Here is a 450,497-nt window from a genome sequence, read left to right as displayed (position 1 = left end):
CTGGTGGGATATACAAAGCACCGTGGTATGAAAGTGTGAAAGTTTTTCTCACCATGTTTCCTGAACCAAAATAAGAACATGTAGTTTGTGAATCTACTTATGGGGGCCGTAGGGAGCACCCTTGACTTGTAGAGTTTTGCCAAGGGAAGAATATTCCAGGCCACTAATAAAGTGGTCTGAGAATTCCTCCCAGATTTGCCTGTGTTTTCTCCCCAGTGCCCTGTTGCCTCTGATTATCATTCTGTTATTCATCACAGACTCACTCAACCAAAATTTGCTGACTGACTAGTCAGGCAGTGTAAGTGATACAAAAGAAAGGAGCATTGCCTTTTTTTTTTTTTGATAAGACAAAAACCCAGAACCTTCAAAGTTTAGCACCAGAGAAAGGTGATGCTCCATGAGGGGGTGGTTAGCTGATGCTAGTAGTTCCGGTATCCTCCCTCCGAGATTTAACTTCCTCTGGAGGTTTCAGGCTGTCTCCTTCCTGTGAGCTTCTCCCAAAGAAACACTCTGGCTCATGCTGGATTTGAAACATTTGTTTCCTTCCCAGAAAGCCTTTGAAATTTCGTTTTTTTCACATAACCGAGCAGATTTAGAACCACAATCTTTTTTTCCCTTCAGCACCGGGGATGATGCAGGGTGGCAGAGGGAACATAGGGGAGATACTGCCAACAATTGGCTTCGAAGCCAGGGAAGGTGTTCCAGCCAATGTTATATCATTCCTGGAGTCAGAAGTGATTGATGTATTAAAAGCTGATTCTATCTCCATTATCTCCTTTGCAGTGGGTTCAGTAAACAAGACCCTCTCCATTCCTTGACAGTTAAACAGCAAACTGCTGCCATTTTCTTAGTGGTAGCCAATCCGCTCATGGCCAGTCTTGTGTTTCCTATTCTTATCCCTTCCCCTTACTCCCATCTGGATTATTTTGAAGCAGATCTCAGACATTTTATCATTTCATGCATAAATATTTCAGTATGTATCTTTAAAAGATAAGGACTCTTTTTAAAAATGCAAACACAGTACTATTATTTCACTTAAAAAATGAATAATACAAAAAAATGAATAATACCTTACTATAACCAAATACCCAGATGGTATTAAAGTTTCCTCCATCTTCTCATAATTTTTTTTACAGTTGTTTTGTTTGAATTAGCATCCACACAGCTATTGAATGGTGCTTGAAATGTGGCTGCTCAGAATTGCGATAAGCAAGCGTAAAATATACAATAGATGCTAGAAATAACACATAAAAAAGATATTAAATATTAATAATTTTGCGTTGATAATATGTGTCAATAATAATACTTTTATATATTGGGCTAATTAGAATATAGTATTAAAATTAATTTCACCTATTTATTTTTACATTTTAGATGTGGCTAGTAGAAAATTTTAAATTACCCATGTAGCTTATGTCATATTTCTATTGGTTAGTGCTGATCTAGAGGCTTGATCAGTTTCAGGATTTATTTATTTATTTATTTATTTATTTATTTATTTATTTATTTATTTATTTATGTTTGGCAAGACGATTTCATAGCTGGCGGTGTGTTCTTCCATGGGGAGGCACATAATGTTTGGTTCACTTTTTGTGCTGCTAAAGATTGATCGGGAGTCCCAGTGTTACAGCCTGATCCACCTGTGTCTAGTACTCCATTAGCTTCTCACCTAATGGTTTGAGCAGCCACTAGTGATCAATCCCCAGATCCACTCTTTCATTACAGGGTGTTATGGACTAAATGTTTGTGTTTTCCTCCAAATTCTTGTTAAACCCCAACCCCAATATGATGGATAGTATGGAGGTGGGGTCTTTGGGAGATAATTAGAGTTAAATGAGATCACAATAGAGTCCTCATGAGGGGGTTAGGGTCCTTAGAAGAAAAAACCAGAAAACTAGCTCTCTCTCTCCACCCTGTGAGGATACAGCAAGAAAGTGGCCGTCTACTTCCTGGTGAGAGGAAGAAGGCTCTCACCAGGCCCTGAATCTGCTGGCACCACCAGCCTCCAGAGCTGTGAGAAATCAGTGCTTGTTGCTCAAGCCACCCAGACTATGATATTCTGGCATGGCAGCCTGAGTTGACAGTCTGTTGTTCTTTTTGCCTTTATTAGTAAGAATATTTATATTAAAAAAAAAAACTTCCCTTCATCAAAGTTTTGGTTATAGTGAAGTTCAAATTCTACAGGATGAATGATTCTTTCCTTTGTTTACCAGTTGTCAAAGAATGGGTTGGTTTTTTGGCATCTTCTAAAAGTGTCCAAAGAGGATTTGAAAAAAAATTGTTTTAAATATTATAATGAATTCATGAATTTTAATCATTTACTGTTTTAAAAACTATTCCAGTTATCTTTTTTGATGCTCAAATTGTTTCCACTTTGGCCAGTGGAGGGACCATCCTATAGGCTTCTGGGTCTTTCTGACTCAACCTCAATCTTTTTAAAGTTTTTTCTTTCTGGTATACTAAGATGTTCCAGGGTCACATTTTAGATTTCCTGCCCCCAAACAGGAATTGATTATTTTCCAAAGAAGCTCTGATTCCTTTTATTGGAAAGTGCTTTTTTAGTGGCTATAATCTGGGTTCTAAGAGTATTTATTGCTAAACTTATGGTCATTGCTTCTAAGTTCTTTAGTGGGAAGAGAAAAGAAATACACATTTTTTAAAGGAGAAAATACAGTGATTTCACATTCAAATTTAGATTATGGAGTTTTTATAGAACTTTCATATTTTATATTTATCTCTTTACACTAAAAACTTAGGTCCTGATGACATCAGTCTAAATACTTATTTTGCCTCATCCACACACATACATATGGAATAGTGTCAGAATAACAACTTCAGCATTATTACTGACAAACTGATATCTCACAACAATTTAAAGATTATCTATAATTCTTCAGGCTCTTGGAGAGGTAGGTATACATGTCTTAGAGAGGTATAGTCAAATTTAATTTTTAGAATTTGCTTATTATTGTGAATATTTAATCCAGATAAGGGTATTTTTGTCTTTCAGCACCTTAAATATTCCATTCCATTCTCTTGTTGCTTGCCTAGTTTCTTTCTTTTTTCTTTTCTTTTTTTTTTACGATTGTGTTTACTTATTCATGAGAGACACACACACACAGAGAGAGAGAGAGAGAGAGAGAGAGAGAGAGAGAGGCAGAGAGACACAGGCAGAGGGAGAAGCTGGCTCCATGCGGGGAGCCCGGTGTGGGACTCGATCCTGGGTCTGCAGGATCACGTCCTGAGCTGAAGGCGGCACTAAACCGCTGGGCCACCAGGGCTGCCCAAGAACACCTTCTTAAATAGAGTCTGTGCCTTGCAGCTCTTTCAGCTATCATCCAGTTCTTACGCTGGAATTCTGTTGATACGGCAGGAAGGTGTGTGGGAGGGGAAACATTCTAAAATTTTATCATTAAATCTCAGTGTTTTATTGGGGCTTGAGATGACTTTAGATGTCCTTGAGATGACTTTCAGAATGCTTCTTAGTGTTTTTACTCCCTGTCTCCCTGCTCCTTGCCCATTAGATGACACAAGAAAGCTAGAGAGGGATTTGGGTTTAATTCCCATAAGGTGATTAATTCCCATAAGGTGATTAATTCCCACAAGGTGATATAAGACTGCAGTAAAAAGTCTTCCTCTGTAATATAGGCCTTTGCTGTGAAGAACACTCTGGACATATTTCAAAATGGTTATATTACCCTCTACTGCAAGAGATATGAAGAGATTTTTTTTGGTTCTTTATCATGAAAAGCTGGTGTGAGCCTCCCAGCACTGTGGCCCCTTGGAGTCTCTCATTCTCACACTAGTTCATACTCAGCCTCCAGCAATTTTTTAAAATCACCATTTAAGAGTTCCTATCAGTTTATGGCTCTAGAAGCTTCTGCCCCAGGTTAGCTGATACCAGAAAACCGTCCTTTTCTGGATTTGCTTGTATTGCCAGGTTTCTAGGTAGTGCATTGCCCAGAGACCTCAATTCTCTAATAGGTTCAAGAAAAATTGCTGATTTTCAGTTTGTTCAGATTTTTTTCTTGTGGTTACTATGGCAGTAATGTCTACTAAGCTTTTTACATGCTGGAGTTAAAATTCTAAGTCCTTACATATTTAATATATTTGGGATCATTCTTTGTTCTGACTTGTATACTCATATTTTTAAAACCTTTGAACTTTGATTTATCATAAGAAGGTTCCCATGTTATGAAAATTCTGTATAAACATTATCTAAAATATTTTCTTAATCCCTACATGTGCTCTGGACCAATGCTGTCCAGTAGAACTTTTTGTGATGATGGAAATGTTCTCATGTGTGCTGTTTATAGAGTGACCACTAGCCACAGGTGGTTATTGAGTACTGAAAATGTGTCTAGTGCAACTGAAGAACTGAATTTTTAATTTTACTTAATTTTATTTAATTTAAATTTAAATAGCCATATATGGCCAGTGGCTACTGTATTAGATAGCACAACTCTTGACACACTAGCTTTCCTTCAGAGTTTCTTTAAAAAGCTTGAACTCAAAAAAAAAAAAACCAAAAAAAAAAACTCACAAGTGTTTTTTTCCCCCTTCTGGGACCCTCACTTATGTTCATTGCTTTGCATGGAACAATCTTCCCCAGACTCATTTCACTGAAAACTTATTTCTATCCTAGAGGCCTCTGTATGTATTGCTTCCTCAGATTGGCCTTCCTTGACCCCTCAATCTATAGAAGGTTAGTTTCCTATATTATTCTTGCTCATAAAAGCCTCCTTACCTCCTTAATAATATTTGCCCTAACTGATAATTATATATTCATGTGTATGCATCTTTATTTAATGTCTGTTTCTCCTGCTAAGTTAGCAGCTCCATGAAGACAGCACACTTGTATCATTCATCATTATGTCTCTGGGGCCCAGAACAACTCCTGTCACATTAGAACTTCAGTCAAAGGCAAAACAGTGAGTGGGGTTCTGTTTGTGTAACTACCAGGGCAACATAACAAGAACCAACTCTTTTATTTATTCTCCTTGTTTTTGTTTTCTTTGACAAGAATTAAAACATACATTCTGATTTCAACCCCCATGATGTTGCTTATGATTAGACACAATTAAAACAAAAAATTTAAGAACTTTGAAATTTCTCCTACATTTCCCCAGGGTAAAGTCTGGTAAAGGTTTGAGGGCGATGGTGGTAGGTGTGAGTAGAGAGGTAGGTGGGATGGGGTTATCAGGCACACTTTTGCTTTCTTCTTCATTAAAAGGATTTATTCCTCCCGGTTTTCCAGCTTTGTTCTAGAATTGTCACTGAATTCTTTCTTTCTTACTAACATATCTCACAGCTGTTCTTTCTTGTGTCTAAACCATCATTTAATTTATTTTCTTGATAATTTGATAAAGCTATTTTCCTCCTTCTTTCCTATTTCTACTCTACTAGAACAATTTGCATTATCTCATGGCAATTTGGCTCCTACTCTTCACCTCTCTGCAAATTTTGAGCAAGCTTTGCCCTTCTCTCCATTCTCCTCTATTTCAGTCTTCTAGACAGCTTTTTAATATTAATTATAATATTTTCTTTATAATATTTTCAAAAGTTAAATAAGTCATCTAAGAAGATCATCACATTGTTATCTCTAAGCACTCCTACTTCTTCAGCCTTTTCTTGATCCCCGAATATGTGGGGACAGGGCAATTCTTGATTTAAAAAACTGTGTTCCTTGTTATGATTGAGCACTAGGTGTTGCATGTAAGTGATGAACCACTGAATTCTACTCCTGAAACCAATATTGTACTGTACATTACCTAACTAGAATTTAAACAAAAATTTGAAAAAAGAAAAAAATACCCTCAGTGCTCAATGTTCCTTGCTCAAAATCCTCTTTCAAGAATGCAAGCTGGTGTAGCCACTATGGAAAATGGTATTCAGGTTCCTCAAAAAGTTGAAAATAGAGCTACCCTATGACCCAGCAATTGTACTACTAGGGATTTATCCAAAAGATACAAATGTAATGATCCGATGTGGGGGCACCTGCACCCCCAATGTTTATAGAAGCAATGTCCACAATAGCCAAACTATGGAAAGAGCCTAGATGTCCATTGACAGGTGAATGAATAAAGAAGATTTCATATATATAATGGACTCAGCCATCGTAAATAATGAAATCTTGCCATTTGCAATGACATGGACAGAACAAGAGAATATTATGCCAAGTGAAATAAGTCAATCAGAGAAAGACAATTACATTATCTCACTCATATGTGGAATTTAAGAAACAAAATAGGATCACAAGGGAAGAGAGGACAAAATAAAATAAGACAAACTCCTCTGATTTGAGAGAGAGGGAGACAAACCATAAGAGACTCTTAATCATAGGAAACAAACTGAGGGTCACTGGAGGTAGGGGGGTGGGGTAACTGGGTTATGAACCTTTAGGAGGGCATGTGATATAATGAATACTGGATATTATATAAGACTGATGAATCACTGACCTCTCCCCTGGAACCAGAACCAATAATATATTATATGTTAATAATTGAATTTAAATAAAATTTAAAAAATTCTCCCTCAAGACAGTTTATTTCTACTCAGTTTCAACTCAAAATATCATCCTTGATATTTTCAGGCAAGATACCTATGATTAAGCACAAGTAATAAATATTCTTTTAAAGATAGAGCACACATTCCAATCTAAATTTTCTTACACATGATTTCCCCCTCAATAACTCTGTAAAGTCAACAGGGCAGAGATCATTACCCTCATTTTACTCCTCCAGAAACTGAGGCATGGAAAGATTTACTCTAGAGTTTGTCAGCAGAAGAATATGGACTTTGATTGAAGTTTATAGAAGCAGGTCATTTAGGAAATGGAAATCCCCCAGTTGTGAGTAGTTACAGAGATAGCCAGTTGCCTCTAGAAGTGCTTTCTTCCCCCTTGCTCCATTCGGACTTCTCTGGAGGCAATGGTAGGTGAGTTTGCCAGGTACCAACAAAGGCTTGCTCCATTGCAGGAACAGAAAGTATTTCAGTTCAACAAAAACAGAGCCTGGGATAAAAGCCCAGAGGGCTTACACACATCCTAGAAGGAAGTAGGAAAGCAAGGAAGGGAAAAGGACAGGAACAAAGTAGGAGGGGGAAGAGAATAAGTGACAGAGATGGAAAAAGGTGTGAAATAATTTGCCCCTAATTGGTCTTTATGAAAATTTGATATATGAAAATTCCTACTTGAAAATGAGATAAATAAAGAGGTAATTATTTGCATTACAAATTAACTCTTCACTTCTAAAGAGTATTTACCACAGGTGTGATTCTGTGATGTGAGACTTTAGAAAGGAATCTGACTTGGGGGAGGGAGGAGATTTAAACAATAAAATCCTGATTATATAATATAATGGGAAATAATCCACAGATAAAGGGGGAGACATCTAAAGAAAGAGGTGGTTGTACAGGGTGCTCTCTGCAGAGCTCAGGTTTTTAAAAGGTACATGAACAAAAGACAGAGAGAGGGGATTATAGATAAGCTTGAACACAAAAGACTATCAATGCACCTTCAAGAACAAAATAAAGGAGGCTAAAGTCAGGAATAAACCGAGCTTTATAAAAAGTGCTAAAGACTGCTATAAGGATATAAAAGCTTTGCTTAGACTTGGGAGAACAAACGTGGGGCAACTTGCTCTTTGAATAAGTGAGATAATACAACATTAACAGAAGTTAGGTAGTTCTTATGAATTTTTTAAAAAAGATTTTATTTATTTATTCATGAGAGACACACAGAGAAAGGCAGAGACACAGGCAGAGGGAGAAGCAGGCTCCATGACAGGAGCGTGATGTGGGACTCCATCCCAGAACCCCAGGATCATGCCCTGAGCCAAAGGCAGACGCAACCCCGGAGCCACTCAGGTGTCCCAGTTCCTATGGTTTTGTTTTATTTATTTTGCTTCTGTCTTTTCTAAGGTGCAGAAACACAGAGGAAATTGGTTTTTCTTAGATAGTATGGAAGGAGTATATTGATATTAGCCCATCTGGGCAAGGAATGGAAATTCCCAGGGTCTGGGCATCAAAGACAGAAGAAGACATGGGGAGATTTGGGAGAAAGGTGGGGGAGAAGACATAGGAAAGGGACAAAGCCACGAGGACGGTAATCTGTCCCTTCCCTCTTCCACAATCTACTCAGATCTTGAGTAAATTCCACTAAAACTTACTAATTGCTTAGTGTTAAGTGGATTTCTTTTGGAAAAAGAAGATTGAACTCAGCTTGGCTCCCAGGGGGACGTGGGGAAAATGAAAACCAGCCTTCAGATGCTGGGGCCAGAGGAAAGGGACAGCACGATATACTGCCTTTAATGTTGAAAGGAAGGTGCCATGTGAATTGAAGTCCCACATGGGTGAGAAAGTAAGAAAACAGGGAACCTCTCTAAGTGGGTTTAAGTTTCTAGTGCTAGAGAAATTAAATGCCAGGAAATTGAAACCATGTGCAGCACAGAGGGCTTCTCGGCCTCTCTTAGTAATCTATTGCTATTACAGCTAATGGCAGAAGTGCCTGAAGGCTGAAGGCTTTTCGCAAAGGGGAACAGGTTAGGTTCTACCAAATATGGATCCGGAAACCCTGACATCCATTCTACTGTAAATGATTAGTATAAGCTTAAGCCAATCATGGTATTCCATTCCCTTTGCCAGGATGAATTTTGGCGTACAACAGTGACTTACTCTTGGTTCATAAGACACAAGCAGAAGTCTCCTAGGGGTACTAGGCAAAGAAATGACATGAAGAAGAGCAGAGTAGTTCTGCTGCTGGTGGACATCGTTGTATGGGATAGGACTCCTGGAACTACCCCATCATTACCTCAGACTAATAGAGGTAGGGGGTGAGGAGCCAGCTTGAGCACAAAGCCAGTACAAGTTTCCCCTGTTATCTAACAGTGGAGTTATTCCTATGATGTCTTTTGTAAGCCAAAGTGGAGTAAAGTGAAGAAGTAATGACCATTAATTTGTATGGAAACATTTTGAGCATTCCCTAACCCAGAAATAAACTCTCAGGCCCTTTCTGATACCTTAGGACACATCTTGCTAACAGATGCAGGAAATAAATCAACATAAACCACAGATGCTTACAGACACAGTTCAAAGCTCTGAGAGCTTGATGCTGAGATGCTGTATGGAGTTCCCCGGGGAAGGAGCTTGGTGAAGCCATGCTGGCTGCCCTAAGTGGGTGCAGCGTCTGTAATGGCTGGCTGCAGCACAAACTCTGAATGCTATTTTTGCTTTTCACTCTTTTTTGTGAAAGAGAAAATCCTCTTTGGGTTTCTTTGGTTAACAAAAATAGGGACTAATCTAGGTCTTTGTGAGAGCAAAGTGGCATAACTTGACATTTAAAAAAGTGAGGGATACCTGTACTCCAAGATGAGCAGAGAGGTAAGCTAAAAAGAGCATAAATCCATGATGACATTGACAAGTCACTGAATCTGCCAACCTGAAGCTCATACTACCTACAGTGTTCTTCATAAGTGATAATAGTAAACTTTCTCCTTATGACAATTTGAGGTAGGTTTTTTTCCTGTTTGGGACAAGGAAATCCTAACTGATACAATGATAAATATATTGAATTCATAACATTTTACATATATTACATATATTTTCTTTTTTTTTAAAAGATTTTATGTATTTATTTATTCATGAGAGACACACACACACACAGAGAGGCAGAGACACAGGCAGAGGGAGAAGCAGGCTCCATGTAGGGAGCCTGATGTGGAACTCAATCCCAGGACCCCAAGATCACACCTTGGGCCAAAGGCAGACACTAAACCGCTGAGCCACCCAGGAATCCCCCATATAGTTTCATAGCTCCCTTGATATACAACTAACTTGGGGCTTGAATTCAACAAAACATTATACAGATATTTTCATAGCCCCCTTGATGTACAACTAACTTGGGGCTAGGCAACAATGGCAAGTGTACTTGTGGATGGCTGAAAGAGTGGTGCTAACCTGTGCATAACCTACAAACATTGCTTGCTCTGAGGATTCAAGCCTCGATGTCTTATCAATAACTTGACAACATTCCCTTTGATATCTTCTTCCATTTGAAGATAATTCAAATCTCAATCTAGTATAAGGCAGAAAATAGCGTCACAATTCAAAGTGACTTTGCAAGCCGGAATGCTAGGATAAAACCAACAAGTTGAATAGATGACAAATACAAGGTCCGGCACTGGCTCCAAAAATCTAGGACACATCTTAAGACACAGGAGTTCAAGATGAGTGAGACCTGGTTAAGTAGAACTTTAATAGAAGACATCTGGGAAATTCAGGTGAGTATGGATTGTGGATGCTATTGTCTGCTGCCCAGATTCCTCTTTCGAAACTAAGGCACAATTCCCCCAGCTGTGGGTGTATTGGTGGCTAATGGCCAAGTGCTCTCAGCTAAGTCCCTCTCTAGGCCTGGTCCTCAGCTGAGGAGAGTCATGCCCTTCACTCCCCCGGTTGGGCCTCCTCCTTGGAGATAGCCGCTTTTCAGACTTGATCAATATGGGTGTAGAAAGGCCTGGTCCATGTACCTAAGGATGGGAAAAGTCTGAAAAGCCATCTTAGATCCAGAGAACCCTGTATGATCTGCTAACACCTTTGTTACAGTTGAATCAGAGTGACTCGGTTCATATGACCTGGGGAACTCTGTGGTACAGGAAATATCATGGAGAGGAGAAATGCCCTGTAGGTTTTATGGTAAGCCTCAATAGGAAAACCCAAATAGACCCCTAGGACTCAGAAGTGAGGCAAGCTACCTATAGCGGGGAACTATATACCTTTTGAAAAAAAGCTCCGTGTATGCTACTGGTTCTTGGCAGAATCAGAGAAACTGACCACCTGATACCAAGTGTCCATGCAGCCGGAACTGCCCATCATAACTTCTGTCAGACCCCCAACAACAACTGTACATCTGGGATCAGTTACGAGCAGAGCCAGAGAGCTATAATAAGCTGCATGGTAGGTGGCCCAGACTTCTACGTCACCCACCACTCTTGCACTGATACTTCAGCCCTACCTTATACTTATGGCTACCATGGGGTGAGGGGAAAATCTGAATTTGGTTTGAGTAAGTAAGATCAGTATATGGCTGAAACCAAAAGTAGACTATTGCTGTACTTCATGGGTGCAGCTCCATTTAGGAATGTCTCTCAAAGATGGGGATGAGGGGAATTATTCCTAATGGACAAAGCCTGTCAAGAGAAATACTTTGAGGTAAGAATATATATCACTAATGGACAGTACTGAATGACTTGGCCAGTACTCTATACCATCTAGGAAACAATGTCTTAGCTGATTGATGCCAGTCAACTTCTATCAGTGTTGGCACAGTAGGCATATTAAGAAATAAACGGAGTCACCATCCTAGCAAGGCTAATTGAGCTTCATCATCAAGAGAAGGAATTCTGCTCTCACATAATGGAGACAGAAAAGAATACTCCCTTGCCCAGTTTCAATGGTAAGGGACAAATACAACAAACATGGCCTCAGAAATGGTGGCAAAGAAGTGGAGGCTGTGTGTGGCCCCAAACCATGGACTCCCACTTAGTAAAGCTGATCTAATTACTGCTACTGTTGAATATCCAACCTCCTTGCAACAGACACTTGCACTGGGATCCTAATATGGCTCTAACTCTTGAAAGATCAACCAGCTTCTCAATGGCAAGTTAATTACAAAGGGCGCTTCCATATTGTGATTCATCTTGATAGGAATTCACTGGAACTGACTAATATTCCAATAAGGACTTGCCTTTCCTACTCATACAACCTCAGCCAGACAGTGTTTATGTAGCCCTTGATCCACTGGAATAGAATCCTGCCAAATGTTGTATCAGACCAAGGTAATTGCTTATATCAATGGAGACATGGCTATGTGCACATGACCACGAAATCCACTGCTTCTATTGTGTATTACATCCCCCAGAAGCTGCTAGACTGATGGAACATGCATTAGCTTTTTGGATGCACAACTGAGGTGTCAGCTTGGAGATGATATTCTGATGATGGGGCACCAGCCTTCAGACAGAAGACACACTCTAAACTAAAGACCATTAATGGTGCTTACTCCACTCACTAGAATATATGGATCTAAGAAACAAGAAATGCAAGTACAAGTGTCCCAGTTTAACATTATTTTCCCTGACCCACTTGAGGAATTGTGTACTTCTACTTCTTGTCTCTGTGCTTTTGGACTGCACAGATTTAGAGGTCCTTATCATTTTAAAAATAACTTTATTGAGGCATATTTTACATAGCATATAATTCACCTACTTGAAGTATATAATTCAATAATTTTTAGTAAGTTTATGAAGTTGTACAACCATCACAATAAATCAGCTTTAAAATGTTAGTATTATCCCAATAATATCCTCATGCCCAATCACTATTTAATTCCCATCCCCACCCTTTGCCTTAGGCAACCACTAATCTACTCTGTATAAATTTGCCTTTTCTGAACATTTCATATGAATGGAATAATACAATATATAGTCTCTTGTGGCTTGCTTCTTTCACTTAGTAAAAGTTTCTGAGGTTTTATCTATGTCAGAGTATGTATCATTAGTTTGTTACTTTTCATTGTTGAATAGTATTTTGTTATATGGATACATCACATTTTGTCTATCTCTTCACCAATTGATGGATGTTTGGGTTGTTTCCAACTTTTGACTATTATGAATAATACTGTAAAGAATAAATGTACAAGTCTTTGTGTGGATATTTGTTTTCATTTTTTTTTTTTGGGTAGATGCCCAGGAGCAGAATCACTGGATGAAATGTCAAATCTGTGTTTAACTTTTTAAGGGACTGTCAAACCATTTTCCATAGTGACTGCACCATTTTGCATTCTCATCAGCAGTGTAAGAGGATTCCCACTTCTCCCTGCTTTCTAACATTTGTTATTCTCTGTCTCAAAAAAAAAAAAATTAGGCATTCTTGGATGACTAATGATGTTGGTCATGTTTTTTTATGTGTTTATAAGTGATTTTTATATCTTCTTTACTAAAATGTCCATTAAAATATTTTGCCTTGGGACATCTGGGTGGCTCAGTGGTTGAACGTCTGTCTTTGGTTCAGGTCATGATACCAGGAGTCCCGTATCAGGGTCACCACGGGGAGCCTTCTTTTCCCTCTGCCTATGTCTCTGCCTCTCTCTGTGTGTCTCTCATGAATAAATAAATAAAATCTTTAAAAAAATTTTTTGCCTTTTTTTTTGGATTGGGTGATTTGGTTGTTTGTCTTCTTAGTATTGAATTGGAAAAGTTATTTGTATATTGTATTATATCTTTTTTTTCTTTAAGTAAACTCTATGCCCTAACGTGGGGCTTGAATTCATGACCCAGAGATCAAGAGTTGCATGCTCTATGGACTGAGCCAGCTAGGCAACCCCTGTGTATTCCAGATGCCGTCCTTTATCAGATATGTGTTTTGCAAATATTTTAAAAGCAAGTCTTTTTATTTAAGATTTGAGCCAAATGCAGATGCTCAACCACTGAGCCACTCAGGCGTACCTACAAACCAGTCTTATTGTTTCTAAATGGTGTCTTTTTTGACATACAAAGTTTTAAGATTTTCATAAGATCCAATTTATTGTAGGCAAAGATTTCTTGTATGTGATACTACAAGCACCATAAAAAAAGAAAGAAAAGATAAATTGGATCTTATGAAAATGTTAAGGTCTCAAAGATTTTCTCTTATGTTTTATTTTTAAAGTTTTATTGTTTAGCTCTTTTATTTAATTCTATGATCCATTTTGAGTTAATTTTAGGATATGGCATGAGGTGGGGCCTAAATCTGTTTTTGCATGAATATCTAATTGTCCTAGCACCATTTATTTAAAAGGATCTCCTTTCCTCAGTAGATTGCCTTTACTGAAAATCAATTGACCTTAGATATAAGGATTTGTCTCTAGACTTTCAGTTCTGTTTCATTGATCTATGTATCTATCTTATGCCAACACCATACTCTTGATAACCGTGGGTTTATAGTAAGTTTCGAAGTTGGGAAGTAAACTTTCTCTAACTTTGTTATTTTCCAAAATAATTTTGGCTATTCTGCATTGTTCCATATAAATTTCACAATCTGCTTATAAGTTTCTGGGTTGGGGGGAAAGCCTGCTGGACTTTTGAGAAGGATTGCATTACATATATGGATCAATTTCAAGATAATTACCATCTGAACAATATTGAGTCTTCAGATCAGAGAACATGGAACCTCTAGGTCCTGTTCTTTTTTTATTAAAAATTTTTTTTATTTAGGCAAAATTCGTATAGCATAAAATTAACCATTTTATTTTTATTAAAGATTTTATTTATTTATTCATGGGAGACACAGAGACAGAGAGGCAGAGACACAGGCAGAGGGAGAAGCAGGCTCCATGCTGGGAACCCGATGTGGAACTCGATACCAGGTCTCCAGAATCATGCCCTGGGCTGAAGGTGGCGCTAAACCGCTGAGCCACCCCGGAGGCCCAAAAGTAACCATTTTAAAGTAAGTAATTCAGTGCCATTTAGTACCTCTATTGTGAGACCACTACTTTTATCTAGTTCCAAAGATTTTCATCACCCCCAAAGAAACCATTAAACAGTTACTCCCTGTACCCTCCTCTCCCACCTTTGGAAACCAATTTACTTTTATCTCTATGGATTTAACTATTCTAGATATTTCATATAAATGAAATTATACAATATGTGACCTTTTGTGTCTGGCTCCTTCCACTTAGCATATTTTTGAGGTTCATCCACATTGCTACATATATCAGTACTTCATTCCTTTTTATGGCCAAGTAATATTACATTATATGGATGTACCACAATTTGTTTATGCATTCATGTGTTGATGGCTGCTTGGATTCTTTCCAAATTTGGGGCTATTATGAATAATACTGCTGTGAACATTTCTATGCAAGTGTTTTGTTTTTGAATACCTGTTTCTAATTATTTGGGATATATATACCTAGGAGTGAAATTGCTGGATTTTGGAGTAATGCTAGGTTTAACTTTCTGAGGTAAAGTTGAAGGAGGAATATGTGTAGTAGGAGATGAAAACCCCATTAAGCTTTACATTGTGGCTTTTATCTGGTCATTTGGAGTACACCTTGTGCCAGGAGACCAACAGATAAGTGATGGAGCTTCCTGGCAAGGATAATTGAATCCCGGTAGTTGGGAGAAGTTAAGGATGTTGTTACACAATGCGGACAGGGAAGAACACATTTGATGCCTGGATGATCCACTGAAGTGTCTTTTAGTATTCCTTTGTTCAATTTTACAGCACGTGGGTAAGTGTAGCAGCTGTGGCCTGAGAAAGTCACCACATCCCTCAGGGTCACTCCATCAGATATGACCCTAGAACAGAAGAATGCTAATCGTACTGAAAGGAATCTAGAATAGATGACAGAAGAAGGCAAGATGAGAATTATTTTGGCATTGAAACTAGTTGCTTTGTCGGAGATTATAGTCCATCCCTCTCAGCTTCCACAGAAAGAGAGACCAACTAGATTCCTGACCAAGCTGTTTCTAGAATTTTTTATATAAGGAAAGAGGAGCCAAATGGCATATAGTGCATGCTGTGGTGTGCACCCAGATCCCCCCTTCATGACTGAGGTTTTTGTTCCCCCCAGTTCCCAGGAGAGTTAACAGCAAAAGCTTTCAACTGCACAGAGCCTCCTTGCCTGAGGCACTCCTTCCCAGAGGTAGTCCACATCCAATTACTGGCTGGGGCCATGAAAGTCCCTACCCCCTGAGAAATCTCAGTAAGATTGTCTGAGTTCCTTGTGTGACTACATCACAGTTCAACTTGTCCTTCTGCTGAGTTCTACTTCCTTCACATACAGGTATCGATCCCTAAGGAATATCCTATTAAAGTTATCCATTCAGCATGCAAATCTCCTTCTTAGGGTTTCAATAAGAGCCCTAAGGGTCTGTGTAATTTACAAATATTACAAATATTTGTAATATTACAATTACAAATATCACAAATTTCCCATTACAAATATTCCAAAAATGCAGAAATGAGTCCATGGCACTCTGAACTGCTTAAACAAACAACATTTAGATTATATTCTATCTGGGGCCTTATATTTTAAGAGAAACACTAACAACATGGCTAAATCCAGAAGAAATCAACAGAGATGGAGAGTGTAAGAAAGTGTTACTTGGAGTAGAGAAAGAGAAATTGAGACTTCGGCAAACTGCCTTAATCACACAAAGACTGTCATTGGGAAGTTGGAATAAAAGTTTCTGTGCTGGAGGAGAGAATAGGGGCAGAAAGGTAGATTTTATAAGAAGGGAGATTCTGGCTTAAAGGAGGGAGGAATTTTCTAAAGGGTAATCTGTCACATGTCTTGGGAAGGAGTGATCCAGCTTGTTAATACAGCTACTTGATGATCATGGGTCAGGGATGTTAGAATTTCTGCAATAACTTGGAGACTGGGCTAACGTCCCTTCCAGCTTTCAAATCCCATGATTTAATGTTGTAATAAATTGCAAGATTTTCAAACATCTTTAAATATAGAATCTTCTGGAATCTGCTCAACGTAATATAAGACCCCATTATGTAAGTTTTGTTTTTTTTTTAAGGCAAAACGCCATCCTTTACCTTAGCCCATCTGGAGTGGTGCTACATGAAGTAGGACTACATGATATTCCCTCAGCTTTCCTAAGATCCATTAAGTTTGCTGTTGAATTCCATTTTATTTATTTATTTATTTATTTATTTATTTATTTATTTATTTATTTATTTATTATTTATTTATGAGAGAGAGAGAGAGAGGCAGAGACGCAGGCAGAGGGAGAAGCAAGCTCCATGCACTGGGAGCCCGACGTGGGATTCGATCCCGGGTCTCCAGGATCGCGCCCTGGGCCAAAGGCAGGCGCCAAACCGCTGCGCCACCCAGGGATCCCCCTATTTATTTATTTTTAAGGCAGTGAGAGGCAACTAAGGATGGTTCTTTGAACAGTTTCAACTTTTAACAATGAGCATGTTTGTAGGTTTTTATGGCTCAAAAGATAATTAATGTCCTTCTAGAATTATTTTTAGCTTGTCTTATCATAGCTTAGGGATTCAAATTTACCCCTTTTATTGATAACAAAGTTGAGCGTCAGGAAGTTTGCACACTTGTCTCAGGCCACTAAAAAGATCATATGCCAAGGCTGGAATCTGACCTCTTACATTCTGAATTCTGTCAAACTTTTGTGTGTTTTCCCTAGTCATCCAAGTTTCAAGTCCTCTTCCCTTCCAGATTGCTTTTGCCATATTTTATGGATTGATTTGTGTCCCTTCCCAAATATGTTGAGGCCCTAACCCCCAGAATCTATAAATATAAACTTATTTTGAAATAGGGTCTTTGCAGATGTAATCAAGTTGAGATGTGGTCACATTGGATCAGGGTGGATTTTAATTTGAAGACTTAGAAGAAGAGGAAAACACAACATAGACAAAATGAAAGAGCAATACCATGTAAAGATGGAGGAGAGAATGGAGTTCTGCTGCCCCAAGTTAGGGACACCAAAGATTGCTGGCAACCACCAGAAGTTAGGAGGAGGCAAAGATCACCCCCTACAGCCTTCAGAGAGAGTGTGGTCCTGCCAACACCTTGATTTTAGACTTGGAGCTTCTGGAACTACGAGAGAAGTCTCTGTTGTGTAAAGCCACACAGTTTGTGGCCATTTGATACAGCAGCCCTAGGAAATGAATGCACCATATTCAGTGCACTTCTTTCAGGAAGGAAGAGATGGAGAAAGAGGAAAGGCTCAGACATCATGAGGAACAAAGATGGAAAGTCTTGAGGAATACATGCTTTCTGCTCATCATTCCCCAGCCAGGAGAGGAACAGGAAGGAACTCCCCAGGCCATCCTTAGCAAACACACATCTACCATCAGCCTGGCATCAGATCATGCTATACTTGGGCACGTGACTGGGTGAGCAGGGAAAGGGTGTGCTGTTAGGGACTAGCCATTTGCCTAAAAACTTCACTACAAATTCAGCCAAGTATCCTGGGCACATGTAGGGAATAAAAGACAAGAGAAAAATCAGATTTCATGTGGGAGGCTGAACAGATTGTGCCTGATAACATGAGACAATTAGAGAATCAGCAAAGAGAAAGAAAGATGGGCTGTGAACCAGATAGGAATGATAAAAATAGCTGCTTGGGGGGGGGTGATGTTTATGATGATGATGATGATGATGATGATGGTGATGATATCAGTGATAATCTCTCACATTTGTTAGAACCGTATAGTTGGCAAAGCACTTCTAATTTATGATGTTGTCTAATCTTTGTCTAGTGAGGAAGGCTACTGGGGTGGGTGGGGCAAGAGGTCCCAAGACTCATGCTTGGCACTGACTCCCAGGTTCTGCCTCTGTCAATGTGTGCAACAGAGCTGAGCTGACATTGGTATCACCCTCCACTGAGTCTCCGTGTCAGGAGGTAGTCATGGAAACTCACTCCCTTCCTAAGCTGATGAGGAGAGAATTAGGTAGAAAGGAGGAATCAAGTTAATTGCCTGTCATCCCCTCTCTGCTCTTTGTGTGTTGATTCAAATTAAGCTTTTTCAGTTTTCTGATGTCAGCAGATACCAAAGGATGAGAGCACAGGCCTGGGAGTCAGGACCTGCAGGAAACAGCCAGTTCTGAGCAAATCTCTGAACTGTTCTGCTTCACTATGTAGTCCTGACCCAAGCATTCAGGAAAACAAATCTCTTTGCCTGACCTCCCCTCGATTTCTGACCCAAACTCTCTGAACTGCCTTCATTTTAACCATCTCTGACTCTACATCCATTCAGCCAGGCATTCCTCCTCTTGCAGAAAAAAGAGCAAAGAATTCAAATTGAATTCTGCATTTATTGAAATTCACTGTGGCTCAGAGGGAAGTAATTAAATAAGTCAGTTAAGTAAGTCGTCTGTGATGTGTGTTGCCCACATGGAGGGAAGTGGAGGAAAGATCCAGAGGTTTTTTGCAAGTGGTATCACCACTAACTCACTTGTCACTTGAGCAGAGCTGGAGGAGGTCTCCGAAGATGAGACTCTTTCCTTGCCTGTTCTATGGTCTCTTCTCTACAGCCGGTGGAATTATTTGAGATTGCTTGCATGCTCCTTGCTTGTTCATATCTTTGGCTCTTCAATGGTTTTCTCTGCCTGGAATGCATTTCCTACTTTTTAATTATGTCTTAACCCGACAATACTTGTCTGGGAAGCCTTCTTAGGGCTGAATATAGGACTTACAAAAACCATGAATTCCCTTTACTGTAGACAAAAAGCAGGTCATCAGTGTACACACAAATTCCCCTCCCCACTGCACTACAAGTTTGGAGTCATGGACTCTGTCTCCCTTGATGGTGTTTCCCAGCACTGAGTACTCTGCCTGGCACACAGAAGGTGGTAAATCAATATTTATTGAATAAGTAACTGATTTAGTAAATGAGTGATGAAAGGAGTTTTAGAGGATGCAGTTCTGGAAGAAGGAAATATTTACTTACGATCTAGAGTTGGATGTTGGTTGTAATCTATCTGGATTTCTGTTCTATTTGCATTTCACCCAAATAGTATGGCCAGCTCTGAGCCTTCTTTGGGCCCCAGAACAGGTTTGCCCCAAGAACTCTGCTCTACTTCATTCAGGCTAATGCCTCTCCTGAAATTTTTGGTCATGTTGGCTCTGAAAGTAGCAAGCTCTGAGGTTAAGTGCTGGCTCATGGTGGGGAGTATAGAGGTATAGGGGGTAGTATGAAGAATCCCAGGATGAAGAGGCTCAAGTGAGTGTTGGGATTTCCCTAGAAGGCTCTTCCTGGATCAGAAGAAAATTCTGGGAAGGGGATGTTATCTTAGATTAGAGATAAGAGCTGCTGTCTAGGGAAAAGATGCCTCTTAGTGTAATGGGGAAGGTGATAGGATGACTTTCTCCTTGTATCAATATGGAGTTTATCGTTTTTATAGAAGAGTTCAGTATACTGGAGCATTTGTCTGTCAGTAGCCAACTGGGACATAGTTCTGGACTTCAGTTTCCTTTTATATAAATGAAGTAGATACTAGGACCAAATACTCTCTAAGGTCTGTTACATGCTTTGTAAAAACAGATTATGAATTTCCTGTGTGACTGTTTTGGAAGTTGAACATGGCAGGAGAGTGAGAGCAGTGCCTTGGGCTGGGTCTTCAGAAAGTTTAGGGCTGGAGGTGGGTCAGGTAGGCTGTGGCTCTCCCAGGGACCTTTGTTCCATTTTTTTTCTCCCCACTTTTTTCCTCCCACCTCTTTACCTCTCTGGTAGAAAGCAGTGTATCATAGTGGTTAGTTGCATGGGCTTGCGAATGAGGTAGACGTGCACTCGAATCCCAGCTCTGCCACTTACTGTGTGTGCCCTGGGGCAAATTTCTTGACCTCCCTTAGCCGGTTTCCTCACCTCCAAAACTGAGTTTATCTTCTTAAGGTTATCATAAGCTTAAAAAAAAAAAGGTTATCATAAGCTTTAACGACTTGATGTAAAGGAAGGATACACAATATTTGCTATCATTCTTCCTCATAAATGTATTAATACAGACGCTGTCTACGTTTTTATTTTTAGAACTCTAACTTTGACATGAAATTTTATGAATTAACAATTAACAATTAACTCATTGTCCTACCTGTTTTTTGTGTGTTTTGCATGGAAAAATCTAGGAATCATGTACTTGTACTTCTTCGGATATGTAACTGTCTCAGTCCCTAGTTCTGCTTGCATTGTAAACCTTTGAGCTAGATGGCATGGTACGAGAGCTAGTGGGCACACAGAATTTTTCCACTAGAGTTACAACATAAATCCTGCTATAGGCAATAACATTTTTAAAATGCTGGCATTAAAAGCATTCAGGAGTAACAGGTAACTAAGTCACTGGGGGTATATATTTCCTTCTTATACACTTAAAGGTTAGAGGAATAAATATGGGGCAAAGAAGTCTTGGATTCTTTGTAAAGTTCGTGCGAACCTTAAAATTTTAACAGCATTGCAGTGGGCATCTGTTACACCTGTGCACTAATAGCTCTTACTTAATAGTAAATTTATTGAAGTTCAGGATGATAACACTTCATAAATCATCCATAAATTGTATCTTGATTCTCTAGTCAATAAGACATAGCTTCTATAGGTGAAAAGGTAAGTGGTGAGAATATTTGAGGTCCCTCTAAATGCAATTTTGAATGACATCGACACATTATTTCTATAATGCCTTTAATTTCAGTTGTCGGAGTGGTCTTGTTCAGGTTCTGCACTAGGCCTTTATGAAGACTGTCCCTGTGAGGTCTTTGGACAGCTACTCTGCCCAGTGCCTTCAGTTCTGAGGTCCTCTGGCAGTCTAGAAGAGTCTCTACCACTTTTATAAGCAAGTGAACAAACGCAGGAGCAGGTGGTGGGCTCCTTGAGCCCTTGAGGGCAGGAGCTGTCTTATTCATTGTCATATATCCAGAGCCTGGGAGGTGACGGGCACTTTGTGGACACTTAAGACTTAATGGGTTTAGGGCCTGAAAGTATTGGATCTCTGTTAAGCAGGAGATAAAGATGCCTGGGTAGGAACACCTTATAGTGTTATGAAAAGCATACCGAAGGCATGTTATGAACCACATGGTTTAAAGTGATACTACGGTGGGAGCCATCACTCCTTTTTCACTTGACCTACTCGTTCTGAATTACTCTGGAATTGAATCTCTAAGAACGGGGGGTTGGAGTCAAAGGGCCTTAATAGTGAGAGCTATAATACAGGAGTAGCAAGGTTTGAAAGGAAGCCCAGGTCCCAATGTGGGACAATGTCTCCCTCAGAATTTCTCTCCCCAGTTGCGGCCAGATTCTATGGAGAGGTAGAAGCACTGGCTGTACCCTTATAATTCAGCAAACAATGAACAAAAGGAATGACCAAAAGGGTGTGGGCCTGCAAAAGTACAAGGTCAGCCTGATAGTTTAATTATAGGCTTGAAGGAAGAGAGACTGTCTATTTCTGCAAGATGGTTTACTGGCTGGGATTTCAAGGACCCCTGGCGAGTTGACAATTATGAGATCTGTTCATTTCTCCTTCACTGTGATGAATCATGCCTCTAATGACAATTTTGTGTGTGTGGAGGGTCATGTTTTATCAGCTTCTTTCTGAATTATTACTTATAACTCAGGGACCTCCCAACCACTTGAAGATTGCCAGGATGAAGTCAGATTTTTGCTGGGACGTAAACATTCTGATAGGGAAGAAGCAGTTGGTTACACCTGCCACTCAGAGGTGTCCTGGCTCCAGGAGTCTCCTTCCTACGCCATGCCAGAGAACATAGCACAGTCTTTCTGCGCAGGTCCTGGCCAGTGGCCCAATGGCCTGGCAGCTAAGGGTGGGCACAGGGAGTATGCTCTCCTCTCCTTCAGCAAGACAGGATCTTGAGAAAGGCTTTGCGGAACTCCACATTGAAGGTGGTATAGATCACGGGGTTGAGGGCACTGTTCACGTAGCCCAGCCACGTAGTAGCGCTGTAAAGCTCTGGGGACACGTGGCAGGCTCCGCAGTGTGTATTGAGAACGTGGGTCAAAAAGAAGGGCAGCCAGCAGACAATGAAGGCCCCTGGGTTGCAAAGGAAGAGAGACACTGGTAAGGGGTTTGCTTTTCCTTTTGTTACAACATGAAAATGACTCATTGTTGTTTGCTTTGTGCCAGCCACCATGCTGGAATTTTATAGACCCATTTAATTTTTCCACCAACCCTACGAAATACATGTGATCAGCCACTTTTTTCCCCTTTCTTTTGGAAGAGAAAATTACATGTTTACATCTTTGATTCATCTCAGGCCTTTGTTCCTAAATCAATTTATCAAGTTTGGCATTTAGGTAGCTCTTTACTAGTGTTTTCTACGTCTCAAGTCAATTCAAATATTTATTTAATGTCTAGCTGTGCAAGGCATGATCCTGGGCACTGATAGTAAAGACGACCTCAAAGACATGGCTGACAGTCCTGCTGTTGAGATGACAGCCAGATGTGCTCACAAAGTCCCTGAGATATGAGAAAGTGAGCTTTGTCAGTGGCAGTGAACTGGAAGCATTGCCTTCACGAACTCTATATGCTACCTGCGACTTGCCAATTTTTTTCTTTTTTGTTTTTTTTAAATTTTTTTCTTTTTTGAGTACATTTTCTATTATTCTACTGTAAAAATTAACCCTGATTTTGTACATTATGGAAAACTTGGTAAATACAGAAAAGTACAAAGAAAAAAATAACCACCCACCACTTGAAGACAATCACTTTTGACATCTTGGTGAATTAATTTTCATGTTTTTCCTTTCTCCGTATTTGAAATGATCTAGATGTTATCACACCATATGACAGCAGTTTTTGCATCCCTATTTTTTTCACTTAATATTTTAGAATAAGTAAGCATTTATTAAATATCCAATATGCGCCAGACACTTTTTTTGAATGATGATCTTATTTATTATTCGATTTATCCATTATAATTTCATGTGACAGACAACAAACACAATAGAGAAACAGAGCTCAGTTAGGTCACTTGTTCGGTTTTTTATTTTGTGAATTTCAGCCTAGGCCTTTGGATTTTCACCAGATTTATTGTTTACGCGCAAACCCTTTTCAATTGTATCACGAACATTCATAAATATCATAGTTATTGGACTTTCATTGCTGACAAATGTGGTGCTCTGCCAGGTTTGCCAAACTCAACCTAACCTAACCAGATTTAACCCAATTCATCCCAGTCCAACGTGGCTCCAACTCACCAAGCACAATGGCCAGCATCTGCGTTGCCTTCTTCTCCCGGAGTGGCACTCCACGAGGTTGCAAGGGCCCCAGCTTCAGAGATGTCGACAACCTGCCATTACTGAGTTTTCGAACCTCTAAGCTGAGCTTAGGTGCCATGGTGGGGCTGAGGGAGTTTCGAGTCCTCCCCTCCCTTTTCAACTCCCCTCCTGCTTCTTGGAAGCCTGGCTGCCCCAGGGCAGTATCTTGGCAGATGCTGTAGTAGCGCTTCAGCTCCATGTGGGCCCGGCTAGGGGAGAGTGGCTGCAGTTGGGACAAGAGAGGGTCCTGACATTTCTGGGGATACCCTTTATCTTCTGAATGTTCCTGAAAAGAAAAGAGTTTGTAAAGAAGTTCAAGGAAACGATCATTTTGTGAAACATACTGAGGGTCACTTGAGAGTAGTGGGATCATGAAAGTTAAGGTACATGAAGTCTGCTTCTGACTTGACAGCGAAAAGACTCCTACCAGATATAGAACATTTGAGAATCGCAGTAATCCCTTGAGGAGGGTAGTATAGGATTATAGTATAGGATTATATTACATCCTTTTTCAGTTAGAATGACCTGGATGTATAGAAGAACATGTGAAATGAAGCTACTGAGATGTAAACCACAAAATCTGGAATGTGGTGAACTCTGTAAGACAAATGACTCAGTTTTTTTTTCAACAAATAAATTGCAACAACAACAATACCACTAACCAGTTGCAAAGTATAGGTCTTATTTGAATTTTGATTCCAATAAACCAACTATAAAGACAACTGGGATAATGTGAACATTATTTGATATTTTGGATATTTAATGATACTGATTGGATATTTAATGATACTAGGGAGTTATTTATTTGCTTAGGGTGATGTATCGTAGTAATACATTTTATAAAGAGTCTGTATCCCTTAGGGAGTCTTACAGAAATATTTGTGACTGAAATGTTATGATGTTTGGGATTTGCCTCAGAAGAATCCAATGGGCATGGATGAGTATAGGTGGGAGTGTAGGTGAAATGAAAGAAGATTGGCCATGAGTGAATTGCTGAAGCCGGCTCATGGCTACTGAAGGCTCCCTTATATTTGTCTTTCTACTTTTTTAATTTCGAAAATCTTCTATAATAAAAAGTAGAAAGAAAGAAAAAAGAGAAAGAAAGAAGGAAAGAGAAAGACAGAAAGGAAGATAACTTAGTATTTTCACCTCAGCTTTCCTACTTATTAGGTGTATCCTTGGGCATTAATGAAATGTCTTTGAGCCTCATTTGTAAAACAGAAAAGAAGTTGGAAAAAGTAGGTTTAGGATGAATAGACCCTGAGAGTATGTGGACATTTCTGGTATTTGGTGAGGATTTATGTGTATTCAACATCTGAACTTCTTTCCATATTTGAAGAATCAGATACTGTGTCAATCTCAAGTAGCAGGCAGGGCCCCTTAGCTCCCATTACTGAAGCTATAAAAGCCATATATGCACTCTCCCCACATTCCCACCAGTCATCTAGACCTCTGGCACATAAATCATGCCCAGCCAATTAGAGATTTGCATCTAAGACCTTGATTGTGAAGCCAGGAGACTTCAGAATTTGTCTAGGAGTGGTGGCAATTAGTGTCCAGTGTCCCAGGTCTTCCAACCAGATTCTTCCTTAGGCATGAACAGCATTGTCTGAAGTTATTCTCAGCCTTCTCAATGAGTCTGAGCTACTTGATATCCTTCCGGTAAATTCCTTTGTCTATATGTTAGTGTCAACAACCAAGAATGCTCATAACTCTGTAGTTCAAGGAATCATAGTACTAGTGCACTGTACACACTCAGAAACATTGCTGAATGAATGAATGCAATAGGCCTTTAAAACAATATGGTATTTTTGAAAATGTGCCTCGCAGAGGTATTCATCGGGATTCTAGTATACTTAAACATTTTTGATTTTCATTTTGATGGATTTAAAAAAAAGATTTCATTTATTTATATGAGAGAGAGAGAGAGCACAAGCAGGGGGAGTGGCAAGCAGAGGGAGAGGGAGAAGCAGGTTCCCCACTGAGCAGGGAGCCCAGAGTGGGACTCATCCCAGGACCCTAGGATCATGACCTGAGTTGAAGGTAGATGCTTAACTGACTGAGCCACCCAGGCACCTTAGATGGGGGTTTTAAATAATTAATATAAACATATTGTGTTTTATCTGAATGGCCATTTGTAACTAAGATTATGATTGTGCTGGAATCTAGTAATCTTCTAAAAGTGACAATATTTAACTTCAAATGCATTATTTCTGAAACTAAGGGACTGGGACAAATTCTTGACTGTCCTTATGAAATCTAAGGTTTTAGAACATTGACCTAAACTTGTCTCTATTTTACAGATGTGGAAATTCAGTCCTACAGAAGGAAAGTGATCCTTCCCAGATTACATATTTTTCAGCTCTCTGCAAACCCTCATCAATACTTCTCTGACTGGCATGCAGAAACACTGGATTCTTTTGGGTCTGGTTGCCAGAGCCTTTCACTCCCAGATGCTAGGACAGAACCTATTTTTCCATACTCCTGGCAACACCAGCCTCCTGCTTCCCTATTCTCTCTTCAGTAGTCTCCACTCTTTTCCTTTTGGCCTTGGAAACTCCTCAGACCTTAGATCTGCTATCGGCAACTTTAAAATTCTTACCTATTAAAAAATTATTTACAGCAAGAAGCTCTCACTGCTACGCCAGGCCTCTGGGAAATGTGGCTAACTATACAGAGATGGGACAAAGCTTGGACCTTCATCATCATGAGGTTTTGAAATTTTATTCCTAATATTTACTTGGAGTTCAGGGGGAGGAATATTGATCTTCTTTCTAACACCTCCATTCTGCACTCAGCTTGCTTGGGGAGGCAGGGCTGGCTTGAATTGAAAGGACAAGGATAAGGGTGACCATGAGATTGTCTTGGTTTTCTTTCATAGAAAGTGGGAAATGGGACACTTGAAAGTCTCACATTAGCCTCTCTTCTCTGCTTTTCTTGGCTCTGACCATGTATGTTTCATTGACATCCTGTTCCCTCTAGGCAGTTGACTCTGGATGGCATCCTAACACCATGTCCAAGAGTCATTGACTCCAGTCATTGGAATATAGCTCAGTAGTGATATGCTCTCTGCATATCATTGGGTGATTCGTATTCTGAAGCTCAAATTAGGATCTCATATTTGTTATATACAATAGATATAAGTAAGGGTTTGGGGCCATTTTGAGGTAGACGTGGAAGCAAGTCAAGTCAGAGTGTTATTTTTTTCCTATGATTAAAGACATGGCTTACTTACCATTTGCCCCGTAGCATCTGATGGAAATCTGTCCCTTATTGAAAACTGCCGAATGGGGTGCAGCCTCAGACAGGAAGACTAGGGTGGGTTGAAGGAGAAAGAGCTGTAGGTCAAGTTCTACATGGGTGAACCATATAGATGCCAATGTTTCGAATACCTTTAATGTTTGTTCATATCCTCAGCTTCAGGTCCTTGCCTTCTATTTCATGGGAACCAATATTCTTGTACTACCTAAACCATGGGACTTGAACTTTGAGAGACTGACTCTTACTCAGGTCATTATAGGTTAATCTCGCCATCCACATTGGACCTGCCTTCAAGATCAAATTCAGTTCTTACTCTGTCTATGAAGCCCTTTCCTGAGCACATTGACCTCTCACAACTTCTACAGCACTTCTCTTTTGGTGCTTAATTGTCTTCATCTCATTTTGCAAACATCCAGGGGCTGTTAGTTAACGTCAGGTAGAGGTGTGCTTTATCTGCTTGTCTAGAGTCTAAACTCCATAAGGGCTGTATAATATTCCCGCTGTCCCTTCCCTAGCAGTTGGCAGGCATGTGCCAGACACTGGGATAAGCAGACTTTCCAGCCCAAGCAAATGGAAGATTGGTGCTGAGACAGCTCTCCTTTTCAGCACCTTGAAAGGCCCAGTAACACACACGTCATCAGCCTTCTATTTCACAAGCTGGTCAGCACCTTGACACAGTGGCAGATCTAGTAAGGAAAAGAGGTTCCATGGACCCAGTGATTCTTGGAACAAGTGGTCTGCTAAGAAGTCAATCCTGGGGACCTGCCAGCAGTGCACAGTACAACTGTCACACTAAAACAGCCAATCTTGTGTGACATTTGTACCCTTGGCCATGTGGGGGCAATGGAAAAGCTCTGATGGGAAGCAGAAGTCCAGAAACTATCCTATCATTGTGCCAAGCAATGTGAGCTCTAGGGAAGATTATAATGCACCTTTTTGATTCAATTTCCTACTGTAAAGCATAGCAGCAGGTTAGAAGGTGGGTGTCAGCTGTGTGTCTCCAGTGTGGCAGTACAAGCAAACACACGTACTGCTGGACACAAGGCTGGGAAGCTACAGGGTTGGGTATTTTCTCCCTCTGCCCCTCCAGGGTGCTTACTTGTTGAGGGAAGCTGGGTCTGACACTGATGCACTGACTGTTCTGTCGAGTGAGGATCCGTTTCCGTCTCCTCTGTCTCAACACCACGTAGATCCTGGCATAGACGAGGACGGTCACTCCAAAGGGCACATAGAAGGACACCACTGAAGAGTAGATGACAAAGTCAGGGTTGGAGATGGAGCACACAGTGGGGTCTCCTGTGAGTGAGAGAAAAGGAGAAAGCAAAGCCATTTGCCAACTATGAGACATCAGTGGAGAGCACACAGTATGGCCCCATATCACGTGCGGTGTCTCCACCGTTGAATCTACACGGAGCTCTGGGAAGCAAGGGCTGGACCCACCTACCCCCTCACTATGTCTCAGTTCATATGCTGCCTCATTCATGGAGGCTTCCACCAGTTCCTCAGTCAGAAGGAATTCTTTCTCTCTGGCCCACAGCCTGCCCTTGCCTTGCCTCTTTGGTAGTGTTAGCACACACAGAGGATCATTAAGTTGTGAGGGTGGTGGGGGGAGATTATGTTGTCAGTTCCTTGAGGGGTGGAGGTCCAACTCATCTTTGTGTTGCTCACAGTTCACTTACAAAGAAAATTACCCAGTGATTACATGCTAGACACTGCTCTACGCTGGGACTGCAAACATGTCTGTCCTTGAAGGGCTCAGTCTAGACAGACAGGTGGATCTTTCTGAATGCTGTGTTAAGAGTCACAGAGCAATGTGGCCTGGGAGGCTGGGGGTAGGAGGTGTCATAGAGCAACAGGCCAGAGGCTCCTGGGAACAAGGCAGCCCCCAGAAAAGTGCTGGTATGGAGGCATTAAAAGGTTGTTGAAGAGGGCAGCCCGGGTGGCTCAGTGGTTTAGCACCGCCTTCAGCCCAGGGCGTGATCCTGGAGACCCAGGATCGAGTCCCATGTCAGGCTCCCTGCATGGAGCCTGCTTCTCCCTCTGCCCATGTCTCTGCCTCTCTCTCTCTTTCACTCTGTATGTCTCTCATGGATAAATAAAATCTTAAAAAAAAAAAAAGGTTGAAAGCAAAGAGAGGAAGGCTTCTTAAGACATCTTTGTTAAGGATGCCAGGTCTCTAATTTGAATCTGAGGTGGAGGGCAGGTGGTGGGTGAATACAGGCAATTCTCTTTTTTAGGGAATTCTAGGACTGGTCAGGGGCAGGATGGGAAGCAGGCTGTTAAGGATAGTGTTACTGCGGACAATGTGAGATGAGGAACACCTTTGTCCCTGCTTGTGTCCTGAAATACACCTGTTACTACACTTTAGAGAGTCTCTATAGTTTTGCCTTTTTTGCTAGCAGATGTTGAAATTCTTCCAATGCCCAGGATAGGGCCTGTAAACTTGCCCCATCTGGAAGAGGAAAGGGAAGAAAACTATTATCTTCCAAATGGTGTGCCAAGGACTTTATACATATCATCTTACCTAATCATCACGGCAACATTATGTGACACAAGAGCCATCACTGACTCTATTCTCAAGTGAGCAGACTACGGCTCAGGGAATTTCAGGAAGTGGCCCAGCATCCCATAGCCTGAAAGGGGCAGAGCCTGGATATGTTTCTCCAGTCGTTCTGACTTACAACCGATGTTCTTTCTGTGATTTTGACTCATCTCCTTCTACCACTTTGACTCGCCTCCCTCTACCATGTTGACTGACCTCCCTTTACCACCGGGAATGGCAAATTTACATTTTGCCCAGCACTGTCAGCAACAGCTGTCGGCACACCCAACCAACCTTCATAAAGGGTTGGGGATTCTCAGCAACCCCAGATCTGGCCTCAGAAGATAGAGCCATAGGTGTGAGCTAGTGGGGAGAGGGCAGCAGACAGACATATGGGCCCCTCATTCTGCCTTTTGGTCTTCTGAGGTAGGCAGAGGCCAGGCCTGGAGGGTGAGACTCAGATCTGCCTCTTAGCTTACTATGTGAACTTGGGCACATTTCTTAACTGTGACAGGCTGCAACTTCATTATCTGAAAAGAAGGATAAAAATAAGGTCTCATGTAGTGGTTGTGAGACCAAATGAGAATAAATGGTAGCTATTATTATTATTATTTATTCTCTACTATTATTATTTATTATACACCTCCCTGAGCTGTTCAAATTTAAAAGACAAGGTGTCATTTGGAATGGAAACTTGTAGAGAGACTTATAAAGCACAATGTCTGTGGGGGAGAGAAGGGAGAACCAGCTAATAATTAAAAAAAAATGTGTACTCAGTGCTTAGTGAGGTATTTTAATGATAGCACTGGCACCAGGATCTTTATGAGCTGCTCCCAAAGTTTTTTATTCTCTTGGGAGGAGGGTAAAATTAATGTCATCTCACCAAGTCTGTGTCAGCATCCTTTAGAAAATGGCTTAGAAAACTTTGAGCAGTGGTCACCAAATCGGCATCTTCTGGCATTCTGGGGGAGATAGGGTTGGAGGTAGGAGAGGGTGGCAGCTGCTGGTCTTTCTGAATCTATAGGGAGTCATGTAGGCAATGATCAGTCTTCTTTCTGAAATCAGCTCCTCTGTTGTCAGCATCTGACCATGATTGATTGATTGATTGATTGATTCTTTTTTTTGACCATGATTTAAATGCCTCCCCTAAGGAGATGCTTCAGCATGTTTTACTGGTGAGAGTAGTATTTCCCACTATTTGTCTGGCTGCCATTGCTGGTGTGCGGGGTACTCCCCATTCATCCCTCCAGATATACCTTCCACCCTTCTCTACCCTCCCCTGGGTTCTGGGAAGCTGACCTCTAGATTTTACATATTAACCCCTACTTTTTTATGCCCAAGTTTTTATTTAAGTTCCAGTTAGTTAGCGTACAGTGTAATAGGAGTTTCAGGTGTACATATAGTGTAATATGAGTTTCAGGTGTAGAATTTAGTGATTCATCACTTACATATGACACCCAGTGCCCATCATGGCACATACCCTCCTTAATACCTATGGGTATTAATTCCTATTTTTAAAAAGCCAGGAGCGAAAGTGGGTATAGTATGTTTCTATTTGTGTAAAAAGTGGATACGCCCACACATGCACATACACCTCTGTGTGTGTACATACTTATCTTAAGCATTATCTTTAAGATTATTAGTGTTTGCTTCCAGGGAGGGTCACAGGGCAGCTAACGATCTAGGGTAGAAGGGAGACCTACATATATGTGTGTATCTGTATCCTCTTACACCTTATGTTTTATATGAGTGAGTATTTATTTTTTCCATTAAAATAGTGGAAGCTTACATCTGAGAAAGAGCAAAGAGAGAACACAGAGCTAATTCAGAATCATTGGCCACTGAAGGCCCTCAGTGTACAATCACTGAGCCTGCACTGTCATCCTCTCCTTCCTCTCTTATCTGAGTAAACTGCTGCCCATCCTTAGACTGAGCTCTGTGGCCTCTCTCACAATTTCTCCAGGCCTTGAAAGTGACACTGGAGGCTGATGGCCAGTGAGGGAGGCCCTGCCTCAGTTCCCCAATGGGCCTGGCCTAGGTATGTATCCTGTCGTCAGGACAGCAATTCCAGAATCTTCTCTCTGCTGAGTCCCAGACGAGGGACTGTGAGGCCCCCCAGGAGATGAAATGCCTTGTCTTGATTATTTAACCAAAATAGTACTGTGCTATTAGTATAGTAGTTATTGGATGAATACACGAATGGTGAATACCTGAGCAAAGCAGACAAATGAGCATTTTACATAAACCATAAGCAGTTGCCGGCTGGAGGATAATGAACACCAGAGGGTTACTCTCATTCTCTGAGATCGAGGATGTTTACCCCCAACAAATCTCAACATTTAAGGAAAAAAGGATGATAAAGAAGAACTCATCCACTCACTCATTCAACAGAAGTTTATGGGGCACCTACTCTGGGTGAGAAAAAGCCAGGCACCCCCCAACCTTGGAACTCTCTGTGACCCAAGATCCTGCCTTATGTGCACATCCAGAAATGCGTGTTGCCCTTTTCTTGGACAATAAGAACAATGCCAAGAGGAAGAAACTGAAGTTCAACATTTTTCTGCCTTATGTTGTCAGACAATTCATAATCAAACATGGCAGCTCATTTCATTAAAAAGAGCTCTGCCAGAAAGTTCTTTTGTGTGGCACTGCTTTGTGAAAATCCAGCCACTTCTGATATCAGGTGTCATTGGCAGTATCCTGCCCTTTTCTGCTTTTCTTTTCACAGGGTGACTAGAAACAAATGGCTGAGAGAAGTCATTTATATTGGGCTTTTGAATGAACTTGGGAACTTCCTTATAGATGGAAGAGGTGCTAGAGGAACCCACATCCATCAAGATAATGAAGCTGTACTGTGAAGGTCAGACCGAAGCAGAGAATGATGGCTAGGTTTGAGTTCTGCTCACTAGTTTCCTGAACTGTGTTCTAGGATGAGGTGAGTGGTCTCTAGAACCACCAGCAGAGCTATTGCTGCTCAGATTTTCTTTGGAGCAGGTGCATAGTTAAATTTTGATACACAGAAATCTTTTCTAATATACAGTAATAACAACGATAACAATAGCTAATATCCATTGGGCCTTTACTATGGACCTGACACTTGGATGTGATATATGAATAGATGGAGGGCTTCCTATAGTCTTATTAACTTAAAAGTAAGAGAGAGAGAGAGAGAGAGAGAGAGAGAGAGAGAGAGAGAGAGAGAGAAGCGCCTGGGTGCCTTGGTCAGAAGAACATGTGATTCTTGATCTTGGAGTTGTGAATTCAAGCCCCATGTTGGGTGTAGAAATTACTATAATAAATAAATAAATAAATAAATAAATAAATAAATAAATAAATAAATAAATAAATAAAACTTTAAAAAGCTGCAATAGAATAATCATGTACTTCTTTAAAGTAAGAGAGAGATTTAAAGAGATGAGAGGGGAAGTGAGAGTGTACATGCTAAGCCACAGGCATTTTTTTGTCTTCTCAATTCTATATTTGAAAATCGTTTTGGAGAGATTTTTCTGAGTTTTGTTTCTGGAATAATAATGATCTCACTGGTGGCAACAACACTGCAATTAGCTCATCATTCATCTTCACTTTAGATGTTGACATTATCTGGGAACTCTGTCTAATGTCAGATTTTGAGACTGTTTTTAACTGTTACGAGGTTTGTGTGTGTGTCTGTATCTGTGGAACTGAGTAAAACAGCCCCCGCCGACCTCCCAGGATGAATAAGAAGAGCCACTCAGCTGAGTGAATATTGGGGATTTGCTGCCGGCTAGGGGTAAGCAGTGCAGTGGTCTACCAGTGGTAGTGAGTTCCCATACTACAGATTCTAACTTTGAATAATATATTTGGGGGGATCCTTGGGTGGCTCAACGGTTTAGCGCCTGCCTTTGGCTCAGGTCGTGATCCTGGAGACCCGGGATCAAATCCTGCATTGGGCTCCCTGCATGGAGCCTGCTTCTTACTCTGCCTGTGTCTCTACCTCTCTCTCTCTTTCTGTGTGTCTCTCATGAATAAATGAATAAAATCTTTAAAAAAAGAGTAATATTTTTTGTATAGAAACTAAGATATAGAAGGTGGCTTAGTTATCAGACTAACCTCAAAAGCATATTTAACACTCATCAAAAAGAACATTTTAACACCAGGTAGCCTCTTAGAGTTGGAAATGTTAGAGTTAGGAAATGTTGCTTTGGGGAGTATGTGTGTGTCCACAACCATGTTTGTGTGTAGAAAGTGTGGTCAGTGAAAATGACAAAGTAACTAATGGTAAACAGTAATGCAAACATGATAGTAACATCATGTTTTAGGAACACCCTGAGTTAACTAGGCAAATACTTGTTGGATAACTCAGCTACTTAACCTTCAACGTAGCAGACAAGAAGCCTGACCTTGAGCGTGTGGTGTGTGTTTGGCAGGTCTACATGTTATTCCAATTTAATCCTCACTTAATCATAAAAAAAAGCTCTATGAAGCAAGTACCGTGGAATTATATCATATGTAGTGTCAGATTCGAAAGTCAGTGATTAAAGTGAACACCATATAGAGCTGAAATTTGCTTTGAAAAATCTCCTGAATCACATGCAAAGATATAGACGGTTTTATTACAGCCCTGAAGAGTAGTGAGTAAAGATGTATGATACATACATTAATATGTCATGTATTATGAAGGGTTCAAACACAACATGGCGTTTTTAGAAATGAAGTTGTTGGGCTGCTTGGCAGGGGGGCCATATATAAAAATAAATGTTGGAAACATTCTGACTAAATATAGAGACTCACTTTATATATTTAAATTTGCTCAAGTTTATGCTTTAGGGTATTATTATCCCAAATTTATCAATAAGAAAACCTAGAAAAGTTTAACTTGTTCAAGGAGCACAGCTGGTAAGTAGTAGAACTGAAGTTTGAATGGAGGTTTTTCTTACTCCAGAGCTGCTATCTGGCTTCATAAACGTGTTTTGACTTTGAAATCATTGGCCAGCAGATGAGTCTTTGATGACTCTCTATGAATTAGGATTTGCCCATATTTATATGCAAGGTGTTATATATAATACCTGTATGCATATAAATGCACAGCTGTGTGACTTATATATACTAGAAACTAATGAACTTGGAAGATAGTAGGACTTAAACAAATCCAGATGAACACTAGAACATGACTCATTTAGTTCTCGGCAAATACTCAGTGTTTATTGTCAATACCTGTAATTTTATTATATGTGCGAATAGTTTTCACTCAACACATGAAATTCCTGAGGCTGAAAGATGTATACGGAACAGCCGAAGAAGGCACTGATCCATATGAGGTGTAAATTTGGATCAGTGTCTTATGCCTAAAAACCAAACATCTCAGATATTCACATTGCTCATCCATCCATCCATCCATCCATCCATCCATCCATCCATCCATCCAATAGAAGATGTACCACGTGCCAACAATCTCAGCCAGAATTTTTTGTGTATCAAGATAAAAGAAATATAGTCTTCAATAATTTAGGGATCTATACTAGTTCCCAAATGCAGAAATGATTTTTATTTAGTAAAAAATTAGAAATATATATCCTGTCTGAGGGCTTGTATAATGTTATTTTGCATTGTAAGTCCATTGTGAACTGTCCTCTTTTCATTAGCAAATCTCACGTGAATTATTAATATAGTTTAATTTTTTAACTGGCACATTGCTTCAAATGAATACCGTGACATTTCTTTCAAAATAAGGAGAGGCCAGACTTTATGGGCCCGTAATTGATGAAGTTTTTGCTTTGTACTTCAATCAAAACCCAAAGCTTTGCTGTCCATGGCAGCCCTATTTCACTATGATGTATGCTGATCAAGGTCAGAAATTTCCAGGCTAAGTACCACCCACAGCCTCTCAGGTGTGCTCTGAACCAACCATAGGGGTGTTGTAAGAGGGGCCATCATTGTTACCTGTGGTGTTGAAGCCAAAGAGGAGAGGGCAAGACACAGCAAAGGCCAGTACCCAGACGGCCGTGATCATGAGGGCCACGCGCCGGCAGGAGCTCTGTCCTGTGCCGTGTTGGTAGTGGACTGGCATGACCACCGCGGTGTACCTGTGAAAGGAAGCAGAGAGGGACAGACATGAGGAGAAGGGTTGGGGGAATTGCTCAACAGACAAGTTCATATAGAGGTTCCTAGAGAACTAATCTAGGTGATACGTGCGGCAGGAGAAAAAGAGTTTGGTTGGAGAAAGAGAGAAAGGGTAGTTGAGTGAAAATGTAGAAAGGTTGAGATGAGAGGGATGAAGAACTCCCTGAGCAGGGAAAAGGAGAAGAATAAAGTTAGTAAAGAACAGACAGGGCAGCTGGAAGGCTTCTTTGCCGGTGGTGGCTGAGGCCCAGCATACCTGAAACTTGTAATCACATACTCTAACCCCCCCGAGACCCTGGGTGCTGGTCTGTGTGCCTTTACTTTCTCCCATCTTTGTCAGATCATGATAGAACTGTGCCCAAAGAGGATGCTTACCCCTGCTTGCATCCTAATATAAGTTCTAACCCTCATAGTGACAACTATTCCAAGTGGTGGAGATTTTAAAAATAGAGATGAGTAATATCCAGTGAAGGCCTATTTCAAAATCCAGTGTTCATGCTCTCTTTGTCCATTGAGGCTGCTATATCAAAAATAGCATAGACTCGGTGGCTTAAACAACAAACGTTTGTTTCTCAGAGTTCAGAAGGCTGAGAGGTCCAAGAGCAAGGCACTGGCGGATTCAATGTCTGGTCGGAGCCCACTTCCTTGTTCATAGATGGCTGTTTCCTCACTGTGGCCTCACACGGCAGAAGGGGTGAAGGAGAACCCTATGGGGTCTCTTTACTAAGGGCATTGATCCCATTCGTGAGGCCTCCACTCTCATGACCTCATCATCATCACCCAAAGGTCCCACCTCCTAATACCATCACTTTGGGGGGTAGGATTTCAACATATGAATTTGGGGGAGCCACAAACATTCGGTCTACAGCACATGCTTTTGCACGGTCAATGCATAGTTCCTCGTGTTATTGGATGTTGTCTTTTCTGTGGCAACTCCTCTCACACATTTCCAGCTACTAAGCAGAAAGATAGCCAGCCCTAAACATTTGCTTTTTATGTCTTCCCCATTTATCCATGCATCTCTGTCCTACCAGTTGCTCCCTGTGATGGCCACAGCCTCCTGGTTGGTCCCTGTTGCCAGGCTCTAAAAGTAGATTTCATCACGTCCTCCCCATCCCTGACCCCCCAGCTGGAAACTGCTTTAGAAAAGCAGAATTCTAAAATGGACCCCAAGATTCCTGCCCCGTATACAATCCTCTGCATCGACTATTGGCTGAACCTGAGAATAACATGTGATGTCACTGCTGTGATTAGATAACTAATCAATAGACTGAGTTAATCTTTTAAAGGGAGATTATCCTGGGTGGGCCTGGCTTAACCAGGTAATCCCTTAAAAGAGACTGGGAAAGTTCAATAAGGAGGCTAGACAACTGCATGCCTTATGGCTGGAGAGACATAGCTCCCATATGATTTGTTACTTGGTGACTCAAAACATGTGATAGCCTTGGTATTCCTCAGGGGTCCTTGTGCCAAGCAAGTGGTAAGAAGCTGTTGATTGCTTGCCTCGTGGATCCTGAAGGCCTTCCCCATCACAGGACAATTCTAAACCAAGCTCAAGGAATCTAGTGTGTGTAGCTGTGGCTCAAGTTTTGTCGTCTTCAGTGTTCACGGAAGCTAAAGGCCAGATTCAGAGCAGGATCCTTCTTAGCTCCTCTTGTGTGTCCCTCTAGGCTTGGGGCTGAGGAAGGGAAGAACAGACCCTGGGTTGGAAGGGTTGTGGCACACGTGCTCCTCTCTGTGCCATCACCTCTTGTGCATCTGGCTTTAGGGTTTGTGTGTTAGGATTTTTATTTCTACAAGAGCAGCTTCAGAGTCAGCTCTACAGGACTTGACCTTGGTACCATGATGTGTGACAGAGGTAGCTTCTTTCTCAAGAGGGAGAAACGGGTCCGTATTTAATAAAGTCAGATTAAGATCCAAGCAACTGGGGATCCCTGGGTGGCTCAGTGGTTTAGTGCCTGCCTTTGGCCCAGAGTATGATCCTGGAGTCCCGGGATCGAATCCCACATTGGGCTCCCTGCATGGAGCCTGCTTCTCCCTCTGCCTGTGTCTCTGCCTCTCTCTCTGTGTCTCTCATGAATCAATAGATAAAAGATCTTAAAAAAAAAAAAAGATCCAAGCATCCACCCCAAAGGAGGCCCGTGAGAACTCAGTTCCCCTCTTCTGATGCACGTGTTGTAAATCCTCCCTTTGATCAAGGAGCTGGCAAATAGTACCTGGTGTTCCTCTAGGCCTGTCACTCTCCTTAGGACTTCAGACACTGCTGGGGCAGTGGGCTGGGCTACGAGTCAAATACGTCTGGCCCCCAGCAGTGATCCTGCAGGTGCCTTGGAAGAGAGGTTTAGCCTTGAGCCCAAACCACTCTGGTGACCAAACAGCTGATGGGAGCTGGGGTCAGAAAGGCGTGACCAACTTCCTTCTGTCCACACCTGCAGTTGTCCCCTTACCTTCTATTCACCTAACACCTTTTGATGAAAAAGAGCTTGACCGAGGTGCCTGGGTGGCTCAGTCAGTTAAGCATCTGCCTTCGGCTCAGGTCATGATCCCAGGGTCCTGGGATCCAGCCCCATGTCGGGCTCTCTGCTCAGCGGGGAGCCTGCTTCTCCTTCTCCCTCTGTCTGCTGCTCCCCCCGTTTGTGCTTTCTCTGTGTCACATAAACAAGTAAAAATCTTTAAAAAAAAAAAAACAAAAGGAGCCTGACCATCGCATACATTCAGTGGTGTGCTGCTAAATAGCTAACAACTGGTTCTCCAGGCGAAAACAGCTCTCATTTGTACCATTTGTCAATTTTCATGGTATAAATACTCTCACCATTGCCTATTTAAAGCTACACCAAAGATTTAATCCCTGGCTCAAAAAATTCCTAAAATTTTGCCTTCCAGCTCTTGCGAGTCCTCATGAGCTGGCTCCCAGCACACCGCTGAGCGCATCGTCCCAGGTGCACTTTAATACATGTTCAGCAACTCCTTAGAAGTCCCTGTTAATTCAGTGGATTTAAGGACCACGGGCTCCACTGTAGAGAGGAGGAATTGGAGACCTAGAGAGGATACCTGATGAACCCCAAGGTCCCACAGGGGGGCGGAAGAGCCCGGTCTCCCACCTGAGGTCTGCAGCTCTCCTGCACACCCCGCTCCCTCTCAAGGGCGCTGCAGGGCCTCTGAGGCCTGGTGGGGACGAGGGCTCCCTCAGGACAGGTGGCATGAGCGAGGGCATTCTCTGTGAGACCGCTTTGGATTCCCAGAACTTCCCCCAATTAGAGTCTATTAATTACCTGGGGCGGAGGCGGGGGCAGGGGGAGGGGAGCGGGCCTGTGAAAATGCAGATTCCCAGGCCACGCTACCTTGATCAAGCCCTCGGGGAGGGGAGCCCAGAAATGTGCATGTGGACCAGGGGAGCGCACCTTGCAGACGCACGTGAGTCAGTGCGGGAAATCCTTAACTCGGGTGAAGAGGTGAGAGATGAAATACATTTAGCATCATGACGTTTCATTTTTTTTCCCCTGTATTTTTTTGGGGGCGGGGGGGACACGACGGAACCTTTGGAATCAACCGGGAGCACCGCGCCCCGGGCTTGGCCTGCGCGCAGGGTGCGCGGCCCGGAGCCCGCCCGCGGGGTCGCAGCGGGGTGCAGTTCCGCAGCCGGCCATCGGAGGGCACCCTAACGCAGCGAGAGCTGCCGGCGCCGCGCACCTGCGGGCTTCCCGGGCCGGGTGGGGGGGCGGGGAGGGAGAGGGGAGGGGAGCCGGCTGCTCAGCCTCGGCGCCCCCCGGACGGCCCTCGCCCCCTCGCCCCCTCTCCCGGGCTCCCCTGGCTCGCTGCGCGCTCCCTGGCGTGGCCAGGACCCCGGCGGGGCGCAAGGTTCTTGAGCCGGGGAGCTGGGAATCCCCGTTCTTGCGCTTAGCGGTGTGGCCTGGGGGGAGGGTGGGGGACTAAGGCTGCCCTGAGGCTCAGTGTCCTTATCTGCACCTTAGGGGAAACGATGCAGCAGGAGGCGGCTGTTAGGAACGTTGCCTAAGCTGAGCTCTGCGGGGGGGGGGGGGCCCTGGGGGCTCAGCGGTTGAGCTGCCTTGGCCCAGTGCGTGACCCTGGGGACCCGGGATCCAGTCCTGCATGGAGCCTGCTTCTCCCTCTGCCTCTCTCTCTCTGTGTCTCTCATGCATTAAAAAAAAAAAAAAAAAAGATTCTGCGAAGTCCTTTAGCACCATGCCTGGTACCTATTCAGCATCCAAAAAACCAGTATTGTTACTGTTGTTGTCATCTTGCGGTGCCGGCCCCGAGGGATCTGTGATTCTTCCTATCGATGCATTTATGGGTATCTGTCCCCTTGCTCCTGGGAACCTTAAAAGAAACGTGAAAGGTATTGATCAAACAAACAAGTATGTCAACTTTCTCTATGCCAGGCAACTGTTGGAAGTGCTTCACATATATTCACTTATTTAATCCTTGTGATAACTCTTGTTGCTGTGATCTCCACGGAGCAGTTAGGGGAGCTGAGGCCCAGAGAGGTTGACGGCCTTGCTGCGGGTCACATTGCTATTAGGAGGGAGAGGCGGGTTTTGTAGCCAGGCGGTGGGGGCTCCAGAGCTGGGGGGCCCAGAGGGGTTGCCAGGCGGGGGCTGGGGGGAGCTCCAGAGCTGGGGGGCCCAGAGGGGTAGCCAGGCAGTGGAGGGCTCCAGAGCTGGGGGGCCCAGAGGGCGTAGCCAGGCAGCAGGGGGGCTCCAGAGCTGGGGGCCCAGAGGGTGGTAGGCGCCCCTGCGGCCCGCAGCTCTGGGCTGTTCAAGACAGACGGTGACTGGGTGACTGCATTGTGACTCCCGCGCCTACCAGTGGTGTGAGCTGGGCAGGCTACACAGTCTAGCCTCACACTCCTCACTTGTGAAGTGAGGATAACACCCCTATCTTGCGGGGTATCGTGAGGGTTAGCAATAGTGAAAAGCTCTTTGCTTGGCCCGTGTACGTGCTCCAGAAATGGTAGCTGTGTTTAGACTCATGCAAGTTGAGATGAGCAGGAGGAGCCAGGGCACGAAGACGTGGGCAATATGCTTCTTCTACTCCAAGGAAATAGCGCGTCAGTGGTGGGTGCTGGCACGGCCAGGGGAGTGCCGTTGGTGCCCCAGCCCTACTGCGGCCAGTGAGGGGGCTCACTGTATGGAGTCGGGAGGCCCGGGTTCTAGCCCCAGACTCGGCCAAGAGGCTGCGGGAGCCCCTGAGAGCCTATGTGACGTCTCTGACTCCCAGGTCTGTGACTGGGGGTCCTAGGCTTGTCACTCTACCGAAAGTCTTGGGATCCTGGCAAAATGTGACCTCCACCTGAAGCCCTGTCCTAGGGCAGAAGGTGTGTGTGTATGTGGGGGGGGGTACCGATGGGGGTGCCCCCTCAGGAAGCGGGCAGTGGGGGAGGAAGGAGGCTGGCCTGGGTGGGAGGGCCGGAGTCTAACTCCCTGCCTGGGTTTAATGAGCCCCAGAGCTCTGTGCGGGCTGCTTTTCACCACCTTTTATTTGGTCAGACAGGGGGCTCAATAAATCTTTAGTTCTGTGGACTCCCCTCGTGGAATTGTTGAAGGAGAAAGCTTTTTGCAAATGACTGGAAAGCCCTTTGCAAATATAAAGTGCTTATTTAGATGCAAACGAAAAATCCAAGGTGCCTGTGACTCATCTGGTACCTATTGTGCTTGCTGCAAAGACGCGGAGGCTTGCCTGTGTGATGGGTGCCATTTGAGAGCCACTTAAAGAACTCCCTGGTGAATGAATTTGGTTGCATTATTCCTGGGCCCCTAGCGGAGGACTCTAATTCTCACCGATCAGAACCCGTCCTCCTCCTCTGACACTTTCTCAGCCCTCTCCCTGAGCTAGTTCTGACCCAGGATGCTGTGGGAGGGGGCTGGCCCCCTGGGGAGGCAAGGCGCCAAGGGGGGGGGGGTAGGGGCTTGTGCTTTTTAAAAAAGAAAAGGCAGCATTAATCCAAGCATCCAGGGCTATGCCTAAGAATCTAATGACAATAGTATTACTTGCTTTCAAAACCTCTTTTTATCATTTCATTTCCTTTCCTAGCTCTTACTACCCTGTTATTACATACCAGGGCTTCATGGCCAAAAAATGCTGAATCCATTTGGTCAAGTTTGTCAGACTGGTGAGTAGCATTGTGTGCAGACCAAAGGTCTGCATGAATGACTGCATTTTTAATGAATTGACCAGCTATTTGGCATCCCATGAACAGAATTTAATGCTGTGTACTGCACGCTGCCGTGAAGGATGATGGAGACAGCTTTTCCAAGGCCGAGTCTCACTCCTAGAACAGAGAAGAGGCTCCATCTTTAGGTTTGATGAGGATGGGTTCATGTCAACATACAAGAAGAAAGCTTCCTTCTCCATTGGGGCCAAGGCATGGCTTGTTCTTCAGATTTCAGGTGGTGAGGGCAATGCATTCTGGGGCTTTTCCTCCATGGGACAGAAGCCAATTCAAGGTTTATTCTTGTTGGTTGTGGTGAAAAGTGGAAGTGTATGTCAAGGGCAGCTGCTGCCAGTGAAATGGTGCTCTCGTGCAGGTTGGAAAAAGGCACCCTCTCCTGGCCGACTCAAGGTTTGCAAAGAAACACTGGCTGAACTCAGTTCCCAAACGCTTGTGCGGGACACAGCCCGTACCACCTCACCTGCAGGCCCCACGTGTGCGACTGTGTGTGGGTGGAGTGTGGAGGCACAATCTTAAGAGAGTGCAGAGGAAGGCTGGGAACTGGGAAGCCAGGAGGGGGGCTGCCTCTTAGCTCCCTGCTCCAAGGCTCATCCTCACCCAGTCGCTCATGTTCTTTCTGAAGGGGCATATCTGTGCTCTAAACCCTGGCTACCTCAGGCAAGGACCACTCAATTCAGTTTAATATTCTTTGTTCAACGTCTGTACTTGGCACAGCAGGGAGGCACATGGGTGATGAAGAGCGAGGACTACTGTAAGAGTTTTTGGGTGGTAGAGGTGATGATACAGCAAACCAGATGCAGGCTGCTACTTATGTCACTTATATATTTAGGTACTAAATGTCCGGAAATCACACAAAAGGCTTACATGTTATAAGCAGAGTTCTATTCTCAGAGAGCTAAAAATATTATAAAATCCCTAACGATCCCCTCATTTTAAAACAGCTTTATCAAGATATAATTCACATATCACACAATTCATTCATTTAAAGCGTACAATTCAGTGTTTTGGGGTGTATTTATAGAACTATGCAACTATCTCCCTTTATTTTTAAACACATTCTTTAATGGTGTGAGTCCCAGCCTTCTGGCCATGTTCTTTGATTTTCTTTCTCAGTTGGAGAGCCAATCAAGTGATAAAAGTCAAAAGACTATCCAGTTCGCTGGATGGATGGTCTGTAGTAGTATCATTAGAGGGTGGGGTTTTTAGGTCCATTCTTTGGATGTTATTCAAGATTCCCAACTTAGCACATGAAAGGGAATTTAGGCTGTTGATGGAGAGGACACAACCCCGGGGGGTGGGGGTGTATAAATGTCAAAGGCGGGGAAATGAGGAAGACCTGCCTTGGGACCTTTAGCTAAAGGGAGGCTAGAGATTCTTTATGATAGTTACAGAGAAAGCACTATGAGAGTTCAGGGGCAATGGAATCAAGTGGTAGAAATTTGCCAGGGCTTCGTGGGCCAGGGTGTGGTAAACTTTGAAGGAAGAGAGGCCATGGAGCAACCCAGAAAGAGACGAGATTGAAAGATAGATTGAGGCCATAGTGCAGAAAACTTAAAATCCTAGGCTGGGAAGGTAATTCTAACATTTATTCCACAAGCCAAAGAGATGGCAAAGAAGACAGTGCTCCATTGAGGGAGCGCAATGGACATTTGGACTTTATTGCTGGGGGAATAATTCTGAGATTGGACTTATGCTGGGAATATCGGTGTAGGACCAGTTAGGAGGCTGTGGTAAAAGTCCGGTGAGCGGTCATAGGAACCTAAAATAAGCAGGCACAGTAAGAAAGGAAAGATAGGGGCAAATCTGGGGAAGAAATGGCAAAAATAGAGTCTATCAGCCTTGTCTGCTTAGATGAGGAAGAGAGAGGAGTGGAACCAAACCTGAGATTATGAGGCAATGATGCTGCCAATAAGGGATGATCAAGTCAAGATGGTTTGGTGCTTTGAGGGTTTGAGGGTTTGGCTTTTAACATTTTAAGGAGCCAGTGAGCTATCCAGGTGGTAAGGTGGCTTGAAACACAGGGGAGATCTTAGAGGTGTAGCTAGGGATTTGAGGAGGCTTAGTACAAAGCCTGAGGTTATGAACTTGGAGTCAGATAGACATGAATTCCAGTGCTGGCACTGCTCCCTATGAGGGTGTGACTTTAGGCAAATTCCTTCCTTCCCCTAAGAAACTGGAAATGAAGTCAATAGTAGCAGTTGAGTTGTTGTGAAGATAGAATGAGGGAGTGCGTGTCAGAGCCTTAGCACTGGGTGGTAAGCTCTCAATGATTGGCAGACCTTGTTTGAGCTCCCCTGTTCAGGCTAAGGAGTGGGTGTATGGTACTTCTGGAGGGGGAGGAAGAGGTGGACGGGATGGGGGACGGGAGGGACCCAAAGAAGGGAAGGTTGGAGGCCCTTGAGTGGCAACAGAGGCCCTGGGCTGCAGGGAGCAAACTCCTTTCCCAGGGCTCTCTGTGGGCCTGGAGATGTCCAGGGGAGTCCTGGGGATGTCCAAGGCCCAGGCTGGGAAAAGGGAAAAGAGGGAAAAAAAACACAACAAGAGGAGAAGCGAGGAAGAGAAGTGCCCCAGGGCCAGGGCAGCACACTCTTCATTCCTCGGGATGGAAAGCTGTGCCACTCAGGTGGAACATGTGCCAGTTTGAGTCACAATCACAAAGATCCACACCAGCAACCAAAAAGCAATTCAAAACGAACATCATTGTTTACTTGTTTACCTTAAACTCTATGAAGGAAATGAATAAATAGCTAGATCACAGCCATAGTTCCTGCAATTGCCCTCCTCCCATCCACTTCTCTCCTCTCTGCTTCCTTGCAAATCCTCCCAAGGTTTTCTCTCTTCTCTCCCTCTTCCCCCTCCTTTCTTCCCCCACTTTACCAAAAAAACAACAAAATAGTAACAAGAAACTTTCCTCCCAACTCTTGTTGGCTCACCTTCTGGCCTTGTTCCCCCTCCTCCATCCCCCATTTGCTCTCCATGAGGAATCACAAAAGCCCTAAAGGATGGCAAAAAGGCAAAACCAGAATCCTCTTTAGGGGTCGGGGAAGCAGGAAAGGCCAGGAAAGCTTATAGGATGATTGTTTTTTTCCTGCCACAGGGGTCTCTTCTCTACTGCAAACCATAGTTTAAAAGAAAGAGAGGAGAAAATATCCTAGTGATTAAGTCCTACTTGGCAGAGACCCCAGGGCCCTCCAAGGCAAAGTTTGGGCATCATACACAGCAGGAGCAGTTTCCCCAGGCTGGTTTCCCGTAACACCTAGCAGCCTGAACCTACTGGAAGGGGAATCCCAGCCCTACCTGTCGATGCTGATGGCACAGAGGTTCAGGATGCTGGCTGTACACATCATGACATCCAGGGTGACGAAAACATCGCAGCAGATACGGCTGAAGTTCCAGACTCCACCTGTCACCTGAGCGGCAGAGACAAGGCTGTTAGTATAGCCCCCCCACCACCACCTCCCCCACAAAACCCAGTCAACTCTGCTGTCTTCCTGAGGCTACCCTCCACATACCCTCCATGTGGTCAGTACTCTTGTTGCCAAGCCAAGGGCAGGCAGATGCTGAGGGAGTGCCCAGGTGCTCAAGATGGTTGTTCAAGGAAGGACAAATTCACAGAATGTTAGAACATTAGAGCTGGAATTAGTCCAATGTCTCTCAAAGTGTGGTCCACAGTGGGGTGCTCATTAAAGATACAGTTTCTGAACCCTTCTCTAGGCCAACTGAGTCAGAATCTCTGAAGCTGGAGCCAATGAATTTTCATTATTTAAATACTCCCTCCAGTTCCCGCTGTCCCCATACCCATCCAGCAAGGCTTGAGAATTACTGATCTAGTTCAAACTCAGGAGGCAACTAAAGCTCATTGTGGTTAAGTGATGCCCATAGGTGTCCAGCTGGTAGTGAAAGAGCTTGGGTGAGAGGCAGATGTGTGCACTGTGCCCACACTGCCTTTCTGAAGCCCTCCCCACAGCGGAAAGCTCACCATATACTCAGGAAATAAGCGGAGGGCACATTTGTCATGAAACTTACCTCTAAAATGAAAATCTAGCTGGCTTCTGTTTTTAAAGCTTGGAAGCATATCTGTAAGAACCTCTGTGAAATAAGTCTGTGCCAGTGTGCCTGCCTTGAACACCCTGGCTTCAGTTCCCAGGAGCTGGGGGGTTGGGGTGGGGAAGGGGTCCAGGGCATTGGAAAGGCGCTCAGGTCCTCTCTACCACTCATAGCACCAGTGAGGACAGTCCCAACTTCACGCATTTACACGTATGTTCCAAGCTCTGAAACTTCCTCCCAGTAATGCTTACAGAGTCAGGAACTTAGGTAATTGAATTTAGATTCTAGCACATTTCTATCTTATTTTAAAATGTTTGACATCATCTAATCAAACCAGAGCGATATGTCAGGGAGATTGTCACTTTCAGAGTGTCCATAGACTCCAATTCTTGGGTCCTGAGGCCTTTGTGCGTTTGCCAGCTTCCTGTCTGTGGTGACCATGGTTCTCAAAGAGAAACCCTGTGAAGCTTCGTGCCCCCAGCTGTAGCTGGTGCTCATGATATCCCTGCTGGGCTGGACCGATGGCTATTTAAGAGGAACGGGAGTGAAAAATAGGTACAGTAGCCTCTAAAGTAGCTTCTTAAGGGAAAAACAGATATCGGGCAAACGAGAGAGTGTGTAAAGATGGTGCTGTTGCTCTGGTGACTTTTTGTTACCCAAGATTCTTATTACATGGCCAGGACACTTTCCTGTTCATTCCTGATTTAGCCCATTAAAGAAAGGTTCTGAAAGCCTCTCACCCCCTAATCACGTCTTTCCCCTTAGATTTATTTCTTTTCAGTGTCTGATTTTAGCCCTATAGTTAGTCATCTCCAGACTCTATTTTGAGAAACCCTGACCAAAGATATTTTGCTGAAAAGCAACAATGAAAAGTTCAAACTAGTGAAGAAGTCATTATTTTTGTTCATTAGGTTGCAGATTTACTTTCTTTTAGTTCAGCTGTTTGGCTTTATATAAATAAGGCCTAACCTAATATGAATTTATAGGAATTCTGAGAATGAGAAACTCGTAAAAAGGGAACTGTATAGTCCTAATAGCACTACGATTTAAGGGATCCAGGAGAATAAAGAATGGTTTTCTCAGTACATAGGGTGGCTGTATGCTGTAAAAGCTTCTTGCAGAGGTTGAATTTTGTATACTAGGTCTCATTTTAACATATGTCTATTACGTTAATTTATGTCTTAAATTGGGTAAACCTCACTTTTTGTTTTGCAAAGTTGTGAATACCTGTCTGTGTCTGTAAGCTGAGAGTGAAAATGTAGGTGAGAGAGGATAGTTACGACAACAGCAAGCTCCAGTGCTTGCTGTGGGTTTATTTGATGGTTAGTTAATTAATTAGTTAATTCATTCATTCATAAAGCAAGTAGTTGTGAAGCCCCTAATACTTAGTTCATAGAAGGAGGGTTTGTTATGTGTTTTAAGAAGTTTAAAAATGTACTTCGGGTCCTGTCCTTGAAGAATTTATATGATGACTGAGGAGCAAGGTATTCTTAAATAAAATAACCAGAGATCATCATGAGGTCTTAACATCGTTAATACAATCTAATGTTTATTGAGAACTTACTTTTCCATGGGTCACTTACCCAATGACCCATTTGGGGAATTTCTTTTCTTTTTTTAAAGATTTTATTTATTTATTCAAGAGACACACACACACACACACACAGAGACAGAGAGAGAGAGAGAGAGAGAGAGAGACAGGCAGAGACACAGAGGGAGAAGCAGGCTCCATGCAGGGACCTGACATGGGACTCGATCCCAGGTCTCCAGGATCACAGGGCCGAAGGCAGGCGCTAAACCGCTGAACCACCCAGGGATCCCCATTTGGGGAATTTCTATAGTTTTGAAAGTTTAGATTCTGAAAACTGAATGAAAACTGAATTTGTTTTTAACTGTATATGCTCTTAAAGCTTTTTGGGAACAAATTATATACTTACTTGCTAGGAAAGTAAATGACTGTTACTTAATTCTGTAGGAACAGGGACTTTGACTTGTTTGCTGTTGCATCCTCGACTCCTAGAGCAGTACCCAGCAGGCAAGTATATTCTGGAAGAGTGAATGGTCTCTGACATAATCTGTATTAATACTACTAGCTAACGTTTACTGAATGCTTACAAAGTCTTGATGTTCTACAAAGCACTTTACATACATGGCCTCTATTGCTGCTTATAGTCCTGTGAGAGGTGGCTACTGTTTTCAGTGCAGAAAAAGGACAAAAACTGGGAAAGGGTCTAGTACTTCACCGGGGGTGGCACAGCTAGCAGAGGCAGACAGGGCATTGGAGTGTAGGCTGTGACCTGCCCTGCTATACTTGAGTGTCGAGTCAGGAGGGGGCAGATGTTGGAAAATGATGGGAATGGGCAGACGCAAGGGGCAGGGAGAAAACCATGCGCTCATCAAGGATTTTTGTGTGACACGCTGCATCACCTCCCTTCTAGGAACTGGCACTCCTTTCTCTCTGATTGCCTCCATCACAGAGTTCCAAAAATAGTGCAAAAGATAGAGGTGGCTGCTGGCCTTGGGGTCTAGTGAAAGCACACACTTGGCAAGGTTTTTGGTACCCTGCTTCTTTTGCCCCTCAGGGCCAAAGCCCTTTTAGCTGTCCCCTGGCTTCTCCTGTGCCACCCTCTTTTGACTGTCCTCTTCTCCCATCTCCAATTCTGCTAGGAGAAGTCCCATTCTCTTTAATCTCAGCTAAGTGTCCAAACAAAACAAAACAAAACAAAACAAAACAAAAACAAAAAAACCCCAAATGATCTGATCAGCAGACTGAAGTAACTCCTACTAAGATGCCATCATTTAACCTTCCCTGGAGCTTACTCCTTAAGATGAGTCTCTAACTGGTGGCACGTGTAATGGAAAAACTTAAAAAAAATTACTGGAGTCCTGCACATCAAGTAAATAATAGTAAGCAGTCCATAGAGCTGCAAAGGGCCAAGACCATGCTTAAGCAACTCTCACGCATGGTCTCATAGCAACCTGATGAGGTAAATATTATTTCCAATGTTATAGGTAAAGAAATGGAGACTGAGAACAGTTGAGTGATTTGCCTAAGGACACGTAGCTGGTAAAGAAGCTGGAATTTCAGATTCTTCATATTACCGATCTCTCTATTTTGCCTTTCAGTGGGTAGCACCTTGCCACGCCGCTGCTAGGGACTCACGTGTGAGTGGGTGTGGGTGAACAGAGGGCCCAGGAGAGAGACACTAAGAAAATAACTGTGATACAATGAGAACAGTGCAGATGGTGAGGTAAGGGCAGAGTGTGGGGGGAACATAAAAGGGAAAGGGAATTTTGAAATTAAAGCAGAAAAAAAAAAGCAAGACCAAAATCTGATGGGTTTAGGGCTCTTTAGAGACATGATTTTTTACCTTTCTCCTAAATTCTAATGAGTAGCTCACTACAGAATTCTCAGTAGCCAGGTGGTGTTAACTCTCACTTGCTAATGAATATAACTAACTCCCTTTGGCAATACAGAAGGTGGGAGTAAGCAAGAAAGTGTCTTCAGGTACTGAAGTTGGCTATTGATTTCCAACAGACACAGCCTAAGGCAGCATTTCCCAAATTTACTGATTATAAGGCAGCATTTCCCAAATCACCTAAGGCTCTTATTAAACAAAATGATTCCCAGGCCCCACTCAGAATAATAAGTCCCTCCAGTGAATTCTTCTGCTTCCTAAGGAGGTTTGGGAAACGCTGGTCTGGGATCTAGGGGCATGATATTGTCTTCAGAAATGGTCATCCCTAAAAGCAGGGCTCCTTGAGCATTCTGTGTCCCATGGATCCCTTTGGTCTCATGGTTCCCTTCTCAGAAGAATATTTTTAAGTGAATATAATAAAATATAACGGATCACAAAGAATACCAATTATATTGAAATGTAATTACCAAAGTATTTGAATATATGTGCTTCTTTAATAATGCATTAAGTAACAAAACATAGCGACCGGTCCAAAATTCTCATGATTTCAAAGTACTGGTGAATGTCAATGGTATTTCAAGGTATCTGCGACAATTGTAATGTGATTTGAAAATATAAATATCTGTGATTTCAACTGGTGACACTAAGGATTTCTTCTGCTCTGGGTTAATGCCTATATTCATACTTGAAGAAAATACTAAATTTCAGTTTAGTGAAAATAAAGAAGTGATTTTATTTACGTCCAAGTTGAGGGACTCCAACGATTAAGAATTCCTGCTCTAGCGGATGGATTTTTAGTTGTTTGGGGAGGTGTCCAAGGCACAAAAATGGACTTCTCTAGCCTCTTCAGTCCACTTTTGTTTGCCACATTTGGAATCTTTTTGGGGGGCAGAGAGATTGTTGTGAGGCAAGATAGGGGATCCAATGATCTGAATTCCAATTTCCTCATCTGTGAGATGGGAGGTGGTTTATAGATTAGTGGTCCCTAAATGTCAGTTTGTAGCAGGTGACCAGGTGCCTGCACAAATTACCCAGGATAGGAGTGAGGCTGGGGAGGGGGACTGGTACAATTACTGCAGACTTTCCCCTGGAAATTCGGGTTTGGTAGATCTGGGGTAGACCCAGCAGTCTGTATTTTGAACAAGCAGCTCTCTGTAATAAAGGTTTTGCTCAGAACTTCTCAAAGTTTAGATGCGTAAGAGTCATGGGAGAACCCATTGAAAATGCAGACCCTCCTTATTTTTAACAATCAATGTCATTACAAGGCCCAAAGGTTCGTCTCTCCCAAAATAGTGTTGCTCTTTCCCATCATCACTATCTGACCTTGATCACTGCCTGTGGTGGGACTCTCTGTCTGAACGCCCCCCCTCCGCCCCCACTCTTTTTGGCTTGGTCTATATTACTCTATTCTCACATCTTTTTTCCTGTCCACACTGGGACCCAAGTATTCTGAGTTTAGTATTCTAAATGTTCCTCTGGCTGCTTGCATTGCCTTTCTGCCCTGATATAAGTGCATTAAACATCACAAAAGGTGCTTAACCGAGTGGAACAAAATGGGATGTTTGTGCTTGGAGAGGGAGCTCCACACAGACTGCAGCTTCTAAAGCAGGAAATTAAAAACTTGAGAGGGAATCAGAGATAGAACTATTTGTTATGGCACAGAAGCGAGTTTTCGAGAAAATGCTGCAAGCTGAATTAAAGAGAGCCAGGCGAGGGCCCTCTGCCATATAACCTACTCTGAGATTACTTGCATGATTTTTATCCTGAATTCCTCTGCTAGGCCTGAGGACAAAGAAAACCGATGAACGTCAGTGACCAGCCCCTGCTAGTATCCCAGGCCAAGTCCACGCTCCTGTGTGCCTTAATGATGAGAATGGTACGGTGAAAGCCACTGTGGTATGTACTTGCTGGCTGTCCTCTGCCTTCATTGCAATAGTCCTTGAATTCCACTGGGAATCCATGAAATTCCTGAGCAGGTCTTTGATGTCTTCCTTCCGTGTGCTAAACCAACTCTTCTATCCAGTGATTAGAGAAAATCAAGTGCCGGAAGCCAGTCCAATCAAAGTACTCCTTGACACGTCTACTAGAAACTCTGGACAAAGATTTTCTGTCTTGGTGTGAATGGTGTGGTGCACACATGTGAGGTCTATAGCTTGCCCTATGCTGTGGATAACGTCAACACATAGAAGGAAGCTGAGAGAATTGTAGAGAAATGGAGCTGGGATCCTGCTCAAACTATGCCTGCAGCCCACCCTACCACAGGACTTTTAAAGAACAATGCATTCTGTTTATTGTTTAAGTCAATTAGAATTAAGTTTTCTTTTACTTAATGTTAAAAGTGTCTTAACTAAGATGTTTATAGCTCACATTTTTTAGTTATCAAGGCACTTTCTCCATTGGCAATGGTGAAGCCTAACATCAAGCCTATGAGATAGGTAAAGTATGCTTGTCACCTCCATCTTATTCCCTTGATTCCAGGACTTCTGACGCCCAGTTCTGAGTCTTTCTCATAGCATAATGCTGTGCAGGGTAACATTCATCCTGGTGAATTCCAGAAGCAAAATGTCCTATGACATTTTATTTGTCTATCTCACAGCAGTTCCTCATACCACGTCTTCTTTTTAAGTAAAACCCATATTTTCACTTTCTTTTCTATCCTCCCCTGTATCCTTCCCTTATGATCCAATTTTGGCTAATTAAACTTAAGTGAAGTCCCTTAGGGGATGCTTTGAGGCACTCCAGGCAAAGGGCTTTTTTTTTTTTAAGATTTTATTTATTTATTCATGAGAGACAGAGAGAGAGAGAGAGAGAGAGAGAGAGAGAGAGAGGCAGAGACATAAGCAGAGGAGAAGCAAGCTCCTTGATAGGAACTGGATGTGGGACTTGATCCCAAGACCACGGGATCGTGACCTGAACCAAAGGTAGATGCTCAGCCACTGAGCTACCCAGGTGTCCCAGGAAAGGGCTCCCCCCGTTTCCTTCTTTGCTGTCCTCACCCATCCTATTTATGAATACTGCCATGATGCTGAGGGCCATGGCAGCCACCCTATGAAGAGCATGAGGAAGTAAGCCGGTTTGCCACGGGGGGAAGAGATTGGTCTTTCATGACACCATGGGACAGCTGAATCAACACCAACAACCTTCCTCCAGAATTCTGGTTGTGTGAGAGAAGTTACTCCTATTTGTTTAAGCCATGCCTAGTAAAGTTTTCCAATGTTTATAGCCATACACACTGGTGCATGGAAAATTTAGGCAAATTTCCTTCGAGGGAAGGTATCTGGCCAGTATGAGCCAATATTTCCTTCAAAGAAGATAGATGTATTCAAATCAAAGCACAGGAAGCTGTGAATTTGGCAGTTAATCTGGCTACCACATGGTGTTCTCATTTCTATGCTGTCCTCTTGGGGGCCCTCAAGCCTACAGTGGTCTCTGTGCTGTGGTCAACACTGCATCCTTTCCTCTTTCAAGGGAGCTCTTAGGTATAAGCTTGTAATTACTAGGCCAGTTACTCGAAATGTACCACCATTAGGATAAGTTAGTGAGAATAATGCTGTACTCTTCTCTGAGATACATTCATAGTCCCTTTAAGGGCTCAAACTACTCTTTTCTCTCATTGAGATACCCTATCTGCTTCTGAGGTCCACAGAAAGCAGGCAGATATTTAAGGTGAAGAAAAATAGAGGGATCCCTGGATGGCTCAGTGGTTTAGCGCCTGCCTTTGGCCCGGGACACGATCCTGGAGTCCTGGGATCGAGTCCCACATCGGGCTCCCTGCATGGAGCCTGCTTCTCCCTCTTCCTGTGTCTCTGCCTCTCTCTCTCTCTCTGTCTCTCTCTCTCTGTGTGTGTGTGTGTCTCTCATGAATAAATAAATAAAATCTTTAAAAAAAGAAAAGAAAAATATATACTGTGCTGGGTTAGAAAGACCTGTCCTTTAGATTAGAACTTCTAATATTGTAACTGGTTGTCTATTAATTAGGGCTGCTTTAAGTCATGTTCTATCTTTTATTGAGAGAGTCCACCTTAGTGGACTGTTGGCAAAGTGGTACAGAAATATTAAGTTGCATTGACTAGAGCTTTAAAGCAACTAAGGAAGACCAAAGAGGTCCCAAAGCCCATTTCCCAATGGAGCGATGTTTCCCAAATCTGCTTTATATGTTTGTAGACTTATTTGACCATACTCTTCATTACTGAACACTTGCACCGACTAACCTATTGGACGGAATGCACATTGATTTTTGTGAGGGGGAGCTCTACCAGAGCTCATCTCATAGGGAAAAACTCATAGATCCAACCTGCAGAGAGTTCAGTAAGCCTTTGGCAAGATTTCATGCTGGCTCTATGTGGGCTCAGTTGCTTTTCTATGCTCAGCAGAAGGGGGACATCATCAATTTTGGCAGGTGTGGCTTGAAGGGGATGCCATGGGTGTCTAGTGTGGAAAAATCCCAAGGTCAATATCCTACACCAGTATCTATAGAGATTTTCCAATGTGGTCTATCCAGAGTCCTGGAAGCAACCACAAAGGGACAGTTGAGTGGCTTTGTTATAGATACCAGATGACTGGTTTTATTTCAGAGGCAATTAAATTAAAATGTTTATTAGAGTGAAATTCCTCATCCTGTATTTCTTTCTGATAGTCAGCCTTCTGAAAGACGTGAGAATCCTTGTAATGTATAGGTGTGGACGGAAACACTTTGAGGTGTGGGATGATGGTGTTAGGAATCCCTAACTAATCCATACTAGTTTGTAGCGCTTGATCTGCCTTAACTCTTGAACAGAAATATCACAGGTGTCTAACTCCTTTTCAGTCTCATTATTATTGAACGTAAAAAAGATAAACAGCTCAACGAAACAATAGATATGGCTACAGATGGTATAAGCAGGAATTGCCCATCTAATGCATACATTACAGAAAGATTCATTTAATCATTCATATATCAAATATTTATTTAGCATATATTATGTGCCAGATAGTGTGTTTGGACTACAGAAAAAAAGGAACAAAGACATATATTCTGACTTCAAGGTTGTCTCAGTCAGTTTGGGTTGACAGAAAAGTCAAGATAATTGCAAGATCTTTTACAATCAGGATTATCCTAACTGGGAAAAATTAATGCTTTTTGTTCTCCTCCAGGTCTTCCCTTAACCTTTACATCTATCCCAATCAGCCCAGATGTTTTTCTGCTTTTCGTTTCCTTTTCTATTTCCTTGATTTCTCTCCTTTATGTTTCCCCTTTGAGATCATAAGTCTAATTTTAGTTCCCAATCATTCTTTAATAGGGATACCAGTCTAGGCAGCCTATGTTTGAGGTTTTTGCTCTCCTGTGATATGTCATACTTAATTAACTGTCACCTTCACTATTAATATTAACTGAGATATTAATTTGATGAATTTTAATTTCTCTTAATCATAGCATCATTTTGATCCTTCATTGGATACCTCTTTAAAATGATGCATGGTACACAGTGCACGAGAGACATATTAATAGTACATTAAAGTGTTTTTAAAAAACTCTTTAGTAATTGAATGTTTTCTCTGTAAGAATATCTGTTTCTTGAACAGGTGTAGGCACCCTGATTCCTTTGTTAGCAAATGGATGTTTTGTCTTGATCACCTCCTGACTCTGTTTTGCACTTTCAAATGAAAATACTTTCACATTTAAGAAATGTTTCCTCTCCAGAAGAATTCTCCAGGGTCTGCTGCATTATCTGACTGGTGAGGGCTCTGTGCTATTAATGGAGGGATCAAAAATATAAATGTGAAGGTTTGGTCTGTTTGGTAGCAGAGTCTGTAGAGAGCTGGTACCCAGGAGGAAAGAGCTAAGTCTGAGGGTAACTGCACTATCAAAAGAAGTCTGATCTATTTGAAGACTGTTTTTTTTTCTCTCTTTTCCTCTTATTCATTAAAAAAAATCTTTTTTGGTTTTTCTATAATTCCTACTGCATCCCCCCTCCACCCTCACTGTTGTTCCACATCCTTCCTGTGCATCCCCACCCCTCTATATACATTGAAATACTGATGAAGTTGCCCACTGACTGCCTCCCCCAAACCCCCACATCTTTGAGACGTGATTGGCACAGAGATTGAACCTGACGCAAGGGGCACCTGGGTGGCTCAGTGGTTGAGCATCTGCCTTTGGCTCAGGTCGTGATCCTAGTGTCCTTGTATTGAGCCTCCCTGAAGGGAGTCTGCTTCTCCCTCTGCCTGTGTCTCTGCCTCTCTCTATGTGTGTGTCTCATGAATAAATAAATAAAATCTTAAAAAAAAAACCTGATGCATTTTTAGGATGAGTCCCATCGCTCTAGTCCAGTCACCTGGATGCTGGAGACCCAGGAACAAAATCATTCCTGGATCCTTGGTTCTAATGTGGGCAAGTGATGTTGGATAATAGCTGCTCTCAGGCCTTCAGTTCCCTCATGAAAGGGAGAATGACAGGAGCTCTCTTTCCTTCCTAGTCCTTGAATCATGGCAGGGAACATTTTGAGCTCAGAAGGCCAAGAACTCAAGGAAGACAAAGACAAGTATGGTCACACAGGCGGCTGGGGCCCACTCACCTCCAGGTACACCACCCAGGGCATCACCAAGGTGGCCACCAGCAGGTCTGCCACGGCCAGACTCACCACCAGATAGTTGGTGGTGGTCTGCAAAGCCCGCTCCTTCAGCACAGCCACACACACCAGACCATTGCCGAAGATGATGGCCAGGATGAGCGCGCAGTAGGAGAGTGCGTAGTAGGCGTGTGGACGGGCCCGGCTGGCACCTGTGGAGTTCTCCACCCCACAGGTGGAGTTGATGTTGCCACTCAGCTGACTCAGAGGCGTCATGGCCCAGAGGGAGAAGAGTGACCCCAGTGGATTTCCTGGGAAGAGACAGAAAACAATGTCGGTAAAACTTGATTCTTGGGAGATTGGCTGCTTTGGTACATTTTTATGTATTGCTTCAACAAATACTTATCAAGGACTTCATACTATTCTAAGCACTGGAAATACAGCAATGAACAAAAGGGATACACATTCCTGCTGTCATGTTGGGGCCCACTGGGGGAGGAGAGTACAGTAAGAAATAAGATAAACAGAGGATGTAGTATGTTTGATAATAATAGGCATTTTAGAGAACGATAAACCAGAGAAGGAGGTAAGGAGATGGGAAGGATTATGTGTGTGTGCGTAGGATATGAGGGCAATTTTTAATCAGGGTATTCAGGTAGCCCTTGCGGAGAAGGTGACAACTGAGTCAAGACCTGGAGGACATGAGGAAGTCAACCATGCAGGTGTCTGTCCAAGCAGAAGGGATAGCAGGTACAGAGGCAGGACAGGCTGATGTGTGGAAGGCAGCAGGGAGACCAGAGCGGCTGGAGGCAAGTGAGGCAGGTACAGAGTGGAAGGGTGTAAGACTGAGAGATTGTGCAGGGCCATTGAACGAGCTGTGCTTGGGCTCTGAGTGAGACAGACAGCTGTTGCAGGGTTAGGATCCCAGCTCTGCCACTTGCCACTGTTGGGCCTTAAGCATGTTACTGCAACTCTCTGAGCTTCATTCTCCTCCTCTGTAAAGTGGAAGAAATAATGGATTCCATCCCATAGGGGTTTTGTGAGGATTAAGTGAGCTATTAAATATGTAAGACAGTGAAAGGTATGATACCTAGAAAGCTAAGTGTGATCTCTTTTTCTATACTGGTCTGTTTCTCTTATCTTGCCATCCCTCTTGCCTTATTTCCTCTCTTCTCTCTTCTATTGCCCCATTTGCCTTTTCCCATGCCTCCCTCTGTCTCTTCCTTTAGTTTCTTATCTTTCTCTTGTGTCTTGTGTGGGGCATGGTAGGTGTGGGATGCTGGCTTAAAAAGACTCAAGAGTAATGGAATATAGAGGCAGGGCAGTGGTTTTTATATTTAGGGAAAAATCCATGTGTGGAATTTTATTTGAAACCTCCTAATTTTAAAAGATCGGTACCAATTAAAGAAGTGTTTAGGGATCCCTGGGTGGCACAGCGGTTTAGCGCCTGCCTTTGGCCCGGGGCATGATCCTGGAGACCCAGGATCGAATCCCACGTCGGGCTCCCTGCATGGAGCCTGCTTCTCCCTCTGCCTGTGTCTCTGCCTCTCTCTCTCTCTCTCTCTCTCTCTGTGACTATCATGAATAAATAAATAAAATCTTAAAAAAAGTGTTTAAGCCCTATGAAGTCTCTTCTCTCCCCACCCCCCAAATCCCACATCCATAGGCCAACGGCCCATGACCATAAATTTTAAACCTCTGATGTAGCTCAAAGCCCTCACTTTTCAAATAGAGGATTTGAGACCCAGAAAGATGAGTAGCACATCTTAAGTCACACAAAACTTATTAGGGGCAGAACTAGCATGATTTTTCCAAAACTCTCCTTTGGCATCTGAAAACCATAACAACTGTCATGTCACTATCCCACTAGGATGAACTAATCCTCAACCTGTAGGGACTTTGGAGTTAGGATGGGAAAGGCATCAGAGCCCATCAGCTGCCTCTGTGACACCAGCCTGTTGGAGCCCAGCACTAAAGAAGGGACTCTGGGCTCTTACATCCAGGTCTGTGTGTGTCTGGGGTAGGGGTGGGAGTGGGGAGGGAAGGTGACAGAAATCACCATGTCCTGTAGAAAAATATGGAAATGCCTGTGCATTAAAGCCTTGTGTGCTGGTAGAGGGACTCCTGTCCTGGCATCTGTGCTTTAAAGGGTCCCACTCTGGACGCCCTCTATTATATCCTCCCCATGGGATAAGGTCATGCCCTCCCACAGTGCCAAGGAGCAGGTCCACCAAGAGTCCATACTCTCATTCTAAACCACACTCTGGTCACTAAGATCACAGAATTCTCTGCCCAAACTGCATGGAGTCTGTTTCCAAGGCACAGATCCTAATCTGGATCTGTCACCTGAGGGTAGACTGTGTCATTTGTCTTTGATACCCCTGAGCTCAAGAGGTAGCTCTTTGGGGGGGAGCTCAGATGAGTAGCTTGGGCACACTCTGAAGTGGCAAGGGAAGAGGATGGAGTCCCTGGGGCAGGATTTGGGGTGGTAGGTAGCTTCTCCTGCCCTCTCACGTTTTGTTTTGAACTCTTAAGAAACCCAGGAATCAAATTCAAACCTGGCCTTCCGGATGGTTACAGAAGTATATTTTTCAAGGCAGGAGTATTAAACATTTTATTCACTGATTTGTTGGCTATGACTAAAATACTTAGACATGAAATATATGGGCCTCCATGGGAACACTTGCTCTAGGCCCTGGCAGAGGCAGAGGCTGGCTTGGTGGCCAGGATTTATTCTCAATCCTGGTATCTGAAGTTCTCCTTTGGTGAGGGAATTGGCCTAATCATGTATGTCATTTTGTGCCTCATTTTGAATAGTTTCATCCTGGAATGTGAAAGTGTTAAAATGAACAAATGATTGTAAGGGGCTGACTTGGAATGAATTCAGAGAATTGTTTTAAAGAAAATTGTTCTTTATCTTGGCACACTGTTTGTACTCAATATATTTTAAAACATAATGATAGTTTTTGATAATAATTATAATTTTCTCATTATTTGGAAAGGGCAGCTGCTACCCTAGAGATAGCAATTCTGCTGCCAAGAGCTTTTTGAAAAATACAATGCTTTCTGATTGTTCAAGGATATTTCTACCTTTGAGGCCAGCTCAGACCCAGAACACCTTTCTTTCTGCAACTGGACCAGTTAGGAAAACAGTGGCTGGAAATCAATCTTTCATGGGGTCTGTAGTTGGCTAATGATGGCTTAGGCTCATCTTGCCTGTCAGGTAAGATGGAAGCACAAAACCTTGGGATATTTGTTACCATCTTGGACTTTTTACTCTGTTGAGGTTTGACAGCTACTTAAAAATAGTACAGGTCTGTGTCAATGACTAATTAAACAAAAGAAAACCCTCAACCCTGAAAATCAGTTGTGTGCCTGCTGTTGGAATGATAATTGCATGGATTTCTGACTTAATATTATTTTTGCTTTGTACCGTCTCTGGTCTTAGGTTCTTTAGAGTAGAAGGTGGGTGTAAGTCTTGGTTGTCCAAGCCGTTCCTGATGAGTTTGTGTGGGGGATGGAAGCAGTAAGTGAATGAGATGCTGGATTGCTCTCTGCCTCTCAGCTAATTGTTTCAACTTTCTCCCTCCTTAGAGCTTTTTCTTTCTTTCTTTCTTTCTTTCTTTCTTTCTTTCTTTCTTTCTTTCTTTCTTTCTTTCTTTCTTTCTCTTTCTTTCTTTCTTTCTTTCTTTCCTTCCTTCCTTCCTTCCTTCTTTCTCTCTCTCTTTCTTTCTTTCTTTCTTTCTTTCTTTCTTTCTTTCTTTCTTTCTTTCTTTCTTTCTTCTTTCCTTCTCTCTTAGCATTGCTTATGTAACACAGAGCTGGGTTGGGCTTTTTCTCCCTTTCCCCCTCTAATAATTATATTACCAGATAGCAAACTTGTTTCAGGTAGGAAGAAGCGGGAAGCCTGGAGAATTTTAACTTAATAATTACTCTTTAAGTAATTCATACAGATAATCTGGTCTCCTCATCAGTAAAATGAGGGTATCATGTGGACTCCATGGGGTTATTCTGAAGATCAAATAATATTATATATGTAAAGTCTTGGCACTACTGACAATTTGGGCTGGATAATTCTTTTGGGGGGTGAGGGGGCAATGTCCTGTGCATTATAGGATATTTAGCAGCATCCCAGACATGTAGTACTCACCTTCACCCAGGTTGTAACAACCAAAAATGTCTTCAGACATTGTCAAATGTCCTTTGGGGGACAAAATTGTTCTTCCAATTGAGAATCATGGCTCTAACATAATGTCTGGCACAAACACTTGAAGTACTGTGGTTTTTATTTTTAAAGGGAAAGTGGGAATAAGTGAAGGGGTCAAGTAAGCTACAGTTGCAGAGTGTCTAATGGACTTGGAAATTAGGAGGTTACTTGTGACCTCAGCAAAGAGTGTTAGTAGTTAAGAATGGACGGGGGGGGGGGTGAGAAAGTGGAGAAGGCAAGGACTAGAAGATTATGGCTGGTCTTATTCTTTTAAGATTCATGATACATAACACTACTTACAAATTTTAATGAGCCTTTGAACTTCTTACAAAGTATTGATTTATCTTGGTCTTTAGAGTTTATTCTAGCATCTCTGAAAGTGAGTGCATAATTTATTTTAAAAAGCAGAGGGACAGAGAGTGGTCAGGTCCCTATCAGCAATGACATACATCCTGCTTCACTGATATTCAATCCCTTGGTGCTGAGGGACATTCTGCTTGGAACATTTGTAGGGCGCCTCCTCGGCAGTTGGTTCCATATCAGGCATGTTAGGAAGATACTCATTAAGGTATACCAGGTTTTAATTATTTGTTCTTCTTCCTTAAGGATATTGAATTAGGCAAAAAACTAAACACTGTAAAAGCAAAGACACTTGAGTTCTCAATCTCCTTCTGAAGACAGTAGTCACCATCTCTTCTGTTTTCTACTGTGTGCCAGGCACTAGTACTTTACATATATTATCTCATTTTAATATTTATAGCAGCCCTTGATATTCCTTTTTTATAGATTAAAAAACTGAATCAGCAAGAGGTTCAGTAACTTTCTCAAGAGTATAAATGTATAGGGATTCCTGGGTGGCTCAGTGGTTGAGTGTCTGCCTTTGGCTCAGGGCATGATCCCAGAGTCCGGGGATCGAGTCCCACATCGGGCTCCCCGCAGGGATCCTGCTTCTCCTCTGCCTATATCTCTGCTTCTTTCTGTGTGTCTCTTGTGAATAAATAAATACAATCTTAAAAAAAAGATTATAAATGTGTAGGGGGCTGTATTGAGCCTAGCTTTGATCTTGGGTCGCCTTAAATATCAAACTTGAAGCTTATTCAATGTGTCTGTGTTGGGGGTGGACATTGATGTATGGAGTCGTTTCCAATTAGAGATGATTTTTCCTAACAAAACACCTTTTTAAAAAAACAAAACAAAACAAAATACCTTAATAGCAGGGTTCTATGACCAAATCTTCATTTGTGTCATAGAACCCGGTCTTTTGCCACCAATTACATACTGACCTCTAGTCTGCAAAGCTTTTCTGGTTCTGGGCTTCAATGCAGACTTGCTAAATTGTCTGAAAAAGTTAATAATTAGAGCTAAACTTTATAATCATTATCATATTTAAACCTCACAACAACCTGATAAAGGAAATAGGTGTTACTAATACTCCCATTTTGCAGATGAATAAAGTAAGTAATAGAGAGGTTAATTATCTTGCTGGGGTCATACAACAATAAATGATGGAGCTAATTCAACCCAAGATCTACCTGTTTCTAGACCTTATGTTCTTAACTACTCCACTATTGGGGTGAGGAACAAACCTGAAATGGAGACTCATTTTTAAACCTTGCTTTTTCAGAGCACCTGACCAAGCTCAGTGAAGTTAATGCAGGTGCACACTGCACATAGAAACAGTGGGAGTTACATTGTCATTATTATTAGAGGTAGTCTTTAGCATTTCTATGGCACTTTATTCTTGAAAATTGCTGTCTAGATTATTTTCCTAATGAAGATTCACAAATCCATTAAAATACATAGCAAATTTATATATTTGAATGTATTTACAAAGAAAAACCATAGCTGGCCAACGAGATCCAGTAACTAGGGTTATATATATTTCTTCTATAATTAAACCTGCCCCATAAAGCAGAGAATTCCCACTTTCCATAACAACTTTGAGTCACCAAGCATTTTATTATTTTAATCAGAGATAAAATGGGAACTCAATGGATCAATCAATAAGCAAATATTAACCAATGGCAAACTTCAGTGCATTAGATATTGAATTTAATAATGAGTAGGATCTATTTGGTATTTGCTTTAATTCATATTCCATCATAAGCAGCCTTCTTTGTAGATGCTTTAATATCAGGCATTCATTTGGATACTATCAGTATTTTCCTTGCTTGACACCCCTACTCACTACTAACCATGCAGCCCTTTGAAAGTGTTCAACTAAAAATAAACAAGAATATGAGCAAAAATCTTTTTCATATCATTTTTGCTTCTCTTAGGCTACAAGAGATCCAATGGTGTGTCAAGCAGTGATTCTTCACTCACCCAAGGACAGACATCTTACTGACCTTTTAGTATCAGGAAGCAAAGGGCTTCCCCTATAAAGTGCAAACAGGCATGCAGATTGAGTTTAGAATCCAAGTTCCACTTTGTTATTGCTGCTTTATTATTTGTGCGTGCATTTTGATAGTGTTCGATTAAACTAAATGCATGAACTGGAACAAATGCCTAATTGCATCGACTTCCATTGACCCAATAAGCTACAATAAGTGATGAAAGTCCAACAATTAAAAAGCAACAATACCCTCAAAATCATATGCTATTATTAAAGAAAACATACACAATCATCATCTCAAGTACTGCATATCTCTGTTGGGAATAATTGGATTCTGACTTGGAAACAGCCTGACTTTAAATAGACCATTGAAAACAGTGCCTCTCCAAACCCTCAGCCCTGGATTACCAGGATGCTAAATTGGGGAGTTTAAAATAACAGACCCTTACAATTAAGTAAGACCCTTAAGGGGAATACAATCAACTTCCATACAAATCCCAGGGATAGTAACAGCTTTTTATTTTTCATCTTTTAATTCTGCCTTGATATAGCTTCTAGAGCCCATGAGGATCTAATTTTGGGAGAAAAAGAGAAAGAGAACAGGTTTCTATTGTTAAAAAATGAGGAAAAAATGAAAACAGTTTCCTCAGGGTTTCAGGTTTTTAAATAAGAGAGGGTACAGAGTTTTAATGCATATTCTTAGAGAACCACAGAACCCCAAGCTGGTTAAATAACCTTCCAGGAAAATGCTGTGTATTAAATTAGAAACAAAAAGCAAAATTACTTACCCTGAAAATTTCTTCTGATTTCTGGAGACTGTGGAGTTTAGCACCTCAGCTCCTGCAGTCACTTACTGACAGCAGACATGCCCAAGCAAAGCAAACTTTGTCTTTCCAAGGACACAGAAACTGTGGAAATGAACAGAAAAAAAAATCACCCATTTTTGCCTCTAAGGTGAAATCACTTGTGGGCTGCTCTTACAGCTTTCCTATTAGACCTTACTGCATGCTTCATAGCTGCTTTCAAATTCATGCGTTTTCTCTAGAGGATTTGGGAGGGACCCTAAAACTGGTCGGTGCTTGGGTCAGCCCTTCAGAGGCACTGTCCTTGGTGCTGAAAGCGAGGTACCGCAGGCACAAGCAGGATCCGTTTTCTATCGCTCTCCTCTTTTCCCTCTGAGCCTCTATCTGCTGCGTGCTATGCTTTTTTAGTACATGTGTGTTTTCCCCCCAGTGCTCTTTTTATCCCACTTATTCCACTGTCTTTCTTTCTGTGCTTTAATTTATCTTGAATAACTCCAACCTTCCTCAGCTTAATTGCCAGGGCAGCTTTTGGTGGGTGTAAAGATGATTGGTACAGAAAAAGCAACAGATCAACAAATTGATACCACAAGTGGTTAATATAAATCCGTATAATTTAAAATACAATTGACAGAATAATTGAACTTGGAGGTGTAAGCCTGTCTGGGAAAGAAGGTTAAAGGAAATATATTACAGTGGAAGCAAAACCGAGGCATGGAATATAACTGGTAATAAAGATGAGATAAGCTTAATACTGTGAGAAATGTTAAATATTTGTTTAACAGCACTCCTTGCATTCAAAGAACTTTACAAAAACATTTACCGATTCTTTTTCACTGCTCTTCTGAGGTATACGTGAGTAAGTTTTCTTAACTTTAGAACTGGCTAAAGTGGGGGGCAATGTCAGTAAGTCAGTTTCTGAAGCAGCCCTAGAACTTAATCTTACTATGGTCACCTGTTCATATAACATCTTACCATGGATGGAACCCTATCTATTCCCTGTTCTCTTGTTTTTGAGTTCTTCTTCCTTCAGACAGGGTGGGAATTCTTTCACTCCTTTCTCCGCCAGCAGTGGATGGCTTGGCAGCTGCAGTGTACACTGTCATGGGGAAGCTAGTCCAGGTTTACTATGTTGGAGACCTCTACTGGCTGAGAAAGAAGCAGCAGCAGCAGCAGCAGCAGCAAGGTTTAAACATGGCTCTTGCTAACAACCACATTAAATGAGCATATACTATTAATCGGTCATTTTGATGCACTCTCTTGTTTAATTTTTTTCAACAGTCCTAAAAGGTAGGTACTATTTTTACATCCCTAACTTACAGATAGGAAAGCTGAGGCTTAGGTTAAAATAATTTTTAAAAGTGGAGCCCAGATTTGGATCCAGACGTCTTAATTCTGGAGCATGTTCTCTTAACCACTGTGATATAATTCTTCAAAAGGTGAAAAACTGAGATTTCCCAGGAGACTGACAATGTGTCATAGAGAATAATAATTATAATGACAAAAATGATGATATCATTGATACAATATTTGTATGGTGACTTATAATTTATAAAGCATTTTCTAATTCATATTCTTATCTGCATCTTACATAAATCCTTATGATGCCCTTTTTACACAGGCTGTTATGGATCGAATTGCATCCCTCCACCCCCCACTCTCACCCCAAATTCATATATTAAAATCCTTAGACTCAGAATATGACTATACTTAGAGATAAAATTTTTGAAGAGTTGACTAAGTAAAAATGGTGTCCTTAATCCAATCTGATTGTTGTTTTTATAAGAAGTCAAAGAGATACCAGGGAGACACACAGAGAAAAGGCTGTGTGAGGACACAGCAAGAAGGCAGCCATCTGTAAGCCAATGAAAGAGGCCCTGGGAGAAACCAAACCTGCTGACATGTTGAACTTGGACTTCTAGCCTTCAGAACTGTGAAAGAATTAATTTATGTTGTTTACACTACCCAATCTGTGGTATATTGTTATGTCATCTCTAGGAAACTAATACAGAGACTTACAGAGATTAGACCCCATATCAAAGGTTGCTAATGATTTACAGGGCATACATATATTATGTGGCATAATGGTCTGGAACATGCCCTAAAACCAGAACTCCTAGCTTGAATGTGAACCCTTAGTCTCTTCTTTTGGTTAGGGGATCAAGAGAATATGTACTGTCCAGGGTTGGCATGTCTGATATACCAAATTAGAGACAGTGTGTGAGTAGATTGAAGCAGAGTTGTACTAAAAGTACAAGGTCTTGGGTGCCTGGGTGGTTCAGTTAGTTTGGCATCTGACTTCTGCTCAAGTCATGATTTCAAGGTCCTGGGACTGAATCCCACATCAGGCTCCATACTCAATGGGGAGTCTGCTTCTCTTTCTCTCTCTTTCCTTCTGGCCCTATGCCTGCTCATGCTCTCTCTCTCTCTGTGTCAAATAAAATCTTTTAAAAACCTTTTTAAAATGAAATCTTTTTTTAAAAAAAGTTCACGGTCATAACTGCTTATTTTGAGTACCATGGTGCCACCTTTGAGTACTCTATGTTTATTTTCTTTAACGTTTGAAGATATTGTGTCTAATGATAATGGTGCTCTGATAATGCATGAATGTAGCAAGGAAGGCCACATTTCTGAACTTTCTGTGTTGGGATCCCATAGTGTATCCCACAGGGCAGCTGTAAGTGTTGCTGGCAAAATTTCCCTCAGCATATTTGTAATGCATTTTTTTGGCAAAGTTCAAAGGAAGGTAACCAGGGACAAACATTCTAATTCTAAGCAGGAGCAATGGATTGAGGAGTTAACCACCATGCCCAAAGTCACAGATCTAGGCAGTCACCTCAGGCTGGATCAGGTGTCTCTCTTGTAGACTCCCTGACTGCTTTGGTGGATAGAAGGGAATTGGTGTAGGAAATGAAAGGGGGTGGTAGTGAATGAGGTGGTCCTTTCTCTCAGGACATCAGTGTAGGTGAAGATCAGCAATTGCTCCTTTTAATCTGGCACTTTTCATTCATACAACATTGAACAAGTTTAATTATTTTAAGTAAATGGAACTCTTATTCATGATTGGCATTGAAGATTTTGAGATCTGCCTTCTGGGAAGAACTCCAGGACGCCTACAAAACAGACATGCTTGGGCAAAAATCAAGAAAAATGCAGATCATTTTCCTCATCTTCCTTCCAGGAACCCATCTCAATAGCATGACTGGAACATTCTCATGTACCAGCCAATAGTGCTTCATGAAGGAAGTCTTTATCTTTTGAACCTGCAATGGGAGTTTTAGAGCAAGAGTTAAAAGGCAATGGGTTTCTAATACATAGGCATGCTCAGTGGTTTTATTTCAAAGAAATTGGTGTGAATTTTATGATAGAAATAATCCTTTATCATTTTTGTGATTACTGTTCCAGGATAGTAATTGTTTGGTTTCATCACTGAAATCTTGCTTTCAGCACCAAAGGTCGAGTGCAACATGGCTTTTTGCACCACTTTAAATTTGCACAGAGCTCACCAGCAAGACAGTGCGAAAACCAAATATGGAGGTGTGAGGAGCCAATTGAGAGGGCCTTGTATGAACAGAGGGACATTTTGTTTCCATGTCTCACCATAAGTAATATTTATCCCTAGAACTGGAAGATTCAATTATGAGGATCTTAAATTGTGTGAGTACCCATCTAGCCCCTTGGTGTGCTTTTCACTGGAATCAGACCTCATGTTGTAGAGTGCAAGTTGGCAAATCTGGTAAACGGTCCTGACAGTATGGTTGCTTCTTCTTGATCCCAGCCCCTATTCCTTTCCAATGACACTGCGGTCTTGCCATAGATGAGAACTGTCTGAGAAAGACTTAGGTCTTATATTTGAATTCACTCTGCTGCTATTATGAAATTTTTTTGAAAGAAAAAAATAGCTCAATTCATTAATTATTAGCCAATACCAAAGAATGACAGTAAATAGCATATTAGGCTTCACAACCAGTCAGATTGGTATCCACTCTGCTTTTTTAATAGGTACCAGACTGAGGGTAGGGAAGAAAGTGATATTTGTCTTTATATTCAGATCTACTGTTCTATATACTTGATCCTACTTTCTTTTTTATACATCCTTCTTCACTTTTCCAACTATTTTCTTCTACCCTATATCAGATAATCTTTTATTCTTTTACCTTTTCCTCAATTTCTTCCAGTGTATTCTATATTTCTTGTCTTCTTCCCCAAAATTCATATAAATGGGAATGGGGTTGGGGTAGAATTAGAAAATTTCTATCATGATTAACTTATCACTTGTTAAAAAAGAATTTTGGGTTCATGAATGTGGCAGATTATATTTCTCAAAGATGACCACAATTTTATCCCCCATCCTTCATGCTATTCTGGAATTTTGTTATTTTACCATCAAGAAGTAGAGTCTTGTTGGTCTTAATTTGTCTTTTTTCTTGAACCTGGCAGGCCTTTGTAACTGCCTTAACTAATAAAGTATGGCAAAAAGCACACTAAATTATTTCTGAGGCCAGGCTATGAAAATACCTCATACTTCCATTTTGTTTTTGTGAGACATTTGCTTTTGGAACTCAGTCATCATGCTATGAGAAAGCCCAAGGAGGAGCCTACATTGAGAGGAATCAGGATAATTGTCCCACAGACCTGGCTGAGCTTCCAACTGAAAGCCAGAACTAACCTACCACCCATAAGAGTGAGTCATTTTGAAAGTGCCTCCTCCAATCTCCAACTGAACTATCCCAGTTGAGAGCATGTGGAACAGAGACAAACAGTTATGGCAAAGCTCTGCCCAAATTTCAGATTCATGAGCAAAATAAATGTTTTTTAAATTATTTTCTTATTTTTAAGATTTTATTTACTCACAAGAGACAGAGAGAGAGAGAGAGAGAGAGAGAGAGGCAAAGACATAGGCAGAGGGAGAAGCAGGCTCCATGCAGGGAGCCCAATGTGGGACTTGATCCCAGGACTCCAGGATCACGCCATGAGCCGAAGACTGGTACTAAACCACTGAGCCACCCAGGTGGCCCCAAATAAATGTTTGATACTATTTTAAGTTAATAATTTTATTGCATAGCAATAGATAATAGATACACTGGGCTCAATCTTTCTAGAACTTGTTGTATTTAGTGTTCAGAAAAGCACATCTCAAATTCTATCACATCCTAACACATTTTGAAACAATTACCATTTTATTATTTAGTGTGTTTTGTTTGAATCTCAGATGCTATTTCTCTGAGAAATTTTATAAAAATTTGTTACTCAAAGTATGGACCATGGACCAGGACCAGCAGCATCAGCTTCACTTTGGAAGCTGCTAGAAATAGAGAATCTTGGACCCCACACCAGACTTACTGAATCCAGAATCTGCATCTTAACAAGATGTCCAGGATACTCACTGAAGTTTGAGAGAAGCATTGGTTTGAAGAACAAGCTTGTAAAACAGATGCAGGTATAGACACTAGACAATCTGCTGTTTTCCATTTGCTTTTATTGCCACCCTAGAAGTCAGGAGGCTGTATGTGTGGGAGGTGAGGGATGAAGGAGATGGAGGACAAGTGTTGCAAAAGAAACAGAAATGGCTCGGAAAGTGCGGACCTGGGTCCCAACAGTGGCCTTGAGACTCCTGACTGTGTTAGGCATGTTTCAATTGTTTTACTCGTGGGGGTTTGGGACATTATGGGGAATAAGATGGAGAGATAGTAAAGGTACTTTACTTTTTTCATAATTGACAACATTCTATTATAGAATAGACTGTGCTTTTCTTGAAGATAATATATATGTTTATTTTGTAAAAATAGTTTTAAAGCCCTTTAGGAATTCCCAGGAGGAAATGTTCTCGGAGATTGGAAATAGACTATTATTATTTTTGCCATAAGTTGAGGTCTGAGTGTTCACACAATATGCCTCTCTTGGGTAAGTGACTTTATAATGGTTTGAACCCTGCCCTAGAGTACAAAGGAGCCCGTTTATCTTCATATCTGATTTTTCAAGATACTCAGCGTGTGTAAAGTATAACTATAGCCCATCTCTACAGGTTACATTTTCTAATCCTCAAAAATTTAGTTCTCACCAGCAGACAGGACTTGTAGAACTTTGTATGTTAATGACAATAATCTTGCATTCAGCGGTAGCTTTTGTTCCTTCCACACCCCTTAGCAACCTTGCCATTGATGTTCAGATACTACACTGCTATGATTGAAATATGGTCACTTCTAGAGAAAAATAACAGATAATTAAAAATTGGCTGGTTTGAAAAAGGACAAATGCAACCATCAAAACAGGGGTATTTGGTGTCATTAGAGCTCTTGGGAGAATTAAAAGCTCAAACTTATTGGGATGGTATCCTTATTCCTTGAAATGGTTATTTCCTCCTCTTTCCTACCTTATTTTCTCTTAAGAGAGGATTTCTCTCTCAAACTGGTTTCAACTATTTCTTAAATATGCCATATAAAAGTGTTGATGCTCATAAAGTTCTGATTATATTAGGGCACTTAGTAGAACCATAACTGGTAGCTTAATGAAGCAGATTGTGGTTATATCCATCCTGACCACACCTCAGAAATGAGGCACTAGACAATTTCAATGTAGTCATGCTGCCTATGCCTTAGGATTAGAAAAAGAGAGGAAAATATGTGAGTATATTCTCCTTTCCATAAAGGCATCCAAGTGTGCTTTCCAATATACAAAGAGAAGAATCAAGTTTATTATTTTGGCTGGGGCTTTGGCAAACAACAGAAAACTCCACTTCTTAAAACTGGACTAAACGATAAGAAGTTGATTATCTCGTAGAAGAAATTCAGAGGTAGGTGACTTCATACTAATTCATCAGAAAGAATTTATTTCCTTCTTTTCTGCCAATCTTAGCATATGTTTATGATTGCTGCATGATCACAAGATGGCTGAATCAGATCTAGGTCTTCATATTCTCACACAACATCCAGAGGTGGAGAAAGAGATCTGCTTGTAAGATTGAAGAAGCCTTAGGTCACCTGGGTAGCACAGTCAGTTAAGCGTCTGACTCTTGATTTTGGCTCAAGTCATGCTCTCAGGGTTGTGAAATCAAGCCCATGTCTGGCTCTATGCTGGGCATGGAGCCTGCTTAAGATTCTCTCTCTTCTTCTCCATCTTCCCCTACCCCCACTGCACTCACGTTCTCTCTCAAATCTCTCAATTAATAAATAAAATAAATAATAAAAAAAAGATTGAATAAGCCCTGTCCCAGAAGTCCCTCAGCAGATTCCCTTTATGTTTCATTTGCCAGATTTACATCACATGCCCATGCTTGAACCAATTACTGGCAAAGAGATGAGAACACTGCTATTGATAGATTTATCAGGATAATCCTGAGTTACAGGGGAAAAGACTGGATACCTGAACAAAAAATGAAATTTTGCTAGGGAGAAGAGGGTAGGAAGTGGTGAATAGCTACCCTTGAAATTAAAATGGACCAGCAATGTTGTTAAAGAAAATCACCTAAAACGGTATGAAGATTATAGTAGCATTAAAATGATTTTTAAAAGGACAACAATCATGCCATGCCACTCTAATTAATTTCATTATGCAAATTTCATTCTAGTCTTTGTCCACATGTTGTATACGTTTACATAGTTGAAATCTTCATTTTATAGTCTATTTACCACGCAAATCATCATGAATAATATTTGTACACATTTCACATTATTGTTATCACCTTTGATGACTAAATTCTCTTTTATTGAGTTTATTTTAATCTAGCCTCTATCATTTGAACTTTTACTATCATTAACACAACTTCCAGAAAACTTTAAAGGGGATATTTATATTAAACAAACCTGAAGCATGAAGTTGTTATTAGCATGTTAGGAAGAGCAAGAGCAAATAGCTGACTTGGAGTCTGAGATGAAAGTCTTGTCTTAATCCTGCTACGTTTGCTGTGTTCCTTTTGACTGGCTTATTAATATTTTGGGCCTCAGTGTCCTTTCTTGGAAAAAATGAATTTGGAATAAACAACCTCTAAGATCATTTCTAGCTCCCATTGTCTATAATTTTGAGTGCTAAAATCCTCTGAAAAGCATGAGTGCTTGGGCCTCAGGCTAGAATACTGACTTAGAGGCATCAAGACGGAACACTGGTGGCCACATTATGCCTGTGGAAAACTTGGGTTTAGTCAGCTCATTTTCATGTAAAGTGAATGCAAGTACTTTTGCTATAGAGCATGCACTATCCATTCAGATCACAGTGTTCTCCACTGTTGTTTTACATAAGGATGCTTCATAGTCTCATAGTACTTGTTTTGCCCCTGAAGGGCTTTGAGTTTGCAACCCCTGGAAGAAGGTGAGACTGGTGATTAAATGAATCACCTACCTGCACTCAGCACCTAGTTTCCATGGAACTTTTCCTTTGGAGTATTGTTGAAAGGCAGCCTTATTTGCTCACAAGATCCAGTGATGGTTTCCATGTTATGCACATAAACACCTTGTCAGGCACCAGAGACAGGTTGGAGAGGATGATTGATGGGAGTGGGCTTGTGAAATCACACCTGCTGTCACAGCAGATGGGGAAAAAAGCCGGAGTAACCTGTGGAATTGCTGATCCTTTTTGAAAATTCACTCCTAAGAACGTTATTTTACTTCTTTTACATACTTTAGAAAGAGCCAGTATCACAAACCAGGCTCTAGGGGAGTGCCTACTCTATGAGTTTTCAGGAGTATAATTTCAATAAAATAGCAAGGAACCTTCAACAACCAGGTGAACTGGTGTTTGAGCTCTGAAGTGGTGAGGCAACTCCTTTTTTGCCAAGCAAAAAAAAAATGTCATTCAAACTGCAATTCCTGGCTGGCTGCCCACAGGGCATATAAGCGTATCCTCAGTGAGTGTTATCCCAGGCCATCCATAGCACTGCCTGTGGAGCACAGAAGGCAACTTAGAGAGAGAGAGAGAGAAATAAAAAAGAGAGATGAAATTGATTTTGTACAAAGCAAACCAGTGAATGGGCAATGGGAAACGTGGGCTATTTACACCAACAGGGAATCCATGTGGACCCAAGGACGTGCTCTGGGGGTTGCCTCTTCAGCTTCATTTCTTGTTGGCTTGGTCCTGCACAACTTAGCATTATATTATCCTAACTTTACTTGATATGCATTAAAAAATGTATTCAACAAACTAGTTGAGTCTCCACTATGTTTATGGCACTGTTTTATAGAAGGTACAAAGAAATGTTTGGATGGGCCGAATCTGCGCATGTGCTGAACTAAGAAGCAGGGGACGAATTGAACAGGACGGGGCAGCAGGCTACAAGGGAGAGGCGTCCAGGTAGGATGTGATTAAATCCAAAGGAACTCTACAGACAGCGCTGTGCGTGAGGGGGGAAAGGCACATCTTCTGAGTGGAATAAGACTCCCCAGACAAGCTGGGAATTGATTTGCGTCAGTGCCTCAGAGTAAGGTTTGAGCTAGGCGTGCAGTAAGGGAGAAGAATCTCACATCCTAGAGTCCAAAGTCTCAGGCAATTCAGTTATTCACTTAGTCATGCATGCATGCATTCATTCATTTGTCCAACAAATACTTATTGAGCACCAGTTCAATGCCAGGCCTGTTTTAGGCTGGGGGATATAGCGGTTGATCATGACAGACAAATCCCTACTCTGATAAGGGAGACAGAGAATAAAACCACCGAACAAAGGAAAGTTTCAGGTAGTGATTAGCATTAGGCAGAGAGAGGTAGGACTGGGGGATGTGACAGTGATTGGGTGACTACAACAGAGTAGGTGCTTTCTTTGCTTCTCTGAAGAGATGATGGCTAAGCGACCATCTGAACGACAGAAAGCAGCCAGCCGTGCAAAGGTCAGGGGGAAGAGCATTCCTGGCAGAGGGAACAGCTGGTGCAGAGGCCCTGAGATGGGAACATGTTTGGCACATTTGAGGAGGCCAGTGTCACTGGAGTGTAGTGGATGACAGGAGGGGTGGGACAAGGTGGGACTGGAGAGGGAATATGCCAGATGGTATAGGAGTTTGGATTTTATTCTAAGTGGGATGGAAGACGTTTGAAGGCTTAAACAGAGAAATGATATATTTAAGATGCAGATCCCTCTGGCTGCTGTATACAAGAATGGGTCACAAGAGGAGGAAGAGAGGAATCAGTGGCCTGTGAAGGGGCCAGTGTGGCAATCCAGAAGCACACTGGAGTTCCTTGGAGTCCACTGGTGGTACTGGAGATGGGGGAGAAGTGATTACCTGTGGGTTACTTTTTTGGATATAGAGTTGACACGACTTAACATTAGATTGTATGCGGCCATGGGGGAAACAGAGTTTCCAGGACAGTGACAGAACTGGGCTCACTTATCAAGAATGTGCTGGTTTCTCTGAATTGCTTATGGAAGCTCTACCACAACACTGAGCTCTCCAAACAAAAGTAAGCATATTGTGGAAAGAAAGACCAACCAAATGGGCAAACCAAGGGTTATTTATTAAAAGCTCTCTAAGCGAAAGGGAGTCAGCCACTGTCACTAGTTGTGGCAGAGACTCAAAGACAGGCAGCTTTATAGTGAAATGGGGGAAAGCTTTAGGTGTGCCCTGATAGGAGGCTGTTGGCATGGGGAAGCTCCACCTAGGCCAGAGTGGGGTGTCCTGTGTGATTGTTTAGGGGTGCATACTTGGCTTTCTGTGTTTGGCTCTAAGTTGGAAGTGGGGAAAATCATTAAGGAAGTTGAGAGGCTGATATTAAAATAATTAAAATGAGAAGAGGAATGAAAGAGGATAGCAAACAGTTGATGCTTCCATGTAGGGTTGGAGACAGTGGCTGAGTTGACAGGAAAGGCTACTTCTCCAGCTTGGAAGGCTCCCTCTTCCTACCTCTCAGAAGGGTTCCTGAGTCAACCGAGTCTACACTGGACTTCTGTTTCTCAAGCTCGACCACCGCAGAGCATCCCTAGTGTGTCTGAGAGCCTATTCTGGCTTGGCCGGCTGAAGTGGGGTGGGAAGGCAGGAAGAAGATGAACACCCTGGTATCCTAACTGAAGTCTTTCTCAAACACTTGCACCTCTTGTTATTGGGGTTTGTGTGTATCTAAGCCTTGGAGTCCTTTATATTTTAAAGACATAGTGGGATACAACATCAAAGTCTAGAAAAAAAATCTTAAAATAAGCATCCTAAGTTTCGTTTATTCAGTTTTTCTGTGGATAAATGAATGCACATGCATAGTTTGAATGTTAGCTTTTTTGTTGCGTTCACTAAATAGGTACAACTTAGATTGTCTTGTTGCCCTATTCCTCTTCCATTACAGATTCTGGGTTCTCTCAGTCAGTTCTAATTTAAAATATTCTATCCTATAAGTAAATTCATATCTGTCCAATCATGTATTCTGATTTTTGATTTGTAGACTATGGTAAAGGTGTCAATCAGCTTCCATCCCTGGTCACCTCCCTGACCAAGGTAGGATGTCCTAAACGATATCCCAAAATGACAGTGTGACTTTTGTCCTTCTCCAAGTCAATGTTTTAGAATCAGTTTACTCATTATATTTCTATCCAACTGGTGGTTTTTTTGTCGAGTTGTGTTTCAAAACTTGGCAGGCAGGTTCCCCTGGATCCTGAATCCATTGTGCTTTCTGTCCTCTACACCTTTGAAGACATGTCAGGATTGCCAGCATTTCTGATCTCACAAGTTCATAGTACATTCTGTCATCAGCTTTCCATGGGATGACCTTGGAGTGATCGACTATCTGCTTTTCTCCATTCCTTTGAAGGAAGGCATGTTGTCTTGTTTCACAAAAGTCACTTCTTACCTTGCCTCCTTCCACAGGAAAGACTAATGTGGTCTAGGAACATATTGCAAGGTCTATTATTATTTTATCTTTTGAGTGTGCGTGTGTTTCTTTTGACTGGGCGTGGAGCCCAATGTGGGACTTGAACTCGTGACCCTGAGACAAAGATCTGAATAAGATCCAGAGTCAGATGCTTGATTGACTGAGCCACCTAGGCACCCCTCCCCCAACTCCCGCTTTTTTTCTTTTGAAATCACTCAAGGAAAACAAAGTCTCTTCTTGCTTTCAAGTCATTTGCCACTAATGTTCAGAGCAAAATCTGCTTCTTGAAAGAGGAACAACTCTTAAGACTTGGGGAAGCCTGTCTGTTCTCAATTCTTAGGAAATTACCCCAGGCAGATATCTCCAATCAGCTCTAATCTACTCATTAGTGATTTTTCTTCTAAAGGAACCACTTGAGGCTGAGCCAGAGGCTTGTCAAGTGCTTCAGGCCTTTTGGGGAGCATGGAGGAAGGGAAAGAAGGTGGGTAAGGAAGGGGGGGCAATGCAGGGGTTTATGAATCTGCTACTAAATACCAGAAAGCCCTTTCTGGTAGAAGACCTCCTGAATTCTAAGAAGGAGAATGTTATTTCATGTAATAAAACTTATGCTTTATTTTTGTCTTATTTTCAACAACTGGGAGATACTTTCAGAAGTCTCTTTAAAATAGAGGCCAAGTATATACAACCCTAGTTTAGTTAAGGGATGCTAAGCTGACATGTCCAAAGATGATGATGCACCCTAGTAAAAGCATAAATGTCAAAATGAGGCAAAGTTAAATGTCTGTAATCACATAGTCAATAAAATGTACAACATTATGGAAAGACTTCAATTATTCACAAGTTGACTAAACAAAGTAACTAAGTTCCATAGCAGTCTTTTTTGCTCATATAGTAACAGAAACTGAAAAGAGAGACGATAAGACATAAAGTACTTTTAAAAGTTAGTGGCCTTCTGATTGAAAAATCGAGATAGTTTTGCTTTCCAGTCTAAAGTTAATTCAAAGTGGGGCGGGGTAGCTAGTGTATTGCAATGTTGGTCATTGCAATTAGGATTCAAAGAGATAAATTGAAAACATTTCTATTTATACTATAAAACAATTTTATAATAAAATTATTTTATAATAATTTTATAATAATATGATGTTTTACAATAAGATATCTTAGTTGCTCAAAGAGTTAAATAGAAAACATTTCTATTTATACTATAAAAGTCTTATAATAATATTATTTTTAAAGAGGTGATACCATTTTACATTCCCACTACAGTGTATGAAAGTTCTAGCTCTGCCACAACCTTACTGATCCTTGTATGGCCAATCTTTTTAATTTTGTTGTCTCAATAGATGTGAGGTGATAGCTTATTGTGTGTGTGTGTGTTTAAAGATTTTATTTATTTATTCATGGGAATAAATAAATAAACTTATTTATTCATGAGCCGTCATGAACGACATGGGGAGAGACACAGGAAGAGGGAAAAACAGGCTCCCTGAGGGGATCCTAATATAGGACTTGATCCCAGGACCCTGGAATCATAACCTGAGCCAAAGGCAGACACTCAACCCCTGAGCCACCCAGGTGTCCCACTCATTGTGGTTTTAACTTGTGTTTTCCTAACGAATAATGATATTGAGCATATTTTCATGTCTTATTTACCATCCGTATATCTTCATGTAGGTGAAGTGTCCATTCAAATCTTTTCTTCATTTTATATTGAGCATTTATTTTCTGATTATTGAGTTTTGAAGGTTCACGATACATTCTGGATACAAGTATTTTACGTGGTACTTGCTTTGCTAATATATTTTTCCAGTCTGTGTCTGTCTTTCATTTTTTAAATAGTGTCTTTTGAAGAGCAAAAGTTGAACACTTTGGTGAAGTCCAATTTATCAACATTTTCTTTTCAGTGGATTGTAGTTTGGTGACTTATAAGAAATTTTGCTTAACCCAGAGCACAAAGATTTTCTTCTTCTTCTCCTTCTTCTCTTCCTTCTCCTCCTCCTCCTCCTCCTCCTCCTTCTTCTTCTTCTTCTTTCTTCTTCTCTTCTTCTTCTTCTTCTTCTTCTTCTTCTTCTTCTTCTTCTTCTTCTTCTTCTTCTTCTTCTTCTTCTTCTTCTTCTTTCTTTTCTAGAAGTTTCATAATACTACGTTGTATAGTTAGGTCTATGATACATTTTGAGGTAATTAATGTTATGGTACAAGACCAAATTGGAGTTCATATTTTTTGTACTACTATATGTTGTAAAAGCTATTTTTTTCTCCACTGAATTGGGTTTGCCTCTTTGTCAAAAATAAGTGTACTTATATGTATAGTTGTGTTTCTGGATTCTCTTTAATTCCATTACTCTGTTTATCTTGACACCAGGACCACAGTGTCTTGATTACTCTGGGTGTATAAGGCTTGAGCTCATGTAGTGTCAGACTTCTCTTATTTTTCAAAGTTGTTTGCCTATTCTAGGTACTTTGTATTTGCATTTCCATACAAAGTTCAGAATTAGTTTTTACTTTTTACCAAAAAGGTCTGCAGGGATTTTGATTGGAATTACATGTACTCCATAGATCAATTTGGGGTTTTCCTTATAAATCAATATTGAAAATTTCAACACATGAATAAAGATATAGCTCTTCACTTTTTAGGTCTTAGTTTTTCACACCAATATTTTGTACTTTTTAGTGTATAGATATTTCATTTTTGTCAGCTATATCTTTAAGTATTTTATATTTTTTTAAAAAAGATTTTTAATTTTATTTATTCATTAGAGACTTACAGAGAGAGAGACAGAGACACAGGCAGACTGAGAAGCAGGCTCCATGCAGAGAGACAGCCATGGGACTCGATCCCTGGTCTCTAGGCTCATGCCCTGGGCTGAAGGCGGCACTAAACCGCTGAGCCACCCAGGCTGCCCAAGTATTTTATATTCTCAATGCTATTGGCAATGATATTTTATAATTCCAATTTCTAGTTGCTTGTTGGTAGTATATAGAAATATAATTGCTTTTTATATACTGATCTCATATCTTGCAACTTTGAACTTACCAGTTCTAGTACTTTTTAAATGTAGATGTGTTTGGATTTTATAGAGAGATGATTGTGTCATTTGAAAATAATGAGTTTTATTTTTTTCCAATCTGGCTGACTTTTATTTCTCTCTCTTCCTAAATAAATATTTAAAAATTCACACTGTGTTTTGTTTTTGATAGTTTCTGGTTGTTTTTAAAAATATTTTTAGAAGATTTTATTTATTTTTAAAAAAATATTTAAAAATATTTTTAGAAGAGAGACACAGAGAGAAGGCAGAGACACAGGCAGACAGAGAAGCAGACTCCCTGCAGGAGCCCAATGCAGGACTGGATCCCAGAACCCCAGGATCACGCCCCAAACCAAAGGCAGACACCCAATCACTGAGCCACCCAGGCTTCCCTATAGTTTCTGTTTTTAATGTCAAATTTACTAATCTTTTTCTGTGATGTCTAACCTGCCATTAATCCCATTCAATACATTTTTCATATCTCAGATCATAGTTTTCATGTCTAGAAATGCAGTTCTTCCCCTTTGCATGCCTGTACTTAACTTTCTGCATCAAGAATGCAGTTTAAGGGACACCTGTGTAACTCAGCGGTTAGCATCTTAGGCTCAGGGTGTGATCCCAGAGTCCCTGGATCAACTCCCACATCAGGCTCCTCACAGGGAGCCTGCTTCTCCCTCTGCCTACGTCTCTGCCTCTCTGTGTGTCTCTCATGAATAAATAAAATCTTAAAAAAAAGAGAATGCAATTGTAGTGATGATATTAATGTCCTTATCTGTCAAATTTAATATCTGGATCAGTTCTGGGTCATTTTGTAATGATTCCAACACTCCCCTTCATTATAGGGAGTTAATAACTATTGGAACTAACCCCTGAGTGACATTTAAAAATTTCTTGGTTTAACAGCTGATTATCAGGCCAAAAATTAAACAGTCCAAATTATAACGTAAATCAGAATAGCCATGAAGAATGTCTTTAAAGAGAGGCATGTACATTATGAGTGGATTGTTAGGAACCTGGGAGTACAAAGCATGTTACTGATGACAAGAAGGTGATGAATGAGAAGTGACAAGAGCAGCAACAACAGAGAAATACAATTCGATATTCAGAGAATACTAAGTGCACATGAGAAAGTCATGTTATAACAATGAAGTAAATTACACTATATGATTTGAGCAATAGATGGAAAAGCAGAATTTTCTGAAATAATGAAGCAAAATTTCAGATATTTCATGAAGATGAAGAGGACCAACTGATGTTTTGTATTCTTGTGTCGTTTCTTTGGGCTTGTCATAATTGTGAGATTTAATAATATTCCTGTAATGTGTTTAGTTTTCCCTCTTGAAACTAATTTGTCTTTTTTATAGGCTATGTTTCTTTCAGGACAACCTGTCCCTATTAATTTCCTCCAAAGTTTCAAGCTTTGTTCTCTTTTTAAATAAAAAAATACTTTTGTTCTTGCTGTTTAATCTTAGTGGTATCTTCAGATGCTTAACAGACATTTGATGAAGTGTTACTTCTTGGAAACTTAAACTCATGCCCATTAAGAAACACATATTGAAAAACTCTCACACAACCACTTAACCCTCTTAATGTTTTTTCTTAATTTTTTTAACATCAAAGAAAACATTTTTGGATGGATTAGTTCTTGTTTCAAAGAAATTGTTTTCTGAAGTTCAGTGATGCCTAAGGTTTTCTTTTAGGTCATTGTTTTTGACACATTGAAATAAAATTATATCTCATAGTTTTTATTTAAGAAGACAAGACATATATATTGACAACCTTTGTGTTAGGTGAGAAATTTATCATTCTTTTGTTTCTTTCCTATCTCTTCTCTCAAGTCCTAGATTTATTAATAAAATTGGACATCTTGGGGATCCCTGGGTGGCTCTGTGGTTGGGCGCCTGCCTTCGGCCCAGGGCGTAATCCTGGAGACCCGGGATCCAGTCCCACGTCGGGCTCCCTGCATGGAGCCTGCTTCTCCCTCTACTTCTCACTTTCTGTCTCTCTCTCTCTCTCTGTGTCTCTCATGAATAAATAAGTAAAATCTTTAAAAATAAAAAAAATAAAGTGCAGACTTAGAAATCAAACATTTAAAAAAAATAAAATTGGACATCTTATATTCAGATTGTTTTTGTTATCTTTTAGATTATTTATTATCTTTGTGACTAAAGAATTATATTTGGCATTACCATTACTTCTAGAAATAGTGAATAGCAATTCTTTTTTATTAGACAGTACTGTAGGTGGTTTTCCCTGGGAAGCGGACTTTGAGATACAGCATAGTTCAACTTGTTCCTCGGCCCAATCCTGCTTTCCAGGACCCTTGTTCCTAGAGAAGATTTCCTGCATCTTCCCTTTTATGCTTCCCCCCCAAATGCCACCATCACTGCGATTTCCTGTAATTGAAATGTTTTCAATTTTGTCCTTCAGCTTTCTGCAATATTCAATCTGTTATTCATTTGTTTTTATGGATGTTTTTAATTCTCATAATAATGGTTTACTTGTTTTAAGTCTCCATGAAATCTTTCTTCCTTTTATACTGCTTTCTCTTTATTATTAATGGTTTTAGTTTCCTAAATAAAATGTTCTTTCTGGAGACTTCTTAAAGAAACAAGGGAAATTCCTCCTTTAAAGAAGATATTTTTTCCCCCTCTGGTTGAGGGGTCTTCTTCTTTCAGATTATTTATATGTGTTTTAGAATTATATTTTAATTTTTTATTGGCCTTTTAGCAACATGTATTTGTATCACATTTTATTGGTTGCTATAGGGTTTATAATATATACCTGTAACTTTTCATCATCTGCCTAGAATTAATATTAACATGAACAATATTCACTTTGCATGAAATGTAAAAATATTTCAACCATAAAGTTCCATTTATTCCCAACCATATTCTTTAGGCTATGGTGGTTATATGTATTTCATCTACATACATTATAAACTCCAACAAGATAATGCTATTGTTTTTGCTTTGAGCAATTTGATGTATTTTAAGGAAGTGTGAGGAATAAGTAGTCCTGTATATTTACCAAGTATTAACAGTTTCTAATGCTTTTTATTTCTTGCTGAAGATTTTTGGTTTCACTTTCCTTTAGCCTAAAGAACTTCCTTTATATTTTCTGATAGTTCACATCTACTGCCAATTTATTCTTTTAACTTTCTTTATTTTGTCTTCTTTTTTGAAGGATATTTTTGTTGGACATAGAATCCTGGATTAACTTTTTTTTCCTTTCAGGACTTTAAAGTGATTGATTATCTCTTTACCTTTGATAGTTAGCCGTTTGACTATAATACTACTACCAATGTTTTTTTTTTTTGTATTTATTCTGCCTAGAGTTGAATGTGCCTAAAGTTGAGTTTGTAAAGTTACGTTTTTCACTAACATGAGGAAACATTAGGGCATTATTTTTTCAAATATTTTTATTTATTTATTTTTATTTATTTTTATTTCTATTTTTATTTTTTTATTTATGATAGTCACACACACACACACACACACAGAGAGAGAGAGAGAGAGAGAGAGAGAGAGGCAGAGACACAGGCAGAGAGAGAAGCAGGCTCCATGCACCAGGAGCCCAATGTGGGATTCGATCCCGGGTCTCCAGGATCGTGCCCTGGGCCAAAGGCAGGCGCCAAACCGCTACGCCACCCAGGGATCCCCTCAAATATTTTTATTACCCCTTTTCACACTTTTCTCCTTCAGAGACACTAATTATATGTGTGTCAAACCTTTTGGTATTGTCCCATGGATCTTTGAAAACTCTACTTATTTTTTTCTCCCAATACTTTTTCTTACTTCTTCAGATAGCAATTTCTATTGACTCATCTTTATTCTTCCTTTGTCATCTCCATTCTATTGTAGATCCACGCAGTGATTTTTTTAAAAAATGACTTTTTAAAGAAGATTTTATTTATTTATTCATGAGAGACACACAGAGAGAGGCAGAGACAGAGCAGGCTTCCTGCAGGAAGCCGGATGTGAGACTGGATCCTGGAACTCCAGGATCACACCCTGAGATGAAGGCAGATGCTCAACTGCTGAGCCACCCAAGCATCCCTAAAAAAATGTTTTAATTTTTCAGTTCTTGAATTTACATTTGGTCTTTAAAATATAGCTTCTATATGTCTGATGAGGTTTCCTATCTTTTTTTTTTTTTTTTTGTTTTGCAAGCATGATTTTCTTTAACTCATCAAGCATAGTTATTATAGCTGCTAATCCAACATTTGGGCCATTTGGTAGTTGTTTTTCATTTATTTTTCTCTTGGAAATAGGTCACATTTTCTCGGTTCTATGTGTGTCGAGTAATTTCATCCCTGACATTGCAAATGGTAGGTATGGATTCTGTTATATTCTACAAATTTATTTTGCTGGTACTATTTAATTTGGCAAGTGACCTAATTGTGCTAAAATGCAAATTCTGTCTTTTAGGTGGCAAATCAAATTTTAATTCATTTCTTTTATCTTTAGTTGGAGTTTGCCTCATAAATATGTGTGGTTCAGGAGTGAGCCAGAGATTTAGACTGAATTTACACACGGAATTTGGGGTCCTTCCACTCTGGCTTCTTTTTTTCCTGGGATTCATCCCTCAATTTCCAGTGGCTACAGGTCTCCAACACTGTCATCTGGTTCTTCAGACGAGACAGAATACGATATTCTTTTGGAGTTGTAGCTGCTCTGAGCAGTTACTCAATGCAGTCTGCCTTCGAGCTCACCACCATAAAAAGGGGAAATTTGACATGTGCTCATTCCTTTCACACTCCTCCAGAAGCTACCTGCTTTTATTCATTCTCCAGTGCCTTCAGATAGTTCACTTTTGGTATTTTGTGCAAAGTTTACAGCTGTCATCTGCAAGAGAATCAGTCTGGGTGGAACTTACTTTGTCATAAGCAGAATTGGAACCAAATTCTTTTCTTTTGAATCACAGAATCTTTTAAAGACAGTAATTTTCCTGTGCTTACTCATCTTTAGGAAGTCAGTTTATGTTTGACATTTTATTAGCTTGCTTTAAAGCAAGAGTTGGAATGACGTCTTTAAGAGGTTGATGTGGTCAGTTTCTCAACCCCCAAGTGCAAAATGGAAAAAAAAAAAGTATAAAGTGAAAGTTTACTTATCTTGTAAATCTGTGTTATTATTGTAGAGCTATTGAAGGACTTCAGGGAATGAAGAAGTTGCTGGAGCCAGGAGCAAACTCTACAGGCAATTTTGCCTCTGTGACAGAGGATTTCTCTCGTGTTTGGTATGGGATGACCTTAGCAATGTTTCTGACTTTTTGCCTGGCAGGGCAACCTCTGCCAGATATTATGTTGGAATTAAGCCTTGCCTGTACTCAGCTCAATATATGAATTAACTTTCTAACAATTAGATCTTGCCAATACTGAGTTTGATCCCACATTCCAGTGGGTTGTTTATCACTGGAATCGTTCAAATGGAAGCTTAATGATCATCCATACTTTCTTCTAATTACCTCTACTTTTATTATGGGGGGGGTAGTGGGAGAACATGTTACTGTGTTCTCCCTGGCACATAGCAGGCACTCAATGACTAAATATTGTATAAACAAATATTTATTGAATTTATTGCATGAATGAATCAAAAAAGAGGTCCACCCCCACCCCCCCCCCCAGCTGTATGGCTAGGTATTTTACATTTTGAAGAGCAAGGATTAAAGAACTAGGGCAAATATTGTCTAATGACTTTAGAATATTCTGGTGGAAGGGGGCATGAACAGGGTATTAGAACATTTTTTTAAGCAATTATTTGATTACAATCAGTTATTTGAAACAATCAGCATGTGAAACTGAAAATACCTGTTTTAAAATAATTTGAAATTATCCCTGTAGAAGAAATTTGAATTGTGATGGGATGGCCTATGGCATGCTCTCAGAACCTTGAAGTGTTCATATGCTCAACTCTCTTTCTTTTGCTAGTTCTTTATATTTTTAAAGGAAAAGCTATCTGTTGGAGTGTTACACAATTTGAACACTCAAACAGGTGTTCTTTGCCTTATGGTCTAGCTATCAGATAATCATCATAAACAGTACCAAAATGAGTCTTATTTCCTATCAAGAAAGGTTAGAACAGACTTGGTGTTCATAATTAGTCATACTCAGGAAGTACTATGTTTTATCTAAAGATGTTGGCACAGTCATATTGACTTTTCAAAAACATTTGTAAGCGTAAGGTGATCTGGACACTAGAAACTACCTGGGAGATTTTAATTGCTTTGGGGATTTCACCTAATTCTTACAGTCACTTCAGTCATGGCTATTATTCAATTCACACCTCCCTCCCTCCCTTCCCTGCCCCCACTCCATTAGTTGAACAAAGCAAGATTGCATAATAGTACAATTGAATGCCATTCACATAGGAAGTGTCCATTACATATTTGCATGGAGAAATGAATGGTCTGTTTTATGCATCAGGTACCTGGAAACTAAAGTTAAATAATTCTTCTCTCATTTAAAGTTGCACAGACAGGTGTTTATAAGCTTTGGTAGGAAAGTAATAGTGCTCTAAAATAATATTAGCTGCCATTTAATGTACACTTTGATATGTGTCAGGCCCCTTCCTAAATAATTTATATGCATAATTTCATTTATGCTTTATAATACCTTATGAGCTAGGCATTGTTATCTTCATTTTACAGAGAAAGAGACTGAAGCATCAGAGAAATTGGGTAACCAGCTCATGATCACTGTCTCAAGGAGCAGCAGAGCCAGGATTTGAACCTCAGAACACCTGGTTTCAAGTCTGAGCCCTTAACCACTGATTGCTGTAGGGAAGTAGCTACTATGGAGAGACAGATGAGTAACTTTAGAATGCTGTGAAATCACTTCAAATCCTGAGGGAAACAGAAGTGAAAAAAGGATGATCTCATGAAGGTAAATTTTGCTTTTGTATAAATTTTACCTAAGACTGAGTGTATGTCTATCTCCTAAATTTTTGTAGGCAGTATGGTAGTCCCTCCCCCTAATCCCTTCTCAGATTATTAGAGCTGAGAATTTGTGGAAAATATAGAGCTCCAAAAAATGGCAACCAGGGAAGTAACTGTTGGTGGAAGCAAATCTGACCTCCCCCTTACAACCTCTTTCACATCAAAGATCTGGCAGGACCATTGTCCAAGGCATCCATACTATTGCCTGGATGGCCTCTGCTGACAGTTAAGTATTTAATTCTATAATTTGTTGAGCAACTACCATACTATACCATATTTATTTTTTCTTAAATTGTGGTAAAATAGATATAACATAAAATTTGCCATTTTAAATGTACAGATTAATGGTTTTAAGTACATTCATAATGCCATGCAACCAACACTACTCTCTGTCTCTAAAACCCCTTTCATCATCCCACACAGAAACTCTGTACCTCTTGAGCATTAACTTTCCATTCCTCTCTCCCCCAGTCCCTGGTAACCAGTCCCTGATAGCTTCTATGAATTTACCTCTTCTGTACAAAGGTTTCAATTTCTCTACATCCTTACCAACCCTCGTTTCCCTTTTTAAAAAATGATAGTCAACTTCGTATTTATGAAATGGCATCTCATTTTGATTTTGACTTGCATTTCCCTAATGACTAATGATGTTGAACATCCTTTTGTGTGTTATTGGCCATTCGTATATCTTCTTTGGAGAATTGCTCAGTCAAGCAATTTTGCACATTTTTAAATGGAGTTGTCACCTTTTTGTTGGTGAGCTGTAGGAATTACATTTGGTATCTTGAATCTTCATCACAGCCCTGCAAATTAGGCTTTATTACTCTCACTTCACAGAGGAGAAAACCAAGGCTGGGGGAGGTTGGGTTACTTGCTTGAGATCCTACAATAAGTGGCCAAGCCAGAATATGAAGTCATATGTGGTCGATGGTCTCTAGGATGGCTCTCATGATGCCCACCTCCTGGTATTCATGCCCTTGTATAATCCTTTCCCCTTGAGTGTGGGCTGATGTTAATGACTCACTTACAATGAATAGAATGGGGCAAAAGAGATGGGATGTCACTTCTGAGATTAGGCTGCAGAAAAATGTAACTTCCACCTTATTTGCCCTCCTTCATTCTCTTGCTTGTTTGCTCTGAGGGAAGAGAGTTGCCATGCTGTGAGCTAGGTGATAGGCTTATGTGGCAAGGAACCAAGGGAGGCCTTTGGTCAGCAGCCAGTGGGGAGGTGAGGCTTTAGTTCAGAATGAATACTCTGAGGAACTTAATTCTCCCCGTGACTGTGAGTGCTTAGAAGTGGATCTTCCCTCAGTCAAGCCTTCAGATGAGACTGCTAGTCCTAGCCAGCACCTTGATTGTAGCCTTGTGAGAGACCTTGAGATAGAGGCTTCTAGCTAATCTGTCCCCACATTCTTGATCCACAAAATTTGTGAGATAATAACTGTTTACTGTTTTAAGCTGCTAAGTTTTGGAGTAATTACTTATACAGCAACCTATAACTAACACGCCATGTTTACTGTTCTTTTGGTGAGGACCTGAAATTGGTTTAGATGCCAGGCAAAGACACTTAAAATAATGGAGCAAGTAATCTCTGGGGACCTATTTGGGCACAGCATCCAGGGCCAGCCTGAAGAAGAGCTAAACTGGGAAGTGGGAATAGTTGAGCAATCCGTGGTTGTGAATAGTATACAGAAAATATATTTGTGTATGGGTCTCTAGATGGTTCAGGTTCAGCCTATACTGTAGTTTCCCTGGGAGCACAGAGAGCTATCTTCTGAAATAGCTTTACCTGCTTCTCTGGCTTCTCTTTGTTCTACCTTTGGGTGGAAAGATACTAAGGAGAGGGATAAACGGGTTATGATTTCTTCCTACTTTAGAACTTGTTGGATTGCAACGTTATTTACTGTGTTGTTCAGTCTTTGAGAAGTTGTTGTTTAGGCTTCGGGAAGACTGAATTATACAAGAAGGCCAGTCCATCATCATCATCTTCAACAACAGCATCAGTAACAACTATTGATGGTGATTGGTAATATGAACCTGTAGTTCTTGAATGAACTATAGGGGGTTCAAAGAAGCCCTCGAAATTATAAGCATGATGGTGTAATGTTTGCACAAATGTACATTTTTCTGCAGAGAGGGACCATAGCTTTCATAGATTCTCAAAGGGGTATGGGATCCTGAAACAGTGAAAAACGACTGCTTGAGTTTCTTACTGGCATGCCTACTCCTGTCTGGAATCTCAGATCAGTGTGGATCTTTTATGATGTCTAGAGCTCTTGTTGTTTTTCAGATCACTAAACTAGACTGTTTGGATACCGACAGCAACTCACCGTGGCCCAAAGTAGCCACAGTCTTTCAAAATACTGTCCCTGGGATGGCCAGACACTCTCCTAATAGGACCTCTGGTCCAGTCAGTAGAGTCTAAATCCTTCTCCCTGCTGTAAGTCTCCTCAATGTTGTTGCTTCTCTCCCAAAGCAATTTAGTCTTAAACATACTCGATAATTTCAAGAAGAGACTTTGGCAAATTTGAATCTTTTGTCTAGTGTCAGAATGATAAACAGCATTGAATGTAGGGCACCTGGATGGCTCAGTGGTTGAGCATCTGCCTTTGACTTAGGGCAGGATCCTGGGGTCCTGGGATGCTGTCCTGCATAGGGCTCCCCACAGGGAGCCTGCTTCTCCCTCTGCCTATGTCTCTGCCTCTTTTTTTGTATCAATCATGAATAAACAAATTAATTAATTAAAAAGAAACACTGAATGTATAAGGCCTCTAGTCCAAATCTCTATTATATTATCATAGTCTTCTTGACACTCTCCAGTGTTGAGGAATTTCTATCACCAATGAAAAAAGCTGAATCCATTGTTAGACAGCTTTTGTTGAAATACTTTTTTTTTTTTTTTAACTTTTAGGTTCTCTATGTTTTCGGTGACTTATATGGATTGGTCTTTGTTCTCTCCCTAGGATGATCCTAAGGTTGTTCTTTCTTCTCCCACATTGGCAATCATTTTAGTAATTGAAGAAAGCTCTCGAGTTACTTTCAGAATTTGTTTATGTCATATTTTTGAGCCCCCTCATCTCATCCAATCTGAAAGTACTGATTGTCTACAGTTAAGGAGAGTGTTTTTCTTTTCACTTCATGCTTCTTGAAATGACTTGTATCAAGTCTACCTTGCTTTCATTTTGTACTGTGATTTGTCAGTGACAGGCTTTAAATGCTGGAGAAGATGTTGCTAATATTATATTTACACATATGTGTATATGTTTACATATGTTTATGCACACATATTTGTATAGTATTACCAGCAAGTGTTAACATCTCATTTCCCCACTTTATAAAGAGAAGCCATCAGTGTGGTAAAATCTTACTCGACCATCTCCACTGTGGGAAGGGTGGTGGAGAGAGCATAGAACATGTATTTCTCAGGACCATAGTATATAATTAATCTGAGGGTATCAGAAGGCAGTGTCTATGCAGGGGTTGATCAGGGTACCCCCAAGCTGACTGAAAGTAAACTTCCTGCCTCTCAGGCCAGTGAAAGCTTGGAATAGATCATATGATTAAAGAAATAAGGAATTCTAACATTATATAAAGACTGAGCACCATGGAGTGCTTCATACCATTTATGACTATTTAGTTGTATCTTTGTTTATGGGAGTTTTTGTACCATATCGTCCAATTAGAGTTTTAACACTATACCAAGGAGCTTGTCCATTTCAGGTATGGGTCTAAACAGTGATGGTCTTTTCGAGACAGTATACAATTTGTATTTCTGCAGCTCTTCCCAGCTTATAAGACTTTATTTTTTGTTTTCTCCAATGTTCTTATAGTGTAGGCAGGGATCATTACCCTCTATTTTACAGATGAAGAAGCAGAGCCTCAGAGAGATCAAGGGACTTTCCAAAATCATAGACTTGGTGAGTGGTGGTAGAGGTAGGCGGCGGGGGCTTCCAGCGCAGGGGGATTCCTAATCCTGGGTGCCATCTACCACTGCACAGCGTGGGGTATAGTGAGCCAGGAATGGAACTTTGGGGCTGTTCTTTCCCAACTAGTACCAGAAAAATAGGTTGGAGATAAGGAGTATCAGAATTGCCCCTCTTTTGGCTTCCTGTAAGAGAAACAATAGCTTTTTTAATAATGAGAGCATAATTTACATACAGTGAAATGCACAGACGCTAAGTGTACAGTTTGATCAGTTTTGACAAATGCAGATACTCGTGTAACCCACACACAATCAAGATGTAGAACATTCCCATCACTCCAGGAACATTTCCATCACTTCATACCCTTCTCAATCAATCTCTCCCTCCTTCCCCACCAGTCCTCTCAATCACATTCTCCTGCCAAATAACCTCTATTGTAATTTCTGTCCCGTGGATTTGGAGAACTGGTTTATGGTGGTTCTGTTTTGGTCACCAATGGCACTGTCACAGGCAGTAGTGGCTGTGTCATCTCTTGGTTGCCATGGTCAACCTGGAATCAGGCTACATGTGAGCCACTTGGTTGGGTCTGCCAACTTTATCACTGAACAGAGGCATTGTCTCTGTGACAATAACTCCCTTCTGCATTCACTAGGCAGTGAGTGACATTTAAACAGCTTTAAGACCTTGCCTGCGGCTTTTGTTTGCTCACACATAACATACCACTGGAATCCAGTTAATGTTGAGACAAAATAAAATATTACCCCCATCCTATTCCACCTTTGGGGAGAGTGGGTTGTAAGCGCATATATGTCTACTCTAGGGCTCCTCCTCAAGGCACAGATTTTACCCTGCATACAGGGATGGGAAGAGGAGTTAATCCCTAATGTCCATTAGCCAACATCTTCTTCAATGGCAGCCACCACTACTCCCATTTATTAGTCGTGACTCTGTGTTGATTCTCTCTGCAGTGACATGCATGTGAGACCACTCCTTTTGGGAAGGAAATAGGTCTGAGAATTGGATAATAGCCAGAAGGTGACAGGTAAGTGAATGGACCGGACTTAGGAGATACTTCTAAGGAGAGATGTCTGGCTTCTCAGTACAGTGTCCCAAACCTCAGGCCCATTTCTAGCCAGGGAAGCTCATTCAGGGGGGAGGGTCAGCCAGGAGGTTTTCCCTCCACCCCAAAACTGTCTTTCTTGCCTTTCCTTGAAAGGATACTCTTTGCTTCCTTTACACACACAGCTAGAGCGAAGCCATTTTGTACTTGGAGCAAGATCCTGCTCATGGTTTTCCCATCCTAGCCTGAGCTCACTCTCTCTGTCCTGGTTAGGAAAGGGGCTAGAAGAAGCTGGAAGGTAGAGCACACTGTCCAGCTAAGTTGGGGGCCGCAGCAGGAGAGAGCCTTTTTTTTTTTTTTTTGGAAAGTTTTCAGCACATGCTCTTCTTGGTCATGCTAATGAAGTTCAGGGGTGGGGACCATTTCACCTACACATTCTTGGTTATGAAAGAGAGAATGGACCCAGACAGAAACTTGTTTTCATTTGTCATTGCCTATCTTCGTCTCCAACTGGCAAGCTAGAATGGAGCTGGCACTCCGGCAACAGCAGCAGGGAGCCATAGCCTTTTCATAAATGTGTGGAGAGATAAGGCATTAGCAGGTACAGGGTACAATGACTTCCGGTGGAGCCCAGGGATTTCATGGCTTTAAAAAAAGATCCTAGATTCTTCTTTTCCCCCTGTGCCAACTGATAGTCAGTCTTCCCAGTTGCTTCTCTATTGGCCCCCCTCTTATTCAAAACTGCCCAAATTCAAATAATCCCCCTTCATCTAGGCAAAAACATAAAAGGAAAAGACAGTCAATCAGGAATCTGCTTGATTAACGTCTCGGGAGAAACCTAACGTGAGTCTTCAGGGATGAAAATAAATGGCTCTGAGCCTGGGCTGTGGTCCTAAGGCTGACCTTGGCGCTGCCTAAGTGAGGAAGGCAGAGGAGGGAATTGGAGCTCCCGTCCCAGTGTGATTACAGTTGTACCCTTAACAGGACATGGCGGTGGCTTTGGCATTCAATTATGTTTGCTCTGCGTGCGTGCATGCACTCACACACTCACACACACGGAGCTGGAATTGAAATCATCTCAAGTGAGAATTCTTGTGATGCATTTAAGGGCCTGCATTTGACAGGTTGCTACCTAGTTATGGACTAAAATCTCACCAGGCACCCCCATAGCTTATCGCCTGTCATTTCAAAACAAAGACATCCTGCTTCTCCTTTCTGTGTCACATCTCATCGACTCATTCTCGGCAGAATCTTACTTTCATTACAAGCTTGGTGCCACCTCCCTGACTTTCATTAGATGAGAACTTGAAAAAAAAAAAAAGAATAAAGAAAAAAAAATCCCATTCCATGTTTTGACTTGGACTCTAGGTGTTATTCTCTCAGTCCAGCTTGAAAGAAAAGAGCCCACCCCACGAGGGGGCAGGCCCGCTTCCCTGTCTTCCGCCACCATTCAGTCTCTGAAGTGTGTGAAGAAGAGAGGAAGAGACAATTAACACTCAGCACCAATCTGCATTTCCTTTTTAGCTGCCATTTACACGCTGCTCAGGTTTTGAAAACCAGCATTTCATGCTACTCCCCAGAGAGCCAGCACCAGCTTCAGCAGGATCCATCTGCACAGCAGTCACATTGCTGAAATCTTCAGCCAACCCAGAATTCATTTATTTATTTTTTGAAAAATGAAAGAGAGGGAGAGAGGAGAGAGAGAGAGAGAGAGAGAGAGAGAGAGAGAGAGAGAGCCAGTGAGCTGGGTGAAAAGAATAGATTCGAATCTGGTCCTGTTTAATGCACATGCTTGACCAATCCCTATGCTGGTCTAGGCAGGGGTGAGTCAGTGGAGTTTTTCTTTGATCATCTTCTAGATTAGTGTGAGCAGCGAGTGAATGAGCAAGAGCCGTGTGACAACAGGGGCTGACAGGCTGTGAGGGTTGAGGCAGGAAGGACATACTCGATAAGTTTCGGTGCAGCTCATCAGCCTGTGTGTCAGCACGCTCTTGCTGATGGGGAACAGCGGGGAGGAGAGCCGTACTGGGAAGTCACTGCTGGTGTGGGACAAGTTACAGGAAGCTTCTGGAGCAGGGGAATGTGTGTCATCAAGTCCTCAGGTCTGGCTGACTTGCTTTATTTCCTCCTGCCCCCAAAGGGTTGGGAATGGAGGCATAATAGCTTCGATAACCTTTGTTATTTTATCATTATTATTTTTTAAACTGAGTTCAGCACCACAGGAGGTCACAGAGTCAATGGTCACAGCTGGCTTTTAAAAAGGGGTTGAGTCATTTTGTGATTGGTAAACAGAGACTCAGCCTGAGATGAGGGCAATCAAATTTCCTGCTTCAAGGCATCAGTTGATCACTACAGGGGTCAGAAAGAAGTGTTTTTCTCATGCAAGTCCTGGCATGAATATCTAGGTGAATGCAAAGAAAAAAAAAAAGTTAGCTTTTTTTTTTTTTTAAGAGCAAGCAGGGCTGAAGAGCCCATCCTTATTTTAATAGACCAATGAATGTTCTGATTCTATCTAGCTCTGCTCAGATGGTGGTTGTGATTATAGTGTTACAGATGCATTTCCCATCCAAGCAGGGCAAGATGTCACCGTCTGCATGGGCCACATTTACCCATGGACGCGCACAGGTGTGCTCAGATGGGGAGAGAGACCTCAGGGCAGGTTTGGCGGTGGGGTGAACATATGGCAGTTGGGATAGAAACTGCTGAGTTCAAAAAAAAAAAAAAAAACGACTCAGAAGAAACCCATAATGATCTATGGATGCAGTTACATGTCAGGCCGAACAAGATGTTCTCAGGATACAGGGTGTTTTGAATCTCATAATACAGATATGTAACTTGGGTTCACCTGCCAGACAGGGCAAAAATAAGGTTATAGTGAACAGCTTTTGTTCTTTGAGCTCTGCCCTTACTCGGTGGAACCTCCAGTCTTTCCTATTCTCCAACAGTTCTTGGAAACCCTGGTGGCAAGGATATCCCTCTTCTGTTCTGACTCCATGCCATTAGAGTTAGACTGCATGGGTTCGAATCCCAAATTCATTCATTCAACATGCACTTAAAGGGAGTGCCCACTATGAACCTGGCACTATTCTAGAAGCTAAGAAAAATGCAGTCCAAGCTCTCCTTGTAATTTAGGTTCCATTGAAGGGAGACAAATATAAATAAATAAGCAACTGAATGTATAAGATTCCAGATAGGGATAAATGCTATGGAGAAAAATACATTGGCATGGGGGGGGGGTAGAGAGAACAGGTGGTGGAGGTAATGTTGGTTCGATGTTAGACCAATTAGTCAGTGAAGGGCTCACTTTTTTTTTAATTGAAGTATAATTGACATACAATATCCTATTAGTTTCAGGTGTACATCACAGTGATTCAATATTTTTATACATTATGAAATGATCCCCGCGATAAGTCTAGTTACCATCTGTCACCATACAAAGTTATTACAATATTACTGACTATATTCCCTATGCTGTACATTACATCCCTTCAACTTACTTATTTTATAACTGGAAGTTTGTACCTCTCAATCCCCTCAGTTACTTCACCAGGCCCCCAACTCCCCCCTACTCTGGGAGCCAGCAGTTTGTTTCCTATGAGTCTGTTTCTATTTGGTTAGTTCATTTGTTTTTTTTTTTTAGATTCCACACATAAATGAGATCATAGGGTCTTTCTGTGTCTGACTTATTTCACTTAGCATAATACCCTCTAGGGTTGTCTATCCATGTTGTTGCAAATACAAAACTCTCTTCTGTGGTGATACTTTAGTAGACACTGACAGGGACAAGTCCTGCGGCGTGGGGGGTGGGGGGAATGAATGGAAGAAGAGAGAGCAGTAGGCACAAAGCCATGGGGGCAGGAGTATGCTCGATGTGTCCCAGGAACAGTGAGGAGGCCGGTTGACTACATGAGTGTGGATAGCAAAGGAGGGGTCTAGGCCAGACCTGTCACCTGAGGGATGACTGTAGCTAGAGGAAGGGAAAGATCTGAAACCCTAGGAAATGGCAACAGCTAAATGTTGAGGGAGACTGGAAGGAATAACTGCAGGAAACTGAGGTGGTCAACTGGTGAGAGCGTTGTTCTGAATAGAAGGATAAAAAGCATCTTAAGAAGGAAGGTGTGAACACCTGAGTCAAATACTACTGGCAGTTCCATTTGAATGAGAATTTACCACCGCACTCAGCAATGGAAGGTCACTGGTGCCCTTGACAAGGGATGGAGGGAACAGAAGCCTACCTGGGATGTGTTCAAGAAAAGACAGAAGGATGGGAGAGAGGGCATTAAGACAACCATTTTAGGGAGTTTGGTTGTAAGGGGGAACAGAAACAGAGTTAGCAGGTTGATTTAGATATGGAGTCAGAAGTTGTTTGTGTTTTTGATTGAAGAAATAACATCATGTTTGCATATGGATCCTAAGACAAGGAAATTGGTACTAAAGCAACGTCCTTGGGTAGGAAGGCAGGAGGGGGTGGGATCTCGTGCAAAGTGGAGAAGAGTTGGCTTTAGACACCATACAGACAGTCCACCCAGAGCCACAAGAGGGCAGGGAAAGCACATGGGCAGAAATGCGGAAAGATGGGCAGGTGTGGCGGTAGAAACTCATTATTCTTCTGATTGCTCCAGTTTCTCAGTGGAGTGGTAAGTGAAGTTATTAGCTGTGAGCTCCTGAGGGGGAAAAAAAAGGTATTGGAGGTTTGGAGGGAGAAGAGGTGAAAGAGTCCTGGGAAGGTGAGTGGACCTGGGTGATAAGGTGGGCTGCCGGGGAGCACGGGGTCCATGTGAGGTTTGTGGTAACAACTAAAGGGAGACCCGGTGGGGCGGTCGTTTTCTTCAGTTGCACTTGGCTGCCCTCATATAGGCGTGGAGGAAGGGGACGGTTCGCTTGAACTCAGCTTTGGGTTTTACCAGCTGAGCACAATGAAGGGAAAGTGGGTGGAGACGGGTATACTCGGGGGGTAACACCATGACGGCCCATGGAAGTTGGGTAAGGAGCGCAGGAGGTCATGAAGGCGTGAGAGACAACAAAAGGTAGGTGCCAGGAACCATGGTTCGTAGGTCCTGGTGTGGCCCAAGAACTGTTGGAGCTGGGACGCTGGAAAGGATGAGCTGGAAAGAGTAGAGGCCGTGGTCCGAGAGGGGGGTCTGAGACAGTACAGTTGCAGTTGGTGGTGATGTCTAGGCAGCGGCAGGAACTTGGGGGGGGGGGCGCCCGCTGACTTGGGGTAGAACAGAATCAGCTTCCTGTTGTAGTGTACATGGTGGCGCTCACCGAAGCCCAACGCTGTGGAGTCTAGTTGGATGTTGAAAGCACCAAGAATTGTGATAGAAGTGGCTTTGGAAAGAGTCCAACTAAACTAGAATCTTCCAAGGCTAAGTGGGAGGGATGCAGAGGTGTGGAGAAAGGAGAGAGAGGGACAGTAAAGAGGAAGTCTGGCTCACCACAGGGCTTGGGAGGACTGGAAGCCAAGACGACTCCGTCTGGGGGGGCAGCCGGTCCTCCACCTGTTGGTTATGTGACTCGGGGAGAGTTACTTGACCTTGTTGTGCCTTGGTTTTGTCAGATGTAAAATGGAGACGGTAATTGTGCCTCCCTCGCAGGGATGTTCTGAGGGTTTGATGAGGATGTAGGAGATGTGCTTGTCACAGGTCGCGGCCCAGCGCCGCTGGCTTGCCTGCTTTTCAATGGAGGCGGTTTTATCAGCTTCAATATGGGTCAGCGGAGCTCTTGTGTTTTGAAGGGACAGAATGAGTCGTTGGCAGGTGCTGAGGAGCTGCTCGCGGAAGGTGAGGTGCGGGACTGAGCCGTGAGGGCCGCGGCTCACGGAGGAGGGTGAGCGGAGCAGGCCTGCAGCCAAGACGGAGCAATTAAATATGTAGAGGGCTGAGAGGCTTGACAGAAGAAATGGAAGTAAAACATGTTTCTAATCAGAGCCACGACGAGGGCTGCCTGGAGGCTCTATTGGTAATTGATGTGCCTCTGACAATAATTAGAAACAATTTCTGGGGACTTACAGGATAGAGTCACCTAGTGATATTATTTACCATGGAGAGTAGTGTCTGGAGTGAAAATGGATGTTATTGTTTCCTCAGAACACATTAGAAGGTGACTTCATGGTGAATAGATTTTTCAAGATATGTGACATTCACTGACTTTCTATTTAACTCCTCTTAGTCACAGAGGCCATTACCGTAATGACAGTACCTGGATTTATCTCTGGTAATGGCAGAAGACATGTGGGCGATAAAGCGTCCCCCTGTGGGCCCCCGAGTCCCTGAGCCGCTGAGACACCTGAGGGATTCTGGGGGCGCAGGTGCCCAGAGAACAGCTTCCGTCCAAGAGTGACTCACCCACAAAGGCCGAGGGGCGGGATTGACACGGACCCCATTGCCTTTCTCTGAAGTGAGCTTTATTTTATGCTACTTGGGATTAAGTGTGATAATGTATGTAAAGTGTCAGGGCTTGGCACATACCAAGCCCTCAGAAAGTGTTGGCTCATTAGTTATTATTTTCTTGGGTTCTTCTGATAAGACTTAGAGGCCGCTCGTATTTGGCATGCTCCCAGCCCTGGGGATGTGGGGGAGAGAGAGCAGAGAGAGAGTCAGTGGCCCTATAGGGCCGTGGAGCTAGTGGGTTATATGCCCCTTGGGACACCCGAGGTTCAGTGGCGGGAGTTTTTCCTTGAGTGGACTGGTTTAAGCCTGTGGGCAGGATGCCAAGTGGCAGTTCACCAGCAGGGGTGTTACCTAAGGGTTTGAAGTAAAAACTTTGTAGATCAGACAATATGCATTTGCCTTCTGCCCCCGTGTGCCGGTAGCTCAGTGAGCACTGATGCCACCCAGGGAGGGAGACACGGACTGGGTATAAAACTAGCCTCCAGGCTAGAGGGTCCAGCCCAGGTCACCGGGGTGGAGAACAATAATAAAGCCTTGTTGAGGTCCAACCCCGACAGACGGTTCTCAAGAGGAGTGCTATTGGCATTTGGGGGTGTGTGTGTGTGACAATTCAATGAGTAGGCCTGTCCCAAGCAATGCAGGATATATGGTACCTGAGGCCCCTGCCTCAGTCCTGTCAGTAGAGCGTCTTACCTCAGCAGTGCAGCAATAACCAAAAGGTGTCCCAACCTCCCCAGGTTGGGAAGGGCAGTATGAGGAACGACGATGAGCTTGGACTATCCTCCCTGCCCATGGGCCTGCACAGCAGCCAGCTGGCCAGCCGCCTGACCTCAGCCCCGTCACCCTGATCCGGGTTCTGAAGTGGGGGACCCCGGCAGAGTGACTTCTCAGAGTCGAACAAGTATTTAAAGATTACAGGTCCTGACTGTCCCCCCTCCTTGGAGGTGTGCCCTCCTTGGAAAGGGTTGTGTTAGTCACACTACTCCAGCCATGCAGAAGTGTCCCGCTTCATTACATACCACCGGCAGAGGGGGATTGGATCTAAGGCTAATGGAGCTTAAGATTCGGAACCTCTTCCAAGGCTTGTGTATGAAAGGAACTTGATAAGATTCCCAAATTTGAAACAATCGTAAAATTTTCTATGACACTACCAGCAATGCCTCACTTCAGAAGTTTGGCTGTGGAAGGATATTAAGAGTAGCTGCAGGTTATTAGGTCTGTGGGTGCAGGCACTCTACCCCAGGTGCTTTCAACAGTTCTGTGTTTTCTTTTTCTCCTTACCCCGAATTTATAACTGAGGGAATTCAGGTGCAGAGAGGTTAATGCCTTGCTTGAGATCACACAGCCAAGCAGGGTTAGAGCCAAGATTCCAACCCCTAACTTTCTTAGTCCAGAGTCCTACGCTCTCTGCATTTGGCTACACTGCCTTTCAGGTGGGAGGAATAACTGATATCAGGAGACTATGTGTCTAGTAAAGGGGATTGTGTTTATCGGAAGAGTGGGCATCCCGGCTTTGGCTGACGGCAGAGGGCCCCTGAGGAGAGGGGCTTTTGGCGGGCAGGGTGGGGAGTAGGAGCAGGTTAAGAGGAAAAGTGTGGGGATGACAGCCCTCAGGAGGGAACTTGGGTCTGACCAGGTCCAACTTAATCTGGAAGTTATTGTTTCTGAAAGAACAGTGCCCTTCTCTCACTGGTCAGAGGCCAGGGGTCCTTGGATTTGATGGCTCTGGAGCAAACATGAAGGCAGGGCAGACAGGCAGGAGAATCAGTGGTGAGCATTCGCCGAGGAAATTGCAGGGAACAGACATTAAGGGGACCTGCTGGCAAAGATTTGGTATTTGAAGTAAATCTTGGGCACGTATGGGTATCGAGGAGGTGCATTTTCAGAAAACAATAAGTCACATATACAAGACAGACATACCTTAGTGTGGACTCACGTGGGGGCAAGAGCAGTGCCCAGTGGAGAAGAGAATTCTAGAGAGGCCAGAAAGAGACATATTCTCTTAGCTAGAGCAAGGGAAGGCATTTCTCCAGTGGTTTCTTAGAAAGAGTTTGAGATGTGCATGAGGAACCCCTTTCATGTCACTCATCCAGCGTCGTAGACGACGCTTAGCCCAGCTTCACGTGATTCTCATCACCTAATATAGCTTCATTCTCATCAACCCTCTCTTTGCCATCATCAAGTCAAGAATTAAAGATCCACTGAGTAATCTGACAATTAGCAAAATGAAAAGTGCACATGTTCTGTGAGCCCCTTGTTGGAATGTATCTTACGGAACTACTAGCACGGGTACATAAAGATATATGGACAAAGGTATTTATTATATAGGACTGGCTGAAGACATTGTGGGTCAGCAGACAGTGGATTACTATGCAGTCATTAAAAAGGGCTTGAATAGATGTTATATTGAGAAAGTGCGCAGAATAATCTTATTGTGTAATGTGCAAGTGTGGTCTTACTATTATTTAAAAATTGCTGTATGTATATGTATATACCTACACATATTTGTGTAAACATTAAAGAAAAAAGTCTGGGAAGACAGTGGATACCTTTGAGATAAAGTTAGAGATAAGGAATTTTCAGTTTTTACTTTGTATCATTCCCCCAAAAGGTAGAAGTAGTGGGTTTGTGGGTGATTTTTATTTCCTTTTTGTACCTTTTCAATATTTTCCAAGTTCCCCATAATGGACCTGTGTTGCTGTCACGGTCAAGCTTCATTTCTGCCTGGGAAGCAGCACGGCATATGCAGCACCTCTACCATATGTAGAAAGAAGCTAAGCATATGGCTGTGGAGTCAGAACACCTGAGTTCACATTCCCGTGCAGTGGCTGGAGACCATGAATGGATGAAGTCATCCACTCCCTGTGTCATGGTTGCCTCATTTGTAACACAGAGACAGTCACACAGAGATAGTTTGGACCCCATGAGGTTGTTGGGAGGATTCAGCCTTCGTGCAGAGGGTGTGGTCATTATTTAGGAATTGTTGGGTGTGGACCTCCTTACAGGAAACAATCGAGCTCAGGGGCATAGGTAGATAGGTTGATGTTGAGCAAAGGACAATGCTTTGCTGTTTCCATCTAGGATTGGAGGGACAGGACCCACCAGGAGGCAGAAACACCAGTGGGGAGATGAGAATAGTGTCAGGACCCTGCTCAGGGTGCTTTTCCTCTCTCAGTGGAACCACAGGGAAAAGGTCCAGAAGAACCCTTCAATTTGGGTCCTTGCCCATCTTTCTTGAGGTCCAGTGAGCTTTCTCTGTCCTTCTACAGACATCACTTCTACCCGACTTCTTGGGACTGGAGTATGAATGTCTTAGGAGGGGACTTGCCTCACCCTCCTCTGCTGGGAGGCAGGGAGATAAGGGAGCCCACCCTTTCTGCCAAGATCTACAATGCCCTGAGCAAATCTAGGCAGGTTGCACCTGTTACCCGATCTTTCCTCAACTTTCTTCCTTCTGCAGCTTGAACAAATGATCAGTCACGGGGAGCTGGGTTCTGCCCATGGTGGAAATTGGTTTCTCAGAACTGACTGTTGGGCTCTAAAATCATGGACACCGAAAACAACTCATGGCCACATTTGTGATTCCTTTTCAGATAAATCAAAGGCAGATACATCTAGTATGTTTGAAAGTTGCAGTGGCCACTGCAGATCTCAGCATATTTAGGTTCTCTGACTTGACTGGTTAATGAAACAGGCCTCCAAGTCACTGAAAATGGTCATCTGGAGGCTGTATAAGGACAACTACACACTGAAACACCCCCCCCAAGTATGTGGAAGTTTCATGTCTGAGAGCACCCTGTTGGTAGGTGAGACTGTAGCTATGCCAGTTTACCTCTTGAGATCCCCAGCAGCTCTGAGAATACAGGGGAAAGCATAAATGGCCAAGATGCCTCACAGTCTGGCCCCAGTCATTACAGCTCAGCCTCACCTCCTACCAATCTCCTTTCCCTGCATTTTGCCCCCTGCCTCCCAAGCTCTCTGCTTGTCTCTGACACCCAAGACATGTTTCTCTCTCCAAGCTAGCTCACGCACTACCATCCAGTGTTTTTGTGTTGCTTCTCTAATTGGCTAATTCCAGTGCCTTCAGAATGACCCAAATTCAACTATAATCTGCTATAAATGTCTTCCTAGAGCCTTCCACATAGAATGGATTGCCTCCACCTTGGTGTTTCCTAAGACTTGGTTCATACATATCTGTCCTATTTTCTTTTTTCTTTTAGTAACATTTTGCTTACTTATTATTTGCCTTTATTATCTATACTTACTTCACTTATTGTGGTGGGTTATCTACTTGATTAGTAGCCCTCAAACCTTGGTGGGCAAAAGAATTTAAAAGCAGCAGCAACAACAATTATTGGACACTATAATGTGCAGGTCCAGGATTGGTAAAATAGTGGACTATCCAACAGACTGGTCACAGAATGTATTTTTTGTTAGTGTGTTCCCTCTTCCAGATGAGACCTCTGTTTCTGTAGCTCCACTGTAGACCCTGGGAATCTGCATGTACTAATTACAACCCTGGGTGATTCTGATTTAAATGGCTGGAGACACACTCTTTGGGTAACAGTATAGTAAGCCTACAGCTTATATGAATATAATGAATATCATTTATAATATTGCCGTAGAATAAATTTGAATCCAAGTGCTTTGAGCCTGGTGTGTGAGAACTAGCCACTTAGTAAGTAAAGTTAATTAACCATCTAGGACCCTCATCTCTATAATGATAGTTTGTGGTTCTCTTCTAGTCTTTGAATAAATGGTATAATATTTCCTAGACAAGGATAGTGGTGAACCTAATTCTGCAATACATGGGAAAATGTGCGAGGTGCTATAATTGCAGAATAAAGAAAGTGCTATTGGGCAACAGAAGAGGGAGAAATTAATTTTGACTGGGATAATTAATTTATAGCTAGCAGTTGAATGAAATGCCAAAAGCAAACAAACATACACAGGTGTTCAGGATTGTTTTTCTGACACCATTTGCTATTCATTTGTGTATTGCTTGCTATGAACAGGAACATGGGTGTAACTGGAGATCTGTGAATGCCAATCTTCAAGACAAGGAGCTGCCAAGGAGGGCTTTGATATGGCCAAAGAATTTTATTTTGCATTTCAGAAATCTCATTACAATTATGCTTTAATAGACAATAGTGAGATATATTCAATTCCCAGCCCAAGAAAATCATAACATGGAGAGAGGCTCTGTAGAGGTTACACAATAACTGACCTTTGTGGAATTTTGACATCTTTCAGAGAAAGCATGAAATTATACAATTTTTATATGATTGATCAATTCCAGAATAGTCTATTTGTCCAAATAGTGGACTTTTGGTAATTCTCTCTCTCCTTATAGTAGTGCTTTGCAGATTGGCTGAGGATTTATTTAGAGAACTGGGGAAAGCCCCCTTGGAATTTAGCTAGAAACACCATGTTAACATAACATTTATATATTCATTAACAACTTCTGAACTATTTGTTGAGCACCTACTATGTACCAAGCATAGTGTTCAGTACTAGGAGTTAATACTCCATGAAATGGGCCCTGACCTTACTCTCATGTGGATACGTTCTAGTAGGAGTTACAGAGGAGTGGACAGGTAATTTTAACCCAATGTGACAAACTCTACCTTGGAGTGGATATAGAGTGCTATGGGCACATAAGAGGGATATCAATTTACATTTTAAGTGATTGTTTAAAGTAGTTTGAGACTTTGTTTCATGGCCTAAGAAGTAGGGGTAACAAGGAGGTGTTTGGGAGGGCCCATAAGCTGACTCATGGGACAAACGGAAAGTGCAGAGTCTGTAAATAGGGACAGCAAAAAAGGCAATTAGAGTCAACAATTTAAGGACTGGCCTCTGAGTGGTCATTCCTGGGAATGATCCTTTAGTTTGGTGTAAGGCTGGACATGGGTTGCTGTGTGGCATGGTGTCTTTAGGGTGTTGCCCAGCGACTGATGCTTACAGATGGGAAATTGCCTGGGCCTGGAACAAGGTCAGGTAGACTGAACAAATCTGTACCTGGTGTCCCAGGGATTTACAGTCACTCTTTGAGCTTTCTATTGGTGAATTCAGCTTCATACAACAGAAACCACTCTAGTGAATTTAAGCAGAAATATTACCAGATACTAATATCACTGGATACTGGTTAGAAGAGCTGGTTCTAGGCTGAGCTTCCAAAAACACTTCCAGATTCCTCAGCCATAATTCAAGCAGTTGCATTTCTGCTGCAGGAGGACCCTGAATTATAGGGGGCTGCTGACTACAGGTTATGCTGCCTCTGCCTCAGCCCATGCCAGCAACTGAATGGGTGCTTTCTGTCTTCCTCATTGCAAGTTTATATGGTGAAACAGGAGTCTTTACGGAATCCCAGCTATAAGGCAGTTTGGGAAATGTAGTTTTTGGCTTTCTGGACTCTTCAGCACAGGAAGGCACAGTAGGAGGGGGTTAGAATAAATTTGGAGCAAGCTAATTACAGTATCTCCTAGAGTATACTCCTGGGTGTGTATGCCTCCCAGGTCTAATCAAGTACAACTGGGAGATTTGAAGCCAAAGAACATACCCAATTCCCACCATTTTAATTAACAGGGTGGGGATGGAATATTGGATCCTTCTGGCCCTGAAGGGTCAGGGATTTGGGTACCTTTTCAAAGATTGTGAGACTTGGAGAAGGATAGCCATGGAGCTGATGAGGATGTGAGAGGAAGGGCCAGGCACAGCCAACAGAGTACAGTGAGAGATGAATGAGGAGTAATGGGGTACAGAATTCAGAAGGGTAGCTGAGCCTCAGAGGCCAGAGAAAGCAGTTGAAATTCCAAGAGCAGGAATTCAGGAATGGCTCACTTGGTTTTTCTAATTGTGCTAGGAGTTGATTTATTACTGAGTTAATAAGGAGGGCATATGCATACTGCCCAGTGTCCTCCCAACTTTCTGGTCACTCAGTCGTTGACTTAAGCCTCAAGATTTCTTGAGATTGCTTCACCGAGCAGCTTTCCTCTGAGATAGGCTTTGTCTTCCCCAGTGGGATTGGATCATGAGTTTTACCTGCAAGCTCAGTGTTAACCAGATCCTGAGCCAACTGTGGCAGAGGCAGGAGGTAAAAGAATTCCAGCATCATCATTCAAGAATATTCAGAGTGAAAACTAGATGCCAACAGACCTGGCTTGTAGACCACCATGGGTTAATTCCCTTTATTCACTCACTTAACCATTACCTCTTGAGCCTCTTATGCAGCAGGCATGTGCACAGTCTGCAGGGTGACATAATGGCAAGCAGTCTGAAAGATGAGTCAGACTCTATTAGGTGGAGAAGTGATGGAAGAGCATATCCTGCAAGAGAGAGCAGGATGTGTACAAGCCTTGTTGCTGAAGTAGAAGTAACGAAATGCAGCATGGCTGGGTAGATGGGTAGGGGCTGGACAGGTATGGCTTTATTGGCTCTGTTAGGGATTTTTACCTTCTCCTAGAGGTATAGGGAAACCATTGAAAAGGGTTTTAGTTGGGAAGATGGATATGATTAGATGATGCTTTATTATCAGTCCCATACTTGCTTTCTTGAGGGATTGATAAGATGGGGAGGGGCTAAAGTTGATATAGGGAGATCATGTAGAAAGCTTTGCAGTCATCGTGAAGCTAAGAAATCATAATCAGACAGAGGGTGGTGATGGTGAGGAAGAGACATTTCGATAGAGGAGGAAGAAAACAATATAAGAAAGGGACAGTTTTGTTCTTTTCTCTCTAGTCACTTCAAACACTATTTTCACTTTTAGACGTGATTTTCTTTTTTCATATTTATCTTTTCAACTTGTACACTAGCATAAGAAAATCAAAAGGAATAGATTGATTTAAGAAAGGTCACATCACAATATGGATATGCTTACATATAATCCATGCCAAAGACTTTGGAGTGGTATATAGTCTGTATTATATACAATGCCATGGTTAAGAGCATGGATTTTTCAGACAGAGTATTAGCTATGTGACCCCAGATGAGCTATTTCACCTTTCTAAGCTTCAGATTCAGTGTCTATAAAATGAGGCTTAATAGTACCAAACTCAGTGGGTTGCTATGAGAATTAAATGAGGTAATCTATATATAAAGGCACTAGCATAGAGCCTGGTGTAATTAAAATGCTCAGTGAATGTTAACCAGCATTGTTATTCATAGATATTATCTGACCAGCCTCCCCACAGTTGGCTGATGGTCCTGCAGGCCTTCAGAGTCACCACAGAGCACTGTACAAAGCAATTATTGCAAGACAGGCTTATGCACAGATTGCGAGGACTCTAAAAAGGTTTAGGATATTCTTTAATTCTGCTGTTCTCTCCTAGAGCCAGGTTCTGTCTCTGGGACTGTAGAACCTGTTGGAGAAGCATTGCATGGTAGGATGCATGGGAGGGTAGGGAGGAGTGAGGGAAAAGGATTGATGAGAAGGGAGACTATGATGTGGGACACAGGATTTCTGCTCCTTTTGGGTAATGTTGGTAATAGTTTCATTGTGGCTCATTTTGGTGTAAAGCTCTGATCTGTTTTCTCAGTCCTCATTCATTGAACACTCAGTGTGCCAAGCACTGTTACAGGTATTCGGGATATTTCCACGAACACAATCTCAGCTTCTGTAGAGCTTAAATTTTGCTGGGCTATCTTTCTTGTCAGTAAATTTTATTCTCCTGGAAGTCTCAGTTGGCCCTAACTTCTTCCTTCATGATAGGAATGAAAGGGAGGGGAATAATAGAGAAGTTCATCACTCTGAAGAACACTCCTCTTATCAGTCTTCAAAGTATCTGTGAGTATGTATTGTCACAGATGAAGACAATGAGGCTGAGAGCTTAAGTGATTTTCCCAAATGGAGGAGGGATTCAAGATTTGGACTTTGCATGCCATTTTTTATTTCTGTTTTTCATAAACTGGGAGTTATTTACTCAACTGCAAATAAGTAAATTTAATGACATTAGCCCAGTTAGTTTGTTGGTGGTGCTTGGAGTTCCCAGTTAATAGATTTTATGGTGAGTACACTTTCAGATACAGTTGTCTGAAATGGCATATGACATAGCTTAGTGGTTCCCAATTGCTAAATCCGTGGAGCAATGATGGTCTATGACAAAGTTGTCATCAATCTCAGCAAAATGCAAAATAAATTTAAGTTAAAAGCTGTTTCTCTCATAATGTCTTCTCAACTTATTTTTTATGAGATGATGAAAGTAAAAGGTAGTTAGGCATTTTTTAAAAATAAATTCAACTTGCCAACATATAGTATAATACCCAGTGCTCAACACATTACATTTGTTTTTTAAATTATTATTTTACAAAATAAAAAACTGGCGAGTCTATGTGTGTCAATTCATCTTTTGTTACAATTTACTGTGGTAAATTCAAAAGGTTGGGGGAACCTGATTTAGCTAATTAAATGAATAATAGAAGCCCTGTTTCTGGCAGTATGGAATACTAGGTGTTAAGAAAAAGTCTCTTTAGTGCAAAATGCCTAAAAAGAAAGTAAAATTAGAAGAATTATATATTTAAAAAATGCCTAGTTGTATTGGCAAGAAAGGAAAATTCTTTTTTTTTCTTTTTTTTTTTTAAGAAAGGAAAATTCTTAAGAGTCAAAAAAACACAAATCAGAGAAAACCACATTTGGGAAAGACAAGACTCAAGGTATGTGTAATGTGGGAAATAGGGTCAAAGACTTTTGCCTAAAGCCAGTGCTCCCAAAAGGTGCTATCCTTGGTGAAAAGAAGAAGTAGGGAAAAAAGTGCCCCTTAGAGGAAGCCCAGTAAATATAACTGCCTGTCTTACCTTTGGGATACTAGGAAGGATAAATTTCTCTTGAGAAATTCATAACCATGAGTCATTCTCTTTGGATTTAAGCTAGAATCCCCATTACTAATATGAGCTGAAAAATCCCAAGCTGAGAATCCAAAATAGTCTGTTAGGTAGTGTCTCCAGGTGCCTGATAGGAGCAAGTAAATTTTCTCTGAAGGTGTGCATCTTGATTTCAGGCCTTAAAGAATTCCTACAGATATAATTCCAATTAACATTAGCTCAGAATTAAAAATCACAAAATATATGAGGAAATAAGACATCCTGGTTAGAAATCAAGAGAACCATCAAGAAACAAAATCAGAAGTTTAATCAAAATTTCAGATATTAGAAATGTTGTATATAAAATATAAAAGAGGTATTAAAAGTGTAAGAAATGACCAACTATATATTTTGAAAAAGAACCAATTAGGGCTTGTATAAATGAAAAATATAACCACTGGCATTTTACTTACACAGGTGAAGAGAGAATTAGTGAACTGGGAGATAGATATGAAATAACTACTCTGAAAGCATAGAAGAATGAGGTTGAAAATAAGGGAGGTAGGGTAAGAGAAAGGAAAGAGTAAGAAGGTACAATATACATTTAAGGAGAATTATGGAAAGTAATAATAGAGTAATAGAGGTAATGAAAGAGATGCATGTCCAAAGTTATAATGAAGGAAACATTTCCAGAACTGATGAAATAGAGGAATCTTTAGATTCAGAAATCCCTATAAATACCAAGCATGATAAACTGGAGAGCCCCATCTAGACCTACTATATTGAAGCTGTAGAATATAAAGATAAACAGATCCGGAAAAGGCTACAGAAAAGAGAAAGCTATGAAGGAATGCTAATATGTTGATAGCTGGCAGCAGCAGCTATGGAAATCAAAGAAGAGATAGACATTCACAATCCTTCATTGAAAAGTCAGTAAGAAGCCAAAGGTAATATCTAACGAATTAGCTCTTCAAAAGGCTTAGATTGTCTTAGCCTTAAGAAAACACATTTTTACCTATAACTGGAATGAATTGGCCCACAAATTTGAAATACAGAACTTTCCCCCCCTATATTTTCACATAGCCACTTGATCACTCACATGTCCCATGTGCTTCATTATCGTGGAGCTCAGTGTCTTGCTTTGAGGGTTCCCATGTCCCTTAAATTGAGTTGTCTAAGAACACTGGATACTTATACTCCAAAGGGGATTAGTCCTAAAGTCAGACGTAGAGGGAAATGAAATTTGGTCAGTTTACACCCCCCTGTGCAGTAACTTGTTCACTGCTGTATGTTATGTATTGCCATTGAATTTGGCCTTGAAAAGTTCTGTGGCTATTTTTCCATTACAAGGACATTTTGATGAGTACAGATCATTGCATAATCACTTTTGCTTATAACTTTCTTGAGTGACAATCATAACCTCCTGGAGAACAGTGGGTCACCCTGACTACATCACCACCAGCACCATTCTCAGACGCAAAATTACTGTCCTTATTTCTCAGGGTGGACACTTTCCTTCTCAGGGTGGAGGCAGAGTTTTAAAACCATAGGAAATACCAAAGATCTTATATTCATCTCTCCCAAGGCCATAACACCTGCTTAGTCTACCCTTATATGACCAGGGGGACTACTCGATGACCTTCACGGTATCTTCTCCAGGTGATCTTTTCTCCTCTGTTATAGACTGTGCGTGTCCCCTTGAAATCCATGTTGAACTCTAACCCCCAGGGTGATGATATTTGGAAGTGACGATTTTGGAGGTAATTAGGTCATGAGGGTGGAAGCCTCATGAATGGGATTGGTTCTCTGGTAAAAGAAACCCATGAGGGCTCCCTTGTTCCTCCCACCATGTGAGGGCACAATGAGAAGACAACTGTCTGTGAACAAGGAAATGGTTTTCACCAGGCACCCAATCTGCTGGGGCTTTGATCTTGAACTTGCCAGCTTCCAGAACTGTGAGAAATAGATTTCTGTTGTTTATAAGCCACCTAGTTTATGGTATTTTGGTATTGTAACCTGGACTAAGACATTCTTCTAAAGGAAAAGGTCACTTGGCTTCTCATTCACAGTCCACTTTCAGCGACTGATCCCAAATGGGTAGGATCTACTTGTACCATGCTGTAGCTGCCAACTTCTCCTGCTAGAGAACAAAACTCACAGTTTCTGGTGGGACAACTCTATCAGGCAAACTACTACAACTGAAATGCCTAGACAGACTTTTACCTGTGGGTTACAGGTATGCTTGTGTGAAAATCTCTCTCCTTTCCTCTTCTTTTTTAAAAGATTTATTTATTTATTTACTTGAGAGAGGAGAGACAGAGACAGAGAGAATGAGTGCTAAGAGAGAGAGGGAGAGGCAGACGTCCTGCTGAGCACAGAGCCCAATGCCAGGCTTGATCTCAGGACCCTGGGATCATGACCTGAGCCAAAGGCAGACACTTAACTGACTGAGCCACCCAGATGCCCCATCCTTATTTCTAAACAAGGGAAGTATGTCTGATGGTTCATGATTCTCAGTTCATGATTCTCAATGCATGATGTTAACAAATATTCAAATATGTTGTGGGGGAGGCTGCAGACAAATCTTAAATATTAAATCATTAGATATCAAACTCGTGTTCTTTTCTGGAAAAAAAGGTCTGATTGCTTGCCATGAATATTATGTTGGACAGAAGCAGCCACGCTTCTCTCCACTCAGAAAACTGACCTGTATCATGAGGACTGAAAGTAAATCCAGTACACCTAACCACATTCATTCTGCAGCAAACATCTAGAACCAGCTGTGGCCAGCACACGTGTCTTTATGTTTGTGTGTATATGTGTGTATGTACACAGGATACACTGACATTACTAGCAATCAGAGTACTTCCCTTGTGATCAGCTCCAAGGAGATTAAAACCTGACACCTAAAACCTAACCACTTGTAAAAGGGCATTTTATTTTTTATTTTATATTTTTAAAAGATTTTATTTATTCATGAGAGACACAGAGAGAGAGGCAGAGACACAGGCAGAGGGAGAAGCAGACTCTCTGTGGGGAGCCCCATGGGGGACTGGATCCTGAGACCCCAGGATCATGCCTTGAGCCAAAGGCAGACGCTCAACCACTGAGCCACCCAGGTGCCCCAAGTTACCAGGATTTTATTTTATTTTATTTTTTTCATTTTACTTATTTATTCACATGAGAGAGAGGGACAGAGACAGAGACACAGGCAGAGGGATAAACAGGCTCCATGTAGGGAGCCTGATGTGGGACTCAATCCTGGGACTCCAGGATCATGCCCTGGGCCAAAGGCACGTGCCAAACCACTGAGCCACCCAGGGATCCCCAAGTTACCAGGATTTTAAAGAAAAACAAGTGTTTATTATTTGTTGAAGAGTAGCCTATGCTGAGCTCTCATTTTTTTTTACATGTTATTCTACATACGTCTTGTCTCAATGTTTTTAAACTTCCTTATCATTTATTAGATATTGTCAAATAGCTCTGGATCCTTGATTTGGGGTTTTTTTTTAAGGCATAATAACACCAGAACTTTGAAACATCCTGTAAAATCCATGCCTCATAAGAAATAATAGAAGTCACTTTTATTGCAAGGCATCATTTTGATTAAAATATTTGAAACATTAGTACAAAAATAATACACGTTCTTTATTTAAAAACTTGCAAACAATGTTTAAGTATATAAAGTAAAAACTGCAAGTTCCCTATATCCATGATCCACCCCTCTTCCCACTGAGAGCCACTGTTAACAGTGTTATGTTTCTCCTTCCAGATCTAATTTCATTTCCTGCAACTTGCTTTTTTACCTAACACTGTATCTGGAGATATTCTAACCTCAATACACACAGAGATATTTTATCCTTCCATGGTATTTCATAGAACAGATGTGCCATAATTTATTTCTTTACTGATAGACATTTAGGTTGTTTTCACTGTTTCATATATAAAAACACATTTTTGGCAGTTATTTTTGTACACATATCTCTGCACATTTGTCAGAATATTTCTCTTGACTAGATTTCTAGAAATTGCATTAATATGTCAAAGGATCCCCATGCATGTTTCACATTTTAATACACTGTATTCATTTAAATATTTTTTAAAATGTCTTCCTGAGTTTTTCATTAGTTTAAGGTAGCTATATTTTTTGTTTGTTTAACGAGCTCCAGTGTAATCTCTAGAAAACTGCTGACATTGTTTTGGAGAAGCCCCTCTACAGAGGACGAAAGAAGCTGAGAAACCATGAAGGAAAGACTGCAAGCTCACCTGTGAAAGCCACGTAGCTCCAGTGTCCCTGGGTGTTCAAAACCACATGAAGAAATACTGTTTTAAAAATTAAAACCTTCCATAGTCTTAAATGATGCATTAAGATGTGCCTATTCATATGTAGATCTTCATCTCCTTAAATATAAAATAATCTTACGTGGCAGTACTTTTAATATTCTCACTTCTTACAAACTTCATATTTCTCATATAGACTTATGCTCATTAAGACTAAAGACAATGTTTTGCAATAAAGAGTGCTTTCAACAGTGCCAACTCCCCTGTCACTAGACATGAGTGAACACAGATATCAAGCCCAAAGAAAGGGGCAAAGCCCTGTTAGCTCTCAGCCCCAAAGAAAGAAAAGTATGCACATTTTCATACGCATGGCTTTCAGAGAAATCTCAGAGAAGCTGTGCGCTCATTTCTTTTTCTTTTCTCTTCTACTGCTCCCTCCTCCTTGTTCTCTGAAATAATCCTGAGATGGCTTAGTGATACAGCCTTTGGGGAGATGTGTGGCTGACCTTTCTTCTAAGTGTGCAGTAATCAACAGGTCTCTCTCCTACGTGAATTCTCAGATGCCAAGTAAGATGTTTCCTGTGACCAAGCGATTTTCTGTAGTAGTTATATTCAAGAGGTCTTTTCCTTGTACAAGTTATTGGATGTTGACTGAGGTAGGCAGGTGCAAAAGGCACGTACCCACGTATCCTAGGCTCAAGGAGTTGCTCTGCAGCATGAATGAGTGAGCTGAGTGAGCCATGAGCAGCAGCTTAAGGCTTTCCTACACTTACAGCATTCAGAGTGCTTCTCCCCAGCACCACTCCTCAAGTGTCAAGGGAAAGAAAAGGTGTTACGAAGCCTTTCCCACACTATTTGCACTCAATGTTTTGCTTCTCTAGTGTGGATCGTCATACGTCGGCTGAAAGAGTAGCAGGCAAAGGCCTTTCCACGTTCACGTAGAGCTTCTCTCCAGCGTGACTCCTGGTGTGTTGAGTGAGGGAGAAGCTGTAGTACAAATCTTCCCCACATTCTTTACCCTCATAGGGCTTTTGGGCAGTGAGGGTCATACTGTATCAGATAAAAACAGAGTGGAAGGGGAAGGTCTTTCCACATTCGCTGCCCTGGTAGGGTTTCTCTCTGGTGTGAATCCTCAAGTGTCAAGCAAAGTCTACCTTTTCACAAAAGGCTTTCCCACACCGTGGCATTCATCAGACTTCACTCCAGTGTGAATCTGCTGATGCTGAACAAGGAGAGGCAGGTCTTGTTGAACACTTTCCCACCTTCTTTGCATTTGTAGAGGGTCTTCGCTGCCTGAACCCGAGTGTCTATACTTGGTTCCTATGAGGCAGAGTCATGAATAGCATCTCCTGCAGTGTCTTACTTCTGTTAAAACCCTCGAGTACAGACTCTCATCTGTCCCCAACCTGTTGTGTTGAAGGCTCATCTTCTCCAGGAGGGTCTCCTTGTGGGAGACTATAAATGGTCTCAAGTGCCCTTCCTGCATTTCCAACAACCTTTCCTGATCTCTGGCTTGCCCCAACCTGGATGACCTTCTGGCTTCCTGAGTAAGTCTTTCCCGAAGCAAGGCCTCCTTAGACAAAGCAGGCTGGTCTTGAGTTTAACGGGTCACCTGGGCAAGTGCTTGCTTCAGCAAAGACCTCTATCTGTCTCTTACTGGTGCTGCAAGCTATTAGATCCACTCTGGTTTGAGAACTGCATGCTCCAGTGAGACCATGGGTCTGCAGGTCTCTCGTGGTATTTCCCAGAATAGAGTCCTCTGGGCCTGGTCCACCTGCCCTCAGTCCTTCCAAGGGAAGGTCACAGGCAGGTCCAAACACTGCCGCCTGGAACACCACCACAATCTAACAAGACAAAAGGTGTATGGTATGTAGCACTGCTTCCACCAGCACAGAGCATGCCTGTGACCGCAGATACCAGAGAGCACTGTGCCCAGCCAAGCATTGGGACTATAACTCCTGGGGGGCTTCAGTTTCACTTTTTTTTTTATTTCTGTGAATTGAAACTTCAGTTACCCTGGAAGGAAGTTCATATAGCAGTAGGAAGTGCACTCAAGTTGTGTCAGGGAGAAACTACAAACACGCACTCAGATATATATGTGAACATGCATGCAAGGAATTTGGTCATGCAGGGTCTGGGGCAAATTTTATTTGCTGCTTTATTCTCTGCACTGGCCCACAGAAAACTGTATGGGCTGGGTATTAAAGTCACTCCAGTCCAAATACTGGGTGTTGGAGGAGGCATGGAAATTTAAGATCTCTTTCATGTTGTATGTGGTTCTGTTATTATTTGTAAAACTACTTTGAAAAAGTTTGGCCTTGCTTCCTACCAGTCTTTCCAAAGAGAAGCTTTTCTACATATGCCTCAGGAGACATGTATAAGAATGTTTACAATAGCAAACACCTGGAGAGAGTCCAGGAAAGAAGGTGGATAAATGGCTTCTCCACAGAATGGAACATTACTCAGCAGTTCAAGAGTGTTCTAGCCTAGGCTGTAGCAGGGAATTGGAAGCATCGCAATCGGCACTGCAGAATCCTGGGAAGTGCCAAGTCCCTCTGGAATTGGTGAAGAGCGGAGGCCATCGTGGGGAAGATGGGGAGAGCGGTTTGAGCAGGACCCCGATTCGCTGTCCCCGATTCCTCCCCTGCCCGAGCTGGAACTTGTTATGACCGTGAAGAGATGATCTTGGAACTAGAGAAGGAGAGGCTAATTTGAAGTTTCTGATAAAAGGATTGATGGTTTGGGTCCCAAACTTTGGGTTTTGGGACCTCTGCCCATTGTTGCTCTTCTTGCAGCTATTTGGACTGGTCTTCTCTGAGAGTATGACCATCTCAAGACAAGAGAGCCAAAGATAACTGCCCATTACAGGACCTCCAGTGAAATGGCTAGACAGGCTGACGTTCAGCCAATACTTAAACTTTGTTTCATTTTTCTGTCTTCTGTGCTGGCCAAAGACCTCCATCCATGATGCTGAAGAGAAGGGGCGATAGCAGATGCTCTTTGCATTTTCCTGATGTCAAAGAAAAATCTATTTTTGCATAATTGAGATTGTTTTTATTTACTTATTTTTAAAGATTCTATTTATTCATGAGAGACCTGCACAGAGTGAGACAGAGGCATAGGCAGAGGGAGAAGCAGGCTCCCTGCAGGGACTCCATTCCAGGACCCCAGGATCACAACCCAAGCCAAAGGCAGACACTCCACCCCTGAACCACCCAGGTGCCCCAAGATTGTGTTTAGTATTGATTTTTGTTGGTATCACCGGCTTGATCACTTTCATAGCATATGTAAATATTAAGGTCAGAGAAGTGAAGGACTCAACAAACACATCACCTGGGAAAAGCCAATAGCGTTTTCTCAATCATGGGATTCATTGAAACTCAGTGCAGTGAGAATACAAGGCAGAGAGGTCAGCTGCATTTTCTAGAATGGGAAGCAATAGTGGATGGCCATGCATAAGGCCGCTATGCATGAGCTGGTCTGAATAGGTGCTGGACTGTCTTGCCCAGGACAGTTGACTCCATCGGTCTCAGGATGCTACACACTTGAGACAAAGTTCTCTCCGGCACTGGTTCTCCGAGTGTGGCCCTTGCTCTCAATTGTATCCACTTTTAAGAGTTCAAGAAAGCTGACCACTTGATACCGACATCATAACCATGATAGTGTGGGCAATTGAGTTAGCTTTGCTTCTTGAAAAAGTACTTTTTTCCTTAGTGAGTCTATCTTTCTGTATATGGTTTTAAGGATACAGAGCACTGTCTGAAATGATTGATACGTGTAGTCATTTGAGCTCTTCAGTAGCAATGCTTTTAAATAGCCTGAGTATCTTAGCTGGGAGTTTGTATCAATTAGGTCAGAAACTATGCTCTACTCAGAGTCTCCTACCAGCAGTTCTCAAGGGCTTCTCAGGAGGCTCCTGTGTCAGCTGGGGCTACTCCAGTCCACAACCATGGTGAGTGCAGCTGTCACCTGCAAGTTTTGGTCCTTGGACACATTCATGGGGAGAGTGTCCGCCACTCTTCCTCTGCCTCCCTTTAGCACTGTAGTCCTCACATGAATATAGACTTTTTCTCTGATATTAGACCAGTCTGTGAGTTTATTAAGACTTTGCTGAAGGCTGGGGATTGCAAGGGGCTTTCACACAAAGAATAATTTACAATTGACTACTAGCTATGGTTGTTCTTAAAGCCCTCAGTTCCTAATCTGTCCTCCTGGGGCCTCTATAGGACTGCATTTATGTTCAGAGCATACTCTTCCCCCTAAAGGAAGAATCTAGGTTTTCTCCAACACCCAGAAACACCTCAAACATGCCTTAATTCCCCAGAGTCTAGGCCCAAGTCAAGGTGCTGGGAGAGGAAGGAGTTTCCTTCTCAGCTCCATTTTAGGACTGTCTTCCGCATTTTCTGTTCCTGTCTTTTACTATTAAGGAGGACTGCTGGGTGTAGTGTCTGCTTCCTTTAGTGGAGACTCTGACCCCACCCACACAATATTACCTTATGTCTCCATTAGTACATCCCTTCAGGACAAAATAGAGCAATATTTATGTAAAATATATGTACTTACTCTTAGGGGTTGATAGCATCTTCTGCAAAAGATGTTGAAGTTCTAACCCCTGTACATGTGAATGTGGTTCATTTGGAAATAGGATTTTTGCAAATGATCAAGTTAAGATTGAGGTCATTAGGGTAGGTCCTAGACTAATATGTCCTTATAAAAAAACTTTTGGAGAAAAGAGCTCTTTTCATTCATTAAAAAGAATGATTATGATGGGAAAGAATAGTGTTTTCAACAAACGGTACTGAGACAACTAGATCCACATGCAAAAGAAAGAACTTGGATTCTTACCTCATGTAATACACAAAAATTTACTCAAAATGGGTAATAGACCAAAATGTAAGAGCTAAAACTATAAAACTCTTAGAAGAAAACATAGTTGTAAATTTCTGTGGTCTTAGTTTAGGTATTCGCTTCTTAGACATGACACCACAAGAATGAGCAACAAAAGAGAAAATAGGTAAGTTGGGCTTCATTCAAATTAGAAACTTCTGTGCTTCAAAGGATGCCACTGATAAAGTGAAAAAAGGACCCACAGAATAGAAACAAATATTTACAAATTATATGTGCACAATTGTATAACTCTTATAACTTAATAATTAAAAGACAAAAAGCCCAATCAAAATGGGCAAAGAATTTGAAAAGCTATTTCTTCATAAAGGATATACAAAAAACCGATAGCACATGAAAAGCTGCTCAATGTCATTAGCCACTAGGACAGTGAAAATCAAAACCGCAATGAGGGGGATCCCTGGGTGGCACAGCGGTTTGGCGCCTGCCTTTGGCCCAGGGCGCGATCCTGGAGACCCCGGATCGAGTCCCACATCGGGCTCCCGGTGCATGGAGCCTGCTTCTCCCTCTGCCTGTGTCTCTGCCTCTCTCTCTCTCTCTCTCTCTGTGACTATCATAAATAAATAAATTAAAAAAAATTAAAAAAAAAACCACAATGAGATACTATTTCACACTTAGTGGGATGACTCAGTTGAAAAGACAATAACAACTGTTGGTGGGGACGTGGAGAAATTGCAAGCCTCGTGCACTGCTGGTGAGAATGTAAAATGGTTTAGCCATTTTGGAAAACAGCCCGGTAGTTCCTCAAAAATTTAAAGGTGGAGTTACCATTTTAACTTTTACCATTTCAACCTTCCCAAAGGCTAGGTTGTTTTGTTTTAAATAGGACATCCACTGTGCGATCCAGGTTGCATTTCCACAAAGCTTTGTGGGGATTTCCTTCCAGAAGCCCTGAGTGAGTGGAGATCACCTGCCTTGCAGTTCTCTCAAGAGTCTAAACCCATCCTTCTGCAGACAGGGTCTGCTGAGGTCCACGCTCCTCTGCTATGCAGGTAAAGCTCCATAGGACCACACAGAAAATTTAGATTCTTGGCACCAGAGTAGTTCCATGACCTCTGCTTATCTGTGGTGTCCATTTCTTCTAGAAGGTGTTTCCATAGGATTAACTTTCCACTGGTAAATGGTGCATTTCACCTAATCTTGAAAATATGTGTTTTGTTTTCCAGATCTCTTCTGTTGCCAGTTAGCGGAAATAGAGGTATTCCCATCTTTTCAACATAGAATCTGATTCCTGGGTCCGGCTATAGCAGCAGAGGGCCACTTCCTTCTCTAAGAAGAACTGGAACAGGTTATTTCTACCTGGGACGTCCCTAAACATGGTAGGTTTGCCCTTTGACTTCTTTCCCACTCGGCTCAAGGTCCTTTATGGGTTCATCTGGGCTGCTAAGCCTAAAGTCAGCTCCAAATGTATCCTATTCAAATGTTCATGCCAGAGGGATCATCCCTCCCTTGTCAGATCTGTCTACCATGGCTCTGCATAAAACAGAGTAGGAGGAGGAAGAAGAATTTACAGTGTGAAAACATCCAGGGCCTTGCAGTGGAGCCAGACCTCCTCTCCCCTTTTCCCTCTGTGCTGGTAGAGAGGAGGGGAGCAGAGATGGAAGAGAACCAGAGGGCTCACAGCCCTGCTCAGAGCCTCCCTGGGCCGGCTGCTACAACCCCACACCCCATTGTCTAGTGGGACACTGATGCCTGCCCTCAGGAGCACCTACAGATTTTTTGAATGCAGCACAGTCCCACCCCTCCCACCACAGCAAGCCTGCCTGCTGCCCTTTCAATGCTTCCAGAAGGAGATGGGGAGGAGAAACTAGAAAAGCTGATGGGCCCTGGGCTCTTAGCAACAGGTCTCCTGACCTGCGGGCAGGAAAATGAAAATCAAATCAGTGACTTTTCAAGACACTGACATGAGTGATGTATTTCGATGCTCGCACATATTTTGCGTCTGGGAGAAAAGTCCAATGGCACAGAAAGGTCTTGAAATGTTTTTAGAGGGGAGTTCAAACCGCTTTAAGCCCTGGTGGTCTTTTGATTGCTCCCTCCCCGCAGCCCAGGCTCCTAGAGGAGGGAAGCCTTTGGGAGCTTAAGACTCTATTTAAAGGGAAAGGAAACAAAGAGACAACTAAATCTCCCCAGGCACTTCTGGTGGCCAGCCAGATTCTAGAAACTTGTTAACTCAATTTCCTTCTTCCTCCTGTAGTAAGGCCTCTTGAAGTACCCATCCTTTCCAGCCTGGCAAGTTTTTATTCCTTCTCAAAATGTGCGAGACCCATCTAAAATGCCCTTCCTCTAAACACGTGGATTCTCCGCATTAGGAATAAACTCTCCTTTGTATCTCCCTAGGCTTTTATCCTTTAGCTCATATGGCTTTTCACCTCCTGCCTGGTGCTCAGCCTGACACCCATCCCCCCTCCCCAGTTCACAAGAGCATGATTCTCGTTGAATTCATCTTTATATCTCCCGGAGTAGGAAACACTGTGCCTTGCATGTGGCCCTTGAATGAATACACACCCTGTCTAATTTGATTCCTTTTATAAATCAGAAAAAGGTGCTTAATACACCCCCCCCCCCCGCTTTTTCATTGAAGTATAATTGTCCTACAGTATCCTGTTAGTTTCAGGGGTACGTCACAGTGATTTGATGCTTTCATACATTCCAAAATGTTCCCAACAGAAGTCTAGTGATCATCTGTCACTGTACAAAGCTGTTACGGTATTCCGGACTATGTTCCCATGGCCCAAAGATGAGAACGACCTGCCCACGGAGAAGTCTGTTACCACTGCTACTGCTTTAGGTGATATTAAGTCTAACAGACAACAAAGAAAAAATACCAAAGCATGAAACTCAGTGAAGTGTAGCCATTGGTTTTCTATCTGGGAAGCCAACTTCCCTTTGTGCGGGACAGCTCTGTTTAGGCTACACCAGGGAGCAGCCCACTTCCAATGCAAAAGCAAGTCCTTACCCCTGCCCCAGTTAGGACCCGCCCCTCCTCCTTTCTGGCTGTGGGAGTTGCCTCTGGGCCCTGGAGCTGTTGCAGGGAGCTGAACACCTGCCTCTCAGATGCCCAGTGGATTCTGCAGTCCCTCCCCACGGTGGTTGCTGTAAGGAAGAATGAATTTCTGTTTTCCTCAGAAAATATTCTTTCTGACTAGAGGTTTCCCATGTGCTTCTTGTCTGTTCTACTTGTCGACCATTTGCTGACAGGTTGCCCGTCTCCTCAATTATTCATATACTTATATATAAATAAATAAAATTTATTTATTTCTTCATTGGCGTGTTTCCCATTACCAGGCCAACAGCAAATTCTTCACAGGTTGTCATGAGATGTCAAAGTTTCACTCTGTTATACCCCACTAAAAAGATTCAGGACTAGGAAACCAGAGAGAAAGCTTTATTGTTTCTTGGGGAGATCTAGGTCTGAGATAGTATGACTTGTGGGATAACCTCAGGAAATTCACTTCACCCATCAGTTTCTTCATTTGGAAAATGAGGGATTAGCTCAGCTTATCTGGATCTATGTACTTCCCCCTCACCAGTGTTGGGCTATTTAGGTCTTCAGTGAAACTGTGGGATATGGGACAATATGGATCCAAGGGTGAAAAAAAAAAGCATAAATCTCAGAATAGGAAAGGGATATTAAAGAGAAAATGCCATCAGAAGCAGAATTCATGAATTCATAAAACCATAATTACATTTATAACTCCAATTTGGGATTTTAAGAGCAAATATCACGTGGACCACTATGCTCTATTTTAATTCAAAATATCTTAGGATTTTTCACCTCAAAACTTTCAAAGTCCTTTGCCAAAAAGTCTGGTCCAGTGTTGGCTGTCTCTAACAGTCTGGATGGATGATATTCCACCCCTAAGAACTCATTAAGTAACTCCTCCCATTCCCATCCTTCCCAACCCATCACTCCCAGCTGCAGAAGGTGGGCTAGGATAAGGACTGAGGGATTCTGAATACTGCCTTTACTAAAGCCTAACTAGGGAATCTCCCAAACAATGCTTTCCCAGTCTTGGCTGTCCTAGGCTTCTTATTTTCTTTTCTTTTTTTTTTTAATTTAAAAAAATTTTTTTTAATTTATGATAGTCACACAGAGAGAGAGAGAGAGAGAGAGGGAGAGAGAGAGGCAGAGGGAGAAGCAGGCTCCATGCACCGGGAGCCCGACGTGGGATTCGATCCCGGGTCTCCAGGATCGCGCCCTGGGCCAAAGGCAGGCGCCAAACCGCTGCGCCACCCAGGGATCCCAATTTTTTAAAATTTATTTATGATAGTCACAGAGAGAGAGAGAGGGAGAGAGAGAGGCAGAGACATAGGCAGAGGGAGAAGCAGGCTCCATGCACTGGGAGCCCGACGTGGGATTCAATCCCGGGTCTCCAGGATTGCGCCCTGGGCCAAAGGCAGGCACCAAACCGCTGCACCACCCAGGGATCCTGGCTTCTTATTTTCTTATCCATTAAGGGCTGCTCCATATGGTTGCCTACAGCTGCCAACTTGAAGTCTCTTCTATCAGTGACTGGAGAGGTGTGGTTGTTACTAGTTGAGACCTTCAACTGTCCTGAAGATTTTTGGGTCTCCCTTCCACAATGGGAACTGATAGAGTTCATCTAGGAATGTCCTAGAACTGTTTTGACTTTTGATAGAGATAGGACTGATTATTGTGGTCCTGCTCTCTAGAACTAGCCTGATATAAGATAGCTTGATATATTCCAGCCCACTATCTCTCTAGATTATTTGTAAGACAGTGCTCAGTTTTATAGGTTTCTATTGTGTTCACAGTTTGAAATTCTTCTCTAGTTGTTGATAGAGAGTAACTTACTCCAATATGCAGAGTACATCCCAGAACCCAGGGTAATGCTTCACTGGGGAAGCCTCTCTTCAACATTTTTCATGATAGAAGAGTGTACATCCTTCAAAATACCCAATTGGTGTTTCCCCTAAATATTTCTCAAGAAGCCTCTTTGATTTATTCATTAAAGCTTAATTAATGGACTCTGGTTCTGGCCAAGATAGGATAGCTCCTTTTCTCACCTGTTCTCTCTCTTAGAGCTAAAAAACTCCTCACATAACACAACAAACACAGAGAAACTCTGCAAAGTAAAAGGAAAAGGTGCATTGCCTTGAAACCCAAGACTTCACAAATGACACAATGATGAGTTCCCTGGGTTGGTTTGTTTGATTTTGCCTCCAGTATGTCCCAAACTACAGGATGCTAAAGTCTTCAACCTGAAACCCCCAACAGGCAACCAAACTGAACCAAACCAGAACAATAAACAACTCCCCCCCACCCCATTCCTCTTTTTTTAGCTAAAAGAGCAGCCTAGGAGTATGGAAAATCTTTTTGATACTACCTGGCTCACTCCAGCTAATAGCCAATATGCTGGTAAAAGAACAATTTATGGTAGTAGATGTATAAAGCACAAGAGTGAATGGAAAGAGGTAGACTGAAGATGTAAGCAGGGCCTACACATGTGGGAGAGCTTGAGTGCTCAATGAAGCACCTTTGCTGAAAATCTTTAGGCTCTATTTTATAGATTTAGAGGCACTGCAGACATGATTTAAGGAAATAACAACAGGTTCATATCTGAGTGGTAGGTGGATCACATCAAGGGCTGACTGAAGTATTCCAAGTGACAGGTGATGAAAGCTTCCATTCTGGCAGGGACATTGGAGATGTGGAAGTGGGAGAAAATTCCAAAAATTAAAGGACTTGGTAATTGGATGTTGGGTAGTGGCAAAGAAAAATTTGGTGTCAAGAAGGACTTCTAGTTTTCTAACTTGGATGACTGTTTAGATGGATGCCACCAACTAAGATGAGGAGCACAAGAATGGGCATGTTGGGGGTGAAAATGTTGCGTTCAGCTTTGAACATGGTGATTTTCAGGTGCCTGTTGCTCACACAGGTAGAAAACTCCCCCATATCATCAGTAGTTTAGGTCAGAAGGGGGTCTTAAAGCAGGAAGAGGAATAGGTCTTTGTTTCTATTTAAAGTCTTCTCTCTCACCAGGATCCAGGATTCAGGAACCAGATTATGTCTAAGGGTTGGGAACTAGGATGGATCCAAGTGACACATGCCATTCAAGAACTGATAGGAGCAGAGATTCTGAGAACTGAGGCTTTGTTCCTAAATTGGAGTGCCAGTGCCTCATGCTGTCTTCTCATACAGGGTCTCATGTTCTCGGCTGTCCAGTCTTTTCAACAAATTTTCCAGTCTTTCTTGGAAAGAGAAGACCCCACCTGGGTCAGGACATATTGAAATGTCAATTTTTTTACAATAAAAAGAAGGGACTGAGATGGGAGGAGGGCATGTGGCATGCATGGTAGAAAATTGGTACTTCTGAGATATAGGAGAGATCTGAGTCCGGTAAAATAGCTCAAAAAAGGAAACAGAGGGCACCACAAAATATCCTCCAGGCATGATGAAGAGATGGGGTCGGGATAGAGACTATAGGAAGTCAGGACTTCCTATGACCTGACACAGCAGTCAAATTAGTGAACAGGGATCCAGTATGCAAAAATTGGAGTGTTTGGACCCCTAGGAAAGATTCTGAAGAATCAATGAGTTCAAATGGCAGATAAAACCAGAAAGGGACCATTTGGTTCTTATAAACCCGAGCCACCTTCATTAGTCCTCAAGAAGTAGATAAGAACCCATAAGACAGAATAACTATGCTGTTTATCAAGCTCTTTTCCTTTGGGTCTAGATGGCTGAGTGGTAGGAAACTTTATAGATGATATGGTTGAACTACAAATAACTTACAGCAATTAAAAAATGGCCCAATATTCACTGAGACTCCTTACACTGAGAGGTGGGGTCTATGTTCCCTCCTCTCAAATCTGGGCAGGTTGTTACTACTTTGACCAAAGAAGCAGTGCTCTGTAGCTTTTGAGGCTAGGTCATAAAAAGTCATGCCTGGTTCTCTTGAGGTACTAGTATCTATAAAAATATCCGACCACCCTAAGACAGCCAGGATGAATATGCCATGTGAAGGCTCTCTGGTCAACTGAGAGCTCACCTTCCAGCCATCCTCACCAAGGCACCAGACATGCAACTGAAGACATTTTGGAACCTCCAGACCATCCTATCTGCCAACTGAGTTCCAAGGAATGACATCAGTCAATACACCAGAAGCAAAAAACTTATTGTGATGACCCAAATTGTATCCCCCTGCCAAATTCAGATGTTGAAATCCTAACCATCAGTAGTTGATAATGTACCTCGGAGCTCAGACTTCCAGCTTCTGTGGCTATATTTGGAGAGAGGGTCTTTAAAGTGGAAAAAAAGGTAAAATGAGGTTACATGAGTGGGCCATAATTCAATATGACTAGTGTCCTTCTAAGAAGAGGAGATTAGGGTGTGGACACATACAGAGGAAGACTATGTGAAGGCCTATGGAGAAGATGGCCCTCTACATGGCAGGAAGAGAGACCTGTTAAAATAATTTTTTCGACAGCCAATTTATTGGTCCAGTAGGCTTTTATTCAATGACTTGTGAATCAGACATCATCCAGTCTAGAAGTTAGAAAGGAGTTCCAAAGAGTTGTACAAAGCAAGAGGGTTTTTAAAGACCAAAGTGAGCAGGAACAAGGGCTTTGTACTGGGCATTTGCCGACTGGTCAAAGCACAATTGCTTTCCTTATATGGAGCAAAGATAAGTCTTAGAGCCAGGTCAGGTAACTTGTGCTGATTGGTTGATCTAGGTCTTCCTTTTCTGGGAGAGCCTAACATGGAAACTGGGTGACGTATTGGTTTGCTGATGTGAGGCTTAGCATGAGTGACACCATATTGGACCTAATCTGGTTACTTTAAGAGGCGTCAGAAGAAATCCACCTTGCCTGACAATACCTTAGTCTTAGACTTCCAGCCTTCAGAATTGTGAGAAAATTAGTTTCTGTTGTTTAAACCACCCACTCTGTGGTACTTTGTCATGGCAGCCCTAGCAAATTAATATATTCACCCAGCTACGAATTTCTTACCTTACAGAAATTGTGAAAGATACTTAAATAGCAATTGTTTTAAGTCATTGAGTTTTCAGATAGTTTATCCCACAGCAGTGGGAAAAGGAACGAATCTGGACTTCTAAAGTTCCTCTTCCTCTAGGGATATCTAGCTTCTAACCACATTGTTAGTTTAGGATGCATAGCAGGTGACCTTCAAGAATCGGTACTACCAGAGAGAGGATGCAGTGAAAAGTCAGAGCTCAGACTTCCAGCTTCTGTGGCACTTGAGAACCAGAAACTTTTAAAACAGAGGTTTAAACTATTTTTTTATTAGTCTGAGAAAAATGGGAAGAACTGTGCATAAAATGCAACTTCATACAGTTATTCTATGTCTATGTCATTTGGTCAGGTGGGATTCCTTGGGAGAGAGAATTACAGTACCAGATTGCAGGCCGAGGGCCCCGTCTGACCTAGATTCTGATTTTTTAAAAGAGTGATTATAGCTCTGGAGGCAGGGGTTAAGTCTCATGGTCTCCACCAGGAAGCACTTTTCTTAGCCGTGGGGGATATTACATTACAGCTAATTACAGGCTGTCTGCTAAGATTTTCTAATTACTTCACTTACATTAGTCTTGCTTTCTTAAGGATCCTGTAAGCCTTTGGAAAGCATCTTGAGGACAGGGGCACACTTCTCTGGGTTTTCTACCCCATGCAGAGCCCTCTTCAGTACCAGCTACCCCACAGACACTGGATGCAGAGATAGACAGTAGAATGAGTCACTGTAAGCATGGGCTCTGGGGTCAGCCTCGTTGGGTTCAAATCCAAATTTTTTTTCCTATTAGCTTTGTGACCTTGGGAAAATTATCTAATTTCTCCAAACCTGTATCCTTATCTGCAAAATAGAAATACTAACAGTACTACCTAATAAACCAGTTGGAAGTGTGCATGTACAGTTCGAACTGAATGATGTAAATGCTTCATTCACATTAAAAAGTTCTCACCTTAATAATTATTTTTTTAGGGGCACCTGTGTGGCTCAGTTGGTTAAGTGCCCGGCTCTTGATTTTGGCTCAGGTCATGATCTCAGGGTCATGGGATAGAACCCCAGGTAAAAATATGAACTGGAACCTGCTTAAGATTCTCTCTCTCTCTCTGGCCCTACCCCTCCCCATCATGTGTGCGTGTGTGTGTGCACAGGCGCTCAGTATCTCTTTCTAAATATATGTAGATTTTTTACTTCCATTTGGCTCTAAAAGTTTAAGAGCTCCTACCCACTCACTGCTGTCAGGTTTGGGGTTTGCATGTGGGGAGGGGAACAGAGAGGCAGTAGCAATTGCAGTTAAAGAGCATGGGATCTGGAGAACTCTAAACCCCAGCTCTCCCCCCCCCCCATAGGCTGGATGAATTTGCATAAGCCCATGTCTTTGAAATAGGGCCACATGGCAAGGATTTCCAAGGTAGGGCTGTCACTGTTTCTCTCACTCACTGCTCTCACCCCCAAGTGGACAAATCCCAGGTGGCCATCTGCTCCTGTATCAGATGTGGAGGCCCCCACCAAAGCCAGAAGGACTGAAGATCTACCCCAGCCAGAGCCGGGGCTTTGAGAAATTAAAAGGGAGCATGTTAATTAGAAAATGCTTAATTAGGAAACTAGTTCCCTAGAAGAAAGGGAATTAATTGAAAAATAGACCTTAATCAAGAAGTTTTGGGCGCAAAAATCCAGCACGGGAACTAGTTAGAACTGGCTGATTTGAGACGATTGTGCACCTTTCAAACTTCACATTCAGTGACATGGTGTTGGCAGCTTGACTTCCCCCACCGTGGGAGTATTTACACCCCTGACATTGACAAAGGCTACAAACTTGGGACTTTTTCCTAGGAGCACGTTGCTCACTGTATTACTACCACACAACTGCAAAAATCTAACGTGTATTCCTAGTCAGAGGGCCCACGTGTCTCTGGGTCTAGAAACTTGTAGAAGCACGGCTCTTGCAATGTCTTAATTCCTTCAAAGCTGAAATCTGCAACACGATTTGTACAAGATGAGTCATTGGGGTACATAAAGAAGATCCCACATTTGTTATTTAAATCTTTTTATATAATAGGTTTTTTTTTTCCTAATCTCAGGTTTTGTTTTATAATGTATAAAATATATTACTACAGTCTTATGTCTACAGACTTCACACACATTTGGGAGGTCATTGCTTAATTTTTTTTAACTGATGGTATATGAAATTAAAAGGACAAAATGGGAAGACCACTGTTTTAGGGTAGAAGAAAAGAGGATTGGCTCTAAGAAATCCAGGCAGGATGATGTAGAAGTAGGGTATGTATGTCGGGGTGGTGGTAGTGAAACTAGAAGTTAGAGCTGAAGATAAGAAGTAGAAAAGGTGGCCTCATCGCTATTTTAGGGTGGGATGTGTTGATTAATTAACATGCAAGAAGGAAGGTGGGCCACTGCAGTGATCAAGGCCATCAAGGCGGTGAGACAAACAGCTCTTGGATCTGGGGAGTCCTTGCAGGAGGATTTCACAACTTGGAGGGCTTGTTACCTGGAGGACTGTTGGCCCTGCCCCCAGAGCCTGGGATTCAGTCAGGCTGGGATAGGCCAGGAGAATTTGCCTTTCTTCCAAGTTTTAAGTGATGTGATGATGCTGGACTAGGCTCATACTTTGCAAACAAGTGATTTAAAGAAGAATTTTATCTTTTGAAGGTGATAGGGATGTTGCTGATGGCAATCCATGAGACGCAGAGGGCAGAACAGAAGCATTTGGAGTGGGGTGGGCAGGAAGGCTGGGAAACTGGATCAGATTAAAGCCTTAAAGGAAGAAGAGCCCAAGTGAGAAGTGTTGACCTAGGAGCCTTGGACTTGTGGTCCTAGTTAAGATAAGCAGGGATATAAGCCATGCTGGGCTTTAGCTCTGTGTGTAGTCTCCTTGCTGGTGACAATCTTTACAGCCGATTGTTATGGTGAGGCAGGGGGTGGTTTGGCTTGCTGGAGGGGCTGGGGAAGGTCTTACCAAGAGCCAAATCAAGCTCTGGAGGCCACACCTCCATTTTGACTGTCTTCCCCCAACTGGAAAAATTCTACATGCTCTTGGTAATTCATCCCTCAGATCACGTCTGTCCTTTCTTTCGAAGTCTTCTAGGACACTCTGGAAATGTAGTTTAGATTCTAGAAGGCCAAGAGAATGTGTGGCTGTTTTAGGGCAGGATGACGTGTGCCACAGTCTGACACTTCCACTCACCCTCCAGCCCCGCAGGAGGCACGGTGTACCCAGCTACCTTTAAAGGAGCACAGAGCATTTGTGTTTACCACTTGACCTGCTTGACCAAGGGAGCGGGCTATGCACATCAACCGTTGTGAGATCGGGTGGGGACTTGCAAATCAATGGTCTCCGCTTTTACTGAGACTTCGATCATATCTGTCCTTGAGCCAGGACACCATCCACATCCGTAATGTTTTGTTTTTCATAGTATATGTTTGTAAACATTCAGTCTAAGCATGCCCGAGTGTCCCACCATATTTTTGAAGTGTTGCCTAGGAGCACACGAATCTGGGTATGTGAATTAACACTGTCATCGCGGCTCTGTCCAGGCATTGGCTGCATGCCAACATTTATTACTGCTTCCCCATGTGCCTTTATATTATTTAGATATATCTCCTTGCTCTAAGATTAGATATCCTTGCTTCAACCACACAACTACCTTTTGCTTCTTTTACCTAATACAGATGACTATCCTGTAAATCTACTTCTGCTGGTCTCTGCCGGTCATTCGTGTGTGTAGCCTACTTTATATTTTATGTTCTGTTTCTTTAGGTCTAAGACTTTCTCCTTAGATTGTGAACTCCTTGAATAAACTTTTTCTTTTTCCTATCGACCATAATGCCTAGCATAGTAGTTTTGCAAAGTAAGTGCTCAATATTTGTTGATTGATTGACACGAAGAAATGTGTTAGGGCTGCTAGATTTGTTATGACAGAGAATCAAGCAGACTTAGCTCAGACTAGGAACTGCCTACCCAATATGAGGAATTTGGCTAAATACTGAAAAGCTCCTTTGGTTATTATGACATTTTAAATTAATTATATATTTCCAACTGTATTTTTCAGTTTTATGCATAATTATTATTATGCTAAACAGTATTTATGCTGAAACGTTTGGTAGTTAATGTAAGCGACTGAGATTAGTAATGTTTTACAGCCTAACCAAATTCATTTTTAATTGTTCTGTTCTCTCAGCCTTCCTATTGGCAATTCCCCTGATGCATTGTGCCCTTGAATTCTAATCACCCTTTGGCATGTTCAGGTGGGTTAGAAGATCGAGGCCCTGAGTTCAATCCTGAAATAGGCAGGGCCTCCTTGTGAGGGATCTGCCCTTCCTTCTTCCCCAGCACTAGCTCTTAGTCCTTGGGCTTCTCCATCCTAGTTGTGCAACCCACCTGGTGCCCACCTTCTCGCAGCTGGACCTGTTTCCTGCCCTTCAATTTTGACTTCTTACTATGAACTTTGAACTTACAGAGAAATAGATAATACTAAATACCCATATCACCTATATTGAGCAATCAACATTATGTACCCTTTAAAAAATTATTTTTAAGGATTTTAAAATCACAGACATTATGACATTTCACACTTAAAAACTTCAGTAAAAGTTTCAAAAAAATTTTTCCTATGTAACTGCAATGTCATTATCACACCATACTTGTTTCCTAAGGCGAGTATAACACCCATAGATACCACGACCGTGTGGCTTACACAACAGAAATTGTTCTTCTCGTGGCTCTGGAGGCTAGAAGTTCAAGATCAAGTTGTGGGCAGGTTTGGTTTCTTCTGAGGCCTCTCTCCTTGGCTTGCAGGAGATGATTTAAAGAAATATATATATTTGTTTAAATATATGATTTAAAAGAATATATTGTATACACTGACTCCAGAATCCATTCATTCAAGAATATATGTATCCATATATTATGCATATGTGTAAATCATGTATTGATTTAAAATCAATTGTATTGATAGTTCAATTTTGAATTTAATGTTACAGGGCTTTATTTACTTGAATTTATACTTCTATTTCCTCTCATGCTGAAACATTAATATAATGATTTATTATAATTAATATAATTACTTATTACCAACACCCTTAATATAATTACACATTTGTTATATATTTTTTTCAAAACAATAAGAAAACTGAATGACCAGAATATATTTGTTTATCCTAGAATAAATCACTAAGGGCATACAACATACTAAGTTTTAAACTCAGTTAAACTATTTCTCTATGTGGTTCTGCTGTTAATTTTTAATGCAATTAGATTAAATTGTTTTTTTTCCCCCTTCAGTTTTAGGTATGGCCTTCTGTTTTTATTTTTATATAATATGTATTTTTTAGAGATGTAAAACATTTAGATCCTAGAAGTTAAAAGCTATATCCAAAGAAGTTTCCCTTCCATTCCAGTCCCCTCTCTCTCCACCCCCTCCTCTGCCATCTGTTAACTAATTTAAAAGATTGAGTTCTGATTAATTCTTACAGTGTTTCTTATTACAAACATAGGTGAGATTGTGCTCGTCTTCTTATTCCCCTCTATCCTTTCCCATGTGGGTCACCTATTATACATTCTTTTCTGAACACATGTTTTCTCTTAACAAGTCTGGAGATGGTTCCATATTCATACATCGAGATTACTCTCATTCTTTTTATGGTTGCCTTGTGTGCTTCGCCTGAAGGTACTAGAGTTTACTCAATAAGAGACTGGGTGTCACAGTGTATTCAAAAAGACTCTTGTGGAAATTTGAGCCATTTCATGTTTTTTTTTTGCTAGTATCCATGATGCCTCCATGAGTAACGTTGTGCATATGACATTTCATGTTTGCGAAGTTATATCCTTAGAGAAGATTTCCAGAAGTGGGACTCCTGGGTCAAAGGGTAAATGCAGCTGTAGTCGTGATGGATACTGACAAATTCTCCTCCAAAGGAATGATATCATTTCATATTCCCAACAACATACTGTAGCAGCACTCGCTTCTCCACAGCCTCACTAGTAAAGCCTACTGTTACAATTCCAACTTTGCCCAATCCAGTGGGGGATGGGGGAGACATGGTATCAGTGTGTAGTTTATTTTGTTTTATTTTTATTTTTATTTTGAGAGAGAGAGAGAGAGCCAGCATGAGGGGAGGGGCAGAGGGAGAGGGTGAGAGTGTATATGTAAAGTCTCTGGCCGACTCCCTGGGGAGCCGGGAACCCCACCCAGACTTGATCCCAGGCCTCTGAGATCATGACCTGAGCCGAAATCAAGAGTCAGGCCTAGGGACCGAGCCACCCAGGCGCCTCCTACAGTGTAGCTTTAACACGCATCTCTCCCTTTACAACTGGAGTTGAGGATTTTTTCCGTATGTTTAAGAAACATTTGTATTCCTTTTTCTATAAACCATCAGTTCGTGTATCTTGGCATGTTTAGGATTGTTGGTCTTTTTCTTTTTTGATTTCTGGGAACTCTTTAGTTAAGGAGATGAATCATTTGGCTGTGAAATAAGTTCCAAATATTTGTTCCTACTGTGTCATTTGTCTTTTCACCTTTATGGTTTTTTTTTTTTAATGCAAGCCTTTTTAAAAAAAATTATGTAGTCAGATTATTCACCAAATTATTTATTGATTCTAGATGTTGAGTCACAGTTAAAAAGATTGTCTACACTTCCAGGTTTTAAAGCAATTCACCCATGTTTTCTTTTAGTATTTGTATGGTTTAATTTAAAAGTATATTTGAATAGCTGATTCATTTAGGAAAGTTTTTTTTTTTGTGGCTTTTGCACATTTCTTGTTAAATTTATTCCTAAGTATCTTTTCTCTCTCTCTTTCTTTTCTTTCTTTCTTTCTTTCTTTCTTTCTTTCTTTCTTTCTTTCTTTCTTTCTCTTTCTCTCTCTCTCTCTCTCTCTCTCTCTCTTTTGCTGCTATTGTGAATGAGTGTTCTCTTCCAAATATCTTCTAACTGGTTGATGATATATAGGAGGACTATTTGTTTATTTATATTAATTTTATACCTTGCTGATTTAACATTGATAACTACAGATAGTTTTTATACCTTTATTTCTAATTCTTATGCCTCTAACTGCTCCTCTTATTTAATCAAATTGGCTAATCCTCCTGATAAGTGATTAATTGCAGCAATAGTGAGTACCTGGTCTTATTCCTGATTTTAGTGGGAATGCCTCTAGTGTGTTCCCATCAAAAAAGATGTTGGCTTTGGGGCTGGTGTGTGTGTGTGTGTGTGTGTGTAATTATATTAAGAAAAAAATAATTGATTTTTATTTTGCTGAGTGGTATTTTTTTTTAATCAGCCATGGGATTGAATTTTCTTTTCAGCATCAAAGAAAATGACCATTTGCCTTTTCTATGTAGATATAGTACTTAATGCGAATGAATTTTTTGGCATTGAATCATCTTTGCAATTGAGGAATAGATTGTACCTGGTGTTTATGTATTTTGCGTAACATGCTCTTGGCATTTGTGTGACAATTTTTATTTAGAATTTTTCCTTCAAGGGGATCCCTGGGTTGCTCAGCGGTTTAGCGCCGCCTTCAGCCCAGGGCATGATCCTGGAGACCTGGGATCCAGTCCCAGGTCGGGCTCCCTGCATGGAGCCTGCTTCTCTCTCTGCCTGTCTCTCTCTCTCTCTCTCTCTCTCTCTCTCTGTGTGTCTCATGAGTGAATAAATAAATAAAATCTTTAAAAAAAGAACTTTTCCTTCCATATTTATAAGAGATTAGGATCTGATTTTCTTTTACCATGTGCAATCTTAATCATTTTTATATCAGTTTGAAATTCACTTCATAAAATTAATTTGGAAGTTTTCTTTTGTGTTATTTGTATATTTTAAGTAACATTGAAATGATCTGCTCTCTAAAGGCTTGTTATAGTCTCTCTGTGAAATCATCTAGGTGTGGCATTCTTTTCAGTCGGGGAGGAAGAGCTCTTGATGGTGAGGAGCTTCTTGGAATGATAAGTTCTTTGTACTGCAATTCCCCATCCCAGTTGTCTGGGATGCTGAGGGCTCTGGGTAGCAGGAAGTGGGAAGTAAGTTCCCAGGGATAGAAGATACCTTTCTCAAGGCAGATGGAGCCTGGGGATCGATGGATAGTATAATCGCCTCCAGGATAGAGAAGAGACAAGAGGGGAGCGGTGTTGGAGGGCAGGCTGTGAGTAGATGCCAGAGAGGCCCAAACTGAGGAAAGATCAGCTGCTTCGTCCCAGACTTCTCTTCTGACTCTGCATTCCAACCTCTCCTGGGGGGTCTCTGTCCTATTTTCACAGCTGAGAAGGCAAAGGAAATTTCTCATGGTCCACTGAACCCCTTGACAGCCTCCGTGGGGGAGGTCCTCCGAGTCACCTCACCTGATGGAGCTTAGAACAACAGTCAGCAATCCTACCTCCCAAATCTCCTCATTTGCATTAGTCCTGAGCCAGTTTCAGCCAACAAGCCCTGCAGTTCACAGACTTATCCAAAATCCTGAGGTTATACACATTCCTTTCATGTTGAATCTTTTATTTTCTGAGGCAGGTCTCTCCACATAGCTCTGCTATGAGGTGGGCTTTGCTATGGCAAATGGTGGATGGGGGCAGGCTCTTCCAGGTGCCCCCTCCTTTCCCCTACTTCCTGTCTCCCTGCTCCCTCAGCCCTCTGTGGACCTGTAGGAGTCAGGGGTCTCCTTGCCCCCCCCCCCCAACAGCCTACCAGCAGGAAGTGCTGGTCTGTGAGGTAGAGAGTGGGAGCCCTTGGCCAAAACGTCACCTCTCTGGCAGCTGCAGGATGTTGTGCTTGATTAGAGGCAGGGAGGGGGAGGGAGAGGAAGCTGTGATATCCCTGAAGCTCCTCACCACTTCTGAGCCAGAGGGAAGACTTCTGAGAGAGGCTGAAGCTCAAAGGCACTGACGGGAGATTCTTCTGTGCCTCAGGTCATGCTTCCTGTTGTGGGTCTTGTGGAAAGTGGGACTACTCCCCCGGTACCCAGTGCTGTGACCCTGCCAGGCTGCAGGCTTCTGGCTGGAGCAGGGGACCCTACAGTGGGCTTGCAGGGTGAGAGGAAGGCTGGGCCATGAGAGGACTTGGGGCATCTGGGGCGTGCTCTACGTTCCAGGCCAGCACTTCTTTCCCCTTTTAGATGCAAATGGAATCCCCTCCCCAGCACCCGGCTGCATCAGAGCTGGCCAAGCTTGTCCAGCCCACAACTGCAAAAGTGGGGGGAAAACTAGTGGTTCCTTTTAGACTCTGCAAAAGAGATGTGAGTTAGCACCTAACTGACCACAGAGGTTCATACTGTGCTACAGAAACTGACGACTGTCTTCAAGGCTCAGGGTGGCCCTAGGAGCTTGGCCCAGACCTGCTCCTCACCCCTGGCCTGCTCAGCTCTGTTTGGGGCCTGCTCAGCTCTGTTTGGGGTCTGCTCAGGGAGTGGCCATACCAGCTGGGCTTCCAGATGGAGCCCCAGGAAGGAGGCTCCTCGATGGACTTCGGGAAGGTTTCCTGGACAGACTCTTCAGTCATTCACATTCCTCCAAGGCCTTCTCGGGGGCTGTTTGGTCCAGTGGCCACTTCTCTGCAGGCATATTTTGTTCTCATATTCGTGTATCATTTGCATATGACTGGATAAAGAGGGTAGCTAGAACCTTGGCCTTGGAATCCAGAGACCAGGGCTTTATTCCTCCCAAATGCATGACGTAGAAGAGGGATAGTCTCCTCCTATTTTCCCTTTACTTCTTTAAGATTTTATTTATTTATTCATGAGAGACACAGAGAGAGAGGCAGAGACAAAGGCAGAGGGAGAAGCAGGCTCCCCACAGGGAGCCAGACACGGGACTGGATTCCAGGACCCCAGGATTGCGACCTGAACCAAAGGCAGACGCTCAACCACTGAGCCACCCAGGCACCCCATACTTCTTGAATTAATATTATTATCAATATGATTACTGATGTATGGAACCCTTCCTGTGTTCCAGGTGCTGTGCTTAACAGCTTACCAAACAAATTAGTTCCCTGAATCCTCATCAGCCTACAAGGCAGTGGGGAGGGGGGTGTAGGGGGCACTATGGTTCTTGTTTACAGAGGAGGAAACTGAGGCTTATGGAGATTGAGCAATTTTCCATAGATCACCAAACCAAATTGAATCTGGCCCTACCTATCTTTTTCACCATAGTCTATTAATCATCACCCTCAAATAGCTCTGGAGAGTGTCACTGGTCAAAATGGACTTGACCGTGTTCCTTTCCAGACTGCTTAGAAACAGAGACATTCTTTAACCATTTTTTTTTTAACTTAGTCTAAGTTTCTTGGGATTTCTCATTATATAAGACAGGTCCTGCCTCTGGCTTTCACCCACCTATACAAACCATGGAAACATAGACTGTAAATTTTTCATAGCCCAAACCCCCATGTCTTCCTCTTTGTGCTGTTTCTACTAGCTGCTCTCAGCTCTCCCAGCCCTGGCTCCTCTACCTGGACAGCTGGTTTGGGAAACACTCTGCCAGTCCTACTGTGCACCCTCCCTGGGACACACAGAGGTATTGCAACTTCTTTGGCTACAGGCCCTGGGACTACTGAAAGGAGGTGGAGGAGGTGTCTCTTGACCTGAGCCTCGAAGGGCAGGCTGAATTAGTGCAGAGTGAGGTTGATGAGGTGTATGTTGTCTAAGAGGCTGGAGGTGGGCTGTAGGGGGTGCATGGGTCATGGTTTCCAGCTGGGAATGGGTGGAACCCAGGGAGGAGAGGAGACTGATTGGAGATGGAACACCCTGCAGGGAGAAGCGGAGGTGGAGGCCAGGAGCCTGGACGGTGTGGAATGCTCCAGGTGCTTTCCTGGAAAGAAGCAGAAGATGTTCCCCTGGGGGAGGAGCAGATTTTCAGGACATACACCAGGAAACATGCCCAAGGAAGCAGAGGGCAGCCCTAGAGGCGGGTCAGTGGAGACCCTCCACCTGCTTTCCCCAGAATGTAGCTTCACCAGAGAGCAAGCTCTGACTGCCTGAAGGCAGGGTCTATGATCATTCACCCTTGTATCCCCAGAGCCTGGTGCTGAGTCTGGTGCTTCATAGGCCTTCGGGACTTTCAAATAGATGCAGGAACAGACAGAGGGAGGGAAGGAAGAGGGATGGGTCAACAGTAAGACTTGATAATGAGTCAGGGACTCCAAGCAAGTGTCAACGAACCCCTTCCCAGGGTCAGGTAACTGGGGCTCACCCTTCTCTGCATTGCTGGTTTCCATGGTGGGTCAAGAGTCACAAGAACGCTCACTCCTCTGGTCTCCTCTGATTCTGCTGGATTGGAAAAACTAAGCAAGAGTTCAACAAAGTCTCAGCCCAGATAAACAAAGACGGAAGAAATCAGATTCAGGAAGAGAACTTCATTCAAAGGAAAGTTGGCCTACTGTCCAAGACTTTTTGTCCTGCCCACAACTCATCTCTGAAGTCAGCGCCTCTAGTTCACTGGCTCATTAGATTTCAGGCCCTGGTCCTGGTCTGTAAGTGTGCACGCCTCGGTTTCTCTTATGGGCACACCTTCCTTTCTTGGATGAAGCCAGGGGGAGCCCAGCGAACTCCATCAGTAACATGAATGTCAGAATCTTGGGCATCACACAGATACACAGGGCCCTCGGGTTCGGGAGACAAAGGTTGATACAAAACAAGCGCATTAAGACAGGACTTTAAAAAAACAGTAGATTGACTAATAGTAACCCAAAGACCAGTGTGCCTCTAACCACATTTTTGTTTATTTTTTAGTGTGTTTCCTTCATGGTCTTTCTTGTGGGCTTGCCCTATGCAGTTTGTGTACTTGTTGAGAGCGTTTCATATATGCCTCTGACATTGTTTTCGCTGAACTCAGTTTTTCCGAGACCCTCTCTCCTCATAGGCTCAGTTCTGGCCTCGCAGCTGCAGTCCACAGGTTTCAGCAGCAGAGGAGGCCTCGGCTGCTTCCTGTGGGCCCCCTCGCTGGGTGGAAACATGCAATGGTATCTCCTCCTGATTTGGGCCCAGGGTCTGGGGCAGGCTCCCCTCCCTACCTCAGGTAAGGCCTAAAAAGCCAGCTTGGATCTGGAGGAAGAGGAAAGGGAGGTTGGGAGCAGAGGGGAATCGAGGGGAGGAAACACATGGTTGTCAGGGTCCTTCCTGTGTCCTGTTGGGTGAGAAAAGGCAGCGCCGGGAAGGAGGTCCGGTTCTGTTTTGGGTGGTGGATGAAGGCCTCGGGTTGGGGTGCCTGACTGGCCAACCCAAGAAAGGAAGCTGAGGGAAAGAAAGGGACAAGGGGGAGGAAGGATCCGTTCATTTGTAGGAGTTCGCTTCTGCTCCATCATTCTGTGTCCTGTCCTTGAGGAGACTTTTAGAAGGGCACTGTTTTCTGGGGATCAATAATGTCTTCTTCATGGATTCCAGAGATTCATTATAGATTGAATTTTTACATCTGTTTCCTTCGGTATTGAAAATCATAGACAAATGTTTCCGAGATATCTGGCACAGATACCGAGAAACTATAGTATAATTTCATTTTTATCTTGTTTTTTGAACCATTTGAGGGTGGAGCTAAGCCCAAGGTGCTGGGGGTGGTCAGTGCCAAGGAGGGCGCTTTGGTATGGGAGAAAGAGTTTCTTTCCAGTCCTCCTTTCCTTTGGAGTTTGTGGCTTTCCTGACGGTTTTTTCCAGGCACCCCAAATGGCAGTCAACCAAACAGCCAGGTTTTCTTTCAAAGGACAATGTGCCCAGCACAGAACTGGCTGCTGAAAGATAAAGGGTTTATATTCTAGGTAGGGACACAGAGTAAGTATGGAAATAATCAATGGACTCGTCATGGAGCTAGATTACAGCAGGATATCTTGAGTGGGTGAAGTGCCCCATTATATAGCAGTTAGAGTCCACATGGGGAGTGACAGGGTGGACAGGAAAGTCTGTCATCCCCGAAACCAATTCGAGCCTTAAAGCCCTTTAGGATTTCTATGGGAAGATTCAAGGAGAGCTGTTGACCTGGGACTCATGCTCACTTTCTCCTCTTCCCTAGGAGCTGTCTCAGGCAGGATAATGACAATGGGGAACATTTCTGCTAAGGAAGGTGGCTCTGTCACCTTGCAATGTCACCTCTCCTCCACCACTGCCAATGTGACTCAGGTCAACTGGGAGAAGCAGGACCAACTTCTGGCTGTTCATCACACTGACTTGGGGTGGCACATCTATCCGGCCTTCAGAGAGCGAGTGGCCCCAGGCCCCAACCTGGGCCTTACCCTGCAGTCGCTGACCAGGAATGACACGGGGGAGTACCTCTGTACCTATCACACCTACCCTGATGGGATTTACAGAGGGACATTCTTTCTGGAGGTCCTGCAAAGCTCAGGTATGCCCTCTGGAGCACAGTGGCTGATGACCTTCATGCTCCAGGATACAAAATGTGTTTCTGCCAAACAGTGTGCAAGAGCAGAGTTTCTCAACCTCGGTTCACATTCAAATCACTGGGGAGCGTCAGTGGTACTGATGCTGGAGCCCCATTGCCGACCAGCCTAATCAGAACCTCCAGGGGCAAGGTTGGGATGTCATAGGCCCTAAAAGCCTGGTGGTTCAAGTGCACAGCCAGAATTGAGAACCACTGTTTTGGGTAAGAGGTGCATTTTATGTGTGTTGGTTAGGAAGAATAGTCTTTGGGGTCATTTGGGAAGATCATTCTTGCTTATTAGTTTAACTTCAATCATGCAAATTAAAATTAGCATCGAAGTTTGATAAAGGATTTAGACACAGTGTGCGCTAAATGCCCAAGTACAGTAATTTACATCTGTATGGTACTTCACACTTTCCAGAATGCTCTCACATTCATTATCTACCCAAACACCTAAACCAGTTCTCTGGAAAGTGGGAAGAGATTACTGACCTGAGAGACAGTAGAGCAGAGTTCTCATGAGGTCAGACTCGGACACCTGACAGCTTGGGTCCAAAGCCTGGTCAACAGCAGTTGACTTCAGACAAGATTACTTAGCTTCTCCATGCCTCAGTTTTCTCATCTGTGAAATGGAAATAAATGTAACCTTATGAGGTGCTACAAGGGGCTTGAACATGGTAAGCGCCAAGCGTTAGCTCTGAGTGCCAGCCACTCACATGGGACTGCCTGATGGAGGCAGGGCCTGAGCTTTACTAGCTCTGTTGCTCAGGGCAGCAGAGCTGGTTTTAACACAGAGCCTCTGGTTTCACTAAACTATACCCTCAGAACTTTTTTTTTTTTTAAAGATTTTATTTATTCATGAGAGACACAGAAAAAGAGAGAAGCAGAGACCCAGGCAGAGGGAGAAGCAGGCTCCATGCAGGGATCCCGATGTGGGACTCGATCCCAGGTCTCCAGGATCACGCTAAACCGCTGAGCCACCTGGGCTGCCCCACCCTCAGAACTTCTATCTGCTGCCATCTATTGTGTTAGAGATTAAATTTTATGACTGAGAAGATGAAAGGCCACTTTAAAGTTTCCTTTCAAATGCTGCTCCTTGGCTGGCTCTGACATAGGTCAACGCAGCAGGTGGGTGAGAGCCTGCGCCCTTTCTGCCCGGGAGCTGTGTTCCGCAGGACCACTTGGCTTCCCACCTGCCCCCTTCCCCACCTGCGGGTCAAGGAACTTATCTGGGGAGCTCGGGCTCTCTCGCCCTCGCACCCTTGGGTACAGTTACTGCATCCCTTAGCCACCACCTTTCCCACACTGTAAACCCTTAGTTAGAGGGGATCGCCTCCGCTAGGCCATTCTTTCAAACTTCCCTGGACACCTGAGATCTTCCAGAACTTCTGGGAAGGAGGGGTGGGAGGTGGGGGGGGGGACTAAGCGCCTGGAAACTCCTCCACTGACAGTATAGCTCACATCTTGGCAGTTGTCCTGTTCTTTTCACACTCCCCTTGGGTCAGCTCTCCCTCTTCTTCTTCTTCTTCTTTTTTTTTTTTTTAATTCATGAGAGACACAAGAGAGAGGCAGAGACACAGGCAGAGGGAGAAGCAGGCTCCATGCAGGGAGCCCTATGCGGGACTCGATCCCAGGACCCCGGGAGCATGGCCTGAGCCAAAGGCAGAGACGCTTAACCCCTGAGCCACCCAGGCGTTCCCCTCTTCTCTTCAAAACCCTCTTTCTGCTTCTCCTCCTTACATTTTACATCTTAATAGAAGTTCATTTGGTCACGCTTTAATTCATGTCACAAATATTCACTAAGCACCTGCTACGTGCCAGGTGCTGAGAAGAAGTGAAGAATAAAGCTCTAGATCTTTATTCTCTTTAGGATCTCACAGCAGGAATAATGTTACTGGCTTAAGGTGAAAGATTATATGCTTTTTGCTCTCTTTTTTTGGTATTTTAATATTAACGTTATTTTAATTTTGAATTAAACTTTTTTTACTAGTATGGTTATAAATGTGAAATTCAGTAAAAAGCAAACATGCACTTTCTGTTTTTTTTTTAAATCCTGGATGTTATTGTTTGTTTCATTTCATGATTATTATACAAAGTGAATTTTATCGATTAGAGGAAGGGGATGTTAACAGTGGTCAGCTCTGGCGTCAAAGTGGAGCAGCGGTGCGCCACTGCTCGGGAGATCCGCTGTTGATGTCACGACAGGTCAACCGATGCTCTGCTGTCCGAAGAGCTGGGCTTTCTCGAACCCCTGTCCTGGGGTTCGAGAAAGGTCTGGCCAGCCCCCATCTCAGTGCCCCGACACCGGGGCTTCACTGTGTGGTGGGTGCCTTTTACTCTGGTTTTGACCCCGTCCTCTTTACCTTGTCATCCCTCCAGTGGCTGAGCGCAGGGCTGCGTTCCAGATCCCACTGCTGGGAGCCATGGCCTCAGTGCTGGCCGTCATCTGTGTGGCAGTCATCCTGGGGGGCCTCTGGACCAGAAAGGTAATGATTCTGGCTGCATGTCTCGGTCATGGGCACCCCACCCCTGTCCTTCCATGTCCCCTTCTGCCCAGAGAAAGATCTAGATGTAAACTCTCCCACTACTCTTCATGCTTTTCTATGGTCCTTGCTCTGCCTTTTAGGGAAGCTGTTTCCATTCTTCTTCTGTCTCCTTCCCCCCCTTCTGTCTGGGGACCCCAGAAAGCCTGGGGTATGCTTCCCATCTTGCTGTCACCTAACAGTTCCTAGTTCCTGCCTGTCCCTAAAGCCACTCCCTTGAGAGTTTGATTGATCTCTTGTGAGTTGGATGCATCTTGGGCATCTAGGGAGTCTTGCATGTTAGCTTTTTAAATTTTTAACAACCTTTCCAGATTCTTGGGCTACCTAGCACTTCCGTAGGATGAGAAATAAGCACTCCCCAGATTTAGGAGTGAAAGGTCCATGGCAGGATCAGCAGACTGCAAATCCTCTGTGACTCCAGCTTAAGAGGGCGACTCAGCTGAAAGAGCCCTGGATGGGGAAGCGGATGATGTAGTTTCTAATGTCAGCACCGAGTGTGACTACAGAGAAGCTGCTGAATCTCCTGAGCCTCCATTTCCTCGTATAGAAAGTGGGGACGATGGTGACTCTGCTTGCTTTCTGTCACAGGGTTGTGGTGAACAGGTGGCACGTTGTCACGTGCTTGTATTGTAACCATAGCTACTGATGAGTGAAGGGATTTCCACCGCTTGTTTGGTCTGCCCTTTTGGGTTTTTGAAGACTTCCCAGGTCACCCTCATTCTAGTCACCAAACATTTTAGGGAAGGCAAGAATGGGATTGCCAACATTATTTTCCGCCTCATCCAGACCCCCCTCCCTAGTTCCTGATTCACTTCTCCCCAACCTGGGTTCCACTCAGTTAACAACCTAACTCTTCATCCCTGACTTTTTTTTTCCTCTGGAATGTGTACTTGCTGCTGTTGGTACTGATATAAGTGGATTTATAGCCACCACCTTATTTTCTTCATATTTGTTTTGCCTGTTTTTTTTTCCCTGGTCTTTCTTGCTGTCTTTTATGACCAAAAAAAAAAAAAAAAGACCTATTTGGTAATGAGGCATTTTTTGCTATTCTTTTAGTGGTTACACTGGAGTTTACAAAATATACCCTTGACTTATTAAGGTCTAGTATAAATGAGGGCTTTTATCATTTCTTGGATTATGCAAGAATCTTAGGAAATGTTAATAGTTAATATTATAGTTATTAGTTAATATAAAGTTAATATTCACTTAGACTTACCTTTTCTGTTGCTCTTCACTTCCTGCATTTCCTATCTTGTAACTAGGATCATTTTCCTTCTGTCTGAAGAATATTATTTAGTATTTCCTTTTGTGCTGGTGATGAGTCATCCTGGTTTTTGTTTGTCTGAAAATATATTTTTCCTTAATTTAAAAGTGATGTATCTGTTTTGCTGGTCTACGTTTCTGTGTTTCAGCACATGGAGAACATTTTTCCATGGGCTCTGGCTTCCTATATTTCTGTTGAGAAATTATGTGAAGCTTATTTTTGCTCCTTTGCAGACATGGCTTTTTCTTCTGCTTCTTTTAAATTTTTCTTTCTCTTTGATTTTCAGCAACTGTATGGTGATATAATTAGATGTAGAAGGGACCGTATAGGGCTTTTAAGGTGGGTAGGTTAAGGACAGTTTAAAACAGACATTTACAAAGGACTGGGCATTAAGGAGGATGTAGCAGCATGTTGGTGTCACCCTTGGTCTTTACGGGAAAGGAGAGGATGATTACCAGTACCTGGATAGAGAGAGATTTGTGGACGGGACCACCTTGAGAAGTTCTTAGTCCCGAGGGAAGGTTATAGCCAGCCCAAGGCCACCCTTGGCACACAGAATGCCAGGTGACTATATACCCTCACCTCACTCTCCTTCCCTGCATTCTCTTACTGCATTGGCTGAACCCAACTCAAGCCTGACAGCAAGGGAGCCCACTGATGCAACAACTCTAGTTCAGTCTCCTTAGGAAACAATCAGGATGGAAGGAAACAGAAGGCTGGTTGGAGGATGGAGTTGAGGGGTGAACAGAGGATATTCAACCCAGGGTCGCTCAAAGACCTGGAAACTGGGCAAGAGGTCTTGACTTTCTAGGGGGTGCTGGCCTCGGCCTTCTCTCATGTATTCTTGATCTCTTGATTACATATATAAGTAACGCCCCTTGTTGGCTGTCCATCTCTATCTCTCTTAGGAACACTGCTTTATTAACCATTTTAATATCCCCGTGGGTCAGGCTTCCCTGGCTGCCATTGCAGTAATTGCATCCACTTTGTTTCTTAAGCTGCCACTGCCCCTATATTATTTGGGGGTCTTCTCATTCGTGTTGATCCAGTTCTATGAAAGCATTGAGCCCCAGCATAGAGACGAGAGATACCACGAAGCCTCCTAGTGATGCCCGTTGCTCTCTTCCCTAGCGCATTCCTTCCCACCTTTGGGAAAGACACTCCTATCACCAGGAAATTCCAAGAGTGTCCTCTGGCTCCTCCCTAGAAACATAATCAGCTATTGGATTTTCAAAATTACGTATTACAGGGAAGGGCCAAGTTTCTCTGTAAAGGGCCAGGTAGTAAATCTTTTAGGCTTTGTGGGCTATATGGTCTCTGTTGCAACAATTCAACGCTGCCGCTGTAGCATGAAGCACCACAGACAATATGCAAATGGATGAGTATGGCTGTGTTCCAACAAACTTTTATTTATAAACACTGAAATTTGAATTTCATATAATTTTCATGTGTCATGAAATATTATTCTTCTTTTGAATTTGTTTTCAACCACTTAAAAATATAAAAATCATTTTTAGCTCCCGGGCAGTACAAAAATCTGTGGTGGGCCAGATTTGAGCCATGGGCCTTAGTTTGCCAATCCCTGATTTAGTAGGTTATATTGGGGAAAACTCTGTTTTTTTCCTCTTCTCTACTCTTAACACTGCACAGAACACTTCTAAACACCAGATGGGTGGGTTTATTCCCACACTGACCAATTCTTCTACACCATCTGGGTGTCCTACAATCAATTCAGTTCTGACACTATCTACTTGGAATTAACATGAGAACCCACAAATTAAGGACTCAGTCCTACAAGACTGCCCTCACTTCAGACATCAACTGCAAGTCCCAGATTGTCACCTGTACTTCTGACTGACCGGCTATAAATTGAAGTTCCTACAACCCCCTTCTTGGATTTGATAAGTTGCTGACAGCTCACAGAACTCAGAGGAACACTTACATTTACTGGCTTATTATATAATAAAGAATATGATAAGGGATACAGATGAATGGCCAGATGAAGGAGGTACACAAGACGAAGTCAAGAAAGGTCTCAAGCACAGGAGCTTCTGTCCCTGGAGAGTTGGGGTGTGCTACCCTCCTGGCATGTGGATGTTGTCAGCAAACTGGAAGCCTTTTGAACCCCACACTTGGGAGATTTTTATGGAGACTTCATCGCAGAAGCATGATTGATTATGAACTCATTTTCCAGCCTCTCTCCTCTCTCTGGAGTATGAGAGTCGAGCGTGGCTGACAGTTCTAAGTTTCTAATCATGGCTTGGTCTTTCTGGTCACCAGCCTCCATCCAGGAGCCCAGCCAACATTGCCTCACTGGAACAAAAAGACACTCCTATCACCAGGAAATTCCAAGAGATTTAGGAGTCCCGTGTGAGACATTCCTATCACCCAGGAGATTATAAGGGTTTAAGGAGCACTGTGTCAGGAGCCAGGATTAAAGACCAAACATTAGTAGAAACTGAGGGTAGGGACCAATATATATATATATGTTCCTTATGATTTTGCACATATACATTATAGCACCCCCACCTCTTTGAGCATTTTGGTTTTCTCTTCCATAATTTGCCAAAGCAGTATTAGCATCTCTCTTGACAGTAGTATATTAGCCTTATCTTCTGGGACCCTTGTGAGGGTGTTACATCTTCAGTCATGAGACAGGTCTCAATATTGACAAGTTACATCTCGCCCAGTCTCATAATCTACTTGCCCAGCCCAGACCATCACTCTCAGGATTCACTCCCAGACACGTTCTCCCATTGTTGCCAGTACACATTACCCATGTCTTTTAGGTAAAACCTCTCTCCCTCAGGATTCCCGACATTCTCTCAGCTAGTCCAGGCTGTAGTCTTGCCCTAAATATGGGGCTGATGGCCCATACAAGAGGTGGAGACAGGTCCTAATAGGGCCTTACCTTCCATGAAGGGGAAGTGGGCCATTTTGGCAGCTCCAGATGATACGAGAGAAGCAGGTGGCTTTCAAATGCATCTACCCAGGGATCCTCCTCGCGAGTCATAGAGATCTCTTCTTTTCTAGACATAGGAGGCTTGCCCAAGCTTAGAATCCAGCTCTGCTTGGAAGTTCTATCTCTCTTACAGGTAGGTCCTGCGCTTGGTCTTTAGTGCTGGAGATGGATGTTTCCTGAAACATCCAAGTTTCTCCTGAAGCTGCCAGGTGCTTCTTGCTTCCAGGTGCTGATAGATCTGAGCCTATCCTGGTCTGTCCTCAGTGCATCTGGGGGAATTAAGTAAAAGCTACTCAGTCCCACAGTTCTTCTTCTTTTTTTTTCTCAAAGATTTTGTTTACTTATTCATGAGAGGCACAAAGAGAGAGGCAGAGACACAGGCAGAGGGAGAAGTAGGCTCCATGCACGGAGCCCGATATGGGACTTGGTCCCGGGACTCCAGGATCATGACCTGGGCAGAAGGCAGGTGCTCAACCCCTGAGCCACCCAGGTGTCTCAAGTTCCACAGTTCTAATACTGTTTTCCCATATATCTCAGATATTAGAGATGTGACACCAGCTGAGAATCCCCTTCCATCTGTGTCCCATCCCATTAATCCCCTTCCATCTGTGTCCCATCCCATTTCACAACTGGTAGTGGGGTTTATATTCCCATCCACCTCGGGAGGGGGTGGAATTCTCCTCCACAATCCCATCCTGTGTCTGCTTCTGCTTCTAGGGTCACTTCCGGGAGCAGGAAGTTATTTATCTATCTATCTATCTATCTATCTATCTATCTATCTATCATCTATCTATTTATTTATTGGAGTTCAATTTGCCAACATATAGCATATCACCTAGTGCTCATCCCGTCAAGTGGGAGCACCCTTTTAAATCAGAAATAGAGCCTGACATGCGAATTCTGGTGACAGTGATTTATTGGGATGGACTCTCAGGTAAAGGGTAGTGAGGGAATCAGGATAAGGCTGAGGGAAGAAAGCTCTGCTTGACGTGGTCTCAGCAGGAGACTTGGTTGCAGTAAGATTTTATGCAGACTTGGTTGTACCTTGAGGCAGGGAGCTGGCTTTTTGAACACTCACCTCGGTCATCACTGCCCATTGGCTACTCACCAGAGAGGGCCCAAAAGCCATTCTCCAGAGAAGGGGCAGCTGTGAGCCACTGGTAGGCCATAGTCCTAGTGTCTGGGGAGTGGGAGCACTGGTTAGGTAGGGAGGATCTGAGCGGGGTACCAACAGCCTTCCCTACAGACCTGGAGAGCCTGTTGATTGCATTATTTAGGAGCATAGACTTTGGAATCAGACAGACCTAGTTTTGGATCCTGGCTCTACCGCTTGAGTTGCTGTGGTAGTATCTGTAAAATGGGAATAATTATGATTTGTAGGGTCATGGGAAAACTTGAGTCAAATAATTCATGTAAGGCACTTGGCATTTTTCCTGGCATGTAGTAATAAGTATTGGTGATTAGGTTCTTGTAATTATTATAAATTTATTTACCGTAGCATTTCATAATACTTGGTACTCAAAAATATGGATCCCACATGGATTATGACTAAATGAATGGATATTGTTTGCAAAGCAGCTATTGAAAAAAAAATTTCCCCTACGTGACCTTCTGAGAAAGGAGGGATGGGTGTGTCCAGCTCCATAACAATGACTGCCAACTCTCCGTCCTCCTCACATTCTCCTAGGGGCAATGTTTGTCCTCCTAGGACCCAGCTGCAATCTCTGTAGCTCCCTTTGGTCCTTTAGGACATCAGACCCAGGCTTGTTTTTTATACTGACAATTACAGAGTCCCCTAGGCAGGGTGAAATGAAAACTGGACAGTTGACAGACCCATTTCAGGCATGTTTACATTTCTCAGAAGACTTTGGAAACCAAAATGGTCTTAAGATTCCAGGGCAAGAGTGGCTAATCTAAGAATGGAAATGAGAACACACCAGCATCAGAGGTCACAATCAGTTCTTTGAGAAAGAATTGGGTATTTATATTTTTTTAAATGGACTGGGTTGCATCAAGGAATGTAGTACTCTTTGAAGTCCAGCATCAGCACGATCCATGATGACCATGCTTTTTCTTCATACCTGTGGTTAGGGTGCAGCCAGTGCTATTGAAAAGGAATGAATGACACAGTGAGTGGAAAGAGACCACCTGGCTCCTATGTGTGCTTTTGAGATGATGGCCCCTCTCTAGGCCAGGTTCCTCAAGGTCTGCTGTGTGGCGCCAGCCCTAATTTTTTATTTTTATTCATGATGTACATCTATGCAGCCCACTCACCCTACCTGTTCGCTTTTATTTGTGCACTGCTGAGCTTGGCTCTAGCCCATGATGCTGCTGCTTCCTATCCCAGGAAGTAATGAAGGTGGGAAGAATGAGATTTGGTCTGTGTTTGCTGTTATTTTCTAAGCCTGTGTGTGGCTTTTTGGGATTTTTTTATCCAGACCTATGGTGGGGATGAGGACATGTTTAGAACAGTTTCCAGTAAGACCAAGAGGGTGTTACCTTTACATTGGGATGTTATCAGGTGTTTCTTCTGCCATCCTGCTTGTGCCTATTGATCTTTGATTTCCTTGGCTTAGGACAACCTTCCCCTGTGATGCTCTTCTATGGGGTAATGGCTGATTTCACACCCTTTATTTCCCCAAACAGATTTTGCGGTCTATTCTATTTTCCCAAAAGAGCAATCATAGTTATCTGACCATGAGTCCCTGCTTGGGACTTTGAGGTACGGTGCTGAGGAAGAATGCCTGCATATGCATATGTGTGTGTGTACACATGTGTGAGTACACATACATTTCAGTCCTAAGACATATATTGAATGTCTGTATGGGCTATGAGGTTGCAAAGGGGAGTAGAGTAGAGATCCTTCCCTCAGGAGGCTCACAGTTTGGGGCTGAAGAGGTGAGAGGAGTAATAATAAGTTCAGGATAGCATTGAATGTTGTAACAGAGAACATCCAGGAACATATTCTAGCATCCAGGGAGAATGTCACTCTCCCAGAAAGGTCAAAGAAGGCTTCTTGGACAATGTGCTATAGAGCTGAGTTGGGAGGAAAGAGGAGACAACTTTTTGGGGAACTACGAGAAATGGACAGTGGCAGTAGCATATATAAAATTGGGGAGGTCGGAAACAGTGCATGGCATTCAAGAAGCTATCAGATGACAGACAGTCTTGCCGAGGAGACAGAGCATGGCCTGGCCCCAACTCAGAACTTGGTCCAGGACAAGTTGCTTCACCTATTGATGCCTCTTTACTTATTCAAAAGTAGAAACTTCAATAAGATTGTTGCTGAGATTACATATGCTGTGAGCCAGTGCATACTCATAGCAGCTTCTCAAAAAATGGCATCTCTCTGGCACCCAGGCCCTATACCAAAAGTTGAGGTGTTGAGTGGGGAAACACTGCAGGAGATGTAGCTGGAAAGGTAAGTGTGACCAAATCACAAAAGGCATTTTAGGGGGCATCACATACAATCTCCTGCAGGGAATGTAGTGAAGTTATGGACTGACTTGTGGGGTTTTACAAACCCCTTGACATCGACCTGTGGCTTCTATACAAGATTAAGCATCCTTCATCAGACAAGGGGAGCCATCGAAGGGCTGTAGGCAGAAGCACGGCTTTTCCAACTCCCAGTCCTGAACTATCACTATGCTGGTGGCCATTTGAAAGTCAGACCAGAAGAAAGAGGGAGTCCAGAGGCAGGCAGGTGTAGAAACATAGGGTGAGATAAAACACGAGGGTGGGAATAAAGAAGTGAGAAGTGATTTCAGGGTGACTTAGGAGTACAATTGGATGGGATTAGGCTGATTGGAGTTTAACATCAGGCTTCAGGTTTCTGGTCAGCTGGTGCCATGAGCCAGTAGAGAATGCAGAGACAGGAACAGTTTGTGGAGGAGGGAACATGATGGTCTCGTTTGAGACATGGTGAGTCTGGGCTTGCTATGATGACTTGCTATGACTGCCTAGGCCTGGAGCTCAGGGCAGAAGCCTGGGTTAGTTTGGGTAGAGATCGGGAATCTTCAGAGGGCAGATGGTGCTTGTAGAGGGACGTTGGATGAAGTGACTCAGAGAGGGTGTTGGGTATGAGGAAACAGAGAGTCGAGCTCTGGGGAACCCCTTTATTTGGGGAGTCAGTGTGGGGCAGAAGAAAAGCAGGGCCAGCTGAAGGTGAAAGTGGGAGTTCAGGAAGAGGAGAACCAAGAGAGAGTGATGCCATGGAAGCCAGGGAAGGAGAACATTTTATAAGGGAAGAAGTCAACAGCGTCAGATGCAGGAAAGAGAACAAGCGAGTTTGAGGCAGAAAGCCGCCTCACTGGACTTAATGAGTAGTAAGTAATGGGGTGCAGGGCTCATTGCATGTGGAGCAAGTGTAGGTTCACTGGAGCGGTTAGTCCTGAAATCTAGTTGTAATGACGTTGAGCAATTAAGGGTTGGGGAATTGGTGTCGGTAAGAACACAACCTTGTTAGTGTGTGTGTGTGTGTGTGTGTGTGTGTGTGTGTAAGAAAGGAAGAGAGAGATCATCATAACTATGTATTATGCTGAGAAGTAACTTCTGAATAACATCCCTACATCCTCACTTACTAGTTTGTTTGTTTTTAGAAGAAATGTCGCAGAGTCCACTGTGGGGAAAGTGGCCTCAGGACGATGACGTATGAACAGGAAGAACAGAGTCCCTGCATCCTGTCATCCACTGGAAGGGCCATCCAGGTAGAGATGGTGCCCGTGGGCCTCTACACGGAGCAGAGGGCAGACGACTATGCCGAGCCACACGACTACTTCAACGTCCTGAGCTACAGGAGCCTTGGAAGCTTCAGCTTCATGGCCGAGACTGGTTAGCTCGCAGAGGCATCTTCTGGGAGATGCATTCCTGTCCCTGCTGTGACAGGTGGTGACATAAGGGTCTGCGGTCTCCATCGCTGCTGTGCGTGCATGTGCGTGTGTTCAGTTGAGTGAGTGAATGTCATCCTCGTCCCCGCCCTTCCCTCCCCTTCCCTTGTGGCAGACCCACAGTGGGCAGCTTGTATCTTGGTTGTGAATGCAGAGTCAAGAAATAATGAGTCGGTTCTGAATTGGGCAGTGTGGGCAGACCCTGTGGCTCTGAGGAACGCATTCCCCCTCGTAGCACTGGGCAGGGTTTTGGTGGTCCTGGCAAGTGGCAGTTTTGTGGTGGATGATGGTGATGACGACGACGATGATGATGGTAAGACTCATCTCATTTCTCCCAGTCATTTTCATCAGCATCCACGCATTCAAAACATTTTTTTTTATTTTTTTATTTTTTTCAAAGCATTTTATGAACAAGGCCCGGCACTGGCTGCCAAGGGGAGGTTCGGACAGGACTAGACCAGGCTTTCGGATCTCAGCCCCCTTAGACCGTACAGATAAGTGAGGGTAATGACATTTCCATGAAAGGTAGTGTGAAAACAGAGATATAAGACGCAGGCCTTTGGGAAGAGCCGCTGGCGTAGGCTGTGGTCATCAGGCCAAGCTTGCCTGGGTGAAGTGGCTCGGGAGGATGGAGGGAACAGTTAGGCTAGTGTAGTGAGATCAGGAATTGTGTCTAGGGAGGGTGGAGAAACTGAAGCAGAGCTGCTGAAATTCCCACATGGAAGAACCAAGGGAGCGGAGAGTGCTTGGGATTTTATTCCTCGGGCAGATCCTTCAAGACTCCTTCTGTTGGGTGGGCCTGGAGTCCAGGGATGGCCTGCTCAGGGGACTCGAGGCCTTCCAGATACCTGCCAGGGACATGAGCAGGAGTGCTGGGTCCACTATAGGAGCTGCATCCTAGCCCCCGGCCAGGACCCACCTTTTCTTTTCTTTTTTTTTTAATAAATTAATTTTTATTGGTGTTCGATTTACCAACATACAGAATAACACCCAGTGCTCATCCCGTCAAGTGTCCCCCTCAGTGCCCGTCACCCATTCACCCCCACCCCCCGCCCTCCTCCCCTTCCACCACCCCTAGTTCATTTCCCAGAGTTAGGAGTCTTCATGTTCTGTCTCCCTTTCTGATATTTCCCACACATTTCTTCTCCCTTCCCTTATATTCCCTTTCACTATTATTCATATTCCCCAAATGAATGAGACCATACACTGTTTGTCCTTCTCCGATTGACTTACTTCACTCAGCATAATACCCTCCCCTTTTCTCTATCAATCCACCATTGAGCTTGTGAGGAAGGAATCTGTGTCCTACCAAAAGGAAAACCTGGATTTTAAAACATAGGGACACTTCCTAAGAAAAAGAAGAAAGAGGGTGATCGAGGGTTTAAAGGTGAATGCCCTCTCCCTAGCTTCTCTGAACCTTTAAATTCACCCCGTGAGCTCTTCGTGCTGGGGTTTGGGTGGCATCTAAGTGCCAGTTTCTGTTTAACTGGCATCTGGCCTCTATCCTGCCACCACTTCTCTTACAGGAGTGAGGAGGGAAGGTGGGCTTACAGGTGACAGGTTTTCATCCACGGCCATAGGAACTGAGTGAGGATGGGAAGAAGGCTGTCTTACTGGTGGTTGAAATCAAGCTCTGCTCTGCTCCCTAAGAATTAGGCTGACTGAGCAAGAAGATGATTCAACCCCCGCTCCTTGGATTTGGATTTTGATTTTGGTCACTCCTCTACCAAATACGTATGTAGTTAGGAGCAAGAAGCTGAAATCTGTCCAGAGTGCTAAATCTTTCAGAAGACAGACAGATGCACGTAAGATGCTGTGATGTGCCAGGGCAGGTCACCCCACTCTTCTTGCTGAACTCCTGCAAACTGCTTGGGAGTAGAACCCAATTCATGAGTTGGAGAGGAACTAAAATGTCATGACAAAAGGGAGTGGCAGTTCGATGGAGAGATGTCGATTGGGTCTCGGCTAGACTGAGAGTCGCAGTGTTAACGTGGTTATGGTAACAGGAAATACCATTTGGATGGTAATAAAAATATAAAAGGACCCATAGATGTTATAAATAGGTCAGGTTGCTAAAATGAGATTGAATTAGAAAATAAATTTTAAAATGGAATTCATTGAAGTGGATCTTCCATGGAGGACCAGAGAAGACGATCCCATAAAGCCGGGTTCCTGGACACATGGGCTGTCCAGTGGGATAGCCACTCTGCATGGGTAGCCGTCTAGTGTCTGAGATGTGGTTAATCTGAATTGAGATGTACTGTGCTAGACGTGTAAAATACACGCTAGATTTTGAAGGCTTCGTGTGAATAATCAGAATATAAACTATCATGTTAGTAATTTAAAAATATTGATTACATGTTGAGAGGATGTATTTGGGATATAGTCGGTTAAATAAAATTATTAAAATTAATTTCACCTGTTTTTTACTTTCTTAATGTGGCTACTGGAAAATCTAAAACTGTGTATGTGGCTCCCATTATGTTTTTATTGGACCACGCAGCACTAGACCCTAAACCCAAGCCAAGCTGGCACCAAGGAAGGGAGTCTATCTCTGACTGGTGGGCTCTCTCTTTTTCTCTAATTCAAAATAGAGTTTGAGGAGGCTTTTCCCTCCTACTATGACATTTGAAAAAAACACGTAGGAAAGTATTACAGGGGAGATGGAGGTGGGAGACTGTTAAGTGCACACAGGAAGTGATCCTACGCTCTCTTGGATCCCCTCTTGGATTTCATGGTAGGAGAAGGGGAGAAAAAATGAATGAATGAATGAGAGTTTGGGAAGGAATAAACGTATTGATTCCCAACCCTTTATTTCTTCACATTCTAAGCCTCGGCATATAGAGTCTGATCTATAATCCAGAGAATTGCCCTGAATAAATATGAGGAATTTTGATTCATGGAGTTTTGAGGTAGGTGATCTTCATGAGTAGACAGTATTTTCCCATACAATTTTATTTCATGACTCATTCCTTCTCACCTGTGATTTGGAGGTGCTTCATCATATACTCAGGTGCATACAGTTTCCGTTAGTGCTAAGCTGGACACACAGGGTGGCTGTGTGTGCTGCGTACGCTTGGCAGCATTCTGGTGGGCACACTATACCCACAAAGGGGAAGGACTCAGCAGCATGGCTGTGGCTGCCAGCTGTGGGCTGTGAGTTTTATTCCATCTTCCAGTTCTTCCCAATCCTAATTCATGGCTGTAACTAGTAAACATCCACTCCAAAGTACACCCGCCAAGAGGCCCAAAGGATTCTTATGTGTGCAAGAGCCTGAGCTTTCAAGAAATCAGAATTAGGTACTTTGATGTTTGATAGATTTTTTTTTTGCAGAAAGTAGAGTCTAGGATAATATTACCCAATAGAACTTTCCATGATGATAGAAATGTTTTGTATCTGTGCCATTCAATATGGCAGCCACCAGCCACATGTGACTCTTGAGCACTTGAAACGTGGTGAATGTGACTAAGGAACTGAATTTTAAGTTTCTTTTCATTTTAATTAAGTGTAAATAATGACATGGCCACTATATTAGACATCACAATTCTAGTAATTCCCTTGCGTATGGAGAAAACACAGAAGAGGTATGTTTAGAAGCCATTGGGTGGGTGTAGAGATGCTGTGCATTTGAAAGGGCTCCCACCAGGAATAAACATGGAGGTCTTCTTCTATTCTCCGTGTCCTTCATTTTTCTTTTGCTGTGTCCTTCCTTTGATCAAAACAAAGCATGAGCCCAGACTGTGTATTTGTTTATTTCAGACTCTTCCCAAAAGGTATCTGAATTAGCTAAGGGATCGAGTTCAGGTAAACAGGGTCATCGTTGTCAAAAGGTTTGCAACTCGTAGGTGTTATGCAGGAATAGACTCGTATCACAGGATTTGCCCTAGACTACACTTATTCTGACTTCATGTGAAGAATACTTCCTCTGGTGCTAAAAGTCTAATTGATTTTGCAGAGATCAAAAGAGAAGTAGCTAGGATGTGTTATGGACAGAGAGGATACTTGGTTAAGTGCTAAGTGCTCCTATGTAGTTTTATGACATTGGATAAGCCACTTAACCTCCTGATCCTCATTATAAATGTTTCCTCATTTGTAAAATGGTGATAATAATACCTACTTCTTAAGGTTCTTGGGAAGACGAAGAAAATGTGGTTGAGTCTTTGTAAGCTAAAAATGCAGAATTAATGTTCTCATTATTGTTCCACTGCGCTGCTGCTGATGCCACAGAGGTCCCTGAGGGGGCATCAAACCTTGTTGGGAGCAACGCAGGTGTCTGGAATTATCGAACTCTTGAAAACTGGGATGTAAGGAATGCTAAGAGTTGCAGATATATCCTTGAGGTCTACAAGTTCTCTGTATTTTAAAATTTTGTGCTTTAAGTGAGATAAACTTTTAATAAGTCAAACATATCTTGGATATCGATGACTTTTTAAACCAGAGTATTGTCATTGCCTTCAGTCTCTGTATTTGGGTTTGCAATTAAGTTGATCTCAAGACATGGAAATTTAACTCATAAATGATTCATTTGCTCCGGGGGGGGGGTGGAATAGTGGAAGATTTTGCAGTAGTTGAAAGAGTAGGAAAGTGATAAGAGAGTTGTCTTCACCTTGCACACTATAGGGATGCCGTCCTCAGAAGGACATGGGCCGAAGCAGGGCTCTAACTTTGTGAGCAGCAAAGCATCATCCAACATATGAAATTGTTATTTCAAATAATTAAAATAAATAATTCATCAAGGTGTTTTTTGGGTTCACAAAAAATCAAATACGGGCAAATCATGCATTGTGAAATGTTTGCTTTTTCTTTATTTTTGACTTGCTAGAGTATCAGGAGAACTTAGGGGTTCAGTGACTGAGATGCAAGAAGTCAATATTTAAATTCATAGAAGTCACCTTTCAGCCCAGAGTTCTCCTTCAGACTTTCCCCATCCCAAGCCCCTGCCAAGGCATCTGTGTTCCTCACACTGGTGGAAATGTCCATCCACACTCACCTCCTCCAACCCAAAGCTTGCAAGTACCTGGGAGTCCCCAAACTGCTCATTCCTTGGACCCCTCTTTAATGAACCCTGCCCGTGGCACCGACACAATCTGAACAGTACAACCTAGCTCTTGATCTTATGGAATCTTTACTCCTAGTTGTTAGATTTCAAAGCTTGCCAGGGTTGATTGTCTTCATTCCCTTCACAAACTGCACAATGTCGAGTGAAATATAGGTGCTTACTGAAGACTTGGTGAATTACTTCTGTCGAGTTGACTGCCCTAGGGACAAATAAGATGTACGTTTTCTCCATCATGCCAGTAATTTCCATGAGGACCATGAGATTGAGAGCTCTTATGTGTAGGTATATGAGAAGGGGGTTATGGAGCAAATAGCCTCTTGGGGGTCCCCCAAATCATCAAATGGGGACATATTTTGAGCCACGAGTTTTCCTTCAATACAAGGATAGAAGGGTGTAGTGTCACATGGTTATTTCCATGGGAGGCAGATAGATACTGATTTGCACATGGGAAGGAAAAAAAATGGTGAATCAGTTTAGACAGCACTAATTGAGTCACATGATCACACATGAGCTTTGGACAGGAGGACAAAAATGCCCAAATTTGCCTTTGTAACCCCAAAGTGATATCACCAATTCTGGGATTTTTATGTCTTATATCAAGAGGACTGATGTATTGAGAATTTCTCTGGTCTTTGGGTATAATGCTCAGTTTGGATAATTTCCAGCTAGACCTTGATCACGGGGTATGAGAGACTGTGAAGGACCACCTGAAACAGAGACCCTGCCACAACATAAAGAAGACGCAATAGGAAACCCAGAGAAGAGTTTTTTTTTTTAATTATTCCTTCATATTCAAACTTCACAAACAGTGTGAACTTGTACAATACCTCGGAAAGTGAAACTTACAAAAAAAGTGCTGGTAACATTTAAAAAAAAACAACAAAAACCCCAAAAAACAAACATCATTCTTAGCAACATCAATTACTCTTCCACACAAAACAGAAACCTTGTAAAATTTATTTTCGTATTTTTAAGGCGTAATACTTCCGTATAAAGTATATGCAAGAGATAAAACTTCACAGTATTCCAAAATGTCACAATAATAATAATAATATAATAGTATAATGAAGCGCTACAGTTAATTTTTCTTTTTTTGAATGTTTTTTTTCCTGTTTAAATAACAAATACAAGTCACAGGTAAATATACGTGAGAAAAATACGAGGCTAATATTAAATGGCAGGTAAGGATACTGTCACTGTAAGAAAAAACTGGCAGGATGTGTGTATTTAGTCTATATTTTAAAGCACTTGATAGAAAAGGCGTATGCAAGGTTTTTCAAAACAATTTTTTGTTTGTTTGATAACTGACAACAATTTAAGAGTATAATGAGGAAAAAAAAAAAGGAACAAACTCCCTCTCAAAACTATTGACCTGCTCATCCCAAACCACGTATATACTGATGGATGGATGGATGGGTGTGTTTGTGTATACATGGGTTTATAGGGTACACAGATTGATACAAGCAGTGTTCCATGCCCACCTGCAAAGATCGGAGGGTTATAGTCTCTGCAGTCATCGAGCCCAAGTTCCTGTTGGGAAATTATTCTTTCAATTTAAAGCTCACTCTTTCCTTGCCTTTCCCTCTTTCCAAACTCTTCCCCAGTTCCCAGGTCTTCGGTCTGAAAAGACAATCTGGTTAGAAAAGTTGCCCTCCATTCAAAGTTCACTGGGAAATAGATACTGCATGAACAGTGACACCCACACAGACGTTTAAAATACCACTTGGACGAATGAATATGTGCGTGTGTGTGTGTGCGCGCGCGTGCGTGCGTGTGTGTACAGTAGCAATTGCAGAAAAGGGACCATATTCCTTTCCATACTAAGATACAATGTGATAAGAAACATTTCTGTGCAGGGAATAGGGTTTCTTTGAATCTTATCACAACACTGTGGCGGGAAAATCAGGAAATGGGTTCACCTTTCAGCAGTCACCACAGTAAACTTCATTGAGAACACACATGCTCAGACATCTGGTCTGCGCACATGCGTATGTTAACAGCTAGCCATTCAGCCAACAGGTAACAGAAAGACAGCAGATAGCAAAACACGTCAATAAGGTGCTCAAAGAAAAAAGTGGCACCCACTCTTCGAATGGATGGCCACATTTAAGGTGCTTCAAAAAAGTTTTTTTTTTTTTCAGTTTTTATTTCAAACATTAAGAGAGTACTGATTTGCACATGGTAGTTCTGAGCCAGGCCAAGGGTTTTGAGATTTCTGACATCTTCCATTGAAAAGGGCTTTCACTGTAGTTTTATTCAGTTTGTTGTGGGTCACTTGAGTCTAAAGAATTTTTTTTAAATGGCCAAAAACTGAAATCAAATCAACATGACTGAAAGAAATAACAGATGAAATGGTATAGAACATTACTGCATTCCCATTGGATCAAGATGGTTTCGCCCATTTTTTCCTCTTTCGCTAACACTGTTCCTTTTTTTTCTTTGTTACAATCCGTTCCTTGTGAACATACAGAAGTAACCAAAATCACTGCAAGTGGCTGTTTTTATTTTTTGTGATCTGTTGCAAGAGTCCAACCTTGTTTCCTCTGCTGCTGTTCGTGTAGCATCTGTAATGAGCATCTGGATTTATAATGAGCATCTGATTTTGTTATGTGCATGTGTGTGTATATGCACATATACACACCTATACATGTATAATATATACACTATATATATATGGATATATATAGGAAGTGTGTATACATTTATACATAATATAGTGTATATTGTTTCAACTGGAGATAAACTGAACTGGGTTCAGACACTAGCACGTTTATCTTTCCCCTGCTCCCTCTGTACATTTTAAACAGTCTGGAGCTTTTATTTATTTTTTAAAGTGCATTTTCAATGCAGAATAACTGTAATCCACTGATTCCTTGGAAAACATTTTTGATGAGAAAAATCTGACAGTTCTCAGCCCCAAGCAAGAGAAACCTGGGTTTGGTCATGCCGGGGGCTGACGTGGCAGTGCCAGGCTTGTGCCTGAGTGATTACTGGGCATTCTGGACTCCGGGCACCTAGCAGCAGCAGCAGCAGCACCTTTACGAGAAGGCGGAGATCAAAGAGGAAGAAGGAAGGAAAGCTCAGATGAGGAAGAATGGGGTTGCGGTGTGTTTGCAGGTCGGAATTGTTCACTTTGTATGGGTTTGTGCAGTTCCTTCTTGGCTTCAGCTAAGAGATGCCATCTAGTCCCTTCCCCGCCACCTGACACCAACCCCCCACCGCCCCCCGCGCCCGCACGCCCCAGCATTGCTGGAGCGTCCCCACTCCCCAGGCTGACTTCCGTGTCCCTTCCTGTGGGTATGTGAGTGCCAGCATCAAGTAGGAATAAGGCACCAGAGAAATCAAAATGTTACAAAAAGATGCAAAACCCCGTTTCAAAGAGCCTCTCCCGTTGCTCCATTAAAATATTGCATGTGATACCATTCATTTGTGTGTACTTAAAGTGTGTCAAATGCAAGTCTCTGGAAGGAACTTGAGGCCCTTCAGCACCAGAGAGCTATAGGAATGCACCCTTTATCGAAACACACCCACTCCCCCACCCCCATGCCCATCCCATGCCACACTCAGAAGCACCAAATCCGGAGAACAAGGCCGCTTGCCGTTGTTCACCTCATTTTTGATAAAAATGAAAGAAGCGTACGAAATAGACTTTTCAGGAATTGCTCTAAAGTCAAATGGGTTCAGGCTGTCGTGTATCTGGCTAGGTAATGCTCTAAATGTCCAAGGAGCATCACGAAGGGGTTGGCGTGTCTGTGTTAATAGGGGGAATGTGTTCAATAAAAATCACTTCTCAAACGATGCCCAAGTCCTCCACTAACACTTCAACCTCCCCTATTTTTTTTAAGCACTGTAAAAAGGAAGAGGTTCATCTAACTATAAAAGGAAAAAAATGAAGGCACATGATTTTATTCGGTCCCACAATCCTTAAGAAAAATGGTATTTTCCAAGTGTGTGTGTGCACGTGCATGCGCTCACACACACACACACACACACACACGAAATGGGAGTCTGAGGGCCACCGGGGCAGTAGTCCAGGGGAAGTTGGAAAAGGAGAACAGAGAGAGTTCTGAGACAGAGAGAAGAAAGGAGAAAGGAGGAAGTGGAGGCCTCTCTTCAGCTTTCTGTCATTGACAGTCTCAAGATTTGGCTGCTTTAGGGTCCAGAACGGAATTCATTTGTCTTGGTCTAGAAAGTGCCCCCAGTTAAATATCTCCAGTTAATCATGTTACAGCTTTTGGTGTTTCCCTTTTCCCTTCCCTCCAGCCAAATGATTTTTTTAAAAAAAAAAAATCACAGTTTTTAAAAATTATTTTTTCAATGTTGAAAAAATATGGAAAGCTATTGGACAGCCTTAGGGCACTCTGCCTCTCCGTCTTCACAGTGAGCAGATGGATGGACAATCCACAGAATCAAAGATGAGGCAGACAAGATCCCTTGTGCTCGATGGTCCCTTGCCCTACCTTCCCCATTTCTTTCAACTGGATCCTCCCTCTTCCAGCCCGTCCATGGAACGTGGGCTGCTGAGAAAGGCGAAGCCATTCTGGAGAGCGATGGTCACAGAAGGTCTCAGAAGCTGAGAGTGGAGGCATCGGGCTCTCTCCTCCGGCAGGGAGAGCGCTGCGCCCTCTGAGCAGCCTGGCCACAGGCTGGGGAAGCGTGGTTGCCCACCGAGAGGCTGAGGTCCCACTCACATGGACTTCATGAGACCTCAGCCCCCAGGCCCACCACCTTCATGCTTCTCTTTGCATCACAGTTGGCCCCCAGTCCTTAAGAAGGCAATGATCCAAGACGGAGAGGCAGAGCCGGCTGGCTGTGTCATACAAAAAAGGGCTACAGACAGTGGGATTTCAGAAACAAATTGAACTTTGGTTTTCTGACTTTTTCGAACCGTAAAAATTAAAGCAGGGCTTCAGTGGCTTTCATCATCTGACAGCTGTTATATTTTTTCTCATTTGGCAAGGCTAAGGCGGGGGGAAAGAGAAAAGGGGTTTCCCATAATTGGTCGAAGACACAGGGTGGTAAAATGCTTCCACACTTAAACTCACAGTCCAGTGTTTTTGACATTTCATAAATAGCTTTTTTTTTTCTCTAAAAAAAGAATAAAACAAGAACAATCCCTTTACTTACTCATCTGAAACAAAATAAACAGCAGTGGGTACAAACTTCTTCTTGTAACAATTACAAAAAACAACAATATAATCCCAACTTTTAACACGCATCTTGAATCAGTTATTTTTTTTTTTTTTAACCTCAAAACTGCAGCATATCCTTAAGGGCAAACTTTTCGATTAGTTTTTTTCTTTTTTTTTTTTTAAATAATGTCTTCACCAAAAAAACAGTCTTGTACCAATAAAATGCATTCAAAAATAGAAAATATTACACAACAAAAATATGTATCCTTCCTTTCCAAAAAAGATTCTTCACAAAAAAATGTAGAAAAAATTCCAACAATTTTTTTCCTCTCCTAAACATTAACTTTCAGTCTAGGGCACAATTAGTTATTGATTCAAATGTCTGTTTTTGCATAAAACATGGAAGATGCAAAACAATTACTGTATTAGGATTGTGAAGTTACATCCACTCCCACCCCTACTCCAAAACAAAACAAAACCAGAAAAACCCAGCAAACGTGAAACAAATGATATAACCACTTGGCTAGGCAAATGATCTCTGTCGTTCCTCTCACTGTGCATTTGTATGGGTTAACTGGTTCTGTTGGTATCGGGAATGCTGAAGAAGGAGGGTCGACTTGGAGTCAAGAGGTTCTTTAGCACTAGCTGATGTTCTAGCGGGTCACTTACGGTCTCCTACATTGTGGGTCTCCCCCCTGCAATCCTCACGGGGAAAAGAAACACGTGAGGTAGTACGTGGGTGGAGGACCGAACTGGGTGCACCTGTGTACTGTACACACACCTCTCTACAAGCCAATTTTTCAATCATAGCACATCTTTTTTCCCCCCTCAAAATGGAGCCCGAGCATAGGATAAATGGTGAGAGAGAGTTTCAGAAATGCTGGGTTTATTTCCCCCATCATGGTCTCTCCCACATTTAACTCTTTTGGCATTCACTGGGACAATGGTAAGATCTCAGATCTCAAAGGAATGCCTCATTTTCCCCATCCCCACTGAGCCCAGGTTTCTTTTATATTTTCAGCATGGTCACTTTTAGGACTTATCTTTCTTATTTGATGATGTTTTTCTTTTGTGTGAGATGGATTTTGTATGGGAATTCAGTAGGACTAGATGATTTTTCTCATAGCTTTTTTTTTTTCTCCTGTTGCTTATTTGGTTGCTGGTTTTTTCTTTGTGGTGTTTGTTCTGTTTTGTTTTTGAATTTTTGAACAGTGAAATGTGTCCAATTTTATTTCCAGTGCATTAAACAAATTTTAAATTAAAAAAAGAAATAAAACTTTTCCCCCCATCCTTCTAAAGGAAATGACTGATAAAAGTACAATATAATAAAATCAGGCATCGCCAAAAATAGCATGATGTGCAACCTCAATTACATCAAAGAAAAACAAACAGACAAACAAAAATTATAGAACATAAGCATGAAGGAGCCAAGACTATATAATCCCAACTATGGTATGATTGGCAAGCACTGGTTAAAAAATAGGTAAGGCTACTCTTAGATTTCTAACTCAACATAGTTAACCACTGCTCTTCTGTCTTTTCCTTCAACTCTTAATCTTTTACTCACTAGTTCTTTATATCTTTAAAATGAGCAAATTTGTTTTTATATTTTTGGTCTACAGTAGAATTACATATTAATAATATAATAAAAAGATATTTCATTAACAGGTTGGTACTGCATCCATGTGGGGAAAATAGAAAAAAAGTACTCAAATAGACATAGCAAATGGACTCTATTCTTATAAAAATAACCACAAATATAATAGAAATTATAATCAGGGCAACAGATTCAACAGAAAAACAGGCGTAGAAAGCTATATTTTGGATAATACAAACTCTTGACAAGCTATGCCCTAGAATTGCAGCCTCTAAACCTTTTCTGTGATTTCCACCTTCCCATAGGATCACTCAGAATTCAAATGGAAATGAAAACAAAATGAAAATAAAGTGACAGGTGGTTGAGCCAGCCAAAGCTTCCAAGTTATCTTAGTTGACTGGGTCAAGACCAGGTGGACAGCATTTGAGAAACTGGTAGGCTACAGGGGAGCCGCTGATGGGATCTGCTTTTAATTTTGGAAGAGTTCCCAGCCCACTGATAAAGAGAAAAACCAAGGAACCCAATAATTCTTCTGGTAACATAAATAAATGAGATGAAATATAATTATGATAGAGAGGATAGGAGGTGAGGTGGGAGAGAGAAGAGAGAGGGGAAACAGGCAAACAGTGGGCACCACCTTCCTTCTTTTTCTCCAACACATGGGTTTCCTTCTCTTTCTAAGCATTTGTTAGGATTAACCACAGGCTCTAATGTCCTCTGGGCAAATATGTGTCAGCTCAGCTCTCCATATGAGATCTCTGCTTTTCAGCCTTCCTAAGGGCCAGGTGGCTCTGGAGGAGACTCCCACCCCCACCTCCAATGCCTCGTGCCCTCGATGACACAGAGGACCCATGCAAAGTTGTAAGGACAGATGCCCTTTACGTTGACCATTCCTACCTGATGGTTAATTCACACAGAAGGTTCAGTGTGGGGAGAAAAAATAATGAAGGAAAAGAATTGGTAAGAGTTGGGCTTGGTAATCAGCAAGTATGAAGCTTCCTTCAAGGGAAAAGAAGAAGAAGGAGAAGGAGGAGAAGAATGAAAATAAAGAGAAGAAAGAGAAGAGGCATCAGTCAGAAAATACTGCTTTTGGTTTCTTTTAACATTGAACCATCCTTGGTTTTTCTCTTATTCAGTTGCTCCAGTTTAAAGTAGAGTTTAGAATCTAGTGCAAATATCATCAAATCACATCATCCCAGGAGCAATATCCTGTCCCTTCATCCAAAGTGAATACTATCCCTTCAGACCTCCTCAGAAGACCGGGGATAATGGTCCAGAAAAGCCTAACTGAACAAATTATTGAGTACTTGCTACAAGAAAGGCACTATCACAACAGGTCAGCCTCAGCACTGTCCTTGCCATGGGCATGGGCATTTTAACCACTCCAGCAACCACAGTGAAACCCAGATCATGGCTTTTTCAGTACTTGAATTCACTTGCCGGTTATCTGACTCTGCCTCTGGCCGTTGTTGTTGGCTCTGGCCACAAAGAGCAGCGATCTGCTCTGTTGTCTACACTGCCCCACATTTCACCAATGACCTTGTTTGGTTCTATGTGATTTAGCTCACTCTCTTCCATGGAAGTTTCTTTCTCTCCATCAGTCTTCAGGTCATGACTCTATTAAAGACCAGTTTTCAGTGTCAAAGTACAATTGTATTTTTCCCCCTACTTTTTTTAAACCTTTGACTAAACCCTAAGTCACAAAGACAGTTCAGTAGCTCCTCTAATAATGAGTTCCCTGTAAATATCACCGTGAACAGAATGAAAACCAAAGTGTCCTCCTTTGACCACCAAAGCATACCCGCCGAGCCTGTCATATTATTTTTGTGTGGGAGAGAGGAGATCAGGCTCTGGTGATTAAAATCTTTGGTGACAAAACTGGAGTGGGTATGCAAGTTTCACAAGAGAAGTTGTTTCCGCAAAGCCTCAAGAGAAGTATACTAGGACAGTTAATGTGAGTGTATTTTAAAAGGTCAATTATTTCTTTCTATACCTTTGGTTTGGTGCAGTCAATACCGTCTTAGTGCTTACGCAATACACATCTCTAAGTACCTGTGAAGAGCTCTGAATTAGAGGTTCCTATTTAAAACTGAGATAATGCTTTGAGTGCTTAAGGGATTGCTTCCTTTAGTTCTGAAAGCCCTGGGGTGGTGTTTTTTCCTAACTCGTAAGGCTGACAGTTCTCTTACAATTTTTTTCCCTTCTAATAGTAGACTTGGATGGATGCTAAGGAGGAGAGCAAGGGAGAGATAGGTAGCAATGTTGTAATCTTAGGAAAGAGACCTCAACTGACAGTTTTCCAAATTGATGTCCCCACATGTGATAGTGTTCAGAAAAATTCAACATTAGCCATTTATATGTGTTGTGACCCTTCCCTACGGAACCAGAATCTTCAAAGCTGTCACCTTGGATTCTGGAAGAGCTCTTCAAGCATCTTCACTCTTGTGCCCTACAGAATCTACTTCCCTTACAGAATCGATTGTTTTCCTGTGGTGCAAGATTCTTTTACGAATAGTCACTGAAGAGCTGTCACATGCTAATTACTTCTCAGGCTTAAAAAGGCAATAAAAATAAACCCAATAAAAAAATGGAAAAGATTCAGCAACTTCAAAACTAAACTTTTAGGCACTGTTAAGGTCTTCTGCTTAATAAAGGATAGTCTATGATGGAGCAGCTAGTAAGTAGGTTCTGATCACTTCTCCAACCCTTCCTTCAATTTCAATGTTGGTCTAACTTGTTTCAAAATAAACATTTCACCTCACTGGTTTTCAGTGTTTATTGCACTGTTCCCTTACTGCCATCTTAAAGGATTTTTCCACGTGCATGGCCTTCCTCTTTGGTTAGCCTGACCTAGGTCTCACCCAGGGATGGAAAAGCATGCTCAGGCTGAATGGATATCTCCTATACACACAAGGCTAGGTTTTGTTTTGTTCTTGTTTTTTTTTCTTGAATGTAGGAAATGCCACTGCCCTCTGCCACACTGGAATGTGCGTCATCAAGGGGATTTGTGGTGAGGCCAAGGTGAAGACTTCAACCTCACCTCAGCTGGCTCCCTTACCATTGCAACTCTTAATGAAAGCTTGGTTGGAGACAACATTGGGCAAACTTTTCCTTGAACATCTTCAATTTACTGTACTAGCCCTGCTTCTTTATAATAAGACAACAAATCCTATCAGCATGGCAGTTTCTGGGCCTGATCAAGAGTTAGTAGATTCACAGATTCTCACCAACCCTGCTAAGACCAAGCACGATGGAAAGAATTCTCCATTTTGTGATGCTTCCTGTTTCATAACTGCCTCTTTCTTCCCATACCTCACACACTCTCTCCCAGCACAAGTAAATACATTTCAGTAGTGCAATGCAGTGCAGTCATATTTAGTGCAAAAAAAAAAAAAAAAAAAACAAAAAAAACAAAACAAAAAAAAAACAAACAAACCTCAAAACAAAAAAATTATCCCCCAACAAAAACCAAAAGAAAAAAAAAAGCCCTATTATAGACCCAAGCTCAACCCTAAACAGTTGTTAGTAAAGGTTACCAGTGCCACACAAGTGGGAAGTTCAGTCTTTACCTCACACTTCTGTGAGTCATCTCTTGTTGCCCCTGTTTGTTTCAGCTCCAAAGAGAGAAACAAGTAGCATGCGCCTATGTATTATTCTGTAAAATGTTAAATCAATAGGCAGAGAATAAAGGGAAGTAGATGAGTTGAAACCAGGGGTAGTATTTAGAAGAGGAAAATAGCTATTTAATGCAAAGGTCAGTAGTGGTTTTTACTGAATGGTTTTCATCACGTCAAATGGCTCTGATGCTAAAGAGAATGGGTACAGAAAAAGATAAAACTTTCCTGTTTCCCAAAACATGGTTCTAAATTGAACAGTGCTGGGCTCTTATTTTAGAATAGTGCAATCAACTCTTCCCGGAGGGCTTCTGGCAGCAGCCACCTTACCTAACATAAATAGGGACGCTAGGAGCACTCATTTCTTCACATTGACTGCCTACTCCCTCCTCTCGTTCCTCCCCTGTTTGCTTTGTTTTCTGACTACACAGAAATACAGATCTACATACACATAAGCAGAAATTTTCGAGGCCCCTCTCAGGATGATAGATTGAAAACTGGTACGAATAGCTCAATGACACACTCACACAAAAGTACAGCTATTAAATATAAAAGTGAATTATAATTACACCCAAATTAAGAATCTGCATTGTACCTCTTCTTGTATTATTCTGTAAGAAAAAAACATTCATAGTAGGATATCTTAGGGAGCTTACTTCTCGCTTACGATCAATCTGGAATTGGTTTGGGATACCGCAGTGCTGAGTGATTCTGGGGAAATATTTTGTATTTGATACTCCTCTAAGAGTGGATTTTTTTGGTATGTCTGGGTCTCCATTCTCCAAATGTAAATCTGCTTGTCTGCTCCTACCCACACATGCATGCTGGAAGTCTCAGGAGAATCAAGACGTAGTATTGAATACATTGTGGAAACAAAGGCATTTGGCATAGTGGGGCCAGTATAGTCAAATTACTTTAAGACATAAAGTTACCATAGATTTTCTCTACCCTATCAACTTCTTGTCTTTGTTTTGCCACGCGGACGATTACTAAGAAATCCTGCTTTCATTTTTTTTTCTCTGAAAACCACAATTCTTTCAACAGGGGGCAAAAAAACAATTTTAATTCAATATATGAAAGTTACCCTTAATGTCTATATTAATAGGCCCCTCCCAGGAAAACTGAGGTTCAAATCATTGGAACTAAGGAAGGAGTTTAACTGTTGACAGTGCTTTTGAGAATTTTTTCCTACAAATCTTCATACAGATGGTTCCAAATCAAATTTGTCCCAGGGAGAGTAGGAAGCAGAGAAACTAGCCTTATTTGTCAAAGAACCTCTTGGCAGCGAAGGTACACAAAGTACTTTAGACTATGTCTAAATCTTGTACCAAATTTGAACCATCACTTTTTTTTTTCAGATATCTCTCTGCATATGCCCAGGAGAGCAGATTAGGTATAGGAGCAGTCAAGGGTTTGTATGATTTCTCTGAATGGGTTTGACAGAAATAAGAAAAGTCTTAAATCCTAAAGAAGTGAGGTTTCCTGCCCAATTCTTAAGACTAGAATAGTAAGGATGGGCAAGAATGGCAAAGGGTGAGTGGTATTAGCTTTCTCTGGTAACTCTGAGAACTGGCTTTATGAATCCAAAACTGTATCAGATTTAGCCCCATCACATTGCCCTGTCTCCCCTCTTTGCTTTTCCTCTGTTCACTTAATTGAAATGGCAATTATTTTAAAGATTGAGTTAAAAATGCAAATTATAGCACAAAAGACAGGTTATAAAAAGGTTGTCAGGCTATCTGTAAATTGAATTGAGTTAAAAACTGTATGCTTTCAAATGAAGCACTACAATTTCCCTTTTTTCAAAAAAAAAGTTTCTAATTTAGTTTTTCCTTATTTTGTGGTAGTGGTGGTGGTGGGGTGGTACAAATGGGTGTAGGACTGGCAATGCATTGCCGGTCTCCCTCTGTGACTCTCATCTCCAGTGCTAGGTGGGGGAGATGAGAAGCAATGGAAAAGCAGATGTTTCTCTACTTAAGATCTCATGGACACATATTTTTGAAAATGAGTAGAAAAGAAATCTGAATAATTATAAAAATCTATAGATTGACTTTGCATTTAGTAACATCTTTCTTTGTCTTTTCTGGGTATTTTGCATTAGTTATTAATAAGAAACATCCAAAGCAGATTTTCATGAAATTAATTTATTCTCAGCCTCATTCCAAAAATTGGAAGAGGCAATAAAGATTTGTAGTGTAAAATACATGACCTTCATCTGCAATCAATTCCCATTCTTTGGCCTCAGACTTGTTAGTTTAGCTAAATGGGGTTTCTCTCAAGAAACAGTTTTTAACTATTCTACTCTCAAAGTGCAGGGAGAGATTTTCTCCTCAAAGCTCTCACATACTAATTGAAAAGGAAGATAAGATTTTCAAGGAGAAAAGGCTCCTTAATGGCAGGCAGGAAGGCTCTTACTTTAAAAGGAAAAGAGTATGGTCAGGGCAGGCATTATTTGACTGATACCTATGGCCAGGGACAGTATCAAATTAAAGAATCCAAATCTTTTACTATCTTGAGAAGAAAGAGATAAAGGGAAACAAACAAATCGACAAACAAACTTTACTAAAATACACATTCCTCCAGTTTCAGGTTTCTAAAAATAATAATTATGCTTAAATCAAGGTTTACAGATAGCAAACAACTGTTTTAATGTGTAAAAGTATTATCCCTTTGCTTTACTATATTAGTTTCACTTTCTTTGAAGGAATTGTATCTGTGCACACTTGTCCTAAAGTCCAGTGCAGAAAATAAACTGGTTTGCCACCAGCTTCAATCTCAGAACATTTCCTAAGCTATATTTGCAAATCCTAAAACTACATATCTGTAAAATGAGATGCAGACTTTCTGAAACGCATGGTGGTGGTGGTGGGGTGGGGTGGGGTGGGGAAGCAAGCTTTTTATGGGAGAAAAGAAGAAACAAATCTCTTGCCATCCTCCCTATTACATACTATAATGTTTCTGACCATCATTTTGCTGCATTAGTTACTGGTGGGGCTCTTGGTGTCAGTTTAGAAAAGCAGGAGGCTCATGAGCAATAAGAAATTCACACCCTGGAGTCTCTAGAATATTACCGGGATTTGCACATAATTCCAGACTAATGCAGAGGTTGCGGTGAGAAATCCTCATCTCAGGGTTAGAGCTCTTCTCAGGAAACCAGAAGGAATAATATCAAGAAGGCATCCTGAGGAATCCCTGTGATTGACTGGACCAAATGGGACCTGTCAGAACTAGATCCTCTCCTACTCTACACTATCCTTTAGACAATAGTAATTAGGATTTAAAAGAGTCTTCTCCTGTTTCAGAAGCCAAAGCCTGAGGAGAAGAGTACTTTAGATAAAGAGCACTTTTACAAAAAAGATAGAGGGAGAACAGACAAAGGAAGGGAAGATGGGATTGACTGGGAAACTATGCCAAGTGAAGCTCACCATCCTAGGCAACATAAATACTGGCTTTAAGAAATGTTGATTTCCTACTAGATGTATAATATAATCCAGGAAGGGTTTGAACTATCTCTTATTTCATTGCTTTCTGTGGTGTGAGTTGATGTTATAAACTGGTTTAATTAAGGTAGGAGATGGGTCAGGCCTCTGGTCACATCAGGAATGCATTTCTCATACTAAATGTTGATTCTGTTTGCCAGTGAGTAAAGCAAGAAATGAGATAGCGTCCTTCTTCTGGGCATTCAGAACCAGTTAATACTCTAAATGCCACAGAATTTGTCTTCATGGGAGCCAAGAGGCAATGTAGGAGCACAGCAAGAATGTTGGACTGGAAGTCAGGAAAGAACGTATTACATTATGAACAACCTGTAAAGGGATAGATCCAGAATGGTATCAGTTTTGGGGCAACATTTTGGCAACAAGGCAGTTGTAACTCATTGAAATGAGATCTAGCATGATAACTAAATTACATGTTGAATGTTTAGGTACTGGGGAGTGTATTACATGGCCCTTCAAGTATCCGGTCAGCCCTATTTTATATACACACATGGTTTACATTTAAAAAACAACTGCTTGTGAGATAGATACTTTAGACACTTTATGCATCTTTCCATCCCTCAACAGATCACCGCTTAAAGTTCTAAATCAATCAACAATTATTTGTTTTTCAGAAAGATGACATACGAAAAAATTCTTCCTAGTTGTTTCTTCCTACTTTAGCAGAAGTGGCTTTGATTGTTTTAAGAGAGTTCACTAAGGCTCGAGCAGTTATCAAAATTATTTTAAAATGGTACCTCTTCTGTTAGATTTCTGTAAATCTAGTATGTGGTAAATATGCCATTTGGCTAAATATCAGCAGGACTTGAGACAGTCAACATTGATAACATTTTTTTCCCCTCTCAGAAATGGTCTCTTCATATCAGGAATTTGAACACTCTGATATTTAAAGAAAAAAAAAAAACCTCAGAAAATATTTTCTCCTCTTTACCTTTGGCCAAATGTGAAGGTGAAAGGAATTAATGACCTCACTAGCTCAGCTGACATTTAAAACTGTGACTCAGGTCCTCCCACTCTCAAAAGAATATTGATAACTTTTAAAATTTGAAGGTACAGTGAAGACATGCTTCTTCGCTCTGCCTACGAGTCTCAAATTGATGAGCTGACTCCTGTCAATGCTCTTTAACTGCACAAAAGTTAGAGAAGGACATTCAGGACGGGTGGGAGAGGGAGGGAAATGAGTGCTCAGGGGTCATAACTGTTCAAGTTCTTCAGGTGGTGAGGAGGAGAAACAGTAATTTAAAGAGTCCTGAAGAGAAACAAGAAATAAAGGAACATAGTTAGGAAGAGGAAAGAGGAAAATAATTAAACTGATACGATTTGGGTATTCCAAGGTCACTGGGAAAGCAACAGGCTCAGTGAATCCCAATTCACAATTATGTCTGTCCTGTAGAAATATTTTTAGTTGAAAACTGTGGAGAAACAGACTCAGAATTTTGCTACCAGACTCAATGGTAACCTCTTCAAAGTAGGCTTGGGGTAGGCCTACGAGGCTTTACAAGTGGAGGGCACCTCTGGGGGCTTGCATAAGGGGAGGAAAGATTTGTTGCCGCCAGTGGTTGGAGGGCGGGCACAGCAGAATGGGATGGGATTTGGAAATAAAAATCTACTAGGAGAGAAGAAAGGAAGGAGTTGGTGTTTGTTACTCATGCTGAGAGGCCTTAATATTGGTCCAATGTGGGAAGGGCTTTCACACTATTATAAACCACTGTTTCCATTTTGCCCTGAATGAAGAACCGAGAGAACGAATCTGATTTTAGGTCTCTGGGATGGGTGTAAAGTTTATCCAACTGCGGAGATTCCAGGCATTGGGTTGAGTAGCTAAGGGAAGGAGAAGAAGCTCTTTATCTGAAAATACTACTTGAAAATATTTCTTGCTAGGAAGACAGGATGCCTGATTTCTGAAAGCTTCCATGATGGCCTGGCACCAGATCCCCACCTTCACAGACAAATGGAGATACGGGAGGCCAGAGACCCCAAGAGCCACCATTTTATGAATTCTGCGGATGGAAAAAAAATGAGATCTCTATTTCTCGGTTCTATTTCTCTCAGCCTCTGACATGAAAGATTTCCTCAAATTCTGGCTTTATTTAAGAAAGAAAATCTCCTAGGAAAATGAATGTTATATTGCCAAGCTGCCTCCAGGGAAGCATTGAAGACTAGTTAAAAATCATCGTAAAGCATGCTGAAAACAGAAAGTAGTCTGCAAAGAAGCAGTATTAAAATCAACGTCTGAAAATCCAGTTGGGACAGCTTAGTCATTTCATTCCCTTAAGCTTTTCAGAAGAGCAGCCCTTCGAATGGCAGCCTGCAATTGTTGGTCAGATCTATGGGGGTGAAGCAGCCCCTTTTGGTCATGTTTTCAAAAGCAAATATAGACAGTGACAGTCCTAAAAGGGAAAAATCACAGATACATTCATATGCACTTCTTTTGTTCTTCAGATATTGAGCGGGTCAGCTAAACAAGATCACTTTGAATACGAACCTCTTTGTATCGGCCACACCGAAAAAAAAAAAAGTTTTCTTAAAAAAAGTTTTCACTTTCCTACATTTGCTAAGTCTGAGCTTAAAAAAATCCTAAAATCCTGTAAAGACAATACTGAAGCTGATAATATAAAAAGCGAACTAGAGCAGTAATGATTATTATTAAATGCACCAGATTAACTGCAGCAGGATGGTGATGGGTGATAAATGCAAAGAAATAATATTTCAATCAACTCATGATCATAGGCAGATTCAAAAGTTAAAATGAATATAATGTAATATATATTTCAATATAGAGTTATATATAATGTGTATGTTCTAGCTTTCAGAAATACTGCAATGTAGTGTACTGTACTTAAGCATACCTAAATGTAACTCATGTTCTTCCACAAAGTCACTAGTACTGTTAATTAAAAAAAACAAAAACAAAAACAAACCAAAAAAAAAAAACCAAAAAAAAACCCCAACTCTTTTTTCCAGTAAAAAGAAATACCTATGGTTACAGTCACAGACTTCTTTTGGATATAGAAAGACAATATACATTTTTAAAAATAACAACAATGAAAAGATTCTAACTGTAAGTAGCCTTACTTAATGGGGTAGGGGAAAAAGTCACCAAAATAGAAGAGGCAAGAAAATGTCCTCTGAATTCTGTAAATCAGCAGAAATAATCTACATGTCACAAAAAATAATAAGCCACCTAGTGAAAGAAGGGTGTGGGGGTGAGCAAACTGAATCCGACTGTTTCCAGGCCAATCTTCAAGGTCAGCTACGAGAGCCAGGTCCATTTGTTCAGAATCGTGCACGAGAGTGCATGTGGCCTTCTACTTTCACGTCGGAGATGGGCCGGAGCTGTCGATTCTTAGAGATTACCAAACATGATTCCCCCGGGAGTCTACCGGCTTGCTAGACACGGTAAACAACCTGCTCTTGGAAAGACTTTGCGGAGGCCACGGTGGCTTCAGGAGACACGGTTTGGAATTCTGATGATGTCCTGCAGATGCAGGCAGGATGGGGAAACTCTGGTTTGGCAGTGAAAGTTACAGGGGAGCAGGTGTTTGGGTGCACACACTGGGCTGCGTGGAGGAAAGCACTGAAGGCCTTTGAGCCATGGACTAGGCCTCCCCTCCCTGGCCTCGGTGCTCCTCCTCCCCAGAAGACCCGGAGGGGTGCCCGGACTGCCTCTCTCTGTGTCTGCTCGCCACTTGACTACTTCTGTTCTACCTTCTTCTGGAGGAAAACAGCCTGTCACCGTAGGTTTGCTGTGGATCCAACAAGCTGCCTTTGTTTCTCCCAACTAGGACACGCTACGAAAAGCAACAGAGTGGGCAGGTGACTGCTTCCTGGGCAGGGAGCCACAAGTCTGGAGCGCAATGGTGGGAAGAGGCAACCGTAACAGGCACCAGGACCTATGCCCACGTGTGCTTTCTGAGAGGCACGCACACTACAAGTATCCACGCAAACGTGCCCGTGCACATGTCGGTAAATCCAGCGGATGTGCAGAGTTTGCTAAGTGCACTCTACTCCACGCAGCAGATTTAAGTTTCTCATGAAACTGGTACAATAGAAAATTACTGATGGTGGGGCTCCTTCAGAATGCCCTAGAACCTCATCACAGATAGCGGACGGCACTGGTGCACCCAACTAAGGCAACAGAGCAGAAGCAGGCAGGAGATATGTGAGACCTTTGACTAACTAGAAGTTCCAGAATCTACCACTGGGGAATACGGACATGCAACAGTTCTGCAGTGAGAGGACCTCACACTGCGTGTGTACCTGCATGACATGTACTCATTTATAGACATTTTGGACAGCAGCTGTGACTGTTGTGACAGTAGTAGAAACAGATGTCTCCTGTGGGGTCAAATTTGTTTTTGTTTTTGTTTTTCTATCTTAGGTCTATCAGAATCTCATTGAGGCATTTGAACCAAGGAAACCCCTGAATTTGAAAGACGGCTGGTAGGAACTTTTTATACCCTAATTAGGTATCTCAAAAGCCAGGACTCCCACAAGTGTGGCTAGATTTCCTCTATGAACTGAAGATTATGCTCCCTCCTTGAAGATTTGAAAGTTGTGAGTTTGCATTTAAACAAAGTACCACCAGATAAACCAGATGCTCACTAAAACCGAGGAAAACCGAGTTTAGAAATTTATACTGTATAGGGAATGAAAGCTTTTAGTACAGACTGTTCTCTCTGTGAAGGAAATGATTAAAACTGGCATCCTTGGCACCTGTGATCATGTCTTATGGGATTTATTCTTTGACTAATATGATGCCTATTTTACAGCCAGCCCAGACCTAAGTCACTGAAAGAGGATATAAAAAAGAGCAACCACTTCCTGAGAACTGTCAGTCCCAGACAAGTTTGACACATCCCTGCAAAGCCAATGTTTCCATAGTCTTCACTCATGAAGAGGGCCCATTTTGATAACGAAGCAGAATTAAAAACAAGAAATGTCTATGTCTTCACTTCCTTTCAACCTCTCTGTCCTCTGTTCTCTTCCCTGGGCTTTCTGACTTAAGGCAATAATTCTTTACTATAAGTGGCTTCTGGTGAAAATACCTCAACTGAGGTCGCTTCAGATTAGATTTTAATCTGTTTAGTTTGTGGAGCAATAGGCTGGCCCTGAGAAACCACTGGAATCCAGGGGTTGTAGTTGGTTGCTTCAACCCCGGGGCATTTTTAGCAGTTTTTCAGTGGAATCCCTAGTTCTGAAAAAGAACCCGTGCTATGCAGCCCTCACCTTCTACTTCTTCAACCTAAAAAGAACTGAAAACAAACCCTGGTGTTCCAAACCATTTTCTGGGATCTGTGAATGTACACCGCTGACCACTGTGGATTCAGTGTTCAAGGGGGAAAAAAGATTGTTTGGAGACTTAGAAACATCTTTGGGGAACTTTGGTTAAGCTAATCACCTTAATCCCTCTTGCTAGAAATGATGCTCTGGGTTAGCAATTTTCACGTTTTGTGTTTATACCAACATTGAGTCACCACGGCTTTTCCTCTTGTGGCGATTTAAGTGGTATTAGAAATGGCAACTCCACACAGAGAGCCCTTGGGAATCCGAGAATATTCTCCCTGGAGCAAGAGCTCCTCTGTGGCCCCCCTCTGTCTCCATGTGCTGCCTGAGCACCAGGGCGGAGATAGTTTTTGAGAGTTTGGCCCAGGCAAATCTATTTCCCAGGCACCTAAGAGAACAGTTCTTTCCTTCATGTCAAGGTGAAGAGGAAGGGGCTGCAGCCACCCCAGTGGGGCAGTCCTGCCCAGAGTCCCAGCAAGCCCAGGTGGCTGGGCCAAGGCGACCCTTTCTTCAAGCACTGCAGATGGAGAGGCGTTGGGTTGCCTTGCTTTTTTCTAAGGAATTAGGGAGCCTATTGAAATTCTAGTGGGCCCTTCCTTTTGTTTGCTACCAGGTCACATGGTTCTGTCTTTAGTGTTCTATTTTTATTTTATTTTTTTAAATTTCTTTTTCTGGGGGATAAAATTGGCCATTTAAAGAAAGTTCTTTTCTAGTGAGTAAAGAGGTTTCTCAGAGCCAGAAATCACTCAAAAGAAAGTCTGTCGACCCTACTACCCATGGAAAAGCCCAGAGATTTCTCTAAATACTTCTTGCCAAACTTCCTAGTGTTGTGATTGGATGTTTTTTGGTTTCGCATTATTGGGTGCTGAATACACTTTGCAGTCCTTTTGTTCTCTTCCCCAGGGCTTCCATTACCCTGGACTTCAACTCATTACTAAATTAAAGAATTCTTTCAGAAGATTTCTTTTAAGAGTCAGGTCACAACAGAAAGGGCACCCTCCCTTCTCCCAAATCCCAAGGGCATCTCAGGTTGTGTCTGTTCTTGCATTGTACCTTCGTTTTGTTTCTTTCTGCCTAGCAGAGGCAGACCTGATTTGGTTATCTGATACCTTTGCTGCAGAATCACATATCCTCTGCTCCCAGCCTCAGCTAATTAAATAACATCTTCTATAACAACAGAGGAAGGCTCCTGAATGGGCAGGTTGAGTATGAATCTTGGCCAGATCTAGCTCACTGCTCCCTTTCCTAAAGGCAACAGGTGTTGGGAGTGTTATGGAGGAAGCACATCTAGGAAGCAACACGAACCTTTTATTATGTTCTGTTGAGGACCCGAGGGACTTTATAAGGGACACACCTCATTTTCAACTGCTGAGGGAAAACGGATTTGGGGCATGGGCTGGCGCATACTATTGGTGTGCTTGTGTGATGGAGGGACATGTAGGTCAAGGCATTCGGGCTTACTTGAAAGTAATTCATACACCCAGAGGAAACCTTTTTTCTTCTAACAGAGTGCATACATTCTAACTGTTCATGGGTTACAAAGGGTTTTCTTGGTCCTTGTAGAATATTGGGATGATATAAAATGAAACCCATGATTTTTCAACAAAGCACATCCACGTCTTTCCTTCTAAGGCTGGGAGCTATTGCGACCTCCAAGATGCCTATGAAGAAGGATTGGACTAAAGCTGGAACATGAGAAGGAAGTTATCTACCACACTTACTCATGGCATAGACAGTTTCAGAGCATTAGGAATTTGGGCAGGAAAAAGTCTATAAACTATTATTAGGAGCCGAAGTTTACAACTCCATTAAAATATATAGTAAAAACCATTTTGGTACAGAGACTTTCATTTCAAATTATTTTTGCCTGGCTTGTTTCTTAATCTTTCCCCATGTGTGTAGATTTGTATCAGATCCATCTGTTTCAATTCCTTCCTTTTTGGGGGCCATATTTTACCACTTGGGTTTTTTTTAGTACAAATATTGGCATTTATTATAGTAATAAGGGGAAAGTCGCCTACCATACTGAGATGCTACCAATGTTTTCAGTGCAGGGCAATTTTATTTTTCATAAACTGTATCTAAATGTCTCGAGATAAATATTCCCCTTTGACTTTTTTCCCTTCCCTTGTTCAGCTAACCCAGTTTTAAATCATAAATTACTAAAAAAAATGTGCTTTTCCAAACCAGTTCTTGTTCCCTGTATTCCTCCTAAGAGGTCTTAAATCTGGAACATTTGCTTCCATTTTATCTATTTTTTCCCCTGACTACTGAAAAAAAATTTTTTTTAGCACTCATAGCATCCTAGCATGAAGTTCTAAATGTAAGAAGATTGTTGGATTTGAAACTAAAAAATAAAAGGATTCATGCTCATCCTCTATTCTTGAAGCAAAATATGTTTTCCCATTTCCCAAGATGTTGGTAATTATTTAATTGAAAAGTAAGGACTGGCAATCAGAAAGCATCTCTATCCTTTTGAAATAGGTACAGTCTGGCTTACATCAGTTGGGCAAGTAGCCCTTTCAGAAGGTTAGAGCATATAGTAATGACCCCACAGCAAGTTCACTGCTCCCCAGATTAGACCTTCCACTGCAGTCTAGCTTCTCCCTCTCTCCGGAGAACAAATCTGTCAACTATTTTAGACTATGAATGTTTGGGAGGAATAGACATACGGTAAGAAGAAGTCTACCACTATGCAAACCTGGAGAGTCCATGTGGTTATAATGATTGCATCACCTCACCAAGAGTTCTCTGTGAGTTCTTCAACATTTTTAGAAAAGAGATACTTCATTTGAAGGGAAAGGATGAATATTAGCGTTTCAAACCCAACTGGATTTTTTTTTCCTCTACATGTCTGTATCAAAATGTGGATTTTATTTGAACCCAATTTGCTTTGCTTCTCACGTGGCAAATCAACATTAAGGCAAGTGGGTCTCCGTCTGAATTGAGAAGCAGACAGCTAAATGTGGCCAATAATGGCACCCACGATCAACTTTTCTAGAGGTACTGTAAATCCTGCCTATTTCGCAAAGGTTGGAATAAGGACCCTATCTTAAATCAGCTGCTGTCAAATAAGTGAAAATATTTTAAAGTGGCTTTTGGCCTTCATCATTTGTAACATATACTAAGTGATTTAATATCATTTTCCCTCTAGATTAGACAAGTTGGTTACTTAATGTCAATTTTTTCCTTTTTATATCATGGTTTGAATGACTTGTTTTTCAAGATATCAAAACAATTCCCTGACATGGTTAACTAACTAATGCTCCCTCTGTTGGTAGTAAGTGGAAATATTAAAGTCTTACAACACTGCTATTTTAAAAAAGGAAAATTAGCAAGAGAAAAATGGACTTTTTCTTAGTTTTGAAGCTGTTTCCCACTAACTTTTAAAACAGGTCAATTTTGGACACATAGTTCTTGATAGGATTCCTCTTAGAAATCACGATGAGTGTTAACCAATAGTCAGTTAACCATCCAAGTCTACATTAAACTTCCAGGAAAATATTTACTGAATTAAGGACAGAGGACCAAATAAAACCCACATGTACTCCAGTTGCACTAACCCTACTAAACATCACCAAGAACTTATGGGAAAGATCCAAGTTAACCGATATCTAAAATATATGAGTAAAACCATTTAGTTACTATAGAGTTGCTTTCCTTGGAAGATTTCTCCTCATTTGTTGCACAGTTTTTGCAAATACGTTGCTGACAAGAAAATTAAAATGCAAAGAAATTTTGAAACTAAAATACTGTCTTTGTTTCTTTTTAAAAATTATAGTTTGGTGTTTCTGCTTTGTTTAAAGATTTAGTTTTCCCCCTTAAGAGTGTTAAAATATGCCCAGCAAGAAAATCACCTTTGGAGTCTTTGTTAGGCTTAAGAATTTTTATATTTGACTTGGAATCCCTTCAGGACACTGTCTATAATGGAAAAATCCCTATTTCAATACTTTGATCAGGACCGAGGAGAGAAATCCCAACTAGGAAGAGAGAGTGGCATCTAGGATGATGCAACAAACTGGTGGCCTTTTGAATGATGGATGGTGGTATCTGAGAAATTTTTGTTAATTTCCTTAAAACCGTTCCAAAAAGCAAGGGTTAATAAATCATCTAAAGGACGCTCATCTTATTTAGCCCTCTCAACCATGGTGGAAATAGTCAGAAGGTGGTATTTGGAAGGAAGAAAGTAATTTTGGCATCAAGCCCTCCAGATCTGTACCAGGCTTCTGCTCTCTGTAGTTGTGAAGGGTGAGGAGGCATGAACTCCTCCTCCTGGCTGACCACAAAAAGAAAACCCATTTGTCACGACCTCTAGACTACTAGTGTTTCATTAAAGAAAAGAAGTAAAGGCAATAGAAATTCTAGAATCATAAGATCTCAATGAACTTTTTAGAGAAGCAAGAAATCTGTTTCTGAAAGATAAAGTCCTCCCATGAAAAAGAACAGAATTCTAGATGGATCAGTTGAAAAAAATAGTCAGTGGAGCAACTTAAGCTTGCTAAAAGTCAAAGAACTACATATCAAAATACAAAGCAGCAGTTCAAATTACAGCAGGGATGGGCTGGCCACAGAGGCCCTCATCAACCCAGGCAATACTTAAAAATAATAAAAATTAAGAAAAATTAAAAAAAATATGAAGAAAATATCCTTCCTCTCTTTCAAATATAACTTTAATTGCCTTTTATTCTTTCTATCTGGAAGCAGTATCGCTAACCTTAACAGTCTTGACTTACCAAAAAATATATATATGTGTGTGAAATAAAATAAAAGAGAAGGGATTGGTGGCAGTGTATGCAAAACCAAAATGAAAAAAAAATTACTTTTAACAATCTCACTTTTTTTTGTTTTTTTTTACACAAATACTGTTGCAAATATATTAAAAAAATCAGCATTCTATCTGGTAAACGTCACTTTTGCCCCTCTATAAAATTTTGAATTAAAAAAGCCTCAAGAACTTTTTATTATTCCCCCCACCCTCCATTTCTCTTTCTTTTTCTCTTCCACAAGAATATATCCTGACACTTTTTTTTTTGTTTTTGTTTTTTGCAAAGATTGTTGGAAAGAATCCTTCTCTTGTACCTAGAAACGTAGGTGCAAACCTCTGATATCTTTGTTTTATCTGCATTCCTGCCTTTCATGAAAGTCCCTCTTGATTGTGCTGAGGCTGTGGCTCAGCGAAGACACTGAATAAATACGATAGCCACTGTTGCTTGATGCTTGTCCAAGTCTTCCTGGCTTCTGCTGAAAGGGGGGATATGGAGGAGGTGGGCCAGGGTGTGTGGACTCGAGCAGAATCTGGGGGAGAAGCCTGCCATTCGCCTTTCCCACACCACCGAACCCACTGCCCCTTCCCACCCCCCCAGCCCTTTTATGAAATCAGACAATGTGGTAGGTGGAAAACAGCAGGGCCTTTCCTCTGGGTTTTCGACCAGAAGTGATATTCCACAGTTTTAACTGGTTACTGTGAAGTCCAAGCGGCCAGAATTGTTAAAATGTCCACTGAAACACTGCAAGCGGTGTACTTAAAGACAGTAGGCCTTTTAGATTTTGTTATATATTTTTGTAGTGCTCTTCACAAGTGAAAAAAAAATTTTTTTTTTTACTTTTTTTTTTAAAGATTTTTTTTTTTTTTTTTTTTTTTTTTTTTTTGTAAAGAAGGGTTGTATTTAGAGGCCAGTAGCTAGAGATCCAACCAGTGGACCTCTTGAAGCACTACCAGGCCTTAAGGCCACCATCCGAGGGAGGCTGGGAAAACTATCATTCACCCGAGCCTCCGGAAATGTAATGTACCAGCAGGCAAAAACAGTTCTTCATGTAGTACAAAATGAAACGAAACAAAAACGAGAACAGAAAGTCAAAACGAAACCAAAAACATTTCTTAAATTCTAGTGCCATAGCTTTGTTTGTTTGTTTGTTTGTTTCTTTTTTGTGGTTTTGTTCATAAGAAAGAGAGAAAGAGACTACTTATCCGTCAGACACATGCATCCTCATGTGGTCGTTGAACTGCTCGATTTGGTCAAACTTTGCTGGACAGACGGAGCAGACGTAAGTGGTCCCCTCCGTGCAGGCCACCACCCCAGGGGGGCCAGCGCGGGCACCTGGGGGTGTACCCGCAGGAGGGGTCCCGTTGCTGGCACTGTGCAGGGCCACGTGTCGCTCCAGGAGGGTCTTGTGGGAGAACTTCTTTTTGCAGATGTAGCACTCGTAGGACTTCTCCCCCGGTGGAGGCGCATGTGCACATTGAGGGAGCTCTTCTGGGTGAAGCGCTTGTTGCAGATACTGCACTGGTATGCCCTCACTCCTGTGTGTGTCACCATGTGCTTGATAAGGTAATCTTTTAAGGAGAAGGAGCGCCAACAGATGCTGCATTGGTGGGGCTTCTCACCTGTTGAGGTGGGGAGAGACAGCAAGCAGAACAGAGCGAGACACAGCAAGGGAGGGAGAATGAGAGACAGAAAAACGAAGACAACAAAAAAACAAAAACAGAAAAATTAAAAAAAAAATCCGATTGGTTCACCCTTGGGTGGAAAGATCCAGTCCTTCCTGGCTTCTCATGTGCTGAGAAACCTTGCTTTCAGGGGATGCCAGGACAGTCTGGCCTTCCACCTCCCCATGCTAGAAAAAATGGCTCTCTTGGAAAACCGCAAGCTATTCCCCACCAAAGGTTTTCAAAGGTCATTCTGTGGAGAAAAGGGAGGGCTACTTTTAGGGGGGTCATTTTCAGCCTCCTCGTGAATGTGTGGATTTAACTAAGTGTTTCCCATTAATTCGATCAAACACATGCAAGAAATAAGAGAAGGGGAAAGGTCGTCCAAGAATTGGCGTTCTTTACAATCTTTAGAAACTAAAGACAGTGTTTACGTAGCTTGGCTCTTCGGGGATAGTTTCCATTTCCAGTATTCTGTCTAGGAAATGCATTTTGCCTTGATGGGTCTGGAAAATACTGGCCAACGTAGGAGCAAGTTGTTCTGATGAGCTACACTTTCGACTTTATTTATTTTACACAAAAATCTTCCTGAAATGTAGCATTAGAGTTAATTGGCTATTTACATCTTGACTGCCCTGAGCTGCAAATGGGTCTTGCCTGATGTGGAGGTAGGGTAGGTGGTGGACAACACAGTGATCTCAGAGTCCAACGGTCCTGTCCAAATCTGGGCACCAACATTCGGCATGGCACTCTGACAAATCTCTGATGCCTCTGAGGTATACAGCCGTACTTACCTCACTGCGCTGGTGTTGACATAAATACATATGAAATCACTTTGCAGACCACCAAGGGTGGTGTGGGAATACTTGCATGGTATTCTTATTATAAAACTATTCTCTCCCCCCGCCCCAATTAAATGGTTCCATACGCATTTCTGAACTCTCGGGTCAATTTAGAAAATAGTTTTCTCTTTCTTTGTTCTCAGGCTGTTGGCCGAAACCCTTCTTTTCTCCTCAGTATAATGCTCTGGTTTGCTGTTGGCGTAGAAACCAAACGATCAAGCTTGTTGAAAAGACTAAGGTAAATAAAAATATTGTTACTAACTGGCCACATGAAGTATTCCTCTATAAGTCATGTCCATGGGCCTCTGACATGTTTTTGGATAAGCAGAGCCTTGCTTTTGTTGGTGCTGTTAGTTCTCAGCTCTACTCTTGACAGGTGAGATGAAGTGCATTAGGTAGGGTCTTTCCATCTGTCCCACCTCATTACTGATTTGCCTAGTGGAGACACCCACCTCGGAGAAGAAAGTCCTTCTACGTACCCTTCCATAACCCAGCATAAAGCCCAAAGCCTTTGAAACTCTCTAGGGTCATTGTTCAATTAGTGGACTATCAGGGTAGGAAATCTATTTCTTAAAATGGACTTAACTTCCAATGAAAATATGTGCCTTGACTGTGTTCCCATGTTTCCCATTCTGAAACAGGAGAGGTCTGAGTCATCACGGTAATAACAGCAGTGAAAACAATCGGCATATATTCGGTGCTTAGTGTGTCAGGCTCAGTGTAGCGCTTTATGTCCATGATCTGTTTCATGGAACTTTATCTCATCAGAAACCTTTTTAATTGTGTTTATAAACCTAAAAGGATATGTTTTGAAGTACATGATAGTAAGAAATGGCTGATTTGTTCAGGACTCACGCCACAAATTTCTTAACTAATGCCATTGGTCTTCGAGCTCTTTTTCCCTTAGTTATTTGCAAATATTTTGGCCTAACTCCCTCTCCTCTCGGCTCTTCTCTGGTTTCTTTCCCTTTATTTTCAGAGATAGGATAGTATGGTCAGTAGGATCACAGGGGTAGAAGAGAAGAAGTTCACTTTTAGACAAAGCGGGGAGTTTGGGGAAGCCTCATTCCCAAACGACGCATTTAGGCTACGCATGGTGTTGATGGAAGTACATTCTTTTGAAATGAGAGATTCCCTGAGACAGTCATGCATGTTATTTTTAGTTGGAACATTTCTGTCAGCTGTACACATGCTTGAACTCGAGCTGTTCTTTGCCATCCTTGTGCTATGAGTACACTTTCTAGAGGCTGTGATAGGCTGGTCAACTAACTTTTAAAACACAGCCACCCGTCACCTTTAATGGGAAGCTCGCCTTCTTAAGTTCCAGATGGTATTTTGGCTGCTAGGAAGTTGAAACTTTATGTTAAAATGCTCTTGCTGTTTGAAACTTTCACCTTCTTACAGTGTGTTTTTCCTCCAGGCAAGGTCACTCTGAAGGTTTTTTGCTTTCACAACCTTCTAATCTGACTATAAATTGATTCTTCACAGTTGTTATCTTTCCCTTCATAGCATACGTCTGTATGTTGTTTGTATGCACGTAGTATTGGCTCAGCTGTTAATTATCTGTGTGACCCTGGGCTTTTTAAGTCTCCCTGGGTTTGTCTCCCTTTCGGAAAGTGAGGAGCTGGACGGAGCACTTGCTATGGCCCTTTGCAGATTCAGTGGCCTTCTGCCCATCCTGACCCACAACCCCTGAGGACTCTGGTCTAGGCCTTGTCAGCACATGACCTGAGGGCAACCTGCTTCAATCATTCACAGCATAAGCAGTCCCACATTTTAAATAGGACAAGGTATCCTGTTCCCTTCCCTGCCACAAAAAATGGTATGACAGTTAATGAGGAAAAACATTTGCAAAGCACTTGGGAGCTCCTTAAAGGAAAATGCTCTCTATAATTATTAGGGTGCCGTGTTGGTAGAGCAGAGGTATTTCAGAACTGTCTTACTAAATGGGACTTATTTTCAGATTAGTCAGGCAGCTGCAACTTTCACTTATATATGTGTGTGGATCTGAAATAATAGCACTCTGTAGAAATGTTACTATTTTTCTTTCTTGTTGTTCTCCTGCATTTTACTTATAGGGACCCCAAAAGGGCTTTCAACATTATACATGAAATAGATGAGGTCTGCTAATTGTTGCTCTCGATGTGGAGAAATGAAGAGTTAAGATGAGTGGAAGTGGACGGCTTTTCAGGTCTGAGTCTAGACCCAGGAATGGCAAATCCATCACTGTGTTAGGAAGAGATACGAAGTCCAAAGCAGACACCGGAATTATAACATGAGGGAGATGCTCATATAAGCCCCTTCACTTTAAAATGCTCCATTTGGGGCTATCCAGATGTGGGAGTCAGATATGAATTCCATTTCCTTGGCTGAATGACTTAAGTATGTTACTTAACCTCTAGAAGCCTCAGTTTCCTTATCTGTAACTTGAGAGTACTACAATAAATACCTGTCTTGTGAAGGTATTTTGAAAATTAAAGAGATAAAGCACTTAGCCAGAGTATGCGGTTATTTTAAGGGGGGAAATAAAACAACTGTTCTTTCAGTAGAAAGGAACTGATGATAAATGAAACCAATTGAGAAATAACTTGCACTGCATGGGGAAGCCAACTCAGGATTTTAAAAAAACAAACAAAAAACTTTCAGATAATCAATGAAGCTATGTAATTCAGAGTTAAGGGTATGGTCTGCTCTCAGTTACATTTGCTAATCAAAGAATTGGCACCATGAGTAAAATATCAGCACCTAGCACTGACAGAGGGGTTCTGAGCAGGTGACAACTGAACTCTGGAGGTCAAGAAACTGTCCAACGTGGAGAAACCACAGGGAGGGCAGTGTCCTTTACAATTCCTACAGTAGGGGAATCCCTGGGTGGCGCAGCGGTTTGGCGCCTGACTTTGGCCCAGGGCGCGATCCTGGAGACCCGGGATCGAATCCCACGTCGGGCTCCCGGTGCATGGAGCCTGCTTCTCCCTCTGCCTGTGTCTCTGCCTCCCTCTCTCTCTCTCTCTCTCTCTGTGACTATCATAAATAAATAATAAAAAAAATTTTATAAAAAAAAAACAATTCCTACAGTAGGTGGACACATAGACTTTTCTTCAGTTTTTTTTTCAGAGATGCTATTCTCTAAAAGGGCCTCTTTTAAACTCCTTCTCGTGGACCAGCACTGACACTACCATGATTTCAAGTCAGGAAAAAAAGAAGAAGAAGGAGAAGGAAAAGGAGAAGGAGAAGAAGAAGAGGAGGAGAGATACTCCTAGGTTAATAAATACAGAGGGTCTGCCCAAAGTTCCAGTAAAGGATACCTAATTGGGCCAAGACACCCCAATTCTGGTATATGTGCTGCCGAAGCGAGAACAACACCCCAATTCTGAATAGTGACTTCTGTAGTGGGGGCTTAGCAAGGACCCATTTATTCGGCTGATTCTTTCTCATTCTTACCAGGCTTCTACTGGCTTGCAGAAGGTACAGTGAATGCTGTTACCGGGATGTTTTCTAGAAGCACCATTCCCACCCATCTCTCCCATTCTCTTGACCTCTCTATCATCTGCTCTAGCATAACACCCTCCTCTTCAGGGGAGTCTGGTGAGGGGACAGCCAACTGAGGCTGGGAGCCTGGCGAGACGGCAGGTGGCAGGGAAGGAAGAGGAGAGTATGGGTAGGGGAAGATGGCCACTGGCGAGGAGAGCAGGAGTCCTTGAATGGAGAACATCAAGGTTACAACAGAAAATGAGAAAGCTTCAGTGGCAAGAATGGAAGGGTGCTCAGAGTCACACAGAGCTTTCACTGGCTGAAGAGTCTGCTTTCCACTGGAGAAGTCTAGTTGAAGGGAGGCCTACATTCCTGAGATGCAGCTGGTGTGACTGAGGGCCAGCCTTTCTCTCCAGTTCTGAAGGTGTGATTCTGGTGCCAGCTGGGACTGTAAGGCTGATTAGGGTGGGGTGGGGGGTGGGACTGCCTACTGGGGGACATACTGCATTCACAAAACATCTCTGGCCTCAGTGACAACTAACAGTTTGGTGTTAGGCAGAATTTTGAAGACCTCAGGGAACTTCATCTACGTTACTTCACTTTTCTTACAACTTTATGAGCGGGGTAGACATTAATATCCTCAGAAGATGGGATCTCCCTTAAAGAGGTACAGTAACATCCTGAGGGTCATTCAAAAAGTCAGTAACAGATGAGAGGATGATACCAGCTTAGCCAGATTATCACCTCCTCCTCCTGTTAACGATTTCTGGCTCTCTGGATTATGTGACAAAATGTTATGACGTTAATAACATATATGTTCTTAAATGGCTTTGATAATTTTACAGTACTTGTGATTAAGTGCTTTCACAGAAATAATGTTATTTGATTCTTATAGCAACTGTGTAAAGTAGGAATTATTAAGATCTATATATTTTGCGGCAAAAACACTAAGGCTCAGGTTGATTGTAGAATTTATTGAAGAGGTCACTCAGAGAGTGGTAAAAACAAGCCTCTCTTACTTCAGATATGATATTTGTTTATTACTCCACTGGCCTGATATAATTAATAGCCCAAATTCCGCATGAGGATTATCCCATTATTATCTTGATCTCAGTATTTTTACACTATTTCTGACTTTTGTTATGTTACTATTATTCCCATATTTTTTTATATCAAATTCATGGCTGAAAGAGCTGAGCTTCTCAAAGTAACACACAAGATTATCATATATGCAGATGACCCTAATGGACTAAAGCCAGTCACCGATAAACCAGGCTATTGATAGTATGATTCCGAAAAAGGCTCAAACATCTACCACATGTTAGGGAAGAAAACACAAGTAGAAATGAGGATACAATAAATTCCCCAGCAAATAAAAAAAGAAAAAGAAAGAAAGAGAAATGTAAGTATTGCTAGAAAATAATGCATTTATGTATAAGTCCCTTGAATTAAATTCTCCTGGAACGTGTGCCCACATTTCTGAACATTCATTCATTTACTCAAAAAGTATTTGTTAAGCAATTACATATGCCAGCCTGTATTCATATTCAGATTTTATTTGTTTATTTATAATTTTTGTTTGTTTGTTTAAGTAAGGTCCACACTGGGCATGGAAGGGGCTTGAACTCATGACCCTGAGATCAAGACCTGAGCTGAGATCAAGAGTTGGATACTTAACCAACTGAGCCACCCAGGTGCCCCCATATATAGGTTAAAAGCAAAAAGTCTTAAGATTGGGTCCTAAAAGAAAGTTCTACTTGGATAGTACTGCGAGGTAAAATGCATGACACCCAGTTAAATCTGACTTTCAGGAAAGCAATGAATGGGACTGCATGGGACATACTTAGTTTAGAAATACAGTTGTTTATCCAAAATTCAAATTTAACTGGATGTCCTATATATATGTCCTAAATATAATATATATATATATATATATATATATATAAATATATATAAAATATATATATTACCTGAGGGTAATAAATATCCCCTATACCTGGGGGTAAATAAATCCTCCAAAGCCATCATGGTCATTTGATTCATTCACTGATCAAATATTTATTGAATGTTCATCATATGTAAGGTATTATGCTGGGTATGCTGATATATAAGATATATAACTATCTTTATCTCCAGCTATCTATCTACCTATCAGTTATTTCTGGCTCACAGAATTCACATTATAATGGGAAGGTGTAGAGACAACTGCATAATGATAATACAAGTCAGTACTTCTAAGTGCCAGAAGGCACGTATTTGCTGTGGTCACTTGTGCAGTTTGAGAAACTTAGGTCATTTCTCATAAATGAGGTGTTTGCCGCCATATTATAACTTATCCACGATAAGATCAAGCTGTTATTTTCAACTGGTTTACTTTTTCCAAATGCATAGGTTCTTAAGAGTGGAATTTTAGAGAACCATGTTACATAACACAAACAACCTGATGCTATCCTTGCCTTTTCCCAGCCGTCTAGGGAAATGATTCCCAACCTACACTGAATCAGAGCTTGTTGAAACACAGATTGTTGGATGGATGATTCAGGTCTGGATGGGCCTGTGAATCTGTATGCTGCTGGAATGGGAATCACATGGTGAAAACCACTGTTTCAGGGTTATCTTTGAATTTTCCCTGTTGCTTGCCTTCTGTATCCACATTGACACCAAAGCTTGTCCTTCTGTGTCCTCTGTCTTTCCCTTCTATTCCCATTCTTTTGACTTTTGTTTTTTCTCTTGAGGGGAGGGGACATAGAGGAGCCCTGCTTGGTTCCATGACAGGATGGTTTGTGTTATCTGTTTTTCTCTGACTCTCTTGTTTTCAAATACATCCTTAACTCTTAGTTTCGTATCTCACAACTTTTATGAAGCCGTAGTAAAGTGATCTTGAGACACTCCTGGGAGAAATGGAGTACCGCTGTGGTTTGTTGGGGAGTAGAGAAAGTAGTTAGGTGAGGGATTTTCTTATACTCTTAAAAAAATCATTCAGAAGTGAAAAAAAATGCTGATGTTATGAAGGAAGTTCAGGGGAAACCCAAGAAGTATCACGTGGCTATAGCGTTTGAATTCCGTAGAGGAAGGAAATCTGTCAAGAGCTTATTATTCAGAGATGTGAGATAGAGCAAAGAAAGTCAATGTCTCTTGGGTGGAGGGGGCTCAGGTAATAATGATGATGGGTTTTTTTAAACATTAACTAGTACTTTACCTTTTATGAAAACCTCTTAAATGCATGAGACCTTTACAGCTACTCAAAAGGCAGGAAAATTATTCTTTGCATTATAAACTCAAAGAAACTGAGGGTTATACAATTAAGTGACTTGCTTAAGTCCATGCAGCCAATTAAAGGAATCAAAACAGAACCCAAATAATCGAATTCTAGTATAAATTTCACTTATGTCCCCACTGTAAGTTTCAGTGTTATAATCATTATGGAATATGCATTACAGCCAGGGCTGCCTGGTTCTCTACCGCAGAGCTTAGCTCCAAAGTCAATACAATAGCCTACTTATTTGTTTCAAATACTTCCTTTCAGTGAATATGTGGATCATTAACACAGAGCTCCACAGAATTTTATTTGGAGTCCACATCTCAGAATAGATTCCCTGCAGCTGTGGATAGTAAGTACTATTTACGTTAAATGTTGGAGTGACTGAAATGCAAAGCCAGGTAGCATGCATAATAGCTGTGATGCAGAGAACCCAAATCTCCTTCCTTTTAGCTCTGTCAAGCTACTCTTTCTTAGTAAGATTCTTTTAGATTAGGTTATAGGTGAGAGTACTGAAACCATCCCTATCCTTCCAAGTGTCCCTAATACTTTCTAGAATCTTTTCAGACCAACACTTAGACTTTTTGCTCTGGATTTTTATCATTTCCACTGGGCTCTTATGAAATTGGGAGGCCCTGTTTTTTTTTTTTTTTTTTTTTATGTTTTCCCAAGAAATTGGAGAGAACTCTGTTTTGAAATGGAGGCCGCAGTGAATCCAGGTCCTGAATTACTTCCATATGTTCAGGCTGTTTTGCCTTTTGAAAAATCTAGACCAATTGTTCTTTAACTTTGTTAGGTTATGGACTCCTTCAGCTAGACAAAAAAGTCTTGATAGACAGATGGCCCTTCCAAACTGCCACTGCCAAATAATTCAGGGTGAATGGGAAGAGTGTCTCTTCTTCTAAATGAGGTGCTCAAGTGATATCTGTGTATTATTAATTGTTCCCAGATGTTGCCATGTTATACACACCAATATAAAACCTTCATGATTTACTGAGGATCTTCATAGTTTACTAGAATTCTGAAGGCTATACTTTGAGCATAACTCAGATTTAGAAAATGACTTTATTCATAGCTTTTGTATCTATGAGGTCTAAATGTACAAACCCATTACTGGTTTTCTCATGGGCAAATCTAGTTATTTGGGTTAACCACAGAATCCTTTAGTGAATCCACTGGATAAATGCGTTTATATAGCAAAAAAACAATTTTTGATAGTGCACTGAAAATTTTGTGTTGCAAATTTACAGCCTTATTTCAGTATGTGATCTTACAGAAAAGTGAGTTTTATACCCATGTAGGTCTACTGGATAAGATGCATGGTCTGGAAAAGGGAGAATAGAAATGTTTATGGATCCAAGACCAGCAAAGTGAACTTTGGCTAATGAGACACTTCCACAAATGGTCTCTTTTTCCTCCCTAATCTTTAATTTGATGGTTTGTATGACAATAATTCAGAAGAAGAAAGGACAAACGATGTGAGAGCGCTCTGTAAACCATAAAATGCCACATAACTAAAAATATTACTATTTGGTCAATTTACCAAATGATGATGATGATGCCCATACCACATGGGAAATTGCCCTTGATTGATCTCAGGTTATCAGTACATTCACATTTACCCTAAATAAACATAGTGACTTATCACTACCTGATTTCCTTCCTGAATTCAGTAGTGAGTTACTATGTTGCTTTGGAGTTGTGAAAACATCCTCCTTTAGAACAACTGATTCACACAAAGGCACATACAGATTTACCTACTGTCTTAAGTTGACTGTGAAGAAGGCAAAGTGCATCGTAAGGAATGTTCTGTTTTAGTTGTTCACTTCCATGTTGGGTACCTTGTCTCAGTGTCTGTTGTTTTCCTTCCATTCTATTTTCCAACTTAAATTTTTATCTGCCTTATGTCCTATAATCAACTAGCTGAACTGAGAAACAAGGTTGCTTGGAGGAACTAATTTGTTTTCACGCATTGTAATTCTAGTAGGTAATTTTTTTTGGCAACTTATTTGTCATTTAACAGGGGTGCTCTGGAACCAGAGGTACACCAGAAGAGGGGCTCATGATAGGAATTTCAAATATGGGGCTCACCACTGGGATAAGTATTTTCAGATACAAGAGAATCTATGTGAAATCATATCTCATATGTGGTCACTTATATGGAGGAGCATCCATGAAGTTCTCACTTCTATGTTCCATAATTGAGCTGGAAAAGCGCACTAGCTGGGCAGTCAGGAGATCTTAGCTCTAGAATCACAGAATCCAGGGATGAAACACCAGCCCACCCAACTAGTCACCTAATGACTGAGGCCCCGCTACAACATCCCTATGAAATGATCATTCTCTCTCTGACCACCTCTAATTATAGAAACTCAATCCCTTTGGAGGCTGTCTATCCTATCTTAGAGCAGCTTCTTTTATTTAGTTGAAAGAGTCTCCTTTATAGCTTCCAATCGTTGGTCCAGTTCTACCTTTTGAAGGGTGGTGGACAAGTAGTGCTCCACCTGCTCCAAGACAAGCTTAATGTTTCTCTCCTCCCAACCATTTAAATAAAGCTAACAGTGCTAATGTCAGCTACCATTTATAGAGTGCTGATTATGTGCCAGGAGTTGTTTTAAGAGTTTCATATATTAATTCACTTAATCCTGAAGACGATACTCTAAGGGAGATATATTATTACCATCCCCATTATATAGACAAGGAAACAAGTACAGAAAGGTGACAGACATCAGTAGTGGCTAAGTCTAATTGCGAGTCTAGGCAATGTGGCTCCAGAGCTCCAGCTTACTATATTATGCTGCCCCCAAAGCTCAAATACTTGGATGTGGCTTATAAGACACTCTGAGTCTTCTTTTTTGCAGGTTGAATAGCCCTAGGACCTTCAACCATGATATGCCATGGCTTTGCATTCCTTTGCATCCTGATTATACTCCTCTGAATATGTCCCAATCAGTCTACTGTTTTTTGAAAAGGTAGTGCCCAGACCAGACTGTGGTCTCTAGATGTCAAAAAGAGAATAAGCAATTGAAAATAGAGTGAAACTATCACGTTTCTTCATTTCAGGGACCACAAATACAGCATAAGCCTGCATCAGCCTTGTTGTGGCCTCGTCAAGCTGATGGTTCATACAGAATTTACTACACACTGCAACTCGCATCCCTGTTCTGCCTGTATGACTTTGATCTGTAAAATGAAGTGACTGGAGTATATAATCTCCAAGGACTTTTCCAGTTCGAAACAGCTAGAAAAGAATGCATTGCAAAGTTCAGCATATTTAAGGATGTTGTGCCTGTAGATTCTTTGTCAGACTTTTCCCCATTGGGCCCTTCTCCCTAGGGTTTCTGTCATTTTGAGCTTTGGCGGCAGGATGCTTCATTCCTACAATGGGGGTACTGTTGGGGCTTCTAGAAGATGGCTGATAGCGGGGTCTCCTGCAAATCTGAAAGATGACTCCAAACCTTCCCTTCCCCTTGCTGTCTGCCCCTCCCTTCTTCCTACGGCCCCCTCACACCCACAGCCTGCTTCCAGGCCCCCAGGGGGAGCCTGCACTCACCTGTGTGTACGAACATGTGCTTGACGTAGTTCTGTTTGGCGGTGAAAGTCTTGTTGCAGAGAGTGCACTCATAAGGCTTTTTTTCGCCCTGCCCACTGGCTGTGCTGTGGCCTGCGGATGGGGCCAGGGGCTGTGGCGCTGGCAGCTGTGCAGTAAAGGTCGACAGGCCAGGCTGGGACACTGTCACAAACTGGGTCTGCTGGCCTGCCAGGGGCTGTGGCAGGCTGAAGAGGAAAGGCTTGGGGCCACTGCCCGCGGGCTGGGTAGTGAAGAGGGCCGGCAGGTAGGTGTTGCCGGCTGTGCCAATGACCTGTGTGTTGCTGGTCAAGGTCAGAGGCATCCTCAGGTTGCTGGTGAGGGTTTCTGTCTGGCGTAAGTAGAGCTGGGTACTTGGCAAAGGCTGCCCAATGGACGTGTTGACCGAAGGCTGCTGCAGGACGCTCTTGTCAGAGCTGTTGCTGACAGTGATGACCGTGCTGTCCATCTCCACCTCGTTGCTTCTTTCTGGGGAGGAGGCACCTGTCTCGAGCTGGTGCGGCTGCGGGCCGCCCTCGGCAGGAGCCTCTGCGGCCTGCTCGGCTTGGGCGGGTTCGGCCTGGCCATCCCGTGCCGCCCCGGGCCCGAACTGCTGCTCCACTGAGTCAGGCTCGGTGCCTATGGAGGAACTGACGCCCGAGTCGAAGCTTTCGCCCTTGGGCTCGCTCTCAGTGCCCTCCGCCTGGTCGGTGTCTTCCGTGCACTCCTCGGACTCGTTGCGCTCCAGGATCTGCACCCTTTGCTGCCCATAGTAGTCGTAGTCGTCCTCCATCTCCTGCTTGATGTGGATGTTGCCCACCAGGGTCTGGATGCGCACGGGCCGGGGCTGCTTGCGGCAGTGTGTGGTCTCGGGGGTGGTGGACAGGTAGCGCTCCATCTGCTGCGAGCGCTCGTGGATGCGCGTGATCCAGCTGGGGTCCTCCATGTGGTGGTCGCGGGGCAGGCCCAGGGCCGTCTCGTGGTGGCTGACCACCGCACCGCTGTAGAAGGAGCGCTCGCCACTGCCGTTCTGCATGGAGCACGCATAGAGCGCCGAGTAGATCCTGTCCACGCTGTGCTGCGGGTGGCTCTGCAGGTAGCCCGACTCGGTGTCGCTGCTCTGGCCCGATGTGCCGGACTCGGGGGTGCCCCGTGGCGTGTCCTGGCCCGAGTCCTGGATCCCCGGGAACACGTCACCCACATTCTGTGACACAATGCGCGTGCACTCATCGATGACGGTTTTGATCTGCAGGATGCTGGCGGCCGTGAGGATCTGCAGGGCTTCCGACTGCGAGACGCGCAGCACGCCGCTGTACATGAAGTCAATGAGCTTTTGCACCGACTGCACTGACACCACGGATGGGATCTCGATGTCGCTGTAGCCCAGCAGCAGCTTGTCCTGGAAGAAGGGGCTGCCGGCTGCCAGCACGCAGCGGTGTGCGCGCAGCATGCTCCCGTGGATGCGCACCGTCACGTCACAGAAGTGGCCACGGTTGCGCTGCTCGTTGAGGGTCTCGAGCACGGAATTGCTGAAGTTGTGAAGGTTGATGCTATGAATGCGCTCGGTCATCCCCTTGCAACTGATGTCACCTGCACGGTGGCAAGACAGAAGACACAAGACAGGGTGTGTGGGTCAGAGCTAGCTGACTGCATGCCTAACGCCCAGGTCTCAGGTGGGTTACGCTCATGGCTCCTGGAAGCACCCCCACCCCTGACCTTGCACACACAAGCGGGCTCTGCGGTGAGACGGACATGCCTTGCACAGGGATCGGGCTGCCGGGATGACCGCCTATGAGAAAAAGGCCTTCAATTTGGCTCCAACAATACCCCAGCTATTTTGGGTATCGAATCTCTATTAATGCCCTAGAGCTGCAGCCAGGGTTGCCAGTTGAAGTAGGACAGCCTAATAAACAGATGGGTCACTTGCCTGCTCTTCCTACAGCTTCAGCACACAAGACCCGAGAAACAAATGGAAGACAGGTTCTCATGGAACACTCTACTTCTACCTTACGCAGGTCTAAGCTGAGGTCCTTTGGGAAGGCTTGTATTTTCCCCAGGTTTCCACAGTTTCTGATTTTATCCATAGACAGCAACAATATTCATAGTTCAAAAATTTGACTCCCTTCCTATTAATTTATATGTCTATTTCCGAATCCACATCATGTATGCAAAAACCCTTGGAAAATCCAATCCACACTAAGATATCCACCAAACAGCTGTCACCATGTTTTCCACTTGAGGGACAGGCTATAGGCTGCAGCCTGCGAGCTAAAGTGGCACTCACCCACTGATTTCTGTATCTACACACTCTTCTTGGCATCTCCGACAACCTGTTTGAGGACTTTCTAGAGTGGTGGTATGTGACATGGGTCATTTTCTGCATTTCCTGAAGCTGAACAAGGAAGGAGTGTTTAAAAAGGTCGGACATGGCAGCACTGACCTGGGAGACTTTAGTATCCTAGGTGATCATATTTAGAGTTCCAGCTGGGCACTTCTGTGAGTGAAAGGGAGCACTGTTCATAATTAGGTGAGGACAGCAGGAGTAAACCAGGAATGGGCTGTGTGATCACCCTAGGCAATACCGTGTTCTATGCACTTGCTCCAGGGAAGTATCAAAGGGCTCCCAGTGGGAAGGCAACAGTCAGCTATGCGGAGGCTGTCCATAGCCTGACCCATTGCCACCCTAACACCCAGCGCTCTGCACACGGGGGAAAATGGTTACATTTGGATCGCAGACTGAGAATTAAAATGGGTGGCTATACCACTAAGTTTCAGGGCTTTTCTATTTTTCTACTTCACTTTTCAAATGGCTCTAAAGAATCCCTCTTTCTGAACCATTCTTCACTTAGATTCCCCATTCTTGCCTTTGTAGGTGAATAGTCACCTTGAGAGAGGCCACGCAAGTGGGCCTTTCACAACCAGGGTGGCCCAAACACTGATTGTTGGCCTGTGACCGGGCATCCCTGTGTCTTGCGAGGAGCAGCCCCCAGAGGTAATGATCTGAGGGATGGGAGGAATGCCCACCTCCTCAGGTTCTTTCTCCTCTGCCTTAGGAGAGAGGACCAGTTCAAGAGAGTCGGAACCACACCAGCTCTACCTTGCTGCACTCAATCTCTGCATGCTGTCTGAGCTCAGTAGGTGCGGCCACATCCTTTCATATACTCATTTATTTCCTTTGTTCCCATCTTTACATTTAGTCAGCCTCACACATATCCAGTTACCTTAAGACATGCCTAGAGGCTCTTATGCTCACTTTCAGTCATATGATTTGCATAAGATTTTTACAGAAGAGAATTCCTTCTTGTCCTGACTTCCATTAGGTCTGTGATGTGCCTAAAATATTGCACTGGGCTACAGTTTCTAGGCGTTTTTTGTTTTGTTTTGTTTTGTTTTGTTTTTTTCACTGTTGTAAAAGCAAATTGTCATTGCCAGATTAAAGAATCATAGTTGGTGAATCCTCTGTAACTGTGCTAATACAAAGTACAGCCCCAGAGGAAGGCCCCAATAACCCAGGAAGGTATTCAGGAAATCAATCAGCAGACCAAATTCTAAGTTCTTGCTGAGTCCCCCATGCACATAGAGCATGAGAACAACAAGAGTAAACCCTCCTTTATTTAACACTTACCATGTATTAACATATTATTTCATTTAATAATCACAGCAACCCTTATCATGTAGGTAGTATTATTATTATCCCCATTTTTCAAATGAGAAAACTGAGGCTGGACAAATTAAGAAACTCATTCAAGGCCACAGAGGCAATTGGTGGTAGAGCTGGCATTTGAATCCAGGGGGTCTGGCTCTAGAGTTCACACTCTTACCTGCTTCATTGCATTGCATGTTTTGCCCCAAATGAAGTCTGGCCTTTAGGTGTCCATAGGTCCACTGTAAAGCTGTGTAAAAAAGTTTGTTCAATATGTTCTCCAACTGCTTCTACACCTAACCTTGAATTAGCATGGTGTTCATGTTTCTAGGCCTTGGGACATCAATGTAGTCTCAGTAAATCTAACTTAAAAGACTTTTTTTTTTTTAGTTTATAAATGGAACAATGCAAGAGATCAAACAACTTGTCCTGGCGCTAAAATGTAGAGTTTTCTATATACAGTTTTACTATCACTGAAGTCTTTTTTATTTAAGTAAAACAGTAAGCACTAAAATTGGTTGAGTCTCTAATAAAGTCACCATCTCTGAGTAGGATGGATTTATTAAGTAACTTTTTTCCACACAGGTGAAAACACTCTTTAAACATACATTTGCTCTTAGCCCAGTCACAGCAATATCACTAGGCTTGTCACTTGTGATGAAGAGTCGTCTTCTTTCTGATAATTCTGGGAAGAAACTCTATGACAAGTATCATAATCATTACTATCCACATAACATTTCATAGCATACAAAACTCTTTCACATACAACATCTTAGTCTTTCCTTAAAACCATCCTATATGTTTTTAGGACAAGTCCTATTATTATTATTTGATGTAAGAAAAAGGTTGAGGCGATCAAAGTGTTGAGGTGACTTATCCTAAATTTTACACAGCTCGTAAGAGGCAGGGTTGGGATTAGAACCCACACGCCTTGATCCTTTTCTCACTGCATAACACTGGGTCACTGAAGGATGAAACTCGGATTGCCTAGGGATCTAAGGCCATCCTAATCCTCAGGACATAGAAGAAAAGATAAAAACACTGAAAGTGATGATGGAGGTTGCTCTAGAGTAGGAAATGGTCAACAGCAAAAGCTGTCCTCATACTACACATACTCATACACACACACACACACACACACACACACTTAAAATCTCATGAGAAAAATTGAAAGTGCTTGTTTGGTTGAATCTATCTAAACAATCAGGTAACCCTATAGAGATAATCACTAAAAGTTGTTAACTAGTCTCAATTATGATTATTGCAGTACTGTCACCAACTTCATTAGAAACCACAGAGACGGTTTTTAAAACTCAAACTTGCACACATGTACAACCTGACCCGAGACAAGCCTAGTTAGATTTTTTATAGACACAATTTTTAAACATCTCCCCGAGTACACTGGTCCCACACGGCAGTGAGCAGCTATGAAAGGCTGAATGGGCTTTGCTGATACGAGTACAGATGCGATGGGGGACCCTGCCTTTCCATTCAAGCATGCCTGGTTCCTCCTGCACACAATGCTGAAGCAATTCTTTCCCAGGCTTTCTTTTATATTTAGCACTAATACAGTGGGAAAAAGTTTCTGCCACAGCAAGGCAATGTCCAGGCTTTTGTGAAGCAGGTCCTTTCATCCAATGGGCATTAATGTATAGATTCCAATGGAATAAATCTGAAATACTCTACTGTAGAAGATTTGTTCCCCATTGAAAACAAATCTTGATTAGATGGTTATTCAGGGACTGTATAGGAAGGAATGGTGTGAAAATGCTGACTCCATTCTTTCTTAGATTGGCACTGAATGGGCATTTGGGCTATTCAAAAAAAAGAGGGAGAGAGAGTGAGAGAGAGAGAGAGAGAGAGAGAGAGAAGAAGAAGAAGACGAAGAAGAAGAAGAAGAAGAAGAAAGAAAGAAAGAAAGAAAGAAAGAAAGAAAACACCAACCACCCTCTCAACTCCACAAAACCATACAACTTTACAAAGATTATGTATATTTGAGGACATCGCCTCACCCCAAAAATACCCCAAGGTGGTGTTGAACATAGAACTGATGGGGTAAAATGAAAAGGGTGATGACAATGGTTCTGTGTGTTTAAAAATAATAACTGACCTCCTTTCAACTAGAGTGAAAATACTTAGTCAGCCTGAGATGGCATTCACTGGAAACACGCAAGGAATCCTACCACCGAGAGTGGTCATGTATCCTGAATGACTGTTCTGTGAGCCTGCACAATGCAGATGGGGTGGACCCAGGGTGAGTACCGAAGGAGAAATGGGCTTGCAGCGAAAGAGGCGGTGGAGGGCCTGGCTCTGCCTTGCAGGAACCCAGCTCCTGCCTGTCTCCTCAACTGCGGGCGTCTGGGGGGGATAGGACTTAGCATGAGAATGAAAAGCTGCTTGTGCACAAGGGAAAATGAACAAGAAAGGAAACAGCAGGCAATACAATCTCCTTTAATTAGGTGTGAAATCCAGTCCTTTCTCAGCCCAGATATATAAAATGAGACCAGTGCAAGGGTGAGGCGCTACAGAGGGAGACGGGAATTTGAAGTCTCTGTGATTTGGGAGGAAACACCAGCTCTCAAATTAAAACCCACATGAATTTCGGTCAAGTCAACACGTCTAAGTCAAATGGCAGGGCCGAAAAGCCCTTGAGCATTCAATCTGGGTCACCAGGCTCACATGAGGTAAGTGGGTCAGCTCACGAACTAGGGCTAGGGTGGCCAGGCCTCCCCAGCCCAGGCTCTCATATCCCACTCTTTCCCACATTGCACACCAATACCATTATTGTGCTGAGGTTGCCCTCTCATATATTAGGTGATTAGTGATGGTCCTAAGCTACTGTGTGTTGGTGTTACGTACCAAGTGGGTCATGGTCGAAAAGACCCATTCTTCCCCTGGGGAAGATTCAGGTCCCTTCCTCCCCAGATCTACATCTGTTGCCCCTGCCAGGGCCAAGACTTCGGTCATATCCATTTGACCTACATGCAGGGTGCAGGGGTGGTGGTCAACTACAGAGCCTCCGCATGATGGGAGGATAGAGCTTTCTTGCTCACAGCTTTCACCATCTGAAGCACATGTCCCTCCACATACTTTCTATCTCACTGGCATCTTCACAATCCTTATGAGACAGAGAAACTGAAGGACTCCATAAAAACCTGCTTTTGGCTCCCTTTCCTGCTTCTAAATCTTGTTAGGGCCCATGCCCCTGCCCTACACATGCCTACATGTATGTCCTCCTTATAAGGGACAAGGAGTTAATGATTTCTTTGGAGTCTTCCAGCACAACAGAGAACATCTAAGGAGTGATCAGGCATGGCCATCCTGTGCATATTCCAGACCACCAGCGCTAGACATATCGACGCCAAGACCCCCTGGCTCTAGGGAATAAGTCACTTATGATGGACACCTGGACTCTGTCCTTGTTCTGACCAGTTTCTGGATGCCTGAGAGGACACAGACACCAGACCACAATTGTCAATAAAAACCCCAGACTCTAAGCGAAGATGAGACTCCCTCCTTTCCTTTCTGACTGTTCCAGACATTCTGTCTCTAACCTGCACTTTCTCTATACCTTCAGTTAACTCTGCTTTCACCTCCTGTTGGCTTGTGTTTGATTCCTATCCTGAACACAAGCAAGGATCCTCTTGGCTGATCCTGCGGGACTGCCTCTGGGTCCATGAACCAGCCTGTCAGTATCATTTGGAGGGTGGCCGGGGGCACTGGGGAAAACACACAAACAAAAGGTGGCAGGTTGTATAACAAGACTCTCTCACCTTGGCTCCATACACCTAGCATAGCCCAGCTGTCATTGCCTCCTGGAAGTGGGGACCGTGGGAGAGTCATCAGCTGCACTGCGTTATGCACCCACTCCTGGGTGTAAGGGGGGGAGTGTTTGGGCTGTCTCCCGGTGAGTGAGAGTTGTCCTCTATCTTCCCAGTCATCTAAGCCCGAGGTACAGGAACCATTAGAGGCTGTTTTCTTTTTTTCCCCTTCTTTTCTTTTTTAGCACTGGTAACAGAATTGTTCTCATACAACATAAATCAATTGTTCAACTTTCAGCAATTTGACTTCCAAACATATTTTCTGGAGGACACCACCTATGAATATTGGAAACAGGCTATATATACTTTTGTAGTAAATGGCTATTATTTTAGAAGGACAGAGATAGTCAACCTTCTAACTTGCTTAAAGTGGTTATAACACCATTCTATCTATGATCTCAGTACTGTACTTGGGTTTGTCTTTCCTATTCCTTGAACTTTCATTCATACACATAATGAACTTTCATTCATTCGGGAGTATAGTGTAAGTACTAGAAGGTCCTTGGGAAGTACGTGTGTTGGACTTTAGGAGTGTCCACATGTTTTCATGAATGGGTATGTTTCTACTTTCATAGGATAAGGTCAGTGTCTTTCATTAGAATCTCTAAGAGGTCTGTGTCTCCCTCCTCCTCCCAAATTGAGACCCATGAATTGAGGATCCAGTATCTCTCCTCAGACTGCTCTTAACCACTCTGAGTAATCAGAGCCTCTGGAAACTGATGCTGCCTCATCCTGCATCTGATGTAGCGGGCCTAGCGGGCTGATACTTCCCATGTACTGAGGCTGATCGGATGCTAATTTATGTGATAAACTCAACAGTCTTAGCCAAAATGACAGCAGTTACCTTTCTGAAGAGAATGGTTTAAAAATAAAAAGAGGATTGAAAAGGAAGAGAGAAAAAAGAGAACAGGAATGTAGATGATAAAGTACTAATGTTGGCTGACACCTGGAGGAATGTAACAGAGCTAGATAGTTTGACAGTTGGTGAGGCCAACCACAGGTTTTTATCAGAGTGGATCCCCTTTGACGGTTAACACAGATTCATGGAAGAACTAGGAAACATCCTTTAATGTTTTTTGACTGTTAAGAATGAGACATTGTGGTATAAATTTAATTTAAAAATATAAACTTAATATGCACTTTTCTTTTCTTTTTTTTTAACTTAATATGCACTTCTAATCTAGCCAACACGATAGAGTTCACCTGAAAGCTCTGTAGTACTTCAAACTGGCAGTTGGCTTTTTTTTTTTAAGATTTTATTTATTTATTCATGAGAGACACAGAAAGAGGCAGAGACATAGGCTGAGAGAGAAGCAGGCTCCCTGCGGGGAGCCTGATGCGGGACTCAATCCCAGGACCCCGGGATCACCACCTGAGCCAAAGATTGATGCTCAGCCAATGAGCCACCCTGGTACCCCAGCAGTTGGCTTTTCTTTCTTTGTTTTTCTCTTTCCCTTCGTGACCCTCCCTCCCCTCCCTCTTTCCATTCCTCTCTCGCCCCTCCCTCCCTTCCTTCCTTCCTCTCTCCCCCCTGCCTCACTCCTTTCTTCCTTCTTTCTTTCTGCTATACCATTCAGTTTTCCTAAGCTTCAAGAATGGTGAACAAGGGGGCAAAATTGTGAACTAGGAACACATTTGCCCCATGATCTTCAGGCCCATTCCCAAATCTGGACCAAGTCTCCATTCTTGTCGTCCTTCCACTCTCTTCACTCTACCAAAAAGTAAGCTTTATGCTTTGTCTCATGGATAGGAAGAGACTGATAATACCGGTAGGATTTTCAGGGCCAAAGGAAAAGTCCCAGGGAAGCTTTTTTACTAGGCTCTGGAGGCTGTCACAGTCTCCCTCAGAGTCCAGGCCTTTGGTTTGCTTGATTCCACACTCAGTCTGTTACCTCCAAGCAGGGACTAAGAAGTGCCTGACTATGCATCTAGCATTGTGAATACAACTGATATGAAAGCAGTTGTTTTGGGGGTCACTTGAATTTTCACCAATTCATGAGTGAAGCATTTACTGAGAATACCCTTGTGTAAATGGATCCAGAAGGCCATAGATGATCTGAAATCTAAAACAGTGGAAGAGGGCAGCCCGGGTGGTTCAGCGGTTTGGCACCACCTTCAGTCCAGGGTGTGATCCTGGAGATCCAGGATCGGGTCCCAAGTCGGGCTCCCTGCATGGAGCCTGCTTCTCCCTCTGCCTGTGTCTCTGCCTCTCTCTCTCTATATATATATGTCTCATGAATAAATAAATAAAATCTTTAAAAAATATAAAAAATAAAAAAATAAAAAGTGGAAGAAATTCATTGATAAGGACCTTTGACATTTGAAACGTATATTAATCAATCAGCTTCTCTCAGACCTCGTTGCCCAGGAAAAGCTGGTTCTACTTTTATCTTTGTGGACCCTGTGAAAATCATACCTGGAGCTCAGAATCAAAATTTAGATTACATTTTTGCAACTATATGGAACCTCATGGTATGCTATTCTAAGTAAAATTTACTCCTTAGCCTCACTCAAATGTCAATTCCTTATTTTACTTCAAGGCTGATTTCTTTTTTATAGTTATGTATATTTTCCTATATATTCACTAATGTATTGAGTATTCTTTTAAGCCAACTGAAATCCCTTTAGTTATGAGGTGAGGATATAATCAAACAATCAAGAAGTAATTGAACATCAACTTTATGGAACCCATTCTAAATATAAGTTAAACCTTCAGCTTGGGGTATTATCAAGCTATATGCCTTATGAATTTCTACACTTTGAGCATCTGATTCCAGTGGCATAAAACACTGAATGTTCAAATACCTTCTTTATTCTCTTATAGTACAGCTTGTGAAAGCTAAGTTTTAACTCTGGGAACAAAGGCATTGGACAGCTATAATTCTAGACAACATTCTAAAAGACACCTATGCCCTCATTCTGAAGCTGAAATGAAATGGTTTCTTCTTGAGGAGAGAGGACCTGCTGGGACTAAGGAGGAAAGTCAATGAAATCTGAGGTTGATGCCTTTAAATCCTCTTATATCATAAACCTTTTGAGACACCTTTTAGGAGTTTGATTTTTTTTTTTTTATAAAGCTCTTTCCTTACAAATTTAGCTGCTGCCCTATTGTAACCTTTTCTTTTGTTCACTAAATCTGGGGAACAAAAACACAGAGATGCTGCATCCGTGGGTGGGATACAAAAATGAACAAAAGGATCTACTTAAATTCATGGTGAAAGTATGCAGTTTGAACTTTGCTTTGGATAGGCCTTAAGAAGAATCTTTATATTCAAATGTACAGTTAATAAGTTCGGTCCTTTTTTTTTTTCTGCTTGAAAAGAAATTATACATTTTAAAAGTGTTTATATAAAAACCAGCATCTTCTTACTTACTAGTCTGTTTTTCTTTTGATCTCTACACCATCATATACTTATCTTAAAGGAAAAAACAAAGTTTTATCTTTAGTGAGTTCAAAGGTCAGCATAACTCCCAGGAATGACATTCCTTTGGGAAATATCAACTGGTTGTTAAAGTATGGTTAGGTAAGAAATTAAATTTTTTGACTTTGGGAAAACTTTTATCTGAACTTCAACGACTGAGAAAACAGAACCCCATAGCGTCGTTTTAAAAAAGCCTTTTTACTAAAATAATCACAGGGCTTCCCAATCCACAGAACTTCCTTTGGTCCTCTGTTGCTGCACTGTTTTGAGACTGCTTTTGAAGCAGATCTTCAGATTTACGTTCAAATATTCTCTTTGCTTATGTCTTCCTAGAAAAAATAAGTTACTTCCAATGTGACAACTGGTTTTCAAGCATAGTTCTGTTTGTCAGTAGAAGGGGTTACACTACTTCTCTATAGAGGGCATGGGCTTGAGCCATGATAGATCGTTTTACTGAAAAAAATGAAAGCCTTCTATCTCAAAGCAACAAGGAAGAGCCACGGAAAAAGGTAAATTTGTTTTTCTGGATTACTAGTGAAGTGAGAAGCACAGAGGTGGTTTGATGTGGGCTAGTTTAAGACAAGTAGCTGAAACTACATCTGCCACGGAAAAAGGTAAATTTGTTTTTCTGGATTACTAGTGAAGTGAGAAGCACAGAGGTGGTTTGATGTGGGCTAGTTTAAGACAAGTAGCTGAAACTACATCTCAACAGCCCACCTAGGATGATCCATTATAAAGCCAAGCACAGGATTTCTTTAAGAAAGAATAAGATGTAAGTCCTTCTGGCTCATGCTAAGATGAAGAGCCTAGATAAATGTTGTTGGAACTCAAAAGCTTGGGAGACACTGGTTAAGTAAATGAAGCAGAAGGCATACTGTATAATTATTCTAATAAGGACTAAGATATTTCATTTTTATTTTATTTTTATTGTATTCTTTATGTGTTCTTTCATTAAATATTTTTGTTATTTACATATCATAGGAAAAATGATATTAAGCTGTAAGAGCCTTCTATAGCTATAGGAAACATTCTAATGATCTCATCTTACGTCACTGGTTTGATCTCATTTTCTCATTTTCCCCTGAATAAAATCTCCGCACTAATATAAGGAATTGGACATCTTGCCATCCCTTGCATGTATTGCATTTATCCATTTATTCTTAATTCTCTTCTCCTGTTGAATTTGTCCTGTGTTCTAAAATACTGTGCTTTCTGTATTTACTAACCCTTAGGTACCATTCGAGAACCCTACTCAAAGTTCTTCCATCTCTGTGGAGCCTTCTTTGATTACTGGAGTCCATCCTGAGTTCTCTCTTTTCTTAGTTCCAACTGGTTGATGAGGTAATAGATTGAAACATTAATTTCTTTTTTGGTCTCCACCCCCCGCCCCCCAACTGAATGAGAAGACTTTCCTAACAATATGGCAATTAAGAAAGGCTAAGGAAGTCATGGTCTCAGAGTCTGACTCAGAAGCTAAGCCTTAAAGACAAAGCCCTGAGACAGAGGGCTTTGTTTTTGGAATCTAGGCCTTCTAAAGAGAATTAAGCTAGGCCCTTTCTAGGGAGAAGTGGGTGTGACTGGTGCCTTGGAGTTAGACTGAGGTAGTCTGACAGGGGAGAAAAATACTCAACTACCCCTCAAATGGGGAAGGTAATAAAGTTTGAAGTCTCTGCTTACACACAACTGTAATCGGGGTAAGTTCTTGGTACATTTCTGGAGGCTGGACAGAAAAAGGCACTGCCTCTAGAGGAAAAGTGATGATTTGGGGGCAAGGACCACTGGGAGGGGCATCTCTAAATACAGCTAATGCAGTAGTGACTAGTAGTCAGATGGACCCACATCTTGGTCTGGTAGACAACCAATGTGGATGATGGAGACCACTGTGGACTCAGGATCTGACCTCTCCCTTGAATTGATGAGTCCTGCACAAGTCTGGGGAAGGGAGTGGAGCCTGAAACTTCATGAAATTTCTAACTTCACGATAGCAGTCTCAGGTTAAATTTGCTTTAGAAATGCAAGGAAATGTTTCCTGCACCTGAATGCTGAGGTATAAATCCGAACATCTTACACATGGACCACATAATTCAGTACATGATTGATTATTGTCTCTTTTCATTCACACTTATCTATGTCTACAAGAAGACTCCAAGCTTCCCGAAGGCTAGTACTTTATCTTGCTCTAACTATAGCTGCAACTACGAATTTTTGGAGCCTTCACACTACCTAACATTGAGTAGGTCCTAACTAAGTATCTGTTTGATCAAGTCTCCCTTGAACTGGCGAAACATGCTGACAATGTAGCTGGGAACTTCCGGCAGCATTTTTTCTTGGAGATATGTCTGCATGTTATAGTCCCAGGGGGTCTTTCTGTCTCTCAAGTTCTGGATAATGCTCTTCTCCCTCTCCTTTACCATCTACTGTCTCTCATCAGGGAATAGCCATAGTTCTATTTCCAGTATGAATTTAAGGTCTAAGGCAGTTGGGTTTTGACATGTTCACTGAGTTTCTCACAAACTGTGCTCATTCAACTATGGTTTCTGATACAGGCCTTACTGTCCTCATCTCCTGGATTCCATTTCACCCAAGAGACAGTTCATTAGGTCCTCCTGTCAGCTGAGGAGTCAGTGGAGCTCAGAGCAGAGCCATAACTTATAACCCAAAGTGAGAAGAGACGACCAATCTCTGATGTGACATAAAAATGGTTAGGCCAAACTCCCACCCCTCTTGCCTAATTTAGGGACGCTAAATTGCTTGCTCGCAGATGTTACAGAGATATCTACCAATCAGCTTTAATACCTGGACATGCATTTTTGCATAAACAGTGTCAGAGATTGTTTAGAATATTTTCACTTGGTGGCCACTGGGTGTCCTCATTTACAAAGTAAATAAGTAAATACACACTATTTACTGTAGGTCACCAGTGGGAATTAGACACTAGGTTTCTCTTTGGCCTTTCACATACTAGGTATAAATGTATTATTGAACTTAGAACCAGGTCAGATATTGGTACTGTTTATAAATGCTCAGGTAAAATTGGTAAGGTTTAGAACCAAAGTAACTTTTGCAAGTTCTACACAGAATTTATTTACAAGGCCATTTCTTCAACAGAGGGGACTGTGATCCAGCTTTTAGAATGAGCTCCTATTTGTTTGAAAATTGGCATGGGATTTTGACTATCTGCATAGAGAGCCAGGAGAGAGGAGCAGAGAAGGTCTTAATTTATTCTTCAAGAGAAAAGAGAACACCAAATATCTCCATGGGATATTTGTTAGATTCTGTTTTTATCTCAGTTTTTCTGAAAACCAATTAAAAATAATAATGAGAAAGATAAAATATGTTCTCTTCTCGGAAACCTAAAATAATGTGGAAAAAAACAGTACATTGAGTTGGGTCATATAATGACTATGAATCATTTCATATTTAAAGACAAAGAATTAAATTATTTCTTTGTAGACCAGTTATCCCACCTGTAAAATGAAGATCCTTATGCTTAACAGGGATGCAAATATAGAGGCACGTAGGGTTCCTGGGAAAAGAAACTATATACCCGACAGATTTTTAGGGTGGTACTAATATTCTAATTGTTGTTGAGTCACAGGTGTGTGTCTTGTCACTGATGGCAGACACAGAAAGTCCAGGCCAGACACATACAGCCAATAAACATTTACTGATTCAACCACTCTAAGGCACCAAGCATGATGCACTGCTGGGCTATCACTTTGTGCTCCCGTAAGTGATCTGTGCATGCCTAGGATTGTCAATGCTTCTAAACATACATTATATACATCCTTGATGAGATTCTTTCCCTGCAAGGCCAAAAGGATTTCCATCTCCCTACCCTGTAAATCCCTCAAACTTGATATAATAGAACTACTGCTGAACATATAACAATATTTGCCTTCAAATGTGGTGCTTAACTAACTAGTTAACCTTTTTCTTTTTTTTTAAGATTTTATTTATTTATTCATGAGAGACACACACACACACACAGAGAGAGAAGCAGAGACACAGGCAGAGGGAGAAGCAGGCTCCATGCAGGGAGCCCCACGTGGGACTCGATCCCGGGTCTCCAGGATCATGCCCTGGACCAAAGGTGGTGCTAAACCGCTGAGCCACCCAGGCTGCCCTAGCTAAGCTTTTTCGAAAGCAAAGTTAACTTTACCATAATAATTTTTCCCTCTAGTGCATACCCTCAGCTTAATTATTGTTCCCTGGCATGTGATTTCAGTATATAGATCATCAATATCATTCTGTACCATAACCAACAATTCATTCAGATAATATCAGGGAAACTAGGAAGCTCTGTGAACAATTCACTGCCTTTCAGAGATGTTCTCTGGTCTTATTTGACTTTGCTTTACAGCTTTTTTTCTGTTTTTAAAAGACCACCCGCCCATGACTCTAGTACAGCTGTCTGTAACTCTCAATCAACCGTTGAAATGCGCAGCAATACACAATAGCCAGGTCACTTGCACCCTGAGATTCCACTAAAGGATCACAATGTGCTCCGAGTGTATGGAGAAGTATCTCATTTCTTCTAAAGATCCTTAAATTCCTGGGATTTATGGCATTTTCCAACTCTTTAATTAGTAGATTCATTTTTGAACTACGGTAACCCCAAAGACGCGTATCTGCGGAGCCCTCCCGATTGTGTTTTTCCCTAAGCTTTTACTCCTTTCAGTTCCCCCAGTTTGCTCCTTTAATTTCACTTTCAGAACTTCTTGAGGCTCAGTGGCTGAACACCACACAGGGCAGGTTTTATCTGATGTACCGGCGCCTGGTGTGGTCTAAGGCACACTGGTGTTTTGTTCTTGAAGTATAGGACTGAAGTTCTGAAACCTAGACTCCAACACAAAGGAGATCATTAGCTCGTTTTAAGTGTCTCTTTTCTTCCCTCCTGGCCCCCTCCTACTCACCCCAGTGCTTCCTTAGTCCTATGCACCGGCCACAGATGGCAACCATATTCCAACGCTGAGTATATACAAAATCGTGCCATGGAGAACAGAGTGGCTTCAAAGTTAGCTTTCTATTCGAGTGGGATGATGGAGACTCTGGAGGAGTGAACTCATCTCTCATTCATTTAATCCTCTATTCATTCAGCCAGGAGTTTGTTTTCCTACACATTCTTCTAGTGTCCAGCCAGTGGAGGGAGGATGGGTGTGAAGAACTCTCTTGAGGGCCCTTCCAGCAGGAGGGCACTGGGACTCTAAGCCAAGCTCTTGTTTCCCTGGGCCAGCTCTGCCTGCTGTTGATCGAATCACGCCAGCCCCGTGAGAGGAGCTGGGGAGCACTGTGTGGGGGGTGGGTTTCTCAAGAACGGCCTCCTTGCTAGACTGACAGCACAGGCAAGGATTAGACCAGGAAAAGGGGTGAAACAAGGAGGTGTGGGGTTGCAGGAAACTCTGCAGGATGGTACAGGAATGCGAGGTGGAAGTGGGAAAACCTTTCCTTTTTCTTGTTTCAAGGTTTGCTGGAGCTTTCGCCTAATCATCTGTTTGAGCATCTTGAAAATAAGTATCTATTTTCATGATATCTATCAAAAACAGGCACCAGATTATACTACAAAGTTGACCTTAACCCTGCCATATTGTTACTAGAATCAAAACATGTAGCAGCCTACAACCAACAGAAAACCGTTCTGTTTTCCCAGCATAAAAACCAGAGGGTATCTTTGATGCACTTTGCTTTATAGGTCTGCAGAAGGAAAAAATCCAGGAAAAAAAAATCACCTATACTTTCACAAATGGGCAAAATGCTCACAAACGCGATCTCCCCTTGCTTTTGCCCTGTTCTTCCCCCATCACATTCGTTCATGCATTTAGTCATTCAACAAATATTTGCTGAGCACCTACTACAGCCAAGCACTCTGCTAGGTGCTAAGGATCCAGCAGTGAACAAGAAAAGATTTCTGCCCTCACGAGTTCTTCCGCTTGGCCCAAATAAGCATTTAATAATTTAACTGCCAGCATGTCATTTGAGGAACAGGGATAATTTGTCTTACCTAGAATTTCTTCTGAATCTTTCTCAAACATATTTCTTGTAGGTCCAGACTCCTTCAACTAAGATGTTCTGTCTCCAATCTCCCTTTCTCTATTGTTATAGTGGGTCCTTTCTTGGCTACAATGTTGACAGTTCAGATTGCAACTGCTACTTTTTTATTTTTCTTTTTCTCTTGGTGGGACTGCAACCCTGAGGGATTGTTACTTTTCAAGCTATACATATATTTTCTCTGTAAATATTGCGCCACGTAATTTGTATCTTTGGATTCTGCTGGTTAGGTGTCAACATAGGATTTAAGGAATATCGCATATGAGATGCAGAAATTGCCACTCAGTAGTACGTCATTATTTTAAAGCTCTGACTTGGGATTTATACGGACTTCATACATACAATCTAGGTTAAGCATTTGATCTGCACCTCTTTACTAAGAGGCCTGTGGTTCAAGTTCCATACCCATGTGTCCTTGGAATGGTATACTCAGCTGCAAAAGGGCTTCGGAGTTAGGAAAAGCAAATGTCCACAATTATCTCCATTACCAAAAACGATGTGGGCACCATGGGACAGGAAAGCTTACTGGGTACAATGAGCCAACAGGTCTTAACTGAATTTCTTAAGATTATATACATTATTTCGACTCCTGCAAACTGCTTTGGAACAGAAGAAGGTAAGCGAGCTGGGTGATTCAGAGCAATCCTCCTCTGCAGTGAAACACATTTGCTCTCCTAACTTTGCCTCTATTTTCAATTATTTCAAAACACTCTGAAGCCATCAGGCAGACTGGCTTTCAAAAAGCTGAAAGATGAGTTTCTTTAGTTGTAAGGACGTCTCTTTGGAGAGGGCCCTGGGATGCAGCAGCACAGCCGTTTGCCAGTCCTGAGGAACTGCTGTTTTGGCCTCTTGGGGTATTGGTGCTGGCAGGGGCTTCTGATGAAAGAAGGATGCCTAGCAGGGGCGGGTACAGGTGCTACCATGGGGCCTGAGCTAAGACAGCACACAGATCTGTTCCCCATAACTTGAAAACCTCTCACTGACTGGAACACACTTGAGGACAAGAAAGGACTTAATAGGCCAATACTATCCCACTGTCACAGCGTATAAATAATACTCTAAACCTTCCTTATACCAAGAAGAAAACATTCAAAAAGGGTTTTTTTTTTAAACTTGTTTGAGCTGCAGTTTCCTTATCAGTAAAATGGAACGTTTTGTAAGAATGATAGCATGTACTTGATACACGGTGGATGCTTAATAAATATTAGTCCTCTTCCACTTTTAGGGAAAAAAATTCCACACCAAGACAAACAAAGGCATGAAAGAAGGCAAAAAGAAAATGGAGAGGCTTCCCAGTCGACCTGGTCCTGAATCTGAGAAGGGGCCAAGAGAGGGCCATCCTTTAGGCTTTTCCTGAGGTGAGGAGGGTGACTGCCCCACATGTTCTCCTCCAGATCCAGACCTCTTCCCAGTCATTCTCAAGGGCAAGGATGTGGGCCTGCTACTACGATATACATCATTTATTTGCATCAATTTTAGATGTTTACTTAGTAATGTAAAACATTTAAACTAGAGCTAATGCTCAAATTCACTGTATGTTGGCTATCTTTCTGGTGCCGTTTTAGGAGCTTTACATATAGCATTCCATCTAATTCTTGTAATAACCCCATGAGATGGGTACTATTTGCATTCTCATTATGCACATGAGGAAATGGAAATATAGGGAGGTTGAGTAAAGATACGCAAAATGCATTCACAGGCTGGAGTTCACGTTAAAAAGAGCGCATACACAGGCATGCATGTGTGGGTATCTTCTTAGGAGGTTCATAGACTGAGAGGAAGGCCCAGTCACTGTACCATAATACCAAGCCTCCAGGTCAACATCTCCTCTCCTGGAGGGGTCCCTCTTCTGGAAGGAAAGAATAGCCTCTGCATGATGCCTCTGCCTGTATCACTGCCCAAGGACACCAGGTCAGCTTAGAGTGCCTCTCAGTGTGTTAACCCAGGACTACTATCTACTTGAGAAGCCCAAGATCCAACCACTCCTCTGAGACCCTCAGGAACAAAATGGAATAGACCAGATTTCCAGGAGTTTCCTTTAAAAAACCCAAACCAGGGGATCCCTCGGTGGCGCAGCGGTTTGGCGCCTGCCTTTGGCCCAGGGCGCGATCCTGGAGACCCGGGATCGAATCCCACGTCAGGCTCCCGGTGCATGGAGCCTGCTTCTCCCTCTGCCTGTGTCTCTGCCTCTCTCTCTCTCTCTGTGACTATCATAAATAAATAAAAATTAAAAAAAAATTATAAAAAAAAAATAAAATAAATAAATAAAAAAACCCAAACCACCCCATCCTGCATGCAGAAACCTACAGCATTTCCCCGACAAAAGGCTATGCATCCTTTCCCTTGGAGTTAATATTTAATGGTTAAAGTCCAGAATCGGCATGCGTATTATAATACACATTCTGTAAAGACACAGAATTATGCTCTGTAGCTCAAATGCATGTACACCCTTCTTCTGTTGTCTCCTTTATATCTAAGTACCCAGTTGTGATACAAGGCAAAGATTATACAGAAAAGAAAATGATCTGAAAAAAATTAATGACAAAGTTAATTTCACTTCTTGCAATTTTTCATGTGGTGTTCTTCATGGCGCACCAAGCGCTCTTAAAACTTATGTATGCCCCGGGGATCCCTGGGTGGCTCAGCGGTTAGTGCCTGCCTTTGGCCCAGGGCACGATCCTGGAGTCCCGGGATCGAGTCCCATGTTGGGCTCCCTGCATGGAGCCTGCTTCTCCCTCTGCCTGTGTCTCTGCCTCTCTATCATGAATGAATGAATGAATGAATGAATAAATGAATGAATAAATAAATAAATAAATAAATAAATCTTAAAAAAATTATGTATGCCTGGTTAAACACTGCACGAGATCTTGGTATAAAACTGATAACATGAACCTAGTTAAAAATACTGAAGGTAAATGAGGAGGAAGAAAGTCTTTTTTTGGAGTTGGAGAGGAAAGGGAAAACTCAAGGTCCATTTTGGCATCAACTATGAATTCGTTCTTCCTTGTGAAATGATAAAGACTCATATTCACAGTTCTTCCAGGTGGTTGTTTATGTAATTTCTCATAGTAATAAGTTAACTGTCTTATGTGTTTTTTTAAATTATTTATTTATTTATGATAGTCACACACAACACACACAGAGAGAGAGAGAGAGAGAGAGAGAGAGAGAGAGAGGCAGAGACACAGGCAGAGAGAGAAGCAGGCTCCATGCATCAGGAGCCCGACGTGGGATTCGATCCCGGGTCCCCAGGATCACGCTCTGGGCCAAAGGCAGGCGCCAAACCACTGCGCCACCCAGGGATCCCTGTCTTATGTGTTTTAGAGGTAATTTAATAGCAGAGGAAAGTAACACTTGATTTAGCTGGTTCTAGAACACCATCTTGAAGTAGAAGTAATTGCAGATACTGTGTGTCCAAGTGACAGTGGCCTTAGGGATGTCTTCAACCGTCAGAGAGAACAATACAGGCCAAGTAAAAAGTTAAAAAATACTTCCACAAAAGAATGAACTTGCCGATGTCTTGTGACAATGAAGAAGTACATGAGAACAACACATAAGTTTGTTATTGGTAATACAGAGCTACTTGAACCTATCACAAAAGGATTTCTTAGACTGTGACATTTTCAAAAAGACTATGCTTTAAGAGAACTAGTTTTAAAAATTTTTAAAAAAGTTTTAGTACTCAAAGGATATGGTACCTGTCCTCTGGCTAATGCTTAGAGATTACTAAGGGTGAGAGAATATTTGAGAAGGCATCCAAAGAAGCCATGCACAATTCTTACATAGCATTAGTTCTTATTAGCTAAAGGGAAGAGAAAGCCATACTGGAAAGGAATAGAGAAAAAAAACTAATATGATACAGTTACTGATTTGTTCGGCTTGGGTAGTGACTTCACATTTCTTTTTTAATATATTTATCATTCCAATTGTGGTGTACACAGAGGATCTAATTCTCTCTCACCTCGCCTATTTAATTGCAGAGTCTCCCCTAACACTGGTTTCTATTCTTCAGTCTATAAATGGGCTTGAGACTCTTATATCATAAAAATATTCCCTGCCCTGCTTTTGTATTACCTGTTCATTATTTCTTCACAAAGTATTAAACTTCTTTAAAAAGTAGTGCAGAGTTCTTTCTTTCTCATTTATCTTCTCTTTCCTCTTGAATCCACCCCCCCCCCAATTTAGGAGATTTTATTTATTTTTTTGAAAGAGGGAGATAGAGAGATTGCAAGAGAGCACAAGAGCTGGAGGGAGAGAAGTAGGCTGCCCATCAAGCAGGGAGCCCGGTGTGGGGCTCCATCTCAGGACTCTGGGATCCTGACCAAAGCCAAAGGCAGGTACCTTAACCAGGCCACCCAGGGTGACCCTTGAACCCACTTTTATGGTGTTTTGTGATGCATCAGACTCTGCTCTCTTAACAGCCGCCAGGAAGCTACCAGTCTTTGGTGTCTGCAGCACCCAATGCTGCTGACCCTTCTCCCTGAGAGTCTTTGTGTACTATCCTGGTGTTCGTTCTGTATCTCAGACTTTCTTTTCTTCTCCTCCTTTGCTGTTCCTCATTCTCTTTCTTATCACTCACTGTAGGTATTCTATTTTCCTTTTTTTTTTCTCTGAACAATGTCTTCTTTGAATCTACTCCCTATTCATGGCGTCAAGTTTGGCTTCTTGGTGAAAGCATTCACTAGCCCTAATTTCAAATCTTCCTGCTATACTCCACTACCCTATTTGTGACCCTGCATTAATTGTCTCCGTTGGGTCTACCCTGGTGTCTCATTCTCAGGGTTGTTTAAAACTGAACCATATTCTACTCTTCTGAACATTTCCTTTTTTTCTCCTCTTTTTGATAACTTGGAGTTATCTCTGATGATCTCCTCTCTCTTAACAGTCAGTTCCTAGAGCTGTCCACTCTCATCTACAAAGTCTGTTGAACCTGCCTCATCCCTTGCCCCCTTCAGGATACCCAAAGTCTGAACGACTGACAAAGCTTCCCTGGCTCTCTCCTGCTCCCAGCCATGTCCATGTACCCTCCACACCATTGCTGCTAAATTAAAGCTTCCTACAGCAAAGTCTTGAGCATGGCAACCCCTACTTAAAACCCATCCACAACTCTACACCAAAATGCAAACTCCTTATCCCTTACCCTCATGCTTTACTTCCAAAGAAATCCTATTCCTTTTTCAAGAGAGCTCAAATGGAACCTTTTCTGATAAATTGGATATTACCACAAACCAGATTATAATGTATTTTATGCACTTTCCCACTTCTATCTCAGATAATGGTGATCTGAGGACACACACTAAGTTTTAAGATTCTTGGTGGAAGGGTCCGGTTGTCTCCACCTTTGTATCCCCCAAAGAACTCCGTGTAGTGCCAGGCATGAATCAATGCTGTAGTGCAACCAGGTGTATAGGACGTATCTTGAACCACTCTATGGGGTAGTTGTTTATGAAAGTATCTGATCTTGTCTACGAGACTCCAAGCCTCTGTACATAGGGCTTCGGTGTATAAAACTGCATCCTGCACAAGACCTAGGTCTGGCCCTCCACATTGAAAGCATTTAGTAAATAAATAGATGACTAGTCCTGACTCTCTTTCTGCTCAGAAAATGTTAAGTTCTCCTTGAAGCTGACTGGGTAGCAGGCAGCACAGTACAGTGGGAGAAGGAGTAGGGTTCTGTTTTTGGCTCTTCAACTCACTATGTGGAAATGTTTTGGTAAGACACTTGCTATCTATGGGCCTCAGTTTCCTCAACCAAACAATAGTGGATTTAGATCAGGTAACCTTTCATCTCTTCCAGTGCTGATATAAAGTACTCACTGGTACACATTCCCTAGAAAGAACAAAGGATACAGAGGCAGGAGAAAAGCCAAAGTGCTTATTCAGCTGATGAGTTAACAAGGGGGTTGGGTTGACTATGGTACTTGATACGATTGGTGGAAGGATTTGACTTGAAATTTCTTGAAGCGAGGATTTCCTAGAATCCTCAGGCATGCTCTCATTTGATCTGAAACGATCCCTCTCTGAGGCAATTTTGGTTTTTTAAGTCAGGATGTGAGAAGCCCTGACAGTTATGGAGGAACACTAATTTTATATAATGAAATTGGCCACGAGTGGAGGAAACACATAGGAAACTGTCACTAGCAGCTGCAGATAAGAATTACAGACATATTCTAGCAAGATATGGGATGGCAAGATGAAGAACAGAGCCCTGAAAATCAGCAGTCGGTCTCAACAATTATATGTGGACAATTATAGGGACCTTCATGCAATATTTGGGAGAGCAATCCGGCATGGGTCATGAGACCAGATATGCCAGGGGAACTGAGAGGATTTCATAAAAGGACAGACTGCTAGAACCTGGGGAGACCTACCAGTCTCCAAGTGACAGAGTTCCAATGTGACACACAGGTGACTGTGGCTCCAAGAATGAACACTTCTCAATAAGAAAAGTTATTTTGAAATCTGCTCATCAATAAATTATTACTAGGTCACTCAACACTTTCCTACATCTACTGATTGTAGGAAAGAGGGCACTTTTACCTATTAGAAAATAAGTGAGTGTCTTGCTTTAATTTTTATATGGAAAGGAAATGTCTCTAGAAAGGATGTGCAATTCAGCCCAGTTGAATTTTAATGACAGGTAATGTTACTGAAATATAAACTGCCCTATGGGTTTATATAAAAATGAAGTGAAGCCTGAGAAAGTCTGAGTATTGTAACTGAAATGCTCTGTTTTCTGAAAACATCATGCTTGTTTTGTTTGTTTGTTTTGTCTCTGTGGCTTTGCTTCTGTTCCTTTTGCCTGAATGCCATCCCCTCCCTCTTTTACTTTGCACACACTTGCTCTTTCATGGTCTAGGTCTAATGTCCCCTTTCCACTCCTTCAGGCCCCCTCCTCAGGAACTCTCTAACACTGCATTTATACCTACCCCTGGATGAGTTTATAGTTTTAGCCAGTCATTGGGGCACACTGAGCTCCTAAAGTGGGGAGATGGCATCTTGTTGCTTGGTGTCTTCACCCCTAGTCCTCACTGAGGACTTGCATAGAAGCAGGGGCGCAATAGCATTTGATGAACGACTAAATGAAGGACTGTGCGCATGAATGAGGTAAAGGGCTACTAGAAATTACTGCATTCAGTGACCACGGAAGACACCAAGTTAAATTAGCAGCGTAGGGAGAGAACAGGTTTGACTAAAAGGAGGCACAATTTTTTACCAAGAGGTAGACTGTGACATGAAACTTCAAGGAAGAGACTTTTAACACGAAATGTGCCCCCAGGCATTCTATGTAGAGACTCTAGGAATTACAGCAAATAAAAACATCAGATGCATAAGCACTGGACCAAGCACCAAGACCTCTAAATAAGAGGGTATCAAAGATAATAAATGTAATTCCAAAGAGATTCTGTATCAATTAACTCAGAAGCAGAAAGGTGACTGTTTATAAAGGGAAAGACTATCTCTAAAAGAAATGAACCCACACTTAATAAGTAAGAGGCTTACTTGGCTAATGATGTAGCAGAAAGATAGGTATGAAAAGGTAAATATGTAATTCTTTATGGGAAGTAGAATACAGAGGGATGTAGGGCACTCTGGGGCTAACGAGAACACTTAGTTATTATCAAAGACGTTCTATTTGACTGTTTAACTGATATGGAATCCAGTAGAAAATTAATAGCAAAGCCATAGGATAATAGCTCTCTGTGGTTGCTCATTCCATCCCAGTTTGATTATATTTCTTCTGCAAATTAGTGTGACCCCAAAATTGTTTTCAGGATTGTCCAACTTGTCCTAAATTCCATAAATAAACTCTTTCAGAGGATGCTGTTTTTTGCCATGTCTCTATTACGGTTCTTCACAGATGGACCATTTTTGTCCTTTCAAAGCCTAAGAATAACTCTCTCAGTTATCAAGACATACCCAAATCCAGTTCAGCTGCTCCTGTGGGATTCCAGTTAGTTTAGACACATCTGCTGAGATACACGCATTTGAATCCAAATGAAGCTTTTGTTTGATTATACATTTTGAACATTTATGGAGGGTTTTTGGGGGCCAAAATGTTTTTCATTTTTTGGCACTCCAAACAGAGATCTTCGGTTATAAACACTGCCTTCTGAGCACCTCTAGCTGAAATCCAATCTTTTCATGTGAACAGGTGCCTCAGGAAGTTTTTGGAAGGGTTTACACTGCATCAGCTTTCTGATTGGAAACTTTCTGAATGCACAGTCAGATTTGCCAAGGAGACCTTCAAACTTGCTTGAGCAGTTTTCACTCATACAGACATACATTCACACATACAGACAGCCCACGTAAAAGCAACTCAGAGCCCTGTAAAACTCAAGTGTCTTTCTTAAAGGTTAAATACCAGACGCAACCAAACTGAACAAAAATGAATGTGTGACAGGAGAGAGAATGAACCAATAGCGAGAACAGAGGCTCAAACTCTTCCCGAGTGTTTTCCCCTTAAAGCATTACTGGAGAGTTTAAGCCACATACCCTCTCTCGCCCAGTTTCGAACGCATGCCCAGAGCATCTGGGATTTTGAACACTGTACCTTTAGGGGATTGCTGCCCATCCCTTTTACTCCCAAACTTGTTCAAACATTTATTTTGAAACACTTCCTTCTACAACACCAACGGTCCAACCAGATTCAAATCCAGGAAGAGCAAATACCTCTACTCTCTAAAACGGGGTTTTTGACAAAGCCCTTATTTTACCTGGTTCCCTACAAGGTTTCTTTTCCAGTTTGAACATAAACTGAAAAGTGGAGGCAGAGTAAAATAACTTTTTGAGCCGTCAGCCTGAAAAGTTATTATGGAGTAAAATCACTCCTCCATTGGGCATGCCCGGAATTCAGGGGGGAAATTTGCTTTCAAGTTGTTCTTACAGCCCTGGACCAGATGCTCTAAGGTGGCCAGAAACCTTTGTCTACACCCACTTAGCAGATTTTTGGCTCTCTATCAGGAACTAAGAGGTTTATTTGCAGAAATGAATCATTTCCTTCAAAATATCCTTTACCCTATTTACATGCTTGCATATTCCTTCCATTTTGTTTTCCCCCTACAGCTTTACTAAGGGAATTAATTATCTTGAAGAACAGGAACATACAGTAAGTACATCTGAGATACAGGATGAGGCACAGTATGTCATCTATTAGGCCTGGCTAAGACCAGCAGCTGATGCTAAATGGGAAGGAACATGCACCAAATGTTTTTTAATCACAAAGTTAGTAATTAATTGCTCTTTAAAATACATTTTATGCTTCTTTCTGTCTGTGTACATGAAATGCACATTTATTACATGCCAAAAATTACAACATTATGGTTTAAATGTGACTGGCACGGAAGTCCGGAAATCAGAGTTAACGTTCCCACGGCAACTTTAATTCTGTCCGTGTGCACATGTAGGGCCGTAACAGTCTTCCGCTCCAGGATAATACGTATAGATGGTCTGGGAAGGGAAGCTAAAGGCCCATATCCTCAACTGTAGTTACAGGAAAAAAACAAAGGGTGAAAACCGTGCTCCTTTCCACATATGTGGATAGAAAACAATGTCACCACGCCTGGTGTTGTGTAATCAGGGAGTGAAAGAATCTGCTGTGGTGCTGGCACTCAAGGGGACAGTTTCTGTTGCTGTGGGAACCTGAACTTTGCATTTCCTGACTTTGGGGTAATTAAAATGTCAGCCTTAATGTGGCATTAATGGAGTTTGCCATAAAAAATCCTCTTTGTTGTGTTCTCTAAAAAATTGCTTAAAAGTTCAAACTGAACCAAGTGTACTAAAAATTGTAAACTCGAGGACTTGGCCTGGTGGGGGTGGGTGGGATGGGGGGAGCCAAGGGTTGGGAGGGGGAAGACCCACGAAGGTAGAAGGCCAGAGAAAGGAAGGGCCCGGCCGTCTCCTCGACAGAGCTCAGCCCCAGCAGAGTCATGCTATACCTACAGAGCTAAAGTTAAACCCGCCCACACAACAGTTTGGTAATGTGTAAAGGTTAAATTAAAAATAAATAAAAACTGTTAATGCATAAGTGCGTCTTGGCAAGGACACAAAAAAATGAGACAGCCTGCTGAGGCCAGTGCAAAACACTGGAAGGTAAGTAACCATGGACGACGTCAGCTTCCAACAAAACAAAGACACCAGAATAGGTGCATCTACAGCCCAAGGTAGGGAGCACTACCAAAGGAGGGGCAAAGAGAACCACTTCTCCCTTCTATGGGAGCCTTATTTGGGGGAAAACAAAATAGGAGAAGCACGCAAGTCAAAGTTCTGGTCGGGTCTGTCACATGTATGACTGTGACGTGCTACAGCTTGATAGTTGTCAAGATAGAGAGGGCTTCGTCTGCTCTGCTGACTTGGTTTAGGCCTGTTGACGCGTTTGAAGAGAGAGCTTGGCTCAGCTCATCCTCAGCCTGTTCCTCGGCAGGGAACGGTTCTGTCAAACACCTAGGGCTTTTGGACCCTCTGCATTCCAAAAGTCATCTCAACGCCTTGTGTTCTCGCCATCTGAGTTTGTTTGGAAATGGTGGAGAGGCGACAAGCTCGGAGGTCATGGGGGAATGTCGCCAAGAGGTCACTTAGTGGGTGTGCTGTTCGCAGCACACAATTCCGTAGCACTATTAACCTCATCATCTCACAAAGGGAAGCATTTCTCAGCCATATTCCTTCTTGTTTTGAATATTACTGGGATCTTCTGTAAAATGTGAAGTGGCTCAGCAGGTTAAATAGCCAACTGAGAATTTTAGGGATCAGACGTGTCTACAACATTGGCCTGGGTCCTTCGGGTGCGACAGCAGTACATCTTACCCACCCTGCCCAGGTCGGAGGCAGAGCTGGCTCTTCCTTTGTGGGGATGCTGACCCATTGTGTTTTAGAACTCACTCACCAATATGAGTAGCTGCACATTTGCAAGGATGCCATTTATGGGCCTGGAACAGAGCATGCAGGCTGCTCCCTGGGAGAGCAATTCCATAAACATCCCTGGGTGTCTGAAGGAGTTAAGTGCCAAGCAAGTCATTCATCTACAGAAGTGTCAGTTTTCTCAGTCTTCTCCTCCGTAAATTGGGAAGAATTATAAGGATTGTCAGGAAACGGGCATTAGAGCATGACTAAGAATAATTTTGCTAAACACATAACAAATAAAAAGGTGCTATAAAAATTCAGGCACTTGTGAAAGCTTGGAACACCACACACTGGTGGAATGTTTCTGAAGTTAAAGAGACTAACAAGTCAAGGGCACTATTTTTAAATGCCCCAAATCTGTTAGTTCTAAATAGGAACTGAATATTTTACCTTAAAGAAATTAGGCTTTTAAATTAATCTATGGTACGAATGACATTTGAAAGAAAAAAAAAAAACAAAAAAAACCCCTTCTTGAATGCAAGAAGAGCATCCAAAAAATTTAACAGCTTAAAATAAACCTCTTTCCTGTCTTCTCTCAAGCAATCTCCAAATGGACAGATTTCTGTGAATCTTTCCTAAAAACAATTTTCTTCTAAGTGTAGGCTCAAATCAGGACAAACTACAATCCAAATATATTTGGAGAAAAGTCTAATCGATTTAAACAACAGGTCAGAAGGGAGAAGACTTACACATCTTAATGGCAAAATCAGAATGACGTTCTAAGCAGCTGGAGATTAGGTGACTCCTCCCTATTTGTTCTCCTTCCAAGTACGTTCAGACACCTCACTGTGAGCTCAGATCTACGGGCTCCCTCAGGGTCACCAAGGAGCTGTACGGCAGCGTCATGCTCATACAGTTTCTTGCACGTATTCCATGCTAATGCCAAGACCTGGCTGGAGGATGCTTATGGTAAAGTACAATAAATGAAGCCGGGTGCCTTCTCTATTCCGCAAAACATTCATTTTGCTGCAACAGGGGATTTCTGGGCTAAGGCCATTCTATGTAATCTTCCCCATAAGGTGTGGCAGAGAGCCAGGCAATGAAGGTCGGCATGCAGGAGCTCCAGGCCCTTCTCCACAGGAACGGGCTACCTTCCTGGTAGGTAGGGATAGTGTGCACATGTCTACGGGCACCGTGCCATGCTATTTTCCAATTCTTCCTGTAATTACTATTAGGCTGGAGACTGCCAGGCAAGAAGGGCCAAGGATGTTATTATTACGATGGGCCACAGAACATAGTCCTTGCTTCCGATCCCCAGGTTTCTCCAGAGAAGCAGCAACTTGGAACAAATCACACGGGCTCTAGAGATTTGGATCTCATTCTTTCTCGTTTAATTTTCTAGTAGCAATAGCTGGGGCAGGGTCTCAGCCCAGCCACCATGTAGGACGAGCTCCTTTCACCCCAACCTCAACCCCCGGGTTTTGTCCCTTTACTCAAGACAGTAATTATGACGAAGCAAGTAGGGAAGGGAATCTCCCAGAAGCATCCATTTCTTGCCCACTTTGCAGAGTTTTCCATTTGTTTTGTCAGAAAAATAACAAAAGGAAATTTAGATTCTCATTTCTTAATTAATAATGCTTGTGTTCATGGACAGGATAAATGGAGCCCTTTTCTGAAAACAAACTGTCTTGGTCTTACTCTTCCTCCTTCTAAAGAAGAACATGCCAGCTCTTCGCCTGTTACTAGACATCCTTTATGGAGATCACTTCAGAATACTTGTTGGGTATCTTAAGACCAAAAGGAATTTTCTTTCTGATTGGGCCCCAAAATTATTCTATTCCTTTCCATTGTCAACACACATGTTCCTTTCTCTTTGAAGTATTGGGTTACACTTCAAAAAGAGAAAAGCTCCTAAACATGATTTATCAACTTTCTTAAAATAGAATTTGAAGAAGTGACTCCCAGATTAGTGAGAAGACAGCAAAAATAAACAGCAATGGAGTGATTTCAATAGCGACGATCTCATTAAGCTGCCCATTTCCAAATTTAGCCCGTAGGCAGTTTTTTTAATTAAAAAATATTTTTAACCTGAATTCTTATTGGCTACGTGAAGTCTGGGTGGATTCTGAATTCTTGGAAGCCATTCTCTTTTCTTCTGTAAATTTATGCTATCCTTTAACCACTTCAAAATAAATTAAAAACTGGAAGGACGGAAATTCAGCCAAGCCAAATGAGACTCCAATAACTAATGCAAAGCTGACTTGTATTATGTAATTTCAAAATGGATGTTTCCTGTGTCTAACTGGCTTTTTGAGGTCCATATTTGGTGGTTCAGTTTAGTCATGGTGGAAGTGCTGTTATTCAGATCGAGGGGACAAAGGAATAATTAGAAAACAGTAACCTAACTTTTTTTTTTTTTTGAGTGAATGTTATGAAAGAAAATGTGGTCCATCTAATCAATCAGCCTTTTGAGGTCAAGTGGCTGGACACTTGGTTTTAAAATACACGCTAGCTTTGAAAATATAGACAGTTGGCTGAATCAAAATGGAGGCAAATTCCTATTGACTACTCTAGAAGACCAAACGGAAATGGCTTGTTCGGAACGCAAAAAAGCCAGAACCCGGGGGAGAAGCACGCTCCAAGTGCCACGAAGACACCATCACCTTACTGGTGTACTCACAATCAGATGACCCGGTGTGAGCGTGAGAGTTTGTCAGTGAATGTGTTGAGTGGATGAGGGCTGGGTCTGGAGACAAAACAGCTTCAAAGTTCAGGCAGGGAAGGCCCGGCTTGGCGCTGGATCCACCCGGCTGAGTAATCTCATTCTCCTCAGATGCCTTCTGGTTTTCAGCTGTCTTGGGTTTCTTCCTGAAAATAAACAAAGGGCCCTTTGAAGGAACTGACTGCATATTTGGGAAAAGGCATTTTTAGAATCTGTTAAAGATAACTTGATTTTTTTTTTCTGAGGGGGGATGGGAGGGAGTCCAGTATGTCCCTTGTTTTAAAACAAGCTGATTCTTGTTTTTTTCCCTCCAGTAATGGCCTAACTGGGAACACATGAAAGCATATGGGCCAAGCAAACAGCACCACATTTGGACTCTGTTGGCTGCATAAAAAGACCCTGTCCCAGAACTTTAGACAGATTGAGCTACGTATGGCTGACATTATCCAAGAAAGCATCCTTTTTTCCCCCTTAAGAGTTTTAACATGGTCTGGAAAAATACTAGTGGAGGTTTACCGTTCTAGCATTTGTCAGGAAGCTTAGAGACAGGACCCGTGGAGTAATGGGAGGAGCACTGGACTGGGAGTCAGGAGACTTGAGCTATGGTACTAGCTGTGCCTCTAACTTGCTGTGTGGCCTTGGGCACCTCACTTCACCTCTCTGGGCTTCAGTTTCCTCATCTGTAAAATAAAGGGCTTGGATTAGAAGGCCTTGAAGGTTCCTTCCAGCTTGAAGTTTCTATTCATGGAACACATCATGGAACATTCAAGTTTCTTGCTGTTATTAGATTTCACTTTAGATTAACACATAATTCCCAATCACAGTCTGAATTTGCAGGCCATAGAGATGAGAGGGTAGTGATGGAGATTTTTGTGAAAGTAGCAAATGAAAAGTGAAACAGATGAGCTTAGCTTCTAGCAGGTAAAGCGGTAACACATGGATATCCTCTATTCCAACCCTTTACTCATCCAAAGCTGAAAATGCCCTTTGTTGATTTAGCACATGACCCTGGAGTATGGGACTCGGACTGTGTGTTTGGGGGTGTGAGGAAAAGATGGGTGAAGGGAACCAGAAAGCAATTATTGCCCACTGTTGCTTGGGGTCAGGAACAGGAAGCAAAAGAGCTCAGGTATTGTGGGTATCTCCCCCCCACCACCACCACCCCCGCCCAGGACAATAAAATTACCATAAACACAGAAATACTGCATGCACTCTAGGTCCCAGCCATACTGGGTTATTAGGCATATCCTGAATTGGAACATGCCTTCCAATTTCCTTGTCTCTGTGCCTCTTTTCTATCATTATGTGGATGGTGACCAGAGAAATTATTTTATTTTATTTTTTGGTGGAAGACTATGTGTATGACAGAATTTGTTGTAAGTAGCTCTGTTTCCATGTTTTTCTTGTTTCTATAAGCCTGGCAGTGGACTCGTCATGCAGAATATTTTGTATCGAAATTTGTGGTACGGGGTAGTTAAATCTGCCCTCGCAGAATATGGTGTTATGATTAGCATGCTGTGTTTCTGGTCCAACAGGTTGCGAAATCAAATCTGCTTTTTTCAGAGGGCAGGAGGCAGAGATGGCATGGTAAAGATGATGAGAGAGGAGAAGCTTTCAGACATATTTTTCAGCATGGAGGAAGCCAATATAAGAGAAGCAAAAATTGCAATGCTTTACCAACTGTTTGTTGGATGGGTGACTGTAGAACCAACCCCCAAGTCTTCAGCATCTACATGGACCTCCAAGACCCTGGTTTCTGGTGTGCAGTTTGAGAAAATATTCAAGATCAAAGTCTCCAGAGCTTAACCCTTTTTTTATCCTTGGAAGCCAGCGCCCCCTCTAAGGTCCCTCCTCATTTCCATTACTGTTGTCTATCACTGGCTGAAACCGGCTGAAACTGTAGGTGAGCAGAGCCTTCCTCTGCCTTAAAGCCGACTCATCAAGTCCTGACAATTCTGTTTCCTTATTTTTTCACGTCCATGTTTCCTTTCCATTTCCACTGCTATCCCTTGACACTTTCATTTAGACTGTTGTTTATTGACTGGCTCTCTATCCTCTTAGACCCCTCTGACCCCAACACCCCAAATGAGTTCTATAGATGCTCTAGCTGAGTCTAGTTGGCCATACAGGACTCTCAAAGTTCTTGAAAATTCCCAGAGCATCTTGGGCCATTTACATCCTTGGCTCTACATCTTTGTTCAAATTAGTTCCCTTGCGTTGTCTGTTTTACAACTCTGTTGAAATCATATTTATCCTTACTTATTAAAGGTTGTCTCCATCTTGTAACCATCTTGATTCACCTCTACCAGATAGAAGGTCTCTCTCTTTCTTTGAAATTCAACTCCCTCCCACCTTTCTCTGAAATTCCCCTCCGCCAAAATTTTACTTCTTTTTTACTCACTAAATTTTGTTTTCATAATCGTTATTTACATGGTTATCCATCCCGTGAGACTGTAAATTCTCTGAGGGAAATATCTTAGTTATTCTTTAATTCCCTATGTTCGTCCTTTCTTTCCTTTTTCCTTTCTTCCCACCATTCATCTTTTCACATATTCATCTTAAAATATCATGCACCTATGGTGGGCCAACATAGGTTAGGGAATGCCGCAAGCCTGGTTGCTCTCCTTCCAGAGTTTGCTCTCTAGAGCGTACTGTTAAGCAGAGTAGCTTAGACAAAGCTGTCATTCAATATTTGTTTGTTGATGGGATAAAGCAGAATTGAAATCAAGGTATATTTTGAGAATAGTCATAGTGTAAATCCCAATTAAGTTTTCCTACTCTTTATGCAGCGGTGAAATCTACCTTGACTGGCTGCTTTTCCTTTGAATCCAGGACGGGCATTTGATAAGAGTAGGATCATTTTGCTCAACAAAGCTGGGCTGGTCCTCAGGAGCCATTTAAATATCAGGATGAAATTCTATTGATAGATATCACTTAATAGAAAAAAAATTTAATACTTATTTCTGACGCCTATAGACAAGGCCTAGGCTAGTTTTGGATTTTTGTTTTCAGGAAACTGAAAAAAGCCCTCTTTCAAACATGAGTGCATGGCCAAACAACCAACCTCACTCTTTTAACACTGCAAAAATGGTACTGTCTTTTATATAAATGCCCTTGCTTCCTTCCGTGGATTTGATCCTGCTTCCCACCTGACATTTTACACCACACCCTTCTGTTTGTTGTCTCAAGGATCACCTACAGAAAACACCTGCAGCACAGAGGCATTGGAAGCCACCTCTACAAGTGAAAATATTGAAAATTCAACCTTTCGGCCCACCCCCTCATTTGCTTATCCTGATACCACTGGGTGTTTTCCACCTGCACGGATAACAGAGAGCCACTCACTGTCCGTAGAAGCAATTCATTCCCCCCCCCCCCCCCCCCCGCTCACCCTAATAGTTTGGTAGGACTCCTTTTTCTGGAGCTGAGAAATGCGAAAACACGGAAGTGCAGCAGCAGTCTGTGTAGACATGCACAGGTGCTGCTATGTTGGCTCCATTTTTGCAGTCAGTCCATACTTTATTAAGGAGGAAAGAGCAAATCTTGCGGTAATTAATTGAAAATACCTTCCTTAGCTGTGCAAAAAGAATCACATAAACATGGCACATCTGAGGGCAAGCCTGTCCAAGCCTCCCTGGCTATGCATTATTCCCTGGAGCCTTTAGAGGGCAGCAGCACACAGGCAACTCGGGGCAGCGCCTCGGAGAGACACACTCCCCACCAGACCAGAACCTTCCTCTCGGTCATCATGCCAAAGGTTGGTTTGCCAAGCTCTGGCCGCTCAGCCTCTTTCTTTCTTTTCAGTTCTCATTCTGTCTCTCTCTGTCTCTGTCTCTGTCTCTGTCTCTCTCCCTCCCTTTTTCCTCCCTCCCTCCTCCCTCCCTCCCTCCCTCCCTCCCTCCCTCCCTCAATGTTAAAATTATACACTCTGATGAAGTCGCCCCTCAACCGGAAAATGAAAGCTCCAATGAAAAAGTTAGACAAGCCAACAACAACAACAAAGAAAGAAACCGGGAGAAAGGGGAAAGGGGGCTGGTGAGGGAGAAGGATTTAAGAACAAGAGAAGGGCAGATGTTTCGTAAATATATGCAAACCCAAACTGGGTGTACCCTCAACACTTCCACAGAGGAACAGACCAATCATTGTGCACTTCCTCCCGCCACACTGGTGGAGCCCTGCATTCAAAAAAAAAAAAAAAGAAAAGAAAAGAAAAAGAAAAAAAAAAAGTGTGGCTGCAGGCACCTGCCTTTCAACGGTCAGTTCTGACATTCTTACTGAATATCTCCCGATTGTCCACAGAGAACAAAAACATTTTCATCTCCCCACTGGAAACGTTTCTCTTATGAGAAAAAAAAAAGGGCTGCTTCAGGAACTGGAAAGGCGTTTTAAGGTGACTGGTGGCTGGTTTTTAACTCTCATTGTGCTGGTCCTGGCAACAAGTTTTGGGCTGAAAGGTAGCAGTGAGTGAGGTTGTGGATGATGTTGGCTCTTTCCTGACTAGACATATTGCATGTGGAAAGAAATATGCATTGAAACATATTGATGAGATGGTAGGTATTAGGCATGTTAAATGCGTGGAAATTAACCAGATCGGTGGCATTTGATGTATATATTTCACACTTCTTTGCACATATTGCACATACACAGTGATGGCAATGCCTTCTGCAACATATGGAAAATAAATATTTTATCTGTGTGAGCTCTTATCAGGCTCCCGGGGCTGTTGAGAGGAGAGTGCTCTCTTCTTTCTCGCTCTCCCAATTTTCTCTCTTCACTGGGCCCCCACCCTCTCCTGCACATTAACATGCCTTCCACTTATCAGCCTGGTTGGATAGGAAAGAATTAGTCAGAACCTCCTTTTGATAAATAATTACTCAGTCATTGAATCATGACAATTTAGCCCCATGATGCCCTCCCCCCATTTTTTTTTTTTTGAATGGTAACCATTTCTTTATTCTCTTTCCCAACAAAACACTGAAAAGGCTCAGGAGAGTGTTTGGGGAGGGGGGGCAGAGAGCAGAGGTGTAAGAAACCACCCCAGTTGAAGCCAGCTCTACCATCAAGTAGCTGTGGGCCCTAGGCAGGTCACTGTGCTTCTCTGGGCCTCGGTGGAAATAATGGGGAAATAATACCTACCTCCTTGCGCTGATGTGAGGAGTAAATGAGATAATTCATGCCAAGCGATTGGCAGAGTGATGATGGCCCATGGTCAGTGCTCAATGATGGTAGCTATGAGACGGCATCAGTTCTATGGTTCTCATCAGCTCTAAGGAGGCACTTCCTTGGTCTTAGTAATCTTTTTCTAATGTCAAGACTTCAGTAGGGGCAAATGGACTGTAATTGTTGCAGAGGCGGAAGAACGTAAGGATAAGCCATCTCTTCTTCAACACTTTGATCTTACTGTATTACCTCCCGACACCGTCTTTCTGTTCACGTGTTTGCCTTTGCTGCTGCTCTACCAAGAACTCCTCTTGAACTTGAGGATCGAGCAAGCTACACTTGGGCCGGAGAAGCCCATCGAGCCTGGGCACCATGGTCTGTTTGTCGAAGCCAACCTTTGGCACTTTCGCTTATTACGTCCTTTTACAATTTATCCTTTTACTACTTGGTCTAATGTTCCCAGACCAATTGAAGATGTTTTCATAATTAAAACATTTTATTCTCTCATTTTTTTTTTTGTTTACCTTCTTGGCAAGGCTGATTTATAGTGTTTTTCAGTGTATTTCTCCCTCGCTGTATCAGTCAGGATCCTGGCAAGAAACAGCTGGCACACTCACAGGTTTTAGCTGGAGAGAGTTGAATGTAAGGACTGTACAGTAAGGTGCAGAGGAGGTAAAGGGGTGCCCAAGGGAGGGTGAAGCACCAGCACTAGCACTAGCAGCGGGTGGGGGTGGTGGGAGGACTTTAAATCTCAGCTTTCAACTGTTAAATCCAAGGGGCAAGGAAGGCATGGCATTCTCTGAGTCCAGTCAGAACTGCAGTTAGAAGGGGTCTGGACGAATCAATACCGTGCCCTCACTCTCCTCCTCCTCGCACATCCTTCACGGATGTTCCTTTTGGCCAAATTCAAAGGGAAGCCAGAGTGAAAGAGAGCCTGGTGAGTGCAGTCCAGAAAGGCGGCCTCCTGGGCCACATACCAGGGCAGAGGAGGGCTCAGGGGTTTTGTGTGTGTGTAGAGGGGAGACTAATCAGCGGGCCGCTTCTTACTCTTCTCCCTTGCCTTTACCCTTCCCTCTCGATCTTACTTTCTGGAAAGAAAGACACAGCAAAAGAAAATTAAGTCAGTTCTCTCAGGGTCCATGAACCTATCTGGTCTATTTGCCCTTTGTGGGGGATGAAGACTGCATGTGGGCTCCATGAGAGCCGGGATATTTGTGTGTTTTCTTTTCTTTTTTTTAAAGATTTTATTTATTTATTCATGAGAGACACAGAAAGAGACAGAGGGAGGCAGAGACACAGGCAGAGGGAGAAGCAGGCTCCATGCAGGGAGCCTGATGTGAGACTCGAACCCCGGCCTCCAGGATCACACCCTGGGCTGCAGGTGGCACTAAACCACTGTGCCACTAAGGCTGCCCTATTTGTGTGTTTTCTTTGCTGCCACATCCCTAGTTTCCATAACAGTGTCCAGCACATAGCAAACTGCCCAGTGAATTTCAGTTGGTCAAGTAAATATATTCACTTCTGCTGTGCCAGACATTATACACATATTATCTCATTTAACGATCACAACAGTCCAAGTAAGTAGGCAGCTGTTTAGCGTAGTTGTGCAAGTGGTGTGGGAGTGAGTAGGTTTTTAAAATCTAACACTTGTCCCCTCCCTGCCCACCCCCAAGTCTTGACACCTGGCCCAGGACACGGTCAATCCTCAGGAATTTTGTGGTTAGTCCACATTTTTGTGCTTTATTCACCTTATTGCTTTTGTACCTAGCCAGTATGTAAGCTTTACTCTTGTTTCTTCTTTCTATATGAAAGAGCTGAGTTTCTGAAAAGCAGAGTCTGCAAAATTGAGAGCCCAGTCTGTCTCTGGTAGGACCTGTTGCACAGGTAGGACGTGGTGTTGTACACAGGTAAAATGCTTCCTAGGGCAGAAACGGAGGCTCCCTGGTAGGTCTCCCCATGATTTTCAGGAAACTCTAGGTTGTAATTTCTGGGTCTGGATTTGAGTTTTCTGCAGGAAGGTAGGAGTGGTAAAGTCTCTTCCCTTTACCAAAGGATACAGAACCTGGGAACCGGGATGCCTGGGTGGCTCAGCGGTTGAGCACCTGCCTTCCACTTGGGGCGTGATTCCACGGTCCCAGGATCAAGTCCCACATCAGGCTTCCTGTATGGAGCCTGATTCTCCCTCTGCTTATGTCTCTGCCTGCCTCTTTGTGTCTCTCATGAATAAATAAATAAAATCTTAAAAACAAAAGAAACTGGGAACCCAGGCTACACCCTAGCCCAGTGGTGCTACTTACTCCAGTACAATGACCCCGTAATGCAGAAAACCCCAGAACACCATTCAGATGTGGGAATTTCTAAGGCACTCCTTGCACTTCAACTTGAGGATGAAAATATACAAGTAAGTTTCTTGCATGGGTATGGAGAAGTTAGTTTTTATTTTCCGTCACGTCTTTAGTCCCCAGCGCCCTGACCCAGTAGTACTGCACATCACTCTGGTGGTCCCCATCCCCGTGCTGGCCAGGCAAGCCTGCCTGCCACTCACACTCTACTACCACTCATTACAATCCTGGTGACTCAAAGCATTAAAGATGAAAAACAACGCAAAACAAAGCAAAACAGAAACTCAGACTTTGTCCCTTTGGGTGTGATTTATGCCAAAATAACTGAAGACAGGGAAAATCTGAATGTGAAAATCCTACCTGAAAGCCTAAGAGGGATGAGACTCTCCCAGGGTTAGTGTTTTCCAGTAACAGAGATGTCTGTCAAACCCCATCCCATCACCTGCCTCATACCATATATAGGAAAACCTGAGACTACAACTAGAATGAGGTGTTGTCTTAAAATATATAATTAAGTTATTTTGCATGCATAGCCTCTAAATAATTCAGATTTCTGGCTTTTTCATTTTAAAAAGCATATATTCATCTGTTACTTTTAGCAATGGTTAATGAATACTTGATATCAATCTTTCATAAGTATCGTCCTGTAGGCATCATACCTCCTAACCCAACTTGTTTCTGCACCTTGCCTTGTAAGGGCTGTACTTCTATGTAAATGCCTGGCATGGAGGGAACAGCCTCACGCACAGAGCCATGCATCCGGAGGGCAGGGCTGAGCTGGGGGCAATGGCGAGAGACGTGGCTGAAGGAGCCCCGAGTCCCCAGGCTGGGCCATGGCCCCACAAAGTGGCGAGGAAACAACAACACTGGCTCAGAGATGCAACTCCGATGACAGGGAGATGCCGATGAGGGAAGCCGGCTCCTGGCCTTGACCAGGGTGCCATGAAATGACAAGTAGCAGTGCAATTCAACAGAATGGCACGGAAGGTGACAAGGGGCCAAGAGATCGGGTGGGAGTTGCCACCATTCCGGGGAGAGTGCAGACGACCAAGTGGAACAGCCCCAGTCCCTGCAAAAAACATCTGGATCCGGCCCCGCACAGTCATCTGGTGAGAAGGGCATGTGCTGCTCAGGGCGGGCACCGCAGGCTGGCAGCTAAGGGCCACTGTGGGCACCTCGGCACTGGGTCTTGCAACCTCACTGCGATCAAGACATGAAGCCATCAGAAATTTCACCTGCATTTACAATTGTGGGAGGTGGATTTTTTTTTTTTAAATCAAATTAAGTGAACTAAGAAGCCTTTCACTGGAGGCATAATGTACTCACAGTAGTTTCCAAATAAATGGTGTCACTCTTCAGGTAAATCACTCCAAGGCTTGGGCCTAGTGCAGATGTTCATTGGGGCAGGGAACAGAGAGCGGCTGCATCTAGAGCAGACAAGGAAGAAAGATAAGGCTGTTAAACGACAGGTGATGGTGACCAGTCGTGTCCATGGAGACAGAGCCTGGGGACTTGGGTGCGAGTCTGCTCCTGCCCCTTTGCACCGGCTAGTGCACCCAGCAGGGGTGGTGGGGGCAGAAGAGAGGATGTGGCCCGGGCTCCGGCGGGTCTGAGATCTTCGGCAGCACCCTGTCTGTGCACACGGGCTTGATTTCGTGGTGGGGAGATGGAAGCTGGGGTGTAAGGGGGAGGTGTCCTTCCACCTTGTCACGACTGTTCCGGTGTTCTTGGCTCCACGGTAGCCTCTCCTGCTTTAGTGCCCAGTTCTCTTCTGCTCTAAAAACGCCGCTGAGCTGGCCATGTTCTGAGCTCGTGCTGTGCCCCTGACCCTCACTTCAAGGTCTCCACTGTCTCTTGTGTCCTCACACGTGGCGCTCAGCCTTAGGGGCTCCCGGGCCGACCATCGTCTCCAGCCTCGCACCCAGAGGTCCATATCCCAGGCCTTGCCCTTTGGGCCACACTGAGCCCCGATGACCACATTATTCCCAAAACTGTCCTCCTTTCTCACCAGGACACCGCATAACCCTGACTTTCCTTCTACCCCTCAGCTCATCTGCCTCCTTTCCTGGCTTGTCTTCTCCCTCCTGTTCCCTAAATGTAGATATCCCTCAAGACTGTCTTCTCCATCTTTGCCTACACCCACCCTGCATGACCTCAACAATCACTTCTCCATAGAGAACACCCACATGGCTATCTTTAGTTCCTGCTTGTCTGCAGAGCTCCAGATCCACATTCTTAATAACCTCTGGTTATTGGTTCATTCACTCATTTGCTTGTTCGTTCATTCATTCATTCATTCATTCATTCATTCAGTGTTTGCATAGCATCTATCAGGCACCTGAAAAAGATGAATAAGACAGGGCTTCTCACTCTGAGAAGCTCACACCTCCATCAAATACTGCACAGGCACTGCTAATTCAGAATTTTAAAACAGAATTCATGGTCTCTCCCTGAAAATATGTTCCCATTTTCTGCCATGTTCCATTTCCTACCATCTCCACCCAGTTACTTGGTCCTACAATGGAGGAGTCAGCTTCAAGTCCTCCTTCTCTTTTGCTTCTCATTGTCAATCGATGGCCAAGAGATGTGGTTTGTGCTGAGGCTGTGCTTCCTAAATCAGTACCTACTTTCTATCCCAACACCTGTTTATCCCTCTGTCACCTATGCCAGGACTTTCTTGAGAGCCTCTCAATGGCTTCACTTCTTCCGGGTTCTTTTTACCTTTAGCCCATCCTTCACACCACTACCACATTAATTTTTCTTGAATACCATTCTAAATATATCACTCCTTTGCTCTTTGCCCACTGGATTAAATTCAAACTTCTCAGTTTGGCATTCAAGGCCCCCACAATGTAGCCTCAGTCTAATTTCCATTTTTTGCAGTGGAAGTGAAGTCCCACTCTTTCCCATCAGATGCCACCTCACTTATGAAGCATTTCCCAAAGGAAAGTGCCCTAGCTGAGTCCTCAGGCACTTTCTGCATGACTCGCTTTGCATGTTCTGTGAACTCTAGTAATTATTTGTGCAACTTGGCTCCCCCTCTATAAGCTCCTAGGAAGCAGAGACGATTTTTACTTTGCGTACTCTAAAGTATGCAGTGCCTTGCACGGAGATTTGTGCTCAGCTGATGTCTGCTGAGCCAAAGTTAAAAGGAATCAAGATTCTTACTTCGAGTCATGGAAACTGAGACTGAATTGGAAAGACCTGAAAGCTCATCGCCTCTCATTTTTCAGATGAGATTAAGGGAACGGACTTGCTCAAGGCCACATCCTTGCTCCTGGTTGAACAGCTATCACTGATAGAAAAGGTCACAGATCTTTAAACATCTGCCAGTGCTTGCTCAGCACCAACAGGCCCAGTAGACCATCAATAGTGACCAGACCAGAGAGAATGAGGGGCTCAGGGGTGGGGTGCACAGCCAGCAAGAAAGGATATACTGGGTCCCAAAATATAAAGAAATGTGCTTCACTTATTCACTTCAGTACACTGAAATAATAAATATCCTTTTGTAGATAAATAATGTTAAAAAATGAGGGTGGATTTAAAGAACAAGGAAGCGAACCTTTCTAACACCGTCAGCAGAAACAATTATGACAATATTGCAAATGCTACCACAGGGTGATAAACTCAGGGTGAAAACCAGGATGAAGGAATTTCTCACGCTTTACAAAAGCAGTGGGTTCAGCTGAAGTTCTTGGTGAAAACATGCCCCAGTAATTCTCTGGTTAAATTTTGACCTTGTGGAAACAGAGGCCACTGGCAATCCTGCTATTATGCGACTCACGTCAGCGTGTCTTTTCCACCTAGTTTTTGCCTGGGGTTGATCTTATAGGTTTGGTTAAATTTCCCTGATTTTTCTTTCACTGTATCATCAATTTACCTGGAGAAAGGTAGAGATGAGTGCTCCCAAGTCTGCCCTAACTTTCTTCCCTTCTTTTCCCCTCTCGATAGAAGAAGTGTCATTGTTTAATCTCCTTTCTATCCTCATCCTCAAACAGAATTCTTTCTCGCCCAAAGATGAAAAGCTCTCCCCAGAAAACATGTGGGGATAACGGCATTTACCTAGGTGAGAAAACCAGACTTTGCCAGGGAATCACCGTGGTGTTTCCTTGGCCAGGAAAGCTCAGCTCTTAAATGTTAGCCCTCCAGCACTACGTGACTTCATCTGCCTCTCCCAGGTGAGTACTTAACTTAGTGTTACTCACCAGAGGAAGAACTCGGTACTATGAATCAGATCCTTTTTGGCCAATATGGGGGAGCCATGCTATGCATTGAGACATCTATTCAATAGCAACACCCCAGTAGCCACATAAATGGCAAACTGGGCTCAAGAGCTCTCTATAGTTCTTACTAAACCATCTTATGGCTGGACAGGTTATCAACACTTCACCAGACACAGCTTCCTTTCTCTTTTCTCCCCACGGCAACTACGTTAAAACGATAAAGGATATCTCTGACCGATATGTCTAGTACATTGCAATGAAAAATCACCTGGAAGCATACGAATCCATTGTGTAATTAGATAAACGTGCATTTTAAATATGCCTAACATTTGGCTTAAACTGTGCATTTTATAATTAAATGGAGACATAATCTTTCTGTCCTTGAATCTAAACTCTTTCCCAGCCTCACATCCTGCTGCTGTAATCTTCCTTTCATTTTTTGGCAAACGGTCACCTCTCCCCCTCTCCTCACTTCCCTGCACGCCTCAGCACACACCTAGGGGCCTATTAATCAGAACTACTGCGTAGTGTGTCATGTTTTACTGCTTAAAGGGTGGGGATGCTCTAAAAAAGACTCGGTGAGAATGACTTCATGAGGTTTCATATTTATTTTCTTGCAATGACTTCCATATCCAATGTACACAGTTTTTAAGTCAAAGGATAATTCTGAGAGGCTGCTGGGGCTACACATTCTTCCCGGAGTCTGGAAATCCAGCTGTTCTCTGTGCCTCTTACATCATCACTGTAATAAAGAATCTGCTCTTGGAACCCAGCTGGCAGAGTTCTTGATGGTGCCAGAGGCAGAGGAGACAGTGGGTCATTTCCATTCCAGTCTGTTTTATTGTTGACGTCTCTGCAGCTCTGCCTTGGAAGCCCTTGGAGAGCAGAGCTGTTATGTAACACACGGCCACACATCACCTCAAGGAATTTTCTGTGGAGGTCTCATTTCAGTATGGCTCTTCCCATTCTTTGGAAATTACACCAAATCATTCTAAAATGACAGATGGGGCCCCTTCATGACTAAAGCTTACAAAAAAGATAATAGTAACAATAATAGCTACCATTTGTTAGATGGCTACATTTTGTTAGGGACTGGATGGGGAATATTTTTACATGCAAATACATGCTTCTTGAATCCTCTCACAGCAATGCTGTGCTGTAGGTATTAGTGTGCCCATTTTACAGATGAGGAAAAGTGAGACGAAGAGAGCTCAAGTATCCATTCCGTGGATAGTGAGGTCAGAATTCAAGGTCAGATCTGAGCCAGATCGCTCTGACTTTAAATCTGGGAGGAGGGAGTTGTTTTGTTTTTGTTTTTGTTTTTGTTTTTTGTTGTTGTTTTCCTTACTCTACAACAACTGTTACATCACAGCGACATGTTTCTAGTTCCTACTGTGACATCAGCATAAGAAAGACGCTTATGCTATTTCCATGATGATTCAGAGCTACTGAAAAAACTAGGAGCACAGACCTCACGTGAAGGAGCTCTTTCAGCAACTATCAGTAAGTGGAGCTCCTTCCTAAATTCCTTTCTATTTGAAGACGAGAAGATCTTTTATCGGTCTTCTCAGACTAATGAACAAATGAATCATGCAGGATTTCTGAGTCAGCATGTCTGGGAATGAGTCTATGATTCTGCATTTCTAGAAAGCTCCCAAGTGATACTGATGACACTGGTCTGGGTACCACAGGTCTCATGTCTGACACTTGCCTTCCTACTGTTTTGGAAGGAGGAGTTCAAGCTGAATAACTTGGCTAACAGCTCATACGGCACGACTGGCTTCTGATTCTGGGCCAGTTTGTCAGGTCATCAGGCATTAGATAGAATTCAAGGAGTTTCTGGCATAGAGCACATTATGAAAAAAAAATTGTTCCTAGATCCCCCAGGGCTCTACTGTACCCCCATTGGAAATTAAAATGATAATGTCTCTAACATGTAAAATTCCTATTTTTTACATTATTGTTATTTTTAACAATAATTATCTGGTAATAATTCAAATAACACCTTTCCTCTGAGAGATTCAATGAGCTTTGCTAACCTTAATTGTCTAACAGCAATTCCCAGGTGTAGATAAAGCTGTCTCAAAGATCACAGTAAATTTAAAATTGTTCCACTTCCCTCCTTTCTTTGCCCCAAATGTAGTGATGAATTAGTGGTGGAGGTTTACTAATTGGCAAAGACCCACGTCTCATAATTTGAGGCATTAGAAATTTTATAAAGGCAAGGTAAATCTAAGAAATAGTCGGCAGAGAGGTGGTAGTAGGGCACAAAATATTGGTGAGAGAAAAAAGGAAGGAGAGTTAAGGGGAATAAGAGGATGAAGAAAGTGAAATTATAGAACTAGCTCAATGACCTTGGATGAGTCATTTAACCTCTAGGTGGCTTAGCTTTTCCATCTGTAAGAAAATGTGGATTTTATTATTTTTAAGGGTCCTTAAAACTCCAGTAGTCCCTCGAGAAGAAAGATGTGGAGATTAAGTAGCTCATCAACCTGTTAAACCATTAAACCTGTAAGGAAATCTATTTGACTTTTAACTTTTTAACTAATTACCTGAAATGAATTCCCAAGTCCACATTACTAACCCCACCTCTCTGCAAAGTGGTAAGAAAAACCGTTTAATAAGGCACCAAAGGCATCATGGCCAGACAAACAAGTCATCAGCCCCATCTTCACTTTCCAATGCTATAATAAATGTTTTACTTTAAAATACTTTAGCTCCTTTTTTAAAAAAAAATTTTTTTTAGCTCTTTAATTAACCACTAGTTAATACCCATGTCCAGAAGAAATACGTCTGATGGCTTGAAGACCCCTGGGATGGCCTTGCCAATAGAAGGTCCTGATGTTTGTCACATTAAATCTATGTTAATTTTCTCCATAGAGACCTCTTGATTCCTCTTTGACAATTCACAAACTCTGCTAATAACACTTGCATGTCCCAGGAGACTTCGAGCTATCAGGTACAGTTGATTCTTAATTTTAAACTAAGAGATCTCTGCATCAGGTGAGAGATATCTATTTCAATACTCATATACATATCATATATCCCTATGTAGACACACACATATAGGCAGTAATAATTTTTCTGGTTTTAATGGATAACTGGTGATGGGAACTCCTTCTCTAAGTCACTTTGCACTGGAATCTTCCCCATCAGCAAGCCTGCCACAGGTCCTGGTTAGAAGGCCATTTTAAACTATGTAATGAGGATTCCAACAAGGACACGACTTATGGTGCAGCGTGTTATTTGTGTAATATCAGAGTTATCTATACCTTGCTTCTTGCACGGAGTACGTGTTCTGGACTAGTCGTTATGGTTTGTGGCTAAATGGAGAAACAGGTACTGAGAAACATCAAAGTGACATTATCCTGAAGAACACACACTGCCACCGTCTCCAAGTGAACATCACTCCCCTTTTCCTGCTTCCATCATCTCTACCGTACCATTAACTGAATGCTGACTGGGTGGCAGGTGTTTATGTTGGGCACTTTCCATACATTGTTTAGCTTTCTTTTCCTTTTTTTTAAAAAAGATTTAGTTATTTATTTATAAAGATTTTATTTATTTATTCATGAGAGACACAGAGAGAGAGGCAGAGACACAGGCAGAGGGATAAGCAGGCTCCCTGCGGGAAGCCTGATGCGGGACTCGATCCCGGAGCCCTAGGATCATGCCCTGAGCCAAAGGCAGACACTCAACCACTGACCCACACAGGTGTCCCTCGATTTTATTTATTTATTTATTTATTTATTTATTTATTTATTTGAGAGAGAGAGAGAGAGAGATAGCGACAGAGATAGTGAGAGACAGCTCAAGCAGAGAAGAGAGGGAGAAGCAGACTCCCCACCAAGCAGGGAGTCCGATGCAGGGCTTGATCCCAGGACCCTGGGATCATGACCTGAGCTGAAGGCAGACACTTAATTGACTGAGCCACCTAGGTGCCCCTGCTTAACTTTATTTCTTATAATCATTCCTTAGGGGTAGGAATTATATTCTGATTTTACAGATGAAGAAACTGACATTTTAGGAAAAATAAGAATATTTACCATAGTCATAGAGCCAGAGGGTAGCAAAGCAGGGCTTTAAGGCCAGGTTTTAGCCACAGTGCTCTACATCTTAATCTACACCTAGCTTGTGCTCTCCTGCCTGCATCCCACCCCTGTTCATTTAGCTCCTCGCCAGGGGTTTGTACTCAACACTCCATCATAGTCCTCTGCTGCCTTCTTGTACCTGTTTTAACCTTTATTCAAAACCTTCCACATTTGATTTATGTTCCCTCCCTCTACTTTGATAGATGCTTCAATCCAAAACTCATTACCATTGTTTCCATAGATCTTTAGCACCATCCTCTCCAGCCCTCATCTTCATTCCAATGGACTCTTTCCAGGTTTCACATTTGACATTAAGTGTTCCAACCCCAGCTGGAGAACTCCACTTCCTCAAAGCCCAAGGAATCTCCTCTTTGCTCCTGGCCTACTAGTCGGCTCCTGCTGGCTTCACTGGATGTCTTTGTCCAGTCTGACTTTACTCCAGGATCAACCATTTCAACACTGTTCTCAAGAACGCTCCAGATTTCCTTGCTCCCTGACCTTCTGTATACAGGGTCTTTTTTCTCATGTTCTGCAACCCTGAATCCATACCACTTGTCATTCTCTCCACTCTCAGAACAAAACCTGACACATGCATATCATCTGGACCTTCACTCCTGCTCAGGGTTGCTTCTTAATACAAGCCTCCAATAGTTTTTCTTATTAGCACGTCCTACTTTATCAAGCTTATTCTCCATTTTCTTCTTCAGTTGATGACCTTGCCTCCTACATTTGTAAGACAATCTAGACCATCCAGTGTGGTAAGCTTACTGGCTCTCATGTCAAGTATCTCTGAGTTTTCATCATTTTGTTTCCTCAGGATATACCTACACCTCTTTCCACATTCTCTTCCTATCCTCTTAACTTCTGATCTTTCTTCTTCCCTTTGGTTCTGTCAATCATATCTTGTTCTCTGTAGCCGATGACATGTCCATTTATAATAGTACCAGATTAATCATCACAATATAGTGTTTTGTCCCACTTTCAACTCCTGCCCTTCAGAATATTTCCAGGTGGCATATCTCAAGATGGGTTTTATAGAACACTAGAACTTCAAGATGCACCTCAAAGAAAGTTCCTTGTTTAAAGAAATATGGGAAACACTGCATGCAATATGTTTCTCTTGCAAACTTATAAGGCACATAAAGACATTAAAGGTGCTGAAGACCCCAGCACTGCCCAAACTTATTAGATTACAGACCATCCCCCGCCCTTTTCAATGGAACACTTATCGACCTCAGAATATACTTAGACAAAGATGTTTTAATGGATTTCCCTGGTTCCAAATATTTTAGCCTGGGTATGTAAGTTCACTGAATCTATATCAAACAGGCCCTCTCAGATTTCCTTTCTGTCAATACTCCATTTGGTCTAACCCAGTTGACTTACAGGGTGTCGGAAAGACTGAGCACATTTGTATTTCTGAGACCCTGAACATAGTATTTTGGCTGTTTAAAGTGCCTTTATCTCCTTTGCCTCAGCTAGGCCTTTCCCCTTCTTCAAGACCCACACGAAACGATGTATTCCTTATGAAACCTTTCCTTGTGAAAACGGTCTCTGCCCATATAGAGCTCTGCCACTCAGTGAGCACTAAAATAAATGGCTATTGTCTAACACCTATTTTCTATATTTTTGGGGAGAATGTCGATTCTGTAGGGCGTGGATCTTGTTTTACACGTTACAGAAACTCCAGCACACTATGCAGTCCTCTGTGCATGCTATGGGTCTCTAACCATAGTAAAGGTTACCGTAGATAGACAGAGGACATTTGGGACATGGGTGAACAGAATGTGATTTCTGTAGCTATTGGGATAGTTTATTATGCTACAGACCCAGGTGAAATGTACTATCACCTTGTTGGGAAGAAATACCACCTACCCTCACTATCATCACCTCTTCAAATGATAACACACATACTTTGAGGAGATGAAGACTAGATGGAGATGAGCAAAGGCAGCTCTGTCTTTAGGTGAAAACAGGAATTTGCATTAGTTGACACCAAATGGGGAGAAGGGTAAAATCACCTAGGAGCTTCAAAGGACCCATGAAAGGTATCTCTGGAATGCCTCTCTACCAATGATGAGATTACCATTCATGGTCATTAAATCATGGTAACCTAATGAAGAAGAAAAGGTTGTTCCCCTATGCAGGGAAGTCAGGGGCAGTATTGTGCAAGGACCCACTGCTCACAATGTGCCTGGTATACAGAATAGACCAGGCAGCCACCTGCCGAATGTCAGAGGACTACATGTGCTCTTCCTTCCACTCATATTCCAACTCTCTCTTTGGATCCGTGTGGAGACATATTACACTGGAGAGGTCGAGGCGGCTTGGCTACCAGCAGCACAACATGCAGCCCCCAAATGATGAATTCCCTCTTTCCCATAAACTTCTTATTGCCACAGGACATAAGAGCATACAGCCGCTATACGTCTCAGGCAAGTGCGCAATAACCAGATATTAAAGGGCTTTGAGTTTTTCAGATTAGATGTTATCTGAAGTTGGGTCTGAACAGGTTCCCTGGTCAAGAGTTCATAGTGAGTCTAGGACTAGAAATTTAATACCTTGATACCTAGTCAGGGAGTTTTATTACGTGAGAGAAGTCAGTATAGCTTCCTTTCTTCAAACTGCAGCAACAAATGATTTTCATGTTTTAGCAAAAGAGAAAATGTATTTAATTAAAGTACAGTCTGTGAAGTATTTTGCTACCTTCCTGGATAAAAAGTGTTATACAAACAAAAGATTTAGTTAAAAACTATTTATAAATGAGAATGTTTACTTATGTTTACTCTAAAATAGGTATAGGCTGTATTATGTAATGTGTGAAAAATAGTAGGATAATGGTAAAAATTCTGTAAAAGAAAACTCTGTGTTGGTCCTTAGTTAAAATTCCTAAGAGTGTATTACAATATTTATTATTAGTAGTAGTCAATGAAGAAATATTTTTAAAAGTGGAATTTTTATTAGGAGAGATTTTGGGTTAGTGAAGCTAAATGGCTTTGATATTTTCTGTCATGCTCCTGTTTAGAGTTGCCTTTTTGGACAATTTACACATTTGAGAGTGAAAATGAACGGTGGCCTGCCTTTTAGATGTGTGAGAGGCCACTGGGTCAAGGCTACTGCTTTCTGAGAGCCATGGGCCATTTCTGTGGTAAAATATCTTAGTCTCTTCTTTTTGTGGTAAAAATAGGTGTTTACTTTTACGTTCTGGGTTGCCCAGATAATGAAGAGTACAGCTTAGTCTAAAACCAAGGTTTTTAGAGGAAACCTCACCACCACCCCCCTTTTTTTCTGAAAATACCACGGCTGCCAAAGAGCTCTGTAGCAAGTCTGAGTAGCAGAGAACTAGGTGGAGAATCAGAAGCCCTGCCTCATCTTCTGGATCTGATAAGAACTAGCTGTTGTGACGATGGTCAAGTCAACTTTCCTGAACCTTATAAAATCAAGAGCAAGGAATCAATGAATAGCATAATTACCTTCCAGCCATAAAACCTCTCACCTGTAAAATAGTATTGATTAAACATGTGTGCTTGGCCTATCTTATATGAAGTTGTGAGGCTCAAGTCAGCTGAACATGTGCAAGGACTTTGCATTCTGCGAAGTACTGAATCACTGTAGTCTCGAAGAATGAATACTGGAAGAATTAGCAATGGGTCCCCTGTGTGTGTGGGAGTTGACAGAGCAGTCCATTTCCATTCAGGTTTTGGGAGAAACGGTAATAAATCAGTCAAATCCCACTCTGTTGGCCTGCCGCAGAGCCTCAGTCGAGCAAAGTTCCTTGAGTGGGTGAGCCAAACCTCCCAGTTCCAAACCTTTCTGAGCAGGAGCTCCAGAGGATCCTGAGCCACAGGGCAGGTGACAATCCCTGTTCCTTAAGTGTATCTGAAACACTGGGGAGACCCCGGGGACAGTCCGTCCAGGGAGCTGGGGAGGAAGGTCAGACTGCACTGCTCCCAAGGCCTGGTTTTCTCTCACACGCCTCGCCAGCCCACATGATTTTACCCGGCAGCCCCAGGAGACAGAAAAGACCCAGAATGAGCAGGAGCCTCCTCTCCTGATAACCTAAGTGCTGCTCTGATTGAAAGGCAGAGGGTATCAGCAGAATGGCTGCACCGAGTCCGCATTGATTTCTCCAGCCTTTGTCTGCGTCTGGTTTCTGTCTCGTTTGGAGGTGGTTACTGTTACTACAAGCAGCATGAATCATGTCTCTGTTAAAAAACAGAGCTTCAATTGTCTTACATAACCCCTGGTAACTGAACGTCTAATAATAGCAAGCCATTTACAGGTAGGGAGTCTGTCTTCCTCCCAGACACACACACACACACACACACACACACCACACACACACACACACTCTACTCCCAGTGCCTCACAGTAGAGTGAGACAGACAAGGAGGAGGCAGAGGGAGAAAGGGGACAGCACAATTGATTTTTTTAAATATTTTAAAATATATCGAGTAATCATGCATCATGAAGCTTGATGATGGGTGTGTTTATGAGCTAGTTTAATAAACTGAAGGAAACAAGCGTTCTTCAAAGAATTTGAAATAGCAAGGAACCCTAAACACACCAGGCAGCCACCTTCTCTACCACTCTACGACTGTATAAAAACCCCAAACCCCAAAGATGAAAGCAGGGTATAAAGGGTAGGAGCTGGGTTAGAAGTTTCACTGGATTGGCTACTAGCTAGCACCAGATAGGTTTAATTTTCAAAGGACTTTTTCTCCTATCCTTTTGGCTTGACCAGAGAGAGATATTCCAAAAGGTTCTTGGCTACAGTCACTGCATAAAATTCCAGACAGTGAAAAGCAACTGAAAACACGGCTGCTGTGGCCCACTATGCAGGTGATACAGTGTCGGGCATTGTAACCTGAGCTGCTCACTTTGGGAGAGAGAACCTTGCATCTGAAGAGCATAATCTCTGCCTTGTACAACACGAGGAGGTCTTTTCATACATGAGCCCCACTCAGCCACCCGTTCAGGTGATTACCAAAAAGCAAATAATAGGACAGGCTGGAAAAAAAAATGGCTGGAAAATCATAAAGGTGAGTTTTCCTTTAAACCACCCATGTGAGGGAGGAAAAAAAAATTAGGCTCCAGACAGCAAGTTAAAAAGTGTATGAGGGAAAAATAATATATATAAATTTGCCACATGCATGGCTTCAGTTGCTCACTACCTCATCCTGGTCAATCTGAGAACAATCACCGCAGGCATTATTTTTTGAGCATGCATTCCCCGGAGCCCCAGAACTCTAGATATCATGTAAATTGGACCCGGGGAGGACTTTATGGAAAATTGCAGATGGAGGCTACACCCTGCCACTCATTTGGGCCAGGACTACAGAAGGAAAACTTTCTTCTCTGTTTTGGTTGTTGGATAACATGAAACGGTGAACTAGGCTAGTTCAAACCAAAGAATGTCCTTGGAGACTCCCACTTTGAAGACCAGCACCCGGTCTCATCTGCCACTTGACAGTTGTGTAGTGATATAAAAAAGGCATATGGATATAATTATATGTCAAAATGGTGTGTGTTCCCTCAAAATAGGACTTTGCCGATTTTCCTTTTAGAACACTTTCTAAATCCATAAGGAAAAGAGTTTTATATAGAAGAAAGAAGAGAAAGAATAAAAAAAGAAGAAAAGAGAGAGGAAGAGGGAGGAAAATCACTAATGTTTCCTTATCCCCACTTGCAAACCTGGTTGGAGCACAAAACAAAACCTCCACTGCTGTTCTCTGATGGTCTTTGCTATGTGCCATATGGATGTGGTTTCTGGAGGAAATGAGTTCTAGGTTTTTCTCACAAATATACAAATGCAGAACAGGAGGGATCGTCACCACTACTTCACCCCACATAACAACAAGGACCACAGTGGTGGGATGTGGCTGATGGGGCTAGAATCTTCTGCTTATTTCATTCACAGTTTACTGAAGTAAATTGATCTTAGAGTTGGTACAATGGTCGACTAGATGTTTTAATAAAAACAGCCACGAGACATCACTGTTTTCTTTGTAAAAGCTTTTCCCTTCTAACTACTGTGAATATATTGCTGAATGATTCCTGCTTCTGGAAGAGCAGGGGGGCCGTTGCCTCTTCTCTTCCTCTTGGCCTCACACACTAGCCTCTCCTATATGTTCATTAGGTGATTATATTTACCTGAAATTTCAGGGCACTACGTCAGCCAGTTCCTTCACAGTAGTGTGTTTGGCACCTGAGCAAGGACTTGGTGGGCCAGACGCATTTAAAATGTACAAGTGGGTTATTTTATTATTTGCATTGCAATAATAAGAGTATTTCTGGATGTTGCTGACAACTAGATCATAATAACCATATGTGTGCAATAAAACACATGACATTGTATCAGAAGCTTAGAGTTCACATCTTCAAATAATCTAGAGGGTTTTTTTTTTTTCAAAAGAGAAATGGATGCTCCTTCCCCCCTTTCATTAAGCATTTATAGAATGCCTATTGTCAGTGATGTACTCTTTGGTCACAGAAGGGAGCTGGGCTATGCCAGGCTCTCACCATGTTCTTTCTCCTCTAACACTGAACCAAATATCAGTAAAACCAAGTGCAGCTTTTTTTTTTTTTTAACCTGATAGGCAATCAGTGTGCAGTGGCTGGCTACGCTGACGATGGTAGGCGCTGGTGATACTGATGGCAGTGGGAATGATGTATCAAGGGACAGCAGTTTAAGAACATCTCAGGGACAATTCGGAGGGGGTAAATGAGCAGATCTGGTCTGCTTCATGTATTCCAAGAAATGTCTGGAACTCCAGAAACTTTAAAAATCTAATCATAGGATCATGCCATTTTTACAAGAATACTAAGATTCTTATGAAAAAGAGGCATATATAGTTATCTAGTAAGCTTCTCCCTATTTGGAGCATACTCAGAATACTTCTGAGAACGCATTATAATTTTTAGAATCCTTTATAAGAATCCAACAATTTATTATTGTAAACTAAACTTCAGTCCAGAGCAATTACTGGAGATGCTTGTTGACAATTAAGAGACATGAAGCAACATTGGTGGGATAAGGCAAAGTTAGAGTTCTCTAAACCCATTTCAGGGAAACTGAAGAAATGGCAGAGTGGTTCTGCTGGAAGACATCTGACTATAAATTAGAGGACCTGGGTCCCCAGGCATGTTTGTCCACTCTGCACGATCTTACGAGTAGTGAAACATCTCTTGAGCCTCACCTCACCTTCCTCATCCGTAAAATGGGAGTGCTGGATTAGAAGTTTCTTTCTAGTTTAACATTTGCTGATTTTTAAGATTTTTTTATTTTAATTTTTTTTATTTATGATAGTCACACAGGGAGAGAGAGAGAGAGTCAGAGACACAGGCAGAGGGAGAAGCAGGCTCCATGCATCGGGAGCCTGACGTGGGATTCGATCCCGGGTCTCCAGGATCGCGCCCTGGGCCAAAGGCAGGCGCCAAACCGCTGCGCCACCCAGGGATCCCTGCTGATTTTAAAGTAAGGAAAGATGACAGAGTAATTCCCTCTTCCCCTTATTTTGATCTGTGTCTATGTGGTTTGATTTAGGTCTAGGTTTCTGGGTTCTAGATGTCACACAGTAAATAAGTCATTTTTTTCCTTGTATATGTAGGAAAATAATAGGCAAATAGTTCTCCTTTTCTATGTTGGTGTCTCCTCTCAATCAGATTGACAAACTGAATAAGAATATGATCATCCTAGCTCTGAGGAAGGCTCTTTCTCATCCTCATCCCAGGCCCTCACTCATGTTCATGCAAGCTTATCTGATTGGGTTATTTCTATATTTATGTCCTGGCTATTTTTTCTCTTTCAACTCGTTGAAATCTCTGGTAAGCATAGAGCTGCAAAAACAAAAACAAACAAATAAAACAAAACAGCTCTGTTTGAATAATTTACTTCAGTTTAAGCAATGTAAGAAAACACTGTAACACTCAAGGAAAAAGAAAAGCTTTTTAAAATACTCCTGTATCTTAGAAAAGACCAAATAAAATGTTACATCAATGATAGTCTCATCTGTTGTTACTGTTTTCCATTTTCAAAGAGAATGCTACATATTGGGTTTATAGTCTGTGTACAGACATGGCTACATCTCCCAATATTCCTCAGGCCACTGCCTCCTGGATGCCAAGGAGGCCCAGAGCATGCTGAGCTAGTTTTACGTAGACAAAGGAGCCACACAGAAAACCCAGTACCTGGAGCTTATATCATATCCTGACTAGGTGCTGCAAGTTACTCATGACTCACTCCTTTCCATCTCTCTCCTGGTTCCTTTGCTGGTTTAATTCCTGACACCTAGGATGCCCTCTGTGTGACTCCCTTTCTTGCCCATGATTCCTCCTGTCTTTCGAGACCCACCTAGCTCACACCCCTTTTCCAAGAAGCAACAGGCTGATCCAACTTGGCACCCAGGGATAATTTTCATGGCTGGCAAGTGATAACTAGCCTATGTGACAAGGGGAGTTACTGGGATCACCTATCTAGGAAGTGCTCGAGGAACACCAGAGAAAAAAAGACTATGAAGACTTGCAGAGTCCTCATAAAAGGAAAAAGGGCTTTAAGAACAAGCCCAATATAGAAGCTGTGGGATGTAAGAGAAGAGCTGTAGCTTTGTAAATAAAAGTTGTGGCCTTATAAAGGAAAGTTGTAGCCTTGTACAGAAGGGATTGTTTTCGAATGGCCTGACCCTTCTTTTGCTTTTCTTTTTTTAAAATTTTTTTTTAATAAAGGAAGAGAAATACTCTTTCTTAAAAGGAGCTGAGACATTGCATATAGCAACATATAGTGTCATAGGGTTTGATTGTACTAATGATGAAGCTAAAATGTCAAGCTTTTAACAGAGAGAATACGGGGCACCGTGAAGATGGGCAGACAGAGGTATATGTGTAGAATCTGGATTTCATCTGCCCCCAAGCGCCCTGGGTCTGATGGCCACACCGTGAATTATGATAAACTCTGATGGTGCCTGGCGGGGCTGAAGTGATGGGCCATGATATATTCTGATAGTAAGAGATAGAATGAAGCTCAGAAATGCTGGATGCTGTTATATATGTATATGATTTTATTTATGTGTATATTTTTATATCTATATATACAAACATATATATTTGTATGATGTTTGGCAACCTCACTCATGGTATTCCTGTGAAGTAGGCATGTGGTAAACATAATTAGCCCATTAAACAGATGGTAGGGCTCTGGCAAATCTCACCATATTCTAAAATGGTGGAGCTGTGAGCAGGAACTGAAGAGAGAGTGCAGTTTGATGCACGGTTCACTGCAAATCTCTGTGAATTGCTACTTTCCTAAAGACAATCTGGGTAGGCTGCGTTTGGCTGAGAACTGGGGATGGTTTGGGAAGCTTTAAAAATATACAAGGGGACAACTTTTCACATTCATTCAGATATAGTATCTTCATTTTTACTTACTAGGGACATTTTTTGAAAAACAGCTTTTTATCTTAACTCATCTGTGTTCCAAGCAAACTCCCAAATTGCTGAGCAGATTAAAAAAAAAAAAAAACCCACCCACATGCCAAGTAGAAACACTGGGTAAATGTGTGTGTGTGTGTGTGTGTGTGTGTGTGTGTTTTAATTGTCTTACAAAGTGCACTATTGGAAAAGACAAAGTTGAAAAGAGGTTTGGTACCATAAACATAAACACACAGCCATCACTGAAGCACAGCAACTAGATCCGTGCCAAAGCACATGTGATCAACTTTTACTCAGCTGAAGTTATGTGGCCATGGCATTGCCACTCCATGGTACAGCTGGCTTCAGAGAGCCTATAATTAAATATTCCAGCCCAATTCTTTGTCAATTGAAATAGGGGCTGACAGACTTGAAAGGGTTACTAGAAGTTAAGACTCGAATTTACAAATGTATTTGAACTGGCTTCAAGAAGACACGAAACATCAATACATCTGGAGAATAGAACTTGCACTTGACTGTTCTTTACCATCTGGTCTCAAGAACATTTTCTGCTTGGAAGTTGCATAAGCAATGAAAAAAACACACAAACAACTTCCTGTACCATGTTTTTGGTCACTTATAATGACGCATTACAAAGTAAACCAGCTAAATATGAGCAACTGTGCCTTATGCCAGATGACACCATACATTATATAACTAAGATCAATGACAGCGAACATCTTTATTTTAAAAGATCTGTACTTGAAAAACTATTCAAGAATAAATAGCCTTCCTTCTAAGGTGTTTTTCTTAATAGTTCTTGCTAGATTCTGGGCTTTTAATGGCAGTGCAAAACTCTCTGATTTTTTCCGAATTAAAAAAAAAAAAGAACAACAACAACAACAAAAAGAACCATACTGGGGAATAAAATGTCCCATATATATGTTTTAATGACATCAATTTGCCTCTTTAAGCAATAAACCACATTTTACACTTTTTTTTCCCATGGAAAACTTTTACACATCCCCGTTTTTATAAACAGAGATGCTGACGTCATTTACATTTTTTCATATGATACAGGGTCATCCTTGTGAATACTCATTGCTCCTGTCTTTTCAGTAATACGCTTTTATTTTCCATGAGAATTGGACTCCTGCCTCAATGCTCAGTCTAACGGCGATAGACTAAGCTGTGGCCCACTATCCACTGCTGCAGCTCATTGGTGGCACTGTCCTAGTTTTTAAGGGCCATCTCCTTCCAAACCTCTATGCTAGGTATATTTTCTAGTCTACTTTGGGTTAGAATGTCAGGTACATAAGTGTTACAGAGACAATATTGCTTGGAAGCAGGGTTTGGTCAGAGACTTTGGGGACACTCATTTGGGTGTTTGAAGGTCTTTATTGACTGCTTTGTTAAGGGTTGTGATTCAGAAGTCTGAACTGCCAGAAATCAAACTATGAGGTGATATTGTATAACACAGAGCGTGATACTTATGCTCTTTTGTTGCAAACATTCTCATTTTCAAAGAAGTTGCTCAGTTGCGATGACTGGGTGGCTTAGTTGGTTGGGCGACCAAGTCCTGGTTTCAGCTCAGGTTATGGTCGAGGGGTTGTGGGATTGAGCCCCGTTTTGGGCTCCGTGCTCAGTGGAGAATCTGTTCGACATTCTCTCTCCTTCTCTCTCTGCCCCCCATCCCTGTGCCTGTGCATACTCTCTCTTTCTCTAAAATAAATCCTTTTTTTTTATGAGATTTATTTATTTACTCATGAGAGACACACAGAGAGAGAAGCAGAGACACAGGCAGAGGGAGAAGCAGGCTCCTAGCAGGAAGCCTGATGCAGGACTTGATCCCAGATCCCGGGATTATGCCCTGAGCCGAAGGCAGATGCTCAACCACTGAGCCACCCAAGCATCCCTAAAATAAATAAAATCTTTAAAAAAACACCCCCAAAATAAAGAAGTTGCTTAGTAATCCATTCTTTAAAAAAAAAAATCTTTTTGTTTTGTTTTTTAGAGAGGGAGTGGGGGAGGGGACAGAGGGAATGGGGGAGGAGGGAGAGGGTGCAAGGGAGAAGGAGAGAGAGAATCTCAAGCAAGCTCCAGGCCTGGGGCAGAGCCCCAGGTGGGGCTCCATCTCATGACCCTGAGATCATGACGGGGCTCAATCTCACCATCCTAAATTCATGACCTGAGCCAAAATCAAGAGTCCTGGGCTTAACCAACTGAGCCACTGAGGCTCAGTAATCTATTCTTGTTCACTTTGCTTATAGGTTTCTGACCCATTCCACTTCATTCATTTCATTTCTACAGGCAATGCGACTGACGTGATAACTTTGAGAAGTAAAGAAATACTACACTTTCTTAGGGTAAAGTGAGAGTCTTGGAACAAAAGGGACAAAAGCAAAAACATATAAGCAAGTGGGAACATTTTTCTGGACTTCCAGTTTTTCCCTAGATTTTGAACAGGACTCTGGCCTCACTGAACACATGAAAAGATTTTAAAATTTGTGAAGCTATTTATATTAATTTAAGTGTTCAGAAAAGTAACATCTGATCATCTTTTCTCCTTTTCCCTCAAGGGCAAATCAGCATAATTCACAATCTGTGATGGTTAGGATAGGGATTGTGTTGAAATTTACCTTTTCCCTATCTCTGAAAACACAGATTTTTAAGCAATAGAGATTTTTAGTTTTCTAAGAAAATAGCATTAAGAACGTTGGGGAAGGAAAAGAGAGAACCGTGTTTAACCTATAGGAGGGGGGAAAACTTCTTAAATACTTTAAAATACGCGTATGTGATAAGCTGTCGACAATTCTTATTTTGAAGTCAGTTCTCAAGAAACTCTAGTTGTTAACAGTTTGAAATCTCAGTTCAAACTACATAAAAATACTCCATGAGGATTCATACTTTCAGCTAATTCAGATCAGTTGTCTATTTTCTAGTGGGTCTGAACTGGTGAAGTTTTACAAAATAAACGTCTTTAGCTTCCTAGAGTTACATTTTGTACTCGTTTGATTTGTTAATTTTTGTGACAGGTTTATACAATTAAGAAAAATACTACGTAAGAGCTAGATCTACTTGTTACAGATTATTTTTGGATAAAGAGAGTTTTCGAGAAAGTGTCGATTTTACAGCAGCCAAGGTTATTGGAGACTAAAGCAGAAATTCAGGCATAAACTGGTCTACCAGTTTTCCACAACATCATCTGAGGACATGGTTAATGAGTTCCGAAATTCATTCACAACATTGTTAATCTTTTAGGAATCTCATAACCTTGCCTGACCTTTCCATAATCGTGAGAGAAAATTAGAACCAGTTGTCATGTCCTGCCTTCCTTTCTTCTTGTTATTCACTTTGTTTTCCCTTTTTCTTTCTTCTTTCTTTCTTTCTTTCTTTCTTTCTTTCTTTCTTTCTTTCTTTCTTTCTTTCTTTCTTCTTTCTTTCTTTCTTTTTCTTCTTTCTTTCTTTCTTTCTTTCTTTCTTTCTTTCTTTCTTTCTTCTTTTCTTTCTCTCTTTCATTGAAACAATCAAAAGACTACGTTTCGAAATTCCGTAGAAGACTAATGATTGAATAATTTTCTCACATCTCTGTTTGCACTTTCGCAGTCTGGTTGCATTGATTTGTGTCTCATAAGTAGACATTTCCTTTGTTGGTTACAAATCAATGCTATAGAATAAACCTGCCAGCACATTCCCACCTCCCCTATCCCCCCACTTGCAGTTTGAAAAACAAAGCACCGTCTTCTTTTTAAAAATTAATTTCATTGGTTAGTAATATACTAAAAGAAGAGAAAGCCCTAGAGTTACCAAAAAAAAAAAAAAAAAAAAAAAAATCCGTGGGAAAAAGAGCTCCTCCCAAGCTGGTCTCTGCTGCTTTCTCACCGCCTAAAGCAGAGACCTGCCTAGTGGGAGAGCAGCGCTCGGCTGCAATGGCTCCTGGTGCGCTCTGTTAACCCAATTAAGGTCCTCGCCTTCGTACATCACAAGGCAGCCCAAAGCCACACACTGTGATGTCACAGGCAGATATGATTTCATGGCAGGAAAAAAACAAAAAGGCAGAAAAGGTTGAATGTGTTCTGCTTTTATTCCAATCTTCTAAGAGAGGGCAAAAGGGAAGATAAATTTTTTTTCCCCTAAGAGAAAAAGGGCACAAGCTTTCTCATGTGAATGTGAAAACTCAGTTCTGAAGATACCCTGGTGCTTTTACCCCAAGTGGATAAGAATGAATAAAGAAGCACAAAAAAAGTACGATCATCAATCTGAATGCTCTTGCCTACACTTAGCTACAGGTGGAAAGCAGGCAGGCACGATTTGATTTACCTAGATTAAAAGAGCAATTTTCTATCCTCTTTTTTTTTTCCCTTTTAAAAATAGCCAATCGATTTTGGCCTCGCTATTGCTGACTGTACCAGGTCCATTTTAATACACCACTGATTAAATGGTATGTTCATGGCTGAAGGCACTACAGCAGGAACAAGCAGCAGCTGCTGAAGGAATAGAGTTGGTAAACCAAAGCCCACAGCTCCAGAAGGTCCGTTCTCCGTACTCCACGAAGGCCGCAGCTACTAGCACTTCACCAGGGCCCTGCAGATAGCATGCTGAGGACTTGAACCAGCTGAAATATAATTTTGGGAGTTGGAAACCTGGAATTCATTTAAGCTTTTTAATTCTGACCCTAAGAATTAAAGGGGAAAAATCAAAGTCCTTTGATTTTTTAAAAATACGGATGGGGAAATATAATATTGTGTCCTAAGTTGCAATAACATTTGAAACGAAGGTGGAAATTGGCTTCTCAGGGACCATCCTATTTAACTGTGCTATGAAAAAGTTAAATTTTCCTAAGTTACAGAGTTAGAGTCATCTACCCGAAGAGGATCTAGTTAGAGACCACCCTGTTGGTGAAGTTGCATGAAAAAGAAACAAAGAAAGAATCTAGGACTTTTATGTAGGGTGACTATACGTTGGAATTTATCGGCAGCCCACAGAAAAGTGAGAAGATCTCCACTGGTTCTGAGAAATAACCACCTGAATTATTATGAGAAAGCACAGCCTTAAGTAAAGTGGAAGCTGGAAACGTATACTCTGGAGGGACTCCTCCAGGTTACTCTCAACCCACTGAGCCACCCAGGTGCTCCTTCCAGGTCACTCTTAAAGATACCTAATAGCCACAGATGTTTCTTCAGAAAATGCAAAGCCCATCTGACAGGTGAGGCCGTAGTTCCACTATGGCTCCAAATACCCAGGAATTAGATCTGGGAATTTGTGAAATCCAGTTTTAAAAAGTGAATCCAGTTTTAATATGTGAATCTACCTTTTTTTTTTCTGCCTACTGCTTCCTCCTGCCCCCATCTCTCTCTCTCTCTCTCTCTCTCTCTCTTTTCTCTGCGATTATTGTGTACTTAATTTGAATCCTGGCCTTAATGGAGACTGAAATGTATCCAGAGGTACTATTAAGCTAAGAAATTTCAGGAAGAAAGATTCAATGAGGGGCTTAGGAGTTCGGGGGAAGAGGAATAGAAAATTATTTAGAGAGAAATGAGGGAAAGAAGAACTAAGTCAAATATCAAAATCAGCACGATGGCTGTGGACTAGCTTGTGAGAGACACAGATGGTCTGCATTCTCCAGAACAAAAACAAACAGGAAGTAACAGGGCCAGAGCCCCCTCTCCCCTCCATTCCTCCCTCTCGGGTAAACTGGAAAAACAAAACAAAACAAAACAAAACAAAACAAACCCGAAATGAGTTCAGATCAAAAAGTCTTCCTTCAAACACGGGAAAAGTGACCAAAGCCAAAGAAAGAAGGGAGAGCTAGTTCTAGCCGGTAAAATGCCAAAGGACAGCAGACTTTGAAGGTGGAAGAGAAATTGGAGATTAGACCTGCAAGCTCGCTTTGGAGAAAAGTCAGGCTCTGCAGCTGACTGACGTAGCAGACAGGTGGCAAATTCGAATTCTGCGGGAGAGGAAGGGCTTCATTTTGGGCAGTTTTCTGACGGAGGGTTGGGAGGTCCTGGGGGCAAATGACCACTCTTGGGGTGCGGAGGTGGGGGTCTTAGAGGAGAGGTGATAAACTGGGGAGCGATCTGGGGCACACGGGGTCAGTCGGGATTTCAGTGTGGATGGTAACAAGCTCCCAGGACATGGCTGTGACTCTGAGAAAACTGGTGCTGGAACAGATGGCTATCTGCAGGGTTAACATCTCCAAGCTCCTCCTAAAGTTCCTAAATCCGAGCGTCCAAGTACTGCCTACAGCAGCAAGCATGTACACACAAAACAAAACAAAAACAATCCACAAAACGGGGGGGGGGTGTCAGGGCTAGAAAGGAGGTTGGTGAAAGGCACCAGTCACCCCCTGGCCCACAGCCCCCAACAGCACAGAGCTGGGCCAGGGTAACCGCCAGTGAAAGCGGAGGCTTGCAGGCCTTCCTCCGGAGATAAACCAGCCCAGGTCCCCGATGACTCCAGGCAGCAGTGAGGACAGCTTTCCTGTTCCAAAACTAATTGGACAGTAAGGAGTGTCTGTATGAGTACAAGGGGGTGGGAGTGGAGGATGGAAATAAAAGGGGAAAAAAGTGTCCTTGTTGAAAGTTTTAAATTACAGGCTCAGTAAAAAACTGGCATTCCACCGCATCCGGTCTAGTTACCAAATGGAAAAATAGGGTCATTAACATGTTTATTTGAATTACATTAGTCCTTCTCTTTCATATTTAATTTATTCTGTTAGAAAAAAAAAACACAACACTCTGCATGCTGGTGAAAGGCGGGAGTGTAATGGATCGGGGAGCTGAAATGCAATGATCTTTACCCATTATCTACCCTGCTAAGGCTTTTCAGAACTTACTAGGATCATTCAGGGGTTCTACTCCTCAGGAGGAAGGGAAGGGTGCAGAAAGACGGAAGGTAGGGACGCTTCTCAGTCATTAAACTAATGTTGGAACACGTTCGAATTAAGGGGAGGGAGTGGGATTTGACTATGGAAAGGAAGGTCAGGAAAAGAAGCAAAATGACCTCTTCTCTGGGTTGCATGTTCACACACGAAGTTTATCCTGGGCTTACGTGGTATGCACGTTCTCCACTTGGGATGAACGTTGGCACAACACAGGGAAATCTGCGTGTTATTGGTATTCCGGGTATCAAAAGGTCGAATCCACCCAATGATCTCAGGAGCCTTGCCATTGTCCAAAAGACTTCAGATCGACTTTATCAGAAGCAAGTAAAATGTGATACATTTAAGGGAAAATGGAAGAAAGTCTATTTTTGGTGTCCAGAGATGACCTGGTTATTATGTGTTAGTGACATGAAAAGGACAAAAAAAAATTAGTATCATAAGATAGTCTTCGCTCAACGGTTTACTAGCTACATTTGCACACGTACTTTAATCAGTTTTCCTCATCCATAAAATGGGCACATGAGCAGAGTTGGGAAGTGAGATGATCTATGTAAAAGCACTGTACACACATAAGACATTCCTATTTCCTAAAGACCTTGGAGCCCAGTACAGGCCAAACAGCATGCCAGATATGCTTAGAAACAGGATTGGAAACAAAGCAGAAAAGGCTCTGACAAAGCTGAGGAGGACGCGGATCTCCTATCTCAGTGCTGACTGGTTGTATGACTCGCTACCAGCAGGGATTTCTCACCGGGGATGTTGACCTTGGGTTCACAGATTGCCTCCACAGTAGGTTGCCACCCACTCACAATGAGTCATGTAAAGTTCAATCTTACTTCGTGCTAGCGATGCTAATGTAGAGGTAGGTAGTTTTAGTTTTTTTTACAGCAGGTTCCTGCCAGTATTATAGAAATGGTAGCCTCAGCCTCTCACCGCAACACAGGCCACCTAGCCCAACCTACACTTGGTTCTGCACCCCTGGGTGTGCCAAGATCAACTTCCAGTTCCAACGGAACAAATTGGCTAGGCAAGCATTACCTCGTACCTCTTTGTTAGGATCTCCAAAATGAGCAGAAAATTTCAGTCTTTACCTTTTCTTAAGGCAACTTTCTCACTTTGCAATAGAACGAATCACATTTTCTGTTGCCATTCTTCCTTTTGGTCAGGTTGATTGAACATTTTGCCAGCTGCTTGTAAGCTGAACCTTGGCCCATATATGATTGCATTCACATTAAGATAATTTTGGTTAGAGCCCAAAGCCTCCTTAGGATATAATTTTGAGGAAGGGGAGAGTTAAATCACAACAACTCTGGAAGGAGACAGTGGCAGGGCACGTGTGGGACCATGTTTCTGGATGGAGCACTTCAATATATGCACACAGGCATGCAGACACACATATGGACAGACAGGAGAAAGCTCAGAATCAATGTGATAACCATGATATAAGATGAGGATTTCCATTCATAATGATCAAATCCAGAAAGGGATGGGGTATACATGTCTATGGGGAAATGAAAGGCTTGGGTAAAGTGAATATAGATTCGTTTATCCAATTCTAATATATGTGAATTAGAAGTCATCTTATTCCTCTTTAAAACAAAGCATTTAAGACAAAGTAAAAAAACTATTTGACAGAGTAGGCAGTAACCTTATAAAATTCATTAAAAGTTGATGACAGAAACAGTATCACAAAGGTTTAGCTAAACTCACAGATAGCAAGTCTATGGTGGTTTACTCATAAAAACTAGGATGTCTGGAGAAAAGTCACTCTAATTCCTGAAGTTAGCAACAAGGACAATTGTGTCTTACAAAACAAGTTCCTGGGCCTGTAATCAGAAGGTGAAGGTTGAGCTGAAAGGTCCAAGGGACCCAGCCAGTGGGGGCTTTTCTTATAACCATATTGTCATAAGAAATTAGAGGCCAACTGAGATGCTGAGATGCTGGGCCCGGAAGGGTCACAAATTCTTGAGCCTACATTCCCACATGTCATACTGCCTAATCCATGCCACTCCCTCTCTGCAGAAATTGTGATTGTCTCCATGTTACAGATGAGAAAACTATGGATGAGAGAAGTTCAAAGAGGAAAAGTCATTTGACAAAAGTCACACACCTGGCAAGTGGGGTTTGAACCCAGGATAATCTGTTTCCAGAGCTATGCTATCATACTGCTTCTGTTTTTGGCCCAGTAGCCTGTGTAGTCTATTAAAGCTATATAAAGTCTTGTTCTTAATTTCCCTCAGTATCTAAATGGTGTGTGCAGTTCTTGCTAAGAAACCACGTAAACATCTACGACTTTACCTTAAGATGTCTCCAGCTCTTGTTAAGAGGGAATGAGAGAAGCAAGCAGATCGCAAGAAGGTAAAAACATGTAGCTGGCAATACGGGATGCGATGGAGTACCACAGACTACAGTGTGAATGAATGGCAACTTCCTCTATCAACTCATCTACAGATTCATTCGTAGTTTTCCTAATCTAAACCCACGTATTTCAATAAAAGTAATATCCAGGAAGTGCGTGAATATCATGGATCCGAAAAACATCCTTGATTGACCAGTTCTGATGTTGGATGGAAAATCAAAATGGAAGATGAAAAGCGCAAGAAATGTCTGGGTGGTGAGGAGAAGCACTGGGAGGAGAAGAGAAATTAGAGAAATAGCCAGAGTTTACTTTCCCCAACTCTGGGTGATTTAATCCTCCCGAGTCTGGTTTTCTCCATATTTTGAGGATTTTAAATTCAGTTGCAGGAGGTGTTGTCATACAAGAGTATTGCCAACCTAAAGGCTGTGATAACATATTTAAGGAGTTTTCTGTCCTTCATAACAAAAATAAAAAACCTTTCAAAATTATTGATGCCTTTGAATATGTTGGTGAGTACTTATATCCTAAAGTCTGTCCTTGTCAAATGAGACCATTTTAAAAAAATATACTCAAAATTACTGTGTATGTTTACAGCAAAGAGGAGCTATTTATGTGTATTATGAAAAGTTCAGGTAAAGTCACCTATAATCTGTTTTTGCAGGGTTCTTTTCCTTTTCCTTCTTTTATATTTCTGCTCCCCTTTTTTTCTTCCTCTCATCCCCACCTCCAGGATTTTAGCACAGATGTAACACTGACTGGCAACTTATTGCTTTCACCAATTTTCCCTCGGAGCTGGGTGCTCTGAATAGTGATGATCACTGGCCGATGAAAAATCAGTGTGGTTTGATATTATTTAGAAAGGACTGAAATAATTCTCTGAGCAGAAATTCTTTCATTCTTTATGAAAACTTCCTACTTAAAGACTTACTTTCCTCAACACAAAGTTGACAATCTCACTGCAAGTGAGGGATTGCAGTGGGATTGTGGCATCACTGTGCCTGGCCAGGCTGTATCATGATGTCACTGCTTAACTGAACTAAAGGAACTGATGAGTGCCAAAGAAGAAAGAGAGTATGAGGAAGATGTCAGGGGTTATTGTCTAGACTCAGAAACAAACTCCTCAGTGAAGGCCTTAAATGTATTAAAAGGCTCACAGCATCATGCACTGATTGGACTCTCTCCTTCCATGCAGCATCTTGACTATAATACTTAATTTTCATAGCCTCTTCCTAATGATAAAACCCCAGTGAAAACTGGTTAGCTCAGCCCCTTGGATTGAATCCTGACAACACTAAGTTGCTGGGGTTGGTCTCTGCTTGGCTCATGTCCTTTGACTCAGGGGAGGAGGGGCGTATAGTAGACAGAGCATTAGAGTGATGACCAGCAGCTCTGAGCTCTGGTTCTGGCTCTTGATGCTAATTAGATGTGTTGGGCAAAATGGACAAAATGACTGAACTGTCTAGGCTAAATGCCTTCCTCTGCAAAGTGAAGGACTCCTTTCAAATCTAAAGTTGTGATTTTGTGAGTCTTGTCTGGCTGGTTTTCTTGGTTAGAACGTGGGTTTCATGAGGTTAACATCATAAATTCAGTTCTCATACAAATAAGATGGCCCTGTATAGTGCTTCACACATAGCACTGGCTCAATAGATATTTGTTCAATGAATAAATGTCTTGGTATAAAGAAAAACTCTATTTCATAATCAAAGATTCTAATTTAGGTTAAAATGGAGAGCTCAGAGAGACCATAGGACTTGGTACCAATGCATCTGAGCCCCTGGGAAAATAATTTCAAAACGTGGGTGTCACTGATGTTAAGCCCATGGTATTGCTATATAGCTAGCTGTGGTATAAGAACAAGGTTAGATCAGCTGAGAGTAAACTTTCCCAAACCCTCTTCCAGAAAGATAGTAATCCTAAGAGAATTCCCCGAATTTAAGATTATATGAACAGCTCATCAATTCCTCACAATGTTCGGTTGAGGTATGCAAAGCACAGCTCTTCTGCTCTCCATTTCTCTGGCGGGAAAAGAGAAGACTGTTTCTACTGCAGGTCTCCTTAGTTCCTACAGATGAGGGAAACAAGTCAACCAGTACTAAAGCTCTACCTCTTTGTAAAATATTTGAGCATAGACTTTGCCCATGTTTAGCATACCCCACGACTGAGGCAGCAATCCCGGGCCTCATAAAAGAACAGGTAAACTTACAAATTGAGATGGTATTATCAACCACCTGGTCAGTGTGGTCAGATATCCCATACTTCGAATTCGTTAGCAAAACCTGCGAAACCAACTAATAAAGAGGAATTAGAATCAGAAAGATGAAAACTCGAACATTAGACCAAATAACCCGGGGTCATAAATGTTCTTTGACATCCTCAGTTCGCTTCCAACACTAGGGTTTGGTTTTGTTTTCTTTTGTTTTTGGTGCCATGAGAGGATTGTGAACTCCTTCTCCTTTCCTTCCAGAACCTGGCCAAGTACAGACGTGGAGGGTGAAAGCCAGTCACACGGTGTTGACAGAGCTCCTCTTATGGCTGACAGAACAGATCTACTGAGTCTCCCATCTCCTGGTCAGCAGTGACAAGTAAACACTGGTTTTATTTTAGTAGCTCTGTTGTACTTCCGCGGGCAGCTGTCCTTACTGCACACAAGCAGTCCCTCTTTTCAGGGGGTTGTAACTCAACCATCAAAATACCAAAATATGCTCTGGTTTGAAACTTGGTGCACAGAGTCCCAAGCCCCAGAATGACTGTGGTTTGCCTCCACATTTAAGAAAATATTGAGTTTTGTAGGTTATTTATTTACTGTTTTCAAATATGTTTGAAGAGTCTTTTAAACTTTCCATAGGAAAATGCACTAAAAAAGACACCATGTTAATACCTTTAATGATTCATTCTGAATTTCAGCACACCACTGCAAGGACCAAGTGGTGGGGGAAAAAAGTTTATTTGTTTTATTTTCTTACCAAATACAGATGTTTTGACCACTTGGGTCTTCATCAGTGTTCACAATATTGGTGTGTTGTAACATAATAAAATAAAGGCGTTAACTTCTTTGTTTTGTTCCTTTCAGTGATGTGCAGAATGGATTAATGAGTTCTTGTTTTTGGCCCCTGTATAACTCAAAAACTCATTTCAACTTAAATAAATTAAGTAAGTAATTAGTTCATAATATGGCCTAATCACCTCTGGTATTTTGAAACAAACAAAAACACAAAAATGGCTGTTGCACAGTTGTACTTAATTACTTCCATGTAAAATACCCGTGTGGATTTTATTACAGGTGACATAAATTTCATGTCTAAGCTTTGTTTGTGATAGAAACCTGGGCTATGGGAATGTGTAGACTCTCTACCCTTCCCTATTATTTTCCCAAAGAAAGACAGTCTATGGAACTGCATTCTTGCTTTCTTAATTGGCAAAGGAAAGCACTTTATTTCAAAAACTCTGGAGAATAGGTTACTTCGTGCAGAGGCTCAAAGGATGTTAATAATAAATAGTATAATTTCTAGAATTATTGCAATGTTCAATTTTTGCTCTTAGAGTCTGAACAGTTCTTGTTTGCATACATGTCTATCTGGGGATTGCTCTTGGTGATCGGGACAGCTTATGGAAATCCTTCCAGATGAATATACCCAATAGAGCAAAAAATTGTGCTATGTCTCTAATGTAAGGGGAAAAAAAAGACTTTTTAACAACTGTGTAATTGTGAGTTCTAGCCTTAAAGGAACTTTCTTGGCTTAGATTTCTTCCAACCTCCCTCTCAGATACTTAATAATCGAAGTATATGCCAAGAAACTAATGATGCAAACCAGAGTATTGCACATGAACTTGGACCTCTTCTCCATTGTGTAGTGTGTACAGTGTGACTAAGATTGGATCCAGAGAGTCAATGATAGCGAAGAGACAATACAACATGATACACAGCAAAGTGCCGCTATCTTGGGGAGATTCAAAGACCCATTTCCTGTCCTTCATAACTGGGTCTAAAGAGCCCCAGTGTAAATTCTGAAGTTTCTAGGCTAATCTGACAACCAGCTGCAAAAGGAAGAAGGATCAAACCTTCATTAGTAAATATCCAGGTCATTTGCTTGGCATGAAGCCACTGCCATGTCAGCCGCACACCTCACAGTTCTCTAGGTGATATCTGATACCATCATGCATTTGTAATACCTTTTGAGTTCTGATGCAGAAACCCAAGCACAAATAAACCTTTCCCCAAGCTGTGACAGCTTTATGGATGTCACTCATTTTAGAATTTAGACCAACTTCCCATTGGATGTTTGACCTAGGAAAGCTTCCCCTTTAGCTTTCTGACTCATGCCAATTCACCCAATGCGGTGCTGCAACCTTTGTTAATTGTAGCCACTCATTCACTTACTGGTGCCTTATGCCTAATAGCAGCTCAATAAAACACTTGCTTTCCAGAATAGACCTAGCCTTGTTGCAAGGGAGAAGACAGTACATAACAGAGTTCTAGATGAACTCGAACGAGGACTAATAGATGTTGAGTATATTAAAAAAAAAAATCAAGCAGCGAGAACAGTTGGGGTTTGATACAACTTCCCAGGGGAAGTAGTCAGAAGTTTCATTACTCAGGGCATTTTAAACCAGAATAGACAAAACACTAGTGGGGTATGTTGAAATAAAATATGCGTAGTCCGTCTGTGAATTAGTGTTTACTTTCAATATAATTATAAGTGAAGCAACACTGTAATGGGAATTTTTCATACACAGGAAAGCTATGGCTACTATGTTTCCACATCGACCATATGTTGCACATGTTGGTTGGTGTGGATGTGTATCCCTACTGCCCTCTAGTGGATGAAATGTAAGACCTACCTGATCGGACCCATCTAACCAGCTACTCTGGCTTGGGGGGTCTATCAATCCTTAATCATTTAGGGTAGAAAGAAAATAGCTGTGTTGATGCATTTTCCATCAAATTATAAAATTGAAGGGCATTAAAAACAACAGAGTCAAACTCTGTAATTAAGACTGCCATTTAATGTTTGTTCGCACACGGTATTCATTTCTGGGTATCCCTGCCAAAGATCCATTGTGTAATGTTGTCCTCACATGACATTAAAAACACCAGTTCCCTGGAAAATGTAAAAAAGAAACCGTGCTGCCTTGAAATACATGGAGTTTACTTTTGGAAACAGAAAATTAATACAGATGCAGTAAGATAATTTGGAACACAAATAATGGCTAGAAGAAACTTGAAAATCAGGACTGCTCCTTAAATCTAAGCAAGCGATATTAGCAATCTAGGGGTGTGCTGGCTGAGACTCAGGAGAGGGCAGGAAAACAGGCTCAGCACAGGGAAGCTGATCTGAAAAGGACTGACTAGACACACTCTTATCGATAGTAATGGGGGAAGAAAATAAGTCTGAACACACATTTGGTCCTGGGGTATCTATTTAATGCTATCACATTTAAGCTGCTTTTCGGGTATAGAATCCAGATGCCCTCCTCCAGTAAAGAAAGATACGGATCTGTAGAGTTCTGTGGAATTTTGTCATTAAGTCACAGGATAAATCTGAAGGCAGGTCTCTCTGTATAATATTATTATTTTAAAGGATTTAGACCTGATCACTAAATTTAAGCCTCAAACTTAGCATGGGAAAGAATTCCCCCCAAATACTGAGAGGACCCAATTGTACAATCCGAGTTGCGAAAACAACTGATATAATGGATTGGGCAGACGAGATCTGAATGAAGAGAAACATACCCTATGCGTGCCGAGTGCAGCAAGGCAATGGCCATTACTATGAATGTGGAGGAAAGAGATGGACTAATTATTTAAATACCATAAATTATTAGAAGCCAGTGATGCGGGCCTAGATGTAGTCGAGGGGGGTGCAGATCTAGTTGGGTGTGGAGCCAGATTGCTCCCTTTGAGTGAGCGGCAGTTTTCACAGTACATGATCTGGTAAGGAGCCATGGTTTACCTACCAAAGGTAGATTCCAAATGACTTCTCCTTTTCAACTTAAAAAAAAAAAAAAAAAGCAACAGATCTATCTAGATAAAGGTGAAAAACAACACGAAATCTCTCATTATCTGATTGACCTAGAAGAAAATCTGACCCAATAAATATCCTGGAAGCTTGGTTTTCATCTCAACCAGATTTCCATACAGCAATTAGCATCTCTATAGACAGATGACTGGAAGCCCCAGGAGAGTTGGGGGTAAGCAGTATGGGCCACAGGGAAGAAATTCAGCCAATTTCCTACTTAGCACCACGGACAGAGCTGTCAGTGGAAAGAAACATCCTTGGAGTTAGAGAATCTACACAAATCAGGGCTGCATTTAAAGATGCTGCTTCTCCCCAGTAGGACTGGATTGTGGAACCGTGTCGGAATTGTGTCCCACTGCTTCCCCACGGTGCAGCTGTTGGAGCCAAACGGGGCCAGCTTTAAATAAAAAGGTGGCTTGCCCACCTGGACATGTGGATGAGGCAAGGTTGACGTAGAAGAATGATGTTCCCTTGACCTTTCTCTGTCACTTTCTGGTTTTTGACCAATCACAGTGCTCTGAGGAATAATATCCAAGCTTTTCCATGACAAGATGAGGCCACAGGCATTTCAGCCTTTGGATCTCTAGGGCACAGAGACTGCTATGGGGCAGAACTAAGGGAGAGAGTAAGTAAAGACAACTTTAAAAGGAAGTCAAGAACCTCTATTCCATCTCCTGTCATGGTAGATCACAAATCAGACCCTCTTTTCCCTCTCAGCTCTGGTCTTGACAGGGTGAAAGGACTGTTTGATTCTGTAACTGAAGAACAGAATCTGGGAAATGAATCCCTCTCATACACGAGCAGTGAGTGGGTCTCCTTTTCTGCCCTGCTGACCCTTGATGTAGAGTCCTCACTTTATGAAAGAAAGCATCTGGCATTAAATCTCGCTGTCACTTGTTGAGGATTTGGAGTCAAAGCTTTTCCTATTTGATTGTTAATAAGAAACTTACTATTTCTAAAAGAATCTGGTAGTAGGAGACTTCTGGGTTACAGTTTTCTCATATATATATATATTTTTTTTTAGGGTTTTCTTTTATATCTTTTGTTTCTTCATCCTTTACGTCCACAGGGAAGTTTATGGAAGGTATAAAGGGAGTTGGAACCTGGAATTTCTGTCAGCTTACTACACATGTTCACCAAATGGTAAAGTTCTCACTTTAAACCCCAGCAAGACAAGATAAACTCTGTCTGCCCAGCAGCCTTTCAGAGGCATTAAGGGTAAGAGAGAAGGTAAGTAATTCACTATGCGTCCCCATTTCTATAATGGGGAAGGACGTCTTGATACATTTACAATACTCCTCTGGGGATATTTCATCAGTTATACCTAAACTCTAATGGACAATAATTGATTTGAACTTTCCACTTAGCACAGAGCTGTAAACAGCTTCACTGCAGCCGGCAGCAATGAGCCGACGTTTTGTAAAGTGGAGAGAGATTCAGAAAACTTTTGTACTGGGTCAGGCCGTAGCCTAACAGCTTTTGTATCCAGGGAAGAAACAGTTTGTCCTCCTGGTTTTAATAGCCGGGCTAATCGAGTTTCAAGCCTGCAGTAGGTATAGGTTATCTTTTGAAGGCATTCCATTTTAACCCCTCACTACTGTGATGGGTTTACAACCCAGCCATAAAAATGCACTCGTGATTTAGACGTACATCAAGCCACACTCAGAAACATAACTTTCAGAATGCTAATTTCCTGATGAAGGGGGGAAAACAAGACATTATAGTCATTTTAAGGCTACAGTTGTTGTTTTTTAAACTCTCTGTGGTTGGTGAAGCTCTCAGGGAAAATATCCCCTCTCTCAGTGTCCCTCATCTGGTTGACATCTGTCTCTTATCCTCCACCCCCACCCCCACTTCGTTTCTGCCCGTATCATCATGCAATCTCTCGCAGAAGGACCCGAAGAATAATCTGCTGCAGGGAATGGGCCGGGCACGGGTGTTCCTCTGTCCCATGGCCCCCTCCCTAGCCCTGCTGAGCAGAGAGAGAGGTAGGTCAAGTTTGGAGGAATGCTTATTCCTTTTAAATCCGGTTTCTCTCTCCCTCAGGCAGGACAGCAGGGTAAAAAAATGAAGAGAAGTAGAAGCCTAACTATATTTTGCTTCGACCACTGTTCTCTTCTGCTCCAACTCTGGCTTTCCTCCCTGGTCCCCGGGATTTCTCACAATGGGATTCAAAGCACACCAGGCAGTCAGTTGCTCTAAGACAACAAAGGGCAGAGGCCCCTTTGGAGTTGTTGCTGCCACTTCTGTGGTGTCAAAGATCTCCAGACCTCGTGGCAGTGAGGTAGGACCTTATATAATCACCAGTTAGAGCTCTGCAAAAGCCATTTTAGCCCGATGTGTGAGGAACACAGGGCAAGAAGGTACATTCTGTGAATTTATTGCTACCTGTCATTACTCACCTTATGTGAGTTTGACACAGAGAATGAATTTTTTTGGGAAATTCGGCTGATGAAATTATAAGAGCAAAAACACCCCGTTGTCAGAAAATAGATTTACACTCCACCCCCGATTGTAGCTCCCTTTCTAGAAACCTACAGGAAAAACAGGATACAATCAGACATTTTGTAAGATGTTGTCCAGATTCTGAAGTGGATTAAGACCAAACTAAACATAACTTGCTCCACTCGGCCCTGAAAACAACACTTGTAGATTCCAGACATCCAGCCTGGTTCTGCTCTTGATTTTACTATTGGTTATACAGGTAACAGTAAATAAGGCACTGAAGCTTGTGAATCTTAGCTTTCCCATTTCCCATCTGGGGAGCATGCTCTCTGTCCATTCACCCTCATTTATATTTCTATTCATCCATACTTATGTACTGATGAGATGAATGAAATTATACCAGACAAAAAGTTGTTATATATATTTAAGGTCAGTCACACGGTTAGGAGTGGCCTGACCCCTGACTGGCCATACTCAAAGTTCACTGCATTTTATCACCTGTCTGCTAGGAATGGCAGTTCCTATCTATTGGCTGCAAGCACCTGGCCCTACCCATAAGGCAAACCCCTTTCTTCTGGGGTCAGAGGGCAACATTTATTATTTGATTTTTGAATCAAAATTGGTATTTTTGAGGTTGGTTTTAACAACATTCAAAGCTTACTTAACTTTCAGTTAAGTCACCAAGGCCCTCTTCCAACGCTGAGCTACACTCTTGAACCATAAGATTTCATACAAGGGTACCCACTGACTGAACTATTTTCTCAATGATCAACAGCTTAACAATGATTAGTTTGTGAGGTGTTTCTATTATAGACTGTCGCTGTATCAAGTTCAGCTCTCATAAATTCCACTAATCATAAAATGCGCTTTATAAATAAAATGATGACCAAAGTTAACAAGGAATGGATAACTTAAATTCACCCTGTGTTTTATATCAACCTTGGGATTCAGAGTTCTATAATTAATGGAAATGGGAAGAGCTTAGAGAGGGTTCAAGGCAGAGGTCAAAGAACTTTCCCTCCTTCCTTGCCCAAAATATTTTAAGAGGTGATTTGATAATGGTTATCAGTAAGATGATGTGTTAATAGATGTTCTTTATCTATAATTCTGATTAAACGTTTAAAAAGGGGGCTTAAGCAGCATCAGGGATTTGGTTTAGTTATAAAATTCTGACATATTTCAGGAGATGTTAAATCCTCGTATGAAATATTGTGATGTCCTATTATAAGTTTTATGAAATACATTTGGTCTCCTTTTGTCTGTGACAATTTAGGTAAAGTGTTGCTAGAAGGCAGGGCAGCTGAACCAAATGAGTTCTAGACTTCGGCTTTTTTATAAAAGTTAAAAATGAGTCGTAGAGCTTATCTTGAAATACTCTTTCACAAAAAGCATACATGGGGCACAGTGACTGAAACAGCTCATATGCTAAGTTGACTACCATCACAGGGAACCAATCTCATATGGACTGTTTGGTTCCATTATTGATCAGTCTTTATAAATGCTTTGCAGAGGTCAAGGAAACAAATCCAATACCTATAAAACAAATAAGAGATTTCCTTGTTTGCTTTAAAAAATGACATTTACTGATTTTTTTCCTTTACAGTATTCAGCTTGCATGCAGCCATATTATAATTGTCATACAATAACCTTAATTCAGGGACACATCTTTTAAAACAATGTATTATTCAGCAACCTCAGGTAAACATGTAATTGAGGAGTAGAAAAGATGCACACAGAGACAAGTAATCATAGATACAAAGCATGGTGAATTTCTGTGCCATGCACTTCACACCCCAACTCATTTCGCAGGGAAACTAGAGGAGGGGCAGGACCATTCCTATTATGATAATTCACAAAGGGAGGCCATAGAGATATGCATGCAAAGTCTCTCCCCACCTCCCCATTTGCATGCCAGGATTTCAACTCTGCGACACTGAGTCCCTTCATTTAGCCAATTAGTCTTTCCAGCTTCATGTAATGCACGCCAAGAAGAAGGAGAAATAGAAGTGCTGACGTTCACTGCTTTGAAAGTTGCTATTCTAATGCCAAAGCTGCCTCTTGAGCAATTTCCAGAATGTATTAACATGGGAGCAAAGCTCTATTCCTGAAGACATAGATCACATTATGCAGGGGAGCCCCCTTCAATGTGTCACAGTTGCACAGAATCTCCTCCGTCCCTTGTAAGACCTTAACAGTTGTAGTTAGCGTGGGCTCAAGTTTATGGTCCTTACTCATGCAAAACCTAGGAGGTCTTCCTGAAGAAAAGGGGCCAATTTAAAAATATTTAGCAAGCAAAGCATGTTTTCTGAATTATACGTTGGCCGAGTCTTTGCACGGCTACACGGAAGAAAGCCAGTCAAGGTCCAAAGCAAACCAGTTTCTCCGTTTAGGTTTGAGTGAAGGATTCTTCAGTTTTCCTGTCATTTTTGTTTTGTTTTTACCAACTAAATCGAAGTTCAATTTTAACTATTCTAACTCAAGCAACCCCTAGAATTTTCCCTCACCACTAAGGACCAAGTTGAAGAGTGATCTTTAGGTAAAATATAAATACGCCTTGACGTTTGCAAGGCTGTGTAGCTCTGATTCCCTAAGTGCCCTCTTACAGATGTGGGACAGATACTTAGTGGAGAATAAGAAGTTGCTCTGAAATACTCAAAAGGCTTCATTCTCCTTCTTCTGGGGACCATCCTGGCCACAGCTTAAATAGTGACAGAGATTTTAGTATTGCTTTCTCCTTTTCTCAACAGGTTTACACAAATCATCTTGTGCTAGCCTGGCCCACTACAGATTCAGCCTTTCTTTGCTTGACTCTTGACATTTGCAAGAGGTGAGTGGTCAAGTCCTTCAGCGGCATCGCACAGTGGCGGGAGCACCTGACCACCATCTGAGACCCCTGTGCCCAAGTCCTGGTTCTTCTACAAGTTACAAATTCTTCCACTTCTCTCTTCTAGGCCCCCTTCTCCCAGACACAGAATTTGGGCATTGGCTGAGACGATTCTGCAAGGCTCCCTCAAACTTGTTTTTCTCCTAAAATCTTCCCAAAATGGCTGCCTTTTCATGTCTTTGGTGGTTCTATAGTTTAAAATCTTGGCTCAATCTTCAATTATTCCCTCGCTCTTCCTTTACTGTCTCCTAAATATGCTGTCCCACAAAAAGCCCCCATTCCCATAGTATTTTATTTGACAATCATGGATTCAAGGGGTTGGTGCACTCCTCTATCATTTCCTATAAGCTACGATTATTAGTTAGGGTTAAGTTTATTTATTTAACCCTTCCTCTTCAGAATACCCCTGATCAGATCTGCCAGCAGCTCACATTCCATCTAGAGCAGTCTCTCTCTACTTTTAAATCATTCTTCAATCCAAATTTTATACAACCACAGTCTGTGACATGATCCAATGTCCCAAACTTCTGCTAAACTTTCGTATTTTAAAATATTTTGCTTCTCATATATAGACAATGATCATATCTAGAAAATTTCTTTTTTTAAAAAAAATAGATTGTATTTATTTATTTATTTGAGGGAGAGAGAGAGCAGGGGAAGGAACACAGGGAGAGGGACAAGCAGATTCCCCACCAAGCATGAAACCTGATGTGGGACTTTACCTCATGACCCTGAGATCATAACTTGAGCCGAAATCAAGAGTCAGATGCTTGACCGACTAAGCCACCCAGGCACCGCTAGAGCATTTCTTGTAATGATCTTAATTCAAATATACATTTTAAAATACGATCCCTGGGCAGCTTCTGATCACACTGTACCTAAGATGTGAAAATTGCCTCCTCACGGCAAACATATTCTCAGTGGTTTGAGTGGCACAGTTCCCTCTCAGTCCTCCAGTGGATTCCCATCCTACCTCAGATCAACTGTGAATTCCAAACTCCCAGCACTGAAAGCCCTCTCTAGGTTTGCTCATCTGATCTGTCAGAAAATGGTGCCACGAAAGCCCACCTGTTTCCCCGAAGCAAATCTCCTTTGCCTTCTGGCTTCTTGCCATTGAGAGTCTTCCCTTTATGTGGGGAAAGTTCATCTTGGAACCTTTCCCCCATAAGCCTGCAACTATGGAATAATTCCTCATCCACTGTAGAACATCTTTCCTTCCTTCAAGTTATAACTTATACCCTGCTTCTCTTAGAGAGACTTCCAGGATTACTATCAACCAATAAAAACAAAGTAAAAGTGACTCCATATACCTCATCGTACTTAGAAAACTCATTGTATTTTAAATGTATATTGCAGTTGCTTATAAATTCCACTGATGACAGGAAAAAATACTGTGGGTACTCAACCAATAGTTATGATTAATTGGTTACCTTGCAACCTTAGGTCTTGATTTCAAACAAGTATGTATAAAAAGCTCCAACTGTCCTGTTTTATTACCTTAAGACATATAAAGCCATTTAAATCTCCTGGTTTTTGAGAACTGTCAATTGCTATGCATGTGGTAGGTATCAGTAAACACTTGTTGAATTGGATTGAGGAGGAATCATCTTAAACAGTCTACTCATGAAGGAAGGAGTAGTCAGAAGACGACTATTAACATAAATATTCCATAACGACATCTAAGTGTAATGAAAAATAATACCCAAATAAGAGTTTCTTAAATTTCTTATTCTCTTATTTGATATTACATTGATAAAAATATACTTTTAAAAATAGCTTTGATTTTGAGACACTAAATTTACACACCAAGAATTAGACACTAGCAAAATCCCATAGTCTGATTTATTTCTCTGTAATATATCTGTCTTGAGAACATCAGCAGGAATACACCAAAGAAATATGCCTCTCACGGGATCAACTATATAAAAAGACAGAACACATCATCAGCACAAAAATCATTATCCATCTAATTTCTCCCATTCTAGATGGCTCCGGTGAGCCCCTTCATCATTACTGACTAGGGTTAAGATAGACCTTAATGGATTAATTAAACCAAAGCAGGACTGCATTGCAGGCCAAAGAGGAGGAGATCCTGACACGGACGAGGTAGCAACCCTTTTCTTTCATTCAAATGTGCAAGACTTAGGTACTCCTTAGTGGTGTACATTTATATTATAAAGCAGTCTCCAAAAATAAGATTTGGTGTCTGTTGTCTGGATCTTCTCCTTGGCAGTCATCAAAATTGAATACTTGTGTGCTTATCAAAACTTATCATGGAAGAAATTAAATGTTAAGACTTTTTTTTCTTCAGGAATGTGGGGAGCATTTGAAAAGGGAGAAATCAATAGAGATGGCATGGTCATTTTGGTAACAAGAAGCACCAGCTAGGGGAAAAGTTACTGTTTGGATGCCAGTGTGACTCTGAGAGGGCCAGGACAGAGAAAATTTACAAAGAGCTGAACGCGAGACATGTCTACAGCCATAAAGTCACCAGGGACACACCCAGAGGCAACCATCATAATGGAAACCTTGAGAATTGTTCATTTAAAGAGGATTTTGAAATGCAAACGCATATGGAGAAGCCGATAATCCAAAGGGCACAATTTAGGGTCTTTTTCTTCCAGTGAAAGGAAGAGGAAAAAGGAGAGGGAGAAAATAACTCCCAGAACTGTTACATCATACGGGGCAGTTTGCTCTCTCTTTAATGAACCAAATCAGTGTATTAATGACATGAAAACCTACCTGCCTGATGAAGACAATCAGACCCTATCACACACGTTAAATACACAGGTATTAAACGGGAAAAAACAACCCACCAGGAACACCCCACTCTGGAAATAGGCAGACTGTGCCATTAATATCAAGCACCAACCACACTCTGTGATCTACAAAAGTGTCTATGAATCTACACTGGAACTGGCAGGCCTCATTTCCACCAGTGAGGAAGTGCACTTAAAGCTTCCAGAAGGGGGACCGGGAAGCTTTCTCTCTCTTTTCTGGAATGACAGAAATAGGGCAGGCTCCTCTGGGGGTCATGCTGACCACACCATGTTGAGTCCATAACTAAATGATAAGTAATTGAAATGAAAAGACACCTATTTCAATGGCTGCCCTGAGATTTAAAAGCAAGTAAAAGTTTCTAGGCCCCCAGTAGATTCCATTTGTGATTTCTTGCATTAGGGGAAAAACTTGCGCAAAGTTCAAACAATAGCACATCTCTCAAAAACACATGACATTTCTCACTAGAGAGAAAGAATAGAATTAGGGAATTGGAAGACTTTCCTACCTTTGTGATTATTTAATCTAGTCATTGTGTAAATAAGGAAACTGAGGACTTGCCAGTGGTCACAGAGTTAATTAAGTAGCTGGCAATTTTACCAGTAATGAGTCTATAGACAGATCCAGGACTAATAGTGATCCAATGGAATTGGGTCCCTTAAGGCCTTTTATTTAAATAAATAAACACACACACACACACACACACACACACACACACAGACATACGGAGGGGGGAGAGATCTATAGATATAGACATGTGTATAAAATATACTACTGGGCAGTAAAAATAGGATCCCATGTTGTAACATTATCACTACTGTGGTCAAGAAGCCACTGGCTAGATTAATTTATTAATTAGACAAACATTTATTGAGCTCCGATTATGTACAAGTATTATGAAAGTGAAGAGTGTATGATTTTTAGGCATGGTTGTGTTGTTTCAGAGTTTCCATCTGCAACACAACCACCTAAAATAATCGAGTAGCCATTTTGGATGAATTTAAAACATAATCATTGATTTTTTGAATCAGGAGAGAAGGCATAAACTCTGCACTATACTTTAGTCAGAGACTGGAAATAATTTGGAATGTTTCTAACCCCACAAATCTAGAGGTTGAGCCATTGATTTCAGCTGTTCTCAGCACTTGGACGTGTTTTTCCCTTCAGAATCTACCAAATTCACTGCCCTAAGTAGCTTGGAAACAAGGCTCTGTAGACCTTGCTGCTCTGCTTCTGCGTGGTCTCGGAGAGGGTATTTAGGTCAAGGATGAGGGTGGAGCTGGGGATAAGCAAGGAACCTGGCTGAGCCTGTGTCTATCAGCTCCACACACTACCTAACCTCTAAGTCATTTCACTTATATTTTAGTCTATGGTAGAGCACAATGATTTCCTTTGAGATCAACAGAAACTGAGTGGCTAAAACCTGATAAATATGCTGGGTTGAAGTAATCTCGTTATGGAGAAAAATCATGAATAGTAAGCTTACGACCAAAGAAGTGATCATGTCATCCAGGCATTTCTCTTAAAAAAGAAGGAAAGGAGTAGTAACATTTGAGGGCCTACCATGTTCAGAGACTTTACTAGGGGATTTGCACATATCATCTCATTTCATCCTTATAAAAACCTTCCAGAGTAGAGATTATTATCCCCATTTCTTCAGGTAAAGAAACTGAGGCTCAGCAAGATTGTGGTTTGATCAGACTCACAAAGCAGGACGTAATTTATGGCACTCACGTACGGATCCAAGTGTGTCCGTCTACAAAGCCTGCATTCTTTGCCAAAGTTTACTAAGAGGGAAACCCAAAGATGAAACAACTGTGAATGCCACTGGCAGTATTTTTAGTGAGTGTCTGCTATATAGTGCTAAATTGTGTGCAGAAGTTTATACAAATATAAACACACATTTTCTGCCACCTTGACATTTAAATATGCTAACATGAACAAACTGACATTGGACCCACCAAAAAGAATATTAATGTGGAAAATTCAAATGACTCATGTACAAAAGGGGACTTTTTTCAGTTCTAAAGACAGACAGTCTACCTGACATTGCAAAGCTTTTGTGCAGCTAATGCTTAAAAACATAAACAAACAACCCCCCTAAACTCTTTCAACAACAGAAAAACACGCACAATCCCCACAAAAATCTAGCACAGCCAATTCTTCATTAATTGCCAATACATAGGGATTTATCCTCAAAAATAGTTAAGGGTGAGCATCTAGTTTGTACTTAAAGGCTTCACATTCGGTCCAGGGTTGACATTATCACTGCCTCTGCTTACCTTGTCTTTCGTAAAGCGTGGAAAGGGAAAGGTTTGGGTGTTTCTTCCACATAATAAAGGCTTAGCTGTGGGGACAGGTTAAGTGAAAGCACCGTTTCTTTCCTAGTGGCCTGCTGGGGCATTGGGAGGTCCCCCTCCTGCCTGCGCTCCACAGCCAGGCACACAAGCTCCCTCTCCTTAGTTTCATGCACGGGAGAAAAAGAAAAGGAAGGAAAGAAAAAGCACGAAAGGGTGTAGAAGAGGAAGAAAGAGGAGGGGACAGGAGGAGAGTCAGGGGAAGTGGTGGTGGCCTCCAGAGGGCTGCACGAAGTGAAAGTATGCAAAGAGCAGAGCTGAGGCAGCAGGGCTCCTCCCAGATCCCCGGGGACGGGGAGGGGTGCCTCCATCAGCTCTTCTGGACCAGAAGCCCTCTGTGGCCAGGATCCCACTGGAAGAAGGCAGGCCCTGGACAGAGGCTGGAGAGTGATGCTACCCAGTTTTCCAGCCCCTACTATGCCACATATAAAAAAACAATTATTCTGGAAATGCTGTAACTTTCCAGAGTACCTTCAAATGCAAGAAAAAGGTGCACTCTAACATGAAATGTGACGTGAGAATAATTCATTATTTATTATGCCCCAATTCTTTATTTATAATTATTATCTAACTACAACCCTGCAGGCTTTCCTTGCCCCTTGGTAATCAAGAGTTGACAGCGTGCCACTTCCACTGGCTTGTTAAAGAAATAAAAAAAGAACGGTTCAGGTAGACAGGAATTAATTGTCCTGCGATAATAAGAACGCAAGACCGATATCCCCAAATCAGCAACAAAAATGTCAATAGTGAGGTCCTAAACCCCTGGATCTCTGTTGAATTTTTCCACGATCAGAGCTACAGGTGAAATTTAGGTTGTAACAGGCCCTCAAAAGACAGTACTGATGGCCACTGCAGGTTAGCCTTTTCTGAATAAAATTTGGCGGTTGGGGTGCCAAAGATTCACCCTTGCTGGAAAGAGCACTCATGTTAGCTTTGCAAGTGAGCCACCCGTGGGAAGGAAAGGGTAGAGAAGGAAGCATGAGCACCAAAATCTCCAGTCATCTTCAACCATCTTGACACGGGTTAGCTGAAGGCCATGGAGAATAAGGGATGTGCACTCGTCTCTCTCTTATACAGACAGCAGAGGTGGGGGGAAACCACACACTTGTATTTTGCTAATGTAAAAGTCCCAGTGGAAACATTAGCACTCAAAGACATTAATGTGGATTTAGGACACTCCCTGAAGGATTTTGATTCCATTAGAAAAAAAAAAAAAAAGACGGTGACAGATATAATCCTGCTTTGATATGTTTAATGCCATTTAAAGAGAAACTGCACCCATTTACCTCAGGCCGGGACACCAAGAGTTCAAAAAGTGAAATATCATTTCTCAGTGCAAAGAAAAAGCTTGGAAAATATTATGTGAAAATTAATTTGGCATGCTTCTTTGAAATTTTAGATTTCTGGGATGAGCAAATGGGTACAGTTTTCTTTTAACTGTTTTTGAACACCATGTGTTGAGAAGAAAACAACAGAATGGCAATTGCTCATCCAAAATGCTAACTTGTGGCATGGCACAGTCAAGATGGCCTGCCACAGCCAAAAAGCAGGTGTACGCTATGCCTCTCACTTCGGTAGCGTGCACGCCACATGTCCCTGCATTCGGCAACCTCTCGCATTTGCTTTTGGAACCTTTCTGAGGGGGACAGTAAACATGACTCAACAGAATGTCTAGCCTAGGAGGGACTGGCTCCCCCGGCTTTTTGTGAGACAGATTCTCTGAGGAAGAACCAAGGAAAAACTGGAATAATGTATCTATTTTGGAATTCTTTGCCACATCACGTCCTGTGACCTAGCACGAAAGTGACTGGTTTCAGATCATTTTGTGTGGATGAAATTTAGGATTTAATCGAGTTAGAGGGTAATGGTGGTGCTTTTGTGTGGCTGGAGAGACCCTATTAAATCGGCTGTCTCGTTTGTAGCTGGTACAGATCATACGCACCTAACCTGATAGCTTAGAGGAATATGCCCCTCACCCCTAAAAGTCCATGAGAAAGTTCAAAACATAGGATGTACAAAATTATCTGGTGTGCTGGGATGCCAAAGCTTCCCCAATCTGACATTATGAATCAATTATGTTTGTTCCAGGAATTAAAAGATTTTTATACAGACATGGGTCTCATTACTCATTACTCTATATAACAGTTCTATGAGGAAGAGGAGACAGAAAAAAAAAAAAAGAATTTCCTCTGCCCTGTAAAAGGGTTGAGAAAGAGGCCAAATTGAAACTCACGACCATTCTTAAGCCTATGCCAGGTGCCACTTAGAATGAAATCTCAGGATATTTGTTTTGTGGAAGTTGACAGGGTCAGAACACAAAGATGTAGATGGGGATCAAAATGACTATTTTAACGTAAAGAAGTGGGAAATCGCTGCTTTATTCTATGATTTAAATTAATAAATCGATAATCATTTGTTAAAAACCTACTATGTGCAAATACTGCCAGCCAAGAGGAGGGAAGAATGAAATCTATAAATACTAAATTCAAAAAAAAAAAATCCTTAAGCTTTACAGATACAACTGAGTGCTGTTCTCTGTAGGCTAGCTTCTGGGTAGGCATTTATAGAGCTCAAAAAGAGTCTGCTGCCAAATACTTATATGCTATTGTTAATTTGACTCATTAGAATGACTGTATTTACTATGTACCTTTTAATTCTGCTGGTACTTTCTAGGTGTTGAAGGGGATACCAACTGTGTATAAACACAATCTCTGTATTTATGAAGCTTACTGTGCAGTAGTAGGAGGAATGAGACACAGATAAACATACTCTAGTATAGAAGAGTATGTAATCAGTGCCACATGAGACATAGAAATAAGTGCTTTAACAGTTGGGAAGAAGCAAGACCTTCTGGCTGTGGAACAGCCCTTCCACAGACTTACTAAAATGGTTCAACGCACAGAAAGGAAAGGGCTTGGACAAAGCTTCAAGGCAACTAGCCACCAGTGCACATCGGGATTTAGCTAGGCTGCGAGGGGAGGGAAATGCACCCTGTATCCACAACACCTCTCACACTAATGTTTACCCAAAGGATGCATGGATGAAAGACGAGTCAATATGGATGATAGGCCAGGTCAGTGGTTCTGCATCACTCCTGGATATTAATGATTATTAATACCGGGTAGAATTTGGCATTGTTATGACGTGATTTTCTTCCTACCAAAATGTGAAAACTTGAGTCCTTTATCCACTCTAGAGTAATGGAAGGTGCCTTTCAGGGTTTCATCCTTCCACGTGAGGAAGCACTTTGCCCATGGTACAGGTATCACAATGTCTGTCAGAACAGCAACAAATGAACTCTCCGCTAGCCCCTCAGGAGGATGCGTGGGATGTGCATGGGGTGTCAGAACCCACGCACTCTAGAAATAATGATAGTGGACAGGGGCTCAGCAGATATGTGGTGGTCCATACAAGAAGGTCGGTATCATGCAAAAGGAAACAGAATTTGGATGGCGTGGCTTCTAGGTCTAGGTTCTATCTATAGAATCACCTTCTTTTTCAATTTTTCTTCTTCTTGGATACTCCAGCCCTCTGCATCATGAATAGTGGCCTTCTGTAGTTGGTGTGTATGTGTGTGTATGCGTGTGTGTCTTTTTAAGGGGGAGGATGGCATTACTGATGTGCTTTTGTAAAGGATTCAAGGTTGTCTGGATCCTCAAAGAATGCAATTGAAAAAAGAATACCATTTCTTTGATTCATTGGTGCTTACATTTGGGCAGAGTTTTCTTTTTCCATCCTCAGATACAGTATTTGAGACAATCTGCCCACAATGGAAAGCTTTTAGAGCTTCAAAAGTGTAGGCGAACCAAATCAGAATTAATCTCTGTGAAAATGGAGATTCAGGCACATGGAAAAAGTTTAGAAAAGAATCCAGGCAAGAAGGCAATCCCACAGAAAGATGTCTGACATCTTCCCTAATTCCAGGTGAGCTGGAGTAGGGCAGATGAGGAAGGGGCATGGGGAATTCCAGTTGCTCATATGATCCATTGTCTCACCTGCACCCATACAACTGGGGTCCCTGTTAGCAGAGGGTCCAGCTGATTTAGTTCCTATGTGTCCTATGGTTTGACTGTATGGACCCAGAGGAGGCTAACTAAGAAATCTAGGCTAACTGAAGCCAAGATAAAGTGGCCAACAGCTATTCACTCAGAAAGAACTGACCAGAATGGCCTGCAGGGTATCTGCAGCAGTGTTCACTATTTTTTTCCCTTAAGGTTTTATTTATTTATTTGAGAGAATGCACAAGCAGAGGACAGGGGCAGAGGGAGAGGGAGAAACAGACTTCTTGCTGAGCAGGACCCTGGGATCAAACCTGAGCAGAAGGGAGATGCTTAACCAACCAATGGAGCCACCCAGGCACCCCATGGCTTTTATTATCATATTGAAAACTGTGCATTTTACTGGGTGGGGGGAAGCTCTTAAAAAAAAAGGCCTTGCAAACAACAGAAGCAAAAAATGGTAGAAGGTAAGAATGATCACCTCTGAATCTTGCTACATGCCCGGCAGTTTTTTTTTTTTATATATATGTGTATTTCTCTACATACACTCTCTATTTGATCCTATAACAAATAGGAAAGATTCATATTTTGCCCATTTTCTCTGTAAGGAGCTTAGGGTTCAGAGAGGTTAGGTGACTCTCCTCTGGCCACACAGCAAGGGCTAAGCTGGGAGTCCAATCCGAGCGGTAAGACACAAAGCCTGTGCTCCTCGCCATGCCTTGTGCTTTTCGTGGCACGGAGTCAGTGTTGGGGGAACTCTGCCCAGCATCTCTGGTTAGCAGAGTGAATCGCTTTTATCATTTGCCAACATGTCATAGAAAAAAACCAAAACAACAAAAAAATTAAAACTCCTGGTCTAAGAGATTTCCTATCCACCACCTGAAGTTTGGCTTGGTTACATATTATTTGAGTATCTGACAATCTTATAGAAAGTCTAACAAGAATAAAGAATTTTTTCATTTATGCTAGCTCCTACATTAGTTAAAAAATCTCCTCTTCCTATATAACATTGCACCCGGGGAACTCTCTCAGTGCCAGAAACTCATCTGAAAATGCTGAAAAGCCAGAATTTGGGGCCTATCCGCGGACTAATGTTACCAGCTGTGAGTCGGCTTGAACATCAGTAATATGATATTTCCCGCTACAATTTGATTTGGTTAAAATGTGTTTGAAGTTCACCCTTTTATTAACTAGAATTACCACCTCCTGTAACTGGAGGGCCCCTGAGAGCAGGCTGCTCGTGCAATCCAACCTCCCACCTGCCATCAGCGCATTTCCTGGCAACAAATACTATTACATTGATAACTACAGAAATAGGTCAAAATGTCTTTTCAATAGTTGCTAATGTTCTCCTAATGCTCCATCGCCTGCCTTTGATTCTCCTGCTAACGTTTTCTCTCACATCACAGCAGCAACAACTAGTGAAAAGACTAGAACGTGGAGGAGATCGCTATGGCAGATGGAGGTGCCCTTAGGAGTTCCCCGAATGGTTGGCTAGAGGAGCTATATTTTCCTTGCAGCTGAGGGCCCCAAACCTGGCTTCGCATGTGAGTTGGGTGACCAGGGGAAAAAAGCCACATCCCATCTAAGCCTTAACACCCATCTCTGCAAAAGAGGAAACTCAAGGTGACTGATTATTCAAATTTGCAAAATGCTCTGAGTTCACAGGAGGTAGGAGCCTTGATTTATCACAAAGCAGTCAGTTTTACACTTATTTGCTCTACTTTCATAACCATACCCATTAGGGCCTTGACTATCCAAGATAGAAACTTATTTTCATATCAAAAAAAATGTTACTGTGGCATATTTTTGTAACAGAGACCCTCTGCAATCATCTGGGGTTTGATTATTCACTGTGTAAACCTACATCCCCCCCCCCTTCTCTCCCAGGAAGAAAGATCACTTTTCTGAGTTCACATCACATATGTGACCAAAGATAAAGATGGGGGTGGGTGGGGACAGTTGCATTAGGACATGGCTGATTCTAGGCAGAGGAGTTTGGCTCCGAAGGACAGCCACATACAGTAAGCAAGGAGCCCAAGCCCCCCTGTGAATGAGGTACATTTCAATCTCCAACACTTCTTCTGAAATGCAAACATCCTGTTGGGGGGTTAAGTCATTCATGCCTCAAGCTCTAAGCACTTCAACCCCAAGAGGGCTACCGCAGTTTAAAGTAGCTTTGAATTGGAACTAGGGGAAGGGATGGGGGGTGGGTGTAGGAGAAGGAGGTCAGATTAACACAAGGACTTTGGGCCCCAAGGCAGAGGAAAGGAGGAAGGGAGTGGCCATGACTGAAAAGGACTCAATTTCCTTTTGCCATTTTTGCCCTGGGCCTTGTCTGGAGATGCTCGGGTTTCTGAGCAAAGCTTCTGACCCTTCTGCGGTGCCATGACTGTGCCCGGACAGGCGGAGATCGGCACTGATTTAAAACCTAGCAAACTTCGGCCTACCTGGTTCAGGCAAGGATAGGTTATTCTCATCTGAGGCTTAAACTCGCAAAGATTGGGGACACCTGGGTGGCTTAGTGGTTGGGCATATGCCTTTGGCTCAGGGCCTGATCCCAGGGTCCTGGGATCGAGTCCCACATCAGGTTCCCTGCATGGAGCCTGCTTCTCCCTCTGCCTGTGTCTCTGTGTCTCTCATGAATAAATAAATAAAATATTTTTTAAAAATGTGAAAAGACTCCACAGTCTAGGACCCCCCCACCAGACTCCTCTGGCTTTCCTTCCTTACGCAGGAGGGAGAAGAGGCAGGGAGAAAAGAGGGTGCAGGGAAGGAGCAGAGAGGGTGGAGGAAGCTAACCCCACCGGGGTTTCTGCTGCCAGCGAGGCTTCCCACGTTAAGTGAACCTCTCTCTGGATCCTCCCAGCAAGCCAGGAGGCATTATTAGTGGTAGGAAGTATTTTTATAGGTGCAGAGAAGCTAGCTCGCTTCAGGTGACCAGTCAGGTTCTTTTTCACACAGACCTCTCCCTGCTGCTTTCCTCCTCCTGCTAATGGGCGCTTAGATACTGGGGTATGGGCCCATCATTTAGAATAGATCTTTTAAAAATGTTGCCGATGCCCTGAGTTGTCAAAAGCATACCCTGCTAGGAGTCTGGAGGCTTGGATTCTTCTGGTGAAAGCCTCGTTCTAACAGACTGTCACTGGGGACAGGTCCCCACATCTCCATGGGGTCTAATCCAGACCGGTCTTAAATTTCTGTCATTCGTACTCTCCAAGGTGGTAGTAGGGGTTAGTGTGCATGTACAAAATTTAGCAAAATCATTCTTGTTTTATTCATGAGAGACACAGAGAGAGGCAGAGACATAGGCAGAGGGAGAAGCAGGCTCCCTGTGGGGAGCCCGAGGCAGGCCTGGATCCTAGGATGCCACGCTGGGATCACGACCTGAACCAAGAGCAGACAGACACTCAACCACTGAGCCACCCAGATGCCCAGCAAAAATCAGTTTTATTAGATGCCATATGTAGAGGAACTTCATCCTCCTGATGCCAGTGTTGAGTAAGCAGGATGAAAGGACTGCCCTGGGCTGAAGGCAGGAGGGGAGGTGTGGAGCACGGAGGACACAGAGCTACCGTGGCCTGCCATGGTGGGAGTCTAAGAGACAGAAGCCCAGGGCCAGAGCTGGGAGATCAATTTGTTTTTAGAATACCCTAGTGTGTTTGATCACATAACGCTTGGGAAGTCCTGGTCTAAAGTAACCTGAATGTTCGATGTTGTTTCTTCAATCTTCATTTAATGGTTGACGCCTATTTTAATCATCCAATAAAGGGCAAAGACTTCCCTACCACAACAATTTCTTCCAAGTATCAACCTCTAGCAAAAAGATACTTGGCTGAGACAACTACTACTGAGTTTCTGATTACAAGACAAGACCATCTTGATTATAATCATCTCAAGTTGTCTGGAGGATGGAAGGAGTGATGGGTTCTTCGGAACCACATTATATGGACAGAAATCTTCCAAGTTTAACACAGGAATTAGCTTCTGAGGAATCAGAAGAGGATCGTTTTCAGTAAGAAAAGACATGTGCCTGTTACCTCCAGTGGGCATGCCAGGAGAATTTGCATTCCAGATAGGACCAGCTATATAATTTGTAGGGCTCAAGGAAAAATAGAAGTGGAGGGCCCCTTATTTGAAAATCGTTAAGAATTTCAAGACAGCAACAGCAGAGCATTAAACCAAGCACATGGCCCTCGTAATCATGGGACCATGAGCAATTGTGCAGGTTTACCTCCCAGGAGGGCGGTCCTGATTCTAGTAACTGTTTTCAGAGTCCAGTCCCATAGTTACCAAGACCAAAATTAAGAAAGGTGCACCATTGCTCTCAAAATTCTCAGTGAATCCTGTCTTCCTAGGGTAAGGATGCAACTGAATCCTGCAGCAAGGATCAGAAAAATCTGGGGTCTGCCAACATGTTTGATAGATTGCAACTGCACTGGCTTCTGCTACATTTGTCACAGGCACTAATCCCCGCTTCTGTCACAACCCAAAGATGCCCAGGATATCAATGTCTGGGAATTGAAACATATTTTCTAAAAACACAAATTCCCTGAAAACACACACATGCACACACACGTGCGCGCGCGCGCATGCACACGCAACAAAACAAGCAGAAGTTACTAAAAAGAAGGGGTTTCCTGGATGGAAGTCCTGTCCCCGATTTCTTTCTGGCCTTACCTTGAGCAGTTCTTGGACATGTGCACACAGGCTCAAAGCACAGGTGAATTACCACAATGACTCTTTTCAGTTTGGGGGAAAAACAGAGGAAACAAGAGAACCTGGTCATAGCCCAGTAGAAACTCCTTGTTTCACTAACAGTATGCCTGCTGCCTCTCTCTCTCTTTCTCACTCCTTATTATGCTAAGTTGGAACTGTGACTTCACTTTCCATGGAAGCCAGTTTCCCTTCTCTGGGTGCTGGGAATGGACCAGAGAAAAGCAAGCAGAGGGTACCAGTCCTGTTAAAAACATCACATTTGGGGGATCCCTTGGTGGCTCAGTGGTTTAGTGCCTGCCTTCGGCTCAGGGTGTGATCCTGGGGTCCCGGGATCGAGTCCCGCATCGGGCTCCCTGCACAGAGCCTGCTTCTCTCTCTCTCTCTCTCTCTCTCTCTCTCTCTGTGTGTCTCTCATGAATAAATAAATAAACAAAAACTTTAAAAAAAAACACCAAAACATCACATTTATTTATTTTCACCTGCCCCCCTCATGTCATTGCCATCCCATTGAGGTCTGGATAGAGAAAGCAGAGATTGAACAAGAAGCAGAGATTGAACAAGAAGCAAATGAACATCAGAAGAATAGTGGCCGTACAAAATAGATGAATGTGGCCTCTTTTCCAATGATCTTAAGGGCTTTATGTATACTGAGTCTGATTCTCACTGGGACAGACCAGTGGCCTGGGCAGGTGCCCAGAATGCTTGTATAGGTTGAAGCTTATCCTCTCCTTATCCTTGTCCCATTTTCTAAAAGATACCTGTCTAATATAGAGAACCAGTTCATTCCTACAGCCAGAATTGTACTTTGATACCACACCTTGATTTAGATTTTTTTTTTTAATGGTATCTATTGGCAAAGCTAATCATTTATTTTGCCTGGTAGGCTTGTACTGCCTTTAGTAAGGCCACACGGGTCCATAAGTAGATAGAAATGTGTTTGAACCTCTATAATCATGCTTAGATTTCTAAAAATCTTCCATTTCACAGAGGTGATTTAGGCCCAGTCATCACTTGCAAATGTTTTAACAATCGGTAATTAGCTAAGAAGGTCTTAAAAAAAAAAGTGATTGACCTTCACAACAGTTGCATGTATGAAATCCCAATTTGTTTATTTTTAAATCATTCTCCCCTGCTGTAAATAGATAGCTATAATATATACATTTATATACATGTGTACAATCAGCCTTAGCAATACTGCTGTGAGGGAGATGAGGATAGATGGTTTTCTATTTATTTGACAAATGTACTATTACAGAGCTGGGTTAGGAGATTTGTCCTGTAAGGAAGGGTGGAGCTGGAGGAAAAAAAAAAAAAAAAAAACAAACGCTGCCATATCTTTTCTCTTATTATATCACTCTGGAACCGGGCAACCACTACTGTTTTCGGGCTACCTGACTGAAAGGTTGGACAAGGCAATTTTCTGAAAAAAGAGTTTAACTCTTTCTTCTCTTTCTCATGCTTCCTTGCTCTCTCTTCCCTCTGAGACTATTATAAACTATTGATAAACGTGGCTGCATTATGTTGATACTTGCTCTTCATGGGCTCTGATGGGTTTTAGCTCTTAAGAGGGCATGGGGAAAAAAAATCACCTCCAAAATGTTATAATGATAAATAAAGCTGGGACAGTTTGTTTGAGTTAATGTCCCCACGAAAAGTTGATATTGGTACAAGTGAGGTCTTAGAATCCCCTCTCACAAGAGCTAGTCCATGGCTCTGAAGTGATACAACAGGAGCAAAAGCTTCTCGGAGGCACGACTTGCTCATGGGTAGACTGTTGTTCTCTTGGGATCTCAGATGAGGGTCAGAATTTTCGCTGCCTCTTTCTGCTTCAACTTGCAACTGCTGTCTACTGTACATCAGGGCTGCATCCTCTAAGTTCCTGACCTTAGATAGTCTTTCTCTATTTTGGTACATATTTGCATGTCACTTACAGAGCTATATTTGATTAAAACAACAACAACAACAACAAAAAAAAACCTGGGCCAGACTGTTATTTAGCCACGGAAAGACTATTTCGGTATTGTTTTAACTCCTTATTATGTATTTTGTTGATTATTTGTGGGAATAAAAAAAGAATCTTAGGTTTCTTGCCACTTCTCATGCTTCTGGTTAATGTTTCCCAATGTTATCGGTTAATGCTTCGGAAACACAATTTTACTTTAATGGATCCCAAATAAAACATAATTGTGAAAGAGAAGCAAGAGAGAAGAACATATATAATGAATTTTGAAGCTAAATGGCATAAGTTCCTTAATTCTGAAATATCTGCCATTCTTATTTGTTTATATCATCAGAATGTAATGTTGCTGACAAAGTAGTTATCCGGGTGAAGGTGTTTTTTTCTTTTTTTTAAAGAAGGGACAGAATGATTAAGTTTCCTTTCCGGTGAGGAGAGCTACAACCCCTGCAGCACACTAGCACCTGAGAACCATCTGCTGCATGGAGCCAGCTTCGGTGAGTCCTCCTGGAGGAGACCACCCCATCAACCTGTTCAGGAAAGCTACTTCTGTTTAGAACCCAGACTCCACAAAGGGTGTCCCCGGGCCCCTCAGAACCTTGGCTGGCTGTCATCCCATCAGGTACCCAGTCTGCAGCTGCCACTCAGACATGGAGAGCCCCTGTGTGTGTGTGTTGTGTGTGTGTGTGTGTGTGTGTGTGTGTGACACACAATGGGCCAGGAAGGGACAAGGCTCTGTTGTACCAGTGCAGTTATTGTAAGGAACTAGTTATGCTGCAACGGCTTTGCTCTTTTATATTCCAGGCAACACGCCGGTGAATATAATTCATAATGAACATATTCAACATTTTTCCATCAGTTCAATACATTATTCATAAATATTAGAGATGGAAAAGACCTAGTAGATTACTGAGACCAAACCGCCTTTCCGCACCTCCATTTCCCCCAACTGTTGATGCTAGCTCAAAACAACAGCGACAACAACAAATCACACAGGAAAAGCAACAAATTCACAATTTTTACAAGTAAAAAGGAAAGCTCCAAAGAAGAAGCCTGTATTGAGGGCAGGGAGGTCCGAGGCCTTCCCTTCCTGCTAGTGGGGCTCACCGAGGACTTAGGATTTTGGGCAGCACTTTGCTGGGAAGACAGGCCAAGGGAAGGAAATACCCATTTCTCCTCTAGAGAATCAGAATTCAAGATAAAGCCCGAGAAGCAATACCATGTCCCTGGGCCAAGTGCTTACTATCGGTCTCCACAGCCTGGTGTGGACTCTCCAGTTGGAACTTGAGATCTGACAATAATGATGAAAAGAAAACGTATAAATAAATAGAAAGTTAAAACTACTAGAGAATGCTCCCTGGGATTATCTGTACTATCAAGATAGGAAAACTTTGCAGATGCTACTGTCTCTCTAGAGGAATAAATGCTTGCATTTTAATATTCTCAGCAGCTGGTTCCTGTTGAATACCATCAGGATGATTCAGCCACCCACCAGGAACACCAGTAACAGCAAGTGCACACGCAGAAATCTGCAAAACTTTCTTCTCTTGATGCCAACACCATTACTCTGGCAAAGTCAGAACCCTTTATTGAATTACCAGCTCCACTAAGTGTGACCCTTTCCCCTCCTGAATACCAGCAACACTCTCAAAGACATGGAACTTTTGGCTGAGTAAGAAGCAACATTCTTTCTGACTTGAGCATACCCTCCCATCAGTCAGTCTCTCCTCGGCCATGATCACGTGACCTGCTCCTTTAAAATGTTCTCATTATTCGCTGTAAACCTGAAGGACCAACAAGGCCCATGGACTCCCCGGGCCCACCTTGCATGCCACGGCGCCGCAGCCGAACCCGCGCATTTAATGCTACATCTCCACCCTGACCCCACCACAAGTTAATTTCCCACTTGCATTTTTCCAGTTTCCCATTTCCACAGGATGTGGTTGCATGCCAGGACAAACAGAGACGTAGGTGAACTATGTTGACCACAGCCATCATTAATACAGAAATTACCATGGCATATGCCAAGTTAGAGAAAAAGTCTATATGTGCCCCCTTCTTCAAACAGACCAGATTAGACATAAAGGGGAAAAAAATGCCAAGATGATAGCTAGCTATCAAAATTGTCTCACTGCCTCATTGTCAGGTCCCAAAAGTAAAATCTAAGGACATTCAACACAGATTCAGGTGCACTCAACAGCCATGAAAATATATGGCTGGAGAGGGAATCTATAAATGTAATGAATACACAATTGGCTTATAACAGATGCAACTAAAATTAAATTCGATATCTTGACCTGCTCTCTAAAGTGAAAGTTTCTAGTTCAGGCTACAGACAGAGGTATAACAAGCTCATTAATCACATGAACCAGAACTATAAGCTGACACTCCTGGGGATGTTGCAAAGAGCAATCCTAAGTGGTTGGGGGTCTGTGGGGAACCTGAAAGAGAATGTGGCCCTGCTAGTGTACAGTGAGCAACACTCCCATCTTTTATGGTGTACGCAGGTCGGCACTGACCAACACCAGCCACTATTCTCCACTTCCAGGAAACAACGTGAGGATCTCAGTAAAGGAGTGATAGACCCTATAGACTTGCATAAGATTCAGTACATTTTATTCAGTTCCTATTATGTAAAAGTCATTGTGTTTGTGTTTGTTGCTTGAGGAGATAATGAACTCAATGAGATCAACCTATGACCCCACGAAGAATGTTGTTGGGAAAGAACTGCAGACAAGGGAATATTAATAATAGTAGTAGTAACAGCAGCAATGATATTGAATGATGGCCACATGCTAGTCTTTGTGCCAAGCACTTTATACACTGCATTTCATAAAAATTCTTAACAATATTTCAGCAAGATAGTTATTATTTTCCTATTTACAGATGTGGATTTCACAGAGGCCCAGTGAAATTAAGTGCATTGCCCCAAATTACATAGACCTGTTCCTTATGTTACAAACAGATACACAGATGACTAACCTATAAGATAGAATATGACAAGAGACATTAAAAGATAGAGTATTGTAGCAATAAAGAACACCAGGGGAAAAGGAACAGGGATGTGAAAATGTGGTGTGTGCTTAGGAAATAAGGAGTAGCCCAGGCTGTAATGCGTTTAAACTTGTTGACTCAGTGCCCTCTGATTAGAACTCATACTTTGATAAGATACTAAGATACATCCATCTGTACAAAAAGATTTCTAGGAAGAAGGTCTTCTTTCTAAAAGATCTGACTACAGTTTCTTGTAATTTTTTTCTTTTCTTTTCCTTTCTCTTTTCTTTGTTTGTTTCTTCCTCCCCGCCCCCCCTTTTTTTGGTGGGGGCAGATGGAAGAAGAGAAATGAAATAAAAGTTACCTTGAATTATCCTAGAGGACATATGAGTGTGAGGGGAACAGTGTTGACAGCAGAGGGTATCCAAGAAGTACAAGATCTGGTTACATTTTCTTTTATTCCCCAGAATGCCTTATCCTTAGCACATTTATTTGCCCCTGCCCCATTACGGTAAGATTATTGGCACAGCAGTAGGAACCCAAAGGGCTTGGCTCTTTTGTTCTCTTCCTCAATTACTTCTGGAATATCATCTACTTTTAATTTTTATAAAAATTGTGTTAGAGGTCAGGATGTGGTGTAGGAGTGGTAGCTAGAAAACCTGAGTTCTAATACAATTTACCTTTCTCATCTTGAGAAAGTTTTGTCACTTCTCTGTTTAAATTTTCTTATCAGCAAAGTAAATGGTTTAAGCCCAAACAGCATTTCTTAATCTGTTAACCTCTCCCTGCCCCTTTTGATGAAAATAAAACCTTATGCTTTTCTGAAATTTTTTTCACTCTTCTCTAGTTAGACCCCTGGTTCACAGAATCCATTGTACAGCACCACTAGTCAAGATGAATTTGTGGAGCTTTACGTTCTTTATTTTTTTTAAGCTTTCCTTTTAAATTGTTTTCCAAATATAAGTCATTGTAATACATAAAAATACATATTTTTCTCAAATCCTATGTGGTGCTGCAAACAGATATTCAGTATTTTTTTCTGGAGAGTTTGCTAACCCACTCACCCATATTGAGATATCTAAGGCTCCTTCAAGCTCTAAGATGCAATGATTATGATTCTATGATGCTGACATTTGCTTTGTCGACACTTAAGGCAGAGCTTTTCAACTTCAAACAATAGCATAACAAGTTGCTATAACAATTACACTTATATGAATCTTTAAGCAGATGTGCACAACAGCTCTTTACAACTAGTATCACACTGGACAGCCAAAGCTTTAGGAAGTTGTTAAAATTCTCAGCAAAGGTGAATTCTTCAGTTAATTATATCCTATAGGAAAAAGTACTGCTTTCCTACCTACTTATAAAGTTGACTGACTCATTTCTTCGATATGTTAATTTTCCAGCTAGCCACCGGCTTTAAACATCTCCAATAACTTTAATCACTAGTCCCTACTGTCATAGCTCCTGTGTCTCACCCTCCTAACCTTGCCCACTGAGTTCACTCTTACTGATGTAATCATACATGCTTCTTTGTAGTGACATTCGTCACAGTGCTCATTTAGAATTATCGTCATTCCTACTGCACCCTAGGTCAACGGAATTAAACGTGCTTATGCAAGTTGTTGTCATTTTAATTTTTTCAGCTAGGACTTCTTCATCCAGAAGGACAATTTATTTTATCTGATCAATATATAACCAGTCAGTCAAATGACTCTAGAAAATTGGTAGAAAATCATTCACTGGGGCAAAATCTTACATCTAGAGAGGTTTTTATAAACCTGGACAGTGGCATTTTACTGACCTTGAATCCACAAGTCCAAAATTTATTAGTGTGAACTTAGTCTTTCAGTCTATTAAAGCAATAAGCATAAAATATGCATGATTTGTATTTATGTGTGTATTGAATTTAATAAACTCGTCGAGAGTCAGGTATTTTTAAAGAAATCTCCAGCCTGTTCCATATTGACTAATCCACCAATTTTCAGATAGAGCTGAAAATATTCTTTCTGTTGTGGCTTAAACTTTTTCTTTTCTTCTTTCTTTCTTTCTTTCTTTCTTTCTTTTTTTAATAAATAGAGTACATGGACTGTGAAGTAGCAATGTGGTTCACTGTCACATTCTATATGTTCCTCAACTTTGCTCTTTCTATGGTCAGGGGTCAGGGCATGCACAAATAAATAAATCTACAATAGTTTAAATCTAGAAATTTGGCTAAACTCTGAAAAGATAGCATAATAGACTTGAAAGCTTGGCATCTCATCATTGCTTTATATTATAAGGCTGACAATGCCACCTTATAAAAGATACATTCGTTTATTTTCACATTCGATCAAGAGGGAGAGTTTCAGGAATGGGAATGGATTACAGATCGTTCTGTCCTGGTTATTTTTGGCTTTAAGTATATTGATCATTTTATCATTTTCTTGTTTTAAACTGCTTTAAACACAGCACAAATGTTATTCTCATCATGCCAGAAATGGGTTTGGAATTGATTTTGAGTTTCCATCAATTTTACTCTTTGCTCTCTGTGAGAAGTTTTTCACTTGCTTAAATTCAAAAGGATAGGTTTGTTCAAAAGATGTCAGAGTACAACATTTAGAGATCCTTAGCTGGACAAGAAAGCTCACATTTTCTACTTTACAAAAGAATAAAAATCGTGAATTTATTTACCAGGGACTTTATTGAAATTAGTGAGGAATCATTCATATGAATGCAATTTCAAGGGCTTCCTCCCTCTTTCTCTTCATGTAAGTGTTCGACAAAAGCATGTATCTTCTGAGAAGCCGGCCTGATTGGTCCAGGTTGGCACTGTTTCAGTGTTTGGCCTACGGCGGCTGCTTAGGAATAATTTTGTCTCATCCTCTCTATTTTCCTGGACCGTATTGGACTCAGACACGTGGTATGCAAAGGAAATCCAAGTCCCTTAAAAATGCTATTTCTCTGGGTACTAAAGCCAAGCCGAGTTCTACTTTGGCCAAATGATCTTATCAAGATTTAACAAGAGATATGCAGTAATATCTCCAATCTGTGAGGAGATATTCACTAAGGAAGATAATTTACTACCTACAGAATACATATATTTTCCCTCCCGGAAGCAGAGAGGGACACAATTGAACTTATCCTATTGGTGCTGAGAATAACGACAGCGACACAAATTTTATGGCAATTATTCATTTCAGTTAATTTAGAGAGAAATAAACAAGTAGTTCTTTCCATATTCAAACAGATACTGGAGATCTATTTTCAGTTATTGCTGAAAATATTTTGGCTTCCATAAAGGCACCTTCCTAACACAGCTGCTTTGCCCTCCTCTGCGCTGTCACAATTCAGAATTTGTAACATTTCAGCCAGGTTCTCTAGACTAATTGGATGAAACAATTACCTTTTCAGTCTTAAGATTCCTTTGCAGAATAAAATGAGAGGAGATCTGCCCGGTTCAGATAGCCTGGAAGGTCTGTAACGAACACAGCCCCAAATCCTACAGGTTCCCTACATTTTTCTGCATTTAAAGTAATAATCACTTGTATAGTAAGTGTTAGGATTTAACTTCACACTTAGGGCTATCAACAAACATAGGGAGAAATTTAGATATGTAAACTTCATTTCCCACCCCAGTCTTACTTCTCACTTGCACTATGCTTTGTGTTTCAGAACAAATGCTTCATCTCTTTTGAAAAGTGCCAGGAAACCTCTTCTCCAATTCTCTGGGCCCTTGATTTTACGTGTGTAGTAATGACACACCTTGAAACAGAGAGCCCCACAAACTAGAGTGGGACGTTAATTTAAATACAGACTTAGGGGGAAGAGCTCCATCTACTGCATCAGTTAGATCATGGTTCGCACCCTACAGTTATCCCATTCACTACTTTCCACCTCTTAAAGGCTCTGGAGAGAATGAAAAAGTTACAGCCCCCCAAACGCTTTTGAGTTTGAGGCCATTCAGAGTATTTCCCAGATACTCTGAGCCCCCTTTCCTTTACCCTTCCCAATCTCCAAAGCTTTCCATGTTCCAGTATAAAAGGAAAATGGGATGCTTTGCTATATAAACCATCCTTGGAAAGAGGCAGAAAGCCATTGGTTACAGAAGGAAAAGCCCTAGATAGCTAAGGAAAAGCCCTAGATAGCTAAGCTAAAGCTACCGAAAGAAAATCACTCTACCTGGCCGGTGGAGCAGCCCAGGTAAAAAGCAAAGAGAAGTGTATTGCCTACTTACTCCTCCTGCTTTGCATCATTGCTGGGGAAGTCTGCAGCCACCCAGGATCAGTTCTTCTGGGCTCTCCCCAGCTGCACAGTGTTGTTGTGGCATTGGGAATTTGCTGTGGCTTCGTAAGATTATGGGGATATGCTTCAGCAAGCCAAAAGAGTCACAAACAAAATTCAGGAGAGAGAAAAAAAAAAAAAGTACAAAAACAGCTGATCTTACTGGAGGAGCTCTTGGCATTTGCCTACATATGCCACAATTTTCTGTGGTATTTCCTGGTTCTATGATCAGAAAAATTATATCATGTTTATTATTGTTGTTTTTTCAGGGTTGCTGGTGGTGAGGGGTGGTACAGTGAGGGCAGATATTGCAGGAGTTTTGGGGAGTAGCAAGGTAAAGATTACTTCTCCCACTTGTTTGAAGGCTTTCCAGGACATCAAAAGGTTGGAAACTTTCTTCTTCAGAATACTGAAGATATATAGAAATCATATATAGGGGAAAATGGCCATAGTCTTTCTAGATTGGGAAAGTAAAAAACTTCTTAACATGGTAACAGATATGGAACAAAAAGCAAAGCGTATCTGAAAAAACTCAAATGTTAATGTAGCTGCATAAAATTCAAGTGTGAAAGACTTATAAAATACTCTATAAATTAAGATACTTTGTTAGACTACAAATAGATATTAATAAGCATATACATATATTAAATAATCAGAGGCAACAGTTAACTGGATTTCTAAATTATAAAAAATAGAATATAATAAATTAATAAAAGTTTGCATTAATACTAATCGTGTTTTATGTAAAAATAAAATTAATATAGATGTAAGTGGAATTGCGCCTCTGTGTGTGCATATGTGTAGATAAATGTATGTCTGCACAAAGTATTACTGACTGACATTGAAAGGTGATATGCTGCATAGAAATCAAAACTTCGAATTATTTTAAATTGGGTATTTAAAATATCAGCATTAACCTGGCAGGTTTTTTCTTTTTTTTTTTATACATTTAATTTTCAGGTTCTGTTTTAAAGCATGAAAAGAAAGACAAATTAGAAAAACATTGCATATCAACGTTATTTGTAAAATAATCCCTCTGCATTTATTGAAATATTTAGTCCTTAAAAAAAAAAAAAACCCTCAACGGCTAGTTGCATTTTTTTTTCAAGCCTTTCCAAGACAAGTTCAGTTCTGAGTCAAGAACAACTATGAGAAATTTCACCTCAAAATGAAATTTGTTTGGCGAGTTATAAAGGCCTGAAAAACAAGATTATCTCCATCATAACTATAACAAACAGCTAATGAGTAAATATATTCTGGCAAGAATCGATCAGAACTGCAAAGCCTGGAAGGGTCATCGCAGACTTGAGAAAGGTAACCAAGTGAGGAAACATCAAACGGAATTAATGGAGATAAAGCCCTTCTGAAATATGGAAAGTGTTAACAATCACTGACAGGAAAGAATATACTTCAACAGCAGTGACAACAACAAAACAAAACAAAACAAAACAAAACAACCCAAAACAACTGGAAACACATAGCTCCAGAAGCAAAATATGACTACTTATTAAGCAAGAGGAGAACCTACTTCTTTGTCATTCCCTTTGGAAGCCTGGCTTGCTTTTTTTTTTTTTTTTAAAGGCTGCACAAAAGATACATGTGTTCCTTTTCTGGTATTATTACAGGCCCACCTAGATTTAGCTTTCGATTCCAGATGAGATCAGGCATGTTCAGACTAGCACATCTTTGCTCTGTAAGCACAGAGCTGCTATCATTTCACTGGCAAATCCTCGTATCCCCAAATTTATGCATAAGAGATGCCCTTAAAAATCTGCAAATTTTCTAATTCAGTCAAATACCTCATTGAGTTAAATTTTTTGCTAATTTACTTTGCTACTATTAAGCCGAAAAGTTAAGGCAAGCGACTCCTATAAGAAAGGAAAGTTGAACAGTACTTACCCTAAGTATAATGTGCAAGCTTTACTGGGGGAATCTACTTTTGCTCTATGATTTTTAGAAGGGAGTCCAGGTCTAAACTCAGCTCTTGCCCTTTTCCCTTCTGGAAAACTGAGTAGACTCACTGGAGGTAGCTCTGAGAAAGATCATACAAATCAACAGCCTTACCTGTGGCCATTCAGAAGACTGCACTTTGGTGTGTGTTTAAAACTATGAATAAAGTCAGATACAGCGCATGCTCAGCAGGCAATTTAAAAATATTTATAACATTGTTGTTTCAAAAACAAATTTCCTCAAACAAAGCAAAACTCACATTTCTTATCCATGCCAAGTTTAACGTTCTGAGACAAAGCTGTTTTAGAGTTTTCCGCTGGGGGAAAAAAAGGCTTCTAAAATTTTTTGTTGAACGAAAAAATACTTCTCCCTTCCCTTTTGGGTACTCTTAAAGGGGTGGAATAAATTTCCCTCCAAGTTTCAACAGAACTCACCTCTGGCTGAGATAAGTATTAGAAATTTAAGGTCTGTGAAAAATCATCTTAGGGAAAGTAACAAGGAACTAAGAACTATGGATTTAAAGAATGTAATGGTCATCTGAACGTTCAGAGCAGTCTAGCTTGTTACTACTATTTACTATTTAAAAAAAAGGATCCTGATACAAACAGGATATGTCATATTATGTATAGATAAGGTATAGCATGTGGAGGATAATGTATAGGCAACAAACTAGTTATACACCCAGAGAAGTTCTGTTTTTCTTTTGCTAACTAAAATCTGAACTCTGCAAAACTGAAAAAGAAAGACATCAAAAATTTAGGAAAAACCCTGTAATAATGTCAGTTTAATTCCTCTGTTTTATACAAGAAGCATGGAAGGAAGGCAATCGCATATCAATTGGCTAAACTGCAAGTTACACAAAATAAAAATGTGATTAACTATGATTCTCAAAGTACTCCATGCAGCAGGAATGCCTGTGTTACCCTCCCTGGAAATGCCTCTCTTTCTCCTCCTTGAGGATCCCCAAGTATTCCATTTCACCATCTATCACCAAGTCCTGCACGGCCCACAGATCTCACAGATCTTATTGAAATCTCCCACTTAATTCTGAAGTCTCTGAATGACTTTCAGCCCCTGCTCTACTTTCCAGGGGTGCTCAGCTGACCTCACAAGAGCTCCACAGACACATCGTTCAGTATCTCTGATGCTTTCAAACTCAGCAGAGGGTGCCAAAAAAAAAAAAAAAAAAAAAAAAAAGGCCAACGATTAAAAAAAAGTTTATTAAAGTGAAACTAGCAGTGCAGATTTGAAGAAGTTGCTTCTACTTTTATTTCCCTCTGAACTCAGCACAGGTGTTTCCTAACTCACACTGCCGTGCATGCTGATGAAGGGAGGGTTAAGTGAAGGTGAGGGAGCGGGCCAGGGGCCGACCAGCAGGCATTTAGGATCTCTAGCCTCCTGTGTTAATGGATGTGTTTAAAAATGGACCCCCCAAAAAGCCTAGAATGAGGTTTCTTTTTGGCAAATGATTAAACCAGTATACTGAAATAATTAAAGCTTTGTCCTTAAATAAAGCATCAGATCAACAGAACAAAAACAAAGATAAAAATTGCACACACATATGCATGCGCGCACACACTCTCTCACACACACAGATACACAAAACTAGCGGGTGAGGGGAGAAGGAAATTAAATAAAAGAAAACAAACAGAGTCCTAACAGGCCATTCTCCGAAAAGGAATCTAAATAAAAAGTCATATGATATCTGATAGTGCAGGACACGTCGCCAAGAACTGGAGCGGATTGCCTACAGGAAGAAAGGGCCAGTGTATTCCAGCTCAAAGAGCTTTTCTTTCCTCCTCCTCTATTTTTTTTTTTTTCCCTTTTCTCCTCGACTGTGAATGTGTTACTCTCAGGTCAGATCCACGAAGAATCCCAGAATGACAGCTATCACCTTTCACTGTACTCTTGGCGGCACAACTAGCTGATAGGAGCTGCCTGAGTTGGGATCAAGAGAGGCTAGTACAGCTTTCAGTAACAGCCTCTTACCAGACCCCTTCTGCCCCTTCCCTAGACCCCCTTGGTCACATAAAAAAAATAGAGCAGGAGAAAAAAAAAAGAAAAAGCAAAAAAGAAAAAAAGAAAAAAAAAAGAAAAAAGAGAAAACCCAAAACAAAACAAAAAACAAAAATGTAAGCACAACAGCCCACAGCAACAAAAGAGTTCAGGGGAAAAAAATCAGAAACAAGCCAAAAGGGGGTGGGGTGGGGGGGGGAAGCTCTTGCCTTCAATATAAAACTTTTTAAAGATGGAGTTTCTTTTCTCTTATTTTGATGACTTTCTTTTTAAAGATCCTTTTCTCCTGAAGCACTATTAGCAGCATGAAAAATCTTTACAAAAAAAGATAGAAAAGTCTGGAGGCAATACAAGAATTTTCCCGAAGAAAACACACAACTGTAAGAAGGGAGCTACCCTAAAAAATTTTGGATTTGTCAAAAGTTCCCCTAAATCTAATGTCTTTCAGCGAGTTCAAGTGGCCACCTAGCTCTTGTTTTTTCTCTGAGGGTCATTACTGAGGCAACACATACACAGTAAGGTTTCCCGAAAAGACTCCTTGTTATCAAGTTACTTCAAACATAAGGCGCTCACACCTCCCAGCCAGAAGGGTTTACTGACTAGTAGACATCACACTCTGCCCTGATATGTGTTACACTCTTAAGAAGCAGTTACATAAATGCATTCTAAAAATATGGAAAAATGTATATATCTATATTTTCCCTACAGTTTTTCTCCCCAGGGACAGGAATAGATTATATTTTCAGTGAATGGAAAAAAAAGAAAAGAAAAGAAAGAAAAGAGTTTCTGAATCTTGAAACAACTGTTGTAGCTCATTTTCACTTAGTAAAATAGTTATCTGTACTTAGGTACTGTACATAATATATATTTAAGCATTTTTCTGGTGCTTTTGCATTTTCCCCCTTATTCAGTTTATGTCTATTATGTACCTTAAAAAGATTTCCAAATGACAATCGAGATACAAATGCATTAGGGGGAGAACTTTCAGCAAGAAAACATTTTCTTGAGTTTACAATTCAAGAATATTAGGATAAAGATATAAATCCATTTATAAACGATGGGACTGTTTAGTACATTTTGCACATACAGTTCACATGCTGATTTCTTTTTCCTTTTGTCGGAGCATTAATTTGAAAATGATAAGCATTCTGGAATGTTTGCTACAAACACAAATTCATGGTAAAAATATACAAGCATAGGCAAAAAATCAAGTAGAGAACACAAAGCTACATGGCAATCAGAATCGTTGAAAAATCTCTGTCTAGACTATATTTCGCTTGAACTAGTGTATCACGGATGGGGCAAGTGATCTCTCTGGGGGTTTTTGTCATTTACGTAATTAGATGGAAACAAAAATAAAATACAAGTATCTGCTCCCTTAGTACCTTTTCTTAATAACTGACAAGTGACACAGGCGGTACCTTTTAAGCAGATGGATGCAAGAACTTGTGAGGCTGGATGAACTAATGACCCCATTGGTATTTGGGGAGCCCAAATTCCTTAATTAACTTTTTACCCAAGTGGCAAAAGTAGAAGATGTTCTCGCCACTACATTGATTATTTGACGTACTCTCATCCTCTCCTCCACAGGATTTTGGGGACCCAGACAGGGTAAAGAGATGGTAAGAGAAGATGCATCCTGAGCAACTTTTATTGTGAGTAGAAAAAAATAGCATAGAGTGAGCATAAGAACAGTTGGATTTAGAAAGATTAAAAGAGGAGAAAAGAGCAACATATCCAACTTCATTAGTCTTTTTCCTTTTTATTTTGTACGTATATATATTGGGGTGATGGGGAGAAAAGATAACTGGATTTCTTTTGAATGTCTTTGTGTCTTTATAGAGTGAATGTTCTGTTCCTGTCTCTTTCTTTTTAGGCGAAAAACTAATAAAAATAGAAAAACATATATCAGACATTAAGCTCACTTCCCCCCCCCCCCTTCCCTTTGTAAAGAACTCTTTGTTCTCTAGTGAAAATGCTGAAAAATCCCCGGGCAGCTACTCCCTGAAACAAGTGCAAAACACTTAGAGGCTTTTGGGCTGGCTGGGAGCCAGGAACCCTCCCGCTGTCTGGTTAGAAGAGGAAAAAAAGAAGAGAGAGGGAGAGGGAGAGAGGGGAAGAGAGATGGGGGGGCAGAGGGAGAGAGAGAGAGAGAGAGAGAGAGAGGGAGAGAGAGAGGGAGAGAGGGAGAGAGAGAGAGAGAGAGAAGGGGAGAGAGAGAGAGAGAAGGGAAGAGAGAGAGAGAAATTGGAGCTTCCTTTAATAGACATAGGAAGCAACGTTTTTTTTTTTCTTTTTCTTTTTTTTCAAAACTGGCGGTCAAGCGTTAAGTAACTCCCGTCCAAATCCACCTGCTAGAAATGAACTTGGGTAACCCCCCAGGGGTGCACAAAGACAGGGAAGACAGTAACACACTCCATACTCTTTCCCACCCCCCCGTTGTACTGCTTCCATTCTCTCTGCTCCCATACACAAATGCCCACAGATCTCACGCCACCCCCCTTACCCCCCAACAACAAACACAGCGAAATACATGCTCCCTCAGTCTCCTGGAAAAAAAAAAAAAAGGCTTTTCCATCTCGGTTGCGACACAGTGATAAGGGGTAGCGAACATCTCATACCTGGTGTGAATGCTAATCAGTCAGGAGTTCTCCTTTTCCCAAGACAGGGAACTGTTTCCTTCCAAATTTATTAGAACCTCCTCCACTGCCTCTTTGAAAAACCTTCTTTGTCACCCTCTCCCAAGTCCCGATACTTCTTTAAAAAAAAAATGGCTTCGGAGCTCCTTCTATTCTTGATATTGATTCTCTCTCTCTCCCCCCACCCCTCCTCCTCTCTCCTGTCTGTGTCTCTTCTGAGTGGTCTATTGATAAGTCCCTGGAGGCACTGGGTCAGCCTGCCCGTAGGAAACCAGACACAATGCACAAATCTCCGAGTGCCATTCTGCCATCAGCAAGCAGACCACGTTTAGGAGAGAGAGAGAGGAAAAAAAAAACAGTAGAGCAAGAGACAGAGAGAGAGAGAGAGAGAGAGAGAGAGACCAACCGAAGGAGGGAGAGAGAGACCGAGAGAGGAAGAGAGAGGGGGGAGAGAGGGAGAGGGAGAGGAGGGAGGGGGGGAGAGAGAGGGGGGAAGAGAGAGAGAGAGAGAGAGAGAGACACACGGAAGGAGAGAGAGAGAGTGTGAGAAAAAGACTGATTGGAACAGGAGGGAGGGAGAGAGAGAAAGGGAGAGGGAGAGAGAGCGCGAGGGAGAGCGACAGTGCCAGTCAGGTTAATCATCCCTACTTTAATTAGCTGTTCGGCTTAGACATAAAACAATTGAATTTGAATGATCTGTCAGCAGGCTCGGCTGAACCAAAGGGGAAAAGCGAATATTACAAAAAGACTGTTGGTGTGTTCTGATAAGCAATACTGCTCGTACTGACAAATCCTCAAAGGGGGAACTATTAAAACTTACAACTAAACAAAAAGTGCAAATACGAATGGCACTAGATAGAGGTCTTTAAAAAAATGGGAGTTTTCTCCCCCAGTCCTGGGAACGGTAGATATTTATGTGCAGGTGCCAGCATCTTAGGGTCTGCGTGTAATGTGTGAAAGTTTATTAACGATGGTCTAGGAGTGTAGCAGACAGATGCTGCAGAGAACAAGACAGGTACAGTCAGATGCCGAGTCTAGATCTTGGAGGGAGATGGATGCTGGAAGAAGAGGCACCGTGGCAAGAGATCAGCACAGACAAAGTCAGTGGGCAGACAGGCAGACGGATTTTAGGCACGGCACGATCTCGTCTAAAAAGGCAAAAGTTCTGATGCAATAATAGGTGCAAAACAATCCATCCATCCTCTCTCCCGGGAGCACTCTAAGGTACAGTTAAAATGGATTAATCTTTGTGACAAACAGAGCTGGCAAGGCACACTATGGCAGACACTGAAGGCGACTCGCAGACCCAGAGAATACTAGAGCCGGAGAAAGCCACGGAGATCAATCTCCCCAACGCCCTCATTTAGCAGACGAGGAAACTGAGGCCCAGAGACTCAGGCTAATAAATCACAAAGGCAGTAGCAAGGTCGACACTGGAACCCAGGGCCCCGGCGGCTCACCAGGCTGGTGCTCTGGCCATCATACCAGCTCACCTCCTGCTTTCTGCACAGACCCTGGCCCAACAGGTATGGTGATCGCCCTTCTCTCCAGAATAGCAAGATTTCTCCACCTCTACAGTTAGTGCACAGAGCTCCAGTTTTTAAAATGTCTAAATAGCTAAGTGGAAATATTTTCTTGTCCGTTTTGAATTCTAGGGACAGGGATTTAAGTCTTAATTCGGTCTCAGAGAAAAGCAGAAAAATATGGCTTTGTGGAGGCCCGGTCTCAGCCAGGGATAGCTGGGGTCGCCACGTTCCAAGCTAAGGAAGGCCTGTGGATCCATTTACAAAGACCCCTCCCAGAGTTTGCAGTTCTCTGTGTGTATCATCTGCTGTATATCACCATGAAGGAAGATGTTGTTCTTTCCTACAACTCATTTTTAAAATATAGGCACACTATGGGTGAAAGAGATTGAGGCTTTCCACCCACAACGTCCTTCTAAATCACTGATGGGATTTGCTACCTGGAAGATTAGCTGTGGGCAACTTTTCCTGTATAGTTCGATTGAGTTGAGCTTCTAAAATAGAAAGGGGAAAGGATATTATCTGCCCACATATTTGATGCTATCTTTTTTTTTTTTTGGACACGTATGATCATATTCATTATGGATCTCCCTCTTGACAACAGATAATTGAAGATACTTTTTTTTTTAAATTTAAATAAAGGGGGAAGAGGTGCTTATGAAGAGAACAGTGCCATCAGATGTCACTGGAGAGATTAAGTCTCTGGTCCTAAAACATGGTGTATATAAAAGCAAAAACTCCTTCTGGGTCACACTTGGGTGACGATGTTGCTACTTAGGGTGGAAGGAGAAAACTGAAAGAAATGTCAGGCACCTGGGAGCCCACTGGACGGCAAGTGAGCTGAGAGAAGCCATAGTCAGTCATTTAGTTTATTGGCCCATCAACTGCTTTAACAATGGCTACTGTGACTTCTCTAAAACACAAGGTCCACAGTCAGTCAATTTAGGGGGAGGAGGGACCACCGCTTTTGACCTTGGTGGGTCCTCCTGTAGGTCTCAAAGCACATGAACAGCAAGAGCCCAGGGCAGAGCAGTGAGGTGCTTAGTAAATGCGTGCTGGGTGAACTGGGTGAAAAAGGAATGCGTTTTAGAGTGAGACAGACTTCTAGAACACTGCAGACGTCATGGCCACTCTCAGAGCCTCAGTTTCCCTATCTGTAAGAGGCAATTATGTTCATCCCATAAGGTTGTTTTGAGCATGACATGAGCTCACATATATAAAGTCCATGGATGGTATTACATGGCAGTTATTATTGACGTAGGCATAAAATGAGGGTATAGATAAATAAAACTGCACACTATAGATGAGCTGAGCATATTATATTCAAAGCATGTAGGTTCAGGACAGGAATACTCCCAGCAAAGCAAGGATCTAATATACAGATTTCTGTTAGAAAGGGTTGGCAGTAGAGACTATAAAGTTTAGAACTCCAAAAATCTAGAATTTAAACTTCAAAGATCACCGGAGGACTATTTGATCTCTTTCTACACAGACTTTGGTATATTTCTCAGCTCATAATAATAACCAACATATTACCGAGTACTTGATTTGTGCCAAGCACTCTGCTAAGTACTTTACATTTGTGTCATCCTTTAGTGTCACAGCAACCCTAAGAACTAGGCACTCTGAAGCTTCATTTCATAGAAAAGGAAACTGAGGAATAGAAGGGTTAGGTCACATGCTCAAGAGCACACAGCTAGTGAGTGTGGAGCTGGGGAGGAAAACCCAGGCAATCCGACTCTGAAGCCTGTTTCCTAGCCATGATGCCGGGCTGGCACACCTACCGTATTATTCAGTAAATATCTGTTGAATAAATGAGCAAATGCATAAAACACCAGTGTTTTGGTTTCATTAAAAAAATAAGTGGAAATCTGTGCACGATCACTTGAGAGAATCTTGTGCTCGAATGATACACTCTGTACCTGTGTCTCTTCAGCAGCTCACTTCAGGTGGCCCTTCCTCAGAAGCCAGGGTGAGCCATGTCCCCGTGTGGTGTTGAAAATGGATGAGGCGAAGATTGCTAGCTATGACCACCCAGGGCATTTAAATATCTGACGGCATTTTCAGCACTTTGAGGGTAGTGTTAGCACACGGGTTATTAATTGGCTTAATTCCAGTTCGGATAATTACATCGTGTCTCTTTAATTTTTCCCCGACTATGCCATTCTTCATTTCCTGTCACAAATGTGCTCTTTAAAAAAGCATGTGAACACACAAAAACATATAGTTATATTTAAGGTTTGCATAATAATATAGGGTGTTCTTTTTTTCTAAATGATTACTGTATAGTGGCCATGTAATAAATGAATGAGTGGGCAAAAGAATTAAAGTCATTGCAAAATAAAGATAACTAGTTGAAGCTAATATTTGAAATAAACAGATTTTTAAACCATATCCTTGGTGACAGGATCCAAATCATATATATATTTTTTTCTCATGGGCAGATATATCAAGAGCTGATGACCTGCTCACGATAAGCTGATTTCCATATATATATATATATATATATACATATATATATATATATGTGTATATATATATATATATATATGTTTCTAGCATAAAAAAATAGCAATGAAAACTGATTTTTTAAAGTGGAAAGTAACACCAGGTTCTGAATGGTATAGTATACTGAACTCATGGTTTTAGAATAGTCATTAATACAGTTATTAGACCCCGACTTATTTGGCAGGTTTTTTTCTCTGCCAAACATATTACTAGAATAATCTTCAAATTGTAGAAGGAAAGGACAAAGGATCCCAACTTAATATGCTTAAGAAAGTTTGACAGTCATAAACACACATAACCCTTCTTCTTTTCCCAAAGAATTCTTGGCCTTTGAAATACTGTGTCTACACGATACCAAAGAAAATCTCCTGGAGGCATGTATTTGAGTCATGTGTACAAATAGTTGAATGTACCAAAGGTGGAGCATGGTTTATTAGTCCTTTTCAGTGTATATTTGTATGAACAAGTCACCAAATATAGGGAATGTAGAAAGTTAAGAGAATAAAGGGTTAATTTATTTACTATGCATGAGAGTTTCTAGACCTTTGCTTCTTCGGCTTTTAGTTCAAAATTCCATGCATACTCTGCACATAATAATAAATGCCATAATTCAATGTATGCCATAATTTGATTTACTTTCAAGCACCTTTTCTGGTTCAGCTCTCAAAGCTTTCCTTCCTATAAACTTCCTCCAAATTATTCTACGTGGCCCTCTGTAAATCATCATTTAAAACAGGTGTTTGTGGGATGACTCTAACATGGTGGAGAGATTTGTATCAAACTAGCCCTATTTCCTTTTGAGAATCAGTGGTCAAGTTCCATGCCCTTATCTGAGAAGACGAATATTAACAACAACAACAACAACAAAAACAACAACAATGAATAAGACCCCAGCCCTTTCCCACTTCTTTGTCCCCTTGTAGAAATAACAATAGCCCCTCAGTGACTGTCCTCTAGTGTGTCACTCCCGCTTTGACACTAAGATCTCTGGGACAATGTCTTTATACTCTGCTTGGCATTTTTAACATATTGTCCAGTATCACACCTGCCCATGGTGGTAAATGGTATCTCAGGAAAGCTGGCAGCCACTACTGTTCTCTCTTAGTTCTTCATATGCAATTACAATTTATTCTTTCTGTGTTTCAAGAGTCCAATAAGTACAAGACTAGTGATTTGATGCTTAGACTAAAGTTGTACTACTGGATAGGATGTTTAAGAATTAACTAGCAAAAAGCACTTGTATTGGTGATTTTCCTAGCTTCACTGTGACTTTTACAGCAGGAAGTCCTCAGTAGCACATTCTAAATTCAAAATTTAAGTGAATTCAAAAGAAAAGTGAACAAGATTTATTCTGAATATTAGAAATGGTAAGCAAGCTCTTGCTTTTAAATTTAAATATCATCTAGAAACAGGCGAATAGATTTAAGGCAGCATAGAATCTCAGACATAGGAAGTATTTAGGAGACTCTCTGGTTCTGTCAGTTTAGAGAAGAGTTGAAAGATTCTTCAGAGACATTTTGTCAGACGAGCTTAAGGTTACACAACTTGGTAGAAGCGAAACTAGTACTGGAACACAGTTCTTCTGTTTCCTGGTCCCATGCCCTCTTCTTTATTAAAAAACCTCTCAAATACTCATGCCAAGAAAAAAGTACCATATTCTTCATGTAGTTCAAGAAACACATCACAAAGGGGCTATGGTAGGCTGAATAATGACCCCACACAAAATATCCTTGTTCTAACCCCAAGAAACTATGGATGTTACCTTATATGGCAGTGGGCTCTTGCAGATGTGGTTAAATTAAGGATACTTAGATGAGAAGATTAACCTATATTATCTAGGTAGGCTCTAGATGTAATCACAGGGGTTCATATAAGAGAGGGCCAGGAGGAGGAGAGCTAGTTGTAGGAGATATGATGATGATAAGAAGTTGGAGTCACTTGTGGAAGGGGTCAGAAGCCAAGGAGTTCAGATGGCCTCCAGAAGCGAGAAAAGGCAAGCTTCTTTTTATTATATATATAATAAAAAATATATATATTTGTATATTTACATATATATTTGTATGTAAATATATTTATATTTTACATATATACATATATATATATTTAGCAGATGTATTACCTTGTTGACTCAAACCGAGCCTATGATATAAGGACTTCTCACCAGTCTTCAGAAAAATATTGACTAGGATAGGTCAAGAATGGGTCTCTCTCTCTTCTATTAAGAACATTCTTCTAGGTTGACATGGAGAAATTGATAAAGATTATTGATTAATGGATCGGTTGTCTACAGATTTATCTAAATACATTTGCCCATGTTCAGTCTTAGAGCAGCTCTTCATTGCTAGGTTGACAATCATACCTCCAAGTTAATCTACAACAGCAGGTTCTAGTTAGAAGCAAACTGAAGGGATTTGCTGTCCAATTCTTAAGTGCCAGAAGATTTAAACTCATTCTAAACAGTGAGGTGCCTTCTTATCAGCCTCTCTCCCCCAATTTTTTCTGTTCTTCCCCAGTAGAAGTCAGAAATAGAGAAAAGAATGAGACATGAGGCAGCGTCATGCAAATAGACTTCCTTCTTATAAGACTATCTTGTCTTAATGTATCATTGCCATTCAGTTACTGCATACAATCTATACAACCGCGCTCCTAAAACAGTGCTCATTGGCAACATCAGCATTGCCCAGAAAATTGTTGGAAAATTCTCGGGCTCTACTCCAGACCTAGTGAATCAGACACACAGAAGTGGGTATGTCAGTGCCTATGTTTTAAAGATCCCCTCAGGTAATTTTGAAACCTGGCTGAGAACCATTGTCGTAGGACAAATCTATGAGCCTTGGCAAGCCTAGTGAAAAATATGCACTATGAATGAGGTCACCTGCTCATCTGGACCTAATTGTGGCTCTGTGACCAGGGATGTGACCACAGATCATGTTCTTAGTCTGTTTATCTCATCTACAAAATGGAAATGATGGTGTTGATGACAATAATAATAATAATGGGCCTCCTGTCTATGTATAAGGCTAATGTAAGACTTAATAAGATCATGAATATGAAAATATGTTATAACTGCAGGACTATCATTATCGAAGAACCATTAATTTGGATTGTGAATGTCCTGAGACCAAGGTGTTGGGGATATCGCCTTGCTTTTTTGCATTAGCTGGGGCTCTGAAGTAATAATAGTAAAAATTCGACAAACTCAAGATGCCAGGTCTAATTCTGCAAGCTAAGATGAAGGCTGGAAGTCTGAAGACTTGTAAAGGATGTGATATTGAGCAGAGGAGCCACTGACATTATTACTTTCTGGAACTAAGTGCTGAATTTCTTGATTTGAAACTCCACCTTTCTATTCATCAGGTAGCAAAATTTAGTGACAGCTCTGAATTCTATATTGCCAATGAAGGCTCGCAGCTTCTAGGATTCAGAACCACACTTCTTTATCAATTCCCAGGGACATTCAGTTTTAGTAGAGTGGCCCATGATCTCCATCATTTCCATACCATATTTTTAAATAAGTAAGACGGTCCAGGAAGCAAGCCTAAAGACAACTGATTTTATTCACAAGATTTTCCACAGAAAAGCCATAAATCTTGACAGGTGGGAAGGACTATTTAGAACAGAATTGCAACTTTTTAAAAATATAAAATCCCAAGTTTTAGGGGGCTGGGAAAAACTCTGACACAACCAGATCAGACATAACCATGATTTTGTGGCAAATCATCAGGATTTTATCCAATCAGTAAGTATGAAAACTTTCAGAATTTACCCAGGACTATGTATCAGTGGGGGGAGAAAACACTATAAAAGGCAGCTAACCATCCCTTTTCCTTCTCGCATGAAATCATAGCAGGTATGCCTTTTGGCTTCAGGGCTCTTCCATCCTCTGAAGATTTAAGTCTACAGGTTGCACTTTGGCAACTCTGTGTACCTTGCAGGACAGTTGCGGGGAGGCAAAGACTCTGTCGGGGTTGCTTTCTCCTCTGAGCCAGTCACAATGTGAGCATCAGAAGCAGCTTTTAAGAGCTCTGTGTCTTTAAGGAAGTCATCTGTCCTTTTAAACTTCACGGATTTTCCGTTTGTACAATGTGGATAGTATGTGCCCTGCCAATCTCACAGGTTGTTGAGATCACACACTGAGGATCAAAAGGCATGATGTATCTAGAATGCTTTGAAAGCTAAGAAACCCGTTTGCTTCGCATTATTGATGTTATTATTATTTACACTCAGCAGAAGAGTAAAGGTAGATACAGAATTGTTGGGCATGGTAGTTTGCATACTTTTAGACACTTACATTGTGCCTACCTCCACGGTTTTCCCCTGAACTTACATGAATCTCTTTGTCAGATTATGACTAAAGTGGTAACTACAGATGTTACTTCCTTTAAGTCCCTGTATGATCTCTGGGTTGATTATGATCACTTATACATTAAATAGAAGCTGCTGCAGAATTTATTATGGCTGTGTTCTGGCCAACTCTACTTTGAACGTATTCCCTGAGTAAGAACAAATTCACTATTATAAAATTGAAGAAAGCGTGGCATCCAAAGCTGGTATGGAGTAGTGAAAATATCTTCAAAGGCCATTCCTTGGTTGCTTTACCATCAAATATCTACTTAGAAATATCTCTTGGTTCAATGAGCATTCCTGAAGGAAAATTTGTGGTAAAGCTACCAGGCGCTCAACATTTAAAAGGACAGGAGCATGTATTCTGCTACAACACAAATTTGAATTTCCGAATTGTCCAAACATTGTTTAAACAAATCTGTGACTCAAGTTTAGATGAAGATCTCATGGGCTGTTGCTATTTTCATGCCTATACAGATAGACGCTACCCAATCAGTGAGTCTTTCCAACAGAAATGAACAGAAATGAACTCTGCGGTATATTTGAACATAAATTATTAATATAATTGTGCAAAAAACATATCTGAATACCCTGAACTGTTATTTAAGTCTTTAGTTGTTGTGTGCAATTCCACTTTTTCTGTCATGTATCCTTAACTAGACTATAGGCTGCCTGAGGATAAACGCTGGCCTCTACTTCTCTGAATTTCCCATTGCCTCCAGTACAGTGGTTTATCCATAGCATTTGCTTCCAACATATCTGCTGTTTAATTGGGTTAAGTTCTTATCGGCTTTTCTTGGGGGCAGTTAAGACACATAAAATGCCCATAGATAAACGCATCATTATTACTGAGATAGAGGTTGTGATTCTTATATATTTTTTAAATTATGCATGGGGCCACTTATTTTTCCCATGTGACACTTGACCTGACTAATTATAAAAACGAATAGAAAAACATGATTCTCTTTTAAAGAGCTCACTTTTCATGCAACGGTTTAGGAATTCAGCTAATAAGTCAAGGAGAGTCATTCGGTACAATGATGGTGATGGTGAAGCTTTGAGTACTACAGCTTTGATGGAAAATATTTTAAATTAAAGCAAGCTACCCATAAACTTACACAAACATAAATATGCACTCTCCCACAAACACACATTTGCACATCCTTAAACTTAAATTAATGCAAAGAAAAGATGTATTCTTTTGTTCCAGTGGAATACAAATGATGAAGGCTAATAAAGGAATAAATAAAGCACCGGGTAACCAAATCAATGTCTGCTCAATTCTGGTCAAGGAGGTGAAGTGAGGTTTCCCTTTGAGTCAGAGAATGTAGTGGATAAAAAGGACGTGAATAGCTGGGGGGATTTCCTGAGGCCATTGCAGACCAGCTCACACACTGTTAAGAGGCTCATTTTCATGAGACTTTTGGTTGCATTTGTAACACTTGCTCTAGGTCCCCTAGAGCATTAAATGCCACATCACAGCACTACAAGAACAGGACTAAATGTGAGAAGGTTCTTTTGCTTTCAGATCCAAATATCCAGGAGTTTGTAGATATTTTCATGACTGCTTTTTTCTCTCTTGTTTTTCCCTCTTCCCACCTCCCCCAACGCTCACACACTCCTTTCAAGCAGGACTGTGTGGAAAGGACTTTTATTTTTTTCAGTGAAAATCTAAATTCTTGTACTTTTAAAAAATGACCAACTGTAAAACCTGTGGATTAGTACAGCTAATTATTTCCATAGGTAGAACATATTTCATTAAAAACAAAAAACAAAAACAACCCGGTCAGGCTGCTAAATTTGTTCTAGATTAAGGATTTAGCCACAGTTTGGTAAGTATTTGTTCTCTATTAGGCTTGGTGCATATTAATTGGTACATATTTTAACATTTCACTACTGCATTAAATTATTAATAATTTCAAATTATTAGCTGGTACTGCCACCATTTTCCCGAAGCAATGCTGCCTCTTTCTTCTATGCTTGGTCCAAAATACAAAGTCTGGAATCTGATTTGTCAAGAAAACAAATGTGAAGTTCAGCAAAAGGAGAGGAATCACCAAAAGAATGAAACTGAATCTCAAAATGATTAGGAGAACAAAGCTCACTTAATCCTCAAAGTAAATGTAAAAGGTAGGCAGTCAGATTTTATAGATGAAAAATCTGAGGCTCAGAGAGGTTAAGTAACTTCCTCAATGTGCACAGTTTAGAGGTGGCTGACTTGTGTATCAAATCCTCATCTGTCTGACCAAGCTTGTTCTCTTTTCTTTTAAATGTTCCATCCCCAGACACTTAAGGTCTCTGGCTATCCAGGAGTTTCTTTGGCATCTGCTATTGGGTACATGGGGTGAAATAAAATTAAACAATGATGATAGTTGTTAAATATATATATATTATTTGTAATACACATATATATTATACATATGTATTATCCGTTAAGTATATATACTTACTATACATATGATCATATATGCTATGTATATACCATATATATGAATACTTAACAGCCAGCACTTGTCAACACTTACAGTGTGCCAGATATTATTCTAAGTACTTTGTTATTTAGTATTTAGTAATATTAGTTCTTGTAACATCTCTATAAGGTAGAAATTACTATTATCATCCAGTTTTATAGATGAGAAAACTAAGGCATACAACTAGTAAGTGGCACAGCCCAGGGCACTTTCCATGACCCTACCTCTCTCACAGACCTCTACTTATTTGTTATCTCCTTGCAAATATACCTCACGTCTGGTCTATTCTTTTAAGACTTTGCTTCCTCTTAGGTGATAATGAGTTAATCTTAGAAGGTGGGGGAACTCAAGTAGTAACTAGTCAATAGTTTATTGCTAGGGAACAAAAAGACACAACTGGGTGGAAAAATCCCCATTTGTAGAAGAGAAAGTCCCAAAAGCGACATATTATGGCTCGGAAAGTAGGGGAGACACTGGGTGGGTGGACTTTCTGGGTCTTTCAAATTGTAACACACGTAGTATAGTCATTAATACATAAACCCAATTTAATTTATTGCATAAAACCAATTTAATATTTAATGAGGGCCTGCTATGAGCAAAAGACTCTGCTAGGAGCTAAACTCCAGAAAACAGCTACAAAAATAAATATGAAGCCATAAACCTAATATTTAGAATCTGGAAGAAAATAAACACCACATAACTAAAATACAACACAAAAGAAGGCAAATACCATAAAAGGTTGCCAACAGAAATCTGTAGGTTTAGTGGCTTGAGGAATATCATTTGATGATGGACACTGAAGAAAGTTATTGAAGAAAGCAGGGTTTGAGGTGGACCTTGAACTATGGGGGAAAGTTCCAACAGTTTCAATTTGGAAAGAGAGGTTTTAGGCAAGGGACACAGAATAAAAGCATGGGGACAGGAAAGCATAGGGGGTATTTGGGGTTGATTTCATTACTTCTAGAATACTTAAAGATAGCAGCAGGAGTTTGAAATGTGGGTGGCACATCCAGTGGAAGTGTCTAGTGGCAGCTGGAAACCCATCTTCATAGTACTAGAACTGACACAGTAGAACTAGATACTCAAATCTTCAGGGAGGTGATATGAATGTTGGGTTCCAGCTGTATGGGGTCCATGAAACTGCCCACAGACTTCAGGAAACATTGAGGGAAGAAAGAAGGGCAAACTTACATCTTGTGGGCACATGAAGGGGACAATGGATGAAGGAGCAATAAGGATCATTCATGGGAACAGAAGAATTATGAAAACAAGATGCAGTGGAGCCTAAGGGTAAAGAATGCTCTAGAGAAGTGAAGATAGATGGACCGAACAGCCAATCAGAAAAAATAAAGCTAGCACTGCCAGGAGGAAGAGAGACATTTACAAGCTGGAGTCTTCACCACTGTACCCTTCCTTGAAAGAACCACTTCTTATTCCTTTATATTTTTTTTCTCCAAACTCATACATGTACTCAGCCACACATATAAACAAACATTTTCCTTTTCTGGGAAAAAAAAAAAGCTATAGCATTACTAATTTAAACTATACCTGGAAGTTTTATGAGTAAAGTCTGAATATTTTTTGCTCAAGTTTTATTTAAAAGATGACTTAGTTTTTGACATGTGGGTCAATTGTTCCTTGGTGGGAGTACAAATTTATTCATATTTTATTCAACAAATACTTTTAGGGACTTTCTTATTTGCCAAGTATTGTGCTAAGTGCTGGCATCAGAAGAACTTCCATAAATGCATAGATGACTTTTACCTGTGAGCTTTGCTTCCTATGGGTGGCTAACTGGGACACAACTGATGCCTTGGTGATTATGAGTTTCAGTTCTGGCGCCCTAAGAGTTTTTATGCTCATTTTTTTAAAGTGCATATTTATGTGTAATTTTTCTGTTCCATGATGTTTTTAAAAATTTTTTGAATAATTTTTGGTATTGGCAAAAGGTGCTATAGAAGAACAAACCCACTCCAGGCCAACACAGGAACTGATGCTCTTGCTTTGCCATGATGATAGTCTAGTATGTGGCCAAGCAGGAATATTCTTCAAGTATTTAAAACAACTATAGAAATCTTATTCTTGATTGTATTCTCTAAGGTATAAAAGCAAAAATAAAATCAGCTTTAAAAGAAAATTGAAAAATAGCTCAGTATATGTTTGTGCCAACTCTTGGGTTAAAATGGAATATAGGGGGAAAAAAAGGAATATAGGGGCAGCCCGGGTGGCTCAGGGGTTTAGCACCACCTTCAGCCCAGGGTGTAAGCCTGGAGACCTGGGATCGAGTCCCACGTTAGGCTACCTGCATGGAGCCTGCTTCTCTCTCTGCCTGTGTGTCTCTGCTTCTCTCTCTCTCTCTCTGTGTCTCTCATGAATAAATAAATAAAAATCTTTTAAAAAATGGAATATAAAAGCTTTGGGGAAGGGAATTGATAAAAGCTACTGTTGGGGCTTATTTATTAGCTTATTTGCTTATATTTTTGCATATGTATATATTTTTCTAATACCACTCTGAGATAGCACTGTAACCTTTTTCTTGTAAGCAAAATTTTTTCCTATAAAATAGGAATCTTGCTGTATACATTGTTTTGTAACCGGCATTCTTTTAAGACATATATTTTTAAATCCAGCATAGTATTCCATTCTACAGGTATATCAACATATATTTAAGCAATTCCCTAATTTTGGACAGGTTGGTTACATTCCAATTTTTATCATTTTCAATAATGCTTTGTTGAGTACCATTGTGCATAGCCTTTGCAATGCTATTATTTACTGGAAAGAAATTTTTGAAGGTTTAAATCTTCATACTACAAGCAAAGAAAGGGAAGAACTTGCTTAATACATCTTCCATAAGCAAAGAAAGAAAAGTCAGATGCTTCTAGGAGCCAGGATGATAAAGTAAATGAATGAAGTGTGTATGGCATAAAATATGGGGTGATAGGGACTCTGTCAAAGTGGAAAGGACATGACTTATCTGCAGGGAGCAGCCTGGATATTGGTGCCATGTAAGAATGCAGATCTAATAGTGCCAGATCTCCAAATTATCAGCAGAAGTTGAAAAAAGCTAGATTTTTTTTTTGGTAAGATTTATTGATCTTTAAAAGGTTGGCTCAAACTCCCAAATTATTTTAAAATATTCAATGGATCCCTCCTCCCCAAATCTATGGGCTAGCCAAGCACAGCACACAGGCCACTAGTTTCTAACCCTCAAATTAAAGAAAGGGAAACATGTTGTTTGGAAAACACTTTTATATAGGGAGTATATAGGGGGTTAAGCAAATAAAGTTTCCCTTCAAGTTTTTCCAGTAACAAGGGATGCGATATGGAGAAACTGAACCTCTATATGCATATCTTGGAAGGTGGGTATATATTGCTCCTCATTAACTAGAAGCTTCTAAAATGTTACAGACTTCTCAAGGAAAGATGCTTTAATTATATAAAACTAACCCAGTGCTCTGCAGTATGACATCTAATGCTAATTCCCCTTCTGAACAAACATTTCCCATTAACATCCACCTGCACTACTTCTTTTCGTAAAGGGGAGGTGGTATTTCGCTATGCTCTGGTTCTGATTCAGGAGAAATCAGCCCAAGCCCAACATTTCTGTTCTTAACAGATTTTGGTTTTTAAATCTGTAGAACACAATGTTTCTCTGGGCTGAGTTCTAGCATGCCAAGTTTTGGCTGGCCACAGACTTTGACATCTGAGTGAAAAATCTTTCAACAATGGCATTTAAACTGAAGAATCAACAGACCTTTAATTATAACACTGCTTGTAATCCCCCCTCCCACTTTTATCATTATGTTCAAATTGCCTCAACTCACTAACTGCACGGACAACATGTTATTCAGTTGCCATTGGAAATATCATAATTTGGAAAACTCTGTGACTTGAGATTGTATATTAATTTTTGAAAAATCAGTATGACTTTACTATAAATTAAAGCGGCATATAGAACATGAGTCAAAATTACGGATTCATTAGAAATAAGAAACAAAAGCCACTCAGCATACAATTTCTCAATTTATGTAAAATGTTCAAGATTTATTTAGATAAAAGTAATATTTCTACTTGGAAATTAGGCATTAAATACATTGAAATACAGAGTTTTTTTTTGTGAGGTTTCACAAGTGGCTCCATATTTCTCCATAAAATGTTACGTGACCATTTTTTTATGGCTTTTTTTATGACACTAGCCTCAGATCACTCTATGTTTCCCTTATATACAAAAGATGCTTCTATACTGCTAAAGTGCATCAGGAATCCTTTGAAAACTTTCTTTTTAGAAGTCATTGTTACCAAGTACTTAGTTTATATTCATCCTATCTGAATATATTTATTGGGCAAATTGAGAGGAAGCATGTAAATGTGGAAAATCTTTATTTCCATCATTAAACCCCACATAAGTTTTTGTTTGTTTTTAAATATAGAGACTGGTTATATAGAACGTGGGCATGATTTCAGTCTCTTTTCATCTTGAAGAGAAACCTGCCTCTAGATTTCTAGGAAATGTATCTATTTATTTAGACTAAACAACATGCCAAGCTTTTATATGTAACTTCTAATCTTCATAACATACCTGCAAGATGGATATCATTGATCTTGGTCAAGTTATCTGATTTATCAGAGCCTCAGTTGCTTTATCGGTAACAGATTAATGATAGGGGGTTTGGACTCTTTTTTTGTCCATGGATCTTAAATGAGGGAGTTTGGAGGCAATCCCAGATCTGACTTCAAAGCCTCTGTTTTCTCTTTTGGGGGAAGAAAAATGTCTCCTTGAAACGTAGACACTTTTCCTCGTGTAATCGACCTTGCTTTCTGGATACAATAGGTTATCAGGGAGGTCACATTCTTAATTACATTTAGCACTACCTTGTGATTCTGAAATTCATATTCATTCAGAGTATAAAATTCATATTCTAAGAAAACATATAGAAGCCAAAAATTTCTGATGTCCTGGACAGACCTGGTTTCAAATCTTGCCTTTTATTATACCCATAAATACTCTTGTATTTATAAAATTAGGTCCTATGTTCAGAAAATAAGGTCTCTCATTATCTACTTTGTGTGTAAACCCAAAAGAGTCCAGGAAAGTAGTTCTGATCAGTACAGAACACTGAAGAATTGGATCCTCCAAGGTAGAACCAGTAGAAGGAATCCAAATCAAAGTTGTTGAGGGGAGTGGAGATGATAAATAATAGGAATAGTAGTAACTACATGTATTGGACACTTAAAAAAAAGGTTGCTGATTCTACGTATCATATTTAATCTTCACGATATGTCCATTTTATGTATGAGAAAACAGAGGCTTAGAGATGATAATTTGCTTGCATATGCTCACGTGCCTAGTGAGTAGCATCTGTCTCCAGTGTTTAAGCTTCACTTACTTTACTAAACTATTTCCCAAAGTGGGGAACAAGATTTAAAAAGGTAAATTTGGGATCCCTGGGTGGCGCAGCGGTTTAGCGCCTGCCTTTGGCCCAGGGCGCGATACTGGAGACCCGGGATCGAATCCCACATCGGGCTCCCGGTGCATGGAGCCTGCTTCTCCCTCTGCCTATGTCTCTGCCTCTCTCTCTTTCTCTCTCTGTGACTATCATAAATAAATAAAAATTTAAAAAAAAGGTAAATTTAAAGAGCAGTTATAAGATTATAAATAGGAGATGGAGTATGACTCAGGATTTTGAGTGGGGACATAGTAGGAACGAAGGTAGGGAGTCCAGCATGGTGGAGGTCAGCAGGTGTCTGATGTAGGGGGGTCATGTGACATTAAAAGTATAGCGGCATGTAGAGCTGAGTGACAGAAAGAGAGAATAGGTGGGAGCTAAGATAAATTAGGATGTTTGGCTGTTGCCTATGTTGTTCTCTTTTACAAACATAAGTAAAGTTTTTTGTGTTGCAAGGACAAGAGGGTAGAGCAGATGTGTCTGAAAGACCTACTCAGAAACATCTCTTTTCACACGTCACTAACTGGAGGCGGGGAAGAAACCCAGCAGTCTAACAAACTTCTTTTTTTAAAATACAAATTTCGGGACACCTGGGTGGCTCAGTGGTGGAGCTTTTGCCTTTGGCTCAGGGTGTGATCCTGGGGTTCCAGGATAGAGTCCCACATCGGGCCCCCTACAGGGAGCCTGCTTCTCCCTCTGCCTGTGTCTCTGCCTCTCTCCCTGTGTCTCTCACGAATAAATAACATAAAATCTTAAAAAAAAATACGAATTTCTCCAAGAGGGTTAAGCATCATTTAGGCCTTGGAGGAAACTGCTTTAAGGTTACCAAACCACCTGAGTGTAATTAAAGTCTCGAAGTCACAGTTTGGGAAAAGGTAACGGCTAACTGGAGCTGGAGCATGGAAGAAGGGTGGTGGGAGGTGATACAAAAGAGAAGGATTTCCCTAGGGGAGTGGGAGGGCACCATATATAATTCTGCACAAATACTGTTAAGATCTCTGTAGGTAGAAACGACTAGAGTTATTATCATCGATTCTACTCTGTACTTATGTTCAGAACCTTGGTAGCACCCAGTGCGAAACCCAAATCACAATTGGTTGTTAATTTCTCACGTAAATAGTGAGCAGAATGCCGTACTCATAGCAGTTCCTCCATAAATAACTGTTGAATGACTGGGATGTCAAAATTAGTTTGGAAGTTGGAAATTCTCAGATTTCCCGAATTCCAACCTGTCTCTTCTCCAGTCTAGGTTAATTCAGCCCAACCTGTCAGGTTCAGCACAGTTTCCTCAGTGGAAGGAAGGGAGAAAGAATATCGAGAGGGGGGAAAAGGACTGATACCCTTCCTCCTTCCTTCCTTCTGCCTCTGTGGCCTAGTACAGCTTGCTCTAGATTTCGTGAGGACTTCAGAATGTAGCTCCTGTGAATGCTGAGGCAACAAAGGAGCTACATTAAAGTTAAATTGTGAGGTGTATGATGAAAAACAAAGAGATATGGTAAGGATGAGCTCATTAATGAGAAAGCTCATCTGCCTCCACTAGAATCTCATTATGGTCCTTTATCCCATTCTGGACCTGTGCTGGGTCTGTGCTGTGGTGTGAAGGTTTGAGGAGACTCCCCAGATTCACACAATGGAGTCCTGATCCCCAATGCGATGCTGTTAGGAAGTGACGCCTTTGGGAGGTGCTCAGGTCATGAGGGCAGAGCTCTCCTGAATGGGATCAGTGTTCTTATAAAAGAGGCCCCGCAGAGCTCCCTAGCTCCTTCTGCCATGTGAGGATGCAAACAGAAGGCTTCTAGTCAGAAGAGGACCATCACCCGACCTTGCTGGCTCCCTGATCTCAGACTTTCAGCCTCCATAACTGTGAGAAATACATCTCTGTTTTTTTTTTTTTTTAATAAGCTACCGAGTCTGTGGTATTTTGTTACAGCAGCCTGGACGGCTAAGACAGTCTGCACAGGTACTTCAGAAATGCTTATATATACAACCTGACAGGTACAATCAGAGGCAGCACGAGGACCATGCGCTTCAACGAGCACCGCTGGAGCATTAAAATCAACTCTGGAGCCCAGGCAGGTTTGAATGATGGGTACGTGTATGATCCCCGGATGTGGCCGGAGGACAGCACGCTGTACGTGTGCATAGTCATATCCTCCTTGGTTTCCTCCCCTTCCATCTTCTCCATACACACATCTTTCACATTTTATAACATCACAGGAGACTTCTAAATTCAGCGCTTCTCAGATACACTTTGTATTTCACTCCTAACTTAAAGGGGAGAGGGGGAGTATTTTGTTATAGATGAACCGAATTTGACAGTAAATTTGCTATTTTGGATTCTTATTTGTGAGTCGTGGCTAAAAAAGCACATTTGGTCTAAATATTGATAATGGTTTAGAATGCAAGAGCTGGAAAGCCTAACCCAGGGGTTACCAACCCAGGCTGTGTATTAGAATCACCCAGGGAGGTTTAAAAAATTAAAGTCCTGAGCCTTGGCCCCCTTGCCTGTCTTCTCCAAGTGATTCTGATAAAATGTCAGTGTTGGCGGCTTGCAGCCAGTTATGGGGACCAAGGATCTTCATCAACCTTTTCATTTAGCTGACAAGGGATCTGAGACTCAGAGAGAAAGTGACTTCTCTAAGGTCACACAGGAATATACCACGTATGAAGATAAAGACTTGTGAATAACATGTAAGGGACCCCATTAGCTGTAGTCCAAGTTACTGCTTTAGAAAGTATTTGTATGTTTGTCTGTATAATGCAATAATTCCTTCATCTGCAAGCCACTTATGCAGCATTCCTAATCTGGTTAAGAAGAGGAAGGATGTGAAAAAGATCTGCAGAGCAGCCCATCAGGTAAATCACACAGAAATACCTCAAGTTTCTGTGATGGGCTCTACCTCTTGGTCTTGGAGACGGAGATGGCTCAACCACTCCATCTCCAAGCCTGACTTTGTGCTGTGCTGTAGTCTCAGGCCTCCAAAAGCCCAGAGGACCTCTCACAGATACCCAATCAGTACTTTCACTCAGTGTGTTCGGAATTAAACTAGCATCTTTCCCTCCCCTACCTGCTCCTCCTCTGCAGCCCTCTGCTTCTGTTTATGGTCCCACTCTGGCTCCAAATTATAGCGATGTCTTCGGTGGTTTCCTCCCCCTTGTTCCCCAAATATGATGAATTAATTCTCTTTCTGCCATGTCTCATAAATCAGCTCACCAGCTCAGCCCGCTCCCTCTGCCTCTGCCCTAGTTAGGGCCCTCACTGCCTCTTTCTGGACTGCTGTGATTGTCTCCTACCTGACCTATGTCCCCTGGTCATTCCCCACTCGGATCCACTTTATTCATTCTTGCCAGATTAATCTTTCGGAGGCACAGCTCTGATTATTTAACTCTCCTACTAAAAACTTTCAATAGCTCCCCATTGTCTACTGAATAAAGTCCAAATTCCTTGGCCTGCTAATCAAGCCCTCTCACTTACTGGTCCCGATCTGCTTTCACTGCTTTATTTCCCACTGCTCGCCTCTATACACGACATGCTCTAGTTAAACTCAACTACTTCTCTGCAGAATCTTTCCCCTCTGATTCTTCTAGGCATTGCTCATGGTTTCAGAAATGTTCTTCTTTCTATCTGTGAGTGCTTGAGTTCTCTTTGCCTTTCAAGACCCCAATCCAGCATCTGCTCTTCTGGTAAATCTCCCAGTTAGCCCTGCTCTGGGATTCCAGTAATAGTTTATCTGTACTACTTTCATAGAGCATAGCACCTACTCTGGACACTAGCAAAGGAGGCCCATGCCTCCCAATGCTGCTAGATTAAAATTTTCTGAGGGCAGGATTGGTGCCTTGTTTACCTGTGTATCCTTCCCATTGGTCAATACATAGTATGCTGCTCACAAATATTTGCTGAGTGAAGGAGTGAATGCATGGGCTTTATATGCAACCTAAACAACATCGGCTGTTTGTTTTCCTATCCCAAACCATATTAGAAGTAGTGTGTTTGAGAAGGAATGAGGATCTTTCAGGCTTTCACAAGAAGTAACTTGATAGCTAAAAGGGGGAAATAAAAACTATAAAAAGAAGAGATGAGGACTAAAAATATTATAGCTATCCGGGGGTGAATAAGCAGAGAAGTAAATAATCTTATAGACTAAGGACAAATGGTTAATGCCACATGGAACTGCTTGGAAACCACAAAACAATATTCAAATATACAGCATTATTTTTGTACTTCCACATCCCCATTAGCACCAGTAGATGCGCAACACAATTGTTTAAAATGATGACCCTAAAGATAGATAATAAATAAATAAAATGACGACCCTGAGTCATTAAGAAGTGTTTGAATTATGACACGCATATTATCAGAAAGCTGGGTATGCACATAAATTTAGACACTAGTCATCAAAATTTCACATTAATAAAATTTAAAAAATCTTTTGATAATTAAGAGGAGATAAACTTCTGTTTATTGGCTATACGGAATATTCTGTTACATAAACTGATTTCCATAGTGATGTCTGATAAGCAATCTCTCTCTTTACACTTGAGTACACCTATATATTTTCCTAAATATTGAAGAAATAATTCCTGTATCATTAATAATGAAATATGCCTATGATATATAATTTAGGAAATGTCAGAAAGTAATCAAGACAAAACAATTTTAAAAATCTTAGATTTCCAAGGTCCACAATCTATTATTTAAAATAAGTAGTTGTGATTATACAATTAAAAAATTGTAAATTATGTATGTCACCTTTTAATTTAAAATTAGCATAAAAGTTCAGGTTACTATAAGCTTTTTATCAACATTTTAATGATTCAAAAAATTCTATCTAGGGACGCCTGGGTGGCTCAGCCTTTAAGCATCCGACTTCGGCTCAGGGCCTGATCCTGGAGTCCTAGGATCGAGTCTCATATTGGGCTCCCTGTGTGGAGCCTGCTTCTCCCTCTGCCTGTGTCTCTGCCCCTCTCTCTGTGTCTCTCATGAATAAATAAATAAAATCTTAAAAAAAATTCTATCTAGTATATATGTCATAATACACTTAAGCATGCCCCTAGAGTTGACTATATAGTTTATTTATATAAATAATATATATTATTATTTTATAATATAGTTTTATAATATAGATGTAGCTAACAAGATTTGCTGTGTGCTGATAAATTGTTGAAGTGGAGTGAGAAACTTATGAGGGTTCTCTATGATGTTCTTCCTACTTTGCAAATGTGAAATGTCTATAATAAAAAGATAAAAATATATTTATCTATGATAAGTATCCTGTTTACAATGGTTCCTATTTATTTGTGATCATTTTCTTAGAATTTTGTACTAACTGGCTGGTTCAAAGTCTGACTCCACCATTATGTAGTTATGAAACTGTGGCAAGCGGCTAATGCCTTCTCAGCTTCGGCTCCCTCATCTGCAAAATGGGTATGATAATGGTAACTTAGAAGACCACTGTAAGCATTATATGAGATGGTGGGCATCAAATGCCTTTCACAGTGCCTGGCACATTGTTAGTGGATAATTAATACCACCTTGAAGAGACAAAATGCTGGTTATGTCATTGTATGTATTGTGTTTATTAAAAAAAAAATCATCATGTATAATCTGAGAAACATGGTAGCGATAACTAAAGTGTGCATCACCTCCATGTCCAGGTGAGGCACTTACTTCAAAGATGCTGCCAAGGCTAAAATAATCTGGATGAATAATTACCCTTATGGAGCATGTTCTATGTGGCTGATCCTGGGCTAAACGCTTCACAAGGATCATCTCATTTCATCTTCACAAGAATTCTGTGAAGGAATTACTATTATTATTCTCATTTTATAGCTCAGGGAATTGAGGTTTAAAGATTAATCAATTTGTCCCAAAGGACACAGGGACAGGCAGGGACTATCGTCAAACACAACTCAGAGCCCCTGGAATTTGTCCCTGAGTTATTGAAAATGGCCTTTGGATCTTGGGTTCTTTTGCACAGACCTCAGCATTTCTAATCTGTATCCTTTAGAGGGCAGATTTGAATTTGGGACATTTGGGACATTTCGGCCCTACTTTGGAAGTTTAACTGTGGCTGGAGCATATTTTTTTCTTCCTTGTACTTTAATCAGCATTATTTGTTCAAAACATTTTACTCTAGAAAATAATTTTAGGGGGATCCCTGGGTGGCTCAGTGGTTTAGTGCCTGCCTTCGGCCCAGGGCATGATCCTGGAGTCCTGGGATCGAGTCCCATGTTGGGCCTCCTGCATGGAGCCTGCTTCTCCCTCTGCCTGTGTCTCTGCCTCTCTCTCTGTGTGTGTGTGTCTCTTGTGAATAAATAAATAAAATCTTAAAAAAAAAAGAAAATAATTTTAGAGATGACAAAGGGGTGCTCCGTAACATATGCTGCCCTTTCAAGAATGTAAATCTCATGGTCTGGAGAGATTAATACCCATCTTGGTTTTGAACAATGATTTCCCATTGGTCTGATTATCTTACGTTCACTGTAAAATAATTCATTACCCAACACACACATACACATGCTCTTTAGAAAGACTATCAAGTTGTCCATATTGACACTTCACCTTAAATTTGTAATCTGTAAATGTGCGTGCATATGTACGTATGTGTAAGACAGAGAGAGCGGAAGTCTGAATTTTGCAAATACTGTGAAAGTCTGAAAAAGGTGGTTTCTTACAAAGATCATGAAAATTAAGTCACAGGTCATAATTAAAAAACAAACAAACAAACAAACAAACAAACAACAAAACCAGTCCAATGGCAAATTAGTTCTTTTATTCTGGGTGGAGGGAGGCTACTCCTCTGCAATAGACTCTAAACCAGAAACACCAAAGGGGCTACAGCCGCCCCTCTGCCTCAGACAGCGCATTTATGCATCTGTATTCTAAAAAATGTGCCAGCTCTAGCAAGCTCACAGTACTGAGCAAAGTGCTACAGTTACAGCTGGGGATTTGTCTTTCAGGGCTGGCTCTATTTACTGGTTGTTTTTTACTGGTCTGTTCCTCCCTGGGGGGCCACAGTGGGGGTGTTTTTTGTGGGGTGGGGGTTTGAAAGAGGGAGTTTTTGTGAGTTCTATTTTGGATTTTGGTGAATAAGAAAGCAGGGAATTTGCCAGCCTGTTACTCAGTTATATTGAAACATGATACAAACTGCCTCAGTTTGGAGCACAGAAGGTGCTGAAAAATTTTTCTGAGGAGGTCTTGAAATATCGAAGCCTGTCTTCAAGGAAGGACTTATTTCTCTCAAAAATCACCCTGTAAATAATAGAGGTATGCATTGGTCTCCTCTGCATCCCTGGCCCCCTAGGTCACTACCAGAAGATCACAATCGAAAGGTAGCCCATATGCTGTGAACAAAATCACATCTTGTTCTTTATTTCCAGGGCGAGGATTAAGAGGACTAAGCTTGAGAGTGGGCCTGCTTTAGAAAGTCACTTCTCCACGTGTACACCCTCAGGAGCATGGGCTGCATGTGTTTGAACAAGCTGTACTTCCCACGTCGGCACTGTCCACTCTGTTTTCTTTTTTTCCTGTTTTTCTGAATATGCCTGAACATATGTGTCCAGTATAAACATACAATTGCGTGGACATGGCTATGTGTGTTTCCAATTCCATACTATCTTGAAGGTGGTTCAACTTTTTAGAAATGCAGCCATATAATTTGTTCTGACTTGAAACACTGCTCAGAAACTGCATACCGGTCACCACCGCAGGTACTAGACCATTTATTGCGGGGCTGAAACAAATAGAAAACGAAGTCCTGGACAGCATCACAGAGCAGCGCTTCCTTGTGAGATCCTCTTGGCTAAGGAGGGATCAAGGGAGACAATAATGAAACTGATACTTAGAGGCTTTTTAAGGGGGTAACAACCAGCTCAGGGTTAGCAGCCTTTCTAGACCTTGATGGTCAATGATATTCTCAACCTTTGCTTCCAGAGACTGGATTCCTGCCAAAGTAGCCTATATCATCCTCCCGCCCCCACCACCTAATTTTTGGTGAGGATGCCCTTGAAATTAGATCATACTTATTCCTGACAAAGCATATGCATATTGTGGTATCACTCTAAAACCAACGATTGGTTTTAGCTCTATGAAGAAAAAAAAATTCCAACAACCTTTCATGCTGAGATTTCTCATGCTAGTTCTCAGCACAGAAGTGATTTTTTTTTTTTTAAGTTGCATAAAGCCTAGCAAGGTTTAAGTTTTCCCAGCAAGGAGAAAGTGTTTTTCAGCTGTTAAATTTTTCAGATGCTTTTTTTGAATTTGGATAAAACTCAAAAACATGTTTGTTTTAAAATGTAAACCTTTTTTATGTACAGAGGTTTGCATATAGAGAAATGCCATTACTATGTTTAAAGGTACTTGCTTTTGAAATAAAGAAGTCTTAGGCACTTAAATATAATAAACTGTATGTTGCATCACCAACATCTCATTGGGCGCTAACATAAATACGATGTTTTGGTGGACCGCTGATACACGTTTGCTGACAGGATCACTTATAACACTGCTAGTGAATGTATTTCTGCGTGAGAGCAAAGGGCGGCCAGGTTTGAACTGAAGAGCATTTCTAGAGTCAATATGCTTTTGAAAGACCTTTTACTTCAGTTGCATGAGACTTCTTGGCCCTAGACCTGCTTGATTCCTCAGCTTCTTGACTGGGCCAAAGTTGATACAACATATGGTATTTCAAGCACAAAAACGATGGAGAAACACATTGAGGTACAGCAGCAAGGCAGAGAGGAGGGTAAATTATCAGGAGGCCTGCCACCTGCCATTTTTAATGGGCCTAGTCGCTCTTCAATTTTAAGCAAATTGTAGATTGCTGAATGAGAAAAGATACTATCTTGTCTGCCCAATTTTTCTGCAAACATTTTTATTGTATGTTTTACACGGTGATCCAGTGATTGTTTGTTTACACACATAAATTGATACCTATCGATCTATCCACTCATCTAGATCTATCTCATTGAAATAAGGGCATATATATGTATGTATGTGCATGTATGTGGTTCAGAGGCAGAAAGTAACTGATCTACCCAAACTTCAAATCTTAAAAGATTCCTCATAATCCTACTGAGTGTTTTATTGTTTGGAGAGTTAAATATCAAAGTCTACAATTCAGTATACATCAATCTTCTAATCAAGGACTTTCCAAAATTAGGGAAAGTACCAGATTTTCTGGTTTAATCTTTGAAATGCCAACAAATTCATTTTTCCCTTACTCATTCATAAGTTATTAATGTAGTCATTTTCCAAACATTTACTGATAGCCAACTATACGCCTTACGATACATACCTGCAATGTATTTCTAGCCCAATTACTTTAACAGTTGCTTTAGGATTTATGTCAGAGTTGGCCAGATGGTTCCTGAAAAGGAAAATCTTCCAGAGTAAAACAACCTGTTCAGTGTTTCCTATCTAGCAACCAAGAGTCCTGGTAGCATCTCTTCTAACCTCTTATTATGGTTCTAGTATAAAATCAGAAGTCTAGTTATATTTACTTTTCATATTTAAGCTTAATTAAAAATACTCAGTACAATCATGAGCTTTTAATATCAGAATATTCAAAAACAACTTTCCCATAAGGGCTTCCTCACATATGATCCATAGAGAAAATTCATACAATTTTTTTTATGCTACAGAAATGCAGAAAATTGACCATTACCTACTTTACAGTGATTCTGAAAATAAATGAGCTAAAGCATGTTAAGTTCTAAGAAGTAGAGTAAATAAATAGATCACACTAGTGCCATCAGACAGTGTGTCTGCTCCCTCTTGATGAGAGCAGTATATATACGATAAGAAGATAGGTCCTAAATATTTATTACTTAGACTCATTTAGGTGGCCATGCCCTCCCATGCCAGTAGAAGTGATATATAAATATATGGGTAGAGCCCAATTCAATTATTTACATGGCCTTTCCAGAAAATGGTTCATGCTATAGACTAGAGACTTAGAAAATGCAGAAGACTGAACAATATGCAAATGGATGAGACATTAGTCTCTCTCCTCATTGTGTAGGTCATGGCTCAAGGTCATGGAATTAATAGTAGGAGTTGCTACTTTTGAAGAGTGAAATGCTTTGAGGCTTTTAAGGGAATTTATTTTTATGTATTTATTTTTAAAGACTTATTTATTTATTTTAGGGAGAGACCATATGGGAAGGGCAGAGGGAAAGTGAGAAAGAGAATCTTAGACTCCTCACTGAGTGCAGAGCCCGACGTGGGGCTGGATCCCACGACCCTGAGATCATGACCTGAGCCGAAACCAAGAGTTGGATGCTCAACTGACTGCGCCACCCCTTTTAAGGGAATTTTAAATAAATTAACTTTATGTTTTGGGAATTATCATTTGGGCATTATTAAAGTATTATAATTGGACATGGGTTCATAAACATAATTACAGGCCACCTTTCCAAAGGACCTTCTTAATAATTCTTTCAATTTTTGATGGGTATAGTTAGTTGCCTCCCTAAAGTTATTCCATTTTCCAAAGCTTCTTACTGTCTGCACAAGTGACAAATTGGCACATACATGTTGGCATGGGGGAGGAAGTATCTGCTAAGGGCCCCTAGTAGGGATATGGCAGGCTTTGAGCACTGGAGGCCAAAGGCATCAGAAACATGGGCAGACAGCTTAAAATTGTCCTTTCTTATGTTTGTGCATTGTTTCTATATGGAAAATTACATTTCTCTGAGAGTATATGTGTAAATATGCATCTGCTAGTGTTTTGGCAACTCTAAGTTACCTAAATTAGTTTTGATCAACACTGTCGGATTTTTAAACCCACCAACGTAATAAAAGCAAGTTTAAAAAAACACAAACAAACCCTACAGTACATTGTGTGCTCTGCTGTTCCAAGCCTCAGCTTCAAGACAAAAGGAGAGTGAGACTTTGTCATTTGCTGGCTGTTAATAATCAAGAGAAGATCTGCCAGACAAGCTCTTCGAGGGCTCTGTCTGTCTGGACCAGGTATATACTGCACTACACAAAGGGCTTTGCAGGGGGAGAAAAATGAGTGTTCATGGACAATGATGCAGCTTTCTTAATTAAGATTTTCATTACTGATACATACATTAAGTTCTGCAACTGCAAGAGCCAAAGCACTGTCATGTGCAGGTAGATGTCCCTGATTCCATCTTCAGTCAGTAAAGCTAAAACATATTAAATGTGCACCCCGCAAATGTGGTGGGAGCCAGGAGAGATCCAGAAATATTTCTGTTGGAATGCAGAGAGGCCCCATTAAAAGTAAATTTGTAATGCATCTAATAGGCAGGAGAAAAAGCTCGTATGGGTAGACTGGGGGTGCACATGTGTATGTGGCGTGCATGTGTTCCTGAATGGGACTGCTTTGAGGTCCTGAGCCACAGACAGAGGTAGTTGCAGCTGACCTAGAAATAATCTCTATATAAATACATCAATAGCTCAGGCCTTAAAAGGAACCTTGATCTTTAAGATTTCCAATGCCTATTGTCGAGAAAGGAAATAAATGGCTGATTTTGGGTAGCTTTTGGAAGATGGTGAAGACTCCTGTCCACAGCCTGCCCTGACTCTGTCCCTCTGGGTCACTCAGTCTATTTTCCCTGGATCCTCAGGCTGGTCCACAAGTCAGTGTGGTCTGCCAATGGGTGTAGTGTTCCCATGAAATAATCTGACTGGGGTGTGGGGAAATCTTTCTTCTGAGATCGAGTTATTTTTACAAAAAGAATTTTGCTAAGAGTTGAGAAGAAATGAAACTCTGCACAAGCCTCGAAATGGATGAATATCTAGAGTGCATGTTTTTTATTCCACCTTAACTAAAGCCTAATTCATTTTAGGGTTGCTGGTGCCGTTAATGTGCACACTGTGCTCTGTTGTTTTTCTCATTTCTAGTTGCATCCTATTTTAAGGTTCAAATTCATTTGGGGGACTAGCCTCTCTGTCTCCTCTCTAAAGAAGACCTTCATCTCTTGGTCATCCAAGAGTAGAGATGAGTGTTAGATGCTGCACTTCATGAAAGATCATTTTATTACAACAGTCAAAAATGACACATTCGTTTCTTATTAGGTAAAAACATTTATCTGGAATTTGAATGTAATCCCCCATGTTCTAAGAAGGAATAAACCAGAATCCAACACCGAAATGGCTCAAAAGGAATTCTTCTAAGTATTTTGGCTGTAGTGCTTTGTTGTTTGGGTAAAAGGGAAAAATTCCAAATAATAGTGGCCAAGAAGATTTCTCTTGGATTTCTGCACCAAGATTCAGATCTCTGAAGTAGTTTTCTGGATGTTAGTATACATTTCTGAAACTCTTTCCCTAGGTATATTACAGAGCTAGGGCAGAGTGGTAGACACACTGCCTGCTATGGGGTGGCAGGCCTCTGAACCTATTCTAGATGAGTGATGTTAATGACTGGCGGTAATAAGATGATTCTTTATACATAGTGGGATAGATCATATGCAGACATCCTGTTAACAGATACTTCATGCGTTTTGGGAAAAGTAAACAGTATTAAGATTCTTTCTAATGTTTACTGAAATGTACGGTTATAAAACTGGTTAGAGGAATATGTGGAAGCTATTAGTGAAGAACCAATATAGTGGACATTATTCAAGCCTTGTGATGATGGAAGCAAGAAGGGGAAACAAACCGCAGGAGAGGATTTTGTTTTATTTTACTTTTTAAAGATTCATTTATTTATTTGAGAGGGGGAGGGGCAGAGGGAGAGGGAGAGAGAGAATCTTAGACATACTCTGAGCTGAGCACGGAGCCTGACGTGGGGCTTGATCCCATGACCCTCAGATCACAACCTGAGCCAAAACTCAAAAGTCAGACGCCTAACCGACTGTGCCCCCCCGACCCAGGTACCCCCCAGAAGAGGATTTTCACTGGAGATTTCCTATTACTTCTCTTATGCATGCTAGACTTGCTTGTGAGGACCAGATCAAAGGATATTATTAAAGGATTTAGGTGTACCTTTTACTCAAATTCTGTCATGAGACACACGCTTCTCTTACCCAAAATACAGGGTTAATTTTAAATTAGAGGTGATAATTATTTTCCACATACCTAAAAGCCCAGAAATCTACAAGGAGGAACTAAAGGTGGAATTCACTTTAGCCTACCACATTGTGAGGGGTTAAGGCGGCCCATTCTAAATAAATACCTGGAAATGATTCTCTGGGATAAGGAAGTTAGGCTTGATTTGTCTTGAATATCTTCAAATTAGGAGAAATGAGGAATTACAAAAAGACTAGAGAAAGAATGTGTAAAAGAAGAATCTCATGAAAGAAAAAAATCTTAATTTTATCACCACAAAGATCTCTGGTACAAGATGCCCCTGCAAGTGCCCTAGTAGAAAGCTTCTTTGAATAAGTAGATTGTGTAGGTACCATATATATCTCTCCCCGGCTTTGAGCAGGCAATCATCATTTTGGGGAAGAAAAGAGAAGGGTGATAAAGAAGGGTGATAAACAACACGAGGAATACTCATAATGTTAATTAATAGCACTCCACATTAATCATCATTACTGTGTCCCAATTGGTCTCCAAGTAGAAGCTATGTTAAAGAGACAGGTGTATATAATACGTGAAGTTTTCTAAGAGCATAAGAAAGCCAGACATTCAGTAGTCTGAGCCCTGGTACCCTGAGCCAGCTGTGTGGCCTCTAGCAGCATCCGGCACCTCTTAACCACTTCTTCACCCTTCCCGGGAAGTTTGTTCAGGTGGAGAATGAGCGGTTGACTAGGTCTGGTACCCACCACTCGCCTTAGCTTGTGATTGGCCTGAAGGGGTTTCCATATAATCTTTGACAGGTTTTGCCTTTTGTCTTTCTTTCTGGATGCTAAGGATTTAGACACACACAACTTTCTTATACACACTTTTTTTTTTTTTTCTGAAGACAGAGAAAGAATGCCCCGGAGCACATGCCATCCCTTATCATCTGCAAATAAACTTCTTGTGCTGAAAGAAAGCTCCAGTTACCACTCAGAACAGCTTTGCACAACTCCTGCTCCTCTAAAAGACTCAGGGAACTCACTCCAAGAACCCAGACGCTCCCTAGCCCAAAACACAGGGAAGACGCCCTGTCACAGTTTGTACTGTGGAGGCAGGGGCTGATGCTGTCACTGTGGCATTTCCATCTCTCCAGCGTCTTTCACTCTCCCTGAAGTGGCTGAAAAATATTCCATGTCATTAAGTATGTAGTAATACACATGGGAGTTAGAAAGAGAGAGGGAAAGGTGGAGGACATTTGATGACATGGCCTCTAGCACTTTATTTATGAGAACATCCAGAAATCTCTATCTACATCTGGTAGAAGAATAGTGTCAATTCTGCCCTGGAGACATGGATCAGGCAATGTTGCCAGTGTGTATTTTTCCCTTCCCAATAATTTACTGATTTTGGTCTGATGGCAGAGCTCAGATGATCACTTCTACACTCATGTGAGTGAACAATTAGCTTGTCTCTTTGGGGGATGGTCATGCCAAATAAATATAAATATATGTAATCAAGGGAAGTACTAACTGTTATCCCCCACCCAGAGACTCCTCAGGTCCCTTGACTGCTGTTGGGTCCCCATCATATTTCCCAGGGGGCCAGTGAGGGTGAGTGATGCCACCGGGGCACAGGGGCACAGGAAACCACGCTGGAGCTGCCCTCGTAGGACTTCAGGGAGCATTGTCTGTGCAGGAAGAATGAGAGGAAGCAGCTAAACATGTGTGAGGCTGCTCGTTTGCCCTTTCAAATTTCTACTGTGTCACTCACCTTTTCATTGTTGATTTATAACCACTCTTAAAATATTAGGACATGTCACAATTTTTTTCCCAGTTTTTAAATTTTTTTTTTCTATCACAGTGATTTTTATTTTCAGGTAATAAAATTTAATATATTTTCTTGAAGATTTTAGACTTTGGGGCACCTGGGTAGCTCAACTGGTTAAGCGTCTGACTCTTTGATTTCGGCGCAGGTCATGATCTCAGGGTTGTGAGATTGAGCCCTGCATCTCTCCTCTCTCTCTGCCTCTCCCCCTTCCCTCACTTAAAAAAAAAGATTACATTAAATAAAATATTTCAGGCTTTGGTTTTATGCTTGGAAAAAGCATCCCATACTCCCAACATGAAATACTCACATGCACAAATTACCAAAATTGGCATTTACGAAATTAGTGAAGATGCAAGGAAATGGGCAATCTCTTTTTTCATCGGTGGAGGTATAATTTGATACGTGTTTACTGGAGGACAGTTTAGCAATAGATAAATTTTACTTTCACCGTTTCACTACTAGAAATTTATCCTAAGGAGATAAATTAGGAAAGCGCATTTTTGAAAATGTATATGTGTATAAATTGTATTGTATTGTATTGTAGCATTATTTAGTTAGAAAAAAAGTCCAAGTATCCTAAATGTCCATCAAAAAGTGACTGACTCAATAAATTATCCATAAACTGGAGTACAGTGTAGCTATCAAAAAGGTAATGTAGATCTGTACTTATGAAATGGAAAATGCCTATTATAATGTTTAGTCAAAAAGTAGATTACTGGACAGCAAACAACTCTTCCTTTCATTTTCAAAAGACAAAGAGAAAGAAAAAGAGACAGATTAATAGATAAATATGGAAATACATTTCCCGAAGTGTTAATAGTAAATTTCACTCCCTGGGCAGTGAAATTTTGAATGGATTTTATATTCTTCTTTTTATGTTATCATTGTAGCAAATTCAAACAAAACTAAATGTATACTCTTTAGAAATAAAAATCAGAACTTTTACTTTGGGGGAAAAAGAGCTTAGACACACCCCGCAACAGCTACTTGAAAGTTCAAATATGAGTTTCTCGGTCATTAGAAATTAGTAACTCTCTTAATAGGATGACATCACTGCCTACCTCAACTTCCCTCCAGGTCAGGCAATTGCAGGTGATACATTGTAGTTCTTGCCTTATAGGACTTTGAAACTGAGATACTGGAAATAATCCAAATATTTATATATAGGGCACAGTTCGGTAAATTCTAGAGGGTTATATGATTGATAAATAATCATGCAGACATTAACAGTGGCATTTAAAAAAAGAGCACTTATGTAAAAAAGGAAGCACTTAATGTAATATTTAGTTAGAAAATAGGATATAACTCTATATATACAATGTATGCCCAATTATGTTAAAATCCAGAGAAGAGACTAGAAGGGAATCTAAAAAAAAATTGTTAATAATAGTTGTTTCTGTATAGTGGCATTATAGATGTTTTCTCTGTACTCTATACTTTCTTAATATTTTACAGTATGTGTGAATTATAGAGCCATGAAAGAAGTAAATATTAAAAAAAATACAGCTGCTTTGCTCAACAGCTGCCAAATCTTTACCCCAGATGTATCTGCAATGTAGTTTTGAGTCAAATGGCCCTAATGTCATTTCCTAAAGGAATCTAGCAGAATGGAATGTGTTCAAATAAAGGAAAGCTACCATTGACACCACCTCTTTCTGTCACCATTTCTTAATGCTTAGAATAAATCTGAGTAAGGAATCCTGCTTCTCCTGGAAATTAGGAATTTCCATGTTCTTCAGATCCTCTTCCTATCTTGCCTTATGTTGCCAGATGCTGGGATTTAAGTACACTATAGTACTCTGGTATGTGTCCAGGTCTGGAAGTTGTTTTGGGGGCTGATGGTATAGGTCACCATTAGAAACGGAGGCTCAGTTATTTATTTCAAGTCGGAGTTCTTTGAAATATAAGGATAGGTCACTACATAAGATCTTCTGTAGTTAGTTTTCTTTCCTTCATTGCCTTCCCTCTTCCTTCTTTCCCTCTTTCTTTCCTTCCTCCACTTACCTACCCACTTTTCCTGTCTCCCTCCCTTTTTTAAATAAATAGCCTTTCTGTACAGTTGGATGCCAGCTCTTAAAATTTAGAGAAAATTCACATAGTACCAATGCCACATTTCAAGTAGATCATCTGATTGTTCCAAAATGATCATATTTTGGCAAAATGATGATGGGAGAAGTCAGAATTGTCATTCATACGTATACAATGCATGTTAGAGGCTTGGCAATAAGGCAGGCAATAGATATTTTTGAGAAAGCAAGAAAGTAAGTAGCTAATGCCAGGATGGGGGGAAGGAGCAGGCTCAAGAAAGAAGGATCGATGTGGGTTTCTGTGTCCTTTGACTAAAGTTGTCTAACCACGTGTTCCTGGCCTTTTGGACCAAATGGCAACTTTCAATCTTCCATTATTAGGAGCTATATGACAGCAGGGATGGTACCTTATTTATCTCTGTTTTTTTTTTTTTTTCTGTATGCAACACAGTGCCTGGTGTCATATACATGCTCACTAGCTACTTGGAAAATTTAACTGAGCCTTTTTACTGCCTTTTATTAACCTCAGCTAGGAAAGAAGAAAGAGAGAAAGAAAAAGAAAGAAAGAAAGAAAGAGAAAGAAAGAAAGGAAGAAAAAGAAAGAAAGAAAGAAAGAAAGAAAGAAAGAAAGAAAGAAAGAAACTAAAACCCCTAATGTCTTTTCACACATACTGGGTAAAACCCCAATTTAATTTGTACTCAAATATATATCGTTTCTGAGCTTCCACCTTGGTCACTGAACTGCTGGAAAAAAGAAAGTACCCAAGGCAGATGGGTATCAATAATCCACCGGATTCACCTAGGCCTTCCACACTGCCAAGGAGAATCGTACTAGGTTTTTCTGGTCAACTTGTTGTCCCATTGGTCCCAAGAACTATTTTATTTTATTTTATTTTATTTTATTTTTTTATTTTATTTTATTTTATTTTATTTTATTTTATTTTTATATTTATTTTATTTATTTAGATTTTATTTATTTATTCATGAGAGGCACAGAGAGAGACAGAGGCAGAGACACAGAGGGAGAAGCAGGCTCCATGCAGGGAGCCTGATGTGGGACTCAATCCCGGGTCTCCAGGATCAGGCCCTGGGCTGAAGGCGGCACTAGACCGCTGAGCCACCTGGGCTGCCCCCAAGAACTATTTTAAACTTTCTCTTTCCTCAAATCTCCACCTCACTTATTCTTCGCAGGACTCTGCCCCCTAGTAGCTATCACTTTGGAAACCACTCAACTTCTCAGGACGCGGCGCACTTCTGCCCCCATCCTTTCCTTCCTCTTTCTTGTACCAGTAGATGTCCCTCCTCCAATACTCCCATATATGCTCAGGATTCCATGTCCCTAGCCTTACCAGGAATCTTACACTACTAATCATCCCAACCTCTTCTCTTTCTTCCATAAACTGAATCTCCCCTCTCTACTGTATGCTTCCCAAATGCATACAGACACACCAGTATTTCCATTTTTCTCAAACCTTTCTTTGACTTCACTCCCTCATTCCCAAGTCATTACAGTAGTTCATTCTCCTTTTCTTTACAGGAAAACTTCTAAGAGTTATCCATATTTGTGTTCTCTATTTCCTAACCTCTCACTCTTTCCCTGTACCATTACAAACAGGTTATCGCTTCTACCACTTCAACGATACAGCTTTTTTTTTTTTAAGATTTTATTCATTTATTCATGTAAGACACAGAGAGAGAGAGGCAGAGACATAGGCAGAGGGAGAACCCCTGCAGGGAACCTGATGTGGGACTTGATCCCAGGACCCCTGGGTCATGCCCTGAACTAAAGGCAGATGCTCAACCACTGAGCCACCCAGGAGTCCCAACAAAACAGCTTTTGCCGCAGTCCACAACCTCCACATTAATATATAAATGCATTTTTCAGTTCCTGACTGACTTGACTGACTTCTCAGCAGCACATCTCACTACTGACCACCCTCCTGGAACACTCTCTTCTCTTGGCCTCTATGCCACTGCTTTCTGGTTTTCCTTGTACTCCCTTAGCTGTTCCTTCTGAGGCTATTTCATGGCTTTTTGTTTTGTTTTGTTTTGTTTTTTTGTTTTGTTCCCAGGTGATTAAATAGTAAGAGTTCCTAAAGTCTCGGTTTGGGCTTTCTCCTCAGTCTTACCCCTGGTCCTAGGCAGTATCATCCATGCCTGAAGTCTCATTTGCCTTGACTTAACTTCTGATTTCCTGCCTAGTCAATATGCTCAGTTATCTTTATCAAAAACACCTCGCTCCAGACATCTCAAAAACAGATCTTTCAATCTTCCCTCAATTCCTGTTTTTCTTTGTTATTTCGTGTAACCGTGAATAGTACCAACCTCCATACAATTTAATGAGCATAAAACCAGTAGTCACAGTTGCTGTTTTTCTCTCCTCCATCTCCTACATCCAGTCCTTGAGAACATCCTGTATATCTTGCTTCTGTATTATCTCTCAGTTCCATTTATTTTTCTTCCATTCCCAGTCATTATCCTAGTTGATCTCTTATCTGCTATGCTACAATAGCTTCCTTTCTTTTGCTCCTGCAAGACCATTCACCACGATGCACTAACTTGATCTTTTTTGTTTTTAACTTTTAATTTTAAGATGACTGCAGATTAGCTTGCAGTTGTAAGAGATAATACAGAGAGATTTGGTATACCCTTTACCCAGTTTCACTCAATAGTAATATTTTATATAACTATAGTAGGATATCACAATCAGGAAATTGACCTTGGTTTTACAGTGGTACAATCCATCTACCTTATTTAGATCTTGCCAGTTTTATATGCACTTTGTGTGTGTATGTACATGCGTGTATTTAGTTCTATGCAACTGTATCACCTATATACATTTGCACGATCACCACCACAGTCAAGATACATAATAGTGTCATCATAAGGCTCTTTTGTGCTACCCTTGATAGCCGTAGGGAGCTCCATCTCTCCGCCACTCCTTAACCTTTGTCAATCACTAATCTTTCCTTCATCCTTATAATTTTGTTATTTCAAGAATGCCACATAAATAGAATTATAAAGTATGTAATCTTGAGGTTGGCTTTTTTTCACTCAGCATAATACCTTTGTGATTAACACAAATTGTTGTATGTATCTAGGGTTACTCTTTAATGTTGAGAAGTATTCCACGGCATGGATATACCACAGTTTGTTTAAACACTCACTCATTGATGGTAATTTGGGTTGTTTCCAGTGTGGGATTATTATGAAAAAAAGATGTTATAAACATTGGTGTATAGGTTTGTGTGTGGATATGTTTCCATCTGTCTGTGATAAATATATAAGGGTCACATGATCTTTTTAGAATACAAAATTGATCATATCACATTCCTTCTTAAGTTTGCTTTCCCATTGCCCTGAAGAAGGTCTTTAACATGGCCTACAAAGATCATGACATCATCATATATCTTTTCAACCTCAATATGGGCTGCTCATCACCAAAATCTCTCCATCCAGCTATATTTGATGCCTTCACCTATGCTGAACTCTCTGCTTAGAAACCTCTACCACCACCTAATCTCACTTCTTGTCTTTCATCTTCAGATGTTAGCTCAAATATCACTTCCCAGGGGAGCTCCTTGTGAACTTGTAGACTAACTTAGAACCCCCTCTTATAATTGCTCCTAGAGCTCCTGGAACTTTTATTTCACAGCAGAAAGCACAGTTTGTAATTATAAGTTTTTTTTGTATGGTCATTTGATTAATATGGCTTCCATCCCCAAGACTGTAAACTGAGTAGAGCAGAGACCATGTCTATTTTGCTTGCCATTATATCTTCAGCATTTAGTAGACAGTCACTCTGTGCTTGATGAAATTTAGCCAAAGTTTTTAAGACAGATAGTTTTGGATTCAAGTTCTATTTTACTTACTAGGCATCCTTGAAAAAATTACTCAAACATGCACAATCTCTGTTTCATCTTCAAAATTACGATTACAACAGCATCTAATTAACAAGAATAATTTTAAAGGTTAAATCACATAGCTGTTAAAAGTATTTTGTCCAGTGCCTAAAGCAAGGCAAGCACTCGACACATGCTATTTCTTATTGTGATTATTAGTTTAACTAAAGATAAGAGTTTTTGTATTTTTTTCCCCAATGAGGTTTTAGTCCATTATCTTAATTTCTTGCCTGTTTCTGGGGTCTGAGAGTCTGAAACAGACTGAGAGTCTGAAACTCTGAGAGTCTGAAAAAGAACCCTTAGTTTAGATCTCTGATAATTCTATGACTACAGGTTCCAAGCCAAGGTATGTCTTCTTAAGTGAATACCTTGTTTGGTCTCTTGGCTATGGTTCTCATTTTCATCTCACTCAGTACTTCCTCCTCTTGTTTCCAGCCTGTGGATCAGAAGACTTGTAGGAATGCTTCTTTCCGATTCCTAGTTTCCAGAAAGAAGTTTTTTTTTTGTTTTGTTTTTTCAGAAAGAAGTTTTCTAAACACAACTTTTCTCTGTCTCATTCCTTATACTTCCCCATAGAGGTGAATGGGAGTTAGTGGCCTGGAAGAGCATTGCTCTTATGCAGATCCAAATTTTCCCTTGGGAGGGCTTTTCTAAAATTTAGATAGAAGGGAAGGGAATCAATGAGCCCATCTTACCTTTCATACATCCTTCAACCAAGCCTAGTGAAAAATTTTTGTTCCTTAGCTATCAGTTATTTCGTCTCATTTTTTAATGGGCTTACAACTTTAGTGGGAAAGAGTAGTGACATTTATTGGACCCTGTCAAAGATTCTAACACTGAGGTTTATGCTTTTGCTTGGGATATCATTTGTTTGCTCTCATCTTTATATATATATTCTAGCCATTTTTCAAGACCCAGCTAAATCACATTTTACATGACACTTTCCAGCCCTCAAGGTTCTCTTTCATGAATGAAATCTTATAGTACTTACTGGACTGTATCATTTCTTTTGGAATTGTCACTTATTGTCTCATATACATATGGCATACTCAACAGTATAACTTCTTTTCCTAATCCAATTTTGAGTTCCTTAAGAGCAAGCAAGGGCAGTGTCCTAGATTTATGTTTTAGCTCTCCACTAAACACGATTTCTTTTTATGTAGTAAGTTCTTAATAATATCTTATGGGATGATTGTGCTTGAGGCTGGCCTACTGACCAGGCTGTGATTTGAAGGATCAAGTTACAATTAATATGGTTTAGTGGCTGGATGGTTTCTGAAGGGGTGGTGGCAGTGGCCAAAGGAAAAAAAAATGCTACTATGAGTATGTCCCTGAACTGTGTTATGAGCACTGTTTAGATATATACAGGTAGTGAAGCTTAATCCTATTATGTGCTGAGTTTTCATCCTGGTAATATACTCCTCCATTTTCCTTTATGAAAGGCATATGGAATGCATGGTCTGATAGGCAGAAAGGCTAAGAGAAATGCAAGCAGAGGGAGGTAATGCTCTTAGGTGTGGTAGGCTGGTGTGCAGAGTGTTTTGATTCTCTGAATTAGTCGAAAGATGAAAAAAATAGCCACTACTACCACAGGAAATAAATTAGAAGGAAAGGTCCTGAAAATGGTATCTGAGCAATGAAAGACAGTGAATATTTTAAAGATCACTGAATTTAATTTATTCAACCTAAATGCATAAAAGTACAGGTGGGGACATTATTTATGCAGGTATATGCAAATCACTTTATAAAATAGGCAAAGCCCTTCTGCTTTTTATAAGTTGCCAAGGTGGTTCCTGATATTTTAAAAGCTATGCACCTTTAATGTAATTTCCTAAGAGTTGGAATCCCTCTGTTGGAATCACAGTCATTGTCAGAGCGAGTTTATTTTTTTTCTTTCCTCTGGGACTTCTACAAGGCTCTCATAACCATCATAAAAAGGGTGGTTTCCACAGAGATATGACTAGAAAAATCACTTGGAAATCACTGAGGAGCAAGTCACAATGTTCAAAGCGGAGAACAGGGGCTTTGAAAACATGAACCCATCTGACCTCTTGAATTTAGTACAGTGAATTCCTGAGCTCTGAAACATGGGGCCCGGCTGTGCATGCCATATTGGTGCTATAAGACTGGCAGTAGGTTGGCTGTGGCATGGTCTATTTCAAACTCCTTCACAGTGCCCAGTGTTGCATGTTCCCAGATGACATTTGGTTGGCAGAAGCTGGGCTTCCAAAGCTGGCAGTCTGGAATGCAGCCCACTATGTTTTGACAAACACATAATTGACCATCTGATCACCAGCCTACAGTCTGCATTCAGGTCACTGGGGGGACCTGGGCTTTCAATAGGTCCCTACTCCTCATCTTGTTCATCTTCTCAAACCTTTCTTCAGAAAGCAATATAGAGAAGACTTAAACACACCCACACATACCCTCCCATTTGCAAAAGAGAACATGGTCCATGAAACATAAGCTGTTGAAAATTTCCTTTAAATTGTCCTGGCAGCCCAAAGTGAACAAGAGAAAAGCACATTTATGGTGAACTCTAATTCAGAAAGAGCTAAGAGACATACTGAACTGTTTAAAGACCGGCAGTATATACATTGCCATTCAGCTCAATGGCTTGGAACTCCTTAGAAAAAGACAGCATAGGAAACTGATAGGAAATTGGGTATTGCTTGACTTTAAGGGGATGCTATTAAGAAATGTTTCAATTTCAAGTGAAAGAAGGGAAAAGCAAGACACTAGAAATGGCTTCTTCCTTATCTGCCTGATGCTCCCCCAAATCTACTGTGGGAGGAGGAGTCACACATCTCTGACCAGCAGGCAGCAGCTCAGAGTGACTTCAGATTCAAATTCAGGTCTCCTGTAAAGCTCCTGTAAAGAGTGCTTTGGTCTGAAATCACAACTCATCAACCTTTCTCCTAGAAGGCAGGGGTTGTGTACTAGGCCAAGATATGCTGGCATTACGCAGATGTCAGTGTCTATGTCGACACTACCAGAGGGCCTCTCCTCTCCACTCACACCCCCACTGCACAGTCCAGGCCTTTGGTTTTTACCTTTGACCTGGTCTCCCTTTTCTCAACCATCCCTGTCTATGTAGCTAGAGTGCTCTTTTTCTAGAACATACATCTGCTTAAAATTTTTCAAAGCTTCCACAAGCCTGCCACACATCACATCCAAACTCCCCCACGTGACTTCCAAGACCCTTCGCAATCTGCCTCCTACCCACTTTCCAGCCTCACCTCCCAGGATCCCCTTTTGGCCGCCATGCCCCAGCCATACTGAACTAATGTCCTCCAGAGTTGGCTGCTACAATGCCTCTTGATTTTGAAAATACTCTTGCATTTTTTTTTTTTTTGGATTTGGATCCCTTTTTCTTCCCCTTCCCCAACATTGACTCCCCAAACTGTAATTCATTTTGTAGACTTTTAGACCCAGCTTGCAGGTGGCACTCCTTTCTTGTTCCTCTTGCTACATCTTGTTTATACCTCCACTCCAGTGTCCATCACATGCTACAGCCTTTATTTACTCTTTATCACCCCCACCAGACTGTGAGGTTCTTAGCAACAGGGAGCATTTCTTATTTACCTTGGAGTTCCAGGAACCAAGCATAGTGACTAGCTTTCTATAAATGTTTGTTGACTGAAAACTGAATAAAGAGCTGTGCATGATAATTAATCAAAACTAAGCCAAGCAGTAGCATTAGCTTCTATAAGCTAAGCATGGAGCCTATTAGCAATCTAATGAAGGCAGAAGATCGCAGCAGTAAGGCTCTCTCTGACGGTTATCATGGGGTGAAAGGAAGAGTGAGGGATAGAGGGTGTGATGGAGGAATGTCTTGTTAGCAGAGAATGTCACCGAGGCAGTGAATTTTTAGCCTTTTCAGTACTGAAAGGTATTGTTCTGAGAATGAATCTGAGTCTGAATTGTGGAGAGGTCTAATTTATAATAACCTGGTTTCTCAAATAGGCTAAGTCTGTGCTACCTGCTACAAGGCAGCGTGGCAGGCTATGGAGGGCTCCTCTTTGTTTCTGCTGAAGAGTCATGGAATGGAAAACTCTTGAGGGGAACATCTGGAAGCTATTCCGTTCCCATTGAAATCTGTGTCAAATCCAGATTGGGACTTTGGACCAAATGCAGGGCCAGGGAGGGAGGGTGGAATTCGCACCTGTCTGGAGAAGGCCATGGAAGAGGCCCTGGGAGCTAGAGACACCGGGGGGGGGGGGGGGGGGGGGATAATGTTCTGATCTGTTCCCAAGGAGCTTTTCTTTTCCCTTTGATAGGTATCTGGGGCACCACCCCTGAAGCCATCAGCTGTGTCTGTGGGGCACTTGAGGACAGCAGGACTGTCACAGGCCCCGTCACCCTCGAAACAAAAGCAGCCTCAGGATTTGGAACAACCCAAGCAAGCATGAAGCCGGCCCGGGGAGGGGGGCTGGGACAAGGATCGTGGGTATAGGCATGGGCTGTCAGCCCATTACAGGTCATCCTCTCAGCCCTATCTCTGGTTAAAAACTAGGATCTCTCTAGAAGCTGCCTGATTGATGGTTGATGTAGCATAGAATCAGTTTCACATTTTCCTATGAGCCAGAAACAGCCTTTCAATTACGTTTTTATCTCAAAGGTCTCCCCCTCGATTTCTAATCTGTGACACAGGTCCCCAGTCCCCTGTACCGCTTGTGTCTGAGGCTTGCCCTACAGTGCTGACGTCATAATAGCTGAGCCGTGCGGGCAGGAGTGCACTGTGCTGACTCATCCCCGGTGATGTGAGGATTAATGCCTTGTCTAACACGGAGCTATTATGTGAACTGTTTTTACACAAAAGAACTGTAACAAAAATGATTTGCCAGTCAGAGGACTAGAAATATGCAGTGCTAGGTAACTGAAGTAGCGATGCAGAGACATAAAGTGGTAACCACAAGCATGCACGTTGACACCCTCCCAAGCATTGACAGACCCGCTCTATCAACACAGAGGATAAGGAATAACACGACTTGTCAGGGGCAGGGAGGATCCACCCCTGCTGTATAAATGCATTACACACAGTACCCGTCGTCTTTGGGGAGTTTAACCAATCTCCTTTCTCTGTCAAATGGCTGTCACTTTGGACTTTAGCCTTACTGTCCGTCCTTTGGGGGATTGTGCTCCCCGGAATATATTTGCAACTAGCTTCCAGGAATGTTCGTGGAAGCCACACACACATACAAGCGAGCCATGGGAACCCCCTTTCTGAGCAAATGATTACCACACAAGAAATACCTCCGAGTGAGAAGTCAGTGAAATAAGACAGATGTTGTGAATAAGGGACAGCACTCACCAGAGAGCTAGAAGCAGCTGGGAAGATGCTGATGATTATTTATCACATAAGGTGATTGCCCCTACCTGTAGCATGTCTCGGGCAGTGTCTCATGTAGTGAGTGACTAGGATTATTTGGGTTCATTGCTGCAGAATCTCTTACAAACAGCCCGAGGTAAAGCTTATCCTACCCATTCAGTACAGCCTGGTTTGGGCTTTAAAGAACAAATGTTCCCTCTTTTCATCTGAAATCAAGAAATCAAGTTTTTTCCTCTCTCTTTTTTTCTCCTCCCTTTTCAAATGACTTCCCATCTTTTCTCAAAAAGGATGGTACCTTCTACAAACCTCTTGGCACGTGTAATCCCAGATTTCTCTCTCTCTCTCTCTTTTTTCTATCCTGGACTCTTGATTACAGACACTATTTTAGCCCAAATGGATCAAGCTTTATAGTTCACGCTTGTACTTCTTAAGTAAAAGAGTATTGGAAATTTTGGCCATAAATGAAAGCTCTGACCGAGAAGTTGAAATTAACTATTGGACCTAGAGATGGGTGTATAACTGAAGAATACATAATTGCCCATTGATTGACAGTGGAGCAAAAGCCCAACTGTTGCTGATATCTGGCTGAAGAATGTAAGCTCTAGTTTAGAGAAGCAGTGACTTCTGCAAACAGCAGCTGCGGCTTAGTAAAAGGCAGTCTTTATATAAGTCCAATGCCTGAGGCCCTGGTCTTTTCAGCCCCCTCATGGATGGCAACTACTACCACCACCAACAGCATCAATTCCAAACCCAAATGAAGCTAACGCATAGCAAAAAAAAGTGCTGGAAACCACAACAAAGTCAACTAGAAAACATGCCAATAAAGATCCAAATTTCCCAAATATGACACTTTCTTGAAAAGTAAAGAAACCAATTTTACTTACATAAAGAGAAAGGGCAGGTCACAGACTGCTGGTCAAGGAACTGGAAAAACAAAAACAAAAACAAGGAATTAAAAATAAATCCAATGATACTACAAGGAAATCTAAGTAATAGACAACTGGTTGCTCCTAAGGATGAGTAGTAGGAGCGTGTTTTATTACATGTAGCCCAAGAGAAAAGATCCAGCTCCATAAAAATTTTCCAAAGGTGTGATGTTCTGCTATATGACCAACATAGTACTTCCCAGTACACAGAGAGACAACCTTTTTCTTTGTCGACTTCATTCTGATCTGTATGGTATGAGTATTTTCTAGAGTTATACTTTTCAATACAGTAGCCCCCATCTATACTTATCTATTTAAATTAGTTAAATTTTGGGGATCCCTGGGTGGTTCAGCAGTTTAGCACCTGCCTTTGGCCCAGGGCATGATCCTGGAGTCCCAGGATCGAGTCCCACATCGGGCTCCCTGCATGGAGTCTGCTTCTCCCTCTGCCTATTTCTCTACCTCTCTCTATGTCTCTCATGAATAAGTAAATAAAATCTTTAAAAAATAAATAAATTAGTTAAATTTTAATAAAAAAAAACCCAAAAATATTTAGTTCCTAGTCACATTAGCCACATTTCAAGTGCTCAGTAGCCACCTGTGGCTGGTGGTTGCCTTACAGGTAGAACATTTCTATCACTGCATAAATGTCTATTTGGGCAGCACTGACTAGAATAGGTAAAGGCTTTAGCGTATAGTACAGGGAAAACTTTAACGAATTTCAACAAAGATGGATAAAACTCTGATAAGCTTTGGCTCTTTGAAGGGTAAATTCAGTATGTTTAACATCCCAAAGATCCTATGGACACATTTAACACCTACATGCATCGTCGCCCCTCAGCTGAAGACTTGATGTGATGCAGCCTCATGTTGGCTTGACTGAGAACCATACACCACCTCCTCTGCCTCTTCTCTCCAGCCTAGGAGTGTCCCCTCTGACAAAATGATTTTAAATGAAAGCATCTGTCTCCCCAAATGCATCACTAATGATGAAAGCCTCAGGTTTGCAGGGAGTAGATCTTAATAGTTTCTCCTTCTCTATTTCAAATCAGATAATTCTCCTTTGTAATCTTCAACTTACAAGCCAAATGAGCTATAATGGGATTGGCCTGCTCACCGCTGTTTTGACAACTTCTCTTAGAGTAAAATAAAACTGAAGATCCATGAGAAATTAATAAACCAAACAGGGATACTAAAAAAACAAAGCAGGTCTCTCTACTCATACCCCACTCAAACATATCAAGGACTTAATATATGCTGATTGGATTCTTGCCTCTCAGACACCAAGATTTTAACCACTTCATAGAAGGCCTCCAGAAGTATGCAAAACAAATCATACTAAGATCAAGTAGAGGGATCTGATTATATAACTTAGCCTAGAATAAGGCTAAAGCAAACACAAAGAAACAAACAAACCAGTCAGAGAGATTTCACTTCTCAACAAGTTTTCTAGACTAGTGCACTATCACAGACTTTCCTCCAAAGGAAAAGTTTCCTCTTTATGGCTAATGTGAGACCCTGGCCATGCACATGTAAGTGTTAAGGATGGTATTCCTGTCCTTGAACAAGAAGAGTTAAGATGAAAATCTGCAGCCTGGATAATAATGCATGCTAACACAAGAGAGGCTGGGAGTCTCCACTGCTTTCAAATTATTTTACAAAATTGATGAGTTTAATGAAAACTTTAAACAAGATAATTAGATTATATATGATTCATTGGAAGTACACACAAACTTAAAATATATATAAAGATTGATTAGTCTTCAGAGACTTTAAAATTCTAGGTTTTGCTACATTCTAGTCCCTTTTATAAGCCAGATCCTAGACCGTTGCACCAGTCTATTTTTAAAATCTCCTTCCTTCCTCCCTCCTTTTCCCTTTTTTCCTTTTCTCCCAACTTTTTTGAGCTTGCTCTTTCCCCCCAACCTTTGGGAAAAGGGAGAAAAATATGATTCATGGTTATTTATGAAATATGCCCACTTATTTCTCTGTTGCATGTTATAAGCCCAATAGCTCTCAATAATACATTATTCTTTTTAAAAACTATACTTAGCATTTATATTCTTATATCTAAGCACATAACTTTCCTTTTCAAATTTCAAGAAGCATTTATTCATAAAAGTTAATCAGTCAAAATTAAACTTTTGATGTGATCAAAAGAGATCAATGTAAATTGTACCCAGATTGACTATTATATCCAAGGTCTGGAATGAAGAAGAAATATCTTTTCTGGATGTCAGTGACACACAGGCTGTCAATGACAGGAATCCAAGATGGAGAGAAAAATCACAGTGTATATGTCACAGTCTAAGACAAATTAAAGCCAAATTAAATTGAAGATGTTATTGGATATAATTGTTGTCTTTATATATTAATGAAAAACAGTAATACCTATTCCAAATTTAATATTAAGGCTAAAAATTTAATCTCAGAGTTCTTATACAATTTATAAATGTTCATAAACGTCAGAAGGCCCCTACTTCTTGATTGAATTACAATCTGCAATTTTGAGAATATGTATTAATCTACATAGGTTTATTCCTGTTCAGTTCAAATTGTTATTTTATTGATATGCACCCTTTCTGCCTAAGTAATATTTACCTTCTATGTCTGTAAATTGTTTTCATCTGAAATGCAAAGAATTATCCATGGTAGTTTTGCATATGATGAAAAACATTTTCATTAAGCATGCTAGACTACCTAGCAAAGAATATATAACTATAAAGTCCAAATGAATCAGGAGCCTAAAACATGGTGGGTGAGGTAAGAGTAGAGTGGGGTAAGGGGGTGGTTTATGGTGAAGTCTAATTGCATCCTGTGATTTCTCTGTAGAAATTATTGTATAGTGTCAATCTCTAAGGAACTAAATGTATTATTAATTAAATGTATTATTAATAAAGATTAGTCAACTCTGATTTCAGTTTATGTAATGTTCAAGGGCAATGGTTTCTAACATTTTGAGGTGATATGGATCCCTATGAAAATCCCTCCCCAAAGAAACTCCTTACCAACACCAAGTTTCAAGAAACTTCCAGACTCCAGAAAGGTTATCCATGAAGTCCAGTTAAAGTCACCCTTGGCCTAGGGGAGAGGTGAGAGAACACCTGTGAAATCCCACTGCTATCTCCTCTAGGGAGATGAGCAAGATGCTATAAGCTGAAGCCAGGAGAAAACAAAAGGTATAGAAAATAGAGCACTACATGGGTGTGTGTGTGTGGCTAGGGACACACAGACTACCAGACTCTGACTTACTTAGTTCTTTACAATTCCTTTTTAAACGAGTCCACAGAAGCTTAGGAACAGTGAGGTAAAGGAATAGTGAGCAGAGAAATGAGAACAGTTACTATTTACTCAGCACCTTCTGCAGTTGCAGGCATCCTGTTAAGTAAATGCTTCTTAAATTTGAATGTGGGCATGTCCAGGGACGTGGAGCAATGTAAGAGGAGCGCACCAAGTCATGGAATAAATAATAAAGACATGACTGTCTTTTTGGAGGGTCAGTTGTCCCTGTGGCTAAGTCATTTAAACTGATATTTGTACATATGTTTATTAATCTGATAACTTGGATATTAGAGAAGAGAAAACAGCCACTGTTCTTGTCCTTGTGGAACTTCTAGCTCAATGAAACAAATAACAACGTAGTGAGGAAGAGGAATGCAGAACGTGTCTTTTGTAGGATGAACCCTGAGAGCTCCCTGAAAAGTCTCATCTGTGGCAGACTGCTTCAGGCAATGGCTTGCACCCTGAGTGCTGGATCACTCTCTGTAACCAGAGGATCACCTCTGTGGAAGAGTTCGAAAAGCAGCATTAGCTGTAGATCATTTCATCCTGACTAGAAGAGTAAATACTGTTAACTTCCAATTTATTATAGAACAAGGGAGATTTGAGAAATTAGGAAACTTACCCCAAATCCCACAGCTGCTGGGATCTGAATAGGTTTGTACCATTCCAAAGTCTACATATTTTTCACCACTAAATTATACTACATCTAGGTATTTCCCATTTTATGTTTCCCCTTGAAATCTGGGCTCATTCAGGATTTTGTAGGCTAGTTTAAGCTTCTCCTTTGGAAGGAGACAGGTTTGGCTTGATTTGTATTCTAAATATTTCACAGTGGTAAGGGAAAGCTATTATTATACCCATTTTATGGTGCGGAAGCTGAGCCACTTGCCAGCTGAGGTATCTGGCTGGGTTAAAAACGGAATCGGGTTGTCAGTCTTTCATTCCTCTTGACTGACTGAAGCCTAGGCAGCAGTACTGTCCAAGGGCTTTTTTGTACACGGGATTCACACTGGTGGAGAAAGAGTGAGAGAAACTTTGCAAGGGGAAAATAATCGTGCAATATGAAAATGGAAAATAAGTAATCATAACTCACAAAAAATTGGTTACTTTTAGCACTGTGAATAGAAAAGAGAGAGCTTATTCATCACAAATGAATCAGAAAATTAGAATGTGTCACAGCATTGATGATAGAGCTGAGGAATTCAGATGAACTGAAGTTCAACACTTATCCTTCTATCTGAAGAGGGTAAATGGTGTGACAACAGGGCAGAAATGACCTCTTCCATGTGCCTTTAATCTTTCCAATCTTTTTTCTTCAACCTTCTCTCTAGAAGTCATGTGGGTTTATATCTTTGTTTTCTATGGGTAGAGATAACATTTTAACATCCTTTTAATGTTCTAGAAGTATTGTATTAATTAATTCTTATGTGGGAGTCATTCCAAATAGTAGGATGAAGATTTTTACCTTATTGATTTCCCTAATACCTTTCTGGCTTCTGTGTTTTCAAAGGCTGAGGCACTATTGGATTTTTAGATTCATATGTCTCTCAGAATAAGTGCCAGCTTCATAGGTTCCTGTCAATTGATATTCCATCTTCTCTATGGATACATGATTTCCTTTATCTGACAGATTCAAGAAATTTTATGCTAGATTTAATGACATTTCATGCTCCCTGAATTTGGAGGTTTTTTAATTCTCTATTTTCTATCTGGCAAAAGGTTTACAAGTTAAAGTCAGATGGAAGGGTTATTCGGATGTGTGTATAGAGCATGTGCAATCTCCCACTAGCTAGATTTTGGGGTCTCCTGAAGACAAGTCTCTTGAAATATTTTCATTCCTTTTGGTCCGTCTTATGAAGACTATAAATGCCACAATGGCCTTTCATATCTTAGGGCCTGCTTTTCAAGATCAGCCATTTTTTTGGATCCATCTTGAGAAGGATGATAAGGAAATCAAAATGATGCCTTGCTCTCCTTAATATGCTATGTTAAATCTGAAAAACATCTACCTTAAAAAACCTTAGATGATGAAATAATGATCAACAGAAAGAGATAATTCAAAAACTAAAGTTTAGCATTTAGGCCTAGGCCTGTTTCTAGGTCTGAGATATTGCTGAGATAGAACTTGACACCCCACCCCACCCCATATAAATCCTCCCTAGTTTTCCTGAGTCTTACAGGTATAGGACCTGAAAGATAAGAATGAAACAAATGCTGAAGAGCTGAGGGGGGTGGCAGGGCAGGGCAGGAGGTAATGTCAGGGACTGAACTTGTTTAATACATTCAGGATGATTTCTTACAGTTCCTCAAACAGATCTAACTCTGTTATAAAGACAGTCAAGAGCTCTCTATGACCTGAACCCAAACAACTTTTCCTTCTATATCTTGAACTCCTGAAGTTGTAGTTTCACGGGTTTAAGACAGATTGGTATACCAGGACCTTTTACTACAGTACACTGATATCCCTTAGGGAATGCTAAATAGGTCTGGCATTGTTATCACATGGTCGAATCAATTAGAAATACCTGGTCATAATGCTGCTCAGAGACCGCCATGAATGCCTTTTGGCACAAAAAGGTTGTGTCTATTACAAGGGAAACTCATCCTGAGACCCCTCAGTGTATAAACACAGAAAGTAACATGTTAGTGATACAGAGGGCTTTGGAATAAATACGGGCACAGCAGGAGAAAGAAACATCCAGATCAGTGTGAACAGAAGGCTGTCTTTACTCAAATGGTTCCCTCAATTTTTTTTAACTTAAAGGGAAAAATCATGACATAAAATTTATACCAAAAGATATAAATTAAGTAGGTACTTATACCTAATGATCTGTTAGATACTAAACCAAGAAGACAGCATGGGCACAGTATGTGTTTTAAAGACTTGGAAAGAACTTCCACAATATAGATTGAAAAAATGTTACTTTCGTCCTTGTCACCATCAACTATTTGCTTAAGAGAATCCAAGATCTTTCACAATCTGGCCCCAATCCACCCCTCTTGTTTTTTGTTTGTTTGTTTGTTTCTGGCTTTTTTCCCCCCACCGCTGCTTCCTTATATACTGTGACAGACTATTGGCTCCTCCCTGAACATGCCTAGGACATCTTTGTCTTTGAGCCTTTGCTAACAGTTCACACTTGAATCTCCCAAGCCTAGCATAGTGTCCTAAACACAGCATGACACTCCAACATTTGTTGAATAAATGCTGTCTGTCTATTTTAGGAGACAAAGATGATAGAAAAAAAGTTGTTAAATCAGTAAATAAATAGCACAAGAGAGAGGTCAAGGAAAAGTTAATTTTAGTGCGTTTTAGGAGTGGGGGCAAGATGAGCTTTAAGATTAGGAAAACTGATGCTCTTTATTCTTGGGTCTAGCCAATGCTATGAGTCAGTTACTTTTTTGGGAACAAGTTTCAACCTCAAGGTTAAATGAACACAAATGCTCTGTCCATCAGCATATAATGAAAAAGCTGTGGCTATTTCCACATCAGCATAGTGAAATTAAAATATGCAGTGTCTTTCTCAGAGGCATCATATATGACAGAAGTTTTTAAAATAGTCCCCTGTGCCACTCTCATACAGAAAGAGCTATAAAAACAAAAATAAATATTTTAAAAAAAAACAGTGGGATAATTTTGTTTTGGAAAGAAAAAGCTAAGGTATATCTTCATGGTTTTCTGACTATGAGAGTTGTTATAAAGAAGATAATGATCGACATTTTTGTCCTAGGGCATAATGATATTAAACTGTCCACTGAAGAATTTAAGTTAAGACTTAAAGATGAACATCCTAAATGCAAATGGTAAATAATCAAATAGATTGCTAAGAGCAGTTATGAAATTTCTATCAACATGGCTATTTAAAAATAGGAAAGATCTTCATCTATTTTGTTTTTTTTTTTTTATAAATTAATTTTTATTGGTGTTCAATTTACCAACATACAGAATAACACCCAGTGCTCATCCCGTCTCTTCATCTATTTTGGATGGAAAAAATGCAGCTCTGCCTCCAGTCAGGAGATGGATTCAATACCTTCTCTCATCGTGATTTGCTCTTTATGACTACAAAATCCTGAAACATGTTGATCCTAAAAACTATACAGAATCACAACACAGTTGAGCAAAATACATTCTACAGTTTGGAGAGGATTAGGCAATACAAAAATCTGTAAGTTACTAAATTCAAAATAGTATCTGTAATGCTTACGTCTCAATTTAATTTGCCAAGTGTATATGTCACAAATAGAACTGAGGAAAAATGTACTTGAACCTACTATAGTTTAAACATAATGATTAGCCAGAGTAAAACATTCTAACAATTAATTCTTTCATGTCTAAGAAATTTAGCTGAATATTTCATAAACCTGGTATGAATATGCATCAATCTCCAATTAAAAAAAAGTTAGAAAAGACCAGAAAATAATATAGGAACTCACTATTATTATTCCCAGGACTATCTTCAAAGACATCAGGAGAACCAGTGAACAAGTCCTTCTAAATGACCAAAATGGGCCCCATATGATTAAGAATGTAAATCTAATAACAGACTTAGAGAAAGCTCCCACAGGGGTGGCAAGTTACTGGCTTTCTTGTCTATTTACCTTGCGGCTTTGGAGCTCAGCAGAAGTGTCCATTACATACTGCACACAGGGTTAGATGAACTGTTCCAATGACCTTGTCTGAACCAACTTCATTTAAAGCAGTTTGCTACATTTCTTAAATAGAAGATGAGCCTATTCTATCTATGGCCCACATTTGGACTGGATCACTGAACTATTGCCCAACTCTTATAAGCAAAGCACTAACATGTACCAATCAACAGGCAGCCCATAGCAGAGGCATCAGGAAGGTCAAAATACACACACATAAGAAATTGGCAGTACATTATAGAAGAAAGCTATTTCTGAAGATGGACTTTGGCAATTAAAGCCTTTGAGTATTATTCAACCTTTGTTAGGAAAAAAAAATCAATCCCAATGTAACTTGTAATAATCTGGTGAAAAAAGATTGGGAGAAAGAAATATAGTTTTATTTTGCAACACATTATTGTCATAAGAACATGAATCAAAAACATAAACTATGCCAATTTCTTCATAGCTGACTTGTTGTGAGATACTGTCCTAGTCTTCACTAATGACTTCTTGAGGGTGGTTATGCTGTGATCAGGATTTGGAAGGACAGAAGTCTAAGACCTTTCAAAAGAAACATTTTTGTTATAGTTCAGTATCACTACAGAAAAAGGAGCATAAAGCTGACTTCGACAACCTAACTAGGATAATGGTTGCTGCATGTAGCCATTGCTTATACTGTTTCAAGTGACAGGAATGAACTAAACAGCAAAGGCATCAAGCTAACCATGAACTTGAATTTTGAAAAGTTCTGGTACAATGAGTAGTAATGTCAGTTGTTAGAACTCATAAAACTTACACCAGAATTTATGGATGCAGCAAAAGCAGTTCTCTGAGAAAAGTTCATAGTGATAAATGCCTACCTCAAGAAATAAGAAAAATCTCAAACAAACAAGAAAAATCTCAAATAAATGACCTAACTTTACACTTTAAGGAACTAGAAAAAGAACAAACAGAGTCCAGGCTAGCAAAAGAAAGGAAAAGGCAAAGAACAAAGCAGAAATAAATGAAATAGAGACAAAAAAAATCAATAAAACCAAGAGCCGGTTCTTCAAAAAGAGAAACAAAATTGACAATTTTTAACTAAACTCACCAAGAAAAAAAGAGAGAAGCCTCAAAGAAATAAAATCAGAAAGGAAAGAGGAGACATTAGAACTGATACCACATAAATACAAAAGATCTAGGTGACTACTATGAACAATTATATGCCAATAAGTTGCAAAACTTAGAAAAAAATGGATAGATTTCTGGAAGCATGCAACCTGAATCATGAAGAAATAGAAAATCCAAACAGACTAATTACTAGTAAAGAGATAAGTCAGTAATTTAAAAACTCCCCACAAATAAAAGTCCAGGACCAGATAGTAACAAAGAAAAATTAATACTGATTATTCTCAAACTCATAGAAAGAAAAGAGAGAACATTTCCAAACTCATTTTGAGGCCAACATTAACCTGATACCAAAACAAGACAAAGAAACCACAAGAAAAGAAAATTACAGGCCAATATCCCCAATGAATATAGATGCAAAATTCCTCCACAAAACATTAGCAAACCCAATTCAACAGTACATTAAAAGGTACATACACCACAATCAGGTAGGATTTATTTCAGGGATGCAAGGATATCTGCAAATCAACCAGTGTGATACATCACATTAACAAAATAAAGGATAAAAATGGTATGACCATCTCAATTGATGCAGCTGAAAGCTTTTCCTCTAGGATTGGGAACAACAAGGATGCCCACTTGTGCCATTTTTATTCAAAATAGTATTGGAAATCGTAGCCAGAGCAATCAGTCAAGAAAAAGAAATAAAAGGCAATGATACTGGAGAGGAAGAAGTAAAACTGTCACTATTTGCAGATGACATGATACTATATATAGAAAAGACCAAAGACTCCACCAGAAAACAAAACAAAACAAAATAAACAAAAAACCTGTTAGAATAATGAATTCAGTAAAGTTGCAGGATGCAAAATCAATACACAGAAATCAGGTGTGTTTCTATATACTAACAGCAAACTATCAGATGAAGTAAGGAAACAATTCCATTTATAGTTACATCAAAAAGAATAAAACACTCAGGAATAAATTTAACCAAGGAAGTGAAAGACCTGTACCCTGAAAACTATAAGATGTTGAGGAAAGAAATGAAAACACAAATAAATGGTAAGATATTCTGTGTTTGTGAGTTATAATAATTAATATTGTTAAAATGTTCACACTACCCAAAGCAATATATAGGTTCAATTCAATCTCATCAAAATTGCAATTGCATTTTTCACAGAAATAGAACAAAGAATTCTAAAATTTGTATGGAAATATGAAGACCCCGAATAACCAAAGAAATCTGGAGAAAGAAGGACAAAGCAGGAAGTTTTGTTCTTCATGCTCCCTGATTACAAACTCTATTACAAAGCTATAGTAATCAAAACAGTATGGTATTGGCATTAAAACAGACACATAAATTAACAGAACAGAAATAAACAGAGATCCCAGAAATAAACTCACTCATATATGGTCAATTAATTTATGACAAAGAGGCCAAGAATATGCAATGGGGGGAAGGACAGTAGCTTCAATAGATGATGTAGGGAAAACTGGATAGCCATACATAAAAGAATGAAACTAGACCACTACCTTATATAAAAAAACTAATTCAAAATTGATTAAAGACCTGAATATAGAAGAAACTCCTAGAAGAAAACATAGGTGGTAAGCTTCTTGACATTGGTCTTGGCAATGACTTTTTGAATTTGATACCAAAAGCAATAAAGACAACAGAAGCTAAAATAAACAAGTGGGGCTATGTCACACTAAAAATATCCTGCATAGTAAAGAAAGCCATCAACAAAATGAGAAGACAGCTTACTGAATGGGAGAAAATATTTGTATATATAATTATATATCTGATAAGGGATTAATATCTAAAAATATAAAGAACTAATACAATTTAATATCAAAAAATCTGATTAAAGAAGTGGGCAGGGGATTTGAATTGGCCTTTTCCCCCTTTTTAAAAAAAGATTTTATTTATTTGAGAGAGAGAGCAAGAGAGAGAGAGAGCACATGCATGTGTGTGAGCAGGGGGATGGGTGGAGGTGGAGGGAAAAGAATCTGAAGCAGACTTCACACTGATCACAGAGCTCAACTTGGGGCTCCGTCTCATGACTCTGAGACCATGACCTGAGCTAAGACTAAGAGTAAGACACTTAACTGACTGAGCCACTCAGGTGCCCCAAATAGACATTTTTCTAAAGAAGACATGCAGATGGCCAATATGTACAATGAAAAAATGCTCAATGTTACTAATCATCAAGAAAATGCAAATCAAAACCACAATGAAATTCACCTCACATCTGTTAGAGTGGTTATTTATCAAAATGATAAGAAATAAATAATGGCATGGATGTGGAAAAAAAGGGAACCATTGTGCACTGTTGGTGGGAATGTAAATAAGTGTAGTCATATGGAAAATAGCATGAAACTTCCTCAAAAAATTAAAAATAGGACTATTATATGACCTAGCAATTCTACTCTGGGTATTTATCCGAAGAAAATGAACATACTAATCAAAAATATATATGCATTCCCTTGTTCAATGCGGTATTTTTTTTTAAATTAACAGCCCGAATATGAAAACAACCTGAGTGTTCATCAGTGGATGAATGAACAAAGAGGATGCGGTATATACACATAATGGAATATTATTCAGTCATATCAAAATATGACATTTGTGTCAACATGGATGAAACTTAAGGGCATGATGCTAAGTGAAGAAAAAAGACAAATACCACACGATCTCATTTATATGTGGTATTCAAAAAACCAAAAAACCAAAACCAAAACAAAAGTGAAGCTCATAAGTACAGAGAACAGACTGGTGGTTGCCAGAGGTGGGAGGTAGGGGGGTAGACAAAATGGGAGCAAGTAGACAAAAGGTACCATCCTCCATTTATAAAATAAATAAGTGATGGGGATATAACAGCATGGCGACTATAGTTAATCATACTGTACTGAGTATTTGAAAGTTGTTAAGAGAGGAAATCATAAAAGTTCTCATACAATAAAAAAATTCTGTAACTATATATGGTGACAGGCGTTAACCAATCTTGTGGGGGCCATTTTGGAATATATATAAATATTGACTCACGATGTTGTATGCCTGAAACCAATATATTATTCTAATATAAGGTATGTCCAATATATGTCAACAACAACAAAAAAGAATTTAAAGGGCTTACTCATGGCTTGTCTCCCTCCAAGTCTTCTTATCCCCACAGCCATTTTTCCACATCCACACGCCCATTATACCAGGCAGTTGAAGAAAAAGGAACACGTGTGACTGGGACTGTCACTATGGGGACACGCTCAGTCAGCTCTCTGTCCTCCTCAAATCCAACTTGCTCTCATCATCTGAAAATTTGTGAGTTTAATTCAGTACCTTCTCTCAGTGGAATCTGCGTTTACTTAATGGCCTTTACAAGATCTAGGTTCAGGTTTTTCCACAGGCGATAGAGGAAGTATGGCAATTATGTTTGTATGTGGTGGTGGTGGCGGTGGCGGATTCTGCTTTGGACTTTTCAAATTTTGCATTTTCACTGCTTCCCCAACTCAAGAAGCAGATGTCGCTTATAGTTTAAATGCAAATAAAGATATATACATATATGTGCCTGCGCCACATATTTTTTTCTTTTTCCTCTCAAAAGTTATAACACCCATTTTGGGATTTTTCTGTCCATACACTCCATGAATTGTTTCTACTCATGTCAGAGTGACTGAGGCAGAAGCGGAAGAAAACATGAGTGTTTTGCGCTGACACTTGACTAGCATATTCTCCGGTAGTGATTTCCTCACATTCATCTCCACCGGTTCCGTCTCTTGGTTAGCATATGCTCTGGGAGTCTTTTTTTCACGAGATCTTCCTTCCCTAGAAATCCCTGCCTGTGACATTTCCCTGTAAATACCCGAATTCTCAGATTCACCTATTAACGATCGAGGCCTGGAGGAGGTTTCTTGCCTGCTCTTTCACCTCCGACTTCGAGAAGGGCCTAGACGGTAAACAGGCTGGCGGGGACCCCCCGGGCTCCCAGCAGGCAGGGAACCTGTGGCGGTCTGCACAACACAATTAGGAAAATAGAAAGGATTCACTCATACTTTCAGCAAGAGAGTATGTTGTTTCCAAGAGGAGACCCAGAAAAGAAGGCCCGATAAAGAAAGGGAGCGAGATGATAGGATTTTAAAAGGAGTCCAGCAGAGGTAAATTTCAAAAAGTGCAGATTGGCCAGGCCTCTCTCCACTGGCAGCTTCATTTTCAGGGCCTGACAGTGGTCTACGCCAGACCCTCGGAGGGAAGTCCGTTTGTCCCTGACCAGTGACGCCCAAAGGACTCGTCGTGCAGAAGGGTTCCTTTCTTGTCTCCAAAGGCAATCAGTTTGGGTCCCCAGAGTCTGAGGGTTCATAGCTTTCTTTTAATTTTACAAGTCGGCACATGCATGGTTCCTCCTGCATGATTTGGTCCTGAGGAAGTGACCCACCCACAACGCCACAGAGCTAATTAACCCCATACCGAGCGGTTTTTTTCCCCTCATTTCACACATCCACTCAATGCTTTAAATGACCCAGCAGTGGCATGATCAGATAATTTTTTTTTTCCCTTCTCAGTGAGGAAAGCACAGTGATGGGAGAGCTAGGATATATTTGCTCTAATTCAAAACAGCAGTGTAACTCGAAAATATTACCAAATGACATTTTATCAGAGGGTGCAGAAATGCTCAAAAATGCTTGAATTAAACCCTTTCATGTTATTCATTCGACTTGCTGAGGTCTCTATTTTAAATAACAAATAATACATAATAAATACTGAGGCAGAAAAGTTTGATCTAGATCCAGAATTTTTTTTAACATCTCATTTTACCAGGAAAGATAAAAAAGACCCAGCCTCCTTCCTTGTCTTTAACAGCTTCAAGAGAAGGGCCAATGAGATATGGAATGATATAACCCATCTTTTTTTTTTTTTTTCCACTTCAAGGAATAAGCTCAGGTTTTTCTAGATTTATTTTTGCCGAAGTGAATGCCTTGTAAACTGCGAGATGATCACTGTTTTCTAACTTTTCAAAAAGGAAAAAAAGTGAACATGATGATGGTGGGTGATTTAATGGAATCAGCTTGTCAATGTGATGAAACTGAAAATGTTTTTATAGAATACGTCCACATGCTAAAATAAAAATTTTTAACATAATGTATATAGCATAGAGTGGTTTTTGTCATGGCAAAAGAAAGGAGCGTCATTAATTTAGACAGTAAGTATAAGGTTCTGCTAGAAATCCTCATGGATAAATCACGGAAATACTTCTTGGTCAGATAAATGGAGCCAGACCAGTTCTAGTTCTCTTAGAAGCTATCGAAAGAGCCATCAGATTTTAAGTCTGTCATCTTTGCTACATGATAAGAAAAATTCTGGGCTATTTCCTTCAGTTATACTAGTCTATGGCTTCAGAATTTTAAAGATTTATACATAGATGGACAAGAAAATGACCTCCCCTGAATGTCCCATATTGGGCAAACTATCAGCTCTCTTTCATTCTCAAAAGCACGTGTGCCAAATTGGCTCATTCTGGTATGAATTGGTCATAGAGCGTGCACGTCTTGTGTGAACTTTCAACCTTTCTTTCCTCTGCAAAGTGATTCATGCATACACTAGTAAATGCCCGAGAATTCCATAATTCTTAGCACAGCAGTCAGTACAAGGGGAAACCTATCTAATATTTAAAATTCTTCTTTCAAGTGTCTTAAATACTATGCTTTGGAACCAAAGACCTTATGAAAATTCTAAAACATATTCACTATTGTCCTAGCTTTTCATGGGTATGGCTGCCAACTGGGAGTGTTAGTTGGGTATAACTGATTCAATAGGCAAAGAAGAGAGTCCAATGAGGTAGCTTTTTTTTTTTCAATTTACAGTGGTCAGAAATTTTATATTTGAGATAGACCCTAAATCAAGCTCTTACATGTGTGCCTCCAGCCTTCGGCTGAAACTGCTGCATCTGGTAATCCTACAGTTGGGTTATGATTTCAAAGACTTGCCCATCAGATTTTTTTCAGCTTCACTGATGCTTGGGATTCTGAAGCCCTTACCATGACCTATGAAGCCCAATCTCTCACTACTTCTCTGAACTCACGTAAAATTGGTCCAACTACCAATAGGATGTGATTACCTAGGTGGATGAACAAGAACAGGAATGTGAATGGGCTTAAAATGAATAGATCAACAAAAATTAGTCACTTTATACCCTTGTTAAAATTCAACTATCTCACTGGAGAACCTAACAAAGTGTCTGAACTTTCCTTGAGAACTGGTTAGATAAAGGAAACTTTGCAAAGAACTGCCCAGGTGGAGGCATATGTTAATTCATTAATTTAACAGATGTTTTTTCAGAGCCTATTATTAATCACTCTGCTAATTGGATTCCAAACCTGCTCTCAAGGACCTTTCACTCTAATGTATGCTTTAGAAAGTTATGCCTCCATTGTCACTGACAGGCCCACTTAGGTAAGTTAGCATAAACTTAAAAACCTCTCCTCTTGTTCCTCATTCATTCTTTCCATTTGCCCTGTGACACCCACTAAGCCCTCGTGAATGACCTCTTTATAGTTGATATTATCAAATCTGCCAATTCCTACTTAGGTAAGATACCCTTTCCCTACCACCAATTACGTTTTCTTTCTCAAACAGCCAAGAAAATATTATAAAAGTCTGCCCAGAACCATTTAAGTGTTAGAAATGGGTCCTAACAAACTTATTTGAAACATCGTTTTTTTTTTCTTTTTTGGAACAATTAATGGAGCTTCATCAGCCCCTAGGAAGCATATCTTGATTTATAGGCAAATTACGAGTCAAGGTGCCAGACACAGCACTCACTACTCTCCAGGATAGGACATTTTAGCACCCGAAAGAGGATCCTAGTCTTATTCAACTAATCTCAATCTCAGAGAGGATTTAATGGAGCACATGTCTTTGGTCTCTATGCTCCTTAAAAGGAAGTATCCCTCCATTATATTTTAGTCTTTTCTAAACTTAGCAATCTTAGGACAGTGTCAGTGAACATGATATACAGAACACTAACTCCTCCTCAATTTACTTAACTTTTTCTTCCTCATGTGCCTTTTAAACAAAAATGGAAGAATTTAATATATGTACAGAGCAGCAAATGTTCTCTCCCCATTTCTTTTCAGATACTTTCTATTATAAACAGTGGTGATGGAATTATAAATACCATTGTTTTACCTCCATGTTAATACTCTTATTATCTTGCATAAACAGAAGTGAATAAATACATACATGACACCAATCAATCCCTTCTTTAAAAATGCAGTTTTCATCTTTCTAAATGGTAGAGGAAGAATTAATGAATTCAACTTGTGGTTTACCTGTTTATATTTTGAATGTTAATAAAGTAAAACCAAATTATTGTTAGAGTTCTTTTCAGATTTACACCAGCCATTAACACTCTCCATGCCAGCAAAGGATAGGGGGAGGGAGGAACTAATGGCAGTGGGTCCCAGTCCCCAGAGTCTATGGGTAAGGAGGTTGAGGGGCTGGAGAGGATGTTAAGGTGCTAGGGCAGGAGATTCTGACCTGTTGGGTAGGTAGGAAATATTTGCTGGCAGTGAAAAAGGTTATTTTTGTAGAACAACTGGCTAGGAGGAGGTCATTTGGGGCCTTAGGTGAGAGAAATATCAAAAACCAAACATAAAAGCACCATCAGGGGACTAGGGAAAAGGGAAATCACTACTCGTTCCATCTCCTCATTTTGGTTTTCCTTCTTCCCTAGTGTGCTTTCTCTTTCCATCACTACATACTCTCTCCCCTGCATTCTTCAGGTTCCCTCCTTTGCTTCTCCGTAACAGAAGCATGTGGGGACAATTTTAGGGGACAGTGAAACCAAAAAAGACATTAGAGAAGACTTGTGACAATATACTTTACATCACATATACAAGAAAATACAACCTACATTTGATTGACCAAGAACTAGAAACTGGGACTTTTGAGATTTAAAAAATTCATGGTATGTCTGGTCATATTAATCTCTAGACCAGCTGGTTTTTAGCAGTGCTAGAAAGAGCTTTAATAGAGTCATGAGTAGGGGGAAAAATGGAATCTTGTAAGGATTTATATTTGCGAGCAAAAAAGGAACTTCTTTAGAGTTGTCTATTGAAATTGACCCCAAATTATGTTTTGAACTTATACATGGACAATATCAAGAGAAGGAGTCTAAAAATTCTCACAGGGTTTAGGAAAGTACTAAATCCTGTATATTATGTCCATCACAGTCATTTAAGCAAGTAGAGGATAAGTAGAGCATGGTATCTCACAGTGAATAACATGGTTGGCTACTTCGCCAGTCTGACATATGGAGACTGGGCCCACAGGAACAGAGCTCTCCTTATGAATACCATGGAGAGACACTCAGGTTCATCTGAATGCACAGGGCCAGAGGGGTTAGCTGTACAGGGTCATCTGGGAGGTCCCTAAAAGTATTCTCTAACCAAGCACCAACTTTGTAGCTCTGTCTTCTTGGAAAATAATTCCAAGACAAAGCTTATGAGAATACTTTATTTGGTCACTGGGTGGGGGGAGGTTGCTGAGACAAACCACCACATTCAACGCCTAAAGGCAGGAGGAAACAAGGAAAGAGACACAGAAAGGGAGAGTGAGTGCCAAAGAAGTCAGTGCCAGCTCTGGAAACTCACTAACAGAATAAATAGAGAATCTTAGAATGAGAGAAATAAATAAGCATGCTTTGAGGGAAACATCAGTATGCTTTTGGAATACGAGGCAAAAAGTAAAAATACTTGGCTCTTGTCAATTACCACCATTGCCCCATTTATTCTACTTTTATATACACAAGTAACACTCTTTCCCTAAGGATCTGCAAACTGCAACAACGGTGGTAATGATGACAAAGTCCTTAAGTCACACGAAGTTAAGTTGTTGGCAGAGCTGGGAATGAAATCCTAACCTGCAGGCTTTTTCTGGGCCTAGTCTGTGTCCTCCAAAGTGTTCAGGCTGCTTTCTGTGATTTCTTTCGGACCCAAAGACACGTGTGGTAGGGGCAGTCGTCCTTATTGGTATATACATGCCTCCAGAAAGCAAGTACTCTACCTTGTTACCAAAGGCTTTTCAACTTTCACTTTTTCCTTCATTTTTCTTCCAGACTACTAATCTCCAGTTTCTTCTCTACCATCCAGGATTCCAAAGCTGTTAACTTTAAAAGACATACCAGCTTCATTAATTCCCTCTCCTCTGGTTCTCAAGTGAACCTAGCTAGTTTTTGAGCCCACATGAACCCACTCGTGTGTTGTCCTCAGCTCCCAGGCTGCAGAACAATGCTGGTCTTCCAAACTGTATAGTTTGGGGCCTCTCCAGAGTCCTGGTTTCCAGCTGGTGTTTCAGAAGTGCTTTATAGTTCTTTTATTGTTCCCAGTCTTTTTCCTTTTTGACTCCCCATCTTCCATTTATCACTCTAATTAACTCCTTCTATCTTCTTACTCTTCATTCTCAACTGACCTTGTCTCTTTTCTCACAGAGAAACAGAGGTCATCAAATAGCATCTCCTCCCTCCACCTCTGTCAAGAATCTACCTATCACATCTCAGAGACCTTTCTCTCTAGTACTGATGACCTGTTCCAGGATCTTATTTATATCAATTACTCTTTTCTTCTGTCTTTTCCTTTTTTTTTTTTTTTACTGCCTGTCAACATGCTTCAGCTGCCCTCATTTAAGACAAATAATAGCAACCATAACAAATTAACAAATAACAAACCATCTTCTGTGGACCTGATCTTTCCCTCCTTTGTACCACCTTCAAGCTTCCTAAAACCCAAATTTATTCCTCAATGCATTAAAATCTGGTTTCCTAGCTGTTTCTAATTAAACTGCCAAGGTCACTAAAAACCTCTGAATTGCTAGTTCCCAAGGTCCATTCTTCAACCTCATCATTTTATTCCTTTCTTTTTAAAGTCAGGTCCCTTGATGAATAATTTAATATGATTCACCTTTTTTATACCCTTCTATAGTTCAATAAGTTCTGAATTCTGTGCTGGTTCCTTGATGTCTGTAAAATAAAGACCAAATGCCTTTGATTCATATACAATTTCCTTCAGAATCTTTAGCAGCCTTCCTCACAAAACCCATTGTTGGTCACACATTATTCGACACAACGTGCTATGTACATTCATGCCTCTTGGACTTTCTTCATGTTCCCTTTCTATATTATAAACATACAAGTTTTTGTGTAATATAGTAAATGCTATTAATATAGCATATAGACTCATGAAACTAGATGTTATTTTGAGAAGTTTGTTTCCAAAATAGAAATTAACCATCAAAATAGTATTACCTGAAGATTTGTTATTTTAGTGTTACTGAGCTGAACTGTCTCCTCTTCAAATTCATATGTTGAAGTTCTAATCCTAGTACCACAGAACATGCCTATATTTGGGAATAGGGTCATTGCAGATGTGACTAATAAAGTTAAGATCAAGTAACATTGGAGTGGGGTGGGCTCCTAATCTAGTGTGATTAGGGTCCTTCTAAAAGGGGAAGTTTGGACTTGGACATGAACACATGGTGAACACCATGCAAAGATGAAGGCAGAGAGATCAGGGTGATGCTTCCATAAGCCAAAAAACACCAAAGATTGCCACAAGAAATTAGGAGAGAAGCATGGGGCAGATTCATCTTAGAGCCCTCAGAAGGGACACTCTGTGGACACTTTGATCTTGGGTGTCTAGCATCTAGAACTGTAAGACATAAATTTATCTTAAGTCTCCAGTTTATGGCACATTGTTATGGCAGCCCTAGTAAATGGATACACTTAGTGAATGAACACTCTGAGTATATGTGAATACTCATTATCTCATTCACTTACCAAATACTGTGTGCCTACTATGTGCTAGACACTGTTCTAGGATATTAGGATGCAAGGCATCAAAATACATTTGTTGAATGAATGAATGAATGAGAACTTGATCGTGTTCCTGCATTTTTGATGCAGTAATAAGCAATTAATCTATCAATCAACATAGGATTGGTTTAACAGATGCTTATACTTATTCATTCAACAAATATTTACTGAATACTTACTATGTGTCAAATATCATTCTGGGCGCAGAGAATAAAGTATGGATAGAACAAGTTCTCCACCTTCATGGAGCTTAAAATCTAGTGGGAGAAACAGACATCAACCAAGAAAACTTATAAGAAATCACATAATTTCTCTCTGTGTCCCATACTGACAATTATACACACTTATCCTATAAACCCTGTAATTCTTGAACAATGCTCAGGGCATCAGTAATACTTTAAAATATTCCTAAATACCATGCCCTGTTCTTTCCCTTACATTCCTGCAATCTCTAAATAAGCCTGAAATATCCCTAAGATTAATGAACTTAAGCTGTTCTCTAGACTTTCTGATTTAAGCATGATTTTAGGAATTTACATGTTACGTTATGGCCTACAAAATAATGATCAAGACAATTAAGTCTGATAGTGGGGTAGGGTAATCCACAGGCAGTGCATGGGTTAAAGTGTGTGGACAGCACACCTCAAAAACTGGGTTTCTCAGTCAGTTAACACATATTTCTTAAGCACTTGCTGTGTGCCAGCCCTTGCGCTGAAGATAATAGAACTCTGGGGAGAACAGGCATGATGCTGAGCCACACTGAGCTTATAATCTGCAAGGAAACACCTGAACAACTAATTTCACAGTCCATTTCTTAATTTCGCTTATGCTAAGGATATATGAAGAATGTTAGAAGAACACCTGGGATGGGTAGGGGACTTTGCCACGAGGGTTTTGTGACAAGGCTTTCTTGAGGAAGTGATGCCTGAACACTGCTTTGGGGCTACGGTAAGGGTATTTGTTTGATCAGGGATCACAAAGTCTTATGTTTCTTCTTCCTCATCTCCTTTCATCCACGTGCACACATTTCAAACACTTAAAAGCATTCTTCAAATATACTAAGAACACCAAAACTAAACACAAGAGAAGGACTCTCCAAAGGAAAGAGGCCAAAAATAGAATGGAAAAAAAAAACCCTAATCTCACCATTTGTTTTGAAAACACCCCAAATGATTAAAACATATTATAAACTAAAACATATGAACTAATCACTTGCCAAGTTTCATTTTTAAATCAGTGCCGTTTTTGAGGTTCATAAACTGAGAAAGAGTCTTCAAATATGAACTTGGTTTTTCTTTTCTTGGCCCTCAGCTGGTTTGAAGTATCTGCTGTTAGGCTGTGTTGAGGGAAAGGGTTCCAGCTGGTTAGGAACATTTGGTACACATTCACCAGAATGTAAGCTCCTGGAGACCAGGGCTTTCTTTGTTCATTATTTCATCCCTGAAACACAGAAGAGTGCCTGGAAGGTAGTCGAGAATCATCAAATATGTGCTGAAGTATCCACTGAATGAATATTCTGGGCCTTTAAAGGAATTCTCCAACTTTCTTTTCTCACCTAAGTCAGATCTTGCTTTAGGCAGGTGGTTCTTACCCTGGGAGGTTTTTGCCCCCCACAGGAGACATCTGGCAGTGTCTAGAGACATTGTGGGTTGTCAAGACTGAAGAAGTTGCCGCTGGCATCTAGTAGGTAGAGGTCAGAGATGATGCTATAAAACTTACAATGTATAGGACCATCTTACAAAACAAGGATTTATCTGACCCCCAAATGTCAACAGGGCCAAGGTTACAAAATGCTGCTGTAGGCCCTTTGTTTCTATTGGGTGAGCTTGGGAGTACAATCTTCCATATATTTGAGAGGAAGTTGAGTGCTAGAGGAAGCAACCAAAAGAGCTTTCTTGCTTCATTCTCCTTCCTTCTTCCCAACAGAACTGCCTCCACCCTACGTAAGGCACACTGGGAGATAGTCATTTTGCCTTTTGCCCCCCATCGGGTCAATAGCAGTTGCTGGGGAAACCACCTGAAAAAGTCTGTCCCTATAACAGTAGTGAATAATTTTATAGTTTATTGGTAATTTTCCCTGAGTCTACCGAAGATTATATCCTAACTTCAGTAAAATTAGCTTGTTTACAGATTAGTCATGTATCTCTAAGAATAAGAAATGTCGCCCTCTCCTAATTCAACCAGTTTATCCATGTCCGGTCAGAAGCTATGCATCAGTCTAGCTTTACTCATGATCAATTAGCTCAACTTCACAAATTCCAACAAAACCCAATAATGTGCCTGTAGAAAGACTGGGTTTAGTATTTCCTCTGCTCCCTTCCTTGCCCTGCATATTAAAATATTACTATCTGATTCCAGTTTCAATGGGGAAACTTCCATGGTGCCAAAGGAGTGCATGTGCCGATTTCCCCACTCTGATGGTTGCTCCAGTAATCTTGGTATTGTGGCATGTGTCCCAGTTACCATAGAGACTGCATACACTAACAGTGTAGCATTAAGATTGGTGGGGAAGACACATTTCACAGAAGCTTTTTTGGAGGGATAAAGATAAGACACAAGAAAGAAAGTGAGACTGCCAATAAAGAGGCACAGCAAAGAGAAGTCCCTGACAATCATAGATTCTAGAAATTCAGGACAACAGAGATGACAACTACTACTATAGAACCAACATACAGTTTCCATTCAAAGGCTGCCTCTATCGGGAAAATTCCAAGTATGAGGCGAGAGAACACATACAAAATATTTTAAAATTAAAAGGTAAATAAATGAACCTACCGAAGTATAGAGGTGACAAAAGTGGTATGGCCAGAAAACTTATTTAAATAATTCAAGTCAAGAAAAAAATAAGTAATCTAAGCTCAATAAAATTGGAAGTTATATTTCTGTAGGATGGCTGACGTACAGAGAGGCTGGCCCTCAGGGAGTAACTTAAGTTCTGAGTGCCTCTGGTTCCTTTACTGCAAATGGAAAGAAAAAAAATAAAGATGACCTCCCTCTCATTTGTTCACAGAGATCTCCTTAAATATCCCAATGGTTTGTGTTATGACACATGAATATGACCCATGCCAGTCAAAGAAAATCTGACAAAAACTCTTAGAGACAGGGTAAATTAGGGGACATTGTTCATGATGTAAATAGGCTTATTCTATAGTTTCTTAAAATAATGAGAGCTTAGAGTTCACTAATGGTGGGACCTTACGTATGAGCTTTCTCTCTGCATTCAATTTTGAGGTATTTTGTTGTTACAGAGATCACACAAATATCAATGTAAAGGGTTCAAGTGTTTAGAGATGTTTTTAAATAAATAGAAGGCTGGGGATAGGATGTGGGCTGGTGTAGGGGATGTATGAGAATGCATATAAGAGGAAATTAGTCTAGGAAAATGTCAGATAAGTGATTAGAAGTTCCTTGATGTCCAGGTCACATCTGGCAATGTTTTATCACACATACTTCACACTGCTATGTCCACGGCCCACTGGATACCTATGATTCCCAGTTTTAATGATCATCAATATGTTAATACCTCTCAAATCAGGAGTTTGAGCCATTAGTTCTCTCCTGACTAGCTCTCTACATCAAAAGACCTACTGGACAATTCCAATCGGATATCTCAACATGGCCAAAGTTGAATCATCCTCTTCTTCAAAGTTTCTCTTCTTATGCTCCTTATGTGAGCAAATAGCATTACCAATCACCCATCTGCCCAAGCCCCATACCTGAGAACCATCTGTTGCTTTTTCATCACCCCTCAAATAATCACCAGATTTGTAATTCTAATGTAATTTCTTTTAATAACTGAGGGAGGCTTTTGTGCACATAGAGTGATATTTACAGTTAATTGGGTTTAAAACTATTATGTGTGTGTGTATACCTCTCTGTACATGTGTACATTACTCTCTTGGTCTAGTAATTTCAGTATAAAATAAGAAGAAAAAAAAAACTTTCAGGAAGGATGAGGTCACTGGGAAGAAAATTTGGAACTTCAAACTATTTCAACTGTCAGTCAGGCAATTGGAAGAATGAGAGTTAGGGCCTGATCTGGGAATATCTTCTGGAATGATTCTAACAAGGTCACCAGTGGATACACTGAATGTCTTCACAGTAACTCTAACAATGAGGGATTCTCCGTCTATGTCCTACAAAGGGACTTTCGCAACTCACGTCTTCTAAGTTCAAGTTGTTTCACACTTACCCACTTCTTTTACAATCACTTTCCACTTTATAGCCTGATAAAGATAGGCAGTATTTTGTTTTCCCCATCAACCAGGTTTCTTCATTCTAGTGACCTTTTACTTATGGATGTTTCTCACTTTTCTAGGTCTCTTGTTCCCATTGTACCACATTAACTCAGGCCTCTGTTATCTGTCACTTGTGATATTGTAACAGTCTAGTAGAGAACACTCTACTATGTTCTCTTATATTACGGAGCCTTTGCACAACTCACTACCTGTGTCTAGAATGCTCATATTCCCTGATAAACATTTACCAAATGAAAAAAAATAATAAGTACTTTAGATGTTGCTGCTTTGGGTGCTGAACAGAAATAGTGGCTTATCTAATATTCTGGATAAACCTGAAAAAAGTGCACTTACTTTCAAAATTAATTTTGAAGAATCTAAAAATTTTGCCATGGAGAATCAAGGGGCCCATGCCACGATATTAAGTTTTGCATTTAATAAAAACACCTGCAAAGTCAGGGAAAGAAGCACTCATTCTTTTTTCATTCTTCCAGCAAATATTTACTGAACACCTTTATACACCAGGTACTGTTCTAGACACTGGGGATTTCTTAAAGTGTAAAACAGACGAAAACCTCAAAAACCATACAACAAAACCCAGCAATCATTGGGCTTACATTCCATGGCAGGGGGAAGTAAATAAGCGAATAAAACATATATCTAAAGGGAGTAAATGCTGTGAAAAGAAATGAAGCAAAGTGGGGGGCAGGGAGTACAATTTTAAATATGGTGGTTATGAAAGACATTCTTAGAAATGAAAATTGAGCAAAGACCTGAGGGTGGTGAGTAAATAAGACTTATCTGGGAAAAGCATTACAGGCAGAGAAGAAAGCTGGTGCAAAGGCCCTGAGGTGAAATCATATGTGATAGGTATGGAAAGCAAAAAGGTCAAGGAAGCTTGAGAGAAGTGAATGAGAGATCAAGTGCTGAAGGACACAAGTTAATATGTTAAACAATGTGTATGGCTTTTTGGACTACCATAAAGGCTTTAGCTTTTCCTTTGAGTAGACAGGGGCCATTGGAGACTTCTGAGCATAGGAGTGACATGGTGGTCTGAGTTACATTACATACATTACAAAGAAGCACTCTGGCTACTGTTTTGTGAGTAGACTCTAAGTGGCAAGGCCAGAAGCAGGGAAGATAATTAGGAGGCTATCCAATAATCCAGGCAAGAGATGGTGGTAGCTTCAATCAAGGTAGTAGTGGTGGTGAGGATAAGAAGTGGTAAGATTCTGAATGCGTTTTGGAGGTAGAACTGCAGAATTAATTGATAAGTTGAATTTGTGCCAGAAATAAAAAGCTAGGAGAGAAATAAAAACTTTGACTTGGAGGATGGAGGATGGAGGTGCTATTTACTAAGATGGGGAAAACCATATTTGCTGAATACAATGAATAATTCCACTGGGGGGATATTGGGTACCCGATGTCCATTAGGCTCACAGTGGAGATGTTGAGTAGACTGTTAAATATGTGATCCTAGAATTCAGGGTAAAGGCCTGGACCAGAGGTATGAGCTTGAACTATAAGCTGGGGTATGACTCTGAAGGAAGTGAATGGAGATAAAGAAGAGAGGAGGTTCAAGGACTGAGTTCTAGGCCCCTCGGTGTTTACATGTTGCAGAGATGAGAATATACTAGCAAAGGAGACTGAGAAAGAATGGCCTGTAAGATGGGGAAAAAGTCAAATGAGTGTGGGGGACTGAAAGCCAGCCAAGTGAAGAAAGTGTTTTAATGGTGAAAGAAGAAGGAACCATGGAAGACAATGCTGGCAGATGGGGAAAAACAAAGACTGAATTAGTTCATGGATTTGGCAACGTGGAAGTTGCTGGTGAATCTTAATGGTGGGTGCAGGTGCTAATTAGAGTCAAGAGAGAATTAGAGTAGAAGTGGAGAATGTCAGTAGTGATGATAAGCATTTCTCAAGAACCTTGGTTTATAGCGGGAATCAAAGATATGGGGTAGCAGCTGGCAGGGAGTGAGTGGGGGCTTAAAAAAGGGTCTTTTTTAGAATGAGAGAACTTACAACATGTTCGTATGCTATAGGGAGGATTTGGAAGATAGGGGGAAATTGGTAAAATGAGAGAGAGGGGAGGTTTTTCGGGAGCACCGTTTATGAATATGTGAGCGGGGTGGGGACTGAAGGCACAGTGAGGGGTGTGCTGAGACAGGAGCGCACAGGGTTTGTCCATAGTTATAGGGGAGAAGGCAGTGTGTGGGCATGCATGCAGATGGGAGGGTAGGTGTGCTGGAGAGCCAGCGTTCATACAAGTTCTTTTTTGACTGTTTCTATTTTCTCCATGAAGTAGGAAGGAGGGTCATAAGTTGAGAGTGAGAATAGGGAAGGAATTGTTGGAAGTCTGAGAGAGGAAAAGAGATGAAATGCTCTTGTAGGATATGAGAGAAGGACAATATTAGTGCAGGGCAGCACTAAGAACCTCTTGGAGTGATCGAGAGTTTACAGGGAGAGTCATCAGTTTACTTCTATGCTTTTCCCCAGCCACAGTCAGCTGGCATGCAGGCCCACAACAGGCATGGAGTTGCATACGATCACTATGATTAGGATTTGCCAGGAGAGGACAGTGAAGCAAGAGAAGGTCAAGGAAGTTAAGGCGTGTGCAAGAAAAAGATTACAGTCATTGTCCAAAGAATCTAAACTATACAAGGAAGTGAGAATACGAGGGGTTAAGGGTAGAACTGATGAATGAAAGGTCCCTGTGTGTTCCGGAGTTGTTGCAGTAAGGGGAGCTGCGAAAATATTAGGTGGTGGTTGAAGAGTGGGATGCTTGAAATTGAGATCATGGAAAAGTTGTGATTATCACTAATGAAAAGGTAAAAAATGTAACCACAGAAGTGAAAAGCTACAGTAGGGTGGAGGGCAGATGATGAGACAATCAAGGAATTAAAATGCAAGGTATTGGGAGGATTATGTATTTAAACACAGACACTGGCCTCACTTTACCATCCTACCTGTTTCTCCTTACGCTCCTGCTCAAACCATCCATCTCCACTCAGCAGGGGCGTTTTATAGCTTCCCTCAAACACTCTGTTGATTTCCGTCCTGACGATTGCATCACATTTCTCCCTGTTTTTAATGTCAGTTCTCCACACACCGATTCAAGTCTCAGCTTGGGGCTCATCTCCTGGATGGCTTTTTCACAATTACTCTAAGGCCGGCTGATTTCTCTCTTCCAGAAAATTCTGCTATGCCTAATAACATCAGCTGCCTTATCTTTTCTAATTGTTGCAGGTGTGTCAGTTTTATCTTTTCACTTTGAACAGAGGTTTGTTTTTGGCTCAGGGTCCTGACTTATATCTATAGTACACTCCCCAATGACTAACATAATGTAGGACAGATAATGGATGTTCAAAAAAATACCATGGTTGCATTGGATACTTTCACTGGCTTCTCTCTTCCTCAACTGACAAACTTGACTCCTGTCCCATCTTTTATTCTGCTTTTACCTAAATCTGACTATTCTTCCTGCTATATAGATATTGTGTTTGAGACAGAGGCCCTCTGTCCACCACAGAGAATTCTACAGCCTTGCGCTGCAATTTCCATAACTAAATCATTGTCTTTGCCATTATTGTTCATGGAGTCTCTTGGCAATTTTAGTATATTCAGGACATAGCTGCCAAGATCATCTTTCTTCTTGGTTGATTTGATTCTTTTTTTTTTTAATCCTTGCAATTCTTTTTCATCAAATTTTATGTATCCCCTTGGGGTTTATTTTTCCTTGGCTCCATCCTTGGACTGGTTCTTCTCCACTTTTTTTTTTTTTTACTATGTTGGGTCCCTGCTTTTCACTTGATTTGCCCTTTGTCTCATTTGAGGGATCAGCTTTCACACCTTCTTTCAAACCACCCTGTATATTTAGAATAGTTTCTCAAATAATATAAAATTTATAATATTTATGAATAAATGACACAATGCCAAGATATGCTGTCTCTTCTTTCAAATAACATCTGAAGATGCACCTGCACCACTGAGTTCTATATTTAAGATATTGAATAAGTATCATTCATCCATCTGTTTTCATTCTGTCTTGCATTTTTCAGGACCTGCTTAAGAGTTGTATTGTGAGGTCTTTGAGGCTAGAGCCTGTCTGGCATAGTTCACAAACTGGCCTTTGCTCTATACATTCATGCTTTTTTGACAAATAATAAATAATAATAATAGCCCACTGTGCATTTTTACATTCCACTCATAAGTCCCTGGAAAAAGGAAAACTAATAAACAGGGATTATAATAGAAACACTGAGACAAAACTAACCTCTTACCAGGTTTTGCTACAGTAACATAGACTTCTATAGACCGATATTCTAATAAATAATTACCTACTTAAGTCATTTGTAAATTGTTCCTTTGCCAACATTATGTATCATATCAAATGCCTATGTGGTTTATAGGACAGGGAAAAACAAGTAGAACATTACAGCTATGTGGGGGATCGGAGCAAAAGCAGCAAAATAAGAGGTTTACTCTGCTGGGTGCACAGTTTGTCAGAATTAGTCTCACAAGTAGAACTACTTGACAGAAAATGTGCCTGCTCTCCAGCTTCCCTCTCCCCTCCCCTCTCCCTTCAGCACTCCACAGCTTTTTTCAATAATGTAAGACTGACTTCCTTCTTTTCCTTCCTTCCTTCTTTCTTTCCTTCCTTCCTCCTTTCCTCCCTCCCTCTTTCCTTCCCTCTCACCTCTTTCCCTTCTCTTCCTTTCCCTCCCCTTCTTCCTCCTCCCCTTCCCTCCCCTTCCTCCTCTGCTCTCTCTTGTCTTTCTCTCTCTCAATCTCTTCTTTCTTAAATTTCAGGTGGAAAGTATATAACTTCATGTGAAAAATCTGTTTTCCTGTGGATATAACAAATGTTCTGCTTGAAGCTGCTCTATGAAAATGGCAGTATGTCTAAGGAAAAAAGAGAGGACTGTGCCTAATGGCTGGAGTGCCTCCCTATTTACCTGTGGATGAGCTCAGTCTTCAAGTGAAAACCAAAATGTGCCGATTGCCTTGTTACTGCAGTGGCCACTAGATGGCAGGTCCAAAAATCTGACTGGAGCCTCACAAAAGGGCAAATCTTACATGGGAAATAGAATGTTTCTGGCATATAGTCTGGTATTGGTTTATCAAAGAGCCTCTTCTCTTTGCCAAACATTGGGTGGATAAGACAATATCCACATTACTTCACAGGGAAGCCTTTTAACAGCAAGGTCTGTCATCACAATACTCACAAACCCTCGTCATTAATCCTGAACGTGCCACGTGATTCCTTATTGGAGGAGGAGCACATTAGTGTTCACATTTTCCAACCCAGATACAGCTGGATCTTGAGCCTTCCATCAACAAACATTCGCAGATCTGGTGTTTATAAATGTTCCGCTGTATTTCATTATCTAATGGTCTTTGTAATACCTTGCCATAATCTCAAAGGTATAAAAAGTAAGTGTCTAACTAACCCTGCCTCTGTAGAGACACATGGAGAAGACCATCAAATAGGCTGGGTGGGCAAAACACATGTCTGTACTCTGTACCATACTTAATATCTATTTACCAGTAGATCCAATTGAGTGTTTTGTATCTCTGTGTATACCTATCTGCATCTGTACCTGTATCTATAGCTTCTTTTTTCTTTAAAGATTTTATTTATTTATTTATTTATTTATTTATTTATTTATTTATTTATTTATTTAAGAGAAAATGAGTGGTAGGGGGAGCGAGAGAGAATCTTAAGCAGACTCTATGCTGAGCATGGAGCCTGACTTGGGGATCTATCCCATAACCTCGAGATCACGACCTGAGTTAAAATCGACAATTGGACGTTTAACTGACTGAGCCACCCAGGAGCCCCTATATCTATGTTTTCTATAACAGAGGCTTACAATATATTCATGTTGTTTTTTTAAAAAAAGAATGTTTATATATAAGAGACGTATTATTTAATAGAAAAATAATTAAGACTCATGATTGAAACTGACATGAATAAATTTAGGACAAATTCTTTGTTGTACTTTGCATCATTTCCATTTTTTTTGCACTGAAAGGGGGGGCTTCAAGAAGTGGATCTTATGAGACCATAAAAGAAGTCAGTCTGAGGCGAATTATTATGCAGATAGATTGAATCCCTCCCTCCATAGTTTTCTTTATCTTTTTTTTTTTTGTTAGCAGATTGTCCTGATATAAATGATTTTACTACATGGACACTGAGCACTTTTCTTTATCTTTTAATTAAAGAACTGACCTTATGATTTTTAAAAGTAAAGAATCACAAGTCTGAGATAATTTATCATTCTCATTTAAGAAAATATGTTCTAAAGTCAATTGTATTTTTGTACAAAAGCTGTGACATGCATTCTGATATACATTTAAGCATTGATGCCAATTAAAATTTTATAACAATGAAAGCAACACAAACTTAATTATAGCCATTTTACTAACTAACCACTAACCTCTGGTTTCCTCTTTCTTTTAAAATTTAGGTGAAAGACTAACATTAAGCATGCTGATTGCATCTACACTTGCTCTTATATTTGGACTGTTAAATACCTACACGAGACATGAGAAGAATAGGACATAGGACATATACCCTGGCCTTCAGAATTAAAAAAAAAAAAGAGTTTTTTTCATAAGAAGTAAATATGGACTATCCTGATTATCATAGAAGAGATTTTACGTCAGCACTAGCTGACTTCCTTGAGCTTGGCAGTAGAATTTAAAATACGATGACAAAAAAAATTATGATGAGGCTCCATGGTTATTTCTACATAATTGTGGTGACTGGAATTTAACCCTTGTTCTTCTCCTACAAAAATGCTACAACTTGTACCTTCCTCATAGAAAGAGGTCTGGAAGGTCAGCTGAGGCCTGGGTTCTACCCTGGTTTCGACAATGCCTCCCAGGGTGAGGCCCAGAAGGCATGAGCTCCCTGGGCTCTTCTTTCTTACCTCTGAAATGAGGTAGGGAATTAAGGGAATTAAGGAGAAAGCCTGTGATTCCTCTCTGTTTTAACGTTTACTATCCAGTGAGGTAAATTAGTATGCATTGGAGATTTTTTCCCTCTGAAATAGATGAATTCTCTTAGATGAGAGAACAGTGTCATCAAGGAGCTTATATTGAAAGCTAACATGTCCCTACCACCATTGAGGTCCCTACCCATGGAGGTGAGGTTAGAACAGCTCCTTCCTTCAACCCTCCCTTTTCCCCTTCTGTATCACTCTTCCATGGATTCCCCCATTGCCTGTTAAGTCTAAATCCCAAACTTGGGAACCTCCCTGAGCTCAGGCAGCTAACACTGGCTAACATGAAAAAAGCCCTTTGCTTTTCCTCTTGGCATATAGCTCAACTCCATTTCCCAGCCCTCTCTGCAGATGGCTATAGCCTTGTGACCAAATTCTGGCCAGTGGGATGTCAGTAGACATGAGCTGCTCCTGCCCTGGCCCCAAAACATTCCTTTGCCATGATTGCTCTTTCTCTTATGAGTGTTCTGATTGGAAGTCACACCCAAGGTGACCTTGGAAACTGAGTGAAGATGACAGAACTTCTGTCAACCTGGTTCCTTGGCCAGTCTCTACATGAGCAAAAGAGAAACTTCTATTAGGTTAAGCCACGAAGATTTGGAGGTTTATGTGTTATAAAAACCAATATCACCCTAACTAAGAACTGCCCTAAACCAGAGATTGGCTTTCTCTCTAAGATACTTTATTTGTTTCTTTGACCAAGAAACAAATTTTCACGATGTAATGAATTCCTCACTGGTGTGTAAGATCTTCAAGGACAGTACATGTTTTATTTACTTTCTCATCCTCCACAGAACTGTAGTTGAAAAAACGTTGAATACAACATAACTGGTTTGGAAATTATATAAGGTGGTTAAAAAAAATTCTAGCTTTTTGTCTTGTCCTATTTAGGTAGCAGGTAGGGATGGTGGGTTTTTCTGACATTGAAATGTTACTATGATATCCACAGCCTTTTAATGCATCTTGTGGACTACCTTCCTACGAACTGTGCTCCCAAAATAAAGTGCACATTAAATATTTTGAAAACTTAAAACAACACCAAAGGGAGGGATAAGTGAAGAGATAAATTGAGAAGTATGAGAACTAAGGGATTTAAAAAAAATGCCATAAGTTCTATGGGGCTTCTACTACCACTACCACTAATGAAATTATTGCCCTAAACTATTACCTCAAATAAAGCACTGTATGTTTGGTACCTTACTCTCAGTGTCAGTATTAACCTCTTTTGAGCCAAATTCCTTAGACATTTTCTGTTTTATTTTTAGTTGGTCTCACCACAGGCCCTCTCTGTAGCACCTCACCCTTGGTTTCCTCAATATTGGCCTCGTTTTCCCACTCTCTGTCACTGACAGTCCTCTCTCGTCTTTTCTTTGGCTCCACTTTCTTGTCCATTCGTTGAGTACTAGAATTTTTTTCTATTCTGCACTGAGTTTTCTCCTCACAACTTCTAGAATCATGTCATCTAGTCTTTTATGGCTTCACCTACTACTTCCTGACAAGTAACTCCCAAATTTCTGCCTCCAGTGCAGCACTTTCTCTGGAGCTCCAGACGTGTTGTCTATGGTCCCTGGATATTTTGAGAAAATCTAAACATCTTGCAGCCATCTTAAATACAAGTCCCAAATCAAAAGCATTACTTGCCTTTCTTGGCAAATCTCTTCTTTTTCCTCCCATGCTATCTCTCTTGGCAGATGACATCAAGTTAGACACTTTAAACTTTCCTTATCCTTCTCTTCTGCCCCTTATCTAAATTAGCTGCTTAAGTTCTAAATCCTAATAGTGACTTTATGGTTCTTTTGAGACTTTTAGCCTAGGTTTGAGGACTGGAGAGAGTTGAAGGCCAATTAAAAATTGGACTTCTTTTACCTCAATGTCAGAGACTTGCTACTATAAATTTCTTCACACAAACACATAGAAAAACCAGAAATATGGAAAGACAAAAAGAAGATTTTCAGACCCTTCCATTATACCTGAGGTATACTACTAGAAGCCAGCAGAGAAGCACGAGAGTAAACATCATCACGTTCCATTTCTCAAAATTGGGACTGCTTTGAAATGAAACTGAATCAACGAAAGGAAGGATTTTTGCAGAAGTGACAGGAGCTTTTTGCTCATCACCATTCTTTCAGTGACCTTGGCAAAAAAGTTTAAAGAATGTCCCTGAGGGCTAAACCTACACAACCTCTAGGCTCAAGATTTTCATTCATTCCTGGATCTAACTATAATAAAAGCTCGCAATTATTTTAAGTGTTAGGTTTTCCATTGACATTCAAATGAGATTTCCCTTCATCTAATCAGTTGCTTTGATTTCTTGGTCCTAAAATTCATTCTTCAATGTTTTCCACAATTCTTCAACATCAGTAATAATTTCCTATAGCAACTGCGGTCCTTTTTCTTTCCCTGGTGATGTATTTATCATCTATTACACAAACCTCCTCTTTGCTTCCTCCCTTTGCACCACCAGCTCTAACATCTTAAATTTTCATTTGACATACTGCTTACCTAAATTATTTCATGTGTGTTCCCATCCATGGAAATTCATTTTTGTGTGACATAAATCCCTACCCTATTCTATTTCACAGTAATAAAACTTTATACTGAATTGCCAAAGAGATAGGTAACCAAGCACGCAGTTTAAATTAAGTGCAAGATACACATGTTTGAATATTCTGCTTTCTGTCTAAGATGTGTAGAGACAGGTCCTGTTTGTGTCTGAGCATTCTGTCTTCTGACTCAAACTGTTGGAGTTAAATCATGTAAAAACAGTTTTTTTTTTTACTTTGATTCAAAAGTAACTTCAGCTATGCAAAAAAAAAAGCACAGTAAAGAAATAATATGTGTATTAAAAAAAATGTCTTCTAAATAATGATTACAGTTCGTTTCAGTCTATGAAAGATGCTCCATGACTTGAGTACATGCCAGTGAAATTAAAACTCTTCCAGGGTTGGCGCTATCATTGATTGTTGTCCTTCAGTGCCTTTAATGGTTTCTAGTCCTTGTCCATGCTAACCTTTGCTAGTTGTTGTAGCCATGGTAAATATCCTATTTATTGGATTTTATTAGCATTTCAAATTTTGACATTTGGAAAAGCACAATCCTCCTTCTTTTTCATCCTGTCATTTTTAATGTATAAGTGTCCAGCCTTTTTCCAATTTCAAGTTTCTCTTTCCTAGCTTCAAGAGATTATAATTTTGGAAAGTCAGAATTACTTTGTTAGTCTGTGGCCAGAACATTTCAATTCCATACAACAAAATTTCAGTCAGAGGCATCATTCATATGATGTAAGCATCAATGTTTACTTCTGGTGCAACTGTTTGGCATTTTTGGCAAAATAAGTTTTGGTCGAATCACCTACTGATTTATGTTGATTCTCCACCATTTGTGGTGATGCTAGTTATACTGCTAGACATTTGCATAGCACGGTAAAGTGTTCAAAGTGCTGCTGCAAAGTTCTCATTTGACTCCCAGCATACATTGTGGCTAAGCAATCAGACAGCACACCCATTTTATAGATAAAGAAACACAGGAACAAATAATATTATTCTGGAGCATGCACGGTAAGCAACCAAGGCCAGAACAAACTCCTATTCCAGTGTTCTTTCCTCTGCATCATATGTTCATTATTTACTTATTCTTGCTTTTCAAATATCCAACCATCATGCTCTCCTCTGCCCTGCACTAGTATCACTCCTGTCATATTTATTTGATCTCTTTCTAGACTGTATCCACCCTTCTGGTTCACACAGTCCTCACTTAGAGCTACTCGAGGACAATGTTGCATCCACGCCTGTACCTCGAAACCTCTGGTGAGATCCTACTATGTGTTTGCTGAGTGGCTCTGAGCTGTAAGTATTCATCTTCTCTTGGTCCTAAACTGTTTTCGACCCACGCTTTTTAAGAAAATGCTGTAAACGTTCACACTATTTGAGAGGGAGGCATTTTATCCATGTCTTGAGGAGAAGAATGGAAAATCAGGGGAGTGAATAGCTTATTTGAGAGTATCCAGTGAGTTTGTGACAGAGACCTACAGAAAGGCAAAAACGAAGCCAGGGATCGTCATGCTCAGGCTGTCTCTGTGCCACACAGTCAAAGGCACTGGGACTCAGAAGACTGGGAAGGCTGTGTGAGCAGCATAGACAGTGTTGCCACATCCCTTGTACAGGCTACGATTATTTAAAAGAACTGTGGTAAACTGGACATTTTGTTCCTTTCTAATTTATCTGTGTTCCTGTAGCCATGTCTCCACTTCTAAACACTAATCACTTCTCTAGGTGAGCTTAAGTACCTAATTATTAAGAGCCCTCCAAATTTCTAGTGCCATCTTCAATACAGTTAGTGCCCTTTCTGTCCCATTTGCCCCCTGTGCTTGGTACGGAATCAGAACAGCAAATATCCCTAATGAGGAATCATGATACAGGATTAAATTTACAAATTAAGCAATTCCTTTAGTTTTTTTATGTCAATTCCTTTCATCTTGGAATCCCCACCCTCCATTTGCTTAAAATGCATCCTACTGTGAAATTGAAAAAAAAAATAAAACAATGCTGTTATGACAATTCAAAGAGAAATACTGAAACCTAGAAGAGACTCTTGTCACCTGTAAGCACTTGCATATAGCATCAGATAACCTAGGCTTCCAGGGAATGGTAGGACAATACATTAGCAGATTTAACATTAATCTCCAGAATCCCAGATTTATTTCCTGTCCAGGTTAAGTGCTCTTTTGATTATTATAGCAAAAAATAATACAAAAAATCGATTACAACCATTAATGGAGGCTTAAAATATTAACTTCCATAGCTTTAACCCAATATCTATAATTAAATGCAAAAAAGCTAAGTTAATGCAATGTTAAGGTTGAGCTTCTAATTGCACAAAAGTCAAGAAATTTAAAATTAAGGTGTCTAGTGCCACTCTCTGTCAATTCTACAACATTCCTCACATGATTTTTTACAATATATGTTTAACTTAAATGTGTCAGTGATGGAGTTCCTCGGAAAGAATATAAAACACAATAGATTAGAATTGAACTTGTAGATGTCTGCTTAGAGTTTTATGTAACCAACAACACTGGGAAAGTGCAATTATTTTAAAATTATGATGCCCCATTTGAGTGATTATCATACTCCTGTTTGGGAATTTACCCATTTCCCTTATAAATCCTTTAACCTTCACTTCTGATTACAAACTAGCTATTCCCTGGTGAAGGAAAGAGAATTTATATTTAAAAAACAAACAAAACAACCTGAGGGTTGTGATAGTATACATGTGCCAATTCTTTCAACACATGACAAAAGGTATTCATGTGGGACTATTACTTAAGAAGAATAAGTAACTCAGACTACTCAGGTTTATGGGTACATCTAATAGAATAAACAAAGGCTCTAGAGATGGGTAGATAGGGATTCAAATCCTTTAATGCTACTTACCAGCCAAGGTGACTTTGAGCAAGTTACAAGAGTAATCATACCCACTTTGTAGGGTGATTATGAAGATGAAATGAAGTAATATATGTGAGACGGGCTTTGCAAAGCTCTCTTGGAGTTTATAGCACCATAGCAACTATTACCATTAAAGAATGAATAACCATAATTTAACTATCATGTAGCTATCCATAGGTACTTTTGAAACACAAAACAATGATCATCGAAAATTCATTTTATTAAAAGGTTCATAGAATTCTTTTTCATAATAGTTTCCTAAGGTTAAGTATGTGTCTACGGCTTATTATTGAGTGTCCAGATATGTTCAGTACATAATGCATCGAGGTATGTCAGCTACTTCTGAAGGCAGGTGAGTGAAATGAATTCTTGTATACTGGGCTGCCATGCCCAACATTTTCTTCAAATTTTATGAAACATTTGTGTTTAAATAGAGAATATGCCGGGGAAATTCTAGTCCAACATGCAATTTTGACAGAAAGTTATAAATCATAAATATAAGGGCTTAAAGCTAAAGTGCCACCTCAACCAAAACAATAATAAAAACTCCTAAGTGCATTCTGGCAGGAATAAATACAAGCAGCAAAGCCTGTTGTGGACGGTGCAGAGCCCAGGAAGGTAACCAAGTGAGTAAACAGCTAAGGCAGGATTATCCTCATTTGGGAGGAATCCATTCCAGACAGGAATTAAAGGGGAGGGGGTTCAGGAGGGAGAATGGAGGTTGGGGGGAAGGGCTTTTGCATCTGAAAGCAGCTAAGTTATCCTGTGGAATGAAAAGGAAATTTGTTTTTCCCTGTCAACAGTAATCTTGTTTGAGGTCTAGCAGACTGGTACACAAAAGATACATGTGTTCCACCTACTTGGTTTCTCTCCTTTGGCAGTGAGGTACACAGGCAGGGTTTGGGCGAATCAGACCCACTCAGAATAACATAGCCAAATTCCCTTCCAAAGGTATAAATACTGATTCTTCAATAGCTTTATTCAACAGACAGATAACTTATTGCATAGTTCCTGGCACATTCACAGCCAGGATTTGCTCCTGGGAGTACTACAATGCAAAAATAAAAAAAAAAAAAAAGAAGGAGGGGGGATGGTTTAAATGAAAGGCAGAGAGATAGCTATACTGAAACTGTGAATCACAACTTGATAACAATGATTGAAACCAAAAAATCTCACATACATACAGTACCCAGAAAAACATAAATAACCAATAATTTCCAAGTCCTATTGGCTTTTCCAATGTAAATAAATGGTGTAGATGAGATTTTTGAATGGAAGAATAGGGTGAAGAATTGGATTGGTGAGGTCAGCATCATGTATCATCTCTGACTACCTATGGTCCAAGTTGCCATTCTTCTTGGCACTTTATTTTCTAGACAACATGTAGTAAATTCACTATAAAACCTTTAGGTGATATAAATCCTATTAGAAAATGGGCTGTTTCCAGAATAACCCAAGGATTATGGCTATCTACACCCAAAGACATACTTCCCAAGCTTTTTAACAACATCAGCATATATTTATAATAATATACTTTATACTTTTAAGACTAAGACTAAAGGTAAGGTTTCAATGGTCATAAAAACAGAAATGAAAGTAATAACTATTTTCCAAGAAAGAAAACAGTTCTCTGTTTATAATAGCTTAACTCAAAAGTCTTTTGAGGTATTTTTCTTTAGAGATTTTCTTTTTTTTTTCTTTAGAGATTTTCATGCAAAATTTACCTTTAAGAGTAAGCATGACAAGTCTCAGAAAATAGATAAATATTGTTAATTTAAATACTTCCTTCTTTCTCCAGGAAACCTTACAAAACTAAATGACAAATGAATTAGATGTAATTCATTCATTAATTCAGCAACTATTTATTGACCACCTACTATGTCTGGCACCGGGTAAGGCAGTGAATAAGAGTCCAGGTTTCCGCTCTCACAGATAGTGTCATAAAATGGTTAACTCATGGCCAAAAAGGCCTTTCCATATACCCTCAGAAAGACAGTCTTTCTTTGGGACCAAGATATAAAATTTAATTCTTGTTCTTTTTTAACCCTAATATAAAATTATATTTCCTGAAGCAACCCATGCATGGCCATCAGATTTTATTAGGTGGGCTAAAATAATCAGAAGAAGACTTCCTTACATATCAGTTGACCCCACGGGACCTCTAGAGAGTCTGTTAAATTTTCTAATGAAGAATGTTTGAAATCTGTAATATTGATGGCTTCTCTCCTTTCCTGATTCATTGATAAATCTCAAACACTGGGCTGGCACAAACCAGAGCAAAATAGTACATTTTGCACAGTGTAAAGTGGTGGGTGTGGATGTTTTGGGAGCCAGTCAGTCTCTGGCAGCTGACTGAGTCACACTTGTGCTTTGTTGCCCACTTACATCTTCAGAGAGCAGCTTGGGTGGGGATGCTCGTCAGATGTGCTCATTTAAGGACAAACCCATCTGAATATGATAACAACGTTTGGCAAGCTTCCTCTACCGAATTGTGAACCTGCCCCCTACTGCCTCTGAGAACTATTGCTTGTCTAGGAAACCTAGGACCTTTGACGTTCTTCACAGAGTAGAACACATTCAAGGCCTCCCAACTCAACACCCTGCCTAACAGTCCTGAGTGCTTTACCTGTTCCTCCAACATTTTTAAGCTCCTGGTCTGGACCAGGAGGTTATGGATGTGCAGCGAGTCTTTCTACAACATACAACTATTTTTAATCATAACTGAAGAATCCAAATGTCTTATTGAGATCTAATGGTCACATATTTCATTAAGAAGCCAGCAGCAAACATTTGTTTGCTGCCGTAGTTTTTTTTTATGCAGAGTTCTATATCATACTTAAGAAAATGTTCTCTACTTCCGTAAGAGGCCTATAGTCTTGCTGAGAATGAGGAAATGACAAAATGTATACAGGAAAAACGGCTTCCAGATTAACATAAAAATGAGTGTGCACAAAATATATAAAGTCCTTAGGGTAATCAATCGATAAAAAAATGTGGAAGGGAGTGGTGGATATGTTTACTGAAGTGAGAGAGAAGAGCATCATATAGTGGAAAGAGCATAAACTCTTTAGGGTAATGAACAGAAGCGTCACTGCAGGTGCATGGAGATAGATAAGGGACTGACTCATGTCCCTCTGGAGGTCAACTGGAGCCCTTGGTCATTCTACGTTAGAGGAAACAGAAGGTGATGGGGACCTTGGAGTTTGGGAAGAAAAAGAGGACAAGGTGAATAACTCGTAAGAGAGGAACTGTAGAACCAGATGAGGAATTTGGGTTTTAATTTATAGGTAGAGTGAAACAGTGTAGGTTCCTGGGTCAAGAAGCAAGATGAGGAAAATGATGGTGGGAACAATTATTTTAAGTGCTTAAAGGTTTTATGAAAACATCATGAAGGAAGGATGACCTATTTCTAAATTCAGAAAGGAGATAAGGGCCATCCTTCCCAAGGCCCACTGTGAAGTCCTGGCAATGAAAAGAAAGAGGCCAATTGAAGAGATATTGTTGAGGGGGGAATTGACAGAATTTTGGGATTCACTGAATGAGAAGGGGGGGGCAAGAGTGATCCTAGTGCTAGGGCCTAAGGACAGTAACTGGGAAAGAAAATGGATGGCTGGAGTGGATGATGCTTTGGGCAGTGACCGGATATTCACATGGTGTGTGTGTAAACTACAGACACGCAGGTCAGAGTTAGGAGTAATGCCTCCTTTTCCCTAATTTTATGTAACAGCTTATAATTTTCATTAAATTCACGATTCTTTACTAAATAAGTATTTATTAAGTGCCTATACTATATGTAAGGACTATATGTAAGGTTTACAAGATGATGATACTTAAGGCTTACAGTAAAGAGATTCAAAAGTCCCACCATTATGGAAAATGGTTTAAGCCTTATTGCAACGTTATTTAAAGGGTGAATCTTCATTTTTTATATTATTTTCTATTGTTTGTAATTCTTAAGCCAAAGACATAGTAGTGCTTTAATTGATGACAGATGTGCCATCTCAGGACAGTTTGTAAGCAAGTAATTTTTCTTAGGGTTCTTGGCTATCTTTTTTTTTTTTCAAATATCTTTTATGCATTTACATGAAACCAGTGAATCAGGTGCCTTTACAGCAGGTTTAAATTTATATGCAGACCAGTCCTGATAAAAAACCATGTGGTTCCCTGAAAGGGATATATGTGTATGTGCATGTTCTATGCCTCACTCAGATTTTGGGCTTATTGCCATGGAATCAGAACTGCTGTCACTTATATTGTGGATTCCTGGTTGTTTGGGAGGAGAAAGGAAAGGAGAAAGGAAAATTCATGTTTATTTTGCACAGAGCACTGTGCAGGAATCTAATGGCTTTGCTTCTGTTTATCCTTTACTTGGTATGATGAAAACTTACGGGAAGTCTACCTACAGTACTGATCTCTTATATCAACTCTCTTTTCTTATGCAGCTGATACCTAAGGAAGTAGAAAGTTCCAGGAGATCAGTTAATCTCAAAATAGAGTTCATCTACAAGTGCACCAAGAGGAAACCAAGTTTTAAAAAATGGCTAGATTAGTCCTTCAACAATAATATAAAGCAAAAAAAAAGCACAGAAAATGTTTGCAGGAATCACACTTCTTCATAATTATTAAGATCTGAAACTTACTTTGAAGAAAATCAGTCATGGACAAGAGAATCACTTCTTCACAGAGGTTAAAGGGAAAAGTACCCAAAGAAATAAATGAACATATGAAAACCTCTTAATATACCAAGGCACTACTATATTTATTTCTGACCTTTGGCTACTGAGAAAATATGATGATTGATGATTCTATAATATTCTATATAATGGCAGAGGTTCCTCTTATTCAAGGAAACAAAAAAGAAATTTCACTAAATATCTATCCAACCAAAGAGAATTTGGCATTGATTTTAGATAGTCTAGTTCCCCAGTGCTTATAACGAAGGTACAAATAATACCTTTTCTTAAGCATGCCACCTGTGTGTTAGCGTGTTAAATATTTTCTTTAAGAAGGAGTCACTGCTAATTTTGTAGGGTATGATCTCATCGTGTGGGACAATTATATACAAAAATTCTTCTATCAGTCCTATATTTCTACCTACTTTACTAGAGTATTACCGAAATAATAGCAAAATCCTGCTAAATATTCAACGTGTATCTTCACTGCTAAATTTTTCCACCATGGTACTATTACTAGTACCACCATGGCTCCTCATATCTTAAATCCATGCAGTATAATCCATTCTCTCCTACAGCATCATTTCCTTTTTGTAAACAGAAATTTGGCTTTCACACAGCAATTTCCACCAAACTATAAAAGTGCTAATGATGCCCGATTTAGGACATAAACAATTTACTGCTGTCCTCCTTTGAGCCTTCTCTTTTTTCATTTCTCTAATCATCATACTAAGAATATTCTTTCCTAGAAAGCTGTGGGCAGGGTTGATTCCATAACGAGTTACAATTTGATTATTTTTAATTTTTATTTTTTTCATTGATGCTTATATTAGACTTTGGTGAACCTGTAAGTTAAGCAATGACTTCTAACTTGACATTTTTCTTGTTTGAGTGATGGATCCTAACTATTCCATTTCTATTATTTTTGCTTTAATCACTGTGCTTCCACCATTTTCCCAACATAGAATGTTCTTTCTACTTCTATATATCTTCTTTAATTATTTTTCCCTCACTTATCACATTCAATCTTATTTTTCTTACGCAATTAAAATATTTCCTGAGTACATTTTGGTTCAGTGGTTAGTTGTATTTACATCATTATTCCATAGTTTGGTTGATGACTTGCAAAGAGCATATACATTTATCAAACTGATTCACATTCACTGCAAATGGATTGAAATCCAAATTGTAAGTCGATTTGTTTAAAGCTTTGTGTAAGCATCGTACCAGACAAGTCTGACATTCTTCAATTCTATTTCCTCTTCATTTATGGAGGAAATCTTGAAGACAAGTATGTTGTTTTAGCTTTCTAGTTTTTTGTTTTGTTTTGTTTTTTTTCGTTGTCTTTAAAGGCTTTCATTCATTCTTTAGGAAGAAAATGATAATTTTTTTATTTTTTTGGTCCCATTCTTAATCTCTTAATTCCCTTCCAGTTCATATATTTGTTCTCCTTTTTAAGAGACATAATTTATGAGTTATCTTTTGAACATATGGAGTCTTAAGATGATTTTTTAAAAGAGGATCTGGAGTAAAAGATGCCTGAGCATCTGAAACAAAGAGAGCTTGTAGACTCACAAGGATTAAAAATTATTTTATTGTCTAATTTTGAGTTTAAAGACGTTCTTATTTATCAGTCTATCTTATAAGTAGTATGGGAAATTCTCAAGAAAAATTTCTGCTTCTAATGAAAGAGATTCAATCTGTCATAATATTTATAATACAATTTTTAAATATAATAATATTTGTTGAGAATCTCCTCTAAGACTTTATACAAAGTAGTTATTTCACCTGAAGAATCATACCTTGCAGAGGGAGTAGAGAAATTACAGAAAATGATGCAAATTAAGTACTAAGTTTCATAAAAGAAGCACCAAAATTTTGTTAAGGGGTCTTTGTAGGAAGAATGACTTTTGCTACAGAGAGAGCTGAAGAGATGTAGGCCAAAAACTTCATAAAGGTAGTGGCGTTTGAGATGGGTCTGAAGGATATATAACATTTGACACAGAGGAATGAAGATGGGGTGTATACCAACAATCAAGTAAAGAGTGTGAGACCAAAAGTGGGCTATTCAGAAAAAGAAAATGCTCTTCTATGGAAACCATAGATAATATTTTGGATTTTATTCTTAAAGACTATTCTAAGCAAAGTTGCCACTTATCTCATGGTTTTCAGTGGACAATGTTCTTCCAGCCCCTAAGGTATGCTACTTTTGAAGTCAGAAAGGTTGTAAATAGATGTAACAATGTGACTAGACAAGCCTTCGTTGTGCCCAGATGTTTTTGTAAACTTTTCAATATGGTCTTCAAGAACTACAGTTCACAGAACTTTTATTATTTTAGAACACTTTTCATTCTATAAAAAAATGGAAACTCATATGCAGCTAAAAACATGGACATTCTAGATACCTGGGTATCTATTTACTATTATAGCTTAACCATATCTCCTTATTATTTTGTCTCTAGCTAAAGTTCTCTGGGACTAGACACCAAGGATTATCAAATCTCATCCAAAAAGATCATGAAGTTTAAGGACAGTGGTGCCTTTTTGAAGTTTTACTTGACTCCTTCTGTTTTTTAATTTCTTTTAGTTACTCACTAATGAACTCTACATTACAACCATTGAAATAATAGAAAAGTTACAGAGACTCAAATAAATAGTCCTATGGCCAGTTTCCAAATAGCCCAAAATTAATGGAGGAAATGGTTAAAGTCAAAAGAGTTTTTTCTCTGACATGGATTTCTAAACAATATAATTATGGTTCACTCCATGGTTATAAGCTTTAGGAGCTCCCACAAAAAAGTCTTTGCTGCAGATGTGGCCACTGGCTGCACTACCAGACCATTTGATCCATGTTTGTAGTTGTTTCAAAACACACACACACACACATTTACATACAATCTCCTTGGGTTTGGTAGAGTAAGACAAAGCTAGGCACAAAGGCCAAGTATTCCAATATGGTCTTTCTCTATTTGCCCTCAAGACAAGAAGCTTAGGAGTTTAATACATGTGAAGATGGTGCTATTGCTTTGTACCAGCTTTTTGCCCTCAGAATGATTGTTTTCAATAACACTGTTTAATATAAACAGAAAATAAATCCAAGTTGGACAACTGTTATTGGGTCACCTCAAGATGTGTTCTCAAGATAGCTTCAAAAATTTACCTTCTTTGTTCCAAATTATTTCATGGGACAGTTATATGGTATCTTGTCAATAAAACAACCGGGAGCAATGCCTCATGTTCAGTTGGGCATTTAGACTCGAGAAGCAATCCAGTGAAGACTTTACCATAGCACTGCCAAAACAACTGGCTCTTAGTGACACATAAAAGACTTTAAGAGCTCTACTGTATTGTATTCTATATAGATGTATGATGTGGTGTGCAAAGTATTAACACTTTATGAGAACAGTAGCTCAACTTGTATCAATTTCTGGCAGGTACATTAAGTTATTTTGTAGGAAAAATAAAACAGATTAAAGCATAATTTAACTTTACTTTTTCCAAACATGTAATCTCTTCTTACCATCCTTCTTAAAGTGTTTCTTTGATATTTGGCAGATCAGTGAAAACAGAATTTTGTGTTTGATTATGTGTACATTTACTACAAATATACTGGGCTTCCTTTTTTCTTATGCTATTAGAAATGGATTCTAGCTTTCCTAACCCAACCTTACTGTGAGGCTGGCCAAAGTATTTAAATACCATAAATTCACAGTATAATTTGTTTGGTACATTCCTTCTTCCTATAGTTTGAAAATGTGCTGTTCAGCACTGAAATGATTCAAATATTAAAAGATTTTATTTCAAGAGAAGCACAGAGTCCATCATCAATTAACTTTGCCCTAATGGAATTAATACAGTGTACAAGTTCAGGAATGGGCAGATGAGAAGAGGAAGGGAGAATGAAACTTATTCACTCCCTTGCTAGGTTCTGCAAAATAGCTTCCTTATTCTCATAATGTGACATTTCTCTTCCTTATTTCTAGCACAAAGTCACTAGCCTTAAAAATCTTCTACATAGAGGTTTGTGTCTTCCCGTCTTTATAAAAACATAAAGATGAGCTTGCTAGAAAAAGATGTTTCCTGCTAAACTGTAGTATCAGATTGAATAGTTACCAAGCACAATTTTGAGGAGGTAGTCATAACTTCATACTACCTTTCTATCCCTGTCTGCTTCACAGATTTGAGGATGGGGGTCACAGCTAGCTTATCCCTTTGGGTTAGAAAGCCTTTCCAGATGAGGTCATCATTTTCATTACTCTGTTTCTTTCTCTCTCACTAGAGTGTCTTTCTAGAGGCAACCGAGGACCTCTTTAGTGAAATATTGAAGGCAGGGGATGCCTGGAATGATTAAAAGAAACAAAGCTTTCCCATAGCACTTGTCCTTTTCTCTGTAAGGAGATGAGGTAATATATAATCTCCTTCCTATATTAGTACCACAAGGGCAATTTGTGGGAGGAAGAGATGGATTTCTGGGAGTGAAATCCTACGGCATAGCCAGGGCTATTTTCAGAAGGGCTTATCTTCAATACCCTCATTTCAGAATTGGTCTCTTTGCTCAGAGCAGTACCTGGAGCAGCACTGAGAAACCCCTATCCTCAAGGTAAGAATGAGAGTGGATTCCTTGATGTTGAAATATCTGATAAAGAAAAAAGAAGATAAAACAACAACAACAACAACACAAGAGATTCTGCTAATAAAAGGTGATGCATAAGAATAAATGTCAAATCTTTCTGCTATTTCTCACGTGGTTTGTGTGTGACACCTCTATTTGATCTTTTGCTCTGCAGTTCCCACCGCCTGACCACCTACACATGTAATCTGGACAGACAGCTAGATTGCTTATATATAAATTAAATAGCCTCAAGTGCCAGTAGACCTCTGCATCTTTTTAATACCCCAATAACTGCTTCAAGTAGGAACAGTTACAGAGAACCTTACTGTAGGACATGGAATTCGCACTTGCCAAAGAAATCACTGCACGTGTAAATTAGAAACTAATCATCACTTCCTCTCTGGATACAGTGGCAGCTTTGCCTCAGAGTTTATGTTGAAATATACATTTTTATGAAATATTTCTCACTGTAGTCAGCATCAATTTAGGAGTATCAAACACTGAATCCCAGTTCTAGCACACCAGAAAACCAGAGGGGAACAACTGAAAAAAGGGAATTGACAAAGGCCTGGACTTTTCTTACACTTTAAGGAGATTGTATTTGTAAATGCCTAGTTAAAAGTCTGACAATTGTCAGTGACAACTGTCACTGCCAGGCTATTCCTGGGTTTCTTCATCATATATTTTTCCCCAAAGTCTCTCATAGAACTGAAGGGTTTCCAGAGATGAAAATGAACTTGACAATCATGTTGCAACTCAAACAGATACTGATTCTTTTCGTCACTTTTTAATTCATTGCAGATGGTGTAAATGGGATGTTTACTGGCTGGCAGGTAATGAGTCTTGTTGTAGATAATAGTGATGGACGGAATCTCATGCCTGTTGACAGCCTAGCATCTCAGCAGCTGTATATGGCTATCACCCATTGCTTGGCAGCACATACAATATCGTGACAGGATGCAAAGTCAAGTCCATTTCCCCCAATAGAAAAGATGATTGGTACACCTGAATCTCACTGGCTCACATACGAGTTGCTCTGATTTCATCCTCACTGTCCACATGAGTAGACAGTCTAAGATGTGATCTAATGTCTACTGCTCTAAAAGGAAAATGTAATCTGTTTAAACATCCAAACACTCCTCTTCCCAGGTACTGCCATTCATCACAACTGTCAGTGCTTCTGTGGAAGAGTAATGACCCTCAGGCATGGGATAATGCTCCATAGGGGCCTTATGAATGCCACTGCCAAGCGCAGAAATTGATCGGTTTTCAGTGGGGCTGGTATGTGCATCATGAAAGACCTGCACTTACTCACTAAATTACAAGTGGCTGTTAACCCCTTATACAATAAAGCCTGGGTTAGGGAGCCACAGACCCTGCTGATTTTAATTGTCCCAAACATGTGAGCACTAGATTTGGGCCCGTCAGTGAGATAGATTTAAACAGCTTGAAACTGAAGTTAGATCAGAGTCATTCAAAAATATGTTGGAAGATAACACAGGTATTGTTGCCTTCCACTCCTCTGCTTTTCCTTTTTTTATCCTCTCTCAATGGAAGGTAACAACACCCCACCATCCAATATAAACACAATTAAAAAAAAAAAAACAGAATAAGCATGCCAGTGAGAAGTTAACTGTTTCCTTCCTGTGGGTTTCCCTCTACCTCTGGATTTGTTCACACATTGCTTCTACAAAGTAGGATAAAGATGAACAGTTACGTAATATGAACTCATTATTTTCAAAGTATCTCCCACAAGTCTTGTTTCCTCACTAACCTATGTTGGCCTTTTTCTTTCAATCCTCCCTACCCTCTCAATCTCAACTGCATTTACTATCAAATCTTGTTGCGAGATAGGCTATCTTGCACTCTATAGACTATTGTACCTTGGTAAATGCTCTATCACTATGAAAGCTTCATCCAAAATATCTCTCTTCCTCAGCTCTTTTGAAAGCTAGATATTCTCTTGTGATCTCTCTTGATCCTATCTCCCTCATTCTAGTAGTAGTACTACCTCTTCAGGGTTTTTAGATTCTAGAAAGGGCACCACATTTTTCATATTTCTGTGCTGTGATTTCCTAATACATTTTTGACTTCTAATTTCTGTTCTATCTTTTTTTGTTGACAACCTTAATAGTATTAAACACTTAATCACTACAGTTTAATTTTTAGTAAATAAGTTTTGAAAGTCCTGCTATTTTATTAGATCATAATATTTTTATGCTTTTCCTTTTTTAGGGTGCAAAACAGAGACAGCCAAAACCGAAGAGAAAATAAACGGTACCCTTCAGGATGTAGCATCTATATTAACTCACAAAACATTGGTTGGTCTTGCCTGGGGAATTTTTTTCCAATCTGTATGAGTGGAATGGCTCAAGATAAATAAATGAAGGGAACCAAATCTTTTTCTCACATTGACTCATCCCATTTTTAAGAAAATTTACCAAGTAATGAATCACTCTTACGAAAATCCTTACAGTTTGGGGAGCTTTCGTACTTGGGAGATCTCTGTTCCCTTGGCAGTTCAGGGTTATGCCCAACTTAACTATACTTTGGGTGTCCACAAAATTCTGCTTATTAATATCTCTAATGATGAGACTTAGACACTTTCTTGGGAAGAGAAACTCCCAATTAGAGAGATCTTAATAATTAATGAAATATACCAATGAGATAATGAAATTGGGAGCTCTCAGTTATACTGCCAGAGATGGAGAAATTTTTTTGAGAATTAGGAATATGCTAGAAGACAATAAAAAAGATCAGATAGTGAACTGAGCAAAATGACCTTTGATGTAAAGCGTCAGCTAGAAATGTCAATCCAATTCAGGACTGGATACAAAGGGACATTGTGTTGCTGAGCAGAGAGGTATTAAGTTACCTGATTATCTTCTCTGGAAGAATGCATTATGGTTTAGACACTTTTATTACCTGAAAGATGTAGACAAATCAGGGAAGATTAACAACCAGTTTTATTAGGAGGTAGCAGATGAGCTGGCATGAATAGTACTGGTTGTTAAGAGTTCTGTATTCTCTTCTCAGCTTTGATATTCTCTCACGTGGGAATAGTCATTCTTGAAATTTAGATAGGATAATTTATATTCTGTTCCCCAGAGAAAGGGCAGTTTGGGAACTGGAGGGAGGGAAGGGTTTAAAATAGCATAAAGACCTGAGATGGCAAAAGGGCAGGAAATTCTATTACAGGATTTCAACTTTAATTAAAACAACAACAACAGCAAACAACAACAGCAATAACCATTTGTTAAGCCTCCACTTAACATAAACTCCTTGTATGTTGTATTTTTGCAACAGGTCTTTCAAATATAATATCTAATTGTTTCTGGTCCGTGGAATACAGATACTCCATATACAGCTATTACACTCCTGTTCCCCCGGAAATATAATTTGCATTATATTCATTCTAGGAACTCTGATTATGAAATTCAGCATCACTTTCGGTTGGTTACCCTTCACTCTAGGGCAGTTTTTTCACCTCATCACATTTAACCCTGAAGCTATAACTTATAGTCTCATAGGAATGCCCGTTGGAAAAGTCTCCTGCCCCTTGCCTTTTGAATGATTTTCAGATACATTTTTATATATACTTGCATATTTTACCAATTTGCATTATTTATGAATGTCATTGAGCAATGATTAATATAATTTTCCAGCTTATTAGTGAAAATAAGTTGTTCATAAACTAACACTACATCACTATTTTTATTTTTGGGTGTATTTATTATAGTTCACCATTTATTAAAGGATTTCAGCTGGTTGGCAAAGTATAACTGAACTAAACTTCTTTCAAGTAATATTGGTGACTCACTGAAGCCCCAATACATTGCACAAATTTCTACTCCTGGACTTAATCTCTTAATTCTATTGGGAAGCACCTATAAACAACAGGATTTCTTCCTTTCCTAATGTTTTTTCAAGTTACATTACATTTGCTCCTAATCCCTGTAGTGACCTTCTCTATGGACTACTTTGAGGGGGAGATGGTGGTAAGAAGAAGGACATTTAAATCCACATTTATTTTGTTTTTAAAAAGATTTTATTTTATTTATTTAGAGAGCACAAGCAGGGGGAGGAGCAGAAGGAGAGGGAGAGAGAATCTCAAGCAAATTCTGTGATGAGGGTGGAGCTAGACATGGGACTCGATTTTAGGACCTGAGCTGAAATCAAGAGTTGGATGCTTAAATGATTCAGTCACCCAGGTGCCCCTAAGCCCACATTTAAAAGGGGCGAAAAGAGTTCATGAAACTAGTGATCTTAAGCTCGCCTTAGGTGAAGGCAAAGCAGACTTGTAATGAACCTTAGTGAAATGGGCCCAAACTCTCAAAAACACCCTTATCTATTGAGGTTCCTCATTGTTGGTGACTTTCTCAGTTACCTTAACAATACTCTCCCTACCACATAACTGCTTCATTTGCCAATATTAGACTGTGCTCAGATTTCTTTCTCCTTTTCCTCTTCCTCTCAGGAAGAACATTTTTAGGTCAAAACAATCCTTTAGTCAACCAAAAACCTGAAAGATGCTATACTTTATAAATGTTTCTGCTCTCTTGGCTGCTCAACATAATCTCAAATCTTCTATGAGACAATATATTACTTGGCCATGAGACTACTTGCTTGCTATCTTCAGTTTCGGGCATCTTATACTTACCTATTTATTAACTACTTCCTCTAACTAGAATGTTCCATGAGGAAAGAAGACCTTGTAAGTCTTGTTCACTATTATATTCCTAGTGCGTATAGCAGTAAGGGCTCAACAAATATTTGCTGAATGAATGAATAAATGACTAAATGATAAAAGAATGGACAGCAAGCAAGAGCAATACCAGTGTTTTTCAGCCGGTCTTTCAATACACCTCCAATGTCTCAAAAACAAAAATGTACTTGCCTATCAGTTTAGCATCAAAAGTACTAATTTACTAAATTAAAAGCCTGGACCTTAGTGTACATTGATGACTGGTCCAAAATCATGTGGCAAATTAAGTATCACATAATTATGTCTTACATCATGTCAGACCAGACAGTCCCACAGTGTTTTTCTTGGAACACAATTGTAAACCAAGCATAATTAATCTGAGGTCCGTCAATAGGCTTGAGGGGGCCTGTGAATCCTTTGACAAGATGCTGTCCTTTTGTGGGCAGAGGGTTCACAGTTTTCATGAGATTATTAGTGGAAGCCTTAAACTAAAAGAAGCTAGAAAGCCTTTTAGGCAATACCATTCAAAAACACTTGCTATGCCATCTTCCTCTGTGGTAGTATATGCTCTTTAAAATACAAAGATGTTAGGTGGCAAATTTCAATCATTGTCTTCATCTATTTGGGTTATGTTCACTTTACCCTACAACTTTCTCATGACTCAAGCTATTACTTTTTGGAATAGCACTGGAGATACATGTTTGCATCCTCAACTCTGCGAAACACCTTTGGCCAGTTGGGATTTAATCTCATTTTTAACAGAATATGTTGGACATAAGCATTTTATTAGCCTAACCTCTACATAAACCTGACATTTATTAATTTTACAATCTTGGGAGAGATTTTTAATCTTAGTCCTAGAGGTTTAAATGAGGTAACACAGGGTATGTTGAACCATATGAAATTGCTGTTTCTGGAGGTGGAAATTGACAAAGTGAAATAGTTCAACCTGTGGCTAAGTGTTCAAATGTCAACTGCTATTGCTGTTGGAGAAGTTATTTTCACTTTATAGTCTTCCCTTCCTGTAAATATTTCGACTCATGAGGAATGTATTATTGGTAAGTGGTGTTAGGGGATAGGGTTGAATTTGCCCAAGAATTTAATTGATAATACCTAGGCAGCTACCTCCAAGTGACACCACGGAGACAGCCTGGAGAATGGGCTTTAGAAGATGAGATTCATAGAAGCTGGTTGTTTTTTTGCATCCCTGGATTCACTTTTAACTGGACAACTTTTACATGGAGATCAAATCCATGGAGCAGATTCATGGGTTTTATATTGGTTTCCTATTGCTGCTTATGGCTTACAAAACAGGAATAATTACAGTTCTGGAAGTCAGAAGTCCTTAAATCAAGGTGCTAGGAGACTCTTTTTGGAGACTCCAGAGGAGAGTCCCCATTTCCGGTCTTCTCCAGCTTCTACACACAGCCTGCATGCCTTGGCTCATGGCCCTTCCTCCTCCTCAGAGGCAGCAGTGCCACATCTTCCATCTCAGTTTCTGATTCATCGTGACATCTTCTCTGACTCTGACCCTACAGCTTCCTTCTTCTTATAAGGGCTGTTGGGACTATATTAGGAGCCCAGATAATCTGCAGTTATCTTCCCATCTGAAGATCCATAACTAACACCTGCAAAGTCCCTTTTGCCATGAAAGGCAATGTATCCATTTACAGGTTCTGAGGATTAGTATTGGGGGGGGTGGTTATCATTCTGTCAATCACAAGGATCAACATTTCACATAGCAAGCAAGATACTATTTTATTTCTTTAAAGCTCATATCATGGTAAGCTGCATAGAAGTGTTCACATATACCCTCGCATAAGTTTTAAGAGATAGTAATTTACAACTCCCCAGCTTCCCTTTTGGCACATGCATGTGGAAATCATAGTCTTAGTTTTGGTTTGCAGAGTCTTATTTTGCTCCTTTACCCAGTTTTAGTTAATCCTTCTTAGATTCCAACTTGTCCTTTTTGCAGAATTCATACTGCTATCCCTAGCCAAAGAATGATTAGGATGGTAAATTCTCTCAGCACTACCTTCTATCAACTCCAGGAATAAAAGATCCAGGTTTTTAGCCAAAAGCCAATGAGGACAGAGTTCTAGCATAGCTCATCACACCTTTCTTGTGCCCTTCCCTCGGGCACTACATATAGACAACCTGTCTCTAGGCTAACCAGCATTTTCAGGTGTTAACACAAACGACTACACCATGAGAAATCCTCTCTTTCAGCTCCTTGTTTGGATAAATGTAACTCAAATGTCTTTCTTCCTCCCTCACCTCAAATATCTGCTTCCCTGACCTACATCTCCCCTGTCCACTACCTCCTGTGAACACGAGCCCTCCAACACTGATGCCTCGGTAGCACAGGCCCATCGTGACAGCCTAACATCCTTGTCCTGCTGGAAACTATTCAGCATCCAGAGGACCATCTTTATGCTGATAACACTAAAATATAAAATAATGCCAACAGCTGGTGCTACAAATGGCTTTTAAAAACGATGTTCATTCACTAAAATTCCTCTTGCTACTTTTGACATGAAACACGCAGTCTCTAATTATTCTGATCAAGACGGTGAAATACAAAAACAAACTTTAATTGTGTTTAACAGATATTTAATCAGGACTCACTGAACTACAGATTAAAGCTGAAATTCATAAACCATAATTACCCGATTGTCGCAATCTTTTGGTCCACATTCTCCTTCCGTCTGGGCGTCTGGCACCTTGCCCCGAATTTCTTTTACTGTCTTCTCAGCTTCGTTACTGTTCATGTTTTCCAGCAGAGATTTAGCACAGATTACAAAATATCTGTTCTTGGCAACTTTCTTCATTAGCTTTTTTTCCCCCTTGCAAAAAAAGTTTATTTTTTTTCCTACCAGAGTAGCTGGAACAGGCATACGTTTAGGGTGCTTTTGTGACACAAACTAATTATATAGTTATCAGGAGATAATACGGTAGCGATAACTAGAGTTACTATAGTTATCACGTAGGTATCATGCAGTTTCTCCAGTATGCGGTGTGTCCCAGTCACCATGTAATTACCTCATGTCACTACTGCATTGTTTTATGGAAAATGCTTATCTCTCCCTAGCAAAACCTTTCCACTACATTTGAAAAAAAAAAAAGTGGGATTCTTAGTTCTCATTTCTAGTACTGCTCATTCCCAGTAAGATGTCATATGAATTAAGAGAAACACCTGTCCTCTCTTAAAATTTTGGTTAAGGAGCAAATGGAGCAATTCTGTTTTCTTTTGCTTCATTCCACCCAGGTGAGGAAGTAATTACCAACAATACATACATTTTCTTTCTTTTTTTTTTTCTAAAAAAGCAAAGTAGCAAACAGAAAAATACCAAAAAAAAAAAAAAAAAAAACCCAACCCCACCAAAAACCCAAAAAAACAAAAAACACCCCACCACTCCACCCCACCCTATTTACTTAGGATTCGTTTAGTCTGGCACTTCCCCCCTACTCTTCCCTTTCAAATCTCAGTCACTCACATTTGTTTTTTCCTGGAATTATGGTGTAAATCATTCTTAACAAGCTAGCTTGAAACTTGTCTCACTCAGTAGAAACATATAACGCCACTGTAATTGAAACATGGAACTGCACGCTTGAAACTCTTTCTAACTATTTTTTTGGGCCACTCTTCAGAAGGACACACAGAGCTTCCCTTGCAGTGCTGTAACCCCTGTGTCACACAGTTAGGATAACATCACAGACCAAGGCAAATGGATAAAGAGAAGGCTCTGGCGAAAGAAGAGGTGGGTGGTTCCTTTATTCCCCCCAGTTGGGCAGGCAACCCTCTGAAGCAAGGACTGTAGCTCCTACTTATTTATCTCAAGTTGATGGCTTGAAGTCTGACCTCACCAAGACCTCTGGATATCATATCCCACCTGAGAGTTCCAGTTTAAAACAGGTTGGAGTAGCTTACTTTGCAGCACAGATGAAAGCTGTTTCCAATTCTGCTTTTATTAGTCACTTCCCAAACCGAGAGCTGCCCATTCAATTGTACACTTAACTCAAGTTGGGGTAAAAATCACCCTCAGATTTAGAAGGGCTGGAAAAAATTGCTATTCTATCCTAGAGCATTGTTCTTCAATCACATAGTTCCTCTAAATACAGTTGACAGCCTTTGAGATGCAAAATGCATCACTTTAATGTAGTAGAGGTCCCCTTCACTGCATTGCCAAATCTATTTAGTAGAATCTTCTTGGAATAATCTGTCCCTAGACCTGAGGATGCGCAGTGATTTTAAGCATTTTAAGCTAACGATAATGGTTAGTGCTGAGAACAGATGTACCTGGCTGTGATGTGATCTATTCCAGTAGGCTTTTATGAGCTGTTCATTCCTATTGACTTAGCATTTTATGTCTGTGCTTTTGCCTGGTGTGATGGTTGCATAGGGGTGTCATGTGTGTATTTTCCTGATGTGTGATGGCTGCACAGGGGGCTGTGTGTATTTTCTCAGTGCAACGGCTACACAGGGTGTTGTGTGTGTGTGTTTGCCTGGAGTTATAGCTGCACGTGTTATTGTGTGACTCTTACCCCCATTTGATGCCTGCTTGCAGGGTCCTATGTGTATCTTTTTCCTGGTGTGATGGTTGTACTCGTTGCTCTGCTAATGATGGACATTTCTAGCAATTATCTATCTACAGGGTCCTGGGGAAAGAATTGCAGTAAAATCAATAAACAGTGCTAGACAGGCCCTTGTAAACATGAAATGACACCCCTGCATAAATGCCTTTTCCTACGATAGCATGTTAAAATCCAAGTGCTGTTACCTTATTGGCATTGGGATAAAATTTCTATGGTCTCTCCATCTCTTTCATATATTGCAGTCGTTTGCGGGAGTTTGAGATTACTGCTGTTTGGAGGGCTTTTACACATGAATCCATCTAATGACACTTTTCACTACATTGTCCTACACATCACCTCTTATACTCCACCCTGACTTGCTCTGGTACAATAGCTGATGTTCTGAAACTGAATATGCCTTTCATTTATTCCTGCAGTCTCACCAAGCCCTCCCCACATGCTCCCTACATCACGCGCACACAGCCCCCTCCCTCGCCTCTCTATAGTCTCTGTATCCCTCCTGTGTTCACCAAATGGAACTGACAAAGGAAAGAACCAATGAGGTTAAAGTCTTTTGAAACCCCTGGAATACAGATGAGCTGGGAGGCATCTGGAAACAAAACCAGACACTTGAAATCAAAGAGACAAGTAAATTACTATCCTAATCTAGGAAGAATAACTAAAGGTGTCAGTGGGGTTCCATTGATAGCACTTGGCCCTGGGCCAGAATGCCAAGGGTTCAAACTCCACACCAGCTTTGGGCTCAGGCCCAAGACTTGCCACTGCAGGGCGCAGCAGCATGTGTGGCGGTGTTAAAGGTGTCAGCCTTCTGCAGAGAGGTTAAGTCCAAGTCCTTCTGCCTGCTTGTCATTACACCCCAGAGGGATGCCGAGATAACCCTAGCTTCCTCTCCAGTGCCTTTCTCAACAGGACAGGCTGTGGAGGAGCTAGTACTCAGCATCAGTATTCACTAAAATAACAATTGTATACTCACTGAAATGCCCCTTTTCTGATGAGGCTGCTTGAAGAAATAAAGTATGTGCAAGAAAATCCAACTACCCACCAAAAACCCTGATGTCTGGCCTAAAGATTCTTCCATCAATGCAAAGAGCTAAGTTTGGAAACCTAAAACCACGTGTCTAAATGAAAGGAAATGTTTTCATTGGAACAGCTTACATGTCTGGTACACTTGCATAAAAACTATTGCATAGCATTTTAGAGCTAAAATTGCTATAAAATGCTTAATACAGTAAGAATAATTATGAGATTTTGCACGCACAGCTGGTATACAACTAAAGTCTCAGCCACAGATTCAATGGAGCATGGGAAAACCATTTATAAAAATTCCTGGTATGCCAGTTTAGCTCACCATCAACAGCCCATCAACACTTCCTCCATTCTTTAGGCTGGAAAGGGAAGATATTTACCTATTAAATGCTTTATTTCTTCTTTCATGGATGTCGTTAACACTTGATTCAAGGAATCCTAGCTATTGCTTGACAGTAGCAATATAAATTATCACAAGGACACAAATGACCTGAATCCGAGGTTTCCTTCTCCATTGAGCCCAAGGGTTACAAATACAGTAAAAAATGAGCCAAAAACCAAATGATGAAGTCTACCTGCAGCACCCTCCTCCTTTTACCTCTTCTTTCTATCCCTTCACCTCTTCTTCCCTCCCCTCTTCTCTGATACTCACATCTTTCAGTGACCTCCTGGGTAATCTAGATCCCCCTGCCCTCTGCCCATCACAACCATTTGACCTTGCCTTGCCCTAGCTAACACCTCAAGACAGAGTTCTTCCTTTTCTTCCTCCAATCAAATTATAATGGTTCTTTATTCTTCATTCCTTTTAGCTCCAACTGATAATCATTTGAAAGGAGCTAAAGTAGTTTGGATGAGCTTTTTATGGTTAATAATCATTTAATATAGATTATTTCTTGATTCTAAAAAAGTGAATTTAAGAGTCAAAGGAAGAATCTCTTTATTGAGGCCTCTTAGGCTCTAAGGAAAATGCCAGACAAGGTGAGAAGATTCTAATCAGAGGCATTGGTAGATATTCCATTGCTCTGTCTTGGGCAAAAGATGAGAAACCACTGTAGATATATGGAAACCCTCAGGGGAGAGTGTGCCAAGACAGAGGCAACATGGTACAATATAAAATGAATTGGACCAGAATTAGGAAACACAAGTTTGAGTATCAGTAAACTTTGTTACCACCAAGTGCTTGGGGAAATCATTCGTTTCCTTCACCTGGAAAGTGAGGACCCTGTACTAGCACATCTCTATGGTTCCTTGCAGCTCTAACATGAAGGTCATGTCATGGCTCTCTGACTGAGGATCAGTTGGCTCTTCTGATTTTGCTGCTTTCTCCAGCTAAAATTAGAAGTTCTGAATAAAAATGGCTACCAGTAATTCCACATGGAGCCCTCCTAACTAAAGGAGTGTTGACAACCATAAGTAAGTTTTAAGCTCTCTGCTTACTATCTGCACACACTACTTTTGAGCTGGCTCCTTTCTGCTATACAGATATTTTCTTAGCATTTTCTTTCTCCCCATGTATTAATTCAAAAATCATTTATCGAGCACTTTCTATATATGAAACACAGAGCTAATCACTGACAACAGGATTGAACAAAGTAGTCTCTACTTCCTAAGAAACACAAATAAATCTACTGTTCTTGTCTATTATCTCTCTCTCTCTCCCCTTCACTTCCATGCATAAACACATATACTTCTAAAACTACAAAATTAGTATAGAAAAAAAATAAGAGGAATTAGATTTATTTAATCTGTACCCAGTCCAAAGTACTGTTTATCTTCAACACAAGAATATGATAATAATTTGCATTAGAAAATTATAGTCATTCAAAGATGCACTTCAATAGTATAAATGGTATTTCTCAACATGTGTTTTGAGGTCACTGATTTACATTAAGGACAATTTGGGTGGCAAGAAAATTATAAAGGTAAAACTTCTCTTCCTTAGGTAAAATTCTGGGATAAAATCTGAGAATCCTGTAAATAACCTCTGAGAAAGCGAGACCACAGAATATTTTTGTTTAGTCTTCTTTCCTCAGCGGATGTAGGGTTCTTATCCCTTCAAATTTTCTTTCCTGAATTAACAATAATAACTGCCATTTGTTGGGTACATATTAAATTCCAGGCACTTCCAATACATCATTTAATGTTAAGAAAGCAATTATGTAATGTAGACATTATTACTCTCACTTTACAGATGTGAAAACTGAGGCTCATGGGAGGTGAAATAACTTGTCAAAGACCATACAGACAGTATGCAGAGTTGGGATTTAAACTCCAGTCTGTCTTTGTGCAAATACCGCCATAAACATTTTTTGGTTCTACCAAGTCCAACTTTATTTAAAAAATAAATAATCTTGCATGAATGCTTTGTTAGCAAACAAGGAAAACACCCTTTATATTCTTTCTTCATATTCATTCATTGCATTACATATACTACAATGGAAATAGAAGATGGTTAAAATTTTTGTAAGAAGGTCTGGCTACCTTTTCATATTTATTTGGACTGAGATGAATAATTAAATTTGGGGCTCTCTATCAAAGGAGAAGAATGAGCTATTTGCTCTTTGAATATGTATTTGTTATTAATTGATCAGACATGGATAAGGTGTATTATTACAACTATATTTGTGAGGTACGATTTATGTTGTTCTACTGCATATTACTCTGTGCTGTTTTTCATTTTCTTGCACTTTGGACTTTTTGTTTTGTTTTTATGAATTTAGTCACAGTTGGTTGTGTTTTGAACTTTGTAAAAATGTAATACTGAGAAAATTTAAAAAAGAAAAAGAAAATATTTTCAAAATGATGTCAAAATCAAATCTACCCTCACTAATTTGATTTGTAGGAAATGGAGAACAAAGTATTGCAGGCAGAATGCTTTTAAATACATCTTAATTACTTCAATGTGCAAATGCATTGACTAAATCGAAGCATGCATTTAACACTTTGCACTTCAATTGTGCTTATTCATCTAAGTTCTATAGATAGCAGTTCCACAAAAAAGAAAAAAAAAAAAACAACCCAGGAGATAAACTTCATAGCCAATCATTCTATAATTATTGGAGGAAAACTACTGCTCTAAAGTTCAAGCTTACCTGTCAAGTCAGCTCACTTTTGGACTAATGCAAAAGACCATTAGTCCAACTAATACAAAATAACAATTTACAGCAGCTACTCAAGTTTTCCTTATTGACGTTGTCTTCCCTATTCTCCTCTCTGCTTTTAATGGGGTAGGACGAAGGAGTGGGGGCAGCAAAACCACAGATGTATTCAGCAGGGTAAGTCCTGGGGAATGATGCCATGGGGCTGGAGGTGATATGAAATTGAGGCTGGGATAGATTCATGGTGCCAGGGTTACCTAGAGTTTGGTCTGGGACCAGCTACACCAGAATCACCTGAGGAGAACGTAAAAAACCATATATTAGGGTCACATCACAGAGCAAATCACCTAAATTAGTATGTCTTGAGGTGAAACTCAAAGATCTACCTTTTAAATGAGCTTCCCAAGTAATTCTTAAGCTACTAAAGCCTGAAAAGCACCGGCATATGTACTTCATCTCTCTGATTCTATATCCAATGTGAGCCATGCTGGTATACCTACCCTCTGTCCCAGTTGTCAAGAAACATGTGCAAGTACAACCAGCTGTCCTGTGAGGAATTAATTCTAGTAATAATAGTCCAAGGGCTTAGCCAGGCAAGATTTGCTTATTTTATTAGAAAGAGAGAGAGAGAGAGAGAGAGAGAGAGAGAGAGAGAGAATGAGAATTAGGGGCAGAAGGAGAGGGAGAGAAATCCTTAAGGAGACTCCCCGCTGAGCTTGGGGCCTGACATGGGGCTGGATCCCAGGACCCTGAGATCATGACCTGAGCCGAAATCAAGTTAGTCCCTTTACTGATCGTTTAACCAGGCTCCATGACAAATATGCTCTTGAAAGATGTTTACTCTCAAGGATATTCATAATTTGGTGTTAGTATCATTGTGAAGGAGCTTGCCTAAATGCTAGTGAGACTGGTTACAGAAGAACACATAGGATGCAAACATTTGAAACCAAGTTAACTTTTCCTTCATTTATCTTTGTAGATACTAAAATCATCTAAAGAGTAGCTGGTATCTTTCATTAGTTCATTCAACAATCATGTGCTTTGCCAGAATCTGAGGTGACAAAGATAAATAGTACCTAACTTCTACCTTCACTGGAATTACAGTTCTGAAAAAAAGATGAGCTGTGTATAAGTAGTTCGGGGTTAACCTGTAGTTAGTGGAGGCCTGAGCTGGAGAGAGAGTGGTTCATTCTCTTGGCAGAAAGAAAGAGGGTGAGGTCTGGGAACATTTAGTTACTCCTGTACTTTGCCATTGGCTAGTGTAACGAATTTAGATTTTAAAGATTACATTTTTACTCATACAGTTTCGTTAGAAAAGGAGTGGACTAAGTTACTTGTATATTTTGAGCCAATAAAACTTTGTCTGGTTCATTCTTTCTGGCATCTAACTGGGTATCTTTTTTGGCTAAGTCCTGTGTATAGGGCCAAGTAGGTTGTTATGTTTATTCATTCTTTACACAGAGTAGCCAAAATTCTATTCCTGAGATGGGTGCCTGATAAATTTTATCAGTAGTAGTTTATTCAACCAATAAAAGTGACTTTATACTGACATACTGGCTGTGCCCATTACTTCATTTTCGTGTTTCAATTACTCAAAATGCTATTATGATTAGATTACGAAATTTTTACAGGATGAGAAATTTGGAAGTTAAAAACAATTGAAAATATAAAGAGTGATCTAGATTTCTTCCCTTACGATAATCTCATATACATGTACATGTGCTTTGAGTGTATTAATGTCAGAACTGAAAGATGGACTAAAGAAAATGAGGTTCTAGAATGTCAGAGCACAGGCTGATAACTGAGACAAATGCACAAGAATCAAAAAACCCCAAAAAACAAACAAACAAAAAAAACTGACTCTGAGAAGTACTGGGCAATAGAAACAACGTGATCAGATTCAGAAAATACAAGCCATATTATATTCAATATGATATGATTCCAAAAATCTGTATCACAGATATTTCAAAAGCTTAATAAATTGGAAAAGCAAAACATTTTAACTCCATTAAGGGGAGATAAATAGTAAACATGTATTCATCTCTTGAATTATCATCAAATTTGGAGTGAATTTTATTTAAATTATTTGCTGTTTGCTTAAATTTTTAATTTTTCTAATTAGTATAGTATTTGTTGAACATTTAGAAAGTTGAAGAAAAGAAGAAATAAAATATTACTTAATGCTACCATACCATATAGAGGGACGCCTAGGTGGCTCAGAGGTTGAGCGTCTGCCTTCAGCCCAGGGTGTGATCCTGGAGATCCAGGATCGAGTCCCACGTCAGGCTCCCTGCATGGAGCCTGCTTCTCTCTCTGCCTGTGTCTCTGCCTCTCTCTGTGTGTACCTCATGAATAAATAAATAAAATCTTAAAAAAAATTCTACCATATAGATGTTCACATTTTAATGTATTTCCTTCGATTATAACCATATACTTCCATGTACTTTTTAAAATTTAGGATCATGTTAGGTGTACAAGTTTCTTCTGGATCAGGTATTTCTGTTATATTGCTTCATTAAAAAATTCTAGTAAAAGAATTTTTAAAAATATCTTCAATAACTATATATGCAATGATATCTATGAATGTCCCATAATTTGTGTAATAATTTCAATTAAATATTTAGGATTGTTTTTCTCTTCTTCCACTTTTGTGACAAACATCTTTATACATATATCTTGGTGTAGAGTTTCTATTCCCAACAGATTCCTAGAAGTAAAACTAAGTCAAAAGATATATATAAGTGACATACATACATATATAGGTGTGTGTGTATATATATGCATATAATTTGTTTATTTGTGAGAGACAGAGAGAGAGGCAGAGACATAAGCAGGCTCCTCATGGGGAGCCCAATGCAGGACTCAATCCCAGGACCCCAGGATCACAACCTGAGCCAAAAGCAGACGCTCAACCACTGAGCCACCCAGGTGCCCCCAAAAGATATATTTTTAAAGAAAGGTTGATAATATAAAACCATTTTACTTTGTAGAATTTTATGTCAATACATAGCTCCATCATCACTGTATGTGTGCCAGTTTAACTGCACACTTACTAGCTTTGAGAATTATTATTTTATAAACAATGCCTTGAAGTGCAAGTTATAATACTTTTTCATATGTTCATTAGGTATTTGTATTTCTTCTTTTATGATTTTTCTTTTCATAATCTTCTTAGATTTTTTTTAAACAAATATTTATCTCAGTAACTTCATATCTTTTGCTTCCACTTTATCTGATGTTATCACTACATTCTGGGACGCCTTTATCTCATCCTGAACCACGGCCTTATTCGGTCTGTTTGTATCCCAGATTTCTTCCATTCTGATCCATTTGATATACTGCTGCCTAATATTACTTTTGAAAATATCATACTGCTTTTATCTTGATCAAGAACCTATTGTAGCTCCCAGTTATTTATCTATAAGATAAATTCAACTGCCTTATTCAGGGGATAATTAATCTCATTCTTGGATACTTCCTTATGAATTCTCTAGAATAACATAGGCTGTTGATGTATGGAACCTATACACGATGTATGGAACCTATACACAGTGAAGTTTTTATATGTGGGTATTTATATAATACAGATACAGACAGATACAATGCTGAATACTATATACAAAAATTGGAAGGGGCTTTACAGAGTATTAAGCCCAACTCTTTATATTTATAAATAAATAAAAAAAAAACCTGACTCAAAGAGTTCAATAACTTACTCGAGAACAGAGCTAGTAAAACAACATAACTGGGACCAGAAACCAAGTCTCTTGATTCCCAGTTCAGTGACTTTTAAATAGAGAATAATAAAAAGCATTTTTACAATTTAAAGAATAGAAACAGCTAGGAAGACAGTTTAATTTCAATCTGTTATTACATATGAAAGATTGTTAAAATCATGCCATATAGGAGTGTTCTTATAAACACAAATATGCACTTCTTATAAATTGATCAAATGTGCCATTAAAATTTCTATAAAATTTGCACATCAGCAATGACCCACTTTATACTAGTTTGCTTTTTTCTTGTTAATCTACATTGTTTTATTTAATCTACAAGAGAAGTATCATATTTTTTTTAGCATGTTACAGATCATCATTAAGTTTCTTGTTAATATCTAATGGTATTCAAAGGAAAATTCAATTTTCCTAGCAACTTCTATAAAGAATTCTTTGACTATAATTGGGGATTTTAAGAATCATCTTTAAAAAATAAAGCAATAAGAAGTACTTCAAAATGCTTCTATTTAAAGAGTAAACAACATGAAGAATTCTGGAAGAACACAGGCTATTAGCAATTTAATATGATACAATTATTGATATTTCATCATGATTTCATATTCAAGAATCACACAGTATTTGGCAAATGAAGACTTACTGGTAGTTGCTGACATGAGAATGGAGTGGCCAGATATATTTTATTATTTGTAAGGGGAAGATAGGATAGAAGTGGCTAAGGTGGAACTAGCTATGAGTGGGACAGAGGCACACTAATTGCAAAGGGTTGGTTCACAAAGTATGTTTGTCTCACAAAAGAATTGAATGAAAGAGTCCTTATTAAATTATATGTTGGCCCAACAGTTTATAAAATCCAAAGTTTAAAAGAATAGGTGGGTTATCTAGCAGTAGAGGGAGACTCTAATGACATTTCAGCTACATTTTCTTTCTCTGTATGCATGTGTGTATACACAAAACAGGTACATTCATTTCATACTCAACACATATTTACTAGCAGATTTCTCTTAAGAGAATAAAATTGAAAAATAAAGTGATCATTTTTATAAAGAAACTAAAGGCAGCAAAGGGGCTAAAGCCATAAGCCTGCTCAGATCTGGATCCAGAAGCACCTCCCAGAGGTATCTGGGAGTCTAGCTCTTGGAGTAATGAGGCCAAAAGGCTCCATATGAAATGGTGGGCCTGAGACTAGCTTACTAGTTCAGCAAGAGGCTGCAAAAAATTTGGCCAACTGCTTTCCAGGGCAATAGCTTATACAGAGCTGCAGGCACTAAGAGGTGGAAAGATAGAGACACATGATCAAACATCCTTAAAGAGAAAAAGCTGAAAGCTACAACATTTGGATTGGGACTAGGTACCCAGGAATCCCTACAGAGGCAATTGCAAAATCACTAGTCAGGGATATATGAACAAAGAAAAAAAGAGGAAAAAAGAACCAAGATACAAGTAAAAAAAGAAAAAAAAAAAGACTTATAATCCACATTAACCTACAAAAAAAAATTCTAAAACATAGCAAGAAATCTAATGATAAGAAAAACAAACAGCATTAATAATTAGAACATTCACTACAAGTGAATTTGATATTATAGAATTGTCTGACAATGACCTCAACATGAATATGTTTATAACGCTCGGAGACAAAAAAAATCATACTTATAAGAGAGTAAGAAATTATTAAATAAAAACAGAGTGGTGAGATAAAGATAGGTGAATAAAGAACCAATCAGAGACCTTAAAAATGAAAAATATGTTCATTGATATTAAAAATGCAATAGATGGGATAATTTAAGATTGGGCAAAGAATAAGATTTGACAATTTCAAGAAGAGCATTAGTGAGTCGGTAGGTAATAAGAAACGCATTCAGAAAAAAAAAATCATGGAAAGTAAAATATAGTTTTAGAAAATGAAAGAGCAATTGAGATATGTAAATTGACTAGGAAACACCAGGATATATCTTATAAGAATCCCTAAAGAAAATGGATGTAATAACAAAGAAACAATAAAGGAAAAGATAATAACTGAGAATTTTCTAACACTAGAGTCCCGAGATTAGAAAGTATACCCTGAGTTCATGACTGATAACTCAAAATAAATCCATATCTAGCTACATTTTAGAGAAACTATAAGACATCAAGAATATAGAAAAACTTTTTAAAAGTCACCAGAGGGAAAAAGCAGACCACCTACAAAGAGATGAAAACTAGACTGATAGTAGATTTCTCTTAAGTAATGATAGTCAAAAAATAATTGTGTAAGATTGAGTAATATCCTTAACTGCTGAACAAAAATAGATAAGCTGCTATTTAATATAAAAGATAAAATAAAAACATTTTTAGATATATAAAAAGAGTATACTCCCCAGGGCTCTCTCAAAAGAATTACTGAAAGATGTAATTCAACAAGAAGAAAAATGAACCCAGAAAGGAAGCCATATCATCCAATAATAATGGTGGACACAGCAATAGCTAAAATATATGAGTAAATATAATTAGGTATTAACTATAAAAATCAATGATAACCACTTTTGCATATGCTTAAAACAAATAGGTAAAACAAATTCCATTTAATAACTATAACAGGTTGATAATCAGTAAGTAGATAAAACATGCAAGGCAGCGTTTTTTACATTAAGGAGAAAGTCAGAAATACTAAAAAGTGGATTTTATTTTTTATTAGAAAAATATATAGTTCGGCATACATATAAAAATTTTAATATGAGCACTGAATAAATAGATAAGCCACCTAGAGTTTTCAAGTCAGCAGTAAAATCCATGTCCCAGGTCACAAAAAAATTAAAAACAACTTTTAATTGAATCCATATAAAATATATCCTCTTATTCTAATGCAATTAAATTCTGAATCAGTAGAGTAACTTTATGTAGAGAAAGTAAAAACTACACTTTTAAGTAACTCAAGGGCTAAAAATAAATCAAGCAGACATTACAAAATATTTAAAATTGAACAAACTACATATCAAAACCAAGATATGCAGCTAATGAAAAACTTGGAAGAAAATTTAGAGACTAAAGTTTATCTTTTAAAATAAGAAAAAGCAGTGAAATTAAATGAGTAATATTTGAACTCAGGAATCTAAAAGAAAATGGTCTAAACTAGAAGAAAGTAGACTGAAGAAAATAATGTTGATAAAAGCACAAAATAATGATATAGAATACAAAGACACAATAAAGTAGATTAAATCAAAAGACAGGTTTAAAAAAAGTAAATTAAACAGAAAAATTTCTAACATGAGCAATAAAAAGGCTCAGAAAAATCATATTAGGAATAAGAGGGGGACATTAAAGATAAAGTTAAAAATCATAAGACCATTATGAACAATTTTATGCAAATAAGTTTGAAATTGTAGATTAACTGTTAATTGCATATTTTTCTAAAAAAACTTACTAAAATTGACTTAAGGGGGCACCTGGGTGGCACTTGCTTCTCCCTTTGCCTACGTCTCTGCCTCTCTCTCTGCGTCTTTCATGAATAAATACAATCTTTAAAAAAAATTCACTTAAGATGAAATAGAACACCAGAATAAACCAATAACCATGGTAGAAATTGAACTGATAATCAGAAGTCCACCTTACTCTACCTATCCACTTTGGACAGAAAATACTAGGTCCAGATGATTTTTCAGGCAAGTTTAACAAAATTTTCAGAATAGATAATCCCTATTAATATGACTACTATTTCAGAAATAGGAAAAAAAGAAAGAAAGAAATGAATGTTGCTCAACTTATTTTATGAGGCTAATATCACCATGACACCAAAACTCTACAATAACAGTTTAAGAAAGGAAAATTAAAGACTGATCCCCCTGTACAAACATATTACATAAAATATCAGCAAATTAAACTCAATAGTGGATTAAAAAAATACACCAGGACCAGTAAAGTTTTTTTCCAGGAATATAAGAAATGTTTAATATCAGGAAATGTATTAATAGCACATAAAATATCAACATGTTAAGGGGTAATTTTATCATAGTATTGATGCAGAAAATGCATTAGATAAAATTTGACTAGTATTCCTGATTAAAAATGCATGGCAAACTGTAAATAGATGGTGGAAACTTCCTTAACACAATAATTTTGATTTATCAAAATCCTAAGCAAATATCACATTCCCCAAATTACCATTAAAGTAAGAAACAGAACAGATATTCATAATATCATTGCTTTTATTCAACACTATATTGAGGTCTTAGTCACATAATATGACAGGAAAAAGAAATTGAACACTTAAGAATTAGAATTTAAGAGAAAAGCTGTCATTATTTACTGATGATATAGATGCCTATGTAAAAAATCTAAGAGAATTTTAAGTTTAGTTATTAGAACTAATAAGAGAGTTCAGCAAAGTTGCTGAATATATACCAATAATGACCAATAAACAATGAAATGGAAAACAGACTATACATAATAGAAGAAAAATCTAAGTAAGATGAGAAGAAATTTGACATAATTGGTTCTAGCAAGACCTTTACAGTAAAACTTATAAAATATTATTAAAGAACATGAAGGAAGATCTGACTTAGTAGAGGAATATGGTCTGTTAATAGGTAGAAAGACACAATATTATAAAAATGTTAATTCTCCCCCAGGTTGTTCTCTAAAGTTAGTGTTACAAATAAAATTCAGCAAAGGTTTTGCAAAACTTGACCAACTAATCCTAAGATTTATAATGAACAGCAAAAGGCCAAGAGGAGCCAAGAGAATTTTAAAGAACAATGTAGAGAGATTTGCCTTACCAGATATCAAGAATATTATAAAACTATGATAATTAAGGCACTGTCATGTTAGCACAAGAATAGAGAAATAGTTTACTGGTTGACACAAAGATTCTAAAAAGAGATTTAATGTAGGCAAGAGATGACATTATAAATTAGTGGCTAAGGATGGCTAACTTATTAAATGGTGCTGGGATAATTGGGTTATCCATGGAAAAAGAATAAAATAGGGTACATGTAAGATATCACATACAAAAGTAAATGCTAAGAAACTTAGAGATCAAAACAGAAAAGGCCAAACTTTTAAACTGTTAGGAAAAAAATAAAGGAAGGTTGTCATATGGAAGGATTTCTTAAGTGACATACACATCATGGGGTTTGAACTCACTACCCTGAGATCAAAAGAGTTGCATGCTTCACAGACTAAGCCAGTCAGGAGTCCTAGCATAGACTATAAAGGTTAAAATATTAATAACTGCATTAAAATTAGAAAGTTTTAAAGATAAGCTATTACAGACACAGATGAGGAAAATAAGCTTGTAATTTCTATTGCTCAAAGGACGGGAATCCAAAATACTACAACAACAACCAAAACCAAAACCAAAACTTAACCTGGTCCAAATAACAATACCCAAACAAATAACCTAACAGAAAGATGGGTAAAGATGGAAACAGACAACACACACAAGGAAATCCCAATGGCTTATAAGTAAAGCAATTCTTAAATGAGATATTATTTAATAACTATCAAATTGGCAAAAAATTTAAAAGTCTAGCCATCTCAAATGTTGTGAAGTACACGGAGAAGTTTTCACAGATGGCTAATGAGAATATAAATTACTACTACCACTTTGGAGAGAAATTTTACATTCCTAGTGAAATTGAAAATTCATGTTTCTTATAGTTAGGCAATTCCTCCTCTATGTAAAAATATGTACAAACATGTTAACTGGAGTATTAGTTGTGATTGGGAAATACTAGAAATAACATCTAACAATGAAAGACTCAACAAATAAATTTTAGTGATACCTACAGTATAATATATATTTTATATAAACCTATACTATGGCTTATGGCTTATGTAAAACTAATTCATAATGGTGGAAGTCAGAATAGTTTTGCTCGTTTTTAATCTTTTGTTAAAGCTTTGGAGAGTATCACACACAAGAGGACACAAGGGACTTTTTTTAGGTACTGTAAATGTTTTGTATTTTGGATTGTGCATTGTCACATGGATATATATACTTACATAAAAGCTCATCAAGCTATAGACACTTATTTGTGTACATCACTGTACATAGCTTAGAATAATAAAAGACAAAAAAACAGGTTTAGGAATAAGTGTGCCAAGTATTTGTTTAACTTGGGTGTGGGTTCTTGTGTGTTCACATTATTCTTGATATTTTGATGTGCTTGAAGTATTTTACTTTAAAATAATTGATAAGACAAAGACCTCTGCTTTTCCTAATTAGAATTAATCAAGGTGAAAGAAAGCACTAGTGTCACCTTCTTTTCACTGTTTCTGACAATAGATCCAGCAAGGAATCAGCAAGCACATCATAGCCAAACATACTTAAAAAGTGTCAAAGCAAAAGCAAAATTTTCAATTAATCTCCCGACTATGTGTAGAATCTAGGCTTTCTTAAGTGAATGACCAGCAGCATATGTTGTTGATATGATGCTACCAAGGCACAAAGATCATCTAGTCGGGTTTTCAACGGACGAAGTGGGGGGGGGTGCCTGCCAAGGACTTTTCTGATATGAATCAACAGGTGGTTTGGCATCAACATTGCTATTTGCTGGTGCATTGAACCTCTGGTTTCAGAAAAGAAAAGAGAGACGATACCTTTTCAATGCTGTATTTCAAGTCGACCATATGGAAAGCAAGGTTTTATTCCAGCCAATTCTCTTTCTCTCAAAGCGTGGAGGAAAAGTGCCAGCCACTGCTACTCTCGCCACCAGCCACGGTACAGATGTTTGGAAAATGCAAAAACGGAGAAATGAAACAAAAAGAAAACCCTCAAAAATAAAGTTTTGCATAAATCAAAAATAGAGTATATAATTATCATGGCTGCAAAAAAGGTAAATGCATTTTTTATTTTCCCCATTGTGCTAAACTAAACTAACCAAAACAAACAAAAACATTGATGTTTTTAACTTTAATCAGTGTTTTGTTGAAACTGACAATTAACAAGGACCAACTCAAACATGGCTAAAAGTGGGAATAAAAACCAGATTTCTTTTAATCTGATAAAAGATTTTTTATCTCCAAGAATGTTAGATTATGATCTACTTAAATGAATACCTATTAAAGGAACAGACCCATTTAAAAATATGTGTTTTCAGGTGCCAAAATGGGAATGGACAAAGTGTTTCTTTGAAATCTTATAAGAGAAAAAAATTAGTGGAAATTGTAATGGTTCCTTTTGTGACTCAAATAAAATACAACTTAGAAAGAAATATCTCCAAACTATTCAAATGTATATCCCTAAATTGGCTTAGCCAGGACACAACCCCAATTATTCCAAAAACAAATGCCTTATTAGACTTAAGTTTATCAATGCTAATTATTCAAATGAGACTGTTCATTTAAAAGAAAATTTTAGGCCTAGCTCTGTCACAATCTTGTTGTGTATCTTTGTTATGGTATTCAACATCTTTGGTCTCAGTATCCACATCGCCTAGGCATGAGTGTGATACAAAGTCATAGCCTATCATTGAGTTCTTTTCCAGCCCTAAAATCCTATGAATCTAATGAGATTACTCTAGCATAAGAATTTGTCTTTTCTCTCTTCCTTTCTTCCTTAAAATAAATAGACAAACAATCAAATAAGTAAGTAAATACATATTAAAAACACATACTCCAATCAGCTATCCCTCTGAATAGGAAGAGAGAACATTTTTTATCATTGCTGCCATTATCTATTCCCTAATGTGTATTTAAAAAGAGAGTTCCCATAAAAAAAAAGGGGGTTTTATTTTTTTTCCCGAATCAAAAATAGCATATTATTTCTTTGCCATTTAAGTTCTATTAAAAAATAAAACACAAAATCATTGCATAAATCCTTTTAGGAACTTTAAAAAGAAAGAAAAAGTCACTAAAACTCCATTTAAAATTCAAATAGTTCCTTTGCATGTATTCTTTTACAGAAAATACAAGTGTCCCGCCTCAAACTACCTTCACCTCCTTTTCCAGGGGTAATATCCTTAACTGTGGAAAACACAGGACCCTCTCTTATACCCTTCCCACCTGTCTTCTGAGGTAACAAAGCTGAGGTATAGATTGCAGCATGAGATATTTGGGATGGGAGTAGAACATTTCACCTGGGAGACAGTACTATGGTCCGTTTGCCAGATCTCAGAGAAAGGGAAGCCCCGTCGCTACTTTGGCAAGAAATATGGGTTCTCATGGCTGAATGATGATAACCGTTTTTATACAAGACTTTTAAAAATGGAAGCACCTGAGGCAACAGCAGAAAATAAGTCTGAGAATGCAAGTTTTTCCCGTCGATATTTAAAGCAGACAAGACAGTATTGATGCACCTTTAACCAAGGGTCTAAAAAGAAAAAAATACAGGGCACCTGACACCCTGATGAATAAGAGAAGCTCAGCTTTATGAAAAGGCCAAAGTCTGAGGGCGAAACTCCATTGTTTCCAGTGCTGATAGGCCCAAAGCCCCAGCAGAAGCCGAGTACCCAGGCACGACGGGCCAGGCTCCTGCTACAGGCTCTAGCTCAGCTCTGTATGCTGCTAAGCCCAAGGGCCCACCGCTCTGCACACTCAAGAACACCGAGGGGGGTCCTTCAGGGCAGGAGGGCTACTGCAACGGCAAGGCAAGAATTGGAAGTTGTGCAGTGTCTGAGCACTCCCTGCTGGCAGCCGAGGTTGGAGGTGAACTGGTGGTGTCTTAGGGCTGCCCAAGGTTTCGGGGAGGAGGCTGATGGACATACCTAACTTTTCAGGGACAAGAGCCTGGTTCTGACTAGGTCTAGATAGTTCCAGTTGCTATCCTGAAGAAGTAGGAGGCAAGGAGAGAGGCTCTTGATGGGAGGAACTCCAAGAATTGGCAAAAACCATGCTTGAAGGGGGAATACACTTTTCAATAACTTTCCCAGCTATTAACACTTTATAAAGTTTATACAGGTCCCCCCCCCACATATGGGGAACGGAGGATGTGCAGTAGGAAATGAATTTCTGTGCAGCTCCCTTTATCCCAGCAAGAGCATCCTTGGGACAGTGCAGTGTGTTTGCAACGTTTATGTTTTACCGAGAAATCCTATCCACAACCCAAATGGAATTGCCTGGTATGTCCCTGACACCGCTGCACCTAAGGACCACCAAGTGGTCCTCGTTTATCTGTACAGCCTAGGGTGACAAAACTGGCCTCTCCCTAGTGCTCTGCTCTGTTAGGGGTTCTTCTGTAGGAGGAGATGAAGGTCAAGATGGCAGCCTGCTAAAAGCAGCAGTATTTCATTTGCAGGGATAACTTGCTTGTCATCAACTTGTTAATGCAATAGTCAAACATTTCTTTGACATGTACAGTATCAGCTAACTTCAGCAGATAAAGGATCTAGAATGGGAAGATGCTGCAGATGCTTTAGCTCCGAGGAAGGCTTAGCAGAGCCAAAACGTCAGCAGGGCCTGTTTGTTCCATCCTTTCCATCGGGCTCTGTGAAAGAAATGTTAGATTACTGCAATGACAAGTTTGTGACAAGCAAGTCATTTGTGCAACTGGTGCGCTCCTGTTTTTATCTGTTTACCATTCAGACTTGTGAATGCCATTTCAAGCACTTACAGGATTTCTGGCTCCCATTAAGGGGAAATGGTTCCTCCATGTTTAGAATTTTCTGCCTCAAAGAGAATTACTAAGCAATTATTTATTCCTGTGGTCAGAGTGTCACACAAAAGCACTCTTGAGTTGTTTAGTTGGACTCTGAATCATGAAATGGAGTCCTGCAGACTGGATAGCTTGGAGCATCAGAAATTTCTCGTCTAGTTTATTGGAATGACTACAAAGCAAGCCTGTGAGAGTCAATAAAATTGTGGCCAGCTTGAAATACCTTGCTCTTTTGCTCTGGGATCATATATCAAGGCCATATGCTTCAAGGCACATAAACTCACTTGTAATGAGTGGATCCTGAGAAGCCAAGGCCTGACTATGCCACAGACACTGACATGTGATCTAACATATGATAGTTTTGGTGACAAGGACTGTTTTAACTGTGGAAGAAGGGAACTTACACAGCTTTCTCCCTGTATTCTGTGGGTAATCGGAGGGCCAGTTCAAATCCAGAAAACAGTTTAAGCATGTGGTTAAAAATAATATCATGATATAAAATTTACTGGGGATCATCCTCCCTAGGATGACTTTTTCTCACTAAATGGAGACCCTGGCAGATTTTAGATCAAGATTTCGAGATTGATTCATTGGATTCCTCATCTGAGATCACGGAGTGGGTTTTAGTGAGTCGTTTTAACCCCCTTGGAAGAGGGTAGAAAATAATAATACCTTGTTCACTGGACGTGAATTGGGCTCAGGGTCAATATTATCAGAGATGAAGAATGCCTTCAGAGTGCAAGAACAAGAACTATATTTCCTGGAAGCCATGTTTCTTTTTATATGATTTAAAATATTTGCACATTGTTAGCACTGAATTTACATATCACTGCAGGTATACCTTTTAAAGAACACAGAAGCATGAAGTTTTGAAGAAGAGAGATACCACAGTATCTGGGGAAGTAGGTCAAAGCTGAAACAGCGTGGAATGTCAAGGACCAGACAGAAAGCAATGACGTAAAATGAGGCAGAGCTTGGTATGGGTAACCAGAGAATGTTATGGAAATGGATAACAGTCCTCACTGAATAAAAATTTTATTGTTGATAATTATTTGCCAGACACTACATATGTTACACAATTTACATGTGTAATACAGTCTTTACGTGAGCTCAGTGGTGTATGCATTACCATTTTTTTTAACATGTGGAAGTTAAAACTTAGAGAAATTTAAATACTTTACCATAAATCTGTTAAAGTAGCAGAGATTTGAAACTAGCTTTCCTCACTCTTGAGCCCTTATACCCTTAACCATGGGAGAACTAAAGTCATTTCCACTACCTTCAGAAGACTTTTCTCTCTCTGGTGTGCTGGAAAACATTTTAATCTGTAAATGCAGATATTCAAGATTTCATATAAAAGGGCCAGTGAGAATATTCTGGCTCTACCTATATTGCCGCCTTTCTTAGGCCCCTGGGAAAGCTGAGCCTCGTCAAGATGTCATTCCTTTTGCCCCAGCCTCTCCTACTCCCATACCCTGGGGAAGAGGTGAAAAGTGATTCCAACCTAAATCACGTATCTCTGCTGTGAATGCAGGGTGTTTGGCCGCATCTCCTGTGTCCATGCCAACCCCTTTCTCTCTCTTCATGTGTACGGTCTTTAGTTCCCCTACTCTTTGCTCCCCTGGTACCTCCAGGGAGCCTCCTTTTGTCAGTCTCTGCTCTTCTTTTTAGGTGGGGGGAGGGGCAGACATCTTTCTTACCAGGACAAGGATCACTGAAACAGTGTGAACCTCAAACTTTGCACAGAACGTATCCTTTGTTCAGTCTTCTGCTTTGTTTCTCTTTAATGATAGCTTTGCCACAGGTCCCAATCGTCCGTAACTCAGAGCTATGCAAATCAAACCGGGAAGCAAGACTTGGTGGCAACTGGGTCTTCAAATGAGTATGTGTCCAAGAGGTAGGGGCCTCTGAGGGCGGCGTGTCTTCTGAATATTTTGTGTCTAATAGCTGCTTTCCTTGTAAGAGTGACAAAGAATAAGCTCAATGAGATCTGTATTGACAGTCCCTGTTCTCTATTAGTGTGTGTTCAGAGGGGGTCACAAGAGCATTTAGCTCACACAAACTGTGTTTCGTTTGTTTGTTTTTCATGTTATTTCTACTTTTTTTTTAAGCTTATAGGGATTTCCCCAAGCATAGGATTCTTACTTAATAGCTACTCAAAAAGACCCCATGCATAATGTAAAATCATAGGATCAGCAATATGTTCAGAAGCCTAAATAACCAGTGGCCCCAGTTTTGACCTAGTGCCTGGGTTTGCTCACAAGTGTTCGTTTAGCCTTTGCTGCTACTACCAGGGGCATAGGACTCTCGGCCTCACTGGCAAACCAATCCTGCTTGGAATGCTTCTGTACAAAATTTGACACCAAATAAGGTTCCTTACATTGAACCTTAAAGTTGTCTTTCTAAAATTCCTTCCATGACTTCTAGTCTTTTACTCACACCACCTTTCAAGTCTGAGAGCTTTAGAGGATCCATAATCTAATGGCTCATTTAAAGACACCCCTTGTGCATATCATATACCAATACGTGTGTTTAGATAGTCCTGCCTTGTTCCTCCTTCCTCACCCCACAAGAGTTAAATTCCCACTCTATTTCTCTGACAATGCTGGAAGAAATGAGAGTCAGTCATTCTACTAAGTTTTTCATTTCCATTTGGATGTAGACAACATGTGGGGCCTAAGTACTACTTAGGTAAGTACCTCCAGTTCCTAGATGAGTGCTAGGCAAGTAGGAAGAGCTTAAAGATTTTTTTTTTTTCCTAATAGAGGATGTCTTTTTCCTAATTGCATTCGGTGGGCCTCTGCCCTTATTTATAGCAAATACCACCAACATTTACTGGCTTCATGTTTTGGGGGATGAATCAAATTAGTACAGTAGGAAGGGAATGGTGTAAGTAAAATGGTAATGGGTTTGACTTTGAGTACTGAAAGCAACAACCAGAGGGTGAAGTGTGGTAACTTTTCCACTAAAAGTTTCTAACTTTTTACAGAACACTGAACAATATGCTCTGATCCCTTGTTCACAAGCACATTTTTTTTCAGCAGCCGTACCCACGGTTCCAAGTTTGTAGTAAATCAGTTGTTATAGAAAATAACTGGAACATAGTGTGATGGCTGCATATGTGACCATATGTAACAAAGGATAGCATTTTGTGATCCCTAAGAATTGTCCACTAAAACTTTGGTTGGCACTGCTATTGCTTTCACATTTGCCAAGCACATTTAGAAGTTCCTGTAGCTTCCAGCAGTTTTTTCCTCTAAATAACAGTGACTTCATTTTTTTTTTTAAGATTTTATTTATTTATTTGGGAGAAAGAGCATGAGAGAGCACAAGTAGGGGGAGGGACAGAGGGAAAAGCACACTCCCCGCTGAGCAGGGCGCCAGATGTGGGACTTGATTCCAGGACCCTGGGATCAGGACCTGAGCTAAAGGCAGATGCTTAACTGATTGAGCCACCCAGGCACTAAGAGTGACTTTTAAAAAGAGAGAGAAGTTGGAGTGCCTGGATGGCTCAGTTGGTTAAGCTTCGGATTTTTTATTTTGGCTCAGGTCATAATCTTAGGGTCATGAGATCAAGTCCCGCCGCAGGCTCCACACTGGATGTCCATACTGGAGCCTGCTTAAGACTCTCTTTTTCTGAGAGAGAAAGAGAGTGAGAGAGGAGAGAGGAGAGAGGAGAGAGGAGAGAGAGAAGAAATTCCTGAAAAATATGAACCACCTAGAGAAATCATTCTTCCCTGATAGAAAGATTGTGAGTCTATCTGGATTAAGTTAAAGACCTTCACAGAAGACCATCCCACAGCTTCCCTTGCAGTAGTCAGAAGCCTCACTATCAAGAACTTACCTCATTATCAAACCTAAAGATTTTCTGTTGCAGGATAAGTGTATTTTATTACTATGAGTTGTCAGCAAAAAAAAAGAAAGTCTCGTTTCTTATTTCCCTTAACTTGCTTAAAAACTGGTATCAGTAACTCAACCTTCCTTTTTCTAAAATGAATAAAAAAGTCTCAATGTCTTTGACTTTTCCTTAAAGAACTTTTTTTTCCTCAAAATGTTAAATTTAAATTTTATTGGGAGGGGTTTTATAACTCTTTCTCTCTCGGATGCTCAATCAAATTTTAGTGAATTCAGAACAAGCATGATTAAGTATCTGATCTATGCTCAGAGGAAATAGCAGAAATATCTATATTCTGCATGCTTCTTACACATTTCACTATCACAGCTATTTTTAAATTTCTGTTTTACCTTTCACATTCTTGATTAACTTTCTATGCTCTACTACTAGATGCTATTTTGCCCACAGAGCTAGTGATTCTTTATTTTCAGTCCATCAGTGACATTTACCAAACCATCATGGGTAACGGAAAATACAAGACTTACAAGAAGATTCAGAAGAAAAAAAAAAAAAGAAGATTCAGAAGAAACAAAGTTGTATGCCTTCCCTTGCAAACTCTTTATTTGTAGAAAAAGACGACAGTCCTGAATAAAGAAAGCAACATGGATATGTATCTTCAAGTATGTGGTGTTGGTTTAGCAATTATTAACATATGCAAGCTAGTACAGTTATTATGAAATTCTTTTTTTTAAATTTTTAAATTTATTTATGATAGTCACAGAGAGAGAGAGAGAGAGAGAGAGAGAGAGAGAGGCAGAGACACAGGCAGAGGGAGAAGCAGGCTCCATGCACTGGGAGCCCAACGTGGGATTCGATCCTGGGTCTCCAGGATCGTGCCCTGGGCCAAAGGCAGGCGCTAAACCGCTGCGCCATCCAGGGATCCCACGAAATTCTATATATATGTGTGATGAAGGAGTAGTGGAATGAACTGCCACTTGGGAGGTTTGCTTTCCCTTCTGTGAAGAATGCTAAAGTCAACTGTTATTTAGCGACATTCTATTTATTTTCTGTTTTATGTTTATTTCAAATGATTATCCTCTCTCTGAAGTCTCAAATTATTGCTCTTTGGGCACTGTGCATAAAAGCACTGCACTTTGAAAGCATGCATTCCTTATCCTCAAGATCTATAATGATTTACAACCATTTAGAATCTCTGGTGTCCTGTTGTTAATGTGATTTTGCATCACTTTTCCCTGCTTACTCCTTCTTAAAATATAATTTTAAATTAAAATGAATTTTGTTTTGACATATCAAAATGTTGCTACCAATAATTTAGACCACACTGAGTTTGGTCATATTGGAAACCATGTGTCTAGATAATCAAGGCAATGAAAGACCAGAATCCAGGATGGACATCAATGACATACCATTTCTCCATTTCTCCATATTGACTGGTCTCCTAATAAACATTCTCTGAGAATTCTGAAGTGCTTGGCACCAAAGAAATAGATTAGAAATTTGATTGATTGACTGTCATTTGAGACAAAATTTAAAGGTCTGCTAGTTAAGTGGAGTGAGATCATAACTCTAGCTTTGCCTGAGTTCACCAGGACTCTCTTTGGACCAAGAAAGAAAACATATCATCATAACATTGTGTTGGTTATTACCTAGTGTCCTCATATTGTCAGAGGACTGGAAAATCAGTTTAGCAGGGTTTTCCTGGCATATTTCCTTGCATGAAGGTTAGATTCTGCGTCAATAATTTGCAGATAGATGTATTAAAATGGCTATTTTCAGGTACAGTTTTCCAAATAGTTTCATCTTGGCAGAGAAGAGGCAATGAACGTAGATGTGAAAGTATCATCACCCGCAAGTTGAGATAGAGAATAACTGTAGCCTTCCTTCCTGGGTGATCAGCCACAGAGCACCATTTATGGCCAAGAGTTTGAATTTCTATACTGATCTTATTTTTAAATGACATTAAATGTAAATATAACAATGTTTTTAATAAGCAGCTCATTTATTAAATTTCTAGAGAACCTTCCTCTAAAATACTTAGTTCTATCCTTTTATCCAACCTGTTCTCAATTTTTGACTAGCCACAAGTCTATACTGTATATTTTCTAACAGCATAATCTATTCTTACGCCTATCATAATATAATCTATTAATCTAAGCCCTAATCTAGTCTATTCCCAGCATACAATTCTAAGAGATTCACCCACAAAACCGAACACCAAACATTCATTACTGCTGGACATATAGATGGTCATTGGATCCATGACAGCTAGTTAAACAGGTAGCTTCCAAGTCACTATTACATGAGTAGAAACTTGAAAAGTATATATACTTTGTAATTATTGGGGAATAGAGGGATTTGACTATAGAGAAGGCTATTGTTTTTTCAAAAGCTCTTTTTTTTTTCAAAAAGAACGAAGGCAATAGCCCCCATTCTGGTGAATGTACATCAGGAATTCAGTACTCACTTTTTCATTACACTGGATCTGAAGGTGAGTCCTTAAAAGCACTCCTTTAGTAGTAATAATGCTTCTTAATTGGGGTCCTTTTCAGTGAAAAGTTGCCAAGTAGACTTTTTAGGAAAATTGAGGCTGTAATCATTATATAAATCGTTCAATCATTCATAAACTAAAAATAAGAATGACAATTTATTGGCTAAAAATAGAGGGAGACAGATTTCTGAGTAAAGATGTCCTGATGGGGACATAACTAGAACTAGATAGGCCATTTACCTCCTGTGCCATTTGGGGTTAGGGTGGAGGGTCTCTCTTTGAGTGATGTCTATCACCAACACAGTTCATCTCCATAACAATAGTAGGTTTCACTTCGTATTAAAATAGACCTTGTAAACAACCCCTTCAAGTGTTCTGTTGCTTATTAGCCATCTAGTCAGGCAACTATTTGTTTTCTGCCGGGGCAGTCAATGCTAAAGAGTCAATATCTGTGCCTGCTGGGGTGGGATCAGAGGTATTTCCTCAGCACTTCTGTCCCACTGCCCTCATTTCTGTCATTTCACTCTGATCAGTAGACAAAAGGTACACCAGCAAAGAAAGAGCTGTAGAAGTTGCTAGGATTTCTAAGGAAGAAGAACCCAAATCTTTCCTGCTTTAGGCAAGAGAACATTTTAGTATTAATAAAAAGAGATGGTTAAATTGCAGCCCATCAAATTTCAACTACAGTTCCAAAGTGTGTCTAAAGTGATCCAAAAGAAAACAAAATTCCTTCTGTCCTTAGCTATAAATTCTGCAGGATGATTCTATGTTCTCATCTTATTCTGGTTTCTTCCTCTGCCCCAGAAAGGATTAGTGTCTAACATTAAACAAACAGTATATAATAAAGAACAGATATAATGTATATTCATAAAATTCTGAATCCAGAGCAAGAGGAGGTTAAGTCCTTAGCCCAGCAGATGAGTCTTGCTGATATTAATAGAGATATTTGTAATTAATTCATAGAAGGTGCTGAAAATGTTCTCTATTGAATCCTGAAATGAAGTTTCGATAGTATAAAAATCTTACGATTAATGCCATATAGTGGATATTCCCCCTCCTCTGTGGGATCACAAAAACAATATAAGTATACACAGGAGCATGTTTATTTATTTCTTCATTAGAATCCCTACATGTTACTATATTCTTTTGTAAATGAATTATGAAGAAAAACACCAAATTTCTTGGTGCCGACCATGTTACAATTCCATGGATATCTATGCTTTCGTTTTTCCTGTTCTTTCAATCCTTGTGCTTATTTTTTTCTTTTTTGAATTCAAGACCTGCTCTTATACTGCCAGATGATTTTTGGTGGCTGGAGTCCTTGTGACATTTCTTTGTCCATCCATGCTGTCTAGTTTAATACAACACTCCCAAGACGCCTTCATCCTACCAAAGATGATGATTGATTGGACTTAAACGATGATTTACATATTATGACATAAAATCTGGAGGCAGCATTTATGGCTGATCAAGTGAACTTTTAGCCTTACATATGACTCATAATTATGAGGCAAATAAATATGTGTATTTCCCTTTCTGAAGAATAACTAAAGGCCCTAGAAGTCCTGAGTTTGTGTTCAGTTGTACTGAAACTGCATTAATACTGTTCATTAGGTATTTTTTTCTCAGTCCTAAGAAGAGCATTTGCCATGGTATATAGCAGATGCTATATAAAAGCAGGTACTCATATGTTAGGACCTGAATTAAAAATCCAGAATGGGAAAGACTCATGAATACAAAGAAGATTGGGTGAATTCATTCAACTTAAGAGTTATTAGTGGTCCCATGAGTCCAAGGGAGCAGAAGTTAATAATTATATCCAGGGGAATAAGTTCTAAGATAGACTCTTGTATATAAGAGACCTGGATTATTTAATCTGAACATGACCTACAGCTTGGAAAATCCTTCTGTTTATCCTAGATAGGGTGCAGATTTCCAAGGTAAGACTGGTCACTGGTCAACTCTCATCTTCCATGTTTCTTTCTTTAAAGTCCAGATTCCTGACATATTCTCATTATAGGATATGGTCAAGATTATACACAGGCTGAGAGCACACAACATTTTAGTAACTAAAATGTTGCCCTAATAGTGGTCTCTTATGCAAACCTTGAAAGGCCCATATGCTGTTATCTAGAGCAGTTCATGGGAAAGTTGACATAATAATGCTTTAGTGATTTAATTTATAAATGAGCCATTTCACTGATGAGATAAGAATAACTGAAATATGAAAGAATAACTGAGATATGTTTGAAAATGTAAATTGTTTTTGTTTCAGAGGATAATCTTCTCTCTCTTACCTACTAATATGTCTTCTTTATGTAGCTAAATCTCTATTATATGAGGCTCATATATAAACTATGGAGACTTCACCGATAAAGTCTCAACATATATATTTCTACCATGAATTAACAACAACAATTTTGGTCCAAATACAACCTAAGCAAGAAAGAAATACCTAAAGCTATAGCATATAGCTATATCCTATAAAACTCACCAAATCAAGATTGTACAATGATTCCATTTATTTTGGTTTCATAATAGTACATTTTAGAGATTCCTGTTTTTGTACACAGAGGGGAAAATGACATCATATAAATGAAGCACACAAACAGAAAGGTGCAGCAGGCAAATGCAAGTTGCCCGTATACTGTCAACAAAGTCTTGCCAGTTGTAAAAGAAGTTGACATGCTAATATCCATTCATTCGGACTCGTTACTGAGACACCAAGAGAGTGATGGCTGGCAGGCAGTGCATTTAAGTGCGGTTACTGAGGCCCCCAAATATTGACAGAGTGCCAGATTCCAAGAAACTATTGATGTACACAGCCAGCCACAGCTCCAGACACCTCTCAGACAGAGTCTTTAAATGTCACAGATAAATGAATTTTCATGAAACTGGGAGAGAGAAAGGAAGAGCAAGAAGAGAAAAAGAACACAGAATGAGAGGCAGGATAAGAAAAGAGAAAGAAGAAAATCCTTGTGCTTTTCGGGCACGAAAGCATGTGGCATCTCATCTCTAAAGTGCCTTGTAAACGATGGGAGATCAAATCTTCTGAATGCATTCTGTGTTACCAAAGCACTCAAACGCCTTTAATAATTCCATTGTATATTTAAAAAGTTAAGGTGGATACTTGTTTTAGAATAGCTTCAACAAACTATTTCTGAACAAAATAGGATTCAAATACAAATACTGCAAAACTGAATCTTAGAAAAAAATTCAAAATAAAGGAACCGCAGGCACAAATGAACATGAGAAAGTCTCCTAAGCAGTTCTCCATGTATTTTAGAGGTTAAAAGTCAAGGTGCCATGAAATCTATTTTTTTTGCCAAGACACAGACGTGTCCCTCTGAGTCTCCTTTCCAGAGTCCCACTGAAAGCAGTGACACCTAGTGGGTTTATCACAAGATATTAAGGAGCACCTTCCTCCACCTCTTTCTCCCTGCCTCTCCATAGAAAAACACTTGTCAGGGAAGCATATGAGGTAAGTCAGTTACTTGACACATGATTATAGAAATGAGCCATGGTTATAACTAGAACAACCAAGTGTTCCTCAGAAATCACGCGAAACACAATATATTTTAAATGTAAATGAAGCTTTTTCATTTTGAAAGTCTTCCATCTGCCGAGGGCACCTTCTCTTGACCTTGATGCACTGTGTCATTAAAAGCAACCACATATTCAAGGTTAGAATATGGCTTGCTTGCGCACTTTCTTTTCCGTGTTAGAGTTGTGCAATCTCCACATTTTACATAGAGCAATCATGCCAATACCCACAAACAAAATTCTTCCTTCTATTCAAAAGCACACAGGTTATTTTTTTCAACCTGCTGCAATATGGTTTCAAAAAGCATCAACTGCCTTTCTACTAGCATTACAATAAGTCTTGGTTTAAATTATTTTCCTGCATCTGGCTCTGTCTTGGGTAGCTGGGACCTTAGCAAGTACTTGGAGAATAAAGTAATGTAGCTCATATATTCTAAGGAGTTTTGTTTTTACATCAACTTTTTAATGATTTCTTAGTAGCTTTCTTTGTTATGTTGGAGATAATATGAAAGGAATTAGCCTTTCTGCCATGGGAATAAAATTATTTTCTGTTTTTTATTTTTCTTGAGGCATAACTGACATACTTATTATATTAGTTTTAGGTGTGCAAGTTAGTGATTTGACATTTGTATACATTGTGAAATATTTACCACAGTAAGTCTAGTTACCATCTGCTACTGTACAAAAGTAATACAATGTTATTGACTATATTCTCTATATGCCATTTAATTTATAACTAGAAGTTTGTACTTGATCTTTGCTCATTTTATAGCCTCAACCCCTCTCCTCTGGCAACCACCAATCTGTGTTCTGTATCTATGAATCCGAGTTTTGTTTAGTTTTGCTTTTTAGATTCTACATACAAGGAAAAATCACATGATATTTGTTTTTCTCTGACTTATTTCACTTGGCATAATACCCTCAAGGTCCATCCATATTGTTGCAAATGGTTAGATTTTATTTTCTTACGGTGAGTAGTATTCCTTCATGTATACACACCATATCCTTTTTATCCATTCATCTATGGATGGACACAGGTTGCTTCCATATTTGGCTATTGTAAATAATGCTGCAAGAAACAAAATGGTGCGTATATCTTTTTGTTAATGTTTTTGTTTTCTTCAGATAGATACAGCAGATAGAGAGTAGTGAAACTGCTGGATCATATGGTAGTTCTATTTTTAATTTTTTTGAAAAACCTTCATACTGTTTTCCACAGTGGCTACACCAATTTACATTCCCACTAACATTGCATGAAGGTTCCCTTTTATCTATATCCTAGCCAACACTTGTTATTTCTTATCTTTTTTATAATTCTAACAGATGTAAGATGATATCTTGTTTTGATTTGCATCTCTTTGATGATTAATGATGTTGAATATCTTTTCACGCACCTGTTGTCCATCTGAATATATTCTTTAGAAAACATCTGTTTAGGTCCTCTGCCTATTTTTAAATTGTATTGTTTATCTTACTGTTGTTGAGATGTATGCATTCTTTATATTATTTTGGATACTAATCCCTTATTGGATATATGATTTTTTTAAAGACTTTATTTATTCATGAGAGACACACACAGAAAGAGAGAGAGAGAGAGAGAGAGAGAGAGGGAGGGAGAGAGAGAGAGAGAGACAGGCAGAGGGAGAAGCAGGCTCCATGCAGGGAGCCTGATGTGGGACTCGATCCCGGGTCTCCAGGATCAGGCCCCGGGCTGAAGGCGGCGCTAAACCACTGAATCACCTGGGTTGCCCTGGACATATGATTTATAAACATCTTCTCCCATTCAGGAAGTTGCCTTTTATTTGTTGATGGTTTCTTTCACTGTGCAGAAGCTTTTTAGTTTGATATAGTTCAATTTTATTTCTTTGCTTTTGGAGTTGGATCCAAAAAACTATCACTAGGGACCAATGTCAAGTAAATTACTGCCTATGTTTTCTTCTAGAAATTTTGTTTTCAGGTCTTAAAGTTTTTTAAAAAATTAAAGTTTAAAAAAATTAAAGTTTTTAATCCATTTTGACTTTTGTTTATAATGTAAGGTAATGGTCCAGTTCCATTTGTTTGCATGTAGCTGTCCAGTTTCCCCAACACCATTTATTGAATAGACTATCCTTTCCTCATTGACTATATTCTCCAGGCTTTACATTATACCCCCATGCCATTATAAAAGAGGCATTATTCTTGCCTCCTTTATTGTAAATTAATTAACCATATATATGTGTGTTTATTTCTGAGCTCTCTATTCTGTTTCATTGATCTATGTGTCTGTTTTTATGCCAATATCATATAGCTTTGTAGTATAGTCTGAAAACAGGAAGCATGATACCTCTAGCTTTGTTCTTTTTCAAGATTTTTTTGGTTATTCAGGGTCTTTGGTGGTTCCATATGAATTTTTGAATTATTTGTTCTAATTCTGTGAAAAAATGTCATGGAAATTTTAGTAGGCATTGCACTGAATCTATAGATTGTTTTGGGGAGTAGGTACATTTTAATGACATCAATTTTCTCAATCCACAAGCACAGAATATCTTCCCATATATTTGTGTTTCCTTCAATTTCTTTTATCAGTGTTTTACAGTTTTAATGTATAAGTCTTTCATCTCCTTGGTTAAATTTATTTCGAGGTATTTTATTCTTTTTGATGAGATTTTGAGTAGTATTGTTCTCTTGATTTCAGTTTATGGTAGTTCATTATTAGAGTATAGAAATGCTACAATTTTGTATATTGATTTTGTACCCTTCAAACTTACTGAATTCATTCATTTAATAGTTTTTTTTTAATAGATTTTATTTATTTGTTTTAGAGAAAGAGAGTGTGAGCAGGGGGAGGAGCAGAGGGAGAGGGAAAAGGAGAGGGAAAGAATTCCAAGCAGCCTGAGCCATAGCTGTTTTTATTCTTGTTTTTTGGTGGAGTCTTTAGGGTCTTCCATATATACCATAGAAATTGTGTATAGTGACAATTTTACTTCTTTCTTTCCAAATTGAATACCTTTTATTTCTTTTTATTGCCTAATTTCTCTGGCTGGGACTTGTCATAGTATATTCTTGTATACATATTATATCCTTGTATGCCATAGTATATTCTTGCCTAACTCCTCTGCCTGGGACTTGCCATAGTATATTCAATAAAAATAAGGTGGGGATCCCTGGATGGCTCAGCGGTTTAGTGCCTGCCTTTGGCCCAGGGCGTGGTCCTGGAGACCTGGGATCGAGTCCCACATCGGGCTCCCTTCATGGAGCCTGCTTCTCCCTCTGCCTGTGTCTCTGCCTCTCTCTCTTTCTCTCTCTCTCTCTCTGTGTGTGTCTCCCATGAATAAATAAATAAATAATATTAAAACAATAAAAATAAGGTGAATAGGCATCTTTGTCTTGTTCCTGTTCTTAGAGGAAACATTTTTGTCTTTTTCACATTTTATACCATTGAGTATAATGTTAGTTGTGGGCTTGTCATATAAAGTTTTTATTCTGTTGAGGTATGTCCTGCCTATAACCACTTTGTAGAGAGTTTTTATCACAAATGAATGCTGAATTTTGTTAAATGCAATCTCTGCATGCATTGAGATGATAATATGATTTTTATCCTTCATTTTGTTAATGTGTGTGACATGTTGATTGATTTGTGTGTGTTGAACCATCCTTGCATCCTTGGAATAAACCCCATTTGATCATGATGTATGATACTTTTAATGCACTATTGAATCTTCTCTTCTCTTCTTTCTCTTCTCTTCTCTTCTCTTCTCTTCTCTTCTCTTCTCTTCTCTTCTCTCTTCTCTTCTCTCCTTCCCTTCCCTTCCCTTCCTTCCCTTCCCTTCCCTTCCCTTCCCTTCCTTCCCTTCCCTTCCCTTCTCTCTTCCTCTTCCTCCTCCTCCTTCTTCTTCCTCTCCCTCTCTCCGTCTCTCCATCTCTCTCTCTCTCTCTCTCTCTCTCTTTTATATCCCTGTCTGCTTTTGGTTTCAGGGTAAAGCTGGCCTCAAAAAATGAGTTTGAAAATGTTCACTCTTACTCTCTTTTGCGGCGGGGGGGGGGGGGAAGTTTGAGAAAAATCAGTATTAATTCTTCTTTGAATGTTTTGTAGAATTTACCAGTGAAATTGTTTGGTCTTGAACTTTTTTTTGCAGGGGAGGCTTTTTATTACCAATTCAATCTCTTTACTAACAATTAGTATATTCGGATTTTCTATTTCTTCATGATTCAGTCTGGGAAGACTAAGTTTCTAGGTATTTATCCATTTCCCATAGGTCATCCAAATATTTGGCTTATAATTTTTCACAGTAGTCTTATGATCTTCTGTATTTCTGTGGTATCAGTTGTGATGTTTCCTTTTTAATTTCTGATTTTATTTATTTGCACCCTCCCTCTTTTTCTTGGTGAGTCTAGTCAAACCAAAGTGACAAAATTTTATCTTTTCAGAGAACTAGCTCTTAGTTTTGTTAATCTTTTCTATTGTCTTTTTTAGTTTTTATTTCATTATTTATGCTCCAGTCAATTATTTCCTTCCCTCTACTGGCTCTGGACTTCATTGGTTCTTTTCCTTCCTTCTATTGGCTCTGGACTTCATTGGTTCTTTCACACAATTATGTGAAAAAAAAAATTTTTTTAATTTTCTTATTTCTGGAAGTAGGATTGTGTTGTCCTCTCCTAGAACCACTTTTGCTACATCCCATAGATCTTAGTATACATATTTCTGTTTTCATTTGTCTCTTGGTATTTTTTGATTTCTCTTTTGATTTCTTCGATGACCCGATAGTTGAGTAATATGTCGTTTAGTCTCCAATTATTTGTAGGTTCTCTAGGTTTCTTGTAGTTGATACCATTGTGCCCCCAATTTTTTGTGTCCCCAAAATATTTCTGATATGATTTCAATCATCTTTAATTTAATGAGATTTCTTTTGTGGACTAATATATGAACTATCCTGGAGAATGGTCTATGTGCAATTGAGAAGAATATATATTCTGCTGCTTTTGGATAGAATTTTCTGTATATACCTATTAAGTTAATCTGGTCTAATGTGTTATTTAAGGCTAATGTTTCCTTATTGATTTTCTGCCAGGATAATCTATTCATTGATGTAGATGGGGGTGTTAAAGTACCCTACTATTATTGTACTACTGAAAAATTCTCTCTTTAGGTCTGTTAACATTTGATTTATATATTTTCGTGCTCCTATGTTGGGTTCATATATATTAACCCAGCTTATAAAGCCATTTGCATTATAAGCTGGGTTGATCTTTCATTTATCATTATGTACCACCCTGCCCCTCTTTGTCTTTGATTACAGTCTTTTTAAAGTCCACCCTGTTTGATATGAGTATAGATATACTAGCTCTCTTTTTATATTTATTTTCATGGAATATCTTTTTCTGCCCTTTCACTTTTAGTCTGTGTGTGTCCTTATACTGAAATGAGTCTCTTGTAAGCAGCACATAGATAGGTCTTATCCTTTTTTTTTTTTTTAAGATTCATTCATCCACTCTTTCTCTTCTGATTGGAGAATTTAATCCATTTAAATTTAAAGTAAATGTAAATTACTGATAGGTATGTGCTTATTGCCATTTTGTTAATTGTTTTCTGGTTATTTTAAAGTTTTTCTGTTCCTTTCTTCTTCTCTTGCTCCTTTACTTTGTGTTTTGATGACTGTCTTACTGGTATACTTAGATTCTTTTCTCTTAATCTTTGTGTATCTACTATAAGTCTTTGCTTTGTGGTGACAAAAAAAACATATGTGCAATAGTCTATTTAAAATTGATAATAACTTAAGTTGAAACACATTCTAAAGCTCTATATTTTACTCCCCACCATTACATATTTTTGATGTTACATTTTACATCTTTTTATTTATGTCTCCTCTAACAAATTATTATAGTTTTAATTTTTACTATTTTTTTCTTTTAACTTTCATAGTATCTTTCTAAGTGATTAATCTACTACATTACTATATATTTATCTTTCCCATTGAGATTTTTACTTTCATAGGTTTTCTTACTATTAATTAGGGTCATTTCTTAAAGTCTCTTTAACTTGCTAGTAAAACTAGTTTAGCAGTGACAGACTCCTTTAGCTTTTGCTTGTCTGACAACTCTTTATTTCTCTTTTGCATCTAAATGATAGCCATACTGGGTAGATTATTCTTGGTTGGAAATGTTTTCCTTTCAGCACTTTGAAAATATGTCATTCCATCCTCTTCTGGTGTGCAAGATTTCTACTGAGAAATCTGTGATAGCCTACTGGGGTTTTCCTTGTATGTTACTATTTTTCTCTTGCTGCTTTTAAGATTCTCTCTTTATCATTAACTTCTGACATTTTAGTTATAATGTGTTGGTGTGGATCTTTTTGGGTTCATCTTATTTTGAACTTCCTGGGCTTCCTGGATGGTGTCTGTTTCTTCCCTAGATTAGGGACATTTTCAACTACTATTTCTTCAAATAGGTTTTCTGCTCCTTTCTCTCTCCCCTCTTTCTATGACTCCTATAATGCAAATGTTATTCTGCTTGATGCTGTCCTGTAGATCCTTTAGTTGTCTTCATTTACTTTGTTTTTCTTTTTCTGCTCTTTTTGGGTGATTTCATTGCTTTGTCTTCCAGCTTGCTGACCCATTCTTCTGCTTCATCCAGTCTGCTGTTGAATCTCTGTGATATAATTTCTGTTTGGTACTTTCTTATATATTTTTATATCTTTGTTGAAGTTCTCAGTGTGCTCATCTATTCTTTCCCCCTGTTTGGTGAGCATCTTTATGACCATTACTTTGAATTCTTTATGAGGTAGATAAGTGATCTACCTATCTTTAAGGTCTTTTTCTGGGGTTTTGTCTTGTTTATTCATTTGAAACATTTACTCTGTTACCTCATTTTTTCTTGACTATCTGCTTGTTTTTATGTCTGAGGCAAAATAGCTATCTCCTTCAGTCTTGAAGGAGTGCCTATGTGGGTAATTAACTTTATTGTTCAACTTTGCCCTAGTTTTTGGTTGCGCCTCAGACATTTGTGATTATCTAAACCACTTGATTTTCTTGATATATCCCCATTGTTGAAGGAATGTCAAGACCTGGCAGTGTTCCAAGGGAAGGAATTTAATTGAGCATCTAGTTTCTGGATAATTAAAAGCCAGATCCTCAGGCAGTAGCTTTTAAAGTATATAAACATATATAGTCCTGTGAGTCTAATCATAATCCCTGCTGGACTGCAGATCAGGAGTTCTGGAGGTGTCCCCTGGGCAACAACTGCAAAAATTGGGACTCCAAATGAATATATAATCTCCTTTCTGGAGTTTTGTCAATCTGTAGTGAGGCCAAGGGGGTGTACAAGGATGGTGTTTCTCTGCTTACATTCCCTGAGAACACTGTATTCATTTCTAGATTGGGGGAAAACTAAAGCCTATCACTTATGCTGAAGCTCCAAATGGTATAGACCATTTACACAGGAAGACTTGGGTTGTGTTTCAGTCAGTTGTCTGTTCAGTGCCCTGGGGATAGTGGACTGCCAAGAACTGTCTTTCTGAATCCATGGAGCTCATGAATGCCAGAGCCCTTGGTTTTTAGGGCCAGGCCATCAAGGAGTATCCCTTGTGTGGACTGGCATACCTACTGGCTTTACTTAGGTAGCTGGAGAGTGTAAGGCCAGGAAATACTTGCCAGCTTCAGAAAGGCAGCAGGTAAATGTCTTGACTGGGTGCACCCACAAAATTCAAGAATGCAGTGGAACAGTGTCTTGTCCATCTGCAGATGCCAACTTTAGGCTGGAAGCATATTGCAACTGTGCTGGGAGTGAGGCAGTACTTCAATGACCTGCACTATCCTGCTTCAGTATACAGCAGAATAGTGCTATGACCACTACCCTGCCTGTATTACTAAGATGGTTGGAGGTTGCCGTGTCTGAACTTACCTGCCTGTGCCACAGGGTACGTGGAGAGTGTAAAAATAGTATCTACTAGGGTCTCCATCCCCAGGCCATGTTTCATCTGATCCCTGCCCACCTAGCATAAGATTTTAAATATTAGCAAATAATTGTCCTTTCCTTATAGTCTAAGTGCTTTTCATATTGCTGTTTTTCCTCAGGATCTCAGGGCAAGTGACATAGCATATGAACACTTAAAAGAGTCAGCCCTGTTGGGATTTCTAAACCAGAAAATTTGAGGGCTTATTCCTCTGGTGCAGATTCCAGGGGCTGGAGCATCTCATGTGGGGTATCAATGCCTTATTCCTCTAGGGGAAGTGCCAGACTGTGAGATCTGTCCCATTCTGGGTTGCTACACCAGCAGTGGAGTTTTTGGTAAGACTGTGTCTTTGCCTCTCTGATCCATCTCGATGTGGTACTTTTATTCTGTGTTGTAGAGAATAGTTAATATAATTTTCCAATCTTTCTCAGAGGGAAATGATTCATATGAAGTTGTAGATTTGGTGTCTCCATGGGAGGAAGTGAGATCAGGATCTTCCTGCCATCTTGCAGAAGTCCAAAGACTTGTTTTAAAGACAAAATGAGTTTTAACTCAATTGTGTAAAATCTCAGAATTGTTAATCAGTGACTGCATTAAAACTCCCTAGAAGTATGTCAACTTCCACATGAGGCCACAATTCAACCAGAATGATAAAGAAACATTGTCCACTTTTCCTGTGGCCATTCTGACATATTATACGGTAAAATTATAGAACAAGGCAGTACTCTCTAATATGTTACGCACAAATATACACACACATATACATACGGATATAGTGATTTTTCTCCTATGACCATATAATAAACAAGAAGGTTTTAGTTTACACTAGGGTTAGGTCTAACAAACACATAAAGAAAGTATATGAAAATTGTTCTGATTATAAACGTAATTGTGTTCACTAAATATTCAATGACTGGTTAAACAACTGTAGTACATCCCTACAAGGAACACTACAAGGAATACTATGAAGTTGCCAAAAAAGAATAAGGTAGTTTTATATGTTATATGATAAGTTATACTACATGTATGATAATTCTTTTTGCATGAATAAAATGAAGACATATGTGCATATTACTGGTATATAAATACACATTTTTTCTGGGAGAGCATACAAGACACTATTGATTAGAGGGACCAGGAAAGTTTACTTTTGATTATATATATTTTTTCTATTCTGTTTAAATATCTAATTATATGCTTAAAAATATGCCAGTAAGAATTTTGAGAACAAAATTCTTGGTAAGGAAAGGTATGAGGAATTTTTAAATTTTTCATCGTATTAAAAAAACTTATATGATATTTTAAAGTGAATCATCTTTAAAATAGGTTATATAAAAGTAATCATAAGAAATTTGAAAGTGCTTAAAAAAGCATTAAAAAACCTTGTAATTCTTTGGCTCAACAATAACCACTTTTGAATTTTTGGTGGATTGTGTCCAGTTTGTGAAGTCTTTTCTCCCCTCAATTTTGGGGAAAGTAGAAAGATTCTTTAGATTCTTTTAGGTGGAGGGACCCAAAAGAGCCTTATGAACTGTTCTGCTGTATATCTTTCTGGATACCCTTCATCAACACACTGTTTTTGATTGCTAGGATGCTGCTGGAGCAGCCTAAGCTATATGTGACGCTTCTTATAAGTGCACAGGTCTTCCTGATATTGCTCCCTAAAATGCATGATCCTTCTACCACTTTATAATAGTATCTGGAATCTCATTATAGAGATCTTGTGATCTCCGTGGAGTTGGAAGCCAAAGCGACTTCATCATGCTCCACAATTATTATAATGTTTGCAACAAAATAGTTTCTGGAGGGCTCAGAAATGCTCTGTGTTTCTGAACATATAGAGATTCTTCCCTGCAAGGTACTGGTGCCTTAGAATTTATTCAAAACTAAGGAAGTTGAAAGCACATAGAGAGGTGATATACTTGCTATTATTTCTTAGGTAACTGACTTATAGATTACAATACTTTTCATTACTTTATTTGTTGAGGATTATTTTCTGAGGTAACTCTCTCTTCCATGCAAACACCTGGGTGTTACCATTCATCTTTTAAGTACTTTATCCTCTTTTCAACACATTTAAGGATTTTTCCACCTTTGTTATTGCTGTTCTTGAAAATAAGATAATAATGATAATCATCATTTTTATTATGGCTAACTTTCATTGATTTTATGGGTTGGGCAGTTTACTTACACTATTTTTATTTAGTTCTCAAAATACCACTATTGTTGTTGTTATTTTATAGATTAAGAAACCCAGACTTAGAAATGTTGAAAAACTTGTCAAATTATCACAAATTCATTAATAGGCAGATACGACTCACTGCCTTGGACTGATTGAACCCTCCCTTAAGATAATTTTTCAGAGTAGATTTACATGACTCCTTACTCAAGAGTGCAAACCATGCTTAGAGATTTCTTTTTTACTTTCTTATCTTTCTATTACTGTGTGACTGTGTGTGAGAGAGAACTCAAATAAAATGTTATAAAATTTCTTTCTCTAGGACTCCATTTTCCTCACCTCTAAAATGGATAGCACCTATCTCAGAGATTTATTATGAGGATCAAATGGGATAATATACATGAAAGTACTTAGTACACCTAAAATAAAACATTATCATTATTGCTATACATGTTTCCCTTCTTTGCATAATGGATGTGTTCTGGAGAAGGTGATTATGGAAATGTATAGGCTTAACTTCTATTATCAAATCACAGAGCAATTACATTATAAAATCATAGAAAAAAAGATTCCTAACAGATTGTGATGAAGACTTGATGTAAGGCAGGGGTTCAGGTGGAGGTTGTGCCTATGAGTATTATACGGGAAGCAGTCTGTGTGTTGGCATGACTTTCTAGGACCTCTTGTCTCCCTCTATTTAGTCTCCTTGGTTTGGTAATTCCTGATTCTATTCCATCAGTTTCTAGAAGTGATTTCATTGTTTTATTTTTGCTAGTTATGAGCTCCATTGGAATTTGTATGAAATAATAATACTTTACCTGACAGTTCTATCCTATACATGATAGAAAATAGAAAATTCCTCTAATTTGAGATTTCCAATTAGATAAATCCATTGGTACCCTACTTATTCTGTATGTTTGGTTATAGGTTTCAGTAATATGTATTAATAATGCTTGTATTAGATTGATCATATTCATTATATCGAAAGCCTTCTGGGTCAGGAACCACATCTTCTACTTTCTTGGAAACTCTATACTTACTAATGAGTCCTATAAATAAAATGAAACTTTAAATAGTACTGACTTCACCTCTAACTCATAACTAAACCTGACTCTGGGCTTGAAGTGCTATTTTCACTCTCTAGTCTCATCAGACATGATTGTGTTATGTTACTGACTGAGGCCAACCTATATGCTCCCACAATTCACTTCTTTCTAACAACTAGCTGCATCTTGGTGCTTGCCTTTTCTTGAGGAACTAAGACTTATTCTTAAATTAATGCCTCAATTCTTCTTCTCTCAGGACATTCTTTATTTGTGGAAAATATTCAGAAAGAATGAAATTTTAAAAATAAACCATCTGTTGCTCAGATCCTGAGAAAAGCAGTGATGTTTGAAAATGCTAGATTCAACTAATTAGGGGCACAAAAGCCTTATTAAATGTGTTAGCTTTTAGAGCTCAAGTAGGAAACAAGATCCAACCTTAGCATGACAACATGTATCAAGTGAGAGAGGTTAGCAGAGTCTATATTTTTATAAGGTAGCTTGGACACATCAGCTAGAAGTATCTTTTATAAATTCTAAGAGGAGACCTTGTTCCAGATTATCTTATACATGACAGCAGCTTGGGAAACTACCAGACAGCCTCCCTGGTTCTAGACCAATTCATACAAGGTTACACCTACATTTCATTTAATGTTTTGTCATAAGCAGACTATAGGATCTACTTAAGAACAATTTATTTTACTACTCATTCATATTTACATAGTTATCTTATATTCCTATTTCACCACTCATCCATTTATTCATTATACAATAAATACCAAGTACCTTAGGAGAATGAGTAGATAGCCATATGATAGATGACTGATAGATTGATAGATAGGTAGATAGATAAATAATAGCTAGCTAGATTAAATATGCATGAGTCAAAATCTTAAGAAGTAGCTAAGGAAGGAGATTCCAGATGCAGAAGTATTAAAGGATAAATGGGATTTCAAAATACAGGAAGGAAAGAGAGCATTTCAAGTAGAATAAAACACATGAACAAAAAGGTCATCATGCATTGGGTAAAGCAAATAATTTACTTTGTGAAAGGGAGTAGCAAGAAATAAAATTGATAATTTTTAGATAAAGACTAGTTAACAGGGGACCTTAAGTGCCCCTTAAGTGCCAACCAAAGACCATTACTCTGTCAAGAATATAAATTTAAAGAAAGTTCAGTAAACAACCCACTAGTGTCATAATTTCAGTAGAGAATTACAACCTGTCACAACGTCTGAGGCTTTAGACTCCACAGGGAGATGATACATTAGTGGTAGAGAAAAGGTCTTCATTTCTAATGAGTCTTACTCCAGCTAAGATTATCATACTCCATCTATTGAGGTTAATCACATCACATGACTTAAGAATCTTACCAGCTCCTAATCACAATCTCATCACATCAAGATTGGTCCTTCATTCTCAATAACAAATTCTACAGAATTGCTTAAAGGCTGATGGTGAGTCTGGCTCAGATGATAGAGATGAGTATCAGTGCACATGTATAATATCCGTAGAGAAGTTTTACATAAGCTATCATTTGACCTTGAATAGAGCTAATATGTTCACTAAGAATTGGTTATTTACCTATATTTAGTTCTGGTTCTCCCTATGATACAAATTGTCATTTCAGTGTATTTAGAACTCTGAGATACCCTTTAAGGTTCACTGATAAATTGTGTAGAGTTCTCTGGTTTTACATCATAGAAATAGCCCTTTCACAACACTTCCCCTCTCTTTCTCTCTTTATTGCTCACTATTGCACTTACTGACTTCTAATATGCTTTCTATTTTTTTAAATATGCTTTCTATTTTACATGTGTTTGTTTTCTGCCCTTCCCCTCCAAATATTAGCTCTTTGAAGATAACAACTTTTTGTATAGGTCTATTTTTCTTACCCCAGAACCTAGAACAGATACTTGTTGGAAAACCACTTTTGAAAATGAAAGCAAAATATGGAAGATGATAAGCAAAAATTAACTGGAGTATGGGAGAAAAAAGCTTTCTAAGTAAAGCCTCCCTCCAAAAATTCATGTATCTTATAATTTGAAAATATCAACTAATAACTTCATGAACTAATTTTCCATAGTACTCAAAGCACTTTTTAAATGCACCTATTTGCTTTCTACCGTTATTGAAATAATGACTTCATTCTTTCCATTTTATATAGATGGAAATCATGGCAAAGAGAGAAGCTCTGGGGTACAGTAAATGAATTCAGGGTCTCTGACACCAAGAGCTAAGTTCTGTGCATATTTTATACCAGTTTATATTTTACAAGCAATAAGTGTTTAGTGCTGAATTGCATAGGATGCTAGAATTTGAATGAATAAATAATGCCATTAGCTTACAGCCTCTCTGTTAGTGGACAGCCTTCTCACAGAAATGATGAAACAAAAAAATAAAACAAAGAGCAACATAGAAAGAAGAAAGGTGAACACCTCAAAAGGCTAAACATGGTCATTTTTTAAAAAGATTTTATTTATTCATAGAGACACACAGAGAGAGAGGCAGAGACACAGGCAGAGGGAGAAGCAGGCTCCATGCAGGGAGCCTGATGTGGGACTCGATCCTGAGTCTCCAGGATCAGGTTCCGGCTGCAGGCGGCACTAAACCGCTGCGCCACTGGGGCTGCCCTAAACATGGTCATTTTTAAGTTTAACTTAAAATCCAGATTATTCTTTTTTTTTTTTTTTTTAATTTTATTTATTTATTTATTTATGATAGTCACAGAGAGAGAGAGAGAGACAGACATAGGCGAGGGAGAAGCAGGCTCCATGCACCGGGAGCCTGATGTGGGATTCGATCCCGGGTCTCCAGGATCGCGCCCTGGGCCAAAGGCAGGCGCTAAACTGCTGCGCCACCCAGGGATCCCCAGATTATTCTTTTTCATCATAATTGTATTGTTTCTTATTGGCAGAAAGGAATGAGATTTAGTATACTATGCAAATGATAGTAAGTCAGCTACAACTCAGTAAGCTCTGGGCACATTATGGCTTCATTTTCCCCAGAGCCTCCTTTATCCTGAAAATATCTTCTGGATTAAAAATCTCATTCAATAAATCAAAATTTTCAAAATAAAAATGCAAACTATCAAAGTACTAAAAGAAAACATTGGTAAATCCTTTCAAAATCTTGGTATGGGAAGGACTTTCTACCTATGCCTCAATATCTAGAAGCCATAATAGAAAAGACTGCATTAAATAAAAAAACTTCCATATGGCAAAAAAATATATGCACCATAAACAATAATTTTTTAAAAAGTAAATGGGAAAGATTTTACATATTTTCATGTAGATAAAATAATTTTCAATATTCATATAGATGAGCAGATTCTCTTCCTTAATGTGTAAATAGCAATAAATCAATAAAAAAAGACCAAGAATTCAACAGAAAGTAAAGGAGATGAACCATAGACACAATTTAGAAAAATAAACACCCAAATTATCAAACACATTAAAAGATGCTCAGAATCACTCATAGTAAGGAAAATGCAAATTAAAAATATAATGAGATATCATCTTTTACCTATACAATTGGCAAAAATCCAAAGTCTAAAAAGATACTGTTTCAGAATTTAGAGGTTAGAGGTAAAGGGATACTTTCAAACATTACCAATGGGGCTGCTCATTAATACTACCCTTCTGGAAATGAATTTGGCAAAATTTCTTGAAATTTTAAAAAATATTTTATTTATTTATGTGTGAGAGAGTGAACAAGAGAGGGTGAGCAAGAACAGGGGGAGGGACAGAAGGAGAGGGAAAAGCAGATTCCCTGATGAGCAGGGAGCCAGACATGGGGCTTAATCCAGGACCCTGGGATCATGAAACTGGAGGCAGATGCTTAACTGACTGAGCCACCCAGATGCCCAAAACTTCTTGAAATTTAAGATGAATATAACCCTTTGAACAAGCAATTTTACTTCTTAGGATTTATCCAGCTGAAAACCAGCACATCTACAAAATGATTAAGGTACAAAGTTTTTCACTAGAGCATTGTTTGAAATCACAAAAATTGTTTACAAATAGAGACTGGTAGGATAAAGCTATGACACATTTATGTAATGGGATACTGTGCAGCTGAATAAAAAGTTAAGGTAGCTCTGCCTGTTTTGATATGGAAAGGTCTCCAAGATACACTGGGGAAAGTAAGACTGAGAACTACATTGAAAAATATGAGATTGACCAATTCAGGAATAGTCTCATATGAAAGTGAAATTGAGACTTTCATGGCAATAATACAGTGGTCCAGAGCTCCCCCATCTTGTAGCCAGTGGTGCAACCAACATTTCAGCAGATGTGGTAAACCAGTATTTGGCTTCCTTGGGACTCTATTACCTTGAATCATAAAATGCTTCAGGTTCTTATTTCCTTAGTTCCACAGTATTCTTATGTTGTTATTAAATGGCTGCTCCTTTCTGGGCCCAATGGAATTACTAGTCAAATCTAAAATAATATTAAAATGTTGCAATCATGGCATTATTAACAATAGCCAAATTACGGAAATAACTCAAATGTTCATCAACTGATGAATGGATAAAGAAGATCTCACACACACACACACACACACACACACACACACAGAGGAATATTACTTAGCCATCAAAAAGAATGAAATCTTGCCATTTGCAATGACATGGATGGAGTTAGAGTGTATTAGGTGAAATAAGTCAGTCAGAGAAAGACAAATATCAGATGATTTCACTCATATGTGGAATTTAAGAAACAAAGAGATAAACATAGGGGAAGGGAAAAAAGGGAGACTTTTAACTATAGAGAACAAATTGAGGGTTTCTGGAGGGGAGGTAGACAGGGGATAGGCTAAATGGGTGCTGGGGATTAAGGAGGGCATCTGTGATGAGCACTGGATGTTGTACGTAAGTGATGAATCACTAAATTTTATTCTTGAAACCAAAATTACAGTATGTGTTTACTAACTAGAATTAAAAAAAATAAATCAAATGTTGCAATCATGAATTCGTTGGGAAAAAATTCCATTTAAAAGCCTCGGGTGAGGGGTGCCTGGGTGGCACAGTTGGTTAAGGGGCTGACCCGTGGTTTCAGCTCAGGTCATGATCTCATGGGTCATGAGATTGAGCTCTGTGTCAGGCTCTGTGCTCAGTGGGGAGTCTGCTTAAAGATTCTCTTCCTCTGCCCTTCCCTACTGCTTGCTCTCTCTCTCTCTCTCTCTCTCTCTCTCTCACTCTCACTCTCGCTCTCTCTGTCTGTATCAAACAAATAAACAAATCCTAAAAAAAAAAAGCCTGGGGTGATTCTCCATATGTTCTGCTTTCCTGTGTTGAGTGGAGATATGACTATCCACCTGTTGCTATATCAGAAGAAAACACATTTCTGTAGGAGTTTAGATGTAGGAGATTATTAAAAATAATGAGTATAATATATTCATTTGCTAGATAATATTTGTCGAGATTCTAAGGTACTCAGGTGGTATACTCAGGATGCATAAGATTATTAACATGAGGCAGATTATTAACATTAGGCTGATGATCTATGTTGGGGGCTCATAAAGGAGAAACCTATGTAAACAATACATTATAATTAATTATAAGTTTAATAACAGCAGCCTAAGTTTTGTAAAATAAGCAACACATTCATTCACTGGTCAGAAATTAAAACATTAATCCACCAAGCTGTTTCCCCAAAGGTTTCCTCATTTACAGTTAGAGTGCTATCTGGAACAATCTATAAAAGTTCCCAAATTTGATTCTCTATTTCTTTTGTCCTTTTATTTTATTTTATTTTATTTTTGATGAACAGATAACTGATGAGCTATCCATTTTGTGTAAGAATTTCTTCTTCTGGGTTGTTATTTACATCAGACAATTATTTTAAAACACGTAGGAAAAAAATAAAACATGGAGGAATGTAGGAAGGAAGTATTGATTGATTGATTCTTTATTAATTAAACACTCAATATGTTCAGGTTCTTTTGCTAGCATTAGAGATACAGAGATTTAAAAAAAAAACATAATCCCTGCCCTCAAATATTTTAGTCTTTTGGGGAGAAAGGAAAGCAAAATCCAATTAGTCATGACATAGGGTGATAGCTGCTGTACTTGAATTAAGGCATGGAACCCTAACTTTTAATACAAGGTTCAATAATAAGTTTAGAGGAGATGATGCCTGGAACTGAAGCTTATATAATCGGAGGAGTTGATCAGGCAAAGACTGAAGAGAATGGAAAGATACACCAGGTAATCGTAAAAGAAAAAATACAAAATAAAATTTAAAAAAATTAATTACAGAGAAAGGTAGAGTATAATCCATTCAGGAAACCACAGGTAGTTCCAGACAGAGTACTTAGGTGATGTTTGGGAATAGCAGGAAATGAACTTTCAGAGGTGGGTAGGGCCCACCCAAGTTGTGATGGAAGCACAACTTTAGATAAGGTGGTCAGGGAGGGCTGAGACCTCGATGAAGAGAAATAGTCAGCCATGCAAAGCTTGGGGAGAAGAGCATTCCCAGCAGAGAAGAGCACTCGGTGTACAGGTAAGTCTATTCCAAGGAGTGGTTAAAGAGCTAGGGGCACTGATTCCTGGGTGTCAGAGATGAGCAGAACAATTCCAAATACTATTCCCCTGACTATTATCTAATCTCTTTTGTTGTCTCTGGAACCATGGCTCTTTCCCATCAATGAATTCATTCAGTCCCTGTAATCAACTCTGATTAGTGTTGTTTAACATCAATCTTTTCTACTTTTTTTCAAAGAAAGATACCAATCAGTTCTGCACACCCCTGCTTGTTAAAAGCAGCACCTCTCCTGCTGACTTACCGTTCTCTTAATCAAAAGGGCAGGAGGAAGCAGTTGGGATTCACTTTTCTTTTTTTTTCTTTCAAAGTACACAAATGTCAACTTCCTCGAGGATGTTTGGCATAGCTGAGTTCAGTCATGTAATGTACAAAGTCAGCTGCATCAAAAGGCTGCAGGCTGCCCACTGCTAAAATGGAGGGAGAAAAGGAAACCAAGGGCTTCTCTGAAGTGTGAATGAGTGCATAGGCCACTGTCACATGTGTATTTACACTGAGGACATGCTGAGCTGACAAGGGAGTTTAAGAAACGTAAACCTCTAGCACTATACTTCTCTGTTTCCACCTTCAAAACTCCAGAGTGGCATTTTCTCCCTTTCCTATTTTTACTGTTGCCCCCAGCCAAGTAGTTTTCATATAGCTTTGTAACAATCCCAAGCCAGGACCATTTATATGTATTTAAAAGTTATTTTCACTGGCAGTCTTCCAACATTTAGCTGAAGGTTATAATTCTCCTAGCCTCTTACAGACTTGAAAGTGGTAGCACCTGGAACAGGCACCTACACTAGGTTGTTCGTTTGTTTTGTTCATTGATTGATTGATTGATTCATGCATTCATTCCCTGACTCTTTTAAGACACACTATCCATTATGTGGCTTCAATATGACAAGCCCTTGTCAATAATTCCCCCTGGAAGATGCTTCTAACAGTTAGAAGCAGAACATAAGTTTTCCAAAGAGTTTGTTATCTTAAACTATAACTTAGTTTCAGAAATAGGTAAAAAGTCTGGAAATAATGCCTAGGCACATGTCTAAACCTGCACCCACATTCCCATCAAGCACAAAAATCATCATATATGGTTATGGTTCCTAAACAAAGTTCTGACTTTGTTGTTATTTAATATTTGTAAGGATGTTGAGCTGGCAATGGTTCACAAATAATATTTTGCGCAAATCTCATCATTGTTCTAATGTGAACACTTAAGTTATGAGGAGGTATAAGGTCACATAGCTCAGAGTTCCAGCCAAAACTAGAATTCAAGCTCCAAATTCCAAATCTAGGAACTTCTATTTTATGCGGTGACTATTTATTAGGTAGGGATAAGGAGTAGGAAGGAGGGAAATACAAAGTCTTAGGGTCACCAATATGAAGGGATAAGGAGAGATATGAGATGCTATAACAAAACAAACCCTGGTCTAGAGAAACAGTTCCTTTACTCACTCGAAATACCTCTGAATTCCTGATAAGAATACAGGAGAAATGCGTGTACGGGATCACTTTTATATGAAATAAATGGACACATCATTCCCTCTTTTCATGTGTTCTCAAAAAAAATACTTAGAGTACTGTCTCCCAAACTTCCCTGATCATACTGATCGACTAGGTTTCTTACGTCAGATACTCACATAAGTCTCTGATTCTCTGTCTGGGGTGGAACCCAGAAATGTGCATACTTCACAGGTAACCCTGATGATTCTTAGGATCAAGGACACATTTGGGAAACACTGTCCTAGAGAAACCTTTGCAAAAGCAGCTAAAAAGTTCTTCATTCCTAATGAATCATTGCATTTCTACTTTTTAAGCAGGTGCAGACTCTTAGAGCAAAACTACAAACTCGTATGTTCCTTTAAAATAACTTCATATATTTACTGAGTTGTCGGCCTTTTAGCATAGCAACAACCCAAAAGGGATTCTTAACTAGCTCACTCCCACAGAAGCATCAACTTCTAACTCCCAAATATCAATCTCTAATTAATTTTTTAAAAAATCCTGTGCTCAGGAAACATCCTTAATTATAAACAGAGTTTCTTCCTTTTTTTTTTGTCTTTATTTAATTGTCTGTCATTTTGGTGGATCAAATTACTAATTTCTATCCTTTTAGAGGTGATCTACAGAAAAATAAGTCTGCTTTTGTTGCATCCCAGACATATTAACAATAGTAATGAGAAGAAAACATACCAAACAAAAATAACTCAGAATAGAAATCTCTACATTTGATTCCAGAACCCCTCCTACTCAGTGAAACATCTGTCTTTCACCTTTTTGACACTCAGAAATAAGCCCTTTCACATCATCTCACCTCTCTCTGATGAGTTATTGTCTTTCCTTCCAAATTCTGGATGAGATAAAATTCTTCTGCTCTTCCAACTACCTTTTAGAAAAAGGCACCAGTCAGGAAACACTGTCTTTAAGAGAACTCCCTTCCTTGTGTCTTTCAGACTCTTATTAAATGGACACCAAGCAAACCAACCAAAAAAAAAAAAATACTCCTGTCACTTCTTTTGCAATAATTCCACAATCTTGAGGAAAATTGAATTTTGGGGAAAAGAATGGCCTGTACCCTCTTATAAGCATAGGAGGGAGGGGCAGTGACTGTAAAGAATGTCTTTTAATTGTGGTTGTACTGTAGTTATATTAAGAATTGCACAATTAATTCCCACTATCAAATTAAGCTGGTAAACGGGCCTAGATTAAAAACACAAGTTTGCTCTGCTTATTTTCCTCAGTTATATACAAAGTAATAATAAATTTGGTTTGCCATCACCATTATATTGTTACATCAGAGGAAAAAAAGTATTTTTCTTTGTAAGGCGTATTGCATATTGGGATGATCCAGACCAAGCTCAGTGATGTATATATTTGTAGGGGTGTGGCTGCTGCTAAAATAAGCACCTAGTTTAGTAGACTATTTCCCTCAGAAACTTGAAGCACAATAATTTTTTCCAACTGTAAGAGGGTGTGTCTCTTGAGTGGGGTGCAGGCTAAGAGACAGAGGGTGGTACAGCCTGCAGCAGGAAATGCACCTGGCAGTCAGAATCCAGGAGGATCGGACAGCATTGGAACTGCATTAGAGACAGTGCCTGGAGGTAACAGAGAGGTAGGGCCTCTTGAGGCACAACAGCAAGATTACAGGTGGTAGGTGACCATGGCTTCAAGACTCCATCTCCACTGGCCACAACAACATTGGCAGTCAACATTTGCAAGGTCTCTTTAATTATGTCAGTGACCAGAGCTAGCCTCCTGGATTAGGCTAGAACGACAACTGACAAGCTGTCCTTAGCCCCCTCTGGGACTCAAATGATAAAGCCACAGCAGTCACAGCAGCAGCAGCAGCAGCAGCAGCAGCAGCAGCAGCAGCAACAGCAGCAAGAGCAGCAATCGTAAGAGCACAGCTTTGACCTGCAGTTCTTGCCCATCAAAGAGCTTGCCCTGTCTGCTCCCACTGACAGGCAGATAAATACAGAGATCTGTCGCAAGTACATATTTATGTATATCTACGGCTCCTTCATACAGACCTACAGAGAATGCATAACAACTTCCAGTGGTGTAACACATTCACCCACTAATGGGGTGAGACCCATTACTCACAAATGGGTGAAAAGAAGCATCAATATTCAGGTCTTAACCCCAGTTTGTGGGCAGAAACCTGTCATTCCATTGCAGGCCGATAGGTCTCCTATTCAGACAGTCCTTGTTTAATTTTCTAAACACCCTTCCTCTAAATGGTGCTACTCTACACTGTGCAGACAGACAGGTTTGACAAGCAGAGCCATCAATTTCACATTCCCTATGCCAACTGCTGGGAAAAATTAGGCCTAGTATGTATCTGGTATTGCTGGCTGGGGAGGCAAGAGAGTTTGATACCTAGGAGGTATTTTCTACACTAGAGACTCAAAACTTCATGGAAGGGTGTTCCTGTTCAAAATATATGAAGTCAGGGGTGCCTAGCTGGCTCAGCCAGGACATGTGACTCTTGATATCAGGGTTCTGAGTTTAGAAGCCTCATGTTAAGTGTAGAGTTTACTTAAAAAAAAATGCATGAAATCCGGAGTGTCCAAAAACGTGGTCTATGGTGGGGCATACGTTATGCTGAACCCAGGAGATAGGAAAGCAAGGCGTGGTCTTATCTAAAAGGAGCTCTAAGTAGGCAAGGAAATACTCAAATAATCGTAGTATAAAATGGGGCACTTACTTTAAGAATGGAACATAGCAATGCATACATACAATTTTTGGCCAAAGAAAGTTGAATATAGATGTAATATACTGGCAAAATTGTTGCTTTTCAAGAAGTGTCAATTATCCAAAGAAAGGACAATTGGGAGCATGACTGATGATGATGGGTGAAGGAGGACAAATGAATGAGCATTGTTTCTCACAACAAAGTATGAGAATACCATTGGGATGTCTGAGACTGTTTCTGGGGTGAAGACAAAGCTTGGGATGGTCTTGAGATTTCTGCTAGGATATAGTCTTTTGGTGTTGATCTGGTTGAACTGAAGAAGGAAGGGAGAAAATGGGGGAAAAAGGTTCTATTGTTACTTATGAGTCAGGCATTGAAACTCTATAGAAACTTTCTCCTGAAGAAAAGCACATGGAGATGAATGGAACACAACACAACACAGCACAACACAACAAAACAAAACAAAAGAAACTTCCTTCTGAATCCCCCCTGAGCAGATCAGAACTTTATGATATTTGAGATTTCCTGCAGAGTTGTGCATATCTGGGACTCATAAATGGGCACCCAGAGGAGGCTGTGCATTCCCTGAGCTTATTCCCTGAGCAACCAAACTTCGAGAGCATATTATGTTGTTCAGGCATATAATAAAGCCTCACTGGTCCGAAGCTTGAGTGACCCTGAGAGTCCATTCTCCAATATGGTTCTGCCTTGTAAGTAGTAACCAACTTCACTAAAATATACCCAAAAGGGAAGGAGGATCCTATAGTCAGGAGATATTTTCCAGTAAAAGTGACGGACTAGGGTTAGGGTTGGTAGGGAAAAGACTAAGGAGAGTGTTGTTGATGTGTTTTTGAAATATGCCCCCCCCTTAAAAATATCTTCACAGTCATGACTATATTTGAGTTTTGATTGTTCTACATCTGAATGGCTGCAATTTTCTCCCAGCTGGCATCTCAGACTAGACTCATCATCCTCAAACCATTCTGTATACTATAGCCAGGTCAACTCCTAAAACACTGCTTTCATTATTTTTGCTTGCTCAAGTATTCGGCAAACCCTTATTGAGTTTTAATTGTACTACTGTATGTTCTCATAACCTACAAAGAATAAACTCTGGATTTCATCTGCCTTTCCAAATTCATATCTTAATTTTCGCCAACATCGACCTCATCTCTAATTTCACTTCCTGTACACACCAACTTCATTCCCATAGCCATACCTTGTTTGTTTGAATGTTTTCTTCATTCTCACTACTCCTCTGGTTTCTGACATCATAGTATGGCAGTCTATCTTTCCTTCTTCCCCAAAAGATCATTTTCCCTTCATTCTTCAACGTTCAGCTTTTACATATATACTTATACAGCTAAAGCTCTCCCCCTACTATGAAGCCTTCCACATACTAGTAGGGCCACCTCAAAGTGAATTCTTGTAGCATTGACTACTTTATTGCCTATTTTGGTGCACAATAACAGACTAGTAATTTCCATTTAATTAGTTCTAGATCTAATTACTAATTTCTGCAGTAAGACTATACAAACTATAAGCTCCTTGTAAGCAGGTATTGTATCTTTGATAATTGGTAACACTGTTAACTACTGTGACAGATGCTAATTAAGATTATCATCCTACTTTTTTCTAAATTTAAATTGTACTTCTTCCCCTTTCAAAAAAGTAGTGACAATAATGGAAACATAATAAATATATAAACATATAATGGTTAATGGTCTTTGTTGGCTACAACAATGTTGCATTTTGCTGTTAGTTCCTCTCCCTCTCACATGTGATACTTACTATTTGAACACACTCTACACAAAATCCAACATTGCCCAATTAAATTTTACATTAATTAAGATATGGATGTGGTTAGAACCAACCTAGAGGTAGAGCAGCTATAGGGCAATTGAGACCAAGTTCAGGATATAAGACCTCTGAATATACATCAAGGAGCTAAGATAAGGACTACTGTGGGAAGTGTAGCAAATGATACAAGGCAAAGTCTGCCAAGGTTGCTGAATACTATTTCTTACAGATAGGGCTTGATATCAGCTTTTACTTACTTCTTATTGATACAAGCATATTTTCCTCAAAATATAATAAATACAGAAAGGGGTATGTTAACAACATCATATAAAGATCAAAATCAAGGTTAGAACCAAGGACATCAGATTAAAATGTGAATGGATAATGAACCACTTTTAAGATTAAAATTCAAATTTCAAATGGGGAAAAGGCATAGGTAGAGGCATAAAGAACATAATTCTAAAAATGGTGTTCATGGTTGCATGAAGGAAAAAAATGAAGCAGATAGAGGGGTAGGCCTATTATATTTGTCAGATGTCAGTATTGGGAGTTTTAAAGAAACAAGAAAAGCAAAAATAACTGGGGAGAGTTTGGACTGGAAGATTGAGAATAATAGTCAGGGATAGCAAATACAGTGACTTAGGTAGATAATGAGGTCAGCAGTTAGAACATCAGGACCCAAGTGGAGAGGCTGGAAGTAGTACATTTGTTCATTCATTCATTTATCCTACATTTATTTATTAAGCTGATATAATAATTTATTGAGCTGTAATGGTGAACTGATCAATAGGTCTGGACTAGACTGTGCTTAGCAGAATCTATAGTTTAGTAAGGACTTAAGTGATAGAATGAGGACAACCAGAGTGAGTAGGTAATATGAGTGAGCCCAGCATCTCAGTAATTCTGCATCAAGTACTTGAAACCAGTATTAATGCTAAACTTAGAACCAAACCCATTGCATCTATGGGTTTCCTCATATGTTCTCTGCCTAAGAAGACACTGAACATGAAGGTGAAGCTTAATCTCACAGCTGAGGGTAAAGCAAGCCTTCCTAGGTGGATGGGATGGATGCGTGTTTGTGTATGTGGGCATGCACATACTTGTGTAGTTTTTTTTCCTAACAGGTATTAACCACGACTTTATAGGAAAGGACTAAATGATGAGGAGGATGATAACTGTGATTATAACAGCAGCTAATGTTTACTGAGTGCTTTCTGTGTCCCAGGTCTTGGTTGAAATATTTTACGTTCATTAGACCATTTTACAGATCAGGAAACTGAGGCACTGAGAATTAGTTTTTTCCAAGTTCACACAGCTAGTGAGTTCTAGAACCCAGACAGTCGGCCCTCTTAATCACTCTGCTCTGCTGCCTAAATCCAGAGGAACAACAGAAGAATTGTACTATCTCAGGTCAAAGCTTGCCTATGTCTACATAATATCTTTTTACATTCCCATAAATATAAATGATTCGAGGATACTCTTACTAGAGCAGTAATCCTTCTCAGAAATATTTAACAATGGCATATTATGTTGTTCAAGAATATAATGAAAGTATAGTGGCAACAGATGAGAGAGATTTGGCTCTTGTGGACTTTAATTTTTATTATACAATTTAAGCAATAAAGAAATACTGTGTGAAGATGTAGAACAATAGGCAGGTCAATATGGAAAGTGAAAATTTTAATTTCAGTCAACCCCGCATGTGTGGGTCCAGCTCTCTACCACTTCAACGTCCATTTCTCTACAGGGTGACATGAGGGTTAATAAGATGACTGTGGGACACATTTACCTTATGAGGAATCATAAGTTCTTTTCTTACTATGATTTTCTTAACCATAATAATTCTGTTGAAATTTCTTATTAAGACAGCACAGTGAATCCCAAGCTCAGGAATGAGAATGACCAAACAACAACAACAACAAACACATCAGTACCATAATGGCTGAAGTAGTTTGGACTCCAGTGTCCAATTTTGTGGTGTCTACTCTTGACAAAGTTGATTGTTAACATAGGGCTATCAACATGAAATTTTCATTAAAAAATAAACAAACAAAACCCCCCCACAGGTAGCCTTGACTCTTTCTTTTTGGGTCTCCTTGGAATCAATTGCAAAGCATCATAGACATTCAAGTCAATTATATGGCTTCCAATTTTCAGCTTGACTGAAAGATAGAAGATAGATTTCAAGATAGAATGTCCCCTTTAGACATCTAGGGAATCACTTTCATTGGGCACTAATAACCCATATCTTCCTGGATGCTAGGACTATTCAGTACTATTATTTTTGTAAGTGATCTGCATCAAAACAGAGAGAGGAAAGAGTAGGACAAGGACTTATAAGCTGCAAACCCTGCTGTACAGGTGAGTCCAAAAATCCCAACTTTCTAGCTTCAACATGCTAGAATACCAGGACCTTAAATTTGGTAGAGAATATCTTGAAGCAGATAAATAGGAACACTGGACCTCTGAACTTGTCAGGAGATTCTGGCCCCTTTTAGCACTTGACCTTCAATGAATAATATAGCTGCTTTTCCCCCTTTGCCTGCACTAGCCACAAAGGTGAATCATACCTGTCACATTTTAGGACAGCTTATCACCTCAGCCCGTGGAGTGATTGAGTATTTATAGACACAAAGGTAGAAATATAAAGCACATATGTATAGGCAGGAGTCCCCTGGAGGTGGCGATTAGGACCAGGCAGTAATTTTAGCTTGAAGTTCCTATGACTTAAATAGCCACTTGAGCTCTGCTCTTGCAGTTTACGATGTCAATAGAACCCCTAAATGAAATTACAGCCTTCTGATACGCAGCAGGATATCCTTTCTTTGCCATGCAATGTACACGGCCAGGAGAAATTGCTCTGTATATGGAGTTTCACTAAAGCAGAATTTATCATAAGGCTGCTCTGCTAAAATATCATTATGCTGTTATTCACTGGATAACACATCTAATGACTCGGGGTGCACTTGATAGCCATGTTTCAGTGAACACAGACGCACGCCCTGATGTGAACTGGGCACTCCAGTGCTTCAAAGCGCTATCGATTTCAATTCTACCATAATTTACACCTGGCTTGTTTTGCCAATAGCTTGAACCCATGCTAACAGTGGAACATACACATACAAGTATTAGAGAAATCAGAAATGAACTGTATAGCGAAAATGCATGCAGCAAGCGTTCTACCATTCTGCCTTTATGATGATCTCCCCTGATGCTAATTGAGTATTCCACACGACTTTCTCTGTTACGCACGGGCATTTCCTCTGTTAGCACTGTCCCATGGCTGCTGGTGACAGTAACGATAGCCTCTTACATTTGTACAAACTGCAGGTATTTCCGGGGCAGAATCTGGGTGCCAGTCACACAATGGGTTCCCTCACCATTAGGCACAACGACTGGCTTCTAATAGTTGCTCATAATAATCATCTTCTCTAAGGCTCCTCTTCCTCTTGCTGTTCTATAAATGTGGTATACTCTAAGGATCTGCTCCCTTTTGCTTTCTGTCAATAAATTTTCCTTGAGAAAAGTCCACTCAATAATTTTCACTGCTACCGTGATGCTGACAATTTAGACGACTGCCCAACTTATGTCTCTCCCTGACCTATCTTCAGCTTTCCTGACTAAATCCAACAGCCTACCAGAAGTCTGGATGCCCCCCTGACATCTCAAAATAAACACATTCAAAAGCAAATTTATCATCTTCCCTAGACTACAAAACCTGCTCCTCCTCCTCGTAGCTTCCCTTGCTATGCTGTATGAGGAAGAAACCTGGGAGCAATCCAAAATGCCTTCTTCTCTTGATGCCCAGCCCAAAGGTTATTAAATTGTGCTCATTCTGCCTCTTATCTCTTGAACGTGTCTCCTTCTCTCTATTCCCACAGTTACTGTCCTAGTTCAGGGCTTCATTGTTTCCTGTCTGAACAATTTCAGTTGCCTCCTAACTCATTTTCCTGCCTCCATCCTCCCATTCCTCCAATCCATCCTCCAGCCTACTGCCAGGGCGATCTTCCATAACACAATTTGATCATTAACCTTCTCTACTTAAAACTTTCAATGGCTCCCCAAATGCCTCAAGATGAAGTTAAAACTTCTTTGCATGGTGATCAGGGCCCAACATGACTGTTCCCTGACTACATCTACAGCCTCATTTCTCACTACTCCTCTGCTAAAACAGCAGTGACACTGATCCCTGACTCTGCCACACTATTTCCTATGGAAGTGACTTTCCTCCCTTGGACCATCTGGCAAAATCCTTAGAGCCCAACATGGATTCAGTAGCTCTTCTGTGAAGCTTTCCCAGACCCTTTGCCCAAGCTACATTTAGCTGAATACACTCTTTTGTGCCTCCAAGGTTCTTTGAACATCCTTCAATTATGATACTTCACATATGGCATCATCCCAACTTGCTTGCCTATCTGTCTTTCCTATGGAGCAACTTGGGGTCATGTCTTATTCATCTTTATATTGTCGCCAACAAAGTTAAAGCCTTCTCAAGAGTACATGAAAGCGCTCATGCCCAGGCCCCACTGCCTCCCTTACATTATTGCCTACCATGCTTCTCCTTGCCTACTCTGATCCTGCCACAAAGTCTACTCGGTTCTCACTCACACTTCCCAGGTACATTCTCGTCCAGGACCTTTGCACTTGGTTCCACTGTCAAAAGTGCTCTTGCCTAGCTATCTATGAAATTTGCTTCTTCCTCTTCCTCAAATGTTGCCTCCTCAGTGAGGCAGGCATTCCCTCTCTCTCCAGTTTAAAATTGCACCCTCACCCCTCACACACACACATTCTCACTCTCTTCCCTCCTTCACTTTTCTCCAAAGCAGTTATCACTATCCAATGTAATATACTTGACATATGTACTTATCATTTTTCTTCCCTGACTAAAAAGTGAGCATTATGGAAACAGAGACTTCCGTCTGTTTTGTTTACTGTAGGAACCCCAGCCCTTGCAAAAGCTCTGGGTGCTTTCGAGCAGTATGTGCTCCCCCATAAATACTTGTTAATAGATGCATCAGTCTTTAGTTTCTA

At 40.5% G+C, this 450,497-nt stretch overlaps 4 protein-coding genes across 5 annotated transcripts; 1 reads left to right on the top strand and 3 right to left on the bottom strand.

The window, feature by feature from the left end:
• Window positions 1-22,349: 22,349 nt before the first annotated feature.
• Window positions 22,350-56,154, bottom strand: DRD3 (dopamine receptor D3). 2 transcript variants are annotated; one of them, XM_055316398.1, is made up of 7 exons: window positions 55,885-56,154; window positions 45,162-45,274; window positions 35,495-35,637; window positions 28,133-28,329; window positions 23,860-23,995; window positions 23,713-23,760; window positions 22,350-22,546 (listed from the first exon to the last, which is right to left on the bottom strand). In XM_055316398.1, the coding sequence occupies exons 1-7, from the start codon at window positions 56,152-56,154 to the stop codon at window positions 22,350-22,352; spliced, it is 1,104 nt and encodes a 367-aa protein (XP_055172373.1). The 2 variants fall into 2 exon arrangements, with proteins under 2 accessions (XP_055172373.1, XP_055172372.1); XM_055316397.1 differs by having other exon boundaries at window positions 23,713-23,995.
• Window positions 56,155-111,295: 55,141 nt separating this feature from the next.
• ZNF80 (zinc finger protein 80) lies at window positions 111,296-111,831 on the bottom strand. Its single transcript, XM_055316025.1, is given in 4 exon segments — window positions 111,296-111,588; window positions 111,591-111,642; window positions 111,645-111,773; window positions 111,775-111,831. Coding segments are annotated over 4 exon segments (531 nt in total).
• Window positions 111,832-135,244: 23,413 nt separating this feature from the next.
• TIGIT (T cell immunoreceptor with Ig and ITIM domains) lies at window positions 135,245-148,262 on the top strand. Its single transcript, XM_055315895.1, has 4 exons — window positions 135,245-135,308; window positions 136,296-136,622; window positions 139,038-139,144; window positions 148,026-148,262. Exons 1-4 carry the CDS (start codon window positions 135,245-135,247, stop codon window positions 148,260-148,262), a joined length of 735 nt encoding a protein of 244 aa, XP_055171870.1.
• Window positions 148,263-160,221: 11,959 nt separating this feature from the next.
• ZBTB20 (zinc finger and BTB domain containing 20) lies at window positions 160,222-392,585 on the bottom strand. Its single transcript, XM_055315851.1, is given in 8 exon segments — window positions 160,222-178,720; window positions 178,723-178,884; window positions 190,052-191,656; window positions 220,520-220,707; window positions 221,078-221,241; window positions 229,390-229,490; window positions 339,286-339,325; window positions 392,553-392,585. Coding segments are annotated over 5 exon segments (2,223 nt in total). The 5' UTR covers window positions 221,089-221,241; window positions 229,390-229,490; window positions 339,286-339,325; window positions 392,553-392,585; the 3' UTR covers window positions 160,222-178,463.
• Window positions 392,586-450,497: the final 57,912 nt, after the last annotated feature.

The sequence above is a fragment of the Nyctereutes procyonoides genome, unplaced genomic scaffold (genome assembly GCF_905146905.1).
Source record: "Nyctereutes procyonoides isolate TBG_1078 unplaced genomic scaffold, NYPRO_anot_genome, whole genome shotgun sequence".
Taxonomy (NCBI): domain Eukaryota; kingdom Metazoa; phylum Chordata; class Mammalia; order Carnivora; family Canidae; genus Nyctereutes; species Nyctereutes procyonoides.
The sequence above is the reverse complement of the archived record's forward strand: the minus strand, read 5'-3'. Positions and strand labels throughout refer to the sequence as shown.

What these genes read in the sequence shown, in the direction of transcription:
- TIGIT (XM_055315895.1), top strand. Translation starts at nt 135,245, where the DNA reads ATGCAATGGTATCTCCTCCTGATTTGGGCCCAGGGTCTGGGGCAGGCT. An exon ending in GGCTCCCCTCCCTACCTCAG is followed by an intron (nt 135,309 to 136,295) that starts GTAAGGCCTAAA and finishes CTTCCCTAGGAG; the next exon opens with CTGTCTCAGGCAGGATAATG. An exon ending in GGAGGTCCTGCAAAGCTCAG is followed by an intron (nt 136,623 to 139,037) that starts GTATGCCCTCTG and finishes TCATCCCTCCAG; the next exon opens with TGGCTGAGCGCAGGGCTGCG.
- DRD3 (XM_055316397.1), bottom strand. Translation starts at nt 56,154, where the DNA reads ATGACGCCTCTGAGTCAGCTGAGTGGCAACATCAACTCCACCTGTGGG. An exon ending in TGTGCCATCAGCATCGACAG is followed by an intron (nt 35,638 to 45,161) that starts GTAGGGCTGGGA and finishes TTCCTTTCACAG; the next exon opens with GTACACCGCGGTGGTCATGC. An exon ending in GATGCTGGCCATTGTGCTTG is followed by an intron (nt 22,547 to 23,712) that starts GTGAGTTGGAGC and finishes TTTGCAACCCAG; the next exon opens with GGGCCTTCATTGTCTGCTGG.